The following is a 576,716-nucleotide window of genomic DNA, read 5'->3' as shown; positions in this document are numbered from 1 at the left end:
GAATTTGTGATCAGTGCTCCAACTGATCCTGTTGTTTTTTATCGCATACCTACTTAGCGTATGCTGGTCAGTTTGGAAGTCTGCAGCGATTGGTTTGAGTGAAAGGACTTTACACTGACCACGCTCTATATTCAGTCATTTCCTGAGGGGCGACTACTACTGTCATGTTTTGTAAACGGTATTTGGTTTTTCCGCTTCAGGAAACCCTGAAGACAAAATATAACATTGTTTTATTTCAAATAACTAACCTTTGGAAACTCGCTCAACCATTTTACAATCCTGTGGGGCGTTGCTTTCAGCAAAAAGGTTAGAAAAAATGTAAAAAATCAGATTTTGCGCTCGCAAAGCGAAGAGTGAAGTGAATTATGGGGCTAATAGTAAATCAGACTTCGCAATGCGTTAACTTGATGTAATCATTCGACTGGTGCCGTTTAAAAACTGCAGGAAGTTTCAGTATAATTGATGGATGCCGTCATCGCATACACACCGATGACATTATCATCATCCGTGCCTATCATTACATTGGAGGCTACCTCGAGTGCTTCACCCTTCTCATAGTCGCCACCTTGTAAACAGAACCACCGTCATGTGATCACGACGTCGCAGCCCTTGGCGCCACAGGCGCCACTACAATAGTTGTCATGTTTCTTGTCGGTGGCTTTGGATCGCGGCCGCCAATCTCACAAGCAAGCCCACGTGACGTCACAGGAGGTGGGCGAGAAAATGGGTGGTGATTCGCCACTGACTCATCTGTTCTTAATATCTGGAGTGATTCCTTCAAGTTGGTGTTTTAAAGGGTGACATGCACACAAGAGCACGGACGGACAATTGGGGAAGCATAAGTTCAAGCTTTATGCTCGCTGGGCTGTGTTTAGAGTGCTTTCCGAGGGTACTATGAGCACGTAACTATAAAAGGACGCCCAACACCGTTCCACAGAAAAAAATGCCGAGTTTAGCTTCGCTCTCCCGAACGTAAGATAGCGTGGACGAACAGAAAGAAAAAACACAGAACACCGATAACTAACCCATCTTTTCAACTAGGGATGTATAAAAAAATACGACAGAATAGCCGTACTTCAACCACGGCCCTCCATAGCCAGAGCCGGAAACGGAACCTTTACACCACAATGGCCGTCGCTGAGGCGTGCTTCAGTCTGACCTGTCTTAAAAATTTCAGTATCATCGGCCGACACCCTAGCCATGGCTGTAGCGCAATCTGGAGCGCAGTCGACCGGCACTATAGACACTGCGTTAGTATAAGATGATTAACCGATGAGTGGTCATGAGAGCAGTTAGTATGCGCAAGAACGCCCTTCGTCTTCCTCAGAGATGGGGAACATGATGCTGTGTTCCACTGTTCAATACTTCTAGATCAAGTGAACAATCCTCCCGGACGAGGGTGACCATCCCGGTCGAGGCCGCAGCAAAGTGACGAGTGCGGCAGATAGATGAGTTACACGGCGATGACACGATGATTTAATGAGTGGAGAGCAAGAACCATGCATTGTACGACGCTCCATACCCTCCAAAGGTGGGTGAGGATGACGCTGTGGTTAGCACGGTGCTGGGTCCCACTGCTCACTGCGCCTTCGTGTCGCCTAGCAACAAACACACCTGTTCCTCTCTTGCCGGCGCTAGAAACTGGGCACCGCACCCCTTCATGTTCCAGCGTATCTACGTCCACTGCAGGACAAATTACTTCACCATATATTTATTTAATTTCACCATATATATATATATATATATATATATATATATATATATATATATATATATATATATATATATATATATATATATAAAGAAATACGGGCAGTATTTCTTTGGTAAGGCATTCGAGAATTCGAGAACTGGTAAGGCATTCAAGATCTAATCGAAAGGCATGGGTTCGGTCCCCACTCTGGGCGCGTGCTTTTCTTCCTTTCTTTCTTTCTCGCTTCAATTAATATGAAAAAAAAAATATAGTCCAACCATTCCCCTATGCCTTCTTTGGCGTTGGAGACTGCCCGTATTTCTTTCTGTATTTCCTAACGAGCCCCTCATTTCCTTCCTATATATATATATACATATATATATATATATATATATATATATATATATATATATATATATATAAATCTAGAGAAAGATAAACTCACAAAGCGCGCAGAAATAGTATAAGTAAAGAGTCGGATACACAGCAAGAACAATAACAAACAATGTTTACTTACGTAGCGGCAACGGGACTTGCCTTCATCAGAGTAAAGTTCACCCAGCAAAATCATGTAACTTTACTCTGATGAAGGCAAGTCCCGTTGCCGCTACGTAAGTAAACATTGTTTGTTATTGTTCTTGCTGTGTATCCGACTCTTTACTTATACTATATATATATATATATATATATATATATATATATATATATATATATATATATATATATATGTATAATCCATTGTTTGCTCCACGCCCAGTTCGACTTTTCGTAAAAATTTAGCAGTGGCTTAGCTCGGCTATGCCAGGATATACGTAGCGTGAGCTAAGGTTCAGCTGGTTTTTCTTAGGTTTCCTGATTGTCTAGGATCGGCTGATTATCATGCTTACCACTGTTAAAGCTATTTACAATTCAATCCAATCAAATCCAGTCCAGTCCAGTCCAGTCCAGTCCAGTCCAGTCACTGCTCCTCGCGCATGCGCAGCACGCTCGCAAGGAGCCACGCGAAACGGCTATCAAGTGGCTCCGGCGCTCCGTCGGACTTGGCTACTCCGCAACGGAGGCGCACAGCTGGGCACGCGTCGGCGCCAGTGCGTCTATCGCGGTTATGACGTCACTCCTCTGGAATGCGCAGACCGGCGAATGTGCAGACCCAATTCTCTACACACCCGTACTCCAATTGGATTGGATTTCCAATCCGATTCAATACAATCAAATTTAATGTAATCCAATCCAATCCAATCCAATGTTGGTCGCGCTTGAGCCGCACGGCCCTGCAAGGTCCACGCGAAACTGCTCAACCTCGGCCAGTGTAGATTACGCTACAAAAAGGTTTCGGCGACTGGATTTGTGCTTGTGCCCTTCTTTAAAGCAGACAATAATATTTTCTTGTAAAAACCCCCTGTTCTTTTATGAGAGCAGGTAGTCACGAGGTCAAGTGAATGCGATTTTTCGCCTAGAAAGGAATAGGGTGGGTATTTCTATCGCAGTGCTTGGAAAGACCTTTGCCTAGAACAAAATTTCACTTTCTCAGCAGAAGTGAGAGTTGCTTTCACAAGACCTCGAACAGGTACTATCGTGATAAATTGAAACGCGAAGAACCGAGCGCGTGACTTTCAGTACATACTCGCGCGTCCTGGCGACGGGTTGCGTATGCGCAGTGCGAGCAAGTTACGAGAGTTTACGTCCAACGTAAATATTGCCGCGAAGCATGTACGGGCTTGTTTATTTATTGTTTGTTTTTACTGCCCGGCCACGCCCGGCTTTCTTATCTGTGTCCCAAGCGAAGCGCGTCTTCCATTCTTTATTTTTATTGCGCACGGACTATCTCATTCAGATAAACAGACTGTTTCGCCCTAACGTCACTAGCCCAGAATAATCTTCTTTGATCTACAATGTTCTGAATGTCAATCGACGGTTCCAGAAACACTCACGCCGGAAGATAAAAGCCTGCAGAGCAGACGCCGCGGCATTCAACTCTCGACGCTCGCCTGCGTACGTCACTTTTTTGACTGCTGTCTCGCCGCCTGTGTATTCTTTAGGTTGTTAGAGGAGCACAAGTTCGCTCCAATGAACTCGTTTTCTTTGAAGACAACTGCGTGGTCTTTGACTTCGTGACAATATGTAAACGCCTTCGTTCGGCGTGTGAGCGTTTTGGTTTGTCTTCCCACCGTGCTCGGCGCCCGCTCACGCAAGCGTTATCTGACTTTGCTGCTGCAATGAGTGAAAATGGCGCACGCAGCTATATTCCTTCATTTTTTTATTTTTGCTGAGCGCTCCACAGACGGTGGAAATACTGCGGTCTTTCCATATCAAGGTTGGTCCCGAACTCTCGTAACTTGTTCATACTGCGCATGCGCGGCCCGTGGCCAGGGTGCGCGGCATGTACCGAAAGCCACGCGCTCCGTTCTTCGTATTTCAATTTATTACGATAGTACATTTCGTATCGAATTGAACTCATTATCTCATTGGGGTATATGAATCGTATTAATAAGATCAAGCACCTCACAATTGTGCGAAATCTCGTTCATTAGGTTAAATGAACCCATGTTCCTAGACGATAGCTCGCAACTCATGCTTCCACACCCTTTCCAGCCATTTCCATCAATGGAGAAAGGCATTGTCGGGATCATTCATTGTAAACTGTAACACCACAGCCGGTCGTGCACACTCGGCAAAACGTTCCACTCGGGCCTGTTCCACACAGATAACCAAATAAAAACATGGAGTCGAATTGGAAAACGACGCCGAACAGGCAGGTGAGAATGACGGCTCACGGGATCTCCCCACGAAACGTGGTTAACGGCGCACACACTCGCACGCCTCCATTGGTCACGTGATGGATGCCGCTGTTCATGCCCTCCACGGGCCGCACTCGCGCTTTGTTCGCAGCCATACTTGGTGCGGCAGGAAGCGCTTGGATCGTTTCAATTAGGACGGCGTGACGTCTTCATCGCCCGCCAGGTGGCGCTGATCACGCCGCTCACAGAGAACGCCCCCAGAACGGCACGTAGAGACGCCCCTAACGGCGGCGGGGTCCCTTCAAAATCCCCCACAAATAACGGCTTTAAAGAGAAAAGCTTGTTGTTCGCTTCAATGTTTTATGTTTTAGGAAGTTAGGTGCAACACTGAAAAATGCTCGAAGGGCATGGCAGTGGCGACATGCAAATTCCAGCGTGAAGGCATTTCGGCAGTACCTTTCTTCGTGTAGGTTCCCGATTCGTGGCTCGAAGTCTATGTTGCAGGTTTATGAATCCAGACCAGCCAGATGAAGTAAACATTTTCAGCCCTCAGCCGGGTTCATTTTTCTACCTTATTTTCCTCCATGGCGAATAGCCTAAGAACGTTTCACGTTAGAACTTCTTGTTGAACACATTTTGTTGTAGTACATCATGTGCTGATTCTGCCCTCAAATAACGGCACAAATGTCCGCAGTTGCGCGACTTTATCCAGAAAAAGAAACAAGCCATTGCTACAAATCGATGTAATAAGCTACCAGAGCAGCACATTGCGCCTAAAAAAAGACATTTTGTCCTGTCTAGCGGAAGTGCGAACCACGGCGTTCACTGAGCTGCACGAAACTGTCAGACCTTGTTCAAGAGTCCACGCGCGAGCGCCCGCACGACTGGTGGCTACTGGCTCATGTTTTACTCCTGAAAACTGGAAAGCATGCGTTTACCACGTAAAAAATGGTATAGCAAGGGCGCCTACCTCTCTTTAATCTTTGCGCCGTACTCCCAACCTGGTCCCCTCTCCCTTCAGCCGTCCCCCGTCGCGTAAAATGAAGCCGTTTCAAGCCTAATGGAGCGGACATCACAGTTTAGAAGGCTTCCTCAAACTCCTTCAGCTGCCACAACGACAGCTTCTTGGTGCTTGCTTCTTGTATCTTTTGTTGTTGTCCGTTGGCAACGACCCGATGGTACATGTGCTCGCCCTTCGTGTGCCGCGGCAATACCGGAAACAGGGGTTGCCCCCTTGCAACCCGCAATAAACAAACACGTACCAAGGCCGCCGAAAACCACAGCTTTAGAAGCAGTGCGTGTCTTCCCACGGCCTGTTTTCTTTTTTATTTGTCTTCAAAAAAACCGCTCTTTGTTAAACAGCTGTTTACAAATACCGAACATTTTTGTAGCGTTTCCGCGGAAGTTTAGCAATATGGACCATCAGTTTCTTCTTAAACCCCAGCAAAAACATAGATGTGCCATGGACAGAGTGAACGAGCGAAAAATAAATGCTTAACGAAGTTTAAAACACGTTTTTAACAAATCACAACAAACCCTAGGGAAGCGTACAAAGCTAGTGACCTACTTACTCAGAGGGTGTTTTACATGTCTGTTTAATAGCTGCCGTGCTTACTAAGCTGAGGAAATTTCTTGAACCGTCTTCGTGTCCTGACGTTCACAAAACGCTTGTTTAATGTCATAGTTCATTTCGTCCCTTAAAACCGGACGTTGTTTGTTTGTCGTATTGCATTTTTGTCATTTAAATATTACAAGTGGATTGATTATACCGCAGCCCAATGCTTAAACACTACAAGGGCCAAACCCTTTGCACGAGTCGAAAAACAGGTTCGTTTTCCGTTCCTCATATCTGTAATATTTAGACAATCCTAATTAAACGAGATAGAGAAGTCATCCAAACATACCATGCATGGAATACGCCAATAAAATGACCGCACCATGGGTTTACTGCTCTGCAAAACAAAAGGGAGAGGCGCAGCCGCTTCAACTCCAATCCGTTGCATAGCTTGTTTTAAACGCATGATAAAATAAATACACAGGGCTTACATAAACTGGTGATGCTTATTTTGCACGATTCTTGCGTCATTTACATCTGGGCTGCGATAAGACTGTAGAAATATGCTGAAATGCATGACAGATCTTATTGCGAAAGCGTGCTAAACACACAAATCTTTGTTTTGAGAGAGGCGTTCTGCGATCTTGAGAAGAATTTCGAGGACGCCTTGAAGCTACAACGCTCAGTTCTCTTTTGGCAAAACCCCCGTAGCAAATCATCATAAAGCTAATTTATTCGGATGTAAAAGACCTGACTACTACCCAACACGTATCATATCATCACAATTTTTACCTCTCTCTGGATAATGTTACGTTATTTAGAAACTAAACGCAGTCAACACCCCGTCCCCGTCACGCATTTTATTTCAAGGGGTTGCGCACACTAACGAGAACTGATTACACTAAATATAATAATGATTATCATCGAATATATACTCTGTCGTTGCTGTTGCGTTCCTCAATACGAGTGCCTATGCATTGAATTTATCTTTTTAGGTGAGAAAACTTTTTGACTGTACCCAAATCATCTTCAAACTCTTGCAGGCGTGTGTGGCATTACCACGCCTTAACCACGGAGGATCTCTAAATAAAACAGACTTATCACTACTTGACATTGTGCGCACGTTTCAGTCGTTCAAGGCACAAAAATGTACTGCACTCAGGCCCCTGCACTCATTCAGGTAAATGAACTTAAGCCCCGCCTTGGGCAGAAACGCCGGGTTTTCTTATTGCTTATGAGGGTGACAATAAATTTAGAGGCACTATGTGACAACCTCTGCTGCAGCAGTTTTTACTGAAAGGGAGAGGGAACAAATACAGCAACACAATGTGGCCATTGCCGAAAGTGTTTGTGGGGCCATTATTCCACCCTTCTCTTCACATATCAAAATCGCCACGCGGGAAGTCTTTCAACTTGAGCCTGAACCCTCTGAAACGTGTCCGCAGGTACCAGAGCTAGCAACTAGACGCCTGCACTGCGGACGGACGGCCATATTGACAGGTGCGGCGAGCGAGGGCCGATAATTATTTTGTCGAACAACTGTCGTGTCTCAATCGAGCAACACAATCGAGCAACGAGCTGCGCACTCTCCCTCACACCTCACAGACGTGAAATCCTTTTAGAGTGACGATGGGGGTGACAAATGAAACACTCAATCCTCGTTGGAACCCATCATTAAAGGATGGTGAAAAAAAAGACTGGGTTTGCGTTTGGCTAACGTCTTTGAAAATGGGGTGACGGCTAAGATAGCCAGTCGATGTATTATATGTTCGTCACCGACGGCTTTGGACGTGCACGTTCGAAAGCAAGCATCTATTTTAATCTTCTTGAAATGGTGATTCCTTTTGATGCAATCTCCCATTGAGGACCTGTCTAAGGAGGTTGTAAAAACAACGTAAGGTGTTCTGTGAGTGAACAGCAGTTAAAAGACACACAGCGTGCTCACCCGCAGAGTGAAATTATGCTTTACTGGGGTAGTTTTTCAGCGAGATTTGTGTGATTGAGATTGAGTTCGGAAATCGCTAAAAAAAAAAAAAGTCACTCAGCAGAGCTTTTTTGAATATGCAAAGTTGTCTGAATCCACCGACGAGTTACGTTTGAATTCTATCTGGTATATATCTGGACGAAGAGCTACTGTTAGAATGCTGGCACACCCATTAGGATATTCAGAAATTGTCCTGGACTTTTGTCTCTGTGTATTTCATGTCCTGTTTTCTAATTAGGTTAAATAATCATCCTGGCGGGATAGGGGTATACAGGTGAGTGGTATTTGCCACGTAGAGCGTCTATTTCGTGGCTGCCAAATCCTACAAAGAACAGGCGATAAACATTAGGATAACTTGATTGCGTGGTCAGTACTCGCTACTGGGCCCACGCACCGATTGAATAATTTTAATATTACCTGCACCCCCAATGGTGAATCAGACATGGTATAAGACGAAATAGATAAGGTTTCAGAGGCTACGGTACTTTTCCAAGGACAATGACTGATTCAATCTGCCGTAGCGCGGGCCGTAATGCATGCGTAGACTATGAATTTTCGATAAGCAGCCCAGTAAATATTTAATGATTGAAAAGAAGCAAAGAAGATAGTAAAAAGGAACCCCTGAACCCATTTCGCACCTCCCGCCAAAGGAGGCATTGTGGGGCCGCAAACACTGTGCCACGCATGAACGACGGCAAAGATGCCTCGCAGGTCACCGTGCAAGTTACGGGTGGGAGGCTCCGGCGGGCGAGAAGAGGGGTCAAAGGTCAACCTCACCGAGACGGCCGCTCTGGCAGGTTTAATCAACACAGCGCTGCGGGAGGGCGTTGCTTCGCGCGCGAGCCGCGAACGCGCGGGCCTCGAGAAAGCACGAGATCAAAAGAAGCGCACACTCGCGGAACTAGACTCGGCCTTTGTCGGTGGCTCTGCGCTCGTTCCGTGCACCGAACGTGTTCCCTCCTAGCTACAAGGGAGCGCTCCAAGTGTGAACATAGTGCTCGGTAAGACGTACCTTCCTTTAGGTACGTCTTGGTGTCACCCAGGTGACACGTTGGGGCAGTAAGGAAAGCTCACGAGATGACATAACGACTTGTCTGTTGGCGCTTGCTCAAATCGTCAGTGATAGAACAAAGCATCAAGTGCTTTGCCACTATCGCGCCATTAAATGGTAGGTTTGTAGCAATCAAGCAGGTTTTCTGAACCTTGGCCACACACCTGCCCAACGGCGCGGCCATTTCCTTCTCCTTCCGGCTGAGGTAGCGTGAAATTTATATTACGTTACATCTGCCGTTTTCGAGGGAACTTCATTAATAAAGCCAGTTTCGGAACTCCTTGTGTGGTTTTCAGTTTATAACTCACCCGCGCTGAGCTTCACGCTCAGCAGACGGTGGAGGTGACATGGGCATGCGAAAGCCCGACCTTATAAGCCCAACGTTTAGCCTGAGGTCAACGTCAACCACTACTTGCAGTTTCATGTAAAATGAGTGTGACTTTGCGTGGCACGCTGTAAGGCTAATATTCAGGGCTACCTAACGGGGTAACCTATACACACGTTGTTAGGCCTAAAGTCACACGTGGAGGCTTAACGTCGCAAACATGTTACAATAGGATTTCGGCGCACGTAAAAGATCCCCAGGTGGTCAAAATTAATCCGGAGCCCTCCACTACGGCGCGCCTCATCGCCTGCGTTGCGTCGGCGTGTTAAACCCCACAATCAATCAATCAATGTTATAATAGGAAAAAAATAGTTATTGTACTCATTGTGCAAGCTGCAGTGAGCGGTTGACGTCGTAAGGGCTCAAAACCGGTTCACTTCAGTTCAGTAATACTTTTTATGGTTGCAGAGGGGACTGCAGGGAGAAACTTGGTGGAGTCCTCTTTCAGGGTCGCAGAAGCTTGTGCCCCGCCCCAGGCCCCGTAGATGAGCTTGTGCTGGTCTTCCAAGTCCGCGCTGGCCGGTGTTGCACCCCGTGCTTCTAAAGAAGGAAATGTATTGTTCTTGGCATGCTAAATAACTGGGCATTTTTATACGGTGCTGAAGAAGGCGGCGGCTTTGTTGTATTTTGAAAACGCCTCACTAAATCTGGGTGGGAACATTAGTGCCAGCCTGGATTCGTGAGGGAATGTGCTTTTTTGTATTGTTATTAGTGTTTGTGCTTGGTGGGTGCTTAGTCCCATGTGCAGCGTGGGTACTGTTTTCGTTTAAAGTGCTTTTGTTTTCTTTTACTACGTTCACCGCAGGATTGAGATGGTGGAAGGGCGTAAGGCGTAAAAATGCTCTTCGTCGCTGCCGACCTCTAGGATCAAATCAGAGCATGCCAGACAGTTGCTGCTGTTATTCTAGCAAAGTGATAAATACCCACTGAGGACAGCATTCAAAAAGTGGGAAAACTGGCCAATGCTTTATGGACCCATATACTCTGAATCTTGTGCGCGAACTCCGAGGTGGACTTAGGTGTTACACAGCCAAGGATCAGGCAGCACATAGCCGTTGTGTGGTAATGTGGGACGGCTTACAAGGAGATATGTATGCTACTTTCGTGCGACGTCTCGTGGCTCGCGCAGCGGCCAACGCACTGCGAATTCTTTGTTGTGTATTTTTGGTCACTTTGTCAAATCACGCAGAAAAGAAAGCCCACCATTAGCACTTATTTAAATGTATTGGTTATGCCAGAAAAAATAGTTTTCTCAGAAAGTTGATGCAGCTGATCAGCCCCTTGTGCCTTTCACCTCATAGCTTCCCATTCTTGGTACGTTTGTGGAGGCACTCCGCGATGCCAAGTAGTTGCTGCCTTGTAGGGGTTGCAAGTATGAACCGACGTAAGCGTACACCTTAAGAAGTGTGCACCACTTCGCACAAATGAACACCTCGGGGACGTCATTGTCACAATGCTTACTACGTGACTGTCGCCCAAGGTTATCAAGTGCCCTTAGGAATAGCTGGATAAAACCTTAATAACGCAAAATACCTGTACTCTAGGAAAGACATAAGGGGTCTCTTCTGCGATGCCTTGTACCCGCAAAGTAAAAGCCGCCACACAAGCTCAAGGCATTAAACGTCTTGTTGTTATTTGCTGGCTTGTCTTTTTGCTCCATCTTTCCTCTTTTCTTTTCGTGCCCAATACATCGATTGGACTCATAACCCGTATTTTGAAGCATAAAGTATTTCTGAGCCCATAATTTTATGACTTTGTATTTCTCACATGTGTTTAAAAAAACAGCAGTGCAACCTTGGCTTCATAATTGTACAGGATATACCAAATGCCATAGCGGCAATTCCCATAAGCGTAGCAATTTCTGCGCTGTCAAGCAGCAGTCAAGTTAATTTTAATTACTGGAACAGCGACCGTATATGCGTTTCTCCGACGGTTCATTTGCATATCTCAGCTTAATCATGTACATTAATAACTTTTGAGATAAAATAATGTGGGCCCCAAAATTGTAAGTAAGCAGCAGGATCGTTTTGTACGGACAGACTTGGTAAGCTCAGGATGAGGGAAGTGGGATCGTAACCACTAGAGTAGAATTAGGAAAATACCCTTTGTTTACGTCCTGGAAGAGCGAGAATGGTTGTTTTAATGCAAAGGGAACAGACTTGCGTAGTAAATAAATAACGTAGTGCTACTAGCGGCCAGGAATCGTCAACGAAACCCACCCGGACCCCTTGCTCTTCCCCTCTAATTTCGCGACCCTGGTTTCATTCAAGTGGGATTTGAAGGCTGTCGATTACGAGATTACGGTGGGGATCAGCGACCAGATGCACGCCAAGGACAGATGGGTGGAAAGCCAGGGTCCAGGTGTGTTTTCGAAACAGATGTACGCACGGAGGCCATGTGAGAATTCTGCTGAACTTGTTCATGCTGCGAGCCGGCTTCACAGGAAGTCGTAAATTCAGAACTGATTAAGTGGAGAAATCAATGTCGTTACATGATATAATGATTGTGCTGGGCAATAAATCTAGATGATTAAATATAAAATTTTATAGGTATAATCCATGAAATGTGAGGTATGAGATATGGGGAGGTTTGTAAGAGCGATGACCTTAGAGTGAAAAGTAAAAAAAAAAAAAAACTGGGAAGTATACAGATGTTATAAGGAGAGTAGGGTGGAACCCAAAATTGGAATCATAATTATCTAAATGCCCCATCTTCGAGTATGTCGAATAGTGAATGGTGGGCTTGTAGCCTATAGTTCATAGGAAACATTTGTAGGAGGGCTGAGCTTTCCACTATGCTAAACGCTCTGAAAATATTGGCCGATACATACTCTGCAGAAAGGCATGGACTTTTTTTAAATTAACATTAGTATTGCATTCACAGTGAAGATCCTCTTAAACACATTTTCGACGTAGAGGATATCAACTATAACTACTGAATTTCGTTATGTAGGTAGCGTTAGTCAAGAAACGTGCGCGTTCTCTTCTCATGCAGTTAAATTTCTAAATCTAAGTTTAATATCACGAAAATTGAGTTATGCTATCGGTAAGGAGCAATAAAGCTAACTTTTCTAAGTTGCTACGTCTTCGCACGTGGAATGGGATACCATTTTCTTTCTTTGTAAAAAAAAGAACGTAATTGTAGCGCAACTCATTTTCAAAGATCCCTGGCACTTCAATAGATTCTCGAAGCATCGTTATGTCCGAAATGTCTTCCTAAATATATCTATGCCCGCTTGGTTGAGCATATAAGTTCATTTCTTCTTTGGGTTCGCGGTGCGGGCATCGCACTAAATAGACGTGGCACCAACAGATTACCAGGCTGTCGCCAAGTTCCCGGCCAGATGAGAACAGTCTTTATTTCTCTTGAATCCCCAACTTTCAGACATTTTTGCGAAAACATTCGTCTAGCCGCACACAGTAGAACAGCATCAGGGGTCGGAACTTGCTTCGCCGAAGTGGAAGGAGAATTGCACGCCGCAAGACCGCTATACTCGTAACTTCTTAGTCTTCAGTTTTGGCGGCGTGCTTCTGATTCAGTCGTGGCCACATTTCATCGTTACGCCTGTCACCTTTGTTTCCGTATCGGCTTTCGTGGTCTTATAAGCTTACAACTTCGTGCTTCGTGATGCCTCGGTCAAGTTCAAAAAGCGCAATTATCCGCGTGTGACCAACTCGCTAAGTTTAAGCTCATAAAATTTTATGCTGAGAGACCACGTGAAATGAAAGGTTGAAAAAAAGCTTAATCCTCATCTCCCCTTCATCGCACTTTCTTTCGTAGTCACGTGGCGTTATAAGGCTGGGCAACTTAGTTTGATATAATGAATGTGTGATGCACGATTCGTGAAGCTTCCGGACCCTATGTCTGACGGGGCCTCCCACGTTCTATGAATTCCAAGTGAACAGTCATTTAAATATATCGCGCGGTTTTGCTTCGGGGCAGAGGGGAGATTGGAGGCGTAATTGGGTTTCCGACTTGGGGACACCAAAGTAACAAAACAGGCTTTGCATTAAGCCAATTTTTTGCTGCACATTCCCGCGTAGATTCTTTTATTTGCTTCGGAGGAGCAGGGTGCTGTCCTTAAAGTTAGTTCTCAAGCTATACAGAATGTGTGGAACTCACGCTATGAAGAGTCCTCTAAGCGTAACGTTCCAATTTTCTGCTGTTTTTTCTTTTACTTTGGGTGTGATGTAAGCTGGTTTTTGAAGATTGGGAGTTGCGGTTAATGCTAGACCGGAATTATAAACTTTCTTTGAGCGGATTCGTTTCCCGAATGAATTACATCATGGAACCTTTGCGAAGTTTTTCGGAGGCTTTGCTACGGAAACTTTAGAGTCACGCGGAAGCAGGGTAAAAAATGCATGGCAACATTCAAGTGAGCAGATCACTTGATGATAAAAAAAAGATATCTTTCCTGCAGTGCCTATTAAAATGTATTTTTCCTTCCTCCAAAAATCCGTCAAATCGCTGAGATTGTGTCCATCTTTCCCACTGTAACCAGTAAGCTTGTCCCAACGATGTGTGCAGAAAGCGAAGATCTTGAGCGCGTATGTATATTTCATAGGGTTAAACTATGGGGCCTAAACTTGACAATACACTCTGAGGGAAGTAATGAGATTTTCTTGGAACAAAAAAGAGAGCTCTCCTGCTTCTTCAACGATCCCTTGTTCCGACAAAAACGCGAGATGTAACAGCTCGGAGATTGTCGCTTAGACCACCACCCGCTGCCCTTAATTTGTATTTTTTCTTTGTTTTTCGGAGCATCATTCGAACTACAATATTCATGCGACCGTCCTCAGATACACATTTTTGCAGTTCGAGAATACAAATCCGCTTGACGCCAAGAACTTCGGCATGCCATAAGGATACCACGAAAAAGAATTTTTTTGTGATATGTTGACGAGTAAGTCCTGAACCTCTTTATAGTGGAGTTCGTTCTCTACAACCGCTACGTAGTCGCTGCGTTTGCGTAGAGAAATAACGCGGTGATTATATGGGTATGTACACATTCAATTTAAGACAAGGAAGTTCTATTTCAAGCAATATACCATTTGATGTGGGACGTTGTAGACATCGCATACTTCGTGTATACAGCCTTCAGCGTTTTTGGGTAAACGCGAATACATTTGATGGCACGTGTCGGTTTGAAGAACTGGTGTAAATATCCAAGCGCGTGCGTGCAAGCACGCTCGCACGCACACACGCACACGCACACCTCCCCTACACACACACTGTCTCACTCTCACACTCACACACACTCACACTCTTACACACACACACGCGCGCGCGCACGCACGCACGCGCAAATGTAAAGGCGGAGAACAATGCATTATGTGTTTTCTAGGCGAGTGCTTAGTATCCTCAGCCCTGAAACACGTTACCTGAGGACTAGTGGTGTGAGCAAATAAATAATGTATTTGTTTTAGCGCGGTGAACTAATGAAAACACGACATTCGTCACAACAAAATGCCCCATAAAAAAAGTTCCTCAATAAACAAATAGGGCCATCAGTGCTAGCTGGGGAATTGTGTAGTGTGGAGCAGTCATAGTTGAATTTTCATCGTTTCACTTTCCCTTCAGGTGACGGGCCGAAGTTGCCCAGGTCTGTTTAGATTGAAACAGGTGAACACAGCTGTATGTTTTGTTCTTGTACTGTCTGTCGCCGCTCGCCACAGCATGAGGCGGAGTCCATTTCTTTATATTTTGTTTTTGTCCTAATTTTATGTATACTTCTTGGACGCCGTTTTTATTCAGGTTTTAATTGGTGTATCAAAACCATTTCGCTGTGCCTTTTTAAATTTCAAGTATGCTGTTATATTCCTTTAACGGGTTATGTTAAGCCTCACATCCGCCTAAGGTAGCAGACCCGAGTTGACATTGCTTAACCGCACCCCCAGCAACACCTAAAAAAGGTATTGCCTTTGAATACTTTGTCTCTACCTTACTCCAATAAAACACACACATATTCGGCTAGGGGTTTCTCATGCCACGGAAGAAAATGCATCACGAAAAGCCCGGATAAAAATTTGGTCTTAGTCCGGCCCTAAAATACAAAGACTGCTTGCGGAAGTATGCTCCACATTGAAATAAGCCCAGAGCCTTATCCGTTCAAGTCGCACAGTTCCCGACGCCTCGTACGTTCGCTGCCAGTGGGGTCAATGGCACCAAAACAGCGAAAGAACAGAATACATGCAGGCAGAAGGTGTAAAGTCGAGCCGGGGGAAAAGTGCACTCCATAGGAAGTCAATTAGCCTCTAGTTTGTCCTTTTCAGCCGTCGGACTTCACAGCGGGATGTTTGCGCAGGCAACAAAGAGACGGGGCCCACCCCCTTCACTACGACGTGGCCCCGCGGCGATCGGGGGTCCTGGAGGCGTCGGCTGCCGCCTGTGTGTACGCAGTCGTGATTAAGAGGAGGAGGGGTCGTGTTCGGCAGACGAAGCGCTCTGACACCCACCCATGGTTCCCTGCCTTTTGTTGAGAGGTGCTTAGAGTTAATAATAGATAAGCTGGGTAGGCTGCCCCCCATTCAGCAGTGTCCTAAAGAGGCTGGTGCGTATTCATGGTTTAGTACGCCCTTTGATGTGGAATAAATAATGAAATGGGGTTGATAACCGCGAGTTCTAGTTTTGTTGGTATATGTGGCAGATATTACGCTATGAAAGTGTAACCTTCGTAGCATTAAAGGTGAACGCGGCAGGTTTAGAGATCCTATTTGGTTAGCAGACTGATTTAAAATGCTATATTGCTAAAAGAGTGTTTAAGTAATATATCCGCATTCAAGTAGGCGGTTACGTCTTCCTTACTAGTACGGTCGTTGCACAGCAGAACAGGCATTTCGGTTAGACTTAAATCCGGTTTAAAGTGCCATTTCCTAAGAACAGCCGTAACGAAAGGTAGCGTAAAAGTACATCAGTTTCCTCTTGCCTACAAAAAGTTCAAACCTGATCGGACGGCTAGAATATCGCTTAAAACCTTCCTTTGACCTTCGTCAATTAAGCGAACCACCGCTTTCTGTGGCGGTTTTTCTTCTGTTTGCTAAAATTGAGTCGAACAATACACGTGCGCTTACCTTTTGTTGCTTGTTTGCTCGAGAAAGTTCATCCTGGACGCTCTATGCCGAATTGTCATCTTCATGCGATCAATGAAAAACAATCGAAAGATGAGGCGGCCGCTTTTAACACTTGTGTTCGCTGCGTACACCTTTATTAGCATGGAAGTATACAAAACAGTACGCTGGTTTCGCTCACCTTCGTGTTACATTATACACTTCGTTAGTGCCTTGTTCTTCAGTAGAACATTGCGTAGTGACTCGCATACATTACTCTTCTATTGCAAGCAGAAACATAGCAACTAGTGGGATAAAAGTGCCTTACGTATTTTGAGCTAAATACAGCGCGGGTGACATGTATTTGTTTAAAATATTCAGCCGAAGAATACAACTTAGAAAGTTTCTTCAGTCAACTCGCTTTCATTCATCCCCAGCAGCGCATTCTCGGGGGCTCTCTACCAGGCTCCCCACACGGACCCATTTGCTGGCCAACGCCATCGGCGCCAAGGACACAATGGCGGCATCCATTTGTTGTGCATCTTTTCTGGAGCTTCACAATGGGCACCCGCCACTCTGCTCTCCCTCGTATTTCCCGACCCGTCTTTACTTCTGAGCCTCTACTCCTGCTTTCAGCCAGCTGTAATTTTGACGCCAGTTTAGAGCCGTTTGAATATTTTGTAACGCTCATCCTTTTTCGACGGCATATAAGCGCCTAATAAAAAGGTATAAGCTTTCATTATTTAATAGAGAAATACTACCCATGTCCCTATCGAAAAGGCCGTCCCGCGAACCGTGAGGTGCACCTCGGCGATACCACAAGGGAAAACCGATGGAGGCCGGGGAGGGGCGCCCCTAGTGTTGTTTTGGAAAAGCATGAACTTAGAATAACGCAGATGTATGTGCCTTGTCCCTGTGGGACGTAGTACGTGGACCGAGCAGGGTGGCCCTCTATCCTTTCTGTTTTTTTTTATGCAAATGTCTCGGCTCACCCAATGTTAAAATTTTCCGGACATTTTTGTCTAGTCGTACTCATGATGGCGCAACCATGAATATTTTTGCCTTGTTCTTGCGTAAATAATGAAATAATTCGACACGCGAAGCTAGTTACAGTGCCACGTCTAATAGGTTGATTTTGCGAGGTAGACGAAGCGTACATTTGGATCGGAACTTGTAAAACTCGTTCTTAACATAAATTGGCAGCTGATCACACAAACCGATAATGCGAAAACATAGCGGAGATGTACTGATTTTCCAAGGACATTGTGACTTTCAGACAATTTTTAGTCAACAAAGTCGTGTTACCGGCAGGCGCACCTGGCGCAAGGTTTTCGCTATTGAAGTTTTGTTCGAACACGGTCGATGAATCTTTCTTGGGACACGTAGCGAGGTGATCTAAGCTGGATACCCTGATGATGCGTTGGCACAGACTAGTGAGAACCTCATTACATGGCGGAATGGAACCCGGTCGGCAGAAGTTCCGGAAAGTACGTCTCAAAGAAAAAGGGTAACTGCTGTTTCCTGCTGTTTCGTATGTGCATAAACTGTCGCATGGATTGAAGAATGTTAGCATGAGGTTTGACGTTGATGTGGCCCTATCACCGCCTGTGAAGCTCAGCAGCGTGTGTTCGGAGGTTGAAAGGACAGAAGTCCCTGTAGCGAGTAACCACCGTGGCTGCGGGGTTAACCACAAAGACCCATTTGTTCAGGGTTGCACGGGGGTTGTTTACAGTGTTTCGTTGATGTGCGGGAGTCAGTGTATCAGCCAAACCAGGCGATGTCCGAATGTGCGCCTACTGGAGCACAGAAATAGTATTAAAAAAGATGCGCAGGCGCACCTTTCAAAACATTGCGAAAGCTGTGCCATCCGGTGCTATCCGGATTTGAGGCAAACGAAAGTGTTGTTTAGGCATAAAAATAGGACGACCCGAGAGGTAATGAAGGCTTACCAACTCGCTATGTTGGGGAAAATTTGTGTAAGCGAGCCCTCGATTGTGCTTAGCCACGAAGAATTTGAGTTTTTAGATTACAGGTGCAGTCTTGTTCCTGCAGTGCCGTGCCTTGTAGATTAGTTGGCGTCTCTTGTACATATCTTGTGCAGTGTAAATTCGAAGGTTTTCCTTCTTTCCCCTTTCACGATGTATTGTCATGCGCAGCTGGTCTATTGTGAGTATATATTTCGTGTTCTTTCTTTAAGCAGCAGTTGTGAGTCCCTGCTCGTCCCGTCGCCTTCTTTGCCTTTGTCCTTTGTGCGCGCTGTTAGTCAGCATGAATCAGTACCAGCTCGCCCATTTGTCGGTTCTTCTGCATTATACATAGGAATCTTGTCAGTCATGTAAAGTCTCCACACTCCTGAACTAAGACAGGCGGAAAGGTGCACCGTTCATTTCGTTTAAAATGAATTGTTCAATACAAAACAAAGGCGGGTTTTAAAGAAATCTTAAGTATAAATAAAAGCCCTGGATGCGGTAAATGCACTGGATTGAAGCGGCAGAAACCCCATTTGTACGGCATTGTTTTGGCGTGGCCGGCAAAGAGGACACCAGGGAGAGCGGCGGGACAACCAGAACACGCGTACCGCCCCAGGGAAGGAGACAAGCGTGACCATTAGAATTAATCTCCGATTTGGCGCCCCCGTCGACAGATGGCGCCGCCAGCGGACGGGGATGCCACCGCCCGCCTTCCGTTTCTCTCCCTAGCGCGGCCGCTAAGCCTCGCGCTATTGGCTCGAAGAAATAAAAACCTACGTCAATGATAAACGGGGATTGACAGCGTGAAATATGCGACCACTTTCGGGAGCGGGGCTGACTGCCGATGCTCCTGTGCGAGGGTGTTCGGAAGAGTGTTGTATGCGCGCACAGCAGGTCACGCTTCCTGGCCACGCGACACAGTTACCATAGTGAGGAATGCCCCATAATGGTATCCATCTCTCATATTGCCCAACTAGTTTCAGTGGCGGTAGTCTTCTCTGGCGCAATACAGTACATGTAGGTGGCAAAGAGATATCCGATCGACTTCATATATGGGTCAAATTTAAGAGCACCAATTTTTTCTCTTGCTTATCTTTTAAGTGAATATTCTGCTTACGATACAACACCATGGGCCATTGGAGAGAAAGTGATTGCAAATGTATTTTAGAGAATGAGTTAGAGGTAGTGTGTCCAGCACGGCTTTATCGCCCGGAAAAGTCCATCTGAAAATTACATCGAGCGTGAATCGGGGTTTACTAACAGCTTCAGCACAGTGGAGTATAAAGTAGGCTGCATTGCAGGACTACTGTTATTCGGGGAATATATGTACCTAAGTCATGGTGTTAATATGGGTCAGCTACATGATTGTCTTCCTCCTTTTATTTGGACCACCCTCCTGTCGGATAAAACATAATTTCCCCAGGGCAATAAGATCATCTAAATTTCCTTACAACTCATTTTCCCGAGCCACTCAGTTATTCACATTGTTTGCAGAGGTGGCAGAGGCGGACGGGAGTTTTAATGCAGCTGCTGCTCACAAAGTCCCACTAACTTCGTGTTCAATTGCACCTCGAGGCGTCACGCAGAATTCTGTCTAAGTATGCGTAAGGATGCACCGTGTTTCACGCTTTCCGGTTCGAACGGGATATGCTGTTGTTGTTAAGCGAAATAAAATCGGGCTCGAATCGCCAGGCTTAGCAAAAGGTCCACATAATCTGGGAAATCGTGCGCTGAACCAAATCCAACCAGTCCACTAAATCAGGAAGCAACGGCTTAATCCCAGACACAATCTGAGAGACACACCCACCACCCTCGTGTGTGAACTAAAGCCACAGTGGCTTCTTGGCAGCACAATTGGTGCAAACTGTGGGCTGTTCAGCGTATCTGGGTCGTGGATGGGCCCTTCTCACTTCGCACGCTCTTTCACGGTGATGATCTGCGCTGGGATAACGTGCTCTCTACGCACAAAATGCTGTGGATGTGTGGTTACTCTTGTACATTACAGCACGGGTAATTTCCGTATCGCTGAAACAACTTGTGGTGCCAACTTTGAATTTTTGTGCATGTTATAACGTGATAAATTAGAATACGCACAACGGTGCGAGTGGTTTTCATTACATGCTGCGCTCCCTAGTGACAGGCCATGTATACACAGCAGGTATAAGGTTGGGGAAGCCCTCTGGTAGCTTACTCTTACTGCGTAGGCACAGTCCGTCGCTTAGCATGGGGGTCATAATTTAAAAACCACGCGCATGGTAGTCCGTATTTCAATTTATCCCGGCAGTATATTTTATTTTTTCCCCGAAAGTCGGTTGTCTACTTCCTTTTTAGGCCTACATGCCTAGAATTGTCGCAGTTAAATGCGAGCGTAGCTGAATAGCTGCGAAAAATGAGTGGCGTTATTCCCGTCAACGGAAGAAATGAAATGATTTGAAAACGAAATTTATTAATCTTGAATGTCGAGTGAAAAAAACTGTGCAATTTTGAGCTAAATTGACGCCTGGACTCAAACGATCCATACGGGAGATCGCAAAAGTAGTTTTCAGTGCAAGGCCATCAAGGAGATTTTATGGGGTATATAGGATCATTTATGGGTTACATATGAGATATAGATACGACATTGGATTCTTCCTTTTATATTGGTGAATTTGGTTAGAAGATGGTGTTTTGATTCACTCCTTTTACTTTAAACACCATTTACAGTTCGTTTTAGAGGCAATGCTTACGACGGTCTACGCGAAAAGGGCTACTAGCATGAACGGATAACCAGTGAGGTTGGTCCCAAATAAAACTAAACTCGAAAGCGACAGTGAAACACTTCGTCGTGTTAAGTGGATGTACAGGGCAACGCAAAAAGTAGAAGCAGTGAGGATGCACATTCCTCTTACCTGCAGAGAAAAATGTCACCCGGTAAGTGTGCGGGATGTTTAGCCCTTTGATTAAATTCCTTCCTCGCCCTCTTCTCTTGTGCAAGTGCGTGTGTGCAAGTGTTTGGGTTTGCGCATAATTGATTACGGCAGCTGAAAAGATTAGTAGATACACATCCTGGGAGCCTTGTTTTGGCACTGTTGAAACTATTTTTCTGGCCCTTCTTTGAAAGTTGACACTTCGAGTTTTTATAAATCAGTTTGTCTCTGTGGGCAAGATAACCATTGGAAAAATGTTTGTAAGTGTAAAACTCTTTGGGGAGAACTGTAATACTGCCGAAGTACATTTAGAATAACTGGCAAAGGACTGCAGGAGGAGAAGGTACAGACTTTGGGTGCACCGAAATTTTGTACCCATGGCGATTGGGGTCTTCCCAGTCGAAACGTCCCTGGGAGGCCGCTGCCTGTAGGGCCCTTCTTTCGACCAGTCGAAGCTTATCGGCTAGTTCCAGGCTTCCCACTGATCATGGTGGGAGGAGGTGAATGGGGAGCAGGAATGAGCGTGGCAGCACGCTCAAATCATATGGTGGAGTATGTAGGGTTGGGGACAGTACTTGCAGGTGGCGGACTAGGAGGTGGGGTGGATGGCGTTGAGGAGGGTGCCGTGCAGGTGTGTGTTAATTTGAAGGCGGCGGTAGGTGGTGGCTTCTTTCTTAGTCAACTTGTCGTGGGGCGGGAGTAAGGTGTGGCGTTCGTGGCGGTGGCGTTCTAGTATGTCTTTGTATTTTTGAGGCAGAGAATAGTTCTCTTCCGATGGTGACGGTGGAGTGTTAAAGGGGAACACCCGGTAGATATGCGCGCGGACAGCAGCATGAGCCGCCTCGTTCCCCTCCAGACTCATATCGCGGGGCTCGGAAAATGTTGAGGTCAGGGGTGTTATGGATGGATTGGGGGATGCGTACGGCTCACTGAATACGCATTGTTTGTAAATGCGTATTGTTTTTCTTCCTTCGTCTGTATTGAGCACCTTGAGTATTCATGGTGACGGTGAGCAGCAACACCGCGGACCCCGAGCTCCCAACATAAGCCGTGTCCAACCGTGGCGAGGTGTTTAAAGGTGAAGGGTAGAAGCCGTAAACGGTGGCCGTCGGAGCCTTGGTCAAGCTCCGGCCGATGGGCTCCCTGTCTGTTCACCAGGCAGGGAGCTCCGGGACCTCTTTGACTACCAGGGTAAGGTCAAAGAAGAAAGTACCCCCGTCTCCCTGCTTTTATACTATGCTATACGGCATTTTCAACCCCCCCCCCCCCCCCCAGACGTGATCGGCCCCCGAAAAGGGGCCGCACCGAAGTTTCATTTCCAGCTCTTTCAACAACTGTCTTTCCAACAACTGTAAACAACTATTCCCATTTTCTTGTAGTTGAGTCAACTGACACAGAAAGATCTGTCGCTTCATCGTCTGTCTTCTTGGTATCGAAGTTCCTGACGAGTATAATTGGTGAGGCGTACAAAGCCACGAAACAAAGAACTGGGCAATTGCTGGTCGAAGCAGCAGCAGGCAGAAAAACTCTTGAGCCAGACCCGAATCGGTGATCTTGACATCAGGGTCACGCCCTACCGCAGTTTAAACAGCTCCCAGGGCGTGATCTCCGATCCCGATCTACTGAACGAAACTGAAGCCGACCTGCTGGAGGGCCTTCGAGGTCATGGCGTAACAGGGGTCAGGCGCATAAACATACGTAGAGAGGACAAGCAAATACCTACAAAGCATCTTATCTTAACTTTTGACAGGTCGAGCCTTCCAGAATACATCAATGCAGGTTTTGTTGGATGTCCGGTCCGGCCTTACATCCCTAACCCGCGGCGCTGTTTTAAGTGCCAACGGTTTGGGCATGGCACCAACTCCTGCCGCGGCCGCCTTACCTGTGCAAAATGCGGCCAACATGTCCACCCGTCCGAAAACTGCAACACCTGTGCCAACTGCCAGGGGCCCCACGCAGCGTGGTCCCGCACTTGTGAGAAATTTAAGCAAGAAAAACAAATCATAAATCTAAAGGACACTGAGAACATCACCTCTCCAGAGGCTAGAAAGAGGTTCGCCTCTTTCCCTCTGGGGAGGTACGCCGACGAAGCTCGCCGGGGGGCGGAGCGGCGTCTCGTGTCCACAGGGACCCAGTTCAGCGATTCTGAACAGGTCCCTCCCGCGCCCCCCGCCCCCCCCCCCCTCTGGGGTGCCTCAGGCAGCCCAATCCGTTGCCACGCCGCTTGTTGAGGCAGCAGCGGTTGTGGTGACAACCTCTTCTGTAGGGACCGGTGCCGCTCCCGCCTCTGCCTCCCCGTCCTCCAGTGCGTTGGAGGGTGCCGACCGGATGGACACCGGGGGCTCCGCATCGGCTCCCACCGCCACCGCACCTCCCGTGCCACCTCTGGTGTCCCGGACGCCCTCGGTGGTGGCGGCAAACGAAGGGCTCCCAAAAGGGGGCCAAGTCCGGGGGGCCTGTTCCGCCGGGCACCCTTCTGGCATCCGACGAGGAGATGGATGTCACGCTTTTCCTGCCTGCAACGCTGCGCAAGGAGCGGCCTCCGATTTCCAAGCCGACAGAAAAGCCTAAAAATCCTAGAATAACAGCCCCGAAAAACGACACATGACCAAACACACACACACTCCAGTTATTCTTAAATTTAAATAATGGGAACAGAAAACATCATCCAATGGAACTGCAGAGGCCTCCTTAAAAACCTTGACGATGTGTATGAGATTCTGCATGCCAGTCAGCCAAGTATCATGTGTCTCCAGGAAACCCACCTCAATTCTAAACAAACAAATTTCTTAAATAGTTACATGGTATTCAGAAAGGACAGGGTTGGCTGCGCACACTCTTCAGGAGGTGTGGCAATTGTCGCCCGGAAATCCTTAGCCTGCCACCCTGTCACTCTGAACACTGTCCTCGAGGCTGTAGCAATCCGTACGATAATATTTAATATGTTGATAATGGTATGCTCCATTTACATCTCTCCTGATTTTGCACTTGTGAACTCTGATTTCGAGGCGCTGGTTGACCAGCTGCCCGAACCATACATACTAACAGGCGACCTTAATGCGCACAACTCTCTTTGGGGCTCCTCCAGAACGGATGCCCGAGGTCGCCTGATAGAGAAGTTTCTTACATCCTCCGGAGCATGCATTTTCAACAAAAAACAGCCTACATACCATAACTTAGGACACAATACATACTCGCATCTTGACTTGGCTATTGGTTCCGCAGTTCACTTTCCATGTCTTGAGTGGGGTGTGGGCACGGACCCATATGGTAGTGACCATTTCCCCACTTCATTAACGTATATAGGTATAGGCCCGAGCAGTCCATCTTCCCATAAAAGGTTTAATGAATCAAAAGCAAACTGGAGCACATTCACACAAACATCTCAACTACACCACACATTCATAAAGCACCTACACATGGAGGAAGCCGCCCAACTCGTCACGGCGCACATCCTCGACGCCGCCGAAAAGTCCATTCCCCAGGCCTCCAGTGGGTCCCGCACCCCAAGGAGGCCCTGGTGGAACGAGGATTGCAGGCGGGCGCGAGAGGCCCAGAACAAGGCGTGGGGTGTCCTTCGCCGGTACCCCACGTCATACAACCTCATTTCTTTTAAACGAGCAAAGGCTTTTGGGAAGCGAGTGCGTCGTGAGGCGAAAAGGGAGAGTTGGCGCACTTTCCTCACTTCCATCAACTCATACACTGACACACACAAATTCTGGACACGAATACGAAAACTAAAAGTACAACAGACACACAGCCTGCCCCTGGTTAGTACAACAGGGGACACACTGGAAGACCAGGCTAACACACTTGCACAACACTTCGAACACGTGTCCAGTTCAGCACACTACACAAACACTTTCATGAAACACAAGACATCTGTAGAAAAGAAGTCCCTGCGTGATAACAACAAGTCGCACACTTCATGCAATTCTCCTTTTTCAATTCATGAGCTGAAGGTTGCTCTGAGCACATGTAAGCCTTCAGCTTCAGGTGCAGACAAAATCACATGCACCATGATACAACACCTACACCCAGACACTCTTGAAACACTCCTACATCTATACAACAACATATGGCTTTCGGGGCACATTCCTCGCTCTTGAAGGGAGGCCATATTAGTGGCTTTTCTGAAGGAAGGAAAGGACCCTTCCTCTCCCGCTAGCTATCGGCCCATCGCCCTTACAAGCTGCCTGTGCAAGCTCCTCGAGAAGATGATAAACAGGAGACTCGTGTACTTTCTTGAGTACAATGGTCTTCTCGAGAGCTGCCAGGCAGGCTTCAATGGCGGGGCGGTCCACGAACGACCAACTCGTCGTGCTCGAGTCCTATATAAAGGACGCTTTCATTCACAAGCAGTTTTGCACAACGGTGTTTTTTGACCTTGAGAAGCCCTATGACACCGCTTGGCGTTACGGGATCCTCAGTGACGTAAAGTCTTTCGGTGTTTCGGGCCATATGCTCAACACCTAGTTATTTGTCCGAGAGAACGTTTCGCGTGAGAGTAGGTAGCGCACTCTCAAGAGTTCATGTCCAGGAAAATGGTGTTCCGCAAGGTGGAGTGCTAAGCTGCACTCTGTTCATAGTCAATATGAACTCCCTTGGGAGGGCATTGCCACCTACAATTTCTTATTCAATGTATGTAGACGACATCCAGGTATCTTTTAAATCATGGAATATGTCCATCTGTGAGCGTCAAGTCCACCTCGGTGTCAAAAATCTTGCCAGCTGGGCAGACAAGAACGGTTTTAAACTTAACCCAGAAAAAAGCACCTGTGTTGTCTTCTCCAGGAGGCGTGGGATCCATCTGGACCCAGACATTATCCTTAATGGCGTATCGATTCCTGTGAGGAAGGAACACAAGTTTTTAGGTGTGGTGTTGGATGAAAGGCTAACGTTCATCCCTCACATTAAACAATTGAAACATAAATGTCTAAAGGCTCTCAACATTCTTAAAATCTTGTCCCATCAGTCGTATGGAACGGATAAGCAACTCCTGTTACGTATTTTCACAAGCCTAGTAGGGTCTAGATTGGACTATGGGAGTGTTGCGTATGGGTCAGCCACTAAAACAGCACTTAAAATGCTCGACCCAGTGCTTCACTTGGGGCTTCGCCTCTCTTGTGGCGCATTCCGTACGAGCCCTGTACAGAGTCTTTACGCAGAGTGTGACAAATGGTGCTTATCACACCAGCGAACCTATGTTGACTTGTTATATGCCTCTAAAATTTCATCAATGGACAACCATCCTTTTAAACCGGTTTTTAATCATACATCCACATCAAAGCTCTTTTTAAATCGCCCTCCATTCCTGTTCCCTTCTCGCTCAGAGTAAGGGACGAGGTCCCTATTCATGAGGTCTCCTTTGCACACACATTCAAGTCATCTATCACCGATCTTGTAGCACCATGGCATCTTCGTCCTGTTGCATGTGACTTGTCTTTCTTAAAATACAATAAGAACACGACACCAAAAAGTGGGATTTTGCAGCATTTCATGTATGTGCAGGATAAATACAAGGCTGCAGAGTTTTTCAGCGATGCATCGAAAACGTTCACTGCAGTGTCTTGTGCGGCGCATGGGCCGAATTTTGAAGCATATACAGCAATGAATGTAAAGACAAGTATTTTTACGGCGGAAGCATATGGCATTTTTCTTATTGTAAGTCACATAGTTGAACATCATATTCCTAAATCCATCATCTATACAGATTCGCTGAGTGTCGTCCGTACATTGTCATCCGGAGAGTCCTCGAAAAACCATGTAGTTAACCTTGTGTTGAAATCAATTGTGCTGGCATATTCTTCAAACCTTGAGGTGACTGTGTGTTGGGTGCCAGGCCACTCTGGCATCGGCGGAAATGAACTGGCAGATGAAATGGCCGCCAATGCTGCACTCCGAAACACAGTAGACATAACAACACTACTTTACACAGACCTCAAGCCACACATAAGACAACACTTGCGCAGAACGTGGCAAACACACTGGAATGAACAGAAAGATAACAAATTACATGTAATAAAGCCACACTTGGGACGGTACACATCTGGCTCACATAACAGACACATGGAAGTCGCCTTGGGTAGGCTGTGGATAGGGCACACCCATGCAACGCACTCGTATCTGCTGACGGGATCTTCTAGACCCCAGTGCAGCAGGTGCGGAGAGGCCCTATCCGTAGTGCACATACTAATCACATGCAAGGCACTTCACACAACACGTCACAAACACTTCAGAGAACTTTACAGACAACATATTCCCCTACATCCATCAATGTTTCTAGGTGACGATGCAATGGTTTCCGTGAAACGTGTGTTTTGAGTATTTGTCAGACGTCATGGTTTTAAACCTCATTTCCTATCACGCATAATCAAATCTGGCCCTATACACCAGCCATCACCATTATCTTTAATTGATTTTACTATGTTCGGCTTACACGTTGTTATACCTACCCTTGTGTGGGAATCACTTCTCTTTATTAAATAACCTCTTCTTTGGCGCTCTTTGCCCTCGTTGGCCTTGCGGCATTAAACACTAACCATCATCATCATCATCATTCTCTTGTGCAAGTGCGTGTGTGCAAGTGTTTGGGTTTGCGCATAATTGATTACGGGCGCTGAAAAGATTACGTAGATACACATCCTGGGCGCCTTGTTTTGGCACTGTTGAAACTATTTTCCTGACCCTTCTTTGAAAGTTGACACTTCGAGTTTTTATAAATCAGTTTGTCTCTGTGGGCAAGATAACCAATGGAAAAATGTTTGTAGCTGTAAAACTCCCTGGGGAGAACTGTAATACTGCCGAAGTACATTTAGAATAATTGGCAAAGGACTGCAGGAGGAGAAGGTATAGACTTTATGTGCACCGAAATTTTGTACCCATGGCGATTGGGGTCTTCCCAGTCGAAACGTCCCTGGGAGGCCGCTGCCTGTAGGGCCCTTCTTTCGACCAGTCGAAGCTCATCGGCTAGTTCCAGGCTTCCCACTGATCATGGTGGGAGGAGGTGAATGGGGAGCAGGAATGAGCGTGGCAGCACGCTCAAATCATGTGGTGGAGTGTGTAGGGTAGGGGACAGTACTTGCAGGTGGCGGACTAGGAGGTGGGGTGGATGGCGTGGAGGAGGGTGCCGTGCGGGTGTTGTTAATTTGAAGGCGGCGGTAGGTGGTGGCTTCTTTCTTAGTCAACTTGTCGTGGGGCGGGGGTAAGGTGCGGCGTTCGTGGCGGTGGCGTTCTAGTATGTCTTTGTATTTTTGAGGCAGAGAATAGTCCTCTTCCGATGGTGACGGTGGAGTGTTAAAGGGGAACGCCCGGTAGATATGCGCGCGGACAGCAGCATGAGCCGCCTCGTTCCCCTCCAGACTCATATCGCGGGGCTCGGAAAATGTCGAGGTCAGGGGTGTTATGGATGGATTGGGGGATGCGTACGGCTCACTGAATACGCATTGTTTGTAAATGCGTATTGTTTGTCTTCCTTCCTCTGTAGGTCCAGTTAGCGTAAATTTCGTGATTCATAATGCACCAACTACCCCAACAACACAATTTACTGAAGTGGACTGGGAAGTACTTTTTTGAGGGGGTTTCAATTTTTTTTCTTTTTCTCTTGTACCCTGTCTCTTGTGCCTTTCTCTTGTACCTTGTGTATGCAAAACGAGGTCGCATAGTCAGTGCTGAAACGGACCTCCTATAATATTAAACGTAGAAAGCTGAATTAAAGCAGCAAGCATCCGTAGCGAACACGAGCAATGAAATACATCGCAGGCAACACCCAGAATCCGACAAAAGTACGGAACTGGCAACAAAACCGAAAATTGAACAGGTAAAGAAAAAAATGGTACTTCAACACTCCTGAGCAGTACAGCGTGTACAGGACCTACGATATGTACAATATGCACAGTGTGTACAATCGCCAGACAGGTGAGCCACATCCACATTTCTTTTTTACGATAGGCCTGGTATATTCATGAAAACGAACATCAACCGTTGAACGATCGACAACAGCTTCAAAAGTGCTTGCGTCTGGATGTTTAATTGTGGCGTTGACAGAAATCTGCGCATGATGGTTGTAATACATCGACAAGAGGAGCAATTTTCAAAATGCCCTGTTCTGAACATTTATTTATTGTTTTGTTTTGTTTGTTATTCGCTGGATTTACAAAGAAGAATTCAAACAAGAACTTCTGTTCACAACAAATGTACGCCGAACATTTTTACATCTTTAATTGTCTCGGGGCGAGGTTTGATTTCAAGGGCAATGAGCGAACGAAGCCACGCAACGAGAGCTGGGACATCATAAGGAATAAAGCACAACATTTACTTGACTGCTTTTCTATAGCGACGACAAGAACTTCTCCAACAAGACTTGTTGTAATACTAGTTAAATCCAGTCAGTGCTTTATTCAGCGGGTTGTGGTTTTTAGTTACCTTTTGATGGAATGAGAGTGGTCTCTGTCGTATAAGCCTATTGAAACGGCCGCTAGGTGGTTCGGTGTGGATGGCTGCCACATCGGCTCCGCCTTTGTGCTTTCTTAAGTGCGGACAAAGTGCCCTGAGACAACAAGGTATTTATAGGCGTGTTCCTGAAGTCATCGGGAGCGCATTTGTGCCATCCATTGGACAATTGAACCATCTGGGACTTTTCTACGGGCGTCGAAAATCTCAAGGCGGCTAAGCCTAACCGAAGCCACGGCGCCGCTGCCTCCTTCGTCGCGCGGGCCTGCAATGGCGGGCCTGCAGCCGGGGAGGCCGCCTGATGCAGCTGGTGCGTCGTCGCGGTCGACAATGCCTGTGTCGCAGCCGCGCCTCGCCATGGCGCAAACCAGTTCTCCTAACAGCGTTGACCGAAGCTCCACCGTGCAAAGAAATGAGTCGGCTGACCAAGATGACCTTATGGACCAAGACCAATCACAAGAGAATGCAAGAAACGACCTCCCTCACCCAACATGGCAACGAGCACCTCCCAACACAGCCAATGCCATCTCCAGAACGGACCGGGTAAGTCGCCCTCGCTTGACCCTCGCGCTTAGACCACTGACAAGGTTCAGCGTTCGTGACATTCCTAAATGTGCCTTTGCACATTTGATAGGTATAAATGCTCCACAAACTTTCCTAGCCGAAATCGCATCGCACAAGTATGACCTTGCAGGCAATTGCGCACTCATCACTGTGTATGACCAAGAGCACGCCCGGCGCATTTCCCAGACTACATCGATGCAGATACGCCATAACGGAAAAGTAGTCTCTGTCCCCGTAGAAGTCAAAACGTCGCAACATCGGCCCAACACCACTCGGGGCGTCATAGAAGTGGAGCCGGAGGAATCTAATGAGGAAATACAACGTTGGATCCGATGTGAGCAAGCAGAGGTGATCCACGTACAGAGGATAGGCAAGACTAACAGAGCAGTCATCACATTCGACTCTCCCACCCTCCCCAAGGTGGTAAAATACTATATGGCAATAGTCAAAGTCACAGCTTACCACCCCAAACGCATGGTATGCTACAATTGCCATCAAATAGGCCACATGGCCAAACACTGCCCTCACGCCACGGTATGTCGAACGTGCGGCAGAAGCCATCCAGATACTTCTGAATGTGGCCCTACCGTGTACTGTGTAGCCTGTAAAGACGTCGGACACATCTCCGTCAGTTCGAAATGCCCGAGCCGTCTCCCAGCTAAGACCAATTTACCGGCCAACGACATCGCTCGCGGAGTATCGTGGGCAAACAGAATTGCACAAAGTGCGGGGTATAGCTCCATGCGAGGCGCCTCCAGTAACCTTCCTGCCTCAGACCTCCGACACGCGCAACAAATCAACCTTCAAAACGACAATTCCCTGAGCTCAGAAGTACTGACACAACTGGCATCTCTTCGTCAAGAAGTACAACAGCTACGAAAAGAAAACCAGGAACTAAAGAAGGCACTGGCAGAACGGAATTCCCAAGCGTCGACGCCACAAGAGACAGGGCAGCCCAAGGGCTCTACCCGTCGCAGCAGGAGCCAAAGTAAGAAACTAACACCTACATCGCAACCAAGAATTGAACCAGAACTAATGCAAGTGCTCAACATAATACGATCGGACATTCACAAGGAACGAGCTTCTCGGCAAGACGAAATAGGAAAGATTCGTATTCTCTTCGAGAGTTTCATGAAAGAGACGTCCTCCATGATCGAGTATATCACTAATAAACTACCAGATAAAGAGGAACCACCACGAAAGGTTCCCCCAAGAAACAACCCTACTCCTACGCAACAATGAACACTCTCAACATATTACAATGGAATTGCCGTAGCTACGTTACATGTTCGGCAATCTTATATCAAAAAGTACAGCAAATTCGCCCCCTCTTCGTACTCCTGCAAGAAACTCGATGTGTTCCGACTATACGCGGTTACGTCACATTTTCTGACCCAGCCATTACTAATGCACGTAAAAGAACCATTAATGTCTCCAGTAACCCTACACCTTCGGCGCCGGGATACGCAATACTCCTGGCCAGAAGTGATATTGCTTGTAAACAAATCCGTTTAGCTGGTCTTACTTCAAAGCGACATGAGGTGATATTAGTGCATGCTCTTCTTCCATCCGGGAAGCCGATACTGGTGGCATCAGTGTACTACACACCAGTTAACAGTTCTGCATTTCAACCTTCATTCCAATGGCTGACAGATGTCATAAATCGGTATCCTAATGTCCCTATCGTGATAGGAGGTGATTTCAATGCTAGAAACACAGCTTGGGGGTACACTGATTCAAACAAGCGGGGTCGTGAAGTCGAAGAAGTTACGTCTATGAACAACCTCGCTCTCTTGAATGACCTCACGGTGGCTACTCGAGTTGGAGCACACCCCTCACAACGAGACACGACACCTGACCTCACCTTCGCGTCTCATGGAGTAGCATCAGGGTGGAAAATATACGATACCACGTGGGGCAGCGACCATTTTCCTATTGCGATTACGCTCAAAGGGCGACGGAAAATTCGAAATAAAACTTTACAAGTTACCAACTGGAACAGCTTCCGTGCAATACTAAATGAATCATCGGAGATGTCCACAGATTTTACGTCCTTCGTTCAGACAATCCAGTCTGCAGCAGAGATGTCGCAGGAAGCGGTCACCTGCTCTGAAGACACACCGGCGCTTGATGGTCACCTTGCCAACTTATGGAAAAGAGCTAAGGACCTGACATGCAGATACCGACAACTTGGCGAAAGACACTGCGACCTGATAAAACTTCGCAAGCAATTTAAAATTATTCGGGATTATCAGAAGCAGCTTGCATATGACAACTGGCAGGAACTGTGCTGCCAAATGGGGAAAGAGCGAGGCCTCTCTCGGCTTTGGGGCATCTATAGAAGCATGGCTGGAAAGGGAAAGAAACGGTCGCCGCTTCTCGCCACCCTAACGCTTAGTGCGCCTCCGGACCACGTAGAAAAAAACATTATTACAACCTTCTTCCCATCAGCTACTTCTACTCCCACTGATTATTTACCTCAAATTACGGTAAATAACCCGGACCCTTCTCTGGACACTCCTTTCACGCCTGCGGAACTTCGGGCTGCAGTACGGCAAAGCAAAATGAAATCGGCACCAGGGCATGACGGCATAACGTGGCAACATATACGCAACTTGGATGAACCGCAACTTGAACATCTGCTCAGTTTAATTAACGACTCCTGGCAATCGGGGGATATCCCGGAAACCTTTAAGCATACTTTGATCAATCTCATCCCAAAGCCTGGCAAAGACCCCTCAGAAGTAACCAACCTGCGACCGATCTCTCTTACCCCTACGCTGTGTAAATTGATGGAACGACTAATAAACAACCGAATGCAATATTACCTGGAACATGTGAAGGCTTGGTTTCATCCAGCACAAACAGGATTCCGACCGAACCTTGGTACGCATGACTGCCTCTGGCTACTTAGAAGAGTAATCAACCGACAAGCGAATCGCCGTGATCTTCCAGACTATGTCCTCACTGTCGACCTCCGCAAGGCCTTTGACAGAGTCGACCAGGCGGCCATACTGAACGCTCTTGCCCAGGCGTTCCCCAGTGTGCGTGCACAAAACTGGATACGCAGCTTCCTCAAAAATCGGCCGATTCAGCTCTGTGGCTCACTGCCCGGATGGGCACCAAATACATACTACAACAAGAGGGGAGTTCCACAGGGATCTGTACTGGGCCCCGTACTTTTTAACATAGTTATGGCCCAGCTCGCAAAGGCATTGGAGAAAGAAACGTCAACTCGGTTCGCAATATACGCCGACGATATTACTATTTGGACCGAAGGCAGTGACTACCACACTAAACAGGACATGATTACAGAACTACAAGCTGCGGTGAACACACTCGAGGATGTTTTACCCAATCTAGGCCTTGAACTAGCCCCGGAGAAAACCGAGCTTCTGGTTGTGACAAACTCCAAAGCAAACGCGCACACGGAGGATGCCATTCTGCATATCGGCGGAAGGGTCATAGAGGCAGCGAGAGGATCAGTTCGACTCCTTGGCCTTCCCCTCTGTAGCAGTGGCAGTCCCAAGGCTTGGTTGTCACAATTAAGACAAAAATGGAAACAGATGCTCGCACTAATTGTTCGTTTGTCCAATAAGTACGGCGGAGCAAATCAACGTGCATGCCTCTCCATGGCTCGAGCTGTCGCGGTTGGCACAATGACATATGGCGCTCCCATTTATGAACTTAACAAGACAAACCTTAAAACTCTCCGTGCTCTACATAGAGCTACTCTGAGAGCAATTACCGGCCTTCCAAAACACACCCAAATCGACGTCCTCGAGCGTGCTGTCCCCATCCCTCCAATAGACACTATTATGCACGGTACGCGATGTCAGGCTGAGGCTAAACGCAGCCTCACAAGACAGGGCATTGAACTTATGGCATGGGACGCCCAGAAGCCTCCCCCGGAAGTGCCTCTGCCGACTGTGTTGGCACCTTGGACGTTCACAGACAACGTCCTAGGACACAGTTCCAGAGCGATACCACAAACCAAGTGCTATGCAAGAAAACGGCGAATTCGGCACCTACAGGACACCAAACTCAAAGGGGAAGTTGACATTTTCACAGATGCAAGCATTACATCGAGTACTGTTGGCACCGCATGGATATGCCCGGAACAAACATCTTTAAATGGCAGCTCTACACTCCACTATAATAATGCCACCAGTCTGGAAGGTGAATTGCACGCTATAAATAATGCACTTAGTCATCTATGCTACGATCTCGACACCCGGCCCCCTGGACACGTGCGTATCCTCACAGATTCGTTTGAGGCTGTACAAGAACTCCGGAAGCCTTTCTCATCCAACCCAATAGTGAACTCTATTTTGCTGCAAATGGAACTCCTCAGAGGACAGGGTGTACAAGGCCGAATTGACTGGACACCAGGCCATGAGGACACGAACACAGGAAATCGGGCTGCCCACGAGGCAGCGCAGGAGAGCATCGCTCGTTCCTCTCCACCGAACTCCTCGTTGTCCTCTTCCACGCCCCCGGCTCTTCTCCTGCTCCGACTTAAGAAGGCACGACAACAGGAACAACGGATGGCCTCCCCCACAGGTTACTTGTTCAATGTCGGCACGCAACCAAGAGCGGCTGAAGTGTTCATAAATAAGTTTTGTGCTGACGCTGCGTATACTCCACATATAATTCAGAAATGGACCCGCAGACCTGAAGGACGGGAACATTGCCCTTATTGCAATATGGGCGTCAAATCTGATTTACACCATCTAATTTGGTCATGCGTATACTTCCAAAAGCATCGAACTCAGCTTCTATCCCGTCACACTCCGTTTACCTTCCCTGATATATCAGACAACATAGACCGCGGTGAGCTTCTTTCGGACCTTGCTAGCTTCGCAATTAAGAGTGGTCTGGCGCGAGTCGTCTAGCAGGGCGACGCCTAACCCGTCACACTGACTCAAAAACTGTGAAGTGTGAATAAGTTTGAAATGTGAATTAAGTGTGAAATGTGAGCTGAGTGTGAACTAAGTGTGAACTGTGAAGTGCGAAGTGCGAACTAAGATCATATTCTATATACCCCCTTCCCATCCCAACCCCAACCACCCTCTCATTGGCTATGGCCTTCCTTTCAAATAAAAGCTTCAACTAACTAACTATAAGCCTATTAAAAAAAAACAAGTGTCCACGCAAACAAATCTCATTTGCGGGTTTCGTGTAGCTCCCTCAAGTGTCCTTGTTGTGGGCGCTTTCGTTGTTATACTGAAAAAAAATCATTTATACAAGATACTCTTCTCTTACCAGATGCACTTCCACGTTCTGCATCTTATCATAGCGACAAACGAGGAAGCTATACTTTTCTGCGAATGTATTGTACACTTGTAAAACGTGTTTTCACTCATTAGACATAACCGGACCTTGCGTATACTCCATGGTTGCAACTTCTGAACCCAGGCTGTTTTTTTTTTGTATTATATAAAAATTACTTGATAGCTCTCAGTATTGAACATGCCGAGATATCCGTCATTCTACTTTCGCTATATTACCCAAATAGAAAAATTTTCTTCGCTAAGGATTGGCGAATACAGCGTACTTTCAGTGAATTAAAATTAAGGTATTCATTTTGGTATCGGGGTTTTCTTCATGAGAAGGTGGTAGAAATAGGCTCAGAACAAACACATTTATAATGCATATTTTCAAATTGATTTCCTTATTAGCGAAAAACGCCGCACAGAATTTTCGAGTTGACTCTCTCTTGGTGACCTATCTCGGCATATTTTCATTTTTTGAAGTTTCATTTGCTCCGATATGGTCAATACATGACTCCCTTCGGTTATTTTTTATGCATTCAAGTTCAATGGCTGCAGAATTAGTTAGTGTCTAGGAGCCAGATGTCGCTTTACACTCCAGTGAACTACGAAAAAAAATGTAATGTTTTGGAAAGCAGCATAGAGGTTGAGTGAGCGAAAGCCCGAACGCCCTCTTCTAATCCGAATCCGTTGCAAAGGGGACTCCATATGAACACAACGTAAAGAGGAGCACAAAACGATGAGGGGGGTCACGCTCGAGCTGCTCTCTATGGGCGGGGGAAGCAGCAGCGCGGGTGACGTCTCGGCGGCCGACTGCTGGCCCTTTTACTCAAGCAAACTGGCGGAAAAACTGGAGCCACCACGACTGGGGCGTACAGGGGTCGGCACGTGTGGTGTGTCGAATTTTGTTGCGGAAAAATCGACTCAGAACGAATGCTTGCGGGAGAAAAAAAAAGGGGAAAGGTTGAACGAAGTAGAGGACAACAGGAGAGCTGCCCTAAATTTACATTGTATGCAAACATATTGGCTAAATCCCTCTCTGTTCTCTGGTAGCGCACCGTTTTCCTCCGCTGTACGCGCTGCTCAAAATAGTTTATTTGCATCACTAAGGGAAAGCATTATTCACGTGTATCGTAGTTTGCTACTGGCGTTCATTTGAGATGACGCGCCCTTGCACTCCGTACAGATGGTTAGCCGGGGAAGCTAATGACTGATGTAAAGGAATATGAGTCAGCATATATGCGCACCCGTAATGAACGCTGCCATGATGATACTGTGCGAAAAAAAATAGCCTTCAATGACGCCTTTGTTTAAAGGGCGAAATCCAACTGTCTCAGTGGAAGGCAAAAAACGTAAAATGAAATTGAGAAAGCTAGTAACTTTTACTCAAGTGAAGAAAACAGTTCAATAAAGGTGTATGGTGAACTGCTGTGTTAAAAGAAAAGAAAATATCGGGGCTTAAAATTCACTTAGAGGTAAGAAACTGACGATTTTCAAGTACAATCGGCCAGAAGCGAGACACAAAAATGAAGCAGTGAACGATAAGCGCACTGGTTTCCCTCCAAAACCTTCGCGAAAATTTCCCGGACAAATCCATTTCCGCAGACCCTGTCTTTCCCTTGCGCGAAGTCCATGACGCTGTGCTTCAAAATGGTTTCTCTTGTGTGGGGCTGAGCCTCACGGGCTTTTTCAGTCAATTTTTTTTTCTATACGTAAGAATATTGCAAGTAGCTTTTGTTTTAATGTACACTTTTTTATTTCTGTAACATAAGCTTTCAATATAGAGGGGCGCTATAGTGCTGTAAAAACTATTCTCGGTTTCAATTTTTGGTCTGCTCGGGCTTTGCGCTCACCTTACATTTTTCCCGCGGTGTTAGGTTTATGTATTTCAAAACGCGTTCCTCACTGGTCGTTCGTCCGGTCGATACGTCTACGCATTTCTAATGGCTATTTTTCTCCTCTCCCCGTTCAATCACGAGCCGCGAGAAATCTGCCTGACGCATCAATCTTACGTGAAAAAGCTTTTTTTATTGTAAAGTTGGTGTCTATTTTCAGGATTCCCAGAGAGTGCACTTTTTTTTTTTGGTTTTGGGACAGTTGTTGAGACGCCCTTCCAAGGTTCTATGCCCAAGACCAGGCTGGCAAATGTATTGAAAACAAAGGAAACTTTTGGTATGATACAAGTCTTTCGGTGCGCAGAGTATAAGTGCGCATGTTACGTTACGTAAACCTGCTTTTTCATTTCCCCCTGTACAAGTTCTAGCTGTATGATGACCTGCCTCTCTTTGGTATGTTTATTTAGGAGGCAGAAACAGGTGACCAATAAAGCTGACGGCCGTCTATTCTCAACGAGCCTTGCGTCTTGCGTAGTTTTCCACTTAATGGGAAACCCTATTTTGGCCTCTCGTTCCCTTCATATACGAGGCATGACGACATGAATCGTCGCTTACCAGGACGACGGGCAAGGTGGAGTAATTTAATCGGAGTCTGAGACCACGTGCACATCGGTTTACGGCATCACGACTTCATTATTTTGGTCCCGTTTATTACGTTGAAGAGAAAATCAGTTGGTAATTTAAATATCGCTTGCGTCTTCGCGTGCAAGTCCGACGTGGCAAGTCTGTTATTGAAGTCATGGGTTTGCATAAATGTACTGAGGAAAATATTTGGCACCAGACGTCGGAGTAGCTTCGAGTGCAGTGCAGCAGTGGAAATGGTGTTGTGCAGTGGCAGGTGTCACTAGCATATTGGAGGGGGGGGGGGGGGGTTTCTCAGCGTTTTTCTGACAGCGTTTACGAGTCGCTGTGTATGAATTAACTTTAACAGGCATCGGCGCAACTTCCTAAAGGGACTACCGTATAGCAGCCGCCCGTGGGCAGCTTAGATGATTGATTTAGTTGCTTAGGAGCAATGAAACTCCGTTACGGTGTCATCGAATCGTTGTGCTCTTTTTGGGACAATTTTTGTTCTCTCTCTCTCGAACCCGCCGCGGTGGCTCAGTGACTAAGGCATTGTGCTGCTGAGCCCAAGGAGGCAGGTTTGATACCGACCGCGGTGCCCACTTTTCTTACTGAATCGAAACGCGAAAACGCCCGTGAGGTGAAGGTTTAGACGTACGTAATTAAAGACCCCCTGGAAGTCAAAATTAATTCGGAGCCCGACAGCACGGTGCGCGTCGTATACCAGGTATAGCTTCGGCGCGTTAAACCTCAAATTTATCGAAACGAAATTCGTTGCATTCCAAGAGATGCTTCCATATGGCCAAACTTATATTTAACCTAGCTTCCACTGAATATGTATTTATTGTCAAGCCAGCAGTGCGTGCTCCCTCAGCCGCAGCTTGTGGTCTTGTACGGCCAGTCTCGTGGCAGATTGGGCCCATATGTGTCTGCCTTTACGCTACTCGAGCAAGTAGGCGACTTGCTATCGAGTCGTATTCAGTTGTTCAAAGCCACGCCAGCGGCCTCAGTAGTTGAATGCTTTAATTCAATGTCCACAGTTCAATGTTCACACAGGAAGTGCGGATGACTGAGTCCAATTGCTTAATTTCAGTAATTGCCTAAAATACCTCAAACTACCAGTACGCAGTTAGGTAGGTAGCGAATTTTCTAATAACATGTGGCACATTTACATTTTCGGTACTTTTCAATGGTGGTTTTCTCAAAAATGAATCCTCAACATGAACATGCAAACACTGTTGCAGTTACAGACAAACCAACTTGCACATAACAAATCATGAAGTTAGTGTTGTCATGTATTTCCTTTCATGCGGTTATTCGCGCTTCTCGTATAAGCGTTAAGCGAAGACGTCTACTCCATTTGAACTGCAGGAACGACACGGTGGTCATCTTCTATCATGATTGTGTTATTTCAACTCCGACCACGGCGCTTTTATCTGCAATTTTTATGAGGCCAGTAATTGCTTTCTTCCACGCCTTGCCCTTCGGGTATTGTGTCATTTATTCGATTTTTTTATCTTTCAGCAGCACCGTTTGTGTGTTGTTTGCTTGCTTTACGCCTTTTATTATCACTATTTTTCCAAAATGCATTCGGCTTTTCGAATATTTATGTGATAGCGGGATCCCTCATCCAGTGCCTGGTCGAAGGAAGGGAATTATTTTCTTGACTCGCTGATTGATTTTTTCCAGTATAGCCTTTACACTTCTAGCAAAGCAGGAATTGTGATGGGAGCTTACAGTTTCGAGACCCTGCCACGACACCCGCCTTAGGGGACTGGGGACGCCGTAATTGAATTTGGGAAACTTGGAAGCGCCTTTAGGCGATGCAGTGGCGTCATCACAGTCAAATATTTTTGATACTTCGAGTTTTCTTGCCGGAGTGTAGTTACTTCTTTTCCATATAGTGGGTAAAAAAATGAAAGAAAAATAAATCAGTTGAGGTGTTATTAGGAAAGCGTGTGAATAAAGATCTACGTTTAACAATATACGTTACGGTCAAAGTGGTCGGCCACGTTTGCTCTATATTTATTCTATTATGTACACATCAAGCCCGTAAAGCCTCGAGATGTACTAATATGGTTAGTGCCACCAGCTAAGGTTAGTGACTCTAGGTATGGCAATAATTCATAAAGCTTAAATAGGAAAGCGGGGAATAACTGCCATTAGTGCCCGCGAACACCCAAATCGCCAGTTTTGAGCCCGTCACACATGTAACGTCGCCTTCACGTCCACCGTTTTCTAGCAATAACTAAACTCTGCAGCAAAGGTAAGCACCGGCTGAAAACGCGAGTTTGTGTTCAGGGAAACTAGAACTAGCACTCTGTGCAAGTGTTTTGACGAAAATTATTAGTTGCCATCGCCGTTCTTTACTTACAACTTCGTATCAGAGCTGTTACGAAAATCATCATCAGGCACGCAGATCAATATCACGTACAACAAAAATGGACCCGGTGAACGAAGATACTACAGAGGCGCACACATACAAACAATCCTACGAGTTCTGGGACTCGTGAGGACAAAGTGGAGGCGCATGTCACTGGCCATTTCATGGAGAACGATGGCCCGATAAGACCTGTCCAGGGCGGCAGACGGTGATGGGCCCGCTGCAAGGGCGGGTGGCTCTTTTGCACATAGCGCCGCGTGGTCGTGTTTTTTGATCCGCAAGCCATCCTACCTCACAGGATGACCGCGTTGTTTTTAAAGACGATGGTCTTTCTTGCGCTACTTGAACGGAAAACGTTTGGTCTGTCTGGCACTCAATTCCGCCAGCCGGCCGAAGTGATACAGATGCTTCGGGATAGTCTTATATATTCACAGCTAAATCTAAACGTTTAAGTGTGGTGTTAATGTTCATACTTGTCAACATTCTTGAACAGGAACAGGGCATTATGCAAATATAAGCATAAATTCAATATATGAGTGGTATTTGCAGTGTTCCTTTATTAAAAATTTACGGATGCTTGCTTTTTGCGATAGCATATAGGAACACTACATCAACTGCAGAAAACCGTCGCCTGCTGCTGCCCGCGCTATGTGGCGGAATTCTAAACACCAAACGGCAGCAGCACCGAAAGGTTCTACTAGATAGGTTTCGCGTTACAACTGGAACGCCTGTGGAGTAGGGCAACGTAGTTTTGTAAACGAGTATATAGGGCGCCTCGCTTCCTGCGCGTCTCCGCAGTACGGCAGAGCTGTCATCAAGGCACCCGACTTGGAGCAGTGGAACGCGGTAAATTTAAATTGACTTGGGCAAGCCTCTATCCTGTTATCTTGCAAGGAACGCTACGCGAGAGGAATAGCATGAGAGGTGAGCGGGAAAGAGAAGGGAGGCATTCACTCGCCAGGGGCGCCAGGGGCGCCAGTCGACTATGGTCTTGCGTCGACATTTGCAGCAAAGCCAGCAGATACGCGGCCATTTTTTTGTGCATGGGGATGTGGGGCATCCACCCAGAGTTCTCAAGGGAAACAGGGGGAGGCTCCTGAGTAACACTATGATACTTGCCGCTCTTCCATAGCGAGAGAAAAATAAGTTGGCGGGCCGTTTTACGGTGGGGATGTTATGTTTTGAAAGGAGTTAAGAGTGAGTGAGTGAGTGCTTTATTGATACAGAAAGTGGAAAAAAAGTGAACTGGGGATATTTTGAGCTCATTTGGAGTTCACCAGCACACAACCCAGTCCGGAGGAAGGGGAGAAGGGGAGTGAAAGGGGATAGGTGAGAGCAAATGGGGATAGAAAAGAAAGAGATAAGGAGAGAGAGAAAGAAAGAGATAAGGAGTGCGTAAGGCTGGCCGACAGGAATTCGGCTGCAGCCGTTGTATGAGGTTCGCCTCCTCGAGGAAGGCCAGGAGAAGTCGGAAGGCTTCCCGCCGGATGGAGTTGGGGCCCGTCGGGAAAAACAGGTCCATCAGGGTGTGGCTGGGCAGCCCGAGACGCAGGAGTGCAGCCTGAAGCTCTGCTCGCGGGGCATCGTGCTGGCGGCAGGAGCAGAGCAGGTGCTCCAGGGGCTCGGGCTCTGGGAAGCCAGCAAAGAGGATTAGTGTGCGCAGATATTTTGTAAACCGTTATAAAATACCTCCATGGACGGGGTGCACAGCTAACTTCGGCAAGCCCGTAATATGATTTGCGTTGAAGAGCACTGCTTACTTCTTGATGGGACTTCTACATATGCAAAAATATTGTTCTTCGTTCGCTTTTAGTGTCGTTATCATTTTATGAAACTACGTTGCATGTTTAGGTGCGTGTGCCTTTTTCATTGCATCTGAAAAAAATGAGAGAAAATGTTCGGCTCTGTGGTGATGCTTGACCAACTGTATCCATCTTATGTACGCATGGATATGCAGTTAAACCACGATATAAAAGAGTCGTACTTCGGGTCGGAAATTTCGTTAAATTGAGAATTTCGTAAATTCGAGGTTTCGATTTTACAGTTCATTTAACCAGTTATTGAGGTTTCAAAACCTTGCCCATTGCCCAGAAACAACTGCTATTAGTTACCTCTCCACTTAATGCGAAAAACTGGCCGCGAAAATTGTGTGAAGTAAGAGTTTAAACACTTAGGCAATAGAATTCGGATAGTCGGCGGTAGTTCATGTGTCGCCGTAAAACCGGTGCTTTTTCCGCAACGCCTCGTGAAATGTGATAGCAGACTAGGTTCCCACTGTTATTTTTTTAATTTCGGTCACTATTAAACGCCGCTGTTAGTCAATTGAACCCGCGTCCGTGCCCCGTGAACTTCGAAGTTACGCCTCTTTTCGTCCGTTCAGAGGTAGGCTTAGGCGCGGCGTTTAGGGGTGCGGCGGGCCAACAGCGGAGCGGTGATATGAAACTTTCGAAAGACTTTTTTCATGTACAAAGGCTTTGCAGTATGGGCGCGTGATGCAACCACGACACTCTAAATAAAGCCCCGATTGTGAGTTGAGCTGACCGCCTCACTGTGGGTAGCAGCTCTTACGTGCTCCCACTAAAGCGAAAAGCTTACTTTAAATATCTTCCTGCCAAATTCGATTAAGCAATTCTAAAAAACCGATTTCTCCGCATCTCAGCTGTCTAATGAACACGGGTGAAACAAAGATGACCACGTTAAAGCAAAGAGCAATATATTACCACCAGCACTCGATGTTCAAGCCGTAGTGAAGAAGTCCGTAAGCAGTGCTTGGCATTTCTTGACCTCTTATGTTCACAGCGCTAGCAAGGCTTGCTCTTAAAGGAGCCATGAAGAGAAAACAAAAGTTTGTTTTATTCGAAAGATTAGGTGTTTCATAGTACCCCAAGCGCTTTCCCGGAAGCAAATGATGCTTTATTCACTGAGAAATAAGGCAATTTAAGCCAAAATTTTAAATCTCCCGCTAAAATTGAACATTCCGTGACGTGTACAATGGCGTCATAGAGCCGGTCCATGAAACAGATACTTAGTATGTCGACTCCATATAGCACCCACACGCGGGAGTCAAACGACACGGCGGCCACTTTAAAAATACTAGTAAAACCTAGTGAACCCGCAGCCCTAGTCATGGAATCGCCTGATCCGGAGAATAAAACTCTCGCCGAGGAGCTCGGGCTTGTATTTAACAACCTCACACCACAGAAACGCTCAATGATTCTAAGTGCACGAGCGGCAAGAGTTGTGGGATACGCGGTGGACGGGAAAGCGACCATTCCGCGATAGCCACAACAGACGAACGCCCAGCCGTCGGCACCGCTGCCTCGTCAGCCCCGTCGCGACGGACGAATATAGACTCGTACGTATGTTCCGTATTTTGATTACGGTTAATAATAGTTCAATTTCAGTAGCAGTATCACTTATGCCAGTTGGCCGGTGTCGTGTATGGAAAGCCGTTCGCGCGAGCTCTCTGCTTCGACCAGAAAGATACGAGCGTCAATGCGCGGTGTTTACGGCATTTTTTTCCCCAAGGTCAGAGCGATTTGACGAAGTCGGCGACGAGCGCCAGCATGTCCTAGGAGTGAGCTAACGTAAGGGTCCCTGCCGTAACTGAACAAACTGAAGTTTTCAGTGGTTGTAAACTGGAAACGAGCTCGTAACGACAGCAGCAAGCCAACACCATTCGAAACTTACGCGACGACTGGCACTATCTCGTCGCTTCTTGCTGTTCCTTACTCCCCTCGTTTCTATTTTTACCTTTGCTGGTTGGCGATATGACGGCCAACCTCCTGTGGAGGGATTACGATACGAAGCAAGGTCGCGGCTGTGCGTGCTGGAACGGTTCGTTGGCCCCGAAGAGCCTCGAACCCGAAAATTCGTCTGCGCGACGGCGAGATGTCGAGATCGGCCGGCGCTAGTTTCGTATGCATTGGCGCACACGCTTGCGAGTTCGTTCGGACCTTCAACCGTTTACTCCACCGTTCTTTGTCATAAAAAGAATGTGCAGTATGTTTCACGGGCATTTAGCTCGCTATGCAAGCTGTAAGCCCTGCCTAACATGCGTTTGCTTTTGCCGGCCTCCGCCAATCGCAGAGCATTCCCAAGTGACATCACAGGTTCTGTTGCGGAAAATGAGCTGGTGGGTCGCATGGTCATTTCCTTTTTTCCTAATTATGTAGCTTATTTGAGCGAAGTTTGCGTTATAAGTGGTGTCGTTATGGTTCTAACGAGGCAATCTTTCGAATGGACCAAACTTGTGTTTTCTCTTCATGGCTCCTTTAAACATTCGCGTGCGCCTGCGTGCCTCCGCACAACGTCGATGGCATCCATCACTTCGGTGGCCGTCAGTCTACCGTCGGTTTTACCGACACTTCCTCAGACTCTTGATCGGAACACTTTTCTTTCCCTTGGAGTGCTAATGCTGCTTACCAGACTCACCTAATGATGCACGAACAAAATATTAATGTGGTTATTAGCGGGCACAACCTAGAGCAGCAGCACCGTCCCCAAGGACGCGTCGAAAAAAAACACTTGAAGTAGGCTTCGGCCACCTAAGCATAGAGGGTGCTGGCGTAGGCAACGATGGAGACGTTGAAATGGTGTCCGCACTATTTAACCGTCTATGACCGCTAGCGGTTTTAGCAGCTTCTTTCATCGCTTTTAATTGTTGTCAACCGCAGATTTCACCGCTTTTCTTTCATTTTAGCCGTTAAAGAGTACTGCATGTTTTCAATGTAGGCTCTGAGACGCAAAATAAAATGTGCCTCGACTGGAATTTTGTTCTTCCTTTCTTGCAGTGACTTCGTTAAATCGGAAGCGCCGCCCAAAATTACTTCATAAAATCGAGATAAAAATACATGCATTTAGCAAAATTTTGATAGAAAACTCAACAAAAGTTGTTATATCGCGAATTTCGTCATATGGAGGTTCGTTATATTGAGGTTCAACGTATTGTTTGTTAGGAAGAAAGGGAGGTAGACCAGCAGGCGTAAATTTTCCCACCTAGGGGGCGGACACCGGAACGCCTGCTGGTGTGGGGGAGGTGTGATGCGGAGGATAAAGATAGGAATAGGGGACAGATGGGAAGGTTGAAATGGTACAGATATAAAACACATAGGGGGAGGGAGTGAAGACCAGCTAAACAATTAGGCTAAGTAGGGATACATATAGATAACCCCTAGACATATGCAGCAAACGTGAAGGTACAGAACACAATTGTGCAACAGACCCTTACAGCGAACTTTAAAAAAAATTAAAAATAAACTAGAAGGTACAAGTTAAACATTTGTGCTAAACAGGGATACATATGGATAAAAAATAAATATACACTAAACATGAAGGTACAGAACACAATGGTGTAACAGGCATGTAACAGAGAGCAGGGAGAAAAAAAGACACGCACGCGCGCACGCACACGCACACATGCCCACAAACAAACACGCACGCACGCACGCACGCACGCACAGAAGCCGCATCATCTGCAGCACTCCATACATCCTGGGTGGTTATCGGGGTTGTAGTAGACTGCACTGTGCAGCCCCGAGCCACCCCGGTATACCCCTATGGCCTCCAGCACTTGGACCCGCTACCTGGCACTTCCCTGGGGCCAAAGCAGTTCATCGACTGGCTGCAATCCTCGAAGCACGACCAGTAGCTCCACACGCCCTGCAGCAAACTTGGGACATTCGTACAATACGTGCGGCAGGGACTGCACGATAGCTCAGCAGTGAGTGCAGGTGGGGCTGGCCACCCGCCCTAGTCGGTGTTTCCGCTCTGCCAGAGCCTTCTATACAACTAGAGTTTGGCCAATAATGCATTTCAATGGGAAGCCTAGCACCATGCGTAGGCCGCAAATACGTGTGACGTCACTCTCAGTCTTGGTGACGTACTGCTTAACGACGCGCATAGCAACCGGGTTGAGGAAGGAGAGGAGACGACGCCATGTTTGTTTGTAAACACAGCGCCACGCTGGAAAAGAAGCATGGGTGGCTGCTGCGCTGAAAACTGCGCCAACAATAGCCGCGATGGCTACCGATTGTTTCGACTGCCCAAAGAACAGAAAAGGCGTCAGCTGTGGCTGCGAAAAATCAACCGGAAGGGGTGGGAGCCTGGAGAACACGCCAAGCTCTGCGAGGTAAGTGCGCTTGGCGGCGAAGATAACTAAGCCTAGCCTGGTCGGCGACGGCGATGAGAACGGGGAATGTGAGGCGGACGCATGCGTTGGCGGACGCATGCGTTGTCAAACGTATATTTTTCAATGCCAAACACACTGAGGGAAGCCATAGTCGTTATCGCCTAACGTTGTCACTCTACGGCGACGCTACAACATACGATGCACGGCGGCGGTACGGCGGCTGTCACTGCCGACGATGTAGTACGCCGTCAGCTGACCGAACCGCGGATGATGCGAACCTGTTGCGTGGCGAGCACCGCCTAGGCCGGCTTCGTGCGGCGGTGAATGTTCGTCCGCTTTGGTAATGGAATGTGTTCGGCAGAGTCAAGTCCGTGCGGCAGATATACGTCCACAGCACCGTATTTGCGGGCTTGTGTTTTTAATGGCGACGCTTCGCCGCAAGGCAGGTCAGTTCATGAGGATCGTATCCGAGCTTAAGTGAGGCAGTGAAGAATGTGCATGAAAAAAAAAAAAAACCGTGCGTCAAAAGTTTACAACTAAACACCAAAGAACGGGGCTTTGTCTCCGCATGGCGAAAATGACAGGCTCAGGGACGGGTAAATATTGCGAGCGTTCTTTTTTTTTTTTTTTTTCTTGCTATAAGTAATGCAACCACTGGTGAGCATCTAATCGGGCGAGCTGAAAGTAAGCTTTATGCTGATTGACATTGAAAGTGTGCGCAGTGCAGAAGTTGGCAGCGCTGATGAAGTACGCACGATAAACAACGTACTAGTGTGCCCTGCCTTTGTATTTGTCCGGAGCGTTGACCTCGCTCGCGGAAGGCGGCAAAAATTTCGGTTCGACTCCTGCTAGGAAAATTAGTTTTGTGTGTGCGTGTGCGAGCAGCACGCTCACGCACACACATCTGCCATCTGTTTGTTTCTTGAATGGGATTTAAATCTGAACTTGCACGGGTAGAGAACGATTTCATATAACTAATGCTCAGCTATGCATAGACCTGGCAATGAATACTTAAACTGCAGCAGAGCGTAGTATATTCATTACGAAACCGCGCACTGCTTTTAAGGGTTCCTGAAACAGCACCCGATAAATTCCCGTATTAATTAAAAACCATGTAGCGAATGGGGCAACAATTCCTAATCAAAGTAGCACTGACATGCAAACTATAGCCCTGTAGTTTGTCGTCAGGTTCTCATCATTTGGTAATTGTGGTGACGATTGCTTTGTGATTAGTTCATGAAACCTGGATGGAGTAGAATTATATCTTAGCAGTCAAGCATGGCCTGGCCGTTTCCATGCTGTGGAAGGCCGTGCTTTGATATTGTTTACAGCTTGTTCACAGATATTGTTTACAGCATAGTGGTGGAGAGTCCTGGCACTCAGCAGTCAGATAATGTTTGTTGGAAATGAGTGGGAAGAGAAAGGGAGGGCCTAAGCGGGGTGGGCCTCTGTCACCACTTGGGCCCGTCCAGGCTCCTGTCGTGAAGGTTAAGCACTGGGCTGCACAAGTCAACCTCACACTGCGCCTTACTGCTGAGTCCCCCACTGGTGGTGGAAACACTGATTGAGCTCTTCTCTGTGAGAGTGAACCCTTAGTCCAAGGACATACACCCAGTTTGGCCATCCGTGACCGTGCGCCTTGCTGCCTTTCTCATGCTGCTGTAACATTTTGTGCACTAAAACGTGGGACAGAGACCAGGAACCAGCCGGGACAGTTGCAAGGATGCCAGTGGCTGTGGCCAAGTGGGGCACAGGACAATTCACTGCCATCTCACTCTGATTCAGCTGCCACTAACCCTTCTGAAGGCACAGCTGGCACCACCAGCATTCCTACCATCGGCCTCAAGGGTTGTTTGGGTAACTGGACAGGCTCATCTGACATGTGTGGACATCCCCCAAGCAGCATCAAGCGACCGCAACCTATGCCCCAACACAGGCACAAGCTGCAACGTCCAGTGCACCATGCTTGATGCCAACCGCACTGCTCTCGAATACCAGGCTGGCCAGCTGGACACTCTGAATTGAGAGCGGAGCCATGTGCGTGCAGAACTTAAGAGCCTTGTGACCAATACCACCCAAATATTGACTTCGCTTCCTCCCCTGCTGAGAACACACTTGCAATGTTGGGCTGGCCTGCTAGCTTCCTAGCAGGCCAGCACTCCTCACAATGCAGTGAATGCGAAAGCATTAGTGGCTAATTGTGCAACTTATGTGCTACTATTCCGAGCACCGACATTGTGTTTGACAGGTGCCATTGATGTAGCCGATGCAGAGTCCATCGTCAGATGCACGGTCGTAATAGAACCTTTGGAACAAATGACACACAAAGGGCAGCGCGTTCACTTTATGCACTGTAATGACTTGGTGCCCACAATGCCTTGTGTCCGCTGCGTGCATGTGTCCTGTGAACATTATCGTCACCTATTTCCCTTTGTGATGTTTTTGTCTTCTTTCAGGGATGGTGACTGAGAAGGTTTGCGAGTTGTCTCTGTTAGCCGAAAATATACACTTTTAATGGGAACATTCTTTTTGTTGCTCAATGAATTGCTACTTGTGTAATTGCCATGGTCATATTATGTTTGCAGTACTGTACACGTGCGTCAAACACGTGTACCCAAGCTAGGAATCCCAAGCCATTTGCAAGGGTCACATTTAGTCATCTGAAATCATACAGCTGCGGTCTTTCAGGGGTCCTGTGTGCCTCACATTCCAGGAATCGTGAATCGTATGTGGGCCAACGTAAAATTTACTACATTTTCACTCAACTAAATTAGTTGAGGGAAAATTAAGCTTTCATAAGAAATGTGGTGTAACGAACCATATTTTGTGTGCCGCACTTTGCTGAGTTTTTGTACCGTCTGTTGGACATGTATTGTGTCCAAAAGACGCACGCTTTTTAGCTGCCTTAGTAAAGCGATGCTTTTGCATTAGAACACATGCATGTAGAGATTATGCTTGTGCATCATAGACAAGTTCCGTTGCACAGGTCAAAGATGTTTTCAAGTATGTCTGCCATGAACTGCACTGAAATAAATCCTAACAAATGAAGTTCTGCCGACAATTTTGCCTCTTCCAGGAGCACTTCTTGGAATCGGACTTCGAAGCTAATCGTGCAGATGGCTGGAGGAAACTTCGAAGTTCTTCTGTTCCCACAGTTTTTTCCCAGCAGAAAAAAAAAGGGCGCGAGGAACCGGTAGCCGTGGACGTATGTAACGGGAAAAAAAGGGCCAGTACTGATGTGTGTGGCGTCGAGGTCATACCTGGTGGTTAAAGACTCTATGAATCCATTTTTTTTTCAGTGCAACTGACGCGTCATGCCCTTTCATCAGACCCGCACTTTCACTGCATTAGTTCGGGGCAGCAGGTAGTAGGAATCAACTTTGCATTGTGCACCCCTCAACCTTCGAATTTAGCCTTGCAACAAATTTACTCTTGTGGGAGGCTGTCGGTGCGAAGTCACATGAAAGACATGCCTATTCCTAATACGTTTGTGTGGCATTTACTCTGGATTGCCCTGATAGATGTGTTGCTTGCAGGCTTTCCAGCCTCTTGAAGGCTACATGGCCAGTGAGGCTGTTGCTGCCTCAACCTTGTTGTCTCCGGTCAGGGGTGCTAAGGAGGACATGGTATGTATTGTCGAGACGTTACTTTGAGGCTAATGCAGTGCCTGTTCGCAGGACCACGGCTTGGCCGACACCGTCGTGGGAGGCGGTGTTCTCCCGGGCAGCGATACCCCAGGCGGCGGCACCCCACGTCACAGCTGTTGCAGCCAGGAACCGGTAAGGGCTGTGCCTTTGCTGGACTGTCTTGAAGGGTGCTTTGCCTGCAGGCTTTGCGGCCTCCGGGAGGCTGCGCGGCCAGCGAGACGGTTGCTGCCTCAGCTTTGCTGGGTTTTGGCGGGGGCATCCGGCAACCGGAGGACATGGTGCGTATTGTCGAGACGTTACTTTGAGGCTAATGCAGTGCCTGTTCGCAGGACCACGGCTTGGCCGACACCGTCGTGGGAGGCGGTGTTCTCCCGGGCAGCGATACCCCAGGCGGCGGCACCCCACGTCACAGCTGTTGCAGCCAGGAACCGGTAAGGGCTGTGCCTTTGCTGGACTGTCTTGAAGGGTGCTTTGCCTGCCGGCTTTGCGGCCTCTGGGAGGCTACGCGGCCAGCGAGACGGTTGCTGCCTCAGCTTTGCTGGGTTTTGGCGGGGGCATCCGGCAACCGGAGGACATGGTGCGTATTGTCGAGACGTTACTTTGAGGCTAATGCAGTGCCTGTTCGCAGGACCACGGCTTGGACGACACCGTCGTGGGAGGCGGTGTTCTCCCGGGCAGCGATACCCCAGGCGGCGGCACCCCACGTCACAGCTGTTGCAGCCAGGAACCGGTAAGGGCTGTGCCTTTGCTGGACTGTCTTGAAGGGTGATTTGCCTGCAGGCTTTGCGGCCTCTGGGAGGCTACGCGGCCAGCGAGACAGTTGCTGCCTCAGCTTTGCTGGGTTTTGGCGGGGGCATCCGGCAACCGGAGGACATGGTGCGTATTGTCGAGACGTTACTTTGAGGCTAATGCAGTGCCTGTTCGCAGGACCACGGCTTGGACGACACCGTCGTGGGAGGCGGTGTTCTCCCGGGCAGCGATACCCCAGGCGGCGGCACCCCACGTCACAGCTGTTGCAGCCAGGAACCGGTAAGGGCTGTGCCTTTGCTGGACTGTCTTGAAGGGTGCTTTGCCTGCAGGCTTTGCGGCCTCTGGGAGGCTACGCGGCCAGCGAGATGGTTGCTGCCTCAGCTTTGCTGGGTTTTGGCGGGGGCATCCGGCAACCGGAGGACATGGTGCGTATTGTCGAGACGTTACTTTGAGGCTAATGCAGTGCCTGTTCGCAGGACCACGGCTTGGCCGACACCGTCGTGGGAGGCGGTGTTCTCCCGGGCAGCGATACCCCAGGCGGCGGCACCCCACGTCACAGCTGTTGCAGCCAGGAACCGGTAAGGGCTGTGCCTTTGCTGGACTGTCTTGAAGGGTGCTTTGCCTGCAGGCTTTGCGGCCTCTGGGAGGCTACGCGGCCAGCGAGACGGTTGCTGCCTCAGCTTTGCTGGGTTTTGGCGGGGGCATCCGGCAACCGGAGGACATGGTGCGTATTGTCGAGACGTTACTTTGAGGCTAATGCAGTGCCTGTTCGCAGGACCACGGCTTGGCCGACACCGTCGTGGGAGGCGGTGTTCTCCCGGGCAGCGATACCCCAGGCGGCGGCACCCCACGTCACAGCTGTTGCAGCCAGGCACCGGTAAGGGCTGTGCCTTTGCTGGACTGTCTTGAAGGGTGCTTTGCCTGCAGGCTTTGCGGCCTCCGGGAGGCTACGCGGCCAGCGAGACGGTTGCTGCCTCAGCTTTGCTGGGTTTTGGCGGGGGCATCCGGCAACCGGAGGACATGGTGCGTATTGTCGAGACGTTACTTTGAGGCTAATGCAGTGCCTGTTCGCAGGACCACGGCTTGGCCGACACCGTCGTGGGAGGCGGTGTTCTTCCGGGCAGCGATACCCCAGGCGGCGGCACCCCACGTCACAGCTGTTGCAGCCAGGAACCGGTAAGGGCTGTGCCTTTGCTGGACTGTCTTGAAGGGTGCTTTGCCTGCAGGCTTTGCGGCCTCTGGGAGGCTACGCGGCCAGCGAGACGGTTGCTGCCTCAGCTTTGCTGGGTTTTGGCAGGGACATCCGGCAACCGGAGGACATGGTGCGTATTGTCGAGACGTTACTTTGAGGCTAATGCAGTGCCTGTTCGCAGGACCACGGCTTGGACGACACCGTCGTGGGAGGCGGTGTTCTCCCGGGCAGCGATACCCCAGGCGGCGGCACCCCACGTCACAGCTGTTGCAGCCAGGCACCGGTAAGGGCTGTGCCTTTGCTGGACTGTCTTGAAGGGTGCTTTGCCTGCAGGCTTTGCGGCCTCCGGGAGGCTACGCGGCCAGCGAGACGGTTGCTGCCTCAGCTTTGCTGGGTTTTGGCGGGGGCATCCGGCAACCGGAGGACATGGTGCGTATTGTCGAGACGTTACTTTGAGGCTAATGCAGTGCCTGTTCGCAGGACCACGGCTTGGACGACACCGTCGTGGGAGGCGGTGTTCTCCCGGGCAGCGATACCCCAGGCGGCGGCACCCCACGTCACAGCTGTTGCAGCCAGGAACCGGTAAGGGCTGTGCCTTTGCTGGACTGTCTTGAAGGGTGCTTTGCCTGCAGGCTTTGCGGCCTCTGGGAGGCTACGCGGCCAGCGAGACGGTTGCTGCCTCAGCTTTGCTGGGTTTTGGCGGGGGCATCCAGCAACCGGAGGACATAGTGCGTATTGTCGAGACGTTACTTTGAGGCTAATGCAGTGCCTGTTCGCAGGACCACGGCTTGGCCGACACCGTCGTGGGAGGCGGTGTTCTCCCGGGCAGCGATACCCCAGGCGGCGGCACCCCACGTCACAGCTGTTGCAGCCAGGAACCGGTAAGGGCTGTGCCTTTGCTGGACTGTCTTGAAGGGTGCTTTGCCTGCCGGCTTTGCGGCCTCTGGGAGGCTACGCGGCCAGCGAGACGGTTGCTGCCTCAGCTTTGCTGGGTTTTGGCGGGGGCATCCAGCAACCGGAGGACATGGTGCGTATTGTCGAGACGTTACTTTGAGGCTAATGCAGTGCCTGTTCGCAGGACCACGGCTTGGCCGACACCGTCGTGGGAGGCGGTGTTCTCCCGGGCAGCGATACCCCAGGCGGCGGCACCCCACGTCACAGCTGTTGCAGCCAGGAACCGGTAAGGGCTGTGCCTTTGCTGGACTGTCTTGAAGGGTGCTTTGCCTGCAGGCTTTGCGGCCTCTGGGAGGCTACGCGGCCAGCGAGACGGTTGCTGCCTCAGCTTTGCTGGGTTTTGGCGGGGGCATCCGGCAACCGGAGGACATGGTGCGTATTGTCGAGACGTTACCGTATTTTCCGGTCTATAAGTCGCACCTTTGTATAAGTCGCATCCCCCTCAAAATGTCAGTTTTTCCGAAAAAAACGTATATAAGTCGCACCGGTGTATAAGACGCACCGGTATATAAGACGCACTTGTTAATTAGGTAAACTCACAGTGAATTAGATTGTTACAAAGTACAGCGAAAGTACATGGTTGCGGCAGCCGCCGCCTATGAACGCATCGCCCGGTAGGGAGGGCTAGACACGGGCATATAACACCCAAAGTCTACACTGAACCAACTTCTCAAAAATGTTTTATTGATACACAGAGATGGCATGTACTTACGGACAGCGTTTAGGCAAAACCATCGAAGTCTTTTTCCTCAGACTCACTAACAAATAATTCAGTATGTCTTCAGTGGGAGTTCCGCGGGCACATCACTGTCGTCCTCCGGCTATCTAATGTCTTCTTCACCAACATCGTTACCACTCGCGGACCGGCTACAACTGTTTTGGTAGAAATGGAGTACCAAGAGTCGGAGACCCATTTGGCCACCTCTCCAAACGTTGCGCGTCTCTTGCGTGATGTCATAAATCAGCGCAATAAAGGTGTCATGGCGGACGGAAGTGACGCGACTGGAAGCGGCCCGAAAATCGAAACTTATCAGTCAGCTGTCATTTTAAAAATTAGCAGCACGTTTACCTCCTTCAGAGTAACTCTCTGTAATAATTCATAAGCTGCATTTTGTTTTTGCAACCCAGTGTGATGTTACTTTGAATTTATGCTGAACTGTAGTTACTGTGCATGGCATGAAGTGGCGTGCGGTTGTCGCAGGCCATTATCATTGTTTTTGTCTAGATAAAGCTGCAAATTCTTAGGTGTAACGTCCCGAAGCGACATATGGGCTATGAGAAACGCCGTAGCAGTGGACTTGGGATTAATTTACACCATAGAGCTGTGTCTCAACGTGCGCTGGCCACGCGCGGCCGCCGCGAACTGGAATTATTCCATACATAAGTCGCACCGGCGGATAAGACGCACCAACGAATATTTATGAAAAAAACCGCGACTTATACACCGGAAAATACGGTACTTTGAGGCTAATGCAGTGCCTGTTCGCAGAACCACGGCTTGGACGACACCGTCGTGGGAGGCGGTGTTCTCCCGGGCAGCGATACCCCAGGCGGCGGCACCCCAGGTCACAGCTGTTGCAGCCAGGAACCGGTAAGGGCTGTGCCTTTGCTGGACTGTCTTGACTGGATTGCCCTGTTGTCTGTTCGGAGGCTACATAGTTTGCAAGGCTGTCGCTGCTCCATCCTTCCTGGGTTTTTAGAGGTGTACTTTCGCGGAGAACAGGGTACATTTGCGATGACACTTTGATATTTATGCATCATTTGTTTGCAGGTTCAAGGCCTTGCCAACAGCGTCATGGAGGCCGATGCTGTCGAGATTAGCAGCTTGGGACCAGCAGTGATGTGCGAACCAGTAAGTGGGATGTTGTCACAGCTTATTTTGTTTGCTCCGAAAAAAATTCAAGTGTGCCGCTTGCAAAATTTTTCTGTAGGCTTTTTTGTCTTGTGATTGCCTTCTGTTGAGAATTTCTGAATGTCAGACTTCTTCCTACAAATTGCACAACACTGGCTGTGCATTCAATGTATCAGTAAAATACACTGTACACATAGCCCTACTAGGAACGCAGAAGGAAGTCTTGCATCCCTGTGTTTCATACTGCTGTCATGTGGCGAGACTGTGGTGACCGATGTGTCCAAACGTAAAGATGCAGTTCACATTCCTACCACACACGACGTTGTCAAAGAGAGGTGGCAGCCACTTGCAGTTCATATTTTCCAACATCTGCATATGCATTGCATTCCTTTTGGTCACATGGGGAATGTGGTAGAAACCCAGCCTCAGCAGAACCTTCCTTATGAGCATGCCTTGGTCCAATGTTTAGAATTGCAACATACGAGGAACTGCAGACCCTTGCAGTAATACAGTAAGACGTCATCACAGGAGACTCTCGAGGGGCCCAGGAAGCATATCTCTTGTAACCAAAAATTTAAAACAAAATTTGCTCCAGTCCACGCTGGGAAGGTAGTTTGAAAGCAAAGCTGTGAGCGATCACCGCAACAATTGCCCATGCGGCATCACTTGAATTCTGTGGGCCTGCTCTCTACGGCATGCCCAGGAATGAGGCACACTGCGGTTGCGTGAAAGAACTCTTTACTTACATCCTCCAACACGCTGTCGCCCGTCCGGGCATACACACACACACCATCATCACACTTCGCGTCCCGAGTTCCGAGTCCCCGCGCGCGGCTCTTCCGCACCACCCCCCGCTCCTCCCCATCGCTGTTTCTCCTTCGTGTCCGCCAGCGCCATCCCTCGGGTGCCGACGTCTCCACGTCTTGCGGCCCAGTGGCCGCACGGAAGGCGAGGGGGGCGAGGGAAGGGAGCCCACGGCGAGGGGCTCCGGGCGACACCCCTTAGGCAAGAAGGTGTCGTGCCAAGGCGCTCCCCACAATTCACACGTGGCTCTAGAAAGAGTGACACCAGAGATTCTGCCAGTCGATACCTGGCATTCACAGGGGCGCCGTCTCTAAAGCAACAGCGCCAGCCACAACCGGGCTCGACCGGCAGACGCGGCCACTGTAGCCCCGCCGTGCGTCAGCGGAAAGAAAACAGAGGAGCGTGTTTCAAAGGGTGAGACAGCAGAACCTTGCCATCCTGATGTTCTAGCTCTGGGCCACACCAGCATGCAACACAAGTGCAGACATCGAAACAATCCAGCATGTGTTGCGCTGCTGAGCACGAGGTCGCGGGTTTGATTTCCGGCCGCGGTGGCTGCTTTTCTGATGTAGGCGAAAGGCAAATATGTCCGTCTGTACGAGATTTTGACGCACGTTAAAGCCCCCCACGTGGCCAAATAATAGACTACAGCCCTCTACTACGGCGCTTCTCATCGCCTGCACTGCGTCGCAAGTGAAACCCTGCGGAAAAAAAAATGTCCGGCTAATGAGCTTAGTGATTCTCATCTATACTGCTTAAAACTAGATAGTTTAGTAAGTTTCAGAATTTCAAGGAAGGTTAGGGAGCTTTTATGAGCACTATTTATCAGAAGTGGTTGCTCCATTCGTTTTGTAATACCTGTTATAACAATACCGAAGTGGTATTGAGCAATTTAGGAACCGCAGTTCCATTCGTGTGAAGCAGTGCACAAAAGGTGGAGTTTCTCGAGGGGCCAGTTGTCTGTACATGATCTCTACATTTTGCTTTCCCACTCTGCGAACTAATCGTTAAGGTATGTTTGCTGTACAACCGCTTAATTACGTCGGGTCCAGGTTACCCAGGAGGTGCTGTCGAACAAGTTAATCAAGCCGTGCGAAGGAAGCAGGCATTGTAAGCAAAGCTGCGCCAAAACCAGATCAAAACAACCGTGGCTAAAGCAGACGGCAAAGCCGACAAAAGGGTTCCGCCGATGCGTCCGCTGGGGTGAGCATGGGGAACGTTTGTACACCTTATCGTCGCGCCATCTACACTGTGCTCTGAAAAGCGCCCTTCGTGCCAGCCGCGTTCAGAGTTTCTTGTCCTGCACGTCACAAAAAAACTGTTGGCTGGTAGAGGTACAAGGCTTTGTTGTACAAAAAACTTAAAGGAGCCATGAAGAGGAAACTTAAGTTTGGTTCATTAAAAAGATTGCCTTGTTCGAAGCATGCTGACACCACTTTTAACGTGAACTTTGCTCAAATAAGCTACATAATCAGGGAAAAATGGAATGACCATGCGACCCACTAGCTCACTTCCCACAACAGACCCTATGATGTCGCATGAGACAGCTCTGCAATTGGCGGAGGGCGGCAAAAGCAAACGCAAATCAGGCAGAGTTTATACGCTTGCTGAACGAGCTATTTGCGCTTAAATTGAGGGCACATTCTTTTTAAAGCCGTAAGGATGGTGGGACAAACAGTGTAAGTTACGAAAGCACATGTAAACATAGAAGTACCGATGCCTACTGCTGTTGGTACTGCGCGTACTATGCTTGTTTAGCTGCGCAGAACTGCAGAGCTTTGGGGTCATCTCAGACGATACTGGCCGATTGATTGACGCTGCGGTGTCTTACATGACCATATTTGTCGAGCGAGCACTATGTTTCAGGCAACGGTTTTCTCCCAGAGGAAAAACATGTCAGGTTAAAGATGGGCAAAAACAAACCAAAGGCACAAAACGGCATGCCACGGTATGGTGGCGCCATCTGGCTGTTTGTGTTTGGTTTAATGTATATCCATTGTATAGCTGCAAGAATGGTGGGGTATTCAATGGAAGTTACGAACAGCCACATAAACGTACAAACACCAGTGTAGTGCGCACACTATGCCGGCCATAACAGCACGGCAGTATGGCGCTTTGGAGTTGTCTCACACAACACTGGCCAGTTCGCATGAGCAATAGTGCCTTATGTGACCCTGTTTGTCAGGCACACCCAACGGTGTACGAAACGAGTGCTATCAACTGTAACATAAGTAAGTCAGGTAGAAAATTTGCTGAAAAACAAAGTAAGTGCAAACAGCAGTCTTGAGCAGTACCATAGCGCCATCCGGGAGGCCAAACAGTAAACGAGGCAACATTACACACTGGCTATTCCTGCAGCCCGAGTCAGCATAGTAGAAAGCATTTCTAGTACCTGCCCTGTATTCGCTATCGCTGACGGCATGAATCACATGAGTTAGTGGTGGAATCAACCTGTGGGTTGAATTGTTTAATCTCTTAGTCAATACTGCATCGTTTTGTGCTGTGCAAGTCTTGGGGGCACTACAAAACGTCAAATCTTTAAAAAAAAAAAAAACTTTTATGTTGTCTTCATGTCCCCTGTGAAAGTATTCACGCATTCCAAGTTATTAAAAGTTCTTCCAAATGTGAATGTCTTGCATCAGTGAGTTTACGATTTAGTCAACTCATTATGGCATGAAATTGGCATGCAACAGGTCTTACAGTGCCCTGAATTTTTCTTTGTGTTGTTCTAGCTTTCACAGGAATTGCAGCAGCAACTTCAAAGCAGAATTCGCGAGCTGGAGGCGAGGTTGCGGCATGCGGAAAAAGAAAAAAAAAAGGCGGAACAGGACCACCACCGACTGAAAGAAGGTCTCCAAAAAGTCTTTCGACCTGACCAACTGAGCGCCCTGTCAAAGCGCTCAACTAGGGGCTCCAAATGGTCGAACGAAACTGTCAAGCAGGCGTTGCAGCTCCATTTCGCATGTGGTGCAACGGGCTATGACATGCTTCTAGCGCAAGGCCAGCCCCTGCCTTCCACGCGCACCTTGAGGCGTCGCTTGCAAGGTATTGTCACAAACTTTTTCGACTCTTCTGTAGTAAAAGTCTCCTTTTTTCTCTTGACTTTTTTTTTCCAGGCGTAAAATTTGAACCGGGCATTATTAGGGAAGTATTCGGCCTCCTGCAGTCAAAAGTTCCAAACCTAAGCAAAAATGAAAGGCAATGTGTCTTAATGCTTGACGAGATGGCAATCGTGCCGAAAATCGAGTACGATGCCAGCACAGGTTCCGTGCGTGGCTACACCACGTTGCCAGTCCCCGGGGCTCCAGACAAGGTGCTCGCCACGAAGGTGCTGGTTTTCATGCTGGGCGGCCTCACTTCCCGGTGGAAGCAAGTTGTGGGCTACCACTACACAGGTTAGGCATGTTTTCAATCATCTGTTTTGCTAAGCGTCCGATTTGGAAGAAACGGCAAATTCTACTGTCGTCAGCACACCTCATTGTAATTTTTTTTCCCTCCAGGCAATTCAGTTGATGGCGAAGATGTGGGAAAGTGTGTCCGTGACGTCCTGGAAAGATGTCACAGGGTCGGCCTTAACGTTGTGGCATTAACATCTGACATGGGGTCAGGCAACAGGAGCCTGTGGAGAGAGTTAGGTGTAGTTGCAGGGAGGCAGTCGAGGCTGGTCAACAAATTCCCCCACCCATCTGACCCAACAAATGAAATCGCCGTAATAGCAGATGTCCCTCACCTTGCAAAAAACCTTTGCGGGCATTTGCTTCGGGGCCAAACAATTAAGCTCAGTGACCATGTCGTCAAAGCAAACAACCTCCCATCAGGGAAAATATCACTAGCCCCAGTAAAAAAACTTGTCGAGGACCAAAAAACCGCAACGTTCAAGCTGGCTCCCAAGCTCCGGCCTGAGCTGCTGACACAGAACCAGTTTGACAGAATGAAGGCGAGTGTAAAATACCGGTTTACGCACATGCGCACACATTGCAAACACATATGCAATGAAGAATGGTCGTGACGGCGCATGTTGTTTTGTACATCTTGCCTTGCAGGTGAGCAACAGCTTGGCCATCTTTAGCCATTCAACGGCCAGCGCCCTGAGGTTCATGGTGGAGCATGAAAACTGGGACCGTGCTGTGCTGACCACCGCTTGGTTCATCGACCAGGTGAACCATTGGTTTGACCTTATGTGCAGCCGGAGCCCTACAACAGCACTGAGCCTCTTTGACCAGGAAAAGCACCGGTCAGCCGTACGTTTCCTTCAGGAGTTTAAAGAGATGTTTGAAACCGTGCAAATTGGGGGAGGTGAATTTAAACCTGTACAAACAGGAATCATATTGTCTACGGCCTCTATTCTGGACCTCCAGCACAGGTTGCTGCACAATGAAGGCTACAAGTTTGTCCTGACGTCCCGCTTCACGCAGGACAGCTTGGAAAATTTTTTTTCGACCGTACGCCAAAGGAACCCAATTCCAACTCCACTTGAGTTTAAGTGTGCATTGCGCATCATCGCAATGGCGCAGTATCTGAGGCATTCAAAAAGTGCCTCATATGCTGCTGATGATGATGCTTTTTACCTGGGTGACATCAATGATTTTGAGGAAGCTATCAGTAGCTCAGACGAATTCAACCCCGATTTCATGACGCTAAGCCAAGACTTTGAGCCGACGGAGTTTGCTTCTTTTAAGTACTACGCTGGGTACATTGTTTCCAGAGTAATCAGGAACAATGTGGCATGCCAGAGGTGTGCCAGCTTGCTTATAAACACAGACAGTGAACCAGCAGGCAGCCTCATTGCCCTCAAAGAATATAGAGAAGGCTGCCTCACACATCCTTCAGATGAGGTGGTGGAAATGCTTAATTTAAGACGTGCGAGGCAGTTTTTCAAAAGGCAATGCCAGTGCTCATGCACGAATCTAAAATAGCGCAAAAGATCATTGCTGCCATGGCGAAGGCAACTGTGAGCGTAGTGCTTCCAGAATGCCACAACATAAAAGAAAAAACGATTTCCAGGTTCTGCTACGCAAGGCTGCATTTGTTTGCTAAAGACCAGTCAAAGAGAGAAACACAGAACCACAATCTTGGGAGTGGACTCCACAGTAAGTCAATGGCAGCCCCTCGCTACAGGTAGGAACTTAGTGTGCTGCTCCCAAGTGGGACGGAAATGACAGGAATTGTTTTGCTATAAAAATGGCGCAAAGAAGCCATCTTTGTCAGTGATGCGGCGTGTATTATCCTGTGTTTCATGCAAAGTGCGCATTTCCTTCTTTCTTTTAAAGCAACACCGGTTGTCTTGTTTGTTAGGGAAAGGGCGTATTTTTACGGTCACTATCCTAGACTGTTCTTGTCTGATCAGCTGTGTTCTGCATCTACTACAATGTTTCTAGAAATAAGAGCGCTCCAGATTAGTGTGTGTTGAGCAAATGCATGGCGTTTAATTCGCTGTCAATCAACCCGCCGCGGTGGCGCAGTGGCTAAGGCGTTGTGCTGCTGAGCACGAGGTCGCGGGTTCGATTCCCGGCCGTGGTGGCCACTTTTCTGATGGAGGTGAAAAGCAAAGAACGCCCTTGAGTACGAGATTTCGGCGCATGTTAAAGTTTCCCAGGTGGTCAAACTTAACGGAGCCCTCCACTGCGGCGCGCCTCAGCGTCTGTGTTGCGTAGGCGCGTTAAACCCTACAATCAATCAATCCATTCGCTGACAATCGTCTGTGCATGTCTGTTTATGGAGTACTTCTTCATTGTTCCTGCATTCTTTAGGCTCATTGCGGAAGTGATGTTTGCTCCAGGAAATATTGTTTCTTACATAATTCTACATTGCCCTTGCCCACAGGGCAATGGCATGAGTGTGTATATTCAAACATTTCCGAGTAGTTCAATGATCAAGCAAATAACCAGCAGGACGTCTGTGCGGCACTTGCACATGGCGACGTCTTCTTTTGTGTGCTAACACTGTGGCAGCCATTCGTTGTGCATGGGCCTAAGGCAAGGGTAAATGATTTATGGTGTGGCTCTCTTGTTTGCTCCAATTCCGTGCCAACATCACTGAGGAATTTTAATTTTCACTGCCACTGGGGCACTAGGCATGCGCATTCACCGATAAAGTACGCGTAGCTTTACTTGCAACCTCCACATGGCCATCCACATGGCGGTTTGTGCAAGCGTGCACCTTCCTCCTTTAGAGTAACAAGTAGAAGCGTGTGCGCTTTCCCCCTAATGTTGGCTTACGTCAATGCTGCATGAGCTGGCCTGCACAGTTTGGTGCTGGCTATGTTTGGTTAAGTTGCTGACCAGTAGTTGCTGCTTCATGGTATCCTTCCATTGGCACTGCATGGCACTCCTTGTATGGGCACACCGCACAGAAGCCTTTTGCGAGTGTTCCCTTCGGCTTCAGTGTCTCCAAACATTGTAGAAGGCATGCATTCATTGCTGGGATGTGGAAAATGTACACACCAACAAGCTGCAGGAGGGACGTCTGTTAGCCAGGGGGTAAAATGTGTACTTTTTTGTTCTTCCGGCATGCTGTACCCTGGTGGCCAGTCGGGCTGGCCGAGCGCAGAAAAGAAATGTCTGCATGCAGCGAAGTCTAGACCTGAGGTGTGTGTGTATTCGTCAGGCACCCACACTCATTCCGGGCGGCGTGCCCTCTGTTCACTGGCGGGCTACGTACTACACAATATCGACTTCCCCTAAAATTAAGGACACCTTGAGCTTTTCACGCCCTTTCAGTACGGTTGTTTTGCAGTGCCACAGCATACCCTCCTGACGGCACGGTTTTGCTCATGGCGATTTTAAGAACGGTAAGGTAAAGCATTTTTACTCCCACACTTGGCTCAAAGCTTGTCTGTTGGAGAAAAACAGATGCTAAAGGGCATAACAGTACAGGCTGAATGAAAATTTTTTTTAACTGAAAGATGATATGTTTCGTACCTATCTCTGCTCTTGTTCAATGAGCAATGATGCGTTATTTGCGGAGAAATAAGGAAAAGATAGCATTTCCCTCACCAACTTGCCTTTCATTTTTTCATGACGTACTGATAGCACCAGTGCCATCTAGCGAGTAAGCACTGGTGACTGCAGCTTTTACGGCACCAAGCCAAGGCTAACTACGACAACGTTTCTCTGGCCTAGGAGGCTGGCTTGGACATGTATGATGTTTCACGGACGGAATGAGCAACACTCTTAGATGCCCGAGCAGCAAGTGTACCTGCCTACTCCGCATTCACAGATCCCATTGAGCCAACTGCCAGCCAAGCCTCATTACACCAACAAGTGCCATTTCGAATATCAAGTACAGCGGTGGCCTGGGCTCCCGGCTGGTTCCATTCAAGGGGGCGCCGTCATTTCACTTCGTTTGGCAATCACAGCCATCTCATATTACCTCTCCCACACGGCACGAACCCGACATGAAATAAGCACTTTTTACAGCAGCCACGTCAAGTAGTCATACATAGCCAGCGCTCCCCGTAGTTCAAACATAAGGAAAGAAGCCTTCCTCGCAGTGTATAAAAGCAGAAGTCTGTGTTTTTTAGATACAATGAGATCACGGAAAGTGCAGATTTACATCAACCTCTCGTGCTCAGCGACTGAGGAACCGGTTGCCTCAGGAAAACATGTATAGATGCTTCTCCAATGAGCTCTCGCCATTCACCGCTTTTGTGACATCACAGATTAGTACCTGAAAGCGGATGAACGTCGTCCCCCTAACTACTGTTAGCGTGCCAATGGTGTATTTAGACTCTCGGCACCATAAGCTATTACTGCAGGTCAACTTTTTTTATCCTTTAGTGTCCCTTTGACAACCAGGGCGGGTAAAAAGCATCATCATCAAGCTGTGCAATGCAGGATTTCTTTTGGGTTTGGCAACGGTTCACATTCTTCATTAACTTAGTCTTCTTGGAAAGTGGGTTTTGTTTATCCAGAGGCTGAGCTCCTTGCTCCCTTTTTCCGGGTCTTATATGTGGTGCATACGTACTGGACATTGGACTATGAGGTAATTTAGTGCAAAGAAAGTGGTACCCTCAATCGAATAATTGATTGACCCTGAAACAAATTGCTACGTATGGTGAAGATTACAAAGAAAATACACAATGTGAAGGTATTTTTTTGCTTCCGACAAATTGATAGGAACGTAGCAATGTTACCACTGTGTTAAAAGCTTTTCAGCATTGAGGCAGTGCTGCTGTCTTAGAGCCCCAGCGTTTTCACATGGGATTCAGTCCTGTCCATACCCCGCCATGTTACATGTCATTGTGTGGGGAAATTCCAGCCAGCAGTGCTTTCAGGTGAGCCAGCATTTTGTGACGGGGTCTTCGCACGAAACATTTGGTTCGATCTCGACTCTGAGAAACATTCCCGCATGATGTTTTCGCTGTGCATGAGAACCTTCAAGCTTGCAGTGCATTGAAGCTACATCTACACCAGCCATATTTTTTCCTGTTCACCGGCAAAGCGTCTGCAGCTTTTGTTTTCTGTGATATATCGGGGCTTACCCATCCCTGGTATTTGCTTTTTTTTTTAGAAAGAAGAGTCGATGATAGCAGGTGCCAACCATTAAATGCACAACTGAGCTAGCTAATGCAGCAGCACTGAGTTATCATTGTTGTTTTTTCAGCTGAAAATTTTCAGGCATTTTTTTTGTTATGGTTACTGAATGAAATGTGGTTTTTGTTAATTTCCAAAGCTCTTTCACAAAGAAGGCCCACTTTTGGCTCCACTGCTTTCGCAATGTTGGATTGCAGCATAATCAAGAAATTTGAGTGTATTTCAGTGTTGAGTGCATGGAGGACCCCTGTTGTTTGTGCGTTTGTTGGTGGTATACAGCACATGTCCTTTTTTCAACCTGCTGCTTTTTTCTCGCTTCTTGGAGTGCACTTCACTCTTCTGCTTCATACGTGGTTTCATGTACGTGTAGAATATATTGACTGTAATGTGCAGTAATTTAAAGTGCTCCTAAAGCTTTCTACAGCCGGGTGGCAGATACTGGGGGAAAGGAAACATTCACCCCTCCCAAGCTCCTTTGGCACTACCACTACCAGCCTAATACTGTGCACCTGTTGATGTCTGTTTGGATGTGCCTGCATTTTTGGCTTTATCGGGATACAGCTGCTGCAACTAATGACTCTCTTTTACGTGCCATGCGAAAGTTTTCTTTTTCTTGATTTAGACCGTTGGTTCATTCAAGATTCGGAGCCCTGGCGAGTGTCGTTCCCGCATTGGAGTGTGGTCTGCACACTTTGCGATTTCCCATAGGGTGAGGAAAAAAGGTGAAGGTGAGTCGTTTCACATCCTCGACGGACATCTTCGTGGTGAACGGCCTCTTTTATAGCCGTCACAGGTGTACTAGACGGTCGAGTTAACGAGGTCGTGTACTGGGCTCTCCTCAGTTCAAAGCTGTCACTGCGGGAGCTTCACGGTTACGTTGCAGTGCTCTGTGCAAGGCTGCTTCCATGCACACTTCAACATTGCTATTTTCCCCATTTTTCTAGCCTTGGGAGCTCTGGGTGGCTTTATGTTGGGCCAGTTTTTCTTGGTACCCTACTGTCTCTTGCATAAAGTGCGCGACATCCATCACGACGACTGCTGCTATGGTGTGAACTGCCTAAGCTTCCTTTAGCTCTCGCTTACACTTAGTGATTTCCTCGTTGAGAAGAGAAGGCACACCTTCCATTCGTTTTTGCATTTGATGTTGAGCCATTGTGGTGGTGCGGTGGCCCACTGTAGCCAGTAGGCATGCCCATCACTATGCGTATTGAGACATGCACGCTCTGCCGAAACCAGCTGTTGCATTCGCAGGCCTTCTATGACTGCTTTGCACCTCTACAGGTGATGCAACGCAGCCACTGTCACACTGGCCTATGGGTCTCTCATCAATTCCAGGAATGTCTATATTCCCATCTAGGCAGCCTCCCATTTTCGTCAGTTTTTTGTCCTAAGGCACCATTTCAGCCAGGTGCACAAAGTCTACCGCTGTGTTCCTTTCCATGAACTGTCCAATTTTACCACTACTCTATGTGGTCAAGTGTGCATTACTGAAGTGTGCCGAGGCTATGTTGTGGCCATAGCCACTGCTCGTGAGCACATATGTGCTCACAGCAGCGGTACGGCGCTGAAAACCTTGAGGCGGCACAATGAAGCAAACCATCCCATTCCAGCCTTTGTCCTTGTAGGAGCTTCTCGATGATGCCTGCAACTCGTATCCAGCAAAAATGTTATGTCAACTCCAGCTTGTTATTTCAGTCTTTTTTCGATTATTACTGACCACATTGGGCTGTCAGTGATGGTAAACTTGGCACCGTGCAGCTTTCCAAGAATACGGCCGTCCAGAAATGCAAAATTACCTTGTGCTCCCATGGGGACTGGATTAGGTAAGGTGCATGGGTGACTACTGCATGGTGAAAAGTGTTGACAAGCACACTCGTGTCCCAGCACAACCACATTTAGCAACACAGACGGGGTGGTTTTGGACCCCTTTGCTGTGACTGCGGCATTATCTGGCACTCCCATGGGTACAGACAACGCTGTAGGATTCGACTCACATGTTGTCGCTTCGGTGGTTTTGGCTGCTTCTGCCAATGCACTTTTATTCCCAACATTGCTGATGTGCGAGTTCTGCGAATCACTAAGCTTTATACAGCACAGTGCAAGATAAGCGCAGAGCAGCACAGGCCTGCCTTTGACTCACTGAAGGCAAAAGTGAGTGCCAGGGTTATGTCGGTTTGCGAAGTATGAGCACGCAGGTTGTCACTGAACTGTTTACCCGGAACACAGCCAGTATGTGCAGTGCAGGCCTTATGGTGTGGCAGTGCTCATTTCAAAGGCTATGTGGACAGGCGTGGCTGGCATTTTCCCCCCTGCCAACTTGTATATGCCACCATTTTCCCCGTACCAACTTGTATATGCCACAATGTGCAAAAGGTGCTAACACTGATATCTCCTCAGGTAGCCACTGCACGCGCCACACTTGCTTCAACGCACTTTCACAGATGCCTATTGACATTTAATAGTAATTGCTCGCCAAACGTGATTTGTATTGGGTGCATTTTTCCCCAAAACATGATGCTCTAATGTTGTGTAGCTAAGGTGCTATGGAGGATTGTTATGGAGCACATACAGCAGCTGCATTTCAAGAGAAGTGCTTCAGTGCAGTTCTGCTTGCAAATTTCCTCTGCCCATTGTGTGGTCGGCCAATGTGTACAGTGTAGTGACTTGTAGCATGCTCCCTGTCGGACAATTAGTGCGCATATTTTTTTATTGGGGTGTATTCTTTGATTACGACAGGGACATGCAATTCATGCTCACAGTTGTGTTTCTTTTTATTGCACTGCATGTGCTCAGTCTCTTTGCTTTTTAGAATGTGCTTTTCGCATGTGTGCAGTTGGATATGGGTGAAGGCCTGTGTGCAGTGTACAGTAATAATGCTTGAAATGGTTTACTGGTCCCTGACCAAAGTCAAAATATACAAATGACGTTTCAGGACCACTACGGCTCCCTTGTTCAAACTGAAGCAACTGGCTGGACATCCCCGGGTTATGTAGCACTCAGCAGTGTTTTCAGTGACTCTGCATAGATAGGATCCAAAGTTCCATTGTGCCTGTTAGGCGTGTTGGATGCTGTCTGGATGATTAGTGACTCCAGGTTTCGATGGGTTGATACATTCTTTTCCGTTGTCATTACCTTTGTTTGGTTCCAGTTAATCTCATGGGTGGTTCCTTCGTATGCTTGCCGATTGCATTCGGTGATACTTTTTTTTTTCTGTACGTCATTCTGGTGTTCTTTCAGGCGTCTCGTAAAGTCCTTCGTTTCGCCTATGTAAGTTGACGAACAGTTGGCGCAGGAAATTTCATAAACAACGCCCAGGAACTTTTTCTTGCGAGGCAGCTGGTCTTTCACGTTTACAAGTTGAGGCCGTATCTTGCTCGTTGGGACACGCGCAATAGTGCCGCCATGTTTGCGGAGTCCAAGCGCTTCGGTGATTCCTGGCGTATATGGGACAAGGGCGCGCTTCATTTTGTTTCCTTTTTCTGCTTTCCTCGGCGGAAGGCTCATTGGTTAGTGCCAATCTTTTGCATGTATTCCTAATTAACGGAAGTGGGTAGCCGTTTCTTTGCAGGTCAGTTTCGATTCTTTTCATCTCTTCGTTTAGAGCACTGGGTTGGCTAGAGAAGCCACCACAGAGCGCTTGTGACTGGCTGGCTGCACTGAATTAAAATTCAGGTACCTTCTCGAGTGCGTAGGCTTCCGGTAGATGCCGAAAGTAAGGCCAGTTGGAGCGCGGGTTACCATGGCATCGAGGAACGGGAGGCAGCCGTCGGTCTCTTCCTCAACTGAGTCAAGAGTAAAACTAATTGACGGTTCAGTGCCGTTGAGGTGGCTCAGAAAAGCATGCGTGTGCTTGTGGTCTATGACACGGAAACAGTTGTTACCTCAGGAATATATTTGGCCGCAGTTGGAAGGTGGCCATAGCTTTGCTCTCGATGGCTGCCATAGCGATGTTCGCTGTTGTGACCGAAACGGCTACCCCATTGCCGTGCCAAAATTCTGCTTGTAGAAATTGCCATTGTACGTAAAGTACGTGTTGGCGAAACAAACGCAAAAGCTGGCAAGGCTCCACGACGTTGACAGGCGTCCAATCTTGCCATGAATCATCATCGTCGAGGCGCTGTTTGCAGGTCTCCACCTGAGCCTTCAATTGTATAGAAGTCTCTGGTCTCCACTGCGAGGTCCATGGGTATGCTTGTAAAAGGTGGGCAGAAATCGAAGGACACCATCATGTCTGTGTCTTCAGGAACGAGTGCTTTTACCTTGTTGCTGAAAGCGGATTAGTTCTTGATGCTTGTACCTGTCTTGCCAACTAGTGGAGCCAGAACGCCGCGAAGGTACTGTGACAGCGAGCACAAGGTAGACCTTCTGAAATCCACTATTGGGCGCAGGGGAATTTTCTGTTTTTGGCCCTTTGGCAGTCCATATATCGCGGTTGCTGATCCGTTAGTTCATAGCAGCTGGTAATAAATCCAGTTCATAGAGGGGGGGAGGCCCCTGAAAAACCTCTGCGAGCATTTTTTTGGAGAGACGTCTGCACCTTAGGAGTAGGGTCCTTTGGCAGCCGGCAATATGTGGTTTCTTCTGGAAGCATGGCCTCCATTTTTTCCCTGTATAAAGACCGGTCAAGGGTAACAGTAACATTACCCTTAGCTGCTGGTAGGATCCCTATACCCTTGTTAGCCTGCAGACTTCGGATTGCCAAGCACTCATCCCTTTCAAGAGAGCGCCTTGATGATGGCTTCTTCATGCGAGACAACACGCCTATCGTCTTGACCTGAAACTTGTCCTGGACGTCTTGTTCTAGGTGTCGCACTGCCCCTTCAACAGCACAGGCAACCCTCTGTGGGTCCGGTGCCTTCCCTTGGTTTAAATTCAAGGCTCGGCTGAATAGCTTATATTCCAGTGGGCTGATTTTGTTTGACGACAGGTTCCGTGTTTCGAAGTTCGGCTTGGCCCTGCTTGCTGTTCCCTTTTCAGCAAGTAATGCCTGCGTCTTTTGGTTTTGGGACTTGTGCCTGGCCTCTCGTGAGTGCACCTCTTGGTTAGTAACGAATTGCACGTTCACAAAGATGTCCGGAGCAATGCATCCCAGTTGCCGTTTGGCAAAAAACAGGTCGGTTTGCAGGCGCTTCGTTGCTAGCTTGCAGTCTTCAATCTGCACCTGAAGGAGGCGACGTTCAGCCTTAGCAACTACATGCAGTCCAAAATGCGTTTTGGCTACATAATGCGGCGAAGTCCCGCCGGTCGCCTCAGTGTGAACAAGGGAGCTGTTGTGCTCCCGAAACGTCATTTGTATATTTGACCAGTGACCAGTAAACCATTTCAAGGATGTTTCCTGGCCAGACGGTATGTCGTGAAAACCTTGACTACAGTAATAATGCTTGTGCTTGCTGCTTCTGTATGTCGCACCACCTAAATTGTCGTCGGGCAAGAATTTGCACCTGAACAAAAATTATGACTTTGCGCCTGTTCATGCAATCAGCAAAACGTGCTGTACCCTGTGCCAAATAATGCTTGGGCATGCTGCGTCACTGTAAAGGTAGGCCTGTGGGGAGCAGCAAGTAGTAACCACCTGCAAGTTTTGTTAACTTTCACCACTTTGCTCACTAGTGCTACCTAATGTATTTTGTACCTACCAGTGCCATTCCAACACTATTGTTTTGTGTGAGGGATGAATGCATGTATTCTGTACCGAAGCCAGCTTTGCAGATTTTCAGTAAAAGGTGCTACCTGGTAGCACTGGCTGCTGCTCTGTATGACACCTTGCCTGCTTCACAGTGTTGAGGGAGTGGGAAAATTGTTTTTACAAATAAATGGCAACAGGTAAGTACTAAATTGCTGAGACATCCGATAACAAAATGTCCGCTAATACGAAGTATTCTTATGCCCTCCATCTTATGAACCTTTCGGTTTCATGGCAGTAGCACTGACCCCCAACCACAAGAGAGACAAATAGGTATGCGCTGTTTTGCAAGTTCGCCTTCGGTTCTTAGACTTTTATATTTATGTTTTGGTAATCACATAAGGCCTCAACATGGGATTCACCTTTGTGGTATAATTTTTTTCCTTTTTAGGGTCTTCCTTGTTTGTATTTTTTGGGGGGAGTTTTTTGTTTGAGGCATGTCAGGGGCCTTGGTTAGGCAGACCTTTCATATTTAGCCACATTATGGTTTATATTTTTTATAATGGCACATCTCTCAGTTTTTTCTGTGACAAAACAAGGTAGGGAAATGTGGGTATTCATAACCAAATAGGGTTACCTTTTGTTTAGTGCGTTTGTTCTCAACTTTTTCCTTCTAAGTGGTCTATTTTTACAATGTGGTAATGTTCAAATGTCTTAACTTTACCTGTTGTCCATTTTTTTGGAGATCAAAAGCTTTCTACTATTTTCTTTATGGATCTCAACAAGACAGGAAAAAAATTGCTCATGCGGCATTTCTATTACTACCATTTCATGCCCAGCATAGGCGGAACAACCAACAAATTAGTGCAATGCAAAAAGTCTACAAACTAGTTCTGATTACCCAAGCAATATACAGTATTCCTGTCAAAAGAAACTGAAATGGCCTATGCAAACCTGTTTGTATTACCAGAAATTTGTTTTAAGTAAAGGTTGTTTGCGTTGTAGACCTTACAAGAGAGCAAAAGTGTTCTGCGCCCTACCCTTCGAGTTCGTCTTAACTGAGTTTGTCTGAAGCCGAGTCGAATTCCACCGTATTACTAACGTTGCTTGTTGCTACACCACGTGGCATTGCAGTAGTAGTTGATTTTACGGACCCATGCTTGGTTCCTACATTTTCCTCCACAAGTTGTGCAGCGTACTATGTGCTACTTTGTGTCCTTGTGTGTACAGCATGCAGAAATAAAACATTTATCAGGCAAACTTGTTGAATTCATTGAGGCCAAGCGAAAGCTGCCTGTGTTGTGCTTATTGCGATCAAACCTTTAATCTCAGCCTACAAAGTGTATAGCCAGATACCATTTGTGGCTTCTGTCATACGAGCCAACATTGCAGATACCTATGTATGAATATGTGATTTGCTTATGTATGGATAGCGATTCAATTTGCTTGTGATCATATCAGGTGTCTGGTCATCCCATGCTGAGAAGAATGACGTGGTTATGATGGTAACTCCGTTTTCTGACACTGGCCCTAGTTACTGTCCTCTATGGCAAAGTGGCAGTGCAATCTTTCTTTCTTTTTCCTTTCATTTTTCCTCCCTTTTTTTGTCCCATGAGCACCAAAAGTGGCCACAAGGAACTGGAACCACACTGGAACCAAATGGCTTTAGGCAACGGGCCGCCAGAAAATTAGTTCCTCAGCTGTTAAATCTAGCTGGTTTCAGCATGTAGGTCAAACAATGATGCCCGCCGTGGCGGCTCAGTGACTAAGGCGTTGTGCTGCTGAGCTGAAGGGCACAGTTTTTATCCCAGCCATGGTGGTTGCTTTCCAGATAGGGGCGAATAGCAAAAAAATGCCTCTGTGGCAAGTTTCCATCGCATATTAAAGATCCCCAGGCACTCAAAATGATTCGGAGCCCTGCACTGCTGTCCGCCTCTATAACCTGTGACACTCCGGCATGTAAACCAGCCAAATTTGAATTGATTTAACAAACAGCATTTTCAGAGTACATTGTATATGTATAATTGTCCTTTTTGGGTGTGTTATACTTGGAGCGAGCTGCATCTCTCGGGACACCTACCTGCCAAGAAAATTTGGCACAGTAGCCACAAGAGTTTACACAAAGGAAGGAGCAGTGTAGTTCGGTAAAACTTGGGTGTGACCCTTTGTGGGACAAAGAATCATCTAGGTGCCCACAGTGACAATGTATTCCCGAGTGTCCACGAAACTGACCCCACCAAGAGACAGCAATATGTGACCCACTCCTTCCCTCTTTCTTGGTCATGGCCCAAAGGTGCTTCCCCACTGTAGATCCACGGGCCTTCCCACCCCCTTCTCACAGTCTCTCTCTGGGCCTGCCTCTGTGCACAACCAGTAAATGCTCTGCAACCAGATGTTCTCGCTTGAAAATTTCTGCAAGCACCCCTAAACGTTTGGAATCATACAAATGCTGCTATTCCATTTTTCATAAACTGACAAAATACAAAAGCCTTGCCAGTCTGCTTCATGGTAGTTCAGCCAAGTACAAACACAATTGAAGCAGTACCCATTAGAAAAACACTGTACTCAACACTTCTGCTAGCAGCCTAACAATTTATTGCTCAGAAATTTAAAAGCCATACACTTGTCTGTTTCGTCTGTAAAGAGAGTTCACATTAAGCAGTACGGTGGGTCCCTCAAGCAAACCATTATTAACAATACCAACAATTTCTGGAGCTTGATTTTGAAAACTATTTCAACAAATTTGCTGACAGTGCAGCATATACTGTTTACATTGCGAATTATACAGAGTATCAAGCACGTTTTGCTTGCATTCAGACAATCTACTTTTGCTGTGGAAAAACTTGCAGCAGCAACAGTGTGTTTGTGTTCCTACAATGCAAACATAAGCATTCCACCGCACTATAAGCATCAATCTTGATGTAAAATTCACGTACCTTGAAATTTATGGTCACAGAAAAATTATCAAGCTAAAGCAAATGCAAATCCCCGGATGAGTATTTAAAATGTGTTGGGCCAGTTAACTGAAACAATGCTGTGCAAAACACCTTATCATTAGGTTATGCCTAGCAACAAATCAGCCCCAGAATGCAACTGAACAAATTTTGGGCACTTTTGCAAACAATAAAACGACCCAAAATAATGTTAAAGGGCCTCTTTGTGATATTCTCGCGTATGTGGTGGCCACAGATATTTTATTGGTAGTCATGGCACTCAGCTAAAAGAAATGTCTCTGGCGTTTAAATTTTTTGGAGAGTGGGTTGACAAATGGGGAATAATCAGACCAGAGTCCTTGCTGCGGTAAGACCGATCCAACTGGAGGCCCCTGCAACAAGACCTCCTCTCATCAAGCATACCCACTGAGTATGTAAGTAGCACGTGCTAGAAGTTCAGCATGCATGGCATGGCAGAGGTTCCTTTTCCCCAGGAGCTCCTCTAGTGTTTGTTATGCTAGAGACACAAGTAGCTGTGAGGAATCAGTCAAGTGTGTACAGATGTGCATTCCTCTTCATCTGCATGGGCCGGTTCCCATCTATGCCCAGTTTCCAACAACAGATTGTGTACGAGTTTTAAACAAACAAGCTAAACTAAGGGGGAAAAAATGAAGACTCGGTGTTCTTTAAATTAAAATACTACACTGAGTTTCCACTTACTGTGCTTTTGAAAGTTAAACTAACATATATTCGACAATAGGTGGTTGCAATGGGCGAAAAATTCATGGAATAAACACTGTTACTATCAGAATTGTGCTGTGGTGCTGGAAGAAGACAATTGTAAGCTACGCCCTGTTAAACAACTTTCCAGCAATAGTAATAACAGATCAGTTGTGCGTACTTTACATAGCAACTCGACAGGTGCCATCCAGACAGGATTGGAAAAGTTGCATGTCGCTGAAGGAGCGCGTGGCAAAGCACCACAAGTGTAAAGATATCGATACATGTATTAAACAGTAAACCTGTGTTATGCAAGTCCTGTGTTGGGCCCGCATGCATGGGCTGTGGTATTGCAGTCTCATTTTTGTGACGCCAAATACACATGGGGACTCGAAACAGAGCCCTCATAGTAATAATGTTAACAAAAGAGCGCAGTAATAGAACCACACAGTAAAAGTAAAAGGAAGAACACAAACAATTTTGAGAGTGACAAGTTTCAAGGTTCACAGGAGCTTTTCCAGTTGTTTTATAGGCAATACCACTGCTCCATTATGCAGACACATTTTGTAAAGATGACAAGACATAGTAAAACACCTTTTTTGCATAACGTGATGGAATTTGCCTGCAACAACTACAAAAAAGTTTGCTCCTTTCTGAGTAGTGTAGCTGCTTTGCGCCCTACACATGTTCAAGCAAAATTTATATGCACAGTCAAATCTCACTGAAACCGAGGCTAGTTAAGCAGCCCACAAAACAGCTGCTGCCAAAAAAAGAATTGGTATTGAAAATGCGCATTGATGGGCACAGGGTCGTGTGAACAGGGCAATGCACACACCATCAATGGGAAATTACCTTCACTGCTGATTGCAATCACACTGGGCACACAGGGTGACTGATAATAGAGGTGGCAAAAAGGCAGAGGCCTCCCAGTTTTATTTTGAGCGTAAATACACATGCACATATATCATAAGAGGCATGGCAAAAAGGCAGAGGCCTCTCAGTTTTATTTTGAACGTAAATACACATGCACATATATCATGAAAGGCAGAAACCGCTCACTTTCATTTTGTACATTAATGGGTATGCATAAAGATAACATAAACAATGCATAGTAGGGCCTTGTGGAACAATAAAGTGCGCCCCGTTGGAAACTATTACACAGCACAGAAATTATGTTACTGCATTGGAGTGTGTGTTCACTATAAGTAAGTTACACATGGGATTGGGGTAACTGGCTTGTTACAAGCTGAATACAAATGCAAGCTGAAAAATAAGATTCACACCACCAGCTTTCTCAATCCGCTCGAACGGAACTTCATTCCTATGTAGGACGACTGTGCTTGATGTTAGGGGCCACACTTTCTGCAAACCGGCTTCGCACAAATGCTTCACTAAACACTGAACTTGTATTGTTTTTTTTTTTTGTTTTTTTTTGTAAGAAGGATCTTATGAAAACGCACCACCCAAATTGCAACTTTGCAATTACTGTGCTGTCAGTATTCTATATTACTGCGCGTACTTGCTTTCAACGCAAAGTTTTTTCCTGATTTTGGCTACCTGAAGACGACACTCGCGTTACAATGGAATACCGGAATACCAAAATTTATTTCACGAAGATTTGACTCAGTGAAGACAAAGGTAAACCAAGTAACAGAAAACTCCTGACCATAAACACGCACTCTTCGTATGCTTCTAGAGACGCTAAGAAGTGAAGCTCGGGCGCAAAACCTCCGCCCACAAAAAGCGAATAGAAAACGATGTCGTAATGGCGCACCATAAAGCATGACTGGTTCGCATAGGAGTGAAATGCTGCTTTTTTTAAATTTTTTTTTCAATACCACTAACACCCTTCAGCAACCATTGCGCGTTTATACAAGGATAGACATACCGTTATGAGAACTGCCACATTACCTTCATGCTCACATTACTCCAGAAAAAAAAAAAAAAACTCCAAATGCTTCACGATTTCACGGCACAATCGGCAGGTACCCGGAAATACCTAGCCGAAGACACAACAGGATAGGTATTGTAAGCAAAAAAGATCCGGGGCGAACTTGCATTTCAAAAATATCAACTGAGGAGGCTTCTGAGAAAATTAATGCCAAGTGTAATGCTACATTTGCGAGTAAAAAACAGCCCTGTGAGCTGCGAGGGTTAAAAATTTGCGAGGTTTCGATCGACATGGGCCCGTTTTATGTTAACCAGAGCGTGTTTGATTTGCGTCATTGAGTGGGTCCTTACTTATCTTGCACGTCCTTTTTGCGTGTGCGCACCGTAATGTGAATTCCTGATTCTAAAGCATTCTGTAACACTCCTCTGGGTGTATGTACTACTTCAGAGCACGCACACATTGATTTTGGCCTACGAACTTGTTTAAGCTCGTGTTTTATTTCCGTGCTTGCCCCGATTGAAAAACGTTCTATATTATTATTTATTCAGATATTGCTGCAGCAGAACAACTACCGGTCAGGCGGCAACGCCGAGACATCGGATCAGAACACGGAAAAGCAGGTTAGAACTGCGCGGAGGAGTGGTGTGATCGGTAACAAAAGTAAAGAAGCCAAATGATTCGGTTACAGTGAAAAGGAAAGTTCACTACGGATATTCTTCCACTTACCGCAGAGTCAAACTTCAATTTATGTAATAGGGGGATAGGAGAAGGTAAGAACAGAGTGCAGAAAACAAAATAAACGGGAGGAATAAGGGTTGCACGGCAGTAGAACCATGCGCGCACATCACAAACACCGGTCTGGCGTCGCACTGGGCCCACAAGACGATCGCGGCAACAGCGGTGACGCGGCAAGGCGAGCTTTATATCCACAGACGAGCAGTCCACCGCGAAGCTTCAAAAAAAGTCCAGGGTGACGGTCGTGTAGTTGCCCGACCGCAAAACCGCAGAGCAAATCGAGCACACGCGAAAAAACTTTAAACAGCAGCTCGGCGCCGGCCATGACAACGGCACTCTCGTCCCGCAAGCAAGGCGGCGGCCATGATCATTCCGCTTTTTGGTCACATGGCGAGCTTCTGGGCCCCGATATGGCGGGTTGGCTATTTTTGGTGACGTTCGTGCCCCAATATGGCGGAAGACGTCATCTACTTCTGACGCTTCTGACGTCATCGCAATGCCATGTGCTTTAGGCTCCGCCCAATGGCCAAACTCTGTAGTTGTATAGAAGGCTCTGCGCTCTGCCTTCCACGCGTCCCCCACGCGGCGGCTCAGGACGGCCGGGCGCAGTCGTCGAGGCAAGCGTGAGGCCCACACGGCCGGCGGGCCCTCTCCACCACCCAGCCGCGTTTTGGGATGCTTGGTCCGCAGGTGTCGCTGGATGAGCAGGCCTGCTCGTCCGCTCGCTCGTTGCAGTCCAGCCCGATGTGGGTGGGACCCACTGCAGGCGCAGCCGAGTGCCCCCGTCCGCCATCGGCGGCACCTTCTCCTCACACCAACAGGGACTGCGAGTCTTCGTACCGGAGCTGCAGCAGAGCCACCCGGTAGCGGCACCGCAGGGCGCTGCACTGGGGAAAGGGCTCCATCTCCAGCACCATACCCAGGCCTAGGCCAATGCCCACCAGCTCAGCCGTGGCAGAAGATGCAGCAGAAAGCAGCCGCGCCTGCAGTTCACCTCGCCCACACGGCGGGTGCTGCGGCCGACCCCTGCTTATGTCGCACCGCATCATCTATGTACACAAGAGTGTGGCATTCTACGTCACCTCAGACAACACTCCGAGACCTCACCCTAAATGCCTAAAGCCGAATGTCATCTCTCTAACAAAATAGAATGAGATAGTGCTGTGACCTGCTTCGAACCTGAGGCCCAAATTTAGGCCGTTTACTGGGCTTTGGAAGTCGCCATAAAGCAAGGTCTTCTGACCACCTTCGGAATCAAGAAGAAACCTATTATTAATGTAGCAACGTGATGATTTTTAGCGAAATAAAGTTATTCCTCCTCCTCATCATCATCATCATCCTCATTCTCCACCACCCCCTCCTGCCTCTGTCTTCGTCGTTTCTTACGCGATTCGTTCCATCAAGCATCAATGGACGGGCTGCAGCGCCGACCCGACGTTGATGCTTGCTGTGGAGGCGCGGTTGGGGTGGGCGGACTCTGAGCGCTGTTCGAAGCTCCGTTATGCGTACCCAACGTTCCCTCTCCCCTTTCTTCCTCCCACTTGGGGCGTGCGCGCTTCCTGCGAGCTGCGCTACATCACGTTCACACCGTGAAGGAAGCTGACCTTACCTTTTCTCTTGCTCTCTCCCACTTTGCGCTTACCCATTCAGTGCCACTTGTCCATTCCACGCCGATGTTTCGAGAGTGTATGTACGTCACCAGTAAGTCTTACTACAGGGTGAAAGGCCCAGACATTCCCTCTACTCTTGCTGCGAAGCCGTCTTCAACTCGGTCTCTTTTCGCGCATGCGCACTGGTTCTTGGGGAAATTCCTCCTTGCTATACACACAGGCTTTTCGCCTAGGTATATGAAGCTTCGTGGTAAAACTTCGAACACTCAAGGAACGGGGAAGGGTGTTCTGGGTCTTCAAAGAGGGATGCTCCTTCGCTATTCCAGCCTCCAAAATTCCGAGAACGAATGCTAAAATACTTTAGATCGGGCGTCAGCAACATTTCGAGGTGGAGGGCCGAGTTCCATGAGGCCGACGTGGCAAGGGCCGGGCGGCCAATCGGGCAGGGGATTGTTTTTAGAAGGGTGTAAATAAAAGAATTAAGGTCGTTATCTGGCTAAGTGTGAAGTTGTGGGGCAATGCCAACCGGAAGCGATTTTGCTTCGTTCCTATCTAACCATGGGCGTCTGTAGGGGGGAGCAAAAGGGGCACTCCCCCCCCCCCCCCCCCCCACAAGCAACCGCAGCGCTTGCACCCACACCTTCCGCCCTCTCCCTCTTTTCTCGCGATACAATGGGTTTGCCCCCCTCAGAATAAAATCCCGCCGGCGTTCATGTATCTAATCCCATTTAAGGTTAAAACTGACATGTCAGCCTTCAGCTAGATGGGAAGTTACATCGGGAGGGGGGTTCTGACGTCCTGCCAAGGGCCCCATAATACTCCCCCGCGGTCCGCATGCTACCTGGGGGCGGCAGGTTGCCGACCCTGTTCTAGATAAATGAGCCCAACAACCAAACGTTCCTGTGAATTTTGCCCAGCAGCCATTTCTCCCGTAGCAGGCACCTACTATTTTACTACTCAAGCATTACCATAGTTGCCCCGTTTGCATTATAACTGCTTAATATCTTTTCTATGACACTGTAGCTCTTTTCAATATTCATCTTGATGTTGAAAGCGCTCACAAAACAGGGAGCAAGGTAGGAAAAAAGACGACATGGCGCTAGCTACCTTCTTGTCAATTTTCATTTCTACTTTCGTCCCTGTTTTGTGAGCTCTGTCAACACCAAGATGAATAGTTACCAACTAGCCAAACTGTCAGTTCTGCGGTTTTCAATATATATGCCAGGTATGAGTGTGACATATTCAGGTTCGTCGCAAAGGGACATTTGACATGACCACAGATGACAGTATGGTGACAGGTCTGGTAATGTTTCCGGGGCAGAATAATGGCACAAAAAGGTAAAACACAAGCGAAGAGCAAGACATTTCTGTAACCTTGTAAACCAAGTCCCCCGAACTCATAGTCGCCGTGGCACTTTTGCCCTCTCGTCCCTGCACATCAGTACCACCCTCCCACCACTATGTTAATTCTTGATCCCAGTATAACTTTCATGCCATCTGTCCTAGCTGTGAATATCTGAGTACAGGTTCTTACTTTTGCTGCAATACACAAGAAGTTTTTGCAAAATGTAATGGGTAACATGTCCTCAGTGCGACGGACACATTCGACGTTGGTAGAAGTAAACCAATCCCTAGTCGTAGTCACATTTGGGTGCTGAGCAGCCAGTCGAATGGTACCAGTTTTTTAAAACGATGCTTGAAAATTTGTAGAAGCAAAGACAACAGAAATGAGATAAGTGCGTTCCCTCAAAGTACGAGCTCACCTAATAGAACTACCCCGTAGTTTTTTTTTATGTGGCGTTACATGACTATGCACTCTCGAAAGAGTGTTATTCGGTAGCCAGCGTCAATTCGTAGGATTTTCTATTCTTGCAGCGTTCTAAATTCGAGGTAATATCACTTCCTCCCATGCCATATATTCACTCCCGCAGCAGAAGATATCACTAAGTCAGCTCGCCGTTAGCCGGATATTATTCTAGTCCTTTTGCGTTTATGTTTCCATCCCGGTTTGATTTGTTCGTTGTTAAACTGACATTTTTCTTTCTTTCAAGCAGTCCTAATGACTCCCTCCTTCAATATAAGGCCTATTTCACAAGCTTCATGCAGCACATTCGCAATTAAAATCTCGCTCGGCATCTGTTAACCAGCAGATGCCTTTCCAGAAGGCGTCGCCTTAATCTCCTCTGCCTCTCCTTTGATAGAGTTGCGCACGGTACATGCTGGTAATTAACTCGTATGAACCCATTTAATTAAGGTGCTGCAGCCATTCATAAAGGTGCAATCTCCTTTCCCTCTGGCGATAATTACCTTAATGAGGCTCATATACTAAAGAGTTAGGCGCTAGTGCGCACCAACACGATATATGGGCCGTTAGGAAATGCCGCGTTCCATCTTCTCCGCCCAATTCATTTCTTTGCCTCTTTTTTTCTCATTTCTTTTCTGATTACCCGTATGCAATGTTTATTAAAACATGCGTTCCAATTGTGCTTAGTTGGGTAGCGTTCAGTAAAAAACAGCGTTAAGAGTAATTATTTTCCGGCTCCAACTTTCCTGAACATCTGCGAATGCATTAAGTTATGTGAACTTACGACTAAAAGATAATAGTCGTGTCCCCTGTAACGCATCCGCTTTAAAAGAAGCGGTCAATGGAAGGTTTGCGTGATGAGCTTTTTATTACCTGGCTTGAGTGCGGCCGCTAATGAAGAAGGCAAATGATTTTTTCCGAGTGGCATAAACTGTAACAAAGTAACTTACTTGGTATTCATTTCTCGTCGGGTGTGTCGCTTTTAAAAGGCGAACAGAGCGGGGCGCCCTTCTGTTACTTCCTCTTTGGTTTTGTTAATTAAGAGCCACTAAACAACTTTTTTTTTTATCCACTTGCTCTTTCGCTTTTCCTTCCATTGTTCTGATAATTATTACGCAGCTTAAGTGGCGTTCCGTAATAGTATTCTCCAATGCTTTAACGACGCCTTCATTATTCTGGACAATGACTTAGTGTTTTTTTTTCATTTAACGCGAGTTTTTAATACTTGTAAAAAGAACACTAAGTGGTGTTTGAGCTTTCTCGTACCTTTAAGATTGGATATTTCGGAGAACGAATAATGTTTCCAGCAGTGATACAACCGCATGGTTATGCTGGATCTGACTTGATAATTCTAAAATGTAATAATAATCTGCACCTTTAAACATTGAAAAATCTGTATGTCAAGTTCCGGTCCATGAACTCTAAGTTCGTTCCGGTTTTTTATTTATTTTGCATGTATAATATCTTTATGTAAAATACAAGTGGCGGTTGTTAACGGCCTTCAGGCATCCTCTGGCAGTAAAAAAGAAATAATGTGAGCAATGGAATTAGGGTTTCCGGCTTTCCAATAAAAATTAATAAAATAAACGATGCAATGTGTAAACATAGGTACTCTATTCCAACGAGAGGGAACCAAGTGGTATGCAATGCTTTTCTCCTTCCAGGCGTAATATATTGCCTTACTGTATGGGGACGAACAACAAAAAAACTGTATTGTAAAGTTACTGGTAGCACAAGAACAAGCAGTTTGACAAATTGTAAATGTGCCATAGTATGCGCACACAGAACACTACTTCACTAAATATCATATACTTAATACATTATACAATTTTATATTGCTATGCCTGTATAAGAATGCCTTATCATGAAATAATAAATTGGTTATTTTCTTGTTTCAACTCTCAACTCACACGTCATGCTACTTCGTATACAATCTATTCCAGCGCCTGACGTGGCCGTTGCCTTTTTTCCGAAGAAACTACCACCTACAGTCATTGTATTTCAATTGTCTTGACAGTAAGAATATCTGGCTAAAAAAACTTTCAAGAAAGAATTGTAATGTTCTTTACCTTTTTGAGTCACTCTGAATTGTCGGGCTGGGACTGCACAAATCTGTTTGTCAAGTACCCATTTCTACGGGCAGCAAACACTTTATGCTGCAATTCGTATGGACAGCAAACCCCTTACATTGTGCTTTACGATGTGTTTTTTTATGTTTTATGCTGTGCCTTTTATACTCTGTGCTGTGCTTTTCGTGCCTGTGTTAGTTAATTTTGTTTGTTTTCGTGCAAGGGCGCTTCCTGACTTTCTTTTATTCTTCTGAGCGAATGGCATATCACGTGCATGTTACAGTTGTGGTTTAGCCATTGTATGAAGTAAAATGTATATAATCCATGATGTCGGGTTGCGCGTACGGGGTCTTCAAGCTGCGTTGTTTGCAGCATTTTCCCACGCGTCCTCTCTCCTACTGTCATTTCATCCATGTTTAATGTCGCTCACACGAGTGAGCCGGTGATTCGAGGCGAAAACAAACTTTTTTTTTTTCTCGAACCCCCTTAGCTTCTCAGCCAGCTTCTTACCTGCATACTACCAGTGCTCTGTTTGCGTAGCCCGCGTGTCAACTCTGTCACACTTTTCTAAATGACTACGTATAAGCAGATTCCACCGATGCGCAATTCAGCGGTACCAGGCCCGAAAAGTAGAAGGCAAGGCACCGTAAAGTTAATGAAAGAACCTCTGCCACATCTCCTATTAAGGGCTGCCGGGATCAGCGGCAAGAGTATTACCGCCCAGAACCCTCTTATTCCGGTCCTTTCTTTATTTTTATTCATGCAACCTTGAATGGCTTAATTATAGTGCTCAATTACATTTAAATTACGCCGTAAATTGTGCACACCGCGGCCTTCTGCTACGCTTAACCTGCAGGCGTCAATCTGCACCTCAAACCCCCTCTCCTTGAGTGTACGGCTTAACGTGGCATGTGGTCAATTCATTTCCGCAGCTTCCTAGCGGTCGCAAGCCAGCCCTCTGCCATACCTCTCACAAAATGTGCGGTGCGGGACGCAACAACTGGCGGCTCTCATTAGCGGGCTCTTCTTGGTGTGACCGCGAAAACATTCTGAGGTCATTTTCGAAACAAGTGACGCTAATCAGCGAGGCAAATTAACATACAGCCCAAGGTACGTTGTCTGTATTTAAGTGCAGTAGATAACGCATTGTTCTTCTCTTCCTTTTAATTTGCGTAGCTTTATGGGATTTCATTATGACACACCAATTAGCCGAACCAACGCTAGCGCGAGTGCTTGTGGAACAACAGACATGGCAGTGCTCTTGTTCTCTACAACTTGACGATGAAGATATTGCGCACAATAGGCAAACAAAGACTGGCCCTTTCTTGAGGGCATACCCACATAATAATCACGCATATACTTTGTAGAATTACGGCAATAAAAAAGAGGAGATGGGATGTGATGAACAAGATAGAAATCATTTTGGCTTGAAGGGTGCGGAGGGGACCGCTTGTGAGGTGAGGATACGGAAAGAGGATCGCCGAATGGAATGCCTTTCGCGCTAAACAGCGAATTTTGGACATGCGTAGTAACGGACGTCACAATGCCCGTCACCGAGAGTTCCATGCTGCTTGATCTACATTTCTGGTAAGGCGCAGCAGCTCAGATCGAGAAGAGTTGTAAAAGTTTTGAACAATTTAGAAAGGCCCTTGCATTCAGGTGCGTACGCATCGGAGAGCAAACTAAAGGGTATTTCGTAAGAGTCAAATGTTTGCACCTATAAAACACTAATCTAATTCACATCATGATAAACACATTTATTGCTCAAAATTTTAAAGATACACTATTTTGTACCGCCAACGTAACCATACTTCATTTCAATTGTTCTTGTACTTAAGGTGCGGGAAATGAATGTAGAAATAAGCAGAAAGCACGCAACCTTTTGACAAGCTCGCTTCTACAAGGTTAATAATCGGCTTGTTCTGGCGGAAGGTAGTGTTATCTAAAGACCGGAAGTGATGTCCTATGCCCGGCACTCCTCGAAACGCCGTGTGTGCAAGGGTCGCAAATTGTAGCACGTAAAACTGCCCGACAATGTAGTTTACCAAAAAAATCACGCAGAATTTTTTTCAAGAGGAGTATCACCTTTACTGCACATACTAAATATTCCATCAACAATTTTGATGTTTTTTCTCGGTCTTGGAAAACATGCGCGCCGCAAATGAGCCTTCCGTGTTCCCTGAATCGCACCGGGTGCGCTCTTCTTCATCAGTCTGCATAACTTTTACGGATGTCACACAGCGACAACGTGGTGTATTTGTTTCTTAGAGGCAATCAGCAACTTATCTTGCTACGACAGGGATTTCCAAGCAACCAGGAATGATATTGCCTTTAGAGCCTACGGAATGTATCTGGGCTCCCACAAAACGCACGCCTGCTTCAGATGCAAAATGGGTGTTGAACCACACAAGAACATGCCGCATGCAGCAGTACGTCAGTACTGTAAAGACTGCGAAGCTGCACTGGAGAGGCCGTGTAGCATACGAAAACATAATCTGCAGTGACACAAAACATGCAAATTGCCTCTCCGGAGAACATATTAAACATGCATTCACACTTCGCCGAAACGAATAGTCGTCGCTCTCCGACTTGAGAGCACTTAAACTTAGTTTCTTGAAACTTATATGTGTCGGGGGCCATGGAGACGTCCTGGCATTTTGCAAAACGACGTCGCTATTTCGTGAGGCGGTGGTTGATGCGCCTGTTCTTTGTGCATTTTGAAAAAAAAAAATTGCACTCGAGCAAGGTAAATAACAAAAGGGTTTCTTTAAACCCTAATTTCGGAACGCTGTGCGTACCAGCACGTTTTCCCGGCCGACTTAATAATTCACTACAGCAAGAAAGTGGGTGGAAGAGGAGCCGCAAAATAGCACTCCAAGTTCTGTCTTTACACCATTTCCCGAGTATCGAGGTTTCAGTAGGCGGTGTTTTCTTCACACCGTGTAAAAGCCAACGACGCCGAAGTATTCTCGTCCTTTTTTCTATACGCGATATATGCAGCAACCGTGCAGAACAAGAACAGCGTATACCGAGCTGCAGAATGTTGGCAGTGCTGTACATAAGCTACGCTATGAAGCAACAAAAACAAGAAAAAAGAAACACCCACGCACACACATATTGCAGGCCCACGAAATGGGAATATTAGATGCACTTGAGGAGCGGATCGGAGGAGTTCATCTGCGCGAGTGGGGAGTGAATTTGTCAGCAAAGTTAGAAACTGAGCATATTGAGTGCGATGACCGGAACACAGAAGCCCCTTACCAGGTTTATTCTTTTGACATAGTAGATGCATTTTTTTGTTTAAATCTTTCTCGCATCGAAAGTCGGCATGATTGCGTCAGATTGGGGGAAGTCTTGAATATAAACGAAAGTGAGTGCTACAACAAGCCCGGTACTTCTGGGTAAATGTGCCTTGCCCATGCAATATAAGCAGCTGAGTGTAAACGGTTCACCAATTTTCAATGAAAGAACTACGTCGTAATGATAACAGTTGGCTTGCGTGAGTGGAGTGCGATTATGTGCAATCTTTTGAATCCCGCTTGAACTATGTCGCATAACAAGACGTCTAGGAGGTCAAAGTAAATTTTCATTTACATTCCTGCAAAACCACGTGTTTCTGACAAAAACCTCAGGCGTCTTTGGACTGTTCTGATTTTTGTGCTCACTGCTGCGCTAGGCGGTTTAAGCTTGGAGCATTGGACGGCAATTGTTTTTCAGATCCTCTCTGCAAAGTATTCAATGACTGTTTTTCTCGTTTTACTGCAGACCTTTTCATAGTCGGGTAATGTTCATTTCAAGGTCCATCTTGCAGGACATGTGATAGTTAACGTGCAAGAATAAGCACCGTTCTTTGCACCTAATTGTAGTGCCTTTCATCAGGGTTAGGAGCTTCTTATCAATAGTTGGCGAGCCGCAATCGATTGCAAAGGCATATGCGACGGGCCAAACCTTCAGCTAAAAATCGTGTCCGAACACCATTAAAGCCGGCATATGCATGACGGTGTAGGGCTAATGCGCGGTAACAGTCTTCATGCGTGTTTGCATGCGGGCGGAGATATGCAGCAAGCACAGTGGGAAAAGAAATTCAATAAATACTCCCACACCAACGTTACTAGATTACCATTACTTGCTTTACCATGCTCTCTATACTGAAAACAGAAAAGTGTCGCGTGTCGGAAGTTATGCACGCTGTGCGATTCCATCACCAACTTTTGCGAAGCCGCGTAATAAGGAGGCCTCGAAATAATTGCATTGCAATAAAATACGTAGGAAGAGAAGACATTACCGGGTGTATAATTACGGTGCAGTGAATATGAAAGAAGGAACCTATCTAACTGTGAAGGAGATGTTAGTGCAGAGGAAGCCCTCTAGTTGTCCAACGAATGAGAACAGCTACTCGCCGAAGCACCAAGGAAGGCCTGAGGAGAGGGTTTTTGCTGTCCAAGAAATAGAGTTGTCAAACTTAGGCGACAGGGAACTTAGATGTGGTGAGAAACGGCTCGTTTCCTAGGTGTTACCCATGTGATGGTCCCCTAATTTCAGAGAAACAGCGCGCTCCCGTTACATTTTGTTGATAATTATTTCCGAACTATGTAACGGTTCTAACGAACTATCCGAGGAACTATCTTACAGACTGCGTCATTCTGACAATTCACTTTCAGTAGAACATATAATAATCACTTCAGGCTATTTTTATGTCCACGATGTGATGAGATAGTTCCTGAAGGAACTTTTTATTTTGTACGGTGGCTACAATGCCGTTTGCAGGGAATTTACCACACAACAATAATTAACGCCATTGCACTCGTAAATAAGAGGCTGTGAAGGTCGCGTTCACGCGACATGTGTGTTTCTGGGTCTGCAACATGCGCGTTTTTAGAGCTTTGCGCGAAACACAGGGAACGTTGATGGAATTAGGACATTTACTAAAACAGTTCAGCTCCGCTGTTCCAAAATGCGGAAATTATTACCTCAGATATGGTCACTACAATCATCTGGAACTTTTATACACGGACTGTTCGATGTGGTTTTGTGAATGCCTAATATACAGATTTACAATTCATGGGAGGTAATGAGATTAAAATTCCTAAGCGCGTATAGATAAGGAAACATTCAAACGACCGACTGGGGCCACTACCGCGTCAAGAACGGTGCCGGTAATCGTTCTTTGGGACGGTCTCGTTGTCCAAAGTCAAGGAGCCTATACAAATATGGCCGGGGTTAAGAATAATTGAAGTGTTGTTGTACAATGAAACAAGGAATGCGTCGAGTAAACACTGAGCTATAAACGTAGATTTTGTTTGACCTCGGTAGCAGTACACTCGGCTTATAATTATACCCTTCGCTTTCTGTATACCCCTAGCAGTGCTTCAAGGCAGTGAGGAAGGTGTGATATGAATATCTCGACACGGCCCGTTTAGGATCAAAAACTGCAAATTCGTGGACGCAAACGAATGAGTCCGACCGAAACGGCAGCTTCAAAAAAGGACACGGCGACAAGAATCCAACCTATAAGCGTGTTGAACAGGCATTCTTTCAAACGTACTCATAGATCTCAATTTCGCGGGTAAGATCGCCGGAAGGGGTAACGACGTCACAACTTTTCGCGTTCTGTCGTTTGCTCGATGTGCCCTCATTGAGCACTGCTTGCTCAAAGCATATCCCTGGACACGGCGGTGCCGATTTCCAAGCTTGCAGCGATTTGCTTAATTTCTTTTCCGGGCGTCGTTTTTAGAAAATCCTGATTTTGGCCCCGTCTTTTCACGCGTGTGCACACGCAGCAGAAACGATGCCCTTTTGAGTTGAATTCTCTTGTTTTATTTTGTTCCCAATGGCCAGCAGGCCTTTTTGATTGTCAGTTTCTCCCGAGCTTCTCAAGCAGGGAAAAAAACTCCCGAGGTCCTTCCAGGTGTGAAGCTGCTCCACGGCACGCTGTCTTGAGGAGTTCTGTCGTATGATGGAAAAGAATAAAGGTAGTTGTTTACGAGACAATTGGCATTTGTTCTGTTTGTTTTTTTTAGGAACAAGGTAACTAGTTCGCGAGAAAGAACAGCAGTTGCTAACGGCAATACCTACTCTACAGATTGCATGCCATCCTCCCTTCTAGACCATGTCGGAGGTATAGCCTCCGTCAAGCTCTCACCCTTTCCCAAATTTTCCATAGATTCAACTTGGGCCCCCGATGCACGATAGTAAACACAAGCACTAAGCCGGGACAATCACAGCGAGCGATGGTCCGCCTGAAGTTTTTATCCCGTGCTGCATGGGCACTGCGTGAAGCCAAAAAGTGTTCTTTTTTGTGTCCGAGGGTGACTCCACAGGGCTGTCGGCGAAGTATTCAAGGATCTAAACGATTCCTAATGTCCTCAATCACTTTGACGTAAACGAGGTGCTGGTGGTACAGGTAAAGGGACGAACTAAACCAGGCTGATGTTACGTGTGAAGTGAATTGAAATCTCCTCCAACAAAACGCTTTGAAATGATCGCTGAGCTTGCTTTAAATTCCAGGACAAAGTTGCAACAACGCGAAGGATTAACCAGCAGCTGATTCGGTGCATGTACTCTGTTGTGGGTTTTTGATTGATTGATTTATTGTAAGGTTTAACGAGCCGGCGCTACTCAGGCGATGAGGCGCGCCATAGTGGAGGCCTCCGGATTAATTTTTAGCACCTGGCGATCTTAAAAGTGCGCCGAAATCTCGTACACAAGTGCGTTTTTGCTTTTCGCCGCCACCAGAAAAGCGGCCGCCGAGGCCGGGAATCGAACCCGCGACCTCGTGCTCAGCAGCGCAACGCCTCAGCCACTGAGCCACCGCGGCGGGTCCAGTGGGTCTTTCAACTGAGTTCCATAGAGTCACAAAATGTATTTCCCTGCTACTCGGTCGTTTGTTTCCTGATTTTTTTTTTTTGCGGGAAATGGGGCTCCCCGAAACCAAATGCATTGTTTTGCGATAACATAGCGAAGAATGTGAAAATGGGGCTTAATAATAGCACTTAGTTTTCGTGGTAACAGTATTTTCCGCCACACTCTCACCATTTAATTTGTGAAATAAATGTCCAATTAAGCCTAATGTTTATCGCTCTGCTACTTCCTCCATCTTCTCTCAATAATATAGTATCAATCGGTTGCGAAAGCCCGAAGGGCTCCCAGGTTGTTCTCTTTGGAGGCAGGACGTGCGAAACAGTCAAACGACTAAACAGTGAAAGCCATAATCGGTACGGCTTCTACTCGGGAGGTAGGCGGAGAAGAGTGAAGCACACGGCGTCTTTTATGACCCTTCGCACTTACGAGGACGTTTTCACCCCTGGAGCCCTTGATCGGTCTATGCGCCAGTTGCCACCTATTTTTTGTTTATTTCTAGATCTCCAGTCCACTTATTTTTTTACACCTGATCGTAAAAGAGAAAACGGCATGCGATTCGACCTTCATTGTACCCAAATAAGGAAAAACGACGCACTGAGTGTAAATCTACACTCACCGCTCTGCGTGAGGCCTTTGCGCGTAAGCTGAAGTCGTCACGTCCGCACGAACATGGAAAAATGTCATCTGCTTCTTTAGACGCAACGACGCCCTCTACGTAGTTTACGGGCCAGGTTTGAAATATTTAGTAGTATATACTCATATACGTTTGCTTCATTTCATCTGCTCAGACTGTTTGAGGGACGTAGTAGCAGTTCAAAGGAATGGTTTCAAACAGTAAAAGAAATACGTTTTTACAGCCTCCCAGTTTCAGCCGTGAATTTTATGCGCACTGATCGTATTTCGAGGCACTTTTTCCCCGGGGGATTGAGTTCAGGGGTCCTTGTACCCTGTCAATACTATTATTTTCGTTTATAAACCGAAATTTCGCGTAGGCCATTTATGTAGTTTTTTCAACATAAAATTTTCCACTCCATTGCATTCTTTTTTTTTTTTGCGAATACAGTGAGTGCTTGCAAAGCTGTAAAGCATACGTTGCTCCTTCTACGTACTATGAAAAGAGAGACTTCTTTTATTAACTATGTACTATGAGTAGCGAAACAAAAGGGACGTCGGCCTGCCCCATGAACCTTAACGGGGCAATGCCAAACGGGCTCAAAGCTAGAAAGAGATAACAAAACCAGTGCATATAAAATGCGGGCATTATCATTTTAAAGTCCCCCAAATAGCTGCAACTTCTTCGGTTCCGAAACTCCACGTGCTTTACGCACCCTCAGATACCTAGAAATGACTATTACTATTTTTTCCTTCTTGTTTTTTGAACCAGTAATTACGCTATATAATAAATTTTTATGGCAACGAGCATTGCAGCCTACACTTCCAGTTCTAATCTGGTTTGTTTTTTCATGCTCTGCCAGTTGTTTCTAAGTTCTTGCTGCAAACTTTTGAGCAGTGAATGTGTAAATGATGTCCATTTCGAGCCCGCCCAGAAAGCCGCCTGGATGCAAATTCCGCTGCAAACCAAAATATATCATATACCTAAAGGCACTGCCTGAAGCAAACATGGAGCAAAGTTTTACACTGCCGTTTCTTTTTTTACTGAAGTTACTACCCGCACAGGCGTCCTGTTACCTGCGCCATTTATGAAGCACTTGATGGGCAAAGGCCATGGTAGCTGCTGCGGTTTGTTTGCCGCCACTGCTGTAGTATAAAGCTTGAAATGATCTGAGAGAGTAAAGTGCTTTGGAAGGAGAGAGTAAAGTAAAGTAAAGTAAAGTAAAGAGAGAGTAAAGTGTATTGGAAGGAGAAGAAGTCGGACTGAGAGACCAGGCTTAGCTCTGCTTTTTTTCACTGGGGAAAGGGTATGGTACAAAGAGAAAAAGGAAAGGAAATAGAGGGAATGAGGATTGACACTGAATTCAACTAATGAACTATGTACACTTACGGCATGTCCAACATGCCACGGGGCGCAGAAAGAGATTATCACAGTCCAATTCACATCCCATGATTATCGTCCATATCTGAAGAAAAAAAAAGATATGCGATATTATTTGACCGTCCGTTAAATTTTGAACCTAGAGCCGAAACTCCAGAGAGGATTCGCTAAGGTTTATTTGCCGCCCTTAGTCGGCATGATTTTCTTCCTGGTGTCAGCCCACGTGCCCAAAATCTTTTGTTCGGACCGAGGGCGAGTGCACAAGCGTAGCGATACTGCCTCAGAGTCATGTGCTCACTAGTATACATTGTGCAAACACTAAGCAAATGGCTAGTACTCTCCGGACAACTACTGAGAGGGCAGTTCGGGCTGTCCTCGGGTCCGATTGCGTCACACAGTGCACGACGCACCTCGAAACCGTATAACAAACTTAAATTAATACTTGTCAGCCTAAATTTAACTGGGTACGCAGACAATGACAAGAAACGAAGCACAAGCGCTGACTGCCATTTTGTCATTTCTTGTCATTGTCTGCGTACCCAGTTAAATTTAGGCTGACCAGTATTAATTCAAGTATGATCCAACTAGCTCAGATTCTGCCTATTCTGACAAACTTAATTTCGGGACTTTTTAAAGCAATGATTTCTACCTCTACCTGCCAACAGTTTTTTTTGTGGCGGGCGGGGCAACAAAATCCCAACGCGGAACAGTCGGCGGCGGGGGTAGGGGGGAGGTTCACTCACGGCGCACACTGTAGATGGTGCGGCGAATTTACCCAGCGTTCCCCTCGCGCCGGAGCTGCTCACCTAGGCGGTCGCATCGGCGGAACCGTTCCGTCGGTTTTGTCGTCGGTTTTGTCGTCTGCTTTAGCGACGGTTGTTTTGGGCTTGTTTTGGAGCAACTTCGCGTCCATTGCGCACTTCCTTCCCACGGCTTGATTAACTTGTTCTACAGCACCTCCTGGGTAACCCGGACCGGACGGAATTATATAGTCGTACGGCAAAGATGCGTTACGGATTGGTTTTCAAGGCGGGAAAGCAAAATATAGAGACCACATACAGACATCTGGCCGCAGGAGAAACGCTAGAGAAACGCACTGCTTGCCACTCATGGAACTCCGTTTTCTAAACTGGCGAATACCACTTCGGTTGGGTAATCCAAAAGGCGAAAGGAGTAACTGGTTCTGACAAATAGCCATCATAAAAGTTTCCTCACCTTTTTTCGCAATTTTAAAACTTACTAAACTAACTAGTCTAACTCGGTATAAATGGGAATCACTAAGCTCACATGCCGAATTGTTTCGGTGTCTGCGCTTGTGTCTCGCGGTGGTGTAGCACCAAGCTAGCACATCAGGATGGGTAGGTTCTGCTGTATCACCCTTCAAAGACGCTCCTCTTCGTTTTCTTTCCCGCTACTCACGGCCGGGCTACAGCGGTGGCTTCCGCCACTCTAGCCCGGCGGCTGTCGACGCTGCTGCGGCATTCGGTACGCCGCCCCTGTGAATTGCAGCTAACGGTTGGAATGTCTGGTTTCACTCTTTGTAGAGCCACGTGATGAATTCAAGCGACATCGCAATGGGAATTATTGTGGGTGTCGTTTAAAGCTTTGCGTTCCAATTACCTTCACAGCGTGAATGGGAGCCAATTTTTTTTGAATTCCTGTTGTTAGTAGCGACCCTCTGTCTATGGCACTATTTGTATTTCTGGTAGCATCTTGCATACCATGAATTGTCTATGCGTTTCATGGATGCTCTGCACCTGCTACCAGTTGTTTGCTGTTCATTTGTACCGAACGAGGAGGCGCCGATTCGAATGAAGAGAAAGAAAAAGGTGGTTGGAAGGAGAGTAGCCGTAGCTTTAGGCGAGGGCTCAGAAAGGGGGAAAAGGCAAGGCTATACTACCATGCCACGGCTTAGAGGGGCGCACCAAGATGAAGCCCCCTTTTTTTTTGCATATGCAAATGAACTATCCCGTCAGAGCAACCACGTGCAACCTCTTTCTCGCGCTCCTCGTCCACCCTTCCATACTGTTCGCGCCATCAGACGACGTCGCCACTCTTGCATTGATTCGTTCCAACTTGTAGGCAGTTCCGACAATCTGTCGCCGGTCATTGTCCTAGTTATTGGTCCCATTCACGTGCTGTGGTAAGGGTTTTGTGGGCCATTCTCTAGTTCCTCCTGTCGTGGCCTTGCTGCATCTCAGGTAAGGGCCGGACACTGCGGATAGTTTCGCTATCGGAAATAAAGTGTCGCCATGACGCTGGTAGCGAAGCGAATATTCAGCAAGTTTTTCATATGTGGCTTTATCTTTCCAACATACGCAGCAATAAAGTAAAGTGATACTGTTATGTGTAGAAATAAAAGGTGTTCTTGGCTATTTTATTTTTTTGACAGCCCATTTATTTACTTAGTTGCTTCATTCGTTGCGCCGACTGGCGGTGCTTTCGCTCTTATCTCTTTTGCTTTCATCCTGTTCGTCTGCTGCGGCCGCTTTCACTGTGTGCACGTGTAGAAATTTTGTAGATTGCCTTGAAGGTGAAGCTTTTGGTGTCTGCGAGTGCGAACGGGCTCAAAATGTCACGGAAACTAGGAAAAAGACACAACGCGTGCTGCGCTGCTGTGTGCTGCTACAACTTGGGGAGGAATAGCACAGCGAAACTTTTCAGCTTGTCAGCGGACGGCAGGTCAGCACACTTTTTATTCAGTCTAAGTTTTGTAGAAGCAAGCGCTATCCTTATAAAAAAAGCTGCATGGCGAACGGAAAATTTTTCCGCTGTTGCTTTACAGTGAATTATTTTGTTTGGTACAACGCATTTTTCAGTAATGTTGTAAGCATGTTTAGCTACTCGTCGACAGTTTCATATGAGGCGATTGATGTCAGCGGACGCGCAGATGGAAATTTCGCTTCGGTATCGGTTTGATGAGCGGTTACTTCATAGAGGTTATTAGTAAGTATACTAGAGAGGAAACTGCACCTAGGAATCTATGTCGTCATGGGAGGGGGGGGGGGATTATGGCAAAACCACTTCTTCTGGCTTGGGCTTGGCATGACAAGTGGATTCTTAGGCGGTTTTGGGGATTTGCTTTCTTCACTATGCATTAAACGTCTACGAGCTCGGAGGTAGCGGAAACCCTCCCCGTTCTCTTGTAGCCGTGAGCCGTAACAACTACGTGTTCGGTGAACGAGCAGCCAGTGCGTGATACTGCCTAACGTTGGTCATGCCGGAGTCGGAGGAGCGCATGACTGAGTGGGTAATATGTCGCTACGAATGTTGGAGCTGACGAAAAAACAAAGAAACGAAACGTACTTCTACGAAGAAAAGATACAACAGATACGGGCGCCTGCATCTGCCCTATCATGTCTTCATCCACGACTGTTAAACGCCACGTTATCTTTTTCTTCATGAATCAACTCGCTCAGAAACAAGTTTTGTTAACTGTAGCGGATGGTCGGGGCCCCGGTTCACGAAGGCGACGTTTTCATTAGGCATACTAAAATCATGTCCAAGCTCTACAAAAAAAGTTATGATTTGAAATAATCGTGAAATTATTATAATAAGAGCTTCTAATAAGTTTCGCCCTAAATAACAGCATTATTGTTAACTACCAGCTTGGGCTGCAGAATAGTAGGAACAACCCTTCCTGCAAAAATACGCTTTAGATCCTTTTTTCTTAGCTTTAATACAGCTTGTTTTATTTTATATTATCTGTAATAACACACCATGTTTTTTTTCTGGCACCGTGTTCAAGTATACGGCCGCTAAAACGTTTCAATCCAAGCCAATGACGAAACTAATGCGAGTGCATGGTATAGTGGCGAACCATGACGACACAGACGGCCTTGATGTCAGCCGCGCAGACGCTAGCGCCAGATTCCGCCCTAGTGTATAAAGTAAGAAACTCAATGGGTTACTCTTCCTTTGTTTTTCCACGAGAAGAAAGCTTGAAAATTATGTCGCGGGCTTCGTGTCACCCTTTGGGCGCTGTCCGGTGCGTATGCTCCGTAACAGAGATAACTGCAATTCGAGCAGAATCGTCAGCAATTTTTTTGAAGAAGGAGTTTCGTCTCAGAAAGATTCTAACACGAAAAAATAATTAATAGACAAGATTTAGAGAAATCTCCAAGGTGGAGTAATTTTCTGTGAAGGAATATTTGATATCCCCCGAAATGCAGCCATGTAGTACAAAGGAAAGCTATACCGCTTTCTCAGTAAATTCACAGTTGAAGAAAAATTCGTCATGTTCCAGAATTCAGCCTGGAACGGGACAATTTTTCTTAACAGCGAAGTTTGAGAAAGCTGTATTGCTTAAGTTTATAGCCGTAAGGCTGCAATTTATTTGGATGTCAAATAATCCTTCACATAAAGAAGGAATGACTAGCCGAGAAACATTCGGACATATGCACTAGTACGAGGCGCAGTTATTTTTGAAATGAGGAGATGGGTGAACCATTCAAGGAGTCACGATCGAAAAAGTTCGAGCACTCGATAGGTGCCGTAGCGAGCACTGGCTGGATATTGTTTCTAACACCGCTGTGAGCTCGTACGGCGCGGGTAAAGCGTGCATAGGTTACGCATGGACAACAATGCTTTGGGATCGAATCAGAATTTCAAGGCTTCACCCAGTCTAGGTTAAAGCCGGGGTTACGTCTCAGGCTTATATTTAATGCCAGCTCCCAAAGAAGCACAGAATTGCCTAGTCTTCCCTGTGCTTACTTTTTACAACATTTTTCAAATAATAAATGGCGAATACACACATATATGCTGGGGTCTACACAATAAAGACGCGAACAGAAGTTAAAAAAAGGTAATTACTTTTTTTATTTCGCTCGAAAGAGCAATCGATACCGAACGCGTCATATATGCATTGGAATGCTGCAACATACGTGTAAAAGTATTAGGTCCAAATATATGATGGTAGACCGAAACACTGGATAAACTTGGAACGGAGCGATTCGGGATTTAGAGTGAAGATCAAATTTGCAGAATGCGGTGTACGACGTAGTGTAAGATCGTCACTAACATCTGTACTGAAGTCAGCGCCAAATGAGCGCGCATTAACGAGACGTCACGTCCATAAATAGGTTGAAATTTAACCTGCTTGTATGCAAAAAATCTGGACTTCGGGCTTAATTTAACGCCCTGAAGCTACACTTCGGCTAATAAGAACGCCGTTGTAGAGGACTCACGATTAACTTTTTCCAACTGGGGAACTATAACTTAAGAGGAAATTTAACATACAAGCATTTTTTTCGCGCCGCTTCCAAAAGGGCCGCCGTAGCTGCAATCAAACCCGTGTCTTTCAGCTCTGCAGCCCAACTTGCGCCTTAGTTACGGAGTCACGTGGTGGTCATCTCGTGCTGTTATTAGCGCAGACATGCTTGTGCACTCAGCGTAATCACTTGGATAGCCTGTTTCAAACACTGCGTTTCATTTCTTTTATACAGGTGATGGAAGAAAAAATCTGTGTGACGTCGATTTGAGAATCAGTTGTTTTGTCGTTCAGGAGGGGGAAGCTGAGGATACAGCAGGCGGAAGGGCAACACTTTGTGCAGTTATCGAAACGGGCGCGAAACAAAGAAATATGAACCTGTCCGTTGGCGAGGGGAGCGCCGACGACGTTAGATTGACTGATTATGAGGTTTAACGCGCTGACGCCACACAGGCGATGAGCCACACCGTAGTGGAGGGCTATTCCTGATTGATATTGACCACATGCAGGGGATCTTTAACGTACGCAGAAATCTCGAACACACGGGTGCTTCTGCTTTCCGCCTGCATCAAGGAGCGACCGCTGCATCTGAGAATCGAACCCCGGTCCTTGGGCTCAGCACACAACGCCTTAGCCACTGGTCCCCCTCGGCGCGTCGACGATGTTAGAAAGAGCCAGGATTGGATAACCACAAAAAATTAAGGCCGTTTCTCTCAATTTGAAAGATGTCGGAAGTGCAGAGATGTAATTCGCCATAATGGGCTGTAGCGCTGTTTTCCGCTCACTGCTACCACCCAAGCAATTCAAATTTCCCGCCTTCGCAGTTCCCGTGCGCCCCCTGCCTGAAACTGCGCCAGTCGGAGTTCTGTTCTTTTTGTACCCGCTTCTGCTCCTGCACGTCTCGGTATTGCACTGCCACTTTTTTCACGGACTATCGTAAAAACCAATCCAACGAGCGTTCCTATAGCTAAATGCACGCGGTCGCTGCTGGTTAATTACGTATATTGTAGCGTTAGCTACACTGGCCGAGGTTGAGCAGTTTCGCGAGTCTCCTGGAGAGCCGTGCTGCGCAACCGCGGCCTGTGGTGGCCGGTCCACTTGATGATAATGCGAGGGGTGGACGGGTGTGGAAACGATGGCTCGTGCGTCGCGTCAATGCCGGCGTGCGCCTGTGAAACCAGCTCAGCTCTGGGACGATTGGTGACGCTGTGCCGGAGCAGCTTGATAAATATACATGTGTCACATAATGCGCATACCGCGTGTGCGCCATTGAAGCAGCAGTAAGCATGATAATGAAGCTAATCCTAGACAACCAAGAAAGCTAGGAATAACCAGCAGAACGTTAACTCATGCTACGTATATCCTGGAATAGCCGAGCTAAGCCACTGATATTTTTTTTTTGCCTCAAACATGCTTAGTTTTTTTTTTTTTGCGCTAAACAACGGGGAAATGTATGACAAGCGCCAATGGCTCACGAGGTTTGGACGCTTATGACTATATAAACCACTTGTCTTTCCAAGTCTGTGGGTTACACCGCGACGACAGCCGCTACGAAGGAACACCGTGGGGCTCTGCTTGGGTCCAGCGAGCGAGCTACGACGACAAGGGGAGCCCCTGAAGTGCGCCGCACTTAAAAGTGGCCCACTAGACGTTAGCTGCGGGCGAATTATCGGCGCTCCATGCACACGAGTCTTCACGATGTCCTTCACCAAAGCATCCCAGCCATGCGAGCGTCGAACACTGTGCAAAAGGAAAACTGCAATTGAGACACATTGTTAGTGGATCATTTTATGATGCCAGCTATCACGAAGGGAAGCGGGTTGCAACGCGTGACAAATGACGCGAGAGAAACCCCAACCTTTTATAGTTTCTCTCTTTCGAACAAAGCACAGCGTAGGCATCTTAACGTGGGGACGCTTGGGTTGCCGCAGGTTAGCTCTAAATACACGACGCCAAGTTAGGCTTAAAGAAGACAGCCTTGACTGGGCGAATATGTCGAAAGGTTTGCCGAATTTCATTTCCCTCATGCTTATCACGCTAAGATTTCTGATGACAAATACGGAAGCGAAGGGAGCTTGGAGAAGCTGAAACTAAAACACAAAATTTCGGGCGTAGGTGTCAGGTTATCGCAAGTGTTGTAATGGCTCACCGACCACCCTCGTTTTCGGAGCGTGCAATTCACGCTCTTCCATTTACGTGCGCGCGTGCCAAGTCGTGCGCAAGGTGGGGGCGCCTCTGTGAGGGGCTTCCAGCGACGTCAGCCGCTGCTTCGTCTGCCTGTTCTTCTGTTTTTACGGAAACAAAAAACAGCGCTCAAAGCAGCGCAGAGAAGCGGGCCATATCAGTAGCTAGGTTGCCTCTTTTTGTGCTTCTTTTTGCCAGTGCGGAGGGCTTTTGCGTATCAAAACGCAGCTGTTGCCGGTATCCAGGAATGAACAGCAGCGTCGCACTTCGACGCCGTCAGTGAGGTCTGGTCTCCTTGGCGGCTCTAATCGGTGGAGACCGTACTTTTCGGCTCTGTTACCGTATTCTAGTGATGATGAAAAGCACGCACAGTAACTAACGTCAAAACGTCGCCAGGAAAGCGTTACATTTTATCCAAGCGGATCTGGTTTGTAAGTTTGTTTTTTCGAAATCTTTTTTCTCCTTGGGGAATGGCCGGCCGAGTGGGGCCTACCGTTACCTGTGCTCAAAATATAATGTCATGTCTTGCGATGACAATCAGTATGTATTCCTCCCAAATTTAATTAGGCTGAGCGCCAGAAAACTGCCTTCAGTGCTAGCTTGAAAAAGAGCACCCGTTCGTAGTTCCTGTCGGCGCTCTCGGAACCATCTCATGCAGGCTAGTTTAACACGGGAGGTCTGCGCAAACAAACTATGCCTATTCAAATCACGCAGAACCCTTTATTTATAACCAGCTCATGGGGAAACCATTTACGATATCTATTTGCTTTCGATGTCTTGAAGAACCCGCGATGGGTGTCGAACAGCCCATCATGTAATGTGCCGTGATGGACAGCAGCACTAGAACCTCTCACGCAGTGAGCCACACGGAATATGCCCCTGGCAGACGAGATATTCAATGGCACAATCACACCTATAGCCAATTAATTCGCTGTTAATGCTATTCCCTTTTACGGAACGGGTTTACCCATACAAAAATATCGTATAGTCGGCTATAGAAAATCCTTACTAAGGTTCGCTTTAGCTATTAGCCCAGTAAGCTACATCCGTTGCTATGTCTGTTTTTAGCTGTTCCTATCGACATTTCTGTTGGCGTGTATTGCGGCTTGTATAGCCGGTTCTACTGCTGTCTTTAGCTATTCATATCGACGTTCCTATGGGTCTCTTTAGCTCCTTCTATAACCGGTTATATGGCTGTCATTAGGTCTTCTTATCGAAATGTTTATGCGTGTCTTTAGATTTTTATGGTTATATCAATAGTTTAGCTATAGCCGTTTGTAGGGCTGTCTTTAACACTTTTTATTGACACCCCAATGGGGGTCTTTAGCGCCTTCTGTGATCCTATAAGTGTCTCTATATGGAATTCTAACTTTTTATATAGATGGCTGAAGACGTTTTTACAGCATAGCACTTAGTCTTCCGTATGCCTAGCTGCATTCTGTAATATATGATTCGTTAAAACTTAAGCAATAAAGGGAGGAGAACAAGGTTAGGATTGGTTGCACATCATTAAATGTTCCTTCGGAAAATTTTTGAAAACAGGCATTTAAGGTAAGTAAACCTATCCGAATCCAGTCTTCCAGTTCGCTACACAAAAGGAAATGATCTACTCCATTTCGCCGACGTTAAACGGTTGTTCACGTACGTCGATCGAAACGCACTGAACGCTCATTCCAATACTCTGGTTCACGCTTACGTCACCCGCTGGACAACCACACTACGCGGCACACACTCCGCGGACGCCCGCCGGGACACAAATACATACGGGCGCATTCTTTTCTTCACTGTGACATGTGCTGGTGCCGCGTTCATCGTGTTCAGTGCCCCGGACGTTGTAGTGACAGCACAACTCTTCCGTATTAGCCCTCCCACAAGCTCCTATATGCGGAAGTAATTGATCTGTTAGTTTATTCCTTTACCTTCAAAATAATACTCCCTCGAGCACTGTTTTGATCTATACCGACTGTTTATCCTTACTTCTTGCTCTCGAAAACACCCTCAACACCTCGAACACCATTCACGAAATTCTGAACAGCTATAGATAATTGGTTTCCTTCGTAGCCGTCTTTCTGCTTCACGTTTTTGGACACTCGGGGGGGCCGGGAAATGAGCTTGCCGACTTCGCTGCCAAATCTGTGGCGACCATGTGCGAAGAGGCGGGAGCGCGTGCTTCAAAGCACATCGCAAGGGAGAGGCTTCTGAGGGGTGGTCGGTTAGGGTGGCAGCAGCGATTGAACACTGACAACGCTGTTACTGAGTGTTTCGGTGGGTTCTCAGCGCGCTTTCCTCCGCCCAGATGACTTTCCCGCATCATTACCAGACCTGGCCGTTCGCCTGACTATTTCCACAGGATCGACTTGCTCGCCAATAGCAAGTGTTTTGGCGAAATTGCCTCTTCAGTGAGCCACTACCTCCGGAAATGCACTAGGACAGTCCTGATTATAACCCGACTTTTGCATGTCATCCGCCTGCCGCTTGAACCTCCACATCTGCGACAACCCCTGGACATTGCTCGGGCCGTGCAGTTCCTCCTCGAGTTCGTCGAGTTTGTGAGCAAGAATATGCCGGGCGTCTCTCGCTCAGGAAATGGGCTCGGTAGCGATGTGTTTTGTTTGGCGGTGTAGTGCGGGTCTCTGGGATTGTCAGTGCTCATTAAGAGCCTATTTTAAGGACATTTATGGTGCTGTGCTTGTAGTTGCTACCTGTGATGACGTCGGCCACCTTTGCTCATCCTCAGATCTGCACGGCGGCACTGTTCTTCGGGGTGTGCTTCTGTGGCGATAGACTGTGCTGTGGAGACAGGCCGCGGGAATTCTGAAATGCGGATGTTGCCACTGCAAGCCTTGGGTGTTGGAGTTGGGGACCATTTTAAGACTGCAGTGTTCTGTTCCTGTGCTCTTTTCGTGTTGTGATTTCCATGAATTTTGGTGTTTTTAATATTAAACTTATTACCTTTTTTTTAATTTACATTTTGGGCGCTTGCGCCTGTTCATTTATATCTAATTGTCTGTAAACCTGCCATAGTTTTACTGGTGCAGGGGTGGTTCACTACTTTTTTTTTTGTTTTGGAAGAGGGAACAATGGAAGGAATTGGAATTGTGTAGTCCGCAGACAAAAAACACTGAGAAGTCTTTCACTGTACTAATTAATTAAGCCGTGAAGCCTTAAGTACGGCGGCGAAAAATATATTCCACTGTTAATAAAACAAGGAAGACATAGTCCGCTCAGTTAGTTCCTTGGACGTTTTCTCGATTCGCAAAAAAATTATCTTTGTCGCATCAGTGCTGCCAAATCTTCACTTCTGAATAAGTTTCCGATGCCCATGTGGAACGTAATGGAAGTTTGTAAGCGCATTATTGTTGTGACGCAGTCACCGTAAACACCAAAAAGTTAGAACTCCGAATAGAAGCACACTTGCTTGGCTTACAGTCTCTACACGAACACATTGCTGTCGAATTTGAAATCCCCAGCACAAGGCAAGAACACGCACCATGCCCACACACACAAGCAAGCAGACAAAATGTGGCTGACTGAGCACATGCTGGTATAAGCAAATCAATCGAGCTAGCAAAAAATGCGGAGGTACGTACTTTGTCTCTACCTTCTTCTAACTTCTTCGCTAGTAATTGTTGTTATTTGGTAAATACAAAGTCGTTTAACGTTTTGTTTTTTTCACCCGAGAAACTCGGTTCTCAGTGTACTGAGACAATTATTCCCTCGGTATACCGAAGGAATAATTTCTGTTATTATCATCGTGGCGCACACAAAAACTAACGCAGCGCGGGATGTTTGCCCCCTTGCCTTTTACGAAATCTTTATTTCGTACACATCGTCAAAACAGGTCTGTCAAACAAACACAACCAAAAATAATACAGGAAGAAAGGGTGCCCCCTCCGCTTTCTTATCACTTCCCCGAGGCTCCTTTTAGGACCTCTTTCGGTCCGACGTGGGTTGCTTTTGTCCTGTTTCTCACCCCTACTCCACGACTAATTTCTAATTGGGGTACACGGGTGAAGCAACGCCGCTGGTTGAGGCTGCCACCATATTTCTGGCGGAGTCCGCAGGTTGTGGGGGCCGCGAAAGTTATTTCCAATCGGCCTAGATGCTGAGGGAGCAGTGTTTAAGGAACACCGCTTTTAAATCTGCCCTCTGCAGCGAAGTGTCGCAGAATATTACACCAAACTCTGTGAAGGAAAGTTTGACATCCACCTAAATGCAGCCATACGGCTACAAAGGAAAGCTATACAGCTTTCTCAGAAACTTTGCAGTTGAAGAAAAATTCGTCCTGGTCCAGGATTCGAACCCGGGACCACTGCTTAACCGGAGCAGTCGCTCTACCAACTGAGCTAACCAGGAGGCTAGTCGTTAGTAGCGCGAAAGCGAATTGATCAACAACTCGAAGTGAAGGACAGGTGTTAATCGACCAGATTTAGGGGAAATCCCCAAGGTGGAGTAAGTTTCTGTGAAGGAAAGTTTGATATCCACCTAAATGCAGCCATACGGCTACAAAGGAAAGCTATACAGCTTTCTCAGAAACTTCGCAGTTGAAGAAAAATTCGTCCTGGTCCAGGATTCGAACCCGGGACCACTGCTTAACCGGAGCAGTCGCTCTACCAACTGAGCTAACCAGGAAACTAGTCGTTAGTAGCGCGAAAGCGAATTGATCAACAACTCGAAGTGAAGGACAGGTGTTAATCGGCCAGATTTAGGGGAAATCCCCAAGGTGGAGTAAGTTTCTGTGAAGGAAAGTTTGACATCCACCTAAATGCAGCCATACGGCTACCAAACTCATATGCCCCTCGGTCAACGGTCATTTTCAAGCTTTGACGACGCGTAGTATCCAATGTTGCAATCTGAATGTGAGCGTTAATCAGTAGCTGCCTTTATTTTACTTTTCAGATATTGTTGGTATAATCAGTAACCAACGTTCTTAAACAAATACTTTTGTGTAACCGGCTGACCAACGTAATCGTCGTGCAATATCTTCCATAGGTATAGATAACTCGTGAGTGTTTGAGTTTTACGTCATAAGTCGCTTTGAAATCAGCGTAATGAGCACTAATGCTTGCTCGATTTATTGCTTATGGGCTAACACTTTTCCATAGGCGGCTGCAGGCTTGGAGCCTTATATAAATATGCAGCTAAGTATGAAAGCATTTATGTATGCGATCAGTCAATTTCGAAATATTTTTGAGTTATTTCTAATAAGTCCGCTCAAAAAAGTGCCTTAGCTTAACATTTCAAAGCTGAAAATGTGTGTGTGCACAATTCTGGAGCACTGTACAGAGGCTGCAATCAACGACCGATTTTCTTGACAATTATTGTGTGCAAAGTGTTTCAGCACATATTCTCTACTCACACTCTTATTCACTTAAACAGATTCTCACTGCTAAGCCCTAGACAACACGGAATTCGTACGCGTTTTTCCTGCGTTACTCACCTAGCAGAACTAACTCATGATGTAGCAAGTGCTTTAGAGAACGGGTGCTTGGTTGTTTCTGTTTTCATTGATTTTAAAAAAGCTTTAGACGTCGCGCCGCATTATTTGTTGCCAAAAAACGTATTTTGGTATAATTTACATGAATCAGTTATTGCTAGGATTCAGGAATATTTACCCTAATGCACCAGAAAGCACTCGTAAACAGTTAAGCTACACATATTTCTTTAGCTGGCCAGACTAACCTGAATAACTGTGAATCTATAGCTTAAACAGGCTAGGATGTTGTACAGCCGCATAAACAGAATTTTATTGTTTTGTGTATCTAGGGCCCGATTTATAAAAACCTTATTAACTGGCCATAGCCTATTTTATGCCATTTTGTGAGTGGTTGTAGGGACCCATAGGCGGCGGTAGCTTAGCATTAATTTTTCCATATTTTTCCAATAAGGGATTTTTGTGGTGGTACAGAGTGATACAATTGCAATTTAATAACGAAAGCACTAATTATTAGCAAAGTTTTGGAAATGCGAAATTTGTATTGCCAATGCCTCGGTAACTTTCGTAAGCTCTTACGGCTCGAAATACGAAACAAATCAATTTTCATATTATAAAGGGCTTACTTTTCTACGTCACATAAGTAGACATCTCAGCCCAAAACAATTAAGCAAAAAATTTATCTCTGTGTTGCAACGTAACAACAACACAGCGGAAAAACATTATTTCATAGTTTTGAGACGCAGTTGTCGGAACATTCTAGAACGTTATTGATTAGGGATGCGGCGGCGCTGCCAAGGTTACTGATTCAATTCGAAAGGCAATGAAAATGTGTTTCCTGAGCTTATTCGCCCTTTGAATGTCATTCGCATTGAGTGTCATTTGGCATTCTGTTGCAGGTTCATGCTAATGACGTTAACAGCGACGGTCATTCTTTCGGATTGTCAGTACACTTGTGGTGTACAAGATACAGGGTGATCGGGCTTGATCCTGTTTCTCCCTATTCTTACGTGCCACTATATTTTGTTTTCTTGGTTTTCACCAACTTTTCTATGGACTTCAAAAGCAAGAACGAATGTAAGGCAGCAAAATTCCTGTCGAGCTCTGGGGGTGTACGCTCTGGCCCCATTACTGGGGCCCAGGATTTCCATGTAGATTGCCTTGAAAGTGAAATCGTTTGAACCCGGAAACACGCAATGAAACTACGCCAATATATATAGACTCCCCCCACCTCATTTTGTCTCACGCCCCAAGCACACCCTTGCACTCTTCCCTATAGTAGAGATCCTGCGTTCCAGGCTGTTCAATGCTCTCCTGTCTTCATCGCGAGAGACGAGACTGAGTAGGTCTGTAGCAAAGAACGTTTTCGCTTACGTCGGTGTTAATTTGCGTTTTTATTTCTGGGAAGTGGAAAAAAAATACTAAAATCAATAGAGATATATATGCTCTCAGGCAGAAGCACAAAAACAGGCTTGGCATAGCTGCAGAGCCGCGCATCGTGCAAATCACGGATCTATCCGGATCACGCGAGAGTTCCCCCACAGGGAATCTTCCCGCTGGTAGGCGGCGCCTTGGTCGTCCATCAACACCCTACGCGTTACAGACGTACTCACAGCGTACTCCCCAACACATAACGCATGCGCTTTATGTAGCTCGCGTTCACCTCGAGCATACTGCTTCCTAAGTTGTGTCCGGGTGACCCACGCAGTGCTAGGAACTGTCTTTTTGTGGCGCCTGCGCTGAGGGGAGTTGGAAACAGTCTAGCTTCCATCACGGCGCACGTCATAGCAAATGTTTGCGAGTTGTTGCCAGTGGTGCTCATGTTGATAGGCGGTCATTTTTTTCAGGCCCTCGGTGAGAAGAATTTTACGACGAAGATCGTTTGGGAACATGCTCGGAAAGCCGAAATTTTATGCAAATCACCGTGCAGACCAACCTGCCGTGGAAGTAAAAGCAATCGGAGGAGTGTTCAGATGAAAGCTTGAAACTCTCCATTTTCCATATCAGTTTACACCCAACCAAAGAGGTGGTCGCAGTGACCTAGCAAAGCGGTCTTGATGACCGTGTACACGGCGTCAGCTGTTGTGCGGGAAATAATAGCGTTTACGTGTTTCGCACGATCTCATGATTATGGGGTCGGGGTTCCAGGTTCCCGAATTAGGAGCACTCGCGCTTTCGTGCCAGAGTCGACGAGAATCTCATTGGGGAGGCAGGTAGAGGGGGGAGGAGAATATGGGGCGGGCGTACAAAATGCTTCAGTGGAGTTACACGGGAGTATGTATAACGCCGCAACTTCCCAAAAACCCGGTAATGTCTCTATCGGTATAATATTTCGGATTTGTAAATAAAGTATGTCCAACTTACAAATAGTATCGAATTTCTCCACGAGCCAACATTGTTGGTTCTCCTTTCAGTCTTAAATTCAGTTCTTGCGTTAGCACTAATAGTTTCAGCCAACTTATTACTCCATTAATAGGTTCTTCGCTACTCTAGCAGGCAATGTCATGTTCCTTATAGTCGTCGTGAGTAACGAGACAAAATCAAACTTGGAACTATGCGCAGTTCGTGCATTCAAAAATACGCAGGACCCCTGCGTGACAATATTGATATGATGGAGCGATGACGTTGGTAAATTTTATTTTCTTTTGCAATGGTGGTAGAGCGAAGCCAACACCGACCTGAATCAACCGTCAGCAAGAGCTCAAACTTCTTCTTCGTCAACCTCCACCTCCGGTAGGAATCCATATCAATATTTAAGAAACTCCGATGGGGTTGATTACCGTTAGACGAAGAACTTTCGAAGTTGCGCCACCGCACTGAGGTGTCAACAAACCAGTTTGCATGACCCCATAGTGCTGTTCTGCATGCCATATATTCCACTCAACATCCCGCTGCTTGTAAATTTTGTCTTTCCTGGCACGCTATACCATTTGGTATGGAAGTGCAGGCAAACCTCCAAACTAGAAGAGGAATAAAAAAGAATCAATTTTTTGCTGCCATAATCACCGACTCAATAATAACTAAAATGCTTATCAATCAATCAATCAATCAATCAATCAATCAATCAATCAATCAATCAATCTCACTAAACATCCTAAATACACCTTACAGGAACAGTGGATTGGTGGCATACGTTTGCAACTACAATGCCGGTGTACGGAGAGCCAACATAATGGATGTCCAATGGGTAGTTAATAACACTATATCACGCATAACCTGGCAGCAGCGGCAGGCGCCGATACGCAAGAATCAGATAACGAAAATGGATGTTACGCCCCCTGGCTAAGGGATCCAGCTGAAAATTACCGAACTCAAACAAGCTCGTAGGTGGACTAACGTGCCGCCAGGTTCTCTATCAAATGGTAATTACTTCCCACTTCTGTCTAAACACGTCCATTCGCTCTAAAAGAACATACAAAAATATAGAAACTTAGCCACCAAAATACAGACCCGCCGGCAGTAGTACTATTCCCAAAAGCATGATGCTAATGGTCTTTTAATTGAAGGGGTGATTAAGCCACTTCGATTCCATTGCCAAACCACTGAAAACTTTGAATCGAAAGAAAAAATAGCACATTTAGTATATACCGCATCAAGCCAAATTAAAAGACGTGCGCAAAACGAGCACGTCGGCGGAGCTCCTGAAGCCATTTGGATACGATGCCCAGTAGAGATTCAACAATTTCTAAATGCAACGGGAGACAATTAGTCGTCGTGCTTTTGCTGTTATTTGCAGGTGTGCATTTTCTGTTTCCTTTCAGTAAATCTACTTACTCGTTTACCACGGCATCAGAGGCGAAAAACACCCGCAGTGCACGCGTTTAGGGGAAGTGCTCTGGAAACCCACTAGAATTATATCTGTTCAGTTTTCTGTTGCTGTTCTAAGAGCTTTAACAGCGAGACAGCTGGACAGCTCAGCCTCGCACTCGTTGATGGGCTATAACCCCGTGAGCGCTTAATGTCGGATTCAATGGTTAAGTACTTATGATGAACACGCTTGTTTAAGCAGGGTTGATGGCCACGCATGCCTGTGGCGTTTTAATTGTTGATGTAGATTACAATATGTGCGCAAAATCGCTTACCTACCGATAGTTCAGCACAGGCGTTGTTAATATTTTGTCTCTCTATAATTTCTTTCCATTCAGTGTTTTATTTTTGCAGCGGCGAATTTTAGCATTGGATTATGAAAACTGTTGCGTTGCATTTTGTCAGCTTTGTACAGCGAGCACTGTGTTATTTCTTGAGAGTTATGCAAACCGGCTCACCTGTTCCATCATACACGGCTATGAGCACTTGCTGTCATGCATGCCTCAGGCTGGTTCACTGTGCCGGGTGTCTCCACAGCAACAACACCAGCATCAATATAATCATCATCATCATCATCAGCAGCAGCAGCAGTAGTAGTAGTAGTAGCAATCAAGCAAGCAAGCACAGGCAAGCAAGTAGGCAAGGAAGCAGGCAAGCATGCAGGCAAGCAAGCAGGCAAGCAAGCAAGCAAGCAAACAGGCAAGCTAGCACGCAAGCTAGCAGGCAAGCAAGCAAGCAGGCGAGCAAGCAAGCAAGCAAGCAAGCAGGCAAGTAGGCAAGCAAGCAGGCAAGCAAGCAGGCAAGCAAGCAAGCAGGCAAGCAGACAAGCACGCAAGCAAGCAAGCAAGCAAGCAAGCTGAGTTTATGTGCTTTCGCCCTTGTTAGCTGTGCCTAACGATGCAACGTCTCACACAGTGTAAGCCAAGCCGCGAGTGCCTGTTACGTTCGATCTCAAGCAGCTACGTTGAATCTAAAGTGAGTGAGCGAAATCACGGGGACAAAGGGACGCTCACGAACTCCTCCAGTGGGCGCATCAAGATTCCATATCTTGTAGGGGGCATTGACACTTTGGGACGTATGGGGGACGTTTGAAATTTCGGGTAGCCTTGTTTCCTTTTGGTTGGCTTCACCTGTGTTTGTTTTGCCTTGTAGTGGCCTGGTCCCGCTTATGTCGGTTCTGGATGCTTTCTTTGAATACTTTTGTAGTTTACAGTGGTTTTATATGCATGATTTCGTGACTTTTGTTAAAAATATTTTCCTCAATGGTGTGCTTTTGTCTTTTAGTTTGGTTTCGAACATATTTTTCGTGTCGTAGCTTATAACAAAAGCAATATGACTTGCGTATCCACCCTAATAATTGAATTACAGCGTGCTGGGCCTTCGCCACCAGCCTAGGTGGACCATACCGTTGAAACGTGTGTACCGCAAATGTGTAAATAGATATTTATTATTACACGAGTATGGGTACGTACCATACAACTACTTGTTGTTACAAATCATGAACAGATCCGCCGTGGTAGCTCAGTAGCTAAGGCGCTGCGATGCTGAGCACAAGTTCGGGCTTTGGATTCCCGACCGCGGCGGCAGCTTTTCTGATGGAGGCGAACAGCAAAAAACTAGTGTGTACGAAATTTAGGCGCACGTTAAAGATACCCAGGTGGTCAAAATTATTCCGGAGCCCTCCACTACGGTGCGACTCATCGCCTGCGTTGCATCGGCGCATTAAACCCTACTCCAAATTTTTTCACGCTTAGCGCGTGAGTCTCGACAATTTTTTGCACGTTTGTTGCAAGCGTGATGTACTTTCACGCTGAAAAATCACGCTTCCAAAGCATGACTCGCGGGATGCATAATGCTTGCGTAGCGTGATTACAAGATATTTTTTCACGCTTATTTAGGCCTGGTGATCTATCACGCTAAGCGCTCACGCTTGCCATCCGTGACTGGCGACCTTCTTAACGCTTGGTGAAGGTGAAAAAGTGGATTGCTCTTATCGGATGTGGCATTGTCTATCTGTGTATAAGACATCTCTCTGACCATCAGAAACCGATTACAATGACTGCTGAAAGAAGAAAATAGTGGCTGTGCCGTAATTATGGTCTGGGTAGCTTCGAACACCCACCAAGCTCATAAATACGGCAAAACAAACATGTCAATTGAGCTTTTTTTTTACATGATTTCTGACGGTCATAGAGGTGTCTTATACACAGCTGGAGGATGCCGCATCGGATAAGAACATACCCCTTTTTTTAGCTTCCCTAAGCGTTAGGGAAGTAGCAAGTCATGGATCGAGAAGCCTCACGCTGCAATTGCGGCGTTAATTTTTCGTTTTACACGGCCCCAGAACTTAGTAGTGTTAATAGAGTAAGGGATTTAGAATTGCTGCTAAATTCCTGTTGCGCTAAACCCAAGCGCTGTTGAAGGCAGTGCAAAAAACGTCCATAGCATCTTGAGCAAGTGCACCTAGCGAGTCCCGTACAATTAAGCTTGTGATGTGCATTCTTTCGGCACCCATAACCATACGTTTGTACAGAAATGTAGGTGAAGTAGTCTGGCGAGGATTGCTGCGAAAGTTCAAATTTTGAATGAAAGTACAGGAACAACGCACAGCAAAAAATTACAAAAATTTCAAATTCGAGCGAAACTTTTTATTCACAATAGCTTACAAGAATGGTTCCAAATAGAAAAATCCAAGAAAGAAAGACGGGAAGTGCAAAACAGATTCTAGATGAACTCCTGATGCCGCTTTAAAGCAGCACGGGAACATTGCTACTGACTCAACTTAGACGAAGTGGAGTTTCATCAACTGATCGCGCACCATTTTTAGCGGCCGTGGGATTTCGTCGATGCCATCATGTGTAACTACTACACGAACGAATCTTGAGAACTGCTGAAAAACAGTCGGATACGTAACGTCCTATATGTAACACACACACAAACACAGCACCAAGGCTTTTTCCAGTGGCGTGTCCTGTTGCAACCACAATTTCTCTGGGTTGTGTCACATACCAGCTGCCTCACGCAGCCTCATACAGTGCACCGGCAAACGACGTCCACGGGTGTTACCTGGAAAAGACAAAAAGCGACTTCAATATAATACTTACAGACTGATACGTTCGCACTGTCATAGAACACGCAAACTTCTGCCGCGATGTGCAGCACAAACGCGCACATTTTTATTGTGGCCTTATAGCGGCGGTTCTGTAGCATGCGGCACACCGACCGCTGCCGCGAAATTTACTGTCAACGAGCCAAAGATGCCTCATCCTTCCTGGTCGACCGCGTAACCCGTGTCAAACAGAAGCTACATATATAGGACTAGGCCTGACAATAACTAACGCGAAGTTCTGAGACAATAGCACTGTCAACACAGTGCACTATAAACGTCGTCATTTGAAAAATAGTTCTAAAGTATACAACGAGAGAGACATTAGGAAAGAATTTGCTTACCTGGATATTCCAAGCCACCGTGCATGGCAGCTGACTGCCCACTGTAAGAACGCAATCCATCCGGAAAAGTAGAGGGCGGAAGGATGCCGCGTCGCCCGAGAATTCCCTGTAGCCGACACTAGGTGTTCTCGCACCTACTGCGCGGCACACCACGCGGGCCAGTCGATGTCAAATTACTCACCAGGTGGTTCCTTCTTCGTCGCTTTTACCGCAAGAAAGCGAGCACTCCGCACAGTACACACTTGAATGGCAAGCGGACACGACGCACAAAGCTCCTACTTCGGCCAATGCGCCCAACGGCTCTAACTCAGTATTCCCGACAAATCGCTGCAGCGAGCGCCACCTTTAAATCCTTTCGCATAACAAAATAAAGAAAAGAGGCGCAAGTCGCAGCAACATGCAGCAGCGCACCCCACGGCTCCATTGTGGATGTGTATGAGGGTATGCGTATGCGTGATTAGGCGAGGCGGCATCGCTAGCGCGAGATTTTCCTTAGCGTTATATTAGTGGTTTACACGCATGAAATATTGCATCACGCGCAAAAGAAAGCGCATGTGCGTTTTTCCGTCCCGCTTCACGCTTATATGGAAGAAAACCACGCGTGTTTTGAGTCACGTAGTGCTGAAAACGAAGTTTACGGCGCAAGAGAGCCTGTTTTACGTTTACAATGTGAGAAAAAGTTTAGAGTGTACAATAAATCAATGAATCACAAATCACAATAGACATTTGGTGTGCTGAATAGAGCGACAGATGCGCCAATGCTTCTGCTACCTATAAGGGATGTTTCACAGCTTTTGGTTTATCCTCGTCTCTGTTAATTGGTAAACCTGTTTTACAAGCGTCTTAAAAAACTGTCACTTGAATTCTAGTGAAACTGTGTTGCAATTCCAGTAGTTGTGGTGGATAATCAGTTTGTGCTGTTTCTTATGAACAGAAGTCGCACCGTTTGCAAATTAGCAGTTGTTTTTCTCCTTTCGCTTCAAACCAACCCCGAAGTGATGTTTCACCAGAAGTAGCATCGCATATTTGAGTTGCGTCACAATACTTTGATTGATTTTTTAGGAGCTGCCCTCTTTAGCAAATCCTAATTTTTCGTGTCCGCAGTTAAAAATATCAAGGAATTGCCGAGCGCACGCTCGTCAGCGTGGAACTCGCTGGCCCCAAAGCGCCGAATCCGTTCAACGCACCCCGGCGAAGACAGGTGACCAGTTCCGGCAACGTCCAGCCGATACCACTCTTCAGCAGTGGGAACGTCCGTCGGTAACGGGAGTCAACCGTGGGTGATGAAACGTGCTAATGCACACACAATGTTTAATTACCAATGGTTATACGTTACAAAATGAAGGAAGCTAACACCTATAGCAACAAAGATGACCCAATGGTCGTTGCAGCACCGAACATGCAAATCGACTGCAATTGTTGCGATTATCATGAGGGCTAGCTCGCTCTCTTCTGGTCTTATGTGTTAGCGTTAGCGTCCTTCATTTTTTTTTTACTGTTGTTTTCTTTGTTTGTTTGCTTTTTTTTCGTTTTCGCGCCTCCTAGATTCCGTGTATAAAGTGCTGAGAAAACATTACACATTGATTCTCCCGAAGCGCTTCTGTCGAGTGACGTTGGTTCGTGAGGAGATAAAAGGACGAAAAGTTAAACTCCCCAAAGATGCTTCCCTTCCTTCGCTTCCATATTCATTTCCGCGAATCTATCTTGCAACCTCCGCGGCCTCCTTGAGGCATTCGTCATACGAATGCTCGCATTTCACTTTTTCTATTTCCATCCGCTCACCCTAATACAACAATTACGACAGAGACAAATAGCTTACAGATACTCCACTCGCGACTTGTTTACCGAGCAGCAGAAATCCGAGCAAACGAAAACCACAACAAGCGCAAATGAAGCAAACGCCTTCGGCTCTAGTAGGCTTTAAGTGAAACATCACTTTCCGGAAGGGCGCCTAATTCTAGGATAATTCCTATTTCACCAGATAGTGCCACGCGTCAACGCAGTAGTTTAAAAGGCACGAATTCGGGGAACGGGATTTATGTTTCGCTTTGCGGCCGGAAATTCGTCTTTTGATATCGTTTCACTCAATCCCACGTCCGCGTCTGTAAACAAGCCACGTATATTTCCGTTGGCGATTTGTTTCGCAATCTGTTCCACTTTGCATGAGACCCATGCATCTTTAACAAAGTGTTACGGACAGCTCCGGGGCTTCTGGCCAGGCCGAAATTGCATTCATCGCCAGGCAGACGTAAATTCATATTAAATTACCAGGTTAGATGGACAGCCGGGATTCGTTTGGGCGACAGATGAAAAATGCAAGATTATTGCATACCACCTTGGAATGTATCCGGAAAAGGAGGTAAACTAAATCAGGAACATGTCATCTCAGATGACTGATCTGATGATGTTACATTCCTCTGGTTGTGTGATACATTTGTTTTGAAGGAGTGACCCTTTCTTTACTGCTTTTCCTCATCTCCCTGTGGTCTGCCGCTCATCGGTCAGATGGTTAGGTTCATTCATTCGATGGTTTCTTCTGTAATCATGGCAACTCATATTTCAATGATTGTTTTATAAAGTTTCTTCATGTCTTTACTGAAAGGAACATCACAAGGCGTATAGCGACAGCTGTCACAGCATCAAAATATGGTGGATCGCATTTCACAGCAGGACATCATCACGTCATGTTTATTGAAGCCATGCATGTCAGTATTTGAAAAGAGGCTATGTGTTGTCCAGAGGTAAGGCGTTCAGAATTCCGCTCGCTGTTCCTACATTTTAGTAGTAAAGTGTTCTTGGCCGAGACTTTTATTGAACGAAGCGTGTAAGGTTGGTGCAGCGGTGTGCAGAGGGCATAGCCTAGCGAGGGGGAAAGCAGGCACCAGCGGGTGTGCCTGCTAAAACAATTTTTGAAGTTAAAACAATTTTTGAAGCAGATGTTTACATTGTTCTGTTGCAAGAAGTGCAACATGCGAAGTTGGGGGCAAAGAAAAACGGAGGTTTATTTAGGTGAACTTGTGTCTCTAGAAAGAAAGCCACCAAAAAGACGTGGTCTCAAGGGATGCGCCCATTAGCGAAATCAGCGTTCTAAAGCGCGAGTCGTTCCACGAACTCTCCTACACGCGCCACGCGGAGGTACCTTACGTCGCCATCGTCTTCGTGGCTCCGCCTCATAGCAGATGCACTCGTGACATTTGCCAACGTCACAACGTTGTTGTTACGTTGTCAGCGCGGTAGAGCAAACGAAAGCAGGCATATTTGAGGCAAGACATTAATACATAAGTGATAGTATTAGCATTGTTCTGTTAATTAAAAATACATGGCTGCCTCATTTTTGTGTGATAGTAAAAAGAAGTACGCCATAAAAATGATTGACTTCAAAATTTTAAAACTGCTCGCAGGCTCCTTGTGGCAGTATTCCAAGTTAAAAAGTAACAAAAGAATCGAGTAGATGGTGCGAGCATCGGAACGCAGCAAAATTGATTTAGCGAGAACAGTAATCGATCTTCTGGCTTGGTGAGGCTCTGTTAAGCTCTTCCTTGCGATTAGGGAACGCCAGGCAGTTTCGCTGGTAACATCAGCGTTAGCGACTTTAATGCCTGTGCTAAACGGCGACTTTCCATTGACAATTGAACGCTCGCCCACAAGTGCGCCCTGCGTGTTTACAATGGGGCACTCGATAGACAATTGTTTCAACGGCCTTCGGAAGGCCTTTGAGACGGCCTTGTAGCACCGGTATAAGTCAGCGAAGCTGGGCAAATTTTTTTTAAGATCCGTATGCAAGCGGGTGGAATTCAGACACACCCTGGACAATGTTTATCTCTGCAACGCTGCGCAACATGCACAGAACAGTCGCTGTGTGCTACTGCTAGGTACATTTTGTCCCGGAACTTTTCTTGCATTCTAAGTTGCCATTTTATTCACGCGATTCATGGCGAAACGGACCTAGGAGGCAAAAGTCAATTACCCAAAGTGCAATTGCGAGCCTGTGGAGAGCAAAAGAAAATTAAGCAACATGGCTTTACAGTCAGACATTCCCGAGGTCACACTGACCAGCTTTCGCTGCAGTGCGCCCAATTTGAATTTCTACCTTCACCGCGCACGCATAGTGCCTTCGGCCATAAACTAATTTTGTCAAAAGGAGGAGACAATTGAACATTTCCTGCTGTCTGCCGGGCGTTCTCCTCTATCCGAAATCGGTTCCTGGAGGTTTCCTTCCGGCGCCTGGGTCTCTCATTGTCTGTTTCGAATTTACTGTCATTTGGGGCATCGGGGTTTAGGTTTCTGCCTTGGGGATATTTGTCGCGCGCTTCAGGCTTTTATTTCCTAATCAGGTCGTCTACCCTGTTAAAACACATCTCGTTCTTTCTTTTCCTGGTACGTGTAGTATCCGTGTTTGCCTCACCATGTTATAGTTATTTTTATTTTCTTCGGATCTCAAAATTGTTACCATCACGTCCCTCACATTCTCCACAGCTCTATTTTACCCTTAGTTTGAATTTTTAACCTTTTTACGAAATATCACTTGTCCAATCCCCAGACTCGGTACGCGCAATTGATTCTTACTACCAACCAACCAACCGACATCTTTCGAGTTTGAGCTGGATAGAATGTGAGGTTTAGAAAAAGAAAAGGGGGGGGGGGGGTGCACATACGGGTTATGCGCTCAGTCGATATCTTTTCCTAGGAGGCCTTTTTCTTTTAACGCCCGCGCCTTCAGCCTCGTGTGCCTTGAAGTGCAGACAATGCTTTCGAGCGCACCATCAGTGATCTCCGCAGACGCATGAGGCACCATAAAATCCTGAAACCATTGGGCACGAATGGCGCTTTTGTCTCCAGCAGATTGTAGTTCCCGCATTTGCTTTGCCACTGCCCCTTTTGAGGGTCCCACCAGAACTGCCTTCTTCCTCTGTGTCTCCGACCGACGCATCGCGGATGCTCTGTGGTAGCCCTCACCGCAGCAGACGTCGCAAACGATGTGCGTAAGAAGAGCTGCGAAGTAGCCTTTGTTTATCCTGCGCAGAGCGATATAGATCATTGTCTCTGTCTTTAGAGACCTACATTTTGGTTCGTTTTTCATTTTCCACACTACAAATACACTCCAACTTCAGGCTCGGTTGGACACAAAAGACTGTTTCGGCCTGCGGGACCGATTTCTGGGCAACCTACCTTCTCAGGAGTGTATGAGCGGATTCTCGGCTACTTCGTAACGACACTCAGTTTTGTCTTTCACGTCTAATCACGCGCGCATGCCCGGTTGTCGGTTTTGCGTGCACGCAGGGAGGGGAGCGGGGCGCGTTCGGTGGCGTGCATGCAAGGACAGGCTAAGGCTCCTCCCCGCCGGCATGCCCGAGATCTGACACACCGGGCTATTAGGGAGTTCGGCGAGCAGTGGCATGTCTGCCACCTTTTCTCCTTCAAAAACATTACGTAGCACTACCGCCTGGAGCGAACAATGTACCCTCCTCAACATAAATACCTGACAAAAGAGCAAGAACGACACCTTCGACATGCCCACCTTTCTCGCTCAAAATGCCGACCTCTCAGGAACCTAGAAAAACCACGCCAGGAAAGTGATATGTGGCATAAAGCAAGCAGTCAACGTGAAGATGAAAACACAAAAATAAGTTTCCAGGATTCCGAATATTTTTTTTGTAATTCGCTGTCACATCTTACTCCCCATGCATTTCTATGGGATAGTTTCCATGGCTCAACAACTTAGTCGCGCAGTGTGCGAGACTTGAAATTGAGCACAAACGAAGTTTCCACCAACAATATTAGCTTTGCAAAAATGTTTAAATTTCACTAAGTAACTACAGAGTAAGCACTGTTGAAAGGACTGCCTGTAGGGCAGTGTGGTGGCCAATCCGCCGAATCGTTGGTGTACCGCTAGCCGAAGAAAAAGGGCCAGCAAGACAGACGAAGAACAAGAAGAAGGAGCCACATCCTGATTAGGTACAAAACTTCTTGGCCAATACCCCGCCTAGGTATGTGCCATGGTACGAGGCAACCAACCAACCAACCAAACAACCAGCACGGAAGCGGTCAGGCAACACGACAGCAGGACGGCGCCATCGCGGTGTAGCTAGCCCGAGGTCCGTCGCCGGCGCTTCCAAGTTTCCGTCCGTCGCGGTGTAGGCCCGGCGACAGCCCTGGACGCCGCCGGGAACAGCCGGGGTCGGGCCCAAGCGGTGTGCCGTTGACGCGGAGAGCGGGCAGTGAGGCCTTGTTTCGAGCGCAAGCTATCTCCTCCCGCCGCTAATCATCGGCACCGCCACGTTCTTCGCCATGGAACATAATGCCGGGTTGAAGCTTCTCGGCGCACACATCTCGTCAGCTCTGCGGACAGACTGCCACCTCGCGTCGACTCACCGAAGTCACCAGCCCGTCTCCGCTCCATCCACCGTGCCAGCCCCAGCGGACTGTAGTTGACCAGTCCCTCGCCAGTCCTCTGCGAGTCTTGTAAATATGGTCTTCCCCATTTCGCACCTGCCCGTTTGGATTGCCTTTTAAATATAACGCGTGTGTTGGCTTAGAAACAGTAGTCCGGCTCATTGCTCTCCACGCGGTCCTACCCAACATTCATAACACTGCCAAGAGCGGGAAAGCTGCACATGGACATCCAAACACCTTTTCCCACCCAACTAGAGCCCACATTCTAGCTCCCACACTGTACTCCTCGCAATGCCACTTCTGCCAGGCTCTGGGCACGCTTTACCATATGAAGTGGGGCTGTGATAAGAACCCACACCTACCCCCCCCTACCCCCTTTCCTTCCCCTGAGCACTGGGGGAGAGCAGTGTCCAGCTCGGATCCTGACGACCAGCTTTGGCTGGTGAAGAGAGCCCAAGAAGCCGGACATTCTCAAGGGTTCCTAGAATAAGGACTCTTCCCCAAGAGTAACTGTTACATAGTAACGTTTATCCCTCCTCCCCCTCACGCGGTTATTGATGGCGTGCCCGCTGTGCGTTTCGGAGATGTCAAGGGGGACGTCTGACCGCCGATGCGACCTGGCTGCTGTACTTCATGGTAGAGCGTTTTGAGTTCGTGTGTCAAATGGACAGTAAGGCACGTGCTTACGACGATTGAGGGAAAGGGACAACCCCATGGTTGTCCAATAAAATTATACTCTAGTCCTTCCAAGTTTAATTCACGCAATTAGCTCAGTATTAGCTCACAATTAGCATGCTGAATCGCAAATTACAAGCAAACGTATTTTCTTTCGTGCATTCCTTGCGCTGAACCCAGCTTCACTGGTCAACCTTCTTCACAGAGTTGAAGGGTAATGGTTTTGTTGCGTAAGCCATAACGCAGGTATTTCATACCTAAGTGTTCACCTCAGAATTCGTCTTTCGTGGCTCTTGTCGTATACATCTGTACGTATGTTTAGCACATAAAAACAAACATTGGCTTATCAATTACACAGGTAATGCGATTGTTGCGCATTTGTGTTTCTTGAACCTCCAGTTTCCTTCACCGTAAGAAATCCCAAATTGTGATATTTGTAATACAAGTATATTTTCAATAATTAATCGTTAACATTAGCGCTCAACGCTGTAATATTTTTTTTTCTTGTAGCTTTGCTTGACGACTTTCAGAGCATAATACAGTTTCGAATGAAGCCGCGATGTTGGGGACCATCATATTCTTGTCATGACGATGACGCGAATTATCTGCCAGCGCTGCAATAATCTCCATGGTTCGGCTCTCAGTTTCACTACATTCATCGTGGCGTAAGTACAGTTGCCTTGGAGCACCACTTGCCATTTTCGTCCGGGCCAGCATCATCATCAAGGAAAGTCTTGATGATGATACTTACCCAGTTGACATGTATAGCCTGCATGTTAAAATCCATGTGTACTTAATGCGCAAGTACGACCTTCGCACTAACTAGACTAAGTCGACCAGCAACGTCTGAACAATGTAGTTCAGGAGGGGCCACTATTGCGGTGACTAGCGTGCGTGATACCCGAGGGCCTTCATGTGGCGAACTTGTGTCGACTGAAGGCCCAAACATGCCCCCAAGAGATGTTCCAGAGTGGCCTCAGTGGCAGGGGCTGTACAAAAAGGAAATGTTTTCAGGGGAACTTGTGTCCCACATGCTGTTCCCACGCGGATTCTCCGAAGCGCCACCTTGTCATGGTTGTTTAAACAGCCAGGAAGGTCGGACCCACGTGAAGTATATAAGCGATTCTATGATTACTTTGATTAAAGCCACCGCAAAGGTCGAACTAGAGCCATTATAGCAAAATTTTACAAGGGACAGTTTGCCATGATTGCTGGGCAAGGAAATTTGTCCTTATTGTTTAGCACCGGCGTGTGGTAGGAATGGCGCGTGCCTTTGAAAACGCTCTGTTCACGGTGAACTCTGATGCGGATCTGGCTTCTTCCCAAGTCCTGGAGCCTTTGGAGGAAGCCGTTGCGAAGGTGTCAGAAAGGAATTTAGCCAGATAATAAAACTTTTGTTGTCGTTGGAGCATACATCATTCCCATTGATATTTTTTGAAATCTAATATTTTAATAATTTTGGTCTAATATTTTTTGAGCCTGCGTGATGTTCGATGTCAATGAAAGGATTTCGTCGGGATACATTAGTAATATTTTAAAAGGCTCATCAATCCTTTGCATGTGAAATCCACGGTACTTATTCTCTATTGGGATTTCCAAGTCTGAGTCGGGGTTTCCGTGCCGGGAAGCCTTGCCGATATATCGAGCTTTCACCAGAAGAGACAGAAGCGTTATGGTGTTAGCAGCACTGTATCAGGGGCGCAAAGCGACCAGCGAAAGGATGGGTGGCAGTGCATGTTGCTTTGCGACCTTGATAAACTGCTCCTCTGAAGACCCAATATTGTCCCCTAACACCTCAAAGCGACGCTCCACCCCAGAACATATGCATTTGCATAGCGCTAGCGCGTCTTTTCAAAACGACGCCCTTTTTTTAGAGAATTGGGCCCCTGGTCCCTAATAAATGAACTTAAGGATAGACGCGCACATGCTGAACGCCATGAATCTTCTTCAATTCTCTCAAAACAAAGCGTCGTTGATCAGTTTGTTAGTTTTTTTTTTCTAGTTTTTCTGGTCAATCGACTTCTCCTCCTCGGACATTCACTACGCAGGAAGACACCTTGAAAGCTGCATATCACCCGCTTTGTTTTTTAATTCAACTCTGGAATTGACCGAATTCGAATAAATAAACTCCACAAATAAATGGCGTAACCAATAATTATATGTTATCACTTTTATATGCTATAATATACCGTGGCATAATTCCCATTTATTTGAAAACTGCGTTAGTTAACCAGATTTGTAGGTGAGAGAGCGCAACAAAACCGACAACTATAGGCCCATGCATGCATTGTATCAGCCAACTACTAAACAAATATTTGTTAAAAATGATGACAACCTTCTTAGATGCCCATCGTGTGCACTCTTCAAGTCAATACACCTTTAATAATGGCCGCGGCAACACAAGCACTAATTAAGAATTGTTGCGATCTGCTAAATATTTTTTTTAGAAAAACAAAAGGCCATTTTCTGCATTACGAGATTTTAGTAAAGCGTTTGGCAGCGTTTTTCACTCTATTTTGCTCAGCAAATATTCAAGGTTTGGGTTGAGTGGTATAATTTTATCTTTTCTTGAAAACTATTTGTGACAGACGGCACTCTGTCTCAATTGGAACGTTTGGAAGTTATTTCACAACTATACTGGCCGGGTTCCGCAGGAATCCATATTGAGTCCTTTGTTATTTAACTTTTATATAAATGACATGTCATTATGTACGCGGTTCATTATAAAAATACGCAGATGACACCACGATTGTATCCGTGGAACCTACTTATCTAGAAGCGGTACCCACATTACAAGACGCTGTTCTGGACACAACGGATTAGTTGTAGGCAAAATTTATTTCAGTCAACCCTGCTAAAACCCACCTGATTTGTTTCCGTAACCCACTGCGCAAAATTATTCTCGAATACCCTTTGTTTCTGAACGGCTTTTTTTGCTCTCCCCTGGCATATACGCCTTCTATTACATATCTTGGTATATTTTCGACAGCGGCTTATCCTAGAACACATACTTAGCGTACATTTGTCCTAGACTTCGGTCTGTTATGTTATGTACATCACTAAATACTTTATGAGCTTGTCTGTTCCTTTAACTTTAGTACATACTTTGGTTTACAGCTTAGTTCGATACAGAATCACAGTGTACACATTTTGTGCCATGCGCGGAGTAAATACCGTCGATTCGATTATCCCTTCTCTGTGAACGAGAAATAGTTAGCATGTAAATACTGAATGCAAGAGTAACGTGTTCAAAATTTTACGTTTACCAAATTTTTATTTTGTATACAATTATATTAAAACAATTCTAGTAAAATATTCTGAAAGCATTGTATATCTCTACGCGTAATCTCTAATCAAAACAGCCTTACTCAACTCTGCGTTGCATTAGAAGGTATATGATAGGACGTGACTATTGAGTGTTCCGGTTTCCTTCAACCAACTCCGAGATATTTTTTGCATGAACTCAACATAGAAACTCATCATGTTTTTGAGAAATAGATAATAAATATACTACCAGCTTCCCCCACTTTGTGCATTTGCTATGAAAGTTTCAATTGTCCGACTTGGTTCTAATCTTATCTGCTTTCATTTTGCCGTGTACTTAATTATTCTCTTCAGTTTCTATGATTTTCAGGCTCTTTCACTCAAGCGTTACGCGGCTTTCGCAGGCCAGATTTTTTTATCTCTTTCCATTTACCAATTACATTATCTCATGCTCATCATCATCACAGATCAATATACAGAAGATAGTGCAAGAGCATGCGGGTGTAAGGGGAACTCCTCTCCGTAAGTACATGCAGGCAGTGCAAAAGGTCAGTGCAACTAGTTTGACAAAAAATAACTCCCACTGAAATCTACACAACAGAACAAAACAATTAAAAGCGTAAAATGATAAAATGGTAGACATGGTTTATACAATGCTAAGTATTATGAATAAATGAAACATGCACCCCGCACGGGGCACCTTGAGTAATCTTGGTGACGGTACTGGCGATACCGCGGACCCCGAGCACCCAAACATAAGCTGGATCCAACCGTGGCGATGTGTTTATAGGTGGAGGGTTAGAAACCACGAACGGTGGCCGTCGGAGCCCAGGTCAAGCTCCGGCGGATGGGCTCCCTGTCTGTTTACCAGACAGGGAGCTCCGGGACCTCCTCAGCTATCAGGGTAAGGTTGTGGAAGAAAGTACCCCCGTCCCCTGCTTTCCAATGTATCATATGGCATTTTCACACCCCCCCTCCAAACGTGATCGGTCCCTGAAAAGGGGCCGCACCGAAGTATCTTTTCCTCCTTTGTCTTCGATCTCCATTCCAAAGCCGCGCTTTGGAATGGAATTTCTCGCGCTTCCTGGTAATGGAATCCCTGGATAAATCAAACCCCATCACTTCCCAGTCTGTCTTTATCATCTCCAAGTTCCTTGAAAGCCTTGTAGGCAAATCGTACAAAGCTAAAAAGCTCACAACGGGAGAAGTCCTAATTGAAGTTCAAAACAAACAACAATCCTGTAACCTCTTGAAGCAAACGCGCATGGTCGATGTCGACATCAAGATCACGCCCCATCGCAGTCTTAATAGCTGCCAGGGCGTGATCTCTGATAGAGATCTAATAAATGAGACTGAAGCAGATCTGCTGGACGGGCTTAGCGATCAGGGCGTAACAGCTGTGCGGCGAATCACGATACGCCGAAACGACCAAATAATACCTACTAAACACATAATCTTGACATTTGACCGCTCAACACTTCCCGAATCGGTCAGCGCAGGTTTCCTGAGATGTCCGGTCCGACCCTACGTGCCGAACCCACGCCGCTGCTACAAGTGTCAGCGGTTTGGACATGGCACTAATGCTTGTCGTGGTCGACTAACATGCGCCAAGTGTCCACAACATGATCATGCATCTGACAACTGCCCATCACAAACCTTCATCTGTGCTAACTGCAAGGGACCCCACGGGGCCTACTCTAGAACATGTGAGAAATTCAAACAGGAGAAGGAGATCATCAACGTAAAAGTGACTGAGAATCTTACCTTCCCAGAGGCGCGAAAGAGGTTCGCCTCTTTCCCCCTGGGGAGGTATGCCGACGCAACTCGCCGGGGGGCGGAGCGGCGTCTAGTTTCGGCGGGGACCCAGTACCCCGAGTCGGACCTGGTCCCGCCCCCGCCCCCCCCCCCCCCCCGGGGTTGCCTCTGGCAGCCCAACCCGTCACAACGCCGCTTGCTGAGGCAGCAGCGGTTGTGGTGGCAACCTCTTCCGTCGGGACCGGTGCCGCTCCCGTCCGTGCCTCCCCATCGTCCAGTGTGTTGGAGTGTGCCATGGACACCACGAGCCCCGCACCGGCTCCCACCGCCACCGCACCGCCCGTGCCACTTCTGGTGCCTCCGACACCACCGGCGGTGGCGGGTCAAACGAAGGGCCCCCGAAGGGGGGCCAAGTCCGGGGGGCCCGGTTCGACGGGCACACCCAGGACATCGGACGACGAGATGGACGTCGTGCCGTTCTTGCCTGCAACGCAGCGCAAGGAGCGGCCTCCGTCGTCCAAGCCTACAGATAGGCCACCCAAAAAGCCCAATCCAAGAGTCACAGCCCCGAAAGACAACACATAAACATACACACTCCAGTAGCTCTCACACTAAATAATGGGAAGAGAAAATATTGTTCAATGGAACTGCAGAGGCCTTCTGAATAATCTTGACGACGTGTATGAGATTCTGCATACCAATCAGCCAAGTGTAATGTGTGTTCAGGAAACACATTTGAATTCTAAACACACAAATTTCTTGAATAGTTACCTGGTATACAGAAAGGACAGGGATGGCTGCACACACTCTTCTGGGGGTGTGGCCATAATCGCCCGGAAATCTTTAGCATGCCACCCTGTCACTTTGAACACCGTCCTTGAGGCTGTAGCAATACGCTTAATAATATTTAATAGGTTGATAACGGTATGCTCCATATACATTCCTCCTGATGTTTCACTTTTAAGCTCTGACTTCGAGGCGCTGGTTGACCAGCTGCCCGAACCATACATCCTGACAGGCGACCTTAATGCTCACAACACTCTTTGGGGCTCTTCTCGCACGGATGCCCGAGGTCGCCTTATAGAAAAATTCCTTACATCTTCAGGAGCATGCCTTTTCAACAATAAACAGCTTACATACCATAACATAGGACACAACACATACTCATGTCTTGACTTGGCGATTGGCTCCGCAGTTCTTTTTCCATGTCTTGAGTGGGGTGTGGGCACTGACCCATATTGCAGTGACCACTTCCCCACCTCACTTACATATATAGGTAAAGGCCCAAGCAGTTCATCTTCCCATAATAGGTTCAATGAAGCACGAGCTAACTGGAATACATTTACACAGACATCCAAACTACACCACACATCCATAGGACACCTACACGTTGAAGAAGCTACCCATCTCCTCACGGCGCACATCCTCGACGCCGCCGAAAGATCCATTCCCCACGCCTCTGGTGCCCCGCGAAACCAGCGGAGGCCGTGGTGGAATGAGGACTGTAGGCGGGCGCGAGAGGCCCAGAACAAGGCGTGGGGTATCCTTCGACGGTACCCCACGTCGGGCAACCGTATTTTGTTCAAACGGGCCAAGGCGTTAGGAAAACGTGTGCGCCGTGAGGCAAAACGAGAGAGTTGGCGCACCTTCCTTACATCTATTAACTCATACACAGACACACACAAAGTCTGGACACGAATACGAAAACTAAAAGGACAACAGACACACAGCCTGCCCCTCGTTAGTACAACAGGGGACACACTGGAAGACCAGGCTAACACACTTGCACAACACTTTCAACACGTTTCCAGCTTTGCACACTACACAAACACTTTCCTGAGACATAAAACCGCTTGTGAAAAGAAGTCCTTACGTGATAATAACAGGTCAAATTCTGGTTACAACTCTGAATTTACTCTCTATGAGCTGAAGGCAGCCCTGAGCACATGTAAACCCTCAGCTCCAGGCGCAGACCAGATTACATACACAATGATACAACACGTACACCCAGATACTCTTGAAACACTCCTACACTTATACAACAACATATGGCTTTCGGGGCACATTCCGAAATCTTGGAGGGAGGCTATTGTAGTGGCGTTCCTGAAGGAGGGTAAGGACCCGTCTTCTGCCGCCAGTTACCGACCCATCGCCCTCACCAGCTGCCTGTGCAAGCTTCTCGAGAAGATGATTAACAGGAGACTCGTGTACTTCTTAGAATACAATGGTCTTTTCGAGAGCTGCCAGGCCGGCTTCAGGGTGGGGCGATCCACAAACGACCAACTCGTCGCCCTTGAGTCGTATATAAAGGATGCCTTTGTCCACAAACAGTTTTGTGCAACGGTCTTTTTTGATCTTGAGAAAGCCTACGACACCGCTTGGCGATACGGGATACTTAGCGACCTGAAATCATTTGGTGTTTCGGGCAATATGTTTAACACTCTTTATAGCTACCTGGCAGAACGAACCTTTCGTGTAAGAGTTGGTACTGCCCTTTCAAATGTTTTTGTGCAGGAAAATGGTGTGCCTCAAGGTGGCGTTTTGAGTTGTACGTTGTTCATAGTCAAGATGAACTCACTTCGAAAGGCGTTGCCACGAACCATTTCCTGTACAATATATGTAGATGATGTCCAAATATCCCCCGCACGGGGCACCTTGAGCAATCTTGGTGACGGTACTGGCGATACCGTGGACCCCGAGCCCCCAAACATAAGCTGGATCCAACCGTGGTGATGTGTTTTTAAGGTGAAGGGTAGAAACCTCTATCGGTGGCCGTCGGAGCCCAGGTCAAGCTCCGGCGGATGGGCTCCCTGTCTGTTTACCAGGCAGGGAGCTCCGGGACCTCCACAGCTATCAGGGTAAGGTTGTGGAAGAAAGTACCCCCGTCTCCCTGCTTCTATACTATGATATATGGCATTTTCTAAACCCCCCCCCCCCCAGACGTGATCGGCCCCCGAAAAGGGGCCGCACCGAAGTTTCATTCCCAACTCTGTCAACAACTGTCCTTTCAACAAACATGAATAACTATTCTCGTTTTCTTGTGATCGAGTCAGCTGACCCAACGAGACCCGTCGCTTCACTGTCGGTATTCCTTGTCTCGAAATTTCTGCAAAGCACATTAGGTGAAAAGTATGAAGCCAAAAAGCTCAGGACAGGAGAAATCCTTGTTGAACTCAACAATGAAAAACAATCCCGCACACTTCTTGCCCAGACTCGCATCCATGATCTGGACATCAAGATCACGCCCCACCGGAGCCTGAACAGCTCCCAGGGTGTGATTTCAGAGTCGGATCTGCTTACAGAAACAGATTCCGACCTTCTTGAAGGTTTAAAGGTCCAGGGCGTCACAGATGTACGGCGCATCACGATGCGCAGGGACAATAAGATAATCCCAACCAAACACATTATCCTGACCTTCGACCGTTCGACACTTCCGCAATATATAAATGCAGGCTACATCCGATGCTCTATTCGACCGTACATACCGAACCCGCGCCGCTGCTTTAAGTGCCAGCGGTTCGGGCACAGCACAACCTCTTGCCGCGGCAAAACAACCTGTGCGAAATGTGCAGCGCAGGACCACCCCACTGACAATTGCAGTTCTGACAACCTCACATGTGCAAACTGCAGGGGCCCTCATGCGGCCTACTCCAGGAAGTGCGAGAAATTCCAAGTGGAAAAGAAAATAATCCATCTAAAAGTGACAGAAAACATCACCTTCCCAGAGGCGTGGAAGAGGTTCGCCTCTTTCCCCCTGGGGAGGTACGCCGACGCGGCTCGCCGGGGGCGGAGCGGCGCCTGGTTTCGGCGGGGACCGAGTACCGCGAGTCGGACTTGGTTCCGCCTCCGCCCCCCCCCCCTGGGTTGCCTCTCGCCGCCCAACCCGCCACCACGCCACTTGCTGAGGCAGCAGCGGTTGTGGTGGCAACCTCTTCTGTCGGGACCGGTGCCGCTCCCGTCCGTGCCTCCCCATCGTCAAGTGCGTTGGAGTGTGCCATGGACACCACGAGCCCCGCACCGGCTCCCACCGCCACCGCACCGCCCGTGCCACTTCTGGTGCCTCCGACACCACCGGCGGTGGCGGGCCAAACGAAGGGCCCCCGAAGGGGGGCCAAGTCCGGGGGGCCCGGTTCGACGGGCACACCCAGGACATCGGACGACGAGATGGACGTCGTGCCGTTCTTGCCTGCAACGCAGCGCAAGGAGCGGCCTCCGACGTCCAAGCCTTCAGATAGGCCGCCCAAAAAGCCCAATCCAAGAGTCACAGCCCCGAAAGACGACACATAAACATACACACTCCAGTAGCTCTCACACTAAATAATGGGAAGAGAAAATATTGTTCAATGGAACTGCAGAGGCCTTCTGAATAATCTTGACGACGTGTATGAGATTCTGCATACCAATCAGCCAAGTGTAATGTGTGTTCAGGAAACACATTTGAATTCTAAACACACAAATTTCTTGAATAGTTACCGGGTATACAGGAAAGACAGGGATGGCTGCACACACTCTTCTGGCGCTGTGGCCATAATCGTCCGGAAATCCTTAGCATGCCACCCTGTCACCTTGAACACTATCCTTGAGGCTGTAGCAATACGATTAATAATATTTAATACGTTGATAACGGTATGCTCCATATACATTCCTCCTGATGTTTCACTTTTAAGCTCTGACTTCGAGGCGCTGGTTGACCAGCTGCCCGAACCATACATCCTGACAGGCGACCTTAATGCTCACAACACTCTTTGGGGCTCTTCTCGCACGAATGCCCGAGGTCGCCTGATAGAAAAATTCCTTACATCTTCTGGAGCATGCCTTTTCAACAATAAACAGCCTACATACCATAACATAGGTCACAACACATACTCATGTCTTTACTTGGCTATTGGCTCCGCAGTTCTCTTGCCTCTTGTCGAGTGGGGAGTGGGAACTGACCCATATGGCAGTGACCACTTCCCCACCTCACTCACATACATAGGTAAAGGCCCAAGCAGTCCATCTTCCCATAATAGGTTCAATGAAGCACGAGCTAATTGGAATACATTTACACAGACATCCAAACTACACCACTCATCCATAGGACACCTACACGTTGAAGAAGCTACCCAACTCCTCACGGCGCACATCCTCGACGCCGCCGAAAAGTCCATTCCCCACACCTCTGGAGCCCCGCGCAACCAGCGGAGCCGTGGTGGAATGAGGACTGTATGCGGGCGCGAGAGGCCCAGAACAAGGCGTGGGGTATCCTTCGTCGGTACCCCACGTCGGGTAACCTCATTTTGTTCAAACGGGCCAAGGCGTTCGGAAAACGTGTGCGCCGTGAGGCAAAACGAGAGAGTTGGCGCACCTTCCTTACATCCATTAACTCATACACAGATGCACATAAGGTATGGACAAGAATACGCAAACTTAAAGGACAACATACACATAGCCTGCCCCTGGTCAGTACAACAGGGGACACACTCGAAGACCAGGCTAACACTCTTGCACAACACTTCCAACACGTTTCCAGCTCCGCACACTACACAAACACTTTCCTGAAACATAAAAATGCTTGTGAAAAGAAGTCCCTACATGACAATAACAGGTCAAAATCTGGTTACAATTCTGAATTTACACTCTATGAGTTGAGGGCTGCACTGAGCACGTGTAAACCTTCAGCTCCAGGCGCAGACAAGATTACATACACCATGATACAACACCTACACCCGGACACTGTTGAAACACTCCTACACCTATACAACAACATATGGCTTTCGGGGCACATCCCAAAATCTTGGAGGGAGGCTATTGTAGTGGCGTTCCTGAAGGAGGGTAAGGACCCTTCTTCTCCCGCCAGTTATCGACCCATCGCCCTCACAAGCTGCCTGGGCAAGCTTCTCGAGAAGATGATCAACATGAGACTTGTGTACTTCTTAGAGTTCAATGGTCTTCTCGAGATCTGCCAGGCCGGCTTCAGGGTGGGGCGATCCACAAACGACCAACTCGTCGCCCTTGAGTCGTATATCAAGGATGCGTTTGTCCATAAGCAGTTTTGTGCTACGGTGTTTTTTGATCTCGAGAAAGCCTACGATACCGCTTGGCGATACGGGATACTTTGCGACCTAAAAGCCTTCGGTGTCTCGGGAAATATGTTTAATACACTTTGTAGCTACCTGGCGGAGCGAACCTTTCGTGTGAGAGTTGGCACTGCCCTTTCAAATATTTTCCTGCAGGAAAACGGCGTGCCTCAAGGCGGCGTCTTGAGCTGCACATTGTTCATTGTCAAGATGAACTCACTTCGAAAGGCGTTGCCACGAACCATTTCCTGTACAATATATGTAGATGATGTGCAAATATCTTTTAAATCATGCAATATGTCAATCTGCGAACGCCAAGTCCAGCTTGGTGTCAACAAACTAGCAGGCTGGGCAGATCAGAACGGTTTTAAGCTGAACCCAGTCAAGAGCACTTGTGTTGTGTTTTCCAAAAGGCGTGGGATCAGGCCAGATCCAGACATCAAACTGAATGGTGTCTCGATTCCGGTCAAAAAAGAACACAAGTTCCTCGGTATAATTCTTGATGAAAAACTTTCCTTTATCCCTCATATGAAACAACTAAAACAAAAATGTCTTAAAACAATGAATATCCTTAAGGTTCTCTCACACCAATCCTATGGTTCCGATAAAGAACTCCTGCTCCGCTTGTATACTGCTTTGGTTGGGTCTCGTTTGGACTATGGCAGTGTGGTGTATGGGTCGGCGAGCAAAACGGCGTTACGAATGCTTGACCCAGTACTACACTTGGGGCTACGGCTTGCGTCGGGTGCTTTTCGCACTAGCCCTGTCGAGAGTCTGTATGTTGAATGTGATAAGTGGAGCCTTGAGAACCAGCGAACGTACATGGACTTACTTTATGCTTTTAAAATTTCATCGCTGAATAATCATCCTTTTTATCCTGTCCTTAACGATACATCCACATCTGTGCTGTTTGTAAATCGCCCGTCCATTACTCCGCCTTTTTCACTTCGAGCGAGAGAGCGAGCCTCGGATCTGAGTGCTTCGTTTTTAGACGTGTACAGGTCATCCTCTTTAAACGTTTTACCGCCTTGGCATGTTCGCCCTGTGTCCTGTGACCTTTCTTTTATAAAGCTTGACAAAAATCGGGTACCGCGTGCTGCAATAGTGCAGCACTTTCTTTCTTTGCAGTTCAAATACCCACGTACTGAATTCTACAGTGACGCTTCTAAAACCTCCACTGTGGTGTCGTGCGCTGCTCATGGTCCAAATTTCAATGCAGCCAGAACCATGAGCGTGCACACAACAACTGATTGTACGACACATTCTTGAAACTCAAATTCCCAATTCCATCATTTATACAGATTCTTTGAGTGTTGTTCGCGCACTGTCATCGCACAAGCCCCCCAAAAACCACATAGTTAATCCTGTATTCAACACTATCATGTCCGTGTATGCACAAAAGCATGAGCTGGTCCTCTGCTGGGTCCCAGGACACGCAGGGATCGCTGGGAATGAGTTGGCAGACGAGAGGGCTACTGCTGCTGCACTCAGGAACACTGTAGACATTACAACGATACCCTACACAGACCTCAAGCCACACATAAGACAACACCTGCGCAGAACATGGCAAACACACTGGGACGAACAGACAGACAACAAACTACATGTAATAAAGCCACACTTGGGACGGTATACATCTGACTCACACAACAGACACACGGAAGTCGCTTTGGGTAGGCTACGGATAGGGCACACGCATGCAACTCACTCGTATCTGCTGACGGGATCTCCTAGGCCCCAGTGCAGCAGGTGCGGAGAGGCCCTGTCCGTAGTACACATACTAATAACATGCAAGGCACTTCACACAACACGACACAAACACTTCAGAGAACTCTACAGACAACATATCCCCCTACATCCATCTCTGTTTCTGGGTGACGATGCCATGTTTTCCGTTAAACGTGTGTTTGAGTACTTGTCAGATGTCAATTTTTTAAACCTCATTTCCTATCACGCATAATCAAATCTGGCCCTATACACCAGCCATCACCATTGCCGTTAATTGATTTTATTGTTGTTTTGGCTTTAGCAGCCACTATTTTATTTTAGATACTTTTGTTTGGCGCTCTTTGCCCCAGCTGGCTTTGCGCCAAAAAACTCTAACCATCATCATGTCCAAATATCTTTTAAGTCGTGCAATATGTCAATTTGCGAACGCCAAGTCCAGCTTGGTGTTAATAAGCTAGCTGGCTGGGCTGATCAGAACGGTTTTAAGCTAAACCCAGTTAAGAGCACTTGCGTTGTGTTCTCCAAAAGGCGTGGGATCAGGCCAGATCCAGACATCAAACTGAATGGTGTCTCGATACCGGTCAAAAAAGAACACAAGTTCCTAGGTATAGTCCTTGATGAAAAACTTTCCTTTATCCCTCATATCAAACAACTAAAACAAAAATGTATTAAAACACTGAATATTCTAAAGGTCTTGTCGCATCACTCGTACGGTGCTGACAAACAACTTCTGCTGCGAGTGTTTACCAGCCTGGTAGGCTCGAGGTTAGACTATGGGAGTGTTTTGTATGGTTCAGGAAGGGAAACTGCTTTGAAAATGCTCGACCCAGTGCAGCACTTGGGCCTTCGACTTGCGTCTGGTGCTTTCCGGACTAGCCCCGTGCAAAGTCTGTACGTCGAGTGTGACAGATGGTGTCTGGGGTACCAGCGCGAGTATGTGGATTTGCTATATGCTTTTAAAGTTTCATCAATGTCTCACCATCCCATTAAGTCTATAATGAACGATACATCTACATCCCAACTGTTTTTAAATCGTCCATCTATTTCTGCGCCTTTCTCGCTCAGGGTGAGGGAGAAAGCCTCTGAACTTTCTGTCTCGTTTTTAGACACTTTTACAACATCTCTCATTGATTCTATAGCCCCATGGCATCTTCGTCCTGTATTGTGTGATTTGTCGTTTACGCAATTTAAGAAAAACACGGTGCCCACAACTGCCGTTTTGCAGCATTTCATGTATCTTCAGGCGAAATATGGGGCAACAGAATTTTTTACTGATGCCTCAAAAACATCCATTGCGGTGTCTTGTGCTGCACACGGACCCAATTTCAGTGCTTGTAAAACCATGCATGTCAATTCTAGCATTTTTACAGCGGAGGCATATGGTATACTCCTTGTTTTAAATCGCATCAATGAACATCATATCGCAAAATCCATCATTTTCACGGATTCACTAAGCGTCGTGCGTACATTATCATCCCAAAGGTCTTCCAAAAATTACATTGTCAATCTGGTTTTTAAATCTTTGATGTCGGCGTATGCGTCAGGTCTGAATGTTACCATCTGCTGGGTTCCAGGCCACGCTGGCATCGCGGGCAATGAGTTTGCTGATGAAATGGCCGCTGCTGCTGCACTGAGAAACACTCTAGACATAGCAACAGTACCGTACACTGACATGAAGCCAGTCATCAGACAACACCTACGTAAAACATGGCAAACACACTGGAGTGAACAGGCAGACAACAAGCTACACGTAATAAGGCCACACTTGGGACGATACACAACTGACTCACACAACAGACACATTGAAGTGGCCCTAGCAAGGTTACGGATAGGCCACACACATGCAACACACTCGCACTTGCTCACTGGATCTCCAAGACCCATGTGCAGCAGGTGTGGAGAGGGCCTATCCGTAATCCACGTACTCATCCAATGCAAGGCACTTGACACAACACGACGCAAACACTTCCCACAACTATACAGACAACACGTTCCGTTTCACCCATTGTACTTTCTAGGAGACGAGCCCATGTTTTCCACCAAGCTTGTTTTTAAGTTTCTTACCGATGTCAATTTTTTTCATCTCATCTCTTATCATGCATCATGACAACCTGGCCCTTTACACCAGTCATCTTCATTAGCTTGTTTTAGTTTGTGTATGTTTAGTGAAACCCTCTCTACTTCTACTTTCACATCGCTGTCATAAAATCACTTTTGTTTGGCGCTCTTTGCCCTTAGCTGGCCTTGCGCCATTAAAATCCAGATATCATCATCATCATAAATGAAACATGCACAGTTTCGAACGAATTGACTAATGTCGCGTTTTAATTTCACCAGGGACACAGTTCCAGTTTGAAATCGCCACAGAACAATCACTGTGTTTACTATAGTACCTGGGACTATAAGTACCTGGGACTTAACCTGCACTGTGACCTGACATGAAATCATCATTTCAACATCATTCTTGCATCCGCCAACCGCTCATTGGGTTTTTTAAAGCACAGACTAAAACATCCTCCATCAAACGTCCGCAAATTTGCATATGCAAACTTGCATACACACAAACCATACTTAGTTGACCAAATTGAATCCCTTCAAAATCGTGCCGTTCGTTTTATCTGTTCAGATTATTCACGTTGTACCAGCGTCACGGCTTCAAAACATCGCGCATCTTTACCTATCCTATCACATCGGCGTAAACTATCACGTTTATCATTGTTTCATAAACTGCAACATCGCTCTTCACTTCATCCTGATTTCTTTTCTTCGACACCGACCATCTTTCCGGGCGGGACCATGCCTTAAAACTGACACGTGTGGAATTCCACACTTCTAAATATTCGCAATCCTTCATACCTCGCACAATTGTGGATTGGAATGCCCTATCTCACATTGTAAATGTAACAATTTCGACCAAATTCCAGACTGTTGTGCACACTTACTTTGTATGTTAACTTTACTAAAAAGTGCTTTTGTAGGTTTGTTTAGGGGCCTTTCCAGATTTTGTTTTGATTTGTTTTCCTTCTTTCTTGCTGTCTTCTTATTTTTTTGCCTCGCATCCAATTGTATTTACTTGTCTGCCTATGAACGTGCTGTTAGTACTCTTTTTTGTTCGTTTTCAATGTATCTTGCCCCCTATATAATACCCTCCTAGTGAGGGCCTTTAGGGTTATTGTAGAAAGTTAATGAATAAAAAAGTAGTCCTTACTTGTGGTAATAAAAATTATTATTTGAGGCGAACTGGGTGCAATTAGAAGCAATCATCTCCTTGTTTTATAATTTTAAATAAAGTCGGTCGGCTCGCCGACTGGCACTATTTCTGTTTCTGTGGTTGCCTACGGTGGCGTTTGATAGCAAGGTCCGATGAACGATAAATGAATACATATAGACTAAATAAGTAAAACGGCCAAATCGTGCCGGTAGGAGAAAACAGGCTCCTCTAGATCGGCAGGAGAGTTTCCGGATGAAGAGAAGTGGGAAACAAATTTCCGGTCAAGAAACCAGTCTCTCCTTCAGTCCTCTTCCATCGTCTTCATATACATAGCTGGGAAGCAAGACGTACCCGCCTGAAATGGATATGGTGCCCCGCGGGGTGTAGTCCAAAAGAGTGATGTTACACTGATGCCGAGAAAACTGGCCCTCGTTCTTGACGTTTCTTTTCAATCTTTTGATGCACGACCCATTTATTTCACTCGGAAGGCAAGCTGCGGATGGATAACAACTTCGCTATTTGCTCTTCTATGGCTTTCAATCTTCGGGCTCACTCAAAAAGAAACAAAAATTCCGATTTCCAAAACATCTAGTTGTAAAGCGAAAGCGTCAGGGAAGTTGCTATCCGAAGGGTGATAAACTGGCACGAATGAATTATTAAAAAGACGGACGCTTGCACTGCAGGCTGTGTCCGTTGGTTTGTTATGGGTATTTATACTGCGAACTTCATCTTTTTGTGCTTGGAGCTTTCAAGCTGAACTGACTGACAAATATTTCTGTCATATGTTTTACAGTGAATGGTACAGCTGTACTTTCAATTTTACTTTCAGGGGGGTTTAGCGTTCAGTATGAATGGAAGGTGCCAAAAGCAGCCTTTTTGATGTGCGAAATTATTTCAGCAATCAATCAATTTTCATCATGAACGGAACAAATTTCCTTTTGGTTTTAGACTACCTGCGTATTTTCTTTCATAACCTTCATTCACCATGTCCCCCTTGTGCTAGCCGAAGGTTACCTTTTGCCTAGTTGATAGAGCCCGATAGGCTTTTGTAATCTAGGCCGTTAGATGACGAGGCGTCACCCGTAGCAGCTTCACTTGAAGCCTTTCTTCAGTTTTGATCAGGTTTACTTTTACCTGACGTAAATATTACCACTTCATGGTGGTCACCGCGAACGGAAACAACACACAAAGAAGAGAATAGACGACACAGGCGCTGTTATTGTTTCCGTTGTTTCCGTTCGCGCTGACCACCATGAATGCTATCCAACTCGCCCAATTTTCTGCCTTATTACCACTTCAATTTGCGAACTCGCCATGACATAAACAATGCTTGTTGGCGGGACCATATCTCTTCACCGATTCCGTATTTAGGCGAGTGTGCTATCATTAAAAAATGGCTTAAAAAACCTAGCAAGTAAGGAAACAAGTCTTCCGAAATAAACCAAGCTCCCGTCCATTGTGTCATCGACGGAGGAACCATTCTGTTTGTTTAGATCGAAGTTGTTCCCTTCCAGCTCATTTTCCGCGCCGGTTTTACTTCAGCAAACCAGCCGCATGCGTGCCGGGAGCATGAGCAGCCGAGTTCAAAATTTATGTGGACCGAAATTACTGCTTGCCATTTACCTCATACCTGATTGAACTCATTACGCGGAAATCATAGAATACGGCTTAGGTACCCAGGAGCTGGCAATTATAACCTGTCCTTTTCGCATTGTCTGGGGCTAGTGCTAATAGGGTGGAAGGTAGGGGTACCGTAATCATTTGATAAGGCTCGTGGAGGATTTGAAGTCGTCCGAACTAAGCCTAACAGAGCGCCCATTTACTTGTGCATAGCAAGGTAAGTACGCAGTAACAGCACTGTTCTTAGTTCCCACCCGTAATTACGTCGCAAACCTCCGTTGGGCAATCACAAAACGATAGCTTGAGTACTAAACTAAATTTGTAGAAAAAAAACAGGAAACGTAGGACACCCATCCCTTCAGGTAGCGCAGTGCCTCGCGACTGGGTTTAAGTATCCGTTGTAAGGACAAATGACACTAGATTAATTTATTACTTGATTGAGGTGGTAAATATTTTAAGCAATCTACGCGAGTTAATGAGCGGGGAAGCGTTTAGGAGGTCCTTTCATTTTGTGTGAGACCAGAGATTCCCATCTGAGAGGTATAAAGCCACAGCCTATTTGATCGTCAAACCAGGCTAAAAAAGGAAGATGTAACTAATGAAAACCAGCTTAGAATAGCCATCAAGGCTATGAGTGGCTGCAAAAACAAAGAGGCGACGGTTCCTGGAGAGAAATTTACAAGATGATGTGAGTTAAATATGTTTTCGCAATTGACAGAGGCAGGGCAGAAAATAAAGGGAAAATATTCGAAGTTTCTGCTTTCATTTTTTCTCCGTGATATTGGTGCGTGGGTGGTTGAAATTCACCAGATCAGATGGCCAAAAAAAACCTGAACTTATGGCTGCCACAAATAATTTTGAGATTCAATACCTTTCGCAAAGTCTCTGGCTTCGGTATGATGCGTTCAATGCATAAACGTCGATACATTGGCTTGGCTTTCATGTGTTTTGTCTGTTTTAAGGCTAGAACTATATCGTCAAGTATTCATCAACTCGCGTAGCAACAAATTATTTGTATGTACTAAGCGGGCTTGTTGACTACATTCTAATAGCACGTCATAGCTTTAATAGAAGTGGAAAAAAGTATTGCAGGGTCTCTTTAAGAAGGCCGAAACACGGAAACCAATTTCTGTAACTCAGGAGCAAAATCTGGCGCCATACATTGTAACCAACCCGTTCCAGATCGGGCTACCATTGTTTGTTTTGCCCGCCCCTGCGCAGATTTCAGGGCGAATGCCATGTTCTGACCAGCGGGATTCTGACTGACCACCGTGGGCGTCCAATCTTTAAAGACCATGACTGCACGTGGTTGAAGTCGCCTTTTCTGAAACTCAAGTAAGCAGAAAAGTCACGACGGAGGCGAACTTCGGTGTTCTCTTCCACATGCTGGATCGCACCCTCCTAATTGGTGACCCTATCCGGACCCCGTCGCACTGCCTTTAAACTACCGAAGAAGACGCATGTGTTTTCAATCCCCTCTCCGCGCCGATACGCTGCTCTGCATCGCGTCATTCACACATTTTTAAGTTTCGGTGGCGCATGAGTTGTAAGGCGGTTGTTGAGCAGCCGCTTCGCGCGATCAACCAACAAAAATGAGGCACTGGGAACTATCGTCTGTTGCAGGCGCAGAAATGTATGATGTCGGAAACAAAAAAAAGGCTTTAAGTAGGAAACCCTTTGTTCCATGGCGGTTAATCTAACGTAGCTTAGACACGATGATGGCGCTTCCGAGCACATGGGTGAGTGCGAACTCGTATAGCAGGTCAGCGGGGGAGTGCTCAGAAGGCGAGAAAATGGTTCAGATGGCAGCCTCACCTAGACGGCCACTCTGCAAGGTTTATCAACACGGCACCACGGGAGGGCATTTCTGCCGTTCAGTAACAAAGTAGAAAGCCAGCCGGCAGCGAAGACAGGCGAGCTCAGGCGAGGTGCCTGTCCGCGGAACGTGGCTCTGCGGCCGTCATCTATTTTGGGGCACGTGATCATGCACGTGAGAAGGATTGGTCTGGCTTAATGATTTCAAAAGAAAGTTTTATAAGCGCTTTTGCATTCGTGACTAGTTGTTTCCCCTCGTTTCTTGTTTGAATCTCTCCTGTGCGGCTTGAAACAAAGCAACGATTAGCTTTATGCTTGTGGCACAGTCGTATTCAGGAACTCGCGGTCATTGTGACATGACATAATCGCGCATCTGCACACACCTCGGGAAGGCAAAGTGAAGTAAGGTGGAGCTGGTTTTCTTATCGGGTTACCTTCGGGAATTTTTGAGCAATAACTAACATGTGACAGGAGCTCGGATATTACACCCCTATAGTGGTCCTCTCCATACATTAAAAGGTGCCCCTGGGGTTTCGTCATGTTTTCTTTTTTATTTTTTTTATATCAGAAAAGCCCCCGCACGGGGCACCTTGAGCAATCTTGGTGACGGTACTGGCGATACCGCGGACCCCGAGCCCCCAAACATAAGCTGGATCCAACCGTGGCGATGTGTTTATAGGTGGAGGGTTAGAAACCACGAACGGTGGCCGTCGGAGCCCAGGTCAAGCTCCGGCGGATGGGCTCCCTGTCTGTTCACCCGGCAGGGAGCTCCGGGACCTCTTTGACTACCAGGGTAAGGTCAAGGAAGAAAGTACCCCCGTCTCCCTGCTTTTTCCTATGCTATATGGATAAATCAAAACCCCCCCCCCAGACGTGATCGGCCCCCTAAAAGGGGCCGCACCGAAGTATCTTTTCCTTCTTTGCCTTCTATCTCGCTCCCAAAGCAAGATAACTACCCTCGTTTTTTGATCATGGAATCTGTGGACAAATCGAAGCCGGTTTCTTCTCAATCGGTATTTCTTGTTTCTAAATACCTTGAAGGTATCATCGGAAAAACATTTGACGCCAAAAAACTCAGAACTGGTGAAGTGCTAGTTGAAGTTAAAACCAAGCAGCAATCCACAATCCTCCTGAAACAAACCCGCATGGCAGATCTGGAGATCAGGGTCACACCCCACCGCAGCCTCAACAGTTGTCAAGGTGTGATCTCTGAGGCAGATCTCCTAACCGAGACAGAGACTGATCTGCTCGAAGGCCTAAAAGAACAAGGCGTGACAGCAGTAAGGCGCATCGTCATCAGGAGAGAGAACAAAGAAATACCCACCAAACATCTGATTCTGACTTTCGACCGCTGCACACTGCCCGAGCATATCAACGCAGGTTTCATCCGTTGTTCTGTCCGGCCATACATCCCGAACCCGCGGCGCTGTTTCAAGTGCCAGAGGTTCGGGCATGGTACCAACTCCTGTCGTGGCAGAACAACATGTGCCAAATGTGGCCAGCAGGATCATCTATCTGACAACTGCACTGCAACCAACCTTACCTGCCCGAATTGCCAGGGTCCACATGCAGCATACTCTCGCGCCTGTGAAAAGTTTCAACAAGAGAAAAAAATCATTAACATAAAGGTAACAGAAAACATCACCTTCCCCGAGGCGCGAAAGAGGTTCTCCTCTTTTCCCCTGGGGAGGTACGCCGACGCAGCTCGCCGGGGGGCGGAGCGGCGTCTGGTTTCGGCGGGGACCCAGTACCGCGAGTCGGACTTGGTCCCGCCCCCGCCCCCCCCTGGGTTGCCTCTGGCGGCCCAACCCGCCACCGCACCGCCTGCTAAGTCAGCAGCGGCTGTGGTGGCATCCACGTCCGTTGGGGATGCCGCTGCACCCTCAGTTTCCTCCTCTCCACCGGCCCAAAGCACACGCAAGGGCACGGAGATGGAGACGGAGGCAGTCGCAGCGACCCCCTCCCCCGCCTCACTGCCTGTGCCACCTGTGGTGCTCCCCACGCCTTCGGCACTGGCAGCGCAGGCAAAGAACACCCGAAAGGGTACCACGTCAAGGGGGCCCAGTCCGCTGGCCACCCCCTTGCCATCAGATGACGACATGGACGTCGAGCCCTTCCGGCTTTCATCGCAGCGGAAGGAACGGGCTGCGACGTCCAGGTCAGTAGAGAAGGTCAGAAAACCCCTTCCAAGAGGGCAAGCCCCGAAAGACCCTACATAAATAATCACACTCCAGTAGCTCTAACACATCATAATGGGAAGAGAAAACATTGTTCATTGGAACTGCAGAGGCCTTCTGAATAATCTTGACGACGTGCATGAGATTCTGCATGCCAATCAGCCAAGTTTAATGTGTGTCCAGGAAACCCATCTTAATTCGAAACACACAAATTTCTTGAATAGTTACCTGGTATACAGGAAAGACAGGGATGGCTGCAGACACTCTTCTGGCGGTGTGGCCATAATTGCCCGCAAATCCTTAGCATGCCACCCTGTCACCTTGAACACTGTCCTTGAGGCTGTAGCAATTCGAACAATAATATTTAATAGGTTGATAACGGTATGCTCCATATACATTCCTCCTGATGTCTCACTCTCGAGCTCTGACTTCGAGGCGCTGGTTGACCAACTGCCCGAACCATACATCCTTACAGGCGACCTTAATGCTCACAACTCTCTTTGGGGCTCTTCCAGAACGGATGCCCGAGGTCGCCTGATAGAGAAATTCCTTACATCTTCTGGAGCATGCCTTTTCAACAATAAACAGCCTACATACCATAACATAGGACATAACACATACTCATGTCTTGACTTGGCTATTGGTTCTGCAATTCTCTTTCCATGTCTTGAATGGGGCGTGGGCACAGACCCATATGGTAGTGACCATTTCCCGACTTCATTAACGCATATAGGTACAGGCCCGAGCAGTCCATCTTCCCATAAAAGGTTTAATGAAGCAAGAGCTAACTGGAATACATTTACAGAGACATCCAAACTACACCACACATCCATAGGACACCTACACGTTGAAGAAGCTACCCAACTGCTCACGGCGCACATCCTCGACGCCGCCGAAAGGTCCATTCCCCACACCTCTGGTGCCCCGAGCAAGCAGCGGAGGCCGTGGTGGAATGAGAACTGTAGGCGGGCGCGAGAGGCCCAGAACAAGGCGTGGGGTATCCTTCGTCGGTACCCCACGTCGAGTAACCTCCTCTTGTTCAAACGGGCCAAGGCGTTCGGAAAACGTGTGCGCCGTGAGGCAAAACGCGATAGTTGGCGTACATTCATAACATCAATTAACTCCTACACAGACACACGGAAAGTATGGACGAGAATACGTAAACTCAAAGGACAACAAACACACAGCCTGCCTCTGGTCAGCACAACAGGGGACACACTCGTAGACCAGGCTGACACACTCGCACAACACTTCCAACACGTGTCCAGTTCAGCACACTACACAAACACTTTCATGAAACACAAACAAACGGCCGAAAAGAAGCCTATACTAGATAACAATAGGTCAACATCTTCTTATAACTCAGAGTTTTCACTGTATGAGCTGAGGGCTGCTCTGAGCACGTGTAAACCCTCAGCTCCAGGCCCAGACAACATCACATATACAATGATACAATACCTGCACGCAGACACTCTTCTAACACTCTTACACCTATATAACAAGATATGGCTTTCGGGGCACATTCCAAACTCTTGGAAGGAGGCTATAGTTGTAGCTTTCCTGAAGGAGGGAAAGGACCCGTCGTCTCCCTCAAGTTACCGTCCTATTGCCCTGACGAGCTGCCTGTGCAAGCTTCTCGAGAAGATGATCAATCGCAGGCTCGTGTACTTCCTCGAGTACAATGGTCTTCTCGAGAGCTGCCAGGCAGGCTTCAGGGCGGGGCGATCCACGAACGATCAACTCGTATCTCTTGAATCGTATATAAAGGATGCCATCGTTCATAAACAGTATTGTGTAACTGTGTTTTTCGACCTCGAGAAGGCCTACGACACCGCTTGGCGGTACGGGATCCTCAGTGACCTAAAGTCATTCGGTGTCTCGGGTAACATGTTAAACACTCTTGTCAGTTACCTGTCAGAACGAACGTTTCGAGTGAGAGTCGGTGGTGCACTCTCAAGGGTTCACGTGCAAGAAAATGGCGTGCCACAAGGTGGTGTGTTAAGCTGCACTCTCTTCATAGTAAAAATGAACTCTCTTGGTAAGGCACTGCCACCCACAATCTCTTATTCCATGTATGTAGATGACGTCCAGATATCCTATAAATCATGTAATATGTCAATCTGCGAACGTCAAGTCCAGCTTGGTGTAAAGAAACTTGCCGGCTGGGCAGACAAGAATGGGTTTAAATTGAATCCTGCAAAAAGCTCCTGCGTTGTGTTCTCCAGGAAGCGCGGGGTCCATCCGGACCCAGACATTACTCTTAATGGCGTGTCGCTTCCTGTGAACAAGGAGCACAAGTTCTTAGGTGTGGTGTTTGATCACAAACTCACATTCATTCCCCACATCAAGGAACTTAAAAATAAATGTCTCAAAACAATGAATATACTTAAGGTTCTCTCCCACCAATCCTATGGTTCCGATAAAGAACTCTTGCTTCGCTTGTATACTGCTTTGGTTGGGTCTCGTTTGGACTATGGCAGTGTAGTGTATGGGTCGGCGACTAAGACAGCCTTGCGAATTCTTGACCCAGTTCTACACCTGGGCCTTCGTCTTTCGTCGGGTGCTTTTCGCACTAGCCCTGCTGAGAGTCTTTATGTTGAGTGTAATAAGTGGAGCCTTGAGAACCAACGAACATACATGGACTTGCTTTATGCTTTTAAAATTTCATCGCTGAATAATCATCCTTTTTATCCTGTCTTTAACGACACATCCACATCTCTGCTCTTTGTAAATCGCCCATCCGTTCCTCTGCCCTTTTCACTTAGAGTGAAAGAGCGAGCTTCGGATCTCAGTGCTTCGTTTTTAGATGTGTACAGGTCATCCTTTTCAAACAGTTTACCGCCTTGGCAAGTTCGCCCTGTGTCGTGCGACCTTTCTTTTATGAAAATTGACAAAAATCGGGTACCGCGAGCTGCAATACTGCAGCACTTTCGGTCTCTGCAGTTTAAATACCCACTTGCAGAGTTTTATAGTGACGCGTCTAAAACCTCCACCATGGTCTCCTGCGCTGCTCATGGTCCGGATTTCAGTGCAGCCAGAACCATGAGCGTCCACACAACAATTTTTTCAGCAGAAGCATATGGAATTTTGTTGATTGTACGACACATACTTGAAAATCATATTCCTAAGTCTATCATCTACACAGATTCCTTGAGTGTTGTTCGCGCACTGTCCTCACATACACCCCCCAAAAACCACATAGTTAATCTTGTATTTAACACTATCATGTCTGTGTATGCGCAGAAGCATCAGCTGCTCCTCTGCTGGGTCCCAGGACACGCTGGGATCGCTGGAAACGAGTTGGCAGACGAGAGGGCAGCTGCTGCTGCACTCAGGAACACTGTAGACATAACAACCGTACCATATACAGACCTCAAGCCACACATAAGACAACACTTGCGTAGAACATGGCAAACACACTGGAGTGAACAGACAGACAACAAGTTACACGCTATAAAACCACGCTTAGGACCATACACCACTGACACACGCAACAGACACACAGAAGTCGCCTTGGGTAGGCTGCGGATAGGGCACACCCATGCAACTCACTCGTATCTGCTAACGGGATCTTCTAGACCCCAGTGCAGCAGGTGCGGAGAGGCCCTATCCGTAGTGCACATACTAGTCACATGCAAGGCACTTCACACAACACGATGCAAACACTTCAGAGAACTGTACAGACAACATATTTCCTTACATCCATCGTTTTTCCTTGGTGATGATGCCATTGTTTCCGTTAAACGTGTGTTTGAGTACTTGTCAGATGTGAATTTTTTAAACCTCATTTCCTATCACGCATAATCATATCTGGCCCTATACACCAGCCATCACCATTGCCGTTAGTTGATTTTATTGTTGTTTTGGCGTTAGTAGCCACTATTTTATTTTAGATACTTTTGTTTGGCGCTCTTTGCCCTAGCTGGCCTTGCGCCAAAAACTCTAACCATCATCATCATCATATCAGAAAAGCCAGTATGAGCGGCGGGGTTTACCGTGAGCCAAAATCTGGTAGTGCCACCTGGCGCCGCCCACGGAAACCTCCGCGATTATAGGGCGCTGCTCCAAAAGGGGAAGTGCGGAGTGGAAAGTTTGACCTCTCGCGGGCGTTGCTAGTGGTTTTGATGACGTCAGAGCTAGAGTGTAATGCGTGGGAGTAATCGCTTGCCAGTTATGCACGTGTGGTCGATGCTCTGCCGTATTTGTCCCGTTGTGTGATTGAGCCAAACGGGACCACCAAAGCGAGGGGAATGAAGGAGGCGGACACCCTTCGTCTGGTAGAGGCCTTCGTCATCTCACGCATTACCTACGCCATTCCCTATGCTATATTAAGCAAGGGCGACTTGGCCAAGATTGACACCATGATCCGGAAAGCCTATAAGCATGCTCTGAGGCTCCCTATTAGTACCTCGACCGACAGGCTTCTGAAATTGGGCCTACATAACACGGCCGCCGAACTAGTCGAGGCCCACCTCGCCAGCCAGCGTCTGCGACTAAGCACGACGCCATGCGGGAGGAGTCTCCTCACCAGACTGGGAATGGCGTCCCCCGAAGAAAGATCCCAGCAAGTACGCGACGTACCTCCAAAAATAAGAATAAACATTGACGTTGCACCTATACCCCGCAAAATGGACCCTACTCACCACGCCGGGAGAAGAGAATCAAGAGCGCGCACTCTCGACAAACAACACAGGGACCGAGACCGCACGGTTTACACCGACGCCGCCGACTACGCCAGAAGGGGAGCCATGACCGCCGTGGTTACTTCAACAGAGAACCACCTCACCAGCATCACCTTGCCCTTCACAACCACTACCCAGGCAGAGGAAGCGGCCATTGCTCTGGCCATCTCCCAGGCAAATGCAGATACCGTTATTACGGACTCGCAACAGGCTTGCCGAAACTTCCTTCGTGGTAGAATTTCCAAAACGGCTCTGAACATCCTGCTGCAAAAGCCACCCGAAAGAAAAGTAAAGATCATTTGGACGCCAGCCCACTCAACCCTCAAGGGCAACACGACCGCCCATGACATCGCCCGAGATCTATCCCGCCAGGCGACACGAGGGTTTAGGTTAGAGACTGCGTGTCCTTTGGTTACGTATCAGGACATAACGGGGTACTATAAGTGCCAAAGAATGATCTATCCCCCCGGTCATGCATCCCTAACCAAAGAGCAGGAGCACTGCCTCCGGCTCCTCCAAACAAATACGTTTCCTCATCCGTCAAAACTTCACTTGCTCCATCCCACTCAGTACTTCCAGCTGTGCAAATTTTGCGCTTCCCCGGGCACCCTGTACCATATGGTATGGGAGTGTTCGGCAAACCCTAAAATTCCAAGAATCGCGCACCCTTCCCGTGAGCAGTGGGAGAAGGAGCTGTCCAGCTCCGGTCTCGATTCCCAGCTTAGGCTGGTGGAAAGGGCCGTAGCGCCAGGGGTCTCCAATGGAGTCCTGGAATGAGGGCCCCACACCACATTACGATGCTCCCAATAAAGTTTATCCTCCTCCTGCTCTGCCGTATTTCGATGCCCGGCTAACTGCAGTGTTCCTTATCGCAGGGTACGATAACGCTACCCCGTTGCAGCAGGCTTGACGGCGAAGCTTCAGCGTCCTTTATTTGTTACTTCACAGAGCTACTCATTTATAAATCCGTAGATTCAAGAGCCAAATTCCTTGACTGTGTAGGCCTTCGAGCGCCTTGATGATGATTGTTTTTATACTATTACGAAACCGAATATTCCGGCTATTAAGATGCAGTATACCATCACGTAGTAAACAACACTTTTTTTGTTGAATGACTGGTGAATCTTGGTTTGGCACAGCAACAATGACACCGGCAAGAGTGTTTTTTTTATTAGCGAAAATGTGCTCTCGGGTGGAGCATATCATTGACATGAAGCATGATTATGTGACCGGGGCTTCGAGTCCAGGCCAGCCGTTCTATTTCCAAGCGTTCTTAGGAAACGCAAGCTGCTGACAGTAAGCAGTTGTGAAGCGTCTTTTGCATCATTCCCGCGCTTCAGACGTTGTCAATAGTGAAGTTCCACCGTGCCTCTATCTAGATTTCTTGTCGCTACAGCAAGGGGAGCTTCAAAACTACGCCGTGTAAGATAAAGACGTGGTTGAAATTTTTTCTCTCTTATCTGATATAGTTAACCAGAGCTTGAAATGGGGCTAGTTGGTTTTTGAATCGAAACACTGCTGGCGCAAAGTAGGACAAGGACGAAGGATTACACAAAAAAACACGCGCTCCACTTATTTGTGTAGCCTTGGTCCTTCGTCCTTGTCCCACTTAGAGCCAGCAGTGTTTCGACTCTTATCTTATGCCTATTGGATAAGCAACCGTTCAAAGTAGAGACTATTCTAGGGCATCGACCCGTAAAATCAACTTCGCAGAAGGAAGCAAGAGGGCTTCTGCGTTTCATGAAGGACGCACGCTTGGATGAAAGACCATGGTTCCCATGAAGGGACTAAAGTGTGTGCGCGAACCCGCTTGTATCCCCTCTTTTTCGCCTGCCCTCTCTTTCCTCCTCTGAACACCCCTTCCCTAGTGCCTAGTAGAAATCCGGGCTCTAAGCCTGGATAACCTCTCGGCCTTTCCTCTCGCTTTTCTCTTCCTCCTGAATAGTTCTGCCCACAACGCCTTACTGGACTAGAGCAGGGATGCTAGCCTCGATTTCTGGGCGTAACCTCAACAATGTTTCCCCCTTCTGTGCCCTTAGGCTACGAAAGACGTGTGGGCACCCCACTTTGAAGGGGCAGTTAGGCTTAACCATCTGGTGATCCAAAAGCTCGGATGGGAGTAGGGAACTCCCCCTATGGTAAAATGACATTAAGAACAGTGTTGTCTGCGCTTGAACCTCTCATACTGGCAAGTTCACCACGGCCAAAATAGTTATTACTTTCAGGCTGAATAATACACATTTTAAACGCTATGAAGAAACATTAAATGATATTTTCCGCTGCGCCTGTTAAGCCAAGAAATACAGCAACTTTGTAAGCATTTATCAACGTAAGAGACACAGCAAGGATTGTAAATGAAGCATATTACGTGCACTCCGCGGCCCCACTAAATTTCCAGGTCTTAAACATCCGAACAGGAAAGCAATGCATTCGAGTAAAATGAGTTATTTACACAGTCACATATCCACTGTTTCATTCTAAGCGTCTTTTTATCGGCTGGCCGCTTGTAAGAATAAGAACTTCCTCAATTAATTCTCTACTGCAATGGGTGAATACGCCCAATCAAAACAGAAGGCTACTTTGCATAACTTCCTCGCATTAAGAAGTCTCAGACTGCGAATCGAGCGTGGACCAACAAAATGGACTAACCAGTGCGCTCAACAAATACACGTGCTGTTTCGAACAAATTTACGACGCCGCAATGGATGCGGATTTTAACTCACGCGTCTAATGTTAACACCCACACTCAGGACAGCGCAGGGGCAATTGTTCACCAAAAAGAACTTTCCATGTCCTGAATATTATAAGCGCGAGTATCATTAAAAATTCGAAATTATTGCGGAGAACTATCATTGGCAATATGGCAGTGCCTGTCTTTGTCGTGCAGAGTAAGCATATTTTTACAAGAAATGCCTTCCCTTCTTGTTCGCACGGAGATGCTTTCAACATGGCCTGCGGTTGTTGTGCTCACTGCTTCTCGCCGATACATAAACGATGACCGGTTTTGCACCAAACACGGGTCACTCCACAGTATGTTCCATGCGCACGCTTGGACATTTGGCCCCCAGCCGTGAATTCGTTCTTTCCGGGCGTTCTCGCGTCAGCAAAACTCTCGGTGATACATGCGCAAGGCAATTTACGTTCAGCGAAAAGGCCTGAACGGGAAGTCCGTTGCCTTGCATGAATAAAATCTTTGCCGTGCTCGAACAAAAGGATCAATCATTAAAGGGAAACCCGCGACATATAGGGAAACCCGCGACATATTTGCAGCGCTAGACCTTAACAAGACGGTTGGTAATGAAACTGGAATGAAGCTGCCGCTACGCTCGTAATAAAGTTTATTCTCTCCGCTTAACAGGCAGTTTTTCAACCTGAGCTGGTCGTAAGCTAGGCACAATAGCTGGGGTTCATAGCAGTGTCGTGTACACATTGGCACAACATTTGCGTCGTTTCAGAGCCCCAAACAAACCCACGTGTTAAAACACCCGAAAGCTTCATGCGGCAGTGAAGAAAAATCTGAAGTTAGTTTAGAGCCGTGTAAAGATTTACTTGAAGGCGAAAGGTTTCTTAATTTCGTTGAAATAAAATAATTCAATATCGCGTCTGCGCTCTTGATTTCCCGGCGCGTGTTTAGCTGACGCAGATAACTGTTGGATGTTTACATCACGATAGACCACGCGAGAAAGGGGTGGCAGTAACGTGTAGCGGTACAGCGGTAGCCGAACGCAAGACCACCACGTCTCGTTTGTGTCGAATAAATTGTGCTCTCCCGAACTCTCAGGTTCTTTGAGGCTGCTTGCCACGAGGAATTTGCTTTCTCGATGGGGTGAGTTCTAAATTTTACGCTTCGCTGAAGACAGAATAGCACGATTTTTAAGGTTGGCAGCCGCGTGCGTCAAACTGACCGCGCGCATTGAAAAACTTTATCAAACACCGCTAGAAAAACTACCATCATCGCAGACCATGCAAAACTCTACATACAATGCTGAAACTTTCTGCTTCAGGAAGAAGGACGCCTTCATGAGAGTAGGAGGCAGAAAATGCACGCATTATATATGGGTGTTCTTTGGATGGGCCATTGAGGTGCCATCTCGGAGCGTGCATCGTACATTCACGCTTATATTATTTCAAGGCCTAATGACGAATCGTTTCAAGGATAATTCTTTTGATAGCTTTATCGTGCGCGTTGCGTCTATTTCCTCCACCGGATGGAAGAGTTGTGAATTCGGCTACCGTTAAGACAAGAAACGCCACCTAGGGGGAAGAAGCAGCCATCGCCCTAGCCATCGCTTCCAACCTTAGGGCAGTCCTTTTAACTTATCCGCAAGACGCCAGCAGAAACTTCATGCAGGGCAATGTCTTCAAAATCACTCACCAGATTGTCTGTAAACACCTACCAGAAAATGTGCTCATCACATACGCCAAGACACACGGGTCGAAAGGGGAACGAGCCCGCCGATGCCACAGCCCGACGTTTTCTTATCCCGGCCCCCTTGTGCCAATCTGTGTCCTTGGACATGGTGACCGTAACCTTCACCGAATATTTAAGGATATTGAGATTTAACTGAAAAATATTTTGCACCACCGCACAAAAGCCTCACTAAAAAAAATTGGGCCCATCTCCCCTCGCGGGGGACTCGAGTAAATACGTCGCATTGGGGGTTGGTGTATTGCGTTAACGTTTAGTGTTTGGGGAGTTGGTGGATATGAATTCGTTGTATCAGCAGCTTCTTGACGTAGTTTGAATGAGTCAAGGATATAAGGCGCGTTCGTAGCCTCCCATTATATGTCGGCTTTGTGGCGCAGTGGGTAGAGCACCATGTACATTGCGTTCCGCCCGCAGGGTCGAGGGATCGAAACCAGGTGCCGGATAGTATTTTTTTTTTATATAGTGTAGGGGAAGGGGTGCGGACTACGACTACGGACGTCAACGCGGGTGACATCGTGAGTTACTGAAATGCTCTGCATTTAAAAGAAGAGCACACTCTTATGAGGTTACAGGGAGACACACTGGCTAGACTATACTACTACTACACTACGCTATATTCTCCTTTTTCCCCGCACTGCCGGGATAGGGCGGACGCGCACCAAACAGACACGGACAGGCCAGTACACACCCACTATACACCCGATCGCAAGCACATCAAGAGCGCAGTGGGAGGCCACCCTGCGCAGCGATGACCCTGACTGCCAGCGATGGCTCGTAGAGGGAGGCATGGCAGGGTTAGAGGCCAGTGGATTCCTGGAATTAGGATAGCCTCCTTCTTTCCTCCCCTTTTTTCTTTCCTTTTGAATAAAGATATTTTCAATCAATCCGATTCCTCCACCGATACCCCTGTGGACCGAGCCAGCCAAAAACTAAAGCGAGACATCAAAGGTAACAAAATATTCCTCGCGCACTTAATTTAAAGGAGCCATGAAGAGAAAATGCAACTTCGTTTAATTTTAAAGAACTAGTGTTCAGTATCTCACTCAGCTCCATTAGAGCCAGAAAAGATGCTTTTTTAACGAAAAAAAGCAAGAAGTATTTAAAAACTTTCAAATTTCGCGCCACAGTGACGTGTTATGGGCAAGAATGACGTCATACGGGCCAACAATAAAACATAATTTTCAGTGCGTTAACTGCACGTTAGCATTCAAGTGATGCGGTAAAATGGAACTAGAGGCCCCATTACAGATGTCCAGTCATGTGTCGTCGCGACAGGTCTGTTAGGCGGCCGCCAATCGCACAAACAAGGTTCCGTGACGTCATTGAAAAGTTGCGGGAAATTGGCTAGGGGGTCGCGACTGCTTCACACGTTTTCTTTAATATCTCCGTTATTTGTTCGAAGATTGCGATGACATTGGTATCATTGTTATCGGGACTAAGCAGTCTTTCTAATAAACCCAACTTGTATTTTGTCTTCATGGCTCCTTTAAGCCTGCCTAGGTTGTTGAAAACGAAGGCGTGGTGTTTACCAATTTTCTCTTTACTGCTACATCGTATTTGAGTCTCGTTCTTTTTTTTTACCTCGCCTCTGGCGCGAAGCTTTCTGACAGGCAGCCCGGCCGCACTGCTCACTGCATCTTCCTTAACGATAGAGTCCTCCTGCGCGTGCAACTGCTCTACTCACTTGCCGTAACGTGCGCTGTCGCCGCCCCCGCATCAAGCTAATTATTGTCCCGTTCTGGCAAGGTGCTGTGTTAGTGCTGTGGTTAGAACGCTTTGCTGCGGCTCTGGAGAGCACGGCTCAAATCCCACACGAAACAAATTTATTTTCTCGTTACTGCGGTGGGCACTTTGGTGGCATTCATGTTGTCACCGACGAGGATGACCACGGTGACTTTTCGCGTTCGATGAGACCTTTGTATAGCTGGAGCACATCGTCCCACCGTCACGAGTGACGCTCACTCTGTACTCTGTTGCATGGAAAGCGATTTAAATATACTGCCTTTGGCAGAAACTAACATCGGCAATAAGTTTATACTGCGTTTTCTTTCTTCCGCGGCCAATTTTGCTTACAATCGCACAAACCAACCCAACGGGCATTACTAAATAAATCAACGCGGGGACTGCCTTTTAAGTACATACACATATTTTGCCTCAAATTTACAGGTGCTCCAAAAAGTAAACGGAGCTCGGCTTGGAAATTTTGATAAGATTTTTCGGCCACGTGCTAGCAAACAACCTCTAAGCAAACAACCTCTAAGTGACCTTTGAAGAAAGTCATTCAAAAATAAAATCGGGCCGCACGAATTATATCTTTGCTGGCAGCCGCATGCAATAGAAATTATTCTAATTTCACGAAGCTGTGCTCCGTTTACTTTTTGGGGCACCTGTACCTCCAGTTCTCTTTGGGATAAGCAATGGGGAAATGTATGACCACCGCCAGCGGTTCCTGGTGTTTCGAATTGTTCTGCCTATATAAACTATTCTGTATACTCTTAACTTTTGGCCGCGAGGCTGAATCGATGGACAAGCGGCTATATTTTCGAAACCTCTGTCTAGGAGCGTGACGCCGCGTGACTGGTTGGGAGCGTGACGCTGCGTTACACCCTTATCGGGGACGAACTACGGCAAGCTCGGCCCCTAAAGTGTTCCGCACTTAGAAGAAAGGGCTTTTTCGGGATTTGAACATGGATCATGCGAGTGATAGCCAGAAACGGAACCTGTATACCGCCAAACCAGACAGCCCGAGTACGCTTAAACAGGATATAATAAAACACGTGCATATATGCTTTAAAAAAACTATAGGCGGCGCGTTGTGGTCACGTGTGGGGCCATTAAGGGATATGGATGGTGAATGCGTGGCCGGCGCTGCTCGGGAACCACCTTGTTGGCCTTTGGTGTCGCTGCGTAAACTGCCGGCGTGTCTCACGTCACATTGCTTTGCGATTCATTGTTGTTTGCCAATATTCACAAACTTTCACTCATGTTTTATCATCTTGCGGAGTCGTATTGTTAATATTTGTAGTTTGGTTTTTCCGCTTTCGGCGCCGGTGGCGCGCAGTGTCTGATGGTAGCGATACTTGCTGTCATATTGCAGGGAGTAGCAATCGTAGTGGCGGGATATTTTTTTCGGTCCTGAAAGTGACATAGTAGGGTGCTTTGCCAACCATGGCTCGCCACTATTTTAGCTGTTCTACCCAAACTCCCAACCCGTTCACGGTGAAGCGGTCCATTCAAACAGCTCCTCGCTTGGTACTTTGTTTTTGGCACATGCAGATGATAGGTAGGCGGGGTCCATGGAAATCAAGGAGGCGGAGGGAGCCAGATCTGGTAAAAGCGGGGCCCAAGCGATCAATCGAGAGACGCAGCCACAAGCTCCAACAGGTTCGCCGCGTCTTCTTTAATAACTAGCCGCCACTGGCGCTATCAGGAGGCGTTAATGGAATCCACCATATTTCTCGTCCCACGCCATCGGCGTTCACTTGCTGTCGAGCCGCAATCTATTGGCGTCTTAATTAAAGTCCCGAAGCCCGAGCATACGCTCACTCGGGTCACACCCATAGTTCTTGCAAGGGAGACAAGGCTGCGCACAGCCACCGCAGGTAACACCCCACGCTTCGCTCATCAGAATATGAGCTCTTTCTATGTGCCCTGTGTTCTGTGGCTCCACCTGGCATGGGGAGGCTGTGATTTACTTCAGATGACTGTGCCTTGGTCCACCAGTACCATTCCGCTGGTTCTGAAAGGCTTGGCCGCTTAACAAGAAGGAGAATTTGTTTTCTAAGCTTCAACTGACGCTACTATTCATTTTCTTGGTGTGGTCCTAAAATGTATAACTTCAGTTAATGGATTCAAGGCACGCACGGTGGACTCCACCAATGTTTCTTCTGTGCCCTCCTCACAGGCAAAGGTCATCAAGGACAAGCCATGAGTTTGAGTCCATGGACTTACTAATCAAGGAGGAGCGGCTGTAAAGATTCCCCCGAGTAGAGGCGTATGTTGACACAGTGAGATTGCGGACGTTTTTTGAAGCGAGCACGAAACCCTACCGATTCCAAACCACAATTATGTTGAAGCGTAATTGATTGATTCTAGGGTTTAACGCGCTGACGCAACGCAGGCGATGAGGCGTGCCCTAGTGGAGGGCTCCGGATTCATTTTGACCACCCGGGGATCTTTAACGCGCGCCGAAATCTGGTACACACGGGCGTTTTTCGCTTTTCGCCTCCATCAGAAAAGTGGCCGCCGCGGCCGGGAATCAAACCCGTGATTGAAGCGTGATGAACATTTCTTTGAATCGATTGAGGGCTACCATTTAGCAACCCAAGCAGATATACGCACATTATTAGGCTCTCTCATTTCCATCTGAGGTAAAAAGAGAAGTACGAGATATCTAATTTATAACTTAATGAGACCCAATTAGGCTGCTTAATCAAAATGCATTATCTAACATAATGCGTTACCACACAAACGCGTCTAGTAGTACGCTTTAAGATACTTTGTGGGCCTCCTACCTCGGTCGCTGTAGTAACCGCTTCTTTGTCTTTTCAGCGCGGCACATAACATTCTCCAGTCATTTTTTCTTTACAACATCGGACAACACGCATCACGACCTGACTAAGCTTAACACACGGCAGCGGAAATCTTGCAGATCAATCTTCATGGGGATTTGTTTTAAGGACCCCTACAGCCAGCCATACTTCTATCCCGACTTTTCCGTTGCCCCTAATCGGTGTTGTTCGGTTTTCTTTTCCCGTATTTCGGCGCCCTTTAGCAACCGTGGCAGGCCTAACCTCCTACATCGCACCGTTGCACAGCACGGCCTCTATTCCAATACCACTGGCGTCGATATGAGCTTCTGTAGGAGCAGAGGGGTCAAAGTGTTGAAGTATAGGTTCTGACGTCAAAAGGAGCCTCAGCTGACGAAAAGCGGTGTCGCATTCAGATGCGCACGCAAAGAAAACATTTTTCTGATGTAGGGATGTCAAGAGGTAGGCTGCCAGTGAATCCGCGTATCATATGGAAAAATAAAAGCAAAGGCCGAGAAAACGTCACTGCTCCTTCACATAACGTGGCTCCTTAAAATCTGACAGCTGGTATTCTCCGAGGGTCCGGTCTGACGCCATCTTTATCTACCAAGAGGCCCAGCACGACCGTTTGGTGGTCTCCGAAGCAGCTCTTCTTAGAATTTAGGACTACGCCACCTTTCTCCAGGCAGTTAAAGACAGTGGCTAAGCGACAGTTGTGCTCCCTGGAGGTTCTTCTAAAAATGACTACATTGTGTAATGAATATTTTCCACTTGAGTCAGCGCAGAATCGTGGCCCTAAAGCGTTCAAAGGTGGCCGGAGCACTGCTGATTTCAAAGGGCATTACGTAAAATTCATATAGTTCACAGTTCAAAAGTAGTTTGTTTGTTTATCTTTAGGGTGCATAAGAATTTGCCAATAGCCTGATCTCAAGTAAACGGAGAAAAAGTAGGATGAATGGAGGCAGTCTATGGCGGTGTCAATGCGGGGCAGCGGGTAAACATCTTTCTTGGTTGTAGCATTGAGACGTCTATAATCTACGCAAAATCGCCATGAACCCTCCTTTTTTTCAGAAGAATGACAGGCGCTGACGAGGGACTACAGCAATTTTGATTAATGCAAGTTTTCAGCATTTCTGTAGTTCGTTGATTACTCGCCGCTCGGACGGGAAAACGCGGTAAGGTTTTTGGCGAATTGGGTGTGCTCATCGAGTGAGTATTGAATGGTGAGCCCGACTAGCAGGGGTAGCAGGACGCTTTTTCTGCTGATAAAAATTGAAAACACTCGCGTGCTCGCAGAAAACATAGACTGCGGCACGGCGTTTATCCGGTCCAAGGGATTGGTTAATCATGAGAAAAAACATGGAGCAGTCTACTGGGTTAGTGTTCACAGATGGACCCGACTCTTCAATTAAAAACGCTATCGAAGTGGATACATGTTGAATTCCGTGGCCAGTTTGAGACCCCAAAGTAACAATACTGGTTCGCTGGAGTAGTTGACCGTTTACAACTGAGACTGACCTCGGACTACCGAAATGGCGGCACGGAGAATGAGGACTTCTTGGCACAATTCTGAGGTGCAGGCTCTACTCAAGCGTCGCAATCACGCAGCGGGGATCCCGACCATGCAAATCCAACAAATAGGCCACACCACGCGGGAATGATTGTGTCTTCTAAAACGCCGAGTGCGATCTTGTGCAAGTAATGTCTTCAACAAGTGCCGATAAGGGAGTCCCATCAATGAAAAATTTTCCATTTCTACAGTCAACTTTGCACCACACTGCTTCAAAACGTCGTTCCCTAGAATCCCCATGGAAGCACCGTGAACTCAGTCTTGAATGACTGGCCTCCGAAGCAAAGATCCACCGAGCACACTCCAAGGCTGCGCAGCAACTCAACACCCACACCACGAAATTTCACCACCTTTTCCCAACTAACCATCACCTTACGACCAAGCCTGTTTGTAAAATCAATACTTATCACAGAAACTGTAGCACCTGTATCCATTAAGTTAAGCCATTTTTCTTACCACCATCAGCCACAACTCCAACTGTTTTTTTGTATGAGTACGGTTTAAGGTAATTACAGTGCCGACAATTTGGTTGGAGGTATATTACACATGGTTTTCCCAAGGACATCACTTCCATTTGTCGCGCAATTTAGTCCCCTGGCGGCGCTCCCCTACGCCGAGGCGAAGGCGAACGTCGCTGGCGTAAGGTAGGTGGTGTAGAACTGCGGTCTGAAGCCGGTGCATTCTGACGGGTTGGCGGCTGTCTTCCGGAAAATGAGCTCGTGGGCCAGTGGTCATGGTAGAGGGAATCGCCAGCCTAGAGCGGTAGAACACGCGTGGTGGCTCGTACCTTGTTCCTTAACGTCGAAGACGGCAGTAGCGAGATATGTGACCTGTCACGCCACCTTTACAGCAAACAGGGCCTTCGCGCTCACGGCCAGTGGTATATTCGTCATACGTGTCATGGTAACGTGGACGATAATTAGATGGTTGAGGACGGCAACAGCAACTCTGGGGGTTACATCCCGCTGACTCGCGGTCACAAACACGTCGAAAGCTCTCACATCCGGTGGAAAGTTCCAGTCATTGAAGTTAGTGTTGGATGATGAACAAGTGTTCGCCTGCACCTCTTGTATGAATCGACATCCAGCCTTCCTGACTAAGCTGAAGAACAAGAAGAACGAGTCTCTTCAAGGAAGAGAAGAAAGAAGCTGACACCTCTCCTTGTTTTCGCAATCGGCCCTCCAGCTTCCCCTCTATTTCCTGAGCCAACACTGCTGGGAAAATAACCATTTCCGGACGGAAGAGATAGGCAGAGCTGCGGGGTACGCAAAAACGGAAGCTTAAGTCTTGCGCTGAAATCGCGGGCTTGCCACCTGCGTACCATGTCTCGGCCTGGTGCTAGTCATCTCCCGCCATCGCCGTCAGTATCCAGCTGGCATCCCGAACTAGAATCGCGAACCTTTTCGGGGAATGCTTAAGAAGACTGTGATGAAGTGCCGGTGGACGACGAGGAAGAGGAGACCTAGCGCGCAGCTTCAACGAGTGCGTGCAAAAAAAAAAAATGGGCCACGTATCTGCTCCTTTCGTTGCAAATGTCGACAAAAGACGAATGTCTTCATCGACTTTTGCGAAGTAAATACCTCCCTTCGCTTTCCCGCTCACCTCTCATTTTGTTCCTCTTGCGTCGCGCTCCTCCCACGGTAAAGACGTCAAAGGTTTGCTTAAATCATTTTTAATTTACCGCGTTCCACTGTTTCAGGCCGGGGGTCTCGATGCAAACGCTGCCGTACGGCAAAGACGCGCTTGAATCAAGGCGCCCTACATCAACGTTTATAGAACCGCGTTTCCACGTGCGTTTCAAGCAGAGCGTGGATCCTATCTAGTGGAACCTTTCGTAACTGTTGCCGGTTGATTTCTTAAAATGGCGCAAGAAGCTATAGTGGCATGGGCGTCAGCAGGCGACGGTGGAGTGAATTTTTTTTCTGCAGTTGATGAAGTATTTAATTTCGGAGAAATCATGCATGTATGACTTTTGTATAAAGGAACACTGCAAATATCACTTCTGTATTGATTTGTTGTCGTATATTTGCGTAATGCTATTAACATTACACCGGACCTAGACGGGTAGATTTGCTGTGACTATATAAGACTATTGCGCAGGCATTGTTTTACTGTGGCCGGGTGGCTGAATCGAGTCACAGACAGACATACAGACAGACCAACATTTCTGGGTTTAAGTAGCCCAAGAAAGACTATCGTCTTTAAAAATCGAATCGGGCCGGCGATCAGTAGACACCTGTGACGCGCTGGGCTGGAGAGCGCGGCCCTGTGATCGTGTTCGGGGGAGAACCTGGGTCGCAACCGCTGTTGTGTCCGTGAGCCGTCCGCCGCTGATCACGACAACCCGTGGGCTGGCCGTGCCTGGAGCTGGTGACGCGCTGGGCGAGAGAGCGCGGGTCCGGATACACCTGGAGGTGGAACCCTCCGCCCACACCCATCGAGCTACGCCATCGAGCTGTGACTCATCGGCAAGGTCGACGATGCCTGCCCGACGTCCCGTGCCTGGATGCGACATGGCCTAGAGCCGGTCATCGAGCCAGCCGAGCCGTGACGTCAACCCGACACGCGTTGGGTCTTCAACACCCCGAGGGGCTGCGACAAGACCCCGTAGGACTTTTCTTTTCCTTATTGCGGACATTTTCCCGTTAGCCCTTTTTTAACGCTTATATCTTTAGCCTCGCGTCCTTGCTTCCGTGCCCTATCTTCTGCTTTTTCTTGCGTCATGCATAAAGCAACGTTTACTCGCGCACGCACTGGCCACTGACTCGTGACTTTCACGCCAATCCTGGGCCCATTCATTACAAAGACGTTCAGGAGTGGCTCACACACTTCAATCGGCTGAGTCGATACAACCGCTGGGACGCATTTGCTCAGCTCATGAACTACGTGTTTTATTTGAGTGAAATAGCGCTCCCGTGGTTTGAAAACCACGAAAAAACAAGCTCATGATTAGAGAAGACCGCTTTGTAGAAGAGATATCAGGCCGCTTCGGCGGCTCTTTCGGGAAAAAAAAAGAAAGCAGAGCAGATACTGCTTCAGCAGGCTGAAATACGTGGCGAGACATGTAACACATGTATATAGGAAGTACTTACTCAAGCTATGTGGAGTCGTCAACCCGCAGATATCGAAAGAAGACAAAGTTGGCTATCTCTGAAAAGAAAAAGCCGGAGATGTCCACAATTTTCTGATAAGCAGGGGAAAACTGGGGACGGAAGCGGACGGCATTCAGCAATGTCGTGCATACATTCAAGACATTGAATACCCGCCGTTTGGCCAACGTTACTACCATCGCAAATGTTCACGGCAACCCACCGCCTGACTTGGCCGACTCCATCTCACGCATCGTACGCGAAGACCTGGCGTGACACCAGGCATATTAGGACAGTGTTAACCGTGCGCAGACGCGTGAAGAGTGGTTCGTTCAAGAGGGATGGACGTGACAATATTATATGTGGGGGCAGACCTAGGGGCGAGAACTGCTACGTTTCCGATGTGTGCTGTTTTCGAGAAACCGCTACACCCAAAAAAATTGATCCGAAAATGATTGTCGCCGTCGTTCCGTGGATACCTTGCACATTCCTGCGTGTAACGTTCCAGCTGCGAGTGCCATTTAAGCTAACCTTTAGGCGTATTATCGTAATATTGGCTCGGGACCAGCCGAGCAGACTGCAGTGCATCTGTCGGTATATCGGAGGCGCCACACCACGGCACAGCTTCTCACACTAAAGCCACGCTGCATGGTACTCATTCTTCGTGCGTGAGCATACTGAAACAATGTCGCCTCCGTGGTGCAGGGCAGATGAAAATAACAGAAAAGATTCACGCACGCGTTGGTGAAAGTGGCAGGTTCAAATATTTTTTGACCCCCCAGCCACCTCCTCAGAAATGAAATCGTGCTGCCCAACAGCGTCTCCTTCCTCCTCTCTCTCGCTCGATTCCTATTTTATCCTCTCCCTGTATCCCCTCTAAGGGCTTTTGTGTATCCTCCTACTTGAGTTTCAATGTGCAGTTGGACGGTAGCTGCATCTAGTTATAAGTGAAAGGCGTCATACACATTCGGGGACCTAGCAAAGCGAGTTGGTTTTGCTCCAACTTGGTGAGGGAGTGACTAGAAAAAAAATGCACGCAGTATATGCACGCCGACAGAGCCAACAGGGCGCATTTCCGCCTTAGGATTTACAAATTGCGAAAAAAGCCGGTTGTGCAGGGCATTGGTAGCAAGTACATCTGTCAATACGAAATAAAGATAATGAAAGAAAGGAACGAAGCACGGCCTTGCTTATGACAGAAAGGTTGCCTGGATACCAAGAAGATATGGCTTATATATTATAAAAAGAATTTCGCGGACAAATCAGTTGAGCTACTTATTAAGATATGTTACACGCGGCAACTTCGTTAAAAAAATTAGGCGATCTGCGTAGAAAGTGTAAGTCGTGAATGCAGTTGTGAGTTTTCAAACAGCCGCTCACACCTACCGCACGGCATTCGCCACCATGTTCCCATTTTTACCATAATTATCATACCTTATTACGCATCGGCGTCACCGAGGTGATAAGGGATTTAGCATTGCCTTCACTGTGCCGCTCGCCTAATTATTTTGCCATTGTAGAGAAGCTTTGCAACATTGAAGTACCTTCTGCCCGAGTAGCGCAAAAAACGATGTTTACATGGCTGGGCATCGATCATTAATCGTTGAAGGAACATTTTCTTTGAGTTGACTGAACAGACAACAGCACTGCCTTACACAGCTAGGATTCAGACATGGGGTGTGCGTAGAATCACAATGCAGGCAGTAAGTTTTGCAGTTTCTTCGGACGGTTCACATTTACAATTTCCATGTACCGGATTCTTCAGCTGAATACATCACATCGCAACACTGTCAAGGGCACCTTCCTAAGTGCCTGACACATGCACCTGTAAAGAGAAAGAGCTTTGGAGCTGCTCTTTGAGCCATACAATCATCGTGCCATCCTAGGAAGCTGAATTGTGTTTTATAGGTCTTCACAGTCCGGTCGTTGGAACAAGAGAGAGATACGAGGGGAGGGGTCAAACCACAGCACGGCGGGACGGAGGGGCACGGCTGAGGCCAAGAGAAACAATCAGCGGCGACCACGAAGAGCAACACGCCGGTCGGCACTGATGCAAAGCGGCAGGCTGGGCGATAGCGATAACAAATTCATTACGTCGGCTGACACCTCTGGCCTTGCGTCTGCCCTACGAGGCACAGGAGGTAGGTGGCAGCAGGCGTGAAATCCGGTTCATCCCCTTCTTTCTTGTCACCCCCATTTCACTTCGAGAAAAGTGTTCACGATAGTGCCACACCCCGGTCAGCAGGAGTCCACTTTGCCGACGCCACCTTGGCTAACGCTCGCAGTGTCTGCGTTCTATTGAAATAGGAAGGGACGCGGTGCTGTTAGAAAGAGCAGGAGACGCGATAATGAAGACATCACAGGCGTGAACGGTCATTGGCTTATTTCTTTCTAATGGCCACCGTGCAGTAGCAATAACATTAGTTGGACCGTTAATCTGTAACGCAGCTTAAGCTCCAGCTAAGTTGGCTGCTGGCAGTAGGACTTGATTAAAATGTGAAATTTTACATTCGAATGGGGAGTGACCCGTGCCGTTAATATCTTCAAGGATAATACAGTAGTAAAATTATGTTTCTAGCCCTCCAGTAATGACACACCTGATAGTTCAAACTTTTTACTGTTTAATAACTAGGTCGGTCAACCCCAACAAATCGGCGCTGTGAACCTTGTGCGCGTACCCTGAAGCTCGAAACAGTGTAGCAAATACGCAAATTCAAGCCGAGGTGTATTATACAGCGCTTTCTGAGCAGGAATTAATGCTGAGTGTGATGCAGGCTGGTTAGAAACATTTAATGGAAGTGAACCGCGCCTGGATACCTTGCCAACGTTGAACGAATCTTGATCAGTTATTCCCATAACATTTTAATGATTGTCAGGTGTCAGGGGCTCACCACACCTAGTCTGGAGAGGCTGCAGACGAAAATTGTATTGCTGAAGTAAGGTGGAGCCATTGCCCGGGCCGGTGCTATCAATGGAAAGATCTTGCATTGAACCCGTCACGTAAACCTCGATCCTATAGCGGGATCATCTCCACATGCATATTTTTCTCTGGGTAGAAAGCAATGGCTTTAATGTAATGAAATAACTACGCACACAAAAAATACGCTTGCAGCAGGACGTATTATTTTGTGTCGCAGTTTTTAATAGGTCACCTTTTTTTGAGGTTTCGTATACAAATGTACCATTTCATCAAAAATTTCTCATAAATAACACCATTTTGCGGGGCTCCTGTAAAGAAATGACAGACAATTTGCAGCGCCTACTACAAAACACCGTGTGAAAGCAGCGTATACACTCTGCTTATAAGGCGTCATCCATGTCCTGGTGAGGGTATACTATTTTGCAGGTGACATCCCGTTTCTAATTTAGCGCCGGCCGGCACTTCCTAGTACACCTAACGCCGTCTACTGGTGAGCTTTAGACACTGCGGCTATCGTTTTGATCTACTATTCTTTTCCGCTGCTCTTCCGCCTCTGTGGCCTAGGTCTTTCTACTTCAGGTTCCACTCGCGTATACGGGCATGTGAATCATGAGCTCCAGCGCATAGAGTTTCTTATGATATACACTAGAGAGGAATCTGGCGCTATCTATGCGGCTCACATCAAGGCCGTCTGTGTAGTCATGGACCGCCATTAGATCATGCGTTCGGCTTAGTTTCATCATTGGTTTGAATTGAAACGCTTTATTTGCCGTATGTTCGAACACAGTGCTACAAAAAAACGCAAAGAGTGGTGTTAAGTGGAAAATAAAATATGCTGTTTTAATGCTATTGAAAAAGGAAGTAAAGTGTATTTTCGCAAGAACGGTTGTGCCTACTCTTCTGCAGCCCAAGCTGGTAATTAACAACAATGTCAATATTTTGTGGGAAACTCATTACAGACTCTAATTTTCTTAATTTTACTATTATTTCAGATAATAAGTTGTTTGAAGAGTTTGGAAAGCTTTTTGAGTGTACCTACGAAAACGTCGTCTTCGTGGTGAACCGGTGCACCGACCGTCAGCTACAGTATAACAAAACTTGTTGCTCAGCGAGTTGGTTCATACTTTAAAAAAAAGAAAATGTAGTGTTAAACAGTCGCGGACGAAGGCAAGATAGGACAGATACAGGCGTCCGTATCTGTCGTATCTTGTCTTCGTCGAAGTACGTTTTGTTTCTTTTTTTTCGTCAGCTACAACTCTCGCGGCAGCAATTACCCGCTCAGTCATACGTCTTTCGACTGCGGCATGACCAACGTCAGGTACGATCACGCACGCACTGCCTGCCTCTTCACCGAACTCGGCTACCACAGAACAGAGAGGATTTCGACTTCCTCGTAGCTCGTAGAGGTTTTAATGTATAGTGAAGAAAGCAAAATCCCAAAACCGCTTAAGAATCCAATTGGCGGGCCAAGCTCAAACCAAAAAAAATTACCCCGCATTTCCCCGAGGGGGAGAATGTGAAAGTGCGAATGCACGGTTGTCGGCCCGCTTGCGGCGCTTGCGCTCGGCCCCCGCAGCCCACCGCCTCGCCGCCTTCTCTTCCATCTCTTCCATCGGGTTTGTAGTATCACGTGTACACCACGCAGTTATCAAGCCGCTATAACGCCGCTGAGTCGCCAACGCACGCCGCTGACGACGTAGTTTGAATGCGTTAAAGATATAAGGCGCGTCTAACACTGATATCACCGTCGCGTCCGTAGCTTGGTCGGTAGAGCGTCGCGCTGCGGCCGCAAAGTCCTCGGATCGAAACCTGGCGCCGGATGCTGTTTCTTTTTCAAATATAGAGGAGCACTGCGGACGCCAACGCCGCCGCCGGCGGTGGATGGTTTGGGGTCGCTTATAAAGTGTATTCACACTTAAAAGGGGGGTCTTCCCATACACCCCCACGACGACATGGATTATGGATTACCAGGTGCAGTTTCCTCTCTAGTGTATTACTAAGAAACTCTATGCTCCAGCGGAGCGGTGGCAGCCACTGAGCCGACCCGCGCAAACATGAGTACGGGAAGTGATAGCGAGGAATATCAGATAATTTCAGCTGACCGTTTTTCACGGTGCGCTCGACTCCCGACTGCCCGCTCAACACAACCGGAGCGTGAGCGTCAGAAAGGCTTTTAGCTAACCGATAACAGCATTTCCCTCGACGGGGAATCATTTATGTCACTGGTCGTGCCCTGAGCGAGTGTAAACCAAAACTTCATCCAAAAGAAAGTATAAGAATTGGTATTTCGGTGGCTCGAATAAAGCAAAATACCGTGTTTATTGCCTTGTTTCGCCATTTTTATATAAACAAGTCGTTGACACGACGTAACAGTGCTAAAATTTAAAAGCAGTCATTTAATTTCCAAGCAGCCACGACAAGGCTGTCTAACTGGGGCCTGCACAAAATTACAGGTAAGATTACAACGGAGCGCATGGCCTCCGAAGCCTCCGGCACCATCTGGCAGCAAAGTCACTAAACTTCGCGCATTCGCAATCTTTCGAGAGAGTTTGAGAGTACCGCTTACTTTTAGGTGGAAATGTTTCATCAACAACCAATGCCTGTAATTGATTGTGAGGCGCCTTTTTATTCTTACGCCTGTCGGCACCGAGCAGGATGGAGGAGCATGCGTGTTATGTCTACTATATTCGCGGGCTAAGCGCGCAGCAGGCTAATTGCAGCTAGCATGACACCTTGCAACGACCGCCCTGCTCAGTGACCATGCAGCGGTAAAAGGCGCCTCCAAATAAATGAGCGTCCTCGGTTCGTGATCAAGCATTCCCCATAACAATAGGCCTTATTCTCAAACGCTCTCGAAGAATTGCCCATGTACGAAGTTTACTAATTTTGCAGCCAGATGGGGCAGCATGCGTCGGAGGCAGCGCGCTCCCGTGTTCGTATTCCTTTTTCTCCCCTGTATCCTCGTACTTCGATGGACGTGTTTTGCTTCCATTCTAAACCTCGTCGAGGTTTGACATGTCTGCCTATTCGGAAACGGTTTCGCGGTTTCGTCGTTCGTGTTTCAACTGAAGAAACAAAGTTTTCTGCAGCGTGCTCGACTCGCCGGGGGCAGCCAACTTGGAACTCCTCGTGGGACCGTAAGCTGCCGTGACGGTCCGGTCAGCGAGCCCGGCGAGTGAAGTGGGAATTCGCTCCGGTAACGCCGCTTACGGTGGAGCACGCCACGTAGTTTCAATGGTGCTCCCGCTTGTTAACGGAGTGGAGCGGACTGTAAACGAACGGTCAGCTAGAACTCTCTAAATACTGCCGCAACTGCCCACCAGACGCACCGTTCTTAACACGTTGTTTTTACACGGCGACGTGAAGGCTTGGCCGTCTAAGGTCGAAAGTTTCAGGAATGCGCTCTCAAGAACTGGTTTGCTCTGTGAGGTTGTCCCCTTGGGTCTTATAAAGCCTTGTGTGGGAAATAACTGTAAACAGCACCAAGGCGCCGCAGATGTTGGCTATCAGCCAGCTGCAAGTAAAATGGTGGTAGTGGGTCTCTGGTGGTGCATGGCAGTCGACCCTCACGACCAACAGCTATGAATCAAAATGCGCTGCCTGCTGGGTGGCGTTGCAGACCAAGACGTCCGAGCCACCACAGCGCTGTGCAGCAAAGTGGCAGAAGTGAATCGGCAGTGCGTCCAAAGCGTTACGGACAAAGGTTCCACAACGACGTCGATAAGGTGAAAAGGGGAATCAAGTTGGGGTATTTGCCGCCTCAGCGGGTGAGCTCGCCCTGGTGGTGGTGCGGGCAGGCCCATGCAGTGCCTTTCCTGCCAAGGCCAGGGCCCCGTGCGCGATGAGTGCAAGGTGCCTCCGTTTCCAAGTGCCGGCGGTTTGGTCACATCGAGGCGCAGTGCGTGCCTTCGTAAGTATCGGTGATGGGCCCGGACACCGGCGAGATGTCAGAACCCCTTATGGACGTAGTGGAAGCCGAGGAAACAGCTCAAAGGGTGGGTCCTAGAGAATACGTAAGAGCTACCACCGTCACACCAGGGGAAGGCAGAATCATATAGGAGGGAAAAAATGCAGAGGTTTCTCGAGCAATAACGGCAACCACCATAGACATTCTGGTTAACGGTGGCGAAAATTGCTTGGCAGCCGAGGCCGTTAGAGCACCGTTGGAACTAAAGACAGCAGCAATGTACATCAGCCGAGCTGATACAGCGACGGAGTCCTCCAGTCACCCCTATGTCGAATCGCAAGAGGGCAAGACAATACAGATGACGTGAACACCGGAAAGCCGCCAGTGAATACAACACAGACACAGCGGCCGTCACCACAGCCCGGGCCCAACGTCCTGCCGGATAAGCGCCCCGCGGGAATGCCACCCTGCAGCGCAAATCAGGAAACAACGCTGCGGCGCGCGGGAGCGCCTAGTCCTGTACTAGACGCGACAGATGAGTCCCGTGTTCTCTGTTTCTTAGCGAATTGAAATGTCTGGGACCCCACACTGATCGTAGCTACACTGCACGTCACGGGTTTGGTGGGAAAAAAAAGCCAAGTGTTCCGACTGCTAACGAAGCATGAAGTTAATGCGCTAAGCTCAGGAAAGACAGAGACTGGGAGCCCGATGCGGCGTTTCACGTCGAGGTGTGGTAGCTACGCTGTGAATATTTCGGTGGGGTGCGTGCTTTTTGCGCGAAAGATGCCGGACTTAGTCGTCCAATCCCTAATTTCGTATTTGTCTAGAAGATTTCTTTTTTTTCTACGTTTCCTTTGGCAGCCTCCTATGGCGTGTACTGTGCATTTTAGCTTCAAATTTATCGTAGGAGCGAATTACCTTCTTGGGCACTTATTGGAAGACTTCAATTGCGTATCAGCCGCACGTGACCCGGTAAGCAGGAGGTCTTTCAAGGATGCAAATTTTGAGTTGTTGCATGATCAAACCACCGAATTCGGGCTTGAAAATGGGGATGAATGTGTACGGAGGGCGCAAGAAGTGTGCAATACCCGCACTTTCAGGCCACAAGTCACGCCCGACTGGACAGAATATACACATCGTTAGACATGGTATCGAAGTGCCGCAACTACAGTGTTTGGCCAATGTCCTTGTCACGTGCCCAGTGAGGTGCAAAAAACGGCGTAATATTTACATGTGAGTTGTGGAAGCTATGCGCAAACCTTATGGACGATGAGAACTTCAGGGACGTATTAAAAGACCAATTTACAAGATCGATAAAGGCAGCCACGACACGTTTTCGGGAATGTGAGAGCTATGTAAAAAAGCAATCAAAATAGAGCGGGCAATTTCCATAAGGTAATGAGCAAGCACGACGGAAACGTCGTGACGAGCAACACTGCAAACGCTGACGGAGCAGGAAACAACAGCGCCTGGCCTGTTCACAGAACAAGCTTTTTAAATAGCGATGTGCTCAAAGCAGCCGGCGACAATGGCAATCAGCATGCTGAAAAAAATTGGCTCAGCTTGCACTATTGGTGCAAGACTGGAAAAACGGCCGAGCTGTCAGGCGCTCTCCCTTCGTCGGAGACTCGGCTTTTGCATCACCATCATCATCATCATCATCATGATCAGTTGCAGCAGCAGTCCACTAGGTCCACTGCAGAACAAATGCCTCTCCCATCGACCTCCAACCGGTCCTTCCCCACGCCGCTCGAGTCCACTGTTTGTTTCCGATTTTCCTTATTTCGTCCCTCCAAGGAGTCATTGGCCTGCCTCCTTTTCTAGAGCCGTCTCTCGGTGCCCACTCTGTCAGCCTGATAGACCACGGATTGTCATTTCGACTAATTACGTGGTCAGTCCAAGTCCACTTTTTTCTTCATTGAACTGTGATATTCAGAAAAAAACTAGAAGTGCAGAAAAGGGTGCAAGCAAAGATAAAACAAAAAATGAGAACAATAGATGGTAGAGATACGGAAGAAAGACAAAAGCACATACACAACAAGTTTTGGAATCATGTAAAAGCACTAAGCACAAAAGCGATATCAATAAAAAATTATTGATTTCTGAGGAGAAGAGACATTTCGAAGGAGAGCAGGCCGTTGGTGCATATTCACCGAATAATTACTCAGGAGTTCAGAGAAATACAGGAAGTGAAGCCTAAACCAAGAACAACAGCGCCACAGAAGACTGCGGAAAGGGAAATGAATTTGAGCAGTCTTGACTGAAAAAAAGCAGAGAATGAAGGTTACCCCCCAAAGACCAATGGGTCCGGACGGAATACCAATGCAGCTGATATACCTGCTTGGACCAAAAAGGGAGTCTTCGTTTATGATAGCAATAGATGAGGTGGTACAACAAAGCAAATACTGGAGGATTGGTTAGAAAGTAGGATGAATTTCATATACAAATTCGGGGCCACCAAAGTCAGTATTTATTCATTTTGACCACGCACCATAACGCCAGTGGTGTATAGATTCGTATAGCAGGTGATAAAATCAGAAATTGAAGCATGGATGGAAGGAAAGGATATTCGTGGGGAACTGCTGAATGCACAGTCACTTGGATGCTAATTTGTTCGTGATAACACAGTGCATTAAAATTGTGGAAGCTAAGAATACACCATTATGGATTATGTTCTTCGACAGTAAAGGGGCATATGACAACATGAACAGAGAACTGCTGGGGAGAGTGCCGAAAATCCAGGGTGTAGATGACGAATTTTTACAGTCCCTTACAGCAATCTGTAAAGATAATAGAGGCCTGGGCACCTGGCATGGGAAGGGCAAAAATGCGCACAGCATGTCAACGCCCATCTGGGACTGAAACAGGGATTCCCTTTGAGCCCAATACTGTTTATGCTTTGCATGGAAGGGTTGGAAAAGAAATTACAAGAAAGTCAATTAGGGTTCAACCTAGCGCATATGTTGCAAGGCGAAGTGGTACAACGCGTATACCGAGATTGTTATACGCAGACGACATTGTTCTCTAAGCTGGTAACCGGAGTGATATACAACAACTCATAAATATTAGTGGCCAGGAAGCCACAGACCTCGGGTTAAATTTTAGCACTGAAAAAAATGGGGATGATGGCTTTCAGTGACACTAGCGCTGGAGCCACGTCCATCCGGTATGTAGAATTACCCGGGGTCAAGGAATACAAATACTTGGTAGTGGGGATAAACGAAGAGGATAACTACTTCAGAACTCATGAGGAGCAACTTTAGAATAAAGGAGAGCGAAACGCAGCTACAATGACGCATAGAGCTCTGTGAGGATATAACTAATATGAAGTACTGAGAGGAATGTGGAAAGGGGTAATCGTTCCGGGCCTCACATTTGCCAATGCAATATCTGCTTTAACTCAGACGCTGTGTTATGCCTTGTAGTGAACCAGTCAACGGTAGGCCGTTTTCCCTTCGGAGCACACGTTAAAACAACCAACAATGCAATGCAGGGAGATACGGGCTGGGAGTGGTTTCAAGTTCTAGATGCGCATAATAAAATGTTTTGAGAGGAGGCTAAGAGTAATGGATCAACGTAGGTGGACAGCTAAAGGTTTTAGGTACCTGTACTTCAAAAGCGTGGACACGCAGTGGCTAAAGAGGGCGACAATGCCAACGATGAAATACGGAAAGAACAGTGGGGAAGCCAAGACAGCCTAGGTAACCAAAAAGGAAGCAAGGCAGGTAGAAACAAATAAACGAAGAGAAAAATGAAAGCTAAAATTTCGTTAGAAATGCACAGGGCTGAGAAATTAGACAGCAGACAGTAAAATTTCTATGATAATTCTACGGGCAGTGCTTTGCTTTTTGAGGGTAGATCAGGTTGCTTGCAAACTAAGAGCTTTGTGTGGAAGTATTCACAAAATGATGGGGGTATGCGTGGTCTGCGGAAAAGAAACAAAAACTACGCGGTACATAGTGATGGAATGCGAGTGTATTCATTCAAATCTATATGACGGAAATATTCATCTTCCAGAAGCCCTAGGATTGAAGGGTAGCACAGAGGGAGTTAACTTCAAGGCTGTCGAGACGACTGAAAGATTAGGCTTCTGGTGGACGCAAGCACAGAGGGGAATATTGCCTAGGACAGCTACCACCTGTAACAGAAGAAAAGTATTTTTTGCCTGCCCTGAGAGCAGCGCTAGTATTAAACGAAGAGTATAAACATAGATATATTAGTTTACTTTCGTCAGATAATACGTCATTACCCCGTTACAAAGAGTATACCACTAGTAATCGATCAATCAATCAATCTTTTTTTCACAAATAGCCGCCAGCTCTTCAATAGGCGGAAATTTTTTTTTTGCTTGATTGGAATACAATCAGGAAAGTACATCGCCAATCTTGGTACCAAACAAAATACGGCATAAAATCCGACGTTCGTGTGCAGATAGTTTGAGCGCGAATGACAAAAAGGTTTGCTGAGAAAAAAAAAATTTAACTGCGTTCATTTTGCTGGGGTTGCGACTCCCTGGGTGTAAAGTTGTTTCAGTGCGAGTTTTGTTTTTCTTTTTTTCCAGAAACGTAATATATACCCGAATCCCCAAACACATAGTAAGGGTGCCTCAATTTTTTTTCCAGAATATTGGTATTTACAATGGAAAAGAAGGAAACTGCGGTTATTAGTATACTCTTCGTTGGTTATTTTTGCCGTTATAAAGGTGAGCAGCTTATCATCAGTTAGTTCGCACTACATCCTTAGAAAAGCGGTGGCAGGGGAATGGGGGTGTATTTGTGAATTGTCTACCGCTTTCTCCCTGCTTCCATAGTAGAAGCGTCCTTTACTCTCCTCAATTGACAAGAAAAGCGTACCTGCGCCGTCAGATTGCCGCAAGAGAAGTGGGACCTTGTTCACGTGTCGTTCAAAGAAGAAAGCGTCGTACTTAAGGGAACCCAAACGATCCTTCCCGAAACACCGCGTTCCAACGCACTACGCATTCCCAGTTGCGAAACTGCTATAAGGTCGCCCCGTCACGTCCGGGCCATCAAGACACCCGGGACGCAATCTTTGCTGTCCTCATCTTCGTTTTCGCTGTCCACGTTTGCTTGCCGTTATTGCACTTGTATTCTTTTTTTTCTCTTTTTTCCGTATCCCGATGGATGAAAGCTCAAAGCTCTCCGCAAGTAACGAAAGTGACACCAGTTTTAGGGTGCTTCAGAACTAACGTTAAGCAATATAAATAAAGCATGTGAACTAAGTAAAAAAAGCAGGAAGAGCTTCGACCTTATATTACTCAACGCCATTGGGTTGATAAAAAATACATCACAGTAACAAATAAAGGATAGTTGCAAGAGGGAGAGAAGAGAGGGGAAGCGGGAGAGTAAGTCCCGGCGGAGGCTTGTTGAATGTTCCCGCTTACAGGCGTCCTTTTAGACACGGTCATAGATCTCCATTCTGTGAGCGGTGCGGGCAGACGAGGCGACGTCACAAAGCCCCACGCGAGTGTCGTCTGCGTGGCGTAGCGTCATTTGCGCCTTAACGTGTGCGCTGGCTGGATGCAAAACACTTTAGAAAGTGAGTTTATCGTTTACCTATTTTGTTATTGCGTTAGATAACTTATAAGGATGTCCTTCTTTCTATTGGCTCTTCTAGGCTATGTCGTGTTGCACCTGCTTGTCGGAAGCGGTGCCATAAAGGCACCGCTGATTTTATTTCTCCCTTCTTCCGCAGAAATTCGTTTTAGGCCCATCACGGACTCCTGACGCGCAGCGAAGTCAGCCCCTGGGGGCGTTTAGAGGAGAAGCTCGCCTAGAAATCCTGGCTAGTTTTCAATGGTATCGTGAACGGATGGTGAAAAAAAGGCCTCGTTTCCTTACATGGTCCTTCCAACCATTTTAGTAAAGAGGGTGTTCGTCAATGGAACTTGGCACGTTATCGAGGGCACTACAAAACTCTAAGGCAACCTGAAAAGTAAGAAATAACTATCAAAGCCGGTAAAAGAGCTATAACAGTGTTTGTTGCTTGCTATGATGTGGCCCAAAAGCCACTAGAAATACCAGATGCAGCAGGAGAGGTCGCGTATAAAGTTTAACAAAAAAGTTCTATCGAAAACCGAGGCTTCGGCAATATTATTTAGCTGTAAACGCCAACACATCAGTCGTAAACGAACATTAATAACTGAAAAGACTTTTACAAAACACCTTACCTCCTTGAAATAAAAATTATGCTACTTCACGTTTTTCAAACACAGTGGCCTCCAGTTTTAAAACACCTTGTTCTATGAATTCCAGTTGCTTTTTCGCTTATACATCGCCTAAAGATAATGACAAGTGATTTTAAGGAGAATTTAGCTAACGCCAGCATAAATGTGTAACGTTTTCGCCACGAAACTCAAGCTATTTGGCTTAACACACTGACGGTACACCTGGGATATGGGGCGTGCCGTATAGTGGAGGGCTAATTAGTTTTCACCACCAGGAGATGTTCAACGTACACCGAAATCGCGACACGCGGGCGTTTTTGCTTTTAGCCTCAATCTTCATCTTGAAACTAATAGTATTGTGCGCCTTATTTGTGACACATGGCCCACACGAGCCTACACTCATGGCGCGGGAAGTTTAAAGCACGTAAGTCAAATAGTAAGAAGCGGCCTGACAACGGGCCCTGTAGGTTTCGTAAGAGGTTAACGATGGCGGAAAGGACGAAGCCGGCAAGAGAATAAAATCCCCGCTGAACGGCAGTGCAGCACTTCGGCGATTTAGCTCCCTGGACACACGTAAGAAACCCTGAAAGATTCACCTGTGAAAACCTCTTCTCAACCTTGGTCGTTCTTATCTCTCATAGATGAGGTCTTCTGTAGCCCCCTTATATATTCAGGACTGGCCGAAAGGCACAATACGGTGACCGATTTACAACCCCATTTTTATACCTTACACGGACGCAGGAAAAGCGACGCTTGTGCCGCTACTAAAAATGGGCCACTCTCACCTGCGCCTTTAAACGTAAAGCGGAGCCGGCACATTGGCGTGTGCTGGGAAAATTTCTTCAAACACAATCGCCTTGTTTCGGACTTTTCGTCCAGAAAACGATGATTTCAAGTTCACGATACTAATCTGAATTGTTTGAACGTGTCAATTATTCTGAGATTGCATTTTCCAGTCACGACCATCAAATCTTTTAGCTGTCATCATGATCGCAATTGTTACAACTTGTGAAATGGTTATTTTGGCGTTGTTGGCTTCTGTGCTGCCATTACGGTGTTACCTCTCTTCTCCCTTCACCCACGCCGTTCAGCTGCATACAAAGTATCGGCTCTTTCAGCTCTCAGTTTCTGTTCCGCCTAGGCTCTCTTAGTTCCACTCAGGGCCACCCCCCGCATTTTTGTTGCTTTGGCAATGCGCATAAACGACTGAGGCAAGCTAGCACTCGAGTGAGGTATGCAAACAGGGCCATTTATTACGGTGCCTCTGCGGTCAGATAGTAGAGAGTTTTAGCAAACCGTTTTCGACGGCCCGCTCCGGTATCGGCGGCATGGTCGGCGCAACCGGAGCCAATGCCGTTCGCGGCCAAGCGCGCCACGCATGTGCAATGGCGCTCCCGCTTGCTATCGGAGCGGAGCGGACCGTGAAAAACGGTCAGCTAAAACTCGCTAGTGATCGGAGCGGCCAACCAAAAACTTTCATACCAAAGCGGGAAGAAAATTCGCCTTTCGTTTTGAAATAAGAGCGTGACCGAAGCCCCGCACGCGAGCATCTTTTCTGCAAGGGCGAATCATTGACGCAGCAAGCTGAGGCGCCGTTGGAAATGCTACCAGGCGGCAAGCCGCTTAACAACGCTTCGCCCTACCTCCGGAGCGTGCGCAGCCTCGTCTTCCGCCCCTTCCCGGCGCCTTTCGTCAAGACAAATGAATCGTACGTTGGCAGGACATACGCTCGCCGCGAGCCAAGCGCGTCGAGTCCCTCACCCCAGCTGTTGGGCCCAAGGTGCTGGACTGCGGTAGTTACGCGGCGCTTGTTCACTTCCGATCTTTGCGCAGATAAAACGAATGGGGGAGCATATTTATGGTTGTACTGTCGTGGCGTGTCAATGGTAATGTAACCGCGCTCCTCTGCCCTCACACGTATAATTGCCCCTAAATCATCTCTCGCGTAGCGAGGGTCACTCCTTTGTTCACTTGCAATCTGTCTCTGTTCGTCCACGTGAGGGGCTCGAGTGCACAGGTAACCACCTGCAATCTTACGTTTATTAGCGAACCATGCAATCACATCACCCACACGGATGCTCGGGACCACCCTCGGCGCCGCTACGCAGGCGAGCCCCCAGGTAGCCATTACACGAGCCATTTCCTGCCGTCTGCACCACGTTGTATTTCGCGTGATCATTTCCGCTGTCTATTTGATAACCATGGGCTGACGCTACCGTTGTTCGAGTGCACGAAGTAAAACTAATATAAAATAACTCGCCTGAAGCAATTCATCAAACAATCCTGTACATTCTGAGATAAGATCATTGAAGAAAAAACACGGTTGTCGTTCATTAAGGAGTTTGAGTATAACGTTTTCTGCATTGTGCGTACGCTAAACGCTACATTCTTGCGGCATGCTACAGCGTTTCATAGGTTTTGCATTGCGGTACGCTAATTATTACTGCGCCACCTATTGATTCGAATGCGAAGTGCCGTGTGATGCTGTGTGGGCTGATTTTCGAGTGTCAGAAGAGTGGCTAAAATATTTCCGACTACCCAAGCTAGTGCACACGAAGGCATTACCTGCACAAAGCAATTACATCACGGCTAAGTTTAGCCATAAGGAATGTTCTTTCTGCACCCGCGTGAACTAGTGAGCGTCGTTGGCGCGTCGGCGTGCACCCTGCAAGAAGCTTCGAACAAAAAAGCTAGACGCTGTCGCTTGCAGGGAAAGAACCTAAATAGTAGCTGAAACCAAGTGGAACCGCAGACGTAGTGAAACCGACTTCTCGGTGTCATTAACGGTTAATTTCGCGCGCCTCTTCGTTCTCCTAGCACATTGTGGGGCGGAGTGTGCGTGAAGTAAGTGTAAACCATTATTCATGCAGGTGTCCAGAGATAAAGCTGCTGCGTACGAACTCATCCAAGGATGACGCGCCAGACGGCCTGGCTTGCCGACAGGTATAGGCTTCTGGATGCTTGCTACTTCTAAGTCGTCAGCGTTTGAGGTGCCCATTTTCCTTGCTCACAGCCATTCCTAGGCAACCCAAGCTGAGCCTTCCGGCGCGGCAGTTGTCTCGCGTTTTCAATTACGCAAATGATCCCTTTTGTCTCTGACTTCATTTCCCTCTCTCCGGCTATTAAATCTGCATCCTGGATTCTCTCTATGAAGGTTTGCGAAAGACCGCTGTATATAAAGTAACTTTTATTACTTTATTGCTCAAATGTTGCTTCGAATTACCGCTGGATATTTCAAGGTCCATCCTGTTCCGTGACTGCGCGCGTGTTTCCTAAGTCACTGTTCTTAGTTGCGGAGCATTATTCAAGGCAACAAAAGTTAGCATATCAAAAGTTGTGGAAAGATAAAGGTAATGATAGGCGTAGTTGCTCTGGAGTCCCGACGCGTAAGGAGGTGTCAGTGCTCCGGCAGGAAAATATTTTGGTTACAATAACGACCTGACCAGCGTATGTTTAGAATGGTCACCGTGAAGAACTTACATGAACGTGCGACGGCATTCTTATGTAACCCAAAAGGATAAATGTGTAGATACAAAAGCAGCTGTATAATAAGTCATTGCGTATAGTGTAAGCAATGGTTCAGAAACTATCTTTTTATAAATACATTGCAGACACTAACGCTTCGTCGCTGTTTTTGTGCACAGGCACACAAAATTAAACGGACCAAGCCAGGGGTGGGCGAAAACTATTGGCGCGACACCTTCCGGCCGAGCGGCTGCTGTCGAGATAAGCGTATGCGCATGCGTGTCCTCCCGCTGTCCATGCCTGTCATTTTTACCGCAGAGCTCTTATACAATTCAACCTGGATGAAGTTGACGAACGTTCGCAATTTTTCGTTACATCCAGGTGTTCCATACATACAGGTTTGGAGTTAAGGCACGCGAGAATGAAGCAGAAGCGAGGCCAAAATGCTGGCATCAGTGAAGTTGAACTCAACCTTCGGGGATTTATTTTACAGCCAAAATCTGTACGAATTGCGCCTGCTACTTTCGCACGAGCGTAGGCACTACATGGCACTCCTAAGAAGCAGGGTCACTTACCGCCGTTTTAACAAAAGTAACTTAAGAATGACTTTTGCCTTTTGACTTTTTTCGGCGCCTCAACTTGTTTAAAGAACCAAAGGTATGCCTAAAGGGTGCCTTTTTACGAACTTGGCACCCTTCAGAGCGCTCAGAATTTCTGACAGGGTATAGCTGGGATACCGTACCAAGTGGCGGCATTCTTCTTGGTCGCCGGCGGATATGGCATTTAAACTTATGCGCTTTCCTTGAAAAGACACAGCTTTATTTTATTCCAGCAGAACTCATCACCGACGAACTGGTACCAGAGATCGCAGTGGAGACGCGCGACTACACGCTTATAAGGTGGCCTATCACCTCAAAACTCTTAGTCTCGAACCCAAGTTGCAGTCACACGTGTAAACGCACAGCAGATTGCGGAGCGAGCAAAAACAAATGTGAAGTGTAGTTACTCTTGCTACCTAGTGTGGTGTCACGCTACACGAGCAAAACCAGACATGGATGCTACGTTAGCCACGGGATGGCGCTAGCCGCTTCGTTAATCATCATCATCATCATCACCAATGAAGAAACTCGTCTCTAGGCGACTCTAGGCGTTTTCGCTACTGCTGGCTTCTTGCAGTAGGGCATTGTTTGCTAAATGAGTTCATTTCTCCATCCGATTTTCAAGTAATGTCTACAACATCATGACTGATCAGCTTGACGACTTCGTTACATCAAGGTTACCCGCCGAAACGTTTCGTTACATAGATATCGCAAACACATGGTCTTCAATGAGGGCGGCAATGGGGAATTTAAAAACTTCGTTAAATCCAGGAATTTGTTACATAGAGGTTTGTTACTTCAGGTTTAATTGTAGCTCCTCTATTTTTTCCCTGTGTTAATTCCTCTGTTTTTTTTTTTTTTTTGTTTAATTTCTTCCGTAGAAAAAAGCCCATCGTTCTCTCAGCTGCCGGACCGGTGTTCTCTCCACGAACAGTGGCTGACCGCCCTTGTTCTCTCGCTCTGTATGTGCGCCTTGTCTCTTCGGCCACCAGTCCGCCTCCCCGGCTCTTCATGTTTTGATGGAAGGCGGCGTATATTGCCCATGAAAAGATGTCTTTCCAGCAGCGCACTTGTGTTTAGTAGTGACGCAAGCTTTAAAAAGGGCGGTTTAAGCTTGGTAGTTGTAAACTTTCTTTGCTTCATCACACGTTTGAACAGCGAAGCCTACCAATAAAGGAAATAAACTTTCAGCCTATAAAAAGATGTCTCACAAGAAGGGATATGAAAGTACGACGTCTACTGTACTTCCTGCCGCGCACTCTTCGCTCGTTAAGGCACTGAACGAATATACAGCGAAGCCGGTACGTACGCTCCCAATCGCCAAACCCCACAACCCACTATGATGGCGTGGAGAACTTGTCTCTTCAATTGCTTCGTATTGCAGTATTCATAACCGGAGCTCGCCCTCGCCACACCGCTTGCGAGCAACTAAGGGTTCAGTTCCAATTGCTTTCCACTCCGTGTTGTGACTCTACTGCGGTAGCTGCCGAGCCCACTGTTCATCGCAGTCTTGAATACACGAATATATGGGTACGACGAAATTGACGTTTACTAAAATTTGTTGCGTCCCCTATGCGTGTCTGCCCTGGCAAAAAGATAGGAGTTATCATTCGTCCGCTTGTGGGAGCTCCGATAAGGTAATCATCGGATAACTTCATAAAGCAATATTCTGCGGAAAACGCCCAGATGAATAGATGGTGCTGCGACCGGTACCATGTGTTTTTCCTTGTTTAGAACAGCGGCATAAACAGTAATCAGACAGTTTTGGTAGGCGTACTGGTTTCACAAACTACTCGCCGTGAGGTCACAAGGATTTAGGGGGCAAAATGTCTTAAGGATCTCTCCCGGTTAGGAACAGGTAAAAGGAAAATTTAGGGCTATAGCAATCAAAAATGCCTTTCACAAAGTTTGGCTAAAAGAACAGATGTGGGGTCGCGCATCTCTCTGCACTGCAGAGAATGTGGGTGTACGCCGAGTTTTAAGAACACCGCAGTAATTGCAAGACACAGAAACCAGCTCACGAGAAAAATAATTGAAGCATTTCACATAGCCAAAACTGCCGCTCGATGCGTCAGCCACCCGTCAATTTTACTATGTAAAAAAGAAGTCGATTATCTCCAGGCTGTCGGTGCGCGATAAGTGACGGAAGGTATCCCGTGCGGTGTTGTGTTGTGCGCGCAGGGGTCAAGCGCAGTCCTAATTTTGATTGTTTTTTTTTTGGAATTGTGTTAAGTTACGCATGCGTAACGCTCCACGACTCGCTTAATAAGTGTGTATCTTTCCAATTAAATTTAGTCGTGAGACAGCGTTTGTGGTATCTATTACTCACTAGTGCCCCGGGTTTTTTTACGCTGTGCAAGGTTAACGTATTTCATAACGCCCAAATTTCTGCCTTAAAGATAGTCTAGAAATTGAGAAGCGCTGAACGACTTGAGCCAGGCGTGACCCAAAAGGTACCTGTACCGTCGTTACATCCGCCAGGATCACTTGCTCCAGCGTTGCAAAGGGATAGATGTATAGACTAAGCGCATATTCGCACACCACGTAGAGGAGCACAGGTCTGGAAAACTTTATAATGTTGGAGAACCTCAGATATTGTCAAACGTTATTCTAAGACCAACTGCTCGACGTGTAAGTGGGTTTCAGCAGCACAGAATTTTTGCTGCCCAAAAAAAGTCATGCACCCCTCCGTCTAACGACGACGATGAGTGAATATGAAACTTTCTCGGGATGGATTCTTTGGTTGGCCAATCCCCCACTGCGAGTATGTGCTACCATGGAGGTACCCTCCACTCTTCCAAAATACGCGCAGCAACTCTCAGGTGTGAACTCCATGGGCCTAACGTTTGGATTTGGGGTGCATGGCGCGAATCCGGTACCTGCTGCTTGGCGTTCGCTTCGAGCACGTCGAAATGGAGCCATCGGATAGACGCCGGCTTCATAGCGAGAGAGACCACGGGTCGATTCGGGACATGGGAAGGGTCGCTTCTTTCACTTCACCCACGATCACTCAGCATGATCGTCACAGAAAGTTGGCATTCCTGCAGGGCATATTGCCGTACAAAGGCATCAGTGAGGACAATAAGGGTTCACTTTAAAAGCAGTAAATGCGTGCAGGTTAAGCTCGCCGGCACCAGCTGCCGAAATGGTGACGTAATTATTGCCGCCACTCGTCACCTTTCGAGCCCGTCTCATGGAACAAGCGCCGCGCACGTGAGCGTCTTTCACGACAGGCGCCGTACGAGTAAGCGTCACGCGCTGAACGAAGGCGCTTCTGGGCGCTCCTTCACCGGGCTCCCCGGGAACCTGCTCTTCTGCGAAACATGTGGTTTGACGGGATGCCGCTACCCTGTGTTTACGGTAGGCGGGCAGAAACAAAAGAGCGTTTCGTCGCTCGCTTTCGCACGCGTTTTCTGTCACCCGCGTGGTGAGGAAGGTCTCAATTCAAAATACGTCCAGCCCACGGCAGCTTGCTGTTCCATGTAAGTATCTACGAAGATGTTTATCGATCACCCAAGGGAACGAAGAATAAAGTACTAGCAAGGTGCATGCGTACACGAATAGCTAAACAGATCATTTCCAGAAGAGCACGTAGAAACGCGTCCTATAAAGAAAGCCGCTGTGCCCTGCGGGTGGCAGCGAACTATGTACGTGAGTGCAACGCCCCTTCGAGACGGTATAGTGTTATCGTGTTCTCGTCAGCTGAACCCGATAACACGGCAGTATCTGCCGAAGCACTTCACGAGGGCATCAAAGGTGGACAGGGAGATGAGGGTGATTAGGCGTGCACCACTTCTGGCTCCACAGGATTTCAGATGGGTGAGCTAGAGAGCCGGCGATCTTCTCTTGGGACTGAAGGTGATATATGGTGCTTTTTGTCGATGCTGTAGCCGTTATATATGTCATTATTGCGCCATCAGGTTGTTGATGACGGTTGTCGCCTAGTTAACGATCAAGCCTATTGTGTACGTACACCCTATGGCGCCGACTTAGTACTAAGCACCTCACCGGGACTGTGTCTTCGCTACGCTGTAACTGTGTGTTATTTTCTGAGTGACAAAACGCCCAGCTCGTTATGTCAAGAACTGACACCGGCGCGCGACCTCCTCAATTCCGTTGTAAGTAAAGCGTCACGCATTATTCAAGGAAGAAATCATTTATGGCGAAAATTCGATCTTAGCTGACAACCGCACTCCTCCTACAAGTGACGCATCAGGCAGTTCCTCCCTTGGACAGTAGTATGAAGCATTGAAGCATTTAACAAAGAGTTGCAAAAATAATGATGCGCGTTTATCTGCTGATGATTCAAAAGAGAACTGAAACTGTTTTTTTCCTAAATTTCATCTCTTCTTTTCTATTCACGCAGAAATAAATATTTTTACCAAAATAACAATTGCGAAAATTTTGCGTTGGCTTGGCGAACGTTTCAATTAATAAGTACAGGGCAGATTTATAAAATGCTTGCGGAACCACATCTTGCTGAAATTTCTTACAAGCGCGTAAACTCCATATGGGCGTTTGTTTATGCGCTAAATGTGCGCCAAATAGTTGTCAGTAGTTACGCACTTTAAATATAGCAACAATAAGTTTCGTGCAACCATTTTACTGCTTCCATTGTTTTCCTTTCGAACAAGCGTTGCTTGGCCAAAGAAATGTGGTCGCGGTGTGCGAATCCGCTTCTTAGCTAAACTGCCAATAAACGTCAGATGTCTGAGCGCAAGCATCCAGAATTCCCGTAACCACGATGGCTCGACAGCTTTTAAATTAAAACGTCGCATGCGAACCAATCGGCTGTGACACAAGTCGAAAATTATAGCGCCGTAAGAATTGAACCAAGACAGGCAAAACTTCTCACGTCTCAAAAACTTCACGTTATTTTGCATCATTACCTATTAAATTGTTCCCAACCGAAACACCTGAACGCCCGACTGAGAGAAAAAAACACAGCTATAAAAACTCGCAAGGATAGCGAGATTACTGAGACTACGACGTTGCAGATTCGAAAAAAGAAGCACACCAGTTCCCAATTACCTGCAGACGACAGTTCGGTGTAATAACGGGGTGTCAACGTTAAGCAGGCGTCAGCAGCAGCTGATAATTGCCGCGCGAACGGCCGCATAACCAATGACGGCCTAAAAGGGCGCATTTTTTTCTCGTTTGCTCACTCTTTCGCGCTGTCGTCGATTAAGTGAAGGCATGCCAGTGTGGCGGCAGCCCGTAAGCGGTGCTGTGGGACAGCGCAGAACATTCCCTCAAGCGTCTGGATCCGTCGTCTTGTTTAATTGATTCGCACCTAAATATTTTTAATTTGAAATGCATTAGCAGCCTTGAAAACGCGGCACCTTAACTTGCATAAAACCATAAAAATGTCACGCAAAATGTCATACAAAAATTCTTTCCACAAGCTTAATCAGCGACAAGCTAGCACAGCGTCCTAATGGCAGTTAGACATTGGCAATCTTTAGGGCACGTTCATGTGGACCACCACCAATATTAATGTAGTACTATATATTCAAGAAATTTTAGTTAACGCCACGAGCCGTACATTTTATCTCATCAAGACTCCAAGAAAGTCACTTTGTCAGATTGGAATACTGAGAAATACCTGGGTGCAGCAGGGACCTATAGACATCACTACGCAATGACGTTTTGGTATCTCATACATCTACTGTAGCGTAAGCTACACTGGCCGATGTTGAGCAGTTTCGCGTGGACCTTGAAGGGCCGTGCTCCGCAAGCGCGAGTTGCATTGGATTTGCATTGAATTGGATTGGGCTGGATTAGAATAAATTAAATTGGATTGGATTGGAAATCCAATTTAATTGGAATAGGGGTGTGTAGAGAATTGGGTGTGCACATTCGCCGGTCTGCGCATTCCAGAGGAGTGACGTCATAGCCACGGCAGATGCACTGGCGCCGGCGCGTGCCGAGCTTCGCGTCCCCGTTGCGCAGTAGCCAAGTCTGACGGTGCTCCAGAGCCGCTTGATAGCCGTTTCGCGTGGCTCCTGGAGAGCCGTACTGCGCATGCACGTTGAGCAGTGACTGGACTGGACTGGACTGGACTGGACTGGACTGGACTGGACTGGACTGGACTGGGCTGGGCTGGGCTGGGCTGGGCTGGGCTGGGCTGGGCTGGATTGGATTGGATTAGACTGGGTTGGAAATCGTTTTAGCAGCAGTAAGCATGAAAATCAGCTAATCCTTGACAACCAGGAAACCTAAGAATAACCAGCTGAACCTTATCTCACGCTACGTATATCCTGGCATGGCCGAGCTAAGCCACTGCTAATATTTTGTTTTGACAAATGACCCCATTCAAGTCATGTTATTTCATCAATGTTCTTCGTGTCAACTGCTATTCAATTTCTCGTGATACGACCTTCCCGCGTACAGTTTACGAATCGGTGCGGCCATAACGAAGCCTACGAGTGATGGTGGCCCCACGAGCTCTCGCGCGAAGTTTCTTTCGTGCATGGCTCCCATTAGCCGGTATACTGTCAGTCAGACACCGCGTGTGGAGCGTTGTGCGTTCGCAAACTAATGACCGCAGAGACCTTAATAACTCAACGGGCGCTAGCGTGTTCTTCATTTACACCTCATACCATCGCCATTACGGCGGCTGCCGCCTTGAGCGTATGATTAGGGCTAACTCGCCTTCATGCGCCCTCACGACTTTGAGATCGGATCGCCTAACAGAATATTAAGAACAAGAGCGATGTTTCTTTTATTTATTTTTTTTTGTGGGCATACTGGCTTACGTTGACTACTAATGCGGGTTCGGTCGCTTCCAATGCATGTTATTTCGCTTGCATGATTTGGTACCACACCTGGGCTTTGATTCATTACCACGAATAAATTAATATCGTTTTTGTGCTCTTTAGTTTCTTCTTCTGGCACATACAAGCAAAGACCGGTCAGCCATCCCCCTCGGCGGATTCTCTCGAACACTGAGTTCCCCCGTTACCAACCGTCACGGAATATTTTTAGCCCTATAGCTTCCCATTGAAAATTCATTTTGCAGTTCAAGATACGAGCAGGACGGCGCCTGGTGCAAATTAGCACCTTAACTGAAGGTGCTGAACTTGGTGCTATTTCCTTGTGTTTTCTTCTCGGTCCTGTAGGTTTCTTTATTCGAATGGCTGCACGTTTTGCTGTGGTCATTGCAGACAGCAAGCACGTTTACGTTGAAGTTTTTATTAAATAAAAAAGGGAAGCCTCTTAGGACCTTGTTTTCGCCTAGTCGTGTGCCGGTTTTTCTACATTTCATATTCGCTCTTTTAAAATCGGATTGATGGTTTGTTTTAGGTATCCAAAAAATATTACATTACCTTTAGAATGTTTTAAACATTGATCTGATTCTTGTGTTTGTGTATCAAAATTCATGCCCGGGGCATGTTCGTTTGTTCGTAGCTTTTGTGCTACATGTAGTTCATTTCTATGAATATGTCGGATGCGCCATCTGCAATTTTTGTTTGAATCCCCCCGTGACGGTTGGTTGTGAAAGCCAGCGACAGATACCTTAAATTCATGTACGTAAAATCCGCTCTGGCTTTTTGATCCTCCATTTCGGCTATAAAACTTTATGGTCGTCTGCTCTGAACTTTCCCTGGTGACCTGCACAAGAGGAGGACTGGTGGTTTTAGAGCACTGGCTTTGATAAAAGTTGCTTTATTAATGATACTGGTGAGATTCAGCGGCTATGCAGACGCGTGAACTCAGCCCGAGAGGGCACGGCTCACAGGAATGCCATTGTCTGCTTGAAACGCGAAGATTTCCTGCGTGTGAAAATCGAATGGCGAATTGCAATGTCAAAGCCGCTGCAATCAAAGTCAAAGCGCCAACGATCAAAGTGCAAACCACCTGAGCGTCAGAGTGCAAGCGTCAGGAATCAACTGCTTGCAAATCAGCATACCTCCGACGAGAGCAAGCATATCCCTCTCTATAATGCCGAGTGCCCCAACTACCCATCGTTGCCATTAAACAATCGTCGTCATCCAAAATCCAAACTGCCAAAGTCCAAAGCCGAAGTCCACTTCCACTCATGCAAAGTCCATTGCCAACGCCCTCCCAACAAACCCAAAGGAGATGCTGAGTGACCCGAAAGCGATAATGGTGCAATCAGATAGACGCCGGCTTTATAACGCGGGAGACCCAGGTTCGATTATGACCATGGGGAGTATTATTTCGTGTTTCATCATCTCCATTATCATCATCATGTGCCCTCTCATTGTGTAAAGATGGTTTTCCTGCAGTGAGTTTTTATAATGGCACCGCTATGAGTAAGACCAAACAACCTCATCATTAACAAATTCGCTTAATGTTATAGCTGCACAGCAGCTATTGTTGTCGACGCAAAGCAAGGGTTGGAAATCTTCTGTGTATTACTATACACGTCGCATTTTCCATGAAGGAGCCTATCTTATAGAACCACGGTTCCTATTTTCGGTTATTATAAACAACAAAAGCACAGCTCGATGGGAAAAGTGAACATATTAGCTCAGTGCCTGTGTGCAATATTAGCCCGTAAGCATGAGTTGGGCGTTGCAGGAAAAGCTGCCGAGGCATGCCTGCTGCTTGATGCTTGCAAAAGGGCTCATAGGATACGCCAAGTACTTCGACTAAATATTTTTGCTAGTCACTGCAAACCGCACCAAGCTGAGCCTTTTTTAAGTGGAACGGAATAAGCTAGTTTTAAGATGCATCGACCACGCCCGCAATGAGTCAAGATGGCTATAATCCCTCACAAAATGGTTAGAAAGCAGAAACCGTTTTTTACGCAATGCATTCTTCAGCGATTTCACTAGCTTTGGGGTAAAGAGCTGAGGATAAGGCTATCTAAGAGCCTCCCAAGCTCAACCATATCATGGACTTGCCTGTAAAGGGTGCACCCTACCACAAAGAGTATTATTGCGGTGAAGCAAATGCTAGTACTCATGAGAAGCAAGCCGCCAACTCGAACCACGCACATCCACAGCACTGGCTCTACATTAATTATTTCCTGAAACGCAATTTTGCATTCTTATCCGCGGATACCTATTTTATCCTAAATTTACACAATTCAGGCAAAAAGCGGTCACTATGCCATTACTAGCTTACTGCGATAAGTCAACCTCCTCTTTACCGTATCAGCTGCCTCCACCACTGATCCTATGGTGTGGTTTGTTAAATCAAAAAGGTGATACTACATAGAGGCAAGGGAGGTACTCCTAATATATTAGAGCCTTTTAAATTAAACACAAAAGCATCCTGTCGTAATGCGACTGCTGAAGAAGACAAACGGGTTGCCCGACTATGAAAGGTTATGGTGATAACCATAAATGCTTGCAACGGCCCTTCAAATAAATGCCTCCCTTCGCTTTCCCGCTCACCTCTCATGTTGTTCCTCCTGCGTCGCGCTCCTCCCAAGGTAAAGACGCCAAAGGTTTGCTTAAATCATTTTAAATTTACCGCGTTCCACTGCTCCAAACCGGGTGTCTCGATGCGAACGCTGCCGTACGGCGAAGACGCGCGTTAATCGAGGCGCCCTACTTCAACGTTTATAGAACCGTGTTTCCCTATTCCACGTGCGTTGCAAACAGAACGTGGAACCTATCTAGTGGAACCTTGCGTAACTGTTGCCGGTTGATTTCTTAAAATAGCGCCAGAAGCTATAGTGGCGCGGGCGACAGCAGGCGACGGCGGAGTGAATTCTTTTTCTGCAGTTGATGAAGTATTTAATTTCGCAAAAGTCAAGCATGTTTGGTTTTTTTATAAAGGAACACTGCAAATATCACTTCTGTATTGATTTGTTGTCTCATATTTGCGTAATGTCTTGTTCTTCTTCAACAATGTTGGCAAGTATGAACCTTACACTGGACATAGACGGATAGATTCAGCTGTGACTATATAAGGCTATTGCGCAGGCATTGTTTTGCTTTGGCCGGGTGGCTTAATCTAGTCACAGACAGACAAACGGACAGACAGACAGACATACAGACATACAGACAGACCAAAATTTCTGGGTTTAAGTAGCCCAAGAAAGACTATCGTCTTTAAAAAACGGGACATAGCCCACAACGCGCAATCTCAGCACCTTAATGAACTGAATTTCAGCGAGTTATCAACGAGCCTCTCTCATAAGTACGGACGTTGTGGTTTGAGCTGTTGTGTCCCCGATGCCCGCAGACTGATGCGACATAAAAGAACTTCAGATGCGTCGGGCGTAATTTTCTTCGACCACTTCGGGGTCGTTTGAAAATGGTCGAGGAAACGGGGTCTGGGAAACTCTTTATATGCGCCATCTCGTTTGGCCACTCCACTCACAAACACAGCAACGACTGCGCGCGGCTACAAGCGCTGTCTACGAAAGCCCTCCTTCGGACGCGGCAGTACAGAGGGCGTGCCAGTGGCGAGGCGGGAAGCACAGGGAACGATGCGCGGCCAACCACTGCGCACGGGAGAGCTGCATCGGTTTTTATGTCACCCGAAGCGCCATACGAGTGGGAGGAGGTCACTCCAGATTTGTTCCTTTTCCCCGCCGGGTTGGGTCTCCGGGGAGGCTCGTACTCCTTTTCATTCGTTCACGCGTCCACGTGCGCGGGAGAAAGGAACCATGGCTTTAAACTGAAACCGCACGTGCTCCCTTTAGAAAGACTTATGTGCCCGGGGCCCAGTAACCCTGCGAAGACTGGGGTGAATGCGAAAAAATATTTTTTTTCCATTTATTTGGCGGATGACTGGTGCAAGCACCATCGTCCTTCCTCCATCAGAATATAAGAAATTTTGATGTCGGAAGCATGAAAGGAGAGCAATTACTGATTATTTTTGTAATTTGGAACTCATGTGAAGGAAGGTGACGTGGAAAGATATGAAGTGTTTGTTATGGTAACTTTCACATGTTGCAGTACTGCTCTTTTGTTCAGAAGGGTGGTTTTGAAATGAGAGCCCACAATCTGGCGTGGAAAGTTATCAAGTGTTTGTTATGGAAACTTTTACATATCGCAGTACTGTTCTTTTGTTCAGAAGGGTATATTTTAAGTGGGAACCCACAATCTGACATGGTAAGGTATTAAGTGTTTGTTGTGGAAACTTTGCATGTTGCAGTACTGGTCTTTTGTTCAGAAGGGTAGATTTGAAATAAGACCCCACAATCTGACGTGTGAAAATATTAATCGACCACATTTAGGGGAAATACCGTAGGTGGGGTAAGTTTGTGTAAAGGAATATTTCGTTCTCGGGCTACAAACGACTATCGTGCTGGTTAGGTCAGTTGGTAGAGCGACTGCCCTAGATTGGCGGTGGTCCCGGGCTCGAATCCTAGACCAGAACGTATTTGTCTTAAACTGCGAAGATGCTGAGAACGCTTTACTTCTTTCATTTGTAGCCACACGAAGCTGTTGAGGTGGGTGTAAAATTTTCCTCCCTAGAAAGATGATCCGCATTTGTTGTGGAAACTTTCACATGTTGCAGTGCTGCTCTTTTGTTTAGAAGTTACGATTTGAAATGAGAACCGACATGAACTTTATTCTAATATAGCTAGTACTACAAGGATGTACGAAATGCGGCATTTTGGTAAGCAAAAAATTAAATGCTACAATCAGTTGCGTAGCCAGCTATATATTTCGGAGTGGAAAGGGGTATTAGCCACAGAAAAAAATATAAAAAATAAAAAGAGGGAGACTGAACCGGATGCTCAAACAATAGATGTCATTGCAAGCCTATATTACATGGGGGAGTTCTGACACCGAAAAACCCCTCCTGGCTACGCCTCAGGTTATAATCGGCCTCTTTCTGCTCTGTTCTCAAAATGTACATTGAATAATCGTTTTGCTGTAATGTGTACTCGTATTCCTGCACCCGTTCCCTCTACTCTGATGTCTACTCACACGCCCCAGTCAGCAGGCGGATACTGGCCCCCACATCACATAGGAAGTAGCCGTCATATGGCTATTTGTGGGTAGTTCATAAAGAATATGAAAATCACAACGCTCACCTGCTCACCTAGGAATTGCAGCGTCTGCAATGGTGACTGCCGCCGCCAGATGTAAACCTCCCATCGACTCTTCCTGTCGCGACTGTGCCAATAAATTTAAATAAGTTTCGCCTTCACTAACTTCCAATCATAAATCCCAGTCACTAATACCTTCATCTGGTGACAAAATGTGCAGCTACCTTTGCTTATGTTCATAAGCCTCTAACAGTGGCAGCAAATAGGCGCTGGTGTTCATAAAAGAGACACCTTATGGGTATCTCCGATCGACCAGTTTCGCATCTTGAACTAGACTTCACTATTATTGAATATGTCCACCAGTCTTCAAGCAACTCTCACACGCTGATTTTTCTGAGCTCTTTCCACGGCGCTTCAGTAAAAGAATTTGATTTTGTCATTTTGAATTACGTTATTGTTCCTGCACTGAAATAACTATGCGACCTGTTGTAGTGTTTCGTACGGAGGCTGGTTGTAAGTTTGTTTTTTTTTTAAATAAAAAGATAGCCTCAACATCAGTTAAGCACACTGCGATATGAAGGAGAAAGCAGGAGTGCGCGAGAAGGTTAGCTCCCGTGCTCTTTAGTCAGCTTGTCAAGGGGTGGCATTTGCGAAACTCCACCGGGGCCTTAGTATCACCCCACTACCTAGGAAGAGACGCCTTAACCGAAAACCAAGACAGGATGCGGGGACCAAAGCTGGGCCGGAGAAGAGCACTCGCCATTGGGGATCGAAATCCATCGAGGGAACGGTGGAGCTCCCCGAGCCGGAAGCGTGTCCCGCCCAAGCCACGCGTCGCCACCAGGGGGCGCAAACACGCGCCACGTCGTTCGAAGCCTACTCTACGCTACGACCTGTCCCCGGACCGTGAAGGCGGAGAAGGATGGGAAAGATTAGAGAAGTGAGCGCGACCCTCAATCTGCCGCTACTGGGTGGAATTAGCGACCGCACTACAAACGCCACCCGCCCCTGCCACGCGCCCCGAATATCAGACATCTACGTCCAGCACGGGGCTTTAATCGTCGCTGACCTATAGTGTCGTGTGCTGCTGTCGAGGTAGCCCACGCGCCTCGTGTGTCGTGATAGAGTAGGGCTTATTTCTGCTGCTTCCTACTTTCACTTGCTCCACATTTTCTCGCAAGGATCATCCACGGCCAGCTCCAGGAAAAATGTTGTCCGTACGCACATTCCGCCGGATCATTACGATAGCAAGACTTCAGTATTATTACTACCACTCAAAAATAACCGACACTATCATCATGGTCGTCCAGGATAATGATGGTAACCAGTGCTCAGGATATAACTGCGGTCATGTTTTTTTGTGGAATAGTATTTATTTGTCAAAAACCGCCCCGCACTCCTAACACCATCATCATAATAATCACCGTTATCCTCATCGTGAGGTGATGATGATCCCCTTAACCGATTGATACCATCCGTAACGGCATGTACGTTGCGTTCCTTATACAGGAGATGTATCATGATCTCGCTGCTAATTCTACTGGATGATTATCACAAATGATAACCTAACAAATGGTGATGATGATGATGATGGGATGGGACGTAATTCGGAACTTTGGGACTTCCGTTTGCTTGTAGCTAGACGTGTATAGTATTAGATTATCAAAACCATAAAATACCGTAGTTTCCATAAGAATTAAGTGTCGTTTTATACCGTTAATGTGGCAAGCGGGAAAGGTCAAACCACGAAGCTGTCCCACCCCCATGTTTGCACCTGCCGAACTATTTTGGCTCGTGCGGAACTTGTCGTTGTGGGAGCGGCGTGCAAGCGCAAGATTTCATTCAGCTAGCAGATAACCCGCGGCGGGCACAGTGGATTGATTCGAGATTTGATCACAGCTGTAAAATTCAAGAATGTAAATGTAATTAAAAATATTTGTCCCCCAACTCTATTGCGACTGGAACGTGCTAAAAGTGCCAATGTACTCCGATTCTAATTTCCATACCGCTTTTGAGGCTGCATTTTGAAACAGGGAAATAATTCTCATATTTATCATGTTATACTCCCAGCGCATTCATATTTTCATTCGTTGTTGTTTGCTTTAAGTTAGGCATGTGTACTTCTTTTGTAGAACTCAGGCAGTTGTGCGTTTCTTACATTGCTGTCGTTTAAGTGTTCGATTCCTCTTGTTACCTTTTGTGCAGAATTTTGTTCTGGGTATTACTTGCTGTTTTGTTTTTCTACTGCAACCCGCTGCAATAATGCCGAATGGGGGTTGCCGAATAAATAAATAAATAAATAAATAAATAAATAAAAGGGTTTTGCAAAAACGCAAAAAGAGCTTGCCCTAGAGCGTAGACCTCGGAACGCCACTCCAAGTCCAACAGTAACGAAATGTTCTATTAGCTGGCGCCTGAGCAGAGAGTACGCGATAAAAGTTATTTGGCTGGAGCAAACTTCCACCGTGTTCCTTTTAAGAGCAGCGAGACAGCAGGAACATGACAGGTGGACGGGGATAAGGAGAGATGCATTCACGTAGCAGGCGCGGCTGACGAATGCCGTCCTCACACAACATTTGTAGCGAAGTGAGCAAATACGCCGCCAATTTTTATTCTTGTTATCAATGGAAAGAGTAATACCCGAAGTTTGCGTACAATTTCATTTACAACAGTGTTACTAACCCGCAAAATCTGTCTGATTTAGTGCCCCGCTGTTTGTAATTTTGTTTTGCCTTCAAGAAATTTCTTTTCATTCATTCAATCATTTATTCGTTCAATAATTCATTCATCCATCAACGTGGTCGTGTCCACTGCGGGACTAAGACCGCCCGTGGCATGGGAGCTATTAGCTGAATATATCTGCACCATAGTGCACTCTGGAATACTGAGCCCTCATCACCACAATATTCCTCCACGACCTAATTCTGTTAATGTGAAGGAATAAAGTAAATAAATAAAAGCCATGAAGGAAGGATATTTTAATTCAACGCAAATTCGTCTTACCTAAATCAGGTTTTCTTAGCCCGTTTGGGATGCCGCGAGCTTTTCCTCCTTTCCATCTTTCAAAGCTACACAGCTTAAATATTTTGCTATAAAACTACGCCCAACGCAACAACTTGCTAAACCGCTGCGGCGAGCATAATGGACACCGGGAAGCGACAAAATTTGAGTGGTACTTTATTCCACCCGTACTGCTTCCACCATTAGCGAGCGAGAAAACAGAATAAAGGTGGTCGCCATCGACACCCTGCACGACCCTTATATTTCATACAGCATTAAACTGGGGAGCAGCCGCCACATTCTGCCACGAAAGAGGCGACCGGCGTCCTCATACGTCGCTAATCCTCGAGCGAGTGTGCGTGAGTCACACGAGAGATGTGCGTCCACGATTAAACGCAGACCAGATCCATCCGATACCACACAGAAGGTGCTGCGGGCATGGCATGGCAGAGCCGTGGGGAGAATAGAGGGACCTGGACCCGGACAGTCGCCTTGTCGGGGATGCTCCCCTACACGACCATCCCGATTTTTTCCCTGCTTATCAGGCCTAGGGACCTGACGACAGCCCCGATAGATAAGATCTAATGGGGTGCGTGGGAACGGTCCGCTTTCACGAACACGTCCCGATCTTATGTCATGGCACACGGGGTCGGGTAAACAAAGAAGGGGCATATATGGCAGGTACCTCGTTACTCCCAGCGTCCGCTGATAAAATTAAGTGTGTCAACGTTGTTGCTTGCACCCTCCGGACACTGTTTTTCATTTTAGGCAGCTTGTTGTTTTTTATTCCTCCTTTCAAGCTGCGAGAAGGTTTATTGCTTAGCGATGCAGTGCTATGATGTACAGACTAATGGGAGTGCGTTAGGACACAAGGGCAGAAAATAATAGGGGCAGGCACGAAATCAGGAAATATTACAAGCTGCATAAAAAACGCTGACGCTAACAACTTTTAGTTACCTAATAGACTGGAATGCTGCAGCATGATATGGTATTGCTGTCGATAATGTTTTGCCTTCTAACAGCATTCAATTCAGGCGCCGGTGCTAGACGTACGCATTGCGTTACAATTCCCCAAGGTGTAGTTCCTTGGAGTGTATGTGGTTGTGTGTGCTGATCGTAGTCATTGAACCACGCAAATGCGATCACGAAGAAAACAGACAGCACATCCTGGACTTTGAACTGCTGTACGTTACTCCCCAAGGTTAATCGTGACTGTAAGGCGTAGAGGCTTTCTATAAAAAATAATGAACTTTTCACACCGAAAAGATATGTTTCACGAACAACCTAGTAGCTTTATATTCGCGTGCAGTCACCACCCTGGGCTACGAGTATTTTGGGGATTATCTTCCGGCTCCAAGGGTCCATGATCAGGCATATACGCCTGTTTCTGTTGAAACTCGAGATGAATCATCCATTGCACTCCTGTTGTAAATTTTGTTACAGGTGACCGCTGGGTATGATTTCTCAAAGGTATACAACAGTGCCGACACCCCGAAGAAGCCTCGCATAAGTTGACAAAAAGCACCTGAAGAGCTCCGGCCCATATTCTTTAAGCCAGAGGCGGATGAACTTACTGTGTCATTTTACTGCTTAGGAAAGTCATGAGTTTTAATTTATGACTGAAACTCAGAGAACAACTAGAAACCACAAGGCCTACACATAAGCCCCACAAACTACTCCACTGAAATACGTTTGCTTGCAATCTGCTTTGATGCTATTACATCCTGTGACATTTCCACAGTTCCGTTTAGATCAGGACGGCTTCGTGTGTTAATGTAGTCTCAAGGATCCCATAATACCTGCTTGTCATACGTCTGACCGTCATTTCACAGACCATGGCGAAAACATGCAACTTTGTTTTCATGAAATAGTCGCCATGTGAAATGAAACCTATGTGAAATAAAACCTACGCGAAGTTTACGTAAACTGTCCTTCGTTATCAGGATGATTACAAACAAAAATGTACATATGCATGCCACTCTTGGAGGAGTCTACAGCAATCAATGGCTGACGTCGTCTGTCGGCTTGTACAGATTGGCTATGACTACCGTTAAAAACCAACTAGATCGGCTCAAGCACGTGACTTAAACCATTGGTGGGTTTCCTTACAGTATTACGTGCCAAGGGCTCCCACTGTAGTCTTCCGGTGTGATGTGAAGATTGAATAAAATTCTGGAACTCGGATCGCTCATGTTATGGAATGCGGATATTCATGTTGATTTGGGCTCCAGTTTTTATTTTAGTGGACTTATAGCTGTACAGGAGGTAGATCGCTTGAAACAAACATGGAGCCCACGGCCGTGCCGTTCAAGATGTGAAATCATCCAACTGCGGCTTTTCAAGGTTATACGCCCGCCCTACAATTTTCGGTTCCGTCCTTGCTAATTGAAAAGCCTTCGCTATTACCTTTTCGGTCTTTATGGATTTTAAGTACAGAGTAATGCAGAAAAAAATCCCACATCGCCACGCCGTGAACGATGCCGAGGGTGCGATGCACTGCGACGCAAGTTGTGTATTGCCTGTGTGATGAGCGTCATCGTCCGTGCGAAATCTGAGTTTTAAATGATTTTGAGGTGCAGTAAATGCACTGTAAATGGCAAGCACCACACGAAAGACAATTCGCGTCCTAGTGCGTCGCACCCTCTGCATCGTGCATGGCGTGGAGATGTGTATTTTTTTGCGTTTTGTTCCCTTTTATGTGGCTTGACTCACATATTTTTCGAATATAATGCTATGTGCACGGACGCCATGCTTACATTGCGAGGTCGCTGTACACTTCAGTACCTATTTTATATTCATGTTTCCGTCTCGTGGCGTTGTCTAGTAGCGTATTGGATTCCACGCGTGTTGTTGCGGTAGTCGGTGGTTCGAATCTTGCCGATGCTGGTTTCCTTTTTTTGCTGCGACTCCCTTTGAGCCGTTCATCCATAATGATGTGTGCCCGGCCGCCAACAGACGGACAGTTAGAGGTCCTCAGGTGCTTTGCACCTTAAATTTGGTTCACGTTGTCGGCGTAAATCGGTAGGTATCTTCATCTACTAGGAAAGGTAGCTGGGACGCAGCACACAAGCACCGAATGTCCCTGCTGATTCTGAAGTCCTGCAAGCGCGACTCGAAGTGGCCTGGAACACGTCGTCCGAACACGTCATCACCCTATAGGTGTTTATTCAAGGCTTCAACTTGCGATCTAGGAGTGATTCACATCAGCTCGAGTGGCTGAAAGCCAAGTGAGCGCTCCCGGCGTTGTCAGAACACATGAGCACAGTTCCCCAACACGCTCCCTCGCTAATGGCGTCGGCAAACACGGAGCCCGCGTAACGCGAAGCGATCGGAGCTAAACGAATCACCGCCCAGCTTTGCTCTCGACGTCAAAATATGCTCTTCGGCTCCGCGGGAACGGTTTGCTCTTTGCTGATGCAGCTAATGGACGGTTACTCGAAACCTTTGGCGTGGGCGTACAGTTGCAACCACGTCAGTGGTTTCGGTGATATCGACGCCGGTGGTTGGGGCTCTTGTTATTCGGTAGGAATGACCTGTGACGGAGTAATTTGAACTGACACGAGCTGATATAGCATACCCGATAAACACAGAGTCTTAAAGTACTATTAGAGGGTAAGGGATTATAGTTTTTCACTGTGGGATGCAGTGGAAGTGAGTTATATCTTACACAACAAGCCTGCTTCGGCAAACCGAACCACTTGTGCGCAGTAGGTGTACGTTGGGGTTTAAAATAACTTTTAAACTTGTTTTGAACAGAATTTACATTGAATAAACAATTTTAAGGGATACTCACTCCATCACATTCTATGGGGCTTACCCACTTATGGGGCTTACCATGGGGCTTTCTATGGGGCTTACCCACACGGGCTTCGAAAACACTGCGCACTAATATGGAAGGTTTTACAGATTTGTAATTTTTTTTTCTAACGGCTTGGTTTGCTTGTTTTAAAACTATACAACCTCTGTACTTAAAAAAAAATATTGTCGGCTAGACAGCGGGCCCCATCCAGTGCAAGTGATGTCCTATTACCTAAATAAGGAGAGTAGACGCCTACAAGCATTGTGATGAACCTTTTAAACATTTCATATTGGCGCAGGATAGTTTGGAAGTCGGTGGGTCATGAAAGAGGTTCATTAAGACCGTGTATTTTTGGTGGCTCTCATAGCCACTAAAAAGGAACATTCGATTGTTGGTGAATATTACTGCTTTCATGTGTCTCAGACAACTTGTGAAAGGTTTTGTTGTTTTTCTACGCTGAAACAATATCCCAAGTAAGCGAAGATCAATTGGTTGCGGCTAAGGACAAACATGAAGTGCAGACCTTGCATACTATCAGCCTCATCTCAGTTCTTTGTATGCTTTAGTAGCAGCCACCTGAAATACATTTATTCCATCTTTCCACCAAGCACGGATGTGATTTATTGAACACCATGTCTACCAGATGCCTTACCGAAATTCATAATCGCCACTTCATGACGTACTTCGCCATAACATCTCCGTTCTCCAGAATCTTTCGGCATCGGGACTCCGTGAAAAGAAAAGGAACTGTGCAATCCTCCCTATAAGCGCTTTAACTTTTTGCTTCATGCCTAGAATCACTGAGGTGCGTTTAATTCAAAATACACATTTGATTGCTTGTTGTGATAGCAATTTCAAAAAAACGTTATAAAACCGCCCCCAAAAGACGAGACAATGGCGAATGCTCAAAGTAAGTTGGTGTCCGCTTGAGCTGCTCCAAGCACAGTTAGTGTTGTTTGGCAGCCTGTAAAGAAATCGGCGGTAAACAAAGCCAGGCTTGGCTGCCTATGAGAAGCCATGTGTTTGGGACTGCGTACTCAAGACAGATTTTATACAGAGTGCTCTCATCGGCACTTTTCTACACGGCCACAAATAAAGTGAGTTAATTTGATTGATTTAATCTTCCTCTTTTGCAGACATTGTGGTTGTTGTACTGGCCGATCTGGCTAGGACATTTTTTTCCTTAAACTTTACATGCAACTGTGTAGTTTGTGTATGATGGAATTGAATCTTTTGATATATTTACGGGTTATTTTGGCATTCCTAACTTTTTTCTGGGAATAGCGGTGCGTGAATAAACAAATAGCGAATATAGGATGAAACCATCACGCCTATGCGCTTAAATATTTTCGTTTCCCGCCCGCTACTTGGGGTGCTGATGTGCTCGCGTGAATCGCGAAGGCCCCAGAGGGCTCTAGGGGGCTGCTAATCTGACAGAGATCCCCCTCAAACAAACCGGATTACGACTATTAATTAGGGCTCGTAATCCCACTCGAGTTCACGTACGGAGAGCGCAAGCTTGGCCTGCTCAGCACCCCTCTCTACTGTCATCCACGGTGTGGTCTGTCAAATTTCTAGTCAATCTCAAGCCCCCAGTCTCTAAACCCCGCTTTTCTCGCGGGGTTTTCAATCGCCAACATTGTTTGCCATCAACCATTATTTTTTTTCTCTTACCTTCAGCTTCTCTGACAATGTATTTCATTTGAAAACCTGTTTAAAACGTGCTTAACTTTAACACACGCCCTAAATATTTTCAGGTGTACATATTTCCCAATAGTAGGCAAAAGTGGCATTTTTCCCCTTTGATTTTTGGTGTTACTTTTTTTTATCCTTTGTATTTGCACACATTTTCAATGAGTAATGGCTTTCTTTCTGCATTACCGGCTTCGCCTTTTTCCCTGAGCAATATTCTGTTTTTATGAAGTTCTTTTCTTTCCATCACCTTTACAGAAATCCACTCCCTTCTGTAACACCCCCTGGGCACTTAAGGTACCGAAATATACAAACAAACAAACAAACAAACAAACAAACAAACAAACAGACAAATAAATAAACAAATAAATAAATAAATAAATAAATAAATAAATAAATAAATAAATGGAAAAAAAACTATATTAACATAACGATGGCGACTCGGCCTATGTGGGGGCCGGACGCTAAAAGATAAACGCAGGAACAAAAGTCAAGACAGAAAGGTAACCGAATAAATGTATTCACTCTCACCTACAGAAAACCTCCCTGGGCGATATTTTGCAGCAAACTGTATAGCTCTAACCCCAAAGGTTTAGTCTCCGTGGCAACACCGCCAAGGCCTAAGTCGCCGGGTGCACGCGTCAGGCTGGTCAGGCGTACAGCACCCCCCCCCCCACACACACACACACACACAAACACATACACCATGTGTTCCTGGTAAAAATTATGTTTGCATATAATCTTTGAATCCAAGGTAAGACTTTATCTTCATCTTTTGACTTTATCTTAAGCCTGGGTATGCCCGCTACACGACGAAGGCCTCTACCAAGGACCTGCAGCCACGCCTATCGTGTACGTGAAGGCGGTTAATGTGATTGTATAATCACTGGGAGGTTTTTAGCAAACGTACTCAATTATGGTTGCTAAATCCCTGTCCGGTGAGGAGAAGCTGTTTGCGTCCCAGGGAGCCTCACGCATGGTTGAGCCTATGTAGTACAGCCTCCCGTGGTATCCGGCGGCGTTTTATACCGGACCAGGCAGGATTTCGAACCTGCTACAACGCTCCAGAGGCGTAGCATGGTAGGTGCTAAAAGCGCGCAAGAAGAGCGCCAACGCTTCTCCCCGCGCTTTCTTCTGCCCCGAAGCGCTTTCGAGTAGGTAGGACTAGTGTCTCTAAATGGAGCAGTTCTTGCCCAAGACGTCGAGCGCATGCGTCAGGCGAGGCAGGACCCAGCTTTTACCGCCAGAGAAGCCGAGCGTACTGTCAGTAGATAAAGTATTAGAGTGCCGCCACTGAGGCATGCAAGTCAGCAACGGCAGCCATTTTGTCGTTTATCAGCGTTGCTAGATTGTCGCTTCCACGGCCTCACCGTTAACTTGAACCGGGTCATTTGTTAACAACACTACCGAAGATGCAGCAAAACGACATCTTTGGACACATTTCTGCTGATTAAATGCTGTTACACGCGTTATCTTTGATTCGCTTTGAGAACGTGAGCCACGCGCAGCCGCAGAGCAGGGAGTACAGGCTAAGCCTGCCATAGTTGACGGTCTAAAATGCATAGACAACAAAATGGCGTTGCCCATGAACCAACGCTAATCTAAAAACGTTGCCATGAACCTTCGCAGTGTAAACAAATGTCACGTAGCGCGAACTGACCAATGACCATGGCGCCGGCACGGAAAAAAGTGCCGATACTCTGTACCTTATCTAGTGACACGAGCCGAGAGCAAGCGAATAGACCGCTGAGACGACAGGAAGCATTAATTACCCTCCGCCACCACAATTCGGAGTGATCTACAACAGCGTTGCTGGACATGTATTATCGCAGGGCGGGAGGGCGACCATTTCTTTTTGTACAGATACCAGCGGCAACGCTCGAAACATGACAGTGGCGATGACCTCATTTAAAAAAAAATGCGGATATTTAGCTTCTTCTAAACCCCTTGTATTTGCACAAAGTTGATTTACCACGAACCTGTTTTAAAACAATTTGTTTCGAAATGTTTCGTATGGCGTCATAATACACCAGTGACACATGCTTTTTAATGAAAAATTATTAATCCGAATATTACGAAATAAAAAATTCCAAGCGGCTTTCAGAAACTCCTGAGTAAATGCCTGTTTTTAATTTTGTTCTTGGGCACAGGCCTGCCAATTAATCACTTGTCCCAAATTACTACGTATTAAATGGAGCGCCGTTTTGAACGCCATAATCGGCAATGATGAAACCACTCTTGCCATGAGTTACAGTTGTACGTTTTAGTAGCGAGCATTCGCTTCTAAAACCTAAAATGGGTTTGATGAGTGCATCTCTTAGTGATTATTTCTCTAGAGTTACTCTATCAATGACTAGTTAGGCTTTCTAACCTGGCATAGTGAGCATTGAACTTAATACTGGCTGTTTGTCTTTTCTTTAAATATCGCATCTTTTTGTATTCATAATTGCTGAGGGTTTACAGATAACATGCAATTGGATATGAATGTGTGTTACTGCACACTAAAACCAACTTCACGAGAGTAAATGTTTTTAAAAACAACTAAGATCTGGGAAACAAAAAACTTACGGTGATATTTTTTTAACTATTTCAGTAAAACCTTATAAATTTTTAAACATATGAAGCTTGTTTGTAATCGAGTAAATATTATGTTGCGGCGGCACGAATCCTACCGTGAAACCTTTGGTGTCTCCGACGGTGATGCTAAGCAAACCAGGGCAGAGACATCCAAGCACCGGAACCCAAGAAAACTTCAAGATACAAAAACAAGGCAGAACAACTGGCAGGGGGAGTGGAATGCTGTCAGTTTGTTTAACACTGACACTTGACACGCTCCAGTGAGTTCTAATGGAATGGGCCTTTTAGTAGTTTCTGCTTGGCGAGCGGTCCCCCCTGCCATCCTTGCCGACATTTCGCTACAATCGTATGTGCACTTTTCTCTTTTGAGAGCTTCATTCTGGCCCTTTCATAGCGACTCCGTCCCAGTGCACCAGAGTCGGGATGAGATGATCGAGGGATCATTTGGCCACACATCACGCGAGCGCGTGCGTGAGTCAGCGTAGTGACGAAGCTAAAAAAAGGAAGGGTGAGGGGGAGAGGGTGGATGAGCGCCGGTGAAAGCGAACATGCCTGTTTAGCGAGAGAGAGAGAGGAGAAGTGAGGTGTAGGGACGGCGCCGAAAAAGGGGAGGAGCGCAGAAGGACAGCTCTGATCCTGCCGGCGCATAAGCTCGCTCGTGAAGGGAGCGAGTGTCAGGAAGGATGCCAGGGAAGCGGACGCCGAATGGAAATGCTGGGAATGCGTTTGGAGTTTAATTAAGCAATCTCACGGTCCCCCGCGTCCCCTTCACCGGTTCCTGCTTGGACCTCGAGGGAAAAGGGTGGCCGCCATTTTGGTTTTCGGTTCTCTGTGCCCTGTCGTTCCCACTTAACGCCGCGTATGTCCAACTTCGAAAGTTGAATGAGGCCGACAGCGTATGCATTGGAGTATCCGTGTCGAATGTGGCTTGTTTAATGCGGTCGAATGTTTCTGAGAGCTATGTTGTCGGTATATATCAGCTAGACCCACCAGCCTTCAGCACCAAGAAGAAATGGTAATATTTATTAATGACGATAGTCTTTCTTGGGCTACTTCAACCCAGAAATTTTCTTATGTCTGTCTGTCTGTCTGTCTGTCTGTCTGTCTGTCTGTCTGTCTGTCTGCCTGTCTGCGACTAGATTCAGCCACCCCACCAAAGTGGAACAAAATCTGCGAAATACTCTTATATATACTCACACGCAAATCTAAACGTTCAAGTCCGGTTTTAATGTTCCTGCTTGTCAATATTGTTGAACACGAACAAGACATTATGCAAATATAAGACAGAAAATCAATACATAAGTAATATTTGCTGTGTTTCTCTATTAAAAAGTTTATGGATGCTTGATTTTTAGGAAATGAAATACTACATCCACTGCAGAAAAAAAAAATTCGCTTCATCGCCTGCTGTCGGCCGCGCCATTATACCTTCTGGCGGCATTTAAAAAATCAAGCGGCAACAGTTACGAATGGTTCCACTAGACAGGTTCCACGTTCGTGCAGTAGGGCAACGCGGTACTAGAAACATTGAAGTAGGGCGCCTCTATTCCCGCGCGTCTCCGCCGTACGGCAGCGCTGGCATCGAGGCACCCGGCCTGGAGCAGTAGAACGCGGTATATTTAAATTTACTTGAGCAAACCTTTGGCGTGTTTACCTCGGGAGGGGCCCGACGGAAGATGAACAGCACGAGAGGTGAGGGGGAAAGCAAAACGAGTCCTTTACTTGGAAAATGTCACCGAAGACTATCGTCTTTTGGCGACATTTGCAACAAAAGGAGCAGATACGTGGCCGATTTTTATTTATTTATTTATTTATTTATTTATTTATTTATTTATTTATTTATTTATTTATTTATTTAATTTATTTATTTATCTATTTATTTATCTATTTATTTATTTATTTATTTGTTTGTTTGTTTGTTTGTTTTATTTATTTATGTGTTTGTTTGTTTGTTTGTTTGTTTGTTTGTTTGTTTGTTATTTCAGGCGCTGAGAAACACTCGTCACCTAGGGGGTGCATGCCCACACAAGAGCTGCTACGGCTAAATACCAAAATGTGAATAAATCCGAAATTAACCAAACATGACAAATAGCAATAAACTGGAAATCATCGTGCGGCGCCGCGAATTCATCTAATAGGTGTGTCAGCCTACATTGTACGTACCTGTAACGTATACATATTACACATGACCTAAAATATGTCGTATCATTCCCCTGCGATGTGCCATGCAATAAAACCTCTGTTGTTTACGTTAGCCTGGAAGTCTTGAGAACCTGGAGTGAGCTATTTGAAGGCCTACGCTTTGATTGGAGAATGTTCAAATCCGCTACAGCCCCACCAGTTTCCTGCATTAAGAAACCAATACGCTGGTAGACAGCCACTCGGCTTTCGCCTTCACTCGCCGCATTCAAACTTCCCGGCGCTCGCATGGATAAATAGAATATTACTGCCGTTCATCCTGCGCGTTAGCAAGTACCGTCTGCACAAAAGCCCCTGACTGCAGTTATTCTGCTAATACAAAAGCACGTCGACGGCGAGAGAAAACACATTACCAACATACATGATAAAACAAACTACATAAAAAACGAATCACGTGATTCCAAGCAGGTGAGAATGACAGCTCTCGTGATACCCGCACAGCACTTGGCGCCCCGCATGCAGGCAGGGGATGCGCGCTTACGTGATTGATGTTTTGGCTGGCCCCCGCTCATATTGTACGTCTTTATTTCGTTCAGCGGAGGCCTCGCCTCTGTCGGGGCACGCTTCACTCGTTCCTATTCCAACAGAGTGACGGCTTCATCACACTCCAGGTGGCGCAGTCTCGCCCATGCTAACACGCCCATCACGGCCGGCAGAGACGCCCTCATCGTGCCCGGTACTCCGTTTGAGCTCTCGTGAATACGCTGCTCTACGCAGCCGGCAGAGCTCGTATAAAGCTGTGTCGCATACATGAAGCAGCGTCAGAACTCGTCTAAAAATTTCTAGTTCCGTTTGGCGCTCTTTTCCTCAGCTGGCCTTGCACCAAAAAAAATCCAACCGCCATCATCATCGTCTTTTAAAGATTTAGGCTTGGTTTTTCAGGCGAAATCTTTACATTGCTCATGAATCAGGAAAAGGGACAGACGTCGTTCTCAATAACATGAATGGGTCCAAAATGGACGCTGTTGAAAGAGAAACTAACTAAATAAAACACACTTGTGTTGATATTGGATTTGCGCCCGCATTCCGCAGCAGGAGCCAAGTGTGCTATCTGTGTATTAAGGAGGACTCACCTGTTCACATTCCTACAGGACTGAATACTTCATCACCCGTGGACTTAAAAACCATCGTGCAGAAATACAAACAGTTTTACAAATGCATAGAAATGTTCTCAGCGGCCTAGTTTGCTTATTTTGGAAATATGTCGCTTGTGCACTGAAATAACAGAATAAGCTCTCTGTTTCGAGGCAGCTGGCGCCATCTAGTGAAAACTCGATAAACCAAAACTTGTTTCTTGTGTACTTTTCATTTCAGTAAACAACTCATATATTTCTAAATGGAGAAAAGTATGCCGTTACGAATACTTTTGTGTGTAGACGTAACATTTTGTATCACCATACACGATGCTTTTTAAGCACCTGGGTCATCAATGAGTCCCACAGATATGTGATCAGGTGAGTCCCCCTTAACTCAGCACTTTGTCGGAGGTGAAGCAAGAATTAGCTCGGTGTGTACCGCCTTGCAGGTGAACGCGACAGCACGGAAGCAGGGCAGGTACAAACGGGAAGGGCTATGAAAAAAGATGGTTCCTTCAGCTGTTTCGAGAACAATGGGGAAAAAATGGTTGAACCGATGGTGCCCGCACTGTGCGAACGCGGAATATTGAAACTGAGAAGGCTTCGTTCGCACCTGTTATGGGATGTGGGAGCAAGGAGGAGAACAGCGAGGAGGGTGGGAAGGAGAGGCGGGGTTGTTACGGGGTAGGCTCAGCCGAAAGCTACAGTCTGTCGACGACGTTTAAAGAGAAGTGAGTAGATGCGAGGCTACAGTTTTTGTTTTCTTCGGGTCTCCAAGACATCACCATAACGTCAGTATTTAGAGATTGCTGAGCGTGTACAGCGTTAAGCACAAAGCAGCCGAAATATGCCGTATTTCTTCCCCGTTTCTTGTTTCATAAATTGGTCACAGTTGCTTACTGCCCAGTGCCATCAGCTGCGAAGAGTTCGGAGTTACTGAACCATCAAGCAGTGGCCGAAAAACTGAGACAGCAACAGCTTCAGAGTGCGGCGGTCGTAGAAAGAGCGAGGCTCTTTCGCGCCTCAAATATTTGCCTTCTCCTTCGCCATGCTAGCTACAAGCGCAGAGTACCGAGACAGGTCTCCAGCCTTTCAGACGCGAATGCAGTTAGAGCAGCTCGCATGCGAAAGCCTAACTCTGAATAGGGACCATCATGGCAGGCGTGACGCGCAGACGGGGCTAATCCTTTCAATAAACTCCCGTCTGCCGCGCCGAGCTGAGTTATCTACAGAAAAGGAGAGAGCGCGGGCGGTGGAAGTGATGGCGCGAAGAAGAATTGAAACGCTCAATCCTCGTTGAGAATTAACGTGAAAGGCGTCCGACGGGAGAAGAGACTCTTAGCGCTGTGGATGATGTACGTCAGCAAACAATTTCCGTGGCTTCTATGACGGCTTTCGTGCTTGCTGCAACGGCTGTCAACTCGTCGGCTCCAAAGCAAGCATATATTTTAATCTTCGCGAGGCCGTGCTCGCCCGTGCTCGCCCGAGCACTTACGCGTGCCTTTCAGCGCATGTGTCACTGGAAAGTGTTTGCGTCAAGCGAAGCCACGCCATTTATTTACGCGATCGGCCTGTTTGTCTTACTCGCTCAACTGCAAGTAATGGCCGCTCAGCCAGAACTTAGTCTTCTTTAAGGGGCACTCAAAAAGTGTTTTAAAGGTTGTCTGGTCGTTTTATTGTATTACTGCATGAAAATATTTAGGCTTTCTACGACAATTTATTGGGAATCTTTTTTGGGGGTCTTTTTTTCTGGTACGACTTCACTGTTTGGCTGCGACGAGAAGCCGGCCCAAGTTTGGGCGACGCCCTACACGTATACCGAACATAAATAATTCTGAAGAAGAACGCCCCTCTAAGAGCTACGACATTGCTTGACGGCACCTTTAAGCAGGCCTATATGGAAGGAAATTACATTGTATGACCTCCGATTTGGTAGGCTATATGTGGTAATATTCAAAAGGACATCGTCGAGACATCTAGTCTGTGGGCATCACCGGTAGTCCACGTCAACGAGAAATACAACCGATTTAGACTATTTCTCAAAGACCGACGTCTCATGCAACAATATTACCAAATGGATGCCTATCAATAGGCCTGCAAAGGCGAGGTACTCGACTTCTTCATGAAGCCAAATGCTTTTCATCGGTTGTACACCGTTCAGGCTACTGGAAAGTAACTGTGGACGAACTTGACAGAACAAGACCTCATCTTATTAAGCCGAGCAGATTTGACCAACTTAAGGGCATGCCTTTCAGCCTTTGATATACGCCAATGACCTTCGAGCGTATGATGCAGTCGTTCCTTCAGAGCTTTAGCTCGTGCGTGATATCATACTGCACCATGGAACCCATAACCAGTTCCAGGTGGATCCAAGTAGGTGCTTGTCGACACAAGTCATCAAATATATTCTGCGTTAGTGTTCTACCAAAGCGAACATCAGTGAACCTATGGCTTCACTGAACCCTTAAATCGAACTCTAACATGCTAGCCATGTAAGCTCCACTGGGTCCCGATGACTGGGATAATACCTTCCCGTGGGTGACGTTCGAATACAGCTTGTCATGACATGACAGCGTGGCGTATGTACCCTATCTTTTTCTTTTTACTTTCGTTTTTCTCCTTATATAGCAGAAAAACCTCAAAGTCGCATCCTTCGCGAAAAACAGGTTTTTTTTTTTTTTTGCAAGGAGACGGTGTCTATTTCAATATCAATATGTTTGTTCCCTGAATTGTCTGCGTAATTGTTAACGAATATTGAAAAAAGTATATTCAGCGAATTTATCTTTGTCAGGAACAAAGGAAGTCCATGGAAGAGAATTCTTTCCTGCTTGGCGCGCGAGAATATTTCGGAGGGCAGCAAGGCGTCTTCATACACAGCGTTTGGAGGGAGGCAAGAAAGCCTCGCCGGTCACTCGCTGCTTAGGTTCCCGAACGGGGGGCCGCCAGCAGGCGAGAAAAGGGGTCAGAGGTCAACCTCACTGAGATGGCTGCTCTGGCAGGTTTAATCAACAGAGCGCCGCGGGAGGGCGTTTCTTCTGCTCGTGAGTCGCGAGCACGCGTGCGGCGGGAAAAGGCGAGATCAAAAGAGGTGCGCGTTCGCGGAACGTGGCTTCGCTGTCATCGTCCGCTCGGCTCCGCTCAGGACGCTGTTGCTGCGTGCTGTAAGGGCGGAGCGTACGAACGGACGCGTGGAGTACGGTTCGGTTAGCGCTGTTTGTTTGCTGGCTTGTTTCGCGGGCCCTCGCGCCGCTGGTACGAAGCAGCGATGAGCTACGTCTTCTTTTCACGGCGCTGACGTGTTGGGGAACGAGCGGACGGGGCAAAGTGACGTAACGGCGCATCTGTTCACACTTCCGTGAAGGATGCGTGAGTAATGCGAGGCCCAGGTGCGTTTTCGCCACCGCGGCGTTTTCACGGCATTAAAACACAATCATCAGCATAATCGCTATTTTGATAAGTCGGGAGAAACACACGCGAGTACTTACATACAACAGGGCCACTACAACGTTACTATCATTGGGCAAATCATCATCTCTTCAGGATACTCTGACCAACAGGCGGCGTTGCTCTGTCAAGGGTAGGGATGATGTCGCTGACGATAGGTCGGGTGGTAGGTACGCAAAGACTAAGAGATTACTTAGACATTTTTTTCTATTTGACATCGGCAATTTTTAGTCGTGAATAGAACGAAAGATGTTTCCTTTGTTAATAAATTTGGTTCGATGGAGCATTCCAAAGGGCCCCATGCTATTTCGAAAAAAATCACACATAGCATACTAACAGTTGTTGGGAAAAACATTTATGATAGGTGCAGAGCCTCGTTAGGACGTCAGGGCACCCTGGCAGCGTCGTAAGCGTTGCGAAGGCCACTCTCTCCTGCTGGAAGGCAGCTCTCTCCACGCGCACTCTTTATTCTCTCCACCAGTGCTCTTCAGTCGCTCGCTCAGTTCAGACGCCAACGCGAATCGACGCGAAAAATGTGCTCACACGCCCCATTTCATATTTAAAGCGAAGTTTTCAGTGCCTCACTCACGGCGAAATGGCTTTAAAGCGCACTGCAAGAAAGCCACCTTTATCTGACGAAGATGATGATCGTGCGTCAGGTGCTATGTGGTTGAAACGCGAAGCATTCTCTGGTCGAAGGCCAATATAAGCAGGAAAGGCCAACTTACACAATGGGTTTCACCAGAGGCACATGAAGCGCCTCAAGAAAAAAACGCACCCCGTGATCGGGATTTAACCTGCGTCCCTCGCGTTATGACGCCGACGTCCATCCGATTGGGCCACTCCGACATGGCTGAAGCAGTTGGGACGTTGGACTTTGACTCAGGCTGCACGGGAGATTTGATTGGATTAAATTGGATAATCTTTGTCTAAGCCTGCAGAACGACCTTTTTACCCACAGCGACGGGGGCCTCGGTATCGTCCTGGTGCTTAACTATTACTCAGCGAACACGTGAGCCCGCCACTGCTGGCTCGCGAGTCTCATGCTGTCCAAGCGTCCCCGGTACCGGTGTTGATGCTCGTAGGTGTAGCTCCTTGCGACTTCTTCAAGCCGCCGCGGGATGGTGTTTGACGCAGCTTCTTCAGGGTTCATGATACAGTACCACACGATGCGCTGCTGGTCTGCAGTCTCCTTGCTGCATAATTTGCACTTGTCGGTCGGGAACACCTCTGGATACATTCAGTGCATCAGAGCGAGGTAAGTAAGGGCCCCTTCCGAGGCTGTCTTAGTAGTACTACCTCCACCCGGCTCAACCATGGGTTCTGTGGTGGGAGAGTTCTATGACGCGAGTTCTTATTGATTTTACTATAATCCGTACATCGGTCCTTGGCACAAAACCACGTTGGAAGGTCAGTGGCGGGGGCGCGGTTGGTTAGTGCTCGCGATTCCGCGTGTGCCATCTCGTTGTAGTTTTGCGTTCTTGATTGATTGATTGTAGGGTTTAACGCGCCGACGCAACGCAGGCGATGAGGCGCGCCGTAGTGGAGGGCTCCGGATTAATTTTGACCACCTGGGGATCTTCATCGTGCGCCGAAATCTCGTACACACGGGCGTTTTTGCTTTTCGCCTCCATCAGAAAAGCGGCCGCCGCGGCCGGGAAAGTTTTGCGTTCTACTCGACGTGCTCTTGCCCGAATGCGCCGGGGTCCACTCGACTCTAACAGTTCTTGGGCTTTCTAGACATGCACTGCGTAGCACCTGCAAAGCCCGTTGGCATATATATCCGTTGGCGTAGTGTTGAATTGCCGTTCTTCTGTCGCTGATCATCGACTAACTGCCTGCATCGGTATTGGCCAGGACGACCCCCATCTCATCTATGCGTTCTGCCTCTGTGCACTTGACGCTTGCCGCCGTCACAGTGTCCCCGGTGGTTGCCTCTATGACCACAGCAGCGAACGCTTCATGTTGATATTCCGCCGAATCTACGTAGCGAGCGTGCTGACCCTCAGCGTGTAAGCCGATGAGAGCTCTAGCCCTTGCCGCCCTCCTTCCCTTGTTGTACCCTGGGATCATGTTCTTTTGTAGAGTATCTACCCTGATCCGACGACGTATCTCGTCCGGGATGGTGAGTTTGTCGTCCCCTCCGCTGTGGCATACATATTGTAGGTCCTCTATGACCTTTCTTGCAACCTTCGTTGCAGATAGACGTTCGAGCTGTGCCGAACGTCGTGCTTTTGCTATCTCTTCGAGCGTGTAATGGACTCCTATCTCGAGGAAGAGCGGTGTGCTTGTAGATTGAACCAGGCCTAGCGCGGACTTGTAGGCCTTCTGTATGATGGCTCTGATCTTGTTTCGCTCGTGCTGTAACCAGTTGGGGTGGGCCGCGACACGCGTGTTGTGGCTGATCACAAATAAGTGGAGAAGCCTGTTCAGGCTGTGTTCCTTTATTCCAGCTTTCCGTGATGTGACTCGTCGGATGAACCTAACTGCGTCCCCAGTGTTGGTTGTGACGCGTGCGATAAGTTCACCAATTCTTCGGTGCCTTTGTGCGGTAATGCCGCGAACTCTGATCCTGCTGACTTCGGGAACAACATGTCCAGACCGCGTAGGGTTCCTGATCGTGCCCTTTTGTATGTCCCTGATACCACCCCTGCGTGGTGTTATAACTAGGAGTTCAGATTTGCTTGGAGTGCAAACAAGTCATGAGCCATCTAGATCTTTTTAATGGCGTCGACTGTTTCTTGTAGTTTGATTTCGAAGTGACCGTGGCTACCCCTGTTTATCGACAGTGTAATATCTTCGGCATGGATTGTGTGCCGGATCCCTACTCTGACATGTTGGTTGGCTACTCCAATCATTGCCAGATTGAATAGTAATGGTGAGCAATGGTGATATCATGGACCCTTGCGGAGTGCCAGAGCTGCCGAGCTCCTTATCCTCAAGTTGTAAATCACCTGCTCTTAGCTGAGCGGTTCTAGCTGTTGGGAGGTCCTTGATGTAGTTATGGATACGTCCACCCATGCTTAGCTTAAAAACTTGTTACAATATCGCAAAATGCCTGAATTTATCGCAAACACTTCGGAGAGAGAGAGAGAGAGAATAAGTAAAGGAAAGGCAGGAATGTTAACCAGGCTACGGCCTCGTATGCTATCCTGCACGGGGGAAAGGGGAAGAATGAGCAAAAAGAGGAAAATAGAAAAAGAAGGGGAAAGGTACGGACAGAGCGTGGAGTGGTGTGCCCAGCGGTAGGACACTATAGACATTGTCTAAAGTTCAGACAGTTCGTAGAGAGTAGTCTTGCGCTACAGTCTTTTGTGCAATTCCGTCGTTTTGAGGAAACACAGGAGCGCTTTTGTCGCCTTGTCCGCAGACGACGGAGAAGGCCAGTGGCCCAGGATTGTCTCCTCAGAGAACGGGCGCCGAGAGTCTAACTTTCGTAGAGTCGCAGAGAGCTTGCTGCGTTCGGTTGAAAACCGTGGACAATCGCAGAGTACATGTCGTAGGTCTCTGGTGTTTCACAGACGTCGCACGCCTCACTGGCTGCCACTCCAATCAAATAGGAGTAAGCCTTTGTGAATGCGACTCCAAGTCAGAGGCGACAAAGAATGGTTGCACCAGATCGTGGGAGGCCTAATGGGAGGGGGCGCTGAAGATGGGGGTCCAGGGCATGGATACGAGCGCTCGTGAACTCTTGGGTGCTCCATTTCGATAGCGTGGTCTCCCGAGCAAGTTTTCGGAGAGTCCTAGCGGCGTCCGTCCTGGATAACGGAATAGATATGGTCTCCGTTTTTTGGTGTGCCAAGCGTGCGTCAGCGTCCGAACTTTCGTTTCCGACAATGCCGCAATGACTGGGAAGCCACTGAAAGGCAATGTCATGACCCGCTTGGGTGGCACGGTCGTACAGTAGTCTTATCTCGGCCAGCAGCTGTTCATGAGGTCCACGGCACAGGGCTGACTGGAGCGATTGAAGCGCAGGTTTTGAGTCGCAGAATATCGCCCATCTTCGGCATGAAGTTTGTTCAACGGTATGAAGGGCACAATGGATGACGGTAAGTTCTGCAGCCGTGGAAGTGGTGGGCTATTGGGCTATTGGGCTATTTTAAATTCTGGGCTATTTTAAATTCTGTGGACATGGACATTCGTGGTATCACGACGGCGCCGGCAGAACTAGATGTTGTTACGGAGCCATCGGTGTAAATATGGGTGCAGTCACTGTATCTCTCGTGTAAATAAATGAGACTTAGCTGTTGTACTGCCAGCGTTGGAAAATCTTGCTTCTTTGTTAAGCCTGGGATAGTGAGGCATGCTCGAGGCTGCGTCGTACACCAAAGTGGGAGTGGCGGCCTCATCGCAGGCGTGTAGTTGGATGGCGTGCTGGTCATGTTGGAGGCTACAACCTTTGCGAAAGACGCATGGGGGCGTTTAGATGGTAGACTAGCAAGGTGATGATCCGGCAGCCTGGTTAGGTGCCTAATATGCGCCCTGAGTGTTTCAATTGTCACGTAAGTGGGTAAGGGGTGATCACGAGCCACAGCAATGGTTGCAGCTGTTGAGGTGCACCGTGGTAGGCCAAGGCAAGTTCGGAGGGCCTGCGCTTGTATGCCTTGGAGTTGCTGAATATTGGTACGGCACGTACCCGAAAGTACAGGCAGGCTGTACCGTAGGGAGCCCAAGAATAGTGCGTTGTACAGCTGAAACATTGACGTTATAGATGCTCCCCACGTCTTGCCGCCGATGAACTGGAGAATGTGGGCCACTGCAGACAGCCTCTTCTTCAAAAAACGAACATGGGGGCTCCAAGAAAGGTCTCTGTCGACGACCACGCCGAGAAACTTGTGATGCTTCCCATTAGATACCCTTTCACCATTAACTGTCAAAGGGTATGCGTACATAGGAAACACTTCGGAGATTAAGCTTTAGGATCGCCTTATTGTCTCTTGAGCCGCCGGAGTCATTAATTATTCCGTGGTTCAACTGAAACATCGCATCATGGGTACTTAATCTCTTTTGGAAGCCGATAACTGTGGGTGGGTATAGTTCCTCCCTCTCCAGATAGGCCGGCAACCTAGCCCCGAGGTCTAGGCCCGGGTGCCACCGAGGTAAAGGTGGTTGCTAGATAGGGTGAACCCCGCGCCCTGCGCGGCCGGTGGGAATCCCGCATGCTGGAACGAAATAAAGGTTATTCTCTCTCTCTCTCCAGATATTCCTGCCATCGATCATGAGGACATTCTGCAGCACCTTGCCTACACACGACGTAAGCGATAAGGGCCTCATATTGTCTGGGTCCGGTGGTTTACCTGGCTTAAGGATGAGGATGGTATTGGCGGCTTCCCACTGTCGCGGCAGTGATCCGGTTATCTAACACTTGTTGTATAATGTTGTACACGGGGTGGGATCTTTATCAAGCCAGCGCCTGTGCTGGCATTTTTGACGACACTCTTTGTAACATGAAATGAAAATGCAGAAATAAATAAAATTGAATTTGAATTTGAATTTGAATTTTGTCAGGTTTTCAATTTTAGTGATCATCAAGGTTCCCGAGCGTCTTGTTTGTTACTAGGTCCAGGCCTGCTGCAGATTTGCTGTATAAATAGTGTAATGCTACTCGAACCTCTTCAACACCGATTTCCGGAATGATCGGGCTCCGCGTTTTAGCCGTCGTTCTCTTAAGAAAGGGGCTTTGATTTTTGTCCACGCTATCAAAAAACGACAGCAGAAACCCTGCCAGCGATCACTCAGAAGTGCTACTCACATAAAATACGAATATAACAAAGGTACAAAACTGTCCGCTCGACACGCAGGCTGTACACGCCGCCCCTCATCCTGCCATGAAAACCCCCAAAAGCAATGGCGGCAGATGAACTGTACAACGTCAAGGGGAGGGGAAAAGTGCCACTAGGAAGTCAATTAGAGCGTAGTTTGTTCCTTTTCAGCCTTAGAACTGCACAGCAGGGCGTTTTCTCTAATAACAAAAAACGAATTGCCCACGCTCTTCGCACCGTTATGGCACTGTTCCCGAGGGGGGAGACGGGGCGGCCGCTCCCGCTGTGTGCCCGGCAGTGATTGAGAGGAGGGGGGGTGCTCGACAGATGACGCCCGCTGGGCATATGTACTCCCCGCTCCCGGCCCATTGTTGAGAGGCGCTTACGGTTAATAACTGGAAGATTGTATTCGCTTTTCACTATTATTTCGTTCAACTAGAAAGGGGGAAATCTGCGTTCAGGCTGCTTTTAACAGAAGATCTGTTTAGGCCGACACAAATCCGTCCGGCGGAGACAGAAAACCCAGAGCGCACGTGAGAGCGTGCCTCGCGACGACTGCCCGACGTCGTCCAGGCTTTCGCGTAGGTTTGCACCACATTGGAGCCCCGCCTCCTTTGTCGTCATCGCCGTGTAGGGACCCGCGCGCCACGTTTCCGCCGGGCCGAAGACGATGACGACGAATTTTTCAAGCCATCCCTTCACAATCCAGACATGTAGATGACCGCCGGACCACTCGAAGAAAAGGTGGACGTCTACCGACGCGAGGATACAAGAGGATTCGTCCTGCGCGGCTGTGCCATCAAAGGACGACGACTACAGGCATAACGACGATGGCTGCTAAATAAAGCACTGCACATACTTTAACGGTGTTTGCTTTGTATTGCCGTTAAAAACGGCATTGCACTGCTTGGGTCCGGTGGTTCCCTCTCTCCTGGGATCCGCTACTGGTGTAGGGAGATGCTATAGATCGATCCCGAGCTCAGCTATTCTCCGGCCTTGCTGTTCTTCAGCTCTCCAGCCTTGCATCGCTAGTGCAAGTTGGCCAATTTTATTTTAATGATTCAAATCACCTTTTTATTGGCCCGCTTTTGTTAGGTCAGAACTGAGACAACAGTTACCCCCTACGGAATAAAAAGCGTGTTGCCCTTAGTTTGGTCAGGGGTTTTTCATGTCAACTCAGCGTGAGGGAAAAAGAAAACCATACGATGTTACATACGCATACAGCAAGACGTATAACCGCTGTGGTATTTTTTTCAAAGCTTGGATGTTAGGCCTACCCTTACGATTTCAAGTCTAATAACAATAACCCGTACTGACAGATTGTCGCACAATGAGATAGAGGTTGCGTAGGACTTCGTAGGCTCCACATTAGAGCAATATGTAAGGTTACGCCTAACAATAGCCATAGCAGATACCCTCAGTGGTGTATTGGCGAATGCTTGCACCCGGGATATTTTGTTTCTTGCGATTCGCAACAATTATACTCTAATGCTTACCCATAAAGCCGCACGTATACGCGTGGTGCATTCGTTAGCGTACCGGGTTTCAATTGCGGGAGAGCATTACCGTCCTGTTACGTTATACCCCTGCTACACTGGCGACGTTGTGCTGCTCCACTGGGTTTTGGAGTGGCATTCTGCTCAAATGTCGCTCGACTCAAAGGAGCCCTCTTAGAAACATTTGGGGCTCTCGAATGCCATTTCTCGCCCTCTCGCGCACACCGTTTAAAGACAGCATTAAAGACAGCCAGTATTACTGGCGTGCTTAAAACAAACATAATGTTTTCAGTTGTGGAATTTTGTGTACTTTTCATTGGTTAAATCATGATATTAAGGTGTAACAATTTCGCACTCTCAGCACCAGTGCGAGCAAGCGACAACCCAGTGTGACCCGACAGCACATAACATGCACCCAAAAGTATGAAAAACCTTCGATGCAGTTCAGAATTAAGCAAAAACCATGTCAAAGCTTGCGTTATTTATAATTTGATATCTTTTTACTGCCAAAGATAGTTGCTAAATTTGATTGTTGCATTAATGTGCAAAAACAGAACTCGACGGCGGCAGCGCCACAGAGCACGGTGAGCGATTGTTCAAGTTTTCAAATGCCACCGAAATTGTAGAGGAGCACGACGGATTGTGAAGGGCCTTCGAAGGTCCTTATCCGAGTAGAATGACATTCGGTTCCAAGGCATTGGCGACGGAAGTGTAGCAGGGATATTATATACGTACCCCAGAATAGCGCATTGGCGCGAAGCTTATAGTTAGCGAATACTTTTTACCGTTTTTTTTTTCATTTCGGTCGTCTCCCAAAGTTACGTAATGCGACAAACATATAACTTAGCGCTCATACTACGTCATGGGAGACCAATGTAATCCACTGTGGGGATGGGTGCGATGTGAGCACCTGAGATGGAATTATAACCTTCACAGTATCCATCACCCCTTCAAAATCCAAAACAAGGTGTCAACACCTTCCTGCAGAAGCACTTTGAACACTTGAAACGAGAACGAGGCACAACAGTGGCAACTTCAATGCTGAGATTGAGCGACACGACAAGTTGGACTAATCACCGAGTTTTGTCATGAAAAAATTGGGGCTCCCATTCTACGACTCCAATCATTTAATCCCACGATACCCACCGTGCCTGGATTTGGCCTTGCCAGCAAACCGACTGTCCCTATTATAGTGTAAAGTAATAAAGACCTGCATATCTTCACCAACAGGTTTAGTGTTTTTGCAGCACAGTCGCTGGAAATGCACTTTCGGAGGGTCGCTATAGCACAACAAATTCTTACGCGTTGCGCCAAAAAGCGCTTATTGCAGAAAAGCCGGTGTCGCCGGTGGCGCTGACCGTAAACAAAAAATTGGTGTGAGCGAAGAATTATATTTGGAACATCTTGATGATCGCGCAATTAAACGCGGACACTAAGAACGGAGACGACAAACCAAAGCGCTGACTAGCAACTGATTTTTATTAGAACAGACATACATTTAACCACTACAACCTAAAACCCATGCGACCACACATCATACTTACGTCCCGATCCATCGTGTTATTTCCAAAACCTGACAGTCACAAGCAAACTGTGTGGATGAAAGCGCGTTTGATCTTTATGCTAGAGAGAGATTTAAAAATTCAACCACACTTTTATCTGAGGTTGAATTATTTTACGGCTCCCGTAAAAAAAAAAAAAAAAAAAAACTCACGCATCTGCACGAAGTGAATCATGACGAGTGGGTGAAGCACTGGAGATCGTTCTGACCGTAAATCACCCGTGAGAGTGCTTACTGCCGCTAATACAATTTACAATCCAATCTAATCCAATACAATTCAATTTAATCCAATCCAATTTAATCTAGTTCATTTCAATCTAATCGAATATAATTCCAAATCCAATTAAATACAATTCAATACAATTCTCCTCGCGCACGGCTCTCTAGGAGCACACTTTCCCTCTCTCTCTCTAACCTTTTGTGAACCTTTTGTTCCCAGATGTTTCGATTAACACGGTGCTGTGCGTCTCTCTCTGTCTCTCCCTCTCTCCCTCTCTAACCTTTCGCGAACCTTTTATTTTGTTCTTGTTCACCTTTTGTGAACCTTTTGTTCACAGATGTTTCGATTTACACGGTGCGATGCCGTGAGCACGGACGCGTGACGTCGTACGGACAAGCCTCGGACCTGAAGGAGTAGTGACACGAAATATTCGTGTGACGTTTTTTTCACCGCGATGCGTGCCTACCAGCCCACTAATCATAGAAAGACACATCGGACGGTCGAGCGCAGCGTAAACATTTATTTACGGCGTTGTTTATTCGTGTCAGTTTCGGTTTCGACAACACAAACGCCGAGTGGCCGCCATGGCAGGAGGTACGTATCACGTGACGTCACCATTCTTGCTGTATCGCTGCCACCCTGGCGAGCGAGCACACGCGCGCGCCCAGACCGGTTGAGGTCTTCACCGTCCCCACGCGCCCGGGCAGCATGACGTCAGTCCCAAAACCACGACATGTACACACGCCGGAGCAGCGCGTGCCAACCACAGCCAGCGCGTCGGCTTCGTCACGGAGCGCCGACGTCGGCAGTTTGGGGCAAGTAGCAGATGACGTCATGTCGGCCCGCTCTGGGCTTTCTCGTGCGGGCGAAGATTAAAACGGAGATAAAATACCTTACGCCCAACGGTTGCTGTTGAAACTTGCCGGGAGATATCTCCTGATGAAAAGGAAGCATTTTACATAGTTATCTCAGTTTTGAAATTTCGTGTCACTACTCCTGTAAGGTGCTTCACCCCTAAATTTCTTTTACGCCTGCTTGCGGCGCCCCCTAAAACCCGCAGGTTTGTATACAAGGTGCTGTTCCAACAGATGGCGTGCGTGCAGGAGTGGGAATTTCCCACAGCTGGAACAGTTTCTATGCGGTGGAAACGGGACCCGATAACGCCATCGCGAAACACCATTCAAAGCGAATCCGACGCATCCTCCAATTTTTTCTAAATTGTCGGCGCGGCTGAAATCGGCGTATTCGCTGTATTTTAAGAAAGGGTGCAATGTAGACGGAAATTGCTGAGGAAATTTGACGTAATAATCGCGGTAGTTTCTGGTACGCATGCATATTTCTAGCGTTCGCGGGTGTTACGACGAATTTACTTCTCGTTTCTCTATGGTTCTTTGTGAAACTGACTGCGCTACATGTTGCGCATTCCCCCGCGCTTCACGTAATGGTTGTCATGGTTGTCTATAAATAGGCGCTCGTCAATGAATTCGGCTACCGTTTCCGTTCTTGGAGCAACGCTCACATAGGCAAACATCGGGGTCGGCCTTATGTGTTGAGGGAAGGCACATTGTGTTGTTCCTGGTCTACAAATTAATCGCCAAATGCACTCCGACAACTTTAGCCGACACCGGCTGCACCCTTCGTAACGAAGGGTGTTTGTTTCCTTGGGAGATGAAGCTGCAGGAACGGTGTATATTCACATTAGGAAGCCACACATAATGGCGCGTAGGTAAACTCCCGCGGTAAAATGCTGCATCCTAACCGGAAGCACGTTACTACCTGCCTCGGAGGAACTCACCTGCGCCGGTAACACCGCCGACAGGGACGACGAAGTCTCCAATTTAGGGAGGCTGCTTTATGAGACCCGGTCACAAGTAACGTCGTCGCCAGTCTCTTTCATGCCGTCTTGACATAACAACCGACACATTAGAGTATGGAGTACTAGCGCACGTCTCATCGAGAATGGCAAAGAGTGCGCTTGAAGGCAGTGGTAGTGAAAGGTTATATCTGAGCTAGAACGGAAATGGTTGTGCCGCAGAATAAATATTTGGAATCACGCTTGCTGATAACGAGATGACGTCTTTAAAAATCTCAAAGAGCGCTTGTCTTCTCTCTGTTGCGCCATACACATAAACAAACAGGTAACTCCCTCTATTATTATATACGTTATCATTGAAATCAAGAGATTGACGAAAGCGCGCCCGTTCCGGAAAAAGCCCGACCGCCAGTAAAAACTGACACCTACCATGAATCTTTATACAAACCACAAAAACGTTTCGGCTACCGTACGGGATCCTTAATTTACCAGATTTAGTGAAAATCCCCAAGGTGGGTTTCTGCGAGGGAAAATTTGACATCCACCTCAATGCAGCTGTACGGCTACAAAGGAAAGTTGTACAGCTTTCACAAAAACTTCGCAGTTGAAGAAAAATTCGTCCTGGCTCAGCATTCGAACCCCAGACCACCACCTAACTTGTTCACAATGTTTTTTTTTTTTTGTTTTTCGTGGTCAGTGTCAGTTTTTAATTGTTACCCTACGTTAATGTTGGCCAACCCAGGGGATCATGCTTAATTTCTGAAATCGGCTGTCATGACAATGATAAGATTTGCAAAGTAAGATCTCTGGCCATTGTCGAAAGGGGTAAATACATCCAGAAAGCCGCGTTGTAGGTGTACAGGAGCCCTCCCGGGGCGGATCATTCATCCCTATATCATAGACGTGACAGGGAAAAGAAAAAAAAGGAAGCAATCCAGTTCGCTTGCACACATGCCACCAGCGTGTCGAGTGTCACCGCCGAAAACAATTTCTTATTCTTGTTTCTCGATCAGAAAAAGGCTGAGTCAACACGCACCTGCCCAAAGCAAACCGGCTTGCTGATATTCCGCGCCGTGCGTATGAATAATTCAAGTGTTATCGCGTCTCGCCGTGGCGGACCGCTCTCATAGAGTCAGCGAAAAAGCGCATTAGTCGTACATTTTTTCCGCTGCTTCTGACACGGTGTCGACAAGGCTCCCGACATGTTCTCCGTGGCTCAGGCTTGCTTGTTACCGTCCCGTCGCCCGCATTTGTGTGCGCCCTTTTTGTCGTCGAAAACAAGAACATGCTGCATATTCTACCTTAGCGAACGAGTTACGATACAATGCCAATTCCTCATTAAAACGTCAAGCCCCCGAAGTCTGAAGGTTCATTAATGCGTTCATTTTTTTAACACTTGTATGGTTTTACAAAAATTGAGTAAGAACTACGACCAGTGCTCTAGACCGTTACGAATATAATTAAGGCCGTTTTTTAATATGTCCCGCTTTTTCATGCAGGCTGCTCATTGATTTCTGGAGGAACAAACCAAGTTTTAATGAGGTAAAGGTCACAATCAATTAACAAATGCAACCAAGCAAAAAATCTTTCTTACGCGAAGAGTAAAAACAAAATGTCCGTCGCGAATCAAGAAGCTAAAAGGAAATAAAGGTCCGTGTAAATGCGCAGGCAACAGCGATATAAATCGCCAATGCGCAGCGTGTCGTCTGGATCGAAGTTTCCGAGATCACATCTGTACACCGTACGGACGGTGAACGGGGACACAGGGGAGTTTAACGCGACAACCCCCCAGCGTAGGTGAGCAAGATAGCGTGACCATTAGCATTCGTCTCTGGTGCCCGCGCCCTCCGACAGATGGCGGCGCAAGGAAACGGTGGCTTAAACACCGCTAGTTCCCCCCTCCCCCCGTGTAATGTGTAATTGTCCCCTGAATCGGTCGAAAAATGAAATTCTACGCCGCCGGACGCATCGACTGGAAACGGGAAATATGGAATCGCTTTCGGCGCCGTGAAACGCAAATGACGATCGCCATGGGTGACTGTTTCGTATGAAACTGCTTTAAATCCTCGGTTATTGCATCAACGCTTTATTGAAAATACCGCTTTAATATAAGTGTTTCATCGCCCTCACTGGAGCACAATGAGAGCAAATTATATCCGTTTTAACAAAGTGTCTCCTATAACAAATCAGTCTTATGCTTCGAGGACTCTGCCGTAACGACGGTTTGTTGCATTTGATTCGCGGGGCAACCGCGGGTGGAGACCGGTGGTACACCTGTGAGGGAAAGACTATTTTATCTATTTTTGAGCGTTGTACAGATGCAAAATCTCAAGTTCGAAAACTGCTTCGGTAAACTTGCTTCTCAGTCAAGTGACTCGTGACGTAGGCTACGTTACAGGTGAATTGTAACAACTCCTCCAGGCTTCGAGTCGTTCGGAATGTTGTGAACTCAATCAAGCTGATTCGCATCAAGCTATGATCGGCTATGCGGCGCGGCTTTACAAAGTTAACTTTATTGCTGAGTGAAGCTGGTAAGCAAGGTGAAAATGTTTCGCCACGTTGTAGGCACCCATTGATCTTTTCAACCACAATATACATAACAAATTTTGATTAAAACTTGCTTTTCAACGCGCTTGCGTCAAATAAATTTGTACCAAGCTTTGTACCTACATGCGCTTCACTTCAGCAAAGAGCCACTAAAACTTGCGAAGATGCAATTAAAATCATGGGCGGCATTTTAACAAACGCTCTTGTAAGGCTATGAAATTTACCCTACGTGCTACCTTTACTGTCTTCCGGCACAATGAACCGGAGAAGTCACTGTACCAAGTATGATCCGTTTCTTATGAGCCAACATTAGTTTGTGTATGGTATCACATATCCATCACTTTAAGGATGCGGCTATGTGGTGGCTGTTGTTTGCGAATTTTACCAGGCTCCAATATATACAAGGTAAATATTTCTGGTATATTTTTTCTTCCTTTGCCTGCACAATATCCCCACGTGCAGCATACCTTTGGCACTCCCTCATCCAGTAAATACACGTGTTCCCCGGCGCCATAAATACGGCTATAAATATTTTCCAGCTGATTTATCCAGGGCTAATCCGTTACTCACGCTCAGTTAGATCTCAACGGCCCCATCTGCCGACTCACGTAAATTGACACAGCCATACCACTCACGGCCAATGTGTTCCTGCAGGTTCCGGGCCCCACATTGTGGCTCCGCACTGTTTGGGTGTAATAAAATCCGCAACAAATCTCGGGCAGGGTGGAGGACCATGTCACGTCCTCCGCACGGCTGAGTGAAACTCAATCCTGATCGTCGCTAAATCAAACAGCCCCGACTGGAGTCTAATCTCGGAGTCTCACCCGCCACCCTTTCGCCCCGACGAAGATCACAATGCCAGCTTGACCGGGGCAAGTTTGTTGACGGGCGTAAACAAGGAACACAAGCCTAACTGACACGGCAGATTGGATTGCTTGAGATTATATCACGTGCAGAGTGCTTGAAATATATGCAGGTAATTGTGAGCACAGTTTCCTCTGGTACGTTAGCGAAAGAAATTGCTTCAACCAATAGATTGGTCCCTGAAAATTTCCTTAGTTGGATTGATGAATAACATACGGTATCGCGCACGCTGAAACCAGCTGCTTTGCGTTGCTTTTTACAGATTTGTGTTCCAGACTTTGCCTTCACAAACTGCAATTCTATGACTACCGCAATTATGATTAGCTCTTTTTTGCAAACGATGGACGAAGTATGTTTCTCAATTAAAGGCATGAGAACCTGATGTTGATTAGCTGCGATTAATAGCTTTAAGTCGGCCCCGTAAAGCTGCTTAAAAATGGGAATGCATTCATTTTAAAAAACGGTGAGAAGCAACATGCAGCGCAGCGAGATTTTACCATGTTAATCCTGGTTCTTTATTTAGCGACTAAGCCAAATGGTGTGGTTAGGACGAGGCTGCTAGTTAGATTTTCTACCGAGCTAATTGTTTTTTACGCGTGGTATGTCTTTAGTAGTATCAAACCCATCTACATATATTTTGCGTGTGCGCACGCATGAGTGGGTGTGTGTAAGGGAAATTTAAAAATCAAACTTGTGTGTCTGCACTAGGTATTCAACCCAAGCAGATGGGGCTCAGAAATGCAGGGCCATGCCTTTTGTTTTTTTTATGTGTAAGCATTGTAGTGTGCCTTCATTCGGCATGAAATCGTGCGTCCGTGACGCAACATCTTGTGCTGAGGACCTTGTACGTTGAATATTATTGCTTACAAGGCCCCTAAAAATGTCTTCCGAGCAGTGCATGATTGTAAAGAAGTGATGGCAACTTCAAATGGATTCCGAAGGGGATACACAGTGTCTTGCTGTCTTAAGAGGTATCACACAAAAAGCCTTAAGGCGCTGATATTTTGTTATAAAGCCGCCTATTTTGTCCCTCGACAACGGTGTACGCCGCAACGCTGTTGTGTACAGCAGAGAAGTCGAATTCAAAGAGACTCCGCTACTGCAATCAATCAGTATTGCGGCTTCTAAAATTGGCTTTTGCGCATTGCTTAGGTGTACTGCGGTGAAGTGTTAGGCCAGTAAACGAGCACGTACAAAAAGCATGAAAATACCCTGCTTAGGCGCAACGGATGCGGCCTCGCGGCAGTTTCCTTACTATTTTTCTTTATTACACTCTAGGCCGATGTGATCTATACAGAATACATAAGATTGAAAAATTAGCATACGCCCGTTTCTGAGCAGGGAAAAAAGGCTGTTACCCCAGCGTCCCAGCACTGGCCTTTTGACGGGCCCAGACCGGTCGTAAAATTCGACATACCCTGGTGCCGGGTTCGTGGTGGGGTGGTGCCGGGCTGTGCAAAACCTATTGCGCAAAAGTCATCGTGAAACGGATGCTGGGTGAAAAAGGGGAAAGGGGGAGGGGGGGGGGGTTACTGGAGCAGAACAAGCGGCAACGGGATGCCCGCTCTTACCTGATGGTGTCCGTTCCACTGGTTTACTTCCCATTGCGCTTTGTTTTTGAATTTGTTCATTTGCAAGAGACAATACTGCTTCGTTGCAGAAATGAATCCATGTCAGAGACACTTGAGTGAATGAATGAATGAATGAATGAATGAATGAATGAATGAAATCTTTATTTACAACAAGAGGTGCAGTTGTTAGGGCACCTGCCCGGTGGAGAGGATCCCCAGTCCGGGATCAACTAGCTGTGGCTGGCTGCGCGGGCCCTTTGCACCAGGTCAAGCTGGAGCGCCGGGTTCTTGCTGGTCAACCACGCCGTCCACTGTTGTATGGAGGGGTTGGGGATTAGTTGCAGGTTCGGCGTTTTTTGGCACTCCAACACCTGATGGTATAGGGTACCGGGCGCTGGCCAGTAGTTTCAGGTGGCTTGATAGTCTTTGGATAAATGGATAAAAAAGAGTACGGTGTGAATACGTGTTAGTTTGAAGTCTTCTGAACGTTGTTGCCTCATCCCTTGTGACTTGGTGGTGTGGAATTGGGAAAATTTGCCGTTTGTGCCGGTAGTCCCCCAAGTTATATGTCTTGCGCAAGAGAAGTTGCGGGTTAGGTGGAAGTGGTGGTGACTGCCCCGTGAGAGAAACGGCCCGTTGTATGTAAGCGCGGGCAGCGGCGTGAGCCACCTCATTCCCATCAAGGGATTCGTGTCCTGGCCCCCAAACTACATAAACATCGGGGATGCTGGGCCTTGTTAAAAGAAGACGAAGGACCGCTGTACCGATTCGTCCTCGTGAGTAAATTCTCCAATACACTTGAACAGTTGAATTATTTAATCGAATAAAGTCGAATATGAATGCTCTATAAAGACGGTCGACAAACTTCTCCGACCTTGCGAAAAAAAAGCTGGAACTGGCGGCGTATACCACCATCACACAATCGGCCTTACTTAGCGGCTCACCAAAACGCTCATCAACATGCTTGCAAACAACGGGTGCGACAAACATCCAGATTCCATCGTTACACTCTTCTATGTCCCGTTCGTCTATAATTCCCCCCGCCACAAAACCAACGGGTACTCTCCATTGTTCCTCCTCTTTCGGCGTAACCCACCATACCGTTCGGCACCACCGCAGCTCAATCAGCCCTCGATGTGCTCGCGACTCCATCGCCCACGGTTACGTGGCTTACGTGGGATCCGCGTAACCGCGATCGGTCTTCCTAACAAGCACTGGGGTGGTGCTTCTGCCTCTACGGAATCATGTCACGGGCGTTAGGAAACTTTTCGCCAGAGGTTCAGTAAACGTCGCAAAGCTCAGCCGCCTTCCCGAATACGGCCAACCTCCCCTCTGTGGTTACGTGTAAGTGTGCTTGGAAACTATGAGGTTAACAAGCTCCGAAAGACAAGGAAGTGAACGCACCGGCATGAGATAGAGAGTGAGAGAGAGAGGAGGGAAATAACCAGAATTAAAAGTTACACATTCTTACGTTTCGTTGTTCATCAATTGAAAACGTGATAAGGCGTAATTTTTAGTGTGAGCCGGTTACATATAAAGCGTTACAAATTTTCTAAGGAATCCGATAAGGGGAACCAGAAACGAGGTGAACAGCTGGAATTATAGGTCATTTTTATTGTTTGCAGACGCTCGCAAGCCCCAAAAATTGATTTTGTGAAAGCTGAAGGGACAAATCACTGAGTAAGAAGTAAAAACCTTGCGTGCTCATCCTTGGTATGCAACGGAGGCGGCCACAGTTTAAAACAAAATAAGGCCTTCCTAGAAAGAGATCGATGTGTCAGGAAGAGTTTCAGGCCCTCGTGATGGAACAGGAACCGTATAAAAACAGCAAGAGAGTAAGTCGAGCGGTGTGCCAATGCCGACAAAATCAGAACGCGTAGTGTGTAGCCAAACATGAAAAGCAGGCAACAAATAGATGCTAAAAGTAAAGCAAGCGAGTCTTGAGCTAAGCTTGAGCGGACGAAAGATTGAAACTGAGCACGGGACTTTTCTCTCCCGGTTGCTGTATTGAAAGATTATACCAAAGCAACGAAAACTAGTCGGGTGCAAGAAAATCTTTCGCAGTCGTGGCGGGAAAACCAAAAATTGAAAAAAAAAAAGGAGGAGAGCTTCCACGGTAACGGAATACAAAATCCAGCGGAGATCGAGAATCACGGTGTCGCATGGACGTCGCGCAAGGGTAGACAGGCCCCGCGAAAATGGATTTATCGGCGAAGTTTCGCGACGCCTCGCAAAGCCCTCTTATAGAACGCGCTTATCTCGCAATTGTTTTTTTTTTTTTTTTTTTTTTCATCTACAGATTTTTTTCTAGTCCCGCGCTCTCGAAAGCTATCGGTTTCTTACACCTTTCAATGAATTTTAAGTCAGGATTTTCTATTTTTGTCCTAGCCAGACCGATCACCCTTCGAAGCCATGTTTCTTTTTTGTTACCCTTCCAACCAGGATAGCACGCTTTAGCGAGCCTTTTTGATACATCTGCTGCTCGTGGAGTTGAATACGAGGCGTAGGCCTCGTGTGTGTGAGCTTGGTTTCTGCTTCTCTTCTGCATAGGCGTTCATCACGTCAGTCTCCCTTAGGGCGCGCTTCCCCGCTTCGCAGGTTTTCTTTCACTTTATCATCGTGCCTAGGCAGGAGAAGAGCGGCTTTCAGTCGGCAGCTGTGAAGAACAGAGAGCGCGGCACAAGACAGGAACACTGGGCTAATGTTTCCAATGAATAAGTGAACGGTCCCCCCGAAAAAGGAGGTATAAAATGAAATTATTGGCAATGAAGACGAATCACTCCATCGAAAGACTGAAGGCCAGTTTAAGGTATATTTGCAGTGTTAGCCGATCTTGGCGGTGGCGAATGTCTTTTTACGTTAACGGAAAAGTTGATAGTATCTCTGTGTAAAGGCCGAGGTGCAGAAATGGCTTCTCGTTTGCAGTATAATGCGTATGGCGTTTTGTGCAGTGTGACAGACCTCTAAAACCGTTTGAAATTACCCATTTGATTTCGGCCAATACACCTGCCTTTTAAAAGACACGCAATTAGTCTTTGGCCTTTTAAAGATTAGAGGGACCATGAGAAAATACAACTCTGTTATGTTTGAACAAACTAGTCTTTCAGAACTTGGCTGAATATAGCCGTTCAATTGTTCCATAACACCGCTGGACTAATGGCGATTAATTGACTTATTGGAACAAGCGCACTGCGCACAATCATGTTCGATGACTACAGTCACTTTCTCTGGCGGCGTCGCCTATGGCGAAATAGGCAATAGAACAATACTTGAGAGCAGGGAATGCCGAATAATAAAGTGCGACTTTGTGTCTTCCCGACGCAATTTAATTACGACACAACAAAACAGACATAAATAATAAACTCAGATACCACGATATATCCGGGAATTAACATGTTAAAGACTGTTAGGTACAACTCTAGCAATTTTCTTCTATGCAGTGATATTGCTCGAGTTTGCCAGGCAATGCGTCCTAACACTGCTAAATACACTAAAACACGTTTGATGAGGATTTTTCAAACGGTGTTTCGTAGCCCAGAATACTTTGATGGAAATGCGGGCTTTACAGTCCGTCGTCAGCCTGAACTTTGAGGCGTAAGGAAATGCGGCTGCGCGGGGATGTTCCGCCGTTTGCTTTTCAATATATGCAGGATGTGCTAACAAAGGCATGTTCTATGCTTAACCGCTGCATTTAGAATGAAGTTGGATTTGAGTATGCTTCTAGAAACGAGGATGCGACTGCAAATGTTTTAAGAAATCTGTTCGGAAAGAACATGAAACGTAGCGTAAGAATCACTGTAAAAATGCGGAAAAAATAGCAAATTGCTGCAGCCGACCGATTTTTCGGACCTGGAGAGGAACGAAAAATAGCCCGAATAAAAGAGCAGTCCGAAAAATCCGATAGTCATTAGTCCTATGGGACAACTCGCGGTTCCTCGGGAAAGTCCGAAATATCCAGCAAGTTCGAATTTTCGGAGTCCGAAAAAACGGTCAGCTACTGTACACCCATCTCCCCGTTTTTCGATTGTTTTCCGTGAGTTGACGGAACTAGAGGACCACGTTGAACCCCATAATGTTCCGAACAGTCATCTGCCCGGTAGCACGAATAACGATTTTAAACTCCATTCGAAAGCGACAGTTCAAGCTAAATATTGTTCATGTAGCCGCCCATTTTGGAAACAGGCATTTATAGGCGTTTATAAGCATATTTGCAAAAACGCCAAAATAAATTTGTAGGCACTATAAAAACACCGAAAAGGTCATATATCAAAGTGATGCAATAGGAGTGCAAGAAACCAAATGTTCATTTGTATAAAATACTGCCTCTATATATCAACCTCTCTCTGCAGGTTCATGGTTGGGCCAATACAACTCCAGCGCTGCGACCGCTACATTCTGGAGGACTTCTGTCGGAGCAATGCCATCAAAGTGAGCCGTAATTTTTGTGTTCGAAAGTTGGCCAATGAGCGTAGAAAAAGCGGCGGCTTACGCCTGCCCGAAAGAGAATGTGCCATCTTTAAGGGAGTAAAATATGTGACGGAGCAGCGCCAGAGGGTATAAAGAGCTGTGAAGCTGCGGACGTCGTGCGCTGAAAGGGGGTCAGGAAATTGGTTTACGACACGTGCCCTCTTTGTTTATGAACGCCCGCGGAGTCGACAGGGTGGGCAACAATCTTGATGTGGCGACATCTGAAATGGCATCCGGATTAGTCAAGCTGCAGGCCTGCGGAGCGAAAGATCTCAAGAGCACCCGAGGTCTGCTTCAAACGTGGGAGAAACAATAACAATGTCTTTCAGGTAACGCTGACAAGTGCCTATTTGAGACCATGAAGAAGACAGCCCGTCATTCTTTCGAATGAGCGAACCCTCTCGCAAAAGAGGGCTCAGGAACGTAACATTCCTGCAACGCTTTGTCAAAGTCTACTGCTGCGACATGAACATTTTCCTTCTCTATCAGTAAGGCAAGATCGGGACGTGTAGACTCAGGCCCTTGATATATCGGTACCAATTTTCAGACCATGCATCGAAAAATATCAGCTAGGAGCGAGAATAAGGATTTTATTGATTGACTGCGGGGTTTAACACTCCCGACTTACACCTGGGCTATGAAGCGCGACAGTGGAGGGCTCCAGATTAATTTCTACAATGTGGGGATCTCTAACGCGCGCCTAAATCCAAGAAAGAGAATCCAAAATAAAAGTAATACTTCAAAATATCACCCAGAAACTGGCACCCCCTTTGCCTGACACGCGATAAAAAGTATGAAGGGGAACTTTGAAGCAAGCATGTTCAGTCTTCCCCGAAGCTGCGCGCACCCCGTCAGCAGTTTTCTCGCCTCTGGTCCGTCTGTGCTGACTCAAACACAATGAACACATCAAAGGAAATGGCGACATCCAGCTCTGGGGTTGCGTTGCGGCGGGGTACGACATAACCGCCTCAAAGGCGTCACGGTTTAAACCGTCTCCGGCTTGACGCAAATCCCACTGCAATGATGGCGGTATTTTCGAAAAAAAGGTCGAACCAAAACAAAAAAAAAACATCTTTTCTACCAGACAGCGGAAAAAAGAAGAGGAGGAAGGTGGATATTTCAATTTTATCCAGCTGACGCCGCCTACCAGACGCCGTCTCTCTCGACGACGTCGCCAGGGTCGCATGACGGGATGCCGCCTCCTCCGGGGAGGATTCGCTGTTTCGCCGGCGGCGCCCCGGAGAGGCCTGAGAGTAATGATTTCCGCGAGCCGTTCCGGGGACAAGAAGATGAGCGATATTCGGTGGGAGGATATCCTCGCCTCGTTCTGCCGCCCTCCGTCTCCGCCGTGCTATAGCTGGCCTTCCGGCGCGGCTTAGCCTGCGCGAACAAATAAATCGATCTAACGGAATTTTTATGTCTCTGAACGTTAGCTATCGGCGTGAGTGGTAACGCCACACTTCGATTGTCGGATTTATTATTTGGCTCATTCTTTGTTTCGTCCGAGTCTTTCGTTCATTTTTACTTGCTTGTATGATTATTGTGAGATTTTTTTCATTGCGCTTCCTATTTTATCCTGTTCGCTGCGCTGCGAATTGGGCGGAACATTTTCTTTCGGTTACGCTGCTTAACGGGGCCGTATTGCTTCCGCGGGATATTGAATTTGCCGGGGATTTCGAGCCCAACAAAGTGTATTACATTACAACGTACAGACAACAAATCCACAAAATAGGCTGCTGCAGACATTTTACGGGTGGCTGTATACTTTGTGATTCTTTGGCCGTTCGAGGCGTGCAGAAGAATTTGTGAGCGACGAAGAATCCTCCAAAACTTGGATCACCAAATCACCGATAGCGCTGTTTGGCTCCAAGGAGTCGGTAGATTTTAATGAACCCAATGCCGAGTACTTTGCCGAGAAAAATTTTTGGTCTCGTATGTCCCCCAAAATGCGTAACTAAAACACTTAATTTATGTTGTAATAGCGTAAGTTTCGTTTGCTTGTCAAAGAAAAACTAAAAATAACACAAATATAAGGAAAATAAATATCAAGCACCGCAATCAACAAGTTATATCGATTCCACCACGCTCACGCTATGCATACTAAAAGAAATTAACCGGAAAAGGAAGCATGAACAGAGGAGTGTCAAAACGCGCCAACTGTTTAACGACTTGAATATGCCCAAACATGCACATTTCAATGACACTCTGAAGGAACCTATCTCTGAAGGACGTATGACTGTGTGAGGCGTGCTAGGAATGAACACCGTTGCCCTGACGAAGACAAGTCTTCTGATTGAAATGTGGACCCAGAACGGAGGCTGCCGCCTTTTTCAGTGTTCTGTGTCCTGTTTGTTCACCATGCTCTCAGCTTCATCATTATACATATATGTACAAAATTTTGTTAAAGCGGTTGGTGGTATGCACGGTCACTTCCATACGAGCTTCCGATTTCTTAACAGAAAAGATGTTCTGTGTTCTAAGGCAGCTGAGAGAAAGAGTAAAAAAACTTTATTCTGGATCCGTTGGGTCACCGACGATAGGTGACCAGCGCTTGGAGGGCGCCGGTGATCTCGGCTGCGCGTTCAGCGAGTCCTTGCTGGACCCAGGGATCCGAGCTGCCTAACGCCGCCTCCCAATGCTCCACACAAGAGATGAGAGGGACTGAGTTTTGATGCGCATACTACGAAACCCAACACAGCGCCATCTACTTTTACGCTGGACACTTACGTAGGCCATGTATGCTTATGATATCATAGAAACAACCGATACAGCTTGAGCACCTCCTTAATTGCAAGTGTGCTTGCGCCAGCGGGCCCCATAACACTCGCTAAAAAAAAGGCGAACAGAGTGGGGAACAAAACCAAACCTTGGCAAACTCCTGCTTTTTGTCACCCACGAGGAAGAACTTCACTGCGCATGACTGCAAAATCTCCACCCGGCACCAGCAGCGTTGATTAATAACTTTGCACCAACGGAGCACGCAAAAACTCTACTCCAAGCGAACCATCACTGTCACTTGGAGGATCGACTCGGAAAATAATAGAACACCCACCAAAAGTACCAACGACGGACCCGACGTAGCCACCCATAGGGGCTTGCCGCGCATGCGTTCATGCTTACGTGGATACAGATATCTGGAAGGCGTGCACAAACCCATAGATATGCGCGGCGGGGCACGCGAGCAAAAGGCCGTGGCACGTGCCGGCGGCCATTTTCTAAAGGAGGATGAGCCGATAAGAGCCCGGATAATAACACGCCGCGGATGGGACAGGCGGCGTTCGACAACCCGCATGGGCGGGGGAGACTCTCGCACGTGGCGCCCCATGTTCCTTTTTATTATTGCCGAATTATTCTCGCTCTTTGCTTCCCAATATGGCTTTGTGCTGCGCGGGGAGCCCAGCCCCGTGCTACAAAGGGAACGAGGGGAGATCCCTGAAAAGGCATAATGGATGACACTTGTAGACCTTTGTTCGAGGCATCCAGTCCCCCACGGGGGCGCCGGCAGTAGGCGGAGGGGGTGCATGTCGAGTTCTAAACGAACGCGTAAAAACAAAATTGTGGAGAGTACTGTTAACATTTAAAAAGAAGGGAAAGAAATGCCTCCATGGACCAACTTCAGTGGAAGTGTTCGCTATTGCTTAAACACAATGGGTAATTGCGACATGGGTTCAGCGCTGAAAAAGGACGAACACAAGAAAGAGGACATGACAGGCGCTACCTGTATTCTTTCTTTTGTTGAGGACAGGATGGCGCCTGTCCTGTTCTCTTTCTTGTGTTTGTCCTTTTTTAGCGCTGAAACCCTGTCGCGAAGTCCGGACCAACTTGCCCAGCAGCAATCTCTTCTTAATTGGTCGAGGACAACCGTCTGGTGAAAACTTCACCCGCATTTTGTGCCTGCTTCAAAATTGCGGGGACATTTGTCCCAATGTCATGGGAGTCATCCTGAAGCGGTTGTACAACGTCTGCTTGCATAACGGGCCCCGAGCACTGGGTAGAGAGCTATAATTGCCTGCAGTTTCTTTACACTGTCTGTTCCGCAGCCGTACAAAGCTCGAAGCACACTCAGGCAGGACATTAAACTGAAAAAAACCTATTGTGGCTGTGCTGCCGCAAGTGTGACAACGACAGCTGTGATTCTAGCCAGTTTCGGAAATAGGAGAGTTTCGCGACTCTTTTTCTGTTGGGGTGTTCTCTGTGAAGAAAGCATTGTATACGTAATGATAAACTGCATTTCCCCACTTGGCCAACACGGCGCTGCAGCCTCCAGGCAAATTCCAATTTCAATTCCGTATTCCCCCTTCCCGCGCTTCGCGAAGAAAAAAGAAAGATTGCTCGTGGCTTCTCAGGCCACAAGTTGGGACAAGTAAGCTTAAGTTCGAGTTGGTAATGTATTATCTATCACACAACCGCGCTTCTATACAGCGCACTTGCCATGTGAGGCAAAGAACTGAATATTGCTGCAGGTGCAAACCTTTCGCGCTGCAGACCCCGCTCACCGAGGAAGACGGAGTAGTCGTACTCGTACAGCGTTCTTGTGTGGCGGCGAACCAACTGCGGGCTACGAAAGACTCTGGTCTCGGCTAGAGCGCGACGACGATTAATTGCGCTACGACAAAGGTAGAACGGGAAGAGCCGAGAGGCTCGCTTGGAACTTGGATGTGAAGGTTACACCAAAGCGAGCGGCTCTCCATGGGCCCGGTGCTCCGCTGTCTTGGCCCCGGCGGGGGCAAGGGGGAAGAAGGGGAGGTGGAGAGGTCGGGTGATCTTCTTCAGACCATTAAAAACGGGCACTTCATTAGCGCCTCTGGCAGGGCCACCGAGGCAATTAATCGCCCCGCCGTAGAGCGAAAAGTGCGGCTCCTCTGCCGGCGTGTGGTACCGCCCACAGCATTTCCTTGGGCACCCCGCTACTCTCTGCGGGCGCTTTTGAAGGCTCGGGTCAAGTACAGTTTGTGTGCGCAGCGTAAGCGAGTCGCTCTTCGACAGCTCTATTCACCCAAGTGGTGTGACTGGAAGCGATTTGTTACGCGGCAATCGCCAGGAGGGGGCAGTCGCAGCATGGGGCCAGGCTTACCGTACGGAAGTGGGTAGTTTGAAGCACTGCAGCTTGTATACGGCGTCGTGTAGGCGTTACAAGCGGTTAGACTACATTTTCATAAGCATTCATTCAAAGCGCCAGTACCGACATCTGTTACATACAAGGACACTCCAGTGATTTAGCCGGCATAGCGTAGTCTCCTGGCCGCAAAGTCACATTTTGTTTTTACCGGGCTTACCTGTAACTAATAGAACTTGGGCCTTGTTTAGGAAAGGGGATCCAATTAACGGTACTCGCTCCTGCACTAAATTACCACAGTCGGTATGAGGCTACACGGCGTCGTTTCACGTCATTTTGTCGAACTGTATGAGATGCAATCTTAACGACATTAAACCCTACAAAGTGGGCTATACATATACATTCTTTTCATGCAGACTTTCAGACGGACACGCATACGTACGTTTTTATACATGCACACACTCGTGGCGTGCTCGCGTGAATCCCATGCTTGTGCCTTCAAAATATCCTATTAGCAGAATTACGGTAGCAGAACTGCGGTAGCATTGAATAAGCCAATAACTAATAAACCAAGATGCACATGGTTTAACTCCTCGGGACAAGGGTAGGTATCGTACACATAAAAAGTATACGATCGCTCCTACTTGTACCAATTGGTGCTCCTATTCATGATGCCTAGAGGTAAGAAGAATCGCTTTCCCTTTTAATCTTTGTGCAGGATCCCAACAAACGAAAGTCATCGGACAACATCTCACGACCCTACGCTAGATTGTGCAGAATCTCCTACCCTTTCCGCGCAAACGCATCCGGCATAATGGCCGCGAGACGCGGGAAAGCATTGTCTGTGGCCGAAGGGTTTCCCGTACCAGCCCTCGGGAGAACTACTTTTTTTACGTCCCTCCCGAAACATTCACACCTATTCCATCACTGTTTTCGTCGGCACGAATTGCTTTTTATATGCACAGCCAGTATCACTTGGTGGATATCTACTGGACGTTGCCGTTTAGCTGTCAGGATCTGTGTCCCTATTCTCCTATTAAATTCGTACGAGTTCCCTGTACATCAGCCGTGCTGGCAATAATATCCAAATGAAGCCACGCATGCGGGGACAATGAACCCTTGCTTAATAGTACTGCGGTGTTCCCTTATCACAGTAAGTGCTACGCCATCCAGCTCCTCATGCGCTGGTGTTTATTTCATGCGCCTCGTGCACTGATACGCATGGCATTTTTTCCGCGTTAAAAATAGCTAATTATACCCTGCATCCCCTGCTCTTATATATCTGGAGGTGTGTAATTAAAAACCGGCTGCGCGACAGCTGGAGCGTTAACCACGGCGACACGCGAAGTGAAAAAGTGTCAGGACGCCATTGCCCCTTAAGCCGAGCCTCGTGCCAGTTTAAGGCGGGCGCAGGGAATTCCGTAACAGCAAATTAATTACCGCTCGGACGACGCTTTTCGAGGCGTTAGTAATGGCGGACGACGGGCGTGAAAACCTAATTATTTCCCCGTCACTCCTCCTTCGTGCTCCTCTTTCTCCTCCTCCTTCTTTTTCTTTTTCTTCTTCCCCTCTTTCTGTGTTCTTTTCTTGTGTTAGTCATCGCCCAGTTTTCTCTCCGTGTACCGCTCACCTCAGTTTTCGCAGTAGTTTCGTTTTTCTTTGCTTATGTACGTTTCACTGAAACGATCTCGAACGGTAGCCGCTTCGCTTTGGCTGTTGAGGGCTGGATGTGTGTGGCATCGATTTTAAATTTTATTGTTATTTTTCGCCGATGTACTTTAAGCTCACCTCGGTCTGTATTGAATGACCATGACAGCAATGGTCCTTTTGCATCAACATCATCACAATCCTAACAGCAATAAACTTTATTGTAAAAGAGGGGAGAGGGCTGGAGGGGCGGACTTGTAGTCTAGCTTGCAGTTGAGAGTCATCCTGCTCCGTTTCACCTTCTTCTCCCCTGCTGCGACGTGCTGGACCACCGTTTCACACTTGTCGCTGCATTTCTAACAGCAGCGAAGAAGCCTCGACAATCAGCAAGTAATATAATGTAGTATCCTTCGTGTTCCAGCCGTGGTTCGCAGCGTTGAATCCAGTGCTGTTCGGGGCGTCATAGAGCGCTTAATGAGAGCAGAGCTTTAAATTTCCACTTTAGAGTGCCTTCACATAGCTCGCACTCCTAGCTTGGTCGCCATGTAGTTGTCATCTCGCGTTTCCATGCGCGTAAAAATGGTTGTTTGCAGAAATATTGGCTCAGTTTCTGTGCTCTTGTAGCTAGTCAGCGCTTCTGTTGCCCGCAGTAGTTGCTTAAAGAGAACGCAGCTTTCTTTTGGCTAATGACGACATTCATTCATTAATTTATTCATGCATTGTCGTGGTGTTGCCAGGAAGTTTTTCTGCCACTATAGCAACACATAAATTGCCTAACCGATACACCTTCTTAGTAATCACTCGTGGTTGAGGTACAGATTTTTAAATGCCGCCAGATAGGAATGCGTCATTATCGCATAGTCAGAAAGGGGTCCTTGTTTCCATGCACGTACTGCATGGACGTGTATATACATGCTTGGTGGGCATATAACGTGCGGTAGCGATGCTCAATCTTCCGTTTTTATTTTGAAGGAGTGCAAAGCAACGTCTATTTTTTTCCTTGGGAACGAAGCGCTACTTTGGTCCATATGTTGTACCAGGTGACTCCATTTTTTTTAGTCTCATTTCACCTTGGCGCTGTGCTCAAAAATTTGGCGCATGTGACGCATCCGGAGGTGTTCTCAATTTACCTCTGGCTCTCCATTACGGCCACTCTCACGACCAAGGGGCAGTTTCGGTGTGCGTACCCAACCTCAAAATTATAAATTTAGATGCCCTACCTGTGTAATACGCGTGCAACCTGCGGAAAAACTATTTTGCCGCACATGCTTGTATCTGTACGGGTAAGTTCGCGAAAACCCGTTCAAGATCTGCTTAGATTGAGCAAATTTGCCTGGAACAGATGAAAAAAAATGCTTTACAGCGCGATTAACTGTCAGTATATGTACAAAAGAATATATTCTCGGGAAAGTTGGCACTGAGCTATGCAACACTTAAGAGCGCGAAGTTTGTCGAAGACTTAGGAGATAGCGCTTGTCTTATGTGCTTTCGTCCACCTTTTTAATTCGCTAACCTTCGTCATCCTACGCAAACCTTCGCGCTGTATAGTGTGTTCTATAGTATGTGTATCGTGTTGCAGTGTACCCTGTTTTTAATGTTTAATGCAATTATTTTCAGATAATAGTTTCTTGCCCTGCAGTTCAGACTCACGCAGTGATAAAATACGATTTGAAAATATTACCGCCAGAATAGCGTTCCTCGATGATTGTTTTTTTCTTTTTTGGAGGGGGAGAGTGGAGGGTCAGGGGGTTACTTCATTCGACCGTAGCTGCTCCTTTTTTATCTCTCTTTCAGCCATTTCTGGAAACACCTGGCTGCCTGACGCCGTGTCTCTCCCGAGGTTCCCACAAAGTTCTTCTTTCTATTATGCTTCCTCATTTAGTATCGTACATCTTGATCAGCCGCTTTAGTTTTCTGCAGTCTCGTCTTTTTTTCAGCCTCCTGGGTTGTATGTGTTGGTGCTGTGGCGCGTGACTCAGGTCCCTGAGTTGCTAATTACTCAGCGGGACCTTCCTAATTATTTCGCTGCCATACCTTCCCACAATTACGCTCCTATCGTTGATGATAACCATCTTAATAGAGGTCACGTGTCAAACTCATCTTCAGGAGCAGTTCTCATTTCGGCATTGGGAAAATCCTTTTTGCCTGTTTTTTTTTCGGAGCTCTTTGGCATAAATATTTCTCTCAGTCACTACCTCTTGGCCGTTGTCAACTTGTCATGTCAATCTAACATTGAACGTGTTTAGGTGAATTCGGGAAGCTGATTGTTTGATTTCTTCTATTATTTACGTCAGAAACGATAAGTTGGCTTTAGCGTTCGTTGATAGGAGCTGGGTTTTCAGCTAAAATCTCTCTATTCGCAACCTTCAGAAATTCATATGTATTGTGAGGAAACAATATCGAAAACAGGACACAGACATGGGTGACAGATACACAACGCTTTCTTCGTGAAAATACGATTTACGTACTGTTAGTCAAGCATAGCCTAAAACTGAACCGAGCTCAGTTGCGCAACGACAAGTGTAGGCAAAGGCGAATATAAAAGCGAAAGTATTGTTAAATTGAGTGCCGTGTTAGTTTGTGTCCCTGGGTGCGTTCAATAGTAGGTATGTGAACGCATATTTTTGCCATCTTGGAGTCATAAAATGCCAGAGCAACCCTTTTTTTAAACGCCCGCAATGCAATCCTGTGATCATGTTTCTGGTGCTTTATAATGCACTTAGGTGCCTGCTGCACTGATGTCGCACCTTATCCTTGGGAACGCCAACCCACTGCATACGTTCCGTACAAATTGTTTTCATGCATTAACAAGCCATGAAGGTGAAACACCACTCTCGTGCCTAATTACGCTGATTGCACAGAATCCAAAACACTGAAGGAGCGTCAATTTTGTAGTAAAAACGGATGAACTTACCTTTTATGCAAGATAGGAGATAACGAACACAAATTTCACTCTGAACGCCGTTTAATAAAGTGTCATTTCTTTTTCCACCCACTACGCGTTGTGAGTTCATGACAAAAACGTGCCTTTTCTTTCGTACTTGAACGAAAGATTACAAGTTCTTTCATTGGAAACGAGCAGTTAATGAAGATTTCACTTCTTCTTTAGAGTCTGTCAGTTGTCGTAGCAGTTCGCCACAGATGGATATCTACCAGTCCGTTGTGCCCCAGAACAATTCCGAAGTACCGTGTCTCTTTTATAGGCATCCCCTGATCATAAAAAGGCGCATACAAGTTTTACCTTCTTGAGAAACACCATGCCACACATTCATACACAGTCTCACAATTTGGTGTTAAAAATCCCGCGAAAACATATGTGTCATGGATGGTAAAGGCCCGCTGGGCACACCGAAACTACATACCCTAATTTGTCAGTCTGACATATTTTTCTCAGCGAACCTTGTTCACTTTTTATTGACATGCTTCCCTAACCACGGTATTGCACATAACCTTAGAATTTACCTCTCGACTTCAATTAATCTAAATAACATAAAGAAGCACCGTTCTCACAAGACTAATTTTAGGGTCTTCCAAGAATGAATGCTGCATGAATGTTAGAGGCGGTGTATTTTTTCACAGTTTCTACAATTTTAGACGCGTGTGGCTATACTTCCAATGCCCAAGACAGTTACACCAAGTAGGCTGACGCGTGGACAGTCCCGGAATCAAATGCCGAGTGATCGGTCATTAAACCTGGCAGTGTGTATGTATGACTGTTGGAAACGACGTGAATAAAATACCTTTGAAACAGAAATTGCAACCCCGAATTTTTTTCGTCCAACTTTTCTTCGTTGGGTTTTTACGTAATCGAAAAGCTAATAGAAGATCCAGGCTATCCGACGCTTCGCCACCTCAGTTGCTGCGAATGCAGTCACCCCACAGCTTAGAAAAAGCATGTCAGCAACTCAGAGATTATGATTTCAAATGCAAGAATAAGGTCAGTTTTTACCACTGAGAACACTTCACAATCTTTCGGCGCCAACGAACACCCTTTCTGCCAATGACAGCGCACAGGCCTCTGAGAAACTGAATCACACCCTCATCATAACCGCACGCACGCCAGATCACACTTTCAACAACAAATATTCCAGTTCTCGCGACCCTACCCGGAAAAAGCCCGCACCTATGTCTGCACTTAAAGGGGACTAACAAAAGCTGTAGGTAATAAATAAAGGGCATGCCCCTTAGGTTCCTCGTTCAGTCCATTTCAATCACAAGAATATTTCGAGGGCACGACAAGAATAGCCACCAGAGACGTCTGGCTGTCAGCGAAGGTGATAAAGTAAACAGTTTCACTCAAGTGTCTAAACAGATGACCTAAGAAAACAACCAGTCCTCCGTTTTTCTAACTTCGAACATGCACTTCCGTTTGGCCGCCTTTCCAGCGCTGCACAGGGAAGCTGCTACCAGTCATTCGTTTTCTTGTGTATTGAGTCCCAACATGGAAGTGAAACGTTAATTCCATGGCAGCAGTTAGGAAATTCCTTCTAACTGCGGCACGGGTCTGATATGGTAATTGCAGGCGTGACTATAGTATATTCAATTCCGGTTTGCTGCTTAGGCTGGTCGCAGAAAAGTCATGTCCAAGCTCTGGGATCTCGCCCACTAAGCTCCTTGCTTGCTGCTAATCACCATTGCAAGACCGGCAGCATCTTTGCTCCACTTGACGCTGGTCGGCTGTATTACCACACGTCCCCCTCGTCGTCACCATCAGCTCCTTCATCGTCGTCGGCTACGTGGACGGACACCGAGTCGTCGTCCGACACGTCTCTGTTTCGTTCATCCCGCAACGCCACGTCACCATTGTCGTCAACGCGAACATCACTATCACCAACACTGATGTCATCATCGTCCTGACGTCCTTGCCGTTTGGCGTCCGCGTCCTCGGCACAACCGGTCACGTCGGGGTCGCTGAAGTCTTCGTCGTCCGCCGAACTGCAGCAGTCCTGCCGCTGGCCGTCGGCTCTGTCTTGATCGACGTCATCGTCGTGATGTTGTAGCTCCGGGCGGACGAGGAACCCCATAGGTTGCTGAACCATTAGTTGGAAACCCGCTGCTGTCGAGGTAGGCATGGGTGTTCGAAGCGGACCCGTGCCCTTTGTCGCTTCCCGCGAGCCTTCTCGAGATGCTAAAAGGCTCTCGATGCTGAACGCGGACGATTTGCCTACGTTCCCGCAGCTGGTGACGATACCCCCCACCGGAGGGGTTGCGGATGTCAGGAGCGTCATAAACCGATGCGGAGGCACGTCGGAAGAACTGTCGTCTGCAGAAGACCTGAAACAAAAACACACGCAAAAAACAAAGGTTACTTTTATTAGCCTGCAGTTCAATATCGACGCAAAACTTCGCACTCTTGCAAAAGATTGTCAGGATGCAAATGGGCACCCGAAAGAATTTTCAAAAAAAGAAATACTAGTTACAACTGCCGCTTTTCTTTAACCTAGCACCATATGGGAATGAACATCCTAAAGGAATTTCAAAAAAAATATTTTAATTAAAACCGCCGACTTCTTTTACACAGCAGCTAGTTGCCTACAGTTATCTTCATACTCTTTTTTCGATTCATTGTGTAATTTAAAGAAAAATATTTTCTTAGAAAAACTGTGCAACGTCAATGTTCGACGACTGTGTACCTTATCAACCTGACCTTCCGCTAAATAGAGAAATGGCCAAGTATAGCGTCGACGTTTGGATAGGAACACACCACAGGACACTGCTTCGCTCAGTTACCGACATATCTATTGAGAGACGCGTAAAGGAAAGACGTCACACAGGAGGGACGCCTCAGAGATGGCAGGCCCAGCACGTTTATTCCAAGCGGCAGCCGAGAACCCTAGTGCGAAGAATTATGATGTGGAGGATGGGTAAGAGCACCAGATGAGGTATGACATAATGATCATTGCGGCTGTGCAAAGCAAATGAATTAGATTATGATTGCATCCCAGTCGCTCCACGGGAGTTTCATGATTCCTTGGAGTGCCTGTTACAATAGCCCACAGATTGCTCACACTAAAGTTTGAGCAGTCTGTCCGCATAATTATTCTTAAACATCAACTGGGAAAGTCCTGCAATTCGCAAAGGCCCTGACGGGCACATAAACAATTTTTACGCACGAAAATTACCTCCACGAGTCTTTGATACGAAGTTTTAGGATATTTATCAGTTTACACATGGAGCGCGAACGAAAATTTTAAACGTGTTTTGGTCTTCTTTTTTCAACACCTATAGAACTGCTATTGACCTCTGCGTCCCAATAGAGTACAAGAGAAGTATGCAAATGTTAAGAAGAAATTTCAGGGTTTGTTTGAAATGCTTTTATAACTTAGTCACAATATAAATATGTTTTTAAAACATCAGAGAAACTAAGAGCCCTCCAGATATTCGCTACATTGTTTTTCCTCAAAGAAAGAACTAATAAATATTTGCAAAAGAAAGGTTATTTAAAAACTATTCTTCTCACAATATTAAACCGGCTAAACTTGCATTGAACATCCCTTCAAGGCGTCTTGTCTGTGGAACTTTATAGACAAGGTTTTTGTGTGCAAATAAAACTCCTTTGAAATTCTAAAAATACACCTCAGGTTTGCAAAATGTTAGTGCAGAAAAACGCTAAAAATTACTTTTTGCTTACTGGGGTCAGCACCTACACAATCCATTGGCCCTAGTCGTACTATATCTCAGGGGTGTGATCCTCATGCCTTAAATTTTGAGACGGAATAAGTTCTTCGGAAGTTTCCTTACTCCGTGATGCGTGCTGTAACATGTATGAAACACTCACTTTATTGTAATAGCTGCTTGGTCTGATATTAATTTCGCCTCGAGGAGCTCAGTCGAACCCCATACTTTGTATCTAAAGGGACCACCGGAATCACACATTAATCATTTTCTTATTTTTGGGAGTACGCGATGTAGATGGGATGCAAAACACCACTTGTGAAACAAAAATATTTTTATTGCTTTACCGACTACGGTGGTCATTGTTGTTTAATACGTTTGCTATTCTCCTTTTAAGCAGTGTTAATTTCCATTTCTTTGTTAACGCCATCTTGCGAGAATATATTAGTCATTCAAGATATCAAAGTGGTGGTCATACTTTAAACAAAAGACAGTTGTTCGCTTGTGATAGCACTTTGTTATGGTTGCGCTTTGCTGCACACTTTATCCAATTCCCGCTTTGCTCTTTATTGAGTGCAGGAAGCACGAGTAACAACTATTCGCTGAAAAAAAGGCTAAAAAATGCACAGTAACCTACATCGACAACAGTCGAGTTCTTTCATTTTTGAAATACCAACCAAGGGACGCGTGCATAATTTTGACCTAACTTAATTCGAAGACATAGAAAGCAATAGTTTCATGTATATGTATGTACCTTGATGGGGCGGTGAGATTTTGCCGGCGAGGTGGCTCGAAGCGTGCACGGGAGAGCACTTCTAGCACGTCAAATCCCAACGTTTCCAGGAGCCGGAACGTCTCTTGGCCGACCAGAGCCCGTGGTTCTTTGGCTGGGTTGGCGTTCCACAGCTCTGCCAGCGACTGTTGAATGGTCTCCCGTAAACTGGCGAGATTGACCCCCGGCTTGAGGCGTGCCTGCGACAACATTAGGCAAACGCGGTGTTAGGGTGACTTGTAAGAGCTTCCTCGTTTAACATGCGCTTGCAGATCAACAAACACTGATCTAAGGCATGGACGGATTTAAACAGGGAAGTGGCAAGAGCACCAGACTTTGAAGAATGTCTATTAAAGGGGACTCACCTCTTAACATTTCTATGGGATTTGCTACCTCATGACCTACGGGCTTAAACCCATCGTGCACCAGTAGGAAAAGTTTTGTAGGTACATTAAAATGCTCCATACGGCCGATAGTTTACTTATTTTGGAAATATGTTACTTCTTTACTGAAATAAATAAATAATCTCTCGCTTTCTATATGGCTAGCGCCATCTAGTAAAAGCGGGATGAACCAAAACGTGTGTCTTGTTTAATTTTTATTTTAGTAAAGAAATGACATATTTAAAAAGAAGCAAACTGGACCGTTGGGAACATTTTCATGCATTTGTAAAACAATTTGAATCTGTACACGATGCTTTTAAGCCCGTGCGTCATGAGTTAGTGAGATCCAGAGGAATATTATCACGTGAGTTCCCCTTAAGTCCCTCGCTTCTTTCACTGCGTTCAGAGAGCTATCGGCGTGCAAGTGTGACCCAACACGTATTCTTCAAAGCTAAATGAATAGATGCACTGATTGTTAAGTCGCCAGGTAATATGGACAAACGCTATCGTCGGCTCCCAAAGAAGATATGGGCGAGCATAAAAAAGGAAACAAAATGATACGCACACACAGATGAGGGCAAAACACAACAATAAGGATTTACGAACAAAACTGGCTGCCAAGAAGAAACACGAGGGAAAGAGGGAAAAAATTGAATAATTGTTTGAGGCCCGAAATGCGAGGCCACAAGACCTAAGAGAAACTTAGTTCTAGTACAAAGGGACGTTAAAAGTAAAAAAATATGCAACAAAATAAACAGAACAACAAACAGGGACAGAAAAGGACACGTCGGCGGCAACGAAAACTTGCTGTTACAAAGTTAAACACGTAACCGCTCACACATAAGGTCGCCCAGAAAAATATAAGAAAACAATATTTACATCAGTTATCAGATAGAGCTCCACTGCCCCGGGACCCAAGAATAATAATCACTTACCCAGAGCAGCTTTACGTGTATACACAGGAAATTTAATACGTTTACTTATTTCTCTATGTCTGTAGTGTTCTGGCAAAATTTTCTAAGCCATGCGATAAGGGCACAGGCCACAAAAAGTTAACCTACAAGGCTGCCTGTCGAGCGACCCTTAAACGTTCCATGATAAAAAGCTGGAGAAAACTTTTTTCTTTCTTACGGTCATAAAATGACTTGGTCACAATAAAACGTAGAGCGTTCTCTATGAATCCTTCGTAGCCCAGGAATTTTTAGCGTAGCCTGGAAAACTTTGCCAAAGAAAGTATGCACTGCTTAGCTGCATACATGATTTCACCGATAGCTTCTTGCCTACTAATTACAATCGCGACCATGCCACTTGCTTCCGCCAACGTATGTGATTGGCCGCTAGACTATCAATTTGGAAGGTAGCGTGTGCCCCCTCACCTGTTGTAGCCTCTTGGCCTGCCGCTCTAGCTGCTTGCGCAGCTTCTTTTCCCGTCTGTCCCGCTCGCGGCGCTCGATCTCTTCCGGCGGGATGGGCTCACCGGAACACGTCTGCGGGTGCGCGTTGTGCGCTGGCCGTCCGGGTCCCTTTTTGGTGTTCTCCTTTTTCCTCCACTTGGCACGCCGGTTCTGGAACCAAACCTGCAGCGGCGACAGAAGCGAGAAACAAGCACATGAGTGGGACAAGAACGCCATAATCATTATTTTCATAGCACTCCCACATTGACTGTCTCGTCTCGGTTATTCCAAACTATTTCCTCCCCGCCATAATAAAACCCGTTGATACCCCCAGTCATTCGTCTAATCCCTCCACTAAGTCCTAGGAATTCATGCGCAAAAAGCTCACTTCCAACGTTTTCATTGTTATCGACACCACTATTGGTTTGATCGAAAACGACGACCTGGCCTAGAAATTTTCATCCATTCATTTCCAACATGACAATTTTCCTTTTCCTTCATGCTACTCTGCTAACTTCATCCATCAGCTCCCGGCTTCTTGGTGCTGAAAACTGCCATGCACCTTGCAATTTATATTTGTACTCCTACTTGTGCCAACTGGCCACAAGTAATCTTAACACTTGTTTGCAAAGCACCATGGGATACAAGGCATAGCGACTACGGGGAGGCTATATTGGAACAGCCGACGCTCTGATGTCAGACTTGCCCATACGCCGATTACTCTTTAAACGATCTGTCAGCGGACAGTGAGTTACTGTCACGTTGTGTGGTAGACACAACAATTGAAGTCTCGAGAGTCACCTTTTAGTTGGTTTTCTTCTCTAGGTTGAGTACATGTAAACTGTTCGACCAAATTATTCACACTAGTGGTACTTCTGATTAGTTGTGACATAATGACACTCTGACATCTGTGACACATTGCAGCTGAAAGAGAAGCTCTGAAGCACCGAGATTGCGATTTCTCGACACCGGCGCAGGAAAAGGGCAGAAAGTGTATGTCCTAGACTCAAGGCCTTTTCAAAATAAAAAGGGGAAGCATTATATTTCTGCATAGAACTGTTCAAATGTTTGAGGCCACTCAATAAGATAGATTCATACAATTAGGCGTCACTTTTCAATTCGTGCGATAGGGACAAAGAGTCTTGTGTGGTCTTGCTTACTCATTTCTGTGCTAATTAGAAAAAGGATAAAGCTGCAGAGCAAAACATCGATAAAGCTGAAGTGGAGGGAGCCAGTTTGACGTCACAGAACGGCCAAGGAGACGCGGTAACAGAGGCCCGCAGGGAAGATAAAATATAGGAGCACCGGCAATCGAAATGCCGCAATAGAAACGAAAGCCAAGAAGAACAAAAAACGATGGCTCTCAAAGAAAAATCTGCGGTACAAAAGTCCCAAACACAAAAAGTAAGGGGTATAGGCTGAGAGGAAAGCGCAAGATGGGGCAGAGCGAGCGGTATTCTGCGCATGCGCGCTTGTTTTGAGGCGTGCCTAGACGTGCGTGAAAGGGTGCGCTTCCGTGCGGCGACAGCCGTCATCAGTCAGCGTCCAAAGTGGACTGGAGCCTTTGCCTCAGCTGGCGCGGTTGTTCTGGGCTACTCACGCCTGCGCTGCTGTCCGAGGCGAAGACCGCGAGACTGCGTGCCTGAGTGAGTGGCTTGACCTCAGCAAGGAAATGCGAAAATGCAAGGACTCTATGTTTGTCGTTGTTACCATCGAAATGGTGTTCAAATAAGCCCTAATTGTGCGGACCATTGCGATATGATCTCAACGCCATTGCGACAAAAATGGCTCGCATTCATCATCATGAAAGGCCCCGGCAGTCGAAAATTATAATAAAGTTCACTAATCTCAACACCGGCTTTAATTCTTAGCCAATGTGTCAAAGTGGTATTAAGTTGTTGCCAAAGTGGTATTGGTGGTACTTAACCAAAGTGGTATTAAGTTGTTGCTGTTGCAGAACATCTGATGAAAGTGGCAAATTGTAATAAACTTCAGCAGGAATCTTGCCAGCCTTTCCAGCTTTTCCAGCTCAGCGTAACTAGTTGTTCCCTTCGCGACCATATTACACCTCGCAATAAAAACGGCTCTTTTTCGTTGTTTGAATGCTCATTCTCACTAGAGAAGCCGCTATTTTCAGCGATGTCATGCTTATCTCCTGACCACCGCGTAGCTGCAAACTGGTCCCTATTCCCTGGCAGCCAGACGTCGGGTTGGAGCCAGGGGAACTCTGGCACGTTTCGGTGTAATAGGAGTGCGCTACTGCGATGAACCTTGTTTCTCGAAGCTACGTGACGCGCGCGATCTTGTCCCTCCCTAACGACTCGCACTTTTCTCCCTTTTCACGCAACCGCGGATTCCCATTGAGATCAAAGCTAATGGTCTCGTACTGCTACGGTGTGTACGCGATGACGTAACTCTAGCGGATGGATCTACCAACGTGAAAAACAGAGGTTTCCCGTTTGCAGCATGAGAAATCCGCTGGTCATCCATCGTCCCTTGCGCACCCATGCTCGCTGTACCCGACGACAGGTAGTGGTTGCAAATGCCTGCCCAGCAAAACAATACGAGACAAATGACCCCGCTGGAAGAGATAACGCCCCGACGATTTTGCACACGCGCGACTGGTTTGGGAAACTGGTTTGGGTGAGGATATTTGGGCTATCTATTTATGTTAGCATGCGAGTCCTCCGTCATTTATTTGTTTCTAAAATGTGCTGTCAAAGTTTTCGTTCTTCAAAGCTCCTAAGTGGTACCGTGTGCCACAAAGTTTCGATGACACCTTCTGGTATTGTTCAAAGAGAGGAAATACAGAACTCCTTTTCCTAAATTTATGAGTTAAATATATTATTCCATAAGGGACATCAAATTGTTTGAAGTCCTGTGGCTGTCCATGTACTGCGGCATGGTGCTGTCTCCCCATTCACTCGTCTTTGGACGCAACTAGCATCTATGACCACGCTTTAGAGCTCGGCAAGTCAACAGCAGCAGGAAAGAAAACCCCTGTGGCAACTATGCGCTGCCGACCTAGCGTTATGCCAACCCACGTTTCGGGATGTAACCGCTACTGACGGGCCAGTTTTTATTTGGGCTAAACAAGTTTTTCTCTCGAACAAGTGTATTTTTTGCCGACTAGTTCAAACAGTGCTGTCAAAGTAGACAAAAACTAAATGAGCTTGCTTTTACACTTGGTAATTATGCTATGGTGGTATAGCGGGTTTAAGGTCTTCTCTGATGAGAGAAGCATTGGGTACACTAGAAAAAAAGACCTAGGGAATAGTGAATGCTCGCCATGCTGGATCTATATACCAGTCATGTACTTACAGTTGATGCTGACGCAATTCCGACTAGTACAAAACAAAACTGATCGAAACGTTTCATTATAAGCGTGTACGTCCAGCAGCCGTAGTACAAAAAAACGGCATTGTAATGCCGTTTAACAGGACAGAACTACACCTCAGTTAACCGGACAGAGCTACCGGTGTTAACAGGACAGAACTACACCTGCCTAGTTACATCCGGATAATGCATTTACACTGCAGCAGGCGACCCCACACAGCATTGCTACGGCATACAGGATTTGTCAATGCATAAAGAATGATTGGTGTCCTAACAACGTCTCTGCAAAGAATGCAGCGAACACATGATTAGACATTTAGAGCCAAGCTTCGAGTTGGTTAATTCCGCGGCATATCCCCGTGACCACAAGTTTTTGCAGTGTGTATTGCGCGAAGTGGTGTGGATTGAGGCGGCGGGGTTTAGCATTCAGTCCGGAGGCTTACATGCATGCAGGCTTTCTCGCGCTCTGAACAAAGCAATGAATCATTCAGAGTAGCCTCGGGCCTTGTTTACGGACCACGGATCTCCCAGTGGAGAGAACAGACTTACGGGAGTTAACGTTTTGCCGAAGGGTAGGATGTATACTTGAGCTGAGATCGGGCGCCGCACCTTATTTATACCGTATCAGAATACCTGTGCGAAACCCTCTAGATAATTCACACGTAAATATTTATGGGGTTTTCGCAATCGTATTATTAAACAGCAAGGAAGGAACACTCCATAAGTTTGTCAGACAGGAGCAGCTTTCCGGCTCATCGCAGTCTTTCAGAAGTGTATACTCTGGACTTAATCAGTGCAATGCGATTGTTTTTCGCACAGCTAAATTTAGGGCCGAAGGCTTGCTTTATGCAGTTTCAAAGGTAGCGCTTTGCGTTAAAAGGTTTGAGTGCCTCGGAAACCACCGCATTTAAATGTATGGGCAGTGACATTTGACAGCGAATTACATAAAAACTGTAGAGTGTTCTGAGAATTCTTAATATAGTGTTGATAGCAAAGTCTAGTTCTTGCTCTATGAGAAATATCACTTTTCTACAATGGTTTAACTGGGTTTCTGAACTGCCAAAATTTCGAGATAGAAAGGTGGGGATGCTCTCCGTGTGAGCCTCGACGTTTTTTTATGCTGAATATATCACCATATGGTGTCATTGTTTGGGAAAGACAACCAAGACGGATTGGGGGACAGAGCAATCATCATTATTGCCAAGAGGAAAATATTCGCAGAAGTTCTGTTATTAAGAGGGTTATGGCCCCGGGTCCTAACTTTTCCGCGAGATCTGGTGGCCTGGCACATTGGAGGAACGGCCCCGTGGACTCTACATCGCGCTGTATCTACGGAACTGCTACGAGCCCCCGCAAACTGTCAAACTACTGCGGACTTTGCTACTCGTTTAATTGCCCCTTATGTATTAGAATGCTCAAATTACTCGTGTAGGTTAACAAACTCTTCTAAGTCAAACGTCAGCGCACATTCCCGAGGTCCATTTTTAATCAAATGGCAAGTGGATGCGTAGTGACGTCGCTGATGCCAGCTCATCTCTTTTCGGGGGACATGGAAACCATCCCAGAGGCCATCCCAAGGTTGGATTGAAATTCAGTTTCAAATTTGGGAACCCATTTACAACACATTATCTTTAGTTTTATTTTCTTTGTGCCGTTCGCCATTTTACGAGCCGTTTGAATCCTACACATACGTAGGACGACTTTTCTTCACAATGGGCCAAGATATCAAGGCTCTGTTTTGAAAATAACCTTGAGGGTAAATTGCATGAATTGAACTACAGACAGCGCATTTACTCAAATACCGCTTGGAAGGAAAGTAAAATAAAAGTATGAGCTTTTTCCGCTTGTAAACTTACATTTAGCGGTATTCTCTTGCAAAATGTGATTCCCATACTCCCGTGACGATTGAAGGGATGATTTTACATAGGAAACCTAGCAGAAATATAGCTTGTAGACCGCAATGCGCCACAGTTCTAACTGTTCCGCCTGGTTTGCTTGTCCATGCAGCCCTCATGACCTTCGTAATCAGGTCTATTGGAATGACGTCTTTCTTGGAGCCTGGCTTTCCGTACAAGCCGCTCAAAGAGAGCAGAGCAAGTGGAATTGAATGGAGGGGGGTGCCGGGCCAGGGGTGGTAAAATCGTGCACGAAGCGATAAATAGACAGATGTGCGCAGCAGGACCAAAGCGTTTGGCGCGTCTTCAAGGAGCCGCCGCTCGCACCATCCGGAGGCGTTAATGGAAGCCCCCTCTCTCCTCTGTCTCGGCAAGCCGCACGCGAGCACTAAGGCCCAGCCGCAATGCACTGACGTCTTAATTAAAGTTCCTAGAGCAGGGCCTCTCGGTCATCCGGGTAGCCCAAGCGGTTTGGGATGCAACAGAGGGCGACGCGTGCTCGCGGCCGCCACTATACGGCTGCGCTGCTCCGTGTAATCTCTTTACTAAGCAGAAGATCACGAGCTTCTCGCTCACGCTGTTTGTTCTACGGCACCATCTGCTGGAAGCGTTTTCCACCCGCAAGACAGGCTTTTTATTAGGCTATTTGTATGTTAATGGACCAAGATATGGACATGAAAATTTTATTGAATATCATCAATGCGCCTTTGTAATTTTACATGCTACTAGTGCTATTAATGGTAATTAGTCCACAAATTCATAACTTTGGGAAACTTAACCCACCTTGTTGAGCCTGTGTTTCCTTTAATCCAAACTAGAGAATCATTTTTACGCATGCAGAGGTTGCAAGAGCCATAGATGATTGAACATTGTCTAACTCTTCTGTATAGCAATTTGAAAGACTTTTACATTTATGCACCTAATAATTCTCTCCGTGGAGAGATCGTGTCATCGATTCTGGGCAAAGGTATACCCACACAAGCGACCAAAGTGCGACAGAAGCCTACTAGCCTAAGCACCGAAAATCCTTAGATTTTAAATAGAGTTCAAGGTGCAACTGGTCTTTAAATTAAACAGACGTATTCTTTCCGTCAATTTATAAAACCTCGCTTTCACTGCTGCTTTAGTGAAAACTACCAGGAACGGTTCGTCTCAATTTTCCATAGCCATTAAAATTCACTCCAACCACCCCGGAAAACAGTAGAAATTCGGAAAGGCTTCATTATTATCTTCATTTCGCTTTTTTGACTGTTCACTGCGGTCGGCTGGAGTGTAAAAGCACGTTCGGGAATTCACTCAAGTTCATAAGCTCGCTTCTGGGCTCGCTCAATTAGCACCGGCGTGTCTGAGTAGAGACTGCGGCACCTTACCACTTTCCCCTTTCCCTTCCCCTTCGCCCTCTATCGCCGCTCGTATCAAGCGTTCCCGACACGAAGGTAAGCAAGGCAGCGGGAAGCTCTCGAAACAATCTTCGTCGCGGCTCGTCTTCAAAGGCTGCCGGGACCACGGTAATAGTATTACTCGCCCGACACCACCCATTCGTCTGTTTTCCTCTTTTCTTCCAGACTTGAACACCTCTATTACCCCCTCTCACCTCTCCAGCCATGTCGGCCTCAACCGCACCTTCCCCCCACCCATACACTTCTCATTCCGGCCTCTACAGGAGGCTTTCCTGCGGCACTAACCCCCGTTGTTCAATTTATGGCTTCACGCACAGCCTGTCAACTTCATTTCTCCAGCTTCCTGGCGGGCCTCCGGGAACGCCTCTCATAACATTTGCGGCGCGAGCCGCCGGTGCTGGCAGCGCTTTGCGGCCGAGCTAGCCCCCTTGATGTGGCCCCGAAGGCCTCATTGCGCTCATTTGCTAAACAACGGGCGCTAATCAGCGCAGCATAATGAAGCGCCAGATGCGGGTTTCTTGCCTCCAAGATTAGCGGGATGTTTCGGTGAGCTTCGGTTCTATAGTCCTTATGTATTTGCAAGGCATTCTTCTGCATCCGACTTGCCAGTAAACTAACTACATATTGAGGGAAAGGAAACTAAGGATAGTGACCTTTCCATTGCAAGCCGATAAACCTGCCCACCAACTACCTCGAGACTCCGGCCAAGCACTATGGAAAGAAAAAATGCATAATTCGAAAGCCAAGAATACACGCAGATGCGAGAAGTAAACATGGCGGTGGTTGGCTTGGGGAAACTTGGTTGCAGGGAAGGTTAATAACGTATAAGGGTGCGCCGTGTGCGAGAAATGCATATAAAGGTGCGCGGTGTGCGAGAGATACAATCCGCAACGCATAAAAGTGGGCATGTTGTGCGTGATTTTAAAGGTTAAGGACAAGACAAAACGGTGCTGATAAAGAAGCAGGCGAAAGAGAACAATGCTGGCCCTGTAGGCTAGCATCAACCTGTCCACTCTAGTGCTTAGAACCACGTTTATTGGCTCTTTTAATCTATCATTTACCTCAGAAACGAACGGGATTGCGTTTCTGCACTATTAAAACTTACGACTCCACTACGAGACCATTGCAGATTTGTTCCTGATTGATCACTTAAGTGTTGCAGCAAAGTGTGTGAATTGAGTAATTTCTATAGGAGGACTGAAAGCTGGGCGCAGAAATTTGTAGTTCGTAGATGGCAATTAATTAACCGGTGCGCAGGCTCAGTGACGGTAGAGATGGTAAGCCTGAGGCAACTTCGCGCATTCCTTCATTCGTAGCATCGCACCTGTATCTGGGAGCACTCAAGAGAAGCCCATTACGATCACTGTTGCGTGGACACCTTACACTTGCTTTTTCTTTAGTACCGAGGTGCCTGTCCCTCTTAAAGGCGCTCGCAGAGGCAGTACGAGCAAACAAGAGACGTGTCGGTACGATGAAAGAGCCCGGAGTCGCTAAAGGCAACGCCGCCTGCAAGCAAGTCACTCGCTCTGCGCGCGGCAGTATATTGAGACAACACGGCCTCCTCTGAGGTGCAAGGAAGATCGAGACGGCCGAGAAGGCGCGCGCAAGCGAACAGGCGCTCGTGGCAGGTTCAATTAATATTTTCGACACGCCCGACAGCTGCTTAGGAATGGAGGCGTGCTGCGGCGCGACTTCTCGCGCGTCCCTCCTCTCTCCTCGTTTTCTTCATGTCTCCTTTTGCTCGAGCTTCGCTTACTCCCGAAGTTGCGTGCAGCTCTGGTGTTGCCGCAACTCACAAGGATTGTGCGGCCTTAGGCTCTCAAAGGGGATACTGGCAAATGTATCGCTGCTTTTATTGGGAAATAAAATGTACCAAACATTTCATAAAATTGATCACACTAATCAAATTCTTAAACAGTCGCTTTTTGCTGACCACACTTATGTAGCTCCCCGCATTGACCACAACTTCAAAGTTGGTTTACTATTGTGCACAACTAAACAATATCATGACTCTTTTGTTCCGAAAACCAGGGTGCACTGGAACAGCCTTCCCACTTCCATCGTCTGCATCGCCGAGCCGGTCAACTACAAGACGGGAGTTAACGATTTTGTTCATTCATTGTAATTTTTGTTCTCTTCCCGCACCGCTGTGTGTTATTGTTGTTTTTTTTTCCTGATTCCCGATTTTTTTCCTGATTTTTTTTTCACTCCTCTCTGTAACGCCTGAACGGCATTGAGAGAGTAAATAATTGAAATGAAATGAAAACTGAGGGTGCAGGATGCGAAGCGAACGCATGCATGCAGGAAAAAGAAAGTATACGAAGCAATCACCACTAAGTTTGTTTGTTTTTTAACTGAAGAGCTGCTCTGTGAGCGCAGCGAGCTGCAAATTAAAAAGTGCGACTAGGATAGAGGGCCACGGGATACGACGGCGAAGATTTATTTAGCTATTGCCGTAAGAGGATATCGCAACAAAAATACACACAATCCTTGCTTTCAACAAATGTAATTGACCCAAACCATTAAACTCTCAGGATTTCTATGTTTGCCGCGTTAACGATGTTTTCCACATAAAAGCCTTGCTCCCTATTGTAACCGCCATTCCGCAACTCACAGGAATGTCAGAGCAGCGCACGGTGCTTTTAGGGACCCGATACGTTACGCCCACATTAATAAGGTTCCCAGTTGAAACTAAGCGTCCAGCCTTAAAGCAATTCAAAGCAAACGTTTGGACTAAAATGCTTCGCACATGATGTTAAATAGGCCGTAGTCTTGCAGTCGGGGTTTTCATGTCCTCTACCAAGAATGGCTGACTATCCGCTACAGCAGGTGGAGTTTCTGGTAGGGCCACCGGGACTCACGAAATCATTTTCTTAGTGCCTAAAGAAGCATCAACTGTAGAATAGGCATGCAGAGTACCAAACGCAAGGTGCCAAAGTGTTTAAATCGGGGAGGGGGGAGGGAAGGGGGGTTGATGAATGACAGGGGTTTACCAAGTTTTAGTGATAGTGTTCATTACTTCCAGCTTGATTTGGGCTTCACCTGTGATTCGTAAAACTGCTTACCGGAGATGTCTGTACGGGTAGATAAACTGCACGGTTCGTGTTACCCTATTTCCATATTTCAGTTCATTAAAAAGAATCAGGTAAGGACATTTATCATATGCTTTATATCACGTACTGGAGGTGTCGTCTTCCACGTCTTCCTCGTCTTCCACGAGGTGGCGGCAAAACGTGTGTCTTTTACGTCACAAGGTGGACCCTATGCCGAGCAAGTAGCCTGCATTGATGACGACGTAGCACTCATGGCGCTCTAACTGAGCCACCAGAACCAAACAAGCAAGCCGTCATGTTACTTCCTACTATCTGCATTCGCGATTCCCGCTCTGCACTTTTCACTGTTCACAATTAGTTGGACGTTTCGAGCAGCTTCGCTGCACCGAACTGCGGGGCAATCCAACCTGACATTGAAGCGGGGCCCACGAGTACTCCCCACGTTCTACGCCCAGCGAACTCGTAACAGAGATAAGAAACGTGTATTTGAGCGCACGCGCGCACAGAAACATGGCGGCGAGCTGCAGTCGTGGGTGATGCGTCTTCGTCGACCGGCCTCCTAAACAAGGAGGGGATACGTTCGGAGGAAGCCAGACCGCAGCACGATGGACGACGAGACAGCTTGGAAAGCATTGCCAGGCCTGGGAGAAACAATCAGCGGCGACCGCGAAGAACCACGCTCACGGCGCGGCACTGAGCCAAAGACGCACGCTGGGCGATAGAGATGAAAAATTCATTACCCGCTCTGACACCTCCGGACTCGCCCCTGCCGCGCGAGGCGCTGAAGGTGGGCGGTAGCAGCCGTGAAAATCCGGTTCGTGTCCCTTCCCTCCCTCTTGTTCGAAGCTAATTTCGGTACACGCAGGATGTGCAGGGCTCTTTCGAAGCGCTCATAGCTGGAGCTAATTTTATCAATGCCATTTTACCTCTTGTAACACACCACGAAATAAGACAGCATTACAAGCTTAATCGACGGACTTTCCCGCTGCTTCACCCAAACCTCACGAAATCGCAAGAAACAACACTTGGACTCCTATACCAACACCGTCCCGCAACCAATTAGGTTTCACCAGATATCCCCCACCAGTATCCAGCAGAATGCAAATACTGCCAAGAGTCTGGTACACTACGACATATTATCCGAGAGTATAGAAAAAACGTGCACCCACCACCCTTTACCCGCATTTCAAATCCTCAAGAGCAGTGGGAGCCACTGCTGTCCAGCCCCAGCCTCTCGGACCAGCACCTGCTCACCGAGAGGGCAGCCGGTGCTAATACAGCTCATGAATTCCTGTGAAGAGGGAACCACTTCTACAAGAACATCGTAAATGCACTGACAATAAACTTTCTCTCTCTCTCTCTCTCTCTCTCTCTCTCTCTCTCTCTCTCTCTCTCTCTCTCTCTCTCTCTCTCTCTCTATCTATCTATCTATCTATCTATCTATCTATCTATCTATCTATCTATCTATCTATCTATCTATCTATCTATCTATCTATCTATCTATCTCTCTCGTAACTTTGGGTTGTGACGTCTCCGGTCCCACTGGAATCAACAGAAGAGAGTCACAGCCTGACCTGTTTGAGAAAACGTGGTGCACCTAACACGCGCAGAAAACGAGGCGCGGCGATATTGAAGCCGTCAGAGGCGTGAAAAGTCGTTTGTCGATTATGCTTCTTTTTGCTACTCCTTCGTGTCCTGTATTTGATATTTTTTTATGTCTAGTGTTTCGTTTTTTTTTTTTTTTTTTTTGTTTTCTTTCACCTAACGTTGTATATATGTTATTCTTGCCCATGTGTTATTTATTTATGTAAGCCCTCTACCCTATCCCCCTATTCCTATGTACTCTTTCCTCCCTATCCCACCTCCCCTACACCAGCAGGCGTTCCGGTGTCCGCCCCTAGGCGAGACAATTTACGCCTGTTCGTGGACCTTCCTTTCTTTCTTTTGTACAATAAAGACATACATACATACATTCTGCTTCTTGCTTGTAGGAAAACAACTTGTCAGTGCTTAAAGATCAATTAATTACTTAGAGTGCAGTTTATAGAACGCTCCCTGTGAAGGGTAAGCGCAGGCTCTGCCACCGTGTTGAAGGTGGTGGTTCGCAGAAGCTAATGATGTAATTTTCACACCAGCTTTAGCATTTCTTACTATTAGTGAAATTTTTACGTAAATATTTACACCTCACAGAGTATTTCCTTAACAATACTTAAAATTCCCTGTAGTAAAGGCATTTTAATAACTTGATACATTTATTTTGTTCCGGAAAATGTTGCAGTTGGAATTATATTTTAAATAGCGACGTCCCAGCTGTGACTGGGGCAGAGTGTAACTGGGACGTCACAGTCCCAGTTACACTTAGGGTATTTTCTGTTAATGCTTCCAGCAGGGCCACTCAATGTTGCAATCTCTTCCACATAGGCCAGTTAGCTTGTGAGCTACTGTTTTATTTCTAAGAAATTACACACTTTCTACTTGCACTGGAGAGTAAAAAGAAAGTTAAGCGGCCGCAAAAATAATGTTAGAGCCCCCCCTTTTTTTTTCGCAAAGCCGCAAACAATTGCAGATGTTTAATAACTGAGTGTTCAGTCACAACTCACCTCCTGGGCAAAAGTTCCAAACGCTTCCATGATGTAAAATTATGCCATACCTTAGACACATAATTTCGCACTAACATGACCGCGGTTTTGTTATAATAATGACTGGCTGCCGCTGCTCCTCATGAGAGCCGCTATAAAAGCAGAAGACAAGACGTTTTCGAGGATCCCACTTTTTTGGCCGCTGCATTCTATTCGGCAGGGGAAGTGTGCTGCTTATACGCATTTAGCACCTCAACCTGCAAGCAGCAGGACAAGGAATAAAGGAGTTTCATGATTCAATTTTATTTTATCCCAGACCCGGATGAAATCTTTGAGGAACAATAGCTGTTTTGTTTCCGTTCCCAGTAAGAACCCCTCAACTGGACGGGCTTCACACCCAGCCTTTTTAAAACACTTATTTCTAAACCTAGCTGGCAATTAAGCAGGGATTCGCGCTCGCCGGCTACCTAGCTGCAATCACTGCATATACTATAATCGTGGCGATTTACTTCGCAATAATTTTTTCCCCGACAGCGATGTGCCGTATGATTGCGCTCCCTCAGAGATGAAGCGCATCTGCAAGTCTTTGTGCATTAGACCTTCTTGCGATGCAAATGTGCGTACGAATACACAGGCGACGAGACAGTCGCAAAGAGTATGCTCAAAGCTGCGTCTGGGCGGTAACATTGCAAGTTCGAGCGCAATAAATTTCTGGAGGGGCAATAGACACCTGCCATCGAGATCAGGGGCAATTCTTCACCTTCGTGTACAAGGCTATAGAAGCTTTCACCCTTCGCAATGTCCACATAATGGCGGCTGCCTAATAAAGTCTAATGATAGGTAGCTCGAAGCTTGTTCTAGAAGAGCAGGCCGTTAGTTTCTAGGGTCTGCTCGGTGAGAATCTCATTTCTGAGCATTCCCGACTGAAAGTAGTTTTTTTCTGGAACCAGTCGTTGGAAGGCTAATGTGGAGTGACGCATTTTTAATGCGTAAGCATTAAAAATGCGTCACTCCACATTAAATTAAGCATTAAGCATTAAATAAGCTAGCAGAACGAGCGATTTTCGCTTAAATGTAATGCATATTCATTTTGTAGCAGTAAGAATGGTGGTGTAAACAGTGGAATTTGCGAAACTACACGTAAACGTAGAGGTACCAGTGCATACTGCTGTTGGTACTGCCCGCCTCTTCTTGTGATACCTGTACCGCAGTCCGGCGCTTTGGGGTTCAATTCAATTTAATTCTTTATTTTCCTTTGAGAGAAGGGAGCTGGAACTGTGAACTGTGAAACCAGCTTGACAGAGGCTCCAGCCCCGTATACAATGGTATCAGTGTCGGCGGTGTGACACTCGTCATAGGTAAAACATAATTGAAATAACCATACACAACAAAAACACTCAACATGACCAAAAATATGCATTATATATATATATATATATATATATATATCGTAAGCAGAACTACACAAAACTATTTTTAGGATAATATATAATGTCGCTGACAGAATCTGAAAGGCGTATTACAGGCGTAGTAAACACTCTTGCTGTTAACCAAAAGCTGAGGGGCTTTTTGTGCAACAAAAAGGTATTGAGCATCAGTATAAAAAATGATGCTGGTAAATCCAAGGAACACGCTGATGTCAAAAGAACACGTGAGTTCGACACGCAACACTGGCCGATTAGCGTAACACTGTCTCACGTAACTCTGTTTGTCGAGCATACCCCATGTTTTACGAAATGATTACTACCTACCGTAACAAGAACAAGCAAGGTGCAAATACGGTCAGAAAAAAAAAAGATGGACAGTGGTGCCGCGCAGTGTCGTGGTGCTATCTCTGAGGACTGACTGTAAACTAGGCGTGCGGGAGTTCGCTCAGACAGAACAGCGTCGTAACGTTTGCTTGAAGACCTGTCCGGGTTGCGTCATCATAGACGTTACGAAACACACGATTTGGTGAGAGTCAAAATTTAAACTAAAATTGATTACTTTCTCAGTGAATAAAGTATCGTTTGCTGCTGAGCAACGCCAGGGCCACTGTAAAACACCAAATATTTGGAAGAAAACAAACTTTTTTTTTTCTTGTGTTTTCTCTGCATGGCCCCTTTAACTCATTTGTATCCGAAAAGAGTTAAGCTAATCGCTGTCTTCAGTTCCATTGGCAATGAATGGCATATTCACCACTATCAAGCAATTATTTTGTGACAAATCTGTTGCAACTACCGTCTGCACAGCTTTATCTGAAAAGCGGTAGGAAAAAAGTGGGCACTCAGCGATAATGGGGCACCCCTGAATCGGACGCCTTGGAGGGAACGCATGCGCCACTTCATTCGCTGATGCACGGGTAAATTCATATGCAAATTTCAAGACTCGCATATTGAGGGCGCGAGATGAAACAAAAAAGAAGTGCTGTTCGCGCATTGGGTGCGTGTGAGCAGGTTATCACACTTCGTTTTTTGACTCGTCGACTGGGCAAGATTACATCTTCGCCGAGGTCTTCGTATACGTCGACACGGAGTTGAACAGCCGAGAAAATATGCTACTATTCAGTAAACAAGCACGGTTCGGGAAATCGAAATTGAGGTGCTGTTGAAGAAAGGGGTACATGGGTGCAATAAGCATGCACTTCTTTGAGTGGGTTTTCTTCCCGATCTCGTGAGTTGGCGTAAACATATCTTTTCTCGAATACGCTATAGGAGGCAAGCTGTTTCGGCAACGCACTCTGCTTTTTTTTTTCTTTTTTGGGGGGGAGGGGAAGGGAGGTGGCAAACCAACCTTCAAAGTGTTAAAAAAACTGTTCAAGACTTCATCCTGGCGGGAATATTTCACAATTGCACTATTGGATTTCACCCATGAGCATAGAAGGTACACGAGTATGTTGTGCGCCATTTTTTTTTGCAAGCCTTGAGGAAAACTCCCTGATTTGCTGGAAACGGTTTGTTTATCGACAATCAGCACTGACATCCCAACACGCAAAATGAATCCTGTGGGCACACCGCCGAGAGACTGAACATATCCTGCGTTTTTCTAACTGCAGTTAACCCTAACAACTTGCAGGTTCAATAGTGTAATACTACATTCCCCGAGCTTCGAAAGGCTGCCGCAGTAGGAAGGAATCTAGGGCGTGGTGTAAGAAAGAAAGCAACGCTACGTTTGTGCAATGGAGCTGCACGAGCGTTCACACAACGCTGGTCTGTAGCGGCTTCTCGTAGCGGCGTCTCGCCGTCGCGGCTTCTCGATGAGGTGTCGCCGCAAGAGCTTTCGACGCTTGGGAGGACTTCTTAAAACACTGATGAATAAAATTATTGCGATAAAAAGCGACACGGACGGAGTGAGGACAGACACACACAGCGCACTGCGTCCTCACTGCGTCCCTGTCCCTTTAAGCGCAATCATTTTATTCAACAATGGAGTACCAACGTGTCCAGGACGCTACTCTTAAAACACGTCAAGTGATGCAGGCAACGAATAAAAATTGGTCGCGTATCTGCTCCTTTCGTTGCAAATGCCGTCAAAAGACTATAGTCTTTATCGGCTTTTGTGAAGTAAATGCCTCCCTTCGCTTTCCCGCTCACCTCTCATGTTGTTCCTCTTGCGTTGCGCTCCTCCCAAGATAAAGACGCCAAATATTTGCTTAAATCATTTTAAATTTCCCGCGTTCCACTGCTCCAAACCGGGTGTCTCGATGCGAACGCTGCCGTACGGCGAAGACTCGCGTTAATCGAGGCACCCTACTTCAACGTTTACAGAACCGCGTTTCCCTACTCCACGTGCGTTGCAAGCAGAACGTGGAACCTATCTAGTGGAACCTTGCGTAACTGTTGCCGGTTGATTTCTTAAAATGGCGCCAGAAGTTATAGTGGCGCTGGCAACAGCAGGCAACGGCGGAATGAATTCTTTTTCTGCAGTTGATGAAGTATTTAATTTCGCAAATCAAGCATGTTTGATTTTTTTATAAAGGAACACTGCAAATATCACTTCTGTATTGATTTGTTGTCTCATATTTGCGTAATGTCTTGTTCTTCTTCAACAATGTTGACAAGTATGAGCATTACAGCGGACATAGACGGGTAGATCTAGCTGTGACTATATAAGACTATTGCGCAGGCATTCTTTTGCTTTGGCCGGGTGGCTGAATCGAGTCACAGACAGACAGACGGACAGACATACAGACAGACCAAAATTTCTGGGTTTAAGTAGCCCAAGAAAGACTATCGTCTTTAATATCTCGCTTAAGCGCAGAGGTAGCAGCTACTCAGTGCCCAAATGTATTTTGTATGAATGTAATTATGCTTAATAAACCGGACCTCCATTACAATTAACTTCGACTAATTCGCCGCCGTCATAACAGCTTACTGACCCTACTTTAACCGTTGCATAAGAAATCCCGGAGACCACAACAAATAAACGGTAGTAGCGCCAAACTGTTAGCTTTTTCCGACAAAAGCAATTAAACACAACTACAAGGCAATGAACTGTGACTTCCACAGAAAAATATAAACCAGCCTGAACAGACGCACGAAATGAAATGCGGCGAAAAACGCTAGCAAGGTATCCACAGTGCGACATAACCCAACGAAAGAGCCTTCACCAGTGTGAGTCAGGGCTGAGCAGCAGTGCTTTATTCCGCGGTGACTGCACTGTTTCGTGCTTCCACTCCCACTTTTGTTTGATAAGGTTTTGTTCGTTTTTTTGTCTTGTAGCCTTTTTTCTACGTCCTCTGTGGAGGGGGTCCATCTTGTGGTGCAAAAGAAACATCTTTGATTCACCATCTTTCGCCTGTGTGACTCCCCAGTGCCCCCTCTCCAGACCCACTTCAGCCGGCGGTGACGTACGTTGCGGGAGGAGTTACGCCCAAGCAGCTTCCTGGCTTACCTGATTTCATTGCTTCCTTCCGTAACGCGGAGCTGTGACGCACGTTTCGCTTGGGCTCATTCCGTTCCGTAATTTCGAAAAGAATGCTCCGACCCCATTACTCTCCCTTTGATGTCCGCCGCCTTCCAAGAACCGGCTGAACCACGGCTTCTTCGTATGCATGAAACGCTGTCTGAGGCGGACATGTGTATTAGGAGGAGTGCAGGGACGTTGGCGGGATAGAGGGTGGTTAATGCAAAAAAGCGCTTTTGACTCTTAACTATAAAACCCAGTGTTCTTGGTTGTAGACCGTGTAATCTGGGCGATTATACGTGTACGAAGAAGGTAGGTATAGTGGCGAAACAGCTGAACCGAGGCAGAAGGAAGCATCGCCAAGGGCTGGATCCTAACTAACCCTTGTTTGATTATGAAACTGGAGAGGCAAGTTAAACAATCGATAATTGCGTACATACATGTAAACGCGAGTGTGCTTAAAGCAACAGTTGTGTACAGCCACGACTACGCTTTGTCTATGCATAAAATATATGGCCCTGAAATTGCAGGGCGGCCGTGCAGATGAGACTGGAATCCATTAGGTTTCTAAATCATGGATGTCCAAACAGTACCTCTACGCCTACTTTTGCAGTTGGTTGTCTACCATTTATAGTTTGTTTTACCTGTCCGTTATTTTCTGTCTAGCCGTTTTAATATAATGTTATCTGCCTAAAAATTTTGTCCCGTCTATTTGAACCAATAACCGCGTAATTTGGCAATTTAATTTCTAGATGCCAACAACATGATCAAGCCTTCAGAAAAACAGTTTTCTAAAGCCAGCACAGGATACGAAAATACCTTTTACTTTTGCCTCCGAAATTAAAGCTGCCTCTGTATAATCTCCTAGTCGCTCGTGATGACTCAGTTGGAAGCAATTATTCCTTCCGCCATCGCTTCCAACTAACACGGCCTCGATAAAACCTATAGACCCCGCATTAAATGATAACTGTTTCTACAGCAGACAGCCTCCGCCTTTCCCGTTCGCGCTCATCTCTGATACCTATTTTTATCTCAGAGAATGCGCTTGCGAGAACATGCCACCCACCTACTTTAGCGGGGCGTTTTTCGATATGCGCGCATGACTGTTAATCGACAGCCAGTTGCTGCAGATCGAGGTAGCCTGGTTGCGTACACCTTTTCACTCATACGCGCTGCTTTTCACACACTTTCAATGCATTGTGTAAAGGATAAATCGGTCATATTGGTAGTCCCGCTGAATAACAGGTGGCAACACGGCTAAGCTCCCCCCTTGGGCAAAAAAATCACCAGGAATACATTTATACTCTTCATGCACATATATTAAATATAGTACCATAGTACATTTTCCTCTTGGAAGTGGGAACTCAGGTGTTCTCTACAAGAACATGCGCTGCCATTGTTTAAATACTACATTGACTATCGGCAGCTTGCACATGAGAGTACGCAGAAGCTAAGATGTACAAATGAAATATTTCTGAACAATAGAAAAGAAATCTGCCTTCGTAAGTAGGCAGATCGAGGTAGACTGTTGTTCTTTATCCTGTATCCTCATTGAAAGCTCGGAGTGTAACGAAGTTCAGTTTGCATGCGTATACCAGCAGTGCCCCATAGCGATTTCCTGCGCAGTTATTTTCCAGGCAACTCTATAGGTTACATCTATTTGAGTATCGAACGTGTAGAATGAAACTGCCCCGCTGTATTATTCTGTCACGCTTCAAGCCTGCGATGCTCATTCCCTCGGTGCAGCCTGGAAATCAGATTGAAGCATCCTAGTGCTGTACTATTTCTTAACGCAACTAACCTCCCTTGTAGTGACTTTCCCTCGTGCTCTGGTTATGAACGATTGGAAAAAAGTATTTGAACTTGTTTGACAAACTATATTTCGTTTCCCGTGGTGTTTTCTTGAAATTTGGAGGGGTGCTGTAACACCATATACTATATTCGACATTCTTCAAAAAACCTAAACATCAAAAGCCTTTCCAGCCAACTTCACAAGAGTTTGCAATGTCACCCGACATCATCTCTATCTTGTCGTTTTCCGCGTTATTTTTAAGTGCGAATGCACTTCTTAAGCGACCCTGAATCACGCGTCCACCGCCGTCCGTCCATCCGCACCACATACCCACTTAGGGCGATTGGCCAAGAAGAGTTTTTAAGTGCGAAAGCGACCCCACCACATACCCACTTAGGGCGATTGGCCAAGAAGAGTTCCTTCGCTACCCATTCGGCATATCTTCGTGATACTAACCACTTCCTACGGGAAATTAACAACATAAAAATCCCTGATGGCGCCTTCCTTGTAACTATAGATGTAACTTCTATGTACACAAATATACCTCCCCGAGATGGGATTGAAGCCCTGGTTGAATCCTATAGCATACATCGGGATCACGAGGCGCCAAGCCCACAAGTCATTGAAACTTTGACCAGGCTAGGGTGAAATTAAATAGCTTTTAATTCCACAATCATTATTATCTTAAGCGACCCTGAATCACGCGTCCACCGCCGTCCGTCCGTCCGCACCACATATCCACTTAGGGCGATTGGCCAAGAAGAGTTCCTTCGCATCACCCGTGCATTCGCACTTCCCCATGCTCCCCTTCGGGGAAATGCGGGTGAATTTTTTGAGGCTCACGCCAATCTTGCATATTCGCAATTCATATGAATACATGTTTACAACACTTTTGATATTCTTTGCTTTGGAGTTTTAGATCTGTAGTCACAATTGGCGTCCTCAAATAGTACCAATTAAGGAGCTTGATGGAGGGGCAGCGGTCCCATTGGCCGCACGTTTTCGCGAAAAAACGAGGGGTTTTGACCTGGCTAATGCATAAAAATTTCTCAATGAATATTTAGTTCCTGTATGGCTACGGAATCAAGGCAAGACTCCAAGAAGTGCGCCTATTTTTGCCCTTCATTCTGACCGGACGTTACTAAATCAATTATTCGCGGTGAAACAAAATGAATTCAAGATGCGTGATTGTGCTTTGGTGACCTGAATCTCATAGCTATAAATTCGCTTAACGAGGCGAAATACACGTCCCCAAAGGCTTCTATCAACTGTATCAGGTTGCGTTGTTCCATACACAATTTATTGATACAACGCAAATGCTGCAAGCGTGTCGCCACCACGGATGACAAAATCGCGTGCGCGTCTGTTATCCCCAACAGTTACAAAATACATCTGGCAGCGTGTACTAATTGCTCGGTCGTCCAGTCCTAAACAGTTCAAGCAGAGTCGGCGGGATGGACTTCTAACGATGTGTATCAAGAACGAGCCACCGTACAACGTCCTTGTCAACAAAAGGAGCATGTCCCAATGTTAGCCTTCAGGGCGTGGCACAGCCAACAGACGACACATTAGTAAGGCATCAGAGCCCAAACGCCCCCCCCCCCCCCCGCATCCCCCCCCTGCTTACGACGGCAGTGTGTTTTTTGTTCGTGTGTGCCTTGTTTACTTGTTTTCGCTGCAGTAACATCATCAATGTATATGAGTTCCTCGCCGAAAGCTTTCATAACCCGTATCGACTGCCTATTGACCGCTACACCCATGGAAATTAAAGGGCACAGAGGTAGCGTACGTAGATTGTTTAGACGCCGATGTTGAGTTTTCATCAGTTCGCTTGGAATAATCTTACATTTCGTGTAGTCGAAATGAAAATCACATATAACGAAAGGGATGGACTGTGGTAGCAGTAAAGTATCGGCGGCCATACCTGTTCAGTAAAGACGGTGCTGGCAGACACTTTCCAATATCACTTTGAACACCCCGCACACTAAACCAAGGTGCGATGTTTTCATATATGTAAGGGCATGTGCACGTGGAACTTCTTTGTAAACCATTTCGACGGCTGCTTTCTTGCTAAGATGTATGAGTAACGTAAAATATATTGCAAATCTTTCCCATAGTAAGAATTAGTTTTAATATGATACTCTCGCCCCCGTTTCTCCTTGTTATAGTACAGAACACGGAGCAAGAGAATAACGACAGCGAAATTGGATACAAAAGGATCAAGGTACAAAAAGTACACAACAGCGAATGGCTATCAATGATGCTGGGTAAACAATAAACTAACGCTGCAGCATTTTCACACACTGTGGCTGTCCTAGGTAAGTAAGCACCAAAAATGGCGCACGTACATATTTACTCTCAGAGGTGACCAGGATCGCCCCCCTCCTTCCGATCTTTCCAGGAATAACTTGTCGCCACATACGTTCTACAGCACCGTCCAGATAAACTCGCAATTTCGAACTGAGTTAACATGCTGTTGTGGTGGTGCGTCGAAGTTTTAGATATTTGAAAATAGGAACGTTTTGTTATTCAAAGTACATAAGCGGTTAGCTGCTGTAATAAGTACAAATGAATAAGCAAGGCTTGTGCAAGCGCCAACTTTTGTATCTTTACATTCCTTTTGAAACAATATATCCTGCATTAAAAGGAAAAGGTATACGGTAATCAAGCAACGTTTAACAGGATTTATAGGTTTCGCGACAAGCGCAAGCTGTGTTATTTTTCTGAACGGTCGCGGTGAAGTCGCAGGAAAAACCAGTGCATGTTAGAAGACCCACTGTTTTTATTTAATTTGAGCTCACACAAACTTCACGACGGTAATCAAGAAGCGCACAGCATCGCGTGATTTTCCCGCTCAAATCCCGGCGAAAGATTTTAACGCTCAAAGAAGCAAAAGGACAGATGCGGACGTTCTCGAATTGTCGCTTTCAAACAGTGGACCCATTTGCGGCCCTCGGGCTCGCATAAAGTAGCCATCTCACGTCTCGAGCATCAAGACACTGGAGACGTCATTTTTGGTTGCACGCTCGCTTCTTTTTTTTGCGCCACTTTTTCCCTTCCTCCTCTGTTCTCCTTTGCTCGTCCCACACGAAATGTATGCCATTTTGTTCCCCCAACTGCTTTCAGGGATCAACCAGGCGCAGGGAACAAGCTCGAGCCGAAGGAAGGAAAGGCAGAAGTGAAAGCCCACGACGCTGCGGCACCATCCCGCGATAAAACTGCGACGCAAGCGCAAACGAAGTAAACTGGTGCAAAACAATCCTGGTTTCCATTCGTCCTAGCGTTAGCGCAAAAAGTACCAACACGTAAAAATGACAAAAGGGGGCTAGCCGGGACGGCTCGACAGAGGAAAGAAGGAAAGCGGGGCAGATGGAAGGGCCGGATACGTGTTGAACGGCCCCGCTTACATGCGTCCTTTCAAATGCAGTCATAGATCTCCATTTTGTTAGAGCGACGCGCGCTTCTGACGCGACATCGAAACGCCTCCTCGTGGTGTCGTCTGTTCTGCGCCCTTTTGACGTCTGATGGAGTGTATTCTTGGACGCCAGGACAATCAGAGGAGTGTACGCACCTTCCAGTCTTTTGTTATTGGAGTAAGCGGTGTACGTTTTGCGTTAGCTACTATTTGTCCATGTGAAAGTGCAGTCTTTATAAATATATTCCACGCAACAACGAAGGTTTCTGGGTGACACAGAATTCAACGCAACAGTTTCAAGTTCGAGTGTGACCGAAGTATTTTGTGGCAATGAGAAGAGGGAAAATAAACTTTATTGAGTTTGCCAACTGCGATGGTTAGTTGCCGGCCGTGAGCCATTGCGCACTTGCAGCATGCTCAGCCAGCTGGACGCCGACAGTGAGAAGGAAAAAAAGTTTTCGCGAGCCTTCTAATACAAAATATTTCAGTTTCACTCGAGATGTACGCTTGAATTTTGAATTATATTTGGCCGGTCAACTTCGGACGCTCCCTGGACACTTTCTGACGAAGGCTGTACGTGCTCAATCAGGCTATCACACCGCTTTTTCGTCTTCTCGATGAACTCTCTATGGTTGAAGAGTGGCTAATATCAGGTGTTACAGCATATTATGCAATTTCAATTTGATGGGTGTTTTGTCTTGTTTCCAAAGTTACTGGATACACTCACGCGTGCTTAATTCTTGATTGACTGCGCATAATTGATGATATATCACACTGGCCGTCCGAAATTTGTTGTCTAGGCAGCACTCCTCCAGCCCTTCGCGCACAGCGAAGCCAAACGCAGACAACATACAAGCTTTATTCAAGCTACCTCATTTTGCGACGCCTTCGATACACTCGCCACGTGATGCCCAAAGAGCAGGCACACGTCTTTTAGAAATGGTTCTTTTTATTGGTCCTAAAAACAATCTTTCAAGCCTGGACACGACAACTCGAAGCAATGGAAAAGTTTGCAGCAGCGTACCAGAGAGAAGACGCGACTGAAGGCAAGAAAATGGCGCCAAGCAATGCTCACCTTTGGCTATCCCGCGTAAACGGGAGGCCATGGCAAATGCAGCGGCGCGAGCGCATCTATACGAGCACACGTCGATTGCCCGGTTAAACTGCAAACAAAACGCTCCCTTAAAGCAGCTCGTATAAACAGAGGAGATTCCTCGTTGTGTACTCGAATACCCCAGCTGACAACGGTGAAGAAGCAAGAAAAAGCTCACATGGCACACCGATATCGAGCTGCCACAGAAAAGGCGACACAAGCTCGCCCAAACAAATGCCGTCTCGCCTTCGACTGTCTTCTTTTGTGCTTCCTTCGGCTCTTTTCTATTTCATGGAAACAAAAGTTTAAGAGAAAGGAACCGAACGCTTGCGATAAAGCGGCTCAGAGTGTAAAAAAAGGAGTGCACCTTATATCGTACGGCTTTTTTCGGCAGGCTAATACTATTATGCGCCACACTCCCGGCATTCGTTCTACGGTCCCGGCGCCCCATTAAGCCTAACGATTACGGCGTGCCAATTGACATCGTATTGTCTCAATAAAAGAGTAAGGGGCGGTCGTAAACGGCCGAGACGTACGAGGCTATATCCTCTTTTGGTTCACAGACGGAAAAACAGAAAGGACAGCAATGGAACTATCAAACGGCATCCTGTATTTGAGAGTTATAAGAGGGGTGAAAAGATCGCGTAAACGACCCGTTTTATCTCCCTCCGCATCGACGAGGGTATTCTCACCTCTGCGCACGCGCACTTCTCAATGTTGGCGCCTTTTCGACCGCCTCAGCCACCCTTGCGATTTGCAGGGCCCTTATTTATTTAGGCCAGGTCGTAAAGTAAAAGACGAGGAGCCATTTGCCCCCTCTCGAAGGAAGGCTACGTAAAACGACGCTTGGGGGCCCAAATCTAAATGTGCCGCTTTCTGTTTCGGTATTATACGAGAAAGTAGAAGCGTCACGTACGCTCGAACACCGTAAAATGTCCTCGGCTCCATCAGGCCAACCGGGTCGATGCGCTGGTGTCGACGCACGCTTTACGAGCTATGCCTGGAATGTTCGGAATGTTACATATTTATTTTCATCGGTTCACCTACGCGTTTAAAGATCGCGTTGCCAGTTCAAAGACCGAGTGTAAAACGGTAAACGGGAAATCGTCGTCACCCGAACGGTTTCAACATACAGTTTACAGCTACGGGTTTGTCCTGGTGGCATTTTGTGTTTTCTAGACATTCTTGTCCCGGCGTTCTGTCATAAAAGCTTCGTGAAATCGAACGCGGAGTTAATTTTTTTCTATTTACTTTCAAGACGTATGTGAGTTCATTGACAACTCTTTTACTCTCGGTCGGACCTTCGGTCCCAACATTTTGTTTCCATTACGACAACGTCTGCTTCGTAACGTTAAAGCTCTATTTCGATGAATGGCTTCCTTACCCGCTGAGAAGCTGTGATTTTGGTCGGACGTATTCGCTCCCCTCGAATAGTGCTTGTATATGTCTGTTGTGTGCCTTTTTTCGTCTTCGTCACTTTAGCGCCTTATTCATCTCTGCAAGGACGTGTTTCCCCAATGTTCCCGTTCTGTAGTTACATTTCCAGACTTTCTCGTGTTGCTGTTCTGAAACACTAAAAGTACCGTGTCCTCATCAGACTTCTGACCACGTCAAAATAGTGTACCTCCTCAAGCACGTAAGACACCTGTATTACGAGTTTCATTCAAAAAGTCCGGCATTGACGGGCTTGGCGCTTGAGAAATGGCGTTGAAGAACTTTGGCGTCAGCAGTGGCCCCCTTTGACAGATATCAAAGTTGCTCGTTTAGAGCGGCGAAGCTGATTCAGTCTGGCAACTGTGGGGACACGCTAGAAGCCGCATCTTCACTACCCCCCGTTGTGTATCCTTAACTGCGTAATTGGCTCAAGAACTAGCCGTAGCCTTAACTGCGTACCTGGCTCAAGAACTAGCCGTCGCCTTAACTGCGTAACTGGCTCAAGAACTATCCGTAGCCCAAAATATTTCGGCGGCTTTCTCCGACATTCAAGATTGTGTCAACTATGCTTTCTACGCCGGAATATTTCTCGTGGGCGGCGGAGATGCGTTATTCATTTTTCGATTACACAAATAAGCCTCCTCGACGCAACAGCATTGTTCCTTCATTTCTAACGAAGAGGCGTGAGCGGGGCCAGATTGGGAGGATAGGACTGGGGATATGGCCGTGCTTAGTTAGGGAAAGATTGGGGCTAACGGGGAGAGCAAGCGAGGGTTTCGGGTCAGACTTCGGAGAAGGTCGGCATGAAGCCCTCATTTGCATATGCAAATAAGCGATCCCCGCCCAGGACGAGCCTGCAAAGCCCCTTCCCAGGATAGCCTTCGCTAGCAGCGTTCCTCTGGGCAGACAACGCGTACCATTCTCGGAATGATTTCTGCTGCCCAAGCTGAGTTAGGAGAGGGTGGCTGTCTGCAGGGGCGCCGCCGGGTGGTGATTGTAACTTTTACTCGTCTGCTGTATATATCCCGGGGAAGCATTCGTCGACCTTCCCTACCGACCATTCTCTGTTTGTACAGTTTTGCAGTGAGCGCTGATTGGTACCTTTTAGTTTTCTTGCTGGCCGTGACGGAGTAATTTTTTATAGAGCCTTGTATAATATACAGTGTGACGTGAAGAAGAAAACAGCTCTAAACCATACCTGAGTACATTCTTTTTAAATTATCAGGCGGTATATTCAAATCAGTGCTCATGTTTTACTTGTTTTGCTTTCATCCGCTGCTTCCTTCGCATGAGTGCATCATTTCCGTTGTTTCAGTCGAGTGGTATACAACCCGTGTCTTGTTGTAGGAGAATTGCGTTTCGGGGTAGCACTTTCTAAAAACTCACAGGGAGGCAAAAGAGGGAAGAAATAAAGGGCGAGTGGAATCGAGAGAGTAGTAACAGAGATTGCGTCCTTTATATGCGTTTCTGCGTCCTATAATAAGGAAGGATTGAATCCCCAAACGGGAAAAGGACACCCCGCATTAGGGCGCCTAATTAAATCAGTTTGTAATGCGGGGATCGGCTCGGTCACCCCCTTCCGTGGCGCATCAAGTCTGGAAATTTGCATCTGTTTAACGCTGATGCGTAAGCCGACGTTGGCGTCGTCAGCATAATGTCAGACGAAGGGCTCTCTGAAATTAAAAAAAAAAAGCTAATGCTGTGGATTGGAGAACCCCGTCGGCGACGCATGCGCTGCGCGGCATCAGGAACTATAATGGCACCCGGGTTCTATCCAATCCAAGCTGGCGTGAGCGTATAGGGGCCGTGCGATTGATTCCGCAGGTTTTGTTTATGTGGGGGGCCGGTTTCGGAAACTGTATTTGCACTTACAGGGCTGATTCCTAAAATGTAAGGCTGCTGAAACCACAGAAACGGTTAAACTCATGTTTGTAGCTAAGGTAAAGATGTAACTTAATTTCACGAAATATTTCTGGCTTTCTTACGTCTCCGTTCTCCGCTGGTCCTAGAGACTTCCTGGCAAAATAAAAATTTCGCTCTCTTTTTATCTCCTGTTTGGGAACTCCACATTGAGTTTGGGGCGTCTTTCGATGCGAAAAATAATTTGAGCATGAACATCCACGTATTTTTTCCAACCAAGGAACAAAGCTGTTTCGGTTGAGTCAAAGCCTGACTTATTATCATAATCAACAGGCTACATTGGGATAACAGACAACTCTTGGTATTATAAGTGCTTATATTCACAATCACTTTAACTATGCCACTATACATGTGCACCTTTTCTGTAAGAATACTACAGGGAAGAACTCTCGACCAGAATATTGGTTCGTCGAGAACCGTTCGTATTGGACTACTATCCTGCCACATTGCTGCCGCATTGCAAAGCGAAGGTATGACGCACCAATATATCTATGTAGCAATTTCTTACATATCTATATTACTCCTCAATATTTCGTCCGACAAAAGCTCAGAGCTGCAACGTCTATACTCACTCCCACTGACAATCCACGAAGCGCTCAACATCTTAAAGACATCTCAAGAACGGGCAGTGTCGTGCGTGCGCTCGGGGGAACGTCGCCGGAGTGCCAGACAATGTTACAATTTGAAACTGCTGCTACTGACGTGCACGCAGTTCGCTTGTGTACCCATAATAATGACTCCTTAAAAACGCGTCATCATCAAACAACCTGCTTTTGTTCCTAGGTATTTTTAATGAAACAAAGACAGCTGGAGAGCCAACGATGCTTAAAGAAAACTCGGCGCCGAGTGTCTCGTCAAATCGCAGGTGACGCCTCACGACAGAGCGCGTACGACCAAAAAGAAACAACACATCCCCAAAACTCCCGCACCCGGCTTGACGCAGACGGCTGTAAACGGCCAGTGACGAAAGCGTCAGATGTCATTAGGAAAGCAGGCTCATATCGGAGCGCTGCAATTGTCTTCCTTCCAGGCGTCCAAGGCGTCTGCACCGGGCGCTGTAGAGGAACTTCCATCATTTGAACAAACATCCTTAAACACCCTACCGTCTCTCATGGCGCAAACGGCCGAGGTGGCTTGAGCAGGGCACACAGCTTTATGATGACTGATCACGGAAGGCAACAGGCGGTTACGTGAGGCGGACAATCTGAAAGAAACCGCAGCCATGTGGCCATTTTACTTCTGCACGCTTATATGGGGAAACGTCACACAATAACCTTTAGCGTGCGGTAGTTTTCGGTTGGTAAACGTTAGCAATAAACAGCCTAGGGCCGTGTTCGGTCCAAAATAAAAGCTAAATTGGCGAAGCTGTTATAAGACGATTACAGATCAAAAGTGGGAAATGGCAGAATTGAGCGAGCAAAAATGATGATGACAAAGATGGGCAAACGAAGAGGAGGTAAACGAAGCGAGCACTTAAACACAAGAAAGCGGGCGTAGGTGACAGGCAATTGGCAGTCCTCGTCTGATGCCTTCTCCCCCGAGTACCTTCGTTTTCTGGGCTTGGCTGGCTTCCGTTTTCGTGACCGCGCATTGATGTCGGTTGCCACCACAGGGCGACGCGGAGCGGCGCTTTCAACGCTGCCAAGAGGTGATGCTTCGTATGCCTCTCATTTAGCGTTTTTTTTTTTCTCTATTTCTTTTCAGGATGAGAATTGAGGCACTCAGTCCCTGCAGTTACGCTTTCCCCCTTAACCTTTATTTTTCGTTCACGCGATGGCGCTGCCCTTAAAAGCTCATTTCCTGTTTCGTGTCAGAGCCCACCTGTTGTCGGCAGAAAACCACGGGAAGAGAACGCGAGAACGGAACGGTTCGAAGCAATTTGGGCAGCCAGGCAGCTTTGACGTTCAAAATAGCTGGAATTCGTGACTTTCTCGTCGGTTGCGGCCAATGATGAAGGGCAGAAAAATGCGCACGTGCTACGAGCAGCGCCTGTTTACTGGAAGCAAAAGGTTTTTTTTTTTTTTTTTTGCGTGAGCACCAGATGGGGCATCTTAGCAAACAAATTCGCCGTAGATACGCGGACGGACAGCGACAGAGGAACAAAAAACTGCCGAGCATGAGCGGAGAGAGGTTACATCACCCGAGCCGGTGGACTCAGTCTAAAATCACAACAGGAATACCGCAAAGAGCTAACAAGAATTCCTGTCGTACGACAAAAAACTTTGTTGTGACGACAGAAGTCCTGTTGTTACGACAAAGCCATTTGTTGTTATGACACACATTTCTGTCGTAACGACAAAGTCAATTTTCTCAACGACAAACATTTCTGTAGTCATCACAGAACTGCCATTCACGAAACCCTTCACAATGGGCAAAAACATTCAAAGCATATGTAACTACTGATGTAACATCAGGATCACTACAAGACAGCAATTCGGCACGACGGAACACCAAAATCAGGACATCATAACGACACACGACAGAACATCAGAGTCACGACACGACAAGAATAGGACAAGAGAACGGTACGACAAGCGAAAACACGACAGACTACAGAATTTTTTATTGTCATTTTTGACTAGTGAGACATTGGCAGCGGTAGCGCTCCGTTCGCACCGATCGCTGCCGACCCAGATACTAGGAAAATGTCACGTCAAAACGTGGCTCTCCTCCTTGGCTACCCGTCATGGCCGACCCACCCACCACACTTCGTCTCGACGTGTTGTAAAATGAAGTGTGCAGAAAGTGGAGGGGCACGTAGGCGACAAAAAAGGGTGTGATGGAAGTGGCCGCTGGTGCACAATAAAGGGAGCGTTAGACACCCAATGCTCCTTAAAGCCAGCAAGCGTCACCACTGAGACAATTAGAACGCAAAGCGCCATTGGCACAGTGTGCGAGATGCGTGCGAGAAACGCCGAGTCGCGGGGTTGTCAAGCCGAAGCAAGGCATGGACACTGGGGTGAACCTCAAGTTCGCAAGAGCTGCTGAGCTCTTCATTGCACCGTCCAAAAGAGAAAAAATACACTGAAAATACCGAGTCATGAGAAGCGCCCGGCGTCGTCCCGGCTTGCGCGTAGGATTGCGCGGCGTGAGGGGTTCGCCAAAAGAAAAGAAAAAATACCGAGCGCAAGTGCCAGTCAGCGTTTGAGCAAACAGCGTCACTCACTTCGCGTCGCTAGGGGCTATTGCGCTCATAAAACTCAGAAGCACCGCGTTGGCGGTGGCGGCTTCGGCGACAGAAATCTCTTCGACTCTGTGCCGCGCACATGAGGGTCGTGGCGACCAAAGAAGAGCCGGACGCCCAAAGTAGTGGCTGCTTATCAGGAAGCGTGGCGCTCTGCCAGGCGAGAATGCAATCGCCCAGAAGAACAACACGTTGTAGTGCAGTTCTTCAACGGCGAGGGAGTGCAGTGCAGGTCTTCAACGGCGAGGGAGCGCTCGAGGAACACTGCGGCGGAGGACGCGATTAGGTATACGAAGACGAAAGAAGGCAGTGTACAAATAAAGCTCTTATGTTCTTAACATTGCGTCTGATTTGCTCTTCTTCTGACGAACGCCATGTATATACACAGGGTAAAAAGTTGTGAGTGACTTATAGAGCGTTCGTCGAGTTTAGCTCAGTGAGACGAGCACAGCTCTGCTGTGACATCAGGCTTGCACTGTTGTGCAAGCTGGCTTTGATTTTTTAAGGAAAGCAATCACGAACTAATAAGAAAATTTTACAAATGCAACCGCGTGCAATTACACGCTCTGATGCGGCCGGTAACAGGCGGGCTCAACGTTGTTACAGTACTTTCGAAAATAGGTTCATCCAACTTCAAAGTGGTTTTCGCCAGTAGCGATTGAGTCGCATCATCCCGATGAGGGGAGAACTTGAAACGTAAAGCTCCTGCCTCAAAACGCAGAAAATATTGCCGAGAATACAAGCAGATGTTGGCTCCGCCCACGTGATTGTACGTTACGCGTGCAGCATATATTTTTTTCCTGCTACCTCAGAATTCTTCACTAAACATTCCTCATCTACTCCAGTGGAAACTAATAGGGATTGATTCGTTTTTTTTGTTGTTATACTGTCAAATATTTGTACGTCCCTTTTCCCCTCACTATTCTCCCAGGTAAGAGACACCGCACAAGAGAGATGAAGACAGCTATATATCCTCGTGATGAAGCATCAAAACGGGATGCAGTGGCAGCAGGGAGACCACGGTGGAAATCTCTCCGCGTCCCGAATCACGCGAGGGCCCCGCCTTCACTGCCTCGGCCCCTTCAGCGCTCCCAACGCGCGCAACCGTCTCACCAGTAGGCGGCGCCTCCGTCGTCCATCAACCACCGCCCTTTCACGTGTTGCAGAGGGACACGCCGCGCGTAGCCTCGAACGCATCGCGCGCGCGCAGGCTGGGCCACGCCGCACTTATTTCACACGCATTGCGCCTGCGCGGCCGACGTGGCGTGGATGAGATCGTTCGAGTGTGGCTACCTGTGCGAGCAGTCGAAGCAGGCTACTACTTTCCATCCCAAACACACTTCACCGCCTTCGCCGCCTAGAACGTTTTTTCGCGTCGTTGCCAGAGATAAACTGATGGGCATTCTCTGGTCTTCCTTCCAAACCCATGTACAGGGAAGTTTGCTCTCGGATATCGCTCACGAACGAGTTCAGTCCGCGAAAAACGTTATGCAAATAACCGCGGGCACACATGTTGGGGGATCGTTGCGATGAAGGATTGTTGCGTAGGGTGGTTTGAAATTTCTCAACTTTCCCTCCCTCTTTTTTTATTCGAGTAAAAACGGAGTTACTAGTGCGTGTAGAGCAGGGAGTTTCTGATTCCAGTGGAAACGGCGTTAAGTGATGTGAAACATATAACTTTGGTAAAATTTTCATACGTCACGAAAACTTCGGGGGTCGGAACGGTGGTCCGCCAGCACTATGCGCTAGGAATCAGTCACGGAGCCTACAAAAAAATGGTGGTTTATTCACCCAACTTGCTGCTGAAATGGAAGAAGCAGCTGAGATGATAATCTGCAGTGCATTATGTTGGCATTGATGTATTAGCGTCCAGCCAATAAAAAAAAACAATATTTCAGGCTTTTTTTATACAGCCGTGAATTGTCTTTGTAGATGTTTGCTGTGGTTTCCCGTTGTTACTGGTGCTTGTTCGCCGGGAAAAATACCAAAATCTATTTTGTTATACCGAAGGCCCTAAGACCTTCTTTTTAAGTCGCCGTAATATATTATCATTTTCATCTTGTTCTTACGTTTCATTTCGCTGTTTACATGGCTTATATGATATTCCTGACGAAGCTTGTATTATTTCTTTTATCATGAAAGTGTTTTATTCCTGCATACACGAAGATATACCTGACGTCACATCCGTCACGGAAGTGACGGCAGTAGAACAGAGCAAGCGGCCTGTAAAGGGTGCACCCCAGCACACAGGGTCTCCTTGCAGGGAAGCAACCTTCAGTATTAAAGAGTACGTTATACTGAGCGTTGTTCATTTTCGGGTTTTATATTTTAACACGACAGTGTTTTATGCCGTGATCACCAAGATTTCACTGACGTCACATCCGTCACGGAGATGACACCAGTACACCTTTGCCGAAGTGACGCGCCAGCAGGACGTCGCTCGCCAAGCACACCCACAAGACAGCCGCCAACCCGCATATCATGCTCAGCTGCCGATTTCGCTTCACATTTTACTTTCGTGTTTTACCGATTCCTATGACAGAGGAATCAACCACATTTATTTTATACTCGGACACTCGCTTTACGGCTGCATTCATTTGAAATTGATCCCTTGGCTACCGTTTGAAATTACCGCTGCAGAATAAAAAAAAATAACGTCTTGTGCGCAACCGCTCCAAGCGGTTCCATCGGTGTACTATCGAATACTCCACTACACTCCTCCAGCTGGGGCCTTTGTTGTTCTGTTCAAAGCCAATAAAAGAGATGTATCAAAGCCTTAGATGGGGAAAGGCTGAACGGGCCCAGCGAAATACTCTCTTAAAATGCTAATGATTGCGAGCCTCGGTTCAAAGTCACCGAAAATAATAAGAAACCGGGACCCCTAAGTACGCCGAGGGACGCGGGTGAGAAACCGGCCTGAAAAGCCAGCGACTCTTAATGACCTTTTAATTGAATAGGTAATTAAGCCGTTTCAATTCCATTACGGGCCCACTGAAAAGCGCAAATCTGAAGTAATACTATGAAACTGTATCTAACATTAGAAGTAAGCAAAGTAAGCACAGGGTGGCTGAAGCAGCAGAATGTCTGCAAAACAGACAGTTTCAAGCAGAGGACAACGCGGGAGAATCTAACGGAGCTGAACTACTGCGAGTTCGTTTCGCGTCTAACGTGTGTGCGCTTCTTTTAAGTAACTTTAATTATTCATTCATCACCGCCTCGTTGGGCAGAAGAACAAAAAGCACCAAAAGCAACAGGAGCGTATGTGATTAGCGGCAAAGCTCCCGAAACTCATTTGCCTTTCAAATGTCGTCTGTTGTCTTTCGTCTGCCATACCATTCTAATAGCCCTAACGGGCCGGGCCGCTCCGCGTGGAGTCCATTACCAGTTTCAGCCTCGCGCACCCCGACGGCCATGCTTCGCGTCTGCTGTGGCGCGGCTGTGCGTTTATTTATACGTTCGCCGTACTGCAACCGCTGATGTTATGCCTTGTGTATATACCGGTCGTTGTTGATTGATTATGTTCGTGCAGTTTGTTGATAGATTGAAACTCCGGCGTCAGCAAAAGCAGAGGACACTCTCCTCTCTGCGCTTCCGACTGTGTTTTAATTTGTGATGCACACTAACGATATCAGCGCTCGGTGCTATACGAGAGACGACAGCACATTAGAGTCCCTGCTCACTTGTTCTTTTGATACCTTCTGTAATACTGCTTTTTTAAGCAGCCTACATCGCTACATTCCATTCTGGAAACAGTCGCAGTTCTTGCAGGCTTTCATACTCACGATGCTATCCGCTTGCGGCGGGGACCACAGTCTGGACGTTAAATTAATCGAAAGCCGTATATACATCACAGCTCAGAATCAAGTATACGCCCCGCGCAGGGTTTATGCACTTTCATCGGCCTAACGATTGAAAGTTCGCTCGTAACCGTATACCTTCCACGGTACTTACTGTCGCCGGACATACGAGCGACTATTTTTCATGCCGTTCGCGAAACATCGGCTGATGGATTTCGCGGTTTGTTCATAGCGCCCCCGCTGAAGTTGGCGATCAGCGGATCTTCGCCTTTGCACTTGTAAATAATGCATGGACCCTAACATCATTTGTGGCCGACGACATGTAAATGGTTGCTCTAAATATGCCTCTGCCGAAGCGCGCCCACGTGGCCGATCTGCGTTTGTTTTTCGATTTCGAAGCTGACTGTAGCCTTTAATAGATTCCTCCGCCAGGTAATGGTTTTAATAAAGGCACGTGGCGCCAGGTGGCGTGCATTCAGTACATTATTTTCTTTCTGTTGCCTCTGTGCAACAGCCTACGATTATAAAATAACATTATTACTGCTTTTCGAGCACATATTGCGACATATAAAAACTAATTAAAGCATCTAGAACTACTACTTCATCGACGACTTTTCTATATTAATCTCTGGTCACAAGCAACACGTGTTCCAGTTTACTCCTAACAGTTTATAGTGAAAGGGCCCATGCAGATAAAACACAAGTTGGGTTAATTGGAAATATTGTCTCGTTAGAATCATACGCACACCACTTTTCACGCACACTTCGCTCAAATAAGCTACATAATTAGGAAAAAAGGCAATGGCCATGCGACCCACTATCTCATTTCCCGCAACAGAACCAATGATGTCATATGCCCAGCTGTGCGATTGGCTGAGGCCGGCAAAAGCAATCGCAAATTAGGCAGGGCTTATAAGCTTGCAGAGCGAGCTATTCGCGCTTAAATGTAATGCATATTCATTTTACAGCAGCAAAATTGGTGCGGTAAACAGTGAAAGTTGCAAATATACACGTAAGCAAAGAAGTACCGATGCGCACTGCTTTTGGTACTGCGCGCACTATGCTTGTTTTAGCTGCACAGCAGACTACCGCTATGGAGTTGCCTTTCACGACACAGGCCGCTTGGCCTAAGCAACGTTGTCTTACGTGACCCTGTATGTCGAGCATACCCCATGTTTCACGAAACGATTAGTTTCTACCGTAAAAAAACAAGCCAGGTACAAATACGGCCAAAAACACAGCAACGGCGGACGACGGTCAGCGGCTAAGTACGGTAGCGCGATGTGGGAGGACTAGCGGCAAGCAAGCTGCTGAGCCGGATGATGCAGTGAAAGTTCGTTTGAATACGCGCACTTGTGACTGCATGGCAGACGTCACGGAAGCAGACGATTTATCGGGAGGGTAAGAATTTTAGCCTAAATGGATTTATTTCTCAGTGAAGACGGCATCATCTGCTGCCGGACTAGCGCTGGGGGCACTATAAAGCACGAAACCTTTCGAATAAAACAAACTTGTATTTTGTCTGCGTGGCCCCTTTAAATTAAGGTAGATGCTACTGCGTTCTGTTTTGCGATTACAGCCATAACTCCACAAGTTTTGGACAATGGAAATTTTGCTTTAATCAAAGAAAGCGAGTGTTCCGTGCCTTGGGCGTCTTGTTTGCAGGCAAGGAATATGCGTTCTGCGGTAGAGCACTGTGTAAACGTTTACTAGCGCGGGAACCGCGGAGGTGTTCTGTGCGTGATACTTTTCTTCCGATAATACCACCCAAGTGAGACTATGACACTCTGCAGACTACAGGCGCATGTTATGGTGTCCACACGACCAAGCATAGCGGCGAGAGAAAATCAACGTTGCCGTGGCATTGGTGCAGTGGGTCTCCCCTCCACTGCCTCCACTATCTATCCTATGGTCACGTGGTAGGAAAGGCCGAGCCGATTGCGGCGCACGGTGGCTTTTTATCCCCCAGTAGGTGGTAACGCAGACTCGGACGTGGACAGCCTGTGTGTCAGTGCTCGCTTGCTGCATTCATGTGACGGCAGCTTGTTAGTCACCGCACGCCGAATCATGCAATCTGAAGTACACCATACGCCCAAATAGAATAAGAGTATTTAGGCGCATTTCTTTTAGAATACCGTTTTATGACAATACCATTGATCCGAACAAACTATGGTACACAAAAATTGGAGCACCTAATTCCCACCTTTCTTAACAAGCACACAGCTATTGTACAATTACTCAAACAATCTACGTCAAGGCTCGCACTAAAAATAAAATTTTAAAATTACTTTCTGCCTTGAATTGTAAAGCGTTACTATGTGTAACTTGTTATTTCATGGATTGCCCGCTCGGATGTGATTGCTGCTGTATTGCTTTTGAAAAGCGTGTATTGTTGGTCTTTCCTGCATATATTTCTTATAGCACGCTCCAATGGTTTGTATGTTTTCTTTTGTTTCCCACCGTTGCTATGCAATGTCGCTGTACGGGGGAGATGGCCATTGCCAGGCAGAGCTAATCTGCATTTGCCTCTTACCATAGACAGTGTTTGTCTGTGTAAAATGAAATTTAATAAAACGTAAAAAAAAACAAATTATGTGAAGTAATATCAGATGACAAACAGCTCATCTAGGTCCGTCACTTCACAGTGATCTTCGTTCTGCAGGGATATTTTGAAGCTTCAATAAAATTTTCTCAGATATCCTAAATGCTTTCCGGTTTAGCCTCGAAATTTCATAAATACGAGGGTTCCCCCGAAATTCAAGCGCCAAGAGGAGGATTCGACGAAATTATTTCGTAAAATCATTATTTCGTACAATCATTTATCTTTTACAATCATTTATCTTACAATCATTTATCAATTATTTCGTACAATCAGTATCTCGTACAATCAATTATTTCGTACAATCGTACAAGCCCGTGCATTCGGTACGGGCTTACAAATCCGCGCCTTTCCAAGAATACTAAATACCCTTATGCCTGTCACAACATTAGCTGGAGTGGTTGTGACAGGCATGCCTTGCTTTCGTTCATTGCCCAAGCATTTTGTGCCCTGCAGTTGCGCGCATGTTGCTGATTTTAAGTGCGATGCACTTCTTAAGCGACCCTGAACCTGCGTCCACCGGCGATGTCCGCATAGCATACCCACGTGGGGGATTGGCCAGGAATCTCCTCGTCTTCCTTGGCAACGGGGGGAGATGGGCGCGCGCTGCCTGGCCGCTGACATGGCACAGACCCACGTGGGGGATTGGCCAGGAATCGGGCGTGAGAAGGGCTAATGCACCCGCCTAAAGGAGTACTGACACGAAATTTCAAAGCTGAGATCCGCTCTAGCAATCAAGTACAACGACAACACAAATAGGTGTCTGCGAATAAATGCATCTTTCTTTCTTTGTAGTTGTGTGTGTGTGTGTGTGATCGCTCTTTCGCGAACATTACCGAACCGCGCAAATTCAACTCGTGCATTCGCACTTTCACATTCTTCCCCACGGGGAAATGCGGGGAATTTTGTATGGTACGGCTTAGAGGATCGGTACTGGCACGGGAAAATTGTTGTATTTATTTGGCACATAGCGATTTTTCTTACACCCACCTGTCGCGGGCCAAACTGAGTCCGTTGTTTCCTACTTGATATTTTTGTTTCTGTGTAACAATCCTGTAACAGCTACCTGTTTTGTTTCATAATATTTTCCGTCTATTTTGTCGATTTGAAAAAGGACGAGCGAGGCAATTGCAAAATTTACTTGCATACAGCTTGTAAAGTATCATACCTGTATTTCATTTTTATACGTATGCTTAGAACAAGCTGCAGGGTGTTGCCTGCACAATACTGGAATAGTTCAACATAAAAATGAGTCTCGAAATTTCTCGATACGTTAAAATTAATATCTTGGTCAATATTTAAATAGACGCGGGAGAAAACATTTTTCGTAACGCGTTTTATATAATAGTTGGTCATTCCAGTATCTTTTACTAACAGCCAAACGCACAATATTAAAAAAAAAAGAACTGAAGTTGTTCGTAACCACTGTTGCAAAACAGGAGAGATGGCTGCTTCTACAAACCTCTCCGCACTACAGGCGCCTGCTAGCGTGCTCTAATGAAAGTTAGTGAAGTCTTAGTTCCTGGCTAAGAAGTGCGCTGAAATAGAGCCCCCTCCAAAACTCCGGTGAGGGAGAAAAAGTAAGGTGATCCAGCCGCGATAACCCTAGAAACAAAAGAAACGAATTCTCGCGCCGAGGAAAACAAACCAATTAAAGTGGAAGTCAATTAAAAACAGACAACGGGCGCGGGAGGGGAGCGCTAGGCCAAGTGGAAAGGTGATCCATCCTCTAAATGGGACGTCCATTTGCATTTGCCCAGGGCGGGCGTGAGAAGACTAATTGGCACGGCCGTAATTAGGAGAACGCGATCCGTTGGTAACGCGCTTTCACGGGCACGCTGCACACCCTCGTCGCAGCAATGGTTCATCGGCGTCGGGCGGCTGTCGAAGTCGTTGCAACTTGGGGCAGCGAAAAATAAAAATTGCATGCCAACAGCCAGCACCAACTTTAATTATTTATTATTTCTTTATCTTGACTCTCCGGGATAAAATTCCGGCGCAAAGTATCTGCGCCGAGCCTGAAGTTCGCTTCTATTCCGGGGTGCCAGCGGAATAAAGTGTAAGAGGTGCTGTTACGGAGCGGCTAACGGGCACGTTTTTACATTTGGGAGGGCCAGCTACTGAGACACCATTACCACTTAAGAACTAGTTGATCAACAACCTTATAGCACGGATGAACTATTTTGCCCGGAGACCTGTATAGGTTTGTTCGGATAATGCTAATGAATACTAGTCAAGTTGCTTAGATCGAATATCTCATATTTTCATAGCCCTATAGAATATGTTGATGGTACGGGGGATATATATTTGTCGTCTTTGCCCGCGAGATCTCGTTAGTTTAAAAAAATTTCCTTCTGTCTCAGTATGGACTCGCTCTATTTAACTAAATCCTACTTCGGAAGCGCGTGCCGTCTTTCCAGCTGAATAACAGCAGCAAAAATTGCCGTAACGCTACCAGCACTGTGCGCAATCTTCCTTTATATCAAGATTTTAGAACGACCCATTTTGCATCTAAGCCACAAAGCGGTGTATCTACGAAACCGCGTTGCAACCTTAAACGAAAACGGCTCGTTTGAAACTCTGGCCGTATGGCAGAGAATGTAATTTTGATAACAAAAAGAAGATCCAGACCAAACGCAGTCGGGTAATTGGGGTGCGTTCAACGAGGAACTTCCGCTCGGAAATAGGGGCACGTTGCTGTCGACGAGACGCAGCTATCTGGTTCGCAAAATAGCCTTTGAGAAATGTTCTTCCCTGTCGACATAGGCGCGAAACACGGAGCGTAACATCTAGTTTTTCTAAACTGAAAACTGTTTGTCTCTCTGTCTTCTTTTTATGCGCCACAACGTTATTAACCCATCATAGGTTTTAGCCAGGCGCCGTGTACTAGCCCAATTAGAAAGCCAGTTCGTTGTAAACCTGGAAAGCGTACGTGCTTCGGCTGCAGATAGCGGGATACGTTATCTGCTTGCACTAGTTGTCCAGACAGCGTAAAACAACACTCTGGAGTACATGTAAGCACAACGTCTGTTAGTAACTCCGCATTCTGCTGTATCAAAAAAAAAAAATGAGCGCTGCATCGCATATTCAAAATAATTGTTCCAAAGACGAACTGAACCCCATCGATTCATAAAATTGGCCTCGCAATGCTGTTGTTTTGTTCTTTGTGTCACAAGACGATCCTCTGCCCATAGGGTGTAAATAACTGGGAAGGGGAAAAAAGGCGCCACGTCATGTCGAGGGCACAGTGAACCTGGCAGGAAGTGCGCATACCCACCTCAAAAAGAGGTGCGCACCGTTTACTCTCCGTCACTTCACGCACACCATTAATAACAATCATTTCACGGAGATGACTCGCGCTCGACGACGACCTCGTGCGGCAACGTCTCAATTTCCCGAATAATCGCGGCCGTTCCCCGCTAATAAGAGCTGGCGGTGTTTACCGAGCGCCGACAAGTTCGTGGGTTCCACAAAAGCAGGCGGAAAAATGCGAGAGCAAAGTGAGTAAAGAGCAGCGCATTTTTCGCTCGTGTTCAGGTATACGGGTACACGAGAGCGGGTATACGGGTACACGCGAGTGGAGGTATTGACTCGATTCGTCGGCGTGCTGAAAGATAGATCGCCTGGGAATGGAGATGATCTTCCTTTTTATCGAGACCGTTGAATGCACGTGTTTGCACTCTGACGTCATTAATAACACTCGACGTTTCAGGTACGAGCGAGGCGTCTGGGAGCGACAGCGATTTGGTACGACAGTACAAGCAGTCCTCCACGCATAGGACGGAATGCCTTTTTATTAAGCCATCTGCCGACATGCCGGTGATCGGTGGTGCGACTTAGGACAGGACCTCTGGTAGCAAACCCTACTCGACAGTTTCGAGGCTGATAAATATGCCTTTAGATCTCTGCATTCTCCGTAAGTCAACTTAAGAAACTTTACCAAAGCACGAATGGTGTGAAATTGTCGACATGGACCTATCGACTTACAGTATTTGTCAAAATTTGTCACGCCAAAGGTTTCTGGGCTACAAAGAATTCAAAGCTAAAACCTCGCGCGTTTACTGCGACCAAGATATTTTATAACAGGAAAATTGAAAGGTGTTTCGCCTAGCTATCTGGCAAAAAAAAAAAAGGTTCACTCTCTGTAGACAGGTAAGCTTGTCCTTTGAATTTGAAGTAGGTTTTGCACTTTTCGCATGACCTAGAAAATTTGGCAAAGACTTAACATACATTACCAATTGTTGAAACCGATAGTGTTCGAAGGGACCAGGCGGTAACAAAGGTAAATCTCGACACCAACTCAACCAACCACGGGACACAGCGGCACGCACGCATACCTTTATTCGTCGCGTCTGAACCACCGTGGAAGTGAGTTCGGACAGGCGTGCGCTGCCTCCGGGCTTCGGAGCCCCAGACGACGCACCAAGGTGTGGCGCCACCCTAATCACCGGCCATTACCGTTGGCGGTGGCGCGTACCACTGCAGAGAACTACGGCAGTAAAATTACCAAAAAGGCCGCAGACACGAATGAGCAGAACCAGGAGCAACAAGTTCCGGGCCCAATTTTTGGCCAGTGTGTTGCATGTGCTCGCATCTTTCATAAGTAATGCCGGCAAGTCAGACCCTCTGTCCCGAAAGGCCGGGAGCTGTTTGTTCAACAGTTACAGATCCCTTGTGATTACTACCGAAGCGCTAGAGGACGCGTGTCAAGTTTTAAGCTGTAAAGGTATACAGGCAGGTTGGATGGAGAAGCGAAGGTATTTTTTGCTGCAAAGACATGCATGATGGATAAAAAATGGTATGATCAGTTGAGCGTTGAGAAGAAGCCACAGTCGAGGAATAACTGAAATCTACTCAGGTGGATACTGCTGATTTAACAACCCTGCGGCAGCATCGGAATGTTATACATCGGTACGGCGTAAATTAGACCATGTATACGTATTAAAGACCACGTTTAAAGAATAAAGATTTAAGGCATATTTTGGTGAAGTAACTCCTAAGCACGTATGCCAAGTAGCAAATATTTCAAGCATTATTGGACAAATTTGTAGAACCTCAGAAATACGCCGGCGTTTTATACGACCGAGCGAAACACCAGGAAAAGCAACAGGCTATATCTGGGTCAGAAACACTGCCCATTCAGTATGAAGGGAGAGTTTTTTTATAAATTACTTGTTATTACTTTACTAAAGTATATTACAAGGGAAAAAAAGAAAATTCCCCGCATTTCCCCGAGGGGAAGAATGTGAAAGTGCGAATGCACGAGTTGAATTTGCGCGGTTCGGTAATGTTCGCGAAAGAGAGATCACACACACACACACAACTACAAAGAAAGAAAGATGCATTTATTCACAGACACCTATTTGTGTTGTCGTTGTACTTGGTTGCTAGAAGCGGATCTCAGCTTTGAAATTTCGTGTCAGTACTCCTTTAAGCGGGTGCATTAGCCCTTCTCACGCCCGATTCCTGGCCAATCCCCCACGTGGGTATGTGCCATGTCAGCGGCCAGGCAGCGCGCGCCCATCTCCCCCCGTTGCCAAGAAAGACGAGGAGATTCCTGGCCAATCCCCCACGTGGGTATGTGCCATGTCAGCGGCCAGGCAGCGCGCGCCCATCTCCCCCCGTTGCCAAGGAAGACGAGGAGCGCGCACACCCGCAGCTGTTGCTATGCGGACGGCGGCGGACGCTTCAGGCTCGCTTAAGAAGTGCATTCGCACTTAAAACAAATATGACCTTGTACCTCTTAACTATAGGAAGTTATTCATGGCGCCTAAGATTGCTAAAAGCGCTGTGCGAATTGCCCCGGGCGAGTAAATTTCTGGGGTGTAAAAACACACTCTTTCATAGTAAATAACAAAAGTGGTATCCCTACATGAGACATTAGCGATGATGGAGCGCCTAAAGTCTTTAAGCGGATGCGGGGGCCTCCGTCAGTTTAACTAATCAAAAAGACAAAATGGCTAAAAGCGGAGTGCGGTAAAGTCAACATTGAAATTGTCAGAGTTGCATAGAAAATGAAATCCCACTTCTCCAAAAGAAGAAACTTTATGTACCAGCGCTAGGGACCTACTTTCTAGCAAGCCAACTAGAGGATAATGCGCAGCCCTATTCACCCGATGGGACCAAAATGGATAGCTGTTGCCGTATCACACCGGTTATGGCATGCAACCGCACCAGTTTTTGTTTTTCAGGACATCCAAAACCCATGTCACTTAGTGTGCTGGCGCTAACGTGTTGACTCGACATACCCGTCGCATGTGTGCCCTTTTACGCATCTCTAGGAAGTTCTATTTGCAATCAAGCGAATGGTTAAGTCTGTTTAGTTATACTACATCACTTTGCTTGTGTTCATCACAAGAAAATTCAATAATGGTGCGACTGAGAAGATAATTTATTCTTTAAAGCAACGGAAGCGAACTGGTTATAAAATCAGCACCAGATGGTTATAAGGCAGCGTCTTTCGTTGCCCCGAACAGGATGTCACCATAAACTTACCATCAAAATAACAAGAAATAAATGCTTCATCTCGCTTCTCGATGTGATAGCAATGCCAATATTGGGAAAACTCCATCATAGAAAACGCAGCTGAAGCCCATAAAACAGTCGTCCTTTTCAATACATCACCCATGCCAGTGCGTGCTGTGTCCAATAGCGGCTTCCCTGGCGTTCTTCTCCTTAGAAGTGATGAAGTTCCCGTTTTTTTTTTTTTAAGTTTCTGAATTCCCTTGACAAAGTCTTCGCTTTCCTTCTACCGCCACGTGTTTACCCAGAAAAGATATCATTCGGCTGAAAAAAGTGAGAAAACACCACAGAAGCTACAAGAGCGACTTTTCGCAGTGCTCACTGAAACATTGCTTTCCGCGGTAACGCCTCGCGGCACGTATGTTTCAATTTCAAACGAAAGCGTCCTGCTGGCACCAAAGCCTATTTCCGAGGCGGCCGAGATAAAAAGGCAACGAAGAACGCGCCGTTTTTCACTACAGCATATTTGTCTTCCGAGGTCTTTTCACTCATGCAGCACCATCCAAGCCTGTATGCCAGAGCCATATTTCTCCGACAGCGACCGTCCGGCCGCTCTATATCACTTCAACCGAGCCGCCAGCAAACAGCGATTCCGGGCATCGACCAAGTTGAAATCGGATGGATCGCCAAGTCGACAGAATCCATTTGGAAGCGCCGAACCGACTAACAGCTGGAGCTCAGACGCGGAGAAACAACAGCACCACGTTACTTTACGCAGCGCTTTAACTGCCGGAGAATGACACCGAGCTAACTTACCTCCGAGGAAACAGAAAATACCATAGAAGCGTGCGAAAAAAACAAAACAACTCCGAACATTTATCAGCGTCCGTTTGCTTCCAACGTGACTATTTGCAGTTCACAGACAACTGCTGCGATCTGAAAAGGGAGACGACTCTCTTCGACCACGAATTGAACGAACACGGGTGTGAAGGCAGCTTTGTTTTCTTCTCTCTTTTGTTGGAACACAGAGAGCGCTCTCCGCCGGCACCCTCTGCGAAAAGCTGCAGGCGGTCCGTTTGTTTGCGTTGCCGGCGCTTCGCGATCTTTATCTCACACCTCCCCTGGTACCGGGATGCGCGGATAGTTCCCTCCCTGCATACACACCTCCCAACAACGCTCTGCACACCTCACCGCTCACACTCTTTCCCGTAGTGGCGTTCAGGGTTACCCTGTCTTTCTTGCATCCTTTTGTGAAGCCGCAGTAGACAAAGAAGTGGTAGAGGGCGGAGAGTGCGCGCGGAAAGAACCATCTATTTCCGTGCCTCTGTGGTCAGATAGTGATCGGATGGGCCAACACCGATCTGTTCAAGCAAAAACTAAAACGTATGTCATGAGGAGGTTCGGAATGAGAGCGTGACTACTTTACTGCCTGCAAGGATCCTTTGTGAGCGAAAGCTAATCGTTGACAAAACAAGCGCCGGCGCCGCTTGCAGCACCATAAGGTTTACTATGTGCGATTCAGACAACTACGCCAGTCTTTTCTTCGGTTGGTAGGCACCCACCTATCCCCTCCTGCATCTGTTTCCCAAGGGGCGTAGGTCGGGCTATTTGTCAAGACAAATGAATAGCAGTTGGCCGAACATGCGCACGAGCTCTACCAAGCGTTTCGAGTTTACCAGCCTGCAGATGTTGAGCATTAGTATCGGTCTTGTGGCAGTGGTTACGAGGAGCTTGTTTTACATTGCGTTTATTTTGTTACAGCGATTGTACACAGCACGCAAAAAGAAGCGACATACACTTGAGGTTGCAGTAGCACAGTCGGTGCTGGTAATGGTACCTCGCCAGCGTGGAAGCGCAATTGCGCATTAGTATTCTCTACCCTACCCAGTGTCGTTCCTTTGTTCGTGTATCATCTGTCTCAATTCTGGCACGTCACGGGCATGGCTACGCAGTTAAATGCGCAGAATTATACACTTATTACTAGTGAACCACACACTGATAGTTCAGTACCACCCAGAGACCACCCTGGACGATGCAGGCTTAAACGTAGTGGTGTTGAAAACAAGATCACTTATGTCTGTTTCGTGGCCGCAGTGGGAATCAAGCCACTCTTGCTCTGAACATGGAGTAAAAGACAGCCTTGCCGAATCCAGGAAGTCCCGTTTTGGGAAGCCGGAAACGCCCGGTTAATATTCCAAGTCTAATTTGCCTCTCCTTTATGCATATTAAAGCGACTCTTTTCTATGCCTCACTGATTACGACAATCCTGTCACAAAAACGCACTGCATGGAAGCCAGCTATACATAATTGGTTTCAGAAAACGACGACGATGATGATGATGATGATAACTGAAAGCACATTAGGCGCCTCAAAAAAAAATTAAAGCCGTTGCACACAATGTGAAAGTTGTCGGAAGTACAGAGCAGTGATTCGCTATAATGGGCTGTACCGCCGTTATCCGCTTACTGCTACCACCCCATGCAATTCAATGTACTTAATCTAACCCCTTGTGGTTCCTTAGGGCAAGTATTGTACCTTTTGTTTACTCCAATGCCTGGAGTAGCCAGCTGCTGTTTGGGTTGGAGCTAAACTCTCCAATAAATAATTATTTCTCTCTCTCTCTCTCAAATTTCCCGCCTTCGTAGTGTTCGCACGCCCCCTGCCTGAAACTGCGCCAGCGGAGTTCCATTCTCTTTGTGCTTTTCTCCCCGCACGTGCCGGCGTTGCACTGCCACATTTTGCGTTTACTATCGTAAAAGCCAACCCAACGGTCGTCCTTAACTAAAGGAGCGCGGGCGCTGCCGGCTAATTACGTATATTTTTCCTCAAATGTACCCATAGTTTTCTTTGCGCTAAGCAACGGGAAGATGTATTGCAAGCGCAAGCGTTTCGCGAGTTTCGAACGCTTATGACTATATAAACCACCAGGCTCTCCAAGCCTCTGAGGTACGCCACGAACAACAGCGTTACCCCGGGACGACGCCTCGGTGCTCGATACACTTGGGTCGAGCGAGCGAGCTAGGGCGACAAGGCGAGCGCCTAAGCGCTCTGCACTTCAAACCGCTTCCCGTGGTCGGATTCGAACCTGGGTCCCTGGCGTTATGAAGCCGACGCCCATTCGGACACGCCATTCCGACACGGCCAAATTAGTTTGAATTTGAAGCGAAGCTTTCTGGTCTCACTGATGGTGACCGTCCCTTCAGTAAAATTGGGTGAACTCCTACAACCTCAATCAGAGCGAACGAATCTCTCTCGAGAAAGCTGAACGTTTCAACCATGGTTGTCATTGGACGAAACCGTGTTAATTCGGCCATTTTAACTTGCTTCTTGCTTTGCCTGCCACTCTCAACCATTGGATACCGGCCAGTTCTCGCCAGGGCGGTGTGTCTGGATGAATCGGCATGTTCACACTACGGTCGCCGTTGCTGGGTCTCCCATCTGGCCGTCGAAAACCGCGAAGCTTCCAGCACAAATATCGCATTAAGCGAGATGGCTTGGGGCCTCTCCTTAATATTTCTTTCCTCCACATATTCAAAATATTCGTTTGGAGTATGTGGCCTATAGCGGCGCTAATTGAGCACGACAACAAGATCTTCAGTAGTCATACCAAAAGCAATTGCAGACAATAATTATATGACTGGAACCAATGTTGGGGCAGCTTCTCTAATTAGCTCCGATAATATATTTTTTAACATTGCCTGCCCTGGATTCGATTTTGATATTGTGACCATGGTCAAACGCCCTACAAGGAACAGTACGGTTTCACAATACCTTTCATCTATGCGAAGAGTGCCAGTCAGAGAATTTATGATGCCTTTCCTGAATCGTAGTATTTCGCCAAGCTCTAGACAAATGTACTCCATATAAAGCCCTTCATAAAATATCCCAAAAGCTTAGTATTATAAAACATTGACCCTAATCTATTAAGATGGGTGGAATGCTTTTATAATCACATCCAATCTGAAACTACTATCGAATGCAAATCTTTAACTTTTATTGGTAAGTGTGGCGTACCGTAAGGGATCGCTTTTGGTCCTGTGCTCTTTTTACATACATTAACATCTGCATAATGGCTTATACGTCTCTATAAATCTGTTCGCTGATGAATATGTTACTGAGCACGAAAACAAACGAAAACGAATAATATTAATTCGGAAGCAGATCTTGACACTACAACTCAATAATGACGCAGATGACGCATTACGCTTGACTCAAGCACCCCGCACGGGGCACCTTGAGCAATCTTGGTGACGGTACTGGCGATACCGCGGACCCCGAGCCCCCAAACATACGCTGGATCCAACCGTGGCAATGTGTTTATAGGTGGAGGGTTAGAAACCATGAACGGTGGCCGTCGGAGCCTTGGTCAAGCTCCGGCCGATGGGCTCCCTGCCTGTCTACCAGGCAGGGAGCTCCGGGACCTCTTTGACTACCAGGGTAAGGTCAAAGGAGAAAGTACCCCCGTCTCCCTGCTTTCCAATGTATCATATGGCATTTTCCAAACCCCCCCCCCCCCCCCCAGACGTGATCGGCCCCCTAAAAGGGGCCGCACCGAAGTACCTTTTCCTGCGTTGCAATCAATCTCGCTCCCAAAGCCCGATAATTTCTCGCGCTTTCTGATCATGGAATCTGTTGACAAAACAAAACCAATTACTTCCCAGTCCGTCTTTCTAATCTCCAAGTATCTTGAAAGCCTTGTTGGAAACTCGTACAAGGCTAAGAAACTGAAAACGGGAGAACTTTTGATTGAGGTGGACAACAAACAGCAGTCCGCAAACCTCCTTTCACAAACGCGCATGGTCAATGTTGACATCAAGATCACACCTCATCGCAGCCTTAATAGCTGCCAAGGCGTGATCTCTGATCCCGATCTTATAAGTGAAACTGAAGCCAATCTGCTCGAGGGCCTCCATGATCAGGGCGTGACGGCAGTGAGGCGAATAACCATACGCCGAAACGATCAAATCATTCCTACCAAACACATCATCTTGACGTTTGACCGCTCAACGCTTCCTGAGTCGGTCAACGCAGGCTTCGTTAGATGTCCGGTCCGACCCTACGTGCCGAATCCACGCCGCTGCTATAAGTGTCAGCGGTTTGGCCACGGCACAAACTCTTGTCGTGGGAAACTGACGTGCGCCAAATGTGCAGCACAAGATCATCCAACCGATAACTGTGAATCTGAGCACTTCACCTGTCCGAACTGCCAGGGACCGCATGCTGCCTATTCCAGAAGTTGTGAGAAGTTTAAACAAGAGAAACAGATTATTGCCTTGAAAGTAAACGAGAACATCACCTTCCCCGAGGCGCGAAAGAGGTTCGCCTCCTTCCCTCTGGGCAGGTACGCCGACGCAGCTCGCCGGGGGGCGGAGCGGCGTCTGGTTTCGGCGGGGACCCAGTACCGCGAGTCGGACTTGGTCCCGCCCCCGCCCCCCCCCCCCCAGGGTTGCCCCAGGCAGCCCAACCAGCCTCTGCACCGCTCGCTCACCCAGCAGCGGTTGTGGTGGCAACGTCTGTTGGGGATGCCGCTGCATCCACTGCATCCTCCCCACCGGCCCAAAGCACACGCAAGGGCACGGAGATGGAGACGGAGGCAGTCGCAGCGACCCCCTCCTCTGCCTCACTGCCTGTGCCACCTGTCGTGCTCCCCACGCCTTCGGCACTGGCAGCGCAGGCAAAGAATGCCCGAAAGGGTACCACGCCAAGGGGGCCTAGTCCGCTGAGGACCCCCTTGCCTTCAGATGACGACATGGACGTCGAGCCCTTCCGGCTTTCATCGCAGCGGAAGGAACGGGCTCCGACGTCCAGGTCAGTAGAGAAGGCCAGAAAGGCCCTCCCAAGAGTCCAAGCCCCGAAAGACCCTACATAAATAATCACACTCCAGTAGCTCTGAACACATCATAATGGGAAGAGAAAATATTGTTCAATGGAACTGCAGAGGCCTTCTGAATAATCTTGACGACGTGTATGAGATTCTGCATGCCAACCAGCCAAGTTTAATGTGTGTCCAGGAAACACATCTGAATTCAAAACACACAAATTTCTTGAATAGTTACCTGGTATACAGGAAAGACAGGGATGGCTGCACCCACTCTTCTGGCGGTGTGGCCATAATCGCCCGCAAATCCTTAGCATGCCACCCTGTCACCTTGAACACTATCCTTGAGGCTGTAGCCATCCGTACAATAATATTTAAGAGGTTGATAACGGTATGCTCCATTTACATCCCTCCTGATCTTGCACTTTCGAGCTCTGACTTTGAGGCGCTGGTCGACCAGCTGCCGGAGCCGTACATTCTAACAGGCGACCTTAATGCTCACAATTCTCTTTGGGGCTTTTCTCGTACGGATGCCCGGGGTCGCCTGATAGAGAGGTTTCTTACATCCTCTGGAGCATGCCTTTTCAATAATAAACAGCCTACATATCATAACATAGGACACAATACATACTCAAATCTTGACTTGGCTATTGGTTCGGCAATTCTCTTTCCATGTCTTGAGTGGGGTGTGGGCACGGACCCATATGGTAGTGACCATTTCCCCACTTCATTAACGTATATAGGTACAGGCCCGAGCAGTCCATCTTCCCATAAAAGGTTTAATGAAGCAAGAGCTAACTGGAATACATTTACAGAGACATCCAAACTGCACCACACATTCATAGGACACCTACACGTTGAAGAAGCTACCCAACTGCTCACGGCGCACATCCTCGACGCCGCCGAAAAGTCCATTCCCCACGCCTCTGGTGCCCCGCGCAACCAGCGGAGGCCGTGGTGGAATGAGGACTGCAGGCAGGCGCGAGAGGCCCAGAACAAGGCGTGGGGTGCCCTTCGTCGGTACCCCACGTCGGGTAACCGCATTTTGTTCAAACGGGCCAAGGCGTTAGGAAAACGTGTGCGTCGTGAGGCAAAACGAGATAGTTGGCGTTCCTTCATAACATCAATAAACTCCTACACAGACACACGGAAAGTATGGACAAGAATACGCAAACTCAAAGGACAACAAACACACAGCCTGCCTCTGGTCAGCACAACAGGGGACACACTCGAAGACCAGGCTGACACACTCGCACAACACTTCCAACGCGTTTCTAGTTCAGCACACTATACAAACACTTTCATGAAACACAAACAAATGGCCGAAAAGAAGCCTTTGCATGACAATGACAGGTCAGCCGCTTCTTATAACTCTGAGTTCACACTTCATGAGCTGAGGGGTGCTCTGAGCACGTGTAAACCCTCAGCTCCAGGCCCAGACAACATTACATATACAATGATACAGAACTTACACACAGACACTCTTGTAACACTTCTTCACCTTTTCAACAAGATATGGCTTTCGGGGCACATTCCAAAGTCTTGGAGGGATGCCATAGTTGTAGCATTTTTGAAAGAAGGGAAGGACCCTTCTTCTCCCGCTAGCTATCGACCCATTGCCCTGACCAGCTGCCTGTGCAAGCTTCTCGAGAAGATGATAAACCGGAGGCTTGTGTACTTTTTGGAGTACAACGGTCTTCTTGAGAGCTGCCAGGTAGGCTTCAGGGCAGGGAGATCCACAAACGATCAACTTGTGGCACTAGAGTCATACGTTAAGGATGCCTTCATTCACAAACAATTCTGTCTTACGGTGTTTTTTGACATTGAGAAGGCCTATGACACCGCATGGCGTTATGGCATACTTACTGACCTTAAGTCGTTCGGTGTCTCTGGTAACATGTTAAATACCGTTATTAGTTATTTGTCAGAGAGAACCTTTCGCGTCAGAGTTGGTTCTGCATTGTCAAAGGTACACGTGCAGGAAAATGGCGTGCCGCAAGGTGGAGTTCTAAGCTGCACTCTCTTCATAGTAAAGATGAACTCCCTTGGGAAGGCACTGCCGCCTACAATTTCTTACTCTATGTATGTAGATGACGTGCAGATATCGTTTAAATCTTCTAATATGTCAATATGCGAACGTCAAGTCCAGCTCGGCGTCAAGAAACTTGCCAGCTGGGCAGACAAGAATGGTTTTAAATTGAATCCTGCAAAAAGCTCCTGCGTTGTGTTCTCTAGGAAGCGCGGGATCCTTCCAGACCCAGACATTACACTTAATGGCGTGTCGCTTCCTGTGAACAAGGAGCACAAGTTTTTAGGTGTTGTGTTTGACCAGAAACTCACATTCATTCCACACATCAAGAAACTTAAACACAAATGTCTTAAAACAATGAATATCCTGAAGGTTCTCTCCCACAATTCGTATGGTTCCGACAAAGAACTCCTACTACGGCTCTATACTACTTTGGTTGGGTCTCGTTTGGACTATGGCAGTGTGGTATATGGATCGGCGAGTAAAACAGCATTGCGAATGCTTGACCCAGTACTACACTTGGGGCTACGGCTTGCGTCGGGTGCTTTTCGCACTAGCCCTGTCGAGAGTCTGTATGTTGAATGTAATAAGTGGAGCCTTGAGAACCAGCGAACGTACATGGACTTACTTTATGTTTTTAAAATTTCATCTCAGAATAACCACCCTTTTTATCCTGTCCTTAACGATACATCCACATCTGTTCTGTTTGTAAATCGCCCGTCCGTTACTCCGCCTTTTTCACTTCGAGTGAGAGAGCGAGCCTCGGATCTGAGTGCTTCGTTTTTAGACGTGTACAGGTCATCCTCCTTTTCAAACAGTTTACCGCCTTGGCAAGTTCGCCCTGTGTCCTGTGACCTTTCTTTTGTAAAGCTTGGCAAAAATCGGGTACCGCGTGCTGCAATACTGCAGCACTTTCTTTCTTTGCAGTTCAAATACCCACGTGCTGAATTCTACAGTGATGCTTCTAAAACCTCCACTATGGTGTCGTGCGCTGCTCATGGTCCGAATTTCAATGCAGCCAGAACCATGAGCGTGCACACAACAATTTTTTCAGCAGAAGCGTATGGAATTTTACTTGTTGTACGACACATTCTTGAGAAACAGATTCCCAATTCCATCGTCTATACAGATTCTTTGAGTGTTGTTCGCGCATTGTCATCGCATACACCCCCCAAAAACCACATAGTTAATCTTGTATACAACACTATTATGTATGTGTATGCAAAGAAGCATCAGCTGCTCCTGTGCTGGGTTCCAGGACACGCTGGGATCGCTGGGAATGAGTTGGCAGACGAGAGGGCTGCTGCTGCTGCACTCAGGAACACTGTAGACATAACAACCGTACCCTACACAGACCTCAAGCCACACATAAGACAACACCTGCGCAGAACATGGCAAACACACTGGGACGAACAGACAGACAACAAACTACATGTAATAAAGCCACACTTGGGACGGTACACAGCTGACTCACGCAACAGACACACGGAAGTCGCCTTAGGTAGGCTGCGGATAGGGCACACCCATGCGACGCACTCGTATCTGCTGACGGGATCTTCTAGACCCCAGTGCAGCAGGTGCGGAGAGGCCCTATCCGTAGTGCACATACAAATCACATGCAAGGCACTTCACACACCACGACACAAACACTTCAGAGAACTCTACAGACAACATATTCCCCTACATCCATTGTTTTTTCTAGGTGACGATGCCATTGTTTCCGTGAAACGTGTGTTTGAGTATTTGTCCGACGTCAAGTTTTTAAACCTCATTTCCTATCACGCATCATGAAATCTGGCCCTATACACCAGCCATGCTCATTGTCGTGTTGTGATTTTACTTTTGTTTTTGCTGATTTTACTTAGTGTTTAAGGTTTCACCCCTATCATCGACTATTGTTTTGGCGCTCTTTGCCCCAGTTGGCCTTGCGCCATAAACATCCAACGATCATCATCATCATCATTGACTCAAGCAAATGTAAGAGCATGGCAGTTTCAATGCAACGTAATTCTGAGTACATAGTCGTTTAATTTGCCTAATGATCTCAAGTACGTGGTTCAATGCCACTCCCGCCGACCGCGACCCTGCTGACGGCTAAACACAAAAACGCCCGTTTGTCGAGATTTCAGAGCACGTTAAAGACCCTGATTTGGTCTGAAAATCACCGCTCCTCCTTGTGGTCCTCCCTAGACCTTTTCCCGAAAGTCTAAAAAATATACCAACTAGCTAAAATTTACACTTTATCGATGGTTTGAATGAATTCATAGGTTAGGTGCGTAAAACTCGAAAAATTCAGAACACATGACGACCTACGTTAGAGGCTGAGGGCGGCTGCTTTAGTGAAGGATCGTTTGGTGAATTTTCGCATCGCGCACCCAGAGCACTTGAAGGTTGACTTTGCCTGCGTACGGCTACCAAAAAGCGACATCCAGCCCCCGTCCACAAGCGACACCTGTGCCTACAATGCCTCAGTATAGAAGCAACGGTAAACGGCTGGCACGTTTCTTTGCAGTATACAGCCTTTTCCGCGAGTGCTAAATGGTTCGCCAGTGCTTATGCGCCAGAAAAACGGCTTTTGTTTCGTGCACCCGTCAAATGTTCTTCGGCTTCTTTGCGGTAGCGCCCAACCCGGCTGCTGTCGCAAACGGTGACTGCATCAAGGAACTTCCGTAACTACCGTGGCTATCCGCGCCGCGAGCTCTGTGCACCTTAATGTTTTCTCGTGGAGGTGGTTGTCTCTGTTCAGTTCTTCTTTCCTAGCGCCACAGACCCATTCGGGGACAAAAGGCGGTTGGTCCGCCTACCTTAAGCATCATTTGTAGCAGGATTGCCTAAGACCACAGGGCATCCTGAGTCATGCAAGTGACGAGAGTTCAACACCATTTGCTCTTGGGGCGAAGCAAATGGTGGCACCAAAAGTGTCCCAGGTCTAGTCACTATCGACAGCGTTTTGGAAGACCTTTACTTCGAGTGTATCCAAAGGACACCACATTGTGCCTTCAGTAGCCGTACGATTACCCTGTGCTTTAAATTAAGCACATTTGTATCGTCAAACGGGTGCCACTTCTCTTGTTTTAAATGTTTCTCGAAAAAACGACCACAATTAAAGCAGTAGCACAAGCGTTGCTTAAATTGAAACATAGTACGTGCCACAGTACCACTATCACCACCGTATTCCAGGGCAGAATTTAATGAAGGTAGGAAGCGAAAAGGAAGCAAGCAAAGGCACCAATTACCATTACTCCATTCTTGCACCCACGTGCACGCATTAACGAATGCAGGGAAGCGAATATCATCTTACGCCTTACACACTTTGCCCTACCCAGGAGGTAATTTGCATGCCATCTGCGAATGAGCTATTCCCAGCTGAAACCTGAGAGCTTCCCTTTTGGGCAGGAAGCAACGCTGCACAGGCAACCCTGCAGTGGAAACACATGCAAGTTGAAACCCATTTCGTAGTGTCATTATCCGTTAATTCCAGGCACACCTTTATTCTCTTCGAGCCTTCTATACGACCCTCCGTAGCGAGCGCAATAAGAAACCATTCTTCAGGCAGGTGTCGGGAAGAGCAGCAGCTACCGGCGCATCCAAGGGTGACGGCCAGACAGACGGCATGCCGCGCGGACACAGTTAGTCCCGCGCAGGCGATTTCTCTGCCGTCTGATTTCAAGGTGCCTACTTTGTTCTTTTACCGCAGCCGTCGTTGGACGAGCCTGGGCGCCCGGCGTGGACTTCATCTGGCGCATGTACGAGCTGACGGTCATTTGGCGTTTTCACTTACGCGGATCACCCCGTTCTCCGCGCTCCTCCCTTTTTCCCCCACATCCGCCATTAAGGGCGCATCCTGTCTACGTACTGTGTAAATGCAACTGAGCGTCCGCAGAGCGTGGAGTGCGATGGTACGCGCCGTCCGTTAATTGCTCCTTTGTATAGGCGTCGAATAATGCAACGTCTTTCGTCAACGCTGCCCTGACGTTGCTTAAGGCACAGCGTTCTCAGTTATTATTTCAGGCAGACACTCTACGACGATGGTTAGCATACGTGTGGGTTGGGAAGTGATGAATGTAAATAATAGGGGTCTCTCGGAGGAACCGGTGATTGGAGGCTGTTGCATGATCGGAAATCGGCAATTATTTTAATGGCCCGACAGGTACAAGCTGCGATGCGGCTTCGAGCGCCATGCTTCACGTCGTTGAAGTCGAGAACATATTCACGTCGAACGCCTAGTTGACGAATCTCAGGAACCCATGAAACGACCGAGCCTTTCAATCCCTGTACACATAAATGTGTGTATGTGTATGTATGTATGTATGTATGTATGTATGTATGTATGTATGTATGTATGTATGTATGTATGTATGTATGTATGTATGCGTGTATGTATGTATGTATGTATGTATGTATGTATGTATGTATGTATGTATGTATGTATGTATGCATGCATGCATGTATGTACAGGTACCGTCATAAGTAATTGGAACAAAGATTTGTTAATGTTGCAAAATATTTATCCTCCTGGCTTTATGACAGCCATTACAGGTTTACAAAAAGCATTCTCTATTAGGCAGGACTCTTTCAAACCCACACCGATGCAGCCAGGCAGTCTCCGGAAGAAGCAATTCCTGTAAATTTACAACACCGTGTACCAATTACTTTTGGCGGCACTTGTACGTTATGTATGTATGTATAAGTCCGCCTGCGTGTGTCTGCGTGTGTTCGCGTGCGTGCGCGTGCATGCGCGCATGTGAGTGTGTGTTTGTGTTCCTGAGCGTGTGTATATAGTGTGTGCAAACTAACTTCCTGCGATACTCCATCCGAAATTCCAGCGGAACGGCGTGAAATTTCAGCAGGAATGCTGTCGCTACCAGAAGGACCTCGGTAAAAGCAGCTAGCGTAAGCAGAACAACTAGCTCAGGGTTGTCCGGAATTGTATTCATGCGTCTAAAAATGCTACCAGTAAGCGGAACGAAGATTTCTGCACTCCTGATGAACAGGAACCACCTAGCCAGTTGGAAACCCTGAAAACATTAAAAATACGGATAAGCAACAGAAGGTTCAGGATTATTTCTACTAAACCTACCCTTCAAGTGTGATAAAATTACACATTCGGCTGCTAGAGGATACACAGTGGAACGTTTTCTCCTCTCAGTAGTTTGCAGTGAAACATGTCCCGTGTCCATTGATACAGTCGACTCTCGATAATTTGAATTCACTTAATTAGAATCTTCGGTTAATAAGTTCACATGTGCTGGTCCCGGCAATGTTATATGCAGTGTAATGGCAGAAACTGCTGGGTAATTCGAACCCAAAGCGCATTATATCGGTTATCCGGAAGTTCTTTCGAGAACAAGGCATCGAGGCGGCCGTGATTTCTCTGTAAAGTTCAATAGTGTCAAGAGCGAAAACATCCCCGTGTTCTGTGTTGATGTTGGCGCCATGGCAACCGAGTTACTAAAGCGGCAGGCTAGTTCAGACTGGATACAGCGACCACATCTCTTTGTTTTGATGTCCCTAATTATTGCTGCGCACAGCGCCGTGAAAGCAGCTTGTGCATGCGGTGGACGCTGCAGGCTTTGATATTAGCGAAAAGTCTAAACTAAGATAGAAAAACGTAGTGTACACTAGACTGGGCGACCAAAGTCGAGATTCTGAAAGAAATCAAGACGGCAGACACGTTGCTTACTACCAACGATGCTGTTATTGTACTTTCTGTTTAATCGGAAGTTCGATTAATTCGAAGTGTTCTGCATGCGGTGCCCGTGAACTTCGTATTAACGGGAGTCGATTGCATATAAAGGGCAGCAGTTCGGTTTCTTCTGTCCTGCATCAGTTTGTGGGGATCGTTACTAGATTGCGCGATGCTCAAACAGGCGAACTCCGCCTTTTCAACATATTTTCTCGGCGACTGAAACCATTGATAAACGAAACAGCTGTTCCCGCTTTCTTTCAGCTGTTTTTGTTTTTCGTAGAAATTTCAGTGTCGCATTTTGCGCTGACGTGATGGACTGGATCGTTGTACGCAATAAGCACGTTTCAGACGCTTCTGGGCTGTTCATTTAGTTAATAAAGTTAGGCGTTGATAGTAAAGTGCACTGTTCCTGCTAGTGTGTGCCTGTGCTTATGGGATATGACGGCACGATTTAGCTAATCTCTGCAACTTGAGCTTCAACCTATCAAACCTAGATGCGACTGCCCACCGTAATAACTGGCAGTTTCAGTTCTAATGCAACTTATGAACATGAAGACTTCGCTTTCCCTTGAGAGTGCTGGGGCGGTATTCTCAAGTTTTGTCCCTTTAGCGTCCCTTTCAAAAGGCTCCCTTTTGGCAAGCCCTGATTGGCTAAAAGCAAACAACCCGAAGTGACGTAACGCAAGCGCGGCAAACCTACTGCCAACTCTTATTGCTTAACCGGAAGTACGTCACGAGGAAGGGGCGCAAAAGAGACGTCTTCAAAAGGGACAGTTACGAGAATACCGCCCCTGGTTTCTTCTCAAACAAAAAACGGCTCATTCCCTACACTGGGTTTTGAAAGCGCCAGATTGTATATTATAGTTTGCAGCTTATATATTGAAATCTACTCTTCCCGGCTGCTCTTTCCGGGTGCTGAGTCATAAATAACATACCCAAGCCTTCGAAGTTGTTGGCATAGGAATAAAATGCGTTGATATAGGGTTGATTAAGGCCGCTTCGCATGGCATATTTTCTGCGTTCGTAAATTTGTCCCCCGTTCAAGGTGCGTTGCCTGAATGACCGAGACATACGCCGGTGTGGAGCACGTAGATCCGGGCACAGCTGAATCGCTCTGTTTGGGGACAGAACTGCCCGGAAAGCTTGCGTGGTCGCCTAGCGTAAAGTGTCAGAATAAGCCCCGGCAAAACGCTGAAAGTACAATGAATTATCGTGGTGGCAAAGACAAAAATAATAAGTCTTGAAAAACCGATTTTTTTTAAACTTTGTTCCCCGAAACGCGAAGGAACTGCAGCCAACGTGAGGCGCGTGCGTATATTACAACGGCGAGGCTATTTGCATAAATCCCGCATTAGGCTTAGCTCGCTTTCGCTCCTCGCTCTACCACGACCGGCTCTCTCCTGCTTTCCGCGTCCTAAAGTATATTAGCCTCAATCATCAGGCGTCATATTTCGCGCTCACCGCCCCCTCGGCGAGTTTTGGCGCCACAACTTTCCTCTTGCGTGACGCGTCGGCTCCTGCGTGGCTGGCTTGTCCCGGCCAAGGCAATCAGAAATTACGGCGGCTCCGACTGTCACCGTCGGCCGCTATTAATCAACAGCTAAGGCGCATTATTCTCAGCCCGAAGCGAGGCCCCGCAAAAACGAAGTAGATGTGTGCGTGCGTGCGTGCGTGCGTGCGTGCGTGCGTGCGTGCGTAGGAGTGCGCGAAGGCACCAGAGAGTGAAAGAGAGAGAATGGGAAAGAGTGCATTGAGTGAGTGAGTGAGTGAGTGAGTGAGTGAGTGAGTGAGTGAGTGAGTGAGTGAGTGAGTGAGTGATAAAGCGCGACTAGTGCCCCGAGTAACTCTTCTGCTGGCGTAAAATGTCCATTGTCTAAATCTTACCAGATTGAGTTCTGAGCCTTCATTCATAGAGAGCGAGTAATGCCAATAAAAGACGCGATCTGCTACTATTCTCCCTATGCTTCTCTAAGCGTCAACTTGGCCTCTGCTCGTATTCTCTCTTACCAGTTGGGACTGTCGTTTATATCTGTTAGCCAGTGCACTTGCTTAATTTTAAAACTGCTCGAATGTTACATCTCAGATTAGCCGTATGAATAATCTGGAATCTAGAGTTTGAACTATCTTTGCCAGAGTCCTTAGTTATGCCGTCTAGATCAAGCAAGGAAACCGCAGTATTTACGTAAGTAATGACGCTTCAGTCATAAATTTTTCCCGCATTCACAACTCATAAAAAGCGCTTAGGTACAACCAGAATTTTTTTCAGCAATGTCGCCAAGAACAGGAGTCAGCGTTGGTACAAAGTGAGGGAGGTAGGTCTTTTTGCAGTTGCACAGCTGGGGATGCAAAATGATGGAACCGGCATGTACAATGTGAAATAATTGCATACGTAACATTACGTAATTACATTTTCTTTTGTAACTCTAACAAAACTTACCTCGGAGTTTATTCGTTGAGTGAGATTTGTGCCGTAACAATGCTTACGTTGGTGAAAATACCACCACACGCATAAAAAAATGTCGCAAACATTTGGCCGTACAGGCGCCAGCCATTATCTTTGGGCTCGGAGGCACGCGTATGCTAAAGGGCGTGACTTACAGATGACCAGACCATCAAGTTGGGAACGCACATAAGTAGAGTAGATTTTGGCGCCAATGGCAAAGCAATGCCGCGCGTCATTCCGGAAATGTACGCGGAAAACGATCATTCGCACGACGCAACGCAAATAATGAGAAGTAACCGAGAGTAGCGATGGCATTGCATTGGTACAAGGTAGTAGACCTGCACATTGCGGGATGGCGTGCCCGCGGTCCAGGGAGCGGCACCTAGCACCGCAAGGCCGGAAGAGAAGGGACGTGTGTAATCCTCGAACAAACAGCCACAAGTGAAGGGAGAGTTTGGGAGAAGGGGAGCAGAGCGACGTGACCGAGGGGCAACCTGCTGCAAGGCGCCATCTGTTGAATGCCAGCAGTCCCGGATTCCAAACCTACAATTACAACCACTTGTCGTCCGCCGCCCAGTTTAGATGGCGCTACGTTCGCCGCACTAATCGCTCTACGCGCCGGCGTCGTCGCGGCAGGCACCCGGGACTGCTTTCTCTCTTGTCTTCTCGGAAGGAGAGAGAAAGAAAAACGTTGCGCACAGCGGCCGACAAGGAAAGAGACGTGCCGGCCACCAGCGGCAGGTAGCGTGTAATGTGCCCACGTCATCTCCTCGGGTTTCCAAAGTGGCGACGCTCTCTCTCGCGCGCGGCCGCGAGCTCACTCGTGCGCACTCGCATCGATCTTGTCAAGTTGAGGATCGTTGACAGCCGAGACCGGTTTTCAATTACACGTTCCGAGGTGACCTCTCGCGCGCCTCGGGCCACGCAGGCGGAGCGCCAACGATCCCAACGCCGCCATCTTTAAGAGCTCTCGGAGCCGTCTCACGCGAAACGTTTTGTTTCGGCGCCGTCGTAGACACCGATTGCCGGTGCCCCGAGACGACGAAAACTGACGCGCAGGATTTGGCGTGCAACGCCAATCTTTTTATCGTCTCAAACAGCCATGAAGACAAAAACAATTTGGATTCCTTAAGGAGCCTGCTTTCGCCAAATAACCGTCGCACTAATTTCAGTGTAAACATAAAGTATTCTAGATATAGTAAGGAAATCGATGACGTCACCGGGACGCGCGTGTGCAATTGGCTGCAGCTGACCGACGCTACCGTCAGAAAACATGACTGCGTAATTTTAGATGTGCCTTTGTTCGGTTTAACCACTTCACATTTACAACGTTCAGTATCGAATATTCACTATTCTTTTTCTGTTAAATACGTCTTTGAGGGCTGGAAAAGGGTCGAATGAGGCGCTAAAAACTATATATCTTTATCGAGTTGAACAACATTGTACTTTGTCTCCGTGATCCCTTCAAATGGCGACGCGGTAAATTTAAATTTGCTCCGTCAGAATTATAAAAGCAGTATAGCTTGAGAGACACTCTACGGCGCGTCGAGATATTCAGCGCAATAGTTTTGTAGGATTGTAAGGCTCTTACGTAACTATCTCAAGCCTCCCTTGCTACGCTACCGCAAGTGCCTGCGGTAAGCGTCTGTGTGGTGTCGGCGTTGACTTTAAAAACGTTTTGTAAGTTACATAGAGTTGAAATTTCTGCACAATAACCTAGAATTTTACAGGTTATCTTCCGGGAAAGATTCTCGACACTGTAAACCACCGCAATTGAGTTATCGAAACTGCAGCATCCCGAAAAAGAGGAGACAGCTACAGAGACTTTATGCGTGAATCCTGCTCCCGGCGAGCTGGTTGCCGTGTGTCCGTGTTTATCACTCGAGAGAAGACACCTAACGGGCGTCTGTCCTGTCGAGGACGCCACCAGCACCGAACGGCCGGAAATAACGGTTCTACAGCCTCATGTCACGCAGGCTATTCTTGTGCGAATCCTGTAGCAAATAATCAGACGCAACACGCCGAGGAGAATACAAGCTGACCAGTAGCAGGAAAATGAAAGGGCGGTGCGCCATCATTGGTCTACGCAAACAGCCGCGGATACGGTGCGTGAAGCCAGGAAGCCATCAGGCAAGGCTGCCTTTTCGAGCTTCGAGCGGATATAGCCATGGCGTGACGAACCGCCACTCACGCCACACGAAGTGCTGCCCAGATGATCGCAAGGCCATAGCCGCGTATAACGACCCTGTCCATGCACCCAACTTGGGTCCTTCTGCCGTTTTTTTTTTCTTGCGGCAAGCATAATCGGCGCCCTTTTTTCTTTCTTTAGGTGGGGAGGAAGTAAAGGGCTTCACGTCAACGGAACGTCTTCATTGCCCTTTGCAGCATTATCAATTCAATGGAACCTGGTTCCAGTGGTGGCTCCAGGGGAGAGGGGGGCGATCGCCCCCTTCGCCCCCCCCCCCCCCGAAAGAGGTCCCCAGCTACTGTGTTTTTTTTTTGTTTTTGTTTTCTTAAGCGGTCCCGCTTGTGCTCCGAGGTCGCAAACGTGTTGCGACCTTCAGAAATGCGGGCTCGAGCCACCGTTGCACCGCCTAAGGGGCCCCAATGTGTCGCGAAGTGATTTGCGCGCAAGCGGGTTACACCGCATATGCGCACACGCCGACATGGTTACCATCTCTTCCGCAGAACTGGGGCAAGGAGGGGTTCCTTATACGCTCCCCCCTCCTCCTTCCCCCCCCCCATAAACCAATTTCTGGGACCGCTACTGCGTGGTTCCAATAACCGATTTGTAGGTGGAGGCATCTGAAAGGAGCAGTGTTGTGCTCAACGCGGTATATGAAAAAAGAAACATTAGAATAAATTGTACGTGTCACGCTGGTTCACGCTATCCGCTGCGGTCATTCTTCCAAAAGCATTCACTTCGAAGCGCCACTGAAGGGCCCCATCTTGGCTCTCTCTCAAGGAGCCGTCGGCTGCCACCAAGTCAAAGCGGACATACCAAATACGTCCAGCTTTCCGTTTCCTTCTTGTCTTAACTTTGCGGCCGTCGCTTGTGCGGGTACCCAGGACGTTACGTGACCAAATACATCAGTGATGCGCTCGTTGGGGATAGGCTCGAGCGGCTGCAGAGGGCTGCCAATCACGGACGGCCTCTTTTCTCGACGAGACCCGTCGGACTGCGGAGATGAACGCCTTGTTTGCGGTGTCCGTGCCGTCCTGTGTGCGCACTCTGAACCAACAATCAAGGCCCGTACCGTGCCGACGTCGAATCAGTGAGGACGACAATGGAGGCATAATAATACTTGGCTTTCCGCTTTACTTGTCTACTGCGAGTGTCAAGCATGGGCCTCCATTGTCCGCGAGTTCCACTGCATCGTCTGCAAGTGCAGACATGCGTCGCTACTCGCATACGCGACGGGTGTCCGCATATGTCAGCGTGTGCATCCTTCTTTCCTCTATGTCTGAAGCGAAAACTGCAACACGCGCACCAATTTCAGCTTCTCAGTGGCTTTCATATCTAACTATGCAAATGAATTTTTATTTGGCTATAATTTACGAATCTAGTGGGATGTGAATTTCAGCGTGGCGATCCATTGACTAACTTCGCGATAGACTTGTTTATGCCCTGATGCTGAACAATTTTTCAGTGCGTTCGTGTTCTTAGTCAACTACTCCCCTTTCAAAATCTGTCCGTCTGCCTGTCCGCAACGCGTACATTGACTACAACATAAAAGGCCCTTTATTCAAAGGCCCTAGGATGCAGGGTATGCAGGGCGTCCAATACAAAGATACGCAGAGGGTAAAGTGCTAAAAGGAGGCTCTGAAAAGAAGGCTTTTGAGAATAGATGCGCTCTTGGTGTAGTTGGTGAGTATGCCTTACAATGTATAGCGATAACTGAACATCATCTAGTTTGTCTGAACAGCGCATTGTTGGTCTTCCTTACTTTGTTTGTCCAGTAGACGCTATATTTTTCTTACCTTCTGACAATTTCCACTGAAGGATTTCTAACAACTGTTTTACTTTTCAAATTCTTATGCAGCGGAATTAATACTGAACACCTACTTGTAGAAGTCGCCTTATTGGACGTTTTAAGAACTATACTATCATAATTTTCATCATCTGCAATGGTGGCGAGTGCGCTCCTCAGTGCGAAATACGTAAACTGTGCAGGCGTCCCTGGCCACTAATGGACTTGGATTGAACGTTTAGCTAATTAGGGCATCTGTTAACGAGTGCGGCGGCCTACTGTTACGTCAAAATGCGAATATGTCTTATCTTTGATGACTTAATTGCGTAATTTCTGTTTTCATCCTGCCGCCGTACATGGCCGGTGGATAATTGCTCCCTGCGCTGAGAGATTGCGCTGCCTGTTCGATAATCTGCACCTGCAAAACGTCGAAGATAACCACACTACGCGTACCGATAATCTCACGCCCACAAGCCTTCTGGGAGCAGGCAGGTCCACAGGCATGCCTAAAGAAACACGTCTGGGCGGTTATAGTGGGGCTTAGTTCAATTTAAATGCTTTGCTTAAATGCTAACGTGCCGAAAACACACTGCTCACTAGGCATTTAGTGCTGGCCAATATTATGTCACCGAAGCGCGAAATTTGAAAATTTTCAGCATTTGTTGCTTTTTGGTTATTAAACAACTTTCGTGACTAAAATAAAGCTGAGTGTGTTAGCAAAGGCTAGTTGTCTCAAATTGAAAAAAAAAGGTATTTTGCCTTCATGGCACCATTAACCGGCTTCTTAAGCCCTGTTGATGTTCCCAGAGAGCCTTGTACCTAGTATGGACCAGGCGGCACTATTTAACAGCTCCAACAGAACGACTAGCTTATTGTCTTAGCAATAGATGGGGCATATCGGCAAAAATTTCGTGGATAGAGAACAGAGGAAGAACACAGTACGACTGAGCACGTGCGAAGTGGGGTGGCGTCAGCCGAGCCGGCGGACTCAGTAGTTGCAATGGTGCTGCGTTGGCGCTGTTACATGGGGCGACGTCAGGTAGAAGCGGTGCCACCTCGTCGCTTTCGTATTACCAACTTTCCTGTCGCATTGCGTCTTCACCCTACGCATTGCAATATGGAGTGTTTAGCGAATGAGAGCAGTAGACCGCTCTGGATCGGGATGGGAATGGAGGTGACGAAACGCCAATGGTGGACAGCGAAATGAGGGGCGGATAGCCAATGCCGCCGCCAAAGAGAGCAAACGTCACAACAGGGACGGTTAGGACGCAAAGCACAGTTGTCTAAGTATGCTACAGGAAGGCGAGAAACACCGTGTGGTGAGCTTCTACAACCGAAGCAAGGCGTGCACGTCGGGCCGAGCCTAAGTTCGTGAGGGATTGGGATGAGATGCTCACGGATTCCTAAAGATCCACCAATGGGTCTTCCATTAATATTTACTTTTTATTGACCTCTACCCACATGTGCTAACAACCAGCGCTGATGGTCACCCACGCCTATGCGAAGCAAACAAGATAGTGATGAGCACCGATATAAAAGCCGGCAGCATTTAGTTGAGCGTTTATACCCCCTTGCCGATAGCGAGACAAATATATGAACGGCATTCGCGTTTACAATTACCGAGCTCGTTTCTAATAACAGTCATAAGCAATATCCATAACACGGGACCACCCATATAGCGGCCAATTAACGTTGTACGGGGAGGTTCGAAACGACAAAACATTCGTTATATATACGGGCCTATATAACGCATGCCAAATACCACCAAGCCGGAAATTACGCCCCGCTCAAGACCGCTGGGCGGACCTTGCAGCCATACGAGCGGGTTGGGTCAACACGGCCGTCACCACGCCTCGTACGGCATTCGGTTTCTCGGAGGAAGAAAAAACGCGACAATTAAATCGTGGTCACGGCCAGGCCAAACAGGCTATTGCAGAACGGGGCGCAACACAGGCACAGAAATATCGTCTGCGAATGCGGTACGCGGTAGTGCCGATAACAGACGACAGGGGACGCAGAAGTCCCGAGATTCATGCCAGTGAACTTTTATCGTCTGCCGTGTAAGTAGACGTACACCAGGCTGTGATCCTTCACCAGAAGTAGCTATTAGTGACACTTCTGGCCGCTTCCCTAGCAGATGGAACAGGACGAAACTGGCAGAAAAAAAAAATGCGTCGAGACCGCCGTTTCGTTTATCAACACGGTGCCGCGGTGCCCTAGAGCTGACGTCTTTTATGATTATGGTATGAATGGGGCGCGAATTATTTATTACGCCGAGCCCTCTCGCCCTGTGCAAACCAATGCCCCGAGTTATTACCGCGCGCGTGAGCGCAGCCGTACAAACGAGGCACAAGTTTACGTGCTACGCGCCGAACAACACTCGGAGCGATTCGCTAAGTGGCGCCTTGGCTCCGCTGCTCGTTCTCGAGGCTCAGCCAAGCCAAGCCAAGTGCGGCGAGGGGAAGCGGCTACCAACAGACGATAGCACGGGGAAGGAAAAATTCGTCGAGGCTGCAATGTTAGAGCGCTTATTTGGCCACGGCGGCCGTTACAGACGTCGTGGACGTAATTATCCCACTCATTATTTCTACGATCCGCGGCCATTCGCAGGGGCGAGCGGCAAAACACCGGGGCCAGTTGGGGGCCAAACGTATGGCGGGAAGCAGCCAGCAGAAGACAGCGAGAAGCAGAAATAGTCGAGCAGACGGTGGCCGCCATGTTGCTTTCAAGCAGACGACGGCTCCGTCGGAAGACGCCCGGCAGCATTCATAGACGTGTATACGGGCTCACTTTCTGAAAAAGAAGCACCTCCTTTCCCCCTCAGATTTTGTGCACAGCTGCAACCTCCCTTGCCCTTCTTTCTCATCGGCCGCTGCAGGAATACTTGGTAGCTCATATAGAACGAGCACGAGGGGATTGCAGTATGGAGAACTTTACGCACGTGTGCACGCAGAGCCGCCCCGCTGCCGTCAGTATATGTACCCTGAACGCGTATAGTTGTTTTAGGTTCGCGCACGTACGAAGAGCGTATAGTGCAAGGGGGGCGGTACTAGACCGTTGGCCCTGGGATGGCAGTACCTTGCACAAAAACAGCAATGCGCCTACAGACTTCCCAACACCAACAATATGAAAGGTACCTATAAGCCGTCTTGTTAAAGTGGAAGGGCACACTTGTGTACCTCCTTGACAAAACTGTCTACGTTGTGAGGCAAGGAAAGCTTATGGCAGAAATTTCGAGTCTAAACTAAGTCGATTTGTTTTTTTTATTTTGGACTGACAGAATAAATATTTATTGAAGGGCTGGCGGTAGGCTACATCAGGAAAAGGAGGTTTGCTATTGTATTCGAATCTAGACCATCTTGAAACTATCCAGGCATCCAGAAGGTTTTCTTCGTCGGCTTCCTGGCCGTTACAAGCATAAACTATTGCACAGGCTGCGCCCTGGCATTGCCTTCACGCAGTGATATTGTCATCTCAGTTCCTCAAGAAACAACCTTCTAGCTCAAGAAACAATAACACGTGTGTTGTGCGCGTTTGATTGTATCACGTGATTCGACGTGATACAATAGGCATAAAATGGTTCGCAGTCGCCATTTCACTGAAGAGGCTGTTCTTCTAACAGAATTACTCCGCTGTTTAGGCAGACTTCATCACATTCTCCCCTCAACATATCACACGACGCACTGCCACCACTGCGGGGAACGAGCCACAATACATCACCATATGTGGGCCTGCAAATCTGACGTCTTCCCTCTAATCACTTCCGCCCACCAGTGGCAGGCAACGCTGGGTTACTCAAACCTAGAAGGCGCTCCAGAAGGCGCTCACGGGTCGGCCAGCCACAGTCGCCGAAGAACTACGGACTTCGGCCTCCAAGCTGCCCTAAGCCTTCGAAAATAAAGTCTCTCTCTCTCTCTCTCTCTCTCTCTCTCTCTCTCTCTCTCTCTCTCTCTCTCTCTCTCTCTCTCTCTCTCTCTCTCTCTCTCTCTCTCTCTCTCTCTCTCTCTCTCTTTCGTTATCGCTCTCTCTCTCTATCGGTTCATCTCCATACGCAATGCGTTTTCTTTTTTTCCCTTGGACCAAAAATGTTTGTGCTTTTTTGGGAGACCCTGGATGGATCTCATGGTTTTTATGCTGGACACACTCCTATAGAACTGCATACACGCGCTCGGGAAATGCGTGAGTACGCTTGGCCCTACAAATCTTGTCATCTCTGCTTTTCCCCTCCCTACCCACAGAGTAGCTGACCTGAGGATTCGCTGCTTAGTGGTATCTGTCATCTATAATAGCTTGCTTGCTACCAGTTCATATTGATGATGTCCACGGTCAGGTATACAGAACTAGGTCGGCAGTGTGCAGTTAGAGGCTGGGGCACATCAGACGACGTGAAGGCGGTCGCCACCTCCCGAAGTGAAGTGCCTACTCAACTATTACTGGTAAGCACACAGTGCGTTCCACCACCAACCCCCCCGACTGGCCGAGTGATAACACACCATTCACCGCTTGCCTCCCAAGACGTCTCTCTAGATAGGCTCTTACTCGAGTAAGCATTCGGTTTACCTGATTAATTATTGTTCGATCCTGATTCTTCAGCTGGATCTCTACTAAACAGCTGTGCAGCCTGCATCTGGGCGATCAAGCCGATCAAGGGCTTTTATAATATATGTCTTCTTACTGCAGTCATGCAGTTCCTGGTAAGAACTACCTTAGATGGGCACATAAACTCGACTTCGCTTTTTCTGCTAGGCCTCACCGACTACTTGATAATGAGGTTAAATTAACGTCATTGATTTATCACGGAAGTGACAGCGCACATGTTAAGGGTCTCAAAACCTTTTCCGGAGAAACGAGCGATTCGACAAGACGAAATTGCCCGCCCCGCCTCCAAATCGTGTCTCACTAGTTTCCTGGCACAACATTCAGCGCAAAGAAGGGAGCAAACATTTCAGCGTTAACCGCATCGCGGGTCTAAATTCACTTGTACTATCGGTGCATGCCTCGCTTAGGCCTGCAATTAGGCGTCTACAGTTCCGTCGAAGTGGCGCCATATTTGAACGCTCCGAGCTTTCGGGACTACTTTGCTTATCAAAGCCCAGCAAGGCGCTCCCTCGGTCGGGGGTGCACGGAGAATCAATTTAAGCATCCGGGAGCGCATATAATGCAGCGAAAATTGCAGACCTACCACGTTCGAGCCAGCGCGCATTCCGCGAGGGGTGTAACCCCACCGGCAACAAACTATGAAGGTCCCCGAAAGCAAACTAACTTGGATAAGGGATAATCTCCGGCGCAGCTACCAGCAGCGTGTTGAAAGAAGGCTCGCTGCGATTAAGGTGAAGTTTACTCTCTGGGCGAGGTTCACGGCGTCGATTTGCTCCTCGAGGTCGAATGAAGCGCGCAGCTTTGGGCTTGCCCTGGGCTCCGCAATGGGCGAGGCTTGCGCGCAGGCAATGCCAATACTTAACGCGGGAGTGTATGATTAATGGCGCCACTTTCAACACACTCGGCACCGTGGGTGTAGTTGGCTCGGCATGCTCCGTATACTCTTGCGCTCAATTGCTTCGTGTTTATCTTTTATCCTATTTGATCTGCGACGCTGCTAGTTTCGTAAGATGTGTGCAGATCGGGTAGCAATGCCTAGAGGCAAACCCTCGCTTGTTAGCCATGTTGCTCAAAATGCCCTGTTAACAAAAATTGGCGAATGATTAACCTAATTGCTTTAAATATTAAAAAGGTATGCCTAGAGCTACGCATATAATAATATTTATTTCTTGTTCATTTTTTGCCAGATTTGATCGGCTACGCTGCTAGTTTCACAAGATAGATTTCAAAGGAAAACTAATACGAAATGGCAAGCACTAGCTTGTTAGCCATGTTACTGAAAGAGTCCAGCTAACAATAATAGTGAAATATTAACTTAATTGCTTTCGAAAGGGCCAAATGAGATAGAGCAACCAGCAAAATAAGATCAATTACTATGGCTGCACACATTTCTTCTACATAGAGGAAAGGCAGCAAGGGTGGTTTCTCGTTGCTGGAACACGACCTTTTTTTAAATAAACAAAATCGGAGGCACACCCCATTAAAAAGTACAACTTAGTACCGTTGAAGCGGCAATAAATACGTTTCGAAATTGTTGGGCGGCATACTTGCTGTGCCGTGAAGCCTCTTTTCGGATAAGTTCCCGTTCCTTTATTTGCACCAGAACAAATATATGCCGTCATTCTGTAAGCACCAGCTTTTTTCTACAAAATGGCGCGAATCAGGCCGTCATGAAGTGTAAGGCTAATTGAAATGCCAGCCTGGCCAGAAACACGGTCAGCCGCACACGAATGAAAATAAGTGAAGAAGTGCTCCCGTCCGACCCGAACAACAACAGTGTCCAGACAATGCAGCCAGCAGAGGAAACAGCAATATCAGAGCTTCCCCGTATCAAGTTTGGAGGCCCCGGCGCGGGCGTTTTGTGCTCACACGGGCGTTGAAGTGCGAAGCTGTATCGTGGGCGACCTTAAAGTGTGCCCACGGCGGCTGTTCAGTGCGCCCAAAAAGAAGCGCTTCCTCGCTGCAATATACACTTCTTTGAGACGTCCGCGCGTGCGTTACGCGTGGCAGTGTCGCCGAAGTTGCTTTGCACGAGTGGCTTTAAAGCGGGCAAAGCGGAAACGAGGTTTCACTCGGCGGCTACGCTCTAAAAAATCGCTACTCCATGCATGGTTCAGTTTATCGCAGCGGCGAGGGACGTGAGAGCGCGTGAGGTGGCGTTCATCTTCCGTGGCTACACTTTGAAACCGTAGAAACGCAAAGCAGGAAGGTACAAACTCATCTGTCTAGAGGCATATGCGTCACTGCCACGAGATGGTTCGTGAAAAGGCATTCGGTTTTGTAGTCGCCCAACGCTTCTTAAACTTTGCTTCGGTGATAGTCAACAGAAGCGTGAAGATTACAGTGTGCTCAACTTAAAGTCAGTGTTTTCTTTTCGGCAATATCTCCAGTGAATTTCAGAGTGATAGCGCGTGAGCGCCTCGCTTTTCAAAGGTCCTCTTTAGAACGGTACAGTGCTCTTGCGTGGGAGCGTAACAGGCGCTGCCGTAGACAATGATTTCTATACCTTATACGCATTGTGGAGCCATCTTAAATGCTGCTGACCCGAGACCTCTTACTGAAGCATAGATAGGTCATGCACCCAGACCTGCTTTTGAACATCTTGCATTGTTGCGCCTAGGTCTAGTGGTTTTATTACGCGGACTAGACATGATCTGCACGGAATGCGACCGCTATGGGTTAGCTTAAGATTAAACGGAAATATTCTATTAAGCTGTTGGCTTTTTATCGCGTTTATTATCGTTCCGTGCCATGCGCCTAGGCCACGTCTTAACAAAGTTTCGCTGTGCAGCCTAGAAGAATCTTGACCAGCCAAGTTAGAATAAACAGTTATATACAGTGCTGCTGGGAAAAGCATGGAAATTGGGTCGTTGTAGAGATTAACACGAGACGCAGTGAACCTATAATCTGGGGAAAAACGAACCAACAAAAATCGTATTGACGTGTGCACTTCATACATAACCCCTCCCGCCTCCCCCCAAACATGGTCTGGTCTAGAATGACGATGAGACAAGATTTGGGAAAACCTTGGCGTGGTTTTCCCAAATCCCAGGGTGGATGGAGTCCGAAAAACAGAACAACCGTGCAACTATTTGCCGTCCAATGAGATGGGTGAAGCCCAGCGCGCCAGCGCAAACCGGTCTGAAAAGGTTGTCACCCTTCATTGGCTCCATGGTAGACCACCACACGAATGTTGCGAAAACCCTATGGAACCGCTGTGTGTGACTACGAACGCCATGAAGAATTTGAATTACATAGACCAATTTGGATACCAAGAATATGACACATGCCTGGGCCCTTCCAAAAATCGACAGGTTCGGCGCAACGAAAGCCCGAGAATAACTATACGAAGGGCCTCAGTGCACCCCCGCCAATAGCGGGCGCTTTGTCGGTAGAAGCCCAGCGGAACCCCAAGACATTCAGGTGGTACACAGGACCATTGCATGTCGGCATACTCGGTTAATGTCGTTGCCCATGAGCCGAACCAAAGTTCAGAGCTCTCCAGAAGGTTGATTTTAGCACCAGAAACTACCCCGGATTCCTTTGTCAAAGAAATAACATTTCAATACTTGGTTTACCTCTGCAGAAAAAGACCAAATCATCAGCATACGCCGGTACACTCTTAATCTGGTTCCATGTAAGTTCCAGTTAAACGGGGCGATCCACATATTTTTATCTGGATCCAAACTAAGAATAACTGGAACGAGAGATATAAGTGGATCTTATCTGGAACTGTCCATTTTTTTTCTTTAGGTTTGTGTTTATTATGTGGAACCGAATAAATGAGGGGATGCGCTGTCGGCCGTTCCAGTTACTGTTCCACTTATGTACCAGTAAAAATTTTGGACAGTGCTTTTGTATATTTTTTGCTCGTGTCTTGTTCCACATAACTTGTGCGCTGAAGTGAAGTATGCACTGAATCGTGCATTAACTGGAACAATGAACCACATATATATTTGACGCGCTTTGGCGCACAAGCGCACGCACAAGCACTTGCACGCACACGCCCACAGACATAGATACAGACACGAACGCACACCCGCGCACCCACACATACACACACACATGCATGCAGTCACACACGCACACACGCACGCACCACATAAAATTTAATAAACTTCGTCGATATCTACGGAACTGTCTTAGAGCAGTTTACTTATATAAGACGGCTAAGACGTATTTTTAGTGACGTTATTTGACAGAAAACAATATGTCCACTGCTATAACAACACCGTACAAAGCATGAAAGGTGCGAGAAAAGGGTATTAGCGAAAATATAAATTTCACGAACCCCTTTCAGGTTGTCTGCGGCGCTCAGACCGCTTTAGTGAATATCGTCTTTTGCTAATTGCAGACGCGCAGTACGTCTGAAATCACCAATGACTTGAATTTCAGAAGGACCAGATGTCCCCAGGTTCTCCTTCTGCGTTTGGGCTAGAGCCGTGGTAGTGCTGAAGAATTCATTGGGCTTTTGTGGATACCTCATAAAGAAATATATATAGTTGTTGAGACTATTGCAAGTTCTGCATTTGGTTCACAAAGCGTCGCAGAAACATTGTTTTTTGATCAATGCTCAGCCATCAGCTCGCTGTGTTGTAGTACGCGCACAATTTCAGGTGCTTTACAGGAACGTATGAATGGCTACAATCTGCTGTAAAATAGGTACTTAGTCCACTTTATTTATGCCCTGATGCGGTATATACATAGTGTTAACCGACTGTGCCGCATTTTAAACTGCACGCAGCATGTCACGAATGCAGTTATATATGCTTGGATGTTCGTTAGCATTTTTCGTCTCGTGCATGCTATTAAGGGTGACTCACCTGATCCAATTCATATGGGACTCGCTAATTCATGACGCAAATTCATGAGACTTACTTATTCAAAAGCACCATGTACCGATACAAGAAGTTTTACAAATTCACAGAAATGACACTAACGACCTGGTTTGCTTCTTCTAGAAATACAGTAGACCCTCGTTAAGACGAACTTGGTTAAAACGAACACTGATTAAGAACCACAACATTTTTCTCTTGTAACGTCCACAATGCAATACACCTCCGCTTAAGACGAATTTCGGATAATACGCATACATTTTTACGGTCCGTTCGGGTTCGTCTTAACGGGAGTCTGCTGTATATCATTTCTTTGCAGAGATAAAAAAAAAACAAGAAACGCATTTTGGTTTATCCAGTCTTCACTGGAAGGTGCTAGCGGTCTCACCATGCGAGAGTTTTATTTCTTTGTTTCAGTAGAGAAGCGACATATATCTAAAATAAGCAAACTAGGCCGTTGTGAATATCGGTATGTATTTGTAAAACTATTCGTATTGGTGCACGATGGTTTTTAAGTCCGTTGGTCATGACGTAGTAAGTCCGATAGGAATGCTAACATGTGAGTCCCTTTTAATTTCCACAAGCAAAATCAAGAGCCTCTTTACAAAGAGCGGTTGACTGGGTGAACGGAACTAAACCTAGATATACCACGTGATACCTGCATTATTTTGTATGTTATAATGCTGAAATGACATTGTAATTCCTAATTATGCTATGCAGTAACGGCAAAAATACGCAGAGTTAACTTGCTATTCGATTCGATGGTGGTTTATTTATCACAAAAAAAAAACATACAAAGGGTATATACAGTTGTTGTGTCTTGTCATAGTAATTGAAGTTCATTGAATGACCCGCCTTCTCCAGCTGCTTCCCCAGTTGCTGTTTTCCTGTAGTATTGGTGTTCAGGAGGGAAAAGGGCTGGGAAACGGGCCGATGTATTATTACTTACTAATTAGCTGTAAGTAGCTTTATATAACGTGGGTATCTAAGAGCGTCGCAGTATATTTTATTGACTACGGAAAGGCTTGTTGTCAAAAAAAGCAGTAAATGAAGCCACGCCCTTTTGCGTTCATTGTAAACAGTAACGGAGAAATTGTCATCCAAAGTTAAGCTCGGATATCGCACGCACTCACGGCCCTCCGCGAGGAACAACTTTAGCCAGTACTAACGCGCTAACGCGGCTATTATCTGAGCTTTGTTTCGGCCTCAGCGGGTGTAAACGCCCGCTTAGACGCATACGCCCGTTTTCCGAATCCAATAAAGCCATCACGTGTGCCGAGTTTGTATGAGTTCTTATGCGGGCGCATCGCCAAAGCCTCCGCGAGAACGAAAGTACGCCGAAGCCATGAGGAAAAGACCGCCACTCCAGTAGCGCATTCAATGCGCATGCGTCAGCAGCAGCACGGCAGAGCTGTTTTTGCGTTGATTCACGGTACAGTGGGGCTGCAACGGGTACGATGACGACGGATAAAAATCGGGACTGCGTCAACACTTTAAACGACAGCAGCGCTCCCATCTTCCAGGATTCCCTCCGCTAATTTTACGGTCTTCCGCATGCAGCGCCACCAGTGGCACTCCCACGCGGGTTTCTCAATTGCTCGCGCGATGCGCCTGATATTTACTAAAGAAATTCTCGGTCACGCTGGCGAGAACCGTTAGCGCCGTTAGCAGTTTAAATGGGGTTGATTGCGGCGTGCAACTGCGAATTTTTTCATATCCCTGGGCTGTATTTCCTGCTCGACGAAGTGGAGTTTTGCCAGGAGGCGCAAAAAAGGTCAGTGCTGCTTATTTATGTGCTGGTAACGGTTGTTGTTCAGTGACATCCTTGTTAACTGCGTCCGATAAACATACTGCGTCTATGCCCGTTGTTCGTGTGTCGTTCATGCTTGTGGTCGCGGCGTGTAACATTTTGTGTTGGAGCCGTAATTTGTTGGAGCCGTAATTTGTGTCGGAGCCGTAATTTACCAAAACTCCCGTGTTCGTGGGTCAGAGTCGGCTGGACATTTCTGACTGCGTACGTCAGAAGTTCCTGGTTGCGCGTTTCATGAGTGGATGTTCCCTTACTGTGTGGCTTTGCTTAGTTGTATATTGACGGTAGCTGTGTATGTCTGCGGTAGCGAATCTTCTCGGGTTAGTCGCTCGCGATAATCGCGCGTGCACACGTGTACAACTTCCAAGCAAGTTTGTCGGAGCGTCCGTCCTTAGATTTATTGGTATTTTTAAAACTTGCGTGGTAATTGCGGCGTTGTGTTAGTCTGATGAGTAGAAAGCCATTTACTGTGCTTACCAGACCGGGAGTATTCGACCTTGCCCGTTGCGCGCAAGGTAGACGCTATTTCGAGTTGTGTTGATGTGCTTTCAAGGCGTCAGCTTACGTTTATCTGTGCGGTGTGTTATGCAGTTCCATGTTTCTTCCAATTCCTTTGACCAATTGAGATGATCTATTTTACATTGCCTGAAGTGTAGAGAAATGGAAGGGACAGTGGTTGTCTTAGCCGTACCGCAGTAACAAACGTTTCTTTTGTAGAAGGGAAGAAATATGTGGAAACACGCAGCGGGTATATAGAAAGTGTGCTGCCGTTTCTATGCTGTTAATGTCATTGGTAACTTGAGACTTCAGGATAATTATCCAATATCCATAATTAGTGGTTGCTACTTCACGAACCGCGTTAGAAATAAGCCACTCTTGCATTTTTATGCCGTCAATGTCGGTGGTAACTCGAGAGTCGAAATAATTTCCGACAACGCTCCGGTGATAAGTTCTTGCATCACTATGTGCACCCAACATTAACCCATTTCTGTGCTTCCTTGAACTTAGAAAATATACTGCGAAAGCAGATTGCTACATTCTGTATTCGATCTGTGTAACCTGTCCAGATGCAGACTATGGCTGACTGTGGAGAAATTTGTCTCTACACTGGTAGTTTGCGACAATTGTTTTCCTTTGTCTGAAGAATAGTAATTAAAACGAATTATTTCCATTCCTTACATATACCTGTGAAATCATGGCTGTGGCATTCACTGTGGCTGAAGACATCTTCGGCACGCCGAGGCGTCGTCGTGACAAGTGTGACAGATTGTGAATGCATTGTGGAAGTCATAAAGCCACAAAAGAGTGCCTCTTGAGTGTTGCGTATTATACAGACGTTCACCACTCCGCATGGAGCAATGACAGGTGAGCCTAAAAATGTTCAAATATTTTTATATTTAAAATTGTTTCGCCTGAAAACGTTACCAGGGCTCGTGATGCAAAATAAATTTTAGCACAACTAATCAGGCCTTGTACGAGATCTTGTAGTACTCCCTTCTTAGAGGGAAGCGTAAATTTATGCTTCGATATTTTTATCCTGTTTTAATTCTAGGAAATAGGGCGGACCGGGACTTAAAACAATGGAACAAGGAATGCATACTGCCATTTTCCTGGTTCTTGAAGGCGTGTGTTCACCGTTCTTGAAGTCGTGTGTTCAAAAAAAGGAAACACGTCAAAGCCGTTGTACGGGATGAAATCATTGCATTCTACAAGTAAGTACGCACTCCCAGTTCTGGAACTTTGATGGTCCCTTTTTAGGTAGTTGCATTATACGTAATGGCTTCGGAACACCATTTCAGTGACAACTTGACCTGTAGGTGAAAACGACAGTAAGAGCTTTTGGGAACACGTTGGCAAAACTTTCCTGGAAAATCACTCCGAGGAGGCCCTGCCAGGAACGCCTGCATCTTAATTTTAGTTGGGTAAGTTGGCATTTTATTTTTGTGGGACTCAATTTATGGTAGTGTATATTGAAGCTGGCATTTTATTTTTGCGGGACTGAATTTGTGGTAGTTTTCTTTGTAGCAAAATCTTACTGTTAAGAATAAATCGTGAACTCCAAATTGGGAAATACCTTCACATTCAGCCTGTTTCGGATGCTGCAACATGTGGACAAAAAGACTATTATTTTGCATTCAAGTTTTGCAAACATTTTGCTTTCACATTGAGAGTTGCTGCTGTGATAATACGGCGCCACGGCCACGCCCAATGCGGTTGGTTTCCAAAATTAGAGAACTGCCATTGACAGTCTGTGCTAATATTTTTTGTACATTGTTAGCAGCATTCCCAGAAAAGAAACCAAGAAATCGCTGATATTTCAATCAATTACTGTGCTATAAAAGGGGTATCCTAAGCAACTCACTCATTTAAAGCCACCGTCTAACAAAATTTTCTTGTTCCTTCCTTAAAGGTACATGACGTGGTCCAGTTGTTCTCGACGTCCAGTTATTTTGAGAGAAGAGAATGGCAGCGTAAATATTGTCTGCAAGAAACACGTCATGGATTTTCCGCCTGCATTGTCACATCAAGATGTGGTCATTCTCCTCGCCGTATATTTCATCTTAATCTCCTGAAACCTATGCGACTTTGGAGAGTTCTTGGGACTTTTGCAGAGTTCTTGGCCATTTAACAGTGGCCTGGTGTCATTTAAGTTTAAAGCTCTGTTGAAAGACTTGATGTGGTCACTCTACTTGGGGTTTTAAATTATTGTTAGACGTTTAAGCCTATTCGGAAAGATATGTCGTGATTCAAATGATTGGTAGATGCAAGCGTCATGTCAACTGCAAAAGTGAAGTCGTGCTTTCCTTTGCAATTTTTCATTATTGGCACAAAGCGCAGGCTGCCTTTGCCGCTACTCTGTTACTCTGTTAATGTAGCTAATGGCACTGCACTGTAACGTTTTTATTATTCAAGTGCAGCTCGAAATTTTTTTCCATGGCAGTGCTGCTGTTGATGGATGCAAACGTGAGAGTAATTATTTACACAGACGGTTTGGGGTTTTATTACTCAATTTTTGTACTGTATCTTAGCTGACACCTAAGCCCTAGAAGAATGCGAAATATACATATTTGGCTTGAAAAAGTTGTTTACTTTGGACAAAGTTGCATTTCTCGCTTTGGTCACAAGCATACTCTCGTCAGGATAGTAGGGTTTGTATAGCACGCAACTGAATTTTACCTCAGATAAATGTTCGGGCTGGAAAAATGCTTCCAAGTTGGCTTGGTAAAATTGGTCACCTTTATGTTTCAACGCTACCTGGCTTGGTTATTTGGGATGTCTGAATTGTTCTTGAGGGAATTAATAACGTCTTTAGAGTTAGGCTGCTTGATAAATTTTAAAATGCGTAACATGCTCCGAGCTATCTGGTTTGTAAAATTTTGTAAGATTCACACTGGGTGTTATGAGCTTTTTTTTGGATAAGTTATTTTAAATAGCTACCAATTGTCGGGGAAAGAACGCGGCTTCAGTGAAAGGCTTTTTCAGGGAGCGTATATAGTCGGTTTTGGCTACAGTTAGCTTGATATTACAGTTAGCTTGATATTGATATATGGTGTATGTTTTAGTTGTGCAATAGTGCCACATGCTTCCGGTAATTTTTTCTGTGCAAATGTTAAATTGTTAGTATTGGCTCCGGTGTTCTTTTCCTACACTCTTGCAGGTCTTGTGATAATCCAACCGTGTATGGCTTGTATTTTGGCTTTTTCCTACAATTTAGTAGCAAACTGCATTTTTTGGAACCGGGATGCGTAAACATGGTATGGCAAGCGCTGTGGGTACTTCCGCATTCGCGGTACCTGATTTCATGTCATAAAACAGCATATTTTATGCTCACTGTTGTGTAATGCTTTTTGAGTTACTGCGAGGGTAGATGTACAAGTCTGTTTGTGACGCGGTTGCGCTTAAAGCCATCTTTATTACCCACGTGTTTTTAGCAAAAAAGAATGGTAAATATTAGCAAAAATAGGAAAATGCCACTTAGATCGTTTTGGCCACTTGATATCGTTTTGGTATTTGATCCTGTACGCTGGTCATTTTCTGCCCAAGTGGAAACAGATATGTCTCCGTATCTCAAATGTGCGCAATAATACGAGCGAATAAAATTTCCTTAGTGTTTTTAAAAGCATTGTATCAGTGCTAATAGTTGGTTTGGTGTGTATTTTAATGCGAGTCTTGTTTCTTTTACATGCAGCCAAAACCCAGAACAGGATTCGGCGGATGAAGCCAAAGTCTCTGTGTGCCGCTCCAGGTATCTCAGACCAACTTTTATATAGAACTGTGCTCCGATAGGCAACTGTTGGGAACTGTCAGGGACCACACTGCTGCGGCGGTTTCTGTTTTCCAATTGTGGGTATCACTGTGGGCCATATGTCAAAGCTGCGTTAGAATGGTGCTTGCGGTTTCCTTCTGATACCAATGCATCCGCCAGCCTGGCAAATGACCTCAGTTTATACCAACAGGAAAGCAGATATGTTGGAAAAGTGGAGTCCCATAGACAGCTTCTCAACGTCTATCGGAACACCGTTTTATATAAACAGCTGGTCTGAAGGTACCTGGAACGGCGCACCGGATAAATCCATAATCATTTTACGTGGATCAGTGTTCCAGTAACTTACACTACCAGTTTATTTGGAACAGTGATCCGTATATTTTTATTTGGAACGCCGATCCAGATAATATAGCTGCAAAAATATGTGGTGCACTGTTCCACTTACATTTTCAGGATATGTGGAACACTGTTCCAAATATATAAGTGGAACTTTTTTGCAAAAAAGTTCCAGTTACTAAGTGGATCTTATGTGGATCCAGATTAAGAGTGTAGTTTGAGTTCGTTTCCGAGCATATGAAAACACCGAATGCTACTGCATTGGAACACACTCCAAAATTATGGCCTTAAGTAGAGTGCAAAAAGTAAAGGCAATAGCGGACAACCATGCCTTACTTAAGACTGTATAAGAACGGGTTACGAAAAATGACCATTAACAGTCAGGCGGGCAGACAAGTTACTATAACAGAGCCGTACTACCTTGAAAACGACCGAACCAACTTGAGCCAGTTCTAATATGTTCGAAGCGGTTTGATCTGGAGAGGGGTGCATGGACGGGCAAAATTAGACAGCAAAATCCTGCACCGCGCCGTCTAAAGACGACAATGGACCGTCACGAGAAAGCTTCGCGTTCAGCCAGCATCGTCGTTAGGCGTAGGGGTGCCCGATTTGCCAATCAGTAGCAATCAACGTCATCCCGGTCGTAGTCGTCTTCAGACGGCACGTAGGGAGAATCCTCTTGTAGGGCGTCCTCACCTCAGTATACCTCCACTTCTTCGTGAGCTGGCCCGGTGGCCACGTGCGCATTGTGAAGGCATGGCTTGACAGATTTAACGTCATCGTCTTGGGCGCGTCGGACCCGTGGCGCCGGTCGCTACACGGCGACGACAACGAGGGCGGGAGCCCCTCATCTGGCGTGAGCCCACGCGCAAGACCGGACGATCCCGGGTGGTAGCCGCGAGGCGCGCGCTCACGTGCGCTCGGGGTTTTATATCTACGAAGGGCGTATTTCTGTCGGCCTAAACAGCTGTGCTGTTAAACACGCTCCCTGTGGACAGAATCAAACCTGTATCCCTGGTGCTATGAAGCAGACGTCGATCCCTTTGCGCCATTCCGACACCGTCTAACCAGTTTGAATTTTGTACCTCCACTTTCACTGAGGTTGCATTGCAGAAATCTTCGCGTTTTAACCAACTTTGTCTGAATAGAGTTGCTTTGATTTGGTTATTAATTATTTGACCCCCTGCTTTTATTTCCTCCAGGTTCCATTTAAAATTTCGAACTCCGTTAGGCCTTTAGTGATTACGCGTTTGGTGGCAGAGTCGGTTAGACGTCTCCCGTAGAAGCGTACCTAAAATTTCCTTCTCGCCATGCTTCATCTTTCACGGTAATTTTCACCTTAGGGCCTAGCAAGAGGAAGCACACCTAATTCTGCGCTATATTTTCCTCGCAACATATAATACCATGATGCACGTGTTTGAAGTAGAAAGAAACTTGAATCGATCTAGGATATAGAGAAGCATCAAGACGATGACTTACTTCTAAAGTCTGGCTGCAGAAAAGGAGGACGACGCAGCGCAGAACAACGGGACAGAAAATGTTTCAGGTAGCATCGATCGTGTTCCCCTAAAACTTGCCAGGAACGTTATGTGCAAGTAATATCGAAATATTAGTGTAAACTCTTCACGTGGACTTGTGTAGACACACAACCACCAACTCATTGTTTCAACCCCCATTGCGCAGGACTGGCATTCGAACCTCCTCGATACGGGGCTCCGCTGAATGAAGCACAGTGTGAAAAACACGTTTAAAGTTAATAGCGAAAAGCTGTCTCCCATATACTGTCTCGTGATTACAAAGACACGTGGGAAAAAACCGCGACATGAAATTTGTGTTCAGATAACTTCGTGTCGTTGTCTCCTTCGTTCCCCGCCCCCCTCCTAAACGAATAAGAAGAACCTTTCCTACAGCATAGGCGCTTAATGGCAAGTGAACAGCATACAAAACACCTACGGCTCCATAACAGTTGAGAGTGCTTCGAATCTCATGCAGACCGCGTGCGCTGACTTTAACGCAAGGGGCAAGGGTCTACGTCCCCAACCCGGCTCCAGGTCCACTGTTTTTAACGATGCTTGTTAGTGGCCTCTACAATGAACGCTATGAAACAGAATGCCCACTTTTACAGTAAGAATCACGCAAGAAGCGGTCGGCACGTGCGCTCATTTTCGCGTAACCCCAAAACCTCACGTGTTAGCACGTCAGCTGCTACAAGCTTGCACCGCCGTAGGCGGCAGTCTCTTGCGCATTGTCCAAACGCAGCTCTTTGGGACACGTACGCACCAAACGAGCCCGGTGATGGAAGGGGAGCGCCCTAGCCTACGCGACTCCTCATGTCGTCTCGTGCAATTAACAGGCCTTGTTAGGAAGGCACGCGGGATCAAGTATGCAGAACACACAACCGTGCATGAGAGCTGCTGCTGAACAAGGCGATGATGAGGGAGTTTCGAGTTTCGTAAGGGCTCCAAGCGCGCTTCCCCTCCTGGGCTTTAAATACCTCCATGATTGAGTGCTCCTCTGCGGTGAGAACGAGCGCGAGAAAGGACAGTTCGTGTGGCTCGTTATTCCGGCGATGCCCGTGGTCTGGCGGAGGCTACACGGGTGATGTTTTACTCGGCAGCGCGATTGTGTAATTCGAATGTACGCCTCCAGGAAAGGCAAGGAAAACGCGTGCTTCTGCAAATGTACAATCCCGTTGGCTTTGGGAAGTAGCTTCACGAAACATTCTTGTGAAGTTGCGAGCATGACGGAATCCCGTCTAGCCGGGAGGGGGGGGGGGGTACATTCGGAACAAAAAAGAGACGTCGACCAGTCCAAACAAAACGTACTGACGTTTCGGATTCCAGCACGGAAGACTTGTTCACAATGAATGCATTACCTGTCGGCGTCTCTTTTTTGTTCCGAAATCTTCTTTTGCGTCGCCTTATCGTGCTCCCTATCTACGGTGTTAACACTACGTTACGTTAACGCTACGGTCAGGTTCAGAAGGCTCGTGGGTAATGGGCATATCTATTTGAGCTTTATGTCTATTCCCTTGAATGTTATGGAGACACAAAATGAAAGGCCCGTTTTCAACGGCGCAACAAACCCGCCTACCTCAAACGCAGCTTCAGAACGAAAGAACTTCGAAGCTAACCCAGCTAACCTGCGATGAACTGCGGTACGGTGGCGCGGCATTTTGTTCTTTTTATTTAGCCGTGGGCGTTGCCCAAAATATTGAAGACTTGTTGCAGCCGTGACGTAGCCTTCTTCGATACAACCAAGCAGGCGGCGTTTCTCTCTCTGTGCCCGACGGTGGAACGGGTTTCGGCGGCGCCGCCTCTTCGAACGCTCCCAAGGCAGACGCGTGTACCTGTCTATCGAGAACATGGTCGGCACAAAAAAAGGGTGACGTAAATACCGCCGCCGCTCGTCAACTTATTCGGCCCGTCACGCCGCCTACTGAACTCCCGTGCGTGCGAGAGGCGCAAGCGTCATGCGAGAAAACGTCGTGAGCGCTGAAACACAGGCGCCGCTTGCCGCGCCTGCAGATGGCGCTCGCGGACGTGTCCCTCCTGGGCGCCAAAGATGGCGTTCGGGGGGAACGCCGGCGCGGCTACCCTGTGTTTACGGTGGGCGGAGGAAGACAAAAGAGCGTTCGGTTGCCGGCTCTCGCACACGCTCTACACGTCGCTCCTGCCACGAAGAACGTCTCAATGCAAAAGACGCCCCGCCGAGAACGGCACCTCGTTGCTCTGAGGAAGATATCCGAGAGGCGTTTATCAATCAGCTGCCGACGACGTAAAACAAAGAAGCAACGGACGGCCGACACCGCGCGCTTAACAGCCCCCTTTCGAAAGAGTGCCCGCAACGGCATCTCAAAAGCGAACGCCTACGTTTTGAGGTGAGCAGAAGATCACAGGTATGAGCGGAACGTGCGCTGGCACGCTGCGCTTCGAGCAGCAGACGACAGCAGTTGAAGAGGGCATCCCGGTTGTTCTGGATGGCCGTGGTGATTACACGGGAGAGCCGTTCCTGACTTTGGCGGGTTTTCATGCACTCTAGTAAGGCGGAGAACCCGTTAGGGTCGCTTTATGCTCCAAGACGTCTTATGCGCTTTTTAAAAATAGGTGCACGTTCACAGTGGGGCTGCAATTCCTGCCAGTGCTCAGTGAAACCCTCAGTCGAGATGAGGTTGGCGCGTATGGGAAAATGCACAGCTCAGGAAGCGCTAAAGTACGTTGCTTCGTAATTAGAGCTTTTCATAAGGCCGGGTTTCAAGGCGACTATCGGTTTCATCTTCCATCATCCCCATCATCATCAGTCCGCTTGTGTTCATTGCAAGCCGAAGGTCTCATCTATGTTCCTTCAGCCGTTTCTGGCTTGCGGAGCTCTAGTCCGGTGACTTCCGAAGAAAGTGGTGAGGGACCCCTGGATGAATTATGTTAATACCTATCATATTGTCAAAGAAGTAACCCTTGTAGCTAAAGTTGCTCATGCACATATTTCTATGTCCGCCTTTTGTGTGTTTGAGGTTCTCGCACAATTTAAACGTTGTACAAAAAGCCCACCGACTTTCAAATACGGGCTACGCACCGTAGTTAAACCTACATGACTTGCGCCGAAGCATTTCTGTGTGTGTGTGTGTGTGTGCGTGTGCGTGTGCGTGTGCGTGTGCGTGTGCGCGTGTGCGTGTGCGTGTGCGTGTGCGTGTGCGCGTGTGTGTGTGTGTGTGTGTGTGTGTGTGTGTGTGTGTGTGTGTGTGTGTGTGCGTGTGCGTGTGCGTGTGCGTGTGCGTGTGCGTGTGCGTGTGCGTGTGCGTGCGTGTGCGTGTGCGTGTGTGTGTGTGTGTGTGTGTGTGTGTGTGTGTGTGTGTGCGTGTGCGTGTGCGTGTGCGTGTGCGTGTGTGTGTGTGTGTGTGTGTGTGTGTGTGTGTGTGTGTGTGTGTGTGTGTGTGTGTGTGTGCGTGCGTGCGTGCGCTCTCACGGACCACCATCTGAGAACCACTGCTCTAGTCCAATCGTTTCTTCTAAATTTTCTGACTTCAACCCTCCGTTGAGTCAATGGTCTTCCTCTACTTCTACTCCCGTCCATCCGTAGCTATTCTGTTGCCAGCGGGTGCAGCGAGTATTTGTCTGTTGTCCGCATTATGTTCCAAGCCCATGTCCGCTTCCTCCCATCAATTTCAGCTATGATACTGGATGCCCGTTTCCTATCCCAAATGTTACTCGTGTCATCCTTCTTGGCATCATTCATTAGGATGGCGAAAATTTTGTTGAAGCTGCTTAGTAAGGCACCATGTTTTTACTTCATAAACCATCGCCTGAAGTAGGCATTGGTTTTATATACCCTCCTTTATAGTTGCAGAAGGAGCCTGGAGTTAATTATGCGGGTACGCTTGCTGTGTATGCCTCGGACCGTGTTAGCACCACAGAGGATTTCTTTTTCGTGGATGGGATCAGCACTTGCCAACTCGAACAAGATAGTTATATCCATGGACATCGTCAAGTATTTCATTATGTATACGCTAAACCTGACGCTTTAGAGGCATTGCATCGGTTGTAAACAATTTAAGATGTATTGTGTTGTGTAGTCTTCGTTTTCAATCACCTTGGAGGAGATGATAGATTCTGACCCTCAAATCTCTTGCAATGAAAGCCTTGCATCAATTTAAAGCATACGTTTTTTTTTTTTAAACCAACTAGCGATCCCTTATACTAACGCCGCAAAGGCACAGTGTGGTTCTTGCGCGTAGAGTTTCATGCCGGCCATTGTAAATAAAAAAAAACTTGCTATACGCTCCTCACATAGCCAATGTGTGGTAGGGTTAACAGTCATCGGTAGGACATGTAGTCACTGGTAAATGAAACTCTATGACAAAAATATCTGAATCAAAACACACAAATAGCGCGATTTACTTCCACGCAAGTCAAATTGACGCGTGGCTCAATTACAGTAACAAAGTTGGGATATGTGGCCTTGGAAATTTACCAACCCCGCGCCATTATTGGACCTCCACGAACAGTGCTATTCAATTTTGTGCGTTTTCATTCATATTTTTATGTCCGCATTTCATTTATCCATGACTCTACGCTCAGGCACTATTCCATGTATTGCGCTAATTCTAAATATTAGCCTGTCTTGAAGGTTATATTACCAGAGCTTATCTTATCGGAGCCTTATCCTATAGGCAGCGAAGCGTTGCGTGTGCAGGAAAGCGATTGCACACGGTGAGCGACACCAACGGCTCTCGACGAGTGCAGACGCCGGCCCAACTCACTTGCACTCGTGACTCGATGAGGTCTAGCCGCATGGCCAGGGCTTCCCGCATGAAGACGTCCGGGTAGTGACTCGCCTCGAACGCCTTCTCCAGTTCCTCCAGCTGCCAGCCGTTGAAGTTGGTCCTCGTCCGCCGCCTCTTGCCGCTGCCGCCGCTGTTGCTGCCGCCGCCATCTTTGTCAGATTCCGTTGAATCTGCGGGAACCAAAGCGCCGTGGTCAGTATACCAATAGAGTGTATAGTAGGGACATTACTGCTACCATATTCTCTTTTACTGTAGAACAAAAGACGAAGGCACGGGTCCCTGACGCAGTCAAGAAAAATAATTAGGTGTCGGGAGCACTACGGCTATACAGTTCTTTTGAAACAAGCCGTACCGCTCCCGAAAAGCTATTATTTTTTTTTTCGCTTGGTCAGTGACATTTTTTTCATCTTATCTCCCATGCTTTATGATTAGACTATATGTCGTCCACCGATTGATTTCGATTAATGAGTTCGCGCAAAAAAGCATGCACACCACCCTGCTTTAAAATGGCCGCAATGCTGATGTTCGCTAGTTTATCACAACGCTGCTTTTGAGTTCGCGGTAAGATTAGTAAACGGTTCGAAGGAGGATAGATATTGATATGATCTAGTAAGCCGTGTTGCAAAGTGTGGTCGAAAAGTCAGCAAAATATGCTTCCGGCACGTGTAACCAAGGAATCTTTGGGTAGTTTTCGTCCTGATTGCAAGATTAAAGACGCCCTGACGCGAACACGGATAATGGTCCTTAAAGGAGCCATGAAGAGAAAATACAACTTCATCTAATTTGAAAGAACTAGGATTCAGTATCTCACTCAGCTCCATTAGAGCCACAAAAGATGTTTTTTTAACGAAAAAAAAACAAGAAGTATTTAAAAACTTTCAAATTTTGCGCCACAGTGACGTGTTATGAGCAAGAATGACGTCATACGGACCAACAATAAAACATAATTTTCAGTGCGTTAACTGCACGTTAGCATTCAAGTGATGCGGTCAAATGGAACTAGAGGCCCCATTACAGACGTCCAGTCATGTGTCGTCGCGACAGGTCAGTTAGGCGGCCGCCAATCGCACAAACAAGGTTCCGTGACGTCATAGAAAAGTTGCGGGAAATTGGCTAGGGGGTCGCCTTGGCTTCACACGTTTTCTTTAATATCTCCGTTATTTGTTCAAAGATTGCGATGATATTGGCATCATTGTTATCGGGCCTAAGCAGTCTTTCTAATAAACCCAACTTGTATTTTGTCTTCATGGCTCCTTTAAGGAGAGTACAGGTTCAGCGGAAGTGCCCTTAATCTTACTGCGCTTTGCTTAAGTACTAAACACATTCTCATGCCACCCAGTTTGGCTTAAGATAACATTCGCGGGAGCTTATATGTAACTAACGTGCTATATCGCTTCCTTTGTTCCTCCTATGAACAAATACGCATTCAAGAACATATTCGTGTTTAATGAGGGTCGTACTAGGAAATCTAGTTGCAACGCGTACCCCCATTCCATACTTACAGCCGTAGGTGTTTCCGGAACACGTTTCAGTTTGCTATTTATGTTTGTATACGAACGGCTCGCCTGTTACGCCCAAAGGGGTAGCCAAAAAGCAAACAAAGGCAGCGAACGTGATAAGAACACGCTAGACGCCTTTTAAACTCGACGCTGGTTGCCGTTATATTCTAGAAGTATCATTATTATGAAAATCTAAAAAAAGGACACGATTTGTGTCTTGAAATGGCAAGGCAAACGATGCACACCTGTGCGTGTAGCGGTGAACGGATTTGGGGGAAGACACACGACCCGCCATAAATTAACCGTAAATAAACGCGTAATAGCCGGTGGTGGAAACTGCGCGTCTCTTCTTCCATAACAGATGCTAAAATATATTGCTACACTCCATGTGAGAATTGAAATCGTTTGGGAGATTTTCCGTAAGTATTTTTGAAGGTAGAAAACAGCAAATTAGTCCAGCAACAACAAAGGAGAAAAAAATGTTTCGTGCACTTAAGACTGCTTTCGTGAGTTGAAGGCAAAACCAGCGATTATCTAAGACTTATCCATTGCTGGGAACTGTGTGCTTCTCTTCTTTCGATTTCGTTTCTTGGTCTTTTGGTCCTGATTACCCCCCCAGGCAGTCCGTTTTGCGAGTCCTCAAAGCGGACTGTAATGACGCTGACTCGCGAATTCGTGAGTCCGCTTCACCACTGTCAATGCCTTCCTCCGGATGCACCATCGCATTCACCTGTCACGGGGCATGCATCAGGCTAATATTTGTCGCTGTGGTTAGAGCACTTGGCCTCTGCTCTGGCGACCCCGGTTCAAATCCCTTATGAGCCTGAATGTATTTTAACAGCGAATCCATTTAGGAAATCGTATTTCCCTTGTCAGTAGTTTAAAATACCCAGAAATTGCAGAGCGCGCGCACGTGAGGGCGGGACTCGCGGCGACCGCTGGCAGTTAACAAAACCAAGAAAATGCCGAGCGCTGGTGTGTGCGTGCCTCGCGACGACCACCCAGCGTCTCCTGCGCACGTTTGTCAAGCCAAGCCTACCCAGTTACAGAGATTGGTCAAGATTGGCCAATAAAAAACACCAGCGTTCATCGTAATCGTAGCAACACTTGCTCGGAACGAGAAAGACTCTAGCGTTCGCCGTTATGGTGGCAACACTTGCTCGGAACGAGAAAGACTAGCGTTCACCGTAATCGTGGCGACACTTGCTCGGAACGAGAAAGACTCTAGCGTTCACCGTAATCGTGGCAAGACTTGCTCGGAACGAGAAATGCGTGTCATGGCGTACGCCCCTCCAAGGTGATGTCCAGTGATTATCGCTTCCCAACAAATGAAAGAAGCTCACACTTGTAGCAAGAATAGTGGATCCATGGTCGTTGCGGCAGCACAGAAAAAGCAAATCGGCTGCAATCGTTCACTTAAACCTTCGTGATGGATCGTGAAGGTTGCGTACAGCTTCGCTAGCTTCAAGTCTTACGGGTTATGCTTCCTTCATTATTTATTTATTTTTCTTTGTTTACAGCGGCGGCAATTTTCGTACCATTTTTGCTGTAGTCGGCCGACAAGTATACTGTCGCTTCTCGCGTTTGAGGATTTCGCCTTTATAAAAGAGCGGAATTGCGCTAAGAGAAGTGACGCAGACCACACAGCGAGGCTGCAGAAATAAGGACGAAAACATGCGATCAGTTACAAATTACCCAAGTGAAAAGTCGTGTGTAATAGCGGGCTGCCAACTTGTTCTGCACCCACGGCAGGCGTGTGACCCCGATGCAGGAGGTGAAAAATATCGCGCCATATCTGACGAATGAGACGGACAAGCAGTCAGGCTTCAGACGCCTCGCAACCGTCACATTCCTAGGCGTCATTCGCTGCTACACAGGACGAAGTCGGGGAACCGAAAATGCTGTCCGAAGAAAAAAATGCTGACACAAACCAAGCGACGCACACTGACGCATGGAGTAAAGGCATCGAAAAAGGCGAAAACTGGACATCAGTCTCAAATTCTCCGCAAAAATTATCCCACAAGAAAGCTTGGTGCGAACCCTTCGCGTACGAGCGACACTTCTAATCGTTGCGCGAAGTGAAGAATGTAGCACTGCAGGCCCACCGAGACCAGAGCACGCCAGCCAACTAGCGCGCGTCACTCTCCTCGGGACATTTTTAATAAAGCTCGACGGAGTTGGTAAACATTCAAGAGAGCACGAAACAAAATGCAACAAAAAAACTTTTAAACGGTGCCAAAAGAAAAACAAAACAAAGCAAACACCGTCTAATGCACCAGTGATGCATGCACGAGGAAGGAAAAGTCGCAATCAGTCACAAGTTACCCGCATCATCAAAAAAGACCGCAGCGTAATAGCGGGGTGTCGACGTTAAGCAGGCGATCCGCAGACGATAATTGCTGAGCAGACGACCGCAATGTCCGCTGGAAAGAACGCGTTTTGCTTATATTGTTCTGTGCGGCCGACATTGCTTGCACTTGTTGCCGTCCGCGGCTGTGTCAGGCACTGAACACCATTACTAGGATCAAGATCAGTCATTTTTAATTGATTTCATTCATCCCTCCTCTTTTTAACAAAACCATTTTCTCCTGCTTAGCGACATTCTATCATAATCAAAATGTGTCATAGACTCTATGTTGAGCTGCTGCTCGTGTAATTTAGAAAAAAAAAATACGGGTACTGCCAGCCCGTGCATTGCGTTAGCGCGAGTCGATGGGGTAAATAGAAATGAGTGATAACAGCCACTGGGGAATAAAAATAAATTTATAGCGGATAATTGGCATGAACCTAAAATTAACGTCATACAGACGGGAGACTGTCTTAAATTCTTTCGTGCATTTTACCCTATTTGGGATTATCTGAAGATTTTCTGTTTATTCTGAGGTGTTGTGAACTACAAAGTGTCTAGAAGTTCGAAGTAAGGCTGGTCGTTTAGCTGCGTTAACGACAGTACGTGTGATAGTACTCAGGTTTTTCCTTTAAACACACCCTTATCGCCATCAGTAATTATTAGCCAAGATGACAAATAGATGACCGGGTAAAATTTTAATTTTGTTATTGTACTTGGCGTTTCTCTGTCTGTTCGTGATAACTTTTCTATAAATTAGGCGGAAAGTATTTTTCTGAATGAATTTCGAAAATAATATATTTGTTATTGATGGCGGCAACTGGCAGCTGAAATAGCCAGAACAGGTGAACGCTTAGAGGCCTGTTTTCGTGTCACTGCTTCACTGATTGCATAAAACAAAAGATCTAAACGTTTTCACCGGGGTCAATTCCATTAATTTTATGTTTCCCCTTTACTAATGAGTCTCTCTCAGTTATTGAAGGTGCGAAAATATCCCCACGACAGCGTTAACGTCCTTGGGTGGGGGGATTTGAAAAGGCCTGTGCCCTTGAGCATTCGAGATTTCTGGCAAGTGCTGGTATAGTGTGCATATAATCTGCGAGGTTTCGAGGCCAACCGCATGCATAATATATTCTGGGACGAAGAAGACATGTACCGCCGATTTCAGCGATTTCTGAGACGTAAAAATATTACTCTTCTCGCGCAGGTATCATGGATTATTGGCCACTTGCAATGAACTTCTGCTTTGTTCCAACTTATCCAAAATTAACCTAGTGAGCTAGTCCGACTTTGGTACTTTTTCCCAAATACTTAACTTCAAAAAGAAGTTTCTTTTTGTTTCGCTATAAGATCCGTAACGTGCTTCTGGCCTTTGAAAGTGCAAAACGGAGTGGTGGAAGCACGTGAAAAAATTTCAAGTAGATCATAATAAGCTTACGGGCAGGATGGCGAAATAACGAAAAGTTCCTAAATACGCCATACATAAACTGAGAAGTTCTCTGGATCGCCCTTTTACTCTGTCCGAGAGCGCAGTGTAGCGACTGAGATGTGATTCCAGTTCTGATTTGATAAAATCTGCAGTTACATCGATTCGTAAAAAAAAAAGGAACATGTTTTCAATGGGCTATCATTTAGATGAAGATCCGATAAAGGCCGATCATAGCGTTGGTTCTCCAATCTTTCCGGAGCATATTGCGTTCTCAAGTAGAAACTCCTCCCCAAGCTTGTATTCATCACGTGACTGATCTCAATTAACGTGCGCAGTATTTCCAAAACGCCCCCGTTGAAAACCTATAAGCGAGGCATGGGTGCTTGCTCGACATCTAATTGCCTAGCGGGTTCCACGAACCGTAATTCGATTTCGATCCGAGAAAAGGAAACCACATGCGCACTCGTAAAGCGCATTCATTTCATGCATCGTTTCAAAACTCCTAAACGAACCGTTTTCCAATATCGGATAAAAAGTAGTTCAACTTTTGTTATGGTCACGGGGTGGAACCGAACGCTCAATTTGGTAGTGGGCGTGGCCTTTACAAAGTACGCTCTTGTATCGTCTGCACGATCTCCTGCGGTTGCCAGCAGACGATCGCGAAACGGGGTTGCTCGGAGGCAGATGAATCCCTTGGCTTAAGGCGAGTGTATGTAGCGGACTCACCCGCCGCTATTTTTACAAGACAGACAATATATAGCGCACTGAATACTAACACAACAACTGCAACCAATTCAACTTTCGATTTCGGGAGTTTCCAAAATCACGGTCGACATCATCGCGTGATGCAGCCGACGATCGCGCCCTTTTCTTGTTTCGTGTATACCCTTTGCAGAGGAGCATGCGGGCGACTACGATTTGCGGTGACTAAGTTCTTTCCGCAAGGGCGCCTTTTTCTGTTGCGCTTGTTGCTTTGTACAGGGAAAGCGCAGAACTGTTCGCACTACGCCATGATAAAAACACGAAAAAAAGATCACCAAGCTGGTGGCATTGGCTGAGCGCTAAGGTTGACAACAGTGGTTTGTTTATTACTCCTGCAAACGGATAAAAATACGGGACACACCTCACAGACGTGCACACAATTTTATATCTTAATTAAAAGTGTATACTACAATTACAAGTGTATACTAGGGCAATGTCTTAACTACTGATACATCGCGGTGCGTACAGCCCTTCCCAGTAATATGGCGGACAGTCGGGTAGCGCGCGAAGGCGTGCACACCGGGGCTATAATGGAAAGACAGTATAGCGCAAAAACTTTAGTTGAAGAATGGCTAAACAAGGCAGCAGATTAAAGCTGAGGCGAGAGAATGAGTTTTGAGCTGGAAACCCGTGCCTGCTTCCGCCTTAAAGTTTGGCCGAGAAAGAACCAAAGTTTCCCTGTTCTGCTTCAAGATACGATGAGCGAGCTAAAACCACATTTTACCATCAATTCAGCTGGTGAAGACATACAGCTTCTCCGGTTAGCGACTCATTTTACACCACGCCACTTCCCCCGTACTCCATAAAATACGCCTCTCAAGCGCTTCTGTTTCAAGGCTACCCCCCTTATTATGTTTTGCCATTTCGGCCCTAGGGTCGTCATTTGACGACACCACACCATATATCTACTAGCGTCTAGAACAAAACCAAAACTGATAATTTTCAGGGCAAGAGTTCTTCAAGGAGGCCTCCGGCAATAGACATCCCCACCTTTGCGTTTCTGGGGAGCTGGATTCTGAAAAAGAAGCTCAACTGGACAATGGGAGAACGAACTGAAATCCTGATTTGTCAAAATGTTCATAAACCTGTAAATGCTCGCACTGCAGGGGTTTATTTTTTTCTGTAGACGAAGGGTGTCGTCGTCCTTTGGAAAACAAGAAAACATTTTGTTTACTTGAAAAAAAAGTTAATTGCCTAGTGACCTAAAGAACTGTAATGACTCTGAATACATAAATTCTTGCACTAACAGCTCCATTTTTCGTTTCTATATTTCTGGGGTGCAAAACTCTACGAAAACACTCAGAAAAACAATTTTCGCTCAAAATAGAATTCCGGAGCTGCACGAAGTCTGCTCGGCGTCGATAAACTCTACCCGTGTTAAGAGGTTGTGTGCTGTAGCCTCAAAACGAAGACAAATGAGACCTCAAGTGGTACTAAATACGTGGGAATCCAGTCCTACAAGGCCTGGTTTATTTCCGATAACAGAGACAGGGAAGGGAACATTGGTGTGCTGGTACGTCATAGATCCGGACACTTATAACTGTTAGCCAGGGAGAAAAGGCGTGAATAAATGTATAAGATGCGCGGAACTCGCTGCCGGAATGCTTCGTCACCGGTGTTGGCAAGCTGGGTTCTCGCGGTCTAACCAGAGCGTGACTGCTCTCATAGTCGATCTCTGGTTTCTGTCAGCCCCCTGCAATTTTGCTTGTCTTTTGCTGTCCCTCCGTCGTCGCAAGCGCCGCTAGCAAGCTGCGTGCCACGCCTGATTAGGCCGCGCGGTGCCTGAGGAAAACAGAATAAAAACGAGCTCCACCGGGACACAAAAACCGGGCTAATTAACCCGTCTTTCTTCACGCCTATACCGCGCGATCAGGGAATTCCCGCCATTAGACAGAAGTGCCAGGGCCGTGTCTGCGCGGGAAAAACTAATGCCTACTGAAGGCACCTCCGCGGTTGCCTGCCTTGGTCGCGCCTAGTTTCTTTGTGCCTGTGATCCGGGCGAAATTTCACGCACGAAATAGCTCAAGGGACGCGAAATTCTGTGGCAGTCTGAAGATTGCAGGCACCACACAGTCGTCTGTAAGTCGGGATTGCAGAGGAGATTGCACTATCATAAACCCCAGGAGTATAAATGCGGTATTTTTAATTAAATTCGTCGATTAAAAGTAAAAAAAAAGCGTTGTTATAGGCGTTGGTAGTGATGAGTGTCGTCTTCTGTGTTCCTGTCCTCGTCTTTGCTGCGCTTCGAAACGTCGTAATGTAGAAGAGGCGACAACATGTCAGGCATAAGAAAAAGATAGGAAATCCTGAGATGTTCTCGCGTGAGCTGCAACTGTTTGAGTAACGCAAGACAAGCAGACGCCGCAAGCACGAACGGAGCTCTGAAAAGAGTACAATTCGTATTTTTGCTGTTTACGGGCCCTCTAGCTGAAATTTCCGAAACTTCTCGTACGTTTCAATTTCCGCTCGGTACTTTATTTTTTTGCAAGAATGCCATTCGATGAAATCAATAAGCGGTTACGTGTTTTTATGAACTAACCAATCGGTTGTAGTGATAACATTTATTATGAAAGACGGTTTTCATTCCGTCTTAGTTTATTGAACTGATATCTATACTTCGGGACAAGCTTGGCAGCCAACTGCACTAAACATCAATTTATAAAACAAGCCACATCAACAATTGCACAATCCCTTTAAAGACCGATGCAGCCGTCCGGCATCATCCAAAGTCTAAAGCATATTTGCCACGTAATCGCACTACGCCCCCGCATACATTCCGTTTTCCCGTTTCCGCACATGTTTTTTAACCTTCTTCTGGAAAAGCAGGCATGTCGAAAAGAGAAAGAGCAAGACATCAGTTCAACCGCGTCCCGCCTCCAAACCGACTTCATGAACTCCCCCAAACAAACATGGAGCTTCGAACGAGAAATCATCGATCCGAAATCATCCCGCTCAGCTTGCTTGCGTGCTTGGAAGCCACATCCAGGCTCGCAGAAGAACGGGGCCGTCTACGCGGCTCTTTTCCACGCTCGCCTTTATATCTGTTTCTTTTTTCTTTGCAAAAACCTCTACGAAGACCTGTTCTGCTCTTCCGTTCATTCGCTGGGAGCTTTGGCGAATACGCATACTAACGCCGGTAGTTTGCAGTTACGGTAACTTTCAGCCCGTACTTGTATACATAGATGTACTGTTATTGGCAGATAAGCAGAAGGTACATTCGCATCAAATTCTGCCCTGCCCCTGCCCTAACCCAGAATTGTATCCCAAGTGTAGAGGTGATTATATTTTATTCGGAGATGAAATTTCGCGAAGGATGAATAGAGTCGTCTTAACGGCCTATTGTAATATAAGCGTTGTCGGTATGTTACAGCCGTTTGTTGCTGCGCATTCACAACAAAGTTGGTATTCCGCAGGGCATTTTTGCTGCCCCATATCTGTTTATGGGTACAAAAATCCACAGAACCCTATCCATGAACACCTTCGCTGTAAAAGGGGCTATATATGGCTAATTGTTGATTACCCCAGACACACAAAATGTTCCTCAAAATAAAAAATGATTCCTAGATACCAGGTATAGAGCTTGTCATCTAATTTTCACCGCTATAGGGAGCATAAATTCGACAGTTAAGTTTTATATCTCGCAAATCAGTGGTGTTGTGTCCACAAGCACAGCATGTGTCTTTACTGATCTGAATACGGTGGAGCACTTTCTCGTCGTAGGTGACGAAGACGAAGGCGGTGCAACAACGGGTATACTCATCGCTCCTTGACGAGTTGTATATCGGCATCAAGGGACACAGCGTAGAATAACGCTGTGCGTTAATTAGACTCCATGAGCAAAGTGCAGTCCTTCCAGCAAAGTTCTAGCGAAGCTTCCAGAGTGAAGCGTCTTGTCAGTTGCCTAGAACAATTTGTGGCATCGCAACCTAAACGACGAGATTATGCGTTGAAAGCTTTATGTATACTTATGCTTGCAAAATCTGATAAAAGTGACGTTATGCGAACGCAGCGATGATGCCAGAAGCGACGGCCGAGACATATATGCGAAAGAGCTGCCGATCGCACAAGGCGAAGCACATTCGCAATTATTTAATGTTTATTGCACACCTTTAATTTATTCCTCAGCGGTGAATGAATTGCAACACTTACTCTGTATCTTGCATTTTAAAACCGCACCCTTTACTCAGAACAGTGCTGAACTTAGGCAACGCCTGCGCAATTTCGCTTTAATCTGGCCGTACGGATGGCCCCACATTATCCACATTATCCGCCCCGTTTTTTACAGCGAAGCGGTTAGCTTCTAGCTGGTCCGAAAACCTCATGTCGTAAACAAAAAACCGAGGCAGGACTCAGCAGTTCTCACCTAAGACCCCGAGCGCATGCGACAGGCTAATCAGGCATGTAGCATAAAGCTCAGTAATCGTTTTAAAAAACCACAAAACAAGTGTCAGAACCGCATTATGGATGGTAAGGCGCCTGTGAACAATGGGAATCCCCCCCCCCCCCCCCCCCACATGTGTTTCTGGTAAAGATTATGTTTGGAGATTATCTTTGAAGGCTAGGCAGGACTAGTGCCACTACATAAAGCCGTTCTTCCCAAGACGCCGAGCGCATCCATCAGGCAGGGCAGGACCCAGCATCTGCCGCCAGAGAAGCCGAGCGCAAGCGGCAATCCCGCTGAGACGACGAAAAATAGTTCATACCTTCCCTCATTGGCATGTGTAGTGGTTTAGGACAGCTTCACTGAACATCCACTTTCGCAGAGCGGGATGGCGACCCTTGTGGCGACCATTTTTTAGTGTTGACTATACAGCGTTGCAAATGTCCACGGGAGAGAAGTGTCAGCCGTTCTAATTTGTTTCAGCTGGGTGTGGCGATTTCATCGCTGGACTGTCCTGTACAGCGTGTTAGGTAGTGAACGGACAGGCTGACTAAACCGCTCATGCGTCACATAATCCAGAGCATGTCCAAACCTCATCAAGGGTTGACGAATGAGAAGATGTTACTTTGAGGTGGAACGGCAAAACAGTAGGACAAAATCATGCTCAGGAAGAGCTAAAATGTCAACCTCTCTGCGTCTCCGTATGCCAAGAAACACATGTTGCCGAGTTACACGGCCACAACGAATTCTATGGTCATACATAAGCGAAACTACCCGCCATCCCGTTCCCCGCACGCTCAGTTTGGGCCGACGGGACGATTGCTTTTCGGGCAAGCATGGACCGGATAGCGTGACGCCATCCTGCTCATTCACGGCAGCTGGGCTGTTTTGAGCCAACGCAGTTGTCAAGAAGGAACACCGGAGAAACGCTGGTCGCGTGCCCAGTGGCCTTAACGAGTTCGTCGCTGCGCTGCGTGCTAGCGTGCATTGCGCCTAAAGGCTTGCCTGGGGCGACTGGCCGCCATGTTAGTCTAGGAAAATAGACTTCTGCGCAAACAAGCGGCGACAACGCGAGTGGAGGCGGGGTGGCAATTGCTCGGCTTCACTCATTCAATTTTGGTGTTGGGTATGAACGTAAGGGTCAAACACACGTGCGCAGAGCGACGCTTTTCCGCACGGATCTCCCCCCTCCAAAATCGGACCTGTAGCCTTTATGCGTGTTCCTGACCACTACCTGACCGGTTTGCGGAAACGCGTCCTTGTCCGCACGTGTGTTTGACCTTTTGGAAAATTATTCGGTTCAATGGGCCCTGTAATCCACACCTGCATCCAAAGATTAGGTAGCTTTTGAATACCGGTTTACTTGCCCTCTAACGCTTTTCTTCAGCCCTGTAAAGGGCTGGTGAAGAGTATTTCAAAAAATTTTGTTGGGGACATTACTTTATGATTTTCTTGACGTTGAATTCGTAATACATGTTTATTTTATGTGTAAATACACCCAAACAAACTTTTTTCCTCAAAACAAACGACCCCTGCCCGCGGGCACGGTGAGAGCCCTGGCTGCCTTTCGCGATTGGCCGGCGGCAGATGACGTCATATTCGGAAGTGCCGGCGCTGCGGCGACCGCTCGGCCTGAAGAGCGCATTCTGTTCCCGTTCAGGTACGGGCCAGAAAGTCCTTGAATGGAAGACTCACACAATATTTCCTTAGAATAGGAGAACCTGAGGGAAGTATAAACGTAACAAGTTGGCTTGCGGCGAGGTTTAGAAAGAAGTTCCTTCCCACGGCTCATGGCCGACTTCTGTTGCTCGGATGCAAGGAAGTTGTGCAGATATTGGTTCGCCGCTTTCACTACCAGCGCTAGTCACAATTCCTAGCACAATTTTTCAACACACCATCATATCCTTTCTCGCATGTATAACTTAGTTTTTACATTCAGACAGGCGGTAACAAGCTATGTGCAGCGGCCCGCGATGCGCGCAAGCAGCAGCTAGCGAGTGGCCACCGCCGGCCGCCGCGTCGCGCGGAGGTGCTGGTGCCGGGTCGCTGCGCGGCAGGCCAGCGGAACGTGGCATTGCTGCACATTCGCAGTTTTAGAATAAGGGAACCTAACGTTGGTGGCCCCCAAAATGCAGAGGAACCCAAACGCAGCATGCTGGTCCGCGACGAGCTTTAGAAGAACGCCTCCCCCGACAACTCTAGCCGGCTTGGGTTGCACCGATCGCCTCGGATGTTGGGAACTTCAGGCTTAGCACCGAGGCAGATATTTGGTCGCTGCTATCTCTACAACTGCGAATGACTACCCTCAGAACAGTTTTCCACCACACTGACATCCCCTTTCTCGCATGTGGAACCATATTTTCACGTTGATAGTCCTTCTAGCGATCGGTGTTGTGTTCATTATTGCGCGCCGGTAGCGCCATCCATCGGCCTCTTGCCACATCTCGTGCTCGGGCAGGTGCATTTGCTGCCGTCGACGAACCTCCGCGACCGGTCGGCACTTCGCATCGCGATACAAATTCGATCACCTCTTTCAAAATCCCCTTCGATGACAATCCCTAGCACAATTTTTGACCACACTATCATCCACTCTCGTACGCGTTTATCTTGCTTTTCGCGACTGCCTTGTTTCTGGACAGCAGCGAAGAGCGGTTGCTGCCGCGACATGCGTGTTTCGAACCGCACCGTGTGCCGTACGGGAATGCACGACCGGCGAGTGTGCGGAGCGCTCCCACGCGCAGAAAACGCTTCATGCTTTACAGCTTGCTTGATTTCTTCTTAAAATCTACCTACTTAGCTCAGCTGTCGTCATAGCCAACAATTTTGATCGGGAAAACGAGCAAGAAGTTTGGGAAACCCAGAGCGCTGCGGTCCCACAAATTTTATAATCCTCTAATAATAATGGATAAAAAACTTGGGGCACCTCCGCATTAGTTTGAGCCCGTCGCTTCGCGTACGCAGCACAGAGCACCCGATGACACGGCCTGCCCCGCGACTACTCGTGAAGGCATTGTAGTAGCCACGGACGCTCGGGTAGGAAATATTTGGTATCTAGGGGTAGGTTTAGGGAATCTCTAAAAACACAGTAGCATTACGATTAAAAATCAACCCGGAAAAAACTCTGGACAATAAAGTTAAATAAAGTGCAGATTACACGCCCGCTTAATTCGGAACTATACGCCCACAAAAACCAGGACACAGCGAAGCGGCGGCGAACGCCGCTGGCCGTCTTCCGAATGTGGCGCTACTTCCGGTCGCTGCCTCTCGGTTTCTCGCTCTTCCGGCGATGCGGGAGGAAGCACTAGGCGGGTCAACTTTACAGACGAATACCGCCGTCCCCAAGCTAAAAATGACGAAAAAAACTTTACAGGCATAAACTAACTAATGTATAATTGCAAAAAATAGATTTTTACCCCATTCTAAAAGCACGTGAGTAGCCCTTTAATAACTTTTGAACGTGGCGAATAAGCATCCTCGTTCTTGGAACAAGTCGGCCATGAAATACTTCTTTCAAAAGGTACGGCTTTACGAACGTCAAGCAGCTAAGAACTGGAACTGTTTGCTTTCTTCGCTTCATGATTTGCATTCACAGAATTTTTGCCCTCACTCACTACATCCGTTTCGACACAATCTCCTGGCTCCTTCCAGTTGCGTATAGTACTTAATAAGCATTAGATCACCGCCCTGCCAGACCAAGCCCCGTGAAGGAACGGTATGTGCGCTGGGGGTGATACAGCGTGCGCTCCCTTGCCCATTGTTCATGGAAGCACGAAGATAAGCTGAACCGAAATCGATGCAGGTTTCACAAAGTTTCACCAGCGCAAGGCGGTCCCCCAAGCATTACTCACCACAACAGATGTATTTTCTCTGCTTTGGTGGAGTCGTTTGCAGCAAATTATATGGTCCAACTTATTCAACGAAACGCAGCGAGGAATTCACGAACAGCGTCGCATGTAGTTCGGTAGACGCTCGATCTCAGCTAGCTATAAGTTACCCACCTCCGCTCGGGATGGCCATGCTGAGGTTCTACACTTGCCTGTATGAACCGCAGGTCTAACCTTCTCTATTTGTCCCATCACGCACATGCAATGTTATGCGCTCAAACTTTTCAGGTGCAGAAACCAACCACGAATGTCTGTATTCAGTTCCAAGCTCCCGCCCTTCTAGTGCAAAATTTCTATGCGTCCACACTACACGTTGATGGCTAGTCGGATGCTCGCGCTGCTCTGTTTTGTGATCTGAATACGAAGCTATACGCAAGAAGAACGACTGAGAATCGTTGACAGCCTTCTCCAGGATCAGTGCCTGTCCCCGTACCGGGTGTGAACACCGAAGCGACTGCGTTCCCACTGCACTATTGTTATTACATAACGTATCACGGAAGTGAGAGGAAGCAGCCACAGGGTGCAACCTCGGCTCCTTCTAACGTAGACCGTCGCCGAGTGTAGGGACGGCGACATGGCGCCAGAACGATAACGACACTGAAAGGACCGGGAGAGCGTGTGTATCCTCGTCTCTACGCGGCGACAAACAATGGAAACACTTGGGCACACATCATTCCGCGCCACCCGCTTTTCACGGACGGCAAGAGAGCAGGACAAAATCATTCTCAGAAAGAGCTAAAATGACAATCTCCGCGCGTACCCGTATGCCACCGAGTGACGCCCACCCGCGTCCATTACCGGCGCCCGGGGTGCTAGACGGTGTCGCTAAGGAGAAAAAGACGCTTAACAAGGAAGACTGGGTGCACCGAGACGCCCATATGCCGCCGCGCTCCTGGACCGTCTTCGTCGACCGAGCCGGACGCGAAAGCGGCCGTGCGTCTTCAGACCACTTCCCGTGAGAAGCGGCTGCCGTAGTGCGCGTGGAAAGTGAGGAGAGGTTGCTGGCACACCTACGCAGACATCATTAGACCTGCGAGACGAGACGGCGGTTAGGCCTAACGAGGCGGCCGCCGCGGCGCCCTTTTCTGCCTTCACACTTCTGTCCACCGCCACTCCGTGGTGGTTACAGGAAAAGCTGCGGGTTCCGGTGCTTAAGGCTGGCTCTCGTGCGGCCGCGTGTATGCGAATGAGCTGGGTCACAGCTGGGAAGCGGCAAATGTCCCGGCACCCACGGCGCGTTTCTGGTCGAGACACGCACCTCGATGGTTCGCCACCCGTGGTTTCGTTTGCCTGCCTGTCCTTTTCTTTATGCACACAGCGAAACGATTCGGTTTCGAGAGTGGGGGCAGTTCCACTGTTTAGGTTATCCGGCTGGCGCATCTGGATCTACACTTCCAGCAAGGACACTTGCAGAAAGGGCAGATGTAATACTGCCACAACTATTATTTTAGATTTGTTTTGTTTGTTTCGTTACCAGCTGGTCACCAGGGCCGGTTATCTCAACCTGTGTTAAAAATGGAGCGGCTGTTTGTTCCTTTTGTGGTATGCCGCGCCAGCAATTTTGTTTGATAAGGAAATTCACCTCGTCTTCACTACTATAGAGTATTCTTGTTTCATCGACCATGTTCTTGATCTAATTCGATGCTCGTCGAATGAGGAGTGCTCCGAGATAAGTGCATGCATAGCAAACGCCGTGGCATTCTATTCGCCGATGCTCGATTTGCAGATCACCTTGCTGACGTCTTCTCCGCCGCTGGTGCTTTCTTCTTGTTTGTTGGGTACCAAAAGTTCGCTCTAACAAACGTTAATTTTAGTTACAACCTGGCTCCCTCTTTCACTCAAATTTTCAAAATTATAATTTTGCCTGCTTGCTATCGAGAAGAATATTTTTGGTTTCTTTCCTCTAGCGGCTGTAGCAACAGTATGGACGCAATGTAGCTCAGTAACAAGAAGTGTGGCGCAGTTAAAAAATACTGTTTGACATGAAAACATCTCTACGCCCGCATAGATGAAAGAGGTGCCACATCCCGTAACGACTATTAACGGGCGCACCATGACGTGTGTAGTCGCGATGATCACTACAACAAAGGAACAGAAACGAAACATGTAGCAAGAACAATTGCCAGGAGGGGAGATAGATGACAGGGTTAAACATTTTCAGTCCATGAAAATTATGGGTGACTGGGCATTCAGAGGCCCTTTAATAAAGGGGGGATGAAAATGACGTTTTTTGGTTCCTCCTAAGAGCTCTCGATAACTGTGAGGATGAAGTGAAGCGATAGAAGAAAGCTTAGCTCCTTAGAACAGTCTGCCTTCGAAACTTAAAAACGAGGAATTTTGAGTTTCTAGCAGCAAACTTTGAGCTTAATGCGTGGTATTTTGGCGGGAGTCTTGCAAGCGTTTCACAGATGTCAGACACTTTGGAGGAAAAGCTCACATTTCGTGCTTCTCATCATGGCAGTAACGGGGAAAATAGCCTAGCGCAATAACACACTTTGTTGAAATAAATTTGACTGAATCGAGTTTATTTACACAACCATGTTGAAGGAAGACGAGTCAGACAATTTGTTTGCAATTAAGATGCCCAACAAAAAGAAACACCTGGTAGTACGGTGGCCCCCGCCTAATACTACATTTTCAGGAGAAAAATTCCCAAATGACACCTTTAACGTGGAGCGGCTATTCGTGACGCTAGCAGGACTGCAGATCTTTTATAAACATTGGCAATGTACCGTACCCTGCTCTGAACGTCTACAACCTTTGAAGTTTTTGAACATCGCTTCCGTCAATATTAGCAAACGCATTCACAATCCAAAAGTCGGATTCCCGTAAACAACTTCAATGTTCATACGTATACCAGTTCGTGCCCAGCCAGAATAAGCTAATATATTATAGAACGAGGTTCTGCGCTTATCGCACCCGCTGAATTGAGAAGCGGCTCGTCCTTGAAAACGGTTTAAAGTACACACTTTCATAATGACGTACGTTGAGGCCCTGATTGTATTAAACGCGCGTAAGTCAAGTCACCGGCCAATCACAAAGTGCTCTTCTACGCAAACGAATGTAAATATCTTATCTCATTATTAAGCACACACAGCTGCCTAACTAAAGCTTCGCAATAAGAATTTCCGAGAAGTTATGAGCGCAGATGTTAGGTCGAAGCCACGCCGCACACTCATTTGAAAGTACATTCGAAGAGAAAAATAGAACATACTTCACTCCGCGGAAAATTCCCGTGGAAGCTAGGTTGCATTAAAGGGTAAATGCTGCTGCAAACCTTGTACTTCGAAGCACGCTAAGTGAAAAATCAAAAGAAAATGCGTGCGCGCAACGTGTAGAGTTCACATTCACTTTTCTATAGGCTCAAGAACAGTGCTCACCAAAAACTTTTAATTGGTTACACCCTAAAGGAGACAACAGTGATTATGAAGTGGGAACATACTGCGCAAACGAAGATTCGAGCAAACTATTTACACTAAAACAAACATTTCATGCGCTAGCGTAAAGCCTGCAGGTATACGTTCCCGGTGTACGTATCAGAGCAGAATCACTTTACGCGATGAAAGAAAGCACGTCTTATGGACTGTGATGCCCTAGCTCCTATAATGGCGTGTTTACTCTAATGACATAGTTTATAAGGGTCCAAGATCTTCCCTGGCCACTTAAAGACGTACCGAAGTACGCTAGTAAGCAACACAACGGCCTCACGGAGGTGCGCAAGTTCCTTGTCTGTATCCATTTAGGCAATGGAGTGTTGTTCGTGATGCTCATTAATGAAAGACGGGGGTGCAGTGGGCCATCACATAATGCCAACTTTAACCTCTTAGCCTCTTGTAAAGGGCGAGACTCAGGAGCGACAAGGCCAGATCCGGCTGAGGGAGTGAGGTGGAAGGTTTTTCCTCTCAGCGACCATTTGCGGGGGAGAAGATTTTATGTCACTGGGCGTCTTGGCCAGCAGCTCACGAGGCGATTGAAGACCTCCTACACTTCGTGCGGGTGGATCACTTAGAAGACCATAGGCTAAAAGACTCTAGTGACAATCAGTGAACTTGAACGTTGTGCGCTCTAACGCTGGGCACGCCTATTTGCTTGAACCTTTCTCCTTTCTTGCTTTCTCTTTCTTGACCATTTTCTCTTGGATGGCAAATTAGGCTCTAGCCAACTTGACTTTCCTGCCTTTCTCGTACCTCCCTTCTTCCTTCCTTAACCGACGAGTTGGCGGTTGAGTGGGTAACAAGACCAGCGCGATTACTCATCTAGGGCACTTTATACAATTTTTTCAGACATTTTTATCGCACATACAAAATCTCAGAATATCCTTCAAACGCAGGTGCTTCACATACACGTGATAGGGCTTGCAGTATTTGCCGACGATACAGTTATTTAACCATTCACTCTAAATACGTGGTCTGTACTGAAATCGGTACGCTTATGCTTGGTTTGTTGGAGCCCGCTAAAAAGCAGTTTAGTGTTTGTTTGCGAAACGTTTGTACACCTATACAATGGTGTCAATCTTTTATCACTGAAAGGTTCTTAGCAAAAAGAATTAAACAGGCTTTTTCAAATGTGTGTGGTACTGTATTCAGAAGGTTAGTATCAAAGCCGAAGTCAAACGTGGATATCAAAGATGCCCAAATTGCGTTGCATTCACTACATGTTCATCAATCATCTGAAGTAGCAAGCCCAGCATTATGCAGAGCTGACCTCGTCGGTCTCGTTAAAGAATTCTCTCTCTCTCTCTCTCTCTCTCTCTCTCTCTCTCTCTCTCTCTCTCTCTCTCTCTCTCTCTCTCTCTCTCTCTCTCTCTCTCTATCGAGTGGAGTTAGTCAGCTGCATGGGACGACATAGTAAAATGATTGGGGCGCCGGTGAGCTCACCATAAGGCAAGACTGGGAGCAACGTCTACGGTTCAGTACTATATTATACGACATTCAGCCAATGTCGAGCTGAATTTTTTAAAGCGAAGAACATTCGCATCTTTCTCGGTAGCACAACTACCAGATGTTCGAGTCGTTATTAAAATACTTTTTGTTTGTGAGTAAAGAATGACGTCTTAAATAGTTAGTGGGAAAGTGTTATTTTATCTATACGATACGTATACTGTCAGGCGCACAAGCACGAAACCTTTTTTTAACGCGTGATCCCTTGCTGCTACTAGTATTATTGATATAAGTTATAATGCATCGAGAACAAACTCCAATTCGTTCTTTTGAATGAAGGTTTCTATTTCAACCTGATCTTATCATCCTTTTCCTCTTTGCCACATGTTTCTGATATTGAATTACTTTGAACATCGCCCCACTTACCGTACATATCCGGCAAAGGGGTGTCTCATCTAGGGAAACGGCAGATATACCACAGTGGAATCCGGTTAAATCATATGCAAGTTCACCTTCCCAAATAGCCTTCCTGTGTCGCCTGGTATGACTGTCGAGCATTTTTTTTTTTCTCTCTGGGCACCCTGTAGCGAAACCGTAAAATGTCACCGACAGATGCTCGGACCTCTCTCAGCACATCAAAGGCCCGCGTAATGTCACATCCACCTAGGTGATGACAGTTTCCTATTGCTCGGTTTCCCTACTTCCCTCAAAGAACAAAGAAAGTTCCGCTTCACAATCTCTTGGAAGGCGCATAACAATAGATTCAGAATCCACTCGTATAGCCATCAGAACCATTGTGTCGCAGCCTGTTTCTTCCGACCCGCATCACGTCGCTTCGCTTTTTCGCGAACCCGCATCATGTTGAGCTTGGTACGTTTGTAGCAATGCTTACAGCCCTATGACATCAAGACCCGATATAGCTGCCTTACTACGTATACATTGCATCTTCCCAGCCGGAGGAAGCAGGACGTACCGATTGCACTACCATGGTTCGCGTCCCAATAGGTATAAAATCTCGCGTTTTTCCTCCCGACACCGCCGAAGTTCACAGGAGTGCTTTCACCACAGCTGCCAACTCCCTCTTTATATATATATATATATATATATATATATATATATATATATATATATGAGGAGCGTCCGAAGCATGCCAGCATATATGTTGTTGCAGGAATACCGCAGCAGCTGCGTACGAACATTGCTCAAACCTGGCCCCCGGGAAAAAATTTTTAATGCGCCATCGAGCGTAACATGTAAATTGAAGCGGACACCAAAGTACCGCTGACAGCCTACTCTGAAAGAACCAGCGCACTCTCTCTGCATAAACGCTTGCAAAATTTCTTACTGGCATTTAGGGTGTGTCAATGCAATCGCAAATGCTAATGCACCTCACAATTCGGCTAGCGCCGTAAAAAGCACACAATTTGCGGCAATAGTCGCGTCACTTAACGTTAGCCTTATCAGGCACAGCTTGCGAGAAAGTGCATCCACTGCTTATTTTAGTGCTTTGTTAAATGTACGAAAGGAACGTACTGACAAAAGTGACTTGAACTGATCCCGATATTCTATGTGTACAGGAGTGAACAAGCAGAGCGAAGACAAGCGTCCATACAATGTCTACGCTACCTCCACGCGATATCCATACCTTCCCAGAAACACGCAAACACATACCGCACAACAAATACAGCCAAGAACGGGTCTTGTAAACCCGAAAGAAGCGATACAAATTTAGGAAACTGTAAAAGCAGCCGTTAATCAATAATGAACCGAATCTTGATAACTGTTCTAAACACATTGACAAGTAATCATCCAGCTCAGCCAATACAATGCCAAAAGAGACACGGGTTCTTCTCTCCTGATGCCGGTGTGTGCTTTAAAGTGCGTGAACACGGTACACGTCACGCGGCGGTAGACGACCCGTACCCCGGCACATGCCCCGCGGCAGCAGACACTGCAGCCGTTAATAGACACACCTGAAACCCAGTAGCTCATTAGCGTTCAAGGGGGCCGCTTTTATTAATTAGCGCCGAAACGCTCTGCGCCGGCGGACGCGTTATGACCCGATCACGACGACCACGGCTGAAGTACTTTTATGCGGGGCGCACGCTGGCGCGTCGGGAGAAGAGAACGGCTTATTAAAGCCAGGGGGCGTCTATTATGCGCACAACGAGTGCAACAAAGGTGTGTGGCGGTTTGTTTTTCTTTCCGATATTGATTACGGGACAGGCAAGCAGCGTATGGCGAAGGCACTGAAATATGAGCTGGCCATAAAAAAAAACACAAAATCAGCGCAATTAATGTTCGGTGAGCTCCGTCATTGTTAGGACCCGTTTAAGGTCACACTTTGCCCGGGAGCCCCGGTTTCATGGCACCCACACTTAAGCACCTAGCCCGCCTGGACAGCCGGGCGTTGCACATCTTATGGCGCTTTTTCGGGCTTTTTATATTATCCTGTGGGGTGTTCATGAAGAACAAAAATAGCAAAAACAACAACAAATACTACGAATCAAACAGCATCGGATGCCCCCAACAGTACGCATGCACAATTCTGTCCTTTTATGTTGACCACGTGTGTATTTCGTATGTACCACCGAAGCATTTTTCCAAGTTGGAGTGGTACGCACAGCAAAAGTTGTCCGACATGTCCGATAAAACGAAACTCTTTGTGTGTCGAAAGCATCACCCTTAATTGCCCTCAACTGCACCCTCCGCGCTTATGGTTTAGGTGTTCTATAAACATCTATTAACCAGATCCGTGCTCGGCATGCAGTTTTCTTTTAAGCAGCAGTAAATAACCTTCTTTTCCACTAGAGCGGGAGAGTGCAGTGACGCTGTTAATTCTCTGTCATTTTCTCTCGAGCACATCACTTATTACCACCCCGAGAAATGACGAGCCTTCGTCGAAATTGTTTCGCGTGAAGAACCAATTACGGGGAACATCGGAAAGCGCCTACAACCAAATCGGGCGGCGTCCTTTAAAGAAGTGGTTTTGTGGATGTTCTGGCGGTGGGCTTTAATCAGTTTGCCACCGGATGGTTGTAAAGGGTGGCATCCCCATTATTACGGGCACGCTTCATAGGCGCGCTTCCAAGGTCACATTCGGGTTTTTTACTGTTACTGTGTCACGCGTAGCTGTAAGCTGCTTTTCGTCATCGTTGTAGTATTTTTTTTTTGAAGTTAACCGGTATCTGTGCAGTTTTGTTCGAGTCCCGCCTCAAGGTACAGTTACTGAAAGCCCTTCCTAGGCGAAAGCATAGCTTACATCATCCAGATGAAACAGAACTGTCTCCAACGGAAATATGTTTGTCGGTCCAATTTTGCAGAACGGTGTGAATCAAGGACATCACCTTGAAGTAGCTTGATTTAAATTGGAGAAATAGACGTGGCAGTATGAAGCGTGCCTAAAAATATAAAGTACTGCTTAACAATGGACAATCGACCATAGTTTGTACATGTCGTGGAGCTGAATCTTGTGTACGCACTCTAGTTACTTGACCGCGAATGATTGTTGCAAAGGCGTGGATTGACTGGCTAGCTGGCTCCCACCACAAGTACGCTCGACTGCGCCATAAGAACACAAAAAATTCTACCGTATCATTGCCCCACGTAACTCCGAGTAACTTAACCTCATTCAATGCAATTCCAAGTAATCTAAAAGAATTGCAGTCGATTCCCCGAGGGATTCTCCCAAGCGAAAAGGCAATAATCGAAGAATAATCCCATCTGTAATTTTTCATAGTTGGGTGCACCCGAGCTTCAGTGTACAGCGAGTGCAGTGAACACTGCGCTTACCTCCCTCCGCAGCCTACAATGTCTGTCAAGACCACGCGTTGGGCTCGGGCTGCTGCGCGTTGCTCTCAGATCTGCACTCGACAGAATTAGCAGGGCTCAACAAACCCGTAGTTAGCTAGTTAGAGGAGACATTATGGCTGCAGCGATAAACATGTCCATGTTTGACGTGTCCTTATCTTGAAAATTTGGATCGATCAGTTCCCTCTTGGTTGTTTCGAACCCGCAGAGGCGTAAAGGAGTGTCCTGGTGTTTTTTAGTGCGCGTTACGCAGCGCTCCAGCGCGCTGCGTAAAATGCCCACGTAAGCAGCCAGTCTCTGCATATGCGAGATGTGCGCATAGCACACGTCTCGCCCATGCATAGATGGGTGTTTCAAGTCATTGACGAAGAATCAAGTGGGAATTAAGAAGTAGCCAATGCACAGAAAATCAAGGCGCAAGCATAATTCTGCTATTTCCGATACGTGATTGACTGTTCCATGTTTCTCTTAATTCGTTTGTAGAAGATGGGGCCTCCCAGTAAGGTCAGGTATGTGTACAAAATTACGCAGGTGCATGGAACCACGTTCGAACTTACAGTGAGTTTGAACTTTGGAATGCGGGGTGTCGCCGAAATTCAACGCTAATTTTCGGCGAAAAATATATAGCTGCCGAAAGAATTTCCCGCATTTAAGGTTTTGGAGGGAATACAACCTAAAATCTCGATTCCTCTATGACCTTGAACATAGGTATATTGCGCATCTGGGTTGAAAGTGAATCCAAGCTACCGTGTCTCGATATAGGCACACCTGTATGTAACACACGGAGTGATGTAATAAGGGTGATAATAAAAAGCTATTTAAACTACAAAATGGCATTGCCCGCACCCTGATTACCATGAACGTTAGTGCGTGCTATTTACTCCGAGGATTTAAATATCAGTGAATAGTATTGAAAAGCGGCACAGGCATTTACCTGGAATAATTGGTGGTGGAAGAGAATGTCATGCTCAAAATATCCTCCAACGAGACAAAAAATGCCAAGAATGGGACATTAATGGTTATGATGAAGATTACTATAGTGTAAAATACAGTGGCCACAAGGGAAATCCTTTAACTGTGTTCTCTGGTAATTATAACAAAAATATATAAAAAGGTAATTCATGCCGTTAGAGGCAGAGAATGCAGGGTGTGCCAACCCTGCATGATTGCATTTTCTTGGCGCACTCGTCTGCAAGGTTTTATCCACGACGACGTAACCTTCCAACGAGCTAAAATATGCCCATTAAACATCTCATAACCACCATCAACACTTGCCACGTTTGCGAGGCACGCACCGCGAAATTCGTTGTCCAGCGTGTCTGAGAGTTCAATACTTTCTGTGTACTTCGCGTTCAGAGCGCGACGCTTAATAACCGTGAACAGCGCGCTCCGTGCCTTTGGTCCTGAAGATGATCTCGAAGCATTTGTTAACCATGCTCGCTCTCGCCGTAGTTTTGCTCCAGGCAGTAGTAAATAACATTCATTTCCACAAGTGCGGCACAGTGTAGTGACGCTGTTAATCCCCTGTCATTTTCCCTTCAGGCGAACATCAATTTTTTACCGTCCCGAAAATGACAGCCCTGGTCAAAATCGTTTCCCGTGAAGAACTAATTATGCGGACTATCGGCGAGGGCGCTCCACTAAACCGGGCGGCGTCTTTTCAGGAGGTTCTCTTTACTCCGCTTTGAACTTTCTTCCCAATCTTTTTGTTTCTTGGTTCTCACCTGAATAGTAATCGCAATGAAAGCTGTGTTTTGCAGGCAGTACTTGTTGAAACCTGCATTTTCGCAGTTAAGTGGTCAAACTGATTTCCGCGCATACAACGTAGCTCCTTTCCTCGGAAGACGCCTGCACTACTTGTGGAGAATATTATCCCGAAGGGGCCGTTTTTCTTTGCATACGAGGAAGTCCGTCATATGTCATTACAAACAGGTGATTTCGACTCCACGATTGAACGAAGAGCTTGAAACAAACGACGGCACACCAATGGTCCAAGCACCTTTCCAGCGCACTTTAATCTCTGTTCATTTTGATGCTCTGGCCAATGCTTTGAAATGAAACACCTGATTTCGTATACCTTCAAAAAAAGCGTGTCCGATGATTATTGCATTGTTCAAGTGGAAAACATGCCATTTCTCGGTACCATGCTTTCTACACTATTCCGAATGTTTCGTGCCGGATGCTGGCGAAATTAATTACAAGTGTGGTCTATGTATAGCACCAGCAAGTTGTTTTCGTGATTCGTTTTGGGAGAATCAATGTTGTAAATCAAAATTCTGCTATTGTCTTCAGTGGGTAGCGTAAAAGACTGCGGGAACAGCTTAATTCAGGGCCCCATGCAAGCGAAGCAAAGTTTACGAAGTCAATGAGCATTCGCGAAAGTTTTGTGAAATAGAGAATACCATTGAAATATACCACAGATTGTTCAAGGCACAGGTTCCGGTTGACGCCACAAGGTGTAAAGTTAGCTGCCTAGGCAGGCAATTCTGGAGCATACCCGGCAGTTGTCTCGAAGATTAGTTGCATACCCGCAGACAAGACCGAACCCGTAATTACGTATTAGACAGCGCTTCATACAAAACCTATGTCCGTAGTCTAGGTACTGATGCTAAGAAAAAAGCAGTATGATGATAACGAGGGGACACCTACAAGAAAAGCGTAATGATGATACTGAGAGTACACGTTTGGCAATTGATCACTAACGTTTTCGTACTCCCTACGTCCGAGGGAAGGAATACGTAGCGTCGTAGTTCTTTTTTGGAGAGAATTTATGCCTATCGAATTACAAGTCTCGGGATGTTATATATACATTATACATACGTACATGAATGGGTGCATGCAAGCTTACATACATACATACATACATACATACATACATACATACATACATACATACATACATACATACATACATACATACATACATACATACATACATACATACATACATACATACATACATACATACATACATAGATGTGTTCTAGGTTTGGTGGGTTTGTATCCCACCCGGTTGGCATGTTTTTCTACACTTTCTGTATTACAAAACATTTAAATAACTATGTCTGTTTCAAGGAGAATAAATGACGAACCGCATTTCCCTTTGCCTTTTTGGCGTTCTTAAGTGCTGGCCTATTTTCTGTCTACATGTATGTATGTATGTATGTATGTATGTATGTATGTATGTATGTATGTATGTATGTATGCATGCATGCATGTATGCATGTATGTATGTATGTATGTATGTATGTATGTATGTATGCATGTATGTATGTATGTATGTATGTATGTATGTATGTATGTATGTATGTATGTATGTATAAACAAAATAGGTACACGAACATATGACAAGCGATCATCAAGAAGGTCTGAACAGCACGCAGACGAAGCTGCCTAGAAGTGCAGCGGCCACAAAACGAAAAGCACCGACACAAGCACCATGTGTACGTGCTCTTTCCTGGCAGCGCACAGTCCATGAGGCGACCGGTAGGCGCGCCACGCGGAGTAATTACACCTCCCACTCTCTTTCCCTCTGCCAACGCTCCCGCTTGCGGCGTAGAAAGCAGTTGTGTGCAGCGTTTGGAGAGACCCACCCGGTAAAAACTGAGCGGGAGGCGACCGGCGGAGAATTCTACACGTGGTTGTGGTCGTAATAATAAGTAGATGATATCTGTGGAGCACATGAGGACTACTTGCTTTCCCTGGGTGAAAAATTTTACTTTATGACGGTGGGCTCGCCAAAGCGCCTAGATGACATATACATTGCAGATTGATGAATTGAACCACTTCGGAAGATTTGCTACGCCGTTTACAGCAAAGTATGTGAAGTAGTACTTCCTTCTTACGACGGAAGATGGCGCTAGTGTTTTATTAAGTGCGAACAACTGCAAGAGCAACATGTAGGAATCAACCATTTTCCTCTCATTGACTACTCGATACCATAACCTTAAATATTCTAAGTTACATTCTAAACAATGGAACTAATGAAGAAATCAGGGGACGCTCAGTTCTAAAACCTTAGTTGAGATTTGCCGAGAAGTAAGCTTGTGTCTTCATAATACGTTTCAGTTTTGTTTCTTCGCCTCCAGTGACTATTCTTTTATTGAACACTCCGTCAAAGGATAGTTAAGCAGCGTGTTTGTTACAGTGTTGTTAATTAGGTGTTATAAATCTGATGCGTTCGAGCAGATTTGACGCGAAAAAGCTAGTGTTCATGATGTCTTTCCCTCAATGCCGAAGTATACTCCAGATGTGTTAAAAAAAACACGTTTTTTTATGCTCACCTTCTGCAGTGCTGCACCAAAGTGGCGGTGTCAAGCTGCCTCAATGGCAGTCTGCCTTTTTATTGTCACAGTTACATTGCTTTTGTATTTTCTCATTGTGTCTTATTTTTTTCCCTGTGGCCCCCGCGCTGTCCTCCAGTTTCGGTCGTTTCCGTTCCAGCTTTTCTATCTCGTTGCGGCCGAAGCGTCGTTTCCCTTGGACGGGAAACACATGTAGCAGCTGCACATCTACACTTCGGTAATTTGCCCCGGTGGTTTGCCATGCCGACAGCAGAAAAGAGATGCTGTGCCTGGGAATCGTTGTTTGATTTCCACTTCAAATGACGTCTCATATTTTAGATGGTACATGTCTGTCTTGCTATGCATACAACACGGGCATCTTTCCCGATATACACACCGTCGGTCTATTGTTCCTTGAAGTCATATACGTATATTGGCGCAATATTTACGCATTTGGAGCGGTGCGTGCTGCTGTGTAGCCGAGTATAAATTCATTAACTACTTTCTCCTTTGATTCTTCACTCCGACTACAACTAGTCTGAATGCTTCGTACACTTGACCGACGTTTTAGCAAGTTTAGCAACAGAGAATAAAACGCTGAAAAAACTAAAAACCTTTATGAACTTATGGAATATAGAATACATAAGTGTTACCAAGATGACCTTCTCGAATAATTCTATTGGAATAAAAGCCGAATCAATCCTACATTGTGTCAAAAGCTCCGGTACAACCGTCATACCCAAGTTTTTCATCATAACGTCACAGTCCATTCATTTTTTAATATCTAAGATTGCCCTTTTGTATTCATTATGTGACCATCACTGTTCGCAGAATTCAAAAAGGCGTAGAAAAATTCCCCTCACTGCAAAGTGCTATAAAAGACCTGCAAAAGCTGGAATGCACGTGAAAGTATACATCTTCGATGTGTTTCTTGTCAGCCTGTGGAAATATCTGACAGGGCTGTCATTTCAAATCACACTCCGTTGATTCTCCACATAGTCTTGTAAAGTTGCTCATGTCTTCACGAAGGCTCGCAGGGCTGCTGAAATACATTAGGTTGGCAATGCCTGATTATGGTTTTTTTCTCTTAATCTCGTAATGCGCGAGATTTCCCTATTCGAATAGACGTGTCGCTGACTCCGCCGTCGGCTTTTTTTTTTTCGCAGGGTGGTTTCGCTCCACTGCGCATTACCTGCGCCAGTCACTGTAGGTGGCGACGCCATCGTGGAGCACTAATGACAACCCCATCGCGAAAGGGGAACTCCACCTGTACCCAACCACGGGAACGATTATTTCAGAAGTCATTTGTTGCTGCTGCGCAGCTTGCCAGCTTTTTCATCTATGTAACACGCGGTAGCTCTCTTCTTTCTGTTCTTTTGTTCTCATTCCTGTTAAATTTCCCTTACTCTGCGCTGCTTTTTCAATTGTCCTATTTATCATTGCACGAACCATTGAGGGCGTATAGCCAACGGTCCGGGTTTCAAATGCGTCAGCCGGACGACCACGTTTTGAACGACGAGCTTACAACATGATGCTCGAAGTTTTTGTGCCTTTTTAGGGGCAGTGGTAATAACAATTTAGCTTTGGTATAGGCACCATGGTGATGATAAACCCTAGCCATTTGCTTTTCACTGCCGACAACTCTGCTGAACTTCGTCTACTGCACCCGAGTGTCACCCACGATTTTTCTACCGGGGTAATGTTTCCTACTCGTCTGTTACAGCTATTTTTTGCTCCTCACACATCATGGTTGTCAACTCAACTGACCAAGAGGCTATCACAGGGGGTTGTGTTCCTTACCAGTCTCTTTGAAGGAGGAGGAAAAAAACGTACGGGCTGTGCCCGATAATTTATTGCACATGAAATTCCCGGAATATATTGATCTACAGCTCACTATATTACGGCGCGCGACGGGTGTAAGACATCAATCTGAACATTGTTTGCAGATTTTCTTACTTTCATGTGCATCTTCGACTTTAGCGCAATCTAGCTGCCTGCGTCTTAAAAGCGACCCACGAACACACCTGAAAACCATAACCAGCCACCCAAACACTGGGGAGGAATGCTGAGTGGGTTCATACAGAAACTGTCCATTTCGAGTCCATTTCCATCATGGCGTAGTTTTTCACCAACGACATGCACACCAATATGCCTTGCATGTGCTGCGTCGTATTCGCGTTGTCTGCTCTCAGCCAACCAGGGCTCGCTCAAAATGGACACCTTTAATCGACACGAAATCGACATAGCTGAAATTCAGCCCTTGCTTTACTATTGTTGTTGGCTTTGTATGCCCTCTGATCACCGTGAGACTGCGTTCACTGGTGAAGCTCCCTTAATGATTTCAAACCAATTTGGCTTCTTTGTGTAAATGGTATTTTCCGTGACGCATGCAGTCGCTACATATATATACAGCGTCTGCGCGAGATCACGTTTTGGGCGCCGCCTTTTCGGCCAATAAAACCACGGAGACACCACCCGGCAATAGCGAGAAAGATGCTGCAAGGCTAGATTGGAGCGGGATACCAAAAAAGCAAGCCATACAAGATGACGATAGCTGTCAGATTCGTTCAGTCGTCGTTACAAATGATTTTCCGCAACCATTTCCCTTCGCTCCGTGCCGTTAGCGTTGGGTGATTTACAGACCCAGATCGCATTACCCTAATTAATAAAAGCGGAACCGCGAACAACCAAGAAAACACCAAAGCGAAAGCGATAGCAGACAACAGCCGTGTCATGACGTTCGGGAAAGTGAAACCGCGACAACGCAAAGCAGACGACCAAAATAGGAGCAGAACACAGGATATCCGCCCAACAGAATACACGCAGCAGCAGCAAACGTTGAACGGAGCGACGGCAGCAGCGCGGTCGCCAGACGCAACTCTACAAAGGGAGGTGCTGACACGTCGCCAGAGTGGGTGGGGCTAAGCATCGACGTCACGCGCAGGCGAGTGACGTCACGAAACTCCGCCCAGTGTTCTTTTCTCTCTTCGCGACAGTTGTCGCGAGGCGATGAGGATCCGTCGTCACCTGCGTCGGTATGCGCGCGCGCGGGAACTTGTTTGCTAATGATATATCTACGCCCCTTGATGTCTCTCTCTCCCATTTTTTCAATCGTCTGCGACGCTGGCCACAGGTCGTGCGCGCGCCCTTGAGAGCTAACTACGCATCGGCGAACTAGGAACGCTGATATCGGATTACTGCTGGCGGTATCAGCAGTCGTGTCACGTCTATGTCCTACTTCGAGAAGTCGCCCCAGGTGCCACTGGCGAGCGCCGAACGCGCTGTTTGTTGCATTATAACGTTGCGCTCCTGTTGCGGAGTCGGTTCTCCGGCTGCTGCTGATAATTTTGCGGCTGGTGATGATGAGGAGGAGGCTGTTGGTGGCGATGATCATCATCATCAACTTCATCACAGTATGATTTTCGAAAAAGCTGAACTAAACTCGCTTTCTTGGACCAGAAAGTATATATAATCCAAAATACTGGATCGAAGAAATCAGCGTTAAGAATAATTGTTGATTTTTCAATGGTGTTAGACTCTTTTCATGAGAAGCTCTTTGCACTTAAACTGGAATTATACAGTATTTAAGGTGCGACTATGGTAATGAACCTCATTAAATCTTTTCTAGTCATCGTTCACAATTTGTAAAAATAAGTAATTTTAAGTCCACCATTCAGAAAACATGTTCTGGTGTCCCCAAGGCAGTGTTCTATGACCTTTATTATTCAACATTTAGATTAATGACATTGTGCAGATAGACCCGTCAAGTGAAATGTGCAATTTACGAAGAAGGCACAAGTTCGCTCATAGCAGATGAGCCGTGAGAAATAACACCAACGAGGTAATTAAGTCCTTTCCAAGTAAGCCGCATGATCATGTTGTAATTGGTTGTTAATTAACACAAAAAAAAACTAAAACCGCTATTTCTCGTACGAAAGGTAAACATGCAGATAAAAACAGAATTTAGTTTAGAAAGGGTGTCCTGTAGAGGTAATACCCAGCTTTAAAACTATCGAACACATGCTTTGGGATTTGCATATTGATCATGTTGAAAACAAACTGTGCAGAGTAACAGGATTTTTTTTATCAAAAAAGTGACCTATTTTCGACTAAAACCAAGCTGCTCATTCATTTCTCGCCGTTCTCGTCATATGTAAACTATTGTTTTCTTGTTTGGGGCACAACAACTGCTACAAATATTTCCTGAATATCCAGGTTACAGGATCAAGCTGTCCGAATTACATCCAACGTTGCAGCAAAGCTCCCAACTACTTGTTTATTTAAAACGTTTGGCTGGGTTAATGTGAACAGTTAACCTAATATCGTTTACACAAGGCGTCGGTAGCTGAACAAATCGGGAAAACATTTACTCTGCGTGATTTCTCCAACCGAACAATCAAGAAACACGCCTACAACACGAGACGACCCGAGTATTGGACTCTTTCACCCGCTGCAACTAATTATGGTGGGAAATGTATTCAAGAAATTCTCGCGAATCTTTTGAATGCTTTAATGAGCAGCAGTATTGTTTTTGATCAACTTGCATTCAAAGATGTCCCTCACTTATACATATATGAATAGCGTTGTATTAGCGTAGTATCTCTATCAAAGAACTGCTTGATGCTACGCTCTGTTTATGTTTTTTTTTACCAAACCGGTTTTCTTTTTCTTTTCTCATTTTTGTTTGTGATTTGTACATTCTTCATGTAACAGCTGTACAGGTGCTTGTAGCATGTAGCTTTTTGTTCTCTCTGATATGCGTAGCTTGGCTTTTATGATATATGATTTATTTTCGGCGCGCGATTTTTTTCTCCGAGTGCGAGAACTTGAGCCGTTTGGTTGTCGTTGCTGAAACATTCTGCGATTTCTTTCTTTGGGGTTATGTTTATGTCTAACTTTTCTGAATACGGCTTTATGCATGTGTGATGACAACAACGTGGCTGCTGACCTTGTAATCGGAGAATGCCGCCTTTTCAAGCTGCGAAATGCAGCTTTTCCTCTGACCTCATGTTCTTGTAAACATAGAAATGCCTGTGTCGACGTCTAAGGCTATGTCTACGTCTATGCGTTTGTCTATGTCTATGATGGTGATGGTTAGCTTTAGGTAATTAGCTTTATTGATTCTGTGCAAGCATCTTGTGTCAGTGTGTATTAAGTTTGGATGTATTATATTGCTGCCAAGGAATGTGAATTATGTTTTTACTACATTGAGTTATATATGTATTTTTGTTTGCATAAGTATACACAATTGTTTTATAAATACATTAGGGTGCACGGACCCCGTCAAGCCGCTTCTGTTGGCTTTTTGTCCGCGCTCCTGACATCTGAATTTATGGTCCGTAGTAATATCTGTATTTCGATGTCGAATAAACTTGACTTGTCTTGACTTGACTAGTGGCGCAAAAGTAAGGGTTTTTTGGCCAAATAGCGCACATGATGATGAAGTTTGTTGTTTTAGGAGAGAAGCTTATAACTAGCATCCGCACCTCCCCCCACCCCCGGTTTTTTTGCTCTCAAGAAATTTTCACTGAAGGGTCTGGAGTGTATGCCGTAAATGTCAACGGTTCTTTATGCAAATTGTCTAGGGCAAATTTAAAGGCTCGTCAAATAATTCAAGCCAACTGCAAGCAACGACGCTCTATACGTGAACCGTTTCTAATTCGCAGCGCTATTCGCTTAATAGTATATGCGTTACAATTTTTCCCGCCAAAATAGAAACACTTTGCACGTGCTTCAAGTTCTAGAGACGTCAGTGTAGCGAATAGATTTTGACGCCTTTCAGCGTCTCGTCGTGGCTGGCAATAATGATCTCAATATTCAGACAGCGCTAACCGCAAAACGACCGCACTAAGTTAAAGTGCTGCTTTGTGGAGATGGCCTCAGGTGTGTTTATGCATGCTGCAAAGTCCTGCAGATTGCGGTATCACTTTGGGAAAAACAATCCTATCCAAACAAATCCAAACCCATGAAAATACACCTTGCAATGTGGTGGTTCCAGCAGGCTTATGGCGATAATGCCAGGTAATTCAATTTATGCACTGACGCGCAGTACGCCCCATATATATAGGCAATATTAATAATGTGTTTTTTTAGCATAGACGGCGCGAACGTCAGCAGCCCCGCCACATCCGCAAATGGGCGCCTTGGGGTTGTCCTGGTCGTTTGCGCCTCGGTTGTTGTTAGAAACGCCGCGGGGGTCTTGCGCGGCGGAGTCGAGTGAATGATGACCGAGGAAATCATCAGTCATAAAAGCCGACGTTGATTGGCGGTGCCGTGGCCGTGTCATTTGGCGGCGCGCCTCTGTAATGACTGCCCCGGCAAAAGGCGAAATCGCCGCCATTTTACGCCGCTTTACCTTAGGCTTTCGCGGAAAAAGTGACGCCTCCCCGCCCTTTCCTGGCTTTAGCTTTCCATGACTTTGCGGGCGCTATTTCCCTTCGTTTTGTGCGGGACTTCCAGGCAAGCCAGGCGTGTACTTCCGAACTTAAGATGGGGTCTTTTTTTTTCCTCCGTCGTTATGGTGGTCTTGTATACAACACGGGTGGAGAGACGTACACTTGGCATCTAATCGCTAGAAATGAGTCCGCAGCCACGATTTGAGGTGAATATTTTCTTAAGGTACAACGAGTGTGTACTAGTACTAGGGTGTCAACGTCTTCTAAATGCGCATTCTGGTATCTGGTCCCCGGTATTCAGACGATGCATGAATTTATATTCATAGTGCACGAATGATGTGAGAAAAAAATCGTGCACCCCGTCAAACGACGATGGTTTAACGCGAAGCTTTCCCGTGACGGATTCTTTGCTTGTGGTCTCAGTTTCCAAACCACTTAGACCATGTCAAAATAGAGCAATCTGATAGACGCCTGCTTCATAACGCGAGCGACCCAACTTCGATACCGGCCACAGGAAGCGTTTTTGCTTTAGCTTCGGCGTTATCGTGTTAGAGGCGCCACCAGTGAGAACACTGAAGCTTCGAATTAAAACGACAGTGCACAAGAAGGGATGGGATACCCATTAGACAGACAGATACGATGCGTGAATAAGGAACTGACCGTCCTGCCGTCCTACTAAACTGCAAGTGCGATCGTATCGTGCATTTTCGTGATTACAATTTGCCACGGAACTTGTTTTCAATAAGGACTCATTTTTCGTCTCAGTGAAGTACTTGATCAATCCCTTTTTGCAACAGTTTAAATGTACAAAACGATGAATTCGAGGATCGATGAATTCGAATGACTGGGAAGCAGATTTTCAGGCCGCGTAAGAAAACTTCGCACCCCCTCCAGAATACGGTAAAACTGCGATTTACTTCCTCGGAGCAAACAAGAAACTGCGTTCCCCCTCCCTCCGTTTAATACTGCGGGTGAGCTATAGTATATCTTTAAATGGTTTTGTGCGACCCCTGGTGAGCCCATCCCCGCAATAGAATTTCGCCCTCCATTCCCAACCTCATTTCGGTTGAATACAGTAACCACGTATACCTATGCAGCACATCGCGCCACGGACGAACAGGCGGAAAAATTTCGGGGGAAGAGGGCTAGCAATGCTAATGGTTTAAAAACCTAGCGAGCATATTCATTTACGTTGAATTAGCAAAACCTTGCATGTAACAGTGCCGACAGAGACGGTTCATGCTCTACTGCTTTTAAAAAAACCTGGAATAAATTTGCTGTCAGCAATTTGGAACGATTGATATAGTGCATGCAACTGAATGTAATCTTTGCCTCACATTCATCTTTTTTTTTTTTTTTTCAAAGGAACGCGGGTCTTTTTAACTGAGCCCATCAACTGTACAGAGCTACGTTTTCAAATTATCGAGAATAATTCGGTCCAGGACTGCGCTGTCAGGATATATTCTGACTGCGCAAGGTAAAGGTGTTACCGCGTGCCACGAACTAGAGAGCATTAACAGCCGGTAATGAGCCCGTGGAACTAAGAGAGGAAGCTGTACGGGATTATTCGAGAGCGAAATTTCTCCTGCAGCGTGTAATACACTCTCAGACGCACACATATTGCTCGAGGAGAAAGCTGGCAATGAGCCCCTTTTAATGTTCTCTTTCTTTGGTAGCGTTCGGTACGGCGCTGTGGTGCCGATCCGGGCAAGGTCGCGCACCGCGAAGCAGGCGGTGATCGCCTCCGCGCAAATCACGGCCGTCCGCTGGGGACGGCCGGGCAGACCGCTGATTAGCGACAATCACTCAAGCGTCCTGCTGCCACGATCAATCACGCCCTCGTGGGCACGGAAAGAGACACGCGCTCTGTGGTCCGTGGGCCCGGGCGCACGCTGGCCAGTGAACAGGACCACGTACAAGGGTACTTGGAACGAGAAATTGGGTCTTTCAAATTATTCCCTTCCTCCGTTTAACTGGTGGCACACTACATCGTTGTCAGGGCCGTAGCTGGCATTTGTTTTTTTTTTTTCGGAGGGGGTTTCGAGTTAAGGGAATGGCTGAGTTTTGCCGAAACGAACAGTAAATCTCGCGTACGCGCTGCCTAGAAAATATTTTGGAGGGGGTTTGAAACCCCAAACTCCCCTCTGGCTACGTTCCTGCTTGTTGTTGCTTGAAAGATGAGGCTGTCTGCACTCCACGGAGGCGCTGTAGCTAAAATACAGTGTTTGTGCCCGGTATGCTCATTTTCAGTCGGTTGCTCTGCTGTTTACCTCTATCCGCTTTTGTCTTACCTGGCATGCAACAAAAGGGTTCAGTTCGGCATACCCCTAAGCCTCATCTATGCGACTTCAAGTCTACATGAAGCGAGGGCCTAAAGTGTTGGCTTTTATATTGAAATATCTCCTTACAACATTGTCTATCTTAGGATGGCCATCTCCATTTACTCCCTAGAGGCTGCCCTGAGTTCTCTTCTCGCGGCAGGGGTCAAACCAAACATCCTCCCACAAAACGCTTGGCGCCGGGACGGGTCGGGTCGAGCGCATGGTGCGTATCACGCGCCGTGCTCATCAGAGAAGCGACGGCGGCTGCAACGGCAGCGGCGGACCTTCCAGAGTAGCTGGTGGCGCCGTTGCCAATTAATGAACGCGGCGGCTTCCAATGCCCTCGCCCTCTTGCGCTTCCTTCATTTACACCTTGGAGCGACGCCACCGCCGCCCCTGGCATAGCGTAATTATAAACAAAAAAAAAAAATCCACGGCCGCCGAACACCCTGTTTTCACGCACTACCGGTCGCACCACCTAAATACCGTTTGAGACAAGCGCACCAAGCTTTTTCCCCGTATACCCTCGTTCCATGGCACTCTTATCTCTTCAGAGGAATACTGTAAACGCACACCCCTCTTCCCTCCGAGGCGTTTTACTTTGTTGCTAGTACTCTTATGCACGTCCGCGGATGAGTGATGAACTCCGTCCGTGTTTTTCCCCCGGTCTGTGTACGAAGTCGGGTTTTGTCCTCTGAGGCTTCGCTCGCCCATCCTTCGGGGCGCTATCTCATGAATGCGCCGCGGCGCTATTAGGGACGTGCATGTTATGAAGGGCCAAGGCATGGCCTGGCTTATTGAAAATCTATCTTGTAGCTTGGCGTGCGAGGAGGTATCCGCGTGACGCAAATGAGCACATCACCCGTAGGCGTTGTGACTTCGCATATTTTTCTGTGTTGTTTTCGATGTGTAGCGATCTGTTTTAACCGGTACGTATATTTTGCCTACTTCTGAGTTTACGGCAGTGACCCTGTTTTCGCTTAGATTTTTTTGGAACGAACTTGACTAAATAACCCAGCAGGGTTCGTAAAGCATTCTGTTTTCAATTCCGAGCATTTTGCCGTTCTTGACGGGAAAAAATGTGTGTCCTATTTCCTGCCTTTCCCGGATACTGAGGGATGAAGGGGTCGGGACGACGGACTATATATATTTTTCTGCTGAGGTTACGTTTCCTGAGGGCATATACAGAAGTGCGTAGTGGTGTCGCAATATGCAGGGCATTATTTTACATCAGGATATCCACGGCTTTCCTGCCTTATTTTCTGCTTTTTTATGTTACAAAGACCATACTTGCTTACAGCATATCACACTGAGAAATGTATGTATGTATGTATGTATGTGTGTATGCATGTATGTATGTATGTGTGTATGTATGTATGTATACATGTATGTATGTATGTATGTATGTATGTATGTATGTATGTATGTGTGTGTGTATGTATGTATGTATGTATGTATGTATGTATGTATGTATGTATGTATGTATGTATGTATGTATGTATGTATGCATGTATGCATGTATGTATGTATGTATGTATGTATGTACGTATGTATGTATGTACTATGTATGTGTATACCAATATGGTTTACTGATGCTTAGAAACCAAAGCAGCGTTTCATTAAGGTTTCCGCTGGTGAACCAGCCTCCATCGGAGAGCTTTACTCCGATGAAGGCTAGTCCACCAGCCGAAACGTTAGTGAACCAGTGTTTGTTGTTATTGGTGAGTAAACTATTTTCACACAGAGTCGTTTCGGCTCCTCGAAAAGTTTTTTTCTTCCGCTTATATATACACACACACATACACACATACGCAGATATTTCTATAAAGAGAGGGAGGAGTCATCTGGCATCCTTTTCTTTCCTTTGCGCTTCATTTTCCCTCACCTCGGCTCTCATAATTTGCCGCCATCTGCCGTATAAAGCCCCGCGGCGATGTGTCTCCCCGATGTGAGCGGTGATTAATGAAGTCGCGCGCCTTTGATCACAATGGCTTTATTAATGGCGCCGCCGCGACCTGGGCGTAATGAAGCCGTCGGGCTCCGGCGGCGCGAATCCCAGGAAATGCTTTCTGGCCTCTACTCGTCCGAATTGAGTGCGTACGCGAGAATAACTCTTCTGTGCCCGCGAGTACTCACAGGCAGGGCGACACTTTGCACATGCTGCTCTCGCGGGGAAATCACATCCGGTCGTAGTGTGTTGTCTGCTATGTATAGTGCGAACTCCTCTATGGGCCGAATCGTCTGCACGGCCGACAACTGTAAGCGCTGTGGATGAACCCCAGCATTTGATGCAACACGTGTGCTAGGATGTGGACGCGACCAAATCAGTCGGGAGATTAGCCAGACCTATTCCATTCACATGGAAGCAGATACTTGTGTGAGGCCAACGTCGATCACGCATACATACAGGGAAGGAGTTATGGGCCTCACAAGGATGCATGCGCGAGACATAGCTTGGTGTGCGTGTTGGTTCGAGCGTAGCTGTGACGGTACAGTCACGCTATTTAACAGCAAAGCTCTTGAGAAAATCTTTTGTGTGTGGTGTCCGCAGCTTAAAATACCTAGAAAATGCCGATTTCTCGTGCACGCGTGCCTCGAGTGCATGTTTGTCGAGCCAAGCATGGGCACTTAAGGAGATTGCGCAACATTTAACCACAAAAAAACTCCACCGTTCGCCGTATGCTAGCAACACTTGCTTGTAACGAGAAAGACATGTCATAGCGTACGTCCCTCGTTCGTTTGTTCTCGTGTCGTCGTGAGGATGCGCTCTGGGTGGTAGAAGAGCCGCGACTTGAATATCGAAGCTGCTGTAAGCGGTCATTGAGTCCACATGGCCCGGCCTCGGATAGTTCGCACGGCTGAGGAAGAGGCCCTGCTTTGAGAGGATATGCATGCAAAGCATCCGCTAGAGACGATAAGTCGCGCTTGGAGAGTGGCGTACGAAAACGTCGACCAAAACGACTAGCTCACTCTGGCCTTTCTCAACATTAGGTGATTGAAATGCCATGCTGCCGGCGTCAACCACCACAGCACAACGATACTAAATATCTACTTTGCGTCCGTCAGTGATCACCTGCAACGTTTTCGCCAATCAAGTCTTGCGCGTGAGTGCCAGATTTCCCAAATTTTTAATTTATCACTCCATGTTTCACGCATGCAAATTAAAACGTTCAATTGAAGCGTAGCGAGGGCATATATACCGTGGGAATTTTTTTGTCATAGTCTTACTCTAGCTAGTGAAATGTATTGAAGGCTGTCCGTCATCTTTTACTGTAAGCTGGAGACACATTGTGTGTACACAGTTATCAGATAAGCAAGGATATCATATCGTATTATTTTCAAGAAGCTCGCCATTGTTGGCTATGCTGTTGAAAGTCATCGCATACAAGAAGTTTTCAAGGAGACAGTCCGAAAATTACACACGTCCAATTTTTCCCAACGATTTCAGCAACATCGTGTACGAGTATGTGCTCAATGAGTACACAAATGTTACTGAGAAGTTCGTCAAGTGCTCTTTTAATACGTGGTTTTGATGGGCATTTTTATATCAGAGGGAGTGAGACAGATAATGAATAAAACAAGTAAATCTAAAAAATAGAAATGAAAGAATAACAAAGAAATCGAGAAAATTTCTAAATTGCGTACTGCTTTTTTGCGCATATATGTCCGCGAAGTTGGCGCTCTCGTACATTGCTGTTCTAGCGTATTTTAAGCACCTTAATGCCAAAATGTGCTCGGGAGCATGCATGAACGTGCAAAATTTCAATATACACTACGCTGTGAGAAAGTAATGATAATTGTGCAGTACTAATCGCTGCTGCCCATTTCTAGAAGTGCTTGCATTGCCGTCAGGGAAATAATTGATATCACTAAAGAGGGCGGATCGGCGTATCACCAACAACTCAAGTTTTATCGTGTCGTATCAAAGCTTGGGGGAAGGAAACATTCCCCTGATGAATAGGGGGACGCAGAAGACTGGGTGCACGGCACTCCAGGTTGTTTTGGGTCCATGCACCAAGCACTTGCCCCGGAAATATCTTAATAATAGAAGGAGATTTGAATTTCATCTCGGACCTAGCCGTAGGAGCTACTGCCTAATTTGCCGGAACCGCCTCTAAACTTCCGACACCTGCGCAACGGCGCATGCGCGTTCCGGGAAACCCGATACGCCGTGTATAATGAATGCGCACACGAGCGGAAGTGGACGGCAGTAAACCAGCAGACCAAGTTTCGCACGCTTGGTCGGACGACCGTGATGCATGCGTTAATTATTCTGGCTTAATTGCGGGCAAGCGGCTGCATTTGAGGGTGCTGTGACAGAAAGCAGACTAAAGATGGCAAAACTCCTTCTTGTATTGCACATTTTCCTCCGCTTTCATTGCGCACTTTTGCGTTCTGTGTTCTTTAGTTGCTTGCTTGACAGAGACAACTTCCTCTGTCGAAAAAGTGCCGATACAAGTCCAATTTATTTTGTTCATACCGACTCATAAAAGCAACGCCTTGATAAAAGTCGTGCCTTTAACTACAAAATTTTAAGTTTGAATTGATTTTTAATGACCGTATCGTAGGACTATACATAATTATATGATGTTTCCGCTAATCCCTAGAGAGAAAGAGAGAGAGAGAGAGAGAGAGAGAGAGAGAGAGAGAGAGAGAGAGAGAGAGAGAGAGAGGGGGGGGAGAGAGATAGAATAAACTTCTTTATGGAGAAGTTTTGCAATACACGGTTTTGAATTAAGCTTATACAACCTCTCACACTTCTTTCAGCTCCCAAGGGTGCCATAGTGTTGTATAGAAGCCGATGGCGGAAGTAATGCAGGTGCAACGGTTTTTCCATGCAGAGCATCACATGTCAAGAGAAAATTCAGTTATTTTGTCGGGATATATACCGTATTATCGCGACTCTAACACCCCCCTGTTCTAAGCACCCTCCCCTACCCCCTACTTTCGGGAAAAAGAATTTCGGGAAAAAAGTGATTTAGGAAATGCTCCATTGCAAACCACTTCGACGGAAGAGAAGGCAAACTGCTGTGGGATACTGAGAGCGGCGGCTCAAGCGGTGCGATAGACTTGAGTGGTATAGTCAGTGTGACTGAGTATCCGACGTAAGCGGCGAGTCGCAGCCGGTTCAGTGTCTGTGCCTGTTTTAATGTTTAGAGAATGAAACATTATGCTTTGCGGCCGCCTCATCTGGATACTGACACAAAAAAGTTTGAGTGGGTTGGGGGGCGGCGAGGCGGTCGTTTCAGGTTTTTTGAATCGAAGCACCCCCCTCACTTTGGGCATCGCAATCATGGAAAAAAATTGAGTGCTTAGAATAGAGTTAGAAATGCATTACCAACGAATGAGATGTTAATAGTTACTTTCGTAAAAACAGCCAAAAGATTAGGCTTAGTCAAGGTCGCAGGCGGATCTCCAATATGTGTCGGCCCTAATATACTCTCCAACGATTAATTTAATAGGCGTCTCCAAGGGCTTTGCTCTTCTCCACTGCCACCAACTCTTTGCTCTGGCCTCGCCTCGAGTTGTCTTTTTTCCCCTCAATGTCCCGTCAAAACCATCGGTAACGACCCATCCCATGTGATGAGATAGAGGACAGCAAGTGCGCCAGATCGAACATTGATGACGAGGAACTCATAGCGACAGCCCTTTGTACGAGCACCTCATCGACCACGCATTAAATGACAAGCTTCGTCTTTGAAACGTCGTGTACCCCGTGCCAACTGAAACCGCCGAAAACCGCGACTGTACCTGCATCGCATGCGTCAGACCACGTGATACGTTTAATATGTCCCCGTTGTGTCCTTAAAGTGAACTGGGAACTCTGGATTTTTCTCGTCTGCACCGAACTTAAGTATCGTTAGCATTTTGCGTCCTCAGGGTAGAGTGTTATGCCATTCTATTTTCAACGGTCGTCCGTCTCGTTGATCGTCTCTTCGACATAAATGTTCGTCTCCGTCTTAACGTCCGTTTCAAGCGCCCGTCTCGTTTCTGCTGCGACGCGAGTTCCGAGGACTAGTCACCAACACCGTAACACCCGAATTATGCGCATTATGCGCCCTCCTAACCCGACTTCATTCTGTTAATTTGGGTTGCATGTCCTCTACCGTGGTTTAGTCCATGATGCTCGCTTCTATTAGCGTTACGCCTACCATCCTACTTCACAAGGCTCTTTGAACTCAACTGAACGTTCCCTAAGTCTTCTGTGCGTTCCCAAGTTGCCGTTCCATTACTCATCAGTGGGGTACGCTTAATCCACGGATGTCGCCAGTACTTCTTTACTTACGTTTCTCCGATTTAACGAGCATTGTTACGAAAGACTGAAGTAATAGCACAGTTGCGTTTTCGCTGTGCTAACGGAAATGCGACGCAAGCCTAACAACCCCAAAGTGATACGGTGTTTCATATGCACATTCGCGGTTGCGTTTGCGATAACATCTCCTGGAACTTTGCCAACGTTGCAAACGGCACAGAGTGACACAACGCAAATCAAAGCATCGGTTTTCTTACACAGCGGTGTCCGGTCTCTGAGCGAGAGAGCGAGAGAGTAGTCACAACTCGGAAGAGGGCGTGGCCGAGCGTCAGCCCCGCCCCTTCGCGCCCCACGGTGCGCCTTTGTGCGCGCAGCGGGACGCCACCATTGTTGTGGTCAGAAGAAGCAGCAAAGGTTTCAAGAGGGGAGCACCGCTTCGTCCCCTTCGCCGCTACGGTGCGGCTATTTGGGCCCGCGATTTTTTGTCAGTGTTGCCATTCCCGGCCGCGGCGGCCGCTTTTGTGATGACGGCGAAAAGCGAAAACGCCCGCTGTATCGAGATTTCGGCGCACGTTAAAGATCCCCAGGTGGTCAAAATTAACCCGAAGCCATCCACTACGGCTCGCCTGAACGCCTGTGCAGCGTCGGCGCGTTAAACCACATAATCACTCAGATGTCATTTCAGCGCCAGTAGTATACTGCGTGTTCCCACCGTTCGATCCAAATCTGCCGCTGCCCATTTCTTTATTACTCTCTTCAGTTTCGTTTGTTTGCTTTTGATGCGCTTTAGGCAAACCGACGATGGTAAACAAGATAGAGCCGTGAAAGCAGCTTTAACTGATGACGCTGTCATGTTTGCACCGCTACGAATGGGTCACACGCTAGGCATTCAAGCTAGAAATGTGTTGGGGAAAGGTGCCTCGCGTGAGCTGGCAACCTTTCTGTAAGAATGTGGCGCGGCTGAGAGCTACCCAGAGGCTGGATTTGTTTGCGCATGCGCGGTGCTGGAGTTACTTTTGCGATTCCGTAGTTTCTGGTCCTCATGTACCCGGTTGTGCCCCGCAATCTTTCAACGTGCGGAAACCGGTTTGACTCGTTTTCGCGCGTTATACAATGTAAAAAATTATCTCTCCAGTCAGCTAAAGTGCTTCGAGGAACGCCCCTAAAGCATAACACTTCTCATACCGAGTTTTCGGCGTTGCAATCAATGCCGGATGTGTAACGGGTACTGCAATGTGGCCAAGTGTATACAAATAACCGCCTTTTTCGTTCAGTCTGAAAACGTTATCTTTTTCACGTTCCCCTGTCACGGCCGAAAAGCAGACGTACAGGTGTGTGGTTTCAGTTAGACCACCACACTACAGGCGTAAGCAGCAATTTATGCTCGTACACACTGTATGTGCAGTTATATAAACAAAACGTAAACACGGAAATATGATTAACAACCCGCACAAATCATTAACATGGTTGCTGGGTGTCCAGTAAAGCAACGGAAAGGATATATTAATAAAGGGTTAGTTATGTACGCAAGGACAATATGATGTTGTGTATTCGAGTTCGAAACGCCGTGGGGTGGCATCATTTCCTGGTGGTTTTTTTTCGAACCTTTAGGGGACCCCCGTCGAACGAACAAAACAAGCTTTCTGTTTTTGTGGCTACCCTGCGATGAAGAGTTGTCACGTATTTTGTGTCTGTGCAGAGGCTCTTTGCATGCCGACAAAAATACCCAGCAGAACACGCCCTCAAAAAAGTACACTGACTTTTTCATCGTGTTATAAGAGCCGGTAAGTGTTATCGCGGAGGTTTTCCGAAATTGTGAAGTCTAACCTTTCGAAATGGATACGTCGAAGCCATGCAGGGATACTTTGACTCCGCCTGAAGGCTCGTTTGATAAGTAAAAAAAAAAATAAAAGAAACTTTTAGCCTTATGTGTACGGCAGTAATTCCGTGCGCTCGCACACACCCTCGGGCATACGAGATTGCACAGCGTATTAGGCCTAATTACGTTCTAGATGGTCTCCCAGCTTTGGCGAAATCCACTTTTTTATTTTCTTGCTACTGCATGGATGTACCGGATCTAAGCAAGGTCCAGAGAGCCCAGCTTTCTTAGATCGTCATGGTTGAGGCGTGATCGAAAGGATAGAACAATTATCTTTTGGAAGTTTTGATTGTACTATTTCCTTCATTTTTGGGACTGCAGTTTCCAAGAAAAGATCACCATACAAGCAAGGTTTTTATGTTATTTTTAGAGCTTGAAGAAAAGCAACGAAAAAGGCACACGCAACTCAGCGTTCTAACTTCTTATGTACTGATCGTGGTCAACCGACTCATCTGCATGCGTTACAACTAAACCTGACAGGGCTGCACGATGTGGTGAACCTTTTGGGGTATTCGAGAAATATAAAGCTATGGAGAAGGGATATTTCCTGAATTTGGCTTGCCCGTATGCTTTCGCCTTGAAGAACGCCTATCCGAGAAGTAGCTCACGTAAAAACATTTATACATGACATTCCGGTGGAACATCATTATTTCGACCTCTAAAGGCCCTGCTTTAGCATGGCCGCTACTGATTCAGGCGATGTTGCGTCGAGATGATGTACAGGTGGAATGGACGTATCTCCATAGTTCTCTCCGCATTGTTTTTATGGGTATATTGGGTGATAACAACCACCATCCCTTTATGCGCAACGCCAACATCAACATAATGAAACCGTTCGCAGAAAGATCGTGAGCTCGTCAGGAGCATCAGGAATTCTCACGAGTAAAAGGGAATCGTCGAAAAGTTGTTAAAAATCAGAATTTTCTTGTTCCAACTCACATTTCTCTTTGAAGTTGGAGGAAGCGTTTTGGATGAGCTGAAACAGTTGAGAGGACTCCGCAGCCGCTGTAGATGACTTGGCTGTAAATGAAAAAAGAAAATCAAGGTTATACTTCGCGCAATTATGACTGTATAACACAGACCATGAAGTGTTTTTATTGGCCTTGATAATATCACCAGATGAAGTGGTGATTACCTCCGGGAGATACACGAAAAAAAGTGAATTCCGATAGGGCATCGCACAAAAGTGCAACTCGACTATGGATCTGCCACAGCCTCTTCAGTACTATTGCAATTGAGGACCGTGATTTTCTGTTTACTTAATGAAACTGTTCATTCAACGAAAACACACACACGCGCACACACATTTATACGTCACCCTTCCTTGACAACACATGCGCGAAGCACAGGATGATAGCTTTTGTTTTTCACATTCTCATCGTGCGTGACCCCTCCAGTGTCGCCTGCAGGCTAGGGCATCGAGGAGGTATGGTTGCTGTGGGCTACGGCGGTGACGTTGTGTTTACAGCTCGAAGCAAGCAATTGGGAGAATCTGAGGAAGCGTAGCCAGGAGGATAGGCGGTGAGTGCCGAGATTCCGACGAATTCATCGTCAAGCACAAGGGCCAGAATACAAAAAAAAAATATGTGTACAACATTCCGTTGGCATGCGGAAAGCACTATATCTGTCAAACAGGTTGCGGCTTGAATGTGAGACTGCGCGAACATGAGAATTCTACGAGAAGAACGCGGAAGTCGAATCTAGCACATCATTGTGGGAGTGCGACAGCAGAATTCGCGCACAAGGATGATGTGTGCCGACTTATCTTGGAAGCCTACAAAATAACACTACAGGCGAATGAAGTTTATTTTTGTAGGTAACACTCGAGGGGTGACGGGGGTGACATTGTAAAAACCATAGCTATCATCGTACACGCTTGGCGCATGTGTTGTCGAGAAAGGATCAGGTATAAATGTGTGTGTGTTTTAATTAAATTAAAAGTTGATAGGTAGCGCCCGTATTGTCTACTTCTCGAGTACGTCTGTCCGTGCTTTAAATATGAAGCAGATTCAACTAGCTCATTTCATTCTACCGATAAACTACGCTGTTTTATACCAAATATTCCATACAAGCAGTTTCCTGACAGTCGGCAGGGCACAAAGCATACAGAACAAGTGCGCACTAAGGTGAAATAATTTTCTATTGTTGTTATAGTTTTATCTAAGACGGATAGCAACTTGTAGCCTGCAAAATCTGCCCACGCCACGCATTTGTACACGATATTTTGCATGGCTAAAAGTTATTTTTATAAGACAATTTCCCTTTCATTTTTTGTGTGCAAATAGCTTATGATTAACCTAAGAAAAAAATCAGAAGACTTCCAGTAATTCAAGATTCGAGTAAATACGCGATGTGATATTGCCTATAAAAACCATGAGCATGCGCGTTTTGTCATGCTTATAGAGCATGGCCGTTTCAAACGAATCAACTGAGGGAGGCAAATGTTTAAACGTACTTCTATGTAGTTGATGATGATGATGGTTGTATTGTCACGCCCCTGTTAACCTAAAATTTTGCTTACCCGGTAACGCGCCCACCTTAAATACTATTTGCATTTTAATTTCAGTTCCGTTCATTCTGGTTCAAAGCAGTGTCATTTGTTGGTGCTGGCGTAAGTAGCAGGGAAAATTTCCAAGAAACAAAATTATGGACAAAGACATTGGAAAGAAGAACAAAACCCTGCTGCCTGATTTTGCCACTCCTTGTAATATAACGACAAAAATGTCTGTGGGTGCATTGCCCCGACTTCCTGCTTCCGTCATTCCGTGGCCATTGAGATTGATCTTGCCACCTCCTTTTCGCAGTTGTAGTGCGAGTTCTTTGCTGCAAAACGCAGCCTTACGTTCCTAAACAATAAGGTTTACACTGTTTTTAAGCGCACGCCCGTGCACCTCTCCATTTAATCACGGTGTACCTTTTACGCGATCAATCATCGCATAGCAGCTCCTCGACTTCTTAATGGCCCATACGTGCGCAACCCTTTGAATTCTGCTACATCTCGCAGTAGTGGGACTTCAGGCACGCACGGTTGCGCAAAAGAATTTTCGCGAAGCAACTGCATGCGCCTTCTTGGGTAAGGAATATGAGCGAGTATTTCGATGAATGGACACTCAAACATTCACACTCATTCTCGACATGCGTAAGTGCTGGTAAAATAGTCACGCAGCTTCCGCTGACCCCGGCGGCGTCAAGTAGCCTCGTCAGAATTGCGGGCTACCCGGCCGCGTCGCTGGCAACATACTATGTATACACGCTAAAACAAGAACAAGAACGGATTCTGCCGTCGTGTTTGCTCAGCAGTTTATAAATCGCCGCTGGCTCTTACGCGTGCACAGTTGACCACGACCACCCACGTAGTGGCGGGTAGCATTTTTGCGTAGTTTGTGCTTTATTCTCGGCAACCGGAGGGAGCTGCTGTGCGCTCAAGGTCGACCGTGGGCAACTCGTATGAATCGTGCCACTAAACGTTTCGCTCCTCCATCTTCACTGCCTGCATGGTTAAGAAGCGCCCCGGGGCGACGAGAGCGGCCGCGGACGTCTGGAGTAATTATAAACGCCCAATTTGCGCGCTTACGGTCGATCCGTCATCACTATACGCGCGGGAACGTTTGACTGCCTGAATACGAACGGTACTGAAACTCATGTTGTGCGTTTTGCGGGACAGGCGAGTCGCGTTTGCAGCGGGAGTTGTTGAAGCATATATACGCCTGACGTCATAATAAGCGCCGAAGAGTATGCTCGTCGGTGTGAAGCGAACAATGTGCAGGTCTCTCCGAAACAGGCTTTTCCAGAGTTTAAAAACAGGTTCTGAAAGATTTCTAATAGGGAATGTGCGGGTGAGCTTAGCGCAATTGCAGTACAATGTGCAAGTGTGCATGTACAAGCCTCAATGTCGCTTGATGGATAGATTTATGACTGGGAAAGTTCACGGCTGCCACTAATAAATTGTGCACAAATACGCCCCTTCCATTCCTGCAACACGTTAAAAAAAGCAGCCGCTGCATAGTTTAGGAATGGTATGCCTCTGTAAATACGAACATGGAAAGAACCGCCAATCTTGCAGAAGAAAACGTTCTAGCACTCATGGTGTGTCTGCAAGTGAGGTGAGTGGTGGAACGGTCGACGAGAACATTCAAGGCGGTGACGGCGTCAACATACCGTGAGGTATCGACGCGCCACGTCTTGTTTCGAGAGGCGCGTGGCTGTGGTAGCAGCAACGACATGCGCTGCGCGTGCACCGTGAGATCCGCTCAGTGATATTCAGCTCTTCGTGAATGTACTATATTCCTACACCCATGAGGAAGTACGTCGTGGCGATAGGCATAAGACGCCGAGACAAGCTTCATGTTTGCATGCACGACGCTCCATGAAAGCTTGTGTAGCTGACTTTACGGTTCTTTTGATGTCCCAGATGGAAATTGCGGCGGTTGGGAGGCACACTCCTTCCAAGTTGCTCTGTTGTTGGCGTTGACGGCTTGTGAAATCAAATTACTCTGTCATACGGTGGATACTTACAGAATGGCAGGTTCCAAGTGTATTTACCTTGTATATACATAACACACATACGTGTATGAGGGATTACACTTCTACGCCTGTTAGACAGCGTCGTACACCCAGAGACTACTGTGCAACGACGCCTGCTCTGTTTGTAGATAGCACCTGTACCAGGGCGGCCTGTTTGATTCTTCTTCTACGTTCCCTTCGAAGTCCTATCAACAGCGGCTTGCCCTGCCGCATGAAGGCCTGAGAAGTCTAGGCAGACGCTCTGCATTATTCCAGCATGACAGGCAAGGAAAATGGGGGTCGTAGGCGCCTCCCCCTCCCGGTGCGATGCAAACGGCGGAACACGCACACGCGGACATGTCGAAAAGGGGAGGCGAGGCGTACAAGGATGAGTGGTAGAAGCGTGCGTTCACGTCAACACCACAAACCCCGCAAGGCCCTCACAAGCAGCACCATCGGCGGCCTCTTGCGCCTCTGGCATGTCGGGTTTCTGTGACTTGACAAACAACTATTACGTGAGCGGTGGAGGGCTGTTAGTTATACCGCGGTTTGCGTGATGACTACACGGGACATTTCCGGAAGCCTCGTTAGCGAGGGAGTGTTCCCATGTAGTGTTCGCGCGTTAAAATAATGGCGGCTGCCGATAACGAAGCTTCCCGCTAGCAACTCCCCCGCAAAGGATAGAGGCGGCTAGAGTGCATAAACAAACAGAAAGAGAAACAAACAGTGCGGCTGAAGTGAAAGAAAAGCGCCAGGCGGTGGCGCTGACGGGGCGGCAGAACAGGGTGTGTGCAGTCGGATTTATTGCGGAATCCCGCCGCCCCGCTCTTGGTTCGCGGCGCGGCCGAAAGGATGGTAGCGGCAAGAGGGGTGAGGCGAGCGGGCCAGGCGAGAGACAAAAACGGTGAGGGGTAATGGCGGAGGTCCGTCGAATCGCATCAGGCATGCCTCGTCTCGCGGCGCATAACCTAGAATTAAGCCAAGCGCGGCGCGCGTGTTGATGTTGCTGCCGGCCGCCGTTCCCGCCGGCCCTGTCTGCGGCGGAAAGTTTGTTTGACTTGCCACGCATGCCACGCGGATTTGCGCGAAGCAGCGAGCCCCTAATAAGCTTCACGCATCCGCCTAAAGGTACTCGCTTCAGGAGTGTGCGAATTTGGTTATAGATTTTGATATTCGGTATCTTGGATTTCCGTGATCTGGGCCGATAACTCGGGCTCACTACAAAATTTCGGAACAAGAAGAGAAATCTGCTAAAAAGAAAACAGACAGCCGAAGAGCCTGGGTCGCGAGGACAGGCGCAGTTCTTTATGGCCAACGTGTAATGTACTTTGAGGCTGTGTGTTTCGCGCGCTGTTTGCACTTTTTCGTTAATATGCACCAACGCGCCCAACAACAATTTCTCCTGAGCTATAAATGCTCGGGTTCGCATCTAAATGGGCAGAGTGCACTTGCGGCGTAGCCGCTTTCTAGACACGCTGTCACCACAAATACGCGGCTTCTCAAAAAAAAAAAAAGCATGCGAGCGTCGTTCATTGGCCAACATGGAAGCGCGAATAAGCGTCCTATTTCTTTTCTCCTGTTCACGTTTGCTGGCGTCCACGATTGTCTGCACCTGTGCACATCTCTTCGTGCAGTTTTCCCCCCAAAATGTGGAAGCCGTTCCTCTCTGTGAAGGTGGATGGCCAGTGAAGTCTTAGCACATCGCCCAGTGTGACAAGGGTACATGTATTTATTTTCATCGTTTGGTAAGGATAAAGACGGTAGCTTTGGGAAGACTGTGGTATACACCGATTGGTTTGGTAACAGCCTAACTTCTCCGACAAATTGAGTCCATCCATGACCGCTGTTGACTACTTGGTGACCAGGATTAGTGTGCCACTTCACACAACACAGCTACATTTCTTGTCTGGCTTTGATATATCTGGCTTAAAGCCCCCAGCCGTGATCCCAAAAGTATTGTCATCACTGCCAACCTAGGCAAAGTGCGCGGTCGTTAACTTCCTGTTATACTTGAGCGTGCCCTGAGATATATACAAAGTGGACACCTGAATTACTTCTACACAGACGGTGTCATTCTCTGGCGAGCCAGGGTGTATGGTTTCTTGGGAACGTTAAGTTTACACATTCTCTACGTACATTGTTTCCTTGATGCGAATCATTGTAGCAATGCACCTTAAATTAAACTCTTTTAAGATAAAATGCATGAAACACATCTCTTTTGGTTTGGAAACATCGAAATTACACCTTCACTGAGTTGTTACTCGAAAGTTATGACCTATTTACAGTAGTTGGTTGGTAATTATAGCGTAGTTGAAATGTCAGGTGGATGAAACATTTCTTGTCGGGCTTGTGGACATCCACATTGCAGCCACCGACGACTATCACCGCTATTGTGAAAGAAGAAATTCCCGATTCTCGCAGATGCGAACATTATCATCATCATTACGTGAATGGAATCCATGTTTCCCTCTGCACGTCCCATCCCTTTGTCTTCTGGTTTTCCACAACATTGGTGCCGAAACCCGGGAACGAAACCCCCTCGACGACCCGGCAGTGTCCGACCTTGGGTTCAAGAACGATGGAGGCCAGAGACCCAATGCTGACGGACGTGCCTATAGATACTGAAGGGCCTATGAAAAAATGTTGACCACACGTGAAGCTCACCGCGCGCTGCGGTATCTGAGTGAATGGAGAGCCGCATCGTCACTTTGGAAAAATATCATGGCTGACGCGGAAAAATAATAGTGTTTTGAAGCTTCGTGCTATGAAAGTCTCTACAATAGAGCGACAGGCATTCCGTGCATTAAAACAGAAAATTCGCGACGAAGCCCTTGCTGCCGTGAACTGCTCGCCGCCCAGTGACCTAACACTTAAAAGCCTTCTTTACCGACTCCATGAACATGAAGCCAAGCAGAACTTAGTGGATAAAGACATTGAGCCATGCATATCCACCGAATGTGTCGAAGAGGAATTTACCACACGCTTTGAATGGGAGGACATCATAAACGACCCGAGAACCAGCTTACGGTGCGCTTTAAAAGAAGGAATCACAACAGAATATCAGCTGCTAACGATGTATTATCCGGCATCTGCATATCAGACTCTGCGCTCGTAACGAAGACTACGAAGGAATTGAGAGATATTCGAGCAGTGTGTCTCTTGTCGCTTTTCACACAGTATCCAGCCGATTACACTGGATTCCCTGTTCCTTTCATCGCTTTTCATAGGCAGGCTACTCTTCGGTAGTCCTACATATATGCGTGACCTTCCCTTAGCGTTCCTGAAAAAGAAATAGGTGGTCCTGTGCACGTTGCTGTGAGGGCATCATGCTACAGGAGGGTGGCATTCCTTTCATAATGCATGGACCTTTTTATTACTTCTAGGCCAATACGCCTCACGTCATTGTTGCTTAAACGGGTACGTGCCTGATGCGGGCTCTTGTTCGCGAACGCAAAAACCTCGTCATCATAGCCATACACAGCTTCACTGAAAATGTTTCGTTGCCAAATCTCTTTTTGATCACCTAAAGTGCAGATGATGTTACTATTGTCAGCTCCCTGAATTAAGGTCCCTGAACTTTTCATGTCGAGCCCCGGTTGTCTAAAGGCTGACGGCCCGGATGTGACACATCACAAGCAAGATGATGCGTTGTTACTGGTCATTTTAGGAGCACCTCAGGCACGATTGAAGTGGCAGCGAGATGGGTATTTTATTAAATGGAGACAGCCCAGAATTTCGCCACTGAGCAGAGGAGATACTCAAATTTGGAGGCAAGTTCATTTGAATAACGTTCATTTGAAAGGGGAGGGGCTCTGTCTTTTAGTGAATAGAATAACGATGATTATGATGTTGATATTGATGATGATGGTTGTGTTGGGGGTGGTAATTGTAGTGGCGGTGATTAACCACCACACCGGATACCCCGTGCAAGTGCACTGCTCTTGAGGATGTCCACTGGAGAAGCTTGCAGTGTCTCATTGTCGGGATATTTGCAATTAGAATTTTGAATATTCCTACGTATTTGACGTAAAATTTGGCTCATTGAACTCGTTCGTAAAGATTTGCTTTGTGTGGGTGTTCGTACGTCTTCAACCAGGCATCCTAGCCCCAAAAAAGTCGCTTATAGGCATTTGAGACAGGTAGCTTAAAGTTTTAAATAAAAAAAATTCTGCGTATACAACAGTATACTCTTATACCGCAATAGCAAGTTGTTTTAAATGGTTGGACACGGCCTTCAAGTTCAAGCTCACAAGCTTATAAATTGAACTTTGGCGAGCTCAAGGTTGATGACAGTGTTGTCCAGAACGGCGTTTCTGGAACTAGCTCCTTTTGGGAGAAACAGAGGAACGCCGCCGTTCCGTTAAGAGTCGGTGGAACTGTAACAGCAACTCGTTAGGTTTAGGACGTAACGGCAGAGGGAACAGTGGTCCTTCTTTAATTGTTCCATCGCTATAGGGTTTGGCTGTTTTGATGCCAAGGCTTTAGGGCGCTGAAGCAAGTATACAAAGCCACAGGCCGCTGCTGTGTTTCTCTTCCTATAAGTTGCCCAGTTTGCCCGCCCTTCCGAGGAACGTGCTTCCTCGAAGGTCAAAGGCAGAAGAACCACGCAGCGGACCGGAGCCTGTCGCGCAGCGGTCTGCAGTATGAGCTGCCGCGGTTCCTGCCCGTACCAGTTGACTAACCGCTGTCGCAGATGAAGAACTTTCTGGGCCTGAACCAAATTTTCCTCAAGCACAACACGGCAGTACCCTCAAGTGCTTCGGTGGAATGGCTCTTCAAATAATGCCAACGCAGTGTTGATGCCGAAACAGGTTCGTCGGCCCGACTCCAACATCGAGATGGAACTCTTGCCGAGTTCAAACAAGGAATTCAACTAAGTTGCGAATATCTATTATGGACATTTTTACCCCACTCATACTATAATATTGACGAAAACTTCATTAAACGCCAATGTATTGTTCCTTTCGAGGGGGTTTGTTGTGCAAGGAATTTTCGTGCATGTGAATAACTTTGAATTTGCATATCTGAAGCGCAGTATCTTGACTGCATATTTGAAGACGAAAATAGAAAGTGCCATATGTGTTGCACGTGGAGTAGACGAGCGCCAAAGTTGAAGTTACACATGTCTCGAGTATATCAGGTGCTCCATGAAAAAATCATCGAGGAGCGTTTCTTTGAATTCTTTTTATCTCCAGAGATTCTGCTGCCGGCGTTGTTCATATTCGTATAGTATACGTACGTAGTTCGCTGTGAGTTTTAAATTGCTTACTTTATTTCACCTCAGGATTATCCGACGACAGTATATTTTAATTTCAGAAATCAAATGTTACACGTTTTAATGTTCGAAGTGTAACTGGAAAGCGCCCCTTTCGAATGAAAGAAACTTGTAACGGGAACTCCTTTAAAAGTTGCGAAGGAACCAAGAACGAGCTGTCGTTCCCATTTTACAGGGACGTGTACATCACTAGCTGACTAGTTGACGATGATGACTATACTGCAAAACGGGTTGCTACGAGCAGCGGAAAAACTTTTCGCTGAAAAGTGTGTGATCACACGTGGGTGTCTAGACGCAGCGCTCGACATGTCCGAAACCGTGCGTGTTTTATGGTCCGGATGTACGAAGTGTTTGCACAAGGATTTTGCATATTATTATTATTGCAGTTGTTAACCAGCGAAGAACAAGCCTGTTGACAGGCACGAGATGGATGGCCTATGATGAAATTAGTGCACCGCCATCCCTCGAGGATGTTGACAGATTTTAACAGAGAGGATGTCGACTGCCAGCGCTTAGAAAAACTGTCTAGGCTGGCTGATGGAACGACGACGTGCGCTTGTGCAGCTAGTATACGAATCACTGTACCGCTTATAACGCTATACGGTGCGTACGGCCAAAATATCGAGCGGGATGTCATTGTAAGTTTATTAGATGCCCATTATCCTTTATTGGGGACGTTAAGGCAAATGCCTGGGCCTAAGCTGTTTGAAAACATTTCCCCATAACAACGATCTGCTTCAATGAGAACTGATAGCGATATATATATATATATATATATATATATAGAGAGAGAGAGAGAGAGAGAGAGAGGCTGGTGGGTAGGTGTACACATAAGTATATCTTAAGCTGTATAAAGGAACAATGTTGGAACCCCGTAACACTTTACCGGCACAAAAAGCCTACACCTCCGTTACCCTCGCTGAAATTTAGTGGTGGATACAGTGCAATATTTTTCTCAGACATGTATTTTCAGAACACCATGATGCAGGCCGGGCTACCTTATCTGGGTGATTCGCGGTTCACTTTCGTTCCCGTTTCTCCGATTCCATACATCGCTGATTTTTTTCCACACCTATGAAACACCCTGTATGAACAATTGTCCGTAGACAACACGCTCTGAAGAGCAACACCCTGTGTCGGGTAGATACAATTTTATATCAAACAGTGGCTTTAACCCTTTGATTCCCAACAATTTATTATTTTGCTTAAGCATGTGATAATTGTTTTATGATCTAAAAGGACTTCCAACATCACAAATATGAAGTCAGATAAGACTTTGAATTATTAGTACGGACACTAGAAAACACTGGGAGACACTGGGAAACACTGGGGTATGGAGGCCAATATATCACCTAAACAAGAGAGCTACCTTAATCACCATGATTTGTGGTTAAAGTGAAGGCAATAACGTAACGTTTGTATTGCTGTCATTTGTAATAACAACGAAATTGCGCAATTTCGGTTACCTGTCACTAGAACATTGGGCCACCCGCGCTTGATGCGAGTTGACACACGTAAACAATATTTTTTTCAGCACACAGAAATCCGTGCTGCCCTGTCTTTAATTTTTGAGCGTGCGGAATCCCTTGTCTCTCGACAGATGGTGTTAAATGTCTAAAAATCACAAAGTAAGAGAGAAAAAAATATTCTTTGAGTTGTTGCTCCTGAGCAACATTCGGCATGAAAGGGTTAAGGAGGCCTTTTGGATTTAACTCCCCATAAACCCTTCCTGCATATTATTCACACCATTCTAAGCTCTGTGAGAAAATGTACAGCTCTCACGCAATTTGTTTCTAAGCCAGAATCCCTTCTGTAAAGTGGTCGAGCTCTGGCACGAACGGGCGAGCCCCTCTAAACGGTATAGATGGCGCAAGGTGACAGCTACATTTCCCACTACCGCTGTTTTTCGGGGCCACGCACTCAGGTGCGGTTTCTTTAGCGCCGCTATAAGATGGTCTTCTTGTTATTCTTAGACTCTTCCCACCTGTTGTTTGTCGCTTGCCTATGCCTCGTTCACCGCTTTCCTGGAAACAGGCTTATATTCTTCTTAGAACGGTTACCGAGCGTATTTCTTTTCACTTAAGGAAAAGGCGTGGATACAGAGCACTTCAAGGAGGGTGGGGCAGCCTGTAGAACACTTTTACGGGCGATAAATATTGCTGCGTTTCACGTTTTGTTTTCTCAGCGTCACCATATCAATTCTGTATGCGTTAAAAGAACGCCTTGCGTTGGCGACATACTGTCGTGCCGTCCTACATTTAGTTGGCATTTGTTTGTTGCGTCGGCTGTCGTGTCCGTGAATTTAGAACACGGCATTAAGTCGGAAATAAGCCTTTCGTGCAAATGGGAACAGACGGGGACGGGCGAAGTGATACAGGTTGTGTGTCACCGTAACCTTTTTTACACATAGCCGGACGTGCCGGTAGCTGCATGTGACTTTCTCATTATTAAGGAAACGTGGCGAGCAACGCGACGTTGTAACCGTGGCCTACAGAGGAAAGCCATTTTCTCTTGCAGGTATTAAGGAACATTTGAAACGAACCTAAGTATTTATCAGGAGTGAAGAATATGTACATTTTACTATATTCGAATGCCCGCACAGAGAGACAAAGGGGCAAATGCATGGGGTCCGTTACTGTAGCGAATACAAGTACGAACTTAGACAGGAATATCAATAATGCCAACGCGAGAACTGATGTCTGCAAGCTATTCAAGAACAGCTGAGAATCGCGTGTAATAGTGCGAGAGTCGTGGCATTACCGCAAGTCTTCTACTTTTATGAAGTTGCGTGGTTACGCATAGTGGCTTTCCACAGTGGCTTTTTCGTCAAGACCTCAGCCAATCACTACGGTTGTAAGTTACACTGGTGATATGTTGCCCAAGCGAATCTCCTACAGCCACATGAAATGAAAAAACTGCGGAAGCTTGCACTAAGTCGCGGAAGGCTTCAACCGCATGGTGAAGCTGCAGGATTTTTTTTACGGGGGCATCTAAGGATACACCACCACGCATTTGTACGTTTTAAATTGTTTATTTGCGTGCTCCTCCGTCGCTTTGCACCGTGCTAGTAGTAGTCGTCGTGATATTCATCGTTATTGTCGTGTTCCTCATGGCAACCATTACACGGAGTGGGCAAGTGTCCTGCAATCTCATGCTCGCCACTGTAGGCTTCCACCAGTTTCTACTCGAGCGCTCGCATTTTCTCTCTCCTCAGGGTTCTCACCAGTTTTAGTTTTGCTAAAGCCACTGCGCGTGCCGGGGACGCCCGGCAGTCGCCGCGAGGCACGCGCAAACGAGCGCTCAGCATTTTCGTGGTATACGCGTCCACATTAGGGGCCAGCTACAACAGCTCCGCTGTGCATAACTAGAGTATAGCCCACTTATAGCGAACCCGGTTATAACGAAATGCCAGCTATAAAGAACAAATAGCCGTTTCCTGCTAGCATTTGTACATATACATATTATGTTCCGACTTAGCGAAACACGTATATAACGATGTGATTTATGTTTTCCTATGTGTTCGTTATAGGCAAGCTGGACTGTACATCAATTTCTATTATTCGAACAAAGCCAAACATTTCCGAGAATTCTCAGACGTCACAGCTCCGGCCATTGTTTAGCGCAGCAGAGGGGGAGCAGGAGCCGCGCCTGCTTTAGAGCCGTGCTTGGGAAATTAATCTTTGTCTCTTATTGCTGGGCTTCTTAATTTCGTGGCCACTTAACTTTTTCGTCACCATAATCTGTAAAATAAGCATTTCGAAGCCATTTTTTCCAGTTAAAGATCCATTATTAACCACATTTTGTAGCTGCACATGTATAAGGAGGTCCCCGACGTAGCAGCTATCCGTTTGCGATGTCCCCTAACTGCACAGGGGCAGCTTTATGAGATGCTGGTCCCAGTGTTGCCTTCTCTTGACGCAGTCGCAAGGCCAGCGTATCTTTACGGATGGTGTTAGCTACCTCTCTGCGATGGAACAGACTTTGGGTGGTTCGTTATGTCGAGTGCAACATGTATAGTGATTCCAAACGAAGTATGGTGCTCATTTTGGCCCGCTTACAGAAGTGTTTCCGTGGCGCCATGTTTTATGAGGCTAATTCCTGCGTGCTTTCAAGTAAAAAAAAACAACATATTTTTGAATTTCGCGCGTGTACCACACACACAACGAAAGAACTTGGGGACGCTTGCCCGAAGCGCAGGTCGAACGAAGCATGAGTATTGTAGAAGGGAAGCCGTCACGAAGACTACAGAACAGCCATGGCCGCAGTTCTACCTAAAGATACCGTTCAACCCTAGGACTCACGGGGGCACTTTTGTTTCCTGCAGCCGTAGATCTGTCACCAAGGCATATCGGCATGCTTCAGGGCGTGAGTGGGATATGCTTCTTTGAACTTACTTAAAACTCGGTTTTGCTTTTGTTACTTCGGTAATTTAAGCAGTTTGAAATTCAGAGATAATTGAGCAAGTTGGGGTTTATTGATTCTCATGATGGCGGGCTAGGACTTCTGAGTTTTTTCTTCCTGAAATAAAGACGCATGTGAACACCTTCCCGCATATTCTTGTGTGGGCCCCTTCTCCCACGCCCCCTTTCCCTCTCCAGCATGGAACTCTCCTGGAACTACAGCTGCCTATAATCTCAGTGATGTCCATGCCGAAAAGCGTACGGCTGCTAAAGAATGATTTATATCAGCCGAGGATCCCTTAATCTATGCATTTTTTGTATAGTGCACCTCAAGAAAAAAGGAGTCTGCAGCAGTCAGACATAGAATAGCAATATTTACGCAAGCGAAAGAAGCTGGCAGATAGAGGTAACATTCTCTGTGATCAAATATCAGGAGACTGCGCCTGTTCGCGTAAGAATGTGAAGTGAAAGGGCACGTTTTTGTCATGTTCTAAAACCATTCCACGTGCTCATGACTGTGTTTAGGGTTTCTTTTAGGTAGTATTCTCTTATGCTGTGTTATATTTTAGTTGCCGCGTGCATGGAACTGTTACGAGCGCGCTTTCCTGGGCAACATCTGCTCGGCGCGCACATGCGGCACGCGTGTAATAACAGGTGGATTCAGCTTTGGCTGCAGCAGAAAACGAGGATGGATGTTCAAGCGAGATCTATATTTCATTTTCTGTCCTGAATATACGCCCTCTTTAGTTGGAGATCGATTGCTAGTTTTCCTGGCATTTTCCAGAGGAAATGGCCTAACCTGTCAGCGCATACGTTACAGATGATGCATATGCGCGTGGAGCACGTAGCGTGCCCGTGTCACGGTGATGTATATGGTTAAAAATGTATTGACTTGTATTAACGACAGTCTATATAAGCTGAGCTTTATTTTGCATGTAGAAACGCGATACGAAGTCAATTAAAACTCAGTCTTGAATTGTAATTGGATGCTTAGTTTGTTTTCGCAATAAAAACTTATTGACGTTCCTAAGACCTCAGTGCATAAGTTGGGAGCTGAACTTCACTTATGTTAATAGAAACGTAATGAAAGTCTACTAAAACTGAATACTTGGGAATCAGTCCGATGATTACTGTGCTTTCGGATAAAAAAAGTTTCTTCAGATTCTTTCGGCCACAGTCCATAGGAAATTGGGTTTGTAGAGAAGTTCTATGTGTTTAATCCGAATGTGTTCTTGCACCAGTGTAGGAGGAGATATACCTTTATTGTCGGAGGGCGCATGAATGCCCTGTGGGGAAGGAGAGGGACACGGAGGAAGGAATGGAATAATCGAAAAAATATCGCAGTTCAAACGTTCAACCACTTGAAATGATGGATAGCTTTTAAAGTCTATGGTTCCGTGAAGATATAGTTCGTAGATTTCATGAAGAGATAGAGGCTACGTTTATGACAGGAGTCGGTCCAGGTTATCACACCAACTTGTAGAGACCAGTGGTCAGGAAGTATTTAATAATTTTCTCTAGCGATAAGGGGTCCTCTCGAACGCGTTGGAAATGCGTGTCTTCATCTGCGGGTAGAGAACCGAGGTCCAATAGTGGCTCGTGACCAGCCGTGAAGCGTGCACAGTGCCATACCAAATGATATGGCGTAGAACGAAAATTCGGCGTGTGTAACGAAAACTCGGCATTCAGCGTACGGAAAAATTTATACAAATCAACAAATGTGTCATTGCCTCCATATTTTTCGTCGTATATTGTCCCTGAAAATAATGTCTTCTCCCCAATTAAGGCGTGTTTAGAGGTGAAGCCGGCTTCAATCAATTGGTGTGCGCTTGGTCTCTGTAAGCTGGCTTTCGCACATGGTACGTTGCGCGGTTAGGCATGCCCATATGTAGAGTTACAGTCCCACTTTATACTCCTCTCCACCACCGCCGCTCTTTCCCGAGTCGTGTATACTGCCCACCACGCCGTTCGTCCATCGCCCCAGTGCCATTTTATGTGTGCATTGGGGGAAGGGGACAAGCAGGCCGGCTTCACCCTCTCACTGTTGACATACCGGTTCTGCGGGCGGAAGATTTCAACGTGAACGTCTCACTGCCCTATGTAACCTGATAGCTGCCCTCCATGATGGAGCGGTTTGTGTTGGTGTGCTACACATACTGACCTACGCTAAGAAACCTGCGACTCGGGATGGAAACGGACAGCCCCATGTTTGTCTCCTAGATTAAAACTGCAGTCCTCCCGAAATTTATTGAGCTAATTAGCTAGCAAATATGCCCAATAGGAAATTACAAACAAGCGTGTTTTCTTTCGTGCATTCCTTGCAATGCAACCAGCTTCGCTGGTCATCCTTCTTCACAGAGTGGAAGGACACTGATTTTTTTTAATTGAGCTTCTTCTAACTGTATGGAAACGCGATGCGGCGCCTACTAAAACTGAACTACCGCTTTCATGAGGAGGTGTCGTCAATGATTCCTGAACTAAAATCTAGTTTTTGAGAGTGTGAAGTTGGGCTTGTTGGTGGTGCATTCTTGTAGGCTAAGCGAGTCAGACACAGGACAAGAAGAGATGGGGCGAGGACGAGCGCTCGTCCTCGTCGCATCTCTTGTCTCTTCCTGTGTCTGCCTCGCGCTTAGCCTACAAGACTAGTTCGTGAGCTAGACTGTGAACTGCCGATTCAAAATAGTTAGGGATAATATGATAAGGATTCCACCTCTACAACGAGAACTTTTGCCACCAGCGGGGAATCCACGTGCACTGGGGCTGTGTTGTGCCTCTCCAGCCACCATAACATTTAGTGAAAGGAGAACGAACAAATGTACGTCTAGGCTAGTTATCTCAAATCGACTGTATTGTAATCAAGAAAAAATAACAACCGTTAGCGGCATATCTTACACATGCTACATTTTCCGAACTTTCTTTGGCGCTAGAGCCATTTCTTGCTTTGTCCTCAACTCTTTTTCTTCAATCAGTATCAGTTTACACTCTAATTTATTCTTGATCACATTATACCCGCCGCGGTGGCTCAAATGGTTTAGGCGTTGCGCTGCTGAGCACGAGGCCGAGGGTTCGATTCCCGGCCGCGGTGGCCGCTTTTCTGATGGAGGTGAAAAGCAAAAACGCCCGTGTGAGCGTGATTTCGGCGCACTAGGGTCCCTAGAAATTGTGACCCTAGGCGCACGTTAGAGATCCCCAGGTGGTCAAAATTAATCCGGAGCCCTCCACTACGGCGCGCCTTCTCGCCTGCGTTGCCTCGGCACATTAAACCCTACAATCAATAAAAAATCAATCAATCAATCAATCAATCAATCAATCAATCAATCAATCAATCAATCAATCAATCAATCAATCAATCAATCAATCAATCAATCAATCAATCAATCAATCAACCAATCACATTATACACGCAGTTGTACTATTTTCACCCTTGGCCACTGACGACGAATACAGATAGATAGATACATGTAGACGATCACGAATATCTGTTAGTCACAGGTAGATGAATATTCACGGGCTCCATAGCTAACTTGCAATTGGGTTGCAAGCATTCTGCAATTGAGTTTTTCTGAATTCGAAATACACCAAGCAGAGTAAAATCTAACTTCTCTGACATTTCTTGCCCCAGATGGGCCCCCTGTAGATTACAGGTCGTATGCATGTCCCTGATGCTCATGACAGGTCTATAGAGTCTGGTGAAACAATGATAGCAGCTTTGTTAGTTAACGAAGGAAGAAAGTGAACCCTGTGTGCGCGAAGTGTAATGCAACATGATTGGCCTAGTGGTTATACAGTCTACATTGCACTCTGTGCCACGTGTTCCCTGAAGATCCACGGAATCGTAGATGGGGTGCAGTCATTGTGCAAATGGGATGAAACACTAGAAAGGGAAATGGGCAAAGTGTGTAAATAAGAAATTCCATTAGGTCCATGTTTTTTGTCGCCAAGAAAAAAAACCGTATGGGTACCGCTATACGATGTCATGCTACGGAGTTATTAGCGGGGATCTTCTTACGAGTGCATGCCGATTTGTGACTTCAGCTGTGCATGCATGCAGTATGTTAGCGTGACAGATTTTCCGCGCTTGTACAGCTGGAGGAGAAACCCCGCCACGTCTTTCTTTCTGTGTGAGTGATGACACTTGGGGGTTGGGTAAGCAACATTTTACAGCAGGCAAGGATCCAAAAAAACTTGAACAGGATTTAAGTCCCCTCCAGCACTTCTAGCACTCAAATGCCCTTCCCTTCTTACATATACCGTTTACTTGTGGGCATGGTCTGTGTGAAATTCCGATTCATCTAACTACATTTCGGCTCTCTGTGTCTGATGAACGCCCCTAAGAATTGTTTCGTCTAAATGTTCTTCTTATATATGTACTATGCCGTGCCTGAGACGCTCTGAGGCAACAGTAAAGGACCACACACGTTGGTCCGATGTTGTTTGTTGAGTGCAAGTTGTTCTTCGTAATATGCAATAATGCGGCATACGATACTGGAAATATTTGAGAGTCCAAATAGCGAGGTGAATACATACATACATACATACATACATACATACATACATACATACATACATACATACATACATACATACATACATACATACATACATACATACATACATACATACATACATACATACATACATACATACGAAGTGGAGGAAAACAAGCGCGGAGTGGGGACCGAACTCACGCCTTCCGATTACATGGCCGATGCCTTACCAATTCCGCTATCTAGCGACTGTGTTCTCCGCCACGTTGTAGGGTATTTATGTTTACTACAACGGCATCTTACGCTTGAGGGAGCGGCCACAGCCACTCGATAGCTCGGTTTGGAGACCTTGTGAAACCATGGGCTGTGACTCGACGTATGCAGCCTGTCAAGAGTAGTCGACTGCTGGGAATGTTACCTTTGGCACGAAAGCTGCCAGAACCGAGGCCTTCACTATGATTACAGCTTAAGAAAGCGCAACTGAGTAGGAGAGGTGCGCCTCGTGTCCGGGAACACGCGCAATGATAATCGCCCGCGGGGTTTGCTTGATTTATACTTGCCCCGGCCTCGTCCATAACGACCAGCACCTGAAGACGACACTTGGTAGTGGTATGGTCACAGGCGCGAACCCTTATACGAGCACCCGTATTAGTTGCAATGATATCAGCGGCGTTCTCGCCGAAACCATTATAAGACAATTTCTCCCTCTTGTAAGAGCGAATCGAAAGGGTCACATTTACGAGCCTTGCGTGTCCGTTAGGTAATGCAAGCTCCGTGCTTCAGTTTGTGCCAATGAAAAAAGACAAGCTGATGTCACAACGACGTTAATCGGGGCTCTAGTTTGTGTGAACCTTGCATTGTATTCGCACCCTGTAACAGCCCGGAAGGGCTCACAGTATTGAAAATAAATAAATAAATAAATAAATAAATAAATAAATAAATAAATAAATAAATAAATAAATAAATAAATAAATAAATGCGGCGCTGTAACTAAAAACAATTTCAGGATGTGTTGTGAGCCCGCGTATGGTTCTGCGTGTGTATGCGTGCACTGTAAAACGGGAATAAGGACGTGAGGCATCTGCAATAAGCGTTGCATGGTGTCTCCTCCTCCTTAGTCGTTCTTTTTGAGCTGTTCTTCCTGTTAAAAAGACTGAACGTTTACTCATCATTTAACAAGCATGATGCTACGAAACAACGCACGAGCTTACATTTTTAATGCGCGACACTCTTTTGAACCACCTGTCTGAACAATTTTATAAGTACACAACTACTAGATTAACAATTGTTTTCTGTTACTGAGAGAAAAGAGTAACAGAAGCGAAACGCCAGTGTACCGACTAGAAGAGCTAGAATTAAGAAACGAAAAAAAAGTTCGGATTTTAAAGGTTGGCGACAGAGCGGAGACGTTACGCGAACATGAATTGCAATTCTTGAGCATAAATATATCATTGAGCGAACGTGTATGGAGGGCGTTTAATACAGGACAATGAAAGAAATTTTTATGCATAGGTTGATTTTAAGCAAACTAACGTACGCGCCTGATGTCTAGTCCTGTTGCCGCTGTTTAAATTCACGCTATTCTGTATCGGACGCATTCATTTTCATGGAGATATTATAGTGTCTCATACCTTATAGCTAAGTTTAAGGTGAACTGAAAACATGGTTCTTCGTTTAGGAACCATTGTACCAGGAGCAACTTCAAACTAGAATAAATTTAGGTTAACCTTTCCCTCATAAAATCGCACGTGCAGCTCGACATACCATGAACATGACGCTGCATAGCACGTCTCAGGCTAAACTTGAAGGTTATCTAACTTTAGACCCGAACACATGGGCTTAGGCCTAACCTCCCGCACTGAGGTCTAACGGGCCGGAGAAATTACTCATTTCAGTCATCATACTGGAAACTGCAATACAAGATGACGTCTTGGTAGGAACCAACCCGAAGCGACCCCTCGGGCTGGACCCTACAACGTGACCAACATCGGTGCTGCTAGCGAGTCTGGCGCAAAGGTTGACGATTCGGGTAGCTACCGTTCCATCTGGCTACTTATTTGCCCATGTGTCAATTTGTTCGCTTGTCCCAAGGACGCTTCGAGGTAGAATTATGCTCGCCGGAACGAAATCATGCATGATATTAGAGAGAGAAACGCTCTTTTGCCACAGGTGTATGTACGCCATGGGTTATAAATAGGATGTTTCGCATCAACTGGATTAAAACTGGCAGGTATAACCCTTAATGTTTTCCTTCAATAATCTCATTTTCGCTAATTTTGTGACATTCGGCACCGAGCACATTGTAGCTTCAATAAACAAAAGGCAGTCTAACGCGGATGACGAATATATCCAATAGCATACACTAGCATAAATCCTGGCTAGGACTACTCAAAAAGGGAGCAGTCAGTAGAGATAAGAATGTGAACACTCCGAAAAACAGTCCAAATCACGGAGCAGCGAAACGATACCCAAAAAATAGAGCCTATAAAAAGAAAAACGGGGCCCCGAAAACAAACATTTAAAAAAAGTGCTCTTCGGCACACTTCGCAGGTTTTCAGGTAAATCTTTTGCACTAGAGTGCATACAGATAATTTCCTACTACCTCTTTTTAGGTTGATTTGATAATTTTCTCTTCAGGTAGGTCATCCACAGTACAACGTGAAAATGAACGCACAGGAACGCGCACTTGTTACCATAATATCGCAGTTTGTTTAGCTAGGAAGCTTAAATTAATAACTGCTTCGTCTTGTAGCTACAGGCTAATTTGCAGCCCATAATTTAGCGAGCTGCATTTCAGTCTTATAGGGCTCCCACAACCTCTGGAGGAACGTTTACGTGTAATAGAAGCCAGAGAAAATAAAAACCGGCCTGCACTGTAGCGAGACAAATTGGAGCGTCAAAACCTTTATGGGCGAAAATCGTCCGGCGTCTTAATCAGTGGCAGCACTGAATGTCTGCAGGGGACTAACAGGTAAATTGGTCAGTCACCTGCAAACCGCCTAAGGCCTGCCGTTGAACGTGTAATTTTCAATCGTTGGGCGCTCCTCTGGAACGACAACGAAGAAGGCTCAGGTGTTGCCACGGAGGATTGAGAGCGTGTGGCGTAAATTTGGGCAGAAATGGGCCAAGTAATTTGAACGTCCGAACACCTCCTCAATATTTCATAAAAAAGGGGGTTGGACCATTGGGGCCCAACGCGCGGTGCCCTTCTGCGAGGGCTTTTATAGGATCAGAAATAAGTGGGCGATCTAAGAACTTGCTGCAATGCCTGGTGGGCAGCAATCTTCGACCATTACAAGTGTTGCCGCATTTTGAACGAGAACCCAAGGTGCCCGCTGGGCAAGACAATACAAATGCATGTGTCATGATGATGGTTACGATCATCATCACCGTCGTCGCAGTCGTAGTTAGCTTCTTATAGGACCATTGAAGGATATCCTTGACTTACAACTGCTCCTATTCTGTGCTGCCCAAATTCATTCTTTGCCGCCGAAATTTCTTCTCTCATCCCTCCATTGCAACACGGGTCCTCTTCTCTCATCCCTCGGTAGCAGCCCCATCACCATAGTGGTCCACCATTGGCAGTTCTCCGCACTTCATATGCAGTGCGCGGAACCTGGCACAGCTCCACAGCTGTATTACTCATGTCTCATTTGCATAACTCGTACTGCTCACTCAAGTTTTGTACAGGTGTGCAAGTTACATGCTTCTGCACCATAAGTCATTCCTGGGAATACGCACTTGTTGCAAACCTTGACTTCAATTACTGTTCCTTAATTCAGAGTGCTTGTCGAGAGCAGCCCAGCCCATAATAACATTACACCTGCTTTCCTTGTCCTGGCTTCGATTGGCATCGACAACTTGGGAAGATGGTTGTATTAAGCTATACTTGTAGAATTCTACTGCCTACACCAAAAAGGGTGATTGCTGCTCGCCAGTTTACCACTAATCTGAATTTATTAGATGCGAAGCATCACATGCTCGTGTCCCTCCCTTCCTTGTTGTCGTTGTCCGCCGTCCGCAAACCCACTGCGCATGCCTGGCCAGGCACCGCTGATGATGATTGTGGCAGTACGCCCCTAGGGATTGGCCAACCAAAGAATCCATCACGAGATAGCTTCGCGTTCAACAACCGCCGTCATCTTCCCGTAGGAGAACCCTGAGTATCACACCCCCACTGCGCATGCCTGGCCAGGCACCGCTGATGATTATTGTGGCAGGATGCCCCTAGGGACTAGCCAACCAAAGAATCCATCACGAGATGGCTTCGCGTTCAACCACCGTCATCTTCCAATACGCCTCGAGCTTCGCGATCGCTGCGCCGCCTGCCGCCGCTCCTCCGCGGCGTTGACGGGATTTGCGCTGCGTGGCTGATAGGGCCGCGTGCAGTGTTTAGGTTCTGTTTCGCTTCTTTTCGCCTTTCCGCGCCCTGAAATAAACTTGTTATGGTGACGTCTATAGGCAAAGAGTACGTTTAGGTCACTTAAAAAGCAGCGGTGTCTTCGTAGAGTACGCGATCGCTTGCAAGAGCTACCCGGAGAGGCGGTGCTGCGCGCTTCGTTCCCGCTCTTCGGGGCGTCGGCGACGGTAGCAACATATCACCCCTGTCACCTCCAAAACATCAGGCACAAATGAATTCTACTGTCGCCTCGTTTAGACCTGATACTGGCACAATGAGAGGTTGGCTTCATTTTGCAGCGTGGACAACGAATGCGGCTTCGTTTCGAATATATACGTCGCAGAAAAATATGTTTCGGGGATGTGATTACCCAATCCCGGACTATAACTTATGCATTTTATAAGATATAAACTATGCGAAAATGTTAAGTATATTCCAAGCCTAGCTGTGCGTCGTTAAATATGTGCCCACACACTAAGGCAAGTTAATGAAACCACGGAAAAATAAATGCTGTGCAAGTGCGGAATTAAGAAACATAATTCTCTAACGGAAATAAAAAAAAACAGTGCAGCTTCTGACATGCTAAAGACGTTCGTCGAAACTTAAGCCAGGTAGGGTTCACTAGACCAACTATACGCGAAATACACTGCTATTTTGCGAGACATCGGTAGGGGGGGGGGGGGGGGGACGCTGTGTACAAATGCGGAGCGGAATCAAGCAATGAACGTTTTAGTAATTACACACACAAATCTTGCGTTCACTTTCCTTTTGTTTTTCTACTTCAACGAACAGCGGATCATACGGCGGCCGCATTTTTGGAAGTATACAGGGTAGGCTGTTCAACAAGCGATGAAAGGTGTCGTAGGAAGAAAGTGGTATGTGATAAGGCCCTCCGATTTCAGTTTATGCTTTATTCTGCTGGCTCCCTGTGCCATATGGCGATATTTCGAAGAAGCATTAGTCGCGGACGCGGATTATATTCTAAGCCCGTCTCCGCGCTGCTCGCAGAGGAGCAGATGAATGTTTGCGGGCGCTCACCTCACGACAAGACGACTTTGTCGTGAGCTGATCCCCGAGTATAATTATGCATTGTCCATTGTACTTTTGTTGAATATTCCCGAAATTAACACAGACTGGCTTGTAAATGGTGGTGGTCAATATCTGAGGTATAATATATTGGCAAACGTAACTGGCGTGCTGTCAGTTATGAGTGCCCCGCTGATTCTGTAAGCGCACAAAATCAATTTAAATCATTATGTATAGCCGCAGCATGAACATATGAGGAACCAGTGGTTACGGAGACACTGCTAGTAAATTCAGGTCAGAGTAACTACAATCGGCTCCATCACACGCCGGTTCCGCGCCGCTGGCCTGTGACACATACCTGGCGCTTATACAGACCGAATATACCACACTAAGATCGCGTCAGAAACATTTACACTCTCGTAAACACGCCTCATTTGCGAACAGAGTGACTGCTTCACATGAAGATGGATTTCAAACACCCGCACACGGTAAATCTCAGTCGTGGACGTGCCGCAAAAGCAGCGGCGGCCCTTGGGAGCCGGACGCCGACTCCCGCGCCTGCTTTCGAAACGGGCCGCTAGGGGGATTTCAGTGGCGCCCCTACAGGCCGCGCACGAGGCGTATAGGGGAACCCTGAGTAGTATGCGAGGCATTCCTCCTCTCCTCTCCGACACTCCTCTCCTCTCCGGCATTCCTCCTCTCCTCTCCGTAGCTCCTCTCCTCTCCGGGATTGCTCAACGAATGGCAACACCTGCGGCTCCACACGCGATAATGCGAAGCAGCTTAAGTTTAGAGACGCGACGGTAGCCGCTGCATACTCCGCTGGGGGCGCCACTGTAGCTCCGCGGAATAAATGACGCGCGCGCGCGCTCCGCTCCTCTCAATCTCCTCCCGCAACGCCGCGATCGAACTGAAGACTAATGGGAACTTCAGTCGACCCCATGGCTGCTTCGCATACTGCTCAGAGTTCCCCTACGGGAAGATGGCGAAATTGTTCATTTTTATATTTATTCACGCACTATTGCTTCTGATGACAGATTTAGACGGAATCTCGGCTGCAGATCTCTGCATTCACTGAACAAAATTATATCTTCAAATATCAGGTGACTCACATATTCTACATTTATTTGTATTCCTGACTTCTCCAAATCAAGCATGCTGGAAAACCCTTTCAGACATGCTGCAAACGAATTCCGTTAGGTGATATCCTCCTGTATCGAAGCCTTTGTGATCATGAAATTTTTTACTCTTCATGAGAATCGATACCATCGTGCATCGTTTGTATACACCCCCCAAGACTCTCATGTAACTACCCTTATTTGTTGATGTTTTAATGCTTTCACTATTTGTGCGGTGTCTACAAAATCAAACGCTTTTTTTTTTGCAATCTATAAAGGCTTATCTAAAGGCGTTTGATTGGCTCTGCGGATTTTTTTGTTACCTGATGGACGATGTGAATGTGATAAATTGTTGGGCTGCTTCCCCTAAACCAAGTCCGTTGTTTCGGTTACTGGAAAACTTGGAAGCCACTTACACGGGAATTCATTGCCTTACGTAAAAACAAAGATTACACAGCAGACATTATAGGCTGATTGTACTGCAGTTCCTAAGCTCCCGTACTTTGTGTTGATCAGAATTCAGCGGCCATTTTTTCTTGCTATGGGTGTATAGAAAGTTTTGAGGCCACCTGGGCATAATTTGGTCAGATCTTCTTGAGCAGGGCAGGGCAGACTTTTTGAAGAGATGACCTGTGGTCAGTCGTTCGTCAACTATGAGTCGATATTTCCGAAATACTTTTCAGGTTTTGCTGTTGACATTCGGCTGCGAACAAACTGACAGCTTCCAGACGCCACTGTTTGTCCTCCCTGCTTTGCGCGTGAGAGTTACCTGCTCGGGCACCATGATAACGGCGAGCTGGAGCTTCATGAACATTGTAAAATATCCTGTCCATATTCTGTGAAACAAACCTTTTTAGATTTGCTATCATAACGGAGATTTTAGATTCTCCCAGGAGCATAATTCCCATTTTTTTTCTCTTATCTTCTGTTGCCCTCTGTAAAAATCCAACGGATGCCACTTGCTTCCTTCACTATACCGCTAATTCTACTTCAACGAACGCCGGCTCATGATTTCATGGCCCTCGTGCATGGCGAGACCATCCGACACGTCACCCTGCCTGCAGGCATACGTTTCACAGCCGACTTCACCCCACAGCGCTGGGCTCACTGATGGGGGCGTCGGGTATCCTCCGGTCGATCGATGCCCGGGTGCGTGCTCCAAAGCCAAAGTATTGGATAAACGAACGCACAGGCACAACGGCAAAAGAGCAAAATGGAGGAGTGACAGAAAGAAGCGTTGGTCTGCCCGTTATTCGCGCAGCAGATCGATTCAATCCGGCGTGCTGATGAATGTGTCTTCCGTGACGTCTCCATTGACAGCCGCCTCTATGTATGCAGCCGGGGCCTCGCGTGCGTATACGTCGCGTTGCCCTACCACGCCGAATGGCCTTTATAAACACCTGCGACGAGATAATGCCTCAGAACCATGCCATTAAGCAAGAAGATTGGTAGAAGAATCGCAGCCATCTCTGACACATTGGTTATAGACCGTAATTTTGACGAAAGGGCGAGGCAGAGGTAAAAGTATATCCGAGAAGGGAATGCTCGACCGGATCTCTTTCTATAGCCGACGTTACTACCCCAGTGCCCGATGGAGGTGTGTAGGAGCACCTCGATGCTTCTGTGGGGCGTATGTATAGGCTGAGTGCTTACGTCGCGTTCTGCGGCGTGCGACAGTATGGACCGGGGACAGAAACAAGTTGGCATTGGGATGGCTCAGTGGTTAGCCTTGTCATGACTCACGGGATCTATTCCTAGAACTGGCAGTCGAATATCTGCTTGGGTCAATGTGCACATAAAACGACTACCGTCGTAACTATCTTCGCAGGTAGCAGTTATTCCGATCCGAATTCTTTGTGTCGTGTGCTTTATGGCCATAATTGTGCTGCATCGGCACAATAACCTCGAGGTTACCCGGAAGACTGAATCACACATGTCGGGTGTACGATATTATAAATGCCGACGATCTAAAAGTACGAAAAGTGAACAGATAAAAATTTCCTTAGTCATTTCAGTAACGAAATCGGGAAAATACACAAACCACGATTGCTTTGTACACTTAATATCTATTTTAAAGCTGATCAAGTGAGGCGTTTCCGCTGAAATAAAAAACGCATCCGTTTTTGTACCTCCTGTAAGAACTTTCCGTTAAATTTATTTGGCACCTCATCCATGAAACAAGCACATACGTCAAATATATTTATTGGTAGATACACTTAGTCACCCTGAGCACAGACAAAATTGTGTTTTCTGCGAGTTTACCGATTAGGAGCGGAACCGTTGCTGCTCAGGGAATCATTTGAGTACCTCCTGCATGCTCGTAACAAACTAAGAAATGGGCACACAAACGATCTCACTTTTGCATCTTCGGGATTCGAAAGCATTTCCGCTATTAAGCCGTCACCTTTAAGCGATAACGAAACAACTTCAACGAAAGGTAAAAGCAAGTAAAATATTTTTTTATGCTTTAATAACGAAGCGTAACGGACGCGTAACGCAAAACATTGCCATAAGAGACATGGAATAGGCAGCCCTTATGTGCTGAAAAGTTATCAAGAATCAGCCTAACGTCATCTTCGATCTTCAAACTAGCTCGAATATGAACAGAAAGCCTGAACAAGAAGAACCCTGTTTTTCCCCACCATGAAAACCATCATTTGTGTATCCTCGTAGTAATCTTAATCGGTGGCCATCACCACCCTTATAACTGCGGGGGTTTCAATACAGAAGGAGTATTTTCTAAATGAGCGTAACTTTATTTGTTGTTTTTTGCTTTCTAACTGTGTTGCGGGTACTTTCTTTCTAATTTCGTCGTTCAAGAGAATATAAACTTAAAGGGAGGCGGCAGCTGCTGTACAGAGGACGAACTAAAGCCATCCATCCCTAACAAAAAAGTACTTTTGTACCAAATATTCATCCCTCGTCTTTGTTTAAAGGAGTTCTTCTGCCTCATCGTACCGCCTGCCGTTGGTACGGCAGAATGTATTGCCCGCAGACAGAATTTATTGCCCGCATGTTTTTCACGCATGTTGCCAACATGTTGTTCGCAACGCCCCTTTTTGCCAACATTGCCAATGTGGTAGCATATTGCAAACATGTTCGAAACGCCCCTCCTGACCAACCCCACTGAACGCTTGTCGGTGCTTACATTGAGCCCCATGCCTGGTTTTCTTCGCTTTTTACGGCTACTCGAAGTTTTCTTGAATATGCTCAGTAAGAATCTAGTGACATTGCGCGCAGTTGAATGGCAATGCATTTGAGAATAATCTGGTTTTGATTTGAGCGACACCCATGTACTTGCGAACCCTTTGCAATTTCCCGTTATCCTAGTAGAGCACAAGTGCTACCCTGCAAGCACTGAGATATCGAACCCTGGGCCTATGTCATGCTTCTCAGTCATTTCGCCTCCAAATAGCCTAAGCGACGGGGTGCTTTTGTACACAAAGACAGGTCATGGCGTAGTGGTGTGCACTCACAAGCCTACAGAACACTTCTCGCCGTTGCAAAACAATAAGGCGATTATGGAGTGCCGTGCACAATACAAATGCCTTTCGCGTCGTGCTTGTGATGGAAGGATGTCGTGCTGTCGTTCTAAATGCGCCGTCCTACACCCCTCAAATAACCGCTGCCTAAATAAACAACAGCGGAGCTGTGCGGCCTCTGTGTTTCCCACTTTATCCGTTTGTTTTATGTTCCGATGCTGTCTATTATCTGCAAGCGAAATACTATTAGCCGGTAGCCGACGGAAGAAAAAGAAGCTGTCATCTGTCACGGAGCGAGCTGCGTGTGTGTGTAAATACGATGTGGCTGTCGTGCCCCTCTACAGCTCCAGGTTCATTCGCATAGAGATGGAAATGACCAAGGGAAGCGCCGATGACAGTCGAAGGCTTCGTTCGCGCGCCGTTCTGCATTATCCAGTTGCATCGCGTGGAGTGTGAACGATACAGTTGAATAAATTACAGAAAATCATAGCGTGAAAATACACACCGGAATGCCGTACACTTGATGTGGCCACACATATTCTCAAGTATGTTTTTCTCTTGCAGCAGATTTCGCGCTATGTATGTGTATGAAACAGTAGGCTAAAAGTTCAGGGAGAACGCAAACATTTTCTCCTCTCACCGTTGTGTGTTATATTAGTTATCCTGGCACTGTGCAAGAAATGCCTTTGTTTGCGGGTGGTTCTTCTCGGCTCACGGGGGCATTAGGAGGCCTAAAGGTGGCTCGAGATATTATATAGATCGCGCTCTTTGTAGTACAGGCGGAGGCACTACACGGCACAGTAAGCCTTACGTGCATCAAGGGCCTTTGAACCCACGTTGTAACTGTAAGCCCGATTATAATAGGTTCAAAAAGGCAGGTTCATTTTGCGATCATTTTCAGCATTTGCTGGCGCATTGGTATCTACGCTCGTGACAACTCCATCGATAGCGGATGACAGACTTACCACTAAATACGGGCACCAATTTTTGCCGTCTGGTCAAGACGTCCAACGAGTCAAGAAATCCAATGAGGCAAAATGTCCACGAGATAGACCTGTCAAAAGGCCCCACGTGTCGAGAGGTCAAATTTGAGTCAAAGGGACCAACGAGTCAACAGGTCTAACTAGTCGAGAGGTCTATTTTGTGTCAAGAGGTGCAACGCGTCAAGAGGTAGAGCGGGTCAAGAGGCCTAACGAGCTTTATTTTTAATGCGTAGCATCCTCTGCGGAGTACCCCCCAGCCAGGACCGCCCTCAATTCACACAATAATGCACTATTTGCGGAAGCAGCACGTTTAATCGTCATAGTTGGGTAAACGGAGATACTTGTTTGAACAGAATTTGGAAAAACCAATAAATAAGAAGAAACATCAAAATAAGTTTTTTCCAAAAATGATCTGGCGAAATTTGACTGACTGACTTTTTGTAGGGTTTAACGCGCCGACGCAACGCAGGCGATGAGGCGCGCCGTAGTGGAAAACTCTGAATTAATTTTGACCACCTGGGGATCTTTACTGTGCGCCGAAATCTCGTACACACGGGCGTTCTTGCTTTTCACCTCCATCAGAAACGCGGACGCCACGGCCTGGAATCGAACCAGCGCCCTCGTGCTCTGCAGAACAACGCCCAAGTCGCTGAGGCACCACGGCGGATGATCTGACGAAATCAAAAATATGCATCCTATGCATGACCTCCAAAAACTAACGCAGAAAGCCCACTTAAACGTTTCAACCTTGTAACGCCGTGCATTTCCACAAAAGTGCGTAACTGGCGGAAGTAACATGTTCATTCCTTACAATAGCGTAAATCGAGACAGTTGGTCGAACACAATTTAACAAAAAATACCTAAATAAGAAAAATAAAAAATAAAAATTTTGCAAGAAAGAGCTCACGAAAACGAAAATATGCCTATCATACTTGCCCATTAAATGAAAATCAAGTGTGAATATGAAGAATCCCGGTAAAGAACGTCGAAAATACGAATAGAAAATATCGATAACAGACCAACATTGAGGTAATTTGCGAAGTAAAGACAGTTAATCGGTATAATGCTGTTAATTTACATCATTGGTGGAAAGGAAAAAACTCAAACTTAAAAACGAAATCCCGGGCCATCTCCACTGACGTAAAGCCCTCGGAGGGGCTTAGCATGTATGCACGAGTGTATTCTTGGCAACTTGGCGTTTTTGCCAAAGGCGATGAAGACCCGAAAATCAGGAACACGGGACGACCGCTGTCTTGTCTTTGGTGTCTTGTCATTTGTGCTGTGCTGCACCACGAACCCGTAGCAACTTGCCCATGTTGGTGTGCCCCTTTACTGTAAACAGCTTTGCTGTAAACGTTTATTGTCTTTGAAGCACGAATCTCTCAAGTGCGAGGCGTAAACGAGTGTCCCGCTGCTTTCTTAGTAGCGTTACGTTCTAGCACGAGGTGCAAACTAGTTTCCCGGTGTTTTTGTTCCATGACTACATGAGACGACGCTTACAACGACGACATGAGACGCCGATTGGCCCGACCATTAAGGGGCTTCGCGTCTAATAAAATAACCCAACGTCCTTGGCTACTCAGCCAGTTTCGATGTGAAGATGAACTCACAATCTAGAAAAACCGCGTACGGATGGGATGCATTTCTAAATTATTATCGAAATTTTTACAGAATATGTTCTTAACCGTTTATAATTTCTCTAGAGCCGTTCGTAACCTCTTAAGCTTATTTTGTAGAATGGCTGTAGCCAATAAAATGTCCTAGAAAGAACCTTTCGTGTAATTTATGCATGTCTATATTGCGATTAATGGGTCGTTGTGTTTGTTACTGTCTTCGTTAGCTATTTTGAAGCTTTTAGACAATACCACTACTGCCTGGTTATTTGTTGAAAAGTAGACAGATGCTGTTCCCCACAATGCCTGGTTACATTGGTAATGATCGCTCCTGGATAAAGTGTCTGCTTGACGGCAGTGGCGGTCCCAAGGGGGGGGGGGGGCGAAGGGGTCTACACGGTTGGCGATCTTCTTTAAACCGTGAGACAAGCCGTGAATGTACGGGACAACTGCAACCTTTTTCCTCTCACTCTCGTGAGCAGGCCCGTCATGCGCATCCTTACGATGGCAAGATTTCAGGTTCCTGAGGAGGCCTTCTGTCACCGGTACGACCAGGTGGAGTGGGTAGCCAGCCGCTTGAATCCCACTGACCTGCTCGTCAAAGGCAGTTTGCATAGCATGGGGGCACGACTAATTTAAGGCGGCCGAGACGCACACCCTAACTATTCCCCTTTTCACCAGTTTGGAATGTGCAGAATGATACGGGAGAAGCGGCTTGTTGGCGTGAGGATTGTACCACCAGCACACGTGTTTCGCGTCTACTGCCAGAGTCAAATCCAAAAACCTTATTGCACCGTTCTCCGGACCCTCATGAGTCATAACCAGAAGAGCTAGGCCTACCTTAAAAAGATTAGGTGTTTCAGCGACGCAAGTATCAAATCTTTCCTTACCACACTCGAGAAGCACAAGGAAATCGTCCACATAACAAAACACCTTCGCCACCCTTGCAGATTCCAAACGCGTCGACAACACCGTATCACACTTTGCAAGCCCCATGTTGCTGAGTATTGGGGCTATACAGGATCCAATGCAAACGCCTTGTTTTTGAATGAATACCTTGTCATTCCAGGTAGCAAAGGTGGACGTTAGATACAAAGCTAAAACTCCCAAAAAATTGCTAACACTAAACCCAGACCTATTCTGAAACGCAATAGCACTAAACTGGTCTATGCGCTCCTCAACACTACAAAGGATCAACTCATGTGGCAGCTAATAGTACAAGTCCTTGAAATATACTGAAAAGGCCTGGCAGCTTTGGTCGTCATTGGATTTAAGATCGGAAATAATGTTCTCAGAATTTTTTGTGAGAGGCGGATCCTCAAAAGTCAGTTCATTTAAGTACTTCTGCAGAAAACAGCCTACTGCCTTTTGCCACGTGCCTTGTGCAGTGACTATCACACGAAGGGGACTTTCCGGCTTATGCGTTTTTACAGTTATCTTGTTAATCTTCTGTTTATTCGAGAAAAAGGCGTAGACGTCCTTTGCCTACTGGCCCTATTTACCAGCTGAACCATTGAAAATTTCGCCTAAGTAGTTACGAAATGCTTTCGCTTTCGCATAAAGTAAAAGTGTAGTCCGCACATATACATCCCTAAGAAATCATATGTAACAGCTGGTCACGAAGAACTGCGTTGACGCTAAATGGCAGCAGGATTACTAAGTGATTACCTCCAACTTCGATTTCTTGCACAGCTGGTCGATTAAAAGCAGATTTTCAAGCCGTAAATCTCATTGCGTCTTACGCTCTCAACCACCTTTAACTGTACACGGGGCATCTGTGACCTGCCTGCAAATAGAAGAAGCAGCACTATGTGAATATTTCACTGGATGTCTTCGTATACAAAACACAAGAAAATTGTGAAGCTGACCAGCTTGCTGCACAGATCCAGTTCGAAGTCCCATTTCAAAGTCCTCCAGATCAAAAGTCACAATTCACGGAGCGCAACAACAAACCCGCGGACGATGAACACAAAGTAGAATGGACAAGCTCTTGTTCTTTGCATACTTTCTATTCGTCTTCGTCGTCTGTGTATTTTTCGTCACGCTTCATACCATGCCAACTCACCACCAACTAACCTAGCACAAGGCTTTACGCATCTCATAGAAAATTGACAGGTAGGATGGAGCTTTGTACGAGGGGTGATGTCAAAAGTTATTTGATCTGAGAGAAAAAATCCTTTTGAAAACTCAGGTGACAGAAAAATATCGCTGATTGCTCTTGCCTACAATTATCCATCCTTTTCATGGTCTTGTACCTCACACGTGGGTGGTTTAGCAGACATATGATTACATCGCCTTTGTCTTGACGTTTTCTACAAAAAGTCATTCTTGTATACCATGCTCGATTCGCTAAAGACACCTCCTCCACTTGTGGACATTAAATCTAAGCTTGCACCACGCGCCATTTCAGCTCTCCCTTTTGCAACCCAGTGGAGAAGATTGAGTGAGACGCTTAATCTCTTATCTAGAACTCTCCTATCATTGAGAAAATTATCGGGTCCATGGGACAATCCTCTAAGCTAAACCAAAGCCTTCCCGGCACTAACGGTGTTTTATAATGCGACAAATATCTGCGATATCTACGTCCATAATATGCTTGTATGAACTTCCTAGATGATAGCGGCAACACACAACTAAGTTATATGTTGTACTACATGTTGATGAACGTATTTTCACTCTATCCCGTGGCCGAAATCTCTAAAATGACAGCCGCCATTTTGAAGAGGCACGGTACTGACGTGCAGGCGCATGTTTTCCTCGGTTCGAAAGTTGTGCATGCACACGTGTGGCTGAGAAACCGTAGAAATCACGCAGCGAGTCTCCGTGTTGTGGCACTCGAGGAGGGCCCAAACGACGAGCAAAACGACGCGCAGTTTGCGTGTCGCTTTGTCTTTTATTTTGCGCATCTCTTGGGTCCTCCTCGAGTACCACAACATGGAGAATCGCTGCGTGATTTCTATGGTTTCTCGGCCACACGGGTGCACAACTACCGAACCGAGTAACATATGCACCCGCACGTCAGTACCGCGCCTCTTCAAAATGGCGGCCGTCGTTTTGGAGATTTCGGGCCCTCGTCATTTAGTTATGTATAGGTTTACTATACATTCCTGTTGATATATATATATACTATGGACATATTGTTACAACCTGTTAGTGCACATACCGTACACTACAGGTCTTGTATACCCTGAGCACATGCAAATTTTTTCAGTGTAAATTTGTTTTTTTAGTGAAATTTATACGTCCTAATTTCTAAGCACAGCAATTGTGCCATTTTATTTCTCTGTCTCTTCTCTCTCACTCAATGCTTAAAAATTGGATGTATTGAATTGTAGTAGCTCTTTCAGGTTAGAGCTGACCTCCACAATAAGCCAACATTTCTCCATCTCGGGAATTTACTTTGTCTTTACGGTAGTAGAGAAATAAATGTCGGTCTCTGCATCCGTAGTTAACCACAGCAGAAGCCACCACCCTTCGAGGACTGTGGACAAACAAGTACCCTTAGCTCCCCATAATCCATGTGATTCACCCCATGCAACAATCCCATACCATCAGATTTGGGAGCAAGAACAGGCTTCGAACCTTGTTCGAATAGCCTCCCTCATTGGTGGGCCACCCGACAGGCCCAAGCGTTGGAAAGAAGTGCGAACACGTGATAAGGGCCTGGAGCACCAGTCGACTTCAGAGTATCCCGAATCTTGACAACCTTCGCGGAGCACCCCGAATCTGGGCGGTTGGCCTGAGACCATTTTTGGTGCCCTAAGACCATCATCTCTGGACCATTCGTGGGAAGGGTATTTAGAAAGAACAAGGGAATCACTAAAGGAAATTGACCAGTTGAGCAGGGGAATGAGTCTTCGATCTAACCTTGTCAAAGTAAATTCACTAAACTATAGAATGATTTAGATACTTGCAGTAAATCGTGAAGAGCCTTTCTTTCGTGCTAATTATACTTATATTTCCATGAATAACTTTTATTAGTTCAGAAATTCATCGAACAAATAAATAAGAAAACAGATAAGCGAAATTTCTGGCAAGCATCAAAGTGCTGAAAAGCCATACATTCACTAACTCCTTAGACTTCAGCTGTTCAGCTCTGATTTTTTCGAGCTTTTTTTATTGCTAGGGCTGTGACGCCATGCATGAAAATAACAAAATCATCGCTGACGGTTGTCCTGATGGACGTGCAGACTCAAATGAAGCAATATATAGGAGACGGAAAAAAGATGTTGGTGCTACGAAAACAGTTACCTAGAAGTTCTGTAATCTACAGTTGAATCAACTAATTGTCATATATTTCGATGGGCACGTTCGAAGTCCAAGCTCGAAGCCGAAAAAATTCATATTACACGACCGTTCAATCTTATGAATATCTTCGTTAGGCAAAGGTCGTTTCTATTTTATTTCGCTTCGTTATAATCATCAGTCGGGTAAAGAAAAGTAAAAGAACTCCTGGATCCAAGTCATGACTGTTGTTTCACTCTTGTTTTCCATTGCATGAGATGTGCGGTTCTGTGTTTTCCTGTCCTACACAAACACTCAAATTTGCATTTTATTTTGTATTCCATAAGATGCCTAGTTTATTTTTCTTTGGCAATACATATACTCCCAAATTGCTTTGGACTTTATTAAATGGCGTGCGTTTTAAACTAACGCTGTAAAATGAGAAAGTAGAAAGTTAAAGTGAAAGTTTATTTTATAAACTTTCTTTTATTTTATAGACGTATATAGACGTATTTATAGACGTAGTTTATTCTATAGGCGTATACATTGTTTCGCCTGCCTACCAATTATTTCATTCAGGATGATAGACCACAAGTTATAGGTGTACACACCACCGTGCTTTCGTAAAGCATGAACTGATATTGAAATGACAATGCATGCTTTGAAACTGCGTGCAAACTGTTACATCATGGGCCCATTGAAAACTGCTTGCTTATCAACCACTCTTCCTAAAAATTATTTACCATTGATTTGTTTTCCCTTTTCCCATCTTGATTAGAGAGATATGTATGATTAAGAGTATGTTTGCATTCAAGGTTTGAAACTCGGGGAAAGTGTATACTTGTAACGAATGTTGTCATTTAGCGAGTTCTTCATTCGGAAGCAGTTAACTGAAACATACCTTTTCAAAGAGTTTTGGCTTTTCGTTGAATTCAGCTCCATGTGCAGAATCATACGAAGAGCAGAATTGAACGATGATGCAGAACGATTTTCAACCAGAATGGTTGAAATTTCAAACAAAATACAAACAATGACGACCAGGTCTAAAATAAGTCATTTAGCGCACGATAAGAAATATGCTAGCATAAGTTATATCGCTCTTTGTTTTGAAACGCTCTGAGTAGGATGATAAATAACCCAGTCGAATACCTTGAAACAAGCATTTCGTCAGAAGCACTGCAGGTGTTTTGTCCTGGAAAAGTGTCAGCAGTTAATGATACTTCTTAAGATTTACTGCTGTCTGATTATGTGCAGTCAGGATCAATCTCAGCCTTATCGTTGTAGCGAGTGTCTTAGTCCATAAATAAAGCCTGTATAAATGATCCCCTCAGCCGATTAATTCCTTTAACGTCATCGTCTAATCGTCACCGCAGTTTTCTGCATTGTGCTAAATATTTTGGGAGACACTAAACATACTTGCTTCACATCTTCAAGTGCTACGCTTGCTACTTGAAAAAGTTGTTAGCCGCATTCTGTGAATCATTATTACGCCGTAGGCTGCGTTCCCACTTAGGTTATGAAGAAAAGAACAGAAAGACAAGAAGCAGGGGTTAAAGTTCCAAATTTGGAAACTTCCGTAATTTCAGACAGCTTTCTGCCTCATGCATTTATAAATACTGAGGATATTTTCTCCGCTTTGCAACTCGACGATTCAGACGCACGGACAAGCAAATTCATTGCTGTTGCATTGTCTGAATAGCTCACTGCGTGTATGTTTGAACTAGCCCTGATAAGACACAGCGGTCTTCCTTTTGCAGAGCATACAGGCTACATGATTTGTTGTTGTCAGGGAACCATATATATATTTAGTACACCGATCACGGAAGAGGAACTGGAGTCTTGCACGTGGCACACTAATAAACGTATCACTGACTAATCTGTTTCTAAGTGCTTTGGGCGACGTTATTTTTTGTTATATAGTCTTGCACAATTATTGCTGTCGTGTCATTGACAGTTTCTTGTAATGTGAATGGTATATTCTCAAGCGGCCCCTGGAATTAGTGCTGCATTCTGTGAGTAACACCATCCGGAAAGAAGTCGGGACCACAAATAACACACACATTTCACTGCCACGCTTGCGACGATGTGAGAACAAAACGGCGGCGGATGATCACCTGATTGGTATGTGTGAACATGTTGAAACAAGGTACACTATCGATGTACTATTCTAGATTTGGCAGCGTTCTTAATTAGCAAATGAACACTAATTAAGTGTTATGACATAGGCCAACCAATATTTTGAGTACAATTCCACCACTCAAATATGTTCTTGAATGGAAACTTTGACCTCCAGAGCATAAAGTATCGTCACATGAAAGTTTAACTTGCGACTCAGTGAATTAAAAAGAGAAAAAAATTAAAGAAATGTCGTTGTATTCCGTGCGTAATAATAACCAAGAATATAATAGCAAAGAATATAAGAATGCTAGGTAATTCTAACACGAGAAAACAGGATGACTGGTGGCAGTTCAGTATTCGAACAACTTTCTCCCAGTGTCTGAGAACATGTGTTATTCAGTCGTTGTTCACCTTCCTCACACCGTATGAATAAGAACATTTCAGACACCACGTACGCGTCGTGCCTGTGTAACTATTTATGTGCGCCTCTATATGGTTCATCAAAGCCTAAGGACCTGTTGTCAACAGGTGCGTCGCTTATAATTGCGCATACGCGTCCCCGCGTAGGTGAATATGAATGTGTTCAAGGACTGAGCTTATGTACAAGCATGCCAAAATAACGCGTGAACACAATGCAGCTGTGGGGGCATACCCTTAGAACGATGCGACGAACTCTTTGCGGCGGCCTGGTGTTGTTGCTGATGATGATGCTGTTGTTGTTGTTGCTGCTGCTGCTGAGCGTCCTGCCGATGCTGAGCGGCAGCGGCGGCGATCCTGTGCCCCAACACAGCGGCCCTTGAGCCCACCAGAGCCGCATGGCCGGGACTAGAAGCCATCACCAGGCCCAAGGGCCCACCATGATGCGAGGCTGCCGCAGCGTGGGAGCCGTGCAGTATGCCGTCGATAGAGTACGGCACGTGATGCGGGGGGTACGCGGCCATGCTGTACGGGGCCATGGGAGTCCCGAAGGGAGAGTAGGGTCCGGGTAGGGGTCGGCCCAGGCGACCTAGGCAGCCGGCGTCCAGGAGTCGCGTCGCTTCCATCAATGAGGAGGAGATTGGCATCAGCGGATGGGGCTCCAGGAGAGCTTTGCCGGTGCACGATCCATTGCTCCTTGGCGCATCGCTGACGTCACGGCCGTCACCACGCCATGATTGATCAGTAGACCATGCCCTCTCTTCAAATGCCGCGGCGTTGCAAACGCTGTGTAAGGTGTTACGTCGCACAGTCAGCTCTTAGCTCGGGTTGCACGGTTTGGGACTGAGTACTCACGTACCTAGTTCCCTCGTACGTAAAACACACAGCGACCGCTTATCTGGTTTGTTAGCCCGTTTCCTTCAGGATCCGGTGGAGTAGCGAAACTAGCTGCCGGTTTAGGCAGCGGAGTTGTTAAACGCTACTTGAAGAGCGTCACTCAATAACCTAGAGTCACAGGTGACGAATAACCGGCGACCGTTGTTGTATCGGAGATGGCATGGTTCACTTAGAGCCCTGACGTGTTCTTGAATACTGACAGGAATAAATGAAAGTTAATTTAATTGTAGTATTTGGCCGGCGCACAGCCTCAGTTTTCATTGGTTGAACAGATGAGACAGCCGCTCTCAGCTCTCAAGGGCGTACCAGACACTGAACTTTCAGCACGCACGTAACTGAATCCCAGAGCGATGCCACCACGAGATGCATACAACAGTGCCCACTCGGTGGCTAGTTGTGATGTCGGTCAATGGTCAACAGCGGTAGTAGCACAAGCACCGACAAAGCGCGATCACACTCACAATGGCCGTGTCACGCTCACCGCACACAATCTCGGCCGCCCGAACGCAGATCGATGTCAGCACTAACCGACGGCACCGTATTTCGTAAAAAAATGTTGCACACGTTTCACACACAAAACTGGTCGCAGGCGCCGTCAACTTCGTCGAAAACGGCGCTCCGACCAACGACCTGGCGGCGCTGGCAAAGGCGCCGTCTGCCAAGTTCCCCCTTCGCCGGCTGCTGAACCGGGGGGCGTGTCGTTCGCAAGGGCAGGAGGCACCGGATACGCGTGCCGGCCAATCACGGCTCTCGGAGGCGGAGACTCCATTTTTTGTAACCCGAAGCGCGATACGAGAGGGAGGAGGTTCCCACAGCCTTCGGTTACTCCGTTTGAATTTTTTTCCCGCGCTAGGAATTGTTCTCGCTCTCCAGTGCGCGCACGCCTCACCAGAAAAAAAAAATAATGATAATAAAGCACGCGTCAAACGGAAGGCGTTCGCGCTCGGTACGTGCTCGCGTGTTTATTCAACGGTGGTTTCGGGGTCGGAATTACCGTGCGGGCCGTGGCGGTAGGTTCGCGTTGAAAAGGCAGCTGAAGGGGAGCGGGCTGGTGGGGGCAGTCCGCAAGCAGTTCTTGCTCAATCGCACCGTTGGAAACGGCGCCCGTGGAAGCCCAGAAAAGCGGCTAATTCAATGTGCATACCACGACAGCGGAGAGAGAGCGCGCGAACAGACCTCAGCGTCGACACGTCTAGTCGCCATTTTTGGCACATGCTACGTTAGAATAAGCAGGGGTATCACTGCGGCGTCATTATGTTGTTGGAATGCGCCACATTGGTTTCTTGTACAATGCAGATTTTTATTTAACAAATCTTGTGTATTGATTGGGGGAAACATCGACTGCAATGGCGAAACTACACCCCAATATATTTATTTCTTTGTATTTTATTTTGTTTATTTAAACATATTCCAGCCTCCACTTGGGGCTATTGCAGGAGTGAGCATTGAACACTCTTAAAATAGCATTAAAACGGAGAAACAGAGCAATACAAGAAAAACCCCAATCACGACAGATCACAAAGAGCAGGCACAATTTTTTCCAACGGACGGGAACGCTCATCGCCAGGCAATACATTCCAGAGTTCAACAGTTGAAAAGAAAAAACTACATTTGAAAGTGTTAGTTAAACAATGGTAAGGCTTGATGCTGAGATGGTGATTGCTTCTGGTAATAGAGAGTGAAGAAAATGTAGTGTATGTGTCATTAGACGTGGTATTAGCTGAATAATAAAAAAAGTGTAGCACTTTCATTGAGTAATTTAGCCGGTGCGTGCGTAACGTCGTAACTTCTTGGAAGGATAGGGCACGGCAAAGCGAAAAGTAACGGTCATAACGATTGCAAATAAACCTGACAGCTTTTTTAGATGGCCTCTATTTTATTGTTTTCACCCTGCTTGGGATGGTTCTATATGGGACATGCGTAGTCAAGTACTAGGCAAGTCAGCGTTTTATACGCTAGTAATTTAGGGCTCTTTGGGATTGGGACAACGATCGTCTTAAATTTAAAAGATTTCGTTAATTTTCTGAGACCAAGATAGGTTGTTAAAAAGAATAACACCAATATATTTTTATTCTGTGACTTGCTTCGTGGCGCATACTTAAAAATCCTTGTAAAGGACATGTGAAGCTGGTAGAGAACTTGCTATTGGTGAAAGAAATAAGCATGAATATGTTAAAATTAATATTCATCTGCAAGGTTTCGCACCATTCACGGAATGTAGCAGAGGAATCACTAAGATGGTGATGAGGTTAGGGAGAGCCAATGATATCATACAAAGCCCAATCACCAGCATGAAGAGGAATTTTTTAACTGATGTTGCTAGGCAAATCGTTAATGTATTGCTAAAATAGTAACGGTCCAAGTACATAACCTTGTGCAACACCAGAACACACACTAACAACAATGGAGTCAGCCGAGTTAAATGAAACGCAAAGAAAATGACAAATCCAAGCAACCAGTTGATCCACAACTTCGGCTTCTGTCTCTTAAACACACTCAATAGCATTCTTATGTTCCGACAAGCTGACTTTTTCTCAGCTTTTTCAGCAGGCCTCAGGCGTCATGATCCCTGTGATGCAAATTGGCCTATCTATTCAATTTTGAAATAAGCGGCGCAGTTGGATTCATCTATCACTAGAATCTCCGAACCTGGGATTTCAAGTTACAAAATTTTAAACTTGTAGAGAGATCTAACAATAGTGGCCACATCTAAACAAAACGTCTTCACAGCAAAATTCAGCACCTCAAAAGGATAGTCAAATGAAAACGTCTTGAAGAATTGCAGAGCTGCACGAGGGAGGACGAAACCACAAAACGAGAAACAACCAACGTAAATAAGCTTGGATGTACAGTCAGTCACCTTTATTCTAAAATATTGCAATGAGTTAAAAACACTCAAAAAGCGTAAATGACAGTAGGGAAAGAAATGGTGGCGGAATAAAAATTAAGAGATGAAAATAAAATAAAGAAGGGAAAGCAATGGAGGATAAAAAAATAATCCGCTCGCACAGAGATGGTTCCAAACATTCTTAAAATGACGCGTTCAAGAAATATAAAGAACGAAGGGAATGCCTAGTAACAAATACGCGCGACTGTCGAAGAAAAAAAAATCCTGTACTCAGCCTAACAAGAATGGAACCAACAAAAAAAAACGATTATGGGTTATCACGGTATAGAAATTGATAATGGCGACTTTACTATAACCGAAGAAGAGACTACTCGATATTTGTTCGGAACCATATACCAAATACCTTCACACAATGCAGATGATGACAGCACTTACGTTAAGTAGGCTGAATAAAACGAGCTTACTGAAGACGAACACGATTTCGACGCTACGGGAGCAGAGGGGGACAACGTCTTAGTTTATATAGAAGGGCATACTGCACCAGGTGTAGAAAACCTAAAAATGCAATTGATAATACCCCTACCAAAATATTAACGAACATTTTGCCTGAGGTATGTAATGTATATTGAAGGTTATGCCAGATTTCCTAGAGCTCGAAAAATATCAAGAGTAATATTTACCAGTAAAATAACCACGTCTCCCTAAAACTAACAGCGATCATTCCATATAGCCACGAATTCAATTTTAGAAAAATAACGAAAAACTGCACAAGCTAGTTACGGCTACAACCTTCTCCAAGAACAAAAGCACCAAACAAAACAGTAAAATTCTGAGTGTATCCTGTAACCAGGCCCATTAAAACAGACTTTATTACAGCAAAGATGTCTGTGGCTAGGATCCAGCAGATCTTCTCAGGCAACAGAGCGATGTAGACAAGAATCGCACGAGAGCGTAGCACACCGTTGCGGCGCTCACTCAAATCTCCAGAATCGTAAAACTGTGCGCCACACCTTCAGCGTTCGGTAAAACTAATGAAAAAATTAAAGCCGTTCCACTGAATGTGAAAGCTGTCGGAGGTGCAGGGCAGTGATTCACCGCAATGGGCTGTAGCGCCGTTATCGGCTCACTGCTACACTCTAATCCTGGTAACCCATAATGTAACTTCTAAACGGAAGTAACCTATAAAATAAAGGTTACAATGGATTCATTTTGATGTTTTCTTTATCCCAGTCCGTCCTAAGGGTTACAAGCGTGAGGTTAAAAGCGATTTATGGGTTACAATAATGATTTATAGGTTACATCAACAAAATCTGACATGTAACCTCTACGTTGTAACCTATAAAACGCCCTGTAACCTCTAAGAGATGCTCGTCGTGCCTTCTCTCCCGGCGGCCGTTGATTTCTCCGTTGCATGACGGGATATAGAGAAATGGCGGCGCCGGCAGGCCCGGTGGCCGCGTTTTCGCGCCACTCGAGCCTTTTAACCGCTGTGATACCCCTACGATGAAGCGAGGATTGCTGTTACAAGACTTATTTGTCGGCGTGAATCGCGGAGGCTGCGGAGAGCCCATTTCTGACTGGCAGCGCTTCACGGCCCGTTCTTCTACGACCAGCATCAAGTTCGCATGTTGGATCAATGCCCCGGCGCCAGTGAAAGCGAACTCGGTGAGTATATTCCCGTGACGGTTTCGGTGTTTTCATTGGATGTGTCTTTTCGCTGGGGGCTTTTCAATTTGAAATTGTAGCATTCGAGAGGGATTTTCGTTACCGGACTGGTTGCTGCGCTGGACGTTTTCTGTTGTCCGCGACGGCATTTGAATGAAATCACGGGCTTGCGTTCGTTGCGTCAGACTAGAGCGGACGATCGGGAAAGCACAGATAACGGCGCCCGTGGCCTGCTTTCTGCTCTGTTTGCGCGCCTTCGTCATGTGTTGAGCGTTTTGTTTACGCTGTTCGCTGCATCGGGCGCACTTGACGAGTTATTGGCCCATGTAATTGTCAGGTAGCTCTGTTTGAATAATTGAATTTTGTCCCATTAAAGTCTTGTATTATCGCGCTATTCTCTGGGTATTATCATTTTGTTTCAGTCGTCGGGAAATGTTCATTTTTCTCGCTGCATATATTCGGAATGGTGTCCATTTTATTGGTCTTGTAGTAATATATCCGGATAAACACAAGGTGTGTGCTGCAGAAAAGTAGTCCACTAAATGCTGCCCGAAATTTCTAAACTCACTTTTGTCCAGCACAAGCCTCTTTTTTGTGAAAGTTTGCCTTACGGCACAATAAAAAGTTTTCGTATGTACAACACTCCTCATTTTTTTCATTCTTTTCCTTGAGTGCGTAAATTTGGTGTTCGTCATTTTGGAACAGCGGGTCATTTACACCATGTTAAGTGGTTTATTATTCTCATTCGCACAAATCAGTCGTTTATTTATTCGCGTGGTATTGCAGGGCAAATGATTGTCTCGCGTGATCCTAGTGTAGTGCAGTAAAGCGACTTTACAGAATGGTGGTATGTATGAGCTAGCATGCAGGCTGCTTGATTGTTGTTTTTTGATGATACAGAAATTGTGACGAATTACACAGGGACAGGTGCAGGTGTAAAAATGGGTTCTGCACCGTCATCGGATCCTGGCTGTTCAAAAAGTGTGGTTGCATCTGGCTACCTATACTATGACTTATCAGCACTACTGTTTTTTCTTGCAGGCAGTGTTCCTTGAGCTGACAACCAGGACTCCCTCCCCTGCGTATGACACAAGTTGAAATGAAGTCTGATTTCAGCGGAAACAACGGTATGAAAACGCAATAACTAAAACACATTCATTCAAATATTCTTTGTAAAGATGGCACCCAGGCCTGCACAGACAAAAGTATGATTCACTTGTAAAAATGCGAGGCCTTTCTTCAAGTGTTATGATGTTATATTTCGTATCTTATTTTGCCTCATGTTTAGTGACTCTTTCTATCAGTTCGTTACTACATGAACGTTATGAATTCACATAACGATTTCCTCAGCATGGAGCTTTGTAGTTTTTCAGCAACTCTAGCTATTCTATAAGATGCGTGGTTTTGCAGAGCCAACAAGAACTCTTTTTCTAAAATAGCTCTGTAAGAAATCTCCAGTTGTTAGTGAGTGCTTATGCTGTGTTCTTTTCTTCGTCTTGTCAAGTTTGAGGTGTTCTTTCATTATGAATGTATACCAACTGCCCAGCTCTAAAGCCTATTACATTTTAACCCAAATAACCCTTCGAGTCATTACAGGTACAGACCTCCTGGTAATGCCAGTTGAAGATCGGTGCAAGTTCTAGATGTATCCTCTCCCACAACACATCTGGACGAAGAAAAAATGTAAGTTGGCGATTCTTTTTTACTGATAGCTGAGGAAGTAACCACCGATAAGAACACTTTACTTAAATGAAAAACGTTTCGGCTTCCACGTGGGATCCTTGTTCAAAATGAAACTGCCAGTACAAGGGGGAAGGGGGGGGGGGGAGGAGGAGGATGTTTAAGTACAGCCAAAAATGTGACGCAGGTGGCGTCAGCATCGTGCAAGCACGTTTCCTGGGTTCAGTGCGACGTTCGCTCTGTTTTGTGTACTAGTGATTCCACATGAAGGCGCGGAAACGTTTTTGTTTTCTCTTTTGCAAATGTATGTCAGTTTATCTCGTAGTCCAAAGTTTCTGCCTGTTCTGGTTGAGCATGCAGAAACATTTCGCGAGATTAACTGGAACACGGCACGATTAAAATTCGGGAAGGTTGGCCGGTATGACTATAGTGGCTTCGCGTTGTTCTGAACAATGCGGCCAAATTACTCTGTGTAACGATTACTGAAATGATGTGAAATTATTAGGAAAGGCCGTAAATCACTCCTCTGGTGTGGCCTTTCATTTCATTCTCTGGTCTCCGTCTTCATTTCCGTGCAATATATTTTTCGTACTTCACATGCCTGTGGTTTGGTGTGAGGGGCTTATGGTTGCACTGGATTTTGTTCTTTTTCTGAAATTTTCTGTAGATGGCTCTTCAAGGTGGGGAAATCCAAGTGACGGCCCCTCACATATATACCTCCATCTGCGGCAGCAGGGAACAAGTTATTCAGATGACCTGGGGAAATCTTCAGCGTGCCCTGATTTTGTGCCTGCTTGTGTACTACCTAAATTGCGAAGCTTATCTCTGAATTTTTCCAAGCGCCTTTTTTCATGCAGGAAATTATAGATACCATTTAAAGTTTGCCCAAAAGACAGATTGCAATCGGCCTAGAAACTTGTTAGTGCTGCATAAGGGAATCACAACTCAGGTGGAACTGTAAAGAGGAACCTAAGAGGGAAGTGCAAAGATGGATTCGTAAAGACGAGTGAATTCCAAGTGTAATATTAGACTGAGTGAAACCGAGAATGTAGGGAACATAGCCATATACACTGCTTTGTATGAAAAAGTGAATTTGTAATAAATCTTCTTTCTACTTTCCCACATTCTGCGTTTTTTCTTTGGGGTACCATGACAACAACGCTGTACTGGGAAAGTGCACCCCTGAGAACCATCTTATAAATGTAGCTCAAACTCGAATTCGTCTGAAATTGTTCAATGGCAGTATCCAAACAATTTGGAATGCTTTGCATACATCCGTGCAAATATTGAGGTAAAGAATTTGTATACTTGGCCATGTTTGTGAAGCTGTTCACGCAACATTTATTAAATAGGTTTAATAAGGATATATGAATAAACCGAATTTTACCTGGAAGTCTAAAGCAATATAGGAAACACCAATTCGCCCAGGAAACCGCACTCGTCTAATACTCATTAAGGAACGATAATAACGTTGGGGTGGTTCGCAGCTTTGCTTTTTAATAAATAGCCCACAGGTGTTTCATAAAAATAAATGTAAATGTTCAAAACTACCGATGCCAAACTTCTGGAAATGCGTTCCTGTTAAATGCGCAAATATGTGTGCATGTACTGCAATTCTCTTTTGATAATCATGGCCTAGGCTGTCAGAAGAATTTTTGGCTTAAGGTTATATTATCATAACTTTGGCGTCCTTCTGAAGTATGCTATCAAGTGCATGTTTCCACTCAAGCTTGGTTTCACTAAAGCCTAACTCAATTTAGCAAAAGACATATCATGCATGTTTGATACTGGTTTCTTAAACGGCACAAAACTGATGCAAACATCAAATTTAGTTATGCCTATTTATAGGACTTAAGCGTTGCCAATACTCACGAAGATTTCTGGGTGACAACCTGGGTAACGATTATCGAACAGGTAATGCAATGCATATATATTAAGAGAACATTTTCAAGCTTTTTGGCACTGCTGTTTTAGGAATTATAAAAGTAACTTCTCTTTTAGCCCCAGCCGTGTGGCCGGCAGTTTATTCAAGGGACGAAGAAAAGACACCCGACGCAAAAGTTTAGACGGCGCAATGGACAGCATGGTCGCACATATCTTCCACTAACGCAATGTTTGTTTACCACGCGGGAAAGGCGCCTTCGGGGTGTCGCCACAGCGGCGCCGGCGAAAGCGCGCCTGGCGCGCAACATCACACCTTCCAATTTCTGTGGCCTTGGACGGCGGTAGATGTAACTTATATAAAGGTATACATGCTGAAAGCTGCAAAGTAACCCATAACTGCGTAACCCTTACGTGTATACGTATATAAAGGTTACGAAGATATAGGTTACATTTGTACCTTATAAATTATAGGTTACAAAAATTCGAAAATGTATACCTCTATTAAGGGTTACCCAGCTTAGAGTGTACCACCCAATACAAATCAAATTTCCCGCCTTCGCAGCGCTCCAGTGCCCCCTGCCTGAAACTGCGCCATCGGGAGTTCTGTTCTTTTTGTGCTTGCTTTTCCTCTTGCACATACCAGCATTGCACTACCACTTTTTTCGCTTACTATCGTAAAAACCAACCCAACGAGCGTTCCTAACTAAATGAACATGGCGGTACCGGTTAATTACGTACATTTTGCCTGAAATGTATACCTACATTTCTTTCGCGCTTAACAACGAGGAAAAGTATTACACGCGCCAGCGGTTCACGTGTTTGGAAAGCTTATGACGATATAAACCGCTTGGCTTTCGAAGCCTCTGGGTTACACCGCGACGACAGCCGCTACGATTGAACGCAGTGTCACCTGTTTGGGTCCAGCGAGGGAGCTGCAACGACAAGGCGAACCCCTGAAGTGGTCTGCACGTTATACGAAAGTCCTATGGCCTTTACATTTTCATTTAAAAGGGCCTGTATGTTTCATGAAAATGTTTTCTCAGCAGCGCATATGTGTTTAGAGGGGAGGCGGAAATTAAGGGCATAGCCGTAGGCATGGCCTTCGTGAGATGGCTTTCCCACATTGAGGTTGCGCAGTGAAGCCTGTCCATCTTCGGAGGGAGCACCATTAGGGTAAGTGGCTGTAACTGTTGGTTTATTGAAACTATCCCGAAATAAATTAAATGACAATTAGCCGCTAAGACTACTCTAACACTACGCTTAGTGTTACGTACTTTCCAAAATTGCATAGTTTAGAGTGACGATGGAAATATTGTGGAATTCTCGGCTGCTCTCAATAGATGGGCTTTTACGGGAGGGAACGGACAGCACTATGTTTATCCACTGGAATAAAACTCTATTTAATCACAGTTTCCTTCAGGCAACAGAACAGGAAGTACACTCAATCGCAAGTTATAAACAAACGTGTTTTCATGCATGCACCAGGACCCGGTAAAGCGCATTGTCGCTTACGTTGAGGCTCGGCACCACAACTTTGCTGCTCATCCTTACTCACGGAGTGAAAGGGCACTGTATTTTTGCTCCAAGGTTAATTCTATATTACTAAACATATAACAAAAGGCAAAGCCAAATAAAACAAAACTCAGACCCAATCAGCCGAGGTGCAGAATAGGTACAGGGTGGGGCTTTTCTTTTTTCTCTGTGTGTTTATCAAATAAATAAAGCTCAGCACATACAACACATCAACAGCCGGGGATTGGAATAAGCCGTGAACATTTTGACCACCCGTTTTTCTCGCATATATTTAGATTATCATAATTGTTACAGAAATTTGAGGACAAGTCCTTTATTTACTGAAGATTCAATGCTTCGAGCTGACCGAAACTATTACATGAGGTTACTGCACATGAATTATAAACAAAAGACCCACAATCAACTCGACGCTAATTCTTCATGCAACTATCTGAGGCGTACAGTACGACGCATACCAAAAGTATACGCGAAGAAACTATGGCGAACTATATTTAGGGACAAGAAGAGATCGGAGTGGGTCAGGAACAAATGCGGGTTAAGGACAAATTAGTAGAAATTAAGAAGAAGAAATGGACGTGGACAGGGCATGTAATGCGAAGGCAAAATAACCGTTGCTCATCAGGGGTAACAGAGGATTCCCAGAGAAGGCAAGCATGGCAGGTGCCGGCAGAAAGTTAGATGGGGAGATGAGATCAAGAAGTTTGGGGGATCAATTGGTCGAAGTTAGCACAGGACCGGGATAATTGGGGATTAATGGGAGAGCCCTTTGCCGGGCAGTGGGCGTAGCTAGGCTGGTAATGATGATGATGATCACGACGACGTTGGTATACTGGCGGCGAGCAATGTTTCCTGTACCAGTCAACTGAAATAATGAATACGTTTGTAGAAAAATTAAACTTCGACGCCAGTAAACCCACGTTTAAAAAAAACTAAAGCCGTTCCACTCAATGTGAAAGCGGTCAGAATATTGTGCAGAGCAGTGATTCGCCATAATGGGCTGTAGCGCCACAACCCCATGCAATTCAAATTTCCCGCCTTCGCAGTGTTCTCGCGCGCCCCCTGCCTGAAACTGCGCTAGCGAGAGCTCTGTTCTCTGTGCTTTGCTTCCCGCACGTGCCGGCGTTGCACTGCGGTATTTTGCGTTTACTATCGTAAAAGCCAACCCAACGGGCGTCCTTAACTAAAGGAACGCGGGCGCTGCCGGTTAATTACGCATATTTTTCCTCAAATGTACCTATAGTTTTCTTTGCGCTAATTAAGATGTATGACAAGCGCCACCGTTTCAGAGTTTCGAACGCTTATGACTGTATAAACCACTTAAGTCATAAACTGATTAACATTTAAGAACATTTACAAACTAAAATACATTATTACGGCATTGTGATGTAGTTGTGCAATCGTTCAAACTTAATGCGTGCTGATTCGTGTTTGTGTGTACACTGTGGTATACACATATGCTTTGTATAATATACAGGGAATGTATACGTGACTATGCTTTTGTTCTATTGTGCTATTATGAGTGTGCTATTTTGTTTAAATAAGTTTACATTTATGAACATAACTATTCTTGCTGGTACTCTGAATCGGGTGGCCGAGGCCTCTTTCAGGCTACATGCGCCTTTAGTCTCTGCCTTTCCTTGCTGTCGGTAAGAAATAGCGATCAAATTAAAAAAAATGGGATTTACATACCTCAAAAGTAACTTGGATTTCTAGCTAACTTAGTTCGGCTGCTTCAACAATTCTGTAAATATTCTACCATGTAAATCTAGATAACTGCCAACAACGTACCTCTCAAGAGAGGTTGTGTTGGCTAGAAAGCTTACACGAACGATCACACACACGAGTGTGTGTGAGTGTGTGCGCATACATTTGTGGAGGTGTTAACACCGAAAATTCGACGGCAAAGAGTATATTCGGCCAATTACGATATAAGTGGCTGGAAGTCTTGTGAAGGCTGATGGTAATGATGATGATGATGGCGACAACGACAACGATGATAGACAAGTACACCCGCTTGCAACAATTGTGGACCTTACATGACAAAGTTAAGCCGTCCTCCCACAAAAACATTTGTAATAATCTGTTTTATAGAAGGATGAGCTTTTCCTTCTTATTTTCGGTGATACAAAAAGCTATTTTTCCACATCTACATGTAGTCTTTCTCGAATCTCTACCGCGAACAGCGGTTGTGGTACACCTGTATAATGTTCACCGGGCTAAGCTTGTTCAAATTCGCACATTCAACATCAATCAGCTCCAAAAAATAAAAAATTACCCCACCTTCCTGCGAGGGGAACCCTGTGGAGATGCGACGCATCTTGGGGGTTCACTTGGTGTTTCCGTTGGGTTGATTCTCTAATTGCGTGAAACGTGTGAGGAACGCGTATGATGTATTCTTTATTTAACACGCGGCCTTTTCAGTGGGGCTAGCATTCCTGTTATCACAGTGATCGGTGCTTGTTACGGTTACGCGGGCGATAGCAGAATTGTTAGGCTCCATTCAACGCATCCATGGAAATCGGAACGCCGGTGCTGGAACAACCGCGGCTATGACGCAACGTGTCGCGGCTATGACGCAACACAATTCAACACAATCCACTTTAATCCAATCCAATCCAAATCCAATTCAATCCAATCCAATCCAATCCAAGCCAAGCCAAGACAAGACAAGACAAGACAACACAAGACAAGCCAAGACTAGACAAGCCAAGCCAAGCCAAGCCAATGCCCCTCGCGAGAGAGTTTTCGCTATTGGAGAGGAGAGGGGGTGAGCGGCGGAGAGCGCAGATCGCGCGGCGAGGAGAATGGGGGAGGGGTGTGGATGGACAACAACAACGCCGTATGGAGGGACAAGGCGAGTGAATGAGATGCAGTCGCATCCAAAAAGTTGCCAGATGAAGCAGAATGGTGGGCAGCAGGGAAGGTACTTTGTCCAAGTAATAATAGTTTTCCACTCAAAACCAGTGTGGTTTGAAAAATGTTTGCCTTACGTGGAAATTCTCCCATGTGTGCGCTTGCGCTATTTTGGCCCTCACTTGTGCGGTTATTCTATGCAGGGCAGAGTGAAGTCACGCTCGCAATTTGCTTTCCGCCGAACTTCCATTTCCGCCCATCACGTGTTGTAACTAGCTGAAGAAAACTGGCCGACGCAGCAAATTATTTGCATACATCCAGAAGCCATAACCACAATGCCCACTTCTGCTTCAACGCGAAAAATGCTTTCGCACCCAGCTAGGGTAACTGGATCTTGCCGGCGGTCTCGTCACTAAAGCTAAGGCATATGGGCGCAGTAGTTTTTGCCAGAAGCGAATGCTGGTTTGATTGACACGTGCTTTAATTCTGCAGCGACCGATTTTTTCGCTATTTGGGCATAAACATTTGCGGTCACGAATTGGCAGACATATTTGGCTGGGGATACTTTCAGTACTAAGGCTAAACGTAAGTTAGGATGGGGCATTATAAAAAAAAGGAAAATATGAATGAACCATATTTAGGGTAAACCCCCAAGCTGAGTAAGTTTCAGCCAACGAAAAATTTGATATTCACCTTTGAGAGAGACACTTGTTGTAAAGACACGTATACCACTTGAAATGCAGCGGTATACGGCTACAAACGGAAGCTGTGCCGCTTAATCAGAAACTTCGACTTTGGAGAAAAATTAGTGCAAGTCTAAGATTCAAATTTTTCACATCCATGGTGCTCCTACCATCATCATCATCAACAACAGTCCACTTGGTGCACTGCAGGAAGAAGGCTTCTCCCGTCGACTTCCAAATGCTACTGTTCCGAGCCGCCCGAGTCCATTCTTTGCCTCCGAAGCTCGTAATTTCGTATATCCATCGATTCATTGGTCTCCCCATTCTTCTGGACCCCTCTCTCAGTATCCATTGTCAACCCGGTTGTCCGCCGGTTGCCGTTAGGCCTAACTACGTGGCCGGCCCGTCTCTTTCATTTCTTTTATTGGAACTATGATATCGTATACTTCAGATTCTTCTCCGATCGAAGAAGCTCGTTTCCTCTCGGTTAACGTTACACCTACCATGCTTCTTTCCATGGCCCGCTGAGACGACCAAAGTTTGCTTTCACGTTGTTTAGTAAGGCGCCAAGTTTCTGCTCTATATGTCATCACCAGGAGGACGCATTGGTTGCATATAGTTCTTTTCAGTGATACCAGTAATCTGATTCCATCTAAGTTCGATTGAAGTTTCGCATAAAGCTGTCGTTCCATTTATTAAGTGCAGAGCACTTTAGGGCCGCGCCTTGCCGTCGCAGCTCACACGCTGTACCCATGTAGACCGGCGTTCTGTCGTAGCCGCTGTTCGCGGCGTAACCCAGAGGCTTCGAAAGCCCAACGGTTTATATAGTAATACGCGTTCTAAACTCGTGAACCGCTAGCACTGGTCATACATCTCCACGTGGTTTAGCGCCGAGAAATCTCTAGGTTCATTTGAGGCAAAATATGCGCAAGTAACCGGCAGCGCCCGCATTTCTTTAGTTATGAACGCTGATTGGTTTGGGTTTTCCGATAGTAAGCGAAAAAAAGTGGCAGTGCAACGCCGGCACGTGCGGGAGAAAAAGCAACCACAAAAACAACAGAGCACCACCTGGCGCAGTTTCAGAAAGGGGGCGCGTGAGCACTGCTAAGGCGGGAAATTTGAATTGCATGGGGTGGCAGCAGTAAGCGGATAGCGGCGGTACAGCCCGTTATGGTGAATCACTGGTGTGCACTTCCGACAGCTTTCAGATTCAGTGGAGCGGCTTTAATTTTTTTGCCGCTCCGGAGAAGATTTAAAGTGGATCTTACGTTTTACATGGAACACGTGTCTTATTTTCGCTGAAATTGCTTTGTTGGTGCGGAACATCACCAATTTACGCGGATCAGCGATTGTCAGCCCTCCGTTCCACAGATTTTCGTGCCATGTAAGATCCGTTTACCTTTCCTGTGTTCCAGATACCCATTTCAAACAACGTTTTTTATCGGTTTATTCATGCCATGAGTTTAACGTATCTTGTGCTCCCTAGGGAAATAGAGCTGTTTCAAGGGTTCACTTTCCGCACTGTTTGCAGCGGCGCGGAGGATTGCGCCGCTGGCTAGGGGCAATTTGGCTTTGGCGGAGTGCTTTGGAGGACGTTGTGGTATGCGGTGATGCGTACGTGCAGCAGCAAGGCTGTTGGCCGCGTGTTGAAACGGCTTCGGAGAAAAATAACCAACGGCTCCTTGCGCTGGTTTTTCTATTCATTGGAGATGCCAGTTTTGCTTGGGATGGGGCATCACAAGCGGACGTCAACGTTGCGGCTTCATCACAGCAACACGTATGCACTAAAGAGCACTGACATACTGCCGACATAAATGGGAGGTGGTGTAAGTTCATACTGTTTGGAAAAGAATGATTCAGCCGGGCTTTAGCGTTGGTGGTACGGGCCGGAAAAATTCACTTCGTTGTTATTGTGGTCAAGCAAAGAAACAGTTGTAGACTCAGAATCTCGTTGAGTCTCATATTCAAGCGAATTTACGAGCGTGCAATGGGCGCTCGCGGCCGAAACTCTCGTTACGTGCCGTTGGTTTGGCTCTATTGCGTTTTCGTGGGCTATTGTGGCAGTATAGAGCGTTCTTTTTTCTATCGCGCAACAATACGTTTTGTCGCGTTTGCTCTCCTCGAGGGAAGCACGGGCGCTATTGTGGGAGAGCGGGCGGGTTAAAAAACCGCTTGTTGAAGTAATGAGAACATTAGTCGCGCCTTGGATTTTATTTTTAAATCCCGAAGGTGTTCCCGAGTCACGTAAGCAGGTGTCCCATTTTAGCAATAGAAGTGTGCAGACTTAGTTTATTAATCTCGGCGGCATGATTGTAGTCAGGGTATGTTATGTTACACTATCAAGTTAAAACTCCGGAGCAGTGAAAAAAAAAAAAAAAAGAACTCCGAGTAACCGGTACATTATTCATCAAATGCGTTGAAAAGTTGTTTATTCATTAGGGCCGGAACGAATTTGGGAGCCCTTCTACCAGATCATGCATCAACATGGAAGATGACTGAATCTAAATTGCTTAGAACAAGAGTATGTGCCAATATGTACATCGGGTCTGTTATAGGCAGTATTCCAGAAACGTTAAAGCGAAATCTGTTTGCACTGGATTTTCAAGTAAACTTACTGATCGACATTTTCTCCTTGTATTTGTTGCTACGAAGGAAAAACACCAAATGTTTTCCCTGCTATTTGTGTCATATTATTCGGGTGCTATGCGCCATGATCTCAACTGTTGTAAAAAAATAAAGCACACGTACTGCGCCGTCCGTGATTCGCACATTACCATGGCGCTTATTCTTACGAGCGTTGCACACATTTAGGGCCGCACGGTATATTGTGAGCGGCTTCTTCGTTGAATGTTGACTGTATGTGCGACGCAAATGCCATGCAATTTGCGGATCCTTATTTTTGTGGCTGCTAGTCGCTCGTGTGTGTCTTATACGGTTCACTTTCCGCACTGTTTGCAGCGGCGCGGAGGATTGCGCCGCTGGCTAGGGGCAATTTGGCTTTGGCGGAGTGCTTTGGAGGACGTTGTGGTATGCGGTGATGCGTACGTGCAGCAGCAAGGCTGTTGGCCGCGTGTTGAAACGGCTTCGGAGAAAAATAACCAACGGCTCCTTGCGCTGGTTTTTCTATTCATTGGAGATGCCAGTTTTGCTTGGGATGGGGCATCACAAGCGGACGTCAACGTTGCGGCTTCATCACAGCAACACGTATGCACTAAAGAGCGCCGACATACTGCCGACATAAATGGGAGGTGGTGTAAGTTTATATTGTTTGGAAAAAAATGATTCAGCCGGGCTTTAGCGTTGGTGGTACGGGCCCACAAAAATCAACTCGTTGTTATTGTGGTCAAGCAAAGAAACAGTTGTGGACTCAGAATCTCGTTGAGTCTCATATTCAAGCGAAGTTACGAGCGTGCAATGGGCGCTCGCGGCCGAAACTCTCGTTACGTGCCGTTGGTTTGGCTCTATTGCGTTTTCGTGGGCTATTGTGGCAGTATAGAGCGTTCTTTTTTCTATCGCGCAACAATACGTTTTGTCGCGTTTGCTCTTCTCGAGGGAAGCACGGGCGCTATTGTGGGAGAGCGGGTGGGTTAAAAAACCGCTAGTTGAAGTAATGAAAACATTAGTCGCGCCTTGGATTTTATTTTTTAATCCCGAAGGTGTTCCCGAGTCCCGTAAGCAGGTGTCCCATTTTAGCAATACAAGTGTGGAGACTTAGTTTATTAATCTCGGCGGCATGATTGTAGTCAGGGTATGTTATGTTACAGTATCAAGTTAAAACTCCGGAGCTGTGAAAAAAAAAAAAAGAACTCCGAGTAACCGGTACATTATTCATCAAATGTGTTGAACCGTTTTTTATTCATTAGGGCCGGAATGAATTTGGGAGCCCTTCTACCAGATCATGCATCAACATTGAAGATGACTGAATCCAAATTGCTTAGAACAATAGTATGTGCCAATATGTACATCGGGTCTGTTATAGGCAGTATTCCAGAAACGTTAAAGCGAAATCTGTTTGCACTGGATTTTCAAGTAAACTTACTGATCGACATTTTCTCTTTGTATTTGTTGCTACGAAGGAAAAACACCAAATGTTTTCCCTGCTATTTGTGTTGTATTATTCGGGTGCTATGCGCCATGATCTCAACTGTTGTAAAAAATAAAGCATACGTACTGCGCCGTCCGTGATTCGCACATTACCGTGGCGCTTATTCTTACGAGCGTTGCACACATTTAGGGCCGCACGGTATATTGTGAGCGGCTTCTTCGTTGAATGTTGACTGTATGTGCGACGCAAATGCCATGCAATTTGCGGATCCTTATTTTTGTGGCTGCTAGTCGCTCGTGTGTGTCTTGTACGGTGCGCACAAAGTACAACAAAACTTGAACATGGTTACATGTGGCTGAAGTTTAGTTACGTGTGCGTGGGACGGCTGAAACCTGAGGCACAGACAGTTTGTAGAAGGTCTAGGAACATCAATTCGTTAAAACGTAAGTGATGCCTGAATTTTAGGACGCATGTCTTCGGAAAGTTTTGATATATTTGAAGTATGGTTTTGGCGAGTCGTTACATTAGCTCAACATAGCGCTTTCGGCATGTTTATTCATCTTATTTCTTATTTACTGCAATCGGTACACCACAATAGGGCAGGGTCAGAAATTGAACTTATTCACATTCGGAAGCTTTATTTGTTGCTCAAAGAATATGACTGGGAAATTTTCTTTTGCGAAGTTCCTGAATGCCGTGCCTATGATTCATTTGTAGCGATATATGGGGAAATGGTAAAAACTGCACTGTTAAAACAGAGAAAGGCTGACTGTCCTTGGATGAATTGCAACATCTTTTCCGCTATTGCAGAAAAAGAGCTGGCTTGGGTATTGTGTCGACGCTCCCCTAACAATGACAATTTGCGTGTCACTTATAAAATTGCCCGCAATAGGGTTACTGCTTTATTTAGGTCCGAAAAGCGTCAGCACTTACATCGCAAATTTTCAGAAACCTGGTCTAATCTGAGTAAAATCTGGTCCTTTATATTTAAGCTTAGAGGCCTCCTATCAAAAAGCACGCATGAAATCATCGCTAGAAATTTTGGTGCGCCTTCCATAACGTTAGCGGACCAAATAAATACTTATTTGGCCTGGGCTGCCAGCAACTCTTCCCCAACTGGTTTTTCTCCATTTAAGATGCGTTCAGTAGTTAACTCTTCCATTCTGCCTGAGTGTACCGAAGACATTCGCTACATTTTATTTAGTATGAACAACGGAATTGCGCTGGTATGGATGGCATTACTGTTGATGTCCCCTGCAGGAACTTCGATATATTTAAATACGTTTTATTGGTCATTGTCAACAACGTCATCCTTTCAAAACGCAATACGCTTTTGCGAAGCAAACTTCATTCCTACTAAATGGAAGTGCACAGAACGGAAAACGCCCTGGATTACACGCAATATCATACATATTAAAAGAGAGTTACGAAGAATGCGAAAGAAAAAATTATTCCGCAGTAATAGGCCAATTCGCGCGAAGATTGAAAGAAGAATTAAAACACGGAAGAGAAAATTTTTTTCAAGCACGTTGAAAAATGTTATGATAAATGAGCCACACAAATTTTGGCGATATTTATCCAAACCAGTTGTCCCTATCACTACGCTGGGAGTTGCAGGGGTTGTTTTAAACGACGCAGAATACATCTCAAACTATTTCAATCAGTACTTCCAATCTGTATTTACACGTGTCCCTACCGTAGCAGCACCAGCGACAGCGTACTCTTCCTTAATGCGGGTATAGAGATAACAGAGCCAGGCATTGTTAACTTGCTCTTGCAGATTGACGCCAAGAAAAGTGCACGCTGTGATAACGTGTCTAATGTTTTCCTTAAACGGTATGCCGAACAACTGCTGCCGTGCTTCCATGTGATATTTATGACGTCCCTCAAGACAGCCACTCTGCCCGACGATTGGCTTTGCGCAAAAATCACTCCGATACATAAAGGCGGCAACACACTGCAGGCAGAAATGTACCGGCCAATTTCATTAACCAGCTGCTGTTGCAAATTGATATCACATTTTAAATAAAGAAATGATAAACTATTTGTTAAGAATAACCTCATTTATTAAAAACAACACGGCTTTCGCAAAGGTTTGTCCATGGTGAATCAGCTTTTAGAAATAACTCATTATTTTGCTTCAGCAATGGATGCCAAACTGAAAGTTTATGCAATATTTATTGTTTTCGCAAAAGCCTTTGACCTTGTCCCGCACAACAAAAATAATTGAAAAGCTCAAGTCTATTGGCATAAAATCTCAAATATTATAGTGGGTAGCAGCATATCTATAAAATCGCACTCAGTACGTATCTCTAAAAAAATCGGAATCTGACCGTCTTAATGTTTTTTCAAGTGTCCCGCAGGGTTTCGTACTGGTCCCTTTACTTTTTCTTGTATATGTTAATGATGTTTCTGATTGCGTTGAAGATAGAGTTACCATGCGACTCTTTGCCAATGACTGTGTTGTTTACACTAGTGTGCATGATGTTGCAGACCCAGTGAGGCTAAATTCTTCCCTCCGTAATATAGCCCGTTGGTGCGACACCCCGGATTTGAAAATAAACAATAGAAAAACAAACTGTACGAACATAACTCAGAAAAGATCATCTCTCCAATTTAACTACACGTTGAATGGCTCCCAAGTGTCCCGAACAAATTTCATAAAATATTTAGGCATAGCAATGACGTATACAATGAAATGGGATCTTCATATCGGAAACACCTGCAACAAGGCCTTCAGGCAACTGTGCTTCATTCGTAGAAAACTGTCGGCATCCCCACCTCATGTCAAATTAACGGCTTGCAAGACTCTTGTGAGACACATCCTCGAGTATGGTAGTATAGTTTTGAAGCCACATCAACAATATCTTGTACACAAATTAGAAAGAAATTAAAAATAAGGCACATCGTTTTTTTTGCTCTAAATATTCTAGACACGACACTGTAACTTCGTTGCGCATGCTAGCGCATATTCCAACCTTGTCGTCACGTCGTAGTGTTGCTATTATGAAGTTCATGTATCTTTTGTATCGGGAAGCTATAAACATAAACAAAAGTGATTACGTTAAACCTCCTCACCGACTCTCAACAAGGACGAATCATGACAAACTTTTCATACCATTTAGCAGCCGTACAAATACATTCAAGTATTCTTTTTTTCCGTTGGCCATTGAAACTTGGAATGGATTACCGTCCGATGTTATCAACGCCACATCGGTAGATAGCTTTACTAGGAACGCAGAATTGTGGTTCTACCTTTTCCCGCCTTATTTTACCCTATCACGTATTGCATCTGTTTTCAGGTGTTTTACTGCATTTTTGTGTTAGAAGAGACGTATTTACCTACACTGTCTTTGCTGTCGGTTCACTTAGTATCGTCTGTCAAACTAAAACCACAGCGGAGAGCGTTCTTGCACTTTATTTTCTTTTTTATGTGCTTTGGCAAAGGAGTGGTTGGTTGTTGTGTTCTCTTTATCATCCAGGGTTTGCTTTTTTGTACATATGTGTGTAATGTGCATTATGTGCCCACTTGCTGTATGAGCCCAACCAAGGCTTACAGGATTGATAAATAAATAAAATAAAAAATAACACAACAATTTCCGCAAAGGCTAAAAGAAGCTCTTGCATTTCCGCTCTACAAGAACGGGGAACGCAACTTTGTATGTAAGTATCGAGCTTTTTATATACTTTCATGCGTTGCCGTGCCAATTGAAAAACATAAATACTTCACTGTGCTCAGTGTTACAACCAAAACGTTATGGTTTCATCACAGGGCGGGGCACTCAGTGGGCATTCGAAGATCTGTCCGATCACTTAAACAGTATAACTGATATCAAAAAGTTGGCCTGCGGTTTATTTTTAGATATTTGCAAAGCATTCGATTCCATCAGTCATGAAGTGCTCCTTTGTAGACTGTGCGACTATGGATTTAGCGGCCCTTTCTTGTCCTTTTTTAGAAACTATTTGTGTGACCGAACCGTGGTCGTTGCAATAGGGAAACTTAAAAACAAAAGCGCTAAATTTATGAATGGTGCCCCGCAAGGTTCTATTTACGCCCTCCTTTCGGCTAACTTGCTGTTCGGACCAGCACAAGCTCCGATTGAACTAAAACTCAATTCACTGAATTTCTGAAACTAATTAAGAAACGGTTCCATTAGTCACATGTGACGATAAAGGTGTTTCAAACAGTTCGCAAAATGCCGGATGTACGAAATACCCTGCGCTTTTACGGCTTTTAAAACATCTGGTTTTAATTGTACGATGAATTGGAATTCGAGAAAGAGGCCTCTATGTTGATCAACGAGGTTGTTTTAGCAACGGAAACACGATGCACGTGCAAGATTGTTACCTTATATATCGCCTCTGGTCTACGTAGTCTTCCAAGGAGTATCGGTACTTATGAAAAGGTTCATTCATCTTTATTTACTCGACGGTGATATTCCAGATAGGGAACTGGCCCTATGCCTCAGGTGGTATACGGGCGGGTTGATATTTGGGCTCTGCCATCTGCATGCCACCATTAACCCATACCAGTTTTGCTTTGTTCGAATTTGGCGCTTTTTCTTTATTTATGAACAGGCACCGCCAGTTCCGAGAGACATGATCGGGCAATCGTGGCTATAATTGTTGGTCAATTTGGCCGGTCGCAATGTCTGCCTTCGCAAAGTGACGGGCGAAAAAGTACCTATTCATTTCTCAAGAGATCGCCATTTTGGGCACGCCTAGACCACGCGCACTTTTTTCTTGGGGTATGTTCTTTCGCCGATTTCCATCGTGAGAATTGGAACGAGAGGAACGCCAGCAACATGCATGTACCTTCGAGTAAGCAGTCACCGTTGCCTCAATACGATGAACGGCAACCTACCCAGAGGCTCTCGTGACGAAATCTGATATAGTGCTTGGGACACGCAAGTGGACCTACACCCGCCAATTAAGGTAGCGATTGCAGCGTCCTGAATTACTCTATCGTCAACAAGGTCGGCACGTGGCGTCGTGTACGGACTTCTACTTTGTATTCTTCAGGGCGATGTCTCAGAAATAAACGAGAAGAAATACTGAAGCGAGCGGCATTTCTGTGGCCTTGTGACCGTGGTTTGCTATTATTCAGAACGGCGAAATAAAATAAACATTACCTTGCTTGTATAAATGACAGCTTGTTTTTGTATGTTCTTGTCAATAAAAGTTGAAGGAAAACCCTATGAGAAATCGCCTGTCCCGTAATAGTTTTGTCTACTAGGCAAAGCCTTACGGCTTGATGCCCCTTACCATGAGGCATTGAGGAGCAGAATCAACTAAAAAAACCTGAGCATGTACATATTTAGTCCACTTGCGCTCCCGCCATTTCGAGCTTCACAGTTCTTCTCAGCATAAGCACAATTTCTTGAAATTTCGCTCGATGTTGCTGTTAGCTTGTACAGAGACATTTATATACAATAAAACCTTTCCAACAGGCCTGTACTGTTGGCATGAGCTTGGCATGAGCTTTCAATGTAATCTTGGCATGGGCTGTTCTTGGAGTGGTACTCCGATGTTGCATAATCCCTAGGCAAAACATTTAGAAAAGGCTGCCTAATTACGGGGTTAATTTCATTCTGTCCCCGTCGGTGCGGACCGCTATAGGTGTGGCCTGATCTTGTTAGCCAAGCAAAGCACCGGGAAGGATAGAAAAAAGGAGGGCTATTATAAATTCTTCTCTTTGCAGGCCCTCCCAGCTCTCTCGTGAGTCGGTTTAGTGATGACAACGAGCCAGGATTGACGCGCAGTCCCCGAAACATGTGCTAAGCCATGGGGGGGCACGTAATAAATTAAACATGACTCGTTCGGCGCATAAAAAAGGGTACACGACGTGCATAAAAAAACTTCTCTTCATATACCCACTCGAGGCAACTGTGTTTATGCCTATCTTATTTGGAGAGCCTTGTAAAGTTTCCTTGAAGCGTCATTTTTAACTCCCCACTCAGTTTCATGTTTTTCCTGTTGGGCGTACACCTCACTAGAAAAAAATGAAAAACGAAATGTGATCCGTGGGAACGCCCTGTACCTTCTTTGTTAACATCAATATTTCTGGGACGTTGCTGTTGGATCAACGTTTAGGAAACAATACACGTTATAAATTCAGCTGTTTAAGAGAGTTTGCTTATTATATAGTGCTTATTATATCATGATTATAAACAGTGCTTATTATATAACAGACTGCTTCGTTGCTTTATGTATATATCACTGTTGCAAAACAGAGGGGCAGGATAATTATTTTCACATTCTTGGATTCGACGCAAAATTCGTTTCAGCAAAAATGTATCGGAGCGGTATTGAACATTGGATAGCTGGAAAGCAACGTCTTGCTATGTGTATCCGCTTTTCACGGCGAAGAGGCTTAATCAGGCCAATTTCTTATCCGAGCAGAGTGTCAAAGGCGAATGCTGTTCTCACACAGCTTCCGCTTTACTTATGAAATCTTCGAGCGCGTGGGAGTGCAATTTTCTTCTAAGCAGCGGAAATTTCCGATGCTCTGGCAATGATACAAACGCTTAGGAGTGCGCAACCTCAGCCTGTTGTGATTTTCACGAATTTAACGGACTCGTTTGAGGCCGTTCGTTTCTGCATCAACTACCTCTGCTACAAACCACTGACTCGAAAGTCGGGAGTCTTAGCTTCCGCGGGAGGATCATTTTCACCCCAAGGACGTCAATCCTGTGGCAGCAGCAGGCGGGCGAGGGGACACAGGCATACCTCCCACGATGCACCTACTACCTTTTTTTCATCTGGTCTCAATTTCCCGATTACGAATTGACCATGTGGACCTTCAATTACCCACACGTGTGCTAATTATACAATGTGGTCCAAAGCTCCCGGGGGGCACACCATTTGCAAGGAAGTGGCGCTACGAAGGATTCGTGTCGGTTCGGCACTCACACCAACAATCACGCATAGCGAGCCACCAAATATGCATGAGTTGTTTTGGCGTACTTGTCCGTAGTGTTCCACCTTGGTATCGTGAGCAGATTTTTCGCTGTGCTTGTGGATTGCCCGGGTTTACAGCGTTCCTGACAGCGACTGCTTGGAGGTGTGGGACTCAAGCCAGTCCGACCAACACAATTCAAATGCTGGCTCTTTCAGGCCGGGCTACGGCACCCCTTTGTTTCCGAGAACGACTTGTTTTCATGCACTTGACCCCACATGCCACCACCATATTGTGCAGGAAACCCAAAGTTATGAAGGAACATATAACATCTAGGCCTGTAGAGATATCCCATCATGTTAGGGATATCACAGGTGTGCATGAGGAGTTGATTAATTTTGAGATTGAAGTTCTAGAAGCGTACTTTGACCGCGGAGGCTCCAATTGTACATACCGAAGGATTAATATGCACAACTATTAGTCAGGTGAGTGTTTTTGCAACAAACTATTGTGAAGACCACCGCCAGTTGTTGGTAGCGTGAATACTTGCACGCCTTGCAGGCATTAGAAAGGCAGGGCCGGCAGATGACGCAGCGCGTAGCGAGCAGTAACACGGCTCGGGAAAGGGATGGTTGCGGTGGAGAGAGAACAAAGAGGGGCTGTAACCATACTCGCTCCGCGAATGGCTATGCTTCACTCCGTAACCCACCATTTACACAAGCCAGCTTACAAACACCAAATTTACACCGATCTCCTTAAAGTCGTCTTCACCTCTAAATAGAAGTGCATTGCTAGGAAGACATTTTTAGGAGCAATATAAGATATCAAAATATGGATGCCCTAAGACCTTTCTTTCGTTTCTATAGATTTTTTTGTGAGCTGAGCAGAAGGGTCCGGATGTCGTTCCACTCGCTGAGTTTCCGTTCAACACGGACCCGAGAACTGGGAAGATTAGACATACACAGCTTCGCTCTAAAAATGTGTTGCCTTATATACCGAAGAGAACAGCCTTTAACTCAGTGGCGGTGTTACACTGCAATATGCCGGTTTGTATATCGCGGCCACTAAAACTTGGGTAACATTTTTTTTTTTGCAATCGCACAGCACACTATACTTGGGCACCTTGTTCTTTCTACGCTATACCTTTTTTTGTTGCTCGCCGTTTTGGCCACATAATAGGTTTATGCGCGAGATCAGACATAGCGAACACTCTAAACAGTACACCGTCAAAACATTACGTGTATTCTGCTTAACACTGGGCCGACGACTCTACGTGTCCCAAAGACACCGTATTGATCCGTCTATCACTGGAATTTCCCAAGAGCCCCTTATTTTTCTAGGCAGGCGGAATTGACCGTTGTGAGTTACGGAAGCTGATAGCGTTTTTCGCTCTGAATTAATGGCGTGAAGTAATAATAGTTATCTTTGTGCATTTTACGACTGAACACTATACTTCACATGCCTAGCATTAATTATTTTCCAAGGACCTAGTGGTATGGAATTCCCTATGCTGCTCATCGTGCACTTTGACGGCTGAATTTTCCGCAGAATTCAGGCCGCCAAAGCGGTCATCATCGACATGTTGCCAAATTGCTACTGCGAGTCACTTCTTGGCTTCCTTGTTCATACGTTATTTTAAAAACTGCTGTTCTAACAATTGTTACAGTATTAAAAAAAGCAATAGAGTAAAAATAAGGGGGATTCACCAGACATCTGGTTTTATATTTCATACCCATTGAAATGTGTTTGCAGGCACACGTACTAAACCGAGTTCGAATGCGATCAACGCGGCCCTAGCAGCGACTTCGCTGACTTCTGTGTGCATGTTGAAAAATCAGAGCTCCTTTCTAAAGAGAAACTTGTTCAAAACGCGAAGCTTTCTCCCAATAAACGTGAGTCAAAGTGCAAGTCCAAAATCCAAACTGCTTCCACCGTCCTGGCATGGCGCAATCGGATTGAATTTGGCTTCGTAATGCGAAAGATCCAGGTTCGATACCACCCATAAAATCGTTTTTTAAGCTCTTCGCGTTTCACTACCACCACCACCACCATCATCATAATCACCATCACAACCATCACCATCATCCTGGGCCTTTTGTGCAAACCCGTTGTGTAAAGTGGGCTTTCCTGGAATGAAATTTTAATATTACGATCTACGGCGTAGGTGCGGTACAGGAAGCTTCGCTTAAAAAAAAAAAAAAAATTTCCTCTGCGTCATCCGCGGACGCCGAAAAAACCCCAAACGTTGCGCGCATATTAATAAGCAGCATTGTCTTTTTTTGCTTTCCATGCCGGGGAAACGAGAGAGCATTAATTGAACCACTTCCCCGTTAGGTTGCCTCCGCCGGCGTTTTCCAAGCCCCGCTGGCTGAGTTTTAGTTACCCTTCGAGCAGGACGGGAGCAGACGATACGAACCCAACCACGCGCAGACGATTTGTGGGCCGGGCCCCACCAATGCTTTCATACGCGGTTCCAATTATGTTGCAGCGGCCGAATGAACGGGTCCGCGCAGTCACGATTCGTACTCGGCAGGAATTGAAACGCTATTTGAGCTCTTTTTAGTTTTGCGAGCAGCGTATACGGAAAGAAATGAAAGAAGCGAGCTGCGTCGTTAGCGAGGCACTGATTCGCGGGTACGGGGATTGAGTGCTCCTTTAAAACTCATTTTCTTTCGGGGCTCTCCGTGTTAAGCCACCCGTATTTAGTTTCCGGAGGGCCAGGGCTTGCTGGTCTAATTAGCTTTAATTATTAATTATGTTCATTACGCGAACCACCTCTTCGCTAATGCCTTCATTAATGCTCCACCGCAGTAGGGAGAGTTTTTTTGTTATCCTGAATGCCTTCATTTAAGCGGCTGTCTCGTATTAGTAGTAACGTAAAATAAAAAAAAAAACAGCAATGCGGGGAAAAAGAACGGCGCTACCTCCAAGATTGAGGACTTGGGTGCCGCATATTTTTTAGACTGCTTGGGGGTCTTGAACAACGGTTCATTATTTAAAGAAAATTGCGAAACCGAATGGCGAAGTAATACAACGGTTTCCATTTCTTTTTAATGTTAATATTACATTAATGTGACTCGGCGTTAGTTGTGACTGCGGCTTAGTGAAAATCTCATTTATTGATCACGCATCCAACAAGACGTCAAAGAATGCTGCTGCATTTGATATATCACCCGAACTATGGTACAGAAGAATTTATCAATAGATGGGCTGGTTGTTTATGATTTGACGCATGGGATGAACCTTGAGAACTCCAAAATGTTACAAAGGAAGTTGTCCCATGTTTAACAAAACATTCGAGTTCCACTGTAAACTCACAAACTGCGTAATTTATAGATTGCACTCAAAATTAACTCCTGTGTACTTTAAGGGCACGAACATTTCCTAGCAGTATCATAACCGCACTAAAACAAACTTTGTCAATCGCATCGCTCGCTTCAAGTCGCATAACATCTCGTGTCTGCCTCCTTCACACTTTCTTTTACTTAAGCAGATCAGGACACCTTCTCCTAAAACGCCCATTAAGAACGACATCTCGCCTGTCCCATACGCACCCCTTGATGCCAATTAAATTCCGGACGACGGCTGTGAGCAGCTCATGTCTCCCCCTCCCCCCCCCCCCCCCCCGCCGCCCCCCCATGCCGCGGCACTCTGCAATGCACTTCCAGATAACATTGTGTTTTGCAGAGACCGCAAAATATTTCGCGAAAGACTAACCAGTTTCCGAAAACGAAATGATACGTGCGAACACCACATTTATCTTAAATTGCGTTTATAATTGTGTTTTTACTGTACTCCCAGAATTTATTTATCGCCTGTCATGTATTTTTATTGTTGTTATGCGTGTTCCGTTTGTTTGTTTTCTTATTTATTTATTTTTTTTAATCAGTGCCTACCTCCATTTTATTACATTGCTATGAAACTGCTAACTTCGATGTACGCCCCTTTTATGTAATGCCTTCGGCCCTTGAGGTTGAATAAATAAAATTAAATCAAATCAAATGTTACGTTCCATGCGAGAACATTTTGATTACAGATAAAAAAAAATAAATAAGAATTTGTTGGATGGATTTATGAGTTCTCGAAATGTTTCTTACAATGATAAAGCACAGTAAGTGGGACAATATAGTTAATAATGGGTTGTTTAAAATCAGAAATCTTCAGCGGAAACCATGTCCCACAAAAAGTAGAATACATTCACCTTCACAATTTTGATGCAAAGGACCAGTATAGGAGAAATGCTAAGGTTCAATAACTGTCTGCACAGCGAAAATTTAAAAAGTTAGAGTTTAAAGGAAAAGTTAGGCGAAAATTTACTTCGTTAAACCAAACGAGGCTCTGAGATCGCGGAAGTGCAACGATGCTAAATCTTTCCATTTCGCCCAAGCTGCGGACGGTGCTACGCCACCCAAAGTACTGATGGTCCCGTTCGAGGCATGCCGAAATTAACTCTACTAAGCTCATACGACATAGGTTGTATTCACTGGCGTGTCACGCATGCGGTCAATCATGCACGTTCGCCTCCATGATTTTGCCCGAGCGTCTGTGTGGCTAAGGGGATGGCGGACTTGTTACGCCGGCTCCACTAGGGGGCAGTGCTTCTCCGTGCCGGCACACGTTAATGCACAGCGCATGGCAACAGCGAGCTGTTCGATGTTTCAAACTATGCCCCACCGAACGCGAATACCTCGACACCAAATGCTGTTAGTTCAGCACCTAACGATTTAATTATCGCCAGTCACGGTTGAAATAGTAGCGTGACTAGGTAGAGCGGTAAAAACTTCAGAGCATAGTATGCGTGCAACTGCGGCGGGATGAACCAAGTCGCACCAGCATGCACGTGAAAGCCGATTGCCACTCAAGGTCTGTTACCTGCTCAAGGACAACACCAGAAATATTGTTGCAGAAAACTTTGCAACGCTTGAGCAAAAGTTAAATGATTTGAACTGAGTTAAATTGAATTGCATTACATTTTCAAAGCGTAAACATGAAAAGTGAATGGGTACAGAGATGCTGGGAGGTCCCAAGGTAATTACGAACCGCAGGCAGGACCCCAAAGTCCGCTTGCGATTCAGCAGCGCTTGTGCCGGCTGGGCAGCGCGGGTACGGCGAGGCCCAAGCCGTACCCATAAAAATTACCTTGTGATAAATACCCATGACTGTGGAGAGACGAACCGCCCCGTCGCTAGCGTAGTGGTCATCGCACCAGACGAGTATTCTGGAGGTCGTGGGTTCGGAACCCACCCAGCAGGCATTTTGTCTCCCCTTTCTTTTTTCTTCCAAAATTCTTTATCTGTTTCATTGATCTACCCCATCCTCCCCTTTGCTTTCCTTGGCATTCTTGACGGCCAATCCTTATTTTTCTGTATTATTTAACGAGCCCCTCATTTCCCATTCTGATTCGCTGTGTATATATATATATATATATATATATATATATATATATATATATATATATATATATATATATATATATATATATATATATATATATATATATATATATATATATATATATATATATATATATATATATATATATATATATATATATAACACAGAAATAAGGGTTGGCAGTCGAGAAAACCTCGGTTCGGATCCCACCTGGCGGGCATTTTTTCTTCACTTTCTTTCTTTCTTTCCAAATTCTTAATCTGTTTCAATGATCTACCACATCCTCCCCTTTGCTTTCCGAGGTTTTCTCGACTGCCAACCCTTATTTCTGTGTTATTTTCAACGAGCCCCTCATTTCCTATATATATATATATATATATATATATATATATATATTCTGGGAAGCGTGTGTGTAGGTGGGTGTTCGCCTCGCCATGACTCGCGCACATCCGGCCATTGCCCATGCCAGCAACTGACCCGTCCAAACACCCATAGGCTATGCGGCCAAGAAACGTTGGATATGTGCTAACCGTCCGAGCAAACCCAGAAAAAAGCAGGAAAAGACCTAGACAGGCTGTAGGAAAGCCGTTCCGGTTGGCGTCAATGGTTGCGGGTTTGCCGAGCGCCTTGTTTGCCGACGCCATTAGCGGGTAACCGCTCCGGGGAGAGCGGCTGTTTGTCTACAGCCGCGGCAACCACTTGACTGCCCGCCCTTAGTACCAACCGGGATGGGTTCCGTGAGCTTATGTCTCCGCGCGGCGTGAATCCTCATGCGGCGATGCACCCGAAGTCCGCAAGTATACTCTAACTCCATATCGTAGGCTGTTATCGTACATGACATCAAATAATTTCGTGCAGCGTAATCAGAAATATTTCCAGTTGCAGCAGATTTCGTTCTAGCAGTTCAGAGATACGCAGTGTTTATGCGAGACGTCATGGCTAACCGACTGCCACTGAAGGTGATGGAGCATCTTGGGAATTCGCAAAACAGCCCCTTGTCTGAGAAACAACCACGTAGTGCTCGGTGTTAGGGTACAAGTAACCCGAGAGTCCACACGAGTAGCGTCTCAAACTTAGGTTGCTCGGTTATGTCAGTATCATTTTTATTCACTGTTGGGAGCCTTTCTACTGCAATCGCTACGCACTGCAGCCACCGCATTTTTTACTTGGCCCTGTGCGATCCCATTTGTTCTGTCTTGGAATGATTAGGAGCGACAATACATTCGCGGGGAAGTGCAGGACGAATCGCCAATTATCAGGCGATTCTGAAATTGAGTTTAGAATTTGGTAATTAAAGCATGAAAACATGAGCCGGAGTAGGTCAAGTGCGGAAGTTAGTTGCCGGCGTAAATAAAGGGCGTAAATTATTTCTGTTTGTCTGCAGCAGCGTTATAAACCGAGGGACCCTGACGCTAGGCGGTATGCGAGGCCATCGTTCTTTTGAATGAGTAATCCACGGCATGTGAAATTTTTTTGAAATACGTTCCGTTCCTCAATGGTATACGTGTGTATACCACGCGGGAAATAATGAAAAAAAAAAGCACTAGTAATAGCAAAATGAGCCGGCACATATATTCGAATGTTATATTCTAGCGAATCCTCCCTGGACGATGATAACGAAGACGAAGGGGCCTTGTCACAATATGTAGAATATAACGTGAAGGCTATGTTTTCCAGAATGTCCTTAAAGGGGCCTTTAAGACAAATACAAGCTTGGTCGACTAAAAAAAGCCGCCCGCATCTTCCCACGGGGGGAACTCGAGTAAATGCGTCGCATCTACTCGAGTCAAGCAAAGCGTCACGTCAAGCGTAAGCCATGCAAAGACGCCCTTGACTGAATTCCGAACGCGCCCTCCGCCGCTTATATACGTTGAGGGGACTGCGTAAGCCGGTCCCAGTCGACGACGTTGGCGTACTTGTAAAGCGGCGTGGACTCTAGGTGTTTGAGCCAACCGCGGATGTTGCTTGGCCGGAGAACGGCACACCGGTTATATGCGCAGCGCGCCCGAAGGAGAGGAAACCGCGGAAGAGAGAGTACTGCACATGCGCCGGCCCAAGCGCGTCTGCCGCGGCTATGTCGCAACGTGCCGCAGCTATGACGCAACACAATCCAACACAATCCACTTTAATCCAATCCAATCCAATCCAATCCAAATCCAATCCAAGCCAATCCAATTTAATCCAAGCCAATCCAATCCAATCGAATCCAATCCAATGCCCCTCGCGAGAGAGTGTTCGAATCCAATCCAATGCCCCTCGCGAGAGATGTGTTCGCTTTCGCCTCGACTCGACGCGCATGCGCAGTGATGGTGCGGACTACGGACGCCAACGCGGGTGACATCGTGAGTTACTGAAATGCTCTGCATTTAAAAGACTGGTTTGCCCAGATACCGCCCATGCCAATTTTATGCCAAATTTCAAACAAATAATGTGGATAACAAATAAAACAGTCGAAGCAGTGGCGACTCCCCGACCCAGTTCGGGCGACGTCGCTATGACGTCATAGAGTGTTGTTTGTGCGAGTGGAGGCCTCTCATTAAAGCAACCGGCGAGAAAACGTGTGTGGGCTATTGCAGAGGGGAGCAGTTCTGTTTGATCGTGTCGGAATTATAACGTGCAGTTAATAACACACTGATATCGATGTTGTTAGTCCTGGCCTCTATTGCGCCAATTCTGCTCATATCGCCTCGCTGTTGCGCGAAATTTCAAAGCTTTTCCAAATTTTCGGTGTTTTTCGGTTCAAACACGTCTTTTGTGTCCGGAATGAAGCTGAGTGAGTTACCAAAGGCTATTTCTTACAAACTGAACAAAATGGTAGTCTTTTCTTCACCACCCCTTTAGGTGAGACATCCGCTCAATATACCGTTATTGACAACCGAGTCGGTTTGAATGGAAGGCGGAAGGGCACAGGTCTCCATGGGGCGAACGAGGTGGACCCTGTCTATTGACGGGCTGTGCAGGACCACGCCTATAAATCACCGGGCAGTCGGCACCGCGGGCAGACGGGGGTTCCGCGCGGTGAGCGTTAAATGTGCGGCCGGTGGGCCGCTTGGGTGACCACGTTGCCCCTCGACCCCGCCGTCGCCTTCTCGTGCTTCTATCTCTCTCCCTCTCTGTCATGCGTATATCCTTGACGAACGTGGGCCAGTGGGACAGGGTAATGATGCGATAGGAACACGTGGGGAGGTATTTCGTCGTTGCTATTAGTTTCCTACGAAGCGTAAAATGCACCACTGTCACATATTTTGTTTCTCACAAGTGTCATATATTTCAAAGGAACGCAGCCTGGAGCTCAGGTGGTGGAGTAGCTGGAGCGATCACTGGAATGAGAAGTCAAGCATGTTTATTGCGCGTCGCACATTCCAGAGAGCACGCCATGCGCATTGCACTGTGTTTCAAAAATGTGCCTGCACACATTATAAATCCGCTGCTCCTCACGTACTACTTTTATTAGGATCGTTATTTATCGTCAATGTGAAATAGCCAACCATCTATAAAGCCCTTCTTTGCAGTTGAAACGATAGTGTACTAGTTAGACTCAATTGTGCACGTCAATGCACTTTTAACGCTTCACGCGCTTATTACGGGGTAGTCGTCGCTGCATTCCACAGACTTAGATGCCAGCCGTATCCTCTCCCGTTTCATGCATTTCTGCATGGCTTACATTTTGGGAATTCCCAACGCTCCAGAAGGCAAAACATGGGTATTGCTCGTATACACCGTCCCAATTTCTGCTCCATATTTGGTTCGTTTTTCCAGAACTACGCTCCGCCTTCGTATAATCATTTGCAAGGTCTGTAAATATTTATGAAGATAACATTGCCTTCAAAAACACTTATAACGCTTGACTCCTTTTAAATAATGCTTTCGATTACCATTATATGCTATGTTTCTGGAGCTTCCTGCATACCACGGTGCAATGTATCACGTACAGAGGTGGCAGCCTGTCGGTGTTCTGTCTGAGTTAGGAGGACCTAAACTTCCAATACATCGAAAAATTGCAGGTGGTGGGAGGTCGGGCTCTGGCGCCCAGAAACCGCCACGGGAGCAACTCTTGATGCGACCGCTCTGGGCCGCAGCTCTGAACAAAATCATTGCAGGATGCGCGAGTGGTTGGTTGCAAGCGAAGCCGCTTCCCGCTGCAGCGCACCTGCCAATTAGGGTTTTAACACCCCTGGTCCCCCCTTGTCCGTTACCGAAGGTCGGGAGAAAAAGAAAACCTTTGCCACAGCTGCGACGGATGTCGCCGGAAAGGCCATCCCAAAGGACTGCGCCTCGAAGGATTGATTGATTGATTGATTGTAGTGTTTTAACGCGCCGACGCAACGCAGGCGATGAGGCGCGCCGTAGTGGAGGGCTCCGGATTAATTTTTACCACCTGGGGATCTTTAACGTGCGCCGAAATCTCGTACACACGGGCGTTTTTGCTTTTCGCCTCCATCAGAAAAGCGGCCGCCGCGGCCGGGAATCGAACCCGCGACCTCCTGCTCAGCAGCGCAACGCCTTAGCCACTGAGCCACCGCGGCGGGTGCGCGTCGAAGGAGGCGCCGGTGGCGGCGACAACACTTCCGCCTAAGGAGGGAGACACCACAAAGCCACAAGAAGGGAAGGGGGTAATCGTCCCCAAGGAGTCTATCGGCGCTGTCCTCATAACACCCTCTTATAACAATTATCGGTTATAACGATTGGATTTCCTTGGCACTTTGATATTGTTATAAGTGGGCTAGACTACAAGTGTTGTAGCCGTTTTCTCTAATCCTACTCCCCCCATAGACGGCCATGCTTCACTGCGTAACAAAGAATGTAGGAAAACCAGCTTACAAAAAAAAACCCGGGCCATCTCCAGTAAAGGAAATCTGGGGAGGGGCGAAGCATGCAGTTTATAAGTGCATTCTTGGCGCCTTGGCGTTTTTGCCAACGGAGATGAAACCATTGGGAGGTAGAGGTATACAGCTTCGCTGTAAAAATGTCTTGTCTTTGATGCACGAAGCTCTCCATCGCGGTGCGTAAACGAGTGCCACGGTGTTTTCTTAGTACACTTACGAAGCGCTCCTGCGCGAGGCGTGAACGAGTGTCCCGTTGTTTTTTAGTACGGTTACGTTCTAGCGTGAGGCGTAAGTAAGTTTTTCATTGTTTTAGTACCGTGAATACATGGACAGCGATTACGACGACGACTGGACACGCCAACAGCCCAGCCCCTAAGGAGATTCGCCCCTAAAAGCAAGATTCCATGAATTGCCTTCAGCCGGCTTCACCTCTGACCAGCAAAGCACTGCCGGAAAGACATTTATTCAGGGACAATCTAAGCCCTCTCATATCAAAATATGAAGGCCGTAGGTCCTTTTGTTTTTTTATGAATTTTTCCTTCACTGGGAACCGGACTTCGCGCGTTGGAGAAACCTGCTCCGGAGAGAGGTTAACACGACACAAGCAGAGGCTTGTGTCGTGTTAACCAGGCATACTAACTTAGGGAAAGTGGCCAAGATGGCGGCGGCCGCCCGGTAGTTAAAAAAGAGCAAGAAAATGCCCGAGCGTGCCTGTGTGCGTGCCTCGCGGTGACCACCCAGCGTCCCCGGCGCGCGTTTGTCAAGTCAAACATACCTACATAGGGAGATTACAACCTCCCTGGCCAAGGCCCCGATTGTCATAAAAAACTCCAGCGTTCGCTTTAATCTTGGCAACAATTGCTCGTAATCAAAAAGACACGTCATAGCGTACACGCCTTCAAGGTGATGTACAATAATTATCACTTCCAAAAAAAAATAACAGAAGCTCACACTTACAGCAACAATGACGCAGTAAAGGTCGTTGCGGAAGCGGAGACGTAAATTGCCATCAACCATGGATTAAACCTTCGTGATGGTCGTGAAGGTGGCGTAGACAGTAGCTTCACTACCTTCAAGTCGTGCGCGTCAGTGTGAGATTCGTTCATTTTTTATTTGCATTTTGAACAAACTTAATGTTCTTTATACAAACTCTGTTGTTTCTTTAAGCCTGGCAGCAACTTGCCGTTTCCAACTTTTCATCCCCCAAATTTAGAGGTGCCTTTAGTGGTGTCTCCCCCTTTACATCCCAACCCCTCCCTTGGGGCCCCTATACTATAGATGTGTGCCGCCCCATGAAAAAAGCTGTGTGGACGCGCATGCCTGTATTAGATTGTGTATAGCAGGGCCTACCCGTTGCCAGGTGGTGTACCTCTATGCACTACGTTCTTGGTGCAATTACGGGCCGCCTTGATGGACGCGTGAAGGAGAGACCGGGAAGCAACGAATAACTTCGCGACCGCTGGCGCAGGGACGCGCGTAGAACCACCTGCACGAAATCTCCAAAGCTGAAAATATTCGTTTGGAGATACTTCCCTGCGCATATGTTATTGCCTTTGTGGTCATTTCTTACAAAATGTCTCAAAAGGCTGTCATTTTTTAGCCTCGTGACATACCGTGCAAATGCATGTGCGTTCTGAAATCCAGTAGTTCGTTGGGGGAACGTGCCAATAACGCAACAAAAATGCTCTATCCGGTCTTTCTAAGTTTCTGATACTTGTTATATTCGATGACTGTTCATTGGCATGCTGGCGATCGAAGTCTGCGTGTCAATAGCACGCGGCACTGATGCTTGCTTTTGGTTGCATCTGCTCATTTAAACGCCAGTTTGCAAAACCAGAATAATTTATTTTCGTTTTAATACACCTATTCCCTCGTGATGCATATGGCTGATGTCATACTATTAAACTTGAGCTTCTTCGGTTGAGCACTAGTTGATGACTTGTACATATCATGCCGACTTTGTTAAAGATACTTTAGACTTGATCATCATTCAGGCTATCTCGTTATGCCTGTTTTTAGGGACCGTATGCGCATGTTTTAGGTTTTGTGTAATAATAAGAGCTTTGCGCTGATATTACATTGACGTAGGTTCTCACTCGCTTGTCCTGGTCCAACTGAGCAGCTCTTCACTTGACCTTTAGGACTAGCGTAAGCTCACACAATACAACTCAATTAATATTGTAAAAAATGTTTCTAGTTTCTAGTTTTCTAGAGCACTTTTCTAGTGTTATAGCCTATAGTAATTATTATAGATTGCATTGCACAAGAGTGTGTTCTCCAGACTTCTATTGCGGTGGATGTTATTTGACCACACGGAAGCTTTACGTGTTCGCATTGGTGGAATATCGGAGTCTTATTTAGAACATCTCCATAAGCAGAATTATTTTGTTCCCTCTCCTTTTCTGGACGTCCATGAACGCTGAAAGCGTCTTGGTAATTTTTCCTTTTTCGAACAAATATTTACAGACGCAGGCAAACGCCACCTAATGCTTGAACGTCAGCCAAGTTGAAAATCGACTTTTAGGAGAGAAGCACTTTAGGGGCTGGGATGTCCTCGCTTCATGTCGTCGTAACATCATGTAGTGACGGGGCTAAAACACGTGGACACTCGTTTTCCAACACCTCGCGCTAGAACGTTTCATCTCCGTGGACAAAAACACGTACTAAAAGAACACACGGAGACACTCGTTTTCCAACGTCTAGCGCTAGAACACCTAGTTCTTCAGAGACACAGAACTTCTACAGCAAAGCTGTATACCTCTACACGAGCTCGACCCAATTTTGCGACTTGGAAGCGCAGCAGCCTCATCAACTCCAGGAGCATTGGGACGAGGGAGAAGAACCCAATACATCCATTATGCATATTCACTGGGATTAACTGCGCAATTGCTGATTGTATATATTAAATGTCCATATGTATATAGTTAAACAAAATGGCCTCCTGTCTCTCATTGCCCATTAGTAGCGATTTTTCTGTGGGAAACACCGGCGCACCTTCCATGCTTCGCCCCTCCCCACGTTTCACGTTAGTGGAGATGGCCCGGGTTTTTTTTGGAAATGGAATCCACGCTGCTTTGAAAGCGAGGGCGCAGGGACCCAGAGAGTGCTGCCGACAGTTCTATGCGGACGCTTACCTCGCCATGCGCTGCACCGGGCGGGGTGGAGAGCGCGCTCTTGGGGCGCCATTATTCACGCGAGATAAGGACACGACCCTGGCGCATTTGTTCGCTCCCAGGCTTCGTCCGTGCTCGTCTCACTGCCAATGTGCGTGTGCTATTGTTTGCCATCCCCGGCGATATTTGGGCGGCTATTAATAACCCCTCCTTCCTCCGTACACAGTCCTCGCTATCTGCCGCCGTACCCTCGCCAATTGCTGTCGTTTTTCTTCATACTGCCTGCGTGGTGTTGGCTTTTATTCATAGAACTCTAGGTGAGAAGGTCGGTAATTACGGACATGAAAATGATGGTGAATGAAACCGTAATGCACACAAGTGGTTAAGCAACCAGAACTCACACAGCTTGCTTGGCAGGATGAGAGTTGGCGTGGTTTTTTGCTCAAGCATGTGAAAAGCTGTTTCGCCGTTGAACACCTCGTCTGCGTTTTGCCGCACCTTGTATCACGCGAGGAGTTAGTTGTGGAAGTCAAGGGTCAGAGCACTCGGCGGGTAACTTTAAGTTAACACTAACAAACCAGGTACTATAGAAACGAATTATTATTTACATCGCGCTGAAACGCTTTCTTTCTAAAGTCTCGCACTGTTTGAATACAAAACCGAAGCTGTACAACAGCTGAGCTTAACGAGGCCTATGGGCTGTTGCATCCAGGATAACATTCATGCCCCAAGAACCTGCCTGCGAATGTTTTACAGCGGAATTAAAACACACTATAGAAGAAGTAGTATAGAAAACCTCAGTCTCGCGAAAGGAATCAGTGCAGCCTTGTGGATGGCCCATGGAGGTGGTGCGCTACAAGGACTCTTAACGGCGAGTGTCTGGAAAAGAACCAATTTAACAAGACACACTCACGTAATTGCAAAATTATCCGCGAGGATAAGGAAAGCAACCTCAAGAGTGCATGACACTATCTGTCAGAATAAAATACGAAAATATGTTTTCTATTGGAAGGCGGCGTTTCATTACAGGCCCCGCGGCGGAAGACTACCCTCACGCTGATACGTCCCGACACTTCTCACGCCGTTAGATCTTATCTCAAGGTCGTCGTCGCTCCCAAAATGAGTGATAAGCTTCAAGGGGGGAAATCGCTGTGAGCTGACTTGGAGGACCCGCTATGTGTTCCGCCCGTGGACGCGTGCCTCCCTCCCCGCCGTGCAATCGCAGTGGCATCTCTCGGCTTGCTCACACACCGCCGACCGGGGATTAGTAATCGCAGCGGAAAGCCGGTCGCCTCCTCCGTGGAGCACTGCGCTGCCTCTACTCAATTCGGCGATGCGCTGACAGTGGGACGGTGCGGGGTGATGGCGGCATGCATTTCTTTCTCTCCTTTTCGGGGGGGGGGGGGGGGGGGGGGGCATCTAGCGCACATGGACAATGACGATCAATGCAGTATTAAGCCAAGTGCTATGTTACATTGACTTGGCGTTTCCTCGCACTCTAGAGCGCGGCAAGTGGAATGTTAAAGAAAGAACCACTCTAAAACGCAGTTTTTATGTACAGATTAGAGTACGAGTTTGCCTTAATTTCTAAAATAAATGGCTCCAATCCACGCTGTGAAGGTGGTTGGAAAGCAAAGCTGAAAACGACACCCGCAAGAAGTGCCCGTGCTACATCACTTGAATTTACACGTACGTGGCTCCACAAAAACTGAAACCAGAGATTCTGCCTGCCGTTAAGTAGAATTCGCTTTGGCGGCGTCCGAAACGCAGAACCGTCGGCCACGGCTGGGCTAGAGCGGCGGCCGCCGCCGCTGTAGGCCTGACGTGCATCGGGGGGAAGAAAACCGCGAAGAGCGTCATTCGAAGGCTGAGATAGCGGAACCTAGCCATCCTGATTTTCTAAATAGGGGCTACATCACCGCGCGGCACAAGCACGAACACTGAAACAATTGGGAATGTGAGCTTAGTGATTGCATTATACCGATTTAAACTAGTTAGTTTAGTAAATTTGAGAATTGCGAGAAAGCTAAGTTAACTCTTATAATCGCTATTTATCAGAACCAGTTTCTCCTTGTGACTTTTGTAATAAGTGTTAAAAAACAAACGAATTGTTTTTCACCAATTTACAAAACAGAGTGGTATTCGTAAAAAGCAGTGCGGAAAATGTAGTGCTTCTTTAGCGGCCAGATGTCTGTATGTGTTCGCTACATTTTGTTTTCGCGCCTGAAAGCCATTAGTTAACGTATGTTTGCCGTACGACCACTTAATTCCGTCGTGCCCAGGTTACCGAGGAGGTGCTGTCGAACAATTTAATCAAGCCGTGCGAAGGAAGCGCGCAATGGACGCGAAGCTGTGCCTAAACAGGCCCAAAACAACCGTCGCTAAAGCAAACAACAAGGCCGGGTCACGCCGATGCGTCCGGGGGCGTTAGCGCGCGGGGAACGCTGGGTAAATTCGCCGCGCCATCTACACTGTGCTCCGTGAGTGAAAGCCGCTATTCCCTCCGCAGCGCGTTGGGAGTTTCTTGTCCCGCACTCCACGAAAGAACCGTTGGCAGGTAGAGGTAAAAGGCTTTGCTCTAAAATTGGAGTTTCCCCACTTTGGACCTGGAACGTGTACAAGTTCCATTTGTGCCTATTACGCCTCTGTAACGCTCCTGCAGTCTTAGTGGGTTGGAGCAGCGAATTACTCAAAGCTCTCCCACTGCTAGTCTTCAGAGTCATCATCATAGTCTGCAGTCTTCGTGAATGCTGGTTCTATACTGGTGATGATGATTATGGGTCGTTTTATAGCGTGCAAAGGGAATTGTTTTGTTTCTGGTCAGATATAAATTACACACCATGACAAAACAGACGACTAACGCGTTAAAGGAAAGCGGAGTATCAGTAAACACAGTTCCATACGGCTAACGCCGAAGACATCGCACAGCCCGGCCTGTAAGTGCCCTTTCCTGCGCGGCGTCGCCCGCCAACTCACGGTCGCGTGGCAGGGGCGCGCAGTGCGTTCGTAGTTCGCCCGCTAATTCGAAGCGATAGTGGCGGATTCGAATCCGCAGGGGTTTCCCCTATTCCCCCGTCGTTTCCCTCCAGCCGGCATCTTTTGGGGGCCCCTTTTCCCAACTGCCGGTCACGTGGCACGTACTTCGAACGGTGCCGTCTTGTGCCTGCATTCGGCGCGTGTTTGCATATTGCGCTGTGTGGCGACGCGTGGCAGGGATCCGGCGAGTTTCCTGCAGTGTGAGTGTTATCGTTTCCTCGACAAATTTTGGGCCCTCTGCGGATGTTCGACATGGTAGGACCATATGTACTGACGTGTCTTTTTCTATTTCTGACTGAGATGATATCGCTCTTGCTTGGAAGCCATCGTTCGATGCAAGTGTTATATCGCGTTCCACTGGAAGAATGCCTTGCCGAGCAACCTGCGTCCGGTTTCGGCCCTGACTAATTATGAAGTATTGAGACCTCTACAGAAATATAAATATTTCTCCAGCGTTTAGCGAGCTTCGGAATTCTTATGAAGTGTTTCATTCATTTTTTTAAATGTTTGAAGCTTTTCGCATCAGTGACAGTGACGACACGTGAGAAAGAATAATTTGCATGGTTACAAGTATAATTCAACCGTGTACATGGTGAAATAATTGTGCATACTTTTATTGGGGAAACGGAATTGTGTGAGACGGAAGGTGTGGTTTCAAAGGTTTGTCTTGTTGTAAACAAAATTTTGTTTGAGTGCGAAGAAGAAACCAAGTTGTAAAAGCGCAGTGCGTTCGCAGTTTAATAGCCTGAGGTTTCGGTTTACACAATAGGAACATACCGTTTTGAATCAGTCCGGACCCTGCGCTTGTATGAAAGAAGTGTCGACTGCGGTCGGCTCCTGTTGAATGTTTACCTAGCTTTAAGATTCCCGGCGTTATTTTTCAAGAAAACATGTCGCGGGCTGCCCACATCGACTTCATTTCAAAAAGTTATCTGAGTTAGTAGCATAGTTTCTCGCAACCGCCATGTATTCCCTCGCCATATTCTGATGTTGATTTACAATAGCCTTTTCTCTTCTAGACTCAACTATTGTCACTTGGTGTGGGCGTCAACTGCTAAATCTAATGTAGACAGACAACTCACTCTACAAAAAAACGTTTTTACGAGCTGTTGAAAATGTATACCGATTCACCATCATACAAGCGACTTATTCAGGAAATACTATATTGTCCCACCCACGAAATGTTACGTTTATCGACTTTGCAAGGCATTTAAACAAGAAAGGAAACGCGGTGATGGTTTCATTCCGAAAATAGCTCAACTGGAAAAAATATAGAAACATATAAGACGCGTCATTTTGAGCCATGGAAAATTACGACTTCTAGAACTACATGGGGTCTACAAATGTTAAAAAACAGACTACCTCGGCTATTAAACAGTTTGGATGCTAGAAACGTCAAGCTTCAGAACATCTGTTTTATGGCATTGCGAGAAAATTTCAAAATGTAGTACATGCCTTTTTTTTGCCTGTCTCAATTTGTTATTGGCTAATTCGTCACCTTTGGCTATAGTGGTGTTAGTTTGTACATTGTGTTCATTCCTTTGATATGTGTCAATATGCTAATTTTGTGTGAGCGTGCTATCAGGGGCAGATATATAATAAAAGTAATGTCGTAGTTATCGTTTAGTGTTAGGCAGAGTGCCTAACACTAATTGTACAGTGATCTTTCGTGTTTTTTTTTCATGTAAAAAAAAGGCTGTTTTATTGCTCTGTTTGTGTATCATGCCTTTTTATGTATCATGCCCATGTATGCCAATTTTATATATCATGTCATCACGAATTTTATGTATCACGCCAGTGAAGAGGGCCTGCGGCCTTGTCAAGCTGATTTCTTTCAGCTTTTTCCGCAGGTCTCCTACATCATGCAAATGATATAAAATAAAGTCCTATTCTATTCTATTCTTTTACACTAAGGCTTTACACGTCGAATATATGTATGCATCTTAACTTGAGGTGCGCCGTGTTAGATATCTATTCAGACGGCCCAGGGATATTTCGCGGTTACCAAGATCTCAACATCAATGACTTTTGCATTGGCCAGCACCCGAAAAATAATTTTGCTGCCGGCGCCGAACTCATTGGCCGGTTAGTTCGTATGCTGCCGGAACCGAACTCATTAGTAGCACAACAGCGTAGCCTCTGAGCTACCACGTTTATTGCCTCGTGATGGACAGACATCCGACTTGATCATCTATAATACAAAATGATACACCCGAAGGCGTAGCCTGTAGCACTTTGACCCGCGATGACTTTGAACTTCGGGAGTTCAAACATTATTCTCCTTCCCGGGGAACCAACTTACAACATATAGTTAGTACGCGGAGACAAGCACTAGTGTTCGGGGATGATTTTTTAATGCGTGGTTCACTGTAGAAGGGAACAGAACAAAGTAGTTTATTTCATCGAAAAACATTACAAAAATATGTTCATGAGGCCCGCCGATCCATAGCAGGTACGGCTAGTATTGGATCGATTACAGAAATTTTTCAAAAAGGCAATCCAAGGCAAAAATGGTTGATTGTAGCACACAAGTAAAAATATTTGGCAGAAAGCTACACCGCTTAGTGTGTTTTCAAAGCAGTGATTATTCCATTAATATAATGGTTCTGGTTTATTGTACTTAAGGTCTGAAGTACTTTTCTAGGCGCGGCAGCATATTTGGTATTGTTTCGATAGAGTTTGGTATGTTATTCCACATTTTGCTCCAATGAAGGACAAGAGGCGTTGACCACATTCATTATGCACTATTGGCAGGTTAACATGTTCAGATCAGCGTACCTTTTATCTTGCTTGCGTGTAATTGGTGCTGACGAGTGGTACAGATTGGTTGTGGTAAGTATTTTGTGAATGAACAAAAGTATTATAGTGTCTGACTCTATCAAACGGCAATGTTAAATTTGGCGAACAGCGTAGCTGGTGGCTGATTACTTGGTGCTCCAGCCAATATTCTAATGGCTCTTTTCTGTATAACACATAGCGATTTGCAGTAAGACGCGTACGTGGACCCCCATGACTCAATGCAATACGTCATATGACTGTGAGACACGGCAAAGTAATGAGGCGTAAAACGCAAGGAGAAAAATGTGTGCGTGCCATTTCCAGTGTAAAACAGCCAAATTCTGATTATTTTTAGTTGTTCTATATCAGGGGCCCAGTGCGAAGGTGAATCTAAAGTTATACTTAAGTATTTATGGGTGGTGAACTTTTCTATTTATTTTTTTCTGAAGTTCAAGCTGCATAGGCCGATATGTAATTTTCGGGTCGACGGGAATACTAGAGCGTTCATGTTTTGTTTTATTTGATTTTGTTAGCTTTAAACCAGCTTACAGAGTTTCGGAGTTCCTTGTTAGCAAGCCACTCTCTTTAGGAATGATTAGAGATCATAAGGGCTGTATCGCCCGCGAACAAAACAGCATTGGCCTGTTTTAACCAGCGCGCAAGGTCATTAATGTAAATAGAAAAAACAACGGGGCTTATACAGAACCTTGAGGCATGCCTATTTTGACATTTACTAAATGCTAAATGATTTGCTAAAAGATATGCTAAAGATATGCTAAAAGGTATAAAGATTTCCTATATGCTATTTGTACAAATTGTTTCCCGTGGGAGAGGTAACTGCAGAAGAAGTTTCTTTTTCTGTAACTGCGTTAACAGTGGTACCAGATAAGTATTTATTCCTGAAACCATGTTGATGTTCCGTTAATACGCTAAATGTTCTAGAAAGTTCATTACACGCTTCGCTATTAGTTTCTCAAATAGATTGTTGATGCAGGACAAAATTGTTATGGGACGGTAATTGGCCAGGTTATTAGGGTCATCTCGTTTATAGATGGGCACAACCCTTCCAATTTTCAGCTGTGGTGTGTAAGTTACAAAAATGCCTGTTTAAACATAGCTGCTAACGCTGGCGCAAGGATATTGATGTTATCTGTTATAATTTTAACAGGAATAGCGTCATGTAACATGGCCTTTTTTGATTTCGTCTGTCTTGCGTGCTCATAATTTCCATTCTTGATATTTCACTAAATGCGAATCAGTTTGCTTGCGGCAGATGTAAGATAGGCTCGTGTTCATCACACTTACTGGTAGGGGGTAATTTGCTGGGTTAAGAGATCCTTCAAAATTTCCGCGTTACCATCGTGACTGCAGTGTAATGTCCGAAAATGTGGCAGAAAACTGTCATTACTATAATAATAGTAATTACAGCTAAAACCAATGTGTTGCCGCTGAACCAAGTTACAGCATTTAGTGAGTGCACTGATACAAGTATTGGAGGATGATTTTGTGTCTGGTTTTCTAATAATAGTAATGGGAGTTAAAACAGATATGTCGTAAAGTTCAAGCGTAGGTCGTGCAATTTTCGCTTTTTGAACCTTTTACAATATTTTTACATACATCAAAAAGCCTTCATCACAGTGACGATCATTATGGTCACAGTGCTTTTTGAGTTCTTGGTTCTTGAAATGATTGTGTCGAGGATGATGGGTCATGGTCTTCACAATAAAACCTTTATCATATCTTTCTTGAAAAATTTTGGAAGAAGCGGGAAACCTTTGTCCAATCCAAGGTAAGTGCGCCCAAACGATTGTCAAACCTTAAAGGACCCAAATCGCAAACGAAGAACAAGGCCGAATAACTATTTTTCGCGCACTAGGTTAACGCACTTACGAACGATATAAATGTACACCGGTACGTGGTTTATGAGATAAGAGTATACTATTGTACATCTCCTTCATGGTCGATGCGTGCACTGTTTTATCTCTAACCGTTCTTTACGATTTTCACGTAACTGATTTGACACAACGGAAGCCCATGGCTTCACTCACACGCCGTGTATCCAGACATCCCAGCTTTTCGGTCGACAAGCTGATGTATGTGAAAATGCTTTAGTTTTTTGACAAGATGTCATTGGGCCCCTAACGAAGCTTTCGCGTTCAAATAACCGGCGCGGTAACAAACGGGAAAATGAACCGAATACTGACAGCAGGAGAACTCGTGTCGTCAGTCATTTCCTGGTTGTTCCGTCCATTTGTGCGCTGGTTACTTTTCGTGAATAGGTAATCACACGACCAACTTTCCTATTGGGTAATGCTTTAGCGAGTGGCCAAGCAGGCATCATACGGTAAAATGTGGCCGTGCTTTGGTGATTAAAGAGTCGACCTAACTGCTGTGTATTGGTCTTGCGCGTGAAAATAATGCAGCGATAACACCTGCTATATGAGTCCGGCATGATACAGTTGGGGTTTATAGCACGGCCTCAACGAATGGACTAAATATTCCACGGTATTATATTACCCAGGCAGCGAACCAATAGGTTTCTTATGCGCGCGGTAGCTCCATGAAACAGAAAATGAGCGTTTTCAGACTTCCCTTGTGAAGTCAAGCAAAAGCTAGCGGCGTGTTATGCTATTCTTATGTGTCCCCCATTGCTGTAGAAGTAAAGTCATATATCGAACGCCACTGGGCAAAAATAAAGGTTCTCTTGTAATGTCTGTACGTACAGGCGTTCAGTGTTAAGTCCGTCTATGTACCTTGAATTAACGACAGTCAAGATAAATTCGGAGGTGATCACGGGTACATTGAATGGCAAACCTTTGAAGCAGCACAGCGGCCCACTTTAAAGCTTTGAAGATGGCGATAGCGCTGCAATTTCCCCCTCGTAGTCTCTTGCATGGTACAAACATAATACAACCCGTAACATTGCGCTGCTGCTTGCTTCTTCGACAATCGAGAGATCACCTTCAAAGTAAACGCGACAGCACATGGTCGATGGCCGGAGAAATAATAACCAAGTTTCGTAGCACACTGTTTCACGATCAATCTTTGGCCTCTCCCGGCTCCTAACCTGCCATCACAAATTCAAGAGGAACAACGTGCTAAGCTCTCCACAAGTTGTTGGTTTATTTCATTCTCGAAGAACAAGCTGTAGAGGAGGATTTCGACAGACACACTCAGATGAAAGCTGCATCTGGAAAAATATCTACCTTTTGTTTGGCTAACGTATATCTCCAGAGGCGCAGTAAACAGCAACGTTGCAGAATTCATCTGTCGATCCATTATTTTTTTTTACGTCGGATGATTTGTTGCAGCACAATATTTCATTCTCGTATGTTGCGTTCAAGCACACCGTACCTATAAAAAATGATCCATGTATTCTGCGCACTGAAGGATAACCGAACACATGGCGACGCTTAGATTGAGCTGTCTCCTTGGATAAGAACACCAACATAGGTTCCTCATTATGCGTCGTAACGGTGTGCAGATAGCGGGCAGTTATTTCGGCGCCATTATATTTTACGACCGCGCAGGCCGGGAGTCGAACGTGAGAACTCGCGACCGTAAGTAGCTCCCAAGAGTAGGTCGCGCGTGCCGTTGAATCGGTGGATAAGGACACGGAGCAGCGGTCGGATAAGGAAGCAGGCCGCTCCACACGACCTGATTGGGCGTAGCGGGGAGGCCTTGTACGATTCGTATGGTAAACAGTAGCCTTGAATTTATGTGTCGCCCAAGTGTACCAGGAGTGTAGGTAAAATTCGTTTCATTAGAAAGCTACTTTCCGATCAGTCAAGGATCGTCTTGAAATTTACCTGATACACTTGTTCCGGTGTATGTATATATATATATATATATATATATACATATATATATATATATATATATATATATATATATATATATATATATATATATATATATATATATATATATATATATATATATATATATATATATATATATATTGCCGCGAACCATACATTGGGTTTGTTTATTTGTGTTTTGCTTTTACCGCCCGGCTGCGCCGGTCTGTGTTATCTCTGCGCCAAGGGAAGCGCGTGTTCCATTCTTTCTTTCTGTGCCGCATGTGTTATCTGTTCTGATAGGGAGGGCATTCCCATCGAACGTGAACAGCCCAGAATAATCTTCTTGGATCTACTATGTTCTCGATGCGAATCGACGTTTCGAGAACCACGCGCGACAAAAGATAAAAAGCCTGCAGTGCGGACGCCGGGGCATTCGATTCGACGACACTCGCCTGTGCAAGTCACTTTGTTGACCGCTGCTTCGCCGCCTCTGTATTCTTTTGAGTTGTTAGGGGAGCACAAGTTCGCTCCGATAAGCGTGTTTCTCATTCAAGACAACTGCATCCTCCTTGTCTTCGTGACATCTGGTGGAGGTGCTGGGTAGCACCCTTCATGCCCATTACAACCTCGGGAAGCCGCCAAGCCAGTCCAACAAGAGCCAGCCACCGCCTGCAAGATTTACCACCCGAGTTCGGTTTGATGCCAGAAGGGCCCAAGAAAAGGAACGCTGCAACCAACACCATGGTGCAAGAAACAACGTCGCCAATCGTCCTGCAGCAGCCCCGGGAACCGCCATCGTTCCGGGGAGCCCCCGCTGAAGACCCCGAAGAATGGTTGGAGAAGCTGGAGCGCGTCCGCATCTTCAACAGGTGGGACGACGAAGAAACTTTCCGGCATGTCTTCTTTTACTTAGAAGATGCTGCTCGAACTTGGTTCGAGAACCATGAGAGTTCTTTGACCGACTGGACTCACTTCAAAAGGGAGTTCCTTAAGACATTCACTACCGTTGTGAGAAAAGAGCGAGCTGCACTTATGCTTGAAACTCGGACACAACACCCCAACGAAGGGGTCGTGATCTTCGTTGAGGAGATGAAGCAACTATTTCGCCGCGCGGACCCTGAAATGACGGAAGAAAAGAAGTTACGCTTCTTGATGCGCGGTGTGAAGGAGGAGCTGTTTGCTGGACTCGTCCGCAACCCGCCCAAAACCATCGCTGAATTCGTGACCGAAGCCACAATGATTGAAAAAACAAAACAAAAAAAAAACAAACAAAAAAAAGGACCCGCCGCGGTGGCTCAGTGGCTAAGGCGTTGCGCTGCTGAGCACGAGGTCGCGGGTTCGATTCCCGGCCGCGGCGGCCGCTTTTCTGATGGAGGCGAAAAGCAAAAACGCCCGTGTGTACGAGATTTCGGCGCACGATAAAGATCCCCACGTGGTCAAAATTAATCCGGAGCCCTCCACTACGGCGCGCCTCATCGCCTGCGTTGCGTCGGCGCGTTAAACCCCACAATCAATCAATCAACGATTGAAAAGGCTCTCGAAATGCGTGCTAACCAGTATGACCGGAACTTTGTTGGCGCAGCCAGTGCGAACTACGTCGACAACATGCGGATTCCGGCTGATAGCCTACGCGAGACCATCCGCGCAGTAGTGAGAGAGGAGCTGCGGAAACTTTTCCCGACGACGCCGCAACCCCAAGTCGCTTGCCTAACTGACGTGATCCGGGAAGAAGTTCTAAACGCTTTGGGAACTTCTGTGGAATCCGAAGTACACTGCGAGCCCCAAGCTATGACGTACTCCGCGGCTGTTCACCGACCCCGCCCTGCTCCAACACGTCGTCAAGAGGCACGTCGTCAAGAGGCCCCGCCCTACCGCCGCCCACTGTCGCCCGCCCGACCCCCGGTAGCACAAACCCAGACGCCGAGGAAGACTGACGTATGGCGAACACCGGATAATCGTCCTCTGTGCTACCACTGCGGAGAGGCCGACCACATCTTCCGTCGCTGCCCATACAAGAGACTCGGACTACGTGGTTTCTCCGTCGACGCACCACGCCCCCGACCCGGCCAGCACCCATCTGAGATTGAAGAATACCTGTCGAACACCAGCCGTGGACCAGCCCGTTTCAACCGTTCGCCGTCGCCCTACCCGTACCAGTCGCCGGCCCGCCGTAGCAGTGCTGACTTCGCACGTGGAAGGTCTCCCAGCCCACGCGGGGGAAACGAAAGGCGGCAACTTCTGGAGGTGAAGTTGCTCTACGGCGAAAAACTGGAAACCCTCCAACGACGCAAGGACGCGCTGAAGACAGTGATTCACGACATGCCCTCATCCCGACGACCCGACCTAACCCTGACGAGACTCCCGAACACGACGACAGCTACACGGCGCGACGCGTACCCGACCTGACCGAGACGTCCGTTAAGAATACGACGACAACGACGATGCACAGAGCCCGACGATCAACACGTACAAGCAGAGATACGACGCCCCGACGAACCCGGAACTCGAGGAAGACTGCATCTGACGTCAAGGTGTCCATCGACGGCTTTGACGTAGTCGCCCTCGTAGACACGGGAGCTGACTATTCAGTAATGAGCGGACCATTTGCGTCTAAACTGAAGAAAGTTATGACCAGCTGGGACGGTCCGCACATACGCACAGCAGGAGGCCACCTCGTGACGCCAAGTGGAACGTGCACATCGCGCGTCACCATAGACGGCACAACGTACCCTGCGGCGTTCGTCGTTCTGCCTAACTGCTCCCGCGACGTAATTCTTGGAATGGACTTTTTGATGGACAACGGTGCAATAATCGATCTGCAGACTAAGTTAATAAGTTTTTCCCCTCATAACTCCATGACGCCGGAACCGAACCCCGAACGACGTGCTGCTGTAAGGATTGCCGATGATCATGTCACCCTGCCACCCCGCGCAAGCTTGATGGTCGCAGTCTACTGTGAAGATGCTGCTCCTGACGTCGACGCTATCGTAGACACTGATCAAAGGGTGCTTCTCGACCGTGGTGTGTCGGTCGCAAGAGGCATTGCACGCTTCAAGGAACACCAATCCCACATTTTGGTTACTAATTTCACCGAGGAGTACCAGCATTTAAACAAGGGCGCGGCAATTGCATTCCTCGAAGAAACGCAAGAAGCAAGTGACGTGATCGCGGTCGCCGACTTTGAACGCACACCCGTAGAAACCTTCAAGCTCCCGCAGGCATTCGACGTGAATCCGGCGCTACCGCAAGAACAACGGAAAAAATTATTGGCTTTGCTGCGTCGCTATAGCGAATGTTTTTCGTCGAGCGCAAAACTACGTCAGACCCCTCTAGCGAAGCACCGAATAATAACCGAAGATGGAGCCCGACCTACCCGACAGTCACCGTACCGCGTCTCTTCACACGAATGGGAAGCCATCCGGACTCAAGTCGACGACATGCTCAGCGACGACATTATACAGCCCTCGAAAAGCCCCTGGGCTGCGCCCGTCGTACTCGTAAAGAAAAAAGACGGCACATTAAGGTTTTGCGTTGACTACCGGCGACTGAACAAAATCACGAAAAAGGACGTGTACCCCCTCCCCCGAATCGACGACGCCCTCGACCACCTCTGCCACGCGAAGTACTTCTCATCGATGGACCTGAGGACCGGCTACTGGCAAATTGAAGTGGACGAGAGAGACCGAGAGAAGACTGCATTTATAACCCCAGACGGCCTATACGAGTTCAAGGTGATGCCGTTTGGGCTGTGTACAGCACCAGCGACGTTTCAAAGAGTCATGGACACTGTGCTAGCTGGCCTTAAGTGGCACACCTGCCTCGTATACCTCGACGACGTAGTGGTATTCGCCCGGACTTTCGATGAACACCTTGAAAGGTTGGAGTCTGTACTCGAGACCATTCGTACGTCGGGGTTGACGCTGAAGCCTGAAAAGTGCCGTTTCGCATACGGGGAACTCAAGTTTTTGGGCCACGTCGTCAACGCCGCGGGAGTCCTACCTGGCCCGGCAAAAACTTCAGCCATTGCGAACTTCCCAAGGCCGAAAGACAAGAAGGGCGTGCGAAGATTTCTCGGGCTGTGCGCCGCTTCGTCGCAAATTTCGCCCGCATTGCAGAGCCACTCACGCGCTTGACGAAAGATAGCACCCCTTTCAGCTGGGAAAACGACCAAGAAAAAGCATTCTGCGAGCTGCAAAAGCGCCTGCAAAGCCCGCCCGTGCTCGCTCATTTCGACGAAAATGCCGAAACGGAAATGCACACGGACGCCAGTGATATAGGCTTGGGTGCCGTCCTTGTCCAAAAGCAAAGCGGCTGCGAAAGGGTAATCGCCTATGCCAGCCGTGGTCTGTCGAAGGAGGAGAAAAACTATTCTGCCTCTGAGAAAGAGTGCCTGGCTATTATATGGGCGATTTCAAAATTTCGCCCATACGTGTATGGAAGGCCATTCAAGGTTGTAACAGACCACCATGCGCTGTGTTGGCTCGCCAATTTGAAGGACCCCTCTGGCCGTCTTGGGCGGTGGAGCTTGCGCCTGCAGGAGTTCGACGTTACAGTCGTTTATAAATCTGGCAGGAAACATTCCGACGCCGACTGCCTGTCCCGCGCCCCCGTCGACCCACCACCACAAGACGCTGATGAAGACAGCGCGTTCTTCGGGATCGTGACGGAGAGCGACCTAGCCGCCCAGCAGCGTGCCGACCCCGACTTACGCGTCATAATCGAGTACCTCGAGGGATGCAACGTTGCCGTTCCTAGGACCTTCAAACGCAGCTTACCAGCATTCAGCCTGAGAAACTCCGTCCTCGTGAAGAACAATTTCAGCCCCGGAACAAGAGCGAATTACCTTCTCGTCATCCCCGCGGACCTTCGTGACGAAATTTTGGAAGCGTGCCACGACGACCCGTCTTGCGGACATCTGGGCACAGCCGGCACTATTGGAAAAATCAAGGCGAGGTACTACTGGCCCGGCCTTACCTCTGACGTCACCCACTACGTCCGAAGCTGCCGTGACTGCCAACGACGAAAAACGCCGCCGACAAGACCCGCCGGACTTCTGCAACCGATCGCCGTCCCATCGAGACCATTTCAACAGATTGGAATGGACCTTTTAGGCCCGTTCCCTACGTCACGATCACAGAACAAGTGGATTGTCGTAGCGACAGACTACATGACGCGCTACGCAGAGACCGCGCTCTTCCGAGGGGGACTGCACAAGAAGTGGCAAAGTTCTTTATAAGCCAAGTTGTGCTGCGACATGGAGCCCCGGAAGTCCTAATCACAGACCGCGGAACGGCATTTACTGCGGAGCTGATGCAAGGAGTATTACGCTACAGCAACACGGATCACCGAAGAACGACGGCGTACCACCCCCAAACGAACGGACTAACAGAACGTCTGAACAAGACAATCGCAGATATGCTGTCAATGTACGTTGACGTTGAACATAAGACTTGGGACGAAGTGCTCCCGTATCTCACGTTTGCGTACAACACGGCTATCCAGGAGACGACGCAGCTGACGCCGTTCGAGCTTGTCTACGGTAGAAGGCCGACTACGATGCTCGACGCCATGCTTCCGCACGTAGAAGACGACGACCTCAACGCCGACGTCCACGGATATCTTCAACGTGCGGAGGAGGCCCGCCAGCTCGCTCGAGTGCGTATAACGGACCAGCAGCTGGTGGATGCGGGCCGCTACAACCTCCGACGCCGAGACGCCGAGTACCGCCCAGGGGACCGTGTGTGGGTTTGGACTCCCATCCGACGACGCGGACTCGGTGAGAAGCTCCTGCGACGGTATTTCGGACCCTACAAGATTCTACGACGTGTTGGCCAACTCACCTACGAAGTGATCCCCGATGGTGACTCCGGCACATCACGACAACGCACGCGGCCTGAAGTCGTCCACGTGGTTCGCTTAAAACCTTTCTACGGACGATGACGAACTTTTATTTTCATTTGTTCGGACTGTCGCTTATGTTAGCATCGGGTCGATGCACTCTTAGAGGGGGGGTAATGCCGCGAACCATACATTGGGTTTGTTTATTTGTGTTTTGCTTTTACCGCCCGGCTACGCCGGTCTGTGTTATCTCTGCGCCAAGGGAAGCGCGTGTTCCATTCTTTCTTTCTGTGCGGCATGTGTTATCTGTTCTGATAGGGAGAGCATTCCCATCTAACGTGAACAGCCCAGAATAATCTTCTTGGATCTACTATGTTCTCGATGCGAATCGACGTTTCGAGAACCACGCGCGCCAAAAGATAAAAAGCCTGCAGTGCGGACGCCGGGGCATTCGATTCGACGACACTCGCCTGTGCAAGTCACTTTGTTGACCGCTGCTTCGCCGCCTCTGTATTCTTTTGAGTTGTTAGGGGAGCACAAGGCACAAGTTCGCTCCAATAAACGTGTTTCTCATTCAAGACAACTCCATCCTCCTTGTCTTCGTGACAATATATATATATATATATATATATATATATATATATATATATATATATATATATATATATATATATTTTGTTACGGTGTATCAACAGCAGAGGCGGAATAGCATGCAGGACGCCAGTACATAGCCTCTACGTAAAGCCTTGTGGGCGTGCCCCAGGTCTCTGCCAAAACTTAGAAACATCAATTGCACGCTCATACCTTCAGGTGCTGCTTGATGGAGGTGGAAAAACTGCATCCATGGCCTGCACGACATGATGTTCCCCATTTTGTAAATACGCCTTGCAAGTACATCTTCGCTTCCCTGTCTCTTCCTCACGGTAACGATGTGTGTGTGTGGGTGTGTGTGTGTGTGTGTGTGTGTGTGTGCGTACGTGTTGGTGTGTGCGCGCACGCGTCCGTACGTGCGCACGCTCGTGCTTGTGTTTTTGTGTTTGTGCGTTCGTGTGCATGTGCGTGTGGGCGCGCGCGCTCGTGTGTGTGTGTGTGTGTGTGTGTGTGTGTGTGTGTGTGTGTGTGTGTGTGTGTGTGTGTGTGTGAGTGGGCGCGAGTGTACACACACTGCCTTGAAGGCCCCTTTTAGAAAAAATCAAGCTTGGGTTGAAAGGTCTAAAGTTGGAAAACCTGTGTGGCCACAGGCCAAGTTAAGATTGGGTGCAACGTTACGGATTCCATCTTCCTTCAAAGTAAGTTTTTAGATTTCTTTAATATGCACGACTGCAAAACGAGACATATTAGAATTTGAATACTCCAGGGCACTAGAAGGGCAGCGTCGGCCATTGGGGTATTAAGGAGCGCCACTGATACGACAACGAAGGGAGAAGACGATGCCATCGCCGATCGGCGGTCGTACCGTCGTCTCCGTCCGTCGTCGTCTACTTCCGCCCCATTAATCAAAACTGAATACATACTAACCCAGCCAATTTACCTTCCTCTTGGATCACAGGCGCTTTTTCCTCATGCTTATATGTAACAGAGCAAAAAGCTGAAAATTGCTGAGCTCAACGTTCCTGGGACTCCGCTCCCTATTGCGTGAAATACGGCGCAAGTTTTCTGCGAAAAGTTAAAACAGCCGCTCTCAATCGCCTCTGATAACTACCTGGAGCAACGCAACACCTTGGATGTACCCCGTGCGGTTTGTTGCCATTATGGTATAACGCCAAGCGATTGAAATTTGCACATTTAGAGGCGGACCTCTAACGGCTGCCCGCGAGGTGACCAATGTGACTTGCTTCCCCAGCCATTCACCGCGACGCGGATAAGACGTCGACAGGGGGCGGCAAGTAAGCGTTATTACGCAGTAATATTATGGCTTGGCCCAGCGCCTGTTCCTGATTTTAATTTATTCAGGGTAGTGGTATAAGGGAGCAGGTGCTGCTCGCACTAATCAAGTGTACCAAATTACATGTTATATACGGGTAGAAGTTGCCAGTTTGGCTGTTAGTGATTTAATCCTGCCCTCAAAAAATACACGCGAGGAAACGACCAGACACAGTGATGTGCTATATTTACACAGGCCATATGAACAGACACAAAGTGTAGCAAATATTGTGCTAGAAATCATTCAGCTGTGCTTAAGAAGTGGTTTCAGTCTGCGGCATTGTCAAGATGTGTATTCGTGCGTCACAGTACAAACACTGTAAAGCCTGTGTTACGTTCTTGCAGATTGCATGGTCAGAGATGCATTTCCCTTGCGTATACGAATCGCCTGAAAACTGCGATTCCATATTGACATTGAAATTGTTTCAGCTGTGTTTTTGCTCTACTCTGGTTTCCCAGAATCATGAAGAACTCGCAGAATATTCCTGACCCCAAAAAATAACACACTTTGGGTTGTTACACCTGAAACGTTTTGTGAAAATACGTGGAATAAATTGGGAATATGTCGTATTTGAACCGTTGCTGGCGCTGAGCGCGACATGGACTGATAAGTACACGAAAGTGCACTACGTGTCTAGGTCCTCAACACTGGTCTAAAACGCGACAAAAAGCATGGCAAAAAGAAGTCGCAAGGTATCTCCAGACGCACCTGCGAAGGCTTAAAGTGAAAAACGCCTGCCTAAAAAGAGATTTTTGTGTGGTGACGCTTTTTTTTGAGCACCTTGGTTGTGACCCCGTGCTTCTCGCTGGACGAAAAGGACCTTTTTTATAACATCCTTCGCAAACGTCTTGTGGTGATCGCTGTTTAGGAGGCTGTTGACTTCTACGAACCAGGAAATTTCAAAATGATGCAGGCACTGCGTGCAGGAAAGTTTTAGACTTTATCAATAGGCATAGGCTCATGGCATTGGCATTGGTTACCGGTGAAATCTGACCTTTTTTCGTCGCAAAGGAGCTGCATCTCGAGAAATGTATCACCAGAATTGCATGGGCAGAAGTGTTTCCCATATTTGGATGATTTTTTTTGTTTGCTTAAACCGAGGCACTGAGAATTAAAGTAGCATTCCTGCTATCATTGAAGCATTGGAGCATTGAAGCTATCAGTGAAGCACGAGGGTCTGGAATTCACATATGAACAACCTGGTAATGATGGCATCCAATTTCTTGACATTAACCCGAAGGTAAGACTATCACGCACTTGTTAGTACTACCGCACGAGTGGTGAGAAAGTGCTGTTGCCATACGGCTCCGCACACTGAAAGCTTACGAAAGACATTGCCACTTGCATGTCACGAGCCATCAGGAATTGCGAACGCAGACTTGTTGAGAGTCCGTAATTTCAAATTGATCGCTTAAAAAAAGCAAATTCACTAGTCAAATGCCCGTGTATGTTGCGGAAAACATGTTTAGGATCTTAATAAAATGGATTAAAAATCCAAAGATAGCAAAGAAACCGAAACGGCGGCCTATTATTCTGCAGTGCATACACAAAGCATCGCACCAGTTAAAGAAGGTAGGCACGACGCATGGCGTCCCGTCTTACCTTTTTAGCACCAAGGAAACTAAAAAATCCTGTGAAGATGGCCAATCATACCAGAGACATTAAAAAAAAACAGAATGCGGAATTGACCACACAGCAAGTTTGGCAATTTCTGCGCCGGAATTGTATGTAGGCTACCTTTATCGTGCGGGAGTGCTTACATAGGCCAATCTGCACGCAGTGCTTATGAAGACTCAGAGGGCATAAGAATGCGTGCAAGCAGGTTTCAGCCGCAAGCGCTTGGCTGCTTATTGCGCCAGATGTGGTTGCTCTTCCAAGTTTGAACGCACTACAGCCCTCTTTACAACTGCTGACATACTCACCCAGAAATATGGGAAGCCTTCGCAATTCGAAAAGAAAAAGACTGTTAGTAAGCCATCGATTACATTTACAACAATAGAATTAGCATTACCGGTGAACGCATGTGCATGCTAGGCTACGGTAAAAATATTGCATAAAAAAACTCTGAAAAAGCTTAGAGCTGCAGAGTGAAAGTGTTTAAACAAGCACCTGCCAGCACAATAAAAGCAGGGCAACAATATCTGATCAACGAACCAAACACCTCTTTCAAAACAGCGTAAACTACGGGTGACAATACACATACGCAAGAAACAGCACACGATAGATACAATCTGGAACATGAAAATAGCTCGGTGTAGGTGAGGCAGCCTACTACCCTGTCTACCAGAATGTTTTCAGCCATGATACCAGGTCAACACGGGAGAGGTCATCTTAACATTTTTGGATGCAGTGGGTGCAGACATACCACAGGTGCATAAACAAAAAAAAATAGTAGTGGCTTAGCTCGGCTATGCCACCATATATGTAGCGTGAGCTAAGGTTCAGCGGGTTATTCTTAGGTTTCCTGGTTGTCCAGGGTAAGTTGATTATGATGCTTACTGTTGCTATATAGATTTGCAATCCAATCCAATCCAATCCAATCCAATTCAATCTAATACACTCCAGTTCAATTGAATACAGTCCAGTCCAGTCCGGTCCGGTCCAGTCCAGTCCAGTAACTGCTCCTTGCGCATGCGCAGCACGGCTGTCCAGGAGCCACGCGAAAAGGCTATCAAGCAGCTCCGCGTAACGCAAGACTTGGCTATTGCCCAACGGAGGCGCAAAGCTGGGCACGCGCCGACGCCAGTGCGCCTGCCGCGCCTGTGACGAAACTCTTTTGCAAAGCGGAGACCGGCGAATGTGCAGACCCAATTCTCCACACACCCGTGCTCCAATTGGATTTGATTTCCCATCCAATCCAATAAAATCTGATCTAATCCAATCCACTCCAAATCCAATTCAAATCCAATTCAGTAAAATCCAATCTAATGCTCCTCTCGCATGCGCAGCACAGCCCTTCAAAGTCCACGCGAAACTGCTCAACCTCGGCCTGTGTAGCTTATGCTAGAAAACACTCCAGCCACAGAACAAAATGCCACTTTTAAATGACGTTCACATGATAAAAGCCGATTTCACGTCGTGACTTTATGCATATGTTGCCATGGAGGAGGTGACGGCGTGACGAGCACAGTTTCTGAGGCGGCACGATCGAACCGGACTTCAATGGGCGGTGAGGACACGCGGCATGCCTCTCCAAGATGGTGACATTCTGCACGCCCCTCTTCAATATAGCTCCCCATGTGAATACCACTTCAGGTACAGAGCGGGAAAAAGATCCCGCACGTTACCCCATTCTTTCAGCTGAATAAGCAAGTCCGCAAGACTTCAAATAGTTGTTTATACTACTAGTATTTTTACGAGGTTTGTATCAGGTAATGCCCAGGCTATCGCAAAGTGAAGCCACTGCTTCAAGCCAGATTTATACATACAATGAATGTGCTTGAGCAACAAGGTCCAGCACCTATTTCCAGTAGGTAACACTCAAGATCCAAAGAGCATCTTCCATGGTATTGCAACGCATTTCATTCACCAGTTTTATCTTCATGGTGCGGCGGAATGTGCAGGACTCCTTGCTAAAAACATTTTGAGGGCTGCAGTCAATCTCTCCCCAAGTCTTTTTGCTTTTTTTTGGCGGGGGGAGGGGGGTGTAGTGGTCCTTGCTAGGATTGTGGTGTTTTTCACTGGCTACCGGCATGCCTGCCTCGTCTTGCACCGCTCATTATCCATACAATGATTCTGGAAACTGGCAGCATGCACGGTGCAGCCTATTGTGTTGCCTGCTGGTCTGCTCCTTGCACTGTTGACACAGCTGGTGCCCGTCGCGAAATGGGTGCTACACTTTTCGGTTTTGCCAGGCTTATGTGAAGATCTTTAGGGAGAAATTATATTCCCTCGACAACCAGCATATGAACATGCTCATCCAGTCAAAGGGCTTCAGCAACATTAAATATGCTGTGATTTTGGCTTGATCATTATGACCACACCTGTGATTTGCTGCTTACTGCAGTGTAGAAGTTATTATTTAAACCAAAGAGAACATACACACACAGTACACTCAAGGAACCGACAGTGTTGTCAAACGGTCGTGTTTTAACTAGACATGACTCTACCACCTTTATTAATTCCATCACACTAATAACGGTAAATGTTGTTAACCTATTCCGGAACTTGTTCAGAATAACGCTCAGGCATCATCGTTTGCTGGCTGGACCACGACCAGGTCCACCAAGCTGGTTGGGGTGCGGGGGTCAAAATCGTGGAAGGGGGGGCGGCCCGAAGCGCCAGCACTGCCCAACAGAGTCCCACCTGCCGAATCGCAGGGACAGGGCGAACCCATCGTCTCGTACTCGGGACACGCAAGATGGAACGCGCTCCCTGTACGACCGCGCAAGGGGCGACTAGCGACTACCAGTTGAGGACTAGCCTCCAGCAGAATTCCCAGTGCGCGCGCAGTAGTACCCGGAAGCCTGACGAGTCCACGGGGCGTAGTGTGCCATACAGATAACCACCTGTGCCGTAGTGTTCAGGGCCGAGTAAAACCACTCGTGAACTCTGTCATATCAGACGAGCAACTGGTCTAGGGGGACATTCCCCCGAACGGAGACCTCCGGCCGATTGCTCACCGGGGTCCCTGATGGTGTAGAGGTCAGCCCTGACACAGTTTGTGCATGATCCGCTAGGTGGGTAGGTCGAGTCCGTGGCCACCCCGGCTAGGCCGAAGTGTGTTTCAAGTCCGGGATTACCCGCACCCCGGGTGTGTGGTGGTTGGACGCCGGGCTGAGTTGGTCCGGCACTCCTGACACATTGGAACCCTTGTTTCCACCACAAGGCCGCTTAGACCGATTGCCACGCACCCCTTTAGCCGTCGGACTCGTGAGTGCCGACGTTGGCCGTGGGACACCACATGGGGGCGGGTGCGGGCAGGAGGGAGTGTCCGCCAACTCCTACTACTCCCCCCGGAGCAGATGGTCAATGCTCCTGGTCCCCCAAGGCAAGTTTAGGGAAGCATCGCTTGGTCAGCAACATTCGTACTGATACATTCGCACGTAATTTAAAACTCTCTTCCCGTGCTTCGACATGTTTTTTGGGTAGCACTGGCAAATAACATGAGCCACTAATTTCACGCGCATACCTGGGCACATCTGGACTAGAAAGTGTTTTAAAGCAGGTGGTGATTAGTTATCGCAGGGAAACAATGTTTTAGGTGTGCACCGCGCACACCCAATGGAAATATTATACACATGAATTTTCAAAAAATTAAGATCGCCGGTAGAACGCAGCCCACTGCTCCAGTTTTAATGACCTGCTTGCTCGCCTCTCTCAGCAAAAGGCCGCCGTCTTCTGTGGAGTTCTGTGAATGCAGTGCGAATATCTTTTAGCTGTGTGGCCTGATAAGAAATCCTGCTTCGAATGTTCATTGTTCTCACCAAACAAACTTTACATTTCGTCACAGAAACGACTTAACAGTGCGTCAGGACATAAACGAACACAGGGATAGTAAAACAAACAAACAAAAACCCTAAACCACCCGCTGCATGAAACGTAGTCTGCGCGTCAGCGACAACAGCGGTAGCGCGTACTTTCAAGTTGGCCGTTATCGCTTCTTTGAGGCACTAATGTATAAAACCAGCTGTTACACAGCGTAAACGAAGCACCCTTTAACGATTTTGCCAGCATGACGAACGCACATCGGGTAAGGCGACAATAGTTACACGTATCAGTAAAAATAGCGTACAACCGTGATTGCTTTCTTCAGGTTATATGACGCGTCGCTTCCTTACACGTAATCTTCCAGGACAACGCTACACAACCTAGCCACCCTGCTTCAGCCGGACGCGATCCCCTACTCGCATGCAAAAAAAAAAAAAAAAACGCTTCGCCGCCGATTCGATGGCGCCGTGCGTATAAGTTTACAAATAAGTTCCCTTCCAATCAAAGAATTTTTCTGAACCTCACCATAAAATAAACAAAGTTGTTCAAACGACTATTTATTTATACAATCTTCAAAATTATTGATAGCTTTTATATTTAAAGCAGTGACATAAGTCAAGTCAAGATGACAGCTGGGGCAAGCCAAGTTCGATAATAACGTATCTTCCAGGCATGGCTGCCTCCTGGGATGGTGAAGCCGCCGGCGGCTTGCATAGACAATATAGCGGCCAGTGTCCCCTCTAGTGTATATTGGTACGAAATTCTATGGCGCTGGCCTCGGCGCACTACGTTATGATAGATAGGGGGGTGTTTTTGAACCCTCTCGGTTAGGCGTACCTTCCAGACTGCAGCTAGGTTTCCTGAACAGTAGAAGTATGGTGAAGTGTACAGAGCCAGATCTCTCGAAAAAAAATTAAAGGAAGCTCACACTAACGCGTAAGACTTGAAGGTAGCTTTACGACCAGCATTACGAACACCACGACGATTTAAGTCCATGATTGCAGCCGATTTGCCTTTTCTTCACTGCCGCAACGGCCTTTTCTCCATCATTGTTGCTATGAGTGCGAGCTTCCCAAATTTTTCTGGAAGTGATAATCATTGGAATCGACATTGGAGGGGCGCACGCTATGACTAGCGGTCTCATCCCAAGCAAGAGTTGCCTGGTTAACGACGAACGTTGTTTATTTTTTAAGTGCGAATGCACTTCTTAAGCGAGCCTGAATCGTCCGCCGCCGTCGTCCGCATAGCAACAGCTGCGGGTGCGCGCGCTCCTCGTCTTCCCTAGCAACGGGGGGAGATGGGCGCGCGCTACTCTCCTCCTCCTCTCTCCGCTCAGTGACTGCGGGTGTTGCGCGCCTCCTCTCCACTTCGGGCGGGAGAGCTCTCGCTCGCGTAGCGGGCGCTCCGCATTCCGACGCGTGAGGGCGCTCGTGTAGCCCTCGCCGTAACGTCGGGCGCTACTCTCCTCCTCCTCTCTCCGCTCAGTGACTGCGGGTGTTGGGCGCCTCCTCTCCACTTCGGGCGGGAGAGCTCTCACTCGCGTAGCGGGCGCTCCGCATTCCGACGCGCGAGGGCGCTCGTGTAGCGGCCGCGTGGCGCGGGAGGGTATTAGTCGAGCGCGCGCCGTCGTCGAGAGCGGTCGCTGGTCCTGCATCTCGATAACGATGATGGCGGACCGGGCAACGGTACCAGCAATAACGAGTGAAATATCTTTCTTTGTAGTTGTGTGCGTTGCTTGTAATTTCTCGACTACTCATTAAGATCACGATATCCACCGTAATCGCGCAATCAACAACCGTGCATTCGCACTTACACACTCTCCCCCTCGGGGAAGTGCGAGGGAATTTTTTTTCTAATATTGGCCAATCTCTCAAGTGCGTATGTTTGGCTTGCGAACGTGTGCCATCGGCACTCGGTGGTCAGTGCGATGCACGCACACACGAGTGCTCAGCATTTTTTTTATTACTTTAACTTCCGCGTGGTCGTCGCAATTTTGGCCAATTCCCTTACGTGGATGTGCTTGTTTTGCCAAACGGGCGCCGAGGCGCTCAGCGGTCGTCACGAGGCACGCGCACACGAGCGCTGGGAGTTTTCTAGGTTTTATTACCTTCCCGGCTGTCGCTGCGAGGCCCGCGCTCACGTGCGAGCGCTCGGAAATTTCTTGGTATTTGTAACTGCGGTAACGGAAAATGAGAATTGGCTAAAGAGCTTCAGTCTAAAAAGAAGAAAGAGGCTGCATTTTGTTTTCGCGCTCCTTATGATATGACGCAGGGGAGCGGGATAGAAGAGCAGTGTATTTTTCGAAGCCCTGAGTGAAAGGACTCCCAGTTCAGGCGCTCGTGTATATCTGAGCTCTTGAGTCACAGACACGTGTCTCACTGAATGTACGCTGCCTTTTCCTTCAACATTGGATTGTCCGGCGAGCCATCAAGCAGATAACATGCGCACCTGCGCACACATGCTGGGGAAAGACGGCATGCTAATGAGCGCGTGACACGGGATTGTGTTAGAGGGCACCGTATACGGTCCTTGCACTTCGATGAGCGTCACCGATTTCCTAATGATAATGCTTACATTCCAACGGTGCCGCTTGTATTTTGTTTCAAGATTTTATTTCCCGGCAGAATGTGTACTAATCGCCCGGTGGCGACAGTTAGGGGAATTATCAAGGCGAGAACATATTCAATGCTCAAAATGCTCGGTATAATTCAGTTTCCTTCCTGATTTCATAATTGCGTGCCATGGCCAGGTCATGGATAATTCATCTCCGGCAAAGGTGTGCAAGTACGTAGGGTTTTTGTTTTCAGGGTGGATTTTTGTCGTATTTTTACAGAGGCCATGGAGGTCCCCCTTTTGCTGACGTACTCAGTAATAATCTGATATGAAACATTGGGAACATCCTATAAAAAATTTACTACCACTCTGTCGAAACGGCAACGATGGCGGAACGAGAAGCTTTCAAAAATCAAGTAAAACACAAAACGAACCATTCCAGAACCGAGCGGACCGTTTAATGCACTACGAATCTCCAGCTCTTTACTGGCACGTGCATTCTATGGCTTCCCCTAGCGTTCCACCAACGTTGTGGGTAGACGGAGCGGTTCATTTACCGTCTAATTTTTACGCCCACGCATGCTCTTCAAATCCGAACTGCTCCGACCGTGCCGAGCTGGCGCAATCGGATACACGTCGGCTTCTTAATGCGAGGTACCCAGGTTCGGTTCCAACCACAGGAAGCCTTCTAATTTTTCTTCCCTTCAACCATGATCATCTTCCTCGTCACAGAAAGTTCGCTTTCCTGCAGGACGTTTTGAACGCACTACGGGCGAGATCAGTGCGAGGCTGAAAGCTTGGCTTTATAATTTGCGGGAACATCCTCGATTGATGTTCAGCAAGATTTGTTTACGGGATAGTTGGTCTGATACTTGCAAAGCCATGAGGATTGCGCAGAAGGACGACACACAAGGGGAGACACCAAGACGCGCGCAAATAACACTGAGTTGTTTATTGCGCTCGTCCTGTTGTCTTCCCTTGTGTGCCGTCCTTCTGCGCAATCCTCATGGCTTTTGAAATCTTCGATTGAGAGTAAATGTTTTTGCTCCGAAATTATTTCCCTTATATATTGCTACTGTTAGTGTTGGCTCCATGGAGAACTTCAGCAACGAAATTACCAGAGGTTTTTCTTACGATTCCAAGATTCCCTCTGTGGGGCATTTTTTTGTGTTTCTCTAACTGCAGGATGTTCTTTTTTACGGTGAACCTGTTTACCTCTAGATTCTGTATGCATCCCTGCACGTGTTTACCGGTTGTTACAGGAAGGAAGGAAGGAAGCAAACTTTTGTTTTCCTAAGCACCCTTAGTCCAGGGCGCCGTCTTGGGAAGCTGTGGCCATGGCTTCCTCCGCTCTGGACGTCAGCAGGAGCTGTGTCGCAGCGCTGGGGTCAGCCAGACTTGCCTCCCAGGATGCCCCAGTCGCGAAATGTCCGTGTACAGAAATCGTAGAAGGCTTCGTTGCACGAGGTGTTCCGTAGCGTGAGTCTACTATAAATTCGGCAGTCACAGGAGGTGGTCGTAATCCACGTCAGTACACTTCAGATGAAGGGAGCGGAATTACTAAGCTGGACGAGCACAGCACGTGCTCCGTACTGCACGTACATATCTTATTCTTCGTCTTCTTTGTTGCGTGGCTCATTCGAACCACGTGACAGTTCGGCGCGAGGTTCAAATACAATTTAGAACATCCTCCGCGCCCTTCTCCTCCTTCTCTACCTCCTGGTAAAACGACCTTACATGCCGCAACATGATTATCCATCGATAAGTGCACCGTGTTTTTCTGCAATTTACGACGTGCCCTTCGCCCGACAAAGTTCCCTTCCCCGACTCCAACGGACATAACAGCTGTACCGGTACACACTGCACTTAGAGATGACGCAGTTCCGCAAGTTCCGCAAGAGTCTTTTTGAGATTACTATGGGGCAGGATGAGGTGCATGCGGTCGGTGATGAGGTACGTGCAGCGGTGGTAGGTGGGTATCATGATCGGGCACACCAGTTCTTCTGAAGTCTTCACATTTTCAAGACATGTCTTGATCCTCAAGATCAATTGATTTCCCAAGACTGGATGCGAACACACCTGCGTAATCAACGTTTCCGTTAAGCGGTGGTAGGTGCGAGCAGCGGCACAGCGTGCTGGAGACAGAAATAAGCCATTAGAAAGCGTCCATGCGTATCAAAAATTGGTGTTACAAGATTACGAGGCCCATCGACAAAGCAACGTGGAAGCAGGGCGTCTCACAAGTTAACCTGGACATTTATGCTTTCGCATTCGCAACCCTTAAAGGAGCCATGAAGAGAATACACAAGTTTGGTTCATTCGAAAGATTGCCTCGCTAGAACCATAACGACACCACTTATAACGCAAACTTCGCTCAAATAAGCTACATAATTAGGAAAAAACGAAATGACCATGCGACCCACCAGCTCATTTTCCTCAACAGAACCTATGATGTCACTCGAGAATGCTCTGCGATTGGCGGAGGCCGGCAAAAGCAAATGCATGTTAGGCAGGGCTTACAGTTTGCATAGCGAGCTAAATGCCCGTGAAACATACTGCACATTCTTTTTATGACAAAGAACGGTGGAGTAAACGGTTGAAGTTCCGAACGAACACGCAAGCGTGTATGCCAATGCGTACGAAACTACCGCCAGCCGAACTCGACATCTCGCCATCGCCACCGTCGCGCCGACGAATTTTCGGGTATAAGGCTCTTCGGGGCCAACGAACCGTCCCAGCACGCACAGCCGCGACCTTGCTTGGTATCGTAATCCCTTCACAGGAGGTTGGCCGTCATATCGCCAACCAGCAAAGGTAAAAATAGAAACAAGGGGAGTAAGGAACACATAGCAGCAACGAGATAGTGGCACTCGTCGCACAGGTTTCGGTATGGAGGTCGTGTTGGCTTGCTGCTGTCGTTACGAGATTGTTTACAGTTTACAACCACTGAAAACTTCAGTTTGTTCGAGTACTTTACAATGAAATTTCGTTGCTGTGTTTTGAAATGCCCATGTAGTACGGGCAAATCGTCGAGGGAGTGCGACATCCCCGCCGGTGAGATCTCCTTTCATGTGCTGCCCAACGACGAACCTCGGCGAAGCGCTCTGACCTTCGGGAAAAAAACTGCCGTACACACCGCGCATTGACGCTCGAATCTTTCTGGTCGGAGCAGAGAGCTCGAGCGAACGGTCCTCACACGACACCGGCCAACTGGCATAAGCGATACTGCTACTGAATTGAAAATACGTCACATACGTACCAGTCTGTATTCGTCCGTCGCGACGGGGCTGACGAGGCAGCGGTGCCGACGGCTGGGCGTTCGTCTGTGGTGGCTATCGCGGAATGGTCGCTTTCCCGTCCACCGCGTATCCCACAACTCTTGCCGCTCGTGCACTTAGAAGCATTGAGCGTTCAAGTGGTGTGAGGTTGTTAAATGCAAGTCCGAGCTCCTCGGCGAGAGTTTTGTTCTCCGGATCAGGCGATTCCATGACGAGGGCTGCGGGTGCACTAGGTTTTACTAGTATTTTTAAAATGCCCGCCGTCTCGGTCGACTCCCGCGTATGGGTGCTGTATGGAGTCGACATACTAAGTATCTGTTTCATGGACCGGCTCGTATGACGCCATTGTTCACGTGACGAAATGTGCAATTTTAGCGGGAGATTTAAAATTTGGGCTTAAATTGTCTTATTTCTCTGTGAATAAATCATCATTTGCTTCCGGGAAAGCGCTTGGGGTACTATGAAACACATAATCTTTCGAATAAAACAAATTTTTGTTTTCTCTTCATGGCTCCTTTAAGGAGTGCTTAGGTATCCTTGAAAGCTTCTTAAGTGAATGTGTGCTACGCAATGATATAAACACAGTTTCGCTTTCTAATCCGTCACCTTATGCCTGGTTAGACAACCCTGTGTATTAGGGCAGCCACTAAAGTGTTCTCTTTGTGCTTTTGTGATAATCCAATGTTTGCCCCACCGTATGTCGGAAAGGAGTGTACGTCGATAGATGCAGCCGTTTGTGCGTAAAGTTAGCACTAAAACGAAACTTGATATTAGTGGAGTTTGTGTAAAGCTAAATGATCAGCACTGGCAGCTGTGTGAAAGGTGCTCTCGCACAAACGTCATAATGACAAAAACCGGAACTTACCTTCACCTCCGAAAAAAATTTTACTTCTCCATTGATTGATTGTGGGGTTTAACACGCCGACGCTACAGAGGCGATGAGGCGCGCCGTTGTGGAGGGCTCCGGATTAATTTAGACCACCTTGGGATCTTTAACGTGCGCCGAAATCTCGAATACACGGGCGTTTTTGCTTTTCACCTCATCAGAAAAGCGGCCGCCGCGTGTTTTACTTTTTGCATTCCTTTGTTTGGCAATTGTTAAGACCATCAATTTTAGGCGGATGATCGGGGCCATCGCCAGGTCCTGATACTACCTGAGACGGAAACTTAAAGCGGTTTTCACAAGGGAGACTCCACCGATAGGGATTGTAGGTGACGTTACCACCCGGATAGAGGTGGTGGATCCGCTCTTTACTCCTCTAATGACTTTTCGATGTCGGGTGCATTTGTGAATCCCCATCCCCCGAACACTGTGGTAACCATCTCTGCCTCCACTGACCCCTGGAAATTGCGTATGAATGCCCGACCACTTACCTTTCTGTGCAAAATATCCAAATATTGGCATCAAATTGGCACAAATAAGCAATAAGAAGAACTTATGTACATGTACAGCAGATCATGCACAAACGTGCAGTGCAAAGGGGGAACTTTATAGAATTTGCCTCATTGTGGTTTGGATTAGCCTCCATGTGACAAAAACCATATAGGCGCTAATAGGTTTGGTGGTTGTAGTGGCGTATGAGAGTGTTGATTATTAGAGAAGAGGCAAAACTCCCTTAACCGTTCAAAAGTATCTTGTGTTTTCAATAATTTGTTACGTAGTGCATGAGATCACGGTTATTTTAGGCTGTATGTCGATTTTCAGTGTCCTTCTTCCACTATTTCTTTCCTACCTGTCAAACTCTCAATGTGTCTTAGTAAATACGTGGAACACCGAGGCTTTGGTGTGTATGGAAGGCAGAACCACGCATGTTTCGTTCGTAAACATAGTTCCAGAACACGATGAGTAAACGAAATCTAAATCGCCGAGGTCACCCTTGCCGACTGCGTACGTGCGCCACATGATGAAAACACTCTGAAGCGTATACGACAGAACCTGCGCTTACAGATATCATGACAGAGATTAACCACTTCCGTGGGCATCTAGACCGCTGTTGTTAATTGATTGAGTAGTTTCATTGCTTTAGGAATATCAATGCATAGTGTGCTCCATAAGCGCTGAAGTATTTTCTGAAAGTAGAGAAGTGTCACGTTTTATAAAAACGGATAAAATTCCCAGTGCGACATTTGCGCGGGGATCCTGCTTTAGCTGCCTTCGTAGTTGTTGCATGCTGTGCAACGTGCTGTGGACTTTGCTCATGAATTAGTGAACAGGCGTTCCACACCATGCGTTCGGGCTGCGAGCGTTATTTCCCTAACAGGTGTTCGTAAGCTGAGCGCGTGCAATATCATGTTGCGACAGGCAACAGAGAATAGGCGGCGTTGAACAATGGCTGAATACAGAACACTCGACCGTGCGTGGTATGCGGCTTGGCTATTCGGTGTTTTCAATGAATACTAGGGAGCGATTTAGATTGAAAAAGATTCTAACCAACGTGTGCGTCAAATAGGGAGCACAAGAAAGCAAATGCCAAGACAAATAAGTGTCAAGGCCGCAATAGTTTTGACCATCGTACCACTTAACGAAGGGGGTTTATACCATCAATTTTCGGTGTTTGTTCCTACTCTTTTTCACGATTTACATAGCATGGCTGCAGAACGACTTAGTGTGAAATAAACGCCTTTCAGTCAATAAACAATGCCACAGTTTTTTAGCAATTTCTTTAAGGTGTTAAATTACGTTAGCATAGGTTTGACTTGAATAACTGCTTCCTCTGCTAATGCGTAATGGCAAATTTCGTCAGAAGACGCCAAGAAGCAACATCAAAAGAGCACAACATTTCAATTGGGCTTAACTGGTGCGAGCCATAAAGCCCAACTCACTACAGAAATTCTATGTTCTGCTACGTAGACTAGGCACACTGTTAGTGTATTCAGCATGCATGGACAGAGGTTACAGAAAGCTGAGAGGGTCATATTCGGCAGCCGGCAGCTCGACAGAAAATCGCCGCATTCGTTTCCAAGCAAAACACACCTTGTGCCACAGAAATACCGGTCGACCGGCCCGCAAGTCGGCTGTAGCCCGCTGCCTCAATCCTAAGTTACGAGGTGTGAAACGATGCATCACGAATGCGATAACATTTCACCTTTGTCGCACTTCCCCCCATTCTCTCGCGCTTCAGCCTCTGATCGCCCGCTTCACGTTCTATTGGTGCAGACGGCGCCACGAATAAAGAAGCGGCCACCGCCATAAATCCGGGTGCACCCGTGCTGGGGAGCTATAAACGCTCACGTCTTGTTTCATTCGCCATATCAGCGGCACTGGTTACCGTTCTCTTCCTTGCTTTTAGTATTCAAACCGCTAGATCTATTTCTCACGGAAGGAGTTGCGAAGACACCTTCATCATAAGAATTCGCAATGTTTGTAACGTACAACTAAGCCGCGCGTGGATGTCAACCCTGCATTCACAATAAGTCGCCTAAACCAACCGCCTTCTTTTTCCGGAAACTTTCCAAGCCCAACATAATCGAGTTAATAGCCGTGGCTCAAAGGGCCTAGTAGACGGAGAAGGCAGAGGCATCAGTTGATACCACACTCATAGACGGTGATGTAGGCTTTTCCGGCTTTGTGACGTATTCGTGGTGTTTGAATCCATTCAGTGCTATTTGTTATCCCTATACATCCTTCAGCGCATGTTCGTGCAAGTCAGTGCGTGTGCTTGCGTGCGTGCGCCCGTCCCCGTGTTGCCGTTGTTATGTGCCCGGCCACGTATTCTCGTATTGTGTGCACATATACCTCCTGGCAATTCCTAGAGTTCTTTATTGTGTGTTAAAACACGTAAATGCAAACGGACTCCTACTAGCAAGCTAGAAGCTGCTGTCCTAAGTCACAGCGTTCAGTGGCCCAAAATCAGCAAACAACCCAGATCCCGGGGACTTGATATTCTTGGATAATAGTGACAGACATTAGCATTAGCTTACTTCACATACCTGTAATTACATTCAGTGTAAACGGCGATCTACAATACGCCTCTTGGCTTTCAGTGGACGTTGCTCGGGAGATCAAGCTGCCTTCGGATTTCCCCCCGCACCTTGCGTAAGTGCTCCAGCATATTACTTCAGTCAGTCAAGTTAAATATGCAGTTGATGGCAGTTGACCTTTCCTCCTAAAAGACGCCGAGTGAAAAAAATACGAAATCAAACTTTCCACACGAGCGATCAAGCAATAAAATAAACCTCCGCGAATCAAGTGGCCTATAAACACGCCGTCACGCACGCAACCACAGTGTGGAGGCGTGCGTAAAGAAGGACTGCAGAGCGCTGAAATATTTGACGATAGGAATAAGGACCAGTAAGGCAATAACGCAGGACGAAGCGCATTCCTTCGATTCCAACCTGAAGGGCTTTCCACTTCAGCTATGTAGCTCCTACTAGCTACAACTGATGTATCGTCAACTTCAGGAAATAGTGCTACAGTGGCTCCCTGGACATTGTGGGGTGAACAGGAATGTGATGACCGACGAAACAGCTTGAGCGTACCTCATCCAATCTAGCGTCATCATCCTGATTCCTTTCTCTCGACTTGACGCCGCGACACTTGAGCACCCTGTGGCGCGGCACTTGTATCTCTGAACATGGACGGACGGGTTCAAAAGTTATCAGCTATTGTACAGAATCGACCCTGCCTGGACTTTCCAATTGCCGTGCGGCCTGGGTAAGCGCGGCGAAGCAATTGTTTGCCGCCTTCGGCTCAACGTCTCTTTTAATAGCCACTACTTGCACAAGACCCGCCGAGTGGCCTCCCCTTACTGTCACGCTTGCAGTATTCGTGACGACATGGAACATGCACTGCGTGTGTGTCCCTGTGACGGCCCTCCACGGCAACCCTTGAAGACAACTTGGGGTTGCATGCTGATGTAACACTGAAATTTTGCGACGTAATTGGTTCATGGAACTCAACTGCCGCGGCTACACGGAGTACAAGGGCCTTGATGTCATTTCGCAGTGATTCACGCCTGAACGAAACCCAGTGAACGTTTGCCTTAACTTTACTACAGTCATCATAACGGTGGTCAGCACTTCAAGAAACAAGACACACAATAGAAAACGAACAGGATGGGTGCTATGTTCGTCCTGTTTGTTTTCTATCGTGTGTCTTGTTTCTTGAAGCGCTAACCTCCTTTATGATGACCTTGAACCAACTAGCCCAGCAAAAAGTTTCACTACTGTGCGTGTGCTGTGTGCGTGTTCCTGCGTCTGTCAGTTTTTTTGTGTGCTCATTTGAGTTTGTTAGAGCTTCTATGAGGTATTGAGTCTTCGCTTCCTTTCATTTTCGCACCTCTCATTCATGTGGAGTAGCAAGCCAAGCTCGCTGACTTCCCTTCATCATTATACCTTCCCTACTCCTTAATGCAGAAATGAAATGAAACTTTATTTCTCTCTTGCTGCCGTACAGTACAAAGTGGGCGCATGGAAAAAACCTGCAAATAACGCAGCTTGAAGACTCCGTACGCCCAACCTGACAGCTTTGTTAATATGCAGTTCACTTCATTCATTGGCCAAAGCACAATTGTAACATCTACGTGATATGTTGGCCGCTCAGAAGGATAAAATTAAATCACAAAACACACTTGCACGAGAACAAACAAAATTAATGTTGGCACATAAAGCATAGCACATAGCCTAAAAGGCACAACATAAAACTCCCCAAAAAAGGGGTTTGCTGTTCGTAGAGATTGCTGCTTGACAAACAGTTTGATGCAGTCTCATCATGATAATTCAGAGTGACTCGAACAGGTAAAGAACCGTGTACAATTTTTTTCTTTTAGGTTTTTTTGGAGGAAGATATTATTACTCTGAATACAATTTAGATAGAACGGTAAAATATAGCACAATGACTGTAAGTGATAGTTAGTTCGGAAAAAAGGCAGGGGCCACGCCACGCGCTGGCGTGCGTCGTAAGAAGTGGCATGTCTTGTGAGTTGAGGCATGGAAATAAATGATTCATTGTTTCTTAATATTGCATTCTTATACATGACTAGCAATCTAAAGGCGTATAAGGTATTAACTTTAATTACATGATATTGAGCGCAATAGTGTTCGGTGTGCGCATACAACGTTACATTTACAATTATTCTGACTGTTCGTTTTTGTCCTACCAGTAATTTTAGAGTATTTTTGTTTGTTGTTGTTCCCCATACGGTATGACAATATCTTATGGCATGATACAAAAAAGCCTTGCATATAACCAGCTTCACTCCTGTTGGAATAGAGTACCAGTGTTAAGATATTACACCGTTTATTTTATTCATTTTGTTGCATATTTGGTCGATTTGGCTGAGTGTATCTAAAAAGACTACGCCTAAGGTCCTTAGGATTTTATGTTTGAAACACTATCAATAACTATAGTTCTATACATCAGTTGAATAGTATCACGTACAACTTTGTTTTTCGCTCGATCTATTACAGCTTTTGTCTTGTTCGTATTTACTTTTAAGTAGTCTTTTTCCGCATCATTGTCGAAGGCCTTCGAGAAATTGATTGCCATATACTGACAATGTTGTTTCTGTACTCTCCGAAACTATCAAGGTGATATAATCCGCGTATGCTATCACATTACCGGGAACAACACTGACGTATGCCCGTTTGAAAACGCTGAGGAAGTTAGGTGATCGGTCGTGGAGGCGAGGTGGCGTGGACACAAGCATCGACGTGTGACGACGAGCAGGGACCGACGTATGAGTATTAAAGCAAGGTGGCGTCTTTATTCGAAATCACTGGCCGACCTTTCAGGTCTGTCCTGTGGTAAAACTTTTGTTGTAAAACCACATAATGCCTGAACATGGGTGTAATGAACGCGGAAAAAAGTTCGGTTCGGTTTAAAGGCCATCACTTATATGTTGTTTACACTCACACCAATTGCTTCCATGGTACGTGGAAACATCGCGTGCATTCGTCTGTTTGTTGCATTGAACACACCATGTAACCAACATGCTTCCGGCTACTAAACATGAAAGGAATCTTGCAGACTGTGTCATGCCTGTTTCGCAGACACAATCCCATTGTTCACATGAAACACGTGTTCCCCCAATACGTTGCTGCTCATTGGAAATACGTCGTGCGCGGCCTGTTAGGCACGGAAGGTAACCCTAGAAGTGGATAAACCCCATCTGCGTTGTAGCTATTAACTTCACACGCCTACGGTGAACACAGCTCGACCATAAGCCTGCAAACTAGGGGTTTGTAATTACTCCCTGAGTCCGCTTTCGTGCCTGCGCCCCGAGGTCCTTTTAACATGCATGCTATAGGAGGTAAAAAAGCCAGGCATTTAGCCGCACTATTCATTTTACCCAACGTCATCCTTGAAACACGAGCTCTCGTTATGACTTGGATATGGCGCGCACACTTGGGCACGGTGAAATTATATGTGCGAACGCGTATACAGACGCAGCCTATATACTGCTTGCAGGGTGGTCCTGGCGAACTGTGAAACAGCAACCAGCGCCTCATAAACTGCTGAGCAAACAAGATGACAGGGTCTCTTCTTGTTCTCCATGCGGTAAATAAACAGTAAAGTATACTGGAGCCGGTGAGCAGTGAGGGGGGGGGGGAAACGCGATTCAAAAGGTAATAGACCGTGCGAGCACGACCCTCACACTAGGCAATTTAAAGCTGCAGCGCCGGCGGAAGCCGAGAGCTTATTTTACGCGTGCATCCTACGCACATATACGCAAGGGGAAGGGTCAAAATGGGTGAACCGTTAAGCACTTTCATCTACGCGGCCGCGAACTTTGTTCAGAGACGACTGTGAATGGGAATGACCGAGGGAGAGGATTCCCGGTTGCTGTGGCCGGTAACTGTGCGTTGCAAATATTGTCGGGTGATTATGAACTATACACTCGGGAGCGGAAACGAAGGGGTTTCGCATCTGGGGGCTCTCAAGACGTCGACGCACCGTTTAATTGAGATTAATGGCTTGAACGAGAAGTTGTTGGAAAAGGAGAGGGAAACGCTTATCGGCTTGCGTATGGCAGTGCCCAGAAGGGCTTCTGCCTGATAGGCCAGTTCCAAAGGTGTTGCAATGAACTTCTAAAAACAATAATGCAAGGTTCCTGCTGTGTTGTTTCAAAGCGTGCAGTCATGTGCAAAAGTTTGGCTGTAGGTACTTTTCTTCCTTAATTACAGTGGCAGTTTTATTACACAGATTAAGGTGCAAGCCCGTTAGTTCAAATCAATCGTCGCTTTATTTGTCGGAGTCTGATTTGGTGAATGTATCGTAGGGTGAATGTAAATAAACTCGGACTAATAGAGACCTAACAGTGACATAGAATCTTCTCCGAAAATGGCCGCCGAGAGTCCAGGTTGTTTAGTGATGGCGGGACTTGCTTTCTTTCAGGTGAGTAGCGTGAGCACTCGCATAACACGTGGCGTGTCTTTGGCGTGCCGCACGGTCTACACTCCCCACTTGCTGCCATGGGCACCAATACGTTCGCAGGTGAATTCGTCAGTAGAGCATTGAGAGAGTTAATTCGGTAGTCTTGATAGCAAAATTATGAATTAAAACTATTGGGTATGGTTTAAATAAAACTATTATAAAATTATAGCATAAGGCATCTTCCCAGTATTATTCGCCGTATTCCAGCAGTCTGTATATCAACCGGCGTTATACCCTAATCACAGGACGGTGGCGAAGGTTGTTCCCTTTTTCAAATCTGGTGATCGTACCTCATCCTTGAACTATCGTCACATTTCTTTAATCACCACCATATGCAAAATAACCGAGTATATTATGCTCTCCCAGATTATTAACTACCTATAAAAACATAACCTTATTTTTCGACATGAGCACGGTGACCGTACAGGCTTTTTATGTGACACCCAACTAGCTGGCTTCATTCACGAATGGCATTCATCTATAGACGCTGGAACTGAAGTGGACGCAATTTTCCCAGACTTTTCAAAAGCATTTCATGGTGTCCCTCACCATCGACTTCTTCACAATCTCAGGCTACTGAAAATCGACCCTACTGTTGTCATATGGATAAAAGACTTTCTAACAGGATGTAATTTACATCATTTAACAATCAGAACTCATGTCTAGTCCCGGTAGCAACTGGTGTCCCTTAGAAAAGTGTACTTGGGCTTTTACTCTTTCTAGTTTATATTAATGATCTCCCAGACAGGGGCGTAGCCAGGGGGTGGGGGGGTGAGGGAGCTACCGGGCCCGTGACCCCTCCCACCTCCACCCCCCCGAAATGTTTTGTGCCAGGCTGGGGTGCGCTTTAAGTAGCCTGAAGAACCGCCTGAAGTCGCCCGCAGGCGTGGAACCTGCAGTTTTAAAGACATTCTTGCTCATATAAAGCTGAAAACGGGCTACGTCAACGTTTGATTCCTGTGCCCGCTCCAGATGGTGTAGATGTCAACATATGCAGCCCGGCTGCATTTCGCGCCGGATACACCGAGGAGCGCCGGGAACCTGCCGCGAGGCCGATCGAGGCACTCCCGCTGTTTCGCTGGTGGAACAGCACGGCCGGGAAATTGCGGAACATCAGGAGCAACCTCATATAGGCATACATGTGGTCTGGGCTTTAGCGTGTCATTCCTTGCCTTTACACTGGTACAAAGTATAATCACATGACAGAGCATGTCACTGTACTTAGTTCAGTCAACTATCAATCCTTGATATGTTTATTTTTCTTTCGGACATCGCATTTCATTAACTATTGCAGTTCCATAATTTCTGCTGTATGAAAATCATTGCTCTGTCCATCTTTTATTTTCTCCAGATCAACAAAACTGTACTATTGCTATACTATGATTCTCTTTATCGCGCAGCTTTGTCTTTGTGGCACTATTCCATTGTTTCCTTGATCTCCCTCTTAGTTAGCATCAGCATTCTGTATTTGCTTAACGTACCGGAATTTACGGATAGGAATAGAATGAAATTTATGAAACGTGCAACAAGCTAAGCATTCAACAACAGTGCAATGAGGTGTTCCGCTAAGCGCAAGTTGCTAGCGAAAAAATTAACAAAAAGGCGATTACTTAAGGACGAAGACTCACGTTTTGTACCTTCGCCGCCATAATATATGAATGAGCCACACGTACAGTCCACTGCGATTCGAAGGTTAACGCGGGAAAGCTACTCTTTAAAATGAAGCAGTCAGAACACCAGCTTTAGCAAATCATCCATGCCAGTTTCGGTATCGTCGGCGTAGATAAAAGGCAACCAAGTCTGTTCTTGATAACAACGAATGTAAAGCTTGAAACCCAAAGAATGGTAAGTCAGTCGTGCGGGCCATTGTTGTAGCATTGAAAAGCCAACAAGGGAGAGAAAAGTGCGAAATCTTGATTTTCATGGTTCCGAAACGAAACCGTAGGACGGTGGCACGCGTGGCTGCTCGATGCTGGTGCGATAACCTTCAAATCGTGCTCGACTGTACTTCATAGCTGATAAGAAAACTTATTATCCCGTTTACCAAAGGAAAATATAAAACACGCGAACCTTGAGAGTAAACACCCAGCGTTGGCCTCCACTTCCGCCTGAAGAACTTCGGGGACCGCGCACCACTCACGAGCACACCCAGGATCGCGCTCACGAGCGTGTGCCCGCATAACTGCCTGGTCTACGGACGAACGGATCACCCGTGGCCTACCCATAACCGGCGAGCGGTAATTTAAGTGGTCATCATTATCATCATTATCATCTAAGCTACTTAAGGTGGGCTTTACTGTTAGCGTTCAGCATACACAAATCGCATGTTAAAGTCAGTTAGTTCAAGCTTCGTTTGAAAAACAACGCGCAAGGATCCTTGCCTACATATTTCCCCGTCCCCCCTTTTGGTCGACCGCGGCCCCCCCCACCCCCGGAAAAAATTCTTGGCTACGCCCCTGCTCCCAGACTGCGTTAAATCTAACATCAGATATTTGCAGATGACTGCGTATTTTACCGTAAAGTTCAATCTAACCATGACCACGACATTCTTCAATCTGACCTAAACGCTATAAACGCACGGCGCTCAACCTGGGTAATGCCTCTAAATCTTGCTAAAATAAAAGTAGTGTCCTTTACTAATCAAGCCTCGCAAAATTCAGCATCTTACATATTATATGACAGCCTCGTGGAGAGAACTTCCACCAATAAATACCTTGGCGTGCATCTAACCAGCAACTTGACATGGAATTATCACATTAACCATATCCTCGCGTCTGCCAACCGTTCTATTGGTTTCCTCAAACGTAACCTCAGACATGCTCCCGCGCGTTTACCAAAGTTGGCGTATATTACACTAATATGCCCCACAGTACGAATAAGCTATTTGGGACCCTAATCAGGCATATCTAATAAATGACTTAGGAGCCTTGCACAACCCTGCTGCCCGTTCCATCTTCTCTGAAAACACACCCTATACCAGCGCAACCAGATTAAAAATCGTGCTGAACTCGAAACCTTATCGCACGGTCGCTACATATCTCCCCTAGCATTATTTCATGAGCTGTACTATCACGTATACTTTCATAACGAATTCATCTGTGAACCCGCAGCCATTTTTCCGCGTCGAGATCAGTCATGCAAAATCAAACGCATCACATGTCGTACCGCTGCTTTCGCCGAATCATTTGTTCCTCGTACCACAATAGACTAGAATATTCTATCATTAAAAATTATTAACTCAATCGAATACCATGAAATTTAATAATGCGTTGAGCATTAATATCAATGTATAATGTGAATTATTTCACTCAGTTCTTGCGCTGTCAAATGACGTCTGGTGATATTAGGTGTGGTAATACTCTGTGGTGTTCAGTTTCAGTTTCAGTTTCAGTTTATTATTCGTTCAAAATAACAAAGTTCGCAGTCAGTAGTATGCAGACGGAAGTCCCAAAGTCGAGCGACGGCAGCGGGACCCTCGGTTAACAATAACATTGAAAAGATTAATTATACAGCAAGCACAATTACACAACGAAAGTGAACAGTGAAAGTACTACAAAACCACAACAAACAAGTCCTCAATGCGACACAAGTGCATGGTAATCAGTTATACAAACAGACATAAGTATGCCATAAGTTAGAAAACCTAAATTTACAAACATTTTCAAACTACGGGCACACTTTAAAGGAGCCATGAAGAGAAAACACAAGTTTGGTTCATTCGAAAGATTGCCTCGTTAGAACCATAACGACACCACTTATAACGCAAACTTCGCTCAAATAAGCTACATAATTAGGAAAAACGGGAATGGTCATGCGACCCACCAGGTTATTTCCCGCAACAGAACCTATGCCGTCACATGGGCTAAGCTCTGCGATTGGCGGAGGCCGGCAAAAGCAAACGCATGTTAGGCAGGGCTTACAGTTTGCATAGCGAGCTAAATGCCCGTGAAACATACTGCACATTCTTTTTATGACAAAGAACGGTGGAGTAAACGGTTGAAGTTCCGAACGAACACGCAAGCGTGTGCGCCAATGCGTACGAAACAACCGCCTGGCCGAGCTCGACATCTCGCCGTCGCGCAGACGAATTTTCGGGTTCGAGGCGCTCTGACCTTGGAGGAAAAATGCCGTAAACACCGCGCATTGACGCTCGTATCTTTCTGGTCGAAGCAGAGAGCTCGCGCGAACGGCTTTCCATACACGACACCGGCCAACTGGCATAAGCGATACTGCTACTGAAGTTGAACTATTATTAACCGTAATAAAAGTACGGCACATACGTACCAGTCTGTATTCGTCCGTGGCGACGGCGCTGACGAGGCAGCGGTGCCGACGGCAGGGCGTTCGTCTGTTGTGGCTATCGCGGAATGGTCGCTTTCCCGTCCACCGCGTATCCCACAACTCTTGCCGCTCGTGCACTTAGAAGCGTTGAGCGTTCAAGTGGTGTGAGGTTGTTAAATGCAAGCCGGAGCTCCTCGGCGAGAGTTTTGTTCTCCGGATCAGGCGATTCCATGACTAGGGCTGCGGGTGCACTAGGTTTTACTAGCATTTTTAAAATGGCCGCCGTCTCGGTCGACTCCCGCGTGTGGGTGCTATATGGAGTCGACATACTAAGTATCTGTTTCATGGACCGGCCCGTGTGACACCGTTGCTCACGTCACCAAATGTGCAATTTTAGCGGGAGATTTAAAATTTTGGCTTAAATTGCCTTATTTCTCAGTGAATAAAGCATCATTTGCTTACGGGAAAGCGCTTGGGGTACTATGAAACACCTAATCTTTCGAATAAAACAAACTTTTGTTTTCTCTTCATGGCTCCTTTAACATCAGAACTCATTGTTGTTGTCAACCTAGTTATACAAAATGAAGTTTTTAAGTTCATGTTTGAATACATGCAAAGAAGATGATGATTTTAGAGTATAGGGCAAGTTATTCCATAATTTAATCACCGTGAAGGACGATGCCGTTTTGCCACAGTTGGTGTTGAATTTAGGTAAAAGAAAGTTGTGATTGTGGGCGAACCTAGTGCTATTGGTGTTAGTGAGTAATCTAGGATCGATTAAATCCAACGCAAGCTGTTTGTTAAGCTGTTTGTTAAGCTGTTTAAATAACATTGTGATTAAGTGAAAGTTAAACAAGCCAGAGACAGTAAGAATGCAGTTAGCCTGAAGGAGTGCAGTAGCATTAGAATAAAATGAACTGTTGGTAGACCTAGTTACAGTACCAATAGCTGTTCTCATGCTTGTACTGAATTTTTCCTATTTGTTTCCACTCTAGCGATGTAAATTACTTTTGACATTTTTAGTTCTTGTGTTTATTTTGTTCTTTTTGTAGTTTTTGTGACACCAGTGTAATCCCCTTACCCTATGTAATACCCTACCCAGAGGGCCTTGGGGTGTTTTAATTAAATAAAATATTTCCCGTTAATGAATGCGGTGAGCCCTAGCTGCGTCCGTCCTACATGATGTAATGTGCACAGTCGTAACTGTTTTATGCGCCAGTACCAAATAAACAAGGGGGATTGATGGTATAATACCCGCAATATTCCATGTCATGAGCCTGAATGCATAGTTGCAGTCAAATGCTAAGGGATTAGGAGGTGGAAGATATAACAGAATTCCTGCGTCATGTGCCTAGCCAGCAGCCGTTAATTTGAATGAAAAAAAAAACGTTTCCCTAAACTGAATACGCCCGCAGACACGCATTTAGGCTTACAGCCGTATAGGAAAGGAATTACCATAAATTCCTCTCGCATTCCGTTTACTTTGGACTGCCCATGGAGGTGTAGGCGTGGAAAATTTAGCAGACAAAAGCAGTGACGATTGCTATGCTTTTTAATGCGAAATTTGTGCGCAGTGCGACCTCCGGTCTTCTGGGTCACGGCGCATATCTTCTGCGTCTCAGAAACTTATCGCGCGGTCAGCGAACGTATGGCGCTGAACGCTACTCTGCCGTAAGCTTGCAGCGCTACGCGGCGAGCATGTTGTAGCACAGTGCTTTTGAAACTCCCGCGAAATGTCGCGTGGTTCGGATGAGCCACGGACGGAGGAAGAACGTCTGGCAATATTGTAAGAGGGAGGGCGCTCCTAAGCTGTGACGGATGGAGAAAGTGTGAGGAGGAAGCAGTGAGACACGACGCCACCACCACCACCCACCATTCACCGTCCTCTCCCTCACACTTTCGCTAGGAGCTTCCCCCCCTTTTTTTTATGCCTTCGGTGTCTCGTTCGCTCGCTTGGTCACGCGGATATCGGCGCCGCTGCCAAACCCCACAACGGGCGCCAAGTGCGGAGCACAAAAAATTCTGAGGGTGACGTAGCGCAGTTTTCTGTCGGCGTGCCAACTTTAAAAGAGTTGGGACACAATATAGAAAAACTGAGCGAGTACAAGCCGTACTGCCCCCATCAAGTGAATGAAGGACAGCAATAAGAAACGCGAACAATTTGTTGTGTGCGACAAGAAAAAGGTTGTGCTAAGTTTATGTCCTTTCGAACCTTCCCACCCCCGCACGGGGCACCTTGAGTATTCATGGTGACGGTGAGCAGCGACACCGCGGACCCCGAGCTCCCAACATAAGCCGTGTCCAACCGTAGCGAGGTGTTTAAAGGTGAAGGGTAGAAGCCGTAAACGGTGGCCGTCGGAGCCTTGGTCAAGCTCCGGCTGATGGGCTCCCTGCCTGTCTACCAGGCAGGGAGCTCCGGGACCTCTTTGACTACCAGGTTAAGGTCAAAGGAGAAAGTACCCCCGTCTCCCTGCTTTCCAATGTATCACATGGCATTTTCCAAACTCCCCTCCAAACGTGATCGGCCCCCGAAAAAGGGCCGCACCGAAGCTACATTCCCACCCTTGCCAACACTTGCACACCAAAAGCCAGATAACGATCCGCGATTTTTGATTGTTGAATCTCTTAACAAGTCGAATCCTATCTCCTCCCAGTCAGTGTTCCTTACCACCAAATTCCTTGAAGGCATCCTGGGCAAGTCTTTCAAAGCCAAGAAACTGAGAACCGGCGAAGTCCTGGTCGAGGTGAACACTCACCAGCAAGCCACAAGCCTCCTTACCCAGAATCGCATGGCAGATCTGGACATCAGAGTCACACCCCACCGTAGCCTCAATAGCTCTCATGGTGTGATCTCTGAGCCAGATCTGATAAATGAGACAGAAGCCGATCTGCTCGAAGGTCTGAAAGGCGAGGGGGTGACGGCAGTGAGGCGCATCACCATGCGGCGAGATGATAAGCAAATCATGACAAAGCATATAATCTTAACATTTGACCGTTCCTCACTCCCCGAATCCATCAAAGCAGGTTTCATTCATTGTTCTGTCCGGCCGTACATTCCGAACCCGCGGCGCTGTTTCAAGTGCCAACGGTTCGGGCATGGCACCACCTCCTGTCGTGGAAAAACAACGTGTGCGAAATGTTCATCGCAAGATCATGAGACAGATAACTGCCAGGCTGAACAATTAATGTGCAGCAGCTGTCATGGACCTCATGCTGCGTACTCCCGCACGTGTGAAATGTTTCAGAGAGAAAAAAAGATAATCAACATCAAGGTAATGGAAAACATCACTTTCCCAGAGGCGCGGAAGAGGTTCGCCTCTTTCCCTCTGGGGAGGTACGCCGACGCAGCTCGCCGGGGGGCGGAGCGGCGTCTGGTTTCTGCGGGGACCCAGTACCGCGAGTCGGACTTGGTCCCGCCCCCGCCCCCCCCCCCTGGGTTGCCTCAGGCAGCCCAACCCGCCTCCGCACCGCTCGCTGAGCCAGCAGCGGCTGTGCATGTCTGGTGGAAGCGATGCTGCATCCTCCACTTCCACTCCAGCGTCCCAAGCCACAGGCGAGGGCGCAGAGGAGATGGACTTGGGGGAGCCAGCGGCAGCTCCCACCCCCACCGCACCGCCTGCGCCATCCGAGGCGTTCCTGAATCCCTCGGTGGTTGCGGGCAAGGAAAAGCGCGCCCCAAAGGGTTCGCGGTCCAAGGAGACTGATCCCTTAGGCGCTCCGAGGACATCCGAGGATGAAATGGACGTCGGTCCGTTCTTGTCTGCGGTGCACCGCAAGGAACGCGTCCCGACGCCAAAGCCTCCCGACAAGCCAAAAAAGACGAGAGTCACAGCCCCGAAAGACGACACATAAACAACACAGTCCTGTAGCTCCGAACACTTCATAATGGGAAGAGAGAACATAGTACAATGGAACTGCAGAGGCCTTCTGAATAATCTTGACGACGTGTATGAGACTCTGCATAGCAATCAGCCAAGTGTAATGTGTGTTCAGGAAACACATTTGAATTCCAAGCGCAGAAATTTCTTGAATAGTTACCTGGTCTTCAGAAAGGACAGGGATGGCTGCACACACTCTTCTGGCGGTGTGGCCATAATTGCCCGGAAATCCTTAGCCTGCCACCCTGTCACTCTGAACACTATCCTTGAGGCTGTAGCAATACGCTTGATAATATTTAATAGGTTGATAACGGTATGCTCCATATACATTCCTCCTGATGTTTCACTTTTAAGCTCTGACTTCGAGGCGCTGGTTGACCAGCTGCCCGAACCATACATCCTGACAGGCGACCTTAATGCTCACAACACTCTTTGGGGCTCTTCTCGCACGGATGCTCGAGGTCGCCTTATAGAGAAATTCCTTACATCTTCAGGAGCATGCCTTTTCAACAATAAACAGCCTACATACCATAGCATAGGACACAACACATACTCATGTCTTGACTTGGCGATTGGCTCCGCAGTTCTCTTTCCTCTCCTCGAGTGGGCTGTGGGCACTGACCCATACGGTAGTGACCACTTCCCCACATCACTCACATACATAGGTAAAGGCCCATGCAGTCCATCTTCCCATAATAGGTTCAATGAAGCACGAGCTAACTGGAATACATTTACAGAGACATCCAAACTACACCACACATCCATAGGACACCTACACGTCGAAGAAGCTACCCAATTCCTCACGGCGCACATCCTCGACGCCGCCGAAAAGTCTATTCCCCACGCCTCTGGTGCCCCGCGTAACCAGAGGAGGCCGTGGTGGAACGAGGACTGTAGGCGGGCGCGAGAGGCCCAGAACAAGGCGTGGGGTATCCTGCGCAGGTACCCCACGTCGGGAAACCTTTTATTGTTCAAAAGGGCTAAGGCGATGGGAAAACGTGTGCGCCGTGAGGCAAAACGAGAGAGTTGGCGTTCATTCGTAACATCCATAAACTCTTACACTGACTCTCGCAAAGTCTGGACACGAATACGCAAACTAAAAGGACAACAGACACACAGCCTGCCCCTTGGTAGTACAACAGGGGACAAACTGGAAGACCAGGCTAACACACTCGCACAACACTTCCAACACGTGTCCAGTTCAGCACACTACACTAGCACTTTCATTAAACACAAACAATTGGCTGAAAAGAAGTCTTTACTTGATAATGATAAGTCAACCTCCTCTTATAACTCGGAGTTTTCACTTCATGAGCTGAGGACCGCTTTGAGCACTTGTAAACCCTCAGCTCCAGGCCCAGACAACATCACATGTACAATGATACAGCACCTACACTCAGACACTCTTCTAACACTCCTCCACCTATATAACAAGATTTGGCTTTCGGGGAACATTCCTCGCTCTTGGAGGGAGGCCATAGTAGTGGCTTTCCTAAAAGAAGGGAAGGACTCTTCCTCTCCTTCCAGTTACCGGCCCATTGCTTTGACAAGCTGCCTGTGCAAGCTCCTCGAGAAGATAATAAACCGTAGGCTCGTGTACTTTCTTGAGTACAATGGTCTTCTCGAGAGCTGCCAGGCAGGCTTCCGGGCGGGGCGATGCACAAATGATCAACTGGTTTCTCTAGAGGCCTACATAAAGGATGCATTCATTCATAAGCAATACTGTATGATAGTATTTTTTGACATTGAAAAGGCATATGATACAGCATGGCGCTACGGCATTCTTAGAGACCTAAAAGCTTTTGGTATCTCGGGTAACATGCTGAACACTCTTTGTAGTTACATGTCTTCACGAACATTTCGTGTCAGGGTCAGTTCGGCACTTTCAAATGTTCACGTGCAGGAGAATGGCGTGCCTCAAGGTGGCGTATTGAGCTGCACCTTGTTTATAGCTAAGATGAACTCTCTCCGAAAGGCACTGCCGCCAACCATATCCTGCTTGATGTATGTAGATGACGTTAAAATATCTTTCAAATCATGTAACATATCCATTTGTGAACGTCAGGTCCAGCTTGGGGTAAATAAACTTTCTCGCTGGGCAGATGAAAATGGATTTAAACTTAATCCTTCTAAAAGTACCTGCGTTGTATTCTCAAAAAGGCGGGGCATCCTGCCCGATCCCGACGTAAAACTCTTTGGTGACTCGATTCCAGTAAAAAGAGAACACAGGTTTTTGGGTGTGGTGTTTGACGAGAAACTCTCATTCATACCCCACATAAAACGACTTAAACAAAAATGCCTAAAAACAATGAATATTCTAAAAGTCTTGTCTCACCAATCGTACGGTGCAGACAAACAACTCTTGCTTCGACTGTATGCCGTGTTGGTAGGGTCACGGTTGGAACTACGGATGTATGGTTCAGCCACAAAAACAGCACTTAAAATGCTCGACCCAGTGCTTCACTTAGGGCTTCGCCTGTCTTGTGGGGCGTTCCGTACCAGTCCTGTCCACAGTCTTTATGCAGAGTGCGACAAATGGTGCTTAGCGTACCAGCGAACTTATGTTGACCTCCTATATGCCTCCAAAATCTCATCAATGAATAACCATCCCTTTAAACCGGTGTTTAATGATACGTCCACAACTAAACTCTTTTTAAACCGCCCATCCATTGCTGTTCCTTTCTCGCAGAGAGTGAGGGACGAGGTGACTATTCATGACGTCTCCCTCTTAGACACATTCAAATCATCTCACACTGATCTTGTAGCACCATGGCATCTTCGTCCTGTGGCATTCGACTTGTCTTTCGTACAATACAATAAGAACAGGACACCAAGAAGTGGGATTTTGCAGCATTTCATGCATTTGCAGAATAAATACAGGGCTGCAGAGTTTTTCAGCGATGCATCTAAAACGTCCACTGCGGTGTCTTGTGCTGCGCATGGGCCCAATTTTGAAGCATATAGAACAATGAATGTTAATACAAGTATTTTTACGGCAGAGGCATATGGCATATTTCTGGTTGTAAGTCACATAGTTGAACATCATATTCTTACATCCGTCATTTATACAGATTCGTTGAGCGTCGTCCGTGCATTATCATCCGGAAAGTCATCAAAAAACCATGTCATTAATCTTGTCTTCAAAACGATTATGGTAGCTTATTCTTCAAACCTTGGGGTGACTGTGTGTTGGGTGCCAGGCCACTCTGGCATTGGCGGTAATGAAGTGGCGGATGAAATGGCTGCCAATGCTGCACTCCGAAACACAGTTGACATGGCAACACTACCTTACACAGACCTCAAGCCACACATTAGACAACAACTCCATAAAACTTGGCAAGCAGACTGGAGCGAACAGACAGACAACAAACTACACGTAATAAAACCACACTTGGGACAATACACTACTGACTCACACAACAGGCACATTGAAGTTACCTTAGCTAGGTTACGGATAGGCCATACGCATATAACGCACTCGCACCTGCTCACGGGATCTCCAAGACCCCTGTGAAGCAGGTGTGGGGAGGGCCTATCCGTAGTCCACGTACTCATACAATGCAAGGCACTTGACACAACACGACACAAACACTTCAGAGAACTCTACAGACAACATATTCCTTTACACCCATCGCTGTTTCTAGGTGACGATGCCAAGGTTTCTGTGAAACGCGTTTTTAAATATTTGTCAGATATAAAGTTTTTAAACCTCATTTCCTATCATGCGTAATCACATCTGGCCCTATACACCAGCCATCACCATTATCTTTATTGATCTTACTATGTACAGTTTACACATCTTATACCTACCTTTTGTGGTAATCACTTGTTTTCATTAAATAACTTCTCTGGCGCTCTTTGCACTCGTCGGCCTTGCGCCATTAAACACCAACCATCATCAGGTCTCACATGCATTAAGCGTGTGAAGGATAGCTGCCCCCACATCGATGACACTGAGGCCTGTTTGTGTCAGTAATCAGGTATTAATGCGTGATGTGTGTGGCCAATTCTATGGATCTGGTATGTTTCTCAGCTGCAGGTTTTTTTCTATTTTACGCTTAATGATGTATAATTTATTATTTATTGCTTTATCTCACTCTTGTTGCCAGTAGTCTGGCAGCTTCTTCCTCAAAAGAGGTTTCAGGTCCCGATGTGGAACCAGCTTTATGTGTAGTTTTACGAAAAGCAGCAGCTGCCGCACTTTGGTCAGAGGCTTCATTTCCAACCATGCCACAGCGTCCCGAAACCCAGCATGGAAGCTTGAAACTTGCGCCATTAAACACCAACCATCATCATCATCGAACCTTCCCACCAACATGGCGGCCCATAATATTGTTACGTCCGGGAGGGATTTATTAAGGCAAGAGCGCAGGCTCCGAAGGCAGGGGACAGTCGAGCACCGTTGAGCACGACGCGAGCAGCGGTCCGGCTTCTTCTTCCTCTAGTCAAGAGAGCCCAGCTCCCGCATCCTCTTTCTCCTCTTCAGCTAATCCAATCCACTTGGCCAAGCCAATGTTGTAGAATTGGTTGACCGTTACACTTCCCCCGTCGCAGACGAAGCCCTCCGGGCGAGTCACAGTGTGGAACGGGAGTTGTAGCGTTTAAGACGCGCCACATGTACAACTTGGGTCGTCTTCGACGGTCGACCAGTGGTGGTTAGGCGTGACAGCACGTAATTAACTTCGCCAATACGTTTCACAACAAGAAAGGGACCAGTGTAATGGGCGAGAAGTTTTTCGCAGAGGCCGCGTCGGCGCTGTGGGGTCCAGAGCCAGACTAGATCACCTGGGGCGTAAGAGAGGTCCCTGTGACGACGGTCATATCGCTGTTTATAGCGGTCTTGGGAGGCTAACGTGCGTAGGCGCGCAAGCCTACGGGCCTCTTCGGCAAGGGAAAGCGTCTTAGCCACTGAAGGCTCGTCGTGTTCAGCAAAAGGGAAGATGGTGTCCAGGCAGCAGCGAGGCTGGCGTGCATAGAGAAGAAAGAAAGGGCTGTATCCGGTGGTTTCATGCTTGGCGGTGTTGTAGGCATACGTAAGAAAAGGCAAGATGTCGTCCCAGTTTTTGTGGTCGGAGGCTACGTACATTGCTAGCATATTGGACAGTGTTCGATTCGTTCGCTCGGTGAGACCATTCGTTTGAGGATGGTATGGGGTAGAGTGCCGGAACTCAACTTGAGAGACGCGAAGGAGCTCTTCAACGACGTCCGCTGTAAACTGACGGCCACGGTCACTTATGATGACGCAAGGAGGTCCATGACGAAGAAGTATATTGCGGAGCAGGAACAGAGACACTTCCGCAGCAGTAGCAGATGGTAGCGCGGCGGTCTCAGAGTAACGTGAAAGGTAGTCCACACACACGATAATCCAACGATTACCCTTCGATGATCGCGGAAATGGGCCCAGTAAATCGATACCGACCTTTTCGAAAGGGGCAGTGGGTGGATTCAGAGGGTGAAGCCTTCCTGCCGGAGCGGCAGTAGGTAGCTTGTGCCGCTGGCATTGTATACAAGTGGCAACATACTTTTCTGTGGTTTTGCGCATATTTGGCCAGTAAAAACGTTGTTTGGCGCGGTGAAGTGTACGGGCGAATCCCATATGTCCAGACGTAAGATTGTCGTGCATGAAATTTAGAATGCTGTTGCGCAGGCTTTGCGGTACCACAAGCAAAAGGCTGGAACCAATTGCAGAGTAGTTCTTTTTGTATAGTAGGCCGTCGCGAACGCAGAAGCGGGTATCACGCTTGTCGGCACGGGCGCAATTGAAGAAGGGCTGCAGACTCTTGTCCCGGCGCTGTTCTATCTTGAAAGTGGAGATATCGGGGAATGGTGTTGACAAAGAAGCAAGACAGTCGTCGAAACCGTCGTCATCACAGCTCGTGGTTTCCAGTGGCAGGCGAGAAAGGCAGTCCGCGTCCGCATGCTTGCGGCCGCTCTTGTACGACACCGTGAAGGTATACTCTTGCAGACGCAGGGCCCAGCGTGCAAGGCGGCCGCAAGGATCCCTAAGGTTGACGAGCCAGCATAGCGAATGGTGATCAGTTACGACGGTAAACGGGTGTCCATAGAGGTAGGAGCGGAATCTCTGTGTGGCGAAGACGACAGCGAGACACTCCTGTTCTGTAACCGTGTAGTTCCTTTCTGGCTTACTCAGTGCCCGACTGGCGTAGGCAATAACATGTTCATTAGGACCATGGCGTTGAATTAGCACGGCCCCTATTCCTATACCGCTGGCGTCGGTATCAACCTCTGTAGGAGCCGAGGGGTCAAAGTGTTGAAGTATGGGCCCCGACGTCAAAAGGAGCTTGAGCTGGCGAAACGCGGCGTCACATTCAGAAGTCCACGTGAATGGAACATTTTTCTGCAGGAGTGATGTCAAGGGATAGGCTGTGTCTGCAAATCCAGGTATGAACCGGCGAAAATAGGAGCACAGGCCAAGAAAACTTCGTAGCTCCTTGACAGAATGCGGCTCTTTGAAATCACTGACTGCTTGGATTTTGCGTGGGTCTGGTCTGACACCGTCCTTATCGACCAAGAGGCCCAGCACAAGCGTTTGGCGATCTCCAAATCGGCACTTCTTCGAATTTAGGACTAAACCAGCCTTTTCCAAGCAGTCCAAGACAGTAACCAAGCGACTGTTGTGCTCACTGAACGTTCGACCAAAAATTACAACATCGTCGAGGTAGCACATGCAGATTTCCCACTTGAGGCCGCGCAAAACGCTGTCCATAAAACGCTCGAAGGTGGCCGGAGCATTGCAAAGTCCAAAGGGCATTACATTGAATTCAAACAATCCGTCAGGCGTTACGAAAGCAGTTTTTTCCTTATCACTGGGGTCCATGGGAATTTGCCAATATCCTGATCTCAAGTCAACGGAGGAAAAATAGGAAGCTGAATGAAGGCAATCAATGGCGTCGTCGATTCGGGGTAACGGGTAGACATCTTTCTTAGTTACAGCATTGAGGCGTCGATAGTCGACGCAAAATCTCCATGAGCCGTCCTTCTTCTTGACGAGAATGACAGGTGCTGCCCAAGGACTGCATGATTCTCGAATTACGCCATTCCTTAGCATTTCCTGGACTTGGTCGTTGATTAGGCGGCGCTCTGGCGCGGAAACACGGTAAGGCTTCTGACGAATCGGTCTTGCTCCCCCAGTATGGATTGAATGCTGCGTGCGATTTGGCGGAATTGGAAAATGCCGTTGGTTGTGACAGAAGTCGAAAACACTTGCATGCTTGGACAGAAGATCGGCTAGAGAACGGCGTTCATCTGGTTGAAGTGACTCGCTAATCATGTGTAGGAACTTGGAGGGGTCCACTGGACAAGTATTAACGGATGCGTTCAACTCGTCGTTCAGAACTGCTATTAAAGGGGGCGCATACGGAATCTCGTGGGCAAGTTTGAGACCTCTTGGCAACACGACGGACTCACTGGAGTAGTTGACAGTCCACAACGTAGAGTGACCATGGACAACGGTAACAACCGCGCGAGGAACGACGATGTTTTTCTTGGCACAATTCTCGGAAATGGGCTCCACTAAAGCGTCAATTTCACGATTTGGGGCTCCGGAGGACCATACTGGGACAAATAGGGCACATCGTGCTGGCATGATGGTGTCCTCCAACACGCAAAATGTGTCCAACGCAGCGGTCTTGTGGCCAGCAGGGTTTTCAACAAGCGCAGATAAGGCAGTGCCGTCTATAAAAATTTCTCCACTTCTACAGTCAACCGTAGCACCACACTGCTTCAAAAAGTCGATCCCCAAGATGACATCATGTGTAGTCCGCGGGAGCACAGTGAACTCTGCTCTGAATAAGTGGCCGCCGAAGGAGATATTCACTGAGCATACTCCAAGAGGGTGCAGCCACTCACCACCCACACCACGAAATGTAACCACCTTGTCCCACGTAAACATCACCTTACGTCCAAGCCTGTTTTTGAAATCAACGCTCATCACAGACACTGTTGCTCCCGTATCTACTAAGGCCATTGTTCGAACATTATCAACCACAATTTCAACTTTGTTTTTTAGCATGAGGACAGGCGAAGGTAAATCCGTTGAAGGCAGTCCGGCGAGAGGAATGTTAGACGCAGTTTCCTTAGCGACCTCACCTCCATTGGTCGCGCCATCTAGTTTTCCGGCGGCGGTGACCTGCGCCGAGGCGAAGGCGAACGTCGCTGGCGGAATGTGGGAGGTGTAACACTCCGGTCCGAAGCGGGCGAATGACGACGTGCGGGCGGCTGTCCTCTAGGAATAGAACCTCTCGGCCAGTGACCATTGTAGTGTGAATCGTCAGCCTCCGAGCGGTAAAACGTGCGTGGTGGTTCGTACCTTGTCGCCTGGCGTCGGCGGCGGCAGTAGCGGGAGATGTGGCCGGTAATGCCACAGAAGTAGCAAACGGGACCCTCGCGGATGCGGTCAGTGAGGTATTCATCATTTGTGCCGCAGAAACGTGGGTCATAATGGTGGCGTTGGGAACGGCGAAGGAAGTTCTCCGGAGGACTACATCCCGCGGACTCGCGGCTACCACCCCGCCTAGGACTATCAATCCGGGAGGCAAAGTTTTGGTCGTTGAGAACAGCGCTGTAGGGCTGAAGAGCGTTCGTTTGCACCTGTTCTGTCAACGAGTCTTCGCGCTTACGGCCGCGGTCGGAACTTTTCCGATATTCTTGATGTCGCAACAGTTCTTCGCGCACGATGTGGCGAATGGTGTCGGCCAAGTCAGACGGTGGGCAGTCGTCAACACTGGCGACGGTAGTCACGTTAGTTAAGCGACCAAATTTTGGCGTAATGCGACGCAGCTTCAATGCCTCGAATGTGCGGCATTGCTGAATGACGTCCGCTGCTGACTCCAGTTTCTCTCTTCCGATCAGAAAATGATAGACGTCTTCTGCGATTCCTTTCAAGAGGTGGCCTACCTTGTCTTCCTCCGACATTTGCGGGTTGACAACTCGGCAGAGCTTCAATATTTCCTCGATGTAGGTGGTACAAGTCTCTCCAGGAATTTGTGCCCGCTGAAGCAGCGTCTGTTCGGCCTTTTTCTTTTTTGCGGCGGGGTCGCCGAAGCGTCCGGTGATTTCTTCGACGAAGCGGTCCCAAGTTGTGAACTTGCTTTCGTTGTTCTCGAACCAAGTGAGCGCTGTTTCATCCAGGGAAAACACGACGTTAGCGAGCTGAGCAGGTGTATCCCAGCGATTGTATCGGCTCACCCGCCTGTAATGGGTGAGCCATTCCTCAACGTCTTCCTCGGCGTACCCACAGAATTTTCGTGGTTCTCGTGGCGGATACCAGCTGGCCATTGGCGGAGAGTTGGGAAGACGGCTGTCCGCAGCCGGTGGCATGGTATCTGGCGCTGGTGGTAGGCCCGCAACGCGTCGGCTTCGGCGCAAGTCTGGGAGTTCCGTCGTCGCTACGTACCCCGCACCTCCACCAAACTGTTACGTCCGGGAGGGATTTATTAAGGCAAGAGCGCAGGCTCCGAAGGCAGGGGACAGTCGAGCACCGTTGAGCACGACGCGAGCAGCGGTCCGGCTTCTTCTTCCTCTAGTCAAGAGAGCCCAGCTCCCGCATCCTCTTTCTCCTCTTCAGCTAATCCAATCCACTTGGCCAAGCCAATGTTGTAGAATTGGTTGACCGTTACAATATATTACTAGGGCAGAGTTAATGGGAACGACGTTTGAATGGCGCATACAAACATAGGCAGGGCTGTAACATTAAGCTCGTATAATTAAGGTCTGCATACATCCCGTCTTCCGAGCAAACGTGGGAAACCTGCGGCTTGTCTGCACTTTTGAGCACTTCCGGTTGTCTGCGCCTTCATTATGTATGCAGGCTCGGCGTCCTTGCAGCGCTGCATCTTGAGCCTTTTCCGCCAATTAACCTGAGTATGTATACGTGTCAGACTGCAGGAATTTAAATTCGCCCGCATTATTCAGACGTTAGCAAAGAAGAAGGCGTTGAGTGAGAATAGATCTGCCTTTCTTCCGTCTCAAAAACGTTCAGTCTAATTATCTCTAAATAAGATGTTTTATCTCCACGTCTTCATCATAAGAAATGAATTATTCGCTTGGAAATCCTGTCGAGAATGCAGATTTTCCTGCTAATTCCAGAATTTAGTCCCGTAGTCAGCCGCGGGGAGGAGCGAGAGAGATGTACAAAATAATTTTTACCATGACGAGGGCCTTAAATGTCTCACAAAGCGCGAAGAGTCTTTTAGATGCAGAGCATCTGATTCACTCGCCGTGTCCCTCTGGCGCCGTCGTCGTCGTTGTCCACCCCTCCCCCATTCTCCTCGCCGCGCCAGCTGCGCTCTCCGCCGCTCACCCCCTCTCCTCTCCGATAGCGAACACTCTCTCGCGAGGGGCATTGGAATGGATTGGATTGGATTGACTTCGATTGGATTGGCTTGGCTTGGCTTGGATTTGGATTGGATTGGATTAAAGTGGATTGTGTTGGATTGTGTTGCGTCATAGCCGTGGCACGTTGCGTCATAGCCGCGGCAGACACGCTGGGGCCGGCGCATGTGCAGTACTCTCTCTTCCGCGGTTTCCTCTCCTTCGGGCGCGCTGCGCATATAACCGGTGTGCCGTTCTCCGGCGAAGCAACATCCACGCTTGGCTCAAACACCTAGAGTCCACGCCGCTTTACAAGTACGCCAACGTCGTCATCGACTGGGACCGGCTTACGCAGTCCCCTCAACGTTATGCGCGCTATAAAACGCGGTCCCTTCGGCGCTCCGCCTATGCGTCGCATCTACACAGGGGTTCCTGCGAGGGGAGGTGGGAGTTTTCGCCTATCGTGTCGCTTTTTTGCACGAATGGTACAAAAAAGTCCGCTACTGGCGGGAGGCGTTCATAGAGCGTGATGCAGTGGACAACTAACTTCCAGGTGTGTGCCACGCAGTCACCAACCAAAGAGCACTCTGTTCAAAATATGATTTGGACCTCTCGAGTGCGCGTGAGCAGAACAAGTTCACGCCGGACACGGTTCCGGAAACGCTGTACCATGCTCAAGAAAGTGTGGCCAGTCCACCTACCGAAGTAATTGGCGCCAACAGAGGAAGAAACAAAAGCGAAGAAACGGACTTGACCACGTGGCAAATGCAGCAGTAGTCACATAATCGATAGGCGTTCGCCTTCAAATCACTGCGGCGTACTTAAACCCAGGAAAGATTTTTTAGATGGAAATTATCTATAGCTCGGGGCTATGTCCGTCCGTCGGCGTCCGTCCGCACCTCTCCCCTTCTCCCCACCAGCTGTGCGATAACACCGCTCCCCTGCTCTCCCTCTCTCAACGCCAGCTGTGCGATAGCGCGCGCGCTGCTCCTCCTCTACTCCTCTCCTCCTCTCAACGCGCCGCTCCCTCAGTTGCTGCTTGTCCGATGAACTGAATGGACGCCAACAATTCTGTCAGCGAACTGGCGAAAGTGAAGCCGCTTTGAAACGCCAGCGTCGAGCAGCGGAACCCACACTGCGAGAAAGCGGAACCGCTTCGGCACGCCAACGTTGCCAAGCGGATCCGGATGTGGTTCGCCAACGAGAAGCCGCTTCGAAACGCCAGCATATCGCTAAGCGGATCCGGATGCCGCTCGTCAACGCGACCGCTGTAACCGCGCCGCGAAATCGGCTGCGCGCGCGACGGGGGGGGGGGGGTTGGGAACTCCGAGTTGCTTAATATCACCACATAGTTCCACATAGTGTAATTTTTTACCTAAATTTTATCACCCTCAACCAACATGCGGCAATGACTGGGTAAGACCTGGTTTGGTTAGTTGGTCAGTTTTCCTTCAGAGGACATAGCTTTGATAACAATGGCTTATAGCCAGTTAAATGTCTAATTGTTCAAGCACGCGGTGAACGTTTTGGGGCTGGTCTGTTTCGCGTCATTCCAGTGCGCACAAGAATTAGATCTCGTGATTGAGGGCGTACCGCAGTGCGGAGTATATTAACCAGTAATCGTCGCTGATCAATGCAAGTACCCAGGTAACCATGACGAATTAAGTTTGCCCGTATTCAACTTCTACGTCCAAGACTGCTTCATTTTGCCTCGAACAGCTAGCTGCCTGAAAACCGTCCGCGGTTATCTTCGCCCTCCGTCGTCACTGTCGCGGGACGCACGGCGCATGCGTTCCGTGCAAGTGGCGGAATCATGAAGCAGGAGGAACGCCGCGACATATGTTTGAGTGGATGCAGGGATTGTTGTGCTATACGAATGCACACTTGGTTGTTCGCGAGACGCGTGTGGGTTGAGGCAGCTGTGCGGTGTGACACAAGCGTCCAGCGACGGAGTTTCCGGCTGAGGGAAGCGAGAATGAGGCTTGGTGGGCTCTGTACGTGTCTCTTCACTTCCCTCCTCCCTTATTCGGGGCACTCTTCGTTTAACTACTGGTTATGTGTTAGGAAGTTAAGTTGCTGAAGCAAAACACACAAACGCGTAATATTCTTGTGGCGTTAAACAGGGCAACAAATTCGACGAATGCGCAATAAAGATCTCGTCTCTCGTGGCGGGTTCGAATGGTAGTTTTATGGGTGCATAAAAATACCGGCAAATTACTGCAACGGATAAGCCCATCTTGCGGCACATTTTGCTAGCCTAGGCGCCGATGTGCACCCAGGACATGCAACTATCTTGCCACGCTCTCAAAACCAGAAGAGGTATGGGAGGTGATTGAAGCTTTTAATGCATAGTCACGGAGTGACATTGCCAATGTGTCAGTGTGTCTACCTTTGCGATAACAGATAAAGAAATCAAAATAAAAAGAAAAAAATCCATGGCCCTTGAAGGCACGTGCGAGTCGATACCTGATTAGTCTTTTTCACAACGTGATTATACCCCACACCGCCACATCGCATGCCAGTATTTATATATCGACACTTTCGATAAACCAACTGCACGTTTCCGCCCTAACCTGTGATTTGCCTGTTATCCTGTCCATGTCTACGCAATCATCCTATGCTTTCCTTCTCAGGTTTCCACTGTGCCAACTCACCCCTTTGCTCATGTCGCTCGCCCCTAACCCATAACGGGAGCTTAAGAACTTCGCTCTGAAAAAGGAGCACTGGTTTCGTAGCCAAGTAAAAACGCATACGCCTTGGCTAAGCAAGTAACATAAACTCCCGTAGGTATAATTGCTGAGCACAAGCAAAGAAAATGGGCTCAGGTGATGACACTGCGAGCGCAGAACGTTCAGCAAAACGGAGTTCGGTTAGATAGCGACACGTACATATGGGTGTTGTTTACGTCGCCTCATCAGGTCGACTGCACCATCTGCAGCACACACCATCTTTGAAGGAGCCTTAAGGGTAGCTTTGCTCTCAGGCAAAGTGTTTGTACCCTTCAGAGCACGTGTGCGTACCGCGTACGTGCTCTCATGTTCCAACGGCTTCATTTTGCTCCAGCCGCCAGGGCGCCATTAATAAAGTCATTATGATCAAAGACCTTTCATCATTAATCACCACACGCCTCGTAGACAGATTGCCGGCAGCCTGTACACTGGAGGCGGTGGCGAAATATCACAGCCGAGGCGCATGAGGCAAGAAAAATAATACCAGAGCGCAAGGTAAGATCGTCGAGGGCTAGGCCAGCAGCATTGCATCTCTGCGGCATTCATGGTGTTCAGAGGATACGTGAAGCGGGGCAAACACCCAACAAAGTAGACTTGATTGCCCGAAATAAATGCGTATTAATGTGAACGCAACACGAAGAGCATGAAACCGTGTGAAAGAAGCACACCCAAGAAGCTGCAAATGAACGCCACCATAGAACGATGATTAATGATATCTTGCGCACTGAAAGCGTTCTACAAAAATGGCCTTGATGAAGGGCGCACGAAGCAGTCAAAAAGAGGAAATACACCCGAAGGTAAAGGTACAATATGAAGAAGTCAACAAACCGAAAAATTAGGTGCACCGGTCACGGAAAACGTTGCCTCTGCGCAAAAAGCAGCAAAAACAGGCATTACAGGGATGTACAGTCTTTGTCAAAATTTTGTGGGCCACGGCGACCGTGGCCGGAGCAGGCGCGCGGCCACGCAGCGGCGCTCCGGCTGCCGCTATCGGCTGGTAGCGCGGCTAAAGAGAGCGAGGGGAAATTTTCTCTTGCCTTCGTTGAGGGGCTAGCAGGCTAGCGGGACAAAAGCAGCGCAAGGCACTTCGCTTCAGCACAAGCACTTCGCGCCGGACAAAATGAAGGCAAGAGAAATGTTCCCCTCGCTCTCTTTAGCCGCGCTACCAGCCGATAGCGGCAGCCGGAGCGCCGCTGCGTGGCCGTGCGCCTGCTCCGGCCACGGTCGCTGTGGCCCACAAAATTTTGACAAAGACTGTACTGGTCGCTCAAACAATCTACGCGCATGATTATATCGCCCAAGGGCGATATAAGCATTCAATTCCGGTACCTGCCTGCTCGTACGCCCACGAGCAAGATTAATTTTCAATAAAGGAGCCAGAGAGAACGTAATGCGTAATATCTTAATAGAGCGGCTTCATGATGTGCCCGCGGGAGCCACGGACGAACGGGGTTGTGGCGATAAAGCCCTACTTTCGGTGCAGGTGGAGAAGCAACACCAACAGAGTCCATCATTCATCCAGGAACATGGGACAAGTCGGGTATTAGAAAGAAACACACAAAGAATGAAACCAAGATCCCACAGCGGAGAAGCTCTGCGGCGCCCCCGTCCCCTAAGAAAAGATGAGTAAGTTATACAAAAAGAAAGAGAAATACCGCTAGTGTATACTACACAGTTACGCGATGCGGTGGGCATTGTGTGAAGGCAGCCGTGTCCACGCTTTTCCTACTAATCGCGTCTTCGTAGCTCGGGCAATGAGCGGAGGTGCAAATGAAGGCCGCTCGAGCACGATCGAGGTCACCCCGCTCATTAATTGGCTTGGGTGGGACGATCCTACCCTGTACTGAACGTCGCTGCGCAGACGCGTCTGTAATTAGAGCCGCGCGTGATAGCCTACACTCGAGGTGCGAAACCCCGCGGAGGCAAAATCGCGGCAGCCACTAGCCCCCCTGGTGACGCACGAACGAACGCTCACCTGTCCAGGCAAGGTGGCAGCGCTGGAATGGCGAATATTAATCACTGGTAAACTAAGCTGCTTACCGTAGATTGGTTTATTTTGGGGCATAGTGTGAAGGGAGGAATAGAGAAATGAACGCAGAAATACAAACTCGGAGGGAGGGCCTTAAAGAGGTCTTGTAGACAAACTAACACCTTGTTCAATTTTTGCAGGGGTTAGGGTACCTTACAGCGAAAAGGTGTTCCCAGACTTAACGAAATGCCCATCTTGGATGCCCGAATAACCATCTTTGGAGGGAGAAATTACCCGCCACGTACTGAAAAGCGGTCTCTAGAGCAGCATGAGGTGAGCCTGGTGAAAGCCCCAAAAGTTGGCACGTATGACGTAAAACAAACAAGACGTGCCACCCTTACAACCCTTCCTGCGATCCCTAAACCCTCTTGGGCTATGGCCATCCTCATTCAATACAGACAATCCAACAATCTGAGATAAGTAGTAGCCTTTGGTCAGCAACTGAGCTCTACTGCATCCTCAGTATACGTTTATTGAAGCATCAGTGCGAGCCGGCCTAGTTGGAACTGATTCATTTTGAAGGTAATAGCGCACAGAAACAGGGACAAAGAAAGGAACACACGGACAAGCGCCTTCTATCAACTGAGTGGTTTACTAGAAAAAACACAGACTTTTATACCCTACAACACTGCGCAGATCAGTACAAGAACCCATCAACGGCACACATAGCAAAAAACGTGTACACTCATCAATTCACACCAACGATGATAGTAGCGAGAGTTCTTATCTAACAATGTTACTGAGGGATAGCTTACACAATCTCGTTTTTTTGCTATCTGTGCCGTAGATGGGTTATTGTACTCATCTGCGCAGTGTTGTAGGGTATAAAAGTCTGTGTTTTTTCTAATAAACCACTCAGTTGATAGAAGGCGCTTGTCCGTGTGTTCCTTTCTTTGTCCCCGTTTCTGTGCGCTATTACCTTCAAAATCAATACGTTTATTGTTGAGGGAAGCGGAACATATATTTCTGGCTGAATCGCACAATTTTTCACGGTCATTCCGCTCCATGCCCTGGCTTGATGTTGGTCGGCTGAGCGAATGACGACGTAAGTATCGCTATATACAGTGTCCTTTAGCAAATATCTCGAAAAAACCTGAAAAGTGCAAATACTCTTGATAATATCACGAAAAAAGAAGGTCACGTTATGCTTTAAATTCACGAGCATCGGTTCCCGGGGCAAGCTGGTACAACTTAGTGTACAAAATCTTCTCTGGCGCAGTCCAGACAGGGATGTCACTGGTAATAATTTTGACTGGTAAGAGCTTTTTAATAGAAACGTATGGGACAGAAGGTGGCATATTATTTTAACTTCTTTGACTTGTGCTCTCAAAACAACAACTCTTAGCAGTAGCATTGACTAGTGAAGTTTGATTTTCTCTAGTTCGTAAACTGAACAAATGGGACTGTAGTAAAGCACAGCTAGCGTGCTGACCTTTGATGGAAGGATGGATAGTGAGGCTGACCGCAATTCCATCGCTGGGTCATACGTATTTACTAATACGTCATAACGATGGTCACCAAGCTTCGCACTATAGCAAGCTGTTTCTTCACTCTTCCCGGCACATTACCCATGTGCAGGGCCCTGACTCAAGCGGAGCACTGGTTTACGCGCAGTTTCTGCCCACCACAGCCCAATTTTCGGCAGACCCGAATTGGATCGCTGCTTAACAGAAAGCTTTATGCTTCTTTCTCGCCGTTCTTCCTCATAGTGCAACCAAACCCCTCCTAACTTTAGGGAACATTTTCTCACCCGCTTCTCAGTGCTGCGAGCTGCAGTTGAGGGCTACGACGATGGCCGCAAAAAATCCCGACAAAGGCGGCATCAACAGCTGCGCTGTAAAACAATTTGTGAGGATGATACAAGAACAGTTGAGTGCGCATAACATACCGACCCATGTTTGAGCGCAACCAAGCCGGCAGTCTGTTGGATAGCAAAGCTTCGTGCATGCGTTCCGCGACATAGGTCAGCCTACGTGGCTAGCTTGGAAAGGAGTGATTGATTAGGGCAGCGGGACGCTTGAGTTATAGCGGCTAATTGGCGGCCGATCAATCCCACTGCCGGGTTGTGCCGACGGCCACACTTTCGCAAATCGCAAATGGTTATGCTGTGCTCCAGCAGGACGGGCCTTGATCTGACCGGCACAAATGACCTCATGCTTGCACGTTAGGTTAAACTGAGAGAGAATGAACTGGCGTCTTTACCAGTAACTGAGACGCTATAGCAGAGGTAATTCGTACTACCGGATCGCTTTTTTTCTCACTCATACTCCTTCCTTCAGGCCTCCTTTTTTAGGGGCGAAGCTCCTCTTGCTCGGGCCCTGTCCGGTCCCTCGTTGCTGCTGTACACGGCACCAAAATGATGATTGTGGCAGGATCCCCCTAGGGATTGGCCAACCAAAGATTGGCTGAAGAGGTCAAAACGTTCAACGCGTTCGTTGCTACCCAACAAGGAGGCGAGGAAAAAGAAGAGGTTGTCGTTCGTAGCCTGTGAGCTCAAAACACGTATCGAGGATACACGACACAAGACGCTTCGCAGAAGGCGACGGGGTAGGTGGGTAAAATCTCACCCACCGAATTCGCCTACTTACCCATGGAAATTCTCATCGACCCAAACAAGCCCTACATAATCACCACAAACATCGACGTCGTCGACGGGCTTGTCAACGGAGCGGTGGGAAGTCTCAAGCTTTCCGAGCGAAGAGTGGTGGTCTTGACGCGGCGGCGCCCGGTTTCGATCCCACGACTCTGGCCACGACGGGAGGTACGTGGCGCAATTCCCACTGCGCTACAAACCGAGACGCGAACATGGCCACGAACGCGCCTTATGTCCTTCACTCATTAAGATAGTGCGTGCCGTCAAGAAGATTTATAACAATGTTTCACGGTTTCACCGATAAGCATTTTAGCTTCGCACCTCTTATAACCATTCACTTCGTGGAGATGGCGGGATTTTTTGTACTTTTGTACCAGTGTTTATCTCTAGTGGTGATTCGTAACTATTAACGCTGACAACAATATAAGTCGCATCCAGTGATATTACTGTAACGCCCTTGACCCTACATTCCATATATACAGTATATAGGGAGCTGATGTCTATATTGCCTGGCGTGACCAATTCGTTGATATATAGACATCAGCCTTAAAGAACCGATGACGACTACGGAGGAGGCGATTGGCCGACGCGTGCGCAGAATAATGATGCTTTAACGTCTCTAAGGCGATGCATATGTCCAAGGGCAACGTATTAGCTCCCCCTCCTCTTTCATGATACAACGCTAGCCTTGCTGATTGGGCCCAACGAGGTCATGTTAGGGATTGATTTCATCGTTACTATTCCATAAGATTTCTTATTCCCTTACACGAGGGTATTCTATACCACTGCCACTTGCGCTGGACACTTCGGGCTATCTTTCTTCAACCACTACTTATTACGTGACAGGGCCGCTTAGACCGTCTGGGCCGTTTTTTTCTGCTTCCCAATTTATCAGTCTTTGTTGATCCATTGCACTTACAAGGAACAGCACCGCAGCAGTGCCGCCAGCGTCGCCTACAATTGAGAGATAGAAATCAGCGGGGAGTACACCATTAGCAAGCCGATTCTCGAACACATACAATGGGTAGGCTGATGACGGCTCGTCCTCAGCCCCTCGGCATCACATCGCGGCAATTGTCGCGAGGGCTGCAAGGACAGAGGGAGGAGCCGAGCGACGTCGTCCCTTCAAGCATGACGTCACCACTTCGCCCCGCCCCGTGCGGCAGGTGACATGTGGACACCTTTTCTTTTTCTCTTCCCAGAAAGGCGACGTGTTTTACCTCTGCCGACCATGCACCAGCCGTTGCGCTTCGTGCGTGTTCGCTCTCGTCTGCTTTCCTGTTGCGTATTTCCTGCGTGTTTCTCGTTTTATGGTCTGTTTTCTATCGTTCGCCGCGGTTTCACTTTCCGCCTTTTGTGAGGTCGCTTTTCGCCCCATATCACTTTTTTGCGTTCTTAGTTTCCTCTTTAGCGGGGATTCCGATTTTATTAATTAGGGTAATGCGATATCCTCCTGTGAAAGACATGAGACTAACGACGGCGAGCCAGGAGCAACGGTCATGGATAATCATTTGTAACGACGAATGAATCGTTCCCGACAGTAATCACTGCAGGGTATCTTGTTTTCTTTGTGCACGTGCACACAGAAAATTGTCTCTTGCCTATTGCCTTCTGCCCTATTTGCTCGTCCCCCGGGATTGCAGCTGTAAAATATGGCGACGGGGTGTGCGTGACCTGCGTGGTGTTCATACGTTTCTGTACCATAAGCGGAGATCCGTTAATCTGCAAGGATGGACTCAGCAGTGCACGGTAGACGGTGAAAGTTTCAAATAAACACAGCCCTACATGGTACTCGTTCAGATAAATTTTTAGGGAAGCATAGACATATTTTTCTAACAGTTACTGAAATACAATTACTCTAAAGCACTTCCTCATTTTTTGTCAGTAGAATGCCAAGAGAAAAGGAAGTAAATGAGAGAGAAAACGCAATACGAAAAGCAGGGGAGTTAACAAGACGACCGCTCTGATTGGCCGCCCAGAACTGGAGAAGTTGATATAAGGAAGGAAGGAGAATACAGAAGACATGGCAAAAAATAAAACGCACAAAACCCTGCAGCCACGTCTTGGTCATGCATGATCTTAAATCCGCTCCCCTACGACATGACCTTTTTGTGTTTATGGAAGGCCGTGACTCTGTGACTATCTTTCCTGGCGAGAATGTACATGATTAGTGTCTGAGCGTATGCTCACCTCGCTTTTCAGACTGCCCACCACTTTGCAAAGGTCCTGCAGGTTGGCGCTGTGCTTGAGATACATACATCAAACGCGTTCAATAGTGCTATAAAACTTACAGGCTTGACACAGAGGGCTGTCCGCATGCCTAAGAACAATAGGCTTTTCAAGCGTTGCTCACACCCTAGCCAGCAGAAAAGAGTTCATTGCTACAGTGGTAGCGTGGATACAACTTCACAATTGTGCGGCTAACCGAAGTGATCGAGGCGCGTGCTCGAGAAGTTGTACCTGGTGTGTGGTATAGTGAAGCAAAATTGGCGGGTTGTTGCCAACGGGTTGACAGTGACATCGAAGGCATGAAAGACGACATCATGACCATTATCAACAAGTTTACAGGGTTCAGGTATATCTACAAGAAGTTTCTCGTTAAGAACTTGTTTGCACCGAATGCAAGTCTTCCAGCGAATCACAGAACATTGCACATTTTTGAGGTGAGGATACGGTGCCGGGTTAGGGAGCGCAGCATAATGCTGGAAGCTCCCCAACTTGTGACAATTCATAGCTGTTACAATGGCTGGCGTGTTGCACAGCATCAGCGGAGCTGCTGTGCAATATATATAATTACAATATACGACTATATGTATATATATATATATATATATATATATATATATATAGATTGCGAGAAGGGCTGTCTTTGGTTGCCGTAGCAAATAGTAAAAAATGGGTATAGCTTCTAACAAAACTGTTTATTGGTCGACGTTTCGATCGGATGCCGATCTTTCTCAAGACGGGAAAGATCGGCATCTTGAGAATCGGCATCCGATCGAAACGTCGACCAATAAACAGTTTTGTGAGAAGCTATACCCATTTTTTACTATATATATATATATATATAGATATATATATATATATATATATATATAAAAAAATATATATATATATATATATATATATATATATATATATATATATATATATATATATATATATATATATATATATATACAGAAAGAAATGCCCGCAGTCTACAACGCCAAAGAAGGCATAGGGGAATAGTTAGAATATTTTTTTTACCGTTAGTGACGTTACATTTTTTTTATTATTAATATTAATTACGTGAGAAAGAAAGAAGGCATTCGAGGTAAGGCATTCGAGATCTAATCGAAAGGCGTGGGTTCGGTCCCCACTCTGGGCGCGTGTTTTTCTTTCTCTCTCACGTAATTAATATTAATAATAAAAAAAATGTAACGTCACTAACGGTAAAAAAAAATATTCTAACCATTCCCCTATGCCTTCTTTGGCGTTGTAGACTGCCGGCATTTCTTTCTGTATTTCCTAACGAGCCCCTCATTTCCTAACCCTATATATATATATATATATATGTATATATATATATATATATATATATATATATATATATATATATATATATATATATATATATATATATATATATATATATATATATATATATAGGTTTCACTCGATTGTGCTGCCTGAATAGTAGCATGCAGTTACCCCACTGATAGCGCTGTTTCGTCAACTCAGAAATGACCTTATTGATTCCAAGGTAGAGGGAAAAACGTAACGCTGCAATACCCTTCTTTGTGTGTCTGTAAGAACACGAACTTTTTTCTGCCTTTTCGTTCTTTTTTGCGTGCCTTTTTCGAATCTTGCGAATTTCGCACTTCTCTTATGTACCCCCTTACTCAATGCCGTGTGAGATCTAGTAAGGCACTTTAATAAATAAATAAAAATAAATAAATAAATCTTTGAGACCAGAAAAAAGTTGTATGTCATTGAAGGGTAGTCCTTTAAAACAAAACAAATATATATGTTGCATTCATTGTACCTTTAAAGACGAAACTTGCACAATACTCTTAAACCATACAACTTTGATTTCTAGATTGCCTTCGTAGACCGAAAGAATGTTAACAATCGCACAATCAGGCAACATACCGAAAAAAAAGAAAGCCAAGGAATATTGAAAGATGTAACCATGTGAAGCCACTTTGGCGAGAGATGCGATAAGGTATACTCGTTGACAATTTCAAGGACACTAAAGTGCAAAAGCAAGTTAGCCTAAATTAGTGGGTTAGCGTGGCGTTAATCTAAATATACCAATAGGACCACTACTCCGAGGCGTCCGGCAAGTGCACAAACTCCTTGAACAGCCTGTTTGACTTTTTGCGAGGAGCGCAGTCACTCTTCTCACAGTGAGGAACACACTTGAGGGGGCCACAGTTGGCAGAGGGGTCACAGTTGACAGCGGTAACGGAGGACGTCCACCAGGTCTCCCGTAACCCCTTGAAAGGAGCCGGTGCCATATAAACTCGTAAAAACGAAGGGCCAGCAGCCGCTGTTGCGGTACAGGCAGTGGGCAGTCCCCGGCTGTAATCGTGCTCGGGTTCTCACGTTTGCTCATCGATGACCGCGCAATTTTCGGCTTTTTGAAGTCGTATGCGCGTCACTAAACACAGGATCAGTAGCACGACGCGCTGGCTCGAAGCCGGTGATCCGTCGTGCGACGTGGCGCCACTGTCGCTGTCGGTGCCGATCCACCATGTTGGAATAATGAAGTTTTCTTCAAGGTAGCTATGAAAGAGACTTGAATTTCGGCCGGGAATGTTCAGGTGATGTACGGTTGAAGTAAAGCTTGCAGGTACGTTGGGTCTAAACGCCGACGTAGGTGGCGGCAAGTTTATTTCGGTTTAAGATAGATGAATGCCAAAACCGACAACTTTTTTATTATTACGGTGCCAAAATATTACAACTCTTTGAGAACGTACCCACGAACTGGCATCCTCAGATGCGTGCCAGAAGTCATTTAAAAATGGCGCCAAACGCACCCCATGTGGCCCCGCCTTGTACGGCAAGTTTTGTGTGAAGCACTCTGGTATTTACATCGTTATTTTTTCTTATAACCACGTGATAAAGTTTGATTTTATAATTCCTTACAAATCGAGCCCATAGTTGCTTGTATCTTTCTGTAGTATGCCGCAGTGGCGCTGGGTTAGTTGAAATAGCAGTGCGATTGCACTTCGAAACGTTTTGTTTTAATCAGGTCGGTCGCATGTCATACTGTTTGCGTGCACGTATAATTGGTATCTTATTTGACGTATTAGAGCGCTCTTTTAAGCCTGAAGTTCACTGTGCTAGTAGGATTGCCTAACTTTTCTCAGAATCCGTGCAAGAAGCGACAAATAAAAAAACTAAAGGAAAATTTAAAGCGTGATTTCCACAAAACCCAATTTCTGCTGATAAAGGGAACATTTTCTCTTCAAGTAATTGAGTTTCGGAAACCCTTTTTTGTGAGTTTTGTATTAAAGCTATGAACACATTGTGAAAGAGAATACGGATTTTCCCACCAATATTTGTTTTTATTCACACTTTTTTCTCTCAAAAATAAATAAAATTTGTGTTCGGTATGTATATATATTTTTAAAACCCAACGGTAATGGCCACCATTTTTTTTTTTTTTTGGTTCAGAATAAAGCCGGAGGCGTTTATCACACAGAGAAACTTTTTCAGTCCTGCACGCGCAAAAGCATTTCTGAAAATGTTCCTTAAGCGGAGAAAAAAGGCTAGAAATCTCTGGGTTTTTATTTTAGGAAGTATTAAATATTTTTTATGAAATATTTCACATGATTAGTACGCATTTATTTTCCGTACCCTCCAAAATCTCAAGCCGATTTCTCGAAAACCGGCGACGTTAGGCGGATATTTAGTTGGGCACATAAATTCACTATCTATTCCGGCTTAAGTTTAGAAGAAGATACTTCCATGAATACCGCGCTTAATGCTTTCGGAAGCGTGGTCAATACACATCAGTGTGTATGTGTTACGAAGAAATGCCAGTGAGAGGTTTAAGAGACGCTTCGGTTTTACAGACGCCGTATATTGATCGTCGACTCCGAACGTCGGCTCTTTCTATTATTCACAGTTACTAACAAGCGCTCATTCTATTGCTTGGATAATTGAAAGAGTGCGCATTGGATGCAAAACTCACAGTGGTGTGCGAGGAAACTGCAAGGCTCCCATACGACAGCGGCGAACTACCAACAAATGTCAGTGGCGGGGAACTGAAAGAGATTCTTGCATACACTTCGTTTGTCCTGATTCTGCGAGTACAAGGTCGGTAGCATGGGCTAAAACTACCTACCTGAGGAAGTGCCCATTAGAGATTGACAACAAACAACACATGTGTTAAAGAAAAGAAACAAACGACGGGCGGAGCAGCACAATACACGCAGACGCCATCTTGTTGCAGTTGTGCACCGGACGTCGACGAGGGCAAATTATCTAAATGTACGTGTGCTCCTGCTACATGTGTTTCCAGGCCAAAGCGAAGCAACGCTGCTGCGGCAACAAAACAGAAAAGTCGAAGTGGAAACAAACGATGGACACTGTATGTACCACGCAGAAAGAAAAAAAAGTAGCGGCACCGAGAGAAAGGCAAAAAACACAAGAAACTGCTGGGAACGGAAGGAACACGGTGGGTCGTTCAACATCGCCACGGCGATACGTGGCGCTTCACAGGGTGGAGTCTTCGTTTTACGCTTTACATTTCAGGGCACTTATGAGGTATAGCATAGCATCGGAAAGCGAGCCTTCGGTTCAGTTCCTCCTCCAAAATAGCCCAGTTAAAAAGGCAGCTTCCATCGCGCGCTTTTTCAGAGGAATGAGTGCATTATGTGTGCTTTTCCGGTCATTCACCAGTAATTTACGTCTGCTTACCTGGACTCTTGGCTGATGTAGATTCTGCACTTTAGTTTTTATCGACCGCTACTTTCAAGTTTAGATGGCTAGCTGCTCTCACCATGTGGTTCAATCAACCACTCGCTGCTTCAGCTCCCATTCGTTTGGGGGAATCTAGTTCCATTTCGCTGCTTGCCTGTTGGCCGAACTGGGACCAGGTATTCTGCAGTGACATAGTCCAGCACAGGTCTGCAGCACGGAAGTCTGCAGGGATAATTGTAGGCCGCGACGGACTACGCGCCTCCTGCCGACAGGCCTGGGGCAAATACTCATTATGATGGCGACGCAGTCGGTCCGAGTGGGCTCGTATTTCATTTCTGAACAGCCTCACGGCACAGCGCCACCACCACGCGCTCGTTCAGTCCTCCCATAATGACTCTCCATTCACATCCGCCAGCAGAAGGTAGTCTTCTGTAATTGGGTGCAATGAATGAAGTGGCGACGGAAGAGAGGGCGAGAGCGGAAGGAAACAGAAATGAGACAAACGTAGAAATCTCGCGGGGCCTTACACAGCGCAACGGCAGCTTCAGCGACCACCAGGCAAAGCCCCTGGCACTTGGGGCGCCCTAATGGAGGCAGAAGGGTCTACGGCGGGGACACGTGAAAAACGGTTGAGAAGCAGCCTACGAAAAATGGCCTACGAAACGCCACCATATGCCGCACGACCAGTTCATTTCCTCTTGCTAGTAGTATTCGGAGATCTGTCCGCGTGTCATTATGTTTCATCAGACGCCGTTTTTGCTGCACGTCTGCTCAGATCATCGCTAGAGGTCCAACTGGCTTCTTTGGAGAGTCTTTCTTTGGGGCGGAGTGACAGGCACAAGGTATTGCTTACGAGTACAAGTAACTGCTGTTCCGTTATAATTTACGGACGCCTAGTCCTCCAAAAGCTAATTTAGCTGCTCCCAGTAAGGCTAATGTGTCGCACTTATGCGTAGCACTTCGTCCTGTGTTTTCACACCTGCACCCCATAATGAGGATCGGGGCGGGGGGAAGCGGGGGGGGGGGGGGGTGAATGTCTGACGCAATTCTCGAGAATGCTAGCAGATGCGGGTAACGTTAAACCGTTGTTCTATGGGCCAGGCTGTAGTCCCATGCAGAGCTGGACAGTATGCGGAACGCACCATCTTAGATGCTGCTTTAGTATGCTTTGCCAGGGTCTCGCATCATTCGAATGTCCCGCGTATCTACGTGTACCGTAAAATAAAAATGGTGAGTTTATCCGTCGTCGCAGTTGTACTTGTGCATATACAGGCTAGTCCAATGAATAAAAATGACAATAAAAATAGCCAATTTGGGCGCAATATTCTTGGTCTGTTTAACGTGGTCTTCGTTCGTTGTTTATTACGTTCATTAACCAGAATTCTGTGAACCAACAAGGCCCCGGCTAGCGATAGGACGGCAGTGAGTCATAAAAAGCGGTGAAGTTCCATCCGCACACTTTTAGCGTGCATGCGTGCTAGACGTTCTGGGCACGAGCGACCTTGGACCAACCAGAATGATGACTTGAGTGTCAACGCAGTTGCCGCTTTGGTTCGTTCACCGCGAAGTCTTCTTATTTTCTTCGACCCTGAAAAAACATCTCCGTGCGTCATTAATTGTTACGCGCGCGAAAAACAAAGTCTCGTAAAGTTTTATTTTTTTTCTTTATTTTACACGTACTACGTCTTGCGGCGTGTATTTCGGCGAAGCTGCAGCGTTTATATGCGCATAAAGCAGTTCATACTAGGCTGGCTTCATCGTGATGGGCTCGTAACGGATATGCAGGCGCGAGGCACTTCGATGCTAATTAATTAAAGGTGGCATCGTTCAAGGTTAATGGGCTACTGGCTTTCGCATGCCTATTAACGGTTCCAGCACCCGGCGCGAGGCTCACGAGCGGGATGGGAGGATGGGAAGAGTCAAGGCGTGGAGACTACTGCATTTAGGTTCCCCGCTGAATCTTGGTAACGGTGGCATTCATCACGGCAACGCAACTATCCCCTTGCTCAGCCGCTGCTGTGCACGGAATTCCAAAACACGATACAGTGAAGTTGGCGTAGCTTGTCTATAGGGCCATCTCCGCCACGAAGATGAGGATGTCGCACATAAAAGCAGCCAACGTTTGTTGGACTACAGCTCGTACTTTTTGATGTCATACTATTAATATTATTTAAGATATAGCTAACAGGGGAGGTATTATATTAGCAATATCATCTATTTTTTCTTTTATCTATTTCTGTATCTGTGCTACTGAGCACGAGGTCGCGGGTTCGATTCCCGGCCGCGGCGGCCGCTTTTCTGATGGAGGCGAAAAGCAAAAACGCCCGTGCGTACGAGATTTCGGCGCACGTTAAGGATCCCCAGGTGGTCAAAATTAATCCGGAGCCCTCCACTACGGCGCGCCTCATCGCCTGCGTTGCGTCAACGCGTTAAACCCCACAATCAATCAATCAATTATTTCTGTATCTGAACCGTATTATTTAACAGTATTTTCATACTAAAAACTACAGTAGCAATAACTATGGTGCAAGTATACAGTTACAAACAAAAAAACGATGTACGCTGAGCACAATTTAACACCCTAAGCACACACTTCCGTTAGGAATTTTGCTGTGGATGAATTTGGAATGCGCAGATACAAATCCACGAATATGGACGTGCGACCATGGTTCATCCGAGCGTAGACGTTGATGTATCTAATTATAAATATCCGCGTATTTGTCTATTAGAGTTCATCCGGATAGAATATTTATTACGATATGATCAATAAACACGTTTTAAGTATGCTTCAGCCATAAGAAATACCGTTAAATAGACTTGCTCTACGCTTTTAAAATTTCATCGCTGAATAACCATCCATTTAAACACGTTTTTAATGATATATCCACATCTCCACTGCTTGTAAATCGCCCGTCGGTTCCTTTTCCGTTCTCACTTAGCGTAAGAGGGAAAGCTTCGGTTTTCAACTTCTCCTTTTCAGACATATACACATCTTTTACTGGCGTTTTACCACCCTGGTAGCTTCAACCTGTATGTTGTGACTTGTCTTTCATGAATAGCAGGGTACCACAAACTGCAATTTTGTAGAACGTTTCCCTGCAGTAGAAGTATCAATGTGCACGGTTTTTTAGTGACGCATCAAAAACTGCAACCATAGTGTCTTGCGCTGCTCATGGGCGAAACTTCGATGCATACAGGACCATGAGCATATGCACCGCAATTTACTCAGCTGAAGCATATGGCATCTTACTCTTTGCACAACACATTCTTGAACACAAAATTTCAAAGTCCATGTATACAGATTCCTTGAGCGCTGTGCGCGCATTGGCATCAGACAAGCCACGCAAAAATAGAATTGTCAATATGATCTTCAACACTATCATGTCTATATATGCCCAAAAACGTGTTCTGGTGTTGTGCTGGGTTCCAGGTCACGGTGGGATCGCTGGCAATGAGGTTGCTCATGAGAGGGCAGCTGCCGCCGCGCTCAGGAACACAGTAGACATAACGCCACCACACAGTGACCTTAAGCCACAAATTCGACAACATCTTCGTAGCAAATGGCAAGCACAGTGGAATGTACAGACAGATAACATACTACACGTAATAAAACCAGACTTGGGATGGTACACAACTGACTGGCACAACGGACACGGAAGTCATCTTGGCTAGGCTACGGATAGGGGACACCCAGGCAACGAATTCGTATCTGCTCACAGGGATCTTCAAGACCCCAGTGCAGCAGGTGCGGAGACGGCCTATCCGTAGTTCACATAATCATTCAATGCGCGGCACCTTATACCACACGACGCCAACACTTCTCACAACTGTACAGACAACCCATCCCGTTTCACCCATCACACTTATTTAGGAGACGAGCCCATGTTTTCCATCAAGCGTGTTTTGGATTTATTCATATTTATTTTTAGCCCCAGTGCAATGCTTTAGATTGTAGTTCCTCAAGCACTCTTTGAGGTGTTCTGCAGTCTTACTCAGCAAGCCTAAAATGGCTCAAGTGTTCCTTGTTTGAGGTGTTCTGCAGTCTTACTCAGCAAGCCTCAAATGGCTCAAGTGTTCCTTGTTTATCTTCAATCCTGTGTTTTTCCAGTCAACCTGTATAAATACCCCCTCCACGCAAGCTGTGAATGGTTTTGGCGCGATTGCATCTCCCTGACTTACTTCTTTTCGGATAGGGAATTTATCGCTTTGCATGTGGAGGCGTATTCTCCCCGTGCATTCCTTTTATGTCTTTTAGAAGCCTTATGCAGGTATATTCTATTCCCTAGTCTATTAATCCTTCTAGCACGGCTGCGGTTTGTACTCAGTAAATCGCTTACTCAAAATCTATAAATATCATGTCACAGGGTTTAGTGTACTCTGTGGAATTTTTAATCAGCTGTTTTTCGACAGGGAAGTCATCCATGGTTGAGTAACATTTTTTTATAGCCAGCCTGCTCTCTGGGTTGTTGGAAATCCAGGCTGTCACCTAGGCGGGTAACTCTAACTTTGGTAAACAGCTTGTAAAAAAACCGAGATTAGCTGATAGGTCTCTAAATCTTCTGGTCTTTGGAATCTCCCTACTAATGAATCATAATAATGTTGGCGTTTTTCCGGACTTCTGGCGCTGTTTGATTCTTCAAGCATTGCAAAAATACTACAGCAAGCTTTTCCAGTACAATATCTCACGATCCTTCACAAGATCCATGGTGACACCGTCGTCACCTGCAGCTTTTTCTATTTTCATGCCTTTGAGACTCTTTCATTCTTCGCCTTTAGTTACTAGCGTGACATCGCAAGTTGAGCTCGTACGCGCAGTAGCCCCTGTTTAACTTCGCTAGAATACAGCCTGCTGTACAATTGTTCTGTTACCTTAATTATCGCGTCCAAGTTGTGCGTAATGTTACCAAGCTCGTCGCTGAGTGCGTATATCATGTCTTTGCCGATGGCTAGATTTCTTTTAATGGCTTTCGATCTTTCCCTATTTGCAGCGTTTCTTCGATTACTGTAATGTTATACGAAGTAATGTCGTTTCTTTCTGATGCTAATTAGTTTCGACAGCTCGACTGAATCAATATGATCCGCCAGGCTTGACACTTTGATGTTCTTAGGTTTCGCAATTGGTTCCTTCGTATTCATAGTCAGTTTTTGCGCTTGTTTTCTACATGCTGTTTCTCCGGAAGGTGCTGCAGATTGTGTGATTCCCGTTGTTACGTTGTTATTTAGCCTGTCTTCACATCCTCGTTCTCGTTTAGCACGTTTGTATTGAAGAGTTATTTTAAACTCCTCTCTCCTGGCTCTGATTCACTCCATTGGGGTGTTCTTAGTTTCCACGAGTTTTCTTCTTTCCTTTTCGAGGTTCAGGCTTTGCTTGCATCTCACCATCCTATCATCGCTGCTACGAATCTTACTTAGCACCTCTACGTATTGTGCAATACCTGGGGTATCACATAAAATTAAGTCAATGTCGTTGCTTGTTGTATCATCAGGGCTTTTCTATGTAAATTTCTTATTCATTAGTTTGTCGAAAACTGTGTTCATAAAGCTCACGTTATTTCTCTCTGAAAATGCTACTATTGTGTTTCCCCTCGACTGTTCCAATTGTCTACTTCAAACTTTTTCTCTGACCTTTCTCCCATTTGTTCCTGACCGACCTTTGTGTTAAAGTCTCCCACCACAATCCTGCACTGCGTTGTTGCCTTCTTTATTCCTGATTCGATGTGCTCATAGAAGCTTTCTGATCCTTCACCATAATAGCTGGTGTTTGGTGCGTAGGCCTGTACTATCTTTAAGCGGTTTCGCTTGTTAAGCTTGCTCACAACAGTCGCGAATCTCACGCTAATCCTGAAACACTCTTCCACGTTACCTTCCATTTCTCTGTGGAATAAAAATCCCACCGTACTTTCTCTTCTCTTGGTGTCCATGTGCACAGGATATATTTCAGCTAGTGAGCTCCATGAAGGCTTCTCCTGTACTTGTAACTTCACCTGACCCCATAGTATTCCATTTAATGTCCGAGAGCTCCTGTAGCAGTACGGCAAAGCTTCCCTCGCCAAACAGGGTGCGTGCGTTGAACGTTGCCAGGGTGAAGTTCCCCCTCCCATGACTGACCACTCAATTCTCGGCTGTCAGTCCCCAGCAGTTGTAGAGCAAGTGACCACGGTGGCTGCCAGAACAGCAATACAGCCGTGGGTGCTATGCTTCTCTGAGGCCGAAAAGGCCACCCTTGGAGCTTGACCGGAATGAAGAGTGCGTGTCATGCTGGGTGCTTTTGAAGGTAAACTCTGGATGTGAAACAGCCGCCTTGACTCCAGCAGTTACAGACGGAGGGCCCTTCTTTTCCCTGAACATCGAAAACAACGATTTGTAAAGTGCGCCTAGTTAAGATTCACTTGTAGTATCCACCTGTCGCCGGTGTCCTTGGAGGGCCTTCCCGATGCCACGTCCTCCTTACATCGTAAAGAAAACCGGCGTCTACCAACGTAAACGACCGCGTATTGGCACTGGCCGACTGAAGGGTGCTGTGTTATGTCCTGGTGAGCATTATAATTTGGCTCCAAGTATCTGAAAAAGCGGCCGCTTGGTATAAACTCTGTTATTAGTGTAAAGATGAGCCGCAAGGGCGGCTGCGCGTCTTCGCGTCAGGGCGTATAATCTTCCATGGCCGGCCATTTTTCCGCGCTCAAATTAATTCTGCTGGAATAGAACCCGTGCAAGCATTACATTTCTGCATGCAAGGTGTTTTCAGCACTTTTTTTTGCGCTTGTTTCTTCAATTTGCAGATTCAGTTCTGGTCTTGTTTTCGAGGGGTATGGGTTTTTACAACTCCCGTCTTGTTTTCGGGGATTACATTGTTCGATGTACACGGAAAGGCAGGTTAGAAGTGATTATGAGTATTTATGAGCCAAAAATTGCTTTTAAAGGCTCTGCCTTGTTGGACTGATTCCGAGTAAGTCGCTGATCTGCTGAGCCATCCAGCCGGAAGTGCAGTTATCCATGCTAGGTTTATAAGGCGGCCGATAGGTGCTGGTGGTTCGGCTTGCCCAGATTCACTGGCAGGTTAAAAGTTCCAGTGACTTTAGCCTCACGGATGCCTCATTCTTCAAGCAAACAGCAGCAAAAAGGCCTCGGATTGATTGCCCGCTGCAAAGGGCGAAATATGACGAACAAGGAAATTCGCATGCGCAAAAAGCTCACATTAATATTTTTACTTGCATGTAGCGCGCACGTTAACGGGTCTGTAGCGCTCACAGTAAACGAATAGACGCCGGCTTCATAACGCGAGGGACCGAGGTTCGATTCTTGTCACGGGAAGGGTTTTTAACGCCGGCAGTCTTTCTTGGGACCTTGAACATAGAATTTTTTTATGTATGTCCTTATGTCCGTCTGTCCGTCTATCTTGAAAAGATAAATTTATTATCGAGCAATTTGGTATCGACGATACAGCGTAACATCTCGAATCAATTCAACAAGTGCAGCGCCTGCTGCTTCAAAACTAACAGAGCCCGAAGGATGGCACTTAGAGACACTTAGAGAAACGCACAAACACTGTCATGTTGATTGCAGACAAAAGATTAACATACGAACAATGTATAGTTGCTTGCAACCAAAAAGTTCACATGCGAGAGGAACAAGCGTACAAAAACGTTCACTTCAAGAATGTAGCAATATACGATAAAAGGGTGGTATTAATGTCATAACAAGTACTGTGGCGCATTAAAAACCAAATTTAACAACAAAGTAATCAACTGTAACCCGAAAAGCCTTAAGGACACAGGTCTTGAAAGCGGGCATGAATAATAACCCTTTTGTTTGACCACTCCATAAACCGGGTAGACCAATTTGGTAGAAACTCTTCCTCACCGAACAGGGCCAAATCGCCTTGGAAGAATGTCGCAAGGTTGTGTCTGAAAAAGGAAAGCACGGGACACTGCATACGTAGCTTGCGATTCTGTGGAACGGTTTCGCAGCGATTACGCCACTGTACATAATCGCGAAATACAGCGGATAGTTTGCATACGAGAGGGCCAGCGCACTGTTTTTGCAGTTGATACCGTGCAAGCCCCAAATTTATATCGGCAAGGTGTATGATGCACCAAAACTAATTCGCTACATGCCAGCTTGAGAAAGTGTGCTGCGTATTCCGGTTGACCGCAGTTGGAACAGGGTGAGCTCTATGTTACTCCCCAGTGAAATAATCTGTCGGTTGAGGAAAGAATTCGCAAGCTTTTTGCCACTGGATGTTTTTGGCGTTCTTGGGCAGCTTACCTGAAGTCAGACGTAACTAGGGAAGCTATTGTGGGTCCACTCACCTGCCTGACCTTGCAGTAGCTACTTTTCACACAGCCTGTCAAGTTGTCTATTCACAATATTCACAATATCAAGATCAGCATCCAGTGCAGGAACTTCTTTAGCTAAAACAATGACGGCCTTGAAGAGCCTCGACGGGATAGCTGCACTGGGGTGCATTTTGCTGCCCATAGTCTGACTAAGAACGTATCTACAAGACCCGAGAAAGTAGGGGTTCAAATGTCTGCCCTGAGCTTCTACATCCCTGAGAAGTGAAAAGACGACTCTAGGGGCCAACAACAACCACAAAAGGTTCATGCGAGGAAGACGATAAACCCTGGAGGGGCGTGGGAGGCGCAGGGCATCTCTCGCTAAATGCTCAGTGATTCTATCCTAAAAGAAAGAAAAAAAAAATGTCGCGGGGCAGTTTTTGTAGCATAGGTATTGTGGGGCAGAATAATCATGGAGGCTAAAAAGGAATTTAATGGAAGAAACGCCTTTAATCAGATACGAGTTCTCCGAAAAATAGAAGTTGGAAGACCTAGCCCTGGCAACACTCTTTTGAGTATCATCAACTAGGTCGGGCCACATGTCTTGTGAAACACCGTCTTCGGTGAATTTTACGCCGAGATTCTCCAGGTCCGAACTATTTTTAACACAATTTAAGGTGAGAGTGGTGTTTTTCAGGGCGAGGACAGCACTGCTTGTGACATTTAACTGGGCACCTGAAAGACGGGCACAAGACTAGAAGTCACCTAAAACAGCCTTGAGGCTATCTGTTTCCCCGATCAAATTAGTAGCGTCATCAGCGTACGCAGACACCTTAACAGAGCCCTGTCTGGGCAAGGGGATAACCATAATTTCGGGGTTTTAGACGAGTTATCTGATAAAGGGGTGAATGCATGATATAAAAACAAGCGCCGACAAGGGTATCCTTGTCAGACGCCCCTATAAATAGCAATTTCACCCTGTACCGCACCATTATTCAATGACCAGGTTACTGTATAAATTATCATACAACTCTCAAAGAAGCTGAAAAAATTGTGATGTAAACCGGCATGCTTGAAATATGGCAAGCACGTATGAATATTTGACCCTATAAAATGCCCGTTTTTGGTCAAAAGAGACACCCAGGCCGGCAATACCAGTTCGATGAGTACAGTCTAGTATATCTTGAGGTAGGCGAAGTGCCAAAAAAATATTCCTGTAAGGCACCGAGACAACGTGTTGGAGTGAAAGGAGATCCGGGCGAAAAAATTTTAATTCTGGACAACAAAAGGGAAGCTAAAATCTCGTAGTGCGCATTCGAAACTGTTATTGATCTGTAAGAACTCGGGACTGAGGAGTCTTTTCCTACATTCATAATTGAGAATAGACGGCCTCTTTTAAACGAGTTTTGAAGCCGCTAATCTGCTGGGATTGAATTTTTGAGATGCACTCCTACCAGGCCAAAGTGAAACAGCAGTGGCACAACAGGTTTAGAAGAAGAAGAAGAAGAAGAAGAACAAGGAGACTATTTTTCAGCAGACGTTGTTACAATCCCTGCTGAAGGGGCAGGAGCTAAAGGCATTGAGTGCCTGACGAGGGCTCCTGACCCTCTGGAGTCCACAACAGAGGAGTTCACAGTAGAGGACATGTTCAAATCAAATATGCGTGCTTAGCAATAAGATCCAAATAGATCCGACAGCCAAATCTAAACGTCTACGTCCTGTGAAACGTTCCTATTTGTCAAGATTGTTGAACGTGAACAACACATTACGCAAATATTACGTATATAATCAAAACATAAGATATATTTCCAGTGTCCCGTTAATAAACAATTTATGGATGCTCAATTTTTCGATAGAAAATGAAATACGACACCCGCGCCACTATAACTCCTGGACGCATTTCAAAAAATCAAACGAGAGCAGTAACGAAAGGCTTCAATAGATAGATTCCACGTTCCGCATATAACGCACGTGGTTCTACAACGTGGTTCTACAAACTTGGAGTAGGGTGGCCCGATTCACGCGTGGCTCCACCGTACGGCAGCGCTGGCATCGAGGCACCCGGCCTGGACCAGTGGCACGCGGTAAATTTAAATTCACTTGAGCAAACGTCTAGCTTGTTTTTCTTGGGAGGAGCGACACGGGAGAAGAAAAGCATCACAGGCGAACGGGAAAGAGAGCACAGACATTTGCTTGGCAGGAGCACCACCGGACTATCGTCTTTCGAAGACATTCAGAGCGAAAGGAGCAGATACGTGGCCACTTTTTTTCTTTCAGTTCTCCCACGATCGTTCATCATCGTCATCATCAGCAGAGAAAGTTGGCGTTCCTGCAGGGCGTGTTGGTGCACAACGGCATGGGTGAGAAGACTAAAACACTGAATATTTGCTTTAATCTTATGTATTTCGATGCTATTTTTGCCCACCGCATGATTTTCGTTGTAATGACCGGGCGGGCTAACACACATTTCGCCAGTGCTCAGACTTGTTGGAGTTATTAGAATTATTACCCTTGAGCTCAAAGTAAACCTAAAGCACATTTCATACGAAAAAAAGTGCTTACACAGCTTTACCATTGTTAATAAAATTACTGATAGACATTAAATTTTTGGTTCCGATACTCTACCAAAATAGGCTAGGTGTCTGTAGTCTCTACATTATACCTCAACATTTCTTATATCTAATAATTATTATTGCGGTGCCCAAGGAAGATGCTAAAAGATGGCCACGAGGGACAATCGACAACTATCACCTCCTTCCGTCACAACTAAGTGATAATTAGTGTCATAAGTGCTGGACCCATGTCCGCTAATGACCAAGTGATGGCAGCTGCACGGCTCACGTTCGCTGTCATGCCATTGCCATGCCCGATACATTGAAAGAAAAGAGGACAAACCCTCCAGAGAAATTACGGGTCGACAAGCATGCAAGACATCCATGCGCGTGCGATGGCCAGGAAACTGCGCCTCGGCTGCCGTCACTTGCCGCTTAGCAGCTGTGACCCAGACCATTCAAGGAGTTGCAAAAAAGAACGAGCTTCAATCACTGCAATCAGCCGTTTTCTCTCCAACCACAGCTGGGTGCTCGGGCGGAAGCGCGAAAGGAATTGGCACGGACGAGGCGGTGGCTGCCACGTTAGGCCTAACCGCTGTCGCGTATGTTAGGGATAATGATGCGCGCGTGTGCGCACTTGAACGCGCCCGCATCATCCGGGTGCTCTTCTCCGCACCTTCTCACGGGAAGTGGTCGGGAGACTACGCACGGCAGCTCATGCGTCCGGCACGGCCATCGTCAAAGGACCAGAAGCAAGGAATGGGGGCGTTTTGGTGCGGATACTTTTCGTTAAGCGTTCTCTCCTTCCCAGTAAAACCGAAAAGCCTCCCACCTGGCGTATTTCGTGGACCTGTATGGGCAGTAGTTTGGTGCTATATAGGATGAGCGTGGTTTGTAATTATTGCTCGTTTTGAAAACTGGCCGCCACCGTCTGTGAGAAGCCAATGACGATTGCAGAAGGATCTGTTCCCAAGTGTTTCGATTGTTTGGACGAGCGTTGACAATGATACACCCTTTCCTTTTTTTGTCGTTATCTTTCTACCGTCGTGTCTTATGGGCTCAGGGACTGTCAGCATTTGAACAAGCTTGTTCAGTTAACTCCCGCTATGCCTACCGTGGTATTATATGACGTGTGTGAGAACTCAGTCGAGTGACTGTTCGCACAACGCGGATGTCGGTGACGTGGCCCTTGAAGAATGTGCTTGGGGATTCCCAGGGTTGCCCGACCGACTCTCATGAAATCGGAATGCATTCGAATCAATAACGGGTGCAGTATTATTTCAATACTGAGAGGAGTGGGCTGCTTTGGCAGCTGGCCTTTCCAGGGGTGGATAATAAGTTTGGAATACTCCTGCATGCTCATCTGGAATCGAAGTTCAGTAGATGCGTGTTTGACAGCTCAAATGAGCGGAATGTGTAGGAGGATGTGGAGGATAATACAGTTCAGCGCACTACCAAAAATCCGACCGGCAACCGTCACTAAACTGCTAGAGCAGAATCCACGCCATACATAAAATCGAAGCACAACAATTTTAGACATGACTTACAATTTACTAGTAACATGGCGATGCTCTACGATAAACTGTTGTGTTCCCTTCAGCACCCCTATGGTCAAAGGGCAGCATTAGGAGTGTGAAACGGACATTCAAATTTGTATTTTCCTTTGCATTGGACAAAATGCCATTTGCAATTTAATCTTACCAACTTCGTCAATTACTGCAGACGCTATTATATATTCTTGCGTCTTAAACTGTCAGCCGCCAGAAATGGAGGCCAATTTTTTGTGATTTTAAAACTTTGTACTACCTTATCAAAGCGCCCCTAAGCAATTTATGTTCCTGAGGCGCCACCGCTCACTACTATTGATTAAGTGACTGTTGGGTTCAACGCGCCGAAGCAACCCGGGCAATGAGGCGCGCCGTAGTGAAGGGCTCCGGATTAATTTTGACCACCTGGGTATCTTTTACGTGCGCCGAAATCTCGAACACACGGTAGTTTTTGCTTTTCGCCTCCATCAGAAAGGCGGCCGCCATGGGCAAGAATCAAACCCGCGACCTCGGGCTCAGCAGCGCAATGCCTTTGCCACTGAGCCACCAGAGCGGGTGCTCCTCTCTACGGCTCAGTGGCTGATGGATTGCCCTAGAGTGCACAAGTTTCTCGTTTGAATTCCTGAATAATGAGGTTGTTTTCAGAAGAAATTGGGAATGAAAGATATGCCACGTTTACATAGTTAAAAAAACGAAGCTGTTCAGCAAATCGTAGTCTTTAGTGCCCGCAGTTAAAAATACGAATAAATTGCCGAGCTCGCACACGTGAGACGGCACAGTAGTTAAAAAACGAAGAAAATGCCAAGCCCTCGTGTGTGCGTGCCTCGTCCCGACCGCCAAGCGTCCCCGGCGCACGTTGGCCAAGATTTGCAAAAAAAAAAAAACTTCAGCGTTCTCCGTCATCATGGCAAAACTTCGTCGGAACGACAAAACAAGTCATAGCGTACGCCCCTCCAAGGCTATTTCCAATAATTATTACTTTCAGAAAAATGAAAAAAAAAAACGCTGCTTATAGCAACAATGATTAAGTAAAGGTCGTTGCGGCAGCGACGAAGAAGAAGCGAATCGCCTGCAATAGTAGACTTAAACCTTCGTTGTGGTCGTGAAGGTTACGTACAGCTTCACTACCTTCAAGTCGTACGCGTTAGTGTGAGCTTGTCTTTCTTTGTGTACCCTGCGGATCCCCTAGCTGCCTAGATGTATCTCGCGAGCTCGACCCATTATGCAGGTGCAGCTTTAGTGCGGAAAGCCTCAATTTAATCTTCTAGGCACACTTATACCTGGCGCTACTTAGAATTGCGACAAAGACAAAAACAGTTATAGTAAGTTTTAATAATCTGACAGCTGCAACTCCACGAATTTAAAGCATTCGGCTTCTTGCGATGAACGCCCTGCACATTTACTCACATAATTCAATGACGACGTTGTCACAGTGTATGAAGCATTCTCCACTTACATGCGCATGAAATATCACCGGAAATATATACCTACTGAACCCTTCACTGGACGGTTTGAACATGCCGGTCACCAACAGGCGGAGTTGCGGAATTGTCGCTTATCACGCACAGCATGGTCCGGCTTGTCAGAGCTTCTGGACACGCGACGAAAGGGCATCCGATGTTTCCTCTTTGAGAATCTGTCTTTCTCAAAGCACGCTAATAAAGAGGACAACGACACGCTACGGCGGCATTAACCAGCAAAAGAATCGTGCGGTCACCAAATCTGCAGGCAGGCCTTTTAAAGACCGCAAAACATTCACCATGATCATCTTCCGGCATAATGTGGGGTATATAAAATAATAAACCATGACTGTGTAATGATAACAAAAAGGCCGCGTCTCTACAAAACGTAGTATATATTCAGTTTTTTTCTTTCGCTTATTTTGAACCCACCTCTCGCGCGCAGACGCCTGGATGCAGCCCGCAAGCCCAGAGCATGTAGAAAGTGTGCCTGCGCTTACGGTAAATCAATGACCACTGTGAAACAGGGTAAAGGCGGGAATCGGGATGACTGAAAAAGATCAATTACTATCAAAAACTATTACAACGCCATTACCGCAATTCGAAGGGACAGTGGTGGTGGCTATTGTGAATGATCCCCTGATTTTTTAGATGCAACGCATCTCGTTAACTCGCCTTGTCCCGCGTCGTTGTCGCGGCGTAGTCCGCATCCCTCCCCCATTCTCCTCGCCGTGGCAGCTGCGCGCTCCGCCGCTCTCACCGCAGCGCCATCTGTGCGTCAGCGCGGTCAGCGCGCAGCTTGCGCTCGGCTGCGCTCGCTCCCGTCGCCGTGCCAGCTGTGCGTTAGCGCGCAGCTTGCGCTCGGTTGAAAATTTACACCATCTTCCCGCGAGGGGAACCATGGGGTAGATGGGACGCATCGGGGGTGAACATGCTGCGTAAATAGGATACACAACAACAGCAATCCACACGCTGACATCGCTAACATAACGGAAACGCAACGGCAACCCTCAATGCGTTGCACATATCCCATGGTTCCCCTCGCGGAAAGATGGTGTAAATTTTTTCTTCTTCCGATCTTTACAAGCAATTTAAGGCTAAAAACTTTCACGAAATGGGCGATCCCATAAAATATTGAAATCTTTAATTACTCTTAATGAGTAAGATAATACAGTCCCCAAAAAAACAGATTGAGTAATTTATTTCTGCGGCCCCTTAAAGCCGATGGCGGCTAGACCGCCTCCTTGGGGAATGAATGCAGAAGCTTTTCTCTTTGTCTTCCATCGGAGACAACTTGGCAGGTTCCGACGGTAACCCCATATCAAGACGGTGGCAACCATATCAAGTCTGTCTCTACATGTAACGACAAAGGATGTTTTTGTTGATCTTTGCGGTGGTACCAGCACGTCCAGACCGCCTTATTCTGTATTAGGAACATGTTCCCTGCAATGCTCCGCCGACTAGCGAATGCATAAACCGGTTGAAATAGAAGAACGGTTTCCCGCGCGTGGCGAGACCTTGCATTAAACTCTGTAATCTGTAATCGGGTTCGCATGGTTGGCGGGGAACGACGGGTTAATAACCTGGTTTTGTTTCCGACCCTGTTCTTTTTCTTCACTAGCACGTCAATAGGACTAATCATGCGTGCCACAGCTAGAGTCATCCGGCGGCAGGTATTACTGCCAGCACCCCCCTTCTTTCAACTCACCGAAAACGCTAGAAGGCAGACCGAAATACGGCAGCTCTGGTCTGAATAGTGAGCAGTCACGCTCTGTTTACACCAAGAGAGAGGTGAGAGGGACCAACCCGCCTCTGCACGCCTACCGGAAGGCATGCTCAGGCGTACTGTGTGCGCCTGAGCATACCTTTGCGCGGGTGTACACCGCAGGAATATTTTGACAGATGGACAAAGATTCAGTTTTTGCTCGCATCGGAGCATTTGGTTTTCAATAACTTTTGCTACGAAGTCCACGCTGTGGTGGGAGGTGATGTGAAGCACATGGGGATGTGTGCAAAGAAACATTAGCAAAGAAACATAGACCAAGTTGAGCGGTTTGTGCCGCCGAGTGAATAGTGACGCGCCAAGGGCCCAACCGTGCAGTAAGAAGCATGACAAGCGCTATCGGGAGTGCGACACCGCGGTGGTGTATGACATTCCACTTTCCTGCGGTCGCTCGTACATTGGACAGACAGGAAGATGCGTAAACGACCGATTAAGAGAACACGCGAATACAGTCAAAAATCGCACAGGAAGCAACCTTGCCATCCACTGCGCATCTTGCAAAAATTGTGGGCCTCTTCTCGAAAGATGCGACCTCATCAAGAAGCACAAGGACCAAATCACGCGGGAAATTGTTGAAGCATTCCAAATCGCCGCGAGAGGGGATAAGTGCGTCAGCAAGCCATCGGTCACCTTAACTGCGAAAGAGATGCTATATTTGAAAGGATGAAGCAGTACCCAGAGTGGTGTGATTAGTTCGGGCGCGGCGAAAAAATGCTTACGCTGTCTGCATATCTTGTGTTTGTTTTTGTATCTTTGTTTGTATAGCGTATATATTTGCGTTTGCAATAAACATGCTCAGTTGTTGTCAGCGCTCGTGTTTGTGTTCTCCCTCGCCCTTCGTTTTTTTCGCGCTGTTTTGCTTCAGTTCATTAACAAAGTATACTGATTTAAAATCGTTCTCAACCTGGGTGGCCCTCCTGAAGTGTTGCGGCAAAAGCATTTGCGAGGGAGGTCAGACGGTTCCTGTGCGGAAACTACGGAAAATGGGACGAGTGGAGTAGCCATTCTCGCCTTTAAAGCGTAGTACAATAGAACTTGTGATTCGTAGCATTCTTGGAGAGTAACACTACAGCCCCTACCATGTAACGCCCGGCCTTCGCACAACACATAAAATTGTTATAATAGCATGTTATAATAGCATGAATAAATTTGCGCTATTTTGAAAAACCTATACATAAGAAAAGTAGAAATAAAATATCAATAGAAATATGCACCTGATAAATCTCTTCCAAAAACGAATGCCTAAACAAAAAATGACTGTAAAAGCATTGCAGAAATTTCAATAAAAAACTAAAGAAAATAAGCAAAGAGTGTAAGGCCCTGATATCCACAAAAATGCACCATTGGCGGAGATAACATTTTTAATTGTTATAATAGCGTAAGTAGGGATAGTTTGCCGAAGAAAGTTTCGAAAAACCAAAACATCAGGAAAGTAAGAAAATAAAAGTTTTACTGATATCGTCTTATAAAATTAAAAATACACAGCTTATATATCTCCTTCAAAAGTAGAAAGCCAAACAAAAAAATCTTCCTTGGTGAGTATTCGAGTTATGATTAAAAAGATCGTGAAAATGAGCAAACCTGTCAACGCATTGGGTTTCAATAAAATCCTACATAGCTGGAGTAATATATCTAACCGTTATATTAGCGTAAATTGAGAAAATATATCAAAAAGAAGTTCGAGAAACCTCTAAATAATAAAAAAAATTTCAATATTGGAAAAGGAACTGTGCACCTAAAAGTATGGGTCTTATACATGTCCACCTAAAAACGGGTACTGCAGTATATAACTGAAAAATCCGCAAAGGAACGTAAGAAATTCAAATAAAAATAAACAAATAATGGACCAACACCGCGGCATGCCTTGCGTGGGCAGAAAAATACATTACTCATAAAATAAAGGCACTCAGTAAAGGCACTCAATCACTGGTAAAAAATAACAATATAAAGCTTCAAAAAAACGTAATAAGGTCACGACTTTGTCTGCTCATAGCCAAATTTGGCTGCAACGAACTCACATTCTACAGAAGCGGCGTAAAAGGGCAACGCATTAGTAGAGAATTCTCTGAATTTCTGCTGATTTTTGGTGTTTCTCATACCGTTTGTGTATGTATATAATTACAGCAAATATGTTGGAGTATGTTCAAAGATTAGGCCTTTTGTTGCTCTTTGAAGTCTCACACACGTCAACATGTACTCGCAGCTTTGTTTCAGCGCATATAACGATTACTTTTTCCAATTTGCGTTTGACGACAATAAACATCAAAGCGGAACGTGAACCTAAGAGCTTAGGCTATGGCGTTATATGCTAACTTTATAACATCACGTTCTATGAACGTAACTTTATATGTCAGGTGACGGACGTTAGACATTTATCCCGTTGACTTGTAATGAATGAATCAACATAAATGCGTGTGATCACGGAATTCTTGAGAAGCGGTAGTTTTAAATCATTCATGTTATCTTCGTTTGCATAACATCGAAAAAGGCTGGCGAGCAGTGCCTCGACTTTATCTGAAACTATTGAAAAAGATAACAAATTAAGAAATAGAAGAAAATGTACAGGGGGGACCAAAATAAATGCGAAGTCAGTAAACGAAGCGCATGCGCACTTGAGCCGCAGACAATTCGCCATGCATGCGCAATGCAGGCGCAACTGGGCCGAAGACAATTAAAATTAAGAAACGATCTTTTAGCAAAATGTTACCGTTGTAACCATTTTTATCTGTCTAAAAGAAGTTGACTGCGAAACGAAATAGTTGTGAGTGCCAAAAGTTTATTACACCACCGATAATAAACTTAATTAGAAGGCTGCGAGTGATTTGAAACACTGATAGCACCTTAAAACTATTCGTGCAATAACTGCGGTTAAGTGGCTACCTGATAATAGCCTCAAACACAAGATTTGCGAGGTAGCGCTGCAGTCGGGATGACAAATTGGCCAATCATTTTCCAGTTAACAGGACGTGCCAGGGGTAGCAGATGACGAACGAGGCCACCGAAGCACTAGTAAGTAGCACGCGAGAAGAAAAAGACTAGAGAGTTTTTTTCTTAACTCCCTTATGATAAAGCTTGTCAGGAGCTGACTGTATGTACGGCGGCCGGAGAACAGCCCTGAACTAAATTCTTTACCTCGTCGATCCTGCCATCGTTAACGCTCAACCGGTTTTTGAGCACGTAAAATCGGCAAATTGCTGATGTATTCAGGTTCAAATTTCTCGACGCTGTAAAAACAAAACCCATACCTCAAGAGCCGGGCAAGTGACACTGAAGGCGCATTTGGACGTTGCTAATAGGATGTTAAGCCGAAATAATCGCTACCGGGAGCGATCAATTAAGAATGGCTCCCATCTTGACGATACTGAGGCCGACAACGCTGCTGACGGACACAAGCAACTCCTCTCGTCTCTAAAGGTGAAAGTGAGAGCAGAAACAAAAACAAAACGGCTTGTTGTTGAAGCCTCTGCTTTTGTAGTCGTCTACTCGGTCATTACCGGCTGCTAACCACCTGTTTGACGCTGACACCCTTCAATTTCGCTTGGTTGCTTCTTGATCGTTATTTCTGAATGACCGCATTTTTGCGTTTCAATCATCTAAGCTGTTTTTCATTGAACACATCACGTTCAAGGCCTTACCACACTTCGTGTTTTCTATTACTTCGTTCTTTTATCTTCATCGCTGCTGATGTGCTAAGGTTTTTATACTCTGACGCGCTTTATACATAATGACGAAGGCATGTGTCGTGAAGATTTAGGTCAGTCTTTTAATTCTTGTTGTCTCCGGCATACCGCGTTATTTTTCTGAAATACTCAATCTGCATTACCATCACAAGCCTGTCGTTTTTGCGGAAGGAGTTATTGAAAAGGTGTCGTTCGTTGCTTTCCCCGCTGGATGTGACGAAGGGGTGGTCATGGGCACCTCACCCGCGGTGCCGGTTGGCACCTCATGTCATAATTTTCTCACCCAAGCAATGCTCACTGGGACAAAAAACAATAATAAAGTGACCGAACATGGTGCATGCGAAAAAGGCAAGAAGCCTGATCAAGACCCGAACATTCTTATTTCATTTCATTTCATTTCATTTCATTTATAATGCGCTCAGACTGGGAGTTATTACAGAGGGGATAGGTATTTACACGTACAAAATACAACAATGCTGCGCTTGATACGCAGTTATAGCGATGCGGCTGCTACTCATACAGTCTTGGCTGATAGCGTTTTTAAACACTTCATGATCTTGGATGGTTGCTATTGGTGCGCGAGGGTGATTCCACTTAATGCTGTTGCATGGTAGGATTGACGTGTAGCAGCCATCTGTTTTGCACAATGGAACTCCGTCCTCCTGACTATGATCTCTACAAGCTGAAATATCCTCCAGTGTTGATATCAGTTCATAACGTAACTAGGGATGGTGATATATATTGTGAAAAAGAGAAAGTCGAACAATTTGACGGAGATGTTCAAGACAGTGGGAGTTTCAGGCTGATTTCTTGCTGCTATGCTAGTGGTGTGGTTATGGCTAGAAAGAATAGAGCGGAAAGAATTATTTTGAACCATTTCGACTGAGTGTAATAAATTGCAATATACAAGATCCCAAACACAGGCAGCATATTCAAATTTAGGGCGGATGAGTGTTTTGTAGAGGCTGAGTTTTAAGGACGAAGGAGCCTCAACACAGTAGCGACGTAGGTATCCAAGGATTCTGTTTGCTTCAGCGATCATATGCTCAGTGTGGATTTCCCAATTCAAATTGCTGGTTATATGCAAGCCTATATATTCATGCCTGGAATGGTATCCAATTATTATTATTGAGATAGTATACTTGAGGTGTGGATTAGTTTTTGAGACAGTCTCATAACTTTACACTTGTTGACGTTGAGTTACATTAACCATTTTTGAACCAAGTTGATACAGCAGTACGGTCAGTTTTAGTGGAACTTACGTCGTAACCGGGGGTTAGTTAGCTTTTATATAGAAACGCTGCTGGGTCTCTTTACGGTGGCAGTTTTACTTTCATAGTCGTTACTAACATCGCCTGCGTTATTTATTAGTTTTAAGCAAACCGCGCGATTTTCATGACGAATCGAGTTGGACGGAAGTATAAAGCTTATGGAAATGGAGTAGATGCGTTGTCCATTCGTTTATACCAATTGCGAAGTTCACAACTGCCCAGCAAGCGAGGCGTAAGCTATTAGTGCAATTTGCCTATCACGTATACAGTCGCAGTCTCTATAAAGACTGCCCACAAGGCATTTTACGTCCCATACATTTCAGTTCAGTTCAGTACATTTATTCAGTTTCGCAGAATTTTTGACACCTGAACCCAAAGGGCTCATTTGTAGCAGTCACTTCCGCAGTAGAGCCTCCTAAGAAGTCCATAAATTAAAAAAAAAATTATTTAAACAAACGTTATTGTTTTTTTCATATTTGCCGTAATCTGCTCTGCCTACCGTCAAGCAGCACGCGCAGTAATCACCTAGCTAGAAGGTAGATAGCGTGACTGAGCTTCTATCGACCACATCTTAATGATGGTCTCTTGGATACTGCGCTCCTGAGGCTTCGACAGGTGCTTCCAGCAAAGGTTTGTTTTTGACGTCGTGCTGTATTTATAAACGAAACGGACCGAATATCTGACATTTGCGGTATTACTTGCATGTGTAGGATCAACACAACCTCAGGCGGGGATATCTTGCGAAATGCACCGCGCCGTATCGCATTATCACCTTGAAGATAGCCATGCTCGTGTAAAATCAGCGCTGGTGAGCGACGCGCGCTGCGACGCAACAACGCTAATTTTTTCCTTGGTTTTAACCACTGTAGCGATAACGATAAAGAGGCATGCTTGGATGCAAATTTTAGAGAAACCGACTGACTCTCGAGCGGCTTCGCGGAGTGGCACAGCTGTCAGGACCATTAGGTTGGTGGGCCCACAAATATCCACAACTTGGCGTACAATTGAATCAAAGCGCCGGAGCGTAGAAACATTTTGTATATCTTAGAATATCGAAAATCATTTTTCGGCCCCGTAAAATTGCCTATTTTCGTGTTTTGTAAATACTTCTTTTCTGCATTTTTTTGTTTCATTGACCAATAAACTGTCATTAATTACGTATTTCACAAAAATTTTGTTATGTGTTCGACAAAGAAACCTATAAGCTACCGTTTCGTGCATAGTAATCCTAATATGTCAAGGGAGCAAACGTTTTCCTGAAAGACTCAAAATCGGCCATTTTTTCGCGGTCATGAAGGAGTTTGGCCGATTGATACCGAGCATGGGCTATTGCCGTTCTTAACTTGTTTTCGAGTATAATTGGATCTTCTGGATTCCTTGGTCCTTGATAGACGCCTTGATGGACGCCTTCAAGCGTTAAAAGCGTTTGATTCAGTGAGAACTGAGGTGCTGCTTACTGAATCAAGCGCTTTTTCATGGTCTATAAATGTCATGTAAAGTGGTTTATTATACTTTGCGAAGTTTTATTCCCTTGGTTGATGACATGAATGTGATCTGTTGTAGGGTATTTTTGTCTAAACCCAGCTCGTTCCCTGGGTTGTTGGAAATCTAGGCTGTCCTATATGCAATTGACTATTACTTTGGTGAACAGCTTACATACAACCCGTAGTATACGCTGATTGGTCTGCAGTTCTTACAATGTCCTGTATATCCCTTCTTTAAATTAAAATTATGCTGGTGTTTTTCTAGGATGTGGGTACCTTTAAAGTCCTTAAAAATTCTGACAGTAGCTCAGCAGGATTTTCGAGTATTATACCTCCACACATCTCTGAAGGTCCCCGGTTATGCAGCCGTCGCCTGCAGTTTTACCTCTTTTCCTGCACTTAAGCACCATTTATATATCCTCTTTAGTGATTGGCGGAACATCGCAAGCTAAGCTTGTAGGCTCAGCAGTTTCCCCTTGTCCAACGGCGCTCGCATATAGCGTGCTGTAGAATCGTTCTGCCATTTTTGTTGTCTCCATTTGGTGCGCACATTTTGTCTCTGCCAATAGCCAGCTTCCGCTTTGTTGCCTTCAAGCTTCCCGTTCTTTCCGATGTTTCCTCGATAACCGCCATGTTCGACGCAAGAATGTTATTTCTTTATTCTGTTAATGAATTTTAAGAGCTCCGGTAATTATTTCTGATCCACCGTACTTGAAAATTTCATGATTTGACGCTTTGCAATAATTTCCTTTGTTTGCCGAGTTCGTTTTCAAGATAATTTCGTACATGCATCTTTTCCAATAGCCGCTGCTGACATCGTGATTGCTGTAATTTAAAGTGTCAACGATGCCTTAGTTCTCACAGCCTAAAAGCGCGAATTTGTTCTGAAGGGTTACATTAAACTCATGCGATGTCTCTGACTTACTTGATGCTGGGTATTTTGCTCTTACGCGTTTTCGTCTTTCCCCTTTGTGATTCGTATGACTTTGGTATGACTTTGGTATGAATCATGAAAATTTTAATTATTAAAAGGCGCCGTCTTGAGGACAGAAACATCAACCACACGTCGAGATTAGACGTTTAATCGCTTGGATATGCATTTTGAGCAGGTTTGTTATCAATAGGTGCCATTTTAGAGATCGCTAGAGGTAAACTATTAGTGTGGGTGTGCTTGTATGTATCCTCCTTCCAAACGAAGGCATGATTGCCGTCAATGCTGAAGAGAAATAAAACGCTAATTGCTTTCGCACAAATTCTGTGCGACCTCTATGTCGTGCGCACACAAAAAAAACTTCGATGGAATGGCTCGTGATGTAAAAAGTGAGCTCTTTTTCATTGACGACTGTAAACAGACAAACAGGTGCAAACCGCCGTGGTTAAAAATTACCGAAGGACCCGCCGCGGTGGCTCAGTGGCTAAGGCGTTGCGCTGCTGAGCACGAGGTCGCGGGTTCGATTCCCGGCCGCGGCGGCCGCTTTTCTGATGGAGGCGAAAAGCAAAAACGCCCGTGTGTGCGAGATTTCGGCGCACGTTAAAGATCCCCAGGTGGTCAAAATTAATCCGGAGCCCTCCACTACGGCGCGCCTCATCGCCTGCGTTGCGTCGGTGCGTTAAACCCCCACAATCAAAAATTACCGAAGGCTTAGCTCGGCTGTGCCAGGATATACGTAGCGTGAGTTAAGGTTCAGCTGGTTATTCTTAGCTTTCCTGTTTTCTAGGATTAGCTTGATTATCATGCGTACTGCTGCTTCAATGACACACACACGGTATACGCATTATATGACACATGCATATTTATTAAGGGGCTCCGGCACAGCGTCACCAATCGCCCCAGAGCTAAGCTGGTTCCACAGGCGAACGCCGGTGTTGCTGCGACGCACGAGCCATCGATTCCACACCCGGCCACCCTTCGCGTGATCATCAAGTGGACCGGGCCGCCACAGCTGGAGAGCCGCGCTGCGCAAGCGCGGCACGGCTCTCCAGCAGCCACGCGAAACTGCTCAACATTGGCCAGTGTAGCTTACGCTACAAAAAAGTGACTTCATATTCCCATTCCCCCCAGAAGGCATCTCTTGAAGTGTGCCTACCAGCGGGAATTTTTGACCGAAATACATCGCTGGGGAGTGCGAACGGTTAACGCACGAAAAAAACAGTAGCAGGCATCATGGCCTCGAAAGAGCGAGTGCAAAAAGGGGTCAACGGCTTTTAAGATTGCATTGCAAAACTAAGATGGTATGTGCAAAACAGAAGAGATAGGCGCATAAACTGCGACTTGTTATGCCTTATCACCTAGGAGGTTCCCTGAACGAGAAAAGCTACGCCTATAGTTGGTGGTTGCGTGACTCGCACGTCTCAAACCTTGGAATCAAGGCGTTTATGTCGTCAAGAGCACATAGATCATCTCTGGGCCTAAAGGCAAATCTTAATGTGTTCCGCCTTGGGTGTGTTTGTCAATTGTCGCGTGCTTCCAAAGCTAGAAACATTTTCGGCGTCTAATCACTACTCTCACGCAGCGCAACCGTGATGCCGCAATAAAATAGCACACAAATGGTGCCGTCTGCCCGCGGTGAGCTCCGTGAGACCACCCGTTCTTTTGAGACGTCTCGTAGATTCGGCATGTTGTGGCAGCCTGAAAGCATGCGCGTTTGTCATTTCATGTTGGACGCGTTATTCTACGAAACCGCTTTCTAGCTTCCCGAAGCTTTAGATGCATTGTTTTACATGGCGAACGCTCGGTTGATAAACGTTTCTCTATAGGCCCTCCATCTAGCGAGCAACTGTCATGCTTCAAAGACCCTTGAGCACTGAGACGTTCCTCGGCAAAGTAGACACAAGAAAGCGTGGCGTGCGCGAGAAGCAACTGCGCATAGCTGTTCAATGTGTTGCCGCCCATCGTAAGCACAGGGTACGGCTTCCCAGCCGAAAGCCGCGTTGGGGTTGGCGTGAGAGCCTGCTTTATGAGCGCCATCTACGGGTGCGTGTGCTCGGCGCGTAAAGCGGTGACGTTTTGTCGCCCCGAACACTTCGTGACGCCGCGCTCGCATGACGTGACTTGTTTATCGGCGTCATGACAAGCCGGAGAGGTTGCTGGCGGAGGCGATATTTCTATAACCCTCTGCCAGTACCTGTTGTGAATGACAGACGTGCCAGTACCTGTGGTGAAAGACAGGTGCGCGTGTTTACAGGTGCACGCCCACAGTTCGCGGAACGGCTAAAAAACGTTTGGAAATTGCACGGACCGCTCCCGTCCACTCGAGATTGAGGGTTAGTCTCGTTGTCGTCCGCTTCTTTGATCCATTACAGAAAACGTCAGAGCACCAAAGTATCCGTTTCTGTGCAAGGCACCGTGAAGCGTATAAGCGCAATCCTACTGGCAAAGCACCGGCGTACGATGTCATAACCATGTGCGTTTCTGCACTTAATGCAGAAGTGATTAGCCCTATCCCCGAAAAAATATTTAGTATGGCAGTCTATGATGGTGTATACCCCGACTTGTTTAACATTGCAAAAATAACACCTGTATATAAAAATGGTGATGCGAACGTAATTGAAAACTAGAGACCTATTTCTATGTTTTCTACAATAAATACATTATTTTAGAAGCTGATAGCAAAACGCATCCTTAAATGCTTAGTTACATACAACATTATAGCCCCCAAGAAGCATGGATTCTGTGCAAACAAACATCCACAGCCGTTATAGACATTACGGATATCAATATTACCTCACGGAAGGAAAGAAAAATTGCTGTAGTTGTATTTTTAGACGTGCGAAAAGGTTTTCACACTGCAGATTATGACATACTTTTCAAGAAATCTCATTTTTATGGTCTGCAGGATTATTTGAATTTAATTGCAAGTTATTTGTCCCAACGCAAACAAAGTGTTCGTATAAATCGTACTTGTTTCAACTTTCTAGCCATAGCACCTGGAGTACTACAGGGCTCTGTTTTGGGACCTATTCTATTTTCTCTTTATGTGAACGACTTGCCGAATTCCTTAGTGAAAGGGGAAGCCATAATCTGCGCTGACGACACGGTCGTTTTATTCGTGCGAAATAGGATTAGGCAGCTCGAAACAAATGCTAATAGTAACGTAATAAATATCGCGAAATGGTTAAGCGAAAGCAGGCTGACGCTGAATCTACCAAAACAAAGCACATTCTATCTTCATCTTTCGGTGGTAAAAGCAATAACTCAGTAAACTGGAAACTAGGAATGGATGCTATCGGAAAAGGAGAAACATACAAATATCTCGGCATAGTCCTTGACGTGGCCATGAATTATAGACGGCATATCAGTTGCCTGTGTAGAATATTAATTTTGCTTGTTTCACTACACTAGGCACGCCAGCATTTTCCTTTGCCAAACTTAAAAGCAATCTACTTTGCTGTATTTCACTGCTTATTTATATACTGCTTGGAAACTTGGGGCAGCACATATTTATCGCACCTGTTCCCAGTTATAAAATTACAAGAGGGAGTGTTGCGCATTATAACCGTTTCAAAATATACCGACCACACAGCCCCTCTATTCAGCAAACTAGAAATTATGCCTTTGCTGGTCGCCCGAGATTACAATACAGCCTGCGTCAATCATAATATTTTGCCAGAAAACATCCCTTTCCCATCAAATATTTTTATAAGGCCAGGTCAACTAACACGAAGTCACACAAAGATCAATTTTAGCATCCCGCTTGTAGACAACGTGTATGGCAGACGTGCACTACAGTACCTTAGTACTAAGGTATGATGCGATATTTCTATCGACAATAAAGAAAGACGCAATTTTTCTGATGCATTGAAAAATGCTATCAAAGGTAATAATTTAGCATCACTAGCTTGATGTGTTCGTAACTGTGTATACCACCTGTAAAATCTGCATTTTCTCTTCTCAAATGCATGGACCTGGACAAAATTCTAAGTGCATTTACTTGCTGTACTGAATTTGCCACTCTTTGTTTTTCGCGTGAACCGATGTTCGGTATATGTACGAGTATGTGCATATGTATGAGTCTGCATACATGATTATATATGTGCTGTGTTTGAGTACATTGATGTGTATGCATGTATTACGGTTCTGACAACCGCTTTTTTGTTGTCCATGTTGAACTAGTTTACAACGGAGTTGCTATAATATAATGTCTTTATTGCATGGCTCCGCTACTAGCAGTGTCGCTGTGTTTCATAACAAAATGCAATCTCTCTCAACACGAAAGTGTATTATTCCGGGATTCACGAAGATTTCACTTACGTCATATCCATCACGGAAGTGACGGCAGTACAACAAAGCAAGCAGCCTGTAAAGGGAGCACCCCTGTACGCAGGTTTTTTTTTTTGCGGGGAAGCAACTAATTCTAACGAGTACGTTATAGCTCGGGTTGTTCGTTTTGGATTTTATAATTTAACAGGAAAGTGTTTTATGCCTGGATACACGAATATTTCACTTATGTCATATTCGTCACGAAAATAACGCCAGTACACTTTTGCCGAAGCAACCCGCCAGCAGGACGTCGCTCGCCAAGCACACCCAAAACACAGCCGCCAACCCGGAAATCATGCTCAGCTGCAGATTTCACTGCACAGGTAAAATTTATGTTTTACCGATTCCTATGACAGAGGAATCAACCACAGTTTTTTGTGACATAAAGTTGAATTGAAATGTTTAACGATTTTTGCGATGGCTGTTTTTTGCAGTCCAATTCAGCAGCTTCGCAGATTTATTACGTCCTACTTGCCTTGTTTTGCAGCAATATTTTCAGTTATGGTAGGTGGACGCTGCTGACTTCGATGTGCACAACCTGACTGTCCCTTCCGGAAGGCGTGTGAAATCTGCCACGAGCGGCTCAAAATGATGCGCAATATGGCTGTCAACATTGATTCTGTGACAATCATTCGCATAACACAACGACGCGTTGTAGAAACACAGGATTGATGTCAAGAAAACCCTACCACTATCTTATATGCAGGCAGCAGCAGCTGTTTGTCGCTCGCGGTGGCCCCGCACACAAGCACACAACCACAGGACTTTCTAGTCTCAGGAAGAAGGCATACCCTACGAAATTATGTAATTCTAGACGTCACCCATTCCATCGCAGCTCTTCCACGTGCAAACTTGCGTTTGTGGCTGCCTTTTTTTCAGCCTCCTTTGCGAAGAAGCAGTTTTAATTGCGCTAGTTAGGGCCATCATATGCAAAACAGAGCGCAGTTCTTTCGTCACGGGCGTAATCATTTCACCAGCTCTTATCGCGCACATGTAAACGCGGAAGACGCGCTTGAACAACAAAGGAGCGTTTCTATCGAGCGACGGCGCTAGTACCATGCGAGCTTGCTAAGCACGTCACGTAGCGGGTTTACGCGGAAGGGAGCGGTTACGGGGAGGCTCTGTCTTGTATGTTTGTCTGCTGCGATACAGTGTTGATCTATTTAATTATTTTGCTCGTTAGGGCCTTCGAAAAGCAGCAGAAAAGAAAATCTCATGATGACACCTTGTTAGCAACATACGTCTTCCTCGTTGCGATCCAAGTTCCCCAAACCGGTTTGTGAGAGCCCCACTGCGCCCAGATCATTACTATGAAAACTATTGACTGCAGGGCGCCACTGTGAAGCTCCGAGTACTGGTTGAGAGCAGAAGGATGACAGAAGGAGAAAAGAAATAAGAAGGAAAAACTAGAAGGAAACTAGGAAAACTAGGAAAGAAAGAAAGAAATAAGAAGGAAAAAGTAGAAGAGGTAAGTTGTCTGTATAAACCAAGCGACATTTGAAGCGCGAAAAATAGCCTTTTTAAACAGCTTCCGTCGTGGGAATGAAAACTTGCAGTCGACATTTTTCTGACGAATTCACCGAGTGTATAAAATAAACAAAATGGTTCAGCATCTGCTCGTGTAGGTGCAAATGTCATCGAAAGACGATAGTCTACTCCTGCCAGTACCAGGCAGGGAACGCTCGTGTCTCAGCTGCTCATTTCTCGCGCGGTCCTGTACACCCATTAAAACTTTTCGGAGTTCAATTTGGCCGCGTTCACGCTGCTGGTCAGCCATCTGTTGGGACTGTTGAGACTTAGCTTTCGAGCTACGAGAGCGAGGCTCGAACGCCAGCCTTGTTTGTAATTTGTGGTTAAAACATTGTTTTCAACGCGTGCTTTTGACTTTGTTGCCGCAAGAACTAAGCACACCTAAACATTCCATTGCAACGCATGCAAGCACAAGTTATACACTGATGTTATGCCTGAAATGGCACTAATACTATCTGTTGTTGATCAATGTTCACAAATACGGAGCATCTTTTTGGATTAGTTAGATTGGAAATGATTTGCCCGTTTGTAGGTCTCAGTCAAGAATTCTGTGAACTTTGGCAGGGCTGCTGAGCCTAATGACAGTGTCACAGTTCACTTATGAGGGTGTGCGTTGAACAATATCTGGGAAGTCCAACTCTAAGGAGGAACCAACACAACCGAATCTACAGGGCACCGGCGGTGAGATGGTGGCCGCCTGAGGCGCGGGTTTCGTCGACAATAGCGGAAATAATGAGACAGAGCCTCGAATAAAGCAACAACAGAGAGACTTATAATCGAACATGGGAGTAACTGCAAAGGCGCGAGATTATGAAGGATTAGAGAGAGGTGACTAAAAACAGTTCAAATGCGAGAGAGTTAAATCTTAGACAACATTTTCAAACAAAGAGCGTTAACAGTCAATAATACACAGTAGAGGATTTACTTAAAAGAAAACAATTCCATGCGTGTGCAAGGCACGAAAGCCTCACAATTTTCACCGACCGGGCATAATGGTGCACCGCTAACCGAAGGCGATTTGGCTACCTATAAAGGGTTGCTTCGGTGTGGGCCAGGCCATCCGATGGCGATCACGATGATTCACGACACGGGGGCATGCTGAAATCTTCTGAGACGCTGTTCGCCGATGACGACGCACGACAGGGCAGAAGGCGTCGTTACATCATGACACTCCAATGCCACTGGTTTGTGTGTGCGCTGGCGCTACTGTTATACCCGCGCTAACGTGAAAATGAATCAATCAATTAATTCATTTGTTCATACAGCAGAGGTCGAACACCTCATGGCACGGGTTCGTTTCACACATCCGCTCCGCACGCGGACCACTTAGTGAAGGCCATACGGGGGAAAGTAACTTCCCGAGAATCGGCTGATGGTTAGGTGGTGTCTTTATGGCTGTCCCGCACTCGGACCACCTCAAGTCTGCTGAACAAGGTTGTCATCTTTCCGAACGGCCAGAGGGACATGTACGTTTATATTTGGTTTTGCTGTGCCTTAATCTATTCTTCGTGTGTGCGAACACTCTGTGGTTTCTGTCTCCACCTTTCTCCATGCACCTTGTCGCATTCCCATATACGGTGCTTAACGCTGGGTCATCTGATGTGACATAGCGTGCATGGACGGAAAGGTTTTGGCGTGGATAAGGTGCGGCGCGGGCTTTTTTTGAAAAATCGTCACATCCATTCCCACCTCTCTCTTATGTCTGGCGTGATGTCATAGCCAGTCCACGTTTTGCAGAGCATGACTTGTAGGCCCCACGGAATGTTCAAAGGAATGGGTTGGTCGGGTCGTGGCGCACGTTCGTTCAGCATCCATTGCCTAATTTTATGGCGAATTATCCTCGAAATGGCGTAATCGTTGACATCCAGAGAAGTCAACGGGTCACTCAAAGGACATGTACTCTAGAGGGAGGGATTGGCTGCAGATGCCATGTCATAAGCAGCCTCATTGCCTTGGTTGTTCTGGTGCCCAGAAGTCCATTTCATGAAGATGGGGACCTTGAAGATCGATCAGTCGTTGTACTGTATTGTGAATGGTGCGGGTCAGGCTGCTTGCTGGGTTGGGGTTTTGGAGGTCTTGTATTGCGGACGAGTTGTCGGTATATATTGATTCATTTCGGTGTGTATTTAGCTTGAATTTTCCCAATGTCTCTACATAGCGAAGTGAGAGCTAGGAGGATAGCCTGCAGTTCTGCTGTGGTGAAGTCCAGTTCAGCTGAAGTGAGATAGTGACTACTTCTGAGAATGATGGGTCAGAATCATGAAAGACGCTTTCTACTATGGCAGCTTCTCTTAAAGACGCGTCGGTGTAAATGGCATACGTTCCTGGCTTTGTGCAGCGATGTAGCCAGGAGAGCGTGGCTGTTTGATGTCTGTATCTGCGCTGTTCCTTGCGGGACCGAGGTTTATGCGTTATTGGTTGGGTCCGAAGGCAAGGTGGAGGTGGTGGTGTCGCCGGATGGGTACGGATCGGTTCTGTGCTGATGTTGCGGGTCTCATCGTAATGGGTTAGGTGTCTACCCTGGATTTTCAGGGTCCAATGGTCTTCATGGATGCCGTTGGCGTATTCTATTAGAGATTCGATTGTTGCAGCTCGGCGTAGGTATAGAGGTGATCAGTCGGGGTGTGTCTCGGGAGGCCGGTAATGGTAATGCATCCGAGTAGCTTGTGGTACAAGATTGTGAGTTGCTTCAGTTGTGTACGAGTCAACTTGAAACACGTGCTTCCATATGTGATCCGGGATGTAAGGGCAGCACGGCCTGCAAACAGAATGAATTTCGTGCTGGCCCGTCCAAATTTGTTGCCCATTCGTTTCAGAAGGTGCATTTTGGCGTCCCAGTTTTTCCGTAGATCTTGAATCAAGGTAGTTCCGTTGCCTTTGCTGTTGACTGGAACGCCGAGAAGTTTGATCTAGCCATCTTGCAGTTCGCAAAGTTCTTGGGAACCGATAAAAAGGTTGACGTTTTCATGTTCAGAAGCACCGCCTTCTATTTTCAGTATCGTAGACTTGGTGGGGGATATCTCCTTGCCAGTTGATGTTAGGAGGTCTTCAAGGATGAGAAGAGCAGCCTGGAGTTTTCTGCAAGATAATTCAGTGGTTGCATAGTCATCTTTTTCAGTCCACAAGGTGATGTCATCAGCGTACATATTCATGTGGACACCGCTCCTTTCATGAATTGCTATGGCGTGCTTACGCATGACCATATTAAACAATAGTGGTGAAATGATGGAGCCTTGAGGTACGCCTGTATTGTTACCAAATCGGATAGGAAAAGGGTTATCAGACTTGACCTCAAGAGTGCGATTTTCGAGAAAACATGCAATGTAGTTGTACATCCGGCACCCTGGATAGTGGGTGTCTATCTCTTCGAGAATGACGGCGTGTGTGACTGTGTCAAATGCCTTTTGTAGGTCAACTGCAACGGGGATATAAGGTATGCCGGATGGTCTGCCTCTGGTCGTGGCGTTGAAGACTCGCGGGGGAAGCCATAGACTGTCATGTGTACCAAAATTAGTGCGAAACCCGGTTTGAGCGGGGTAAAACTGTTGTAAAGTCTACTCTAAATGATGGGTGAGTCGGTTAGTGGTCGTCCGTTCGACCAACTTGTCAATTGTACATGTTAACGATATGGGCCGTAGGTTTTCAATTCGGTCTGAAGGCTTGTGTGATTTGGGCATTTTATATACCACAGAATGTTGCAGACAAGCACGAAGGTTTCTGGATTTTCATATATCGTTGAGAAGGCTGAGAAGCTGCACTTTAGTTGCAACATTAATGTTACGAAGCATGCTTACGTTACTCCATCCTTGCCAGGGGCACTGTTGGCTTTCACTTGTGGAAGTGCTACTTCCATTTCGGCCATAGTGAAGAGGAATTCAGGGCTATCTTCATTGATGACGGCTTTCCTTGGGTATATACTGCGAGGCGTAGTCGGAGTAATTTCGAATGATTCTGGGAAGAATGTTCCGGCTTTGAGTTTTTCTAATTCTTCGAGTGGCAAGCCAGTTGCGAGGGAAATTTTGTTGAATTTTGAAGGGGATTTCTTCTTACCGTTCAGAGCGCGGAACGTGTTGCAGAGTTTACGGTTGGATGTATCCTTGTTAAAACCTTCACAATGCTCCATCCATCTTGTGTTGGCAAGTTCCCTCTCATACCTCTTGTTTTCTTTATGTTTCAGTCTAAATTTTTTGAGGCCACGCTAGCGCTTGCCCCTGGTTTTGTTGCGGTGCAGGAGCTCGTGATGCGCTCTCCAAAAGTTGATGAGATGGAGGTAGGGTGCAGGGGTGTCTTCTTCCATAATGATGGTTTCTGTTCTGCTGTGAGTTGAAGTAATCCACGTGGCAAGGTCATCAATCGACGTGATGTTATTTGTGTCTATTGCCGCAGCCTGGAATGATTCCCAAGTTGTGATGTTAACTAGCACCAAACCGCGCCGAACCGTCGAGAAGGTGAATATCCCCTCGGAAAGCCACTGGGCGCTTTCTGTGTTCTTTTTATTAACGCGAAAATAAAAAAAAAACACAAAAAGCGCCCCGCGGCGTTCGGAGGGATGTTCACCTCCTTGAAAGTTCGGCACGGTTTGGTGCTGCTAAAACTACGAGGATTCAGGGCCAATCTAGAAACTTGCCACAGTCACGAAGCAGCAACCGTTTATATTTTTGTTATTTACTTTGTGAGCTGACATAAACTCGACCAAATCTTTAACCCGCGTACTCAAGGGGCGACTTTTCTGTCCGATGACGTTCTTAGAAGGAACAGCCTAGGAGAAAATGGGCCCACGTGAGCGCGGTTTCTCAGCATGCACTTAATCTTTACATGTTTGCAACTTGGCTTCCGTCATACGGCGCTGAGACACGAAAAGTCGCAGCTAGCGCACGGTAGTTAAAGACATGGCTGACTGTATGTGAATTCCATACGTCTCAGGTTCACGCCGGTGGCCTACCGATGATGCATAGACGCTCGGTTCGAGAAATGTCTCAAAGGCTCGCGTGGGGAGAGTAGAAAAGGAAAATGCCATGAACAGTGCCACGTTCATCAAAACGCCATACAATCATTATTACATGCTGTGTAGCAATAATAACAATTTTTACACTAAAAGTAGACGCTGTAAGTGGCAGTTTGTGACGGACAGGCAAAGAAAACAAAATTTTCGTGCTGAAATAGCCCAATAAAGACTAGCGTCTTTAAAAATTGCCCTTTCCGTAGTTTTGCTATTCCTTCACAGCACAGAACCCCTCAATCAGTAAAGCAGAACCCTGTAATGCACCGACCTGCATTTTTTCCTGTTAATGTTCCCAGCGTTAGAAGGTACAGAAGACGATGTATGTTTGGAAGAAAGAATACCAGCTGTGGTACAGCGGCTGATTCCAGATGTTAGACAAGTTGGTCGTGGATTCAGTCCCAGTGTGTTTTATCTTTGAAATTTATACCTGCACGCGCCCAGAATAATGAGAAAATTTGTTAAATATCGCAAAGGTATTCCATGTTCTCTGTCATCTAATTGAAAGGCTCGGCTTCAATAAAGCATTACGGAGCGCATGTGGAGTCCACCAAGGCGTTACTTTAAACAGAGTACCTCCTTGACAATCAGGCCCGGATCGTCCTCGGTCTTCACGGGAAACATCCGGCGCTCAATTTTCCCATGTATTCCCATGGGACTTCCGGTCAGAGAGCACTCGTCGGACTGCTCGCAGACCATCCAGGACTCGCAAATCGAGGATGCCCAGAGTAAAAGACTTTTCCTCTTGAAGGGGAGATTTGAAGATGTCGATGAAAAGGGAAGTGCTACATTAGTGCAAAAATAGTGGCGCATCTATACATAGGACGTACATCGTTATCATTGACCTTGTCGCGGCAACGCTTGAAAGGGCACAACTTCGCTTTCTCAAAATTACTGTCAACCGTACAAAACTTGCGCTTACAACGACAGTACTATAGAACGTGGGATGCCATGGCAAGGAACGCAACGCTTACTCACCAGGCCGTTACGGTGTGTTGAGCTCAAACCAAGGCGCTATGGGCACTGAATACTAATTTCTGCAGTGGTAGAGCAAATATCGCGAACAGCTCGTCTTGCACAACGTAAAAGGACGGGACTCTAGTAACTAATAGACACCACTTACAAGTCTCCCGTCCTTGAACGATGTGCAAAATGGACTCACCCAAATTTCCCCCTTGATCGCAAAGAGCGCAAGAGAGGAAGAAGCCAAGCCACATCGCGTCTCATTTGTCCCTGTCTGCTTTGTTCTCGCCTTGCTTACTCTAAAATTCTACACAAATTAACCGGCCCAATTCACCATCATCGCCAAGCACCCATTTATAACTAACAAGCTCCCAGCAATAACTGAGGTGAGTTGATAGGATTGCATGGGCTCCGAACAGGCAGAACAAAATCAACCCTTCTTTCAGTAAGATCAAGGCTGCACCTGTTGCTTTCGTATTTGTATAATCTACGCCACGCAAGACTCCGCGTGACGGCCCGAGAAGGGTTTATGGATGCCTTGAGTGTATTCTACAAAGTCAGGCTTGCGTAAAAGCGTCACCCCTCCAGCATTCAGGAAGGCCGCCCCCCAAAAGTTTAGATATTATTGACCGCGAAAGTACAACACAGCGCTGCACAGTTAGTATCCTTATCTCTTTGTAAAAATTAGTACCCGTATCTCTTTGTAAAAAGATTCCGTCAACTGCGAAGCTTTCACGCGTTAGTTGTGTCGGATACGCCTCACGTTATCGCCACGACACAAAAACGCGTGCGACCCGCAGTGTGCCCTAATCTTTACGCCCTACCAAGCTATTTTTCCCACGTGAATGCCCGGTGCGTGAGGTGGGGGCAGTTGTTGGGAGTATATGGCATCTGAAACTCCGCGCACCCCTTTTCTTAGAAACTCAACGTGGCAGCGGCGTTTCACGGGCTACCAAGCGTGCAGTTGGGGTTCACCGCGTGGGTTTCCAAAGAGAGACGGTTGCACACAGGAGATTTTTTAAAGTACAGACCCGTGGACGGGAATCAACATCTCCTCTCAAATCTCGCGCCTTCAACCGAAGCAACAGCACAACGCGGCAGAGAAGAGCAGATTACTCGAGCAGGTCGACTTAACGGAGGAACAATCATTTCCGGTTGACGCGGTTTAATCATAACGAGATTCTGCTACAACGCCCGGCGCAGTGGTTTTAGTCGGACAGGCTATGATATAAACCAAAGCCCCGACACGCACGCTTGGTGCTTACACGTACTCCACAGCAGAAAGCTCGTTTCTTCAAAGCCGCGTTTCCTGAATGCGGTACGCTCCTCTCGTGTTCTGCCCGCAGGTGATAGTTTCTCAGGTGAACGCGCATGCGAGCACAAATGAGGCACATTGTATGGGGAAGCTCACGTAGGCGTCGTTTGCCCGGTATTGTCTCGTAGGCGGTGAAGTGCATTGCATTTCTCGGATAAGGCGACAGCTGGGTGGCGAAGCCTTTCTGCACCGACGGAAGAAGCCTATAATTACTGCTTTGCATAGCCATGTAGCGGCGTCCCGGCCGCAGTGACGCGTAGTCGATAGTGGGTGTGACACGTTCAGGAAAGCGGGGGCACCAAGGGTTTTCTGTGTTGAATACGCAAAGTGCCTTTACCTGAAACGGCTTTTCAACAGTGACAAAAAACGCAAACAAACCGAGAGACATCTCATTATATTTAGCCATACGCACGCCTTCTCAAACCGCTAGAAAAACTGAATCCTCTATCAGGTTTACACTTTAGGTTTCCGCTTGAGAGAAAACGTAATCGGCGGTACGAGATAAACTGAAATGTCAAATAATCCACTTGCCCATATTTGAATTGGGTTTCCTTTCTGGTGCTACCATTTTACAAACCTCGTTCTTGTGCCAGTATTATTGGCCTACATTATTGTTAAGAACTAAAATCCTCTTCTTTAAACTTGTAGAGTGAAATTTGTGGCTTTCTCCTTGCCTAATACCAGTTCGATATGATAGGTCCTTAAAATGTCAATCGCGGCGATAAGAAAATACTTCAAAAAGCAAGTATTTACGAGTACAATTGCATCAATGCTTTCGATAAAGTAGTGACAGGAATTTTATAAAAGATCGCACGGTTAATAAATTAGAATATTAAATAAAATTCGTGAACTGTGGCAAATATGATCACTACAACTTCATTTTAGGGCAATATCTTCTGTAATATTGTCTATTCTTTTCAGAAGGCACACCTAAAATGATTTGGAGGGACAATACATATTGCGCAAAAAGGCATATGCTTTTATTAAAATCAATGGAGTGAACAGGTACATCAATGTGCTGTCATAAGCGAAAGTCTGGATTCCATGCCAGCAGCTTTTAAAAGCGAGCGCTTCGGCATCAAATGAGTGCGGGGCTCCTTAGCATTGCCACTGGGTGACTGTACACTGATCTGTACATCTGTTCGTTTCCTTGCCCAAGCCGAAGCGCGTTTAGTCCGCAGAAATACCAAATGGTGGGGGCGTGGAATCCAGACTTTTTCTCGACTGCACTTTGTAGACAAGCGATTACCTTATTAAGCACTTTGAACAATCTACGTTCACCGGAAACTATACTTCGGGGATACGAGGAAATATCAAGCGGCTCTTTCGAACATATGTACAAGCACCACAACACCCATTTCATTTTAGAACTAGATGTTTCGTTAGAATACGAAAGAAAAATAGATATGGCGTACTATTGGTGAAGTGGGTAAAAAAAAACCTTCTGAATCCTCACCTGTCGTTGATTTACAATAGCGTTTCGCCCATGTGCAGCACTCCGAACGCCAGGTAAATTCTGTTTCCTACTTAAGCTGTTTTCCTGCACACCTGTCATTTTTCATTCATCATAAAACCATATGAAGTGCTTCAGCAGTTTGTCTACTTCCTATTTTCCCATCATGGGTCGACATCCTTATTCACCTCACACACGAAGCCTTTTCACTTCCCGTATTACTTCTTCACTTCCATATTACTTATTCACTTTCTTATTCACTTCACTTCACACACGAAGCTGTATTCCAAATTTAGGGTTAACTCGAGATTAGCAATATAACTCGCTTTAGTCATATAACTCGAGGCGCATCGTTGTTAAAATTTTCCTCAGTGTCTGTTTATAATGATTTTTTTCGGTGATATCTTGTTAGTCCCTAGTTAAATCGGAGTGCAATTCAAGTGTTCCACTGCCACATTCAGCTCGCAGCTGACAAAGAAGCCAGGATGCTAACTGCGCAGACGTATTCCTGTCTCTCTACAACCACCACCCCAGGCCTATGGAGACGCATCTGTTTGTGTTGGACGCGTCACGTATCCCAAGGATGTGGTATAATCGATAAGAGAAAATAGCTTTCAGCGCCGCCCAGGACGAGAGGCCTCCTCGCGCGGCGAGATCTGCTTACTCAGCGGCTGTAGGTTCAGTCTCAAATTCGCCTGGATGTCTTTCAGCGCACACTGATTTGTTTCTGCTGCATGTTGTATATTGTTCAGCCATACTACTTGCATTATGTGCCACTGAAAGCGTGTTATTGCGTCCGTCAGGTCCCTCACCGCAAGACAGGAGCACGATACGATATGAACGCCGAAGCTCGTGGCTGCAGATGATGAGGTAGATCAGGGATTTTGTTGACTATGGTGACCAACCCAGAAATATTCGTAATAGCCTTTTTTCTTCAAGGTGCCTCCTATGGAAACGTGTGCTTATGTGTTTTAATTTGGCTCTCTTGGTCGGCGCCAAATGTACATTGTCCTGCGCCCGAACCACCTCACCTCGCGATATTGAAAAGCCAGGTCATGGAATATCAAGCAGTTTCGCCATACGGCCTAGAGTCGTCCTTGTGTTTTGACTTTTGTCTGGAAATTGCTGATGACCTTGATTTACGAGAGGTATCTTGCCCCAAATTTGCCAAATTTTAACCTCTAAAATGTGGTATACGGTGAAAGTGCACCACAGCGCTTTAGGCGTAGTGTAAAAAGTGGAATTCGCGCCCTTGAACTTAACGCTGCCTTTCACAGGCACCACCTAAACAGTGCGCTGCCATCTTTAGTTATAAGGAGTCATGCAAGGCAGGGCAACAAGAAATTTATTTTCGAGCCCAAACCTTCGAATGCAGCTTGGAAACCGCGTTTTTTTTTGTATTTTGAATACCCTCAAGGCAATTCAGTTCAAGAGGGAAGGGGATAAAACACAACAAAACAAATCAGAAAACTGCAGTACAAACAACCTTATAACAGCACATAGCACCTCCGAAAAAACAACTTTAAACAGGTAAATAAGCTTGCAATTTTGCTTGCAAGAAATGCGGCTAAAATATGCGTGTAGTGATGGGTGATACAAATGACTAGTTAAAATTCGTGTCAAGTTTCCGCATTCCTGGCAAAAGTGATCAAATAAAACATGCGCAGAACCAATGGGTTCGCGCAAAACTATTATTGCTATGATTTGTATAACTGCAACTTTTAACAGTTTCCACAGTGTTTTTACCCCGCCAGACATTAGTTTGCATGAAAGCCTTGGGATCTTCACGTTCACCAGCACTGAAATTCAATTTTTAATGAACTAAGGAATTATAATTTCAGAGCCAGTTACCACACCCCTCACACCCTTGGACTGCAGACAACGAACCGGCAGGGTGCGCAATCAGACCCAGAATGTTGGGCATTAGATGACGTTGGGTTTGACCAGCCAATCTTCGATTAACTGCCACAAAGTTCGGCGCAATTCCAGAGTGTATAGCACTCATTTTCACCCAGTTTAACAGGCATTAAGCGACTAGACTGCTCTTGTTATTTCTAGGAACTGAACGAAGGCGGCAAGGTTTCCCACGTGGGAGCTACGTCCACTATGCCATGAATCCTTGGCCGTTCTTTATGAACCACGAGGGATTTCACATACGTTCACTGGATTCAGTGAGGCCCACAAGGAAGAATAAACATGTTGGTGCTACTCCAATCTGGAACAGAAAGGTCCCAAATATATTTCCACAAACAGGTCATTTTGAAGTATGTGTGGCGGTGGTTGTCTGTTGTAACAAAAAATTCTCCCCCCGATATACTTAGACGTATCACACAAACCTACTGGTGAATTCAATGAGGGATGCAGGCCAGTATGATTTGCAACCAATCTGCCCGGCTTTCTGATGTGTAAAAGATCCTAACCGATACCGTTAGCTCCAATCGACAATGTTCAGGGGAAATCAGCAATGCGGAATAAGTTTCTACGACGAACAAATTGGGTCTACCTTGAATGCTGCCGTACGGCTACAAAGGAAACATGTACCGCTTCCTCAGAAACTTCACATTTGAAGAAAAAATTAACTATCATTAAACCACTTCAAATCAAAACAACCCTTGACTACAATCAAACGAGTGGATACCACGGACTTTCCGGTTGGTGATGAGTGGACAAAAGCTGGGAATACCGGGCTAGAAATGCCTGCTCGCTCGCGTGCTCCATTTCTCTGTGGTTTGCAGGTATTTTGAGTGCCTAAATTAATTCCCGAATTTTATGCACTCACCCTTCTGCCGTAGTAAACGTTAGCCCGCACTTTTTCACTTCTCAGAAACGCTCTGTCGTAATTTCTGGAACCTGGACAAGAACGCACTTGTACGGTCTTTGTCGCATTGAGCATACATTAAATTCCTACATACGGATAGCGCGATGGGCGTGTGTCCGTCGCAGCATGTACGGGGTACTGGTCATGGCGCAGGTGTGGCGTGGTCTATTAAAACTTCATTGATGCCTCCCCGCAGTAATCCTATGGCAGTGGGGGTTCCATTTTTACAAGTGGTCATACACGCTTTGCGGAAGTGGTGTAACGGTTGATGTGGCGTCAAACGGAAGAGCTAGTCCGTGTAAATTTTATTTTTAGTTCGAGGCATTCCTTGGCTATTAAGCGTTTTTCGAAATATTACATTTTCGAGACACTCCTACAGGGCGCCCGAATAGACCGCAACGCTTTTCATTAGTATGTGCGCAAAAATGTGCGTATAAAGAAACAGAGTAGACGAGACGGGCGCTAATGGCTGTCTCGTCGACTGCTTCGTTGTCCGTGTTTATTATTGCTCTTCAAATCAAGGCAACTATTCCCTAACTAGCCCAGCAAGAAGTTCTTCTCAATGTGCGTATATGTGTGCAATGCTCACACAACATACTTTCCCACCCACAAACACAAATTTGGACACACACAATGTTTGCTTAATAAAATTTTGTGCCAAGAAACCAAATGGTCCTGCAAACACATTCAACAAGTTCGGTCACGAATATAAGTTTTTTAAAGGCCCGCAGGGGCACCTTGTCTATTTAAGGTGACGGTAGTGGCGACACCGCGGACCCCGAGCCCATGTGGGTTGGACCCACCCACGCCCCGGCTGTGCGTGGCTTAGCCGTGTCCAGGGAAAAGGGCATCCTGGTGGCTGAGCCAAAGCCAGGGTTGTTTTGGACCTTTACGGCCCCCTGGTGGCGGCAACACGCCACTTTGGCCCCTGCTTCCTGCAGACGGTACCCCAGGATTGAACCGCCCTGGGGAAAGCAGCCAGTCGCCTTTTCCTATCTCCCTCAATCTCTCTCTTTTTCTGTCCTGTCATCTTTCCATGCCTGTCCTGTCACCTACTCTTTTCCTGTTTTTTCCCTTTTACCCTCAGGCGGCAAGGGTTAACTTTGTGTAAAATGGCCTACCTAGACCACTTTTCATAAAGTTATAGTGGCCACGTATGGCTAGCGTGACTACCTGCACGCTCCCCTGGTTGGGCTCCGTGGTGGGCGGCCAGCGTGGCCACCGAAAAACACCAGCTATCCACATGGCTAAAAATAAAACACCTCTTGATCGGTCCCTGAAAAGGGCCCGGACCGAAGTCACTTCTCAGTACCTGCCGCAAAAAAACAGCGACAACTTCTCACGATTTTTTGTCGTTCAAGGAGTAGAGGAGCCAATGCAGACAACGTCTCCGTTTGCAATTGCCAAGGCCCTCAATCAACTAGTGGGGACAAACTACAACGCCAGGAAACTCCAGAATGGAGATGTACTGGTAGAAGTGCACACCAAAGAACAGAGCGCAAAAATCATGGAACTCACAAAAATCAACGACACGAACGTGACAGTGACTACGCACCGCTCACTAAATTTCTCCAAAGGCGTGGTCTCCGAGTCCGAGCTGTTTCACTGCTCCGACGCGGAGATAGAAAGCGAACTTGCAGAACAAGGGGTGATTGCAGCGCGCAGAATACTGATCAGGAAAAATGGAGAGGACATTAAGACCAAACATGTTGTCTTAACCTTCAACTGTACTACGCCACCAGACTCAGTAAATGCAGCGTATCTGCGTTGCAAAGTGCGCCCCTACATTCCAAACCCAAGGCGCTGCTTTCAGTGCCAACGGTTTGGGCACGGGTCTGGATCCTGTCGCGGCAAACCCACATGCGCTAGGTGTGGAGGAAAAGCGCATGAGAACGAAAGATGCGAAAAAGAACCCCACTGCGTAAACTGTTCTGGCAACCATGGTGCGTACTCCAGATCCTGTCCGGTCTGGAAGAATGAGAAAGAAGTAATGACCATCAAGACAACACAGAATCTATCTTACCCTGAGGCTAAGAGAAGGCTAAGTTTCCAGCAAAAAGGAACTTTTGCGGAGGTGGTGCGGCGGGGGCCGGCGCCATCTCTGGTGTCTGTAGGCACACAGGTCGAGCTGAGGGACCTGGTGTCAGCGGTACGGCCCCCTCCTGTCCCAGAGGCTGGGCTACCCCAACGCCCAGCACTGACTCAGTCCACGCAGGTGGACCGAGTGGACCGCTCAGCGGACTGCTCAGTCCCGCAGCCCTCTACACAAGTCGGGCCAGATGCCGTTGTACCGGCTACCAATGGGGTGAAGGAGGCTTCGGGGCTAACACGCAGCTCAGCGGGTTCTGCCCCGGCTGCACGGTGGGCTCCCCCTTCTCGGGGGACGGTCGACACGCCCCAGAAGAAGGCGCCGCCGGGAAGTGGCACTGCTGCAGGTGCGGCTCCTGCACGGCAACGGCCTGGGGAACCCCCCGACCCTCGAAGGGTACCGAAGGGCCGCGGGAAGCCTGGGCGTCCTGCAGGCGACAGTAGGAAAGAGGGAGAGGAGGAGATGGACGTGACCTCACCCACACCTCCTTGAATACAAAAGAGCAAACCCAAAAAGACTGGTATGGTGCGAATAATACAGTGGAATTGTCGTGGGCTATTGCGTAACATAGATGACATTCACGAATTGTTGGAGAAGTCCCAACCATCTATTATCTGTCTTCAGGAAACTCATTTATCCTCTGTGCACAATAATCCATTCAGAAAATACAATCTTCATCGCAAAGACAGGACAAATTCACTTGTATCTTCTGGAGGAGTGGCAATCGTCACTCCCCAGTCAATCCCTACGAACGAACTGAAGCTTCAAACCACTTTGGAGGCAGTAGCCATAAGAACGCACATTGGAATAGCCCTCACGATTTGCTCCCTGTATATTCCACCAACCGCTCCAGTGACCCAAAATGATCTGTCCAGACTCATAGATGAGTTGCCTGAGCCTTTCCTGTTGCTGGGGGATCTCAATGCGCACAATGTACTGTGGGGAAGTGCAAGAAGTGACACGCGAGGCCGACTTATCGAGGCTGTAGTGTCCGCAACTCCTTTGCATTTATTCAATAATGGGAGTCCCACTTACATATGCTCATCAACCCGCCCCGAATCATGTATTGACATCTCTCTTGCAACGCCATCCCTAAGTACCTTTTTCACTTGGTCAACACTTCAAAATCCTCTCGGCAGTGACCACTACCCAGTTTTTCTGGACTCCACACCGGCAGTACCCATGCTACCAGAGCGCACCAAAAGGTGGAAGTTGGAGGAGGCCAACTGGTCTCTGTTTGAACAAGCATGTAAAATCGAATTGCACGAAATACAGGACTTGAGTGCAGATGAAACTTGCAGCCTAATAACTTCACGGCTCTTGGAAGCTGCAAAAGTGTCTATTCCCGAGTCCTCCGGGACACTCCCCAGGAGGTCAAAGCCGTGGTGGAACTCTGATTGCAGGGATGCCCGTAGGAAGCAAAACTGTGCATGGTCCCGTTTCAGACGCTACCCCACTGCTGAATGTCTAATAAACTTCAAACGACTCAGAGCAGAGGCGCGCAAGATAAGACGTCAGTCGAAAAAGGCTTCATGGCAGGACTTTGTAAGTTCCATAAGTAGTAACGTAAGCACAAAAACGGTCTGGGATAGGGTCAGGAAAGTGAATGGAACGTACAGTGCATTTACCATGCCACTTTTTGATGGTAACAAAGGCCTTGCTGAGCAGGCAAACATTCTAGCTGAATATTTTGCCAAAGTGTCCAGTTCAGCCCAATACTCTGAATCATTCCTCAGGTATAAAGAACGGGCTGAAAAAAGTATAATTAAGATAAACTTGACTAATGAAGAAGCATATAATGCACCTTTCTCCATGGCTGAACTACTTCTGGCGATTGCTCAGGGAAGCAGTCGGGCTGCAGGACCAGACCGAATACATTATGAAATGTTAAGACATCTAACCCCAAGAACCTTAAAAGTCATACTGCATTTCTTCAATAAAATATGGTTTGAAGCCTACTTTCCAGTAGCGTGGCAGGAAACCATTATGCTCCCACTACTGAAGCCAGGTAAAGACCGTAGTGAACCAGCAAGCTACAGGCCAATTGCCTTGACAAGCTGCCTCGGGAAATGTTTTGAACGGATGATCAACAAGCGGCTCACTCACTTTCTTGAAGAAAATCACGTTATTGATGCCCTTCAGTTTGGTTTCCGTGCAAGGCACTCAACAACTGACCACCTTCTCCGTCTAGAAACGAAAATTAGGGAGTCCTTTGTTCAACGACAACACTGTGTCTCCGTATTTTTCGACTTGTCAAAGGCTTATGACACCACATGGAAACATGGTATAATGCTAGATCTGCAGGGTTATGGTGTAAAAGGCAGAATGCTTGGAATGCTGAAAAGTTACCTTTCCAATCGCTCCTTTCGAGTGAAATTTGGAACAGTATTATCGGATGTGTACACTCAAGAAAATGGCGTACCTCAGGGAGGTGTTCTTAGTGTTACCTTGTTCCTAATCAAGCTAAACTCAGTCGCACGTGTAATACCGAAATCTTTGATGTATTCGCTTTATGCGGACGATATTCAGATCAGCTTTTCCTCGTGCAACTTAGCATCCTGCGAAAGGCAACTGCAAATGGGCATCAACCGTCTAGTGCAGTGGGCCGAGGAAAATGGATACAACTTTTGTGCAGAAAAAACAGTCTGTGTGCCTTTCAGTCTGTACCGAGGAATTGTGTTAGATCCTCAGCTGCACATAAAATCGGCCCAAATCCCTGTTCGAACTGAGCACAAATTTCTTGGTTTAATATTTGACCAAAAGTTAACATTTAAAAGCCATGTTAATTATCTAAAACACAAATGTCTGAAATCAATGAATGTTTTAAAACATTTATCTTACAGAACGTGGGGCTCAGATCGCACCTGCCTTTTGCGGCTGTACAACAGTCTAATTCGTTCCAAGTTGGATTATGGCTGCTTTATCTATGGATCTGGTCGCGAATCTGTACTCAAAGCGCTCGACACCATTCACCACTGTGGCTTGAGAATAAGCACCGGAGCCTTCCGGACATCTCCGGTGCAAAGCCTGTATGCAGAAACCAATCAATGGTCACTTAACAAACGTAGAGTACTCCTCGGAAACATGTACATAATGAGAATTCTTTCCTGCACAACTCACCCTTGTCGACAGCTGTTTCTGAAACCTCACTTTGAAACTCTCTTTACCAACAGGCCTCGGACTATTCCAACCATGTTTTTCAGGTACCGCATTCTTAATGAAGCCCTTGACTTTTATGTAGATGATACCATGCTGGTCACCCACAGTACCGGTTATGCTCCATGGGAATACCGCAAGCCACAATGTGACTTCTCCCTGCTGAAGTACAATAAGCACAACACTCCCAAAGAACTACTGCAGCAAGAGTTCTTAGATATCCAGTTCAGGTATGCCGGATGTGCTACTTACTTCACGGATGGTTCCAAAGGAGAAAGACATGTGGGAGCAGCTGCAATTGGACCTTATTATGAAGAATGCCAACGGCTCAGACCTGACGCTAGTATCTTCACTGCCGAACTGCATGCCATACAGCTCGTTTTAAACAAAGTATGCACTGAAAGGACACCGCAGTCAATCATCTTCTCTGACTCTCTCAGCGCGCTAGCAGCCCTGTGTTCAGGAAACAAAACCAAAAATCCGCTTGTCCAACAAGTGCTTAACCAACTAATGGACTGTAGCAAAAATCACTTAGACGTGAGTTTCTGTTGGGTACCGAGTCATGTAGGAATTGTCGGCAATGAAAAGGCAGATGCCCTCGCAGTCCAGACAAAAGAGCTCGAGGTGACGGAAACTCGTTTACCCTACCAAGATTACAGACGAAGACTAAAATTATCAATAACGAAGAAGTGGCAGTCTGAATGGACAGAACTCAATGAAAACAAGCTCCACCTTGTGAAGCCGCACCTGAGAGAGGGGCAGAGCTGCAGACACAAAGAAAGATTTGTAGAGGTGGTGTTATGTCGCCTAAGAATTGGGCACACGCGCTTGACCCACAACTTCCTATTGCTGGGAGAAGACCCTCCAGAATGTGAGCAATGTGGGAAGCGCCTTACAGTAATACACATACTTATCGAGTGTCCTAGTTATGAAAACAAGCGTCGTGAATTTTTTTCTCACTTTTATAAATTTCATATTCCATTGCACCCTGTTTTACTGCTAGGCGATGAACCCCTGGTTCCCTTGGAAAAGGTTTTTAAATTTTTAAGTGCCATCAAGCTTTTAGAGAAACTTTGATTTTACCATGTTACGTCATTTTTACATAAGCGGTTTTGAAATTTTTGAGTGCATTCAAGCCTTTACAGAAACTTTGATTTTATCACTTTACATAATTTTTACATGAGACTTTTGCCGTAGTGAGTTCAAAATATATTACCTTGAGTCTGGCGCATTATAGCCAAATTTGGCTGCTGCGCCAATAAAATTCAAATTCATTCAAGTTTTTTAAAGTGATCCTGGGAGGGACAATGCTGTTATTTTCTGGCTGCCTGCATGTGCTGTTGTTAGTAAGTCTGAGAATTGGAGTTGAAAGGGATTCGGTAACTCGAGGAAGGCACGAGTCCAAGTGCCCCCGTATGGCCTTGATTCGGTGCTACGCCAAGTCATGTGTCACTGGCGTGGAGACACTAGCACGTAGGGTGCGTGACAACACGGCTGTTTTCATAATGGGCGGTAAGGCTGGGCAATTTAAAAATTAGAGGAAAGAACCCAATAATAAATCATCCTTGAGGCGGTGTCAAAGAATTGTTTGAGATACGTAGAATGTCGTTGTCTGCAAGTGGACAGGATAATCAATTTAGGTCACGTAGGCTCCACGGGGTTGCATTTCGGTTGGAAAATCCCCGGGGATGGTGCTCGCCTTATACCTGTAATATCGCAGGCTAGGTTTCTATTGTAAGTGCTTTATTTCTAACGTGGGAAAAATGCAGCAATTGCCACAAGGGCGGCATTCGGCCGCATCGTCAAGAACACCGAGAGCCGAAACTTACTCTGCACTAGTCGACAACGCATGCCTCATTGCTCAAGCATTTGCCGCATGCAATAGAGCCACCGCAACCAGTAAAAAGGCAGTAATACCGAACAAGAAACAAGGGTAGAACTTGTCCGAAATCAACTCAGTTGGACCATTGCTGCCCGTAGCTTTTTTTCATGTTCTGCACAAATAACGCCAATCCTGGATACTCACTTCAAGACCATCCCGGAAGATCACCCTCTTCACCCCGCTAAACGTAAATGATATAAACAATTAAGTCAATATTGTCGAAAACAACACCTTCGGACGCTCTAGCATCGCGAAGCTCTCGGCTCCCTTAAAATACCCGCTCTAACGGTTTCCCAGGGTTCTTGCAAAAGACCAGCAAGATAAACAGGGAGACAACCAAGAAATCAGTTACGTATATGTTTGCTTCGCAGAAAATGTCGAAGAAAGGCCCGAAGGTTTGGCTACCCCTGCCACAACCCTTTCTCTCCTTTCTTCCCCTCCCACAGTTCACACTCTTTGCCTCTTCTCTTGCTTTTCCCATGGTGATAGCAATGGAGGTTTGTTCAGTGCAATTCAATTTCCCTGCGTTCGCACTTCCTGTACGCCATCCGTTGGGAAAGCGCGAGTTTTGTCTTCTCCTTTTTTTTTGGTAGCCTGGGGATAGCATTAGCCAGAGTGTTTCAGTGTCTAATTTTAGTCGCCTCTTTTCTACAACGTCCCTAATGCGGCGCTTTTTGCTGGCCATTAAAAAATTTGCTCCCAAACTGCGTTCTTATTGAGGAAACGTTGGTATACTAACATTCCCAATTAAAAATCTTAAGAGTAAAACCGGTTGTGTACAGGTTGCCTCAAGTGTGCGAGAAGTTTTTTTAGCGCCGAATAGTGTGTACATGTATGATCCAAAGGGCTTTGGGACGGTCCTTTCCTCTTCTACTTCGTGTTTAAGCCTCCTTTCATCTCTTCCGGGTGGCTGAATTGACTGAGACAGACAGACAGACAGACAGACAGACAGACAGACAGACAGACAGACAGACAGACAGACAGACAGACAGACAGACAGACAGACAGACAGACAGACAGACAGACAGACCAAAATTTCCGACTTTAGGTAGCTCAGAACAACCTAACTCTTTAAAACAATTCTATGGGCGTTTTGGAGCTCTCGACTGCATCAGAAAAAGAGGAGATTCATTTTGGGTATGGAAACAGCTACAGGCGGCTTCTCTGCCCCTCCGAGTCGTCCTCGTAGGGCTTTCCCTCTGCTACAGATGAAAACGATGTAGACCCTCTGCTCGATTACCTCTACTTGGCTCTGTCTTCTGCTCGCCGGCCGGACCAACTTTGTACCAGGTCTCGCTGTTTGGCCGCGCCATCCTCACGCGTCCCGGCGAATGGCCGCGGATCGTTGTTATAATGGGCGGGGTAATTACGTCCACGAGTTCTGCGGCGGCTAAATAAGTATTCCCGCCTCAGCAGTGCGCAGCTTGCGTTCGTTGAATTTGTCTTGCCCGTCCCTCAGCTGTTGTCGGCCATTTCTTTTTTCGCTCTTAAATCTTCACCCGACCCGACTGTACCGCGTTGCATGAGCGGCGAGGACGTGGCGAGGAGTCAGGGCCCCACTTAGACAATCGCTCCGAGCATGGGTGTTGCCCCGCGCGTACCACTTATCGGTGCTCGTTTTCCCGTCACCGTTTCTACGGCTGCGCTCACGTACTTCGTAAAAGCCCGGGGCGTCGGTTTGCACAGGCAGAGAGAGTTCCACTTAATAAATAATTTGCTCCTTATTTAGAGAAGAAAGACGTAACGAGGAAGGAATTTTTGGGAAATTCTGCAGTGGGCCACAAAGAGAACAATGTTTTGCGTTCCTTTTGTTTTCAGCAGAGGTCACGTCTCGCATGCGCGATCACTTGCAACAAGTGTGTGTCTCCCTCTAATACGCTTGCAGGTGTCACCACCCAGCCATGCAGATGCACTACCGGAAGTTTCATAAATTCCGCCTAACTAGCTCTCTACTACAATACCTTACTGCGGAATTCGCAGGCACTACCCATGCACGTTTTAACGTTCTTCTTTTGTTGGTGACGTAGAGGCATTTATGGTTACCGCTTATATGGGCCAATTCAAACTCCCGCGACTCCATCGCACTGGAATTGCATTAGGGTAACTTATGGCAAATGTTTGCGCACTCGTTTGCACAAAAATTGGGGTTGATCCCTTTTTGATAGGAATCGGTTAAACACGAAAGTGAAAGGGGCCTTCACCGGTGCAGTTGAATCTTAAAGGAACCTCGTTCAGGTGTGAAGGGTTCGCGAACCTGATTCCGCCAGACGAAGTGACGCCGACACGCAAGAAAAAAGAATAAAAATGTGCAATCCCTCTTTGATAGCATTCGCTAAAATACGAAAGTGGCAGGAGTCTTTTCAGGAGCAGTTGAATCTTAAAGGAACCTCCTTCAGGTGTGAAGGGTTCGCGAACCTGATTCCGCCAGACGAAGTGACGCCGACACGCAATAAAAAAGAATAAAAATGTGTAATCCCTCTTTCATAGGATTCGCTAAAATACGAAAGTGGCAGTAGTCTTTTCAGGAGCCGTTGAATGTTAAAGGAACCTCCTTCATGTGCGAAGGGTTCGCGAGCCTGACCCCGCCAGACGAAGTGACGCAGACAAGCGAGAAACAGAACAAGACAAAAAAAACGGGAGAAGCAAAAGAAACAACCGGTTTATTCCTGGACACCAAAGAAAAAATTACGATCACAGAAACGGCAGCTTCAAACACATAATGGTCATGAGAACAATGCTACAGCGGAGGGTGGTGGTGGTGGTGGTGGCCCATAAAGTCGCGCATACCCACTCAGGGGGATTGGCCAAGAATATATTTTTTTATTTCAAAGAACCAGTAAGGCAAAATAGTACAGTCGAAGAGAGAATTTAGTACGTAGATTAAAGAGAGAAATAGAAAAAAGAAAGAGGAACGAGAGAGCCTGATCGGAATCGTTTTACCAAGGCAGACGAGCCGTCTCTGAAATGAAGGAATGGATGGCGTGCCAAACATCCCCACGGCAGTGGCCTAGCTTCGTGCCCCCAAAAGACAAAAGCACTGGCAAAGTTAGTGCCATTCCAACACGCCGCAGGGGAGCCTCCAGCAGCCTTCTTCGATGATGAGAGAATCGGCGACAAAAAATGAAGAAATTTTCATCCGATTCAATTTCATGGTGAAAGTGGCACAAGGGTGAGGTTTTTAGATCTACCCGGTGTAGGTTCCTATCTAGTGGGGGGGCCCCACAACAAAACGAAGTCAGCGAAACTTCGCACAAGCGACTTTGGCAGAGGCTTCTTTTCCAACGAAACCTGAGAACTTCGAGTTCCGGAGAACTGTGCAGCCCGTGATCAGACATGTCCTGTGCCAACAGGTATTGGTAATAACGGGCTAGCAACACGCAAGCAAACGGGGGAAGCACCTGCCTCAATTCACGCGCGCCCCTCTACACGAAGGCGCTGGCATCGAGGCGCCAACTGTCGACGTTCTTTAGCGTCATGATGCGCTACTTCGCTTCGCCTCTCCTAGACAGCAGCACCATCTGAATGAGTCATAGGGAAGGACATACTGTGCGTTGATAGAGCTGCTCACGTCTCTGTTCATTACACAGTGGACAGAGCGCCACCTACCTCCCGTTGTGGCGAGAGGCGAGAGAGTTCATGGGTTCGAATACGGGCGCCGCGGCGTTAGTGGCACTTTTTATGGCGATGTCACTTTTCCGTGACGCATACGACGTCTTTAGGATCTTGGTGTACCCGGGCATAAAGCACTTTCGTGTTAAAATGTTCTCATATTTATGCTTCAGTGCTCATTTCTCTTGCCTTACGTCTTGAGCAGTTTGCGCTGCATCGCTTTGGCTTCTTCAGCAATGCGGTGTTGTTTGCCTTCCCAGGTGGCCCACTGCACATAATATTTCTAGAGCCTAAAATTCCTCCACAGGAACACGGAGATGGTGCTGCCATTGGTGTTATCTCTAAACATTGGTCTTCCGTTTGTGTCAGACTATGTTTACCACCGGCGCCTCCTCGTAAGCATGCCTCTCCTCCAATATCATCACTCCAATATCACCGGTGCCTCCTCCAATATCGTGTGATGCACTATTTCTGAGGTGTCGTGGAACGAAAAAACAAACAAACATCAAATATTTGAAAAAAAAAATGGTCCTCGCGGCTCTGCATTGTCCCCTACGAATGGCTTCGAAAGACGATGACATTTCGGACTCCCTTGCCTCGCAACGCTGACGTTTCTCTCCTGTCTCTGTTCCGTGCTAATGTCTCCATAGAAGATAGAGAGTTTTAGCATAGCGGCTAGCTTACTCTACGCTTGTGGCGGCGTTTAGCGGGACTCGACTGCGCATGCGTGCGCAGGCATGGTGAGGTGGGCCGCCCGCCCACGGAACGAATCCGTCCTTTCTACCTTGCAGCCGCCTGATTTTTTATTTGCACCGGTGGTTCTTCGGTCGATTTTGAGCTCAGGAGTACTGCCTTGGGAATTCATTGTCTCGCAACTACTATTATGTCATTATATCCAACTAAATTGATTATAGGTGGCATATTTAAGGCATGCAGTGCTACTTGTTCGAAGTGCTGCTCTACACACGTCCCAGCAATGGGACCTTGCTTATCATTGCGAGGCGTCGGCACACTCTAATCCTTGTAACCCATAATGTAACTTCTAAACGGAAGTAACCTTAAAATAAAGGTTACAATGGATCCATTTTGATGTTTTCTTTATCCCAGTCCATTCTAAGGGTTACAAGCGTGAAGTTAAAAGCGGTTTATAGGTTACATTAATGATTTATAGGTTACATCAACAAAATCCGAAATGTAACCTTTACGTTGTAACCTATAAAACGCCCTGTGTGCTCGTCGCGCCTTCTCTCCAGGCGGCCGTTGATTTCTCCGTTGCATGACGGGATATAGAGAAATGGCGGCGGCCGCAGGCCCGGTGGCCGCGTTTTCGCGCCACTCGAGCCTTTTAACCGCTGTGATACCCCTACGATGAAGCGAGGATTGCTGTTACAAGACTTATTTGTCGGCGTGAGTCGCGGAGGCTGCGGCGAGCCCATTTGTGACTGGCAGCGCTACACGGCCCGTTCTTCTACGACCAGCATCAAGTTCGCATGTTGGACCAATGCCCCGGCGCCAGTGAAAGCGAACTCGGTGAGTATATTCCCGTAACGGTTTCCGTGTTTTCATTGGATGTATGTTTTCGCTGGGGCCTTTCAATTTGAAATTGCAGCATTCGAGAGGGATTTTCGTTACCCGACTGGTTGCTTCGCTGGACGTTTTCTGTTGCCCGCGACGGCAAGTGAATGAAATCGCGGGCTTGCGTTCGTTGCGTCAGACTAGAGCGGACGATCGGGAAAGCCCGTAAATTATAACAGATAACGGCGCTCGTGACCTGCTTTCTGCTCTGCGCGCCTTCGTCATGTGTTGAGCGTTTTGTTTACGCTGTTGGCTGCATCGGGCGCACTTGACGGGTTATTGGCCCATGTAATTGTCAGGTAGCTCTGCTTGAATATTTGAATTTTTTCCCAATGAAGTCTTATATTATCGCGCTTTTCTCTGGGAATTATCATTTTGTTTCAGCCGTCGGGAAATATTCATTTTTCTCGCTGCATATATTCGCAATGGTGTCTCGTTTATTGGTCTTGTAATAATATATCCGGATAAACACAAGGTGTGTGCTGCAGAAAAGTAGTCCACTAAATGCTGCCAGAATTTCTGGACTCACTTTTGTCCAGCACAAGCCTCTTTTTTTGTGAAAGTTTGCCCTACCGCACAATAAAAAGTTTTCATATGTACAACACTCTTCATTTTTGTCATTCTTTTCCTTGAGTGGGTAAATTTGATGTTAGTCATTTTGAGGTAGCGGGGCATTTTCACCATGTTAAGTGGGTTTATTATTCTCATTCACACAAATCAGTCGTTTATTTATTCGCGTGGTATTGCAGGGCAAATGGTTGTCTCGCGTGATACTAGTGTAGTGCAGTAAAGCGACTTTACAGAATGGTGGTATGTATGAGCCAGCATGCAGGCTGCTTGATTGTTGTTGTTTTTTGATGATACAGAAATTGTGACGAATTACATAGAGACAGGTGCAGGTGTAAAAATGGGTGCTGCACCCTCATCGGTTACTGGCTGTTCGAAAAGTGTGGTTGCATATGGATAACTATGCTATGACTTATCAGCACTACTGTTTTTCTTTCAGGCAGTGTTCCTTGAGCTGACAACCAGGACTCCCCTGCGTATGACACAAGTTGAAATGAAGTCTGATTTCCGTGGAAACAACGGTATGAAAATGCAATAACTAAAACACATTCATTCAAATATTCTTTCTAAAGATGGCACCCAGGCCTGCACAGACAAAAGTATGAATCACTTGTAAAAATGCGAGGCCTTACTTCAAGTGTTATGGTGTTATATTTCGTATCTTATTTTGCCTCATGTTTAGTGACTCTTTCTATCAGTTCGTTACTACATTAACGTTATATGAATTCACATAACTATTTCCTCAGCATGGAGCTTTGTAGTTTTTCAGCAACTCTACCTATTCTAGAAGATGCGTGGTTTTGCAGAGCCAACAAGAAGAACTCTTTTTCCAAAAGAGCTCTTTAAGAAAGCTTCAGTTGTTAGTGAGGGCTTGTGCTGTGCTCTTTTCTTCGTCTTGTCAAGTTTGAGGTGTTCTTTCATTATGAATGTATACCAACTGCCCAGCTCTAAAGCCTATTACATTTTAGCCCAAATAACCCTTTGAGTCATTACAGGTACAGACCTCCCGGGAATGCCACTTGAAGATCGGTGCAAGTTCTAGATGTATCCTCTCCCACAACACATTTGGACGAAGAAAAAATGTAAGTTGGCGATTCCTTTTTACGAATAGCCGAGGAAGAAACCACCGGTAGAAGAACACTTTACTGAAATGAAAAACGTTTCGGCTTCCACGTAGGATCCTCGTTCAAAACGAAACTGCCAGTACAAGGGGGGGGGGGGGGGGAGATGTTTAAGTACAGCCAAAAATGTGACGCAGACGGCGTCAGCATCGTGAAAGGACGTTTCCTGGGTTTAGTGCGACGTTCGCCCTGTTGCGTGTACTAGTGATTCCACATGAAGGCGCGGAAATGTTTTTGCTTTCTCTTTTGCAAATGTATGTCAGTTTATCTCGTAGCCCAAAGTTTCTGCCTGTTCTGTGTAAGCATGCCAAAACATTTCGCCAGATAAACAGGAATACGGCGCGATTAAAATTCGGGAAGGTTGGCTGGCATGACTATAGTGGCTTCGCGTTGTTCTGAACAATGCGGCCAAATTACTCTGTGTAACGAGAACTGAAATGATGTGAAATTATTTGAAAGGCCATAAATCACTCCTTCTTTGGTGTGGCCTTTCATTTCATTCTCTGGACTACGTCTTCATTTTCGTGCAATATATTTTTCGTACTTCACATGCCTGTGGTTTGGTGTGAGGGGCTTATGGTTGCACTGGATTTTGTTCTTTTTCTGAAATTTTCTGTAGATGGCTCTTCAAGGTGGGGAAATCCAAGTGACGGCCCCTCACATATATACCTCCATCTGCGGCAGCAGGGAACAAGTTATTCAGATGGCCTCGGGAAATCTTCAGCGTGCCCTGATTTTGTGCCTGCTTGTGTACTACGTAAATTGCGAAGCTTATCTCTGAATTTTTCCAAGCGCCTTTTTTCATGCAGGAAATTATAGATCCAATTTAAAGTTTGTCCAAAAGACAGATTGCAATTGGCCTAGAAACTTGTTAGTGCTGAATAAAAAACGATAACTTGGCGTGGGAAGCACAACTCAGGTGGAACTGTAAAGAGGAACCTAAGGGGGAAGTGTAAAGACGGATTCGTAAAGACAAGTGAATTCCAAGTGTAATATTAGACTATGAGTGAAACAGAGAATGTAGGGAACATAGCCATAAACACTGCTTTGTATGAAACAGTGAATTTGTAATAAATGTTCTTTCTACTTTCCCACATTCTGCGTTTTTTCGGTGGGGAACCATGACAATAACGCTGTACTGGGAAAGTGCACCTCTGAGAACCATTTTATAAATGTAGCTCAAACTCGAATTCGTCTGAAATGGTTCAATTGCAGTACCAAACAATTCGAAATACTTTGCATACATCCGTGCAAATATTGAGGTAAAGAATCTGTATATTTGGCCATGTTTGTGAAGCTGTTCACGCAACATTTATTAAACAGGTTTAATAAGGATATATGAATAAACCGAGTTTTACCTGAAAGTCTAAAGCAATATAGGAAACACCAGTTCGCCCAGGAATCCGCACTCGTCTAATACTCATTAAGGAACGATAATTACATTGGGGTGGTTCGCAACTTTGCTTTTTAATAAATAGCCCACAGGAGTTTCATAATAATAAATGTGAATGTTCAAAACTACTGATGCCAAACTTCTGGAAATGAGCTCCTGTTAAATGCGCAAATATGTGTGCATGTACTGCAATTCTCTTTTGATAATCATGGCCTGAGTTGTCAGACAAGAATTTTTGGCTTAAGGCTATGTTATCATAACTTTGGCGTCCTTTTGAAGTATGCTATCAAGTGCATGTTTCCACTAAAGCTTGGTTTCACTAAAGCCTAATGTTGTTTAACTAACGCTAAAATTCATGCCCGCAATTTACCAAAAGACCTATCATGCATGTATGATACTGGTTTCTTAAACGGCACAAAGCTGATGCAAATATCAAATTTAGTTATGCCTGTTTATAAGACTTAAGCGTTGCCAATACTCACTAAGATTTTGGGGTGACAACCTGGGTAACGATTATTGAACAGGTAATGCAATGCATATATATTAAGAGAACATTTTCAAGCTTTTTAGCACCGCAATTTCAGGAATTATAAAAGTAACTTCTCTTTTAGCCCCAGCCGTGTGGCCGGCAGTTTATTCAAGGGACGAATAAAAGACACCACCCGACGCAAAAGTTTAGACTGCGCAATGGACATCATGGTCGCACATATCGTCTTCCACTAACGCGATATTTGTTTACCAAGCAGGAAAGGCGCCTTCGGGGCGTCGCCACAGCTGCGCCGGCGAAAGCGCGCCTGGCGCGCAACATGACACCTTCCAGGTGTGTGGCCTTGGACGGCGGTAGATGTAACTTATATATAGATATACATGCTGAAAGCGGCAAAGTAACCCATAACTGAGTAACCCTTACGTGTATACGTATATAAGGGTTACGAAGATATAGGTTACATTTGTACCTTATAAATTATAGGTTACAAAAATTCGAAAATGTATACCTCTATTAAGGGTTACCCCGCTTAGAGTGCAGGGAAGGGTGAATTTTACAGCGAAGCTGTATAACAGAATGTAATTTTTGCTGTGCGTAGTGAAATATCACAAGAAAATATCAAGTGCGCGTGCGTGAGCGCGGCCCTCGCGATGACCGCGCAGCATCCCCGGCGCACATTTGTCAAGGCAGGCATACCCACTTAGGAAGATTCGCCAAGATTCCGGCAACCGCCCGGCAGATGAGAAAAAAAAAACCAAGAAAATGCCGAGCGTTTGTGTGTGCGTGCCTCGCGGCGACCGCCCAGAGTCCCGGAGCTCGTTTGTCAAGCCAAGCACACACAATCTAAAAAATAGTCTGCCAAACCCGCCAAACCACGCCAGTGTTTTTTGTTTGCTTTCGTTTTTTTTTTTCTGCCCACCTCTCTCTAGGGCCTATTCTCCCTACATCCCCGACCCCTAGCAGAGAATCATGTAGGCGATCGCAAACGCCGGCAAAACTTTCTGCTTTTTCAATAAAGAGCCTTCGTGGGAATACTTGCTCAGAACGAAAAGAATACGCCATAGCTTACGCCCCAGCAAAGTGATTATCATTTCAAAAAAAAGAAAAAAAAAATGAAGGAAGCTCACGCTTACAGCAACAATGATGGAGTGAAGGTCGTTGCAGTAGCGAAGAAGTAAATAGGCTGCAATCATGGACTTTAACCGTCATGATGCTCGTGAATGTTGCGCACAGCTTTGTTACCTTCAGGTGTTATGTTTAAGTGTGAGCTTCATTGCATTTTAATTTATACATCGAGCACTAGTTGAGTTTTTGCTCCGCCGAAGCATTTCATATGATTCCACTTTTTACGTGATTATCCACTTGGAATGAACCATGGGCAAAGAAAAAGCAAGTCAGAGACGGTTTGCGGGTTCCTTTGTCGCGAGAGACAATCATTGCATCTACATTATAAATAATCGTTTGTCGGGAATGCATGAGTTCGGATGTTCGAGCAGAGGAAAACAAAAAGGCTTGTATATTAGGGCATTCGTAACCTAAAACCTATGGTCGAAGGAGCTGTAAAAATTACAAAATAACAAACATGGAGTCGTCCTCATGCGATATTTCGAGATTCAAAACACTGGTTTGCTCGGAGAGCATGGCGTTATAAAGAGGACGAATCTTATACGAATTTATCTTGTCTTCATGAAAAGCCGCTCTAAGTTTTATTTTCAAATATAATTGCGCCGCTCGTTGTCTACAAAAGAAAAAAGTTCTTTGTGACACAGGCCACGCCGAATTGTGCCGGGCTTTATAAAGTTAGTGGGCATTGCTTTTTTTTGTGATCGATGTGACAATGAACTAGAATTCAGTGTGCCCGGATGTAGCTTTGCAGATGCGGAGTCTTCCACTGCATCAGCCTGCAAGGAAACCGACTGCATATTCATGCGCAGGAAGAGAGAGAAAAATAGCTAAATGACCAGGCCGGCGCTTGTTATACGGTGCTTCGGTTATGCTACCGACTGGGTGGCAGGTAGTGTGGTACAGATGGTGGTTGAACACGCCAAGGCAATATCCTCGATAATCTTAGAAAGGACGTCTTCATGACTTCGTGCAGCGTCTCTGAGATTGTTTGCACCTGTTAAATCGCTCCGCTCCGCTACGATTAGGGCAAGCCCCCTTTCTTTTCCTCAGGTAAGCTTTTGTAAGGACCATACATTTTGAGGGTATTATGTTATTGGTGGCATCGTTTACTACTGCAGCCACTGCGCGGATTATCCGCGTGACAAGAACTCTTATTTACGGTGCTTAGGTCCCCTTCTGGCGTGGTCGATAATGTGAAAGCCCGAAGCTGTATTTTCATGATTAATAAATCAGATTGCGTGACTCTTTACAGATTTCTTCCTCAACCCATAAGAAGTTGCTAATTAAAGGCTGCTGATAAATGGAAAGTTTCGGTGATAGTAAAGTGTCGGAGGATTTTTTTTTGCGTGTAAATGCTCACTTAGATGACGAGAGTAATAAAGGATATTCTAGTTATTGCAAATTAAGATGGCGCTGCGGGTGAAAGCGAATACCCTCACACCTCAACTATATGTATTACATCAGAACATGAAGTTTCTTTTAGCACGCAAAAAACATGAGCACCAGAAATAGCAGCTAGGAATTTACTTTAAATGTTTGGTACATTACACAATTACTTTCTCAGAGCAGTGAGGTGTGGCTGTTTCACTAATAGGCCATAACTGTGAAATCATTTAAATGCTCTTCAGTTTAGTTTGATGTTATGCTCTGAACGCATTTTATTTTTGTCATAGATGTTGTCAACACCTACACCACGAGCTCAAATGTCACAAACACTCAATTTTTGCAAGTTCTGCCCTATTTTGTTCCAAGTGATCGATGTTACGTGGAACCATCGTTACCCACCATCTCATGTTTTAGCCAACTGATTGATCGATTGTGGTGTTCAATTAGCACGCCGAAGTGACACATGCTACCGGGAGCACTGTAGTGAAGGGCTTCGGATTAATTTTGGCAGCCTGTTGATACTTAACGTGCGTCCGAATCTCCATTCACGCGCGTTTTAGCGAAGCTGTTAGCCTCTTATTGGTCGGAAAATTTCATGTCGTAAACAAGGAAGCCCATGCAGGACCCAGCAATTTTCGGCCAAGACGCCGAGTCCATGCGTCATGCTGATGACGCCTGCAGCATACAGCTCAGTATTGGTGTAAAGATAAAAGCACCAAAATGACCATGAAAATGCATGATGGTTGAAAAGGCGCCGGGGAACAATGGAAACCCCCACGTGTTTTGGTAAACATTGGGTTTGCAGCTGATTTCGAAGGCGGAGAAAGGTAGACGTCATTCGAAGGCTAGCGCGTGCATCAGGCTAGGTAGGACCCAGCAGTTGCCACAGAAGACGAGTTCCGCATGTTTCAGGACCCAGCACTTGCAGCCAGAGAAGGCGAGCGCAGGCGACAAGCCCGCCAAGACAACGAGGAACATTTCGTACCCTCCCACCTCCGCATGTGTAGTGGCTTACAACAGCTACGCCGGACCTCCACTTTCGCAGGGCGGGATGGCAGCCATTTTTTCTCTTTTTATTTCCATTTTTCAATTACCCGTAATATTACAGTAATTTGGGCCATTACTCCTTACTCTGCAGCTTGAATTCTGAAAAGTAATATTTCTGTTGAACGAAAAAAAACTATAAGCAACAGGTTAAAATACAGCACGCACAACTTGCGCTGTTTGCGTTAACTTGTACACTGCATTTCTGAAGCACCCAAACACTGCCATAATCGCCTGGAAGATGAGGCTGCCACCGAAATTATCCTTGGGGAGAAACCATAGGGTAAGTAAGCCTCTCTCTCATGAGCCTATATTGGTCATCGGTTTTGACAGGGCAATTATATACACGCAGAAGATGGGAACGGCAATTTGACCATTTCACCCCCATGTTCGGGAACTGCGCCTCGCGGAATGCTAACTGCTCCTCAGCTCCGAGTCTCGTAGTCGGGGTTCTTCGCCACGTGAGGTATCTTTCAAAACCGTTTTGTCTGCGACGGCGCCAAGAGCTCTTACTGAGGATGCCATCGCGATTTTGGGCGCGGTGCGCCCTCTGCGTCTGACGCGGGCCACGCGGTGGTCACATCCGAACATGTAATTGAAAACCGGTCTCGGTTGTCAGCGATCCTCAATACGACAAGATCGATGGGTGCCGATGCGCGCTGTCCCACCCCCTCTCTATCTCGCCCTCTGTCTCGCATGCGGAGTTCCCGGAGGCCTGAAGGATGATGTTGTGACTCGGAAATATGAGCGGATAATGTTATCGCGTGCGTTTTCAGAGTCGCTGTAGGCCGATCAGGTTCGTAGCGTACCAGCAATGTTGCAAGGCTGCTCCCAGGTGTTTTTAATACAGATGGTACAGGCGTGTTTGGTCGACATCTTCACTTTTGGCGAAAATTTATATATAGTTCTTTGGCAACAGGGGAAACATATATGAAGCTATTTCGGGGAAAAATATTTCCCGTCCTCGAAGAAATTCCCGAAATCTGCTCGGGCCACGGGCGGATTGAGCGGCTGATGGAAAATTTGAGACTTCTGCTACTGTAAAACAAGAAATACTGCAGCTATTGCCCTATTTCTTTTTATGGCAAGGCTTCGAATACCCTCAAACGGCTTAACG

At 46.7% G+C, this 576,716-nt stretch overlaps 1 protein-coding gene and 4 long non-coding RNA genes across 5 annotated transcripts; 4 read left to right on the top strand and 1 right to left on the bottom strand.

Moving 5' to 3' along the window:
• Positions 1-172,505: 172,505 nt before the first annotated feature.
• LOC144137856 (uncharacterized) lies at positions 172,506-262,788 on the top strand. Its single transcript, XR_013315750.1, has 4 exons — positions 172,506-172,771; positions 173,522-173,594; positions 224,612-224,690; positions 262,662-262,788. It is a non-coding gene; the product is annotated as an uncharacterized LOC144137856 (long non-coding RNA).
• On the bottom strand, positions 234,386-409,214 carry LOC144137855 (uncharacterized). Its single transcript, XM_077669868.1, has 6 exons — positions 407,920-409,214; positions 370,579-370,659; positions 325,493-325,686; positions 240,579-240,779; positions 238,802-239,019; positions 234,386-236,706 (listed from the first exon to the last, which is right to left on the bottom strand). Exons 1-6 carry the CDS (start codon positions 408,329-408,331, stop codon positions 236,115-236,117), a joined length of 1,698 nt encoding a protein of 565 aa, XP_077525994.1. The 5' UTR covers positions 408,332-409,214; the 3' UTR covers positions 234,386-236,114.
• Positions 314,078-317,742, top strand: LOC144137857 (uncharacterized). Its single transcript, XR_013315751.1, has 5 exons — positions 314,078-314,597; positions 315,857-315,998; positions 316,186-316,345; positions 316,433-316,555; positions 317,044-317,742. It is a non-coding gene; the product is annotated as an uncharacterized LOC144137857 (long non-coding RNA).
• A 3,549-nt stretch (positions 409,215-412,763) lies between the features above and the next one.
• LOC144139034 (uncharacterized) lies at positions 412,764-415,813 on the top strand. Its single transcript, XR_013316024.1, has 4 exons — positions 412,764-413,094; positions 414,136-414,221; positions 414,691-414,777; positions 415,442-415,813. It is a non-coding gene; the product is annotated as an uncharacterized LOC144139034 (long non-coding RNA).
• Positions 415,814-568,211: 152,398 nt separating this feature from the next.
• LOC144139033 (uncharacterized) lies at positions 568,212-571,118 on the top strand. Its single transcript, XR_013316023.1, has 4 exons — positions 568,212-568,431; positions 569,483-569,564; positions 570,039-570,125; positions 570,784-571,118. It is a non-coding gene; the product is annotated as an uncharacterized LOC144139033 (long non-coding RNA).
• The last annotated feature ends 5,598 nt before the right edge of the window (positions 571,119-576,716 follow it).

This window comes from Haemaphysalis longicornis, unplaced genomic scaffold, assembly GCF_048455015.1.
Source record: "Haemaphysalis longicornis isolate Haplotype H1 unplaced genomic scaffold, Haemaphysalis longicornis Haplotype H1 scaffold_5, whole genome shotgun sequence".
Lineage (NCBI taxonomy): Eukaryota > Metazoa > Arthropoda > Arachnida > Ixodida > Ixodidae > Haemaphysalis > Haemaphysalis longicornis.
The sequence above is the reverse complement of the archived record's forward strand: the minus strand, read 5'-3'. Positions and strand labels throughout refer to the sequence as shown.

Bases quoted from the DNA above. Each gene is read 5' to 3' on its own strand.
- LOC144137855 (XM_077669868.1), bottom strand. From the start codon at position 408,331: ATGCCAATCTCCTCCTCATTGATGGAAGCGACGCGACTCCTGGACGCC. The intron at 370,660-407,919 runs GTATGCCCCCAC...TTTCATTTACAG, and splicing joins TTCGTCGCATCGTTCTAAGG to CCAAGTCATCTACAGCGGCT. The intron at 240,780-325,492 runs GTGAGTTGGGCC...TCGCCGCTGCAG, and splicing joins TCATCGAGTCACGAGTGCAA to GTTTGGTTCCAGAACCGGCG.